At 41.7% G+C, this 524,724-nt stretch overlaps 4 protein-coding genes, 2 long non-coding RNA genes, 1 other non-coding gene and 2 pseudogenes across 11 annotated transcripts; 6 read left to right on the top strand and 3 right to left on the bottom strand.

The window, feature by feature from the left end:
- The first annotated feature begins 60,507 nt into the window (after positions 1-60,507).
- SIL1 (SIL1 nucleotide exchange factor) lies at positions 60,508-316,987 on the top strand. 4 transcript variants are annotated; one of them, XM_070792059.1, is made up of 10 exons: positions 60,508-60,591; positions 130,834-130,948; positions 138,327-138,456; positions 206,690-206,810; positions 215,398-215,497; positions 225,858-226,049; positions 231,476-231,597; positions 312,057-312,153; positions 312,585-312,749; positions 316,471-316,987. In XM_070792059.1, exons 2-10 carry the CDS (start codon positions 130,844-130,846, stop codon positions 316,825-316,827), a joined length of 1,389 nt encoding a protein of 462 aa, XP_070648160.1. In that variant the 5' UTR covers positions 60,508-60,591; positions 130,834-130,843; the 3' UTR covers positions 316,828-316,987. The 4 variants fall into 4 exon arrangements, with proteins under 4 accessions (XP_070648160.1, XP_070648161.1, XP_019819064.2 ...); XM_070792060.1 differs by having other exon boundaries at positions 60,525-60,583; XM_019963505.2 differs by lacking the exon at positions 60,508-60,591 and adding an exon at positions 60,593-60,730.
- Positions 260,390-310,855, bottom strand: LOC109560788 (phospholipid hydroperoxide glutathione peroxidase pseudogene; annotated as a pseudogene).
- Positions 316,988-325,083: 8,096 nt separating the features above from the next.
- On the bottom strand, positions 325,084-503,042 carry CTNNA1 (catenin alpha 1). 2 transcript variants are annotated; one of them, XM_070792049.1, is made up of 18 exons: positions 502,924-503,042; positions 478,829-478,935; positions 477,572-477,767; positions 445,878-446,044; positions 445,248-445,367; positions 436,386-436,655; positions 433,746-433,949; positions 373,886-373,966; positions 372,555-372,707; positions 359,694-359,786; positions 346,817-346,973; positions 335,813-336,013; positions 334,921-335,072; positions 330,561-330,671; positions 328,858-329,039; positions 328,629-328,734; positions 327,171-327,305; positions 325,084-326,269 (listed from the first exon to the last, which is right to left on the bottom strand). In XM_070792049.1, the coding sequence occupies exons 2-18, from the start codon at positions 478,931-478,933 to the stop codon at positions 325,982-325,984; spliced, it is 2,721 nt and encodes a 906-aa protein (XP_070648150.1). In that variant the 5' UTR covers positions 478,934-478,935; positions 502,924-503,042; the 3' UTR covers positions 325,084-325,981. The 2 variants fall into 2 exon arrangements, with proteins under 2 accessions (XP_070648150.1, XP_070648151.1); XM_070792050.1 differs by lacking the exon at positions 502,924-503,042 and adding an exon at positions 502,501-502,638.
- LOC139183844 (uncharacterized) lies at positions 326,156-343,643 on the top strand. Its single transcript, XR_011567398.1, has 2 exons — positions 326,156-326,289; positions 326,966-343,643. It is a non-coding gene; the product is annotated as an uncharacterized lncRNA (long non-coding RNA).
- On the top strand, positions 344,687-347,060 carry LOC139183845 (uncharacterized). Its single transcript, XR_011567399.1, has 2 exons — positions 344,687-345,402; positions 346,294-347,060. It is a non-coding gene; the product is annotated as an uncharacterized lncRNA (long non-coding RNA).
- TRNAY-GUA (transfer RNA tyrosine (anticodon GUA)) lies at positions 350,425-350,497 on the top strand. The gene has a single exon. It is a non-coding gene; the product is annotated as a tRNA-Tyr (tRNA).
- Positions 386,570-393,177, top strand: LRRTM2 (leucine rich repeat transmembrane neuronal 2). The gene is made up of 2 exons (XM_070792057.1): positions 386,570-387,342; positions 387,688-393,177. Exons 1-2 carry the CDS (start codon positions 387,339-387,341, stop codon positions 389,232-389,234), a joined length of 1,551 nt encoding a protein of 516 aa, XP_070648158.1. The 5' UTR covers positions 386,570-387,338; the 3' UTR covers positions 389,235-393,177.
- LOC139183841 (voltage-dependent anion-selective channel protein 3 pseudogene) lies at positions 424,626-433,739 on the bottom strand (annotated as a pseudogene).
- LOC139183999 (uncharacterized) lies at positions 500,227-524,011 on the top strand. Its single transcript, XM_070792300.1, has 4 exons — positions 500,227-500,286; positions 500,764-500,934; positions 502,632-503,363; positions 522,607-524,011. The coding sequence occupies exons 1-4, from the start codon at positions 500,227-500,229 to the stop codon at positions 522,829-522,831; spliced, it is 1,188 nt and encodes a 395-aa protein (XP_070648401.1). The 3' UTR covers positions 522,832-524,011.
- The last annotated feature ends 713 nt before the right edge of the window (positions 524,012-524,724 follow it).

Genomic DNA, 524,724 nt, shown 5'->3' with positions numbered 1-524,724 from the left:
TGCTTCCAAGCTCCTTTCCCTTTCTCCTTCATTTATCCTCTCTGTCTTGCTTCCTTACTGGATGTGTTTTGCCCTTGAGACTGCTCTTTTCCTCCCTTCTCTGGACAAGAATCACCAGTAGAGAGATATTTAATCACTTGTTCAATTAGTCAATCAGCCAATCAACATTTACTAAACATCTACTGAAGATCCTGAATAGGTACTGTGTATAAAGTCAGAGGAGAGGAGATTCCAGCCTACCTAAAGCTTACAATCTAGTGGGGAAGAAAGATAAGTAAAATAAGTATCCTTGGGCATATGTCAGGGGGCAGCTAACCTTGCCTGCGGAATCAAGGAGAGTACTTAAGATATCAGTATTCCCTCTGGCTGATCATAAAGGCTTAGAGTAGAAGAGGGATCCCTCCTGCATCCCTATACCCCTTGCTGCTGCTCTATAATAGCTACCCAAGTTAGAGTGGGGCCCTGTAGTAGTCCTTATTTCCCAAAAGCATATGGGGATTGGCAAGGATATAGAGAAATTGGAACCCTCATACACTGCTGATGGGAATGTGAAATGGTACAGGCGCTTTGGAAAACAGCCTGGCTGTTCCTCATAGTATTAAACATAGAGTTACTTTAAGGCTTAACCATTCCACACCTAGGTATATACCCAAGAAAGTAAAAATGCAAATCTACACAAAAATTTGCACACACATGTTCATAGTACCATTATTTGTTAGAGTTAAAAAGTTGAAACAAATGTCATTTAACTGACAAATGAATAAATAAAATGTGGTATATCTATACAGTGAAATATATTTTGGCCATAACAAGAAATGAAGTACTAATTCACATGATACAACCTAAATGAACCTACTTTGAAACCATTATGTTAAAGAAGCCAGGCTGAAATGGAGTAGGACCCTATGGTCATTGCTCCCCATGTCCTCCACCTGCCTTTAGTCTGTGGAAAAACTTTTGTTGTTGTTTACTCCCTAACTCGTGTCTGACTCTTTTGTGACCCTGTGGACTGTAGCCTGTCAGGCTCCTCTGTCCATGGAATTCTTCAGGCAAGAATACTGGAGTGGGTTGCCATTTCCTCCTCGAGGGGATCTTCCCAACCTAGGGATCAAATCTGCATCTCCTGCATTGGCAGGCAGTTCTTTATCACTGAGCCAACAGGGAAGCCCAGAAAAACTTAAGCCAAAGAACCAGTTTAATTAGAGAAATTCAAAAACAAAGGAAAGCAGTCTAACAAGATTAAATAATAGTTTAGTCCTTAGCACAGTTAAGGACTTTAGTTCCTTCTCAAGGGCATAGATAACATTCTGGGCCATATCCTGTGAGCTGTCTTGTAGATACTGAAACCCCCACCAGGTGGAAGACGTTAACTACATGATGACCAGATTATAGCCATGACATAAGCTGTCAGAACTCTGAAAACTGGCCTCAAGGAAATGTGACAACCTGACCATAGAACCAGAGAAGGCAATGGCACCCCACTCCAGCACTCTTCGCCTGGAAAATCCCATGCACAGAGGGGCCTGGTAGGCTGCAGTCCATGGGGTCGTGAAGAGTTGGACATGACTGAGCGACTTCCCTTTCACTTTTCACTTTCATGCATTGGAGAAGGAAATGGCAACCCACTCCAGTGTTCTTGCCTGGAGAGTCCCAGGGATGTCAGAGCCTCATGAGCTGCCGTCTCTGGGGTTGCACAGAGTTGGAAATGACTGAAGCGACTTAGCAGCACAGCAGCAGACCATAGAACTGAAGATTAACTGTACTTAAAACAAGATGTTGCTGGTCAGACCACCAATGACCAATTTCAAGATAACTGTCAGAGCTGACTATACTCTTTCTGCATGTGGCCCCCTCCCTCCAACTATAAAAAGCTCTTGTCTCCTGATTGTTGGAGGTAGAGGGGAATTGGCCTCTGGACAGGTGTCCCTCTGCTCCCCATCTCCCCGGTTACTAGCATCCCAAATAAAGCAAAGTTTCCACCAACCTGGCCTCTTTATTGGCTTTTGAGCAGCAAGCAGATCTCACTTTTGGTTACAAAACCACAAATTGCTGGGCTTCCCTGGTAGCTGAAATGGTAAAGAATCTGCCTGCAATGCAGGAGATCAGGGTTCAAACCCTGGGTTGGAAAGATCCCCTGGAAGAGGGAACGGCTACCCATTCCAGTATTCTTCCCTGGAGAATGCTATGGACAGAGAAGCCTGGTGGGCTACAGTCCATGGGGTCACAAAGAGTCGGACACGACTGAGCAGCTAACACTTTCACTCACTTTCATCACATATTGCTTAATACCATACATATGAAAGTCCAGGATAGGAAAATCTATAAAGACAGAAAGAAAATCAGAGGGTTGCTTAGATCAAGGTGGAGGGCTGTAGGATAGCTAAAAGTTATGAGGTTTCTTTTTGAGGTGATGAAAATGTCCTAAAATTGTGGTGATGGTTGCACATATCTGTGAATATAATAGAAACCATTGAATTGTATATTTTAAATGAGTAAGTTGTATGGTATGTGAATTCTATCTCAATCAAGGGGTTAAGACAACAGTAGAAAGCATACCAGGGGCCTAAAAGATCTGTAATTCTGATTAAAATAGTGGACCTCATGGTCATTGCCAATTTTAAGGTCTAGAAAGGACTTTTTATTCTGGGCCCTATGGCCTTTCAAGTTCCCTCCTCAGTATACAGAGAAAATGCATTAGAGTTGGCAGCACAAACAGATGCAGAAGGGTAGACTGTGCATTCTTATATTCCCCCTCCCTAGCTTGCTTCCCTGATAGCTCAGCTGGTAAAGAATCTGCCTGCAATGAAGGAGACTCCAGTTCAATTCCTGGGTTGGGAAGATCCCCTGGAGAAGGGAAAGACTCCCCATTCTACTATTCTGGCCTGGAGAATTCCATGAACTGTATCGTCCATGGGGTCGCAAAGAGTAGGACAAGACTGAACAACTTTCAGTCCCTAGTTTGACTCCCTCATACTGTTTTGGTTTAACATTTATAGTGTACCTACTGCATAGAAGGTATATGGACCTGAAAGAGCTAGAGTCTCTTTATTCTTTCCAGTGGCTGAAATTAAATCTTTAATAGAATATCCTGTATATAAACAGATAAAGCTCTTTAGAAAATAGGCAATGTGGTACAAAGAACAGTTGCAAGGCATTCTGGGATTCGAGGCTCCCTCTATGGCATGTAGGGAAATATCATGGTGACATCAGCTAGAGCAAGACTAATTCCAAGTCCTTCTTAATTTTGAGCAAGTTCCAAGACTTGGCTCCCTCCTCACATGCTTCCAATCACCCCCTTCATTTGGTTTCTAGACTCAATTAGTTAGTCTATTTCCATACCCCTCATTTTCTCACCAACCCCACCCCCACAGTGTCCAAATTGGCCCTCCAATACTGAAACCATGTGCCGGAAATTCATTAAGCTGAACACATGGGAAATTACAGAGGAGATTTCACTTGTCACTTAGACTCAAATATAGAAAGTAATTTTAAAAGGACAGTGGCAAGAGGCTATTTTTATCTTGCTTGTTTGTGCTGAGTTTTCTTATCTTGCTGTCTCTCATTCTCTTCCTGGCTATCTCTACTCTTCCTTGCTTCGTCTTTAAAATAAATGTTGGTTGGCCTTTTTAATCTTCATCTTAGTTTCTCTTATCTTGCATTATGGAGTCTTTTGTCTGTCTTTGTCATGCATTTATTCATTCATTCAACAAATATTGAATATCTACCATGTAGCAGGTCCTGTGCTAGGCACTAGGAGAATACAGTGCTGAATAAGACAGACATGGTCCTTACCATTGTGGAGATTACAGTCTAATGAGGCAGGTGACATCAGGTAGATTGAGTTCAGTCTGGGTCACAGAAAAACCTTCAGGGAGTTATTAGCACCTTTCTGATGCTAAGTTTAACCTGCAGTAAATGGGCCTGTGAAAACAGGCCAGATCCCAGCATGTTTGTGGGGTTAAAGAATACACCAAATTTATTATAAGGAATGCAAGACAATCAAAGACCCAGGTTTCTCTGTGTTATATACAAGCCCTTGGGGTAGAGAGAACATGAATTTGACAGTCAAATGTGGATCTGATTCTGATTCCACCACTTACATATTAGCGGTTTGATTTCTGGACTTCAGTTTCCTCACTTATAAAATGCAAATTGTAATCTCTGCATTTTAGATTGTTGTGATGATTAAATAAGAGAGCATATATAAGGGACTGGGCAGGTGCCCAACATATTTGCTTCCTTTCCCATTACCTCCTTATCCCATCTTTGAATCTCACAATTACAAAAAAAACCTCCAGTCTCTCATTTGGTGGGAAATGAGATTCTTTAGTTGGTATTAACCAGTTGTATAACCCACTCCAGTGTTCTTGCCTGGAGAATCCCAGGGACGGGGGAGCCTGGTGGGCTGCCGTCTATGGGGTCGCACAGAGTCAGACACGACTGAAGCAACTTGCAGCAGCAGCAGCAACCAGTTGTATACCCAGAGAAATCGGTTACTACAAAGTGCACTATACATACAATTTATAACAGATTACTTCCTTATTCTGGGGTAAAGAAAAGGCAGTAAAAATAATGAAATTATACAAAAAGACTGAAATAAGGTATAACAAAGAACTTCTTGACTGTGAGGGCTGGAAATATAAGTGTAGCTGGACAGCTACAGAATTTTTTTTCTACAAATATCTGTTTAGACTGGGCTGAGGAAGGCTGATCCAGAGGTAAACCTGCTAACCTCTTCATGTCCCATTTAGCCTAGGGAATCTTTTCAAGAGAAATTGCAGTTCTTCTTCCTTTTCCAAGCCAGACATGCTCTGGGGAGATGAATGCTGCCAGAAGGCTTATTGCTCACAAGGAAAGGAAAAATGGCAGCTGCCATTTCAGGCACTTAATAAGTACACCAAATTGAGAAGCTGTTGATTTGGTTTACCTGATTCCTCCTCCCTGATAAAGAAGAAATCTCTTCAATCAGAGGTTCTTTGAAACTGAAAAGGAAGCCGGAGCTCTAACTGCGGAAATTGGCAGAGGCAGCGCTCAAAGGAATAAGCCTGGCTCAGCAGGCAGCACCAGGATTCCTGGATTCGCTCCCCCGCCCCCACCCACAGGAAATTTCAGGTTGCCTTTGTTCTGCTGGGTTCTTTTCAAAGGAGATTATTTTAGTTGTCCTTTCCTCCCTTTACCACCATTTTTCTTCTTCCTTCTTTTCCTTATTCTTGCTGCTTTGCTTCCCCCCTCTCTCGTGCCTCCTCCATTTCGTTTTCTTCATTCCTCCTCCCCCAAGTCTCCATATCAGCTGTTGGATCTCATCGCCTGCCTCGCTCGGATTTCGATTCCAAAAACTTTAGAATTCCTTCTTGGTCTAAAGTAACACTGTTATGCTGCTAACAAAGGCGATACTCTCTATATTTAGACAGCAAGGTTCCCCCCAAGTGTAGTCAGGTGCACTCGGGGAAAACCTTTCAGGCAGAAGGGTTTTCAGAGCCTTTCATGTGCTAATAAATTGGGAGTGTCCATAGGGTTGGGGAGCTGGGGGGCCTTAGAATACTGGAATTCATTTCCCCAAATCTCTTGATCTTTTTTTTTCTCCACAGAGCATATCCTGGATCAGGTGGTCTTTGGAACACATTTCAGAGACACTTATGTGTTAGATTTTTAAAAAATGCTGTAACATTCATTATCATTTGATTTTTACAACTACCCTATGATAGGACAGGGAAATTATAATGGACTTATTTTATAGATGAGTAAAACTGAGGCTCAGAGAGATTACATGCCTGGCTCATAGTCACATAGCTAACCAGCAAGCAACAAAAAGCTAGGTCTTCTTATTTATGGGCATACTGTCTCTGCACAGCGTTGTGCATGCTTAGTTGCTCAGTTGTGTCTGACTCTTTTCCACCCTTTGAACTGTAGCTTACCAGGTTCCTCTGTCCATGGCATTTTTTCATGCAGGAATACTAGAGTGGGTTACTATTTCCTTCTCCAGGGGATCTTCCTGACCCAGGGATCAAACACACTTCTTCTGTGTCTCCTACATTGCAGGTAAATTCTTCACCCACTGAGCCATTGGGGATTTACAAATATACAAAGTATAAAGTTAAATAGGTTACTGAAAGGATAAGAAGAGAATATCAGGATGTCATGCTTGTTGCTGTTTAGCGTGTCCAACTCTTTTGTGACCCCGTAGTCCACCAAGTCTCCTCTGTCCATGGGATTTCCCAGGCAAGAATACTGGAGTAGTTTGCCATTTCCTGTATTGTGTTTAAGTATAATATATATGTGACATCAACATATGGTATGTAACATATGATATAAGATCTAAAAGACATACATACTATAATTGGTTAATTATGGCTTTCATTTTCCCCATTCAACTAAATATGTATTGTGCAACTATTACAATGTGTTTATCACTATTTCAGTTGCTGAGGACAGAGCAGTGACCAAAAGAGACAAAAACACAAATTCTTGCCTTCATGGAGCTTACATTCTAGTGGGGGAGATAGAAGTTATAAATATGTAAAATATATTTTATTATCTATGTTACATAATACATATATATGTGCCTTATAATCATAAAGAAAGAAAAAGTGAAAGTGAAGTCACTCAGTTATATCCGACTCTTTGTGACCCCATGGATTGTAGGCTACCAGGCTTCTCCATCCATGGGATTTTAATCATAAAGGCTAAGAATAAAAATAAAGTGGAATAAGGGATAGACAAATGTGGGAGTTGCCAATAAGGGGTGCAGGGAGTCAAGAAAGGCTATACTGAAGACCTCACATCTGAATAAAGACCTGAAAGAGATAAAGAGGTGACCATGCAGAGATTTAGCATGGTTTAGGAAGTGTCTCCAGCAGATATGAAAGCAAGTTGAAAGAGCCTCAGGCAGGAGTGAGCCTAGGGTGAGGGTGAGTGGAGAGAATGGTAGGAGATCATGTTAGAGAAACTGAAGGGTTGGGGTCCTGATGCCAGCTCTTACAAGGAAATGAAGTCATATAATGCAGATGATATGTCATATGACAGGTATACTATACCATATGACAGGTTTATTTTGTTGCTACATAACAAATTACCCCCAAACTTTAAGAATTTCAAACAGCAAAAGTTAATCTCACACAGTTTCTGAACTGGGAGCAGCTCAATTGAACTGGCTCAGAGTCACCCATGAGCCAATAGTTAGGCTGTCCTCTAGTGCTTCTGTCATCTTAAGGCTTGCCTGAGGCTGGAGGATCTGCTTCCAAGATCAGTAACGGGGCTGTTGACAAGAAGTCCCAAGTTCCCTCACATGAACCTCTCCATAGGGCTGTTCACTATGTAGCAATTGGCTTCCACCAGAGAGAAAGTAACCTAGTGGGAAGCCACAGTATCTTTTATGATCTAATCCTTAAAGTTATATACCATTACTTCTGTTATATTTGTTGGTCGCACAGATAAACCCTGGTACTATGTGGGAGAGGACTGCGAGTATGTGAATATCAAGAGATGGGGGTCTTTGGGGTTCACCTTGGAGGCTGGCTACTATAACTAGTTTGAGGAAGAAAACGTCCTTAAAATAACCATTACTTCAACAAATATGTGGCAGATATTAGCATGTGACCCCTAAAATACTGGTGCTCACAACCCTATCTGGGTTGAGGCCTGAACAGGGCCAATACAGAGTAGGAGCTTGAGAAACCCACTGTGACTCTAAAGATCTTACTTTATCCTCCTGTAGGAGGATGTTTCTTTTCATCAAAGCCCCACTTCCTCTAGGCCTGGCCTCATTATTTCATTCACCTAATTAACAGAACATGGACTAATCTTAGTTAAACCTGCAAAGAAAAAAAAAATGCTTTAAGGAAAGCAGTAGAACTTCAAAGGCAGGCTAGGACCTCTCTGGGCAATTTAACCTTGAGATGACACTGGACTTTTATGAAGACACACCTACCCTGCCACATCCTCCTGTACCTTCATGTGAAGTCTTCCTGCCTGGTCTAAAAAGACTGATGACAGGGAAGAGAGTATTTGCTCAGTCCCTGAGGCCCCGTATTGAGTCTGTTCAGAGACAAAGACAGGGCTCTCCGGAGACCCAGGCGGGTTCCCTGCTGACTCCTGCCAGGTTCAGCTTTGGCTGTGCAGTCAGAGTTCAGCCAGTTTCCTCAGTTGAGCAGCAGATGGCATTGCAGCCTCAGGAGCGAGCAGCCCAGACTGCTGGCAAGAGCAGCAGCACAATTAAGAACTCAGACTCCTGCTTGGCATCTGGGAGTTCCTGGGGTGGGGGCCTCTGCCTTCCCAGCTCTCAGCTCAGGAAGTTTCTGCTCTGTGCCTGCAGATTAGGATATGGTCAGGCTGGTATCTCAGTGAGCGGAGCCTGAGGCCCCCAGTTAGGAAACAGATGGTGAATGCAGGGTCTTTGCTATGATCTTTTCTGAAAAAGATGAAAATCAGAGGTTGCTGTGCTCAGAGTAACTGTGTTTTTCCATCACTGCATATCTTTTGCTTGTCAGGGTCTGCACAGAGTATATCTTGCTTTGGGGGCTAATGGGTCCTTGGCAGAAGGTTCCTGGGATGATCAGATGGGGCCAAAGACAATTGAGGGATCAGAGGTCTTGGGAAAGCATCTCAGGAATCCCAGGGGCTCAAAATTGAATCTTCTTCCCCCCAGTGACCTGAATGAGAAGCTAAGCTTTCTCCTAGCAACACAGGGAGGGCTCAGTCCTGCAGGCCTTCTGTTTATGCTTCAGTCTCCTTCCCTTTCCCTGTATTTCTGACTCCTCCTCCTCCACCTCTCTGTTCCACTTTTCCTGTCCTTCCTTTTTCCTCTGTCATCTCTGTCCATTGATGTCTTTCCCTCAGTGGATGGATCTCTTTCTTTCTCTGCTCCAGGATAGAGAGGAAAGCCAGTTACCAAACTGTTCTGGCAGAGTGCTTGTGAGCATGGGGCTGCAATGCCATTGCCTGTCCTTAGAGACTGGGACCCTCTCCACTCGGCCCAACCTCCCTCACTCCCTTCCTCCTGGCTTCTGCTGCTGATGCTTCATGGCTGATCCCAAGGAAACCTGGAAAAAGGGAGATCCAGAGGTCACCAAGAGAACATATTCCCCTCCCTCAGAGTCTATGCTCCGTGCTTTGTAACTGTGGAAAGGAAAGTCCTCAGGGGCTTCCCAGTAGGACTGGGATCCACTCAACCTCCTGTTCACTAGTTACCCATATATGCCACTAGAATATAAACTTGACAGCAGGGCCTGTCTATCTTGTTCACTGCTGTATCCGAAGTGTCTAGTGTGTATATATATATATATATATGTATATACACATATACATATATATACACACACACACATATATATATATATATATATATATATATATATTTGTTTTACTTTATTTGACTGCACCAGGTCTTAGATGTGGAATGCCCAGATCTAGTTTCCTGAACAGGGATTAAATCTGGGCCCCCTGCATTGGCACTGTGGAGTCTTAAGCACTGAATTACCAGGAAAGTCCTGATAATAAATATTAAAAAAAAAAAACAATAATGAGAAAATGGATGGAAGGATGAATGCTGTGCTCTGAATTAAGTGTTGGAGTACTAACATGAAAGGTGCCATGCCAGTCCATAAAGAGAGAAGAACACCTGGAGAAACAGTAATCCATAAGAGTAACTCTGTGGATGATGGTGGTAGAAGCTGCAGTGGGTGTCTGAGTTTGCACTGTGAAGACAGAGAAGGCTTTGTTCACCAACCACTGCAACAGTTATCCATGGAGAGCCCATTAGTACTAGACTGTGGGTTATAGCAGGTGATAAGGTAGGCTCCCAATTGAGTTTGGGGGGATATGAATAAATACATAGGTAATAACAAACAGGATAAATGCTGTCTTAGGGGAAATAATGGTACTAGGGGCAAAAAGCAGAAGCAGCTCACCTATTTCAGGGAGTTCTGGAAGGTTCAGTGTGAAGGGAGTTCAGGCTGAGACCTGCCTGAAAGGTTGGTGGAAGTCAGCTGGGGAAGGAGAAGGGAAAGATAATTCCAAGCCAAGGGAGCACCATGTAGGGTCAAGAGAGAATAGCGAGTTTCAAGGAACTGAGTAAAAGTGTCCAGAAATCTGGCTGGAGTACCAGTATGGTGGTTGACTCAGTCGGAAGACACACCTTCTAGAGAAATGGGTGGGAGTCGGGTAGAAGAGGCCCCAAACCAGGTTAAGGATTATGTCTTTACTTTGAGGACATGGAAACCTTTAAAAGTTTTAAGAAAGGAGGTGATAAGATTAAGTTTACATTCTAGAACGATTACTCTGGATACAGTGTGGGAAATAGATGGTGTGGGGCCAGAGTAGCAACCTATGGACCAGTGAAGGAATAATCTATGCAAGGAATGCTGGCCTGAACGGTGATGTTGGTAGGGATAAAGTTCAAGGTTTGAGTCAAGACTGAAGATACTTAGGAGTTTTCCAGGTGACAAACTTGGTGTGGAGGGGATGTTGGCATTCCAGAGAGAGAAAATACATGTGCAAAGATTTCAGTAACTTGGCATGTTCTGAGAAGCTCTTGTGGTTATGTGTGTTTAGCTTGTAAGAGGACACAGGTGTAGGAGATGAGATAGAGAGGAACTAGCCTTTGCTGAAGAGCCTTGGAAGCCCTGGATGAGGCCAGCCCCCTTTTGTTAGAGTTTGGGGAAGAGGGTGGAGGTATGGCTAACTTCTCCAGATACTTGAATTATCTGGAGGCTTCCAGAAGGTCCTGGTCCATCTAGGCATGTTCAGAACAAATGCATTACCCAGAATCTGAAGGACAAGGGCAAGCAGAATCCAAGGAGGTGAAGGAAGATATGAGAACTGGAGGAAGCAAGTGGGCCAAGACAGGGAGTGGGAAAATGGAAAAAGACTACCTGGTAAGCATAGCCAGGCAGTACCACTGGGTGAGATAGGTTCCATCAGAGCCTGGAAATCTCTCTTCCAGAATTATTTAGTCTTTGGATTCTTTCCTGTTCTGTCTCCAGACTTCACAACCTCCTAGCTGCTAAGTCACTTCAGTCGCGTCCAACTCTGTGCGACCCCATAGACGGCAGCCCACCAGGCTCCCCTGTTCCTGGGATTCTCCAGGCAAGAACACCAGACTGGGTTGCCATTTCCTTCTCCAATGCATGAAAGTGAAAAGTGAAAGTAAAATCGCTCAGTTGTGTCCGACTCTTAGCGACCCCATGGACTGCAGCTCACCAGCCTCCTCTGTCCATGGGATTTTCCAGGCAAGAGTACTGGAGTGGGGTGCCATTGCCTTCTCCGTCACAACCTCCTAGGGACAGCTCTAATTTTTCCCCCAAAGGAGAGATTTTGGAAACGGGCAGAGAGCATGGACCAATCAATGTATGCTTAAAAAATTGGGCTCTGCTTCTTCCTTGATTTGCAATTTTGGACAAATCATTGGAACCATTTTTCTCACCTGTTCAGTTCACTTCAGTTCAGTCACTCAGTTGTGTCCGACTCTTTGCGACCCCATGAATCACAGCACGCCAGGCCTCCCTGTCCATCACCAACTCCCAGAGTTCACTCAAACTCCATCGAATCAGTGATGCCATCCAGCCATCTCATCCTCTATTGTCCCCTTCTCCTCCTGCCCCCAATCCCTCCCAGCATCAGAGTCTTTTCCAATGAGTCAACTCTTCGCATGAGGTGACCAAAGTACTGGAGTTTCAGCTTTAGCATCATTCCCTCCAAAGAACACCCAGGGCTGATCTCCTTCAGAATGGACTGGTTGGATCTCCTTGCAGTCCAAGGGACTCTCAAGAGTCTTCTCCAACACCACAGTTCAAAAGCATCAATTCTTCAACGCTCAGCTTTCTTCACAGTCCAACTCTCACATCCATACATGACCACTGGAAAAACCATAGCCTTGACTAGATGGACCTTTGTTGGCAAAGTAATGTCTTTGCTTTTCAATATGCTATCTCGGTTGGTCATAACTTTTCTTCCAAGGAGTAAGAGTCTTTTAATTTCATGGCTGAAGTCACCATCTGCAGTGATTTTGGAGCCCCCCAAAATAAAGTCTGACACTGTTTCCACTGTTTCCCCATCTATTTCCCATGAAGTGATGGGACCACATGCCATGATCTTCGTTTTCTGAATGTTGAGCTTTAAGCCAACTTTTTCACTCTCCACTTCCACTTTCATCAAGAGGCTTTTTAGTTCCTCTTCACTTTATGCCATAAGAGTGGTGTCATCTGCATATCTGAGGTTATTGATATTTCTCCCGGCAGTCTTGATTCCAGCTTGTGCTTCTTCCAGCCCAGCGTTTCTCATGATGTACTCTGCATACAAGTTAAATAAGCAGGGTGACAATATACAGCCTTGACGAACTCCTTGTCCTATTTGGAACCAGTCTGTTGTTCCATGTCCAGTTCTAACTGTTGCTTCCTGACCTGCATATACGTTTCTCAAGAGGCAGGTCAGGTGGTCTGGTATTCCCATCTCTTTCAGAATTTTTCACAGTTTATTGTGATCCACACAGTCAAAGGCTTTGGCATAGTCAATAAAGCAGAAATAGATGTTTTTCTGGAACTCTCTTGCTTTTTCGATGATCCAGAGGATGTTGGCAATTTGATCTCTGGTTCCTCTGCCTTATCTAAAACCAGCTTGAACATCTGGAAGTTCACGGTTCACGTATTGCTGAAGCCTGTTACATGGGGACAATAATAACGTCTATCTCATGTATACTAAAAGGTTGAAATGAGGTAGTGTGAACAGAAGGCTTGCACAGTGAAAGTTCTCAATACATTTTTGGTGTTATTAAGATTGTCATATGAGCCAAATGGGATGCCAGAGGCAAGATGAGTACAGAAAAAGATAGGAAGAGATGTGAGTGAAGAGGGCTTAGAAGAAGAGAAGTGAGTTCCAACCTGTGCAGAATTCTTCAATGGCTTCCATGGCCTATGAGACAAAATTCTCCACCAGTGCTACTACTTGCCTACCTGTTCTGCTCCATCTCCACTATTTCCAACCTCACTTAACATGATTAAACATGACACACGCTACCTATGATTCCCAGGATATACCAGGTTTTTTTAAACTTTTACATGAGCTGTTCTTCTGGAGAGAAATGACTTCATACCAAATAGCAGGAAGTTTTTGGAGACCCGGAGAGGGAGGGAGGAGCAGGTAAAGATAACATGGCTCATGTAAGTGGCATTTGACCTTGTACATAGGTGAGACAGAGGCGGGCAGGCTGGTAGGCATGCTTCGCTTGGTAGTGAGCCTAAGGCTGGAGAAGAAGGAAAGGGTAAGGTTTAAGGGAGTCCCAGCACAGACCTAGTCTTCCTCCCTCTCCCTTTTCTCTTTCCTTTTCCCCTTTAGAGTTCATATTCCATGGAGGGAATTGCAAGAACTAGGAGTATTTCCTGGGACTTGCTTGTTTCTGTTACAAGCTAAGGCTCCAGGACACAAAGATTCCATTACTATACTATTTGAAAAGTATAGACTTATAAAGACTTATGTGAAGGAAAATAGGAGCCTGGAGACACAGGTAGCTAACCCAGGCCCCAGGAAGGATTTGCAGAGGAGGGGAGCAGGGCACCAGGGTCTGGGGCAAAGGAGTAGGTTATCAAATGCAAAAAGGTTTTCAAGTTGTAGTCACAGCTTCTACCTGGTCCCTGTGGAAGATAAACACATTCTTCATCCCCCCTTTCCTCCGGCTTCAGAATTGAACGTTTGCACTTCATTCTTCCAGCCCATTCTTAGAATCATTGGTTGTTAGAGCCAAAGAAAAAATCTTGGTGACTTGTAGGTCATCCCAGTCTTTAGAATTTTTTTGGCGAGGAAACAGACCCAGAGGGAGGAAGAGCTTGTCTAAGGGATCTCAGTGGATGAGGAAGTTGGACTTAGAAATTAGGGTTTCACACTCATTTCTGCTCACATTTCTTGGTGCCATATAGCCCTGATCCTCCACCCTGAACCTCAGGGGAAGGTTTTTTTTTTCCAGGTAAGGACAAAGGAAAGGAATTTTTACCTAACCCTTTATTATCCAATAGTAATATCTACAACAACTATCCTTCACTGAGCATTTGCTGTGTGTCAGGCACAATTCTAGGTACTAGGGATGTAGTTTTCAATTGCATGTAACTCATATTCTGGTCGGAGAAGGCAATGGCAACCCACTCCAGTACTCTTGCCTGGAAGATCCCATGGACGGAGGAGCCTGGTGGGCTGCAGTCCATGGGGTCGCTAGGAGTCGGACACGACTGAGCGACTTCCCTTTCACTTTTCACTTTTCACTTTCATGCATTGGAGAAGGAAATGGCAACCTACTCCCTTGTTCTTGCCTGGAGAATCCCAGGGACGGGGGAGTCTGGTGGGCTGCCGTCTATGGGGTCGCACAGAGTCAGACACAACCGAAGCGACTTAGCAGCAGCAGCAGCAGCATATTCTGGTGTGGAGACAAGTTAAACAAGCTGTTCTATAGTAAGTACTATGAAGAAAATTAAGGTCAGAAAAGGGTTGAGTGTGGCTATAAGGAGACCTTTAGATTAGGGCACGTATTAGTTATCTGTTGTTGCATAATGAATTGCTCTGGAACTTAGAGATTTAAAGCAACAGTGAACATTTATTATCTCTCATGGTTTCTGAGGTTCAAGAGCGGCTAAGCTGGGTAGTATGGGCTCAGGATCTCTTTTGAAGCTGCACTCAAGGGGTCAGTCAGGACTGCAGTGAATGAAGCCTTGACTAGAACTGGAGGATCTTCCAAGATGGCTTCTCACACGGCTTTGGCTGGAGGCCTCAGTTTCTCGCCACATGATCCTTACCATTTAAGTATCCCCATGGCATGGCAGTGTGTGAGTCAAGAAAGAGAGCAACGAGGAAACCACTTTTTATGCTGCAATCATTTTAGATTTAGAGACATGTTGCAAAGATAGTACAGAGAGTTCCCATATACACTTTATCCAAGCTCCTCTAACATTAATATCTTATATAACCATGGTACATTTGTCAAAACTTAGAAATTAACATTGGTACACTACTATTAGCTAAACTATAGACTTTATTCAGATATCACCAGTTTTTCCATCAATGTCCTTTTTTCTGTTCTAGGATTCAATCCAGGATGACACGTTGTATTTAGTCATCATGTTCCTTTGGTCCCCTTTGATCAGTGACAGTTTCTCAGTCTTTGTTTGTTTTTCATGACCTTGAGAATTTCAAAAGTACTAATGAAGTATTTTGTGAAATGTCCCTCAGTTTGGGTTTGTCTGTCTTTTCTGCTGATCAGACTAGGGCAATCATAATGCCTTTTATGACTTTGTTTTAGCAGTCACACACTGTTACGCCATATTCCGTTCTTTAGAAGCAGTCACTAAGTTGGACCAACATTCAGGGGGAGGAGAACTGAGTTCTACTTCTAGAAGGGAAGAGTACTGGATGATTTGTTGCTGCTGCTGCTAAGTCACTTCAGTCGTGTCCGACTCTGTGTGACCCCATAGACATCAGCTCACTAGGCTCCCCCATCCCTGGGATTCTCCAGGCAAGAATACTGGAATGGGTTGCCATTTCCTTCTCCAATGCATGAAAGTGAAAAGTGAAAGGGAAGTCGCTCAGTCGTGTCTGACTCTTAGCGACCCCATGGACTGCAGCCCACCAGGCTCCTCTGTCCATGGGATTTTCCAGGCAAGAGTACTGGAGTGGGGTGCCATTGCCTTCTCCAGGATGATTTGTAGGCATATTTAAAAATTACCACAGGGATGGGGTAGGGAGGACTTCTCTGGTGGTCCAGTGGTTAAGGCTTCACACTCCCAAGACAGGGGGCAGGGGTTCAATCCCTGGTTGGGGAACTAAGATCCCATATGCCACATGGCAAGCCCCCCACCCCCACAAAAAAAAAAAAAAAATCACGGGAGTCAGGGAAGGCCTCTGTGAAAAAGTGACTTGAGTAAAGTCTTGAAATAAGCAAGGGAGCAAACCATGGAGACATCAGGATAAAGCTTTGTAGGGCTTCCCTGGTAGCTCAGTGGTAAAGAATCCATCTGCCAATATGGGAGACACGGGTTTGACTCCTGATCCTGGAAAATCCCACATGCCAGGGGTCAACTAAGCCAGCCACAACTACTGAGCCTGTGTTCTAGAGCCTGGGAGCTACGACTACTGAAGCCCTTGTACGCTAGAGCCTGTACTCCGCAACAAGAGAGGCCACCATGATAAGAAGTTCGTGCACAGCAAGGAGTGGCTCCCACTTGCCACAAATGGAGAAAGGCCTTTGCAGCAACAAAGACCCAGCACAGCCAAAAATTAAAAACAAAAAGCACTTTGTAGGCACAGAGGATAGCCAGTGCAAAGGGCCTGAGGCAGGAGTGTGTGCAGCAATATTTGAGGAATGTCAGGAAGCCAGTGTGGTTTATCGGAGAGAACAAGGGGAATAATGGTAGGGCAGGAGGTCATAAACTTTGTGGCCTGGAGTTAGGGAAGTAATAGAAGGCCCTGTGGAATTACAGAACTATAGAATCCTATACTAGGGATTTTGGACTTTATGCTGAGTGAAATGGGGACATTCATAAAGGGTTTTGAGCAGAGGAGTGACATGATTTTAAAAGGCTCTCTGGCTGCTGTGTGAATAGACTACAGGTATCATATGAGGAAGAACTCAGTGTCCTAGAAGGAGGCTCTTTCCATAGTCCAGGTAAGAGATAATACTTATTGTCTCATTTAATCCTTAACTCAAGGGCCATTATAGGATTAAATGAGATAACATATTTAGGGTGCTTGGCACACAGTAGGTGCTAAGCATAACAAAGTCTCAAGGGACAGCAGTATCTAGAGAGAGTAAATGAGTATCTTTGGGTCTGGACAATGTGCTTCTTGTATGTCCAGCACGTAGACTGCCTCTAGGGATGCAAAGAAGAAAAAGCTGAGTTTTTGAGGCACTCAGAATCCTGTGTGTTGGACATTTCTGCAAGAGATAACCCCAGTTCGAACTGTCAAGCTGACTTAACACAAGGGGCTTTAAGAAATGCCTGATTTGAGCAAAGTACCCAAAGACTCATCTGACACAACTTCTGCCCCTGTCATCTATAGTCTACTCACTAAGAAGCCAGGCTTCAGACTCAGGGCTGTTGGAATCTTCAGGCCCACTTTCCCAACCACTCTAATATACTGAAATGGAATAGGACCCCTGTGGTCCTTCCTCTTAAGACTTTTTTTTTAATATAAATTTATTTATTTTAATTGGAGGCTAATTACTTTACAATATTGTACTGGTTTTGCCATACATCAACATGAATCCACCACGGGTGTACACGTGTTCCCCATCCTGAACCTCCCTCCCACCGTCCTCCCCATACCATCCGTCTGGGTCATCCCAGTGTACCAGCCCCTAGCATCCTGTCTCATGCATCGAACCTGGACTGGTGATTCGTTTCACATATGGTATTATACATGTTTCAATGCCATTCTCCCAAATCATCCCACCCTCGCCCTCTCCCACAGAGTCCAAAAGACTGTTCTATACATCAGTGTCTCCTTTGCTGTCTCACATACAGGGTTATCATTACCATCTTTCTAAATTCCATATATATGCATTAGTGTACTGTATTGGTGTTTTTCTTTCTGGCTTACTTCACTCTGTATAATAGGCTCCAGTTTCATCCACCTCATTAGACCTGATTCAAATGTATTTTTTTAATGGCTGAGTAATATTCCATTGTGTATATGTACCACAGCTTTCTTATCCATTCGTCTACTGATGGACATCTAGGTTGCTTCCATGTCCTGGCTATTATAAACAGTGCTGCAATGAACATTGGGGTACATGTGTCTCTTTCAATTCTGGTTTCCTCAGTGTGTATGCCCAGCAGTGGGAATGCTTGGTCATATGGCAGTTCTATTTCCAGTTTTTTAAGGAATCTCCACACTGTTCTCCATAGTGGCTGTACTAGTTTGCATTCCCATCACCAGTGTAAGAGGGTTCCCTTTTCTCCATACCCTCTCTAGCATTTATTGCTTGTAGACTTTGGATAGCAGCCATCCTGACTGGCGTGAGATGGTACCTCATTGTGGGTTTGATTTGCATTCCTCTGATAATGAGTGATGTTGAGCATCTTTTCATGTGTTTGTTGGCCATCTGTATGTCTTCTTTGGAGAAATGTCTGTTTAGTTCTTTGGCCCATTTTTTGATCGGATCATTTATTTTTCTGGACTTGAGCTGCAGGAGTTGCTTGTATATTTTTGAGATTAATTCTTTGTCAGTTGCTTCATTTGTTATTATTTTCTCCCATTTTGAAGGCTGTCTTTTCACCTTGCTTATAGTTTCCTTTGTTGTGCAGAAGCTTTTAGTTTTAATTAGGTCCCATTTGTTTATTTTTGCTTTTATTTCCAATATTCTGGGAGGTGGGTCATAGAGGATCCTGCTGTGATTTATGTCAGAGAGTGTTTTGCCTATGTTCTCCTCTAGGAGTTTTATAGTTTCTGGTCTTACGTTTAGATCTTTAATCCATTTTGAGTTTATTTTTGTGCCCCTTAAGACTTTTGCCGGCATATTGTCCTTGGAAAAACTTTAGCCAAGGAATAAGTTTAATCACAGAAATGAGAAAATGTGTAAGCAAAGAAAAACAGTCAAACAAGAGCAAATAATAGTTTAGTCATTAAACAAGACTAAACAAGATTAAACAAGACTAAACAAGATTAAACAAGAGCCCTTTAGTTCCTCTTCAAGGGCTATAGATAATATTCCAAGCCATATTCCTCTGAGCTGTCTTGTAGATATTGAAACCCCCACAAGGTGGAAGATGTTAACTCCATCATGACCAGACTTAACCATGGCATAAGTTCCCATGATTCCAAGAATTTCCCTCAAAAAAAATGGAACAAGTGGACTCTGGAATGGAAGATTAACTGTACTTAAAATAATCAAAATGATGCTAATCAGACCACTGCATGACCAATTTCAGGATGCCTAACCCTAACAGAGTTGACTGTACTGTTTCTGCATTGCAGCCCCCTCCCTCTGCCTAAAAAGCTCTTGCCCACTGATTGTCAGTGAAGTAAGTTTGACTTTGGACAACAGGAGTCTGGCCCCACCCTTGGTTGGAAGCCTCTGAAATAAAGCAAACTTTCTTTTCCACCAGCCTTGCCTCTTCATTAGCTTTAGAGCGGTGAGCAGGCGAATTCCACTTTTGGTAACAATACTGTCAGCCATGTAGTGACATGGTTCTTCTAAACTTAACCCATGGCCTTGCTGGTTACATCCCGGGCAGAACCTGCTATGCAATAGGCTGAGGAGTTTTCAAAACCCAAAGAGGGAGGGAAAGCCAGGCTTATTATCCTTTGATTGATATTTGCTGCAAATAACACTTAACACACAGAGTGGGAGAGAAAATAGATATGTGTTGGTTATGGGACTCCTATGGTTAAGGCTTTTTTTTTTTTTTTTTTTTTCTCTAATTTTATTTTATTTTTTAAACTTTACATAATTGTATTAGTTTTGCCAAATATCAAAATGAATCCGCCACAGGTATACATGTGCTCCCCATCCCGAACCCTCCTCCCTCCTCCCTCCCCATACCATCCCTCTGGGCCGTCCCAGTGCACCAGCCCCCAGCATCCAGCATCATGCATCGAACCTGGACTGGCAACTCGTTTCCTACATGATATTTTACATGTTTCATTGCCATTCTCCCAAATCTTCCCACCCTCTCCCTCTCCCACAGAGTCCATAAGACTGTTCTATACATCAGTGTCTCTTTTGCTGTCTCGTACACCGGGTTATTGTTACCATCTTTCTAAATTCCATATATATGCGTTAGTATACTGTATTTATGTTTTTCCTTCTGGCTTACTTCACTCTGTATAATAGGCTCCAGTTTCATCCACCTCATTAGAACTGATTCAAATGTATTCTTTTTAATGGCTGAGTAATACTCCATTGTGTATATGTACCACAGCTTTCTTATCCATTCATCTGCTGATGGACATCTAGGTTGCTTCCATGTCTTGGCTATTATAAACAGTGCTGCGATGAACATTGGGGTACACGTGTCTCTTTCCCTTCTGGTTTCCTCAGTGTGTATGCCCAGCAGTGGGGTTGCTGGATCATAAGGCAGTTCTATTTCCAGTTTTTTAAGGAATCTCCACACTGTTCTCCATAGTGGCTGTACTAGTTTGCATTCCCACCAACAGTGTAAAAGGGTTCCCTTTTCTCCACACCCTCTCCAGCATTTATTATTTGTAGACTTTTGGATCGCAGCCATTCTGACTGGTGTGAAATGGTACCTCATAGTGGTTTTGATTTGCATTTCTCTGATAATGAGTGATGTTGAGCATCTTTTCATGTGTTTGTTAGCCATCTGTATGTCTTCTTTGGAGAAATGTCTATTTAGTTCTTTGGCCCATTTTTTGATTGGGTCGTTTATTTTTCTGGAGTTGAGCTGTAGGAGTTGCTTGTATATTTTTGAGATTAGTTGTTTGTCCGTTGCTTCATTTGCTATTATTTTCTCCCATTCTGAAGGCTGTCTTTTCACCTTGCTAATAGTTTCCTTTGATGTGCAGAAGCTTTTAAGGTTAAGGTTAAGGCTTTGATGAGGCTTCTCTGGATGAGGATGTGGGAAGGTCAGTTCTGTGATCCTGAGACCCCTCTCCCACAGGTCCACCAGCACTCGTTAAAAAAACTGCCTCTCTCTCTCTCTTTTTTAAGTTTCTGCCCATTTTAAAGTTGGAGAAAAGTACCCTCTATTGGAAGAAGGGTTTGGCACAAGACTGAACTTCCACTTGGCCTTTGAAATCACCAATTTGCAATTCTTTGGATGAGCTTTCTTTCAAAGAGAAAAAAAGAAGCATGGAAGCAAAAAGAACAAGAATGAGAGTGAGACAGAAATTGAAGAGGGTACAATTAGAGGAAGTAGAATGAATCATGTTACAGGAAGGGGCAGATCATCTGAGGGAAGTTACAAAGAAGAAGACCGCTGAAGACTAGAGAGAAGAACACACTCTTCCTTCCTAAAGAAAGGTTAGCTAATAACAGCCCCCTTCATGTCTGCAGTGGTAGAGCATCTTGAGCACCCACCCTCAGATCCCCCTTGTCATCATCACCCTGCATGGAGGGCAGGGAGGCACTCACTCTCCAGGAGGTCCCTATCCTTTGTTCCTTCATCCCTTCAACATGTAGTTAATGAGAACCTACTGTGCATCATCAGAAACTGCTCAAAATGTTTGGGATACAGGTGTGAATAAGGCACTCAGCACACAAGTGAGTTAATATATTCATTGTAGATAGTGGTCAATGCTGTGAAGACAATGAAACAGGATTATAGGATGGGGTGTGTTGAAGATGGGGTGTGTTGACAACTAAGGTGTTGTCATCTGTCATCCCACCCAAGATGCAACGAGGATAATAATCGGAGTGTTTTCACTGAGTTTCTGTGAGGGAATTAATACACGAGGCACGTAGCACAGTACCTAGCACAGAATGAACTCTCATCTCTTATCCTGTTGTGGGCAGGGCCTGTTTCTCAGAAGTACTGTTACCTTCGTTGGATTGTCTTTCCCTGAAGGAAAGGACTATTATCTATCTTGTTTTCTGCTCCGTAGAAAATGTCTGGTGTACAATCAATGTTTGTTGGATAGAAAGATAATTTCCCATTTTACCAGTAGAGAAACTGAAGCTGAGATCTTAGGGGTTTAAAACCGTCCATCTCAGTTAGTGGCAGAGCAGGGGCTGAAATCCAAGCCTCTGGATCAGAAGGACTCCAGGGATTCTTTGAGCCCAGTCCTCATGCCCCTAGAAGCCCACCTGTTCTCTGATATAGGGGGATGGAGAGTGGTGAAATGTGACAAGAAGAGGCTCAGAGAGGTCTTCTATGACATCTTAAGTGGACTTTAAAGGAGTTCTGTGCCCTGAGACTCTCCTTCTTCCAGCCTCTCTTGACTAGCTACAAAGATGAGAGCCACCCAAAAGACCCCTGAGTCTTTTTCACCCCACTACTGTGGACTGCTCCCCAGCAGCCAGTGACATGGCACAGAATCACTCCATCCCTTTTGCCATGAAACCCTTGACTGCTGAGATGGCTTTCCTTCTTTCCTTTCTTGCTTCCTTTTTCCAGCTTGCCCAGAACTCTCCCTTTCTCTCCATCTCTAACCCTCTCACTCATTTCTATCTTTCCAGATCTCTAGTCTTCCTCCCTCCCTTTCCATTTTCCCCTCCTTTCCCCCCTCTCTTCATAATAGCCTTGCTCTTTCCTCCCAAAACTGAAGAGCAGGAGTGTAGTAAAACAAATCGCTGTCAACAAAGTACATTTGCACTGTATTCATCCCCAAGCAGAGAAGATTTATCAGGGTCTCTCACTCTGCACTGTTATGTAAATGTGGTAATCCAGTGGAAATATGATATCCAAGGAGCCTGAGGATAAAGTCACCATTAAAACTATCAATTACCCACTGGGGCTTGGGTTTAGTTAACTCACTCACTGCCTTGCCTGCCTCCTTGCCTTTCCTCCTCTTGGGGGAAAACTTGACATGTGGCAACAGCTTACAAAAAATGCTTCCTGCCTCCTCGGGTCTTTGGAAGTCATCTGGAGAATCAAATGTTTATAAAGTGCCTGAGACATTATAAAGTGATACATAATTCAAGGGTGTTATTATTTCTATTGTCATGTGCACCATCTCTGTGCCCCTTCAGTGTGACAGGTGTCTAATGTCTTCAAGCCTGGGATAACCCCATGCTTAAGTGTCTGTTGCCTCCTTCTGTTGGCTGCATCTATAAGCGATGCTCTTTCTTTGCTCTCTATGTAGCCCTTGGGCACTCCTGAAACATGTTGATGTTTGTTTGTCCTAGAAGTTTAATACGAAGATAAGCTCTTGAGGGAGATGAGAATCCTAGAAGTAGCTCTCCACATTCCCACTGCTCAGCAGTGGAGAGTAGGGCAAGTCCACAGAGGCAATGGGAATAGGAAGGGAGGCTAAAGTCAAAGCTCTTAGCCCCAGCCAGACCTCAGGGCAGCTGTACCGAGAACCTCAGGATTATGTATGTACCGAGAACTTCCCCTACATTACTGAGAGGCTGTGCTTAAGGAGGCCTACAGAGTCCTCTGTTCCCAAAACAGGCAGAAAAGCCTGGTGGTTAAGAGTCTGGATTTGAGTCCCAGTCTGCTACTTGCCGAGTTAGTTCCCCTCACTTCTCTCATTTGCAAAATGGCAATGATAATAGTATCTGCCTCATAGGGTTGTTTCGAGGAATAAATGAGGAAACTTATGAAGTCCTTTCTGCTGCTGCTGCTGCTAAGTCGCTTCAGTCGTGTCTGACTCTATGCGACCCCATAGATGGCAGCCCACCAGGCTCCCCCATCCCTGGGATTCTCCAGGCAAGAACATTGGAGTGGGTTGCCATTTCCTTCTCCAATGCGTGAAAGTGAAAAGTGAAAGTGAAGTCGCTCAGTCGTGTCCAACTCTTAGCGACCCCATGGACTGCAGCCCACCAGGTTCCTCTGTCCATGGGATTTTCCATGCAAGAGTACTGGAGTGGGGTGCCATTGCCTTCTCCGATGAAGTCCTTAGGAGGTAGTAAAATAATTTTGTTGTTTTAAGTGTTGCTCAGAATGCTTTCTACGTCATGGGCAAGCCCCCTCAAAGGCCTGGTCGTGGGGGTATAGCTCTTACTTGGCTACTTCCCTGATGAAAGGCCCCTAAGTCTGGGTTGTGCTTGCTTCCCTAGAGGCTGTTTCATTCCCCCCCAAACTCCAGCAACCCCTGGGGGCTGGAGTATAGGGACTAGAAGAGGAATGGAAAGGCAGCAAGAGTTTTGGGGGAGGTGGGTGTCTTACACAGAAACATCAAGAGTCAGAGCTGAAAGTAGAGGAGGTGGCGGGGGTGGGGGGAGGAGGGAAGAAGATAGGATGTCTCTAAGCTGCCAGAATCCGGATGGGACTGCAGCTCTAGGGCCCTGGCACTTCCTGCCACCCCCAGTCTTGGGGATGAGTCACTGAAGGGAGGAGTGATGGAGGCATCACGCTCTGCCCACAGTGCATTGGGATGTTCCGAAAAAGAGGGCTGGTGGGAGGGAAAAGGAGATCCAGAGGCTTAGGGGCTGAGAGGAGCTGGGAACAGGGGAGAGAGGAGGAGCTCCTGAGGGTCAGCTACCTCTTACAAGTCCAGGAAGGCAGGCGCTACCTTCTCTCTCATGTGCCAGTTTCATTGACCATCCTGGCCACAAATAGTCTCTGTCTGTGTTAGTTTGACTCTCTCCAGTTTCCTTCTCCACAGGGCTTGGGTGGGGTGGGGAGGGTGTGCTTCACATCCTCTTGGCACCCACAGTGGTGGGGGGACACGGATGCATGCATCACTTTCCCACCTGGTCAAATCTTTACATCTCCTCTGCTTTATTTATTTATATTTATTTAAAAAATTTTTATTTTATATTGGAGTACTGGAGCATGATTGATTAACAATACTGTATTAGTTACAGGTGTATAGCACAGAGATTATATGAGTTTGTATCAGTTATTTTCATACAAGTATCCATTCTTTTTCAAATTCTGTTCTCATTTAGGTTATAACTGAATATTGATCTTAGTTCCCTGTGCTATATAGGAGGTCCTTGTTGGTTATCCACTTTTAAAAATTCGGGTTTTTTTTCATATTTTAATTGAAGGATAATTGCTCTACAGTATTTTGTGGTTTTCTGTCATACATCAACAAGAATCAGCCATAGGTACACCCATGTCCCCTCCCTCCCAAACCTCCCTGCCAGCTCCCTCCCCATCCTACCCTTCTAGATTGTCACAGAGCCCCTGTTTGAGTTCCCTGATTCATTCATTCCCATTTGCTATCTATCTTACATATGGTATTGTAAATTTCCATGTTACTCTCTCCATACATCTCATCTTCTCTCTCCTCCCCTCCCCCCATGCCCCTAGTTATGGTCTCTATGTCTGTCTCTCCATTGCTTCCCTGAAAACAAATTCATCAGTACCATCTTTTTAGATTCCATATATATGCGTTAGTATACGATATTTATATTTCTCTTTCTGACTTACTTCACTCTGTATAATAGACTCTAGCCTCGTCTACCTCATTAGAACTGACTCAGATGTACTCCTTTTTTTGTCTGAGTAGATCCCATTGTAGGTTATCCGTTTTAAATATAGTCATGTGTACATGTCAATCCCAAACTTCCAATCTATTCCTCTCCCCTTTTCCCTTCATAACCTTAAGTCTGTTGTCTAAGTTTGTGTTTCTGTCCTGAAGATAAGTCCATTTGTACCATTTTTTAAGGTCCCACATATAAGAGATATCATATGATATTTGTGTTTCTTTGTCTGATTTATTTCACTTAGTATGATCATCTCCAGGTCCATCCATGTTGCCGCAAATGGCATTGTTTCATTCTTTGTAATGGCTGAGTAATATTCCATTGTATATACATACTACATCTTTATCCATTCATCTGTGATGGACATTTAGGTTGCTTCCATGTCTTGCCTATTGTAAACAGCACTGCAATGAGCATTCAGGTCATGTATCCTTTTGAACCATGGTTTTCTCTGAATCTATGCCCAGGAGTTGGATTGCTGGGTTGAATGGTAGTTTTGTGCTTCCCTGGTGGATCAGATGTAAAGAACTTGCCTGCAATGCAGAAGACCTGGGTTCGATCCCTGGGTTGGGAAGATCCCCTGGAGAAGGGAATGACTACCCTCTCCAGTATTCTTGCCTGGAGAATCCCATAGACAGAGGGGCCTGGCAGGTTACAGTCCATAGAGTCGTGAAGAGTCGAACACAACTGAGTGACTAATACTTTCACTTCATGGTAGTTTAGTTCTTAGTTTTTTAAGGAACCTCTATACTGTTCTCCATAGTGGCTGCACCAATTTACATTCCCGTCAACAAGGTAGGAGGATTCACTTTTCTCCATACTCTCTCCAGCATTTACTGTTTGTAGGAAGTCTCCTCCACTTTTAAAAAAAGTCTCCTCCACTTTAAAAGCCTTTTCCTCTTTCCCTGAGCACCTCGTCTATAACTCTAGTGCAGCACTTGTTTCATTTTGTTGGATTTTTTTTTTTTTTTTTTTTAGGAATGCCTGATCTCTTAGCTTTCCAGCTCCTCAGAGTCCAGAGACTTTTCTTTGTTCCTAGAGTCCTTCCACAGGATAGGCAAAAATGTATGAAAGTGGTCTTGGCCCATAAATACTATTTTTTTCTTCTTCTCTCCTTTTCTGGTTACTGCTATTCTTTGATTCTTTATAGTTTTCATTAACTGAGCATCTCCTATGTGCCAAGTATTTTTACATGTTAATTCATTTAATCCTCATAATTACCTCATGCTTATTTCACAGATGATATAACAGCTCAGGGAGGTTAAATAACCTGTCCAAGGTCAGCAGGTTCCAGAACTGAAATTGGTTGGCAAAGCCCTCAGAATTTGGTTTAAGAACTTTTTTATTATTTTTTTAAATGCAATGATCAGACCTCTTAGTGCAACTATTTTGTATAGAATTTTTAGTTAACTTTTGACTTGCTTGTTGCTTTTCTTCATACATATATGTGTATGTATGTGTTTATAAAATCAAGGCATAATTTATGTACTATGCCATTCATTTAAAGTCACAATTCAATAGTTTTAGTATATTTACGGAATTCTGCAACCATCACCACAGTCAACCCTAGAACATTTTCATCATTCCAAAAAGAAACCCTGTACCCAATTTGGAGTCATTTCCCACTTCCCCCCAACAACTGCCAGCCCTAAGCAACCACTAGTGTACTTTCTGTCTCTATAGATTTGCCTAACCTGGACATTTCCCATGAATGGAATCGTGTATTATGTGGTATTTTGTGACTGGCTTCTTTCACTTAGCATAATGTTCTTAAGGTTCATCCATGATGTAGTATTTATCGGTACTTTTTTTTTTCATTGCTGAATTCTGTTGATCAGTTGCTCAGTCATGTCTGACTCTTTGCCACTCCATGGACTGCAGCATGCCAGGCTTCCCTGTCCTTCACCATCTCCTGGAGCTTTCTCAAACTCAAGTCCATTGAGTCAGTGATGCCATCCAACCATCTCATCCTCTGTCATCCCCTTCTCCTGCCTTCAATCTTTCCCAGCATCAGTTTCTTTTCTAACGAGTCAGCTCTTCTCATCAGGTGGCCAAAGTATTGGAGCTTCAGTTTCAGCACCAGTCCCTCCAATGGCTGCTGCTGCTGCTAAGTCACTTCAGTCATGTCTGACTCTGCGACCCCATAGACGGCAGACCACTAGGCTCCCTCGTCCCTGGGATTCTCCAGCAAGAACACTGGACTGGGTTGTTGTTTCCTTGTCCAATGCATGAAAGTGAAAAGTGAAAGTGAAGTCGCTCAGTCGTGTCCGACCCTCAGTGACCCCATGGACTGCAGCCTTCCAGTTTCCTCCGTCCATTGTCTTTTCCAGGCAAGAGTACTGGAGTGGGGTGCCATTGCCTTCTCCGCCTCCAATGGCTACTCAGGGTTTATTTCCTTTAGGATTGACTGGTTTAATCTCCTTGCATTTTAAGAGACTCTCAAGAGCCTTCGCCAACACCACAGTTCAAAAGCAGCATCAATTCTTCAGTGCTCAGCTTTCTTTATGGTCCAAGCCTCACAATTATACATGACTACTAGAAAAACTAGCTTTGACTATACAAACCTTTGTCAGCAAAGTAATGTCTCTGTTTTTTAATATGCTGTCTGGGTTTATCATAGCTTTTCTTTGAAGGAGCAAGTGTCTTTTAATTTCATGGCTGCAGTGATCATCTGCAGTGATTTTGGAACCCAAGAAAATAAAGTCTCTCACTGTATCCATTGTTTCCCCATCTATTTGCCATTAAGTGATGGGACAGGATGCCATAATCTTCATTTTTTGAATGTTGAGTTTTAAGCCAGGTTTTTCACTCTCCTCTTTCACTTTCATCAAGAGGCTCTTTAGTTCCTCTTTGCATTCTGCCATAAGGGTGGTGTCATCTGCATATCTGAGGTTATTGATATCTCTTCTGGCAGTCTTGATTCTAGCTGTTCTTCATACAGTCCCTCATTTCACATGATGTACTCTGCATATAAGTTAAATAAGCAGGGTGACAATATCTAGCTTTGATGTTCTCCTTTCCTAACTTTGAACCAGTCCATTGTTCCATGTCTGGTTCTAACTCTTGCTTCTTGACCTGCATATAGGCTTCACAGGAGGCAGGTCAGGTGGTCTGGTATTCCCATATCTTTAAGAATTTTCCACAGTTTGTTGTGATCCACACAAAGTCTTTAGCGTCTTCATTGCTGAATAATATTCCATTAATATTAATGGTGGAATAATAATATTCCATTGTATGTATATTGAATGGTTATACCATACAATACCATATTGTATTTATACATTTATCAGTTGTTGAAAATTTGGACTACTTCCACTTTATGGCTATTATGAATAATGTTACTATGAACATTCATGTACAAATTTTTGTATGAACACCTGTATTCAACTCCCTTGGGTATACATATATCTAGGAGTGGAATTTGTGAGACATATGGTAACTCTATGTTCAGCCTTTTGAGAAACGCCAGACTGTTTTCCAAAGAAGCTGCATCACTTTATGATCTCAACAGCAGTGTGTGAGGGTTCCAATTTATCCACATCCTGTTCAATACTTGCTGTTATCTCTCTTTTTAAATTATAGCCATCCTGGTGGTTTTACTTTTCATTTCTTTGATGACTAATGATATTGATCATCTTTTTAAGGTGCTTATTGGCCATTTGCATATCTTCTTTAGTGAAAAAGATATATTCAGATCCTTTGCACATTTTTAAATTGGGTTATTTGTCTTTTTTATTATTGAGTTGTAAGTGTTCTTTATCGGAGAAGGCAATGGCACCCTACTCCAGTACTCTTGCTTGGAAAATCCAATCGGCAGAGGAGTGTGGTAGGCTGCAGTCCATGGGGTCGCTAAGAGTCGGACATGACTGAGCAACTTCACTTTCACTTTTCACTTTCATGCATTGGAGAAGGAAACGACAACCCACTCTAGTGTTCTTGCTGGAGAATCCCAGGGACGGGGGAGCCTAATGGGCTGCCGCCTATGGGGTCGCACAGAGTCAGACACGACTGAAGTGACTTAGCAGCAGTAGCAAATGTTCTTTATATATTTTAGATTCAAGTCCTTTATCAGATTTATGATTTGCAAATGTTCTCTTCCATTCTGTGAGCTGCCTTTTCAGTTTCTTGATGGATCCTTTGAAGCACAAAAAAGTTTTAATTTTGGTGAAATCCACTTAGTTTTTTGTTTTCCATTGCCTGTGCTTTTATTGTCATACCTAAGAAGGCTTTGCTTAACCCAAAGTCATGAAGATTTACTTTTACGTTTTCTTTGGGGAGTTTTATAGTTTTAGCTCTTACATTTAAGTCTATTACCTGTTTTGAGTCGACTTTTATATATAGTATGAGAAAGGGGTCAAAGTTCATTTTTTCTCATGTGGATATCCAGCTTCATTTGTTAAGAGACTATTCTTTCATTTGAATTGTCTTGACATCTTTTTTGAAAATCAACTGATTATAATTTCGAGGGCTTATACTGGGGTCTCAAGTCTATTCCATTGATCTATATGTCTATTCTTATCCCAGTGCCACACTGTCTTGATTATTATACTTCAACTTTGTTCCTTTTTTTTTTTTTTTTTTGAGACTGTTGTACTCTTCTGGGTCCCTTGAATTTCCATATGATTTTTAGGATCAGCTTGTCAGTTTCTGCAGAGAAATCAGCTGGGATTTTGGTAAGCGTTGTGTTGAATCCAAAGATCAATTTGTGGAGAAAACTCTCATTCTTAACCAGGACATCATGCCATCTATCAATCCCAATGCAAAAGGAGACAAAAAAAGCCTACAAGAGGAGGGAGAGAGGAAGAGAGAGAGAGGGAAAGAGGGAAAATGGTCATCCACATGGAGCAAGTAGAAATGAATCCAGATGCAGTGAGGTCCTAACAGGCAGAATTTGGGAATACTGAATTCTTCCTTACCAGATACATGTTCCATTTATCTGATTTCAGTGCATACATGGAAGATGTTATGGCTTCTTGCTTCCCAAGATCATTCATTCCTTTTCTCTAACCTCTCTTCCAAATACCTGGAGGTTATAAGAATGCCTTATATGTCTTGATTGGTGGGATTTAATAAAAACTTCCTGTTGAAAAGGCCCAAGTCTCAATAATGGAAATAAATTAATCTCATTCTAGGAAATAAATTAATCTCATCCTACCCCTCTTTTTGCAGAAGGAAGTGTTACAGCCCCTTCTTGGTGAGTTTTGGAAAAGTTTGCCTTCCCTGGGTCTCTCGAGTTCTAAGGAGACCAGCATATGGAGGGTGTGCCCGAATCTCCAATGGTGGTCTGGGGAGTGCAGGGGTGGGGAATGGGGCTGCAACTCTCTTACAGTTTCCTGATTTGGTGAACTTAAACATTTTGCTACAATCTGTACCTTCTATTCTCCAACCAGACCTTCTTTCTTTCTTGCTAATTGCTGGTGAGGGAATGAGAATGTGAGAGGTGGGGTTATAGGCTGGACGAGAAGTGAGTTTAATTCCCTCCTAGTGGATGGGAAAGGATGATTGAAATTGCTCATTTAGCAAGCGATTTAGCCTGCTGTAGAAAATCCTATTAAATGACAATTCTTTCTTAGTCGTGGCTCCTGGGAAGAGCAGCTTTGGGCTTTGTGAAGACCAGGGCACACAGTCTCTTCTGAATCCAGTCAAACAATCATCACCAATAAGACACTAAAAGCCAGAGGCAGGGAAACTTCACATTTCTGTGCCTCTTCCCGCCCCTTCACCCTAGTCCCTCATATTGTCACTCAATTATCTGGTTAGTTGAGCCTTTTCTCTGCCCATTGTAATATAAATAGCAAGCATTTTATAGGTCCCTATTAAGCAATGTGATCAGCATCAATTACCTAATGAGACTCTGGAAAGTCGTGATTTAAAATCCCATCCTTAGTTGTGATTCGGCTTTGTCTGGAGCCAACATGAAAATTGCAGTGACACCCAAATTAATGGCACTTCAGATGTGGGGCCTTTGCTCCCACCTTGGGTGTACCCCTGGGGGAAATTCACCGTCCGCCAAAGGGGCTGATCACTGTACTTAGTTTTGAAAAGGAGAGTTTTATGTCTTACTAGCACTCAGGGTGATGGCTAGATCTGCCTAGTTCTGCCCTATAGCCTCAGGTTCTCTAGGCTTGTAATTAAGAGGGTGCTTGCTTAGTTGCTCAGTTGTGTCTGACTCTTTGCGACCCCATGGACTGTAGCCTGCCAGGCTCCTCCGTCCATGGAGATTCTCCAGGCAAGAATAACTGGAGTGGGTAGCCATACCCTCCTCTAGGACATCTTCCTGACCCAGGGATCGAACTGGAGTCTCCTGCACTGCAGGCAGATTCTTTACCAGCTGAGCTAGCATGAAAGCCCAATAAAGAGGGTGAGACTATAGGAAAGTACAGGGAGGAGACTGTCAGCTCCTGAGGGCAAGGAGTTCGGTCTGTTTTGTTCCTTGCTGTTTCCATAGAGCCTATAGACTACCTGGCACATAATAGGGGCTCCATACTTTATGAATGAAAGACTAGAATCCTAGGGTGGTCCCTCAGCCAGCAAGCCCTTCTGTTTGCCAGTTTAGGTGTAGTTCCCTGGAAGACAAGGAGAGATTTTTGTGTTTAGTGATGATCCTTCTAGCCTGAAGATTTAGTAAATGCTCCATTTGGGGTGGTGGTCTGAAATGCAAGCACGTGATGTTGACAGTCTGGTGGGTTTAATCTTTCTAACTATCCCCCAGATATCTTGGTTAAGGACTTTTTTTTCCCAGAGTAACACCAGGTGCTCCCTTTTCTTGCTCACTTTTCTTAGTTTCTCTCTTGGATAAGAAGCAACTTAAAGCCACTTGCCAAATATACTTATCAATTTTCAGTTGTCATTTAGTCTGCGTCTCACTAACATTTGACTTAGTTCATGACACATTTCTTTTGGAACACTTTCTTCACTTGGCTTCCTGGGCACTAACATGCTCATGGTTTTCCTGGCAGATCCTTACCTCACCCTTTTTTTTTTCTGGCCCTGCTACATGGCATGTGGGATCTTAGTTCTCTGACCAGGGATCAAACCTGCGCCCCTTGCAGTGTAACACGGAGATCTAATCACGGGATCATCAGGGAATTCCCCTTAACTCATCTATTTTAAACTCAAGAGTCAGAGAAATCTTTTAAGAATATTGTCACATGTCCCTTCTGCTCAAAGGTGTCCAATGAAAAGATCAGCATTATTATTAACCAGGAAAAATGCAAATTTAAACCACACTGAGAAGCCATTACATTCACACCAGAATGCTAAAATTCTGCCACCAAGTGTAGGCAAGGATGTGGAGCAAGAGGAACTCTCATTCATCGATGGTGGGAATGTAAACTGGGAAATGCCCTTTGGTAAACTGTCACTGTCTACTATAGTTAAACATTTACCTTCCCTATTATCCAACAATTCCACTTGTAGGTATATACCCAAGTTAAAGGAGTGCGTGTGTAGACATGTACAAGAATGTTCTTAACAACCTTATTCATAATAACCCCAAATTGGAAACAACCAAAATGTGCATCAACAGGAGAATGGCTAAATAAATTGCGGTACATTCATTCATGAAATACTACACAACAATGAAGGAGAATGAACTATAGTATATGTAAACTAATGTTGAACTTTTGACAGGAAAAAGAAATTTTTGTGGTTTTAAATCACCAAGGTATAGAAATTTGTTACGGCAGTCATAAGAAACTAATTTATTTATTATATCTCCTTATGATGAGTATTGAGTTTCAGTTTTACAAGATGAAAAGAGTTCTGGAGACTGACTGCACAAAAACAATGTGAATGAATTGTGCATTTAAAGATGGTTAAGGTGTTAAATTTTGTTATGTGTGTTTTAACACGTTTTTAAAAAGTCATAAGGTAAGATGAAATACAAAAGAAATAAATAAGGCTCCACATAATCTTACCCTGCCTACCTCTCCAAGTAGCTTTGTCATTCACAATGTTCTTGGCTCACTGACCTTGAGCATATCAAATGTGCCCTAATGTCAAGATTTTTACATTTGTTGACCCCACCCCACTGCCTGATTTACTCTATTCTCTAATATCTCTGCAGGGCTCTCCCCTCACCTCATTTAGGCTCTGTTTGTTTATTTTATTTTATTTATTTATTTTTTTTCTTGGCTGTACTGCACAGCTTATAGGATCTTAATTCCCTGGGATGGAACCTGGGCCCTCGCCAATGGAAGCATGGAGTCCTACCTAACCACTGGACTGTCAGAAAATTGCCCAGATTCTGTTTTAATGTCACTTTAACAAGGACTTTCTGGACTAGCACATCTAAGATATGCACCATTCTGTTACTGACTATCCTGTATCTTGTTCTATTTTTCTAAAAAGAATTTTTAAAAAATACAGTTTTAATCTTAAAACCAGTCGGTTCAGTTCAGTTCAGTCACAGAGTTGTGTCCGTCTCTTTGTGACCCCATGGACTGCAGCACGCCAGGCCTCCCTGTCCATCACCAACTCTTGGAGTTTACTCAAACTCATGTCCATTGAGTCGGTGATGCCATCCAACCATATCCTCTGTCGTCCCCTTTTCCTCCCACCTTCAATCTTTCCCAGCATCAGGGTCTTTTCATATGAGTCAGTTCTTCACATCAGGTGGCCAAAGTATTGGAGTTTCAGCTTCAACATCAGTTCTTCCAATGAATATTCAGGACTGATTTACTTTAGGATGGACTGGTTGGATCTCCTCACAGTCCAAGGGACTCTCAAGAGTCTTCTCCAACACCACAGTTCAAAAGCATCAATTCAGCACTCAGATTTCTTTATAATCCAACTCTCACATCCATACATGACTTATGGAAAAACCATAGCTTTGACTAGATGAACCTTTGTTGGCAAAGTGATGTCTCTGCTTTTTACTATGTTGTCTAGGTTAGTCATAGCTTTTCTTCCAAGGAGCAAACATCTTTTAATTTCATGGCTGCAGTCACCATCTGCAGTGATTTTGGAGCTCCCAAAAATAAAGTCTCTCACTGTTTCCATTGTTCCCCCATCTATTTGCCATGAAGTGATGGGACCAGATGCCATGATCTTAGTTTTCTGAATGTTGACTTTTAAGCCAGCTTTTTCACTCTCTTTCACTTTGATCAAGAGGCTCTTTAGTTTTTCTTTGCTTACTGCCATAAGGATTGTGTCATCTGCGTATCTGAGGTTATTGATATTTCTCTCGACAATCTTGATTCCATCTTGTACTTCATCCAGCCTGGCATTTCGCATGATATATTCTGCATGTAAGTTAAGTAAGCAGGGTGACAATATACAGCCTTATGTACTCCTTTCCTGATTTGGAACTAGTCTGTTGTTCCATGTCCAGTTCTAACTGTTGCTTCTTGCCTGCATACAGATTTCTCAGGAGGCAGGTCAGGTGGTCTGGTATTCCCATCTCTTTAAGAATTTATTACTTAAAACAAATAAATTCTTACTTGAGTAATAAATACTTATTTAAAATTTAAGTATTTATTAAAATTTATCTTAAGTAATAAACTAAAAATTCATTACTTAAAATAAATAAGATGGCTTATTACTGTTGGTGTTATTGTTTATCACCTGCCTGAGTTTAGGTTTGCTAGGTTTCTCTACTGTTAAGTTATTTCTCCTCCCTTTCCTTACTGTACTCTTTGGAGTGAAGTCATTATGTTCAACCCACACTTGAGGAGTAGATAGTTGTGCTCCACCTCCTTGAAGGTGGAGTAGCTACATAAATTACTTGAAATTCTGCAAGAGAGAATTGTTTCCTCTCACTTGTGTGTTTATTCAATAAATTCTTTTAAATCAGTATTCATGAATACTTATTTTTTACGAGGCTATAATCCAGTAATACTTTATTTTGTTGCTCAGATTATTCCAATTTTGTTCACTGTGAGCCCTTTCACATTGGCCCTTATGTCCCTTTGATATATTGCCATCATTGTGTTTTTGAGTTCTTCCTTTGTTTCTGGCACTGCAAGATGTTCCAGGCTCACATTGTATATTTCCTGCCCCATCCCTAGAATCAGCCCTTTCTCCAAGGAACTCTTGGTTTCTTTTATTACAAAGAAGTTTGACTGCCTGAAATTGTATTATTTCTTAGTGTTCTATTTGTATCTCCCACTAGAATGTTAGGTCCTTAAGCAGGACCTTTTTTGCTTTTTCACTACTCTATCTCCACACTTGATCTTAGCCAAAAGGCACTGCTCCATCTCCATTACCTAGAATATTATCTGGCACATAGAAGGATATCAATAAACATTTAGAGAATGGATGAATAAATAAGGCCAAGTAGTGTATCTTTTTATACCCTTATTCTTCATGGTGCTTTGACACTTAAAAAATTTGACTGAAGGATAGATGTATAGATGGATGGATTTATAGATGTATGAGTAAAAAATGTATGAATAAATGACTAAAAAGATGAACAGATTATTGGATGTATCCATGAATCAAGAACAAGTCAGAAGTTGATATTACTACCCTGCACTCCAGTTATTCATGATAGACACTGGGTGGTGAGGGGCTTCATTCTTGATTCCTTTCACACCTATTTCTCCCACATTTAATCAACCACTAAGTCCTGCAAATTTTACATCTCAAATACTTCTTAAATCCATTTCCTGTTTCTTATTTCAACTGCTATTGCCCTAGAGCAGGCTCTCTATCTCTTGCCTGGATGCTGCTATGTCCTTCTAAGTCATCTCTCTCCCTTCAGCCTTGTTCCAGCCCCCACCACCGTCCTCATTCCAGCCAGAGGGCTCATTCTAAACGATGACTTTGCCTGTGTCACCCCTTTAGTTAACCCTTCAAGGTAAAGGCAAAACTCCTTAGCACCTACCCTACAATGACAAGAACCTTGGCCGCCTCTCTAGCCTCTCCTCTGCCATTCTCTGCCTTGCACTGATTTGTATGCCTCTGAAATACCAAACAGCAGTTAGTTCCCACCAGGGATCATGGTGCTTCCCTGTTCCATCCTTTGCTGATACTAGTCCACCCTGCCTGGAATGGAATCTTAGCTCCCTAGCCAGGGATCAAACCCAGATGCTCTGCCTGAAAGCACAGAGTCCTAACCACTAGACCACCAGGGAATTCTGAGAACTTTGTCTTTTATTCCTGTAATCCCTAGCACAATGGCAGGTGCTCAGTAAATGTGGGAGGGAAGAAGGGTGAATTAGAGGTCCACTGCCTGGGCCTTCAAATCCAGACTCTCTCTCTTACTAGTATGAGGAATTTGAATAATTTCCTCTCTGTTCCTCAGTTTCCTTATTTGTTGAAAGGAAATATAATATCTCCATTATAGGATTGTTTCTCCATGTTAAGGGAAATTATTCATCTCATTAAAAATTTAAAAGTTATTGACCTAAAAGTTCTTTACAGAATTCAGTTATGACTTAAAATTTTCTACTGTATCTGCTGGTATGTCCCCTTCAAAAATTTTTCATATTGTTTATTTATGCCTGTCTTTTTCTGGATTGAGTTTATCAAAAGGTTTTCTTGATCCTCTATAGTGCCTTTGTTTTCTAATTCATTAAGATTTGACTTTGTCTTGTGATTTCTTCTCCCTACTCTCTTTTGGATTAGTCTGTTCTTTTTTAATTTCTTGAGTTGGATGCTTTTTTCCAGGTTTTTATAAATCCACACATTTCCCTTTAAGTATTACTTTATCTACCTCCCGCAGCTAATTTTAATTTCTAAATATCTTTATTTTGATTTATTTTTTGTACCACGAGTCTAGTAGCATTTCCAAATGCATGGGATCCTTATTATCTTTTTGTTGTTAAGTTCTATTCTTATTAAAGAAAGTAGTTTATTGATTTTTTAAAATATCTGAAGAGATGTGCTCTTCTGTCTAGTATGTGATCAGTTTTTTAGGTGTTCCGTGGGTACTTGAAAGGATAATCATTGGTTGCATCATAGGTTTATTGTGAAGATAAATATTAGATAATACCTATAAAGCACTTAAAATAATGCTTAGTACTTAAATATCAAGAAGTGGGGGTTCTCATTGTTATTTTGCTGTTATTGTTGATGGGTGACAGTCAGTCATTATCGTGTGTGTGTCACTAGGTGCCCTGGGAATTATGGAAATTGAGCCCTCTCCTGCAAGTCAATGTTCTACAGTTAAGTGTCTAAGCTGGGTACAGGGTCAATTGACCTTTGACACACTCAGAAAACACCACTCAGCTCATTATAATTGAAACAGTTCAGAGTTTGAGTCAGACTGACCTGCACGGGGATCCCAGCATGACCCCTCACTAACTATATGATGCTTCCTCTCCCCCAAACTCAAACTCCTCTTTCCTTACTTAGGTATGATCTTGGACTTGCAGGGTTGTTAGGAAGATGAGGTTAAATGCCTTCAGCATAGGGCTGAATACAAAGTAAACCTTTGATCGTGTTGGTTTCTTTTCCCTTTCCTTCCACTGATCTTGCAAGAAGAAAGAGGAAGGGCAGTTAGAGCTCTAAGGTTACAGCCGTCTCCACGTCTCCACTCCTTCCCAGGACTCCTTAGAAAGCCTCATTTTCATCCATGCAAGGCTGCACTTATCTGATGCTCTTCCCCAGGGAGCAGCTTGAAACCAGCCTGACTGAGGGAGAGGAAAGATGGGAAGAGGATGTTGACATATGCAAATCAGCACCCAGCCTTCTGCCAAATTAGTGTGACACCTGCTTGGACAGAATTTTCCTTTTATCTCCTGTCTGGAGCAGGTCAATTAATTTTTCAGGCTACCAGTTATCTCATAAATGACAGCTCCTCAGACCCTCTGAGAGCAGGGTCAACCTCCTTGGCTGCCACACAAACTCCAGATTTGCCTCTGCCCTTTCTGGGGTACCCCAGTAGACTGAACATCTCAGGGGCATCTCTGCCTTGTCCTCAGCTTTTGCTTGACTTTCCTCAACACTGACATTGACCTTTCCTACTTTCTCTCCTCTAAGCCTCAATCCCAGTGTGCAAAATGGGTTGTCTGCTTTTCCTGCTTTGGATTCCAAGGAAGAAGAGGCAGGAAATGCACGGAGGGCAGAGCTACAGGGGACAGAATAAGGGAAGCCTGGACAGGGGTGTTTCATAAGCAGTTTCATACAGGGAATTCTCTGGTGGTCCAGTAGTTAGGACTCACACTTTGATTGTCAAGGGTGTGGGTTCAATCCCTGCTTGAGGAACTAAGTTCCTATAAGCAGCAAAGTGTGGCAAAAAAAACCACATTTTTTGAGCTCTAAGGTCAAAATGATGAGTCACTTTTCCTACATTCTCACCACTGCCTCTACTTCCTTTGCCTCCTGCCATTTTGCCCCTACCATTTTAATTTCCACATATAACTTAGACAACATTCATTTTTTTCTGCTCCTGCCTCCAGGCTACTAGAGAAAACCACAGAACCGTGCTCATTGGCTCCAGTGTCTGGTTTTCAGTTGTGGTCAGGCCTCCAATGTCCCTTGGTTATCTTTGTAATCATCCCCAGCCCTTGATCCCTTTCATTCTCTTGCTATGGGTATTTGGGCTTGTTTCCAGTTTCAGCTATTATGAATAAGGTCACTGTGGATATTCTCATACACATCTTTTTGTGGACATATATTTTTCTTTTTCCTAGGTAAATATGTAGGAGTGGAATTGTAGGTTATAGGATATGTATATATGTGTGTGTTTAACTTTATAAAAAAGTGCCAACAACTTTCCAAAATGGTATACCAGTTGGGGCTTTTATCAAAAAGCAAGAACCCTGAGCTCTGTGCTGAATTTACTGAATCAGAGCATTCCAGGAATAAAGGACAGAAAAACTGTATTTTTAGAAATCTCCTTCTGTAATTTTAATGCAGCCAGTTCATTAATTGGCATTTGGAAACCACTGGACAACACTAGGAATCTTTAGTTTCTTGTTTTCCATTCCTTCCTCAGTAAATGTAATTCTGGCTGCTGTATTCACAATATATCACGATTGTAAATAATGAAATAGTTGACTAACGGTGGTTTAAGCAGTAAGAACATTGATTATCTCACATAACAAGAAATCCAGAGATAAGTAGCTTTAGGTTTGGGTAACTTAGCCACTCAATAATGTCATGAAGGATCCAAGCCTTGGAAAGTTCTGTGGTGGCCCAGTGGTTAGGATTCGGTGTTTTCACTGCTGTGGCACCTGGTTCGTCAGCCCCCCACCTCCTGAAAAAAAAAAGAAAAAATATCCAGACTTTTTTCATGTGCCTTCCTCAGGGTGTTTGTCCCATTCTTGGGCTTGGCCTCTCATAGTCCTAAGATGGCAGCCCCAGCACTGAACAACATGAGCTCACATACAACTTTCAAAGTAGGAAAGGAAGGAATTGAAGATATCTATTGTATTGAAAAGGCTAATCTTTTCCATAAGCTTCAAGGCTCATTCTCAAGTCCAAGTGCCCAGAACTAGGTCACTTGCCTATCCTTAGGTTTAAAGGAGTGGAGGAAGATGTACTGAGAAGTTATCCAGTATTTTTTGAGCCCCTATAGTGGGAGATGGAAAAGGCAATGGCACCGCACTCCAGTACTCTTGCCTGGGAAATCCCATGGACAGAGGAGCCTGGTAGGCTACAGTCCATGCGGTCGCTAAGAGTCGGACACGACTGAGCGACTTCACTTTCACTTTTCACTTTCATGCGTTGGAGAAGGAAATGGCAACCCACTCCAGTGTTCTTGCCTGGAGAATCCCAGGGACAGAGGAGCCTGGTGGGCTGCCATCTATGGGGTTGCACAGAGTCGGACACGGCTGACGCAACTTAGCAGCAGCAGCATAGTGGGAGATAGTCCTTGTCAGTAAGGAAGAAGGATGGGAAAATAGCTTTGAGGTGAGTAATTGACAGTGTCTTCCACAAAAGTGCTCCTTTGGTCACCTTAATTGCTAGATCCAATGACTTTTCTCCGGTTTTCTTTATACTTGACCTCTCTGTTATGTTCTACATTGCTGGCTCCCTCTTTCTTTTGTTTTCTGCTATGCTTCTTCTTGGGCTCCTGTCCGTTACCTTTCTCCTGTTTTTGGTTAGCATTACACTAGATTGTTTCTTTTTTTTTTTGGCTGAGCTTTAGGGCATGTGGGATCTTAGTTCCCCGACCAAAGATCAAACCTGAGCCCCCTGCATTAGCAGCATGGAGTCTTAACCACTGGATTGCCAGGTAAGTCCCTACTCTGTGTAAAGTACAAAGATTCAACAGGTAGGCCACAAACAGCTCTCTTTAGGTCTTGGTCACATGGTTAGGGTGGATTGTTTGATTTAGAAGCTCAGATATATCTAAACAGGGTCTGATTAAAAACCCAGGGTGGTCTTCCCTTGTGGCTCAGCTGGTAAAGAAACCACCTGCAATGTGGGAGACCTAGGTTCGATCCCTGGGTTGAGAGGATCCCCTGGAGAAGGGAAAGGCTACCCACTCCAGTATTCTGGCCTGGAGAATTCCATGGACTGTATAGGCCTTGGGGGTCACAAAGAGTCAGATATGACTGAGCAACTTTCCCTTTCACTTTCCCGGGCTTCTTTTCCTCCCTATAGTCCTGATTGGCCTTCTGCTCTCTGTCTCTTCTATCTATTACAGAGCTATTGCTCTTGATAAGGTTCTTACTAGATTTTTCTTTAAAGAATTAATTTATTTATTTTAATTTGAGCCTAATTATTTTACAATATTGTAGTGATTTTTGCCAAACATCGACATGAATCAGGCATGGGCACACATGTGTTTCCCCTCCAGAACCCCCCTCCCACCTCCCTCCCATCTCATCCCCCAGGGTCATCCCAGTGCACCAGACCTGAGCACCCTGCCTCATACATCAAACCTGGACTGGCAATCTGTTTCACATATGATAATATACATGTTTCAATGGTACCCTCTGAAATCATCCCACCCTCGCCTTCTCCCACAGAGTCTAAAAGACTGTTCTTTACGTCTGTGTCTCTTTTGCTGTCTTGCATATAGGGTCATCGTTATCATCTTTCTCAGTTCAGTTCAGTTCAGTCGCTCAGTCGTGTCCGACTCTTTGCGACCCCATGAATTGCAGCATGCCAAGCCTCCCTGTCCATCACCAACTCCCAGAGTTCACTCAGACTCATGTCCATCGAGTCAGTGATGCCATCCAGCCATCTCATCCTCTGTCGTCCCCTTCTCCTCCTGCCCCCAATCCCTCCCAGCATCAGAGTCTTTTCCATTGAGTCAACTCTTCGCATGAGGTGGCCAAAGTACTGGAGTTTCACCTTTAGCATCATTCCTTCCAAGGAAATCCCAGGGCTGATCTCTTTCAGAACAGACTGGTTGGATCTCCTTGCAGTCCAAGGGACTCTCAAGGGTATTCTCCAACACCACAGTTCAAAGGCATCAATTCTTCAGCACTCAGCCTTCTTCACAGTTCAACTCTCACATCCATACATGACCACAGGAAAAACCATAGCCTTGACTAGCCGGACCTTTGTTGGCAAAGTAACGTCTCTGCTTTTGAATATGTTATCTAGGTTGGATAGCATAAGTTTCCTTCCAGAGAGTAAGCGTCTTTTAATTTCATGGCTGCAGTCACCATCTGCAGTGATTTTGGAGCCCCCCAAAATAAAGTCTGACACTGTTTCCACTGTTTCCCATCTATTTCCCATGAAGTGATGGGGCTGCATGCCATGATCTTCGTATTCTGGATGTTGAGCTTTAAGCCAACTTTTTCACTCTTCTCTTTCACTTTCATCAGGAGGCTTTTTAGTTCCTCTTCACTTTCTGCCATAAGGGTGGTGTCATCTGCATATCTGAGGTTATTGATATTTCTCCCGGCAATCTTGATTCCAGCTTATGTTTCTTCCAGTCCAGCGTTTCTCATGATGTACTCTGCATATAAGTTAAATAAGCAGGGTGACAATATACAGACTTGACGTACTCCTTTTCTTATATGGAACCAGTCTGTTGTTCCATGTCCAGTTCTAACTGTTGCTTCCTGACCTGCATACAGATTTCTCAAGAGGCAGGTCAGGTGGTCTGGTATTCCCATCTCTTTCAGAATTTTCCACAGTTTATTGTGATCCACACAGTCAAAGGCTTTGGCATAGTCAATAAAGCAGAAATAGATGTTTTTCTGGAACTCTCTTGCTTTTTCAATGATCCAGCGGATGTTGGCAATTTGATCTCTGGTTCCTCTGCCTTTTCTAAAACCAGCTTGAACATCAGGAAGTTCACGGTTCACGTATTGCTAAAGCCTGGCTTGGAGAATTTTGAGCATTACTTTACTAGCATGTGAGATGAGTGCAATTGTGCAGTAGTTTGAGCATTCTTTGGCATTGCCTTTCTTTGGATTGGAATGAAAACTGACCTTTTCCAGTCCTGTGGCCACTGCTGAGTTTTCCAAATTTGCTGGCGTATTGAGTGCAGCACTTTCACAGCATCATCTTTCAGGATTTGGAATAGCTCCACTGGAATTCAATCACCTCCACTAGCTTTGTTTGTAGTGATGCTTTCTAAGGCCCACTTGACTTCACATTCCAGGATGTCTGGCTCTAGGTGAGTGATCACACCATCGTGATTATCTGGGTCGTGAAGATCTTTTTTGTACAGTTCTTCTGTGTATTCTTGCCACCTTTTCTTAATATCTTCTGCTTCTGTTAGGTCCATATCATTTCTGTCCTTTATTGAGCTCATCTTTGCATGAAATGTTCCCTTGGTATCTCTAATTTTCTTGAAGAGATCTCTAGTCTTTCCCATTCTGTTGTTTTCCTCTATTTCTTTGCATTGATCGCTGAGGAAGCCTTTCTTATCATCTTTCTAAATTCCATACATATGCATTAATATACTGTATTGGTGTTTTTCTTTCTGACTTACTTCACACTGTATAGTAGGCTCCAATTTCATCCACTCATTAGAACTGATTCAAATGCATTCTTTTTAATGGCTGAGTAACATTCCATCATGTATATGTACCACAGCTTTCTTATCCATTCATCTGCTGATGGACATCTAGGTTGCTTCCATGTCCTGGCTATTATAAACAGTGCTGCATTGAACATTGGGGTACACATGTCTCTTTCAATTCTGGTTTCCTCGGTGTGTATGCCCAGCAGTGGGATTGCTGGGTTGTATGGCAGTTCTATTTCCATTTTTTAAAGCAATCTCCACACTGTTCTCCATAGTGGCTGTACTAGTTTGCATTCCCACCAACAGTGTAAGAGGGTTCCCTTTTCTCTGCACCCTCTCCAGCACTTATTGTTTGTAGACTTTTTGATAGCAGCCATTCTGACTGGCATGAGATGGTACCTCATTGTGGTTTTGATTTGCATTTCTCTGATAATGAGTGATGTTGAGCATCTTTTCATGTGTTTGTTAGTCATCTGTATGTCTTCTTTGGAGAAATGTCTGTTTAGTTCTTTGGCCCATTTTTTGATTGGGTCATGTATTTTTCTGGAATTGAGCTGCAGGAGCTGCTTGTATATTTTTGAGATTAATTCTTTGTCAGTTGCTTCATTTGCTATTATTTTCTCGCATTTTGAAGGCTGTCTTTTCACCTTGCTTATAGTTTCCTTCGTTGTTTATTTTTACTTTTTGTTTATTTTTACTTTTATTTCCATTACTCTGGGAGGTGGGTCATAGAGGATCCTACTGTGATTTATGTCGGAGAGTGTTTTGCCTATGTTCTCCTCTAGGAGTTTTATAGTTTCTGGTCTTATGTTTAGATCTTTAATCCATTTTGAGTTTATATTGTGTATGGTGTTAGAAAGTGTTCTAGTTTCATTCTTTTACAAGTGGTTGACCAGGTTTCCCAGCACCACTTATTAAAGAGATTTTTCTTTTCTCCATTGTATATTCTTGCCTCCTTTGTCAAAGATAAAGTGTCCATAGGTGCATGGATTTATCTCTGGGCTTTTTATTTTGTTCCACTGATATATATTTCTGTCTTTGTGCCAGTACCATACTGTCTTGATGACTGTGGCTTTGTAGTATAGCCTGAAGTCTGGCAGGTTGATTCCTCCAGTTCCATTCTTCTTTCTCAAGATTGCTTTGGCTATTCGAGGTTTTTTGTATTTCCATACAAATTGTGAAATTATTTGTTCTAGGTCTGTGAAAAATACCATTGGTAACTTGATAGGGATTGCACTGAATCTAGAGATTGCTTTGGGTAATATACTCATTTTCACTATATTGATTCTTCCGATCCATGAACATGGTATATTTCTCCATCTATTTGTGTCCTCTTGGATTTCTTTCATCAGTGTTTTATAGTTTTCTGTATATAGGTCTTTTGTTTCTTTAGGTAGGTTTATTCCTAAGTATTTTATTCTTTTTGTCGTAATGTGAATGGACTTGCTTCCTTAATTTCCCTTTCTGTTTTCTCATTGTTAGTGTATAGGAATGCAAGGGATTTTTGTGTGTTAATTTTATATCCTGAAACTTTACTATATTCATTGATTAGCTCTAGTAATTTTCTGGTGGGGTCTTTAGGGTTTTCTATGTAGAGGATCATGTCACCTGCAAACAGAGTTTTACTTCTTTTCCAATCTAGATTCCTTTTATTTCTTTTTCTTCTCTGATTTCTATGGCTAAAACTTCCAAAACTATGTTGAATAGTAGTGGTGAGAGTGGGCATCCTTGTCTTGTTCCTGACTTTAGGGGAAATGCTTTCAATTTTTCACCTTTGAGGATAATGTTTGGTGTGGGTTTATCATAAATGGCTTTTATTATGTTGAGGTATGTTCCTTCTTATTCCTGCTTTCTGGAGGGTTTTTATCATAAATGAATGTTGAATTTTGTCAAAGGCTTTCTCTGCATCTATTGAGATAATGATATGGTTTTTATCTTTCAATTTGTTAATGTGGTGTATCACATTGATTGATTTGTGGATATCAAAGAATCCTTGCATCCCTGGGATAAAACCCACTTGGTTATGATGTATGATCTTTTAAATATGTTGTTGGATTCTGTTTGCTAGAATTTTGTTAAGGATTTTTTCATCTATGTTCATCAGTTATATTGGCCTGTAGTTTTCTTTTTTTATGTCATCTTTCTCTGGTTTTGGTATTAGGGTGATGGTGGCCTCATAGAATAAGTTTGGAAGTTTACCTTCCTCTGCAATTTTCTGGAAGAGTTTGAGTAGGATAGGTGTTAGCTCTTCTTTAAATTTTTGGTAGAATTCAGCTGTGAAGCCGTCTGGTCCTGAGCGTTTGTTTGCTGGAAGATTTCTGATGAAAGTTTCAATTTCCGTGCTTGTGATATTACTAGATTTTTCTTAAGGGCAGATTTTCGTTTCTAATTTATTTATTAGTCAGATACGACTGAGCGACTTCACTTTAACTTTTCAGTTTCATGCATTGGAGAAGGAAATGGCAACCAACTCCAGTGTTCTTGCGTGGAGAATCCCAGGGATGGGGAGCCTGGTGGGCTGCCGTCTATGGGGTCACATAGAGTCGGACATGACTGAAGCAACTTAGCAGCAGCAGCAGCAGCAGCAGCATTATCTTCCATAGCATAGGTTCTAAAACTGAAGGGCCCTTTGTTTTCAAACACTCCATTTTGAGATAGAAGTTGCATTGGTCCACAAAATTAAAGCATGATGTATCTGGAGTCCCAGAGTCTAAAAGATGGAGACAGACACTAGAGTCAGTTGAGAGCTGGGTGATGGAAGAGTTGAGAAGAATCTTCCACTTATGGTATGGCTACCTATGAGAATTTGGATATACACGTCTAGGGCTGACTTTTCAAGTGAATGATGTATGTTATGACCCCTTTTTGAGACTCCATGAATTTTTATGTAAAACTTCTGAAGCCATGATGTAAGTGGTGTGACTTGATTTCAGACAGATGCCATTGAGGGATCCAGGGTTCATGAGGCTTACAGTATGGACAGTACCACATCTGAGTCACACTCAGGCTATTGAAGTGTCTCACTGATCTTTTAGCCTCTGACCTGAAACTGCTTCTAGCCCCCTCATCCACCATGTAGTTGCCAGAATGATCTAAGACACAAACCCAGGTCATTTCCTTGTTTAAATCTATTAATGATTCTCCAATCAATGTGTCTCAAATCTGGGATTCGTGGATCACTAGGGATGTATTCTCTGGGGTCTTCAGTACCCTTTAAGAAATTTATTATTTAATTTCAGAATTAATTAAAAAATGTAAGCATAGGCTGTAATACCCAGATGACCTTTTAACCAAGCACTTGGAGATTTTACTGTTTGTTTGCACTTATTGATTGGGTTCATGCCAAGTGATCTTCTGAAATGACAGTATTTAACTTTTAATGTTGTAATTATTTTTATCTCATTGTTCATAGATATATCGCCAACACCCACTGCAGTGTCTGGTACATCATAGGTGTTCAGTAACAATTTGTTGTGAATAAATGAATGAATGAAGCATGTCAAACTGGTTTCTGATATCCTTGGGGATTCACTAAGTTTGAGATCTCCTTAGCATGGCATGTGAGGCTTTTCACAATCAAGCTAGGAATACTCAACTTGTAATTTTACCAGACAGTCTGGGCAGGATGTGGAGGCGTAGTCCTTTTTAGAAAATAAAAAAGCAAAAGTATAAAGGATTTATGTGCATTTTGACAGGGCAGACGTGATATGCAAATTACTTGCAAATATAATGCAAATGACATGCAACTCCTCATGCAAATGAGCATCCTGTCTTTGGAAACAACTGCCCAGGCATTCACTAATTTGTCTGTGGTACTGGCAGTAAATCTTTCAAGGGCTTAGGATGCAAGTTGCTTTGGTGAGGCTGTGTGTGTACTTGGGAGGAGGAAGTGGTGGGAAGAGGTCTCTTAAGATGTCAGTGTGGTGCTGTAAGCCTGAAATTTAGAATGAAGCTTAATACAATTTGCAGCTTAATATGAAGTTTTTCTGCCTTGCTATTCCAAAGACTGGCCTTTTGGATTTGGCAGTGGTTGTGGGAGCAATGTGGAGAAGGCAATGGCACCCTACTCCAGTACTCTTGCCTGGAAAATCTCATGGATGGAGGAGCCTGGTGGGCTGCAGTCCATGGGGTCACTAAGAGTTGGACAAGACTGAGCGACTTCACTTTCACTTTTCACTTTCATGCGTTGGAGAAGGAAATGGCAACCTACTCCAGTGTTCTTGCCTGGAGAATCCCAGGGACGGGGGAGCCTGGTGGGCTGCAGTCCATGGGGTCACTAAGAGTTGGACAAGACTGAGCGACTTCACTTTCACTTTTCACTTTCATGCGTTGGAGAAGGAAATGGCAACCTACTCCAGTGTTCTTGCCTGGAGAATCCCAGGGACGGGGGAGCCTGGTGGGCTACCGTCTATGGGGTCTCACAGAGTCGGACACGACTGAAGTGACTTAGCAGCAGTAGCAGCAGCAGCAGTGGGAGCAATGAAATGCAGCTCCTTATATTCCTTTAACTCTTTAGCTAGCTCACATCTTCTGTCCCACCCATCTCACACTGTTCCAGCTCTGGTCTACTGGAGCAGAAAGTACGGAGTCAGAGATCCCTGGCCACAGGTCCTCACCATGAGGATGGCAGAACAGCCTGTGATAAGAACTCTTATAAATCATGTCTGAAAGAGATTAAGAGCATGATGTGGAGTTCTGCATTTCCTAATCTCACGACAAGAAAAATTTAGCTGAATTTCTGCTAGACCAATTTGAAAAAGATGGTTGGTTACAAGAAGCATGGGGCCTTTCTGAGAAATATAACTGCTTAATTTCAATGCCAATGATGCAGTATCTGACTAAATTAGAAGCTTACTTGGAAATCTAAAGGAAAAAATTGTCAACTGTGATTTTTTTTCATTATAAAACCTGTTCTTCCTTGTTCTTGATGTATAAGGAAATTTTTGGTTACACAGACTCTTCTACAATGATTATATAAACGGGCAAATGAAGTAAAAGAGCCTTGAGTAGATGCATTTTAAAATAACGAAAAACCTTTTTTTTTCCTCTGACACTTTGCTTTGCAATCAGACCTGGGTTCAAATTTCCACCTCCCAGATATCCAAACTTGGGCAACTTACTTGACTTTTCTGAGACTGTTTCCTCATCTGTGAAAGAAGAATAATAGTAGAGCCCTCATGAAGCTGCTATCAGGGATAAATGAGATAATGCATGTACTTAGCACAGTGCCTGGTTCATAGTAAGTTTTACAAAAAGTAGTTATGTACAGGGGTCATCTGTAGACTTGCTGCCTAGAGCCCATTCACCCTCCATCTGCTAGCTGTTCCACATTTCCTTCTGGTGAAACATCATTCTCTCTTCAGTCCATGCTGTTCTAGTGAAGCTGACTCCAACCTCAGCACCAGGATTAGAGCCCGTGACACAGGTTTAAACCAATCAGACCATTCCATTCTCTAGGCCACAGTCCAGGTCAGTTGCTCAGTCATGTCCAACTCTTTGCGACCCTGTGGACTGAAGCACACCAGGCTTCCCTGTCCATCACCAACTCCTGGAGCTTGCTCAAACTCATGTCCATTGCATCAGTGATGCTATCCAATCATCTCACCCTCTGTCGTCCCCTTCTCCTCCCACCTTCAATCTTTCCCAGTATCAGGGTCTTTTCCAATGAGTCAGTCGTTTGCATGAGGTGGCCAAAGTATTGGAGTTTCAACTTCAACATCAGTCCTTCCAATGAATATTCAGGACTGATTTCCTTTAGGATGGACTGGTTGGATCTCCTTGCAGTCCAAGGGACTCTTAAGAGTCTTCTCCAACACCACAGTTCAGAAGCATCGATTCTTTGGCGCTCAGCTTTCTTTATGGTCCAACTCTCACATCCATGCATAACTACTGAAAAAACCATAGCTTTGACTAGATGGCCCTTTGTTGGCAAAGTAATGTCTCTGCTTTTTAATATGCTATCCTGGTTGGTCATAACTTTTCTTCCAAGGAGTAAGCGTCTTTTAATTTCATGGCTGCAGTCACCATCTGCAGTGATTTTGGAGCCCACCAAAATAAAGTCTGCTACTGTTTCCCCTGTTTCCCCATCTATTTGCCATGAAGTGATGGGACCAGATGCCATGATCTTCATTTTCTGAATGTTGAGCTTTAAGCCAACTTTTTCACTCTCCACTTTCACTTTCATTAAGAGGCTCTTTAGTTCTTCTTTGCTTTCTGCCATAAGGATGGTGTCATCTGCATATCTGAGGTTATTGATATTTCTCCCACAATCTTCATTCCAGCTTGTGTTTCATCCAGTCCAGCGTTTCTCATGATGTACTCTGCATATAAGTTAAATAAGCAGGGTGACAATATATAGCCTTGACATACTCCTTTTCTTATATGGAACCAATCTGTTATTCCATGTCCAGTTCAAAATGTTGCTTCCTGACCTGCATACATATTTCTCAAGAGGCAGGTCAGGTGATTGGTATTCCCATCTCTTTCAGAATTTTCCAGTTTATTGTGATCCACACAGTCAAAGGCTTTGGCATAGTCAATAAAGCAGAAATAGATGTTTTTCTGGAACGCTCTTGCTTTTTCGATGATCCAAAAGATGTTGGCAATTTGATCTCTGGTTCCTCTGCCTTTTCTAAATCCAGCTTCAACATCTGGAAGTTCATGGTTCATGTACTGTTGAAGCCTGGCTTGGAGAATTTTAAGCATTACTTTACTAGCATGTGAAATGAGTGCAATTGTGCAGTAGTTTGGGCATTCTTTGGCATTGCCTTTCTTGAGATTGGAATGAAAACTGACCTTTTCCAGTCCTGTGGCCACTGCTGAGTTTTCCAAATGTGTTGGCATATTGAGTGCAGCACTTTCACAGCATCATCTTTTAGGATATGAAATAGCTCCACTGGAATTCCATCACCTCCACTAGCTTTGTTCATAGTGATGCTTCCTAAGGCCTACTTGACTTCACATTCCAGGATGTCTGGCTCTAGGTGAGTGATCACACCATCGTGATTATCTGGGTTGTGAAGATCTTTTTGTACAGTTCTTTTGTGTATTTTTGCCATCTCTTCTTAATATCTTCTGCTTCTATTAGGTCCATACCATTTCTGTCCTTCATTGAGCCCATCTTTGCATGAAATGTTCCCTTGGTATCTCAAATTTTCTTGAGGAGAGCTCTAGTCTTTCCCATTCTATTTTCCTCTATTTCTTTGCACTGATCGGTGAGGAAGGCTTTCTTATCTCTCTTTTCTATTCTTCGGAACTCTCCATTCAAATGGATATATATTTCCTTTTCTCCTTTGTTTTTCTCTTCTCTTCTTTTCACAGCTATTTGTAAGGCCTTCTCGGATAGGCCTATTGCTTTTTTGCATTTCTTTTTCTCGGGGAAGGTCTTGATCCCTGGCTCTTGAACAATGTCATGAACCTCCGTCTATAGTTCATCAGGCACTCTGTCTATCAGATCTAGTCCCTTAAATCTATTTCTCACTTCCACTGTATAATTGTAAGAGATTTGATTTAGGCCATACCTGAATGGTCTAGTGGTTTCCCTTACTGTCCTTACTTTCAAAGTCTGAATTTGGCAATAAGGAGTTCATGATCTGAGCCACAGTCAGCTCCCAGTATTGTTTTTGCTGACTGTATAGAGCTTCTCCATCTTTGGCTGCAAAGAATATAATCAGTCTGATTTCAGTGTTGACCAGGCCACAGTGATTGATTAAAAATGGGGACGTGGATAGTTACCACATGACCCAGCAATTATACTCCTAGGTATAGACCTAAGAGAATTGAAAACAGGTCTTCAAATAAAAACTTGTATGTGAATGTTCATAGCAGCATTATTCATAACAATAAAAAGATGGAAACAACCCAGATGTCCATCATCTGATGAGTGGATAAACAAAATGTTGGTATATTCCTATAAAGATAATATTATTCAGCCACAAAAAGGAGGAATGAAGCACTAGTTCATGCTACAATGTGGATGAGACTTGAAAACACTGTGCAAAGTGAAAGAAGACAGGCCATATATTATATGATTACATTTATATGAAATATCCAGAATAGGTAAATTTATAGAGATCAAAAGTACATTCATGATTGCCAGAGATTGGAGGGAGGGAGAATGGGGAATGATCGCTAATGTGTGTGGTGTTTCTCTTTGAGGTACTGAAGATGTTTTGGAATTAGATAATGGTGATAACTGTACAACATTCAGTTCAATTCAGTAACTCAGTTGTGTCTGACTCTTTGCGACCCCATGGACTGCAGCACACCAGGCTTCCCTGTCCATCACCAACTCCCGGAGCTTGCTCAAACTCATGTCCATTGTGTTGGTGATGCCATCCAACCATCTCATTCTCTGTTGTCCCCTTCTCCTCCTGCCTTCAAACCTTCCCAGCCTCAGGGTCTTTTCCAATGAGTCAGTTCTTCACATCAGGTGGCCAAAGTATTAGAGCTTCAGCTTTAGCATCAATCCTTCCAATGAATACTCAGGACTGATTTTCTTTAGGATTGACTGGTTTGATCTCCTTGCAGGTGGATTCTTAAACCACTAGACTATCAGAGAAGTCCTTAAGAGCTGGTTATACATTGGAGTCTGTGTGTGATTTTCCTGGTTTTAGGACTGAAAATCCTTTGTTCCACATTGGTCACCCTAGTTGGAGCTCTCAGTCTACCTCTGTTGAAACTCAGGAGTATACTTGTGGACTCTCCACTTACATGAGTCAATAAATTCCCTTTTTGTTTTCGCAAGTGTCATGGGTTGGGTTATCCAGAGAAAGGAACTGAGATAGAGTTCAGGGTTCCAGATGTTTATTAGGGAACAATATTTATGAAAGAAAGGAGGAAGAAGAAGATTGGATGGAGGAAGAAGTTGTTGGTCAATCCAAGAGAGGGCTCTGAAACTAGCACTGCCCTCAAGATAGTCCTACACTGATCCAAAATGGTGGGCCCAGTATATTCTCCTTTGTTTCTTTTCACCTGCAAACTTCTAGTCATCTTTCAAGTCTCAGTATAAATGTTGCTTTTGTGGGGAGCCATTGATGCTTTTGAACTGTGGTGCTGGAGAAGACTCTTGAGAGTCCCTTGGACTGGAAGGAGATCCAACCAATCTATCCTAAAGGAGATCAGTCCTGGGTGTTCATTGGAAGGACTGATGTTGAAGCTGAAACTCCCATACTTTGGCCGCCTGATGCGAAGGGCTGACTCATTGAAAAGACTCTGATGTTGGGAAAGATTGAGGGCAGAAGGAGAAGGGGATGACAGAGGATGAGATGGTTGGATGGCATCTGACTCAATGGACATGAGTTTGGGTGAACTCCGGGAGTTGGTGATGTACAGGGAGGCCTGGCGTGCTGCGGTTCATGGGGTTGCAAAGAGTCAGACACGACTGAGCGACTGAATTCAACTGAACTGATCAGTGATGTTAGTCCCACGGCACCTGGAGCATGTGTAGCAATTTGATTAATTAGTAACTGTTTTTTTTTTTTTTGTTTTATGTTGTTTTCCTTGAAGTCTTTTAGCTTCATGAAGAAATGGACTGTTCTAGTTAGCTATTTCTAAGTAACAAACTACTCTGAACCTTAGTGGCCTATAACAGAGGCTGCCTTAGTAGGACCCTGGTGCCAGATCTAGCCTACCACCTGTTTTTGTATAACTGAAAAACTAAGAATTTTTCTTCCACAATTTTAAGGGTTATAAAAGAAACCCCCCAAAAAGAATAATATGTGACAGAGATGGTACATGGCCCACAAAGCCTAAAGTACTTACTATCTGGCCCTTTACAGAAAAGGTTTGCCAAAACACGCATTGTGTTACATCTAATGATTTTATGCATCAGGACTTCAGGAGAGATTTGGTTGGATGATTCTTCCATGTGATATTAACTGGCACTGCTCAGTGGCACTCAGCTAGAAGCTAGTCTGGTCGAAGGGGTCCAAGAAGGCTTCATTCATACATCTGGTACCTTGATAAGATGGCTGGAAGCCTGGGTTCAGCTGGGCCCCTGTCCACACTATCTATCCCTCAGGGTGATTGGACTTTAATAAGAGTGGCTTAGATATCCAAAAAACCAAAATGGAAACTCTCAAAGAGGGCTTATAATTGGAGAGTGTCACCTTTTCTATGCCCCATTGGTCAAAGCAGTCAAAGGCCAAGCCAGATGCAAAGGGAGGGGAGATATAACCCAACTCTGAATGACAGGAATGCAAAAACGTTGAGACTTTCCTTAATTAACTTGAGGACTAAGTCAGCTAACCCTTAGCACACTACCTGGCATATGAACTCAATAAGTTTGTTAACTAATGGATATACTCTGGTAGATAAAATCTAAGTGATTTGTAATAAAAAAATATTAGATTTGCAGCTTGATCAAGGCTGAGGTCTAATTGAACTCTTAGAAGCACTCCTTTCCATATGTTCCATTTTGGGACTACCTTGGTTCTTCTCTACTGTGTCGTATTTCTCAGAGTGTTTGAACTTGAGTTTCCTTTTTGGTTAATGAGGGACAATGTATCCTATATCTCACAGGATTCCTGTGAGAATTAAATGGTATAGTGAATCTGAGAAAGTGTTATACACTGTAAAGTTCTGTTTAACTTTAGGTTGTCATTATTGTCATTGTTCCTTAGGATGAGGAGTGGACAAGGCCAGAACCCCTAGATCTCCAGGAGATGGGGAAGGACCCCTCAACCTTACCCCACTCCTCAGCTCAGTTCCTGAGGAACAGACATTAGAAGGGTGCACCATGGCCATGTAGTGAAATTCTAGCCAGGGAAGATTTATTTCTCCATAGTGGCTCTAATGGTGGGTCTCATAATTCCATAATGATCTTGGTGCCAATTCCTCCCACCCTGGGCGTCTCTGCAGAGGCCATTGGGAAATGAGAATCCACACTAGGTAAACATATAAGAATGATTAGTTGCATGTGACCAGCCCCTTGTCACCTGAGCTGGCCCGTTGTGTGCTCCAACATATGGAGTAATAAAAACACTGCTGAGAGAAACCACATTCAACTTGTCACTCTTACCCAACTCAGAAAATGCAGTATCCTTTTCCGTGGAAGAGCCCCCTTGAAACCCTCTGTCCCAGAGGCATTGTCATACCTTTCATTTTTTGTGTGTCTCATTTTTGACTGGAGGGAGGATTTGTCTGCCTGAGTAATACCTCTTCTTCCAACCTTTCCACAAAAGCTCTTATACGTTCTGAGCATGATGTATAATTCATGTGTAGTGTGTGTACATCTGGGAGTGGGATAATTACTTAGAATATGAGTAGGATATAAAGCAGGATCCCTGTGTGAGTCTGTAAGTACCCACGAGTATGTATTTGTGTCATTTAACTTTGCCCAGCCTCTAGCATAATGTCTGTGTAGCCAACAGGCACGGAAAAGAGTAGTACAAATAGCTAAGAACTACTCAGCAGTTACTGTGCTAAGCACCAGACTGAATGCTTTATATATATTATCCTATTTAATCTCCATAACAATTATTGAGGTGAGTACTAATATTATATCCTTTTTACAAATAAGGAAACACACCTTTAATGTTGGTTATGTTTAAAGCAACTTGCTGAGCTAGTGAGGAGCAGTCAAAACTTAAAATGTCTGTCTGATTTCAAAGTCTGCGGTCATGTATGGATGTGAGAGTTGGACTGTGAAGAAGGCTGAGCGCCGAAGAATTGATGCTTTTGAATTGTGGTGTTGGAGAAGACTCTTGAGAGTCCCTTGGACTGCAAGGAGATCCAACCAGTCCATTCTGAAGGAGATCAGCCCTGGGTGTTCTTTGGAAGGAATGATGCTAAAGCTGAAACTCCAGTACTTCGGCCACCTCATGCGAAGAGTTGACTCTTGGAAAAGACTGACGCTGGGAGGGATTGGGGGCAGGAGGAGAAGGGGACGACAGAGGATGAGATGGCTGGATGGCATCACTGACTCGATGGACGTGAGTCTCAGTGAACTCCAGGAGTTGGTGATGGACAGGGAGGCCTGGCGTGCTGCGATTCATGGGGTCGCAAAGAGTCGGACACGACTGAACGACTGATCTGATCTGATCTGATTCTTAAATTACTCCACAACCCCAAATCTAGGCTCTCTGCTAACAGTGATCTTGGATTTAATGATCCAGTGTTCAGTGACATGCCACGTGGCAGGCCTTATTCTCCACATGTGATCTCCCAAAGCTTTGGTGCTTGGAGACCTTTACTGGGGCCAATGTCAGAGGAGGGAAGTGTTCTTCCATCATTGGCTTGCTGACCCAGGTCTGTGTTGGTGTGGTCAGTCACTGTACTCACCATGCCCAGGATTCCCTTGTAGCAGACACCAGCCCTCCTGCAGCTCCCTGCGTGGCCCTTGTATAGAGGTAGGCACAGACTGGACCAGGAGCAGGTCCACATGGGCTCCCTGCCCTACAGTGGACCTGCAGTGGCCTGATTCTTAGGGCTTTTCCAGAGGTGGGCCGTGGAGATTGAAATGTACTATTACAGTCAACCGGGATTGCCCCAAATTTGGAATGTACAGTTAAACTGTCTTGGCCAGTTAGACATCTCAGTGTGATGCAGATGTCAAGAGTAAGAGAACAGGTGGTCAGTGAGAAGGAGAGATGGAAGAGTAGCCTGTTTTCGGACCATTTGGTTCCAGTTCCGGTCCTGCCTGTTTGTCTTTACATCAGTCCTTTACTATGGGCCTGGGCAAACCTGAACTGTATGGTTAAGGGGTGGGTGAGGAATTTGGAAGCTTGAGGGAAAATCTAGGAGATAGAGATGTGAACTAGATGACTGGGTACTGTGCAAGGGAAAGAAAATAGTAAAATACGATCCATGGACGTGACATAGGTGAGGCGTGTACGTGAAGGTGGGGGAGGAATGGCTCAGGTAGGCTGTCAGGTTGTCGCTGCAGGGTGTGTGGTATTAATGTCCTCCCCCATCACCCTACAATGCCTTCACTATATCCTGCGTTTCACCCTGATGCTTTTGCAGTATGGCTTCTTGGGGGGGAAATGGAGCAGAATGAGGGGACAGCTGACATCTAGGTTATACTCCATCTGTCACCAGTCTGGTTTCCCTAGGGTCTCCGATTGGCTTTCAAGGCTACTTTTTGTGTATATGTTTGCATGTTTCACTAGATATGTCTAATTGTGTAATTATAGAGAAATGTGTCTGTGGCAATGTGCATATCAATATGTAACAGAGTTCATATATGTAAATGAAGGATGTTTTAATTTATCTATACATGTAAACATATATGTGTGCAGTGTGTATTATGAATCTGGATGTGTAATCTGGGTGCGTGAGTGTGGGTGTTTGTGCCAGGGTATGGGGCCTGTGGCCAACTGTATTCTCCAGAGGTGGCTGCTATGATATATCCCATCCCACATATTCTCTTTACAAGATGATGGTGACCCTCCTCCCATTGAGAGGTGGGCTCCCCTTCCTTCTCCTCAAATGTAGACAGACCTCTGTGACTCCCTCAACCAATGGAGTGTGGCAGAAATGATGCTACATGACTTCTGAGGCTAGATCATAAAAATACCAGGCACCTTAATGCTTGGTTTTCTTGGGATGCTCATTCTTGGAAACCAGCCACCAAGTTGTGAGAAGGCCAAGCAGCTACAGGGAGAGGCCACTCATCAGTGTCTTGGCTGACACCCCCAGCTGAGGTCCTACCTGCCAGCCATGTGAGTGAGCACCGTGCCTTCGTGGAGCCACCCCCAGGGGACAGTGCACAGAACAGAGTCTGTTCTTCCCTACCAAGCCCTGCCCAAATTGTTAAATAAATGTGGATGCTTTGTTATGCAGCTATAGCTGTGTCTGCCCTAGCTGTGTGTGTGTTCCTGTGATTTGATGCCTTTGTGAGTGACTGTAGGAGGTTTATTTGTGTCAGATGTCTGTGTACTTCAGTAGGTGTGTGATTGAAGGTGTTCCTTGGGGTTCTTGGGGTTTAACTTTGACCTCAGTGGAAGTTGTTTGCTGAGAACACTTTGAAATCTTGTCTATCTTCTAAGTCTCTTCTTTTGCATGTTTTCCCTTTGAGCCAGAGAGGCCTGTTCAGTTGAAAGCAAATGCAGCTTAAATTTACTGACCTTTTTTCTGGTTAACCCCCCCTGGAGATGCCAAAGCCTTCTAGCAGGTGGGAGGTTGCTATCCAGAGGCCTCACAAGCCTTTCACAGGGGCTGAAAACACTGTTTTTAAAATTTTCCTTTCCAGAAATGCATCAGAGACAGAGCAAAGCACAGACACTGGGGTCCTTGATGTCTCCTGGGATAGAGAGATCTAAAACTTCTGACTGCCACCAAGGAAGCTGTTTATGGGCTCAAGTGTGCCAGGTCTCAGGGCAGAGGTCATCTGATCTTTGCTCTGCCTTGCCTGTGCCATCTACTGCAGTTGAGTGCAGCCCAGGAAGTAGAGAACCCTGGCTCTGATGGCTAGTTCCTCTTGGTCTCCTTGGAAGTACCCCATCAGCTTCTTGCTTCTTCCATGTTGGCTCTTGATTTACTTTTCCAGAAATGCAGAGAGCTCGCTCTGTTTCATACTCCTGCCCTTGCATTGCCTCTCAGGCTCTCGGGACTGCTAAAGCACCATTGTCCAATAGCGCTTTTAGCAATGATGAAATGTTTCATGATCTGCACTGTCCAATATGGTAGACATTAGCCACATGTGGTTTTTGAGCACTTGAAATGTGACCAGTGTGACTAAGAAATCGAGTTTTAAATTTTATTTAATTTTAATTTATTTAAATCTAAATAGTACACATGGCTATTGGCTACTGTGTTGGACAGCACAGCTCAGAAGAGTTCAGAGAGAAGAGTTTTTCTTTTATTTGTAAAATGGGGATAAAAATCAGCCCCATCTGCCGCATAGGGCTGTCTGAAAGAAACAAGATGACGAATGTGAAAGAGTTTTATTCACATAAGGGATCTGGAAAGATAGCAGTGTGAACAGAGTGGGCTTATTCTTATAGCTCTTTGTTAATATTTCTGTTTTATGGCCCTTGCTGGACTGGGTTGATTTGATCTGTTTACATTTCTGAATCTCTCATCTGACTTTGAGCTCTTTGAGGGTAAGAACAGGGGGATAGTATCATAGCTGTATGAAAGTGAAAGAAAGTGACGTCACTCAGCCATATCCGACTCTTTGTGACCCCATGGACTGTAGCCTATCAGGCTTCTCTGTCCATGGGATTCTCCAGGCAAGAATACTGGAGTGGGTTGCCATTTCCTGCTCCAGGAGATCTTCCCAAGCCAGGGATTGAATCCGGGTCTCCCACATTGTAGGCAGACGCTTTACCATCTAAGCCACCAGGGAAGTCATAGCTGTATCCTCACAGCCGATTGCTGGCATGTACTCATGTTCAAGTAAATAAAATGTCTAGAGTCCAGAAGTGATTGCTAGCAGCAGTATTTAAAGAGTATGGTGAGAGCTGGGGTTGGGGGGCACACAGAGAGGAGGGGAGCAGGAAAATAGGGGGTGAGACTGAGAGCTAGGGCTCCAACTCCTGACACTCAACATTCTAGGGCCACCCAGAGAGACCAGTGAGCCATTCCTGATGCCAGGAAGCTCTCACACAGCTAGGTATCAGGCTTGTGGGAGACTGAAAAAGGTTGGTCAGAGGAGAAATGGTCCACTCATGCATTTTGCTTGTTAAGGAAGGCGGTTGAACATATAAATCTCTGCCTAGTTAGGCCCCTGGGGTGGGTGCTGTGGTTTTCTTTCTTTTCCTGAGGGTTCTTCAGGCCTTTATCTTTCAGAGGTGTTGCTCTTCTGGGGAGCAGAAGAGGGAACTTGGAAACTCTCTAACAGAGCTTTAAGGGACAGAATGCATTTTTAGTTTTTGTTTACTTATTTAAAAGGAAATTTAAAATTTACTTCTGCTCAATTCCAAGAGTAATACAGGGAAACAAAGAGAAGAGCACAGTAGGATCCTACCACCCAATCTGATCCCTGGATTTCAAACTTTCTGCCTTTACAGTGGTCCTCCTTGTTTTGGGGCGATGAGAATAAAGACAGTCTGCTTAGGCCCAGCCCTGCACACTGATTTTAGCAGCTCGAGCTCAGAGCTAATTCCCCTGGGAAGGTGGCTCTCAAACAGGGCTTTTAAAGGTTTGGAGATTGGGGGACATGGAATTTCCCTTCAGTACATACTTGACCTGGTTAGATCTGTCCCAAGAAGGAAGCCAGGCTCCTGTGAGTGCTGGCTGCTCTCTGTCCAGCTGGACTCTTTTCTTGGCTCATGCATTTATGTATGAATTCTGAGATTTGAGCTTATTCTATTTTTAAGCTTCTTACTCTTGTAGTACTTTATTAATATCTTTTTTATAACTTGTGTCAGGCTCAATTGTAATTTATATGTTCACTCTGAAACGTATCCCAGATGCAATAAATATTTGTTGAACATTTATTACCTGTCTTCATGGTACTAGGCAGTGACACAAAGTAGAATTATTCCTGGGTCCAGCTACTCTCACTGGTCTCCTGAGTGTTCCATGGGAAAAGCGAGCTGTTCCCTGTCCTTTCCCACCCAGTCTCAGGGAAGTGCCTTACATAGTCTTTCTAATAAACTGGCAGTACTCACTGAAGCCTAGATCCCCTGGAGAATTTCATGGACAGAGGAGCTTAGGCGGCTACAGTCCATGGGGTCTCAAAAAGTCAGGACTAAGCGACTAACACTAAGCCTTCCAGGCAAGAAGGTACTATGGAAAGAGAACAGGACTTTTGCAGGCATCCAAATCAGACTTAAAATCCCAGTTCTAGCACTTTGTGACTGTATGACTTTGAATAAGTCCTTCAACCTCTTTGAGCCATAGCTTCCCCATTTGTGAAAAGGGGTGTGTATGTGACAATTCTGATCTTAAAAAGTTATGAGAAGTAAATATAATGTATATGCGACACTTGGCATATATAAATAAGACATTCGGTGGTAGAGCAGAATTAGAGCTGCAGGTAACTTTTATTTTTAAAATAATAGGTCGTTGTCAATTCACACAATATGTAAGTATATAAAGTAGGTGACTTGCAGGTGCCCTATTCTGTATGAATTTTCTAAAATGACTGTGTGTTGTTTGAGACTGAAAAGAGTAAAGTCGCTCAATCGTGTCCAACTCTTTGGGACCCTATGGACTGTAGCCTACCAGGCTCCTCTGTTCCTGGCGATTCTCCAGGCAAGAATACTGCAGTGGGTTGCCATTTCCTTCATCAGGGGATCTTCCCGACCCAGGGATCGAAGCCGGGTCTCCCACATTGCAGGCAGACTCTTTACCCTCTGAGCCACCAGGGAAGTCCATTTACTGCTTTATCCCAGCTGAGTCACACCAGTTTGATTTTTTTTCACTCTCTACCCCTCTGCTTTCTTTCTTTCTTTCGTCTAGGCCATGAGGCTTGCAGTCTCCTCGACCAGGCATTGAACCCATGCCCCTATAGTGGAAGCACTGAGTCTTAACCACTGGACTTCTGGTGCAGTGCCACCTCTAGTTTTTTTCTGATGATTTTTCCGCGAAGAAGAAGCTGTTGGGAAATCAGAGACGAAACTTCAAAGTTCTATTTCTCTCTGACTTAGAAGCAAACTGGACCCGCAAGTATCTCACACCGGCGGAAGGATACTGGGCTAAACAAGCGCCAGGAGGTTCGCTCAGGTAGACGCTAGGGGGCGGGACTTAACAGAAGCGAGGGGGCGGGGCTAACAACTTCGAGTGCGGGAAAGGCAGTGGGACGCCGGTCGGCTGTTCTGGAAGGCGACAATTGGGTGAGGAGGCAAGTGACATAATAGCCGCGCGCTCACGGGTTCTGACGGTGGCCGTCGCGTCTGCGTACGGGGAGCTGGTTGCCGCAGCGGCCGCCTGGAATTGTGGGGATTGTGTCTGCCCCTGGGCTGCCGGGCGGGAAGCCGAAGGTAGGGGCAGTAAGGCCACCCGGCCCTGGGCCTGGGCTGGAGGCTCAGGGCGCTGCTCCGGTCTCTACCCGCCAGCGGCCCTGGCGCCTTCCCAGCACTGTTCGGGGTCCCTACACATCCCACCAGTGTCTCTGAAGCGGGACGTGTAAGTGGGCTCTGGACTCCTCACTAGTTTCTGCAGACTTGGCCTCTCAGCCCAATGCTGCCTTCCCTATCCTTCCCACTCAAAACGTCTCCAGGATACCTGCTTGAATGCCAGGAGATGAGGCAGTGGGGGTCCGAGACAGGCTTTTGGCTTCTCATTTGTTTTAGTTTCCTTCCCTATTCTCTTCTCCCGGTCTCAGTTTCTTCATTTGTCCACATGCTCCAGCGTTGACATTCTGGTGTCTCTTCACCATATGGAATTGAACGCCACTCGCGTTGTATTTCCACTTCGATCTTGTGTTTTCCTTTGCCCTAGGTAGATAAAATACTTGCCTGTAAAGTCGGAGTTAGAAACTTTGTGTTTCAAATCACCAGAAGGTTGTGCCTATCCCTGGTGTGTTTCAAATCACTCAGAGGGTTTTGTTTATCTCTGGGCATTATTTTCAGGCATTTTGGATAAAGTGAGGCATGGGTACTTGCAGTTCTCCCCAGGTGGTTCTGATTCAGGTGGTCCCAAAATCCTCGCTTTGACATTCTCTGCTACAGAAAGCAATAGAAAATCATTTAAACTATGAGCCACATGTGGGAAAAACAAGGTAATCAGGAAATACCCAGCACCTGCGAGGTAGGTGTGTGTGTGTGTGTGTGTGGGGGGGTTCCTTTGCACTAGAGGAGCTAGAGGGTTGTAATATATGATTCATATGTAAGATTAGTTTTTTAAATAAATATTTTTAAATACTTGGCCTCGAATTCAAGTCCAGCTTGCTTTCCGACCTAAATAAAACAAACAACAAACTTTTTTGGGGGATTTAGGAAGTTAGATTAAACCTAGACTAGGTAAGCAGGAAAAGAATGAATCCTTCATATTTGCCAAGAGAATAAATTAATATTTAAAACAATGTTTGTTTAGACAGTGTGAAAGATGTGTTTTGTACCTGTGTGTCTTTTTAGCTCTCAACCCACCCGAGTTTCTTTTCCGATAAAATTATAGCCAGATTTGGAGATTGGATAGGATTTTGATGGGAGCTAGGACAGGATATCAGGATTGATATTTGTGTGGAATGGATCAGGATTGGTCTGTGGCTTCAGTTGAGAACTTGGTCCTTGGGCTTTTTTCTGAATGGAATTAAATTTTTTTTTACTTACTTTTGACTGTGTTTGGTTTTCATTGCCACATGGGCTTTTTCTCTAGTTACGGAGAGTGGGGGCTGCTTTCTAGTTGTGGCGCGCAGACTTCTCATTGCTGTGGCTTGTTGTGGAGCAGGGACTCTAGGCGCTTGGACTTAAGTAGTTGAGGCACGTGGGTCTAGAACACAGCCTTAGTAGTTATAGTGCACTTGGACTTAGTTGCCCTGCAGCAGGTAGGATCTTCCTGGACCGGGGATGGAACTCATATCTCCTGCATTAGCTGCTGGATTCTTTACCACTGAGCCACTAGGGAAGTCCGGCCCTTGGGTTTTTAAGGTGTTGCCATATCAGACTTATTTTTACTGTTCTTTTGGGTGTTTAGTGGACTTAATCTGCAGATTAATACATGTGCTGTTCAGATGAAATTGACAATAGACAAGACTTACTGCCCCCATTTTACAGATGGTGAGAATGGGTAGTATGTTAGTAGAGATGTGGTAGCCCAGGAATGAGCTTTGTCCTCTGATTCCTGCTCTCTTCCTCTTGCCTGATGTCTTTGAATGCCAGCTATTACTTTTCTGTAGAGGCCAATTTTGAGCCCTGGTGTGTTTCAGTGACAGGAGAAAAGAATAATTAAAAAACTGCAAAGTAACAAAATGGCTTTAAAATAAGCATGTGTGTGTGAAGTCGCTCAGTCGTGTCCAACTCTTTGGGACCCCATGGACTGTAGCCCGACAGGCTCCTCTGTCAATGGGATTCTCCAGGCAAGAATACTGGAGTGGGTTGCCATTTCCTTCTCCAGGGGATCTTTCCAGCCCAGGGATCGAACCCAGGTCTCCTGCATTGCAGGCAGACACTTTATCCTCTGAGCCACTAGGGAAGTCTTAAAATAAGCATGCCAGAACTTAATTCTCAGTGAGTATTGTTCTCTTTTAGAATGGCATGTGTAAGTGGTGGGGGTTGAGGGTGATACCCTGATAATGGCCTTTTGTTTTTTTCTTTTTTGCCTCCATACTCAGCTTGTGGGATCTTAGTTTACCAACTAGGAATCAAACCTGCATCGGAAGTGTAGAGTCTTAATCACTGGACCTCCAGGGAAGTCCCATTAAAAATTTTTGTTTTTTATATGGCCTTTGTACAAAATAGTTTTGAAAATCCATCTTGAAATTGTCAGAGATGTTTTTGAACCATATGAGAGATCAGTTTCACTAATACATGACACCATACAGTTGCTGCTGTTCTTTTTTTTGTTTTTAAACTACAAATGGCATGGTTAGGCAACCTGTCATGTGACCTCAGATGAATTAACAGTTCATTTGAAGTGGACCTAGTGGAAATGTGAGGTTTTTTCCTTTTTGGATGGGGGTGAGCATGTTGCATGGCTTGTGGGATCTTAGTTCCCCACGAGGGATTAAACCTGGGCCCTCGGCCGTGAAAGCATGGAGTCCTCCCCACTGGACTGTTAGGGAATTCCCTGAACATGAGTTTTGATTCTGAGTCTATCACTTATTAGCAGTATGACCTCTAACAAGTTATTTCACTTCTGAGGCTTGGTTTTCTAGTGGATAAAAATGGGAATAATACTTTGAAGAGTGGTTAAATGAGGTAGTGCATATGAAGCTTTCGGGACACAGGAATGCAGTAACTGTTTGCATCCTCAATAAAGATTTGCTATTAATGAAAATATTAAGAAAGACAAGAGTTTGTAAAAGCAAGTTGTACCTTTTTCCAAATAGGCGGATGCCTTCTAATTGTCATTTCATTATGTTTGTAGATTCATGCTCTGACCTTCTCATCCTGCCTTCTTTTTTTTTTCATTCATTTTCTATCCTTTCCTGAGTGACACTGTGCTGTGGAGGCTGTCTGCCAGTCTCTTGGAGTAAGCCTCTTTTCACGAGAGCTAATCTGAACATTCTTACAATGCCAGCCCCTTGGTTGTGGATTCCTGGGGATTTTTTTTTGTGGGGCCTCAGCTGGTGTTTGGATCACGCTCTGTAGCACAGTCATCTCTAACTCCTGGATTTGGAGTCAGTTTGGAGACCTGTTCTTGTGAGCTAATCTTTTCTCTTTCTGAGCGAGGATGAATGCTTTATCCTTCTCTGAGTAGGCTTTAAGCTGCAAGTCTTAGTCTTCTGCAATATACAGCTTCTTACTTTAATTATATGTGGTGTAAGGAAGGAATATCCTTCCCTTTTCTTCATTTACTTCCACCAAGGGTTTTACTGCCAAGTAGGGACGAAGGATAGCTGGTTGTCATTCAGGTGAGGTGGTGGGTGACCCCTGATGACCACCTTCAACAATAATTGAATTTGTCTTTGGAATAAAAACCTCATAAAAGAGGGAAGCTACTCAGGACATACGTGGAGAACCTGTCAGAATTTCCCTGATTTGTGAAGAGTTTACACCTGGCATCCTCACTTGTGCAATTTTCTACGTTGGAGACAGAATCCAGAAGCAACTGAACTATATTTAGCCCAGACTGATGGACAAGGGTGTGGTTGTGTTGGCTGGTCATATCTGCCCTCATTCTCCTAATAGGGTCCTAGGAACAATTTGAGGCCTTGAGAAGTAACTTAGTCCATTATGGGCTGCTATAATAGAACACCGTAGATTGGGTGGTTTAAATAACACACACTTATTTCCTGCAGTTCTGGAGGCTGGAAGTGAAAGATTAGGGTGCCAGTATGATCAGGTTCTTTTGGAAACTGGGTTGTCCCTTTGGACATCTAATCCGATGTCTCTCAACTTTTTGTTCATTAGCACCTTTTGAGACATTTTTTCCCCTAACTGCCCCTTTGCCTCCAATCAATGGAATTTTAATACAACAAATATACTGTGTATCTGTTTATGTTCTCTGGCCCTTTGGGCCACAAACTGTTGTAATATCTAAGATTTTTTTTCTTCTTCAGGAATCAATTTTCACCCCTTGGGGGGTGATTTTGCCTCATTGAGAATGCATGGTCTTATCCTATATTGTCTCACTAATATAGTCATCAAGGCTCATTTTTTTAACTTTTTATTTTTTATTGGGATATAGCCAATTAATGGCGGAGAAGGCAGTGGCAACCCACTCCAGTACTCTTGCCTGGAGGATCCCATGGACGGAGGGGCCTGTTGGGCTGCAGTCCATGGGGTCGCTGGGAGTCAGACACGACTGAGCAACTTCACTTTCACGCATTGGAGAAGGAAATGGCAACCCACTCCAGTGTTCTTGCCTGGAGAATCCCAGGGAAGAGGGAGCCTGGTGGGCTACCGTCTATGGGGTCGCACAGAGTCGGACACGACTGAAGCGACTTAGCAGCAGCAGTAGCAGCGTATTTATTTTTTGCTTATTGCTATTCTTAATAATTCAGAGCAGAAGTTGTTTGTCCCTTACTGAAGTTATTCTGTATTGTCTGCTTCAAAGCCTAATGATGTTAAGGGAGTTGGAGAAGAAATGGAATATGAGTGGAGGTAGGAGGGATATTTTTATCTGGACTTTCCAAATAGGCCTGAATGAGTATATTCTTTACTGTTTTTATTTTCTTCCAAATCTTAAGAGTTTTCAGGTACTGCACTTGCCATTTGTTTCTCTAGTGTCTCCTTGGCCTTTATTTATCACAGCTGAGCACAGATGTTCTTGGACTGAAAATTGAGTAGTGTCTGTTCAGCCATGTCACATGTCAAATTCACAGAGAAATGGGAAGGGGTACGTTTCTGAGGTCTGCTTGCTGGCTATGTCTTGACTGAAAGCATTCTTGATTATGCCTTTTAATTACCACTTACTGTCATCACAGGTAGAAAAACATACAGCAGTCAGTGAATTGATCCATGTCTTGCCACTTTCCTTCTGCAAGTTGTCTGCCCTTTCTGTCTTGTGAGAGAGAGGAGTTCTAGAAACTGGAAGATGAGAAATGCATCCCAAAGGTCTGGTGAGGAAGACTGATGCCAGTGGACTTTTAAATGGATATGTCTTTACATTTGTGAATACTTTCATGCTTATGCCTCTTATCTCTGTGAGGCTCCCAAGGAGGTAGCATCCATCTGACCAAACTGTGGAAAACTAGCAGGCTTCAGTTCAGAGGAAGAAACATAAAGTAGGACAATCAATACAAACATTGATTGATCATGCTCTGAACCCAGGGAGTAGTAGACATTGGAAGCATAAGAGGCCAACTCCTTAGCAAGGAGTTTAATATTGATTTTGTGCCCCTCTGCATGTCTTACTCATGGGATTTGATTTAGATTATATTCACTCATGGGATTTGATTTCGATTATAGTCAGTCTAAATTCACATCATTTCTGTGCTGGAAGAGATCATCTTAGGAGGTCTTTATATCAATTTCATTGCAAACACCAGGATTGAGTCTGGTTCAGATTAAGGGATGGCTCTTTGTGGTTTCTTGGGTGAGTAAAGATTCAGAAGGTACCCTTCTAGTTCTATCATCACCCATTGCTTCAGTTTTACTTTGATGGGTTCCTATTTTACTGATGAAATGAGCTTCAGGCATGTGAAATGGGCCATATACCTTTTTTAGGGCCACCAGCATATTAGTGGCAGAGCTGAGACTCAAGCCAGAGGGTTTGCAGAAGATGGCCATAGAAGTTGTTGGAATTATTTAGAACCTTGTAAAGATGCAAGATATAATTGCAGTTAAAAATCCCTATGGAAGGAGAAGGCCCTGCCTCCATTGACTTCCTTGTTCATTATCTTACAACTCTCACAGTTGAGGTTTTTGGGTGTCATGACGATTTTTCTCCTATTTGTAAGTGTTTGCTTTTGCTCTTACCTCAAGGAAATAGTGGAGAAGGCGATGGCACCCCACTCCAGTACTCTTGCCTGGAAAATCCCATGGACAGAGGAGCCTGGTAGGCTGCAGTCCTTGGGGTTGTGAAGAGTCGGATACAACTGAGCAACTTCCCTTTCACTTTTCACTTTGCTGCATTGGAGAAGGAAATGGCAACCCACTCCAGTGTTCTTGCCTGGAGTATCCCAGGGACTAGGGAGCCTGGTGGGCTGCCGTCTCTGGGGTCGCACAGAGTTGGACACGACTGAAGCAACTTAGCAGCAGCAGCAGCAGCAGCAAAGGAAATAGATTGAAGTTTCCACTTGTTTTAGAAACAATAAAGTAGTGCCCAGGCCAGACTGCTGTGTGTTCTATAAAGAATAGAGCCAGTGAAGCAGTGGACCTTATTTTGTGACCCAAGCAAACCTTCAAAACACTTCTAAAAGAAAAAGTGAAGGAATGGATGGTATGTCACAGTGGTTTAAACCACTCAGGGGTCCAGTGTTCATAGCAGCGTTATTTACAATAGCCAAGACGTGGAAGCAACAAGTGTCCCAATAATAGATGAATGGATAAAGTAGAAGTGGTATATATATTCAATGGAATACTACTCAGCCATAAAAAGGAATTAAATAATGGCATTTGCAGCAACATGGATGGATCTAGAGATTATCATACTAAATAAAGGAAATCAGATAAAGACAAATACCGTATAATATCACCTGTATGTGGAATCTAAAAGAAGTGATACAAATGAACTTATTTACAAAATGAAAACACAGAAATAGAAAATAAATTTATGTTTACCAAAGGGGAAAGGAGGGGAGGGATATATTAGTTTGGAATTAACAGGTATGCACTACTGTATATAAAATAGATGAACGATAAAACCTGCTGTATAGCACAGGGATCTATATTCAATATCTTGTAATAACCTATTAATATAATGGAGGGACTTCCCTGGCTGTCCATTGGTTAAGACTGTGCTTTCACTGCGAGGGGGCTTGGGTTCTATCCCTGGTTGGGGAACTAAGATGTTGCATGCCATGCATATATATACAATATATATTCTTTGTGCTTAGTCTCTCAGTCATGCCCGACTCTTAGTGATTCCATGGACTGTAGCCCACCAGGCTCCTCTGTCCATGGGGATTCTTCAGGCAAGAATACTGGAATGTGTTTCCATGCCCTCCTCCAGGGAATCTTCCCAATCCTGGGATCGAACCCAGCTCTCCCACATTGCAGGCAGAATCTTTATCTGAGCCACCAGGGAAGCCCATATTCTTTATATATATATATCTTTATAGTATATATTTATATATATTCTTTATATATACTCTAATATATAAAAATTATATATAATATATATAAACTATATATAAAGTACATATATATACTATATATTCTTACTTTATACTCTATACTATAAAGAATATAATGAATATACTTTATATGTTATATATTTATATGTATAATATAAATATGTATTCTTTATATATGTATATATTCTTTATCTGAATCACTGCTATATACCTGAAACTAACACAGCATTGTAAATTAACTATTGTTGTTGTTCGTTTAGTCTCTAAGTAGTGTCTGACTCTTTGCGACTCCATGGATTTCTTCATGCCAGGCTTCCCTGTCCTTCACTATCTCCCAGAATTTGCTCAATTTCATGTTCATTGAGTCAGTGATGCTATCTATCTCATCCTCTGATGCTCTCTTCTCCTTTTGCCTTCAGTCTTTCCCAGCATCAGGGTCTTTTCCAGTGAGTCAACTCTTTGCATCAGGTGGCCAAAGTCCTTCCAATGAATATTCAGGGTTGATTTCCTTTAGGATTGACTAGTTTAATCTTGCTGTCCAAGGGACTCTCAGGAGTCTACTCCAGCACCGCAATTCACAAGCATCAGTCCTTAAGCACTCAGCCTTCTTTATGTCCAAACTGTCACATTCGTACATGACAACTGGAAAAACCATAGCTTTGACTAGACAGACTTTTGTTGGCAAAGTGATGTCCCTGCTTTTTAATATGCTGTCTGGGTTTGTTATAGCTTTTCTTCCAAGGAGCAAGTGTCTTTTAATTTCTTGGCTGCAATCATCATAAGCAGTGATTTTGGAACCCAAGAAAATAATATGTCACTGCTTCCACTTTTCCCCCTTCTATTGCCCATGAATTAATGGGACTGGATGCCATGATCTTAGTTTTTTGAATACTGAGTTTTAAGCCAGCTTTTTCACTCTCTTCTCTGAGCCTCATCAAGAGGCTCTTTAGTTCCTCTTCACTTTCTGCCATTAGAGTGGTATCATTTGCATATCTGAAGTTGTTGATATTTCTCCTGGCAATCTTGATTCCAGCTTGTGATTCATCCAGCCCAGCATTTCACATGATGTACTCTGCATATAAGTTAAATAAACAGAGTGACAGTATGCAGCCTTGTCATATTCCTTTCTTAATTTTGAACCAGTCAGTAGTTCCATGTAAGGTTCTAACTTTTGCTTCTTGACCTGCATACAGGTTTCTCAGTCTGATATTCCCACCTCCTTAAGAATTTTCCACAGTTTTTTGGGATCCACACAGTCAAAGGCTTTAGCGTAGTCAATGAAGCAGAAGTAGATATTTTCCTGCAGTTCTCTTGCTTTTTCTATGATCCAGTGGATGCTTGGCATTTGATCTCTGGTTCCTCTGCCTTTTCTAAATCCAGCTTGTACATCTGGAGGTTCTTGGTTCACGTACTGTTGAAGCCTAGCTTGAAGGATTTTGACCTTGCTGCTGCTAAGTCATGTCAGTCGTGTCCAACTCTGTGTGACCCCACAGACGGTACCCAACAGGCTCCTCCCTCCCTGGGATTCTCCAGGCAAGAACACTAGAGTGGGTTGCCATTTCCTTCTCCAGTGCATGAAAGTGAAGTCACTCAGTCATGTCCGACTCCCAGCAACCCCATGGACTGCAGCCCACCATGCTCCTCCATCCATGAGATTCTCCAGGCAAGAGTACTGGAGTGGGTTGCCATTGCCTTCTCCTAGCATGTGAAATGAGCACAATTATACAGTAATTTGAACCTTCTTTGGCATTGCCTTTCTTTGGAATTGGAATGAAAACTGACCTTTTCCAGTCCTGTGGCCACTGCTGAGTTTCCCGAATTTGCTGACATACTGAGTGCAGCACTTTCCCAGCATCATCTTTCAGGATTTGAAGTATCTCAGCTGGAATTCCATCACCTCCACTATCTTTGTTTGTAGTGATGCTTTCTAAGGCCCACTTGACGTTACATTCCAGAATGTCTGGCTCTAGGTGAGTGACCATACTATTGTGGTTATCCAGGTCATTAAGACCTTTTTTATGTAGTTTTTCTGTGACTTTACATTCCAGAATGTCTGGCTGACATTATGGCTGAGTGACCATAGTATTGTGGTTATCCAGGTCATTAAGACCTTTTTTATGTAGTTTTTCTATATATTCTTGCCATGTCTTCTTAATCTCTTCTGCTTCTGTTAGGTCCTTACCATTTCTGTCTTTTATTATGCCCGTCCTTGCATGAAATGTTCCCTTGATATCTCCAATTTTCTTAAAGAGATCTCTAGTCTTTCCCATTCCGTTGTTTTCCTCTGCTTCTTTGCATTGTTCGTTTAAGAAGGTCTTCTTATCTCTCCTTGGCTATTCTCTGGAACTTTGCATTCAGTTGGGTTTATCTTTCCCTTTCTCCCTTTCTTTTCACTTCTCTTCTTTCGTCAGCTATTTGTAAAGCCTCCTCAGTCAACCCTTCATAGATCTCAGTGTTGTCATGGTGAAGGGACTTGCATAACTCGATGAAACTATATGACATGCTGTGCAGGGCCACCCAAGATGGACGGTCATAGTGGAGAGTTCTGACAAAACGTAATCTTCTGGAGGCAGGAATGGCAAGCCAGTCCAGTGTTCTTGCTGAGAGAACCCCATAAACAGTGTGAAAAAGCTAAGATATAAGACACCAGCAGATGACCTCCCCCCACCCAGGTCAGAAGGTGTCCAATATGCTACTGGGGAACTACAATTTAAAAAAAGCCCCACTCATGGATCAGCTCATTTGGTTTCTTAATCTTCTATTGTTAGATTTCAGATTGTTAACAAGATGCTTACTTTCCCTAAGCTTTGATTTCATGATCTGTAGAATGGGAATAGTAATACCTCCTTTTGTAGCTGTCTTGAGAATTGAGAATTGTAGAAAGTACATTCACGGGCACAGTGTAAGTGCTCTGTATATTATTATCAATAATGACAGCAACAGCAGTTTCCAGTTCCTGACCCGGTTAGAGGATAAATTATGCTGACTGTTCAAGTGTGATCTTAACCATCACATCATTGTCTTTGTTGGCTGGTTTATTATTCCTGTCAGTCACATTGATCATGCTCATGCTAAATAACTAAAAGTTGTGAACAGCAAAGGACTTTGCAGCTTCTTTGCCACCTCCATCCTTATTCGGCTTAGTTCTCGCCTTTTTGAGGTTCTCTCTACTGGCTACCCCAGTCAAGGGGCATCTGACATGGTGATTTTAATGAATCAGGGCTGGCTGGTCCAGAGCCTGACTACAGCCCACTGAGACAATGTGTTCTCCTTGTCTCTGGCCTTCTCCTTTTCGGCCAGACATGAAGCAATTAGCTCATTAAGGGAACTTTGACTTCTGTCACGGCTTTTTTCTGATTTGTATGCTCATTCCTGGCCTTGTGTGAGGTCAGAGAGGCATAGTCAATTACACTGACCTGGATTTTGTGCTCAAGTTGTCTCTCTTTTGCTTTGAGATTTGCAACTGGTTCAGCAGTGGGAGTGAAGTGAGGGAAAAGCCCCTGAAGCTACTAACCAGCTCCACCCCCATTGTATTGATTTCAAGCTGAGTTTTAAAAAATTCTGACATGATCATAACGATTGCCTGTGCCTTACTTCTGAATGAAACAAATAGGGTTAAACCTCATTATTTAGGGGCAAGACCAGTCTGCATAGGTAGAAAAACAGAAATCAAGGAGTGTTTTCATGAATTCAGTTCAGTTCAGTCACGTCCGACTCTTTGCAACCCCATGAATCGCAGCATGCCAGGCCTCCCTGTCCATCATCAACTCCCAGAGTTCACCCAGACTCACGTCCATCGAGTCAGTGATGCCATCCAGCCATCTCATCCTCTGCCATCCCCTTCTCCTCCTGCCCCCAATCCCTCCCAGCATCAGAGTCTTTTCCAATGAGTCAGCTCTTCACATGAGGTGGCCAAAGTACTGAAGTTTCAGCTTTAGCATCATTCCTTCCAAAGAACACCCAGGGCTGATCTCCTTCAGAATGGACTGGTTGGATCTCCTTGCAGTCCAAGGGACTCTCAAGAGTCTTCTCCAACACCACAGTTCAAAAGCATCAATTCTTCGGCGCTCAGCCTTCTTCACAGTCCAACTCTCACATCCATACATGACCACAGGAAAAACCATGGCCTTGACTAGATGGACCTTTTTTGGCAAAGTAATGTCTCTGCTTTTTAATATGCTATCCAGGTTGGTCATAACTTTCCTTCCAAGGAGTAAGTGTCTTTTAATTTCATGGCTGCAGTCATCATCTGCAGTGATTTTGGAGCCCCCCAAAATAAAGTCTGACACTGTTTCCACTGTTTCCCCATCTATTTCCCATGAAGTGATGGGACCGGATGCCATGATCTTCGTTTTCTGAATGTTAAGCTTTAAGCCAACTTTTTCACTCTCCACTTTCACTTTCAATTGCTGTATGGCAAAAACTATCACAGTATTATAAAGTAATTATCCTCCAATTAAAGCAAATAAATAATCCTGACTACCACACACACACACACACACAATGTTTTCAGAGATGCCATTGTCTTAAAATTTGGGGCAGGCTTCTGCTGTGTCTTTCTCATCCTGTCTTACTGCTTCCTCTGTTTCCTGGAACTGCACCTGAGTGTTTTTTTAATAAACTTTTTATTTTGTATTGAGGTATAGCTGATTAACAATGTTGTGATAATTTCAGGTGAAAGTGAAGTGAAAGTGGAGTCGCTTAGTCGTGTCCGACTCTTTGCGACCCATGGACTGTAGCCTATCAGGCTCCTCAGTTCATGGGATTTTCCAGGCAAGAGTACCGGAGTGGGTTGCCGTTTTCTTCTCCACGGGATCTTCCCGACCCAGGGATTGAACCCAGGTCTCCTGCATTGCGGGCAGACACTTTATCTTCTGAGCCACCAGGGAGGTATTCAGCGATACGTATACATGTATCCATTTCCCCCCATGCACCTGGCTTTTTATAGGAGTCTCCGCTTCTCCTTTGGCTCCCTCCAGGACATTGTGTACCACTGGCGTTAGGATCTTCCTAAATACATTTCTGATTGGAGAACACTCGTTTAGAAGATTTCAGCGGCACCTACTGGCTTCTAAATAAATTCCCTATGTATCAGTTGTCCTGGTGTTCATGCCTGTCACAGTGTATCCCTGTCCTATCACTTTAATTAGATCCTCTGTCATTACATAGGAGTACTGCTTGCTCCTGATACACTGATCCATGTGGTCCTCGAAGCATTCTGCATGTTTGTCTCAGCCAGTTGTTTTGTCTGGAGTACTCTCTCCTTAGTTTCCTACTTTATTCTGCAGATCCACCTTCTTGGGCCTTGCTAATACCTCCTCATCTGTATCTCCATAGCAACACTTTGATTATAGAATTCAGCATACTTTATCCTGGTTTGTTGTTCTGTCTCTCACTGTATGAGCTTCCCAAGGACATGGGCATACTTTATTTTGTCTCCAGTCTAATGCTGTGTAACATGGACACTATAAATACTTATTGTATGAGTGAATACATGAATGCCTGAGAAATGATTAGCAGTTCTGTTCAAATCCCAGTTCTTCCCAGAAACATTCCTTGATCCCTAATCACAGTGAGTCTGGCACACTCAACTCCCAGAGCCCTTTGTGTCTGAAACAGTCTGATTCTTTAGAGTCCGTCTTCCCACCTTGATTAGAAATTCTTGGAGGCCACAAATTGCATCCCTCATTTTTCTTTGTGTACCCAGCCCCCAGCACAATTCCTGGCATACAGAGGGTGTTTAATACACGCTTTTGAATCCAAGAGTCCAGCCATTTGGTCGGTCGCTGTGCCTACCAGTTGATCAGCCTTCTGTTACTCACTGGCCAGGGGTCTCCAACTTAGAGATGTTCCCAGGGCCAGGTTGGAAACTGTGAGGCAACAAGAAATGCTGGGCTGTCAAGTTGGAGTGCTTAGGTACTCTGTGGGGAACAGCTACTTCTCAGTCCATTTTTGCCACAGGTGAGTATGGCTTTAGTGGCCTCCTCAGCTCATATTACAAGAGAAGCTAGAAATTCAGATTCTAATATGATATCTGCAAGGACTACCAAAGTGCATGTGTGGTCCAGATTTGACCTCTTCCTATCCTTTTGTGGCCTTTGGGTTGAGGCTGAAATTTCCCAGCCACAAATTTTCTTTGTGGAAGAAGAAAGGGAGGGGAGATCATAAACTGAGGGAGCTTTTTAGGGAGTTTTGGTGAAAACTAGCTTTGATTGAGAGTATCCTGTAATTTTCTATGGGTAGTGACTTACTCTCTTGGGCTGAGTGCTATAGAGACCATGTATGGTTTGGGCTTCATCCTCTTGTATTCCCTAGAAAGATGGTGTCCTATGGACTTTTGTGATTTTTGCTTTTTTTGTCCAGCCTCAGTTGAGACAGGTTTGATGGTGGTTCTTGCCTCTGTCGATTTCTAAGGGCCTGGTGGTCAGGCTGGTACAGAGACCATTCCTGTTAAAGGCTTCCCTGAGGAGGGATTCTGGATGAGCAAGTACAACCAAAAGTGAAATATACTGAACAAAATCAATGCCTAAATGTCAGCCAAGGGGCAAAGCAGTATAATAGCCGGAAGGAAATCTGTACCTCTGTGGAACCTCCTGCAGGGCCATATCGTATCCCCTGGCTGTCCTGTTCTTTGCATAGTCTCTAAGGGCAGTGCTTACTGCTTGGTATTACTTCTGGGTCTGAAAGTGTTGCCACCAGTGGTCTCCCCATCTGTGGCAGAAAGTAGGTGATGGAATATCTGGAAGAATACATGGGAAACTGAAAAGAGTGGTTGTCTTTGGTGAGAGCCCCTGCGTGGCAGGAGAATGGGAGAAGGGAGGCTGACTTTTCACTGTGTACTTTTGTGTGCTTTCTCTGATCTGAACTGTGCACATATATTATTTTTTAGTGTACCTGAGCAAACCCAAATGTGAGCTCCTTTTCAGATTCTCTGTTGTCACTTTCTTCCTGAAGCATGTGTTTCTCTGTAAACACCTGGACCCGGTCCCTGTAGACTGTCTCTCAGAGGTGGCAGCCTCACCCCTCTGTTCTGCAGAAGTCTTTTAGGGTTTTTCACTTAGGGGTCTTTAGAATGACAGTCAGGCTTAAAGTATGTTCAACATTTTACTATTTTTATTTTTTTTTATTTTTTCTTTTTTTTTCTCTTTTCTCTTTTTTTTTAAATTTTTTTAATTTATTATTATTTTTTTTTAATTTTAATTAAAAAAAAATTATACATGTGTTCCCCATCCTGAACCCTCCACCCTCCTCCCTCCCCATACCATCCCTCTGGGTCGTCCCAGTGCACCAGCCCCAAGCATCCAGCATCGTGCATTGAACCTGGACTGGCATCTCGTTTCATACATGACATTTCACATGTTTCAATGCCATTCTCCCAAATCTTCCCACCCTCTCCCTCTCCCACAGAGTCCATAAGCCTGTTCTATACATCAGTGTCTCTTTTGCTGTCTCGTACACAGGGTTATCGTTACCATCTTTCTAAATTCCATATATATGCGTTAGTATACTGTATTGGTGTTTGTCCTTCTGGCTTACTTCACTCTGTATAATAGGCTCCAGTTTCATCCACCTCATTAGAACTGATTCAAATGTATTCTTTTTAATGGCTGAGTAATACTCCATTGTGTATATGTACCACAGCTTTCTTATCCATTCATCTGCTGATGGACATCTAGGTTTCCATGTCCTGGCTATTATAAACAGTGCTGCATTGAACATTGGGGTACACGTGTCTCTTTCCCTTCTGGTTTCCTCAGTGTGTATGCCCAGCAGTGGGATTGCTGGATCATAAGGCAGTTCTATTTCCAGTTTTTTAAGGAATCTCCACACTGTTCTCCATAGTGGCTGTACTCGTTTGCATTCCCACCAACAGTGTAAGAGGGTTCCCTTTTCTCCACACCCTCTCCAGCATTTATTATTTGTAGACTTTTGGATCGCAGCCATTCTGACTGGTGTGAAATGGTATCTCATAGTGGTTTTGATTTGCATTTCTCTGATAATGAGGGATGTTGAGCATCTTTTCATGTGTTTGTTAGCCATCTGTATGTCTTCCTTGGAGAAATGTCTATTTAGATCTTTGGCCCATTTTTTGATTGGGTCATTTATTTTTCTAGAGTTGAGCTGTAGGAGTTGCTTGTATATTTTTGAGATTAGTTGTTTGTCAGTTGCTTCATTTGCTATTATTTTCTCCCATTCTGAAGGCTGTCTTTTCACCTTGCTAATAGTTTCCTTTGATGTGCAGAAGCTTTTAAGTTTAATTAGGTCCCATTTGTTTATTTTTGCTTTTATTTCCAATATTCTGGGAGGTGGGTCATAGAGGATCCTGCTGTGATGTATGTCAGAGAGTGTTTTACCTATGTTCTCCTCTAGGAGTTTTATAGTTTCTGGTCTTACGTTGAGATCTTTAATCCATTTTGAGTTTATTTTTGTATATGGTGTTAGAAAGTGTTCTAGTTTCATTCTTTTACAAGTGGTTGACCAGATTTCCCAGCACCACTTGTTAAAGAGATTGTCTTTAATCCATTGTATATTCTTGCCTCCTTTGTCAAAGATAAGGTGTCCATATGTGCGTGGATTTATCTCTGGGCTTTCTATTTTGTTCCATTGATCTATATTTCTGTCTTTGTGCCAGTACCATACTGTCTTGATGACTGTGGCTTTGTAGTAGAGCCTGAAGTCAGGTAGGTTGATTCCTCCAGTTCCATTCTGCTTTCTCAAGATTGCTTTGGCTATTCGAGGTTTTTTGTATTTCCATACAAATTGTGAAATTATTTGTTCTAGGTCTGTGAAAAATACCGTTGGTAACTTGATAGGGATTGCACTGAATCTAGAGATTGCTTTGGGTAATATACTCATTTTCACTATATTGATTATTCCAATCCATGAACATGGTATATTTCTCCATCTATTAGTGTCCTCTTTGATTTCTTTCACCAGTGTTTTATAGTTTTCTATATATAGGTCTTTAGTTTCTTTAGGTAGATATATTCCTAAGTATTTTATTCTTTTCGTTGCAATGGTGAATGGAATTGTTTCCTTAATTTCTCTTTCTGTTTTCTCATTATTAGTGTATAGGAATGCAAGGGATTTCTGTGTGTTGATTTTATATCCTGCAACTTTACTATACTCATTGATTAGTTCTAGTAATTTTCTGGCGGAGTCTTTAGGGTTTTCTATGTAGAGAATCATGTCATCTGCAAATAGTGAGAGTTTTACTTCTTCTTTTCCAATTTGGATTCCTTTTATTTCTTTTTCTGCTCTGATTGCTGTGGCCAAAACTTCCAAAACTATGTTGAATAGTAATGGTGAAAGTGGGCACCCTTGTCTTGTTCCTGACTTTAGAGGAAATGCTTTCAATTTTTCACCATTGAGGATAATGTTTGCTGTGGGTTTGTCATATATAGCTTTTATTATGTTGAGGTATGTTCCTTCTATTCCTGCTTTCTGGAGAGTTTTTATCATAAATGGGTGTTGAATTTTGTCAAAGGCTTTCTCTGCATCTATTGAGATAATGATATGGTTTTTGTTTTTCAATTTGTTAATGTGGTGTATTACATTGATTGATTTGCGGATATTGAAGAATCCTTGCATCCCTGGGATAAAGCCCACTTGGTCATGGTGTATGATCTTTTTAATGTGTTGTTGGATTCTGATTGCTAGAATTTTGTTAAGGATTTTTGCATCTATGTTCATCAGTGATATTGGCCTGTAGTTTTCTTTTTTTGTGGGATCTTTGTCAGGTTTTGGTATTAGGGTGATGGTGGCCTCATAGAATGAGTTTGGAAGTTTACCTTCCTCTGCAATTTTCTGGAAGAGTTTGAGCAGGATAGGTGTTAGCTCTTCTTTAAATTTTTGGTAGAATTCAGCTGTGAAGCCGTCTGGACCTGGGCTTTTGTTTGCTGGAAGATTTTTGATTACAGTTTCAATTTCCGTGCTTGTGATGGGTCTGTTAAGGTTTTCTATTTCTTGCTGGTCGAGTTTTGGAAAGTTGTACTTTTCTAAGAATTTGTCCATTTCTTCCTCGTTGTCCATTTTATTGGCATATAATTGTTGATAATAGTCTCTTATGATCCTTTGTATTTCTGTGTTGTCTGTTGTGATCTCTGCATTTTTGTTTCTAATTTTATTGATTTGATTTTTCTCCCTTTGTTTCTTGACGAGTCTGGCTAATGGTTTATCAATTTTATTTATCCTTTCAAAGAACCAGCTTTTGGCTTTGTTGATTTTTGCTATGGTCTCTCTTGTTTCTTTTGCATTTATTTCTGCTCTAATTTTTAAGATTTCTTTCCTCCTACTAACCCTGGGGTTCTTCATTTCTTCCTTTTCTAGTTGCTTTAGGTGTAGAGTTAGGTTATTTATTTGACTTTTTTCTTGTTTCTTGAGGTGTGCCTGTATTGCTATGAACTTTCCCCTTAGGACTGCTTTTACTGTGTCCCACAGGTTTTGGGTTGTTGTGTTTTCATTTTCATTCGTTTCTATGCAAATTTTGATTTCTTTTTTGATTTCTTCTGTGATTTGTTGGTTATTCAGCAGGGTGTTGTTCATCCTCCATATGTTGGAATTTTTAATAGTTTTTCTCCTGTAATTAAGATCTAATCTTACTGCATTGTGGTCAGAAAAGATGCTTGGAATGATTTCTATTTTTTTGAATTTACCAAGGCTAGCTTTATGGCCCAGGATGTGATCTATCCTGGAGAAGGTTCCATGTGCGCTTGAGAAAAAGGTGAAGTTCATTGTTTTGGGATGAAATGTCCTATAGATATCAATTAGGTCTAACTGGTCTATTGTATCGTTTAAAGTTTGTGTTTCCTTGTTAAGTTTCTGTTTAGTTGATCTATCCATAGGTGTGAGTGGGGTATTAAAGTCTCCCACTATTATTGTGTTATTGTTAATTTCTCCTTTCATACTTGTTAGCATTTGTCTTACATACTGCGGTGCTCCCGTGTTGGGTGCATATATATTTATAATTGTTATATCTTCTTCTTGGATTGATCCTTTGATCATTATGTAGTGACCTTCTTTGTCTCTTTTCACAGCCTTTGTTTTAAAGTCTATTTTACCTGATATGAGTATTGCTACTCCTGCTTTCTTTTGGTCCCTATTTGCATGGAAAATCTTTTTCCAGCCCTTCACTTTCAGTCTGTATGTGTCCCCTGTTTTGAGGTGGGTCTCTTGTAGACAACATATGTAGGGGTCTTGTTTTTGTATCCATTCAGCCAGTCTTTGTCTTTTGGTTGGGGCATTCAACCCATTTACGTTTAAGGTAATTACTGATAAGTATGATCCCGTTGCCATTTACTTTATTGTTTGGGGTTCGAATTTATACACCATTTTTGTGTTTCCTGTCTAGAGAATATCCTTTAGTATTTGTTGGAGAGCTGGTTTGGTGGTGCAGAATTCTCTCAGCTTTTGCTTGTCTGAGAAGCTTTTGATTTCTCCTTCATACTTGACTGAAATCCTTGCTGGGTACAATAATCTGGGCTGTAGGTTATTTTCTTTCATCATTTTAAGTATGTCTTGCCATTCCCTCCTGGCTTGAAGAGTTTCTATTGAAAGATCAGCTGTTATCCTTATGGGAATCCCCTTGTGTGTTATTTGTTGTTTTTCCCTTGCTGCTTTTAATATTTGTTCTTTGTGTTTGATCTTTGTTAATTTGATTAATATGTGTCTTGGGGTGTTTCGCCTTGGGTTTATCCTGTTTGGGATTCTCTGGGTTTCTTGGACTTGGGTGATTATTTCCTTCCCCAGTTTAGGGAAGTTTTCAACTATTATCTCAAGTATTTTCTCATGGTCTTTCTTTTTGTCTTCTTCTGGAACCCCTATGATTCAAATGTTGTAGCGTTTAATATTGTCCTGGAGGTCTCTGAGATTGTCCTCATTTCTTTTAATTCGTTTTTCTTTTATTCTCTCTGATTCATGTATTTCTACCATTCTATCTTCTAATTCACTAATCCTATCTTCTGCCTCTGTTATTCTACTATTTGTTGCCTCCAGAGTGTTTTTAATTTCATTTATTGCATTATTCATTATATATTGACTCTATTTTATTTCTTCTAGGTCCTTGTTAAACCTTTCTTGCATCTTCTCAATCCTTGTCTCCAAGCTATTTATCTGTGATTCCATTTTAATTTCAAGATTTTGGATCAATTTCACTATCATTATTCGGAATTCTTTATCAGGTAGATTCCCTATCTCTTCCTCTTTTGTTTGGTTTGGTGGGCATTTATCCTGTTCTTTTATCTGCTGGCTATTCCTCTGTCTCTTCATCTTGTTTAAATTGCTGAGTTTGGGGTGTCCTTTCTGTATTCTGGCAGTTTGTGGAGTTCTCTTTATTGTGGCTTTTCCTCGCTGTGTGTGGGTTTGTACAGGTGGCTTGTCAAGGTTTCCTGGTTAGGGAAGCTTGTGTCGGTGTTCTGATGGGTGGAGCTGTATTTCTTCTCTTTGTTCAGTCGCGCTGTGGGGAGGGAGGGAGGGATGCTGCAAACAAATAACACTGGCGTGCGCTCACAGTGCCTCAGCCACACTGGGTCTGCCCCCGCTCACGGCGCGTGTAGCCTCTCTGCCCACACTGCTCGGGCTCTAGGTTGTTCCGCCGGGAACAATCTGAGGCTGGCCCTGGGTTGCATGTACCTCCCAGGTCCAAGCCGTTCAGGTTCAGGCACTCGGGTAGTCCTCAGAGGCGCAGACTCAGTTGGGCCTGAGTTTTGTGCTCCTCCCAGGTCCGAGCAGCTCAAGTGATGAGGTGTTTGGCGAGCACCAATGCTGCAACTTATCGCCTCCCCGCCACTCGGTTATCTGGGTGTAAAACCGGCGCACCTTCTCAGGCAGATGTTAACCGTCCAGACCCCCAAAAAGTTTTAGTTAGCAAAGAAGCCTGCTTACAGTTTTATAGATAATGTCTCTCTGGGGCTGCGATTGCCCCCTTCCGGCTCTGGCTGCCTGTCACCGGAGGGGAAAGGTCTGCAGCGGGCTATCTCTGTTCAATTCTTTGTTCCGTGCGCGGGCCTGGCGGTGTCTTAGGTTGGGGCTGGCTTTTAGCGTGGTAGATATCCCACAGTCTGGTTTGCTAGCCCAAATTATTTCACTCAGATAGTGCTCAGGGTATTCAGGCCAGATTCTTACTCTAAGCGATGCAGCCCGCGCTGCGCCTCCCTGCCCAGCCCCCGCTTGCTAATGGCGCGTGCAGGCGTCTGCGCTCCTTCTCCGCTGGGGGAGTTACCGTAGGACTCGCAATCTTCGAGTTTTAATTGTTTATTTATTTTTTCTTCCTGTTATGTTGCCCTCTGTGCTTCCAAAGCTCGGCACAGATTCGGCAGTGAGAAGGTTTCCTAGTGTTTGGAAACTTCTCTCTTTTTAAGACTCCCTTCCCGGGACGGAACTCCGTCCCTCCCTCTTTTTTCTCTTTTTTTGTCTTTTATATTTTTTCCTACCTCCTTTCGAAGAGTTGGATTGCTTTTCTGGGTGCCTGATGTCCTCTGCCGGCATTCAGAAGTTGTTTTGTGGAATTTACTCGACGTTTAAATGCTCTTTTGATGAATTTGTGGGGGAGAAAGTGTTCTCCCCGTCCTACTCCTCCGCCATCTTGGCTCCTCCCTCCATTTTACTATTTTTAAAGGGCTTTCAGATAACATTGTTTTATCTGATCCTTAAAACATTCTCGCTTTCTTGAGGTTTGGAGAATCTAAGTGACTTACTTGGGGCCATACAGCTGGTCAGGATAGAGCTGTGGCTGATCTGGGTAGCCATACTTCACATTCGTGCACCTCGCTCTAAGTTCTTATGGCAGTTAAGTTGTCTTCTCTTTTTGGAATTCCCTTAGTGGTTTCCAGAGATGTTTCAGTTAGGGCAGGGGTGGAGCTGTGGAGTTTTCTCTTCTTTCCTCTTTCTAGTCTTTCCCTCTTTAGGACTCTCAGTTACAAAGACCTGTATTTTCTGGGAAAAAAGGAGTCAAAAGTAGGTTTCTCCATTTTCTATGTAGGGTGAATTAAGGCTCCATACGGGCAGTACTTTTCAGGGAAGCTTGAATTGACAGTCTGGTTTCCTATTCTTTGCTGAATATTATTGCTGCTATTAGGCAGAGGGCTGTGTTTCCAGGTTACAAATCTTTTTAGCAAAGAAGTAAATGTGGAATAGAATTGGAAGGACCCATGTAGTCCTTGGATATAATTTAATGCTCCACATCCCAGAGAGAGTAAACATTGTAAAGTGTGCAAGATGGGTTTGGATTAATATCCTGACAACATATGGTTTGGCCTGTAGGGCACTCCTGGGAGACCCTCCTCACTGTACACAGCCCGCCTTTGCTGGGTGGCCCCTTTCCACAGGTCTTCCCAGCAGCTGTTATGCACCTGGGTAAATTGTCAGCTTCCCTAAGCACTGAAAAAAATTTTTTAGCTGATGAAAGCCCTCATACAGGAGGCAAAATAAACAGACAACCTGAGAGACAGTGTGTTCTAGTACTTCTGAGTTTCCCCTCAGTTTGTCCAGGGTGTTCACTTCCTTTAGAAACACTGGCTGATCATCATCACTGGGCTCTTCAGAATACAATATTGAAAATCATCGTACCTTTTCCACTCTGTTTCCCCTGGAGTCATGGTGTGGAAAGTCTCTGGAAGCTCCAGAGAGGCAGTGAGCACCATGGAAGGAAGTCTCAACTATTCCTAAGCATTAAGCAGAAATCTTTGACATTTTACTTTTTCTATTCTTACTTAAATCAGAATTAGGTTGCCATCAAAGAGGATTCTGTGCATTAATGACACCACTCAGAGTGGGGGAGGCTCCTGGTACCTCCTTTGCAGTATCTGAAGAGAACTTGTTGGGGGCATGCAGAGATCATGCTCAGGTTATCTTTTCCTCACCTAGCCCTAACCTGTGCTGTGCCAAAGAGAGTTGTCATAGAGATATATACCAGCTAATGGCTTAGTCAAGGCCTCATTGGTTGGCAGCTTTGTAGGTCTGGAAACTCAGCTAGTTCATCCAGGTTTAAGTCCCAGTGGGGACGTAAAGCATGTGAAATTCCTAAGCATGTGAAACTCATGGGACCATCGAGCTACAGTCCCAGCTAACTAATTAACTCTAAGAAGCATGATTACCAAGTTGACTTGTGAGGACAGGTAGGAGCATTGTCTCCACCACAGGAAAGGTGAGCTGGGAGCCAAGTCAGCTCTGGAGGAAGTCAAGGTGAAGTATGGTGGAAAGCTCTTGTCTATAGATCAGTATACCCAAATTCAAACCATATACTAGCTGTGAGACATCTGAGATGAGTTATTTAACTTCTGCTCCTATTTCTTCATTTGTAACCAACCCCTAGTGGCCACCTCCCCTCCTCGCCGACTTCCTCTGGATTTTCAGATATGTATGTAGTAAGCACTCAGTAAAGACTGTCTTATTTATTTCCCTGTCTCCTTCCCTCTGCTCTTCTTTCCTTCCAGCCTTGTTCTTCTAGGGCTATGTCTATATTCTGACCAAAATACACTCGTTGGTCTTTTAGGGCACCAGGGATGCGTTGGCGAGAGATTCAATACTTTGATTTTCTAGCTTCCCTTTTATGTATCCTTTGCAGATCAGTCTTTCTTTTACCAAAGGTTACAGTAGGAACAATTAGATTCTAACTCTTCTGTCTGTTTCAACCTAATAAGTCTTCTGGTTACCATTGAATCTATAGTTCTTGCCAAGAACCCACTATGGGTTAGGTACTGCTTGGCCATGAGAATATAGTGGTGAGTGAGACAGAAACACCTTTCCAAACCCCTTCCTTAGATGGGTTACTTCTGTGGATGACTGGTCTTGTGCATATTTTTGTTGCTTCATCCTAATTTCCTTTGGAGAGGGCAGTCTTCTCCCTCGACCTAGGGGACAGTGCCCCTTTGTGTTGCCTGGGCCTTGCCTGCTGGCTTGCTTGCTCCTAAGTGATGAGCGTAGCAAGCTGAGGCTGAAGGAGAAAGCCCTGTGGGCTATTACTGCCTCGACCACACATGTCCCAAAGGCTTGCGCTTGGCACTCCTGAATGTTCCTTTTCTCCCTACACACAGATTATAGTGTTCATGGATAATTTAAATTCAAATAACCTTCCGTCTCCTCTCCTCCTTAAAAAAAAAGAGCCCTGTGTATTACAGGTTAGAGAACAAAGACAGGCAGCCTGGGTCTCCTGGTAGGGTTTGTTATATCATGTTTTTTGTGCAGCCTGGCTATGGGTTGCCTTTTCTTTAATAAGGCTAATGTGTAATTCAGGCATACTGATATTCTGCAGTCATAGAATCTCACATCTTTCTCTACCTTGTTTGTCATGTATAGTGTGACATATAGTCATACACACACACACACACACACACACACACACACACGGTGTGTTAGGGGCTTTGACTGACAGCAAGTGGAACTTGGTTCTTCACTTTGAAGTAATATGGTGCATCCTGGCCCTTAGTGGTTCCTGCATAAAGAAATAAAGAATGCCCAGTAGCCAGGTTGATGGACTTCTTAGCTTCAAAATAGGGGCCTGAAGATAGCTCTCTGTTCCCTCTTCCTCTTTCTGTTGCCAGTATGCCAGCAGTTCCCAGGAAGTGTATACAGGGAGCAGGCAGAATGGCTCTCTGGGAACCATTTATTTGAGAGGCCCCAGTGGAGAAGTGCATTTTCCTCTCCTCCTCCTCTTGCTGTGGTATGTAGCATTGTGACTTGGTACTGCTTGTCCCTCTGCAGTACTGAGGCCTGTTTGTGACTCCTCTGGCCCTGTAGGGATTTTTAGCAATAAATTGCTTGCTGCTTGGTGTTTCCCCCAAACTCAATCACCTTTCCAGGGACTGGGGAGTGTGTCAACAATTAGGGACCTAGCAGAGCCTCTGTTTCTTACACTGTGACCACTGGAAATATAGTGGTTGAGCCCATGTGAGCCATGCTTCCCACTGCTTCTGGGGTTGGGCTTCTGCAGTTGGATTTAGTGTTGAGAGTCACGCTAGAGGCTTGCTTGGAAAGTGGGAGCACTGAATAATTATTGCTTATGTACCAGTTAAACCTATCAGCCAACAGATGTCAAGTGCAGGAAAAGGTGCAATAATGTTATTGTAATGGCATAATAGTTATCATAATAATCAGCTGGCATAGCATTTGATAAGAGGCAGATCCTGTAATGAGTGCAAGGGAAGGGTTAACCTTCAACTACAGCACAGTGAATTGGTGCTTAACCTTGTAAGAGATGCCTTGTTGATGCAAGTGATTCAGGTACTGATTTGCTCCCCCCTCTCTCAGTAGCTAGAGGAGCTATGGAAACTTCAGCTGGGGTTGTCTGCCCTGCAGGTACTGTCTTTTTCATAGTGTGATGGAGCATACACCATTCTTTTGTTTAAGTTTTATCATCCTAGCACCCAGCAGCAATGGGTTTATTCCTATAGGTTCATTTGGAATTTTCAGAAAATCCAGCCTTATTTTCTTAGCTACAGTTGATGAACTCTACTCCCTGCAGTGAACTGTGTTCCATACCTAGGGGTGGTGGTGTACCTCTTTTATGTGTACATACTAATTGTGGTGGGCTGTGCTTGCAGAAGATGGCCTCTCCTCATCCAGAGAGCTTTCTGGAACTGCATTCCCACGTGGTTAGAAAGGTGGTGGTGAAGGGGTGAGGAGCAGAACTGGGCTCATAGATGACCCACAAAGGCAGCACTGGGGTAGGAGAAAAGAGTGTTTGGATTCAGGCAGACCTGGCTTTGCTCCTGACCTTGCCACTCACTAGCTGTTGGAGAAGTTATTTAACTTTGCTGAGCCTCTGTCCCTGTCTTTGTGCTCATCTGTGTCTCATTCGTTCTTCACTAAGAGCCCTGTCTCTGAAGTAACTATCACTATGCCTGCCACTAAGTAGAGCTCAGTGAATGCTTCTGCTTCCCCCATCCCACCTGCCTATCCTAAAGAGTAGAAGTGCAGGGACAAGACCCTTCTGCTTTCAAAGGGAATTTTGGCCACAATTAGAGATTAACAGGTGAGTTTCTTCAGGCCCTGGTGTTGCTTCTCTGAACCACAACCTGTAGACCTCCTTTGGAGCTGACTCATCTGGAGGACTTTTGATATTTAATGTTTCGGCGCATCTCTGCTTTATCCAGGGAGTAAAACATGGGGTTTAAAAATCACTTTGGGGAGCGGTATCCCTACTCTTGCCTCAGTCCCCTGCCGCTGTGCTCCTTTCCCCTCTTTCGTTTGTGTGGGTCACTTGGGAGCACTGCCTGCCTTGGGAAGTGCTTGTTTCTTACAGAAGCTGCTCCTTCAGTCTCTTTACTGGGTAAAAGTTACTGTATGTCTCTTTTGGCTGCATCAGATGGCACAGGGGATCTTAGTTACCTGAGGGAGGATTGAACCTGTGCCCCCAGCAGAGGAAGTGTGGAATTTTAATCACTGGACCACACCAGAGAAGTCCCAGGGTTGCTGTATTTCTATATGCCTGGGCCTTTGCTGTGGACTTTTATTTTGGAAGCTTGGAGTACTCAGACAAGGTGATATCTTCTTAGACTATTTTTGGCTGTAGGCCAGCTTATCACTATGGCTACCACTCATTTGGAGAAAGGCAGGATACAGAAGGTAACTTTTGGAAGAAATTTGGGAAAGAGGAGGGGGAAGGGGAAGAATAGTTTGTTTTAAGGTCACAAGAGGAGAATAGCTTCTCTAAGCAGAACCATTTTGTTTTGGACAGAGCTTCATTTTCCTTCTCTCTGAATTTTTCTTTCAGTCAGTAGACACATTAATAGCCTCTGTTACATTCCAGACACTGTGGTTATCCCTTTTATATACTTATCACCAAGTCAGATACAGTTCCTGTTCAGACTGTTGATGAATATAGACATTAATCAAATTATAATCTCATACATAAATGTGAAATTATGATTATAATAGTGTGTGGAAAGAAAGGAATGTGGTACCATGAGAATATTTGACAGGAATTTGACTTGATCCTGGGTTTAAGAGGGTATCAGGGAAAGCTTTGTTAAGGGAGTGATTTTTGAGTTGTAAAGAACAAACGGATGTTTACTAAGCGAAGTGACATGAGGTTGAAGGGCATTCCCGGCTGAGGGCCTAACTTTTACAAAGCCTCCCGGGGGCACGGTGGGGAGGAAAGAAACGTGACTTCTGTGGGGAGCTGAAACAAAATGTGGCCAGAGCACAGAGAGTGAGAGGAGATAGGCACAGGGTCAGGTTGCAGAGGGTGGCAAGGACAGGCCTGTTCAGCATGGCATGGCATTTTGATTGTACTAGAAGAGCTGGGAGACCTTTGGAGGGTTGTTAGTTGTGGTGAGATGATTGAATTTGCAGTATGAACAGATCACTCTGTTAGCTGGTACATTAGATGCATTTTGATGAGAGTGAGAATGAAGATTAGAGAAGGAACATTACTATAATGCGTTGCTTTTTTTCCTTCAGTCAACTGAATGGTGATGTTGATACTGACCCCATGACACGTTGCCTTATTCCTCCTGAGTCAGGTCCTCTCTTCGTGCCTACCGTCAGTGTGTTGTTAGGGCCACCTGGTCATTCAGCAGACATGGTGGCTCAGAGTGTTGGCATTTGGCATTTTGTCATCTTCCCAGAAAGAGACCTGGAGGTTTCATGCCTGTCACTTGTTAACATGTGACAGCAACAACACACTTTGTAGCCTGTTGACTTGCCATCTCTATTGGCTGTCACTAACTGGGCAAGGCCTACGCCTTTCACCTTGGACCACCTAAGCCACTGACATGGGTACATTCCTGAAATGTGATGTGCCAAGTTAGCAAAGCCAGCACCTGCGGTTTGTGTATTGCTCACTTCTGGTTGATACTGATGTGTACATGTTCTCTCTTGGCAGCAGCCAGTGTCTGGAGGGCTGGAAATGGGTTTTCGTCCTTCTTCCCACTGTGTCGCCAGGAAGACTGAGATGCAGGAGGGACCCGTGGTATCAGTGTCACATGCTGTCAGACCAAGTGTTAGACGCGTGGTAGGTGGTTCCAGACCCTAGATCAGAGCCTGTCCTCAGCAGTACTGTGGCCTTGGCCGCTGCTCCTCACTCACTCACTGGAAGGCCATGCTGCATATAGTGGTTAGGAGCATGACCCTTGGAATTGAGCAGGCGTTAGCTGGAATCTCTGCTTAACTACTTATAAGCTGTGTGATCTCGGACAAGTTACTTCACTTCTGACCCATAGTTTTCTTACCTCTAACTGGGAGATAATGATAGATTTCTGCCTCACGGGGGAGTTGTTGTGAAGTATCAGTGAGAATGTATGAAAGGAATAAACAGTATGGTTTATTTGGCTGATTTTGTTAGTTTTGCATGTCTGGTATATGCTGGACTCCTTGCTGGGTGTGGCATAAAGATGTCCTGCCTTTGAGGTACTCAGTTTTGTGGTAACTTTTTCTGCTATTTGTCACCTTCTGTATGGTCATGCTTCAATAAAACATAGAGTCTCCTGGAGAGGATCCCGGTCAGATGCCCACTTGGTGATGCTTTGTCTTCCTGTGGGCCTCTTCCTCCTCCTGTGGTCCCTGGCCTCCAACATGCCTTGACTCCTGTTTGCTCCTGGCTTGGGGGTAGGAGCGATCCACTCTTGGTGGTGTAGCCCTGCTTCTTGTTGGGACTGCACCATCTGGAGCAGCCCCCTCTTTTTGTTGCCTTGTGAGTTTCCATTTCTGGTAGTGAACACATCCTTGGGCTCTTTTGTTTGTTTCTTAAAACAGTCTATTGTTGCTGCTACTCTTCCTTTGTGAAATGCTGTGTAAGGTGGTTGACATAAAAGAGACCATGAAAAGTAACCTGGGTTGTATTTTCTGTAAAGGTTTGTTCAGTACCAAATTGGGTAAAATAAAATACTCCCCAGTGGTCTTGGGGTTGGGGAGGGGAATGATCCTTGTAATGGGATTGTATTTGGTGGAGGTGTTGGGGAAAGTTAATTTGATTTATTTGATTTCCTGCAGGGGTGGAAGTGAGGGTAAGGGAAGGTCAGAGCCTTTCACATTCTCTGAATTGGAGCCTTTATTGGCTGAGGAGGCGAGGTATGTTGGTCTAGAGTGTCAGGGCTGGAGCGCAGGCCCTGACCTGTGCCCGAGCTTTCTTCCTCATTCATGGGAGTAGGGGCCACGATGAGTTCGTTTGCCCCTTCATTCACTCATCGTTTAGTCAGCTGCGTGCACTGTGTTCTCCAGGAAGAAAGAGAGTTCCACTTCTGCTAATTGATAGTTCTTTGTCCCTGTCCTAGTGCTTCTGTGACACTTTCCTCATTTGAATAAGGTATACTGATACCCACCTACTGGGACAGTTAGGATGAAATGAGATAATGTGTATCATTGCCTGATGTGTGGTGGGTGCCCAGTGAGTGATGAGGGTTATAGTCCCTTCCAAGAACTCAGACCCCATCAAGTAGAGAAGCCAGAGGTTCTGAGAAAGGCTGGCCAAGGGCGCAGACCAGTGAGAATGGATTTGGTTTGTTAGGGAAGGTTCATGGGGAAGATACTTGGAGTCAGGCCCCAATCTGTGTTCCTCTTTGGGGAATATGAGAAGCTGCTTCAGTTTGAAATGAAGCAGTAGTCAGAAGGTTTGTGTGGTTACCTGAAAGAACTGTTATTTTTCCCCTATCCCCCAAACAGAAAGGGGTTGGAATCATTAGAGCAAAGTGGCTGGGGGCCCTGGCTCTTTCTAGTCAGATTGACCTGGGTTCCAGCTGTGGATCTGTTTTGTACATGCTGTATGGTTTTGGGCAAGTCACTTCCCCTTTCTGAACTTTGGTGCCCTCATCTGTAAAGTGAAAATGACGATATCTACTCATAGTGTTGGTTGAGGATTGAATAAAAATAATGCATGTAAAGCAGTTAGCAAAGTGCCCTTGACGTAGTACATATTCAGTGACTTGTATATCTCTTGGGAAATGAAACTCTTCAAAATTTCTGGGGCCAGGTAAACTTTTTGTAAAGTCAGTCTATATCCTGGAATAAGTTACCGGCTTTCCGCAGTAAGTTCTTGAGAACGTAGCTCCCCTGCCTTCAGTTTCTGTTGGCTTACCATCGTACTGAGAATTACATCCAAACTCCCTACCCTACTTATTGGCCTTTACCGAGCAGATCTCCCTCTGCCTGAATTGGCAGCCACATTTCCTGCACTCTCCCCCTCATTCTCTGTGTTCTGGCCTCTCTAGCATTTCTGCTCCTCACGTAGAGGACCTTTGCTCCCTTTGTACCCTCTGGCTGGAATACTCTTCCCTCGTGTTCTCTCCATTGACTCCTTGTCATTCAGATCTCAGTTCTGCTATTACTTAAGAGAGAGGCCCTTCCATTTGTTTGGTATTAAGTAACTTCTTACATCATGGTAACAAAGGTATCTGATATTTTTCTCCTTTTCTTCTTGTTGACTGTCTGTTTCCCTCCACCAGAATGTAAGTTTGTTGTTGTTCAGTTGCTCAGTTGTGTCCGACTCTGAGACCCCGTGGACAGCAGCATGCCAGGCTTTCCTGTCCTTCACCATCTTCTGGGGCTTGCTCAAACTCATGTCCGTTGAGGGGTGGTATCCAACCATCTGGTCCTCTGTCATCCCTTTCTCCTCCTGCCTTCAATCTTTCTCGGAATCAGGGTCTTTTCTAATGAGCCGGCTCTGCGTCAGGTGGGCAAAGTATTGGAGCTTCAGTTTCAGCGTCAGTCCTTATAATGAATGTTCGGGATTGATTTCCTTTAAGATGGACTGGTTGGATCTCCTTGCAGTCCAAAGGACTCTCAAGAGTGTTCTCCAATACCACAGTTCAAAAGGATCAATTCTTTGGCGCTCAGCCTTCTTTATGGTCCAACTCGTATATCCATACATGACTACTGAAAAAACCATAGCTTTGACTCTATGGACCTTTGTGAGCAAAGTAATGTCTCTGCTTTTTAATACACTGTCTAGGTTGGTCATAGCTTTTCTTACAAGAAGCAAGCATCTTTTAATTTCATGGCTGCAGTCACCATCTGCAGTGATTTTGGAGCCCAAAAAAACAAAGTCTGACATTGTTTACACTGTTTCCCCATCTATTTCCCATGAAGTGATGGGACCAGATGCCATGATCTTTGTTTTTTGAATGTAGAGTTTTAAGCCAGCTTTTTCACTCTCTTCTTTCACCTTCATCAAGAGGCTCTTTAGTTCCTCTTCACTTTCTGCCATAAGGGTGGTATCATCTGCATATCTGAGGTTGTTCATATTTCTCCCAGCAATCTTGATTCCAGCTTGTGCTTCATCCCTCCCAGCATTTTGCATTATGTGCTCTGGATATAAGTTAAATAGGCAGGGTAACAATATACACCCTTGACGTTCTCCTTTCCCAGTTTTGAACCTGTCTCTTGTTCCATGTCTGGTTCTAACTGTTGTTTCTTGACCTGCGTACTGGTTTCTCAGGGGGGAGGTCAGGTGGTCTGGTATTCCCATCTCTTTCAGAATTTTCCATGGTTTGTTACGATCCACACTGTCAGAAGCTTTAGCGTAGTTAGTGAAGCAGATGTTTTTCTGGAGTTCTCTTGCTTTTTCGATGATCCAGCGGATGTTGGCAATTTGATCTCTGGTTCCTCTGCCTTTTCTAAATCTAGCTTGAACGTCTGGAAGTTCTCGGTTCACGTACTGTTGAAGCCTGGCTTGGAGAATTTTGAGCATTATTTTGCTAGTGTGTGAAATGGGTGCAATTGTGTGGTAGTCTGAGTATTCTTTGGCATTGCCCTTCTTTGGGATTGAAATGAAAACTGACCTTTTCCGGTTCTGTGGCCACTGCTGAGTTTTCCAAATTTGCTGGCGTATTGAGTGCAGCACTTTCACAGCATCATCTTTTAGGATTTGAATTAGGTTAGCTGGAATTCCATCACCTCCACTAGCTTTGTTTGTAGTGATGCTTCCTAAGGCCCACTTGACTTTACACTCCAGGATGTCTGGCTGTAGGTGCGTGATCACACCATTGTGGTTATCTGGGTCATTAAGATCTTTTTTGTATAGTTCTTCATGTATTCGCCACCTCCTCTTAATCTCTTCTGCTTCTGTTAGGTCCATACCATTTCTGTCGTTTATTGCGCGCATCTTTGCCTGAAATGTTCCCTTGGTATCTCTAATTTTCTTGAAGAGATCTCTAGTCTTTCCCATTCTGTTGTTTTCCTCTATTTTTTGCATTGATCACTGAGGAAGGCTTTCTTATCTTTCCTTGCTGTTCTTTGGACCTTTGCATTCAGATGAGAACAGCTGCTCTCAGTCATGTGCACAGTTGTATTTCCAGTGGTAAGAACGGTTCCTGGCATATAGTAATAGATGATCAAACAGCATTTATTGAATGAATGAGCTTGTGAATGAGAATGGATTTTGTTATTACGCTGACTGGGTACACAGGTGCTCGTGTTCATACCGCTTTGTTTCCAAAGTAAATGTAATCAAGGTGATTTTCTTTCTTGTTCATTACTTATTAAGTGTCTTCCCACTTCCCCTCAACCATTAATTGGAACTTTCTAGAGGGAGGCTATTTTTCTCTGGCTTCATTTTATGTGGCTTTGTTTCTTCCTGGCATTTTGTTATTGGAAAGAGGAGTTTGTAGTTACTGGGCTTTGGGCATTGATTTTTAGGTTTTCTGTTATAAGGAAGCAGGCTTTAGTGCATTTGCTTGGAATAAAAACAAACACAGAAGCTTGCCAGGATGGCGACTTTATCTCACTCTGATTTTCTACTGAGAATTTTTGCAGTACTACCTAAGTACTTAGCCAGGGGCATTAGACAAGAATTGACAAATTGATGATGGCCAGATAGATACAAATTCACAGAATGTGAGTAAGTAGCAGGTGGAACAGTCAGGGAATATTGCTTTTTTTCTTTCTGACAGTGGCCTGTTTTTTTTTTTTTTTTTTTTCCCGTGGCAATTATTAGTGATATGAGAGAGACCTGGACCAGTTAACTGTTTCCCTTGTAGATGGCCTGTAGCCTGCGGAGCTGCGGGGGCTGTGGGCTCATTGCTGGTGTGCCCACCTGGTAAGTCCTAGGCAGTCCTGCTTTGCTTTGCTAAGAATGCTCTCCAAGCTCCTATAGTAAGAAAGGAGCAGAAATGCAGTCATCTTTGTAAATGTTTGGGTCCTAAATGTTACTAGTGCTCAAAGATTTAGAGTGCTCCTGGACTTAGAGAATGAAATCATAGGCATGAACATGAGCAGGAAAGGGTGTCTTGAGCGGAGTAAGCCAGCAGACATGGGCTTAAATCCCAGAAAGGTTCTGTGTTTATTGAGAACGGTAGCCCTACAAGTCGGAGAAGGCAATGGCACCCCACTCCAGTACTCTTGCCTGGAGGATCCATGGACAAGAGGAGCCTGGTGGGCTGCAGTCCATGGGGTCTCTAAGAGTTGGGCACGACTGAACGACTTGACTTTCACTTTTCACTTTCATGCATTGGAGAAGGAAATGGCAACCCACTCCAGTGTTCTTGCCTGGAGAATCCCAGGGGTGGGGAAGTCTGGTGGGCTGCTATCTCTGGGGTCTCACAGAGTTGGACATGACTGAAGCAACTTAGCAGCAGCCGCCGCTGCCGCCACAGCACTAGCCGCCCTACAAGTACTGGTCTCTACTCATTTCCAAGACTCCCTTTCTCCCAGCTAAAGCTGCCTTTTCTTTCTCCTTGTCTCTAAGTACATGGTTATCTTACCTTGCTTTAGATATTGTTGACTCTTCACTATTTATAAAGCTCAGAAAAGGAAGACATTGGGTAGCTCTTTGTCAGTTCTCTCCTTTGCTTATTTTCCTTCTTTGAAGGACTTAGACTTGTGGTTAATTCGGGGTATTTGGTCACACTTGTTACTACTAAGTCAGTATCTTAACTTGCTATCATTACTGACCATCCTCTATCCATCTGGGGTAATCTTTATGTTTAAATTTATTTAGAAGTCCACTTTTAGTGAATTCCTCTTTACTTTTTTTTTTTTGGTGGTTGTTGTTTTAATGCAAGAATTTCAGCTATATGTCAGCAAGACAAGTATTTGAAGATTCTGGTACCAAAAGGTAGTTTTTCTCTGGGCTGAGAAATTATTATTACTCCTCACTTCTTTCACCTCTCCCTTCAGTCTTTTCTGAGCTAAATGATGATCTCTGTTCCTTTAATCTTCTCTCACTTGTGCTATATCCTGGTCCTCCTGTTGTTTCCACAATTCTTGTTCAAAGGAGTATTTTCTTTCAGAATTTTAACAGCTTTCTTCTGGCCAGGATTGTAGGTAACACATAGGCTCTGTCTCCTTTTCCCCCAGGCTATGTAAGGGTTGTATGTGTGCGTGTGATTGTAGAAATGTGGTTGGGATGGGCAAAATGCACTGTTACCCTCTCCCACCCCACGTTCACTGTCATCCATAGTCCTGGATCATTTAAAGGTGCATCAGCCAGTGAGTCCCCAGGCTAGGGGTGGTGATGATGGCCTGTTTCAGATAGCTTATCAGGGTACCTATTTCTTTTTTTTTTTTAGATTGAGGTTTTGTTGTTGTTGTTATTGTTTGGTTAAAAAGTAAACCAACTCATATCTCTTTTTATTTTGATTTGCATTGATTGTCTGTCCTTAAGTTCCAAGTGAGAACTTCTTTAAAACCAGTTGCCAGTCTTTGTGTTCACAAGGATTTGGAGGGTCAGGCCTCCCAATCCTTCTTCACCTGTGTATCTGATAGAATAATCAACTGCTGTGTACACAGTTCTCAAATGTCTCTGCTCTCTTACACATGCGTGCGTGCACACACGTGAACACGTTCTTTTTTTTCAGGAATGGACATTTCTCTAAGAGGAATCCATCTTGTTTCATGCAAATAACCTCCATTACAGCAAAATTCAGGAGACAGACTTTGAGAAAGGTAGAATTAGCAAGTTTTTCTTTTTTCCCCAGAAGACCTCAAAGCTCTTAAAATAAACCTTAAAAAACCTGTTACTCACAGCCTCAGCTCTGAGAAAAGACAAATTGCAAACCTGGTGCAGTGAGACTCTCCTTTTCTCCTCTGATCTTTTTCCTTTTTCTCTCTCAATTTATTTTAACATTGTCTTTCATGGTCTTACCTAGAAAGTTGATTCAGTCCTTCATTGCCAGCTCTTAGCTGGAGAAGCAGCAGGGTCTCTGGCCCTAATTTATGGTTTATATTTCTTCTCCATTCTCTTTCTTGGCCACCCCAGTTCCTCATCTCCCAACACCTTACTGATCCCTCCCCCATTAGAATGACAGTGACATGTAGCTTTGGAATTTGATGTTGTCAGTAGATTTGGGTAGAATTTGGCAGCCTGTTTTGTGCATGTGCTGCTAAATAAGGAAATGGGGCTTTTCTTTCTTGGTACCTTCATTCTTCCCCCTTGCCTCACTCATCCTGGTGAGCCTTGTAGCCAGGGGGAAGGGAGAACCCTTTACCTGATTAAATAGCATATTAGCTTCAGTTCAGTTCAGTTGCTAAGTCGTGTTCGACTCTTTGCGATCCCACGAATCGCAGCACACCAGGCCTCTCTGTCCATAAGCATCTCCCAGAGTTCACTCAAACTCACATCCATCAAGTCGGTGATGCCATCCAGCCATCTCATCCTCTTTCGTCCCCTTCTCCTCCTGCCCCCAATCCCTCCCAGCATCAGTCTTTTCCAATGAGTCAACTCTTCATATGAGATGGCCAAAGTACTGGAGTTTCACCTTTAGCATCATTCCTTCCAAAGAACACCGGGGCTGATCTCCTTCAGAATGGACTAGTTGGATCTCCTTGCAGTCCAAGGGACTCTCAAGAGTCATCTCCAACACCACATTTCAAAATCATCAATTCTTCAGCACTCAGCTTTCTTCACAGTCCAACTCTCACATCCGTACATAACCACTGGAAAAACCATAGCCTTGACTAGACGGACCTTTGTTGGCAAAGTAATGTTTCTTCTTTTCAATATGCTATCTAGGTTGGTCATAACTTTTCTTCCAAGGAGTAAGCGTCTTTTAATTTCATGGCTGCAGTCACCATCTGCAGTAATTTTGGAGCCCTTTTTAAAAAAACGAAGTCTGACATTGTTTACACTGTTTCCGCATCTATTTCCCATGAAGTGATGGGACCAGATGCCATGATCTTCATTTTCTGAATGTTGAGCTTTAAGCCAACTTTTTCACTCTCCTCTTTCACTTTCATCAAGAGGCTTTTGAGTTCCTCTTCATTTCTGCCATAAGGGTGGTGTCATCTGCATATCTGAGGTTATTGATATTTCTCCCGGCAATCTTGATTCCAGCTTGTGTTTCTTCCAGTCCAGCGTTTCTCATGATGTACTCTGCATACAAGTTAAATAAGCACTATACAGGCTTAACGTACTCTTTTTCCTATTTGGAACCAGTCTGTTGTTCTATGTCCAGTTCTAACTGTTGCTTCCTGACCTGCATACAGATTTCTCAAGAGGCAGGTCAGGTGGTCTGGTATTCCCATCTCTTTCAGAATTTTCCAGTTTATTGTGATCCACACAGTCAAAGGCTTTGGCATAGTCAATAAAGCAGAAATAGATGTTTTTCTGGAACTCTCTTGCTTTTTCGATGATCCAGAGGATGTTGGCAATTTGATCTCTCGTTCCTCTGCCTTTTATAAAACCAGCTTGAACACCTGGAAGTTTGTGGTTCACGTATTGCTGAAGCCTGGCTTGGAGAATTTTGAGCATTACTTTACTAGCATGTGAGATGAGTGCAATTGTGTGGTAGTTTGAGCATTCTTTGGCATTGCCTTTCTTTGGGATTGAAATGAAAACTGACCTTTTCCAGTTCTGTGGCCACTGCTGAGTTTTCCGAATGTGCTGGCATATTGAGTGCAGCACTTTCACAGCATCATCTTTCAGGATTTGGAATAGCTCCACTAGAATTCCATCACCTCCACTAGCTTTGTTCGTAGTGATGCTTTCTAAGGCCCACTTGACTTCACATTCCAGGATGTCTGGCTCTAGGTGAGTGATCACACCATAATGATTATCTGGGTCGTGAAGATCTTTTTTGTACAGTTCTTCTGTGTAGTCTTGCCACCTCTTCTTAATATCTTCTGCTTCTGTTAGGTCCATACCATTTCTGTCCTTTATTGAGCCCATCTTTGCATGAAATGTTCCCTTGGTATCTCTAATTTTCTTGGAGAGATCTCTAGTCTTTCCCATTCTGTTGTTTTCCTCTATTTCTTTGCATTGATCACTGAGGAAGGCTTTCTTATCTTTTCTTGCTACTCTTTGGAACTCTGCATTCAGATGCTTATATCTTTCCTTTTCTCCTTTGCTTTTCGCTTCTCTTCTTTTCACAGCTATTTGTAAGGCCTCCCCAGACAGCCATTTTGCTTTTCTGCATTTTTTTTCCATGGGGATGTTCTTGATCCCTGTCTCCTGTACAGTGTCACTAACCTCAGTCTATAGTTCATCAGGCACTCTATCTATCAGATCTAGTCCCTTAAATCTATTTCTCACTTCCACTGCATAATCATAAGAGATTTGATTTAGGTCATATGAAGCTACAAAATAGCATTTCAAAGCAAGAAGTCAGGGAGTGTCCCTAAAGTTCCCTTGGAAGGAGGTGACCTTTCAGTTACTTTTTTCAACATCTTTGGGGGCCCATTTGAAGAGAGCTGAAGCAATAATTGCTGCTGCTAAGTCACTTCAGTCGTGTCCGACTCTGTGTGACCCCATAGACGGCAGCCCACCAGGCTTCCCCGTCCCTGAGATTCTCCAGGCAAGAACACTGGAGTGGGTTGCCATTTCCTTCTCCAATGCGTGAAAGTGAAAAGTGAAAGGGAAGTCGCTCAGTTGTGTCCGACTCTAGCGACCCCATGGACTGCAGCCTACCAGGCTCCTCTGTCCATGGGATTCCCCAGGCAAAAGTACTGGAGTGGAGTGCCATTGCCTTCTCCGGAAGCAATAATTAGGACTAAGCAAAGAAAATGAATTTGGATCCAGAATAGTTTAAAAAGAAGCTTAAAAAACCAGAACCTGCTGAGACATAATAAATAGGTGTTTGAGTTTTGTTCTCTTCTTACTTATTCCATTCCTTTTTGCCTTTGTTTTTGGTTTCCTTCCCAAGACTTAGAGACTCTGTTATTCCCTTGATAGTGGAATAAGGATCCTACTGGTGACAGCTTGCTGATATTCAGGCAGGTAGAAGGAGCTGAGGTGGGCTCCCTTCAGATACTGCTAAATCCAGGAGTTTGGGGTTGTCTAGGGAAGGGTAAACTTTCCATTTTTATATTCCTTTGCATTCTCCCTAGGATTCTTTGGGACTGACTGTATTTTCCAGATAATTCTCTCTGAGAAATGGGGAAAGAGGAAATTTTCTGGACGGTTTTTGCCAGGCTTTCTGAGCAGTTGGAGCATCATGCCAAAGATACATGGTCTTATCTCCTTAAGATCATCTCTAGGCCTCCAGTTTGTTTGGGGAGGCTGGCAGTTTGGTATATGTAAGAGCTTGGACTTTGGAGTCAGATCTGCTTTCGAATTCTGACTTTGTCACTGATTAGTTCTGTGACCTTGGAGAACTGACCTTACCCCTATGAGTCTTAGCTTTCTGAAACATAATGGAGGGTAACAATGGTGCCTCTGACATAGGACTGTTGTGAGTCCAATGTCTGGTGAATAAATACTTTGTAAAACATTAGCTGTAATTTTAAGATACTGATAGATTATTAGATTGAAACTTCTTGGCAAGAGACAATAGGTAGGAAGTTGCTAAAAAAATCCCAAACCACTTTGGAGTCAGATCTGCTTTCGAATTCTGACTTTGTCACTGATTAGTTCTGTGACCTTGGAAAACTGACCTTACCCCATGAGTCTTAGCTTTCTGAAACGTAATGGAGGGTAACGATCATGCCTCTGACGTCAATAGGACTGTTGTGAGTCCAATGTCTGGTGAATAAATACTTTGTAAAACGTTAGCTGTAATTTTAAGATACTGATAGAATATTAGATTGAAACTTCTTGGCAAGAGACAATAGGTAGGAAGTTGCTAACAAAAACCCAAAACACTCTGATGGAAGATAGGTTGAAGGAGAGGAAAAAACATTTAACAAAAAGAAAAAGAGGAGAACGTTGGGTACTGTAATGAGTTACCTGTTGTTTTACTACATTAGTAAATCCCAAGTCTTCCCCTTTGTTAATCCAGCCAGTTGATTGTTCTCCCAGAAACACCCAGCCTTATTACTGGCTCCTCTGCAAAGATTTACTAGACACAGCAGTCACAGTGTCCTCCATTACCAGGACATTATTATTTTTAAAATGCACTGCTTTGTTTTGCCACCTGCACTTTGCAGTGTTATAAATAATTAAAGCTCACCGCACTTGTCAGAATAGGTTCAAAAAGTGCATTTGGGGATGCTGTACCTTTGCCTTGACAATGTGTTTATTAGCTTGCTTGTTAATTCCAGGATTGGTTAACTTGAGGCACCTCTGTGCCAGCCTGCTCACACCGACACTCACCTTGAAGACTTCAGCAGAGGGGCTCAGTGTGGTAGTCTTTCTTCTGTGTCCCTGAGAAGTCATCAAGTGGTGAACAAGAAAGCAGAGAACAGTTCTTGCAGCTGATATGCTCTTCCCCAAATGTGTTTGTGTGGGAAAGAACAAATCGTGGGCCAGATGGAGCAGAGCAACAGAGGCTAGGAGCTTCTTGATGTTCTGGAAAACAGTCAAGTGCAAACAAATCAATTAGAAGAAAACCTTTGTGAGACACTTTGGTTTGCATTTTCATCAAAACGTTGGACTGTGGGCTGTTTCTGTCCATTCCTGGTAATTGGAACGAATGTTCGTTTTTGCCTCTGATAAGCGTTTGCTGTGACGTGGGAGTAGGAGGAAGAGAGGCTTTTCTGGGGGCGTTGCTATAGAGGAGCTGTCAGGGCCATTGCTTCAAGTGTTGGCAGGGTCTCCTGTTAGCGCACAGGTCTGGCTTGGGGAGGCTGTGTGCAGAAGAGGAGCAAGGCATAGGGCTCAAGTGCAGGCGTGGAGTCACAAGGACCCAGGTTCACAGGCTGACTTTGTTGACTACTAGCTGGGTGTGTTAATTTCCCGTGGCTGCTGTAAAAGGTTAAAATAAGCCAGATGACTTGAAACAGCAGAGATTTAGTCTTTTCTAGTTTTGGAGGGCAGAAGTCTGAAGTCAGTATCACTAGGCTGAAATCAACATGTTGGCAGGGCCGCACTCCCTCCAAAGGCTCTGGGGCAGAATCTGTTGCTTGCTTCTTCCAGCTTCTGGTGGCTGCTGGCATTCATTGGCTTGTGGCTACATCACTCCATTCTTTACGTTCAGTATCTTCAAACCTCTGCTCTGTTTTCACATCACCTTCTCTTCCATGCCTGTGTCAAATCTCCCTTTGTCTCTTTCTTACAAGAACATTGTGATTGTAAGGAATCACACTGTGATTGTGTGTTTAGGGTCTACTCAGATAATCTGAGATAATTGTTTTAAGGTGCTTAATCACATCTGTGAAGACCTTTTTTTCTTATAAAGTGTATTTGCAGGTTCCAAAAATTAGGAGCTGATATCTTTGGAGGGCTTCTAGACTTTCACCAATATGTTTTCTTCCTTATCTTTAAAATGGTAATTGTATCTTCTGGAATAATTTCCATGGAGCTGAAATGAAATCTTGCTTGCCAGACACTCAGCAAAGTGACATAGTTGGTGCCTAGTACCTAGTAAATATTCTTTTATCGAGGGGGGGTATTTTAAAATTTTATTATTGAAATATAATTGTTTTAAGTGTTGTGCCAGTCTCTGCTGTACAGCAAAGTGACTCAGTTATCAATTCAGTTCAGTCGCTCAGTCGTGTCCGACTATTTGCGACCCCATGGACTGCAGCACACCAGGCTTCCTTGTCCATCACCAACTCCCAGAGCTTACTCAAACTCATGTCCATCGAGTTGGTGATGCCATCCAACCATCTCATCCTCTGTCATCCCCTTCTCCTGCCTTCAATCTTTCCCAGCCTCAGAGTCTTTTCCATTGAGTCAGTTCTTCGCATCAGGTGGCCAAAGTATTGGAGCTTCAGCTTCAGCATCAGTCCTTCAAATGAATATTCAGGACTGTTTTCCTTTAGGACTAACTGGTTGGATCTCCTTGCAGTCCAAGGGACTCTCAAGAGTCTACTCCAACACCATAGTTCAAAAGCATCAATTCTTTTGCACTCAGCTTTCTTTATAGTTCAACTTTCACATCCATACATGACTACTGGAAAAACCATAGCTTTGATTAGATGGACCTTTGTTGGCAAAATAATATCTCTGCTTTTTAATATGCTGTCTAGGTTGGTCATAGCTTTTCTTCCAAGGAGCAAGCATCTTTTTATTTCATGGCTGCAGTCACCATCTGTAGTGATTTTGGAGACCCCCAAAATAAAGTCTGACACTGTTTCCACTGTTTCCCCATCTATTTGCCATGAAGTGATGGGACCAGATGCCATGATCTTTGTTTTTCTGAATGTTGAGTTTAGAGCCAACTTTTTCATTCTCTTCTTTCACTTTCATCAAGAGGCTCTTTAGTTCTTCTTTACTTTCTGCCATAAGAATGGTATCATCTGTGTATCTAATGTCATCTGTATTTCTTCCTGCAGTCTTGATTCTGCTTTGTGCTTCATCCAGCCCAGCATTTCGCATGATGTACTCTGCATATAAGTTAAATAAGCAGGGTGACAAGATACACCCTTGACGTTCTCTTTTCCCAGTTTTGAACCAGTCTGTTCCATGTCTGGTTCTAACTGTTGCTTCTTGACCTGCATACTGGTTTCTCTGGAGACAGGTAAGGTGGTCTGATATTCTCATCTCTTTAAGAATTTTTCATAGTTTGTTATGATCCACACTGTCAGAAGCATTAGCATAGTCAGTGAAGCAGAAGTAGATGTTTTTCTGGAATTCTCTTGTTTTTTCTATCATGCAGTGTATGTTGGTAATTTGATCTCTGGTTTCTCTGCCTTTTCTAAAACCAGCTTGAACATCTGGAAGTTCTTGGTTCATGTACTGTTGAAGCCTGACTTGGAGAATTTTGAGCATTATTTTGCTAGCGTGTGAAATGAGTGGAATTGTGTGGTAGTTTGAACATTCTCTGGCATTGCCCTTCTTTGGTATTGGAATGAAAACTGACCTTTTCCAATCCTGTGGCCCCTGCTGAGTTTTCCAAATTTGCTGGCATATTGCATGTAGCACTTTAACAGCATCATCTTTTAGGATTTGAAGTAGCTCAACTGGAATTCCATCACCTCCACTAGCTTTGTTTGTAGTGATGCTTCCTAAGGCCCACTTGACTTGGCATTCAAGGATGTCTGGCTCTAGGTTAGTGAGCACCCCATCGTGGTTATCTGGGTCATGAAGATATTTTTTATATAGTTTCTGTGTATTCTTACCATCTCTTCTTAATATCTTCTGCTTCTGCTATGTCCATACCATTTCTGTCCTTTATTGGGCCCATCTTTGCAAGAAATGTTCCCTTGGTATCTCTAATTTTCTTGAAGAGATCTCTGGTCTTTCGTATTCTATTGTTTACATCTGTTTCTTTGCATTGATCACTGAGGAAGGCTTTCTTATCTCCCCTTCCTATTCTTTGGAACTCTGCATTCAAATGGGTATATCTTTCCTTTTCTCCTTTACCTTTCACTTCTCTTCTTTTCTCAGCTGTTTGTAAAGCCTCCTCAGACAACCATTTTGCCTTTTTGCATTGTTTTTTCTTGAGGATGGTCTTGATCACTGCCTCCTGTACAACCTCCGTCCATAGTTCTTCGGGCACTCTTGTCTATCAGATCTAATCCCTTGAGTCTATTTGTCACTTCCACTGTATAATCATAAGGGATTTGATTTAGATCATACCTGAATGGTCTAGTGGTGTTCCCTAATTTGTTCAATTTAAGTCTGAATTTGGCAATAAGGAGTTCATGATCTGAGCCACAATCAGCTCCCGGTCTTGTTTTTGCCAACTGTATAGTTCTTCTCCGTCTTTGGCTGCAAAGAATGTAATCATTCTGATTTTGGTATTGACCATCTGGTGATGTCCCTGTGTAGAGTGTTCTCTTGTGTTGTAGGAAAAGGGCTTTTTGACCAGTGCATTCCTCTGGCAAAACTCTGTTAGCCTTTGCCCTGCTTCATTTTGTACTCTAAGGTGAAATTTTCCTGTTACTCCAGGTATCTGTTGACTTCTACTTTTGCATTCCAGTCCCCTATAATCAAAAGGACATGTTTTTTGGGTGTTAGTTCTAGAAGGTCTTGTAGGTCTTCATAGACCCATTCAACTTCAGTTTCTTCAGTATTATTGTTTGGGGCATAGACTTGGATTCCTGTGATATCGAATGGTTTGCCTTGGAAATGAACGGAGATCATTCTGTCAATTTTGAGATTGCATCCAAGTACTGCATTTTGGACTCTTTTGTTGACTATGAGAGCTACTCCATTTCTTCTAAGGGATTCTTGCCCACAGTAGTAGATATAATGGTCTGCTATTGCTACTGCTGCTAAGTCGCTTCAGTCGTGTCCGGCTCTGTGCGACCCCATGGACTGCAGCCTACCAGGCTTCTCCGTCCATGGGATTCTCCAGGCAAGAACACTGGAGTGGGTTGCCATTTCCCTTCTCCAGTACATGAAAGTGGAAAGTGAAAGTGAAGTCGCTCAGTCGTGTCTGACTCTTAGCGATCCCATGGACTGCAGCCTACCAGGCTCCTCCATCCATGGGATTTTCCGGGCAACAGTACTGGAGTGGGGTGCCATTGCCTTCTCCCGATATAATGGTCATCTGAGTTAAATTCACCCATTCCAGACCATTTTAGTTCACTGATTCCTAAAATGTCATTGTTCACTCTTGCCATCTCTTGTTTGACCACTTACAGTTTACCTTGATTCATGGACCTAACATTCCTGGTTCCTATGCAATATTGTTCTTTACAGCATTGGACTTTACTTCCATCACTAGTCACATCCACAACTGCGTGTTGTTTTTGCTTTGGCTCTGTCTCTTCATTCTTTCTGGAGGTATTTCTCCACTGTTATCCAGTAGCTGTTGGGCACCTACCGACCTGGGGAGTTCATCTTTCAGTGTCCTCTCTTTTTGCCTTTTCATGGTTTTCATGGGGTTCTCGAGGCAAGAATACTAAAGTGGTTTGCTGTTCCCTTCTCCAATAGACCTTGTTTTGTCAGAACTCCCCACCATGACCCGTCCGTCTTGGGTGGCCACAGAGGGGACGACAGAGGATGAGATTGTTGGATGGCATCACCGACTCAGTGGATATGAATTTGGGTAAACTCTGGGAGTTGGTGATGGACAGGGAGGCTTGGTGTGCTGCAATTCATGGGGTTGCAAAGAGTTGGACATGAATGAGCAACTGAACTGAATTGAATGTGTTACAAGGTTTTCTGAAAGTCAGATCTTCCACCATCTTGGACCTGATTGGTTCTAACCAGTTTTTGTTACAACTTATAGCTTTGTCATTCTTCGAAAGGTTGTGTTCTGCCCCCTTCCCTCCTGTTTCACCAGGAGATTGGATTGGATATAGTTTGCTGTGCTATAGAGTAGGACCTTGTTTGTCCGTTTTAAATGTAATAATTGGCATTTACCAACCCCACATTCCCAGTGAATATTCTTATTTATGTACGTATATCTTTTTTTTTTTTTAGTTCTACCAGTTTATTGCTACCAACCTGGGACCCTCTACCCTCATGCACACATGCTCAGTCATGTAACCCCATGGACTGCAGCCAGCCAGGCTCCTCAGTCCATGGACTTTTCCAGGCAAGAATACTGGAGTGGGTTGCCATTTCCTTCTCCATATGTACGTATATCTTACGGCTCTTATTATTTAGTCATCTTGTATGAAAGAGAGACGAATAGTTCCTTTAAGACTTCGACTTTGGACATTCTCCCCACCCCCCACCCACAGTTATTGTCCCCATATCCCTAGGATCTTTGGCCATAATCACCACAGTGAGCAGCTGTGTCCTCAAGGCCAGTCTGTTACCAGTCCTCCATTATCCTTTCTCAGTGCATGTTCTGATCTTTAGGAATAAGCCTCACCCTTCTGTTGATGTCCCTTCAAAATTCATATGTTGAAGCACTAACCCCTGGTATGGCAGTATTTGGAATAAAGAAGTATTGGGTTGGCCAAAAAGTTCATTTGTGTTTTTCCATAAGTTGGTACGACCCGAATGAACTTTTTGACCAATCCAATAATTTGGAAGCAGTTATTAATGTTAAATGAGGTAGTAAGGGTGGGCCCTAATTTGATAGGATTTTGGTCTTTATAAGGGAGAAGGCAATGGCACCCCACTCCAGTACTGTTGCCCGGAAAATCCCATGGATGGAGGAGCCTGGTAGGCTGCAGTCCATGGGGTCGCTAAGAGTCGGACACGACTGAGCGACTTCACTTTCACTTTCCACTTTCATGCATTGGAGAAGGAAATGGCAACCCACTCCAGTGTTCTTGCCTGGAGAATCCCATGGACGGAGAAGCCTGGTAGGCTGCTGTCCATGGGGTCTCACAGAGTCGGACATGACTGAAGTGACTTAGCAGCAGCAGCAGCAGCATGGTCTTTATAAAAAGAAATGCCAGGAACTGTTTTTTCCCCTCATCATTCAAGCAAACTGAGATGCCATGTGAAGCCTGGGAGGAGGTCACTGTGTAGAAGCCTGGAAGAGAGCTCTCACTGGAAACAGTAGCAGCCAGAACCTTGATCTTGGACTTCTGGTCTCCAAAACTATGAGAAAATAAGTTTCTCATGTTCAAGCCACCCATTGTGTGGCATTTTGTTATGATAGTGTTAGCAGACTAATATGGGGGTGTAATCTGGTTCACCCCCGCTTCTGCTCAGATATCTGAGGGGAAGCTTGGGCTCTGAAATGATTCCCAGTTACCATTCAAGACAGTTTTGTGTGTTGCAGTTTTCCCATGGATAATTGTAACTCCATAATGAAGCATAGAAGAATATTATTTTTACAGTGATATTTAGTATCTGATAGCTATTAGCCAAAAGGTACGTGTCCCCAGCGAGGTACTGTAAATATATTTTATCTGTTCCATTACCTGCTGTTTCACAAACATATCCCTGAAGCATTTTAATCTTGTTTTTCATACTTGTCTTCAAGTGAGGAATTGTTCTGATTTGCAACTTTGGGGGATAATTACTACGTTCATTAATTTCTGTTCTTTTCTCCTCTCCATTTATTACTGCTTCTTGAGAAAATTTTTGTCTAAATCTAAACTAAGTGGAAACAAGTCACTCGATTAAAGGGTGTTTTACAACAGTGTTTTCTTCAGCTTCCTTGGCATACTAATGGGAGGGCTATGAAAGCATCTTCTTACCTGTGGTTGAAGATCTTCGTGGTCTGGGCTTAGATGAGTAAGAGGCTTTTGGGAAACCTCTGACCTTAGGCTTCATTGCAGAGTGTTCTTTTTTTTTTTTTTTTTGCACTGGGGGTATTCCTCGGCTGACCAACCTAGATAGCATATTGAAAAGCAGAGATATTACTTTGCCAACAAAGGTCCGTCTAGTCAAGGCCATGGTTTTTCCTGTGGTCATGTATGGATGTGAGAGTTGGACTGTGAAGAAAGCTGAGTGCTGAAGAATTGATGCTTTTGAAATGTGGTGTTGGAGAAGACCCTTGAGAGTCCCTTGGACTACAAGGAGATCCAACCAGTCCATCCTAAGGGAGATCAGTCCTGGATGTTCATTGGAAGGACTGATGCTGAAGCTGAAACTCCAGTACTTTGGCCACCTCATGTGAAGAGTTGACTCATTGGAAAAGACTCTGATGCTGGGAGGGATTGGGGGCAAGAGGAGAAGGGGACGACAGAGGATGAGATGGCTGGATGGCATCACCAACTCGATGGACATGAGTTTGAGTGAACTCTGGGAGTTGATGATGGACAGGGAGGCCTGGCATGCTGCGATTCATGGGGTCGCAAAGAGTCGGACACGACTGAGTGACTGAACTGAAGGGCAGGAGAGGCTGGTTTTCTTCCTTTTAGAGATTGTCATAGACATTAACGTAACATGTGTTATGCACTGGACACTGTATAGCGTTGTGGCAAACAAGGTTCTCCACTCATAGAGATGCTCAGTACATGTTGACTAAGTGAATGTGTGGCTAGATAGAGTGGTCTTTGCCTTCAGAAAGACTGAAGGGGCAGGCAGAGCTTCATTGGCTGGGGCCTAGTGGATTAAGGGTGCTGTAACCTCCCTGGAAGTTGGGAACAGAATTTGGAGCATCCTGTTGGAGCCATGATGCCCTAGCACTTGGATCTATAAGAGGAAGCAAAGGAGAAAGGCTGTGTTGAGGATGGTTTATTTTGCATTTAGTTTTTTCTGGTATTTTGGCTTCATGAGTCCCCTCTTTTCATTGTAGACAGGGACTGTTACGTATGTTCCTTGCAAGTGCAGATGCTTCATAAATGTCAAGTGATCACCCAAGACAGCTGAGGGAGGAGATAGAAAAGTAGTAGCTAAGACAAGTTGGCTGAGGCTAGGGCAGAGGCAGAGATGTTTGTGAATTAGATGCCCAGGAAAAGAAATGAAGAAGGGAAGAAAGCAGAAGCCAGGAAAGGATTTGAATTAGTCTGGAACTGAATGGGAGCCCAGTTTAGAGAAGTCTGATCTGGAATACTCAGGGAAAGAGCAATGGAGAGGGATTTCTATCTAAGAATGAGGAAGGACAGAGAGTTGTTAGCTTGTGATACTGAGGAAAAGGGGACACTGGGAGGAATGGCTTAATTCTTTTCTGTACCACCCACGTACCTACGTATCTCTCCTTTATGGTGCTTGTCATACTACCTGGGAATTATTTGTTCATGTGCTGTTTCTTCTCTGAGAAGATAGAAGGGGCTCAGACATCTCTCTATTTTAATTATCTAACACTGAGTCCATCACATAGCACGTGCTGCACAGGTAACTGATGAACATTCTTGAGGTTAAGGCCTGGGTGAGCCATCCATTAAGAACTGAAATGTAGTGGGTTGAGATGGGGCAGAAGGGACATGAGCATGTAACTGACTTTGTTGGGGGTGAGAGGGATAGAAGTGAAAAGTGAGATTGACACAGAATCTAAATCTTTCAGGCATTTACCAAATACTTCTTCTGTGTCAAGCTATCTGGGCAGGTGGGCATAGTCCCTATCCTTACGATGCTTAAGGCCTAGCAGTGGAGGAGGAAAACTGTATAAGACAAAGTGTAGTAGGTGCAATGCAAAGAAAAGTATGGGTGCTATATCAGTGCCTAATGGAGTCTAGTGAGGAGGGTCAGCGAAGGCCTCCTGGATGAAATGTCTTTGAGTGAGTAGCAAGCCTTTAAGGTGAGTAGGAATTTGCCAGATAAAGAGGAGGAGGAATAGAACTCCAAGGAGACATATGCGAAGGTCTGGAGGTAGGAGACAGGATGTCTTAGAGCACTGGGAAGTTCCATAAGGCCAGCTGTAGATAGGGTGAGAAAAGAGAGAAGCTGAAGACGGTGATTGGGGCTTGATATTGTGGAAGGCCTGGGTATGGAATTTGGCCTTTTCCCTGAGGGCTCTGGAAAAACATTGAATGGTTTTAAGCAGGGGGAGGGTAGGATCAAATTCATGCTCTGGCTGTAGTATAATCCATCTAACATTTAATCAAGGTGTATACTTGTAATTTGCTGATCTTTTATCCTCTGACACTGCAGCAAAGTCTGTCCATTTGCTCTTAATCATTGAGTGCAAGAGCCTGAAGAGAGTGTGGCCTGCCCCAGACCTGAGTTCCTGGTGTTTGAACCCGGAGCCCAGGCTGTGTGGCTGAGCATGTGGTGGTCAGGACTGTAGCTCCCACCTTTTCTGCAGCTCCTTCCACCCTCACCTCAGTGCCCCCTTCACAGCAGCTTAAAATTCCTCAGTCATTGTACCTTCCTCAGCTTTGTGCTTTCTACAAATTGAAAAATTTTATGACAGTGTCAAATCAATGGGAAAAGTTTTAAAAAGTAGGATTGAGAAATAAAGACCTCTTTCCCTTTTCTCCCTGCAAGGGAATTTGAAAAATATAGAAATTCTAAGTTACATGTTAAGTATCCTTGGGGTTTCGTTTCGTTTCCTTTTGAAAAATTTTTTACATTAACCAAAAATCCGACAGAGATGCTTGTGGGAAGATAATTCCTTTTGGCTGGAGCTTAAGCTCCACATTGTGAGCTTTTTAATTTTCTTTTTTCAGCGGTGAGTTGGGACCCAACTGTGCAGTCACTAGAGCTCATCACAGTCCTGTTGCTGGGCGAGGTATCTCTGTGAATCTGTATGTTTTCCCCTTGTACCTACCTAATGAAAGCCAAATTAAATCAATTTTTAATCAATGAGATGAATGACGGGTTTTCTTTAGAAAATAAACCATAAGGCCCCAAAGTACTGGAAATGGTAAAAAGTGAAGTTTTTATTTGTGTGTGCGCTGTTAGGCATGACTTTAATATCAGACAAATGGGAAGTGCTATTAAAGTAGTATTTGGAAATATGCTGTCTCAGGGACATGAGGGAGAGTGCTTTTCTCTCTGCCCTCTTTTCATAGTTTGTGCAGCCTGTATGTGCCTGGCAGCTTGCACAGGTGTCTAGTACATTGAGATCCCAGGGACACCTGAATGACTGGAGGGATGGTTTTGAGCAGGGCCATCTTTCTGTCTTGTTGCCGCCTCCCTCCACCCTCTTAGTCTCCTTATTTGTTCATTGCTTCATTCGTTTATTCAATATACATTTATTCCTTCTGGGCTTTTGTGTGGGCCACTGGTAAGGAATGGGATGAAGGGAAGTTCCCAATGAATTGAGGCTAAGAGCCATGGCTAGATGTCCCCTTCTTCTTCTTTGCATTTTATCCCTTTTTGGGGGATATTGTTTTCTAAGCTACTCTCAGCACCAGCATTGTCCTCCTGAAAGTTGCTTTCTTCTACCTGCTTTGGTGGAAGGAAATGGCTCTTTTAGGGCAGATGGAGTAGATATGAAGACTCTTTAGCTCAGTGGCTATCCCCATTTGTAAGTCTCCATGGGCTATGCGGGGTGGGGCTTTGAGGGGGCAAGTTTGCTTTGCTTGGGATTTGATTCCCATAATCATTGGTTTGGCTTTGGTCTCTGGGGTCCCAAGGCTTTGGTACCTCTAGGCACCAAACCTTCTCTGCAGCACATATTCCAGTTTGCTATTGTTATTGAGTGGGCTCCCTGAGTGATGCTCTTCATCTGAGGAAGACAGTGGCTTTTATTGAGTGCCTTTCAGAGGGGTTCAGAAGACTGGATTTGGGTTATTCCAGAAACCGTGGGCTGAGAAAAGTAACTGATTCATTAAAGCTGTTCACCTTCTGCTTCCTCATTGTGCTCATCAGCTTGGGTTGCCCTCACCTGAGAGGTGGTGGTTGCGGGTGGCGTTAGTAGTTGGGGCAGGTGAACTTGAAGGAAAATAGATAAAATAGTTGGTAGTTAATGATGGATGGGGGCAGACAGGAAGTGGGGTAAAGAGAGGGAGGTGTTGAGGCCTTCTGGGTTTCTGGTTCGTGCAGTTAAAGCTAGGCATTTCTAGAGGAGGATCAGTATAGTATCTCTGGGCATGTTGAGTGTGAAAAAATATAGAGGAGAATAGAGCAAGGCATATTCTTGGGGAGAGTGTGCCTAGATTCTCAGGCTGATTTCCTGTTCAAATTATCCACTTGGGTTTTGGGCCACTGTAGTGAAGGATAATACAGCCCAAATCCAAATTTTGTTTATAAACTAACTCCTTCTATTAATAGATGTTGAAAATTTTCGAGAACTAACAAACCCTGAACCACAAGGCAAAGGAGTGAGCTCATAAGCAGATTTCATAAACAGTGGTGACCCTCCTATCTTCTTTTTCCTCTCTCTAGTCCCCTTTTCACCATGGGGCAGTTCTGAAAAGGAGAGAGATTCCAAAGGGTTGCCTAGACAACCTAAGCTATGTGTTTGAAACCCATCTGACAAAGTGGATTCTTAACATATCACGAGGCCACTCCTCTGTAAATCCTTTCCTCCAGCATTGTTGAAATAAATACATGTTCTGAGTTTTAGGCCCCCAGGCCTTCAAAAAAGCTGTCTTGCCTCTGTTTGGGATGCTTTTCTCATTGTCTTTGGTTGGTTAATTTCTTTTCCTGTTTTAGGAAGTCCTCTCTGATATCGATTTCCTGAGGGAGATGCCTGTGCTTTCCTGCAGCCAGAGCCTTCTCGCTGGCTCCTTCAGGGCTCTTTCAACCCAGTGATGACTATAACTGCTGATTTACTTATCTATTTCCATCGCCCATCTCGAGGCTTCTGGACAGCAGGACCCCTTTTTACTTAGTCTTTGTATTATCAGCACCTGGCACATGTCTGGGATGTAGCAGGTCTCAATAAATACGGGCTGAAGGGTGAATAATCTGCTAGTTGGATGTGTTAGAGGTGGTGGCAACTGGATATATGTTCCCTAGTAAGTGGTAAGGGTTTATCCATCTTTCACAGTGAAAAAGTTTTTGATTTTTTGGTAGCTCTTCTGTATGGGAAGGTGAACAAGGTCTTTGCAGAAATATGTTTCTGGATTAGTGTGGCTCTTGAGTGCTTACCTGGGGTTGAAATGATTTTGGCGTGGGTGTGAAGCTACAGGTAGTAAGTGAACAGTTTGTCTGGGCTGTGTGGGTGTAGCGCTCTTGTGTTTTTCTTGTTGCTTTCCATGTTTTCATGAGCTACCATCCAAATATCCAACTTCTCTGAAGCCAGGGCTTGTACCTGGTTGTTGATGGGAGTGGTTGCCTTTCAGGTAAGAGATTGTAGTATCAGCCAGTCTTCGTCTACAGTGTTTCCTGTTGGCATTACCAGAGGCTGTGGTGGCTGTTTTAAGGAGAGCTGCCACAAGAGGAATCCCTGAGCAGTGGGAGACTGAACAGAGAGAGAGTAATTGGAAAGAATTGCCTCCTACTTTGTGTCAGACCAGGCCCTTTAGGCAAGATAGAAGGAGTAGGAAAGGTGCTGACTGACAGAAATAAAAATGTAATACCAACTGAGAGGTAAAAGGATAGTTTTGTAAGGAAACTAGGAAGAACTGGGGTCCCTGCTCTAAGGGTGAGGCAAGCAAGGGCCACTCGGCACACCCTTGGTACTCTGGAAATGATTCTGTCTTACTCATGACCCAGTTGGTTTGGATTCAGAGCATCTGCTGCCCAAAATGTGGGTTCCAAATGCTTACTGATCCTTAGCTGAATGTGCTCCACTTGGAGGCCAGTTGTGAGACTGATTGTTCCTAGGGTATGTTTACCTGGGCAGGTAGCTGGCATGTTATCCCCTTTCAGCAGATCTGGTGCTCTGAGAAGACTAGCTGGCAAGTCATCCTCATGGAGCCTACTGTGGCAGGAGAGACTTCCTGTGGTCCCACTGGCATCACAAGCCCACTCACTGGAACCTAGAGTCTCTTTGCAGGCTCCAGTCTGGGATACTGCTGTTGGTTGAGGTGTACTCCTGTCCGTTGCAGGCTGATGAGTCCTGACAGGCTGGGATGTGATTGGTAGCATCTTGCAGGGCCCTCTGACCCTACTTGCTGTCATGAATCCTGTTGTATCCCTCTTGTACACTTGCTTCAGCATCTCATGATATACCACTCTTAAGATAGCAGATGGGAAAATCATCCTTCTTGGGTTTATTCCCTGGTGGCTCAGACAGTAAAGAATCTGCCTGCAGTGAGAGAGACCCAGGTTCAATCCCTGGGTTGGGAAGATCCCCTGAAGAAGGGAATGGCAACCCACTCTAGTGTTCTTGCCTGGAGAACCCCATGGACAGAGGAGCCTGGTGCACTACAGCTGTGGGGTTGCAAAGAGTCAGACAGGCTGAGCGACTTGCACTTTTTTCACTTTAAATAATGATAATACATTAAAAAAATTGTAGCCTGGTTTGGGAATTTTCCTGGCTCAGGATGTGTTTGTTATGTTCTTATTGCCCTATGGAGACCAGCAGAGCTGTGAAGAGAAAGCACTTCATTAGGAGACTCTAGAATAAAACTGGGCTCTCCTGGCACTTCTTCAGGGATTTGGGCCCTTCCCCTTCCACAGTCTGTTGGGGCCAGGGCCTGGGAACTGCTCCCCAAGGTGTGCTCTGTGCTAGTGTCCAGGGATCTTAAGGAGTATAATTAAGCAACTAATAGACGTGGTGATGTTTAAAATTAAAGTGTGATTTTGTTGACATTAAGCATAGTTATTTAAATATCAGTTAATTAGTGCTTTTTAATATTGCTTCTTGAACTCAAGTTTGGTTATTGCAGTTGACATAGATACTTGACAAACCCAAGTCACTGTCGAGGCGTGGGCCACAGATGAACATGGACTTGGAGGAGAGGAAGAGAGAACACATAATTAACAGCTGTTGAAATAATTCAGCTGTTTCCCTTGCTGATTGCTCTCCTCCTCTGTACTGCTGATGCAGTGAATTTTTAATGGGGTGGGCTCTTGCTATGCCAATCAGGGTTAGGATGAGGCCTTTTTGATTGTTGGAAGTAAGCTATAAGGTTGGGAGGAACACTTTACATTTGAAACTAATGCTGTATTCCCCCTTAATCCCAGTACAGGATCTGAGCTTTGGGGTATGCTTTGGTATGAGGGTTGCAACTCGTGTGAAAGCAGGTGCTGAAACTGTGGACATTATTGACTGGGTAATGAGGTCGAGTCGGGAGATGAGAGTCTCTGGCTAAGGTTCAGCTTGTAGAGCTGCAGGTAAGCTGAGGTGCCTATAGACAGAGGTCTTAATGGAGTGGTCAATGAGCCTTCAGAGGGTCTCCTTGCCTGAAAAATCTGCTCTGCACACCTTCTGGAGTGTCACTGTTATGGATTATGGTGTTTATCTGCTCACCTGGTCATGTCTCCACCCACTCATTCTTTATTTATTTATCAGCCATACTTTTATTGAGAGTCTACTGTGTCCTAGACCCTGCACTAGCTAAGATGGAACAGTGGATAAGGAAGGAGTCTTCCCCCTCAGGGAGTTCATATTTACAATGCAGTTTGCCATTTTAACCGTGTTTTCAAGATTCATCTATTTTGCAGCATGTATCAGAACTTCAGTCATTTTTATGACTGAATAATATTTCATTCTATGTGTATACCACATTAAAAATCTATTTTAAAAAATGTATTCATCTATTGATACTTAGGTTATTTCCATGTTTTGGCTGTTGTGAACATTCACATGCTAGTGTCTGTTTGCGTTACTCTCTTCAGTTACTTGGATATATACCTAGGGGGCATGATGATTTTATGTTTAGCTTTTGAAGAATTGTCAGACTTTTCCATAGTGACTACATCATTTACATTTTCCACATCTTTGCCAATACTTATTGTTTTCACTAAAAAAAATAATTGTCCTAATAGGTATCAAGTGATATCTCACTGTAACTTTGATTTGCATTTCCACAATGACCTCTGATACTGAGCATCATTTCCTGTGCTTATTGGCCATTCGTATGTTGTCTTTGGAGAAATTTCTATTCAAGTTCTTTGCCCTTTTTTAAATTGGGTTGCATGTCTTGTTGAGTTGTAGGAGTTGTTTATGTATTCTAGATGTTAAACCCTTATTAGATACGTGATTTGCCAATATTTTCTCTCATTCTGTGGGTTATCTTTGCATTCTCTTGCTAATGAGAGGCACAAAAGTTTTTAAAATTTTTTAAAAATTATTTTTTTAATTGAGGTATAGTTGATAATGTGTTAATTTCTACTGTACAGCAAAGTGATACACTTGTACATATACTATTTTATATTCTTTCCTGTTATGGTATATTTTGGAATATTGAATATCATTTCCTGTACTCTACAGTAGAACTTTGTTTATAAAAGTTTAAAAATTTTGATGAAGTTCAATTTATTTATTTTTATCACCTGTGGTTTATGTCCTATTTAAGCAACTGTTGCTTGATCCAAGGTCAAGCACTTTGGCCCATACATTTTCTTCCAAGAATGTTATAATTTTAGCTGTTACATTTAAGACTTTGATCCATTTTTAGTCAATGGCACCCTTGTTAAAAATCAATTGAGGTAATGATGTAAGAGTGTATGTTTATCCTTATATCAATATAAGATTATATGTTTATATGATTTTCATGCAGTTTTGATTATTGTAACTTTGTGGTAGGTTTTAAAATCAGAATGTTTGAATCCTCCAGCTTTATTGTTCTTCCAGATTATTTTGAGTAGAATACCTTGATTTATTTTTATTTTTGGTTGGGCTGCATGGTATGTGAAATCTTAGTCCCCATCTAGGAATTAAACCCATGTCCCCCTGCATTTGAAGCATGATGTCTTAACCACTGGACTGACAGGGAAGTCCCTGGGTAGGGTATCTTGAAATTCCATGTGAATTATAGAATTATTTTTTTCGTTTCTGCAAAAAATGCTTGTGGGATTTTCATAGACTATGTTAAATCTGTATCTTGACAGAATATGTTGAATCTGTATAATCCTTTGAATAGTATTGTCATCTTAATAAAATTAAGTCTTTCAGCTCATGAACCCAGAACATCTTTATATTTATTTAGGTTTTCTTTAATTTCTTTTAGGTCTTTTTATTTCTGTTGTAGTTTTCAGTGTATAAGTCTTTTGCCTTGGTTAAATCTTTCTCCTTTGATTAAATTTATTCCTAAGTATTTTATTCTTTTTGATGTTATTTTAAATGGAATTTTCTTAATTTCCTTTTTGGATTGTTAGTGGCTAGTGTATAGAAATACAACTGATTTAAGTTTTGATTTTGTACCTGTGGAATTTATTAGCTCTAATAGTTTTTGCTTGTAGCTTCTTCAAGATTTTCTTTGTATAAGATAAAGTCACCTGTAAACAGATAGTCTTGCTTCTTTCTTTCTAATATGGATACCTTTTGTTTCTTTTTCTTGCCTAATTGCTTTGGCTAGAACTTCCAGTGTTATGTTGAACCTCAGTGACAAAAGCAGACATCCTTGTGTTATTCCTATCTTAGAGGAAAAACTTTAAGTCTTTCATCACTGAGTATGATGTTAGCTGTTGATTCTTCATATATGACCTTAGTTATGTTAAGGAAGTTCTCTCCTATCCCTGATTTATTGTTTTTATCATGAAAGGATGTTGGATTTTGTCAGATGCCTTCTTTTTATCAATTGAGATGATTATGTGATTTTTTTCCCTTCACTCTACCACTGTAATTTACTAAATGGATTAATTTTCATGTGATAAACCACCCTTTATTCCTAGGATAAATCCCACTGGATCATGTTGTATAATCATTTTGAAATGCAGGTGAATTTGCCTTGCTAGTATTTTGTTGAAGATTTTTCATGTATGTTCATAAGGATATTGGTTCTTATAGTGTCCTTGTTTTGCTTTGGTGTCAGTGTAATTCTGGTCTTACAGAACGGATTAAGAAGTGTTCCCTTTTCTTCTATTTTTGGAAATTTTAGAAGAATTGTCATCTGCCACCCTTCTGAATAGGCATGTTGGGTAATAGGCCATGGGCTTTGTGACATGGGGGTACCAATTTGGAGCTCTGGCATCCTTTTTTTTTTTTTTGGTGGGGGCCTCTGCACCTTCATCTTGGCCCCCTGTCTGGGGAGCCAATTATACTGGTGAGGAAGACTGGAAGTTGTCTCGTTTTTTTTTTTTTTTTTTTTTAAAAAAAGGTGAACTTGAGAGTTGGATTTTTAAGATTGCAGTTATTTCTTTGTGCTCTTTCTTTCCTTAATTGGTGGATAGTCTTGCTGAACAAGAACAAGACCTCTGTGATCCCAGTCAACAGAGCAAATTAGTAGATAAAGGAACAGTTTCTGTGTTGAAAATAGCATATTTTCTAAGTATGTCTAACATTTTAGGAAGAAAGATTTCATTGAAAATAGCTTCCCATAATTCTGACTTCATATCTGACCACCGAGATGGCTACAGGTACTTTTTTCAGAGTTCTGGTACTTCATACACATGTGCCATTATGTTCTGCTTCACTCAACAGTTGTTCAGTTGCTCAGTCATGTCTGACTGTTTGCGACCCCATGGACAGCAGCACGCCAGGCTTCCCTGTCCTTCACCATCTCCCAGAGGTGAGATGGTGAAGGACACATTCTCTCAAACTCATATTCATTGAGTTGGTGGTGCTATCCAACCATCTTATCCTCTGTTGTCCCCTTCTCCTTCTGCCTTCAGTCTTTCCCAGCATCAGGGTCTTTTCTGATGAGTCTGTTCTTCACATCATGTGGCCAAACTATTGAGGCTTCAGCATCAGTCCTTCCAATGAATATTCAGGGTTGATTTCCTTTAGGATTGACTGGTTTGATCTCCTTGCTAGTCCAAGGGACTCTCATGAGTTTTCTCCAGCTCCACAGTTCAAAAGCAACACTCAGCAGTATTTTATGCATTTTGTTTTCATGTTTCACTATAGTGCATATTTTCACTGACATTATTTTCCATTGTGTATGCCACATAACTCCTTTTTAGATTATTGATGCTGTTCAACTAACAGATATTTTTTGAGTGTCTGGCACAGTGCTAGTCAATCAGGATCCAGCAGTGGTTTAGGTGGACAATGGTCCCTACCCTTGTGCAGCTCCCAGTCAGATGGGTGGTAATTGTTATAGGCTCATGAAATGAAATTTCACTGACCATGTAACACAGCCTTGGAGAGGATGAGGAGGTTGTGTAGTCTCTAGCCCTGGCTCCTATTCCTGCCTTCTAAAAAGCAAGTGAGACCTTGTCAGGGCAGTGGCAGTTCTGCTTGTGACAAGGGATCTCGGTGAAGCCCAGGATGAGGAGCCCTGGGACCATGGCAGAGTCAGCTCTGAAATGGGACTGCCGCAGCAGGGAGAACTGCTGTTTCCTAGGCAATACTCTGCTTAATATTTTTAGTGCGTGGTCACGGCAGAACTAAATGTGGTTTCTGATCCCAAATTGGTAATAAATGTAGACATATATAGAGTCAGAAACAATGCGTTTTAAATCCTCTGCTCCTTAATTGTCTTGCCAAGTGCTGAGTTTAGGTTTCTTTGCTTCTTGGCTACCTACCCAGCCTCCCACCATCTCTCAGAGAAGGCACCCAGATTTTCTCTGGGTGTTTGGTGGGATTGTGAAAGCTGTGAGTTATGGCTCCCTGAGCTGTGTTGAGAAGCATCTGATTTTTGTGTTTCTCCCCACATATGTAAATGTATACATTTTAAAACTCATCCTCCTTTCAAGTTTTTAAGAATCTGGGATTATGAATAGTCTTGGATTCTCAGGCATGTTAAAAATAAAATATGATGTTTCAGTTGCTGACTTACCTGGAAGCTATAGTCAGGGCCAACATGGTAGTAGCAAGTTCAGTGCTTGGTGACCCGTCCTTAGTGCTGCCGCTAAGTATTTCTGTAAGTAAATACTGTTTTCTTGGGGTTCCTCAATTAGTTTAAGGATCACCCTAATTGTTGCCTTTCTCATCATTTCAGAGTTGTAATTTGTGTCTCCAGTTGCCCGTAACAGTATCTATTTTTTCATGGCATATTCCTTAAGAGGGCTTTCTTCTTAATTGTACTGTCTGAGACTCAGATGTGGAAAACCATACAAGTCATTGATTGTGAGCAAGACAGAAAGCACCTGAGGACAGTGATGGTGTCTTTTGTATATTCTGTTATACAGTAAGGTTCCCAGTGTGCTCAGGGGACCTGAAGTAAAAGGGACTTGTTTCTAGAGTGTGAATACTGAATGCTTATAATCTAAAGTGTCAGAGTGGCTGACACAGAATAAAGGTTACTGTTCTTACTGATTCGCAGATAGTCCATTTGTAACTATGGACTAGAAGTCATACCCTCCTTCCTGTCATAGTCCCACAGTGAGGCCCTAAACTTTGCTGGAATTTGGAGACAGCAGGCAAAGGAAAGATGAACTCTGATACCTCCCTAGCCCCAGCCTGTGGTGTGTAGATGAGAGTATGAAGTCTTTGGTATTCTTGAGGAGCAGGCTATAAAGAAAGCCCATCAGGCTTACTGTTAGCAGATACTAGTTTAAAAGGAGAGGGAAGGAGGTGGCCCTTACTCCCTGGCTAGCAGCTGACCCTGGCTAGCGTGGTCTAAGCAGTCTGTCTACTGAATTTGCCCATGTTGCTCCTGCCGTCCCTCTTTTCCCTTAGAGGTAGGAGAGCAGCAGCAGGAAGACAGGCCTAGTCACCAGGAAGCTGGGCTCTGAAGTGGCTGTTCTTAGTCAACTCTTCAGTGGGCACTGATGCAGAGCCAGCCAATATTGCTTGAAGCTTTCAATGGAAATGCCTCTGTAGCTGCTAGAGTGTAGTCCAGGTGTGTAGGAAGATTTGCAGCTCAGGGAAGTTGGTTCTAAGGAGAGACTTGTTGTCAGAATACATTTCTGTATGGGGGTGCAGTCTCACAGTTTTTGTTTATCCTGCCCTTTTCTCTAACAGTAGTGGTTAGTGAGAGCTACAGGCTTCTCAGGCTCTTCGTTTGTGTCAGGCATTGTGCTGTATGCTTCCTATCATCACATCATCTCATTTAATGCTAATAGCCATCATACAGAATAGTTACTCTTAAGTTCCTTTTTAGAAGCAGGAATTGAAACTTGGAGAGAGAGGTTAAGCAGCTAGTCCAAAGTCCACAACTAATTGGGGAGACCTGAGTGGAAATCCAGAGCCCACATTCTTTTCATTACATCAGAGTGAAGATGGAGTTGAGTAGAGCTTCTGGTAACCTTGGCTGCTGTCATCAGAAACAGGTTGATCATTCCTAGGATCTCACAGCGGGTCAGGGAGCAAGTATAAGGAGTAGATCTCCTTGCCCACAGCCTGCTAGATAGAAACTTGCAGGTTAGGGCCTAGTAGAAAGTACACTCACCCTGGCCGGGGTATCTCTACTTTGCCTTGTTGCTTGCTGGTGTGCTTAGGCAAGCCCCACTCACCTTTTTGGTCTCTCTTTTCTTCATCTGCTGTATAGAAGTAATTCTGTCCTATGTATGCCATGTGTGGAAGTAGGATCAAAGACTAGTGGTAAGTGAGTTTGAATATCATGTGGGCCAACTTTTACGCAGTAGAGGTCTCTCCTTACCTCTGCTGAGTTCTTTCCAGACAGTTGAGTGTGTATGAGGGGAGTGCTTAGTGCTGGACTACTGTAAGGGAGAGCAAGGGTGTTTTTGCTTCTTGGACAGCTGGGGAGCCCAAGTTATGGGAGGTCATGAGGTCAAGTCATACAGGGTGACAGTGAACTGGTTGCATTCTGAGTCAAAGACTTTCTTCTTCTTGAGTGTCTGTGCCTCTCCTGTGGGCTGTACTATGCCAAGGGCATTCATTAATTAAAATGTGTGTGTGTGTGTGTGTGTGTGTGTGTGTGTGTGTGTATGATGTGCAGAAATACAGACTTGGTAGAAGTGGTCTCTCCACAGTAGGCTCATTAAAAAAAAAATTTCTCTCCTGACACAAAATGTGTGCTTTTGTATTCACACTGTTGCAAAACAAATGAAAGGCTGATTTCATCTACCACTGGAAAAGCAGCATGGTCTGAAAAGAGCATGGGTTCTGGGGCCAAACTGGCTTTGAATCATGACTCTACTACTCTCTGGCTGTGTACACTTGGGCAAATTGCTTAACCTCTCTGAATTTTAGTCCCATCATGGGCAAAATCATATTAGAGCCCCATCATAGGGTTGTGGTGAAGAATAAATGAGCTTAGAACTTTGCTTGGAACATAGAAAGTACTTTATAAATACTGGCTATAATTAGAATTTATTTTCCTCTGGGCTGCCCAAATACTGCATTTGAATACTGGAGGATTGGGTGTCACTGGGGTATTTCTCTTTATCCTTCAATCCAAGTGCTGTAATTAGGATTATTACAGCTGTACAGAGTGTAAGGACTAAGGCTTCTGAGTGATCTGAGAGCTCAGAGAAGGTGGAGTTGTGTCTGATGGGAGTTTGTTCTTGAAGAATTTGTCTCCCTTCCTCCTTTCTCCACTGATGTGACTGTGCTCATCACTATCCTGAGGATGTGTGTGTTTTGGGGAAGCTCTACACCATCATGGGAACCTGTTGTATAGCATCAGAGAATCTCTCTATAGGACCACTGGGGCTAGTATTTTCTCTGTTATCATTGTGACTCTAGGAAAAATGTTGAAAAAACTGGATTTAGAGAAGTGGCCCCAAATCTCCAAACATCACTGGACCTACTCACTGTTTCCGAATGTACTACCCTTGTACGTCTAGTTCTTTTTTAGAAGGGCCCTCTGGCTGTCTCATTGCCAAATCCAGTGGCTTTTCTCATCCTTATTCTGACTGACCTCTTGACTTTGTTGCCCACAACTTGATTTTCTCAGGATTCTCTCCTCTTTTGATCTGAATAATTCTGCACTATTCTTAATGTTTTTCATCTTGTCCCCTGGATTGTTCTTCTTTCTTTTCCTAACCTCCAGTCATGACTGGAAAACTCTTCTTGGCCCATTATTCCTTTCTCTGTAAGTTTTCTCCCTAATAGAAGGACTCTTCTTATTGCTTTGATCGTCACTTCTGGATGATGCCACCAAAATTCTTTTCTTGCTCTAGTCCTGTCTACCTCTTTGTCTTCAACAGGCATGAAGTTGCCAGAGCCTTCCTGGATGCAACGACAAGCCCATGCCTAAAGGCATTGAACTCTGGTTATTCTGTGTGTAGATATCGATTGTTAGCAGGTCAAATGAAGACTGAGTCTTAAGCTTTCTTTTTTTTTTTATATGAAACTTTTAGTATTTTATTCATTTTCATAGTTTTACAGTATTAGTAAAAATAATGGCCATTATAAATAAGTATAAAATGGAAGTTGATGAAAAAATAATCCCAAGTCTTCCTTGACTCCCACCCTCCCACCAAAAAACTAGCTAGTATATGGCAAATATCCTTTTCACACATTATCTTTAGGCATATATTCACTTTGTAGTGGTGGATGGTTTAGTCGCTAAGTCGTGTCTGACTCTTGTGATCCCACGGACTGTAACCTGCCAGGCTCCTCTGTCCATGGTGTTTTCCAGGCAAGATTACTGGAGTGGGTTGCCATTTCCTTCTCCTTAAGCTTTCTTCTAGTATTAGATTCTTTGAAGGCTGGGGCTGAATAGGATAGGTCTGGAGAGGGCCGGGCTGGGCTCCATTTTATTCAGTCACTCTACTTGTCACTTGATTTCTTTTGATGGAGCCACTATCTTTTGTCTATGGGATTGCGGTGTTTTGCTAATATGCTTAGCTACCTTAGAAAATCTTTTTCAGTTGAAATACTGTTGATTTACAATGTTGCTTTAATTTCACATATACAGCAAAGTGATTCAGTTATACGTATCTATCTATCCATTTTCAGATTCCTTTTCATTACAGATTGTTTCAAGATATTGAGGCCTTCCCTAGTGGCTCAGATGGTAAAGAATCTGCCTGCAGGGGTGTAGGATACCCAGGTTTGATCCCTGTATTGGGAAGATCCCCTGGAGAAGGGCCTGGCAACCCACTCCAGTATTCTTGCCTGGAGAATCCCCATGAACAGAGGAGCCTGGCGGGCTATAGTCCATAGGATTGCACAGAGTCAGACATGACTGAAGTGACTTAGCACACACAAGATACTGAGTATGTTTCCCTGTACTGTATGGTAGGTACTTGTTGGTTATCTATTTTATATGTAGTACCCACTCCAGTGTTCTTGCCTGGAGAATCCCAGGGACGGAGAAGCCTGATAGGCTGCAGTCCATGGGGTCGCACAGAGTCGGACACGACTGAAGCGACTTGGCAGCAGGCAGCAGCAGCAGCAACTTAGCTACCTTCTTGAAGATCTGTTCTCTTCAGATAGGGTAGGGATGGGCTTGGTCATGTCCCCCTCATTTTGGAGTACAGAGTATTGAGAAGGGGTTAGGAATGCCCCTTCCTATTTCATCCCATCCCATGTTGTCTTCTTTCCAGAGCTGTAGTCCCAGCTGGGCCTGTGGAGCTGGGCCTGGGCCTTCTTGGCTCCATGTGCTCTCTGGCAGGGCCAACACCTATTTCTGTGTTGCTGCTGGAAAGGCTTCACTAGATCTCTCCATTGCAGGCTTTACAAGTGGATTTTGGCCTTGTAACTCTTCTCTGGTCAGGCAGAGGCTTAGGTCCATTGTGAACTTTTTACCCTCCAGTAGCTTCATCTAGTCGCTTTCCTTTTAGGGTGCCTTGGATTTTATTGAGAGCAGTCCCCATTTGCTTGGCCTTAGGCATGACTTCAGTATTTGGGGCACACACTGTTGCCATTACACAAATGGTCAGTGGCTTAAGGATGTTCCAAGTCCAGCTTGCTACCAGTTACGGTTTAGACTGGGGTTAGAAGCCACATTTCTTTTGCAGTTCAAAAGCTCTTTTCATTTAATTGCTGTCTACCTCCTGACTTTCTGCTTTATTTATGTCTTAGGGGAAAAGCCTGTTTGCCTGACCTCTTCAAACTTACTTCTCTTGTCCTTCAAATTATCCTTGGAAAATCCATTTCTTTTCCTAAGCCTTTGCACGTTGTTCTCCCTTGTCAGGGCTCTCCTTTCAGTGTTCTCTCTGCATTGTTTTTTCAGCTTCATATTTGTTTTCCTAAATTAGGTGGTGAGCTTCTGTTTGTGGAGAGGTGATTGTGTGTGTTTGTGCATGTATGAGTTTGTGTAGCACACAAATAGTAATGAATGTGTTTGTGGGAAGAGTTCCTCCTCTTTCAGTTTGTAAAGCAGAAGACTGTTTTATAGCTGTTCCTGCAAATGCAAGTTCTACATGATGGTGGCCTGGCTCTCTGGGCAGTAATATGCTGGGAAAAGCACTAAGTGGGCTAGGTCTGCCTCAGCGCTCAGCAGAAAATTGGCTTGAGTCTCACCATTTTTAGCTGTAGGGCTCCTCCTTTGAACATCTGTTTCCTTTACCTCCTGAGAGTAGATACCCAACAAAAGGCCTTGGTCCTAAATTTTGAGATGTAGGGTCAGTTAGAGGGTATGTCGATCCAGCAGGAGGCAGGAGCTCTGGAGAGTGTTTCTAGGGTGCCTGACCTGGCTCTGGCTGCCTGTGGGTCCAGGGGCAAGTTCTCATCCCCAGTCTAATGATGGTGTGATAACTAGGTGCCAGGTGCTGTACCATGTACTTTCCATGCATTGTTTAGTTTATTCCTCCCTAATATCGTTTGAAGTAGGAGCTTTTACTATGCCCATTTTATAGGCAAAGAAACTGAGGCCTAGTGAAGTGTGTCAAGGATCACATAGTTAGAAATTGGCAGAGCCAAGACTTGGCTTTACATGTGTCTGACTCTAAATTCATGTACTTTTACTTTCAACCTAATGTTTTAAATCCCTTTGCTTTAATTTTCTTCTAGTAAGATGGAAGTATAAATTCTTGCCCTTTCACTTTTTCCAGACGATTTGGGGAAACAAATACGTGGACAATACGCTATAGATTAAAAACCTGGGCATTTTATAATATGGAGTTCCTAGCGTTACCAGGCAGGCTGCTGAGGTAGTGCTCCCTGCCAAGAACACTTGTGATGTTTACCATTTCTCCCTGTGCTTTGGCCCTGCAACTGGAGAGCAGCCAGCGTCCATGGGGCCTACCAGCCACGTCAGAAGTTTTCAGAGGTCCAACAGTTTCACTCCTTCTTCTCTTGGCTTCCTGCCATCCACCATGGCATTCTTTTGTTTTCCTTCCTTGAGAGAAGGTAAAAGTTATGGGAAGATGTCATGTTTATGTAGGGCCCAGTCCTGTATGAATTGAGAAGAGAACGTGAAGCACCAGGGAGTCGTGGGCTATTGAGTCCAAGGGCCTCCTCCCACCTATGCCCTCAGCAGCTACTCTGGGCAGCAGTAAGTTGGCAATACAGATTGCTGAGAGCATCCAACCTCTATTTAAGTAGAAGTACAGACTACACATGGTCAGTTTTGATAGAAAAATGGGCATCTTAAGTACCCTATTATCTCTTTTGTCCCAAAGCCCAAGGATACTTAAGGAAAGAGTTACTGGTGGAACACTGAAATACTTCCCTCTTTCTTGGACTGAATTGATGGTATTGTAACTCAGAAGAAGGCCTTAAATATAAAGATGTAGTGCTGTCTTCTTTTGAGAGCCAGGGATGATGGGAAGGTTTGTTATGCAGGGTGTACAGGAGCAGGTGATGAGGTGAACCCAGGGTTAGTGGGTGGCAAGTGATTTGGGAAGGGTACTAACCTCAGGCCCGTTATGCCACACTGTGCCTCAATGGGATTCTGTGACTTTGGCTTTAGTTATATCATGGCCTGAGGTTTTCTTTTGCTGCTGCCACTGCCTAGGTTCCTGCTTGTGATGGTGGAACCAAACTGTGGGCTACTTCTCCTTTCCTTTCTCCCAGCCTCCGTGTAAAGCCCAGGGAAAACTTGCCTACTTGCTCTCTAGTTGCCACTTCTTAAATACGGACAAAGGCCAGGTGGACACAGTTGGAGGCCAGGCCTTAAAGAGGACAGAAGATACCATTACCCATGTCTGCATGCTGTGGAGTTTGCAGTTGTTTCTGGGTGCCCTTGCAAAGCCTGGGAAACTGTCTTACCCCTTTCTCCCAGCCTCACTGCTCCTAGGCCTTCCCAGGCATACCACCCCCCACCCCCGGCACCACCGTGTTCTCTCTCCCTCCGATTCATGGAAAAATATATGGAGGCAATGAATAGGTCAGTTGTGCAGTCCACATGGAATTATTGTGGGAGAGATGAGGGATCCATTTGGAAATCGATCTCTTATCCTTGGTATTGGCAGAAAATGCTTCTGAGATGTTAGTGTGTGTGGAGGTGGTAGTGAGCCCTGTGGAAGCTGCCATTTCTCTTGTACCCCCCCGCCCCCCAGTCCCACTCCAGGAGGTGGGGAAGCTGGTGTTTGTACATCAGCTGCCGCAACCTCTTCTTTCTCAGTCCCTTCTGGGCCTCTTCCTGCTCATTTGTCTTTTTTGCCCTTGGTTTCATTCTCATTTATCTCTTTCTCCTCATTTTTTCCCCGGCGTCAGTTCCAAGTGTGTAACCCTGGCTGTAAGAAGGGAGCTTGTAATTCTCTGTGTGTATATGCATATACACATGAATAGTCTTATGTAGGGGAAGGGAAGTCTTTTGGGATAAACCTTTTCTGTCTTAATGTATGTTGTCCTGCTAGTGCTGTGAGCCCACTGCTTCCATTTTTTATTCCTCTTTTCTCCACAGCCAAGGATGTAGAAATAAAAAAGGTATGGGACATTATAGGAAGCTTCAGGACCGTGTCCCCTTGAGACCCATCTTCCCTGGACCTTTCTAGACTTCTCATTCTTGATTGCCTCTGCCCATTGTTCATCCTCACTGAGCCTTGCACCCCACTCCCCTGCACACCTAGGCATGGCCAGGCACCTGTCCAGAACCAGTGCTGTGCTGTGAACTCACTCCGTGTCTTTCAGTGTGATTGGTGCCCTAGGGAGCCAGGTTGCTGGGGAAAGCTCATGTGGCATTCAGCCATTCCATTTTGTCTACAAAAAAAGAGGGGAGAAACTGGCAGAAAGCAAACGCTTTTGCTGCTGGGTGAGTTTAGCAGCTATTTTTAGCTCCTAAGCCTTTGCTTTCCCATTTGGCTGTGCTTTTTTAGCACAGTGTCAGTCCAGCAGGGCTGTTTTCCTTCATGGCTCCAGATGTCCTTAGGGAAAGTTTCTGTCTGCCCCTGAGAAGATGTGGGATGGGCACAGGGTAATAACTTCTGATAGTGGGTTTAGGCAGAGCCTTGGGCCCCACTGTAGACTTGTCACAGGGCCAGTTTATTGAGGTGGAACATGGAGTGTGGCAGGAATAGGAAAGAGAAAAGGTAAAATACCATACTCTCTCGAGGTGTTTCCCCTATAATTAATTCAGTTAGGACTTTATTGAGTAAACTGCCTAATGAGGTGTATTGGGGCTGAATGATCAACATGCAAACCTTTTATAAGGGTCTTGGACTGATATTGACAGGTTCTGAAGTTTTCTAATTCTTTTTTTCCCCCAAATTTATTTATTTGGCTGCCCCAGGTTCTAGTTGCAGCATGAGAGATCGTTTACTTGCAGCATACAGGCTCTTTAGTTGTGGCTTGTGAACTGTTAGCTGTGGCATGTGGGGATCGAGCTGCCTGACAAGGGATTGAACCTGGGCTCCCTGCATTGGGAGTGTGGAGTCTTAGCCACTGAATCACCAGGGAAGCCCTCTAAGGTTTTTTTTTTTTTTTTAAGTTTATTATTATTATTTTTTCTCTCTGCCTTTCTTTCTGGGGTAATTTGCCTGTTTGGGTTAAGTTCTTTTGACTTCCTCTCTAGTTTACTGACCAAAATTTTTTCACTACTCCAATTTGCCTATTCTTGATATTTCACTTAAGTAGAACCATACAATATCTATTCTTTTGTGTCTAGTTCATTTAATTTAGCCTAATATTTTTAAGGTTTATTCATGTTGAAGCATGTATCAGAATTTCATTTTTTATGACTGAATAATGTTCCATTGTATGTACCACATTTGAAAAAAAACTGTTGAATACCTAGGTTATTTCTACTTATTTCGCTATTGTCAGTAGTGATATTATCAACATTCATATGGAGGTACCTGTTTGAGTCAATGTTTTCGGAACTTTTAGGTGGAGTATGTACTTGGGGTGGAATTGCTGGATCACATATATAGTAGATCTATATTTATCTTTTTGAGGAATTGCCAAACTGTGCCACAGCAGCTGTACCATTTCACATTCCCACCGGCATTGTACTAGGGTTTTAGTTTCTCCACATCCTCATTAACATTTGTTGCTGTCTCTCTCTCTTTTTTAAATAAACTTTAGCCATAATGGTGGATATAAAATGGTACAGTGTTTCATTGTGGCTTTGATTTGCATTTCCTTAGTGATTAATGATGAGAACCCTTTCATGTCCCTATTGGCTTGTGTATATCTTCTTTGGAGAAATGTCTATTCAAGTTTTTTGCCCATTTAAATTTTTGTTGTTGAGTTATAGGTGTTATTTATATATTCTGGATACTACATCATTATAAGATAGAAGACTTACAAATATTTTTCTAATTTTTTGAGTTGTCTTTTCACTTTCCTTATAATGTCATTTGAGGCACAAAGTTAAAACTTTTAATTTTGAAAGAGTTCTGTTTGTTTTTCCGTTTATCATCTGTGCTTTGGTTATTATATTTAAGAAACTATTGCCAAATCTGAGGTTATGAAGATTTTCCCTACGTTTTCCTAAGAATTTTCTCTCTTAATACATTTTGAGTTAATTTTTGTATATAAGGGAAGAGTCCACTTCATTCTTTTGCATGTGGATATCCAATTGTTCCGGGACAGTTTGTTGGAGAGACTGTCCCTTCCCCATTGAATTGTCTAGATAATGTTGTTGAAAATCAACTTATTGCATATGTAATTATTTCTGGACTCTCAGTTCTGTTCCATTGGTCTGTATATCTGTCCTTACACCTATACAACAGTGTTTTTTTGTTTTTTCCCACAGTGTTTTAATTACTGTAGCTTTGTAGTAAGTTTTGAAATCAGGAAATGTGAGTCCTCCAACTTTGTTCTTGTTTTTCAGTATTGGGATTTTTTTTTTGGTGGAGGTTGGGGGGAGCATACATTATGCTAATAGGATCTTAAAATCCCCAACCAAGGATTGAACAGTGAAAGTGCCAAGTCCTAACCACTGGACTGTGAGCAAACTCCTCACCATCAGGATTTTGATAGGGATTGCATTGAATCTGAATATTGCTCTGGGTAGTACTGTCATCTTAGTGATATTAAGCCGCCGATCTGTGAACATGGGATATCCTTTTATCCTTGTATCATTTAAAGTTTAACAGCCATGAGGGCCTGCACTTTGGTTTGTTTGATTGTCTGAAAAGTGAAGTAAAAGGCTTTATGACTTGGGAATATTGAATTTTGCTGTTTTAGGGGATGCTAATGGTATCTGCCTTCAGGTATAACAGTAGATATGGTTAAGAAGTGAATGGTTAACCATTAGGGACTATAACCATTTAGGGACTATGTAACCTGTAACTATTTAGGGACTTCCCTGGTGGTCCAGTGCCTAAGACTCCGCACTTCCAATGGAGGGGTTAGGGTTCGATCCCTGGTCAGGGAACTGGATCCCACATGCCGTATTGAAGATCTAATATCCTGCATGCTGCAACTAAGACCAGGCAGTCAGATAAACACAAAATTTTTTAAAAAAGTGGTTATAAAGGTTCATGTGAACTTGGGCCCGTGTCTGTTCACACACAGATCATTTGGTTAGTTTCCTTCTTTCCTCACCATAGCCAATACCACCCTGTGCAACCTAATAACAACCTGGATAATGAAGAAGGAAGGGACAGGGCTATTATATTAGGTTGGAACAAACGTAATTGAGTTTTTGCATTGTTGAAATCTGCCATTTGATATTGGAATACTTTCTTAATATGGTTATTTTATACATCATTTTAATGCACATTTCTTTATACTTTTTACTAATGACTTATTCATGCTGTTTATATTTAATTTGGACTATGGAAATGATATTAGACAAAAAGTAAATTCGAGTGTTTTTCTTATTCGAGTTCAAAATGAATCGTAAAGCAGCAGAGACAACTCAACGTTAACGCGTTTGACCCAGGAACTGCTAATGAACGTACAGTGCAGTGGTGGTTCAAGAAGTTTTGCAAAGGAGACTAGAACCTTGAAGATGAAGAGCTTAGTGGATGACCATTGAAAGTTGACAGTGACCAACTGAGAGCAATCATCAGTGCTGATCCTCTTAAAACTGACATGAGAAGTTGCTGAAGAACTCAGCGTTGACCATTCTACGGTCATTTCACATTTGAAGCAAATTGGAGAGGTGAAAAAGCTTGATAAGTGGGTGCCTCATGAACTGACTGAAAATAAAAGAAATCATCGTTTTGAAGTGTCGTCTTCTGTTATTCTGTGCAACAATGCACCATTTCTCAATCGGATTGTGACTTGTGACAAAAAGTGGATTTTATACAACAGTCAGCTCGGTAGTTGAACTGAGAAGAAGCTCCAAAGCACTTCCCAAAGCCAAACCTGCACCACAAAAAGGACCTGGTTACTGTTTGGTGGTCTGCTGCCATCTGATCCACTACAGCTTTCTGAATCCTGGTGAAACCGTTACATCTGAGAAGTATGCTCAGCAGTTCTATGAGATGCACCGAAAACTGCAATGCTTACAGATGGCATTAGTCAACAGAAAGGGTCCAGTTCTTCTCTGTGACAGTGCCTGATTGCACGTCACACAACCAATGCTTCAAAAGTTGAATGAATTGGAGTATGAAGTTTTGCCTCATCCTCCATATTCACCTGACCTCTTGCCATCGAACTCCTGTTTTAAGCATATCGACAACTTTTTGCAGGGAAAACGCTTCCACAACCAGCAGAAGGCAGAAAATACAAGTTTGTCGAATCTCAAAGCATGGATTTTTACACTGCAGGAATAAACCAGCTTATTTCTCATTGGCAAAAATATGTTGATTGTAATGGTACCTATTTTGATTAATAAAGATATGTTTGAGCCTACTTATAATGATTTAAAATTCACGATCTGAAACTGCAGTTACTTTTGCATCAACCTGAATAGCTCGTGCAAAGGTCCTGGATGACTACAGTTTCAGCCAAGGCCTCTCTCCTCATATGGGGGAATGGAGGCTACTTTAGGTTGACAGTTTCAGCCAAGGCATATCTCCTCATATGGGGGAATGGAGGGTTACTTTAGGTTGTTCTACATCTGGGGTAGGAGACCTGTGATACCTGTATTCCGGAAATGTCTGTCATCATCTGAAATGTTTGACATCTGTGAAAAAAGTGAGATCATGGGAATCACTGTGTTGGGGCAGGCGGGGAGGGGTGTCAGGCACCAGCTTCATATTGACCTTCTATCTTCTGTGTTTACATTCCTCAGGCCTCTAACTATGCCTCACCAGGGCCTGCTCCTTTTTAGGATGGCTCCTCTGTGCGTACTGCTCAGCATGCTGATGGTCTCCTGCTTCAACTTCTGCCTGTGTCATAAGAACTCGGTAAGTATTTTCACACAAGTAGAGGGATCTTTGGGATCCAAGAAAGTCTCCATGCCACCAGGGCTGCTGTGGGAGTTTCTTTCTTTCTTTTATTTATTTATTTTTTTATTTTACAATATTGTATTGGTTTTGCCATACATTGACATGAATCTGCCATGAGAGTTTCTTATAGGAATGTGACCAGTGCTGGGTCACGGAATGTGCGCACTTCTTCCCCTATCCCTTAGTCCTCTGGCCTCTGTTTAAAGCTTACGGCACATTTTCTCTTTGGGGAAAAGATGGTGGTGATGATAATGATGTAATAACAATGATGATGATAATAATAAGCTTATCATGTACCAAGCATAGTCAGTCAGTCAGTCATGTCCAACTCTTTGCAACCCCATGGACTGCAGCACGCCAGGCTTCCCTGTCCATCACCAACTCCTGAAGCTTGCTCAAACTCATGTCCATTAGTTGGTGATGCCATCCAACCATCTCATCCTCTGTGTTCCCTTCTCCTCCTGCTTCAATCTTCCCCAGCCTCAGGGTCCTTTCCAATGAGTCAGTTCTTCGCATCAGGTGGCCAAAGTATTGGAGCTTCAGCATCAGTGCTTCCAGTGAATATTCAGGACTTGTTTCCTTTAGGATTGACTGGTTTGATCTCCTTGCAGTCCATGGGACTCTCAAGAGTCTTCTCCAACATGACAATTCAAAAGCATCATTTCTTCAGCACTCAGGCTTCTTTATGGTCCAGCTTGCACATCTGTACATGTCTACTGAAAAAAATCTTTGACTATACAAACTATACAAAGTAATGTCTCTCCTTTTTAATATGCTGTCTAGGTTTGTCATAGCTTTTCTTCCAAGGAGCAAGTGTCTTTTAATTTAATGGCTGCAGTGACCATCTGCAGTGATTTTGGAGCCCAAGAAAAAAAGCTCTGTTACTGTTTCCATTGTTTCTCCATCTATTTGCCATGAAGTGTTGGGGCTGGATATCATTATTTTTGTTTTTTGAATGTTGGAATTTTAAGCCAGCTTTTTCACTCTCTCACTTTCATCAAGAGTTCTGCCATAACGGTGGTGTCATCTGTGTATCTGAGGTTATTGATATTTTTCCCGGCAGTCTTGATTCCAGCTTCTGCTTCATGCCCGGCATTTCTCATGATGTACTCTGCATATAAGTTAAATAAGCAGGGTGACAATATACAGACTTGACGTACTCCTTTCCTGATTTGGAACCAGTTTGTTCCATGTCCGGTTCTGTTGCTTCTTGACCTGCATACAGATTTCTCAGGAGGCAGGTAAGGTGGTCTGGTATTCCCATCTCTTTCAGAATTTTCCACAAGCTTGTTGTGATCCACACAGTCAGAGGCTTTAGTGTAGTCAGTGAAGCAGAAGTAGATGTTTTTCTGGGATTCTCTTGCTTTTTCTATGATCCAACCAAGCATTGTATTGTGTGCTTTTATATGTATTCTTACTTAATCCCATCAAATGTTAAATAGACAACTGAAGTTATTATCCTCATTTTGAGAAGGAGGAGAACTAACAGATGCTAAGTAGCTTGGCCAACATTATAAAGCTAGTTTGTAGCAGAGCTGAGAGGGTCAGGATTTTCCCCAAGGACTGGGTTACTTGTGTGGTGAGCACCAAGACTACTACTTCTCTACTCTCCTCTTCCATTTCTGTGTCCTCTTTCCCTCTGTCTTTTGTTGCATGTTCTTTATAGTCTCCATTTCATTAACCCAGACCTCATTACTGAGGGTTTCTGTCATTGACAAAGGCAGGGGCAGAATGCCTGAGAAGGCCCTGAGCTTGGTCTGGCTGCAGGGTGTCCTGGCCCCATTTCCCTGGCCTGCCCCAGCAACAGCCTGCCCTTGACCAGCTCCCGATGCCCTCTCTTTCCTCTTCCTTGAGATGCCCTGACTGTCAACTCTCTGACAGTTTTACCCTCCCCTGGCCACCTTCCCCAACCCCAGGGGTCCTACTTAAATGTTGGTTAAAGTGCTGGAGGCTTTGGAACTGGAGGGCCTTGAAGTGCAAATGACAATTGTGATGAATTTAATAGCAATTCAGCTCAGCTAAGGTTCACCTCTGGCTCATGGCAAACTTCCACCTTCCCTCTGAAGTCATTTGTTTTCTCTCTGCCTTTCTCCCTACTTTGTGGAGCAGGAGAGAATGTACAGTTAGGAGTCACGAATCCTTTTGAGCTTTTAATGTTCTTTGACTGAGATCTTGTTGCTGTCATTTTTCTGGTCTCCTCTTCAAGGACAGTAAGACTGGAATCCCATTGGCCCCAGAGGGTGCGACTGGCCACAGAATGAGGTTGGGGCTGGCTCTGACATAGCTGGCCCAGAAAAGCACCCAAGTTTTCTGAGGGATTAGGGCTGTGTCCCCTTTAGCCTGCAGCTCTTGAGGATCTGGGTACTCCCCGTCGTGAGCTTTAGCAGATGCACAATTAACAAAAGCGTGCTGATGAATTTACTTAAGGACTGTGTGCTAGTAAGTCCCTTTTGGATAATAGTTCAACCAAATAGATGAGCTTTCGGAGCCATAATTATTCTGGCCCATTTATATTAGCTCTATTGAGCCTAGTCTCAGAAAAATGTTAATACTGACTTTCATCAGCAGAAGCTGCTTTTATCCTTATGTCTGTTCCTAAGCTGTATCCATTTGTCATAATCTTTCATCATGTGCTAAGTACAAGTAGGAATTGAAGCATCTTTTCTCTCATACCATAAAAATTGCTGCCCTGATGACATTTAAAAATCCAAATTATGCAGCCAGCCACCTTCACAACAGTGAAAATGGGGGGTGGGGGAGATGGGAGTGGTCATGATCCTTTGTTCAGAGCCTGGAGTCCAGACAAATGCTCCTGGTGACCTGGAATTGTTCTCCCCAAGGGCATTTGTTACAGGTTTATGGCCACCCAGCAAAGGTTGGCTGTGTGTATCAGGATATGATCTGGAGCCATCCTCCCCTCCTGTCGCCTGCTGTGGCGCCTCTCTGGGGTGTCACTTCTAAGGAGCAGTGTGAATGCTAAAGGGATGTATTGTGTGGTATACTCACCTTCAAGAGGTGGTAGATGAGTGGGATAGTGGAACCCAGTGTAAAGGAGCACAGAGCCTTAGTAAGCTCTCTTTTGCCTCCCACTTTGGCAGTGTAACCATTTCTGAGCTTTGTTTCTTCATGTGTAAAACAGGGTTGTAAAACAGGTACCTCCCTCTTAAATTTTAGTGTAGATTAAATGTGATTATATATATAAAGCACCTAGAATTGAGACTGGCACTGTATGGCTAATGGATGGTCAATAAATGTCAGCTGTTATTTTTTAGTATGGGGTGGCTGCTTCCATTGTTTAATTTATGGCTCTGTCAGTCAGGCTTCTATCCCAAAATGTTGCCCCCTCAGTCTGTCTCTGTCACAACAGCAATCCACCTACCCTGAGAGTTCATTTATTCTCTTGGATCTTGAAGGCTTTGGTCTTTAAGAATCTCTTATTCAGTTGCAAGTGTAAGGAAGTGTATCATGGTAAGCTGTTGTCAGTTAACACCTTAGCTGGGATTTCTTGCCATTTCAGAGGAAATTGGTATTTACAGTATTGATGGCAGAGAGAAGAGAGAATTCAGCATTGAAAGGAGCCCTGAAAAGCCAACTGAGAGGGCACCAGAGCATGAGATTTACTTCAGAGCTGACCACGGGCTGGCTGGCCTCCCACACCTCTCGGTCTCCTGTTTTGGACCCTGCTGGAGCAGAGGGAGGGTCATCCCTTTCTCTGCGACTGTGTTTCTCACCTTGTCCATTAAAGGGCAGGGGCTGTGCTGGTAAATGTGCTGGGGTGATCTCATTCCCCCACTGCTTGCTTCCCTTAGCATCCAAGGCACAACCGATAGAATACTTGACTAAGAACAGAAACAGAGAAGTGAGTCAGGATTCAGACAGTCCTGGACTTAAATCTCTGCTCTTCTCTCAGCATTGTGGTTTTGCACAGGTCCTGTGTGTGTAAAGTGGAATTAAAAGTGTGTGTTTCATAGGTGAAACTTGGATGAGTTGTGTGGCATGGAAGGCACTTAGACCAGTGCCGGGCCTGTGGGTAGGGGCTTCATAAATGGTAGCTGCTGTTTTCCTTACAACCCCATCTCCATGATGCTGCTTTTCCTGAAAACTTTTTCTGGAATTCCACCTTTGAAGTGACTGTCTAACTTGCAGTATGTTCGTGTGACCAAGCCTCCCTCAGTGCTTGCTGAAGTCACTGAGAGCCAGATTTGGTGAACAGAGTGAGTTGATCAGACAGACGAGCACCAAATTTATGTCACTTCTACTAAAAACAGGTGAACTGTAAAATAATGGCAGATTGTGAGAGAGAGAGAGTGTGTGTGTGTAGCTTAAAATATGGTTCAAAGATGATACCAAGAGGAAACTTAAAAAAATATTTTGAGCAGTGATAGGATTGTTGGAAAAAGGGGCTTTCCCGAGGCTTCAAGTATGTGTCTCAGTGGTTCATATCTTGTTGTAATCCTTCTTCTTGAACCTACTTTGTTAGTCTCATTAAAGATCTAGGGAAAAGGGCTTTCTTAGCCTCTACTCATTGAAATGAACACTAGCCTTGCCTGGATTTTGAAGGGTCATATTTTCATCATCACCATTACACTTGCCTCTTTCTTTCTGCTTCTCTTGATGTTGAGGATTTGGTTAGTTGATTACTGTTATACCTGCTAGGAGTTAACCTGGCTAATAGATACACTAAAGCAAGAGTTGTAATGTAAAGCTTAGAGATGTTTAGTTTGACTCTCCTTGTGTTCTAAAAGTAAGAAATATCAGATAAAAATATGGATTTCTGTTTCTTATTCTGCCATGAATGCCTTCATGGCAGTGGCAACTGAGTAACAGCTATGTTTCTTGATCAGGGCAGGAGGACTCCAGTTTTCACAGTTCCACTACTCCTAGTTGTTTTTACACTGAGCACACAGCACATTTACATCCGTTCCTGCCTGGCTTCTGGAGGCATTTAATCCACATACTTCAGAGGTAAATATTATTAATGGTCTTCTAGCCCTGCGGTCTAGTGTACGGCACTTTTGGCAGAGACTGACCAGCATGACTGGGCCCTGGAGTATATAGGCTCCAGGTACTTAGTGGACAAGGTGGTCTTTGTTCTGGAGTATGGGGCTAGTTCCTGGCTGTCAGCAAACTCTTTGGGCTTGTCTTCAAAAGATACACCTGCCTGTAGGAGGAAGCGCTTCTTTCATTCCTTTGTTGTGTGATTACAAACTAAGCCTTGGGCTGGGCAAGGGGTATATGCAGTGGTGAAAAAGACTGACACTGTGCCTGCCCTCAGGAAACTCAGCTGTTGGAAGTGTGACGTCCATGCCCTCAGAATGTAGGGAGCCTCCTGCCAGTCTGTCTGCTCATCAGTCTCACACACACCTACTCTTCTGTTGCTAGTTTTTCTTTTGAGCTCAGACTTGTACAGACTTCAAGTTGAAAGGGTAGGAGGAGTTTGAGGGACAAGGCTGCACAGGTGACCACAACCCAAGCCTGACGTGCCTGAGTGAAGCTATTTTGTGCAGTCCATGCTGGATGTCACAGCACAGACTCATCTGACTTGCCCCTACGGATGACTCCCTTTACGAGTAATAGGTGTAATGGCTACTGTGTAGCCAGGGCTAGTGGTTTACAGGGTAATACTTCTAACATATGAATGAGATGTTATTTCCTCTTTACAAATATAGAAACTGAAGTTTAAAAGTTAAGTAACTTTTCCTGGAGTCAAAAGCAACTTGGAATTGAACTTTGGGTTACCTGAAGCAGAGCTTCAGTTTTAAACCAGGATTCTATCAGTGCGTCTCATTACTTGTAACATGATTTAAGGACATCTTGTCCAAGCTGACTCATTTGAAAAGACCCTGACGCTGGAAAAGATTGAGGGCAGGAGGAGAAGGGGACAACAGAGGATGAGATCGGTTGGATGGCATCACCGACTCAATGGACATGGGTTTGGGTAAACTCCAAGAGTTGGTGATGGACAGGGAGGCCTGGCGTGCTGCGGTTCATGGGGTTGCTGACTGAACTGAACTGATTTTGTCCAAGATAATTTTCCTTACTGGTCCTTCAGAAGATCTGAAATTCTTCCATCTGAATCTCATGTTTTTATTTCTTGTTAAAATGTAAAAATCCTTGGAGGGGCTTTACATTGTCATCTTCAACACCTTAATCCCTTAATCTTTCCTCTGTCAGCTAGTTAAAGATCAGGACCTAAGGGACCCAGGGAGGTTCCTATCTGGACCTGGGGCACTGCTTGAAAAAAATGGCATTGTTACCTCCCATGTAGGATTAAAGTTGTTTGGGAGACCAAAATGAGATCTACATAAAGTACCTAGCACAAGTTTGGGTTCATAGGAGGAATCCATGAAAAATACTCTTAGGGGGAGAATTGGGAGGTGGGAGTGCTGAAATAATCTTCCAGTGTGCTAATGTGGGTGGTTCTTTGCCCTCCCAGATGTAATTTCTCAGAGCTCTGGAACCCTCTGGTTCCAGTTTCCTGAGGCCTTATTGCTTTTTTATACACAAACAGGTTTAAAAATGGGACAGGAAGGATGGGAGGCTGGGAAGGAATAAAATGAATAATACTTTGTATTTATATTACATCTTTCTCTCCTGAGCTCAAAGTGCTCAACAGACACCATCTCATTAATCCTCCATACTCTCCCTGGGGTGGAAGGAAACAGGTTTTAGGAAGAGGTTTCCAACCTGGGCATCTTCCTCCTTTAGCTCAGCTGGACTTGTGCCTTCCCACTTGCACCCCTTCCTCCATGGACTGGAATGTCCCAAGAGGTCATGTATGCCCTGTAGGTACCCTGGGGAATTAAGGTACCCAGGCCCTTTCTCTGCCCTGCTGGGTGGCTTAGGAATTAATTGGGCTTTAGCTACCAGCTTTTGTACATCTGAGTTGACCATTTGAGGCCTTACTGTTCTATTCAGTTGTATGCTTTTTCTTTTATAAATATCTTTAGTTTTTAATTATAAGAGTAATAGGAATTTTAAATATCAAACAGTATAGGAGCTTATCAAGTAGAAAGTTAGTCTCCTATTGTCTCATTTTGTCGACCCCTCTCCCCAGTATGTTCCTTTAAACCCCTCACGATAGTGTGGAACCTTCTGAAATTTTTAAACAGTGCATATACAAAAGTGTCACATACACACAACACATGCTGTGTGAATTGTATCATATCACCTCAGTTGTACTGGTTCTGAGACTAATCTTGTGAAAGGTCCAAACATGGCTAGGGAGGGCAGGAAATGCAAGGAGGAGAGTGTACTCCCCCAGGCCGTTTTCTTTCTGCTTGCTTGCTACCCAGCTGTTGTGGTTCATGCATGCCCTATTTTCCTTTTTCTGAAGGAATTTGCACTGACCAACCCAGAGAAGAGCAGCACCAAGGAAACCGAGAGAAAGGAAACAGAGGAGGAGCTGGAACCCAAGATTCTGGAGGTGTTTCACCCGACCCATGAGTGGCAGGCACTTCGTCCAGGTACCAAGCCCAGCCCTGTCTCCAGGAAACACACTTGAAAATCAAAATGTGTATGTCCTTTGTCTCCATAGGGCTGTTTTGGAGGAGCACCCCTCTCTGGCTTCCTTGGAGGGGAGTAGTGGTGGCTGCTGCTGCAGGACTCAGGGACCTTCACGTTCCTGCAGAACAGAGATTGCCGTGTCTGAGTGTCCTGGAAGGCAGGGAGGTGGTGGGTGGCCGAGCTTTCTGAGAAAGTGATTGAAAACTTTCTTTCCTTGCACTTCTGAAGCGCAGGAGAGGCAGTGACATGTGCCTTACTGTGCAAATGCTATTTTGGGTTCTGTTGCTCGGCTCAGTGCTGCTGAAATATTGTTCATGGGAGAGTCCTGAGCACCGGTGCAGAGTAGGAGTTTTCTATTGTTAAAGAAGCCTGTGCCAAGAAACAGGGGCTGATCCTGGCCTGGGTTTTGAACGGAGCATCCTCAGAAGGGACAACTTTTGAACCCTTTTATGGCCCTGGGCCCAGGGATTAAAATAATAATGAAATAAGCCAGCAGTTGTGGTGTTTACCATATTCAGATACTGTGCTAGGTGCTTCATGTGCGTAAGCTTGTTCAGTCTTCACAATAATAGGAGCTATTATTGTCTTTATTTTCAGATGAAAACATTGAGGCTCAGAGAGAGTAGGTGACTTGACCTATGTCATTCAGCTAACTTGTCCAACATCATTGACCCCAGCCTGGACTCACCTTCTTCCCACTTGTCCTTGGTTGGAGCCCGACTGGGCCTATTCTCAGGAATAGGCTATTTGTGTTCTGCACTGTTGCAGTGGGATGACAAGCCCTGGCAGCTTCCAGAGCATAGTTTCATCAACTCCTTGCCTATATTCATCACCATGTTCTCACTGCTGCATTGCTGCTGTGCTGGGCAGGGGCAGCATTTGTGCTGCCAGCCAACTTTCTGATAGCAATATCGCCCCTGCTGGGCTTGAGTGCAGGTAGTTACTGCCACAGAAAAGTGATGAACCACCAGGACAACCAAGTAGGTGCTAATGGTGTTGGGTAGAGGGAGATTTTAGGGGCAGAGGTACTGGGCTCAGCAAGTTCAACTTTTGTTCTGGCTGCTTTCCTCTACCTTCCCTGAGAACTGAGCCCCCTGGTCTCTGAGGACTAAAACTAGAGGGACTCTCGGGGTGTGGAAAGTGGAGGATGTGGGTTATGTTCATTGATTTTATGTGATTAAAAGTGCTTATACCACTTCTGACCAGGCAAGTGCCTGGAGCACATGGAAGTCAGTGTCCCTACCCCTACCCTCTTTTCCTGTGGCACTCTTTAAGGCCCCAGTCCACAATGCAGATCAAGCCTGAAAGTTCTGACCCAGGGCCCTTGCCCAGCCTCTGGGCAGTGGGGTTGCTGATAATGGTTGAGCAAAAGAACCTCTCTTTTTATCTTTGGGGAGGGAGGGCCAGTACCTGTGTGACAAGGGCAGGCTGAGTGCTCTAAGTGTCTCTTGGAGAGTTAGAGTGGAGTACTAATTTTTACATTTAACTTGTTGTCCCATTGACATCCTCTGCCTTCTAGTTTCTTAAGGCTCCTTATACATTGTTCTTCCCCAAGTTTCCTTGAAGCCACTCCAAAGGCTTGTGAATTGTGTTTGAGCACAGACACTCAGGCCCCACAGTGCTGAGGCAAAGCGAGTCTAGTTCCAGTTGTGCTTGCCCTGTATTCCCAAAATGTTTTCATTTCACCTACACTCACCCCCCAGAGCAGGACCAGTGAGGGGAGGAGGGAAGGTGAGAGATTTGTTTTGGCCTCAGGGTTTAACGTGTGATGATTGAGAGGTACTGTCGAGGCAGACAAGACTCTCTTCAAGATGTTCTGTGTGTACATTGAGAAGGTTTTTATATGTATGTTTGTTGGTAGGAGATTGACATCTCAGGGGTCTGTATGGATAGCTGGCATTTGCCTTTAATCAGTATATTTAATCCACCTGGGATTCTAAATTCTAAATGCTACCTGGGAACTTCCATCACAGCTACTGAATGGTTAAAAGGGATGTTACTAGTCCTGGAATGAGTAGATAAATGAGGAGGTAGTATAATTTATTAATAGTGGTAAAGAGCACAGACTTCAGACTGAGCCAGTCCTGGATTAAAATCCTAGGTTTACTACTTAGGGGATCTTGGGCAAGTCACTGAATCCCTCAGTTCCCCAATTGGTGATGTGGGAGAAACGTCCTGCCCGCCTCCTGCAGAGTCTATTCTGAGGATTTCTAACAAGAAAACATAACCCGGTACATAGCAGTTCTGATTTTAAATGGTAAATTCTCTGTGCCACCCCTTAAACTTGATTGTGAAATTGGATGCCAGTGGTTATGCATGAGTGTGTAACCTTCCTGTTCTCTCTGGCTTTAGATGGGGAAGGGAACTTAGGGTGACAGGGAAAGACTTCCATGGTCATGGAATGTTCTTCTTTCCTTCCAGGATGATTTTTGGTAAGGGAGCAGAATGGGCTAGCACAGCATTTCCTGCCTAAGAGCTAGGACATGGCATAGGAAGATGGTGGAATATCTTTGGGGGCACTTTTAAGAGAATGGCAAAATGGCTAGTTTATGTTGACAGTTATTGACTTCAGTTCAGTACCTTCTGTCTCCTTAGGTCTCTGAAGGTAGGACCTCATCTGTGTTGTCCTCAGGTCTCCAAGGAGGAGTTACTGGGCTACACGATCTGGGCTCATTTGAAGGCAGATATCCTGCCTGCTGTAGCCTGGAATATCAGGGGACCAACCTGTAACTTCATGAGCCTTCCTACCAGGCCAGGTGGGAATTGAGCCCCAGCCATCCTGCCCTGAGCAGCTGCAGGTCACTCCCCTCAAGTCTCCCTGCCTTGTTATTACTGTCAGCATCCTTGCTGGGAGTTACTTGTTCCTGGAAGTGATTTTCCTGTCTCTCTCTCTCTCTCTCGGTTTATTTTGGGATCTGTCATACCTTACGGAGGCACAGCAAGCATTTGAGTGTGGATTCAGCATCAGCTGTTCACAAGCAGGCAGAGGAAAGCTGTTTGCTGGCAGGTCCTGTGGGTTCTGGGCAAGGAACTCAGAAATTTGTCCTAAGGCTGAGCACCCATGAACCCCAGGCTTTGTGCCTGTGTACTTGTTATTAGAGAAAACTGGTCACAGCCAGATATGGTGGGCCTTCTGCTCCTTGGGCATTTTCTGTGATCCTACTTTGTGCCAAGCACTATACTGGTAGCCAGAGACAGATAATAGCTCACATTTACTGAGCATTCCCTGTGCCAGGCATCTTTTGAGGGTAGGTGCTATAACTGCCCTCATTTTTATAAACAAAATTGAATCTCAAGAGAGGTGACTTAGCCAAACGACCAAGTGATAGAATTCAGATCTAGCTTTGTTTGGCTCTAAGCCTAACCTCTACCACTGTACCATACTGTCTTTCTGGGTAACAAATGAGACATGACCCCTGCCTTCCAGCAGTTCATAGTCTCATAGAGGATACAGAGAGAAAAAGGCATTGCAATGTTTTGAGTGTCCTGGAAAAAGTGCGTGGTGCTCAATGAGGGCACAAAGGAGGGTGTGGGGAGGCCAGGCCAGGGCCTTCTCTCTATCCCTGAGATTTTGGTGGAGCTTTGAGTCAAATTTTATGATGCTAAACCTCCAAACCCACTTTCAGTTCTCTTTTTGAGCTCTGTGGCCTTGTCAGGTTGATGAGAATCTCTGAATCTTAGTTTCCTCATCTGAAAACAGGGATGAAAATACATACTTCACAGAGATGGTGTGAGACTGAAACAAGATTAACATATGTAGAATGTTTCACACGGGGCCTGGCACGTAGGAAATATTCAATAAATGGCTATAGTTGTCATTTTAAAAATATACCTTTGCTGCTGCTGCCTTTCTTTCCTTGGGACCTGAAGGAAAAGTGGAGGCGATGAGGCTGGCTGAGCAAAGTCCTCTCTTGTTCTGCCTGTTACCCAGTGCTGTATGTTGGTCCCATATGGACTCATGGGAGCTTAGACTTGGGGGTTCTTATTGACCTGAGGTGACTTCCAGGATCTGAAATTCTGTGTGAGAGCCTCTGAAATATTGTCATTAGTACAAAGAGCCACTTGATGGGAGCATGCAGGAAGCCTGTGCAGGAACACATTCATGTGAGGGGGTATTAAAAAAAAAATTTAAATCATCAACAACTGATGAGAGCAATCCAAGAATTACAGAGCACCAGCCATCTGGTCAGATCATTTCAGATCTGCATGAGCGATAGGAGGGAATTGAATTTTAAAAACCTCATTTATGGTAGACCAGCTACTCTCTTGCAAGCATTTAAGGGAGGAGTCTGATTTCCTGCAGGCTCTGGACATCTGTCTGAAGGAGCACCTGACTCTGGTCTGGGTGATGGTGGGATTGTCTCTCTGAGGTCTTCTGCCCCTTGCAGCTTAGAAGAGACCATGTGATCTTCCAGTCCTCAGATCCCAACTGCATATCCAGTAATTCAATTTAGACACTATCTAGCTGGAGTTAGTGTCAGATCCCAGTTAAAGGACTCAATCCGACTGCCTCTAATTGAGATGCTAGTCATGAGTCCCAGACTACTGGCCTTGTGACTGATCAGCTATAAATTGGAGATTCCCAGAATTCCCTCCTCAAGTTTACTAGAACAGCTCACAGAACTCAGGAAAGCATTTTACTCATGTTTACTGGTTTATTATAAAGGATACAACTCAGAGTAGCCAGGTGTATGAGATGCATAGAAGGTATGGTTGCTAAGGTTTAGAGCTTTCCTGTCCTCTATGGGCACACTGCCTTCTCAGTACTTCTCAGGTTCACCAGTCAGAAGCTGTCGAAAGCCCTCCAGGGGCTCTTATGGAGTTTTTGTTATTAGGTGTGATTGATTTAGGTGGCCAAAGTCATTGGCCATTGGAGATTGAACTCAATCTCCAGCCCTGCTTCCCTCCCTGGAGGTGGGGCTAAAAGTTCCTACTGTCTAATCAAAGCTTCATCTTTCTGGTGACCTGCCCCCATCTTGGAAATTACCTAATTCTACCCCTGCTCCCTCACCGGAGTCATTTCAGGAACCAGGGATAAAGACCAGATTTTTTTTTTTTTTTTAAATACCACAGGCTACGATTGAGGTAAGACTATGGGCAAGTCCACCTATCCCTATCCAGCTCTGTGATTGGGAATCGGGTAATCCTCCCTTTCTCCCCTAATCAGGAGAATCTTTATGGGTTATTTCATTCCCCAGGATGGTCCACGAGAGTATGACCTGTGTGTGCCCTGTCACTCGCACATAGGCACACACACACCTCGAGGTCCATGAGCAGTGGCTGAGAGTAGGAGTATTGGTTAAGGGCAGTTCATACCTCAGCTCCTCTGGCTCATGAGAGTGAGGCAGTTGGGACTTCTTGGCTGTCACCAGGAGCTAATGGCCTGAGGGAGGGCTATAGCAGGGCACCTCTGCTGCATGATCTTTCACCCTGGCTCAAGAGCAGTGTTGGAAATGTAGAGCAAGGGCTGGGTAGAGGAAACTGTGTGGTTTTTGTGTGGTGTCTTGGTAATGTATCTCCTCTCTTGAACACAAATCGCTGTCTCCAACAACATTTGAGGATGGTGTATTCAACAGAGCTTATCTTTGGTGGTACCTCCTTCTGCGCAGTGCCTTCCTCCCCTGCTTTGAAACTTTTCAAGTCTTCAGGAGATTTCCTTGAGAACGTCATTTCTCCCTTTCCTGCCTATACTTCTAATCCATCCTCCCCTATTACTGCCACCTCCCTAGCCTTTGTTAAGTGCTTCCACTGTGAGCATCTCTTTTCCTGCTCAGGGCATAGCAGGATGCCAGATCTCTTGAGGCCTGTAGGAGCAGTGTCCGAGGCTCCAAAATACCCTGTACTGGGAGAGAAAATGATGGTGGGCTAGAATACATGCAGTCCCCACCAGGCTCCATAAGGACAGTTTAGAGCTCTTCGTTTCAGAGAGACACCATTTCCTATATGTGAACTTCTTCCAGCATAGCTGACCAGTGCTTCAGTAGCAGCCAAATTCCACATCCTGGTGGCAAAGCAGGTAGAGGCCAGGGCAGGAAGGCCTGTGACCTCCATGGTAGCCACTGCCAAGGCTAGAGGCCACGTTGAGACTAACTGGCTGAGCACTGTGCTGTAGAGATGCCCAGAGAATCTCTACCTGGGCTTTGCCTTTAAGTACAGAAGTATGAATGGGGCAGGCCAGGGTCCATTTGCATTCTATGGACTTGGGGGGTGATAATGAGCAACTGTTGGATATCCACTTTCTAACAAGCGTTTGTATGCTTAATGCTCACACTAGGCCCTTATTCGCCTCTTTTTTTTCCTCTATCTACCTGATCTCTTTGAGGCTTAATAGAGAGTCCTTAGAGTTGCGCAGCCTCAGCTTTCAAAGATCAAGGACCTCCCCCCCTTCCCCGAAACTGGTTAAAATAAAAAACTTAGACTGGAGTAGGGATACTGGAAAACTAGTTGGCAAAACTAGTCCCAGCCCTTATACCCAGGGGTTGATTTTAATTCAGAGAATCTCTGTAGCCTCGACTTCCCTTCTTTCTCTCATATTGACCTCACTTGACTGGCTAAGACTGTCTAGGCCATCTCCAAGATTGGGATTAACCAGAGTTGGGAATAGCTCTTAAGGATCAACCTGGAGCTGAAATCAAAGACCCTCTTCCAGAACTTTTTCCATTCTTAGCTTTTTCACAGTACTGGAGGTAAGAATTGATTGATAACTTGAGATAATATTCAGTTAGGTCGAGAAGAGGACAGGTAGGGAGCAGGAGTGAAGAGGGGATGACGTGAACTCTCTCTCTAAATGTGAGCCTTTATTGATCTAGTTGTAGAGGCAGGGATGTGTAGAAGAATGATGGGATGATAGTGGTGGGCTGCATCCCTTCTGTCAGGTAGCGGGTGGTGGGAGGAAAGAGAGTTGAAATACAGTAGATCTGACTATGTGAAAATAAGCGTGTAGTTTAGTCCCTTCAGGGTTAGGCTGTGAATGGGAGTTGAGGAAATTAAGAAGAGTGATATAAACTCCTGGGTTTGGGGGTTGAAAATAAGTGGGAGAAGAGAATGAAAATAGTAACTTCAGAGACAGCCATACCAAAAAATTTATTTCTCGTTACATTTGTTGAACTCTTATAATGTGCCAGGTACAGTGCTTGATGTCGGAGATACCATGGTGGGCATTAAACAGAGGCTTGCCTGCTTGGGCTTATGGTGTAGGAAGATCCCAGACAGGAATATAATGCTATGAGAATACAGAGGTGTGGCCTTAAGGAACATCTTCCCAGAGGCAGCGTCACTGAAGCTGAATGGAGAGAACTTCTGTGTATGTTGGAAGGCAAAGGGGAAAGGAGGCACTGTTGACAGAGATTTGAAATCCCAGAGAGCAGATAATTGATGAGACAAAGTTGTTTAGGTGGCAGATGGAAAGTCTTGGCCTCATGAATGTGATGAACTTGGACAAAAACAAGAAAAAGTAGGAGAGATATAGAGGGAGATTGAGGAAGCTTCCAATAGATGTCTGATTATCTGAGTCCAGACGAGGGTGAGCCTTTTACCTTGGATACTGCATGAGAAAGGCTTGATTGGGTGCTTAAGGAATGGAGAGGTTAAGGAAGAACCATTGTGAAGAAGCTGTTTAGACAGTCAAGAGGTCAGAACTAAGCATTGCCCAGCATCAGGGCCCAGTTGACATCTGACAGCCAGACTTTGTGGTGGTCTGGGACCAGTGGGTTTGGCTGCGTTCTAGAGCAACGTGAGCCCTGGATAGTGAATAGCTGGAGTGTGGGGAATGATGGGGAGATCATTAAGGAGATTTGTTGGATTGTCTTTGGGATTGATGAGAGAGAGACCTTTGTCTGTCTGACCTATGGGGCAAGCTGGAGAGCATTAGTGGAAGCTTTTCTGAACCTACTCCAACCTTCCCTCTTCTGAAATAGGGATTTTCAAAACTCTTGGAAGTGATCAAGGTCAGAGTTGGGGTGGTATCCCACTGATTTTCTAGGCAGGCGTGAAAATAACCTGAACGAAGCAGAGCTTGTGTACAGGCTCTGTAAGCCTTGTGTTCCTTGTATTCTGATCAGGCTGGTTTTGTTTCTGTCCATGTTGTGTCTTGCTTTGTTACTTTTCATAGACTAGGAGGTTGTTGATCTTGCCTTATTTCCTATAATATGTTGATTTGAGACAAACAGAGATTGATTTGTATTTTAATTTGTTTAGTTCTCAGAATAGTATGTTTATGGTTTGTATAATGCTGTTGTTTGAGAGGACAGAATCATTCTTTTGAATTGAAAAGTTTTCAGATTTGATTACCTGTGGGCATAATTGGGCTTCCTTGGTGGCTCAGATGGTACATAATTAGTTTATCTGGGCAGAGGTGGTGAATTTTTATGAGTAGCAATAGGATCTTTTTGTTGAGTGTTTTTTTTTGCCTGGGGGGAACACACTACCCCCTCATCCCCTAACGAAAGCGGCCCTATAAATATTGCATAAGCATCGTCTTGTTAATCTTCATTCTGTCATCCTGGTTTTGCCAAGTCAGGCTTTTGGACAGAGAATAAGAAAGTTATTTAGTATCTCATGGCCAAGAATGACTAAGGCAGAATAGGACCCAGGAACTCTAGTCTAGCTGATGGGGAAGGGAGGAAAACCAGCACTTTGGGGGAACGCCCCTAGTCCTTGGTGCTTTGTGTATGTTACTTAAGGGAGACTTCCAGTAAAAAAACAAAACAAAACACTTCCTGTAAAGAAGTGTTTATCTCTTCTCTTGGTCTCTTGGAGCCTGTATTTGGCCAATGAAGGGGCCTCAGGTCCCATTGTCCTTCCCAGGATTTTTTTCTTTCTTCTGAAGATAGAAACTGTAGGATCACTGCTTGAAAGTAGTGCCATTTCGAGTCTCTGTGGGAACAAAATAATGTGAATTTTGGAGGCTGTTGACATTGAGAAGGGGAATTATTCAAGAGGATGAAGAATTATTCAAGCTGCTCCATCTTTGTTTCCTAGGTTAGATCTTAGGGGTCGATCCAGATGTTCCATAAGCACAGTGGAGTAAGTAGCCCTGTGTGCAGTGTGATTGGAGGGCTATTAGCTGGCTTTAGATTCCCACTGGGTTAGATTGCAGATGGAGAGGCTGGAGGGATTGTTCCCTAAAGACCATTAGCTTTTCAACCTTCAATATTTGATCAAAATAGCTAGCTGAGGATACCTTGGAATTAGACATAAAATGGTAGACTTCAGAGGAGAGGAGCTCTTTCTTGCACAAAGCTGGCAGTAATAAGAGTAGCCAAATGCAATGTCTGATTTACAGGAACCTAAGTGATGGGGTTAGGTGCCCTTTGAGGGGGTGAAGGAAAGTGGGGAGACGTAAGAGAAAGGCAAATCAAAGGGAGGCTGAGTCTTCTCACATGTTTACTGATGTCATTTAACCCTGCTTATGCATGTCAGTGGAAGTCTTGGCTCTATAGTGACTGAATTTGAACCAAAGTCTCTTTCTCTGTCTTTCCCTCCCTTTTCACACTCTCAGCTCTTCCTCACTCACTGCCTGCCCTCTTTGCATTCTTTTCTCCCTTGCTGTAATGGCCTCTACCTGCAGCTGAGAGTCAGGTGGCAGGGGTGGATAGATGTGCGGGTGTGTAGTTGGGGGGAGTGTTTTCTCAGTTCTCTCAGCATCAAAGAAATGATTTCCAAGCCAATCCTTTCAGCCATGTATTTCGCTGATCAGTCAGGACAAGAGGAAAAACACATTGGCATTGCCAGAGAGGGGGTTTGGGAAAAATCAATCAAGTGGAACTGAATGATCTAAAGTCATAATCATTAAGAGCAAATCCTGGAGTGTAGCGAGTTCTTCCCAGCCCGACTCGCACAGCTGTGTCCCTTGATGCTCTGGCCTGTGTTGCACCAATGAGTTGCGCTTTAACCTTCCCAAAGAACCTGATGCTAAAGAGAAGGCTTGTGTCAGCTTGTGTTTCCCATTGTTGGATATCTTTGGACATGACATGGAAAAGAAGCAACCCCCAAAGGTTTCTTTTTTATCCTTTGACTGCAGTGTCTCCATGTATTTGCAGAGGCCTTTGGAAGAGAGTTCTCTTGATTCTAGCATACCTACGTGTTTGTATGTTTCACTCTTTCCTGGTACTGGTCAAGGGTGAGGTCTCAGGAGAACACTGGCCTCTTCTTTGTCCTTAGGTCAGGAAGATGCTTCCTGTGAAGAGAAAGAAATTTCTGGTTGTATGGGAATAACTTAGAAATTAAAGTGGATAGTTTATCTCCCTTGGAAAAAAGACAGGAGCCTAGAATGCTCTCTTTTCAAAGAGATGGGTCCTGTGGGGAGGGAGTTGCCAGAGGGCAAAGTCCAGCCTGTATTTTGGCATCTGGTTGTTGTCACAGTGCCTTGAAATTAGCAGACAGCAGAGTTGCAGAGTCTCTCTACCCAGGTTCAACTGTGCCTTGAACAGCTGGGTAACCTTGGGCCAGTTATTTAATTCCACTAAGGGTTGATGAAATATCCTGTAGTGAAATATCATTTGTAAAATAGGGATAGTAAAAATTCCTACTTCAGAGGATTGTTGTAAGTGGGTAAATAAGGGAAGTACAGAAGTATTTACGATAGTGCCAGGTGTATGAAAAAGTGAAAGAGTTATCTGCTTAGTCATGTCTGACTCTTGGCAACCCCAAGGACTGTAACCTGCTAGGCTCCTCTGTCCATTGAATTCTCCAAGCAAGAATAGTACTAGAGTGGATAGCCATTCCCTTCTCCAGGGGATATTCCCAACCCAGGGATCAAATCTGGGTCTCCCACATTGCAGGCAGATTCTTTACCATCTGAGCCACTGGGTAAGCCCAGTGCTAAGAGTTTAGGAATAGCTTCATAAATGTTAGCTACTATTGTTTCTGCTGTAAAAATGAGTGGACACCAGACAAACTCTGATTGAGACATGACCTAAAGATTGACCAGTATTCAAGTATGTCCAGATTGAGAAAGACAAAGACGAAGAACCTGTCACAGATTGGAGGAGACTAAGGAGACATGACAGTTAAACGTGGTGTCATATCCTAGATTAGATTCTGTAACAGAAAAAAGAACAAAGGAAAAAATTGGTGAAATGCAAAAATAGTCTGTAGTTTAGTTAACTACTATTGCAGCAATGTTGATTTCTTAGTTTTGATAATTGTTATGTAAGGAGGCCTTACAAATAGCTGTGAAAAGAAGAGAAGCGAAAAGCAAAGGAGAAAAGGAAAGATATAAGCATCTGAATGCAGAGTTCCAAAGAATAGCAAGAAAAGATAAGAAAGCCTTCCTCGGCGATCAATGCAAAGAAATAGAGGAAAACAACAGAATGGGAAAGACTAGAGATCTCTTCAAGAAAATTAGAGATACCAAGGGAACATTTCATGCAAAGATGGGCTCGATAAAGGACAGAAATGGTATGGACCTAAACAGAAGCAGAAGACATTAACAAGAGGTGGCAAGAATACACAGAAGAACTGTACAAAAAAGATCTTCAGGACCAAGATAATCACGATGGTGTGATCACTGACCTAGAGCCAGACATCCTGGAATGTGAAGTTAAGTGGGCCTTAGAAAGCATCACTACAAACAAAGCTAGTGGAGGTGATGGAATTCCAGTTGAGCTATTCCAAATCCTGAAAGATGATGCTGTGAAAGTACTGCACTCAATATGCCAGCAAATTTGGAAAACTCAGCAGTGGCCACAGGACTGGAAAAGGTCAGTTTTCATTCCAATCCAAAGAAAGGCAATGCCAAAGGATGCTCAAACTACCACACAATTGCACTCATCTCACACACTAGTAAAGTAATGCTCAAAATTCTCCAAGCCAGGCTTCAGCAATACATGAACCGTGAACTTCCAGATGTTCAAGCTGGTTTTAGAAAAGGCAGAGGAACCAGACATCCAATTGCCAACATTCGCTGGATCATGGAAAAAGCAAGAGAGTTCCAGAAAAACATCTATTTCTGCTTTATTGACTATGCCAAAGCTTTTGACTGTGTGGATCACGATAAACTGTGGAAAATTCTGAAAGAGATGGGAATACCAGAGCACCTGACCTGCCTCTTGAGAAACCTATATGCAGGTCAGGAAGCAACAGTTAGAACTGGACATGGAACAACAGACTGGTTCCAAATAGGAAAAGGAGTACGTCAAGGCTGTATACTGTCACCCTGGTTATTTAACTTGTATGCAGAGTACATCATGAAAAACGCTGGGCTGGAAGAAGCACAAGCTGGAATCAAGACTGCCGGGAGAAATATCAGTAACCTCAGATATGCAGATGACACTACCCTTATGGCAGAAAGTGAAGAGGAACTAAAAAGCCTCTTGATGAAAGTGAAAGAGGAGAGTGAAGAAGCTGGCTGAAAGCTCAACATTCAGAAAACAAAGATCATGGCATCTGGTCCCATCACTTCATGGCAAATAGATGGGGAAACAGTGTCAGACTTTATTTTTTTGGGCTCCAAAATCACTGCAGATGGTGACTGCAGCCATGAAATTAAAAGATGCTTACTCCTTGGAATTAAAGTTATGACCAACCTGGATAGCATATTCAAAAGCAGAGACATTACTTTGCCAACAAAGGTCTGTCTAGTCAAGGCTATGGTTTTTCCAGTGGTCATGTATGGATGTGAGAGTTGGACTGTGAAGAAAGCTGAGCGCTGAAGAATTGATGCTTTTGAATTGTGGTGTTGGAGAAGACTCTTGAGAGTCCCTTGGACTGCAAGGAGATCCAACCAGTCCATTCTGAAGGAGATCAGCCCTGGCATTTCTTGGGAAGGAATGATGCTAAAGCTGAAACTCCAGTACTTTGGCCACCTCATGTGAAGAGTTGACTCATTGGAAAAGACTGTGATGCTGGGAGAGATTGGGGGCAGGAGGAGAGGGGGACGCCAGAGGATGAGATGGCTGGATGGCATCACTGACTCGATGTACGTGAGTTTGAGTGAACTCCGGGAGTTGGTGATGGACAGGGAGGCCTGGCGTGCTGCGATTCATGGGGTCGCAAAGAGTTGGACACGACTGAGCGAATGAACTGAACTGAACTGCAGATGCAAATATTAGGGTAAGCTGAGTGAAGGGTATATGTGAACTTTGTACTGTTTTTGCAACTTTTCTCTAGGTCAGAATAAAAAGATAAATGAAGTCCAGGTGACCTTTTAGGTAAAGGAGAAACTAACCAGGGTGGAACCATGCATAGCAGATCATACCTGACTCAGCCTTATCTCCTATGTCATGGATTGGGCTCTTGCCAAGGGGCTCTGACGCCTGGCCTTTAGTTCCTGAACACCTGCTGCATTCTGAGCAGAGGTCAGGTGGATAATTGGTCAGATGATGACCCAGACACATGCTCCAGTTCTGATTCTGCAACAGCGCCATAGCTACTAGGGTGGAGGCCACTCATTGGGCTTTAGGCTGAATGATCAGGGCATTTGCCTCTGTTCTTTGGAATATAAATGAAATACTGCCTATTTTATCTTGTTATCTAAGCACCAATCACTATGGCAATATGTTTGCAGGTCTCGATGCCTACCCCTACGCTCATGCTCACTGTTTGATCATCTAGAAGAAAGAAAAATCAGTTCAAACCAAGCTTTGCAGTAATTTATTTTCCTTCCTGTTTTAAGTGCCTTTCTTTTACACAAAGCAGGTACTTTGCTTGCTCTTTTTGGGTGCAGAAGGACATGTGCTTTTCTTATGACTGATGTGGCCATCTCTGTCATGGTATAGCAGGGTTTGTGGAAAAAAGCCCTTATCATTGGGAGAATGTGGATCTTGGAGTTTTTATTTTTGCATTGGAGTCAGCTGTGAGGGGAGGGGTTCTGAAGTGTATAAAGTCTTCCATTCTAGCACACAGCTCTCTCCAGTATTTACCTTCCGGAAGCCCATATTTTCTAAGTTAAAAAAAAAATCAATGCTAAAAAATGTTCTTTGTATTTTAACTCACTGGCCATGCTGTACTACTTTTTGCTATTGATTTACAAATTTTATTGTCACACCCTGGGGATGTGTGCGTATTAATAGTATGACAAATGGCTGGGCTCTGAATTATGTATTGTATTACGGGGGAGTTCATAAACCATATTTCTCTATAGGTTATTTTAGGCATAAGACTAGTGAACTGTCGTTTCCATGTGATTAAAAAAAAAACAACAAAAAACAGGAGATGTGGTGGCAGGGAGAAGTATCTGGCTCAAGATTGAACAATAAACTACCCATGAAGGCTTGTGAATATAGAGGCTTGAAGTGGACACACCTTGGGTGTGGAATGGGAAGATTGGGAACATCTGGGCTAGAGGAGAGAGACACGGTTGCAAATCAGACCTTTGCTCAGACTGGGTCCCCAGTGGAAAGATGACCAATTTCCTTTCTCCTGGGGCTTCTCTTCAGTCAGATAACAAGTGGTCTGAGGCCAGAGAGTCTTGCATCCTCAGTGGGCCTTCCATGCTTCTGCTTCCCCTCCCCCATGCAGCCACTTGCGCTGATGGATGTGCAAACTCTTTGCAAACAGTTTGGTACTGCTCAGCTTGCAAAGATCATCTGTCTCTTTTGAATGAGCAACTTTATGTTTGTGGCTTCTTTTCCCCGCACAGAGAGATAATGCCTTGTGTCAGCTTCTGTCTTCTGATGGAAATGTTTACCGTCCCTAGGGAAAGGCACCATTTTTTGGGGGTAATGTCTGCTGGTGCTCCCCACGCCTTGTGGGAGCGTAAGCCTGTACTCAAGGGTGGAGGAGCCATTGAAGCGTGCACAGTAGCTACCGAGGTAACCATCTGCCGGTGTCTTAGCTCGGAGCTTGCCTTTGAGGTGCCATTGGGAGGGAGTGTCTACACTCCCAGGCCTACATGCATTATGCACAGCCTATTCCCTAAATGAGCTTTCTAAGTGTATATAATTCCCTTCTACTCTGTTCTAGTATAGTCTGCCTCAGGGCACCATTCAGAATTTCCCCTAATTATGCTGGAACTCAGCTCCTAGTGTCTAGCATTTAGGATTTCTGATAATAGCTGATTTTTTTTGGGGGGGGGGATAGATTTCTAAACGGAGAAGGCAATGGCACCCCACTCCAGTACTCTTGCCTGGAAAATCCCATGGACGGAGGAGCCTGGTAGGCTGCAGTCCATGGGGTCGCTAGGAGTCGGACTCGACTCAGCAACTTCAACTTTCACTTTTCACTTTCATGCACTGGAGAAGGAAATGGCAACCCGCTCCAGTGTTCTTGCCTGGAGAATCCCAGGGACCGGGGAGCCTGGTGGGCTGCCGTCTATGGGGTCGCACAGAGTCGGACACGACTGAAGCGACTTAGCAGTAGCAGTAGCAGATTTCTAAAATTGCAGTGAGGGATTGATTTACAGTTAAAGGAAGATTTGCTTCTTAAAGGGAAATTATCAACACTGCAATGATAATAGTTTCATGGCAGTGGTATTTTGACTCTACCCAGAGCCACAGTCTAGCCCTCCTGGCATCTTCCAGAATGGACTCTGTAGTTTGAGGAGGCTTCTCAAGCAGTAGAATGAAGTCTGTGCTTCCAGTTGTAGACCACCACTTTCCCTTCCTGAGATGGAGGAGTTTTTGCACATGCTGCTTAGAAAAAAGGGATTCATCGCATGACTCATTCCTCGCCCACAGATCTAGGATTCCTGCCATCCAATAAATTTTGGCAGACACGTGGTGTAAATGGAGATTGATTCTTATCTCCCGATGCCTACACTGCTGCTCCCCGCATTGTGTATGCCTCATGGGTGGAGTCTGGGGTGTGCAGCTTTTCATCCTTCTTGCTTTTTCTCCCAAGCAGCCCCTGTGCCTCTGAGACTTCTGCTCCCCTCTTCAAGTAGCCACAGGAAAGCGCATGGTCCTGAGCTGTGTGGCTCTTGCAGCAAGGATACTGGCCACTTGGGAGAGATTTAGGGCAAGTCTGGACCAGACCAGATGTGCCTTGTTTTTAGCCTAGCCTGTGGGAAGCTCTTGTTTTAGGAACAACCTCCCTAACCCCTAAGTCTGTGTAGCCGTGTCTGGAGCTAAGCCTCTCCCTTCCAGTCTGACCTTTTGGGGCTTTCCTCCCTATTTCTGGCTTAAGCAAACTGACCTGCTGACAAGTTATGGAGCCATTGCAGCATATGGGGTTTAGCAATGACAGAGTCTGTTGCAGGGCTGCCTTTATTGGATGTCCTTTGAAATTAACTTTCCTATAGTCTGGTAAGTGCCCTCAGGGACCTCTTCAGGGATCTCAGCCTCTCTTGAACTTCATGCTCCTGCTGACTCCCACACTCATTCCTGTGTGTTTTCATTTTAAACATGGCTGGTGATGAATTGAAAGAAGGGTGTGGGGATTTGCTTTCCTCTGCACCAGAAGTGCAGTGCTGCTAATTTTATTCTGTGCACTCTGTCTCTGAGATGAGTAGGCTCCTCTGTGCCCATGTTTAGTACTGCTGTGTTGCTGGACTCTCCTGGCAAAAATTAGGCTAATGTCTCGAACGACTGCATTAGCCACTGAAATGAGGTTCTAAATTGAAGGTACTATACCAAGTCTCTCTCCAAGGTATCACCTTGTTCTCGATTTTATTATTCAAATTCATTCTCTCAATGATTCTCTGCAGACTGGCACGCTGGTTCAGTGCAGCACATAGTACTGGCTGAAAGGCAGGATCACCTTTTAAGAAGAGAGAGAAAGGAAAGGGGAAAAAAAAAAAAGCAAAAGATGAATGCTATGGTGCAAACAGTCAGCAGTTTGTTCTAAGAGCCACTTGGCCAGCTTGTTCAGTACTTCGAGATAGGGGAGGAAGAAATGAGACCTGGAATGGCGTGCAGTGGGTAGTGTGAAGGTAGGATAATGTCATTGCATTAGTGGCATCTGTGCCTTACAAGTTCACCACACTTTCTCCTTCCCTTTTGTGTTTACTGAGCACGTAAATATGTGCCTTACCAGGTGCTGAAAACTGGCACAGGATACCAAAAATCAATAAAACAGGATCTTACCTTCAAGAAGCCCTTAGTCTTACAGTTTCATGTGTGTGTGTGTGTTTTGCTGTTTTGGGTGTGTAGGTGGCAGCGGGGGGCCGTGTGGCAGGGCGGGGTTGTGGGGGGGCGATAAGGGAAGGGCTCAAGCTTTGATTCTTGCATTTTACATCAGAAGTAGGAACCTTCTAGCAATCGATGCTTAGATGGTTGAGAATTTAGCTCTTATGCGTTTGTTTTTAAAATGGCTTTATTTTTTTCCTTGCCTGCTGACAAAGTAATATGTTTCGAAGCAGAAAATTTGGAAAACACAAAAAAGCACAAAAGAAAACAACAGCAACAAAACCATACCTACTCTACTTCCCAGATGTAAAGATAACATGGTTTATGTTCTTCCAGTTGTTTACATAAAAGTGCTTTCATTCTCTACATAATATTTGGAGGCTTATATTTTCCATTTAGAAATTGGGAACTAAATATGATAGGTTTTTAAAAGCTAGAGCCTCCAGCACGTAATTAGGCACACAGTGAACATTTTCCAGATGCTGCTGTTTGTAAGAATATACCAGATTATGCTTAATTATTATTGTTACATATTTAGGTGGCTTCCAGTTTTTCGTAATTATAAATAATTCTACAATAAACATTCAAAAACATTCTGCATGTTTTTATGTGCTCTTTATGTTCTTATAAGAGATTCACCAAGGTAGAGGTTGCTTATCTTTTCTGATTGTTTTGCCCAGCATCTAAGCTGGGGCAACCTCTTGTCTGGACTGTTAAAATAACACCATGTTTTGAGTATCTCTTATTCCCATTGTGCATCACACATCAGATGCCCTGGGATTTCTTTTCTCTGTGATCCCTAGATACTTCTCCTTTGATTAGGAAATAGCTGGCTTCAGGGAAGACAGGGCAGCAAGCACAGAACCCACGTTCTCATTGTTGTGTACCAAGACTATAGGATCCCCAGGACAGAGACATTGTCATCAGTCTCTTTGATGGTAAACAGATGTTGAATGCCTGCCCACCTGTGTCCAGCTCAGTGCCAGATGAGGGAGGTATATAAAATAGGCCCCTACTTTCAAGGAGCTCACTGAACTGGACTGGATAACAGAAATGACATGAAATAATCCACACGTGTTTATCGAGCACTTGCTCTGTGGTAGGTATTTGCTCTAGAGTACTGTTGGGAGAGGGTAGCAAAGACTGAGATGCTTTTCTTCTTGAAGCTGCAGTACATATAAATAAGAACATTTATAAGTAAAGTTAACTAGCCATACAAATCAGTAAGTGATAAATATCTAGTTGTACAGGTAGCAGGTGTTACAGAGATTCAGAGATGGGCGGCTGTGAAGCAGAATGTCATTTATTATGAACCAGAATAGATACATAAAGCTCTGAGAGAAGGAAGGACAGCTAGGGCTTCATAAAGAATTGGAATTTGATGAGGTGGGGCAGGAAGAGTTTTCCAAATGGGAGGAACAGCTTGCAAAGGGATGGTGGCAGTAATGACTATATCATGATGGAGACCAGTTGCACAGCAGCAGAGGAGCAGATTGAAAGTAAAAGTGTTAGAGGAGCAGATTGAAAGCAAAAGTGTTAGTTGTTGAGCTTTGTCTGACTCTTTGTGACCCCATGAGCTGTAGCCTACCTGGCTTCTCTGTCCGTGTAATTCTCCAGACAAGAATACTGGAGTGGGTTGCCATTTCCTTCTCCAGGCAATCTTCCTGACACAGGGATTGAACCTGGGTCTCCCCATTGCAGGAAGATTCGTTACCTCCTGAGCCACCAGGGAAGCCCAAAGAGCAGATTGGGGGCAGGAAATTGCCTAAAGGTGGGAGCTCAGGTTGCATACTGAGATACCTGAGAATTATGGACTCCAGAGCAGTACTAGGTACACAATAGATGGATAAATTTTGCTAAATTTGTTTCTGATTATAGGGCAGGTAAGAAGGCCTTGATTAAAAAAAAAAAAAAAAAAAAGAAGGCCTTGATTTTGTTCAGTGCCAGAGTGCCCAGGCACAGTCTTTGGACCCCTACTCTTCTCTTAACTACTCAACACTTTGGTGATCTTGTGTGGCCTAATGACTTTACATTTTACTTGTAAGCTGATGACTCCCAGATTTTTAAAAATCTCCAGTCTATACTTTTCTGAATTCCAGACCCATCTGTCCATTTGCCTCTATGTGGGTGTTTAATCCTTAACACATCTAAAACTGAGCTCCTGTAACCTTCTCCATCTTGGTTAATGGTAAGTGTATCCTTTCAATTACTCAGAGGCCAAAATGCTCAGAGCCATTCTTGACTCCTTTCTTTCTCTCACACCCACATTCTATCTCTCAGCAAGTCCTAAACAGATCTATCTTCACATATATCCAGAATCTGACCACTTCTCATTTCCCCTGTCATTACCATTATCTCTCCCCTGGGTTATTGTAGTAGGCTTCTAACTGACCTCCCTCCTTCTGCCCTTAATGCTTCCAGCCAGTTCTCAACACAGCCAACCAGAATGATCCTGTGCTCAAAAATATCCTTTGGCTTTTCTTCTCTTGCTGCTGCTAAGTCGCTTCAGTCATGTCCGACTCTGTGCGACCCTGTAGACAGCAGCCCACCAGGCTTCTCCGTCCCTGGGATTCTCCAGGCAAGAACACTGGAGTGGGTTGCCATTTCCTTCTCCAATGCATGAAAGTGAAAAGTGAAAGTGAAGTCGCTCAGTCATGCTCAACTCTTAGTGACCCCATGGACTGTGGCCTACCAGGCTCCTCCCATGGGATTTTCCAGGCAAGAGTACTGGAGTGGGGTGCCATTGCCTTCTCTTAGGAAGAGTCAAAGTCCCTTCTGTGGCGTACGTAGCCTTGTGTTGTGTATTACCACCCTTACCTCTGTCATTTCATCTTGTACTACTCTCCCCCACATTCCCTCTCCTCTAGACACCTTGGCCTTCCTCATGTTTCTTGAATGCACCAGGCCCATCATGCCTTGGGACCTAGAATGCTCCTCTCATAGATAGTTTTGTGGGTTGCTCCCTTACTTCTCTGAGATCTTTACTCAGAAGCAACCTTCTCTTCCAGTGGCCAAAGCTGGAATGGTTTAAGCAGCAAAATAATGTAGTATTCGATTATAACCCAAAGTATAAAATAAATATACATGAGTGTGAACTTACATAAATGAATGAATGGATGAATAGCTAAATAAATGGGAGACAAGATATATCTATTACAGAAGAATTCCAATAGTATATATAGATTCTTCCCCCTTCCAGAAGGGAGAACTTAAAGTGTGATTTAGATTTAGTGACTCACTTCTAAAGAGTAGATTATGGAAAGAGAAAAATAATACCTTTACAGTGAAGGACCTGGTTAGCATTACTTGTGATTCAGGGTAACATCACCAGTGCTGTCATGTGGATATGATAGGTCTCTTGATATGATGTGAAAATAAGAGTTCTTCACCTCTGTGGTGTTTTTCCTTGAAACCAGTAACTCCATTCCAATCATGAGAAAAAAATCAGACAAATTCAAGTTGAGGAACTTTCTACAAAATACCTGACCAGTATTCCTCATACTGTCATGGCTATGATAAACAAGGAAAGACCAAAAAACTATCATAGACCAGAGAAGACAGGACATCTAAATGCAGCGAGGTATTCTGAATGGTACTCTGGAACAGAAAAAAGTGGACAAACTGATGAAAGTTTTGTTCCTAGTAATGTAACAATGTTGGTTGCTTTTTTCTTTTTTTAATTGAAATATAATTGACTTACAGCACCATTAGTTCCAGGTATACAACATAGTGACTTGATATTTCTGTACATTACAAAATGATCACCATGATAAGTCTAGTTACCATCTGTCACCATACAAAGTTGCTACAATTTTATTGACTATATTCCCCATGCTGAACATTTCACCTTTTTTACTAATTTATTTTGTAACTGGAAGTTTGTATTTCTTAATCTCCCTCACCTATTTCACTCATCCTCCTATTCTCCTCTCGCCACCTGTTTGTTCTTTAAATCTATGAACCTCTGAGTCTATATCTTTTTTTTTTTTTTAATTCCACAAAACAGTAAAATCATATGGTATTTGTCTTTTTCTTTCTGACTTATTTTACCTAGCATAATATACTCTAGATCCATTCATGTAAAAAATGGCAAGATTTCATTCTTTTCTGCTGCTAATATTTCATTGTATATATACAATAGAATGTATATATACAACGGAATATTATATACCATATAATATACACCACATCTTCTTTATCCATTCATCTGTTGACATTTAGGTTGCTTCCTTATCTTGGCTTTGTAAATGATGCTACAGTAGCATGGGGGTGGATATATCTTTTCAAATTAGTGTTTTTGTTTTTTTTTGGAAATAGAAGTGGAATTGCTGGATTGTGTAGTATGTGGTTCTCTTTTTAATTTTTTGAGGAACATCTGTAGTGTTTTTTACAGTGGCTGTATCAATTTACATTCCCTCCAGCATGCAAAAGGGTTCCCTTTTCTCCACATTTTTGCTAAAACTTTTTATTTTCTGTCTTTTTGATAACAGCCATTCTAATAGGTGTGGGGTAATATCTCATTGTGGTTTTAATTGCATTTCCCTGATGATTAATGATGTTGAGCATCTTTTCATGTGTCTAACCATTTGTATGTCTTTCTTGGCAAAGGTCCTCTGCCCATTTTAAAAAATCAGGTTGTTTGTTTTTGATGTTGAGTTTTATGAGCTCCTTATATTTTGCATATTAACTCCTTATCAGATACATGATTTGCACATATCTTCTCCAGTTAAGTAGGCTGCCTTTTCTTGTTTTTGATGGTTTCCTTTGCTGTGTAAAAGCTTTTTAGTTTGATATAGTTCCCTTTGTTTATTTTTGACTTTGTTTCCCTTGCCTGAGGAGAGAGAGCCAAAAATACTACTAAGGGACTTCTTTGGTGATCCAGTGGTTTAGATGCTGTGCTTCCACTGCAGGGAATGTGGGTTCAATCCTTGCTCCGGAAACTAAGATTCCATTTGCCACGCAGTGTAGCCAAAAAATAGAAAAAATAAAACTCCCCCCCAGAAAACCAGACCTCCAAATACCACTAGGACTAGTGTCAAAGAGTGTGCTGCTGCTGCTGCTGCTGCTAAGTCGCTTCAGTCGTGTCCGACCCTGTGCAACCCCATAGATGGCAGCCCACTAGGCTCCCCCGTCCCTGGGATTCTCCAGGCAAGAACACTGGAGTGGGTTGCCATTTCCTTCTCCAATGCATGAAAATGAAAAGTGAAAGTGAAGTCGCTCAGTCGTGTCCGACTCCTAGCGACCCCATGGACTGCAGCCCACCAGGCTCCTCCATCCATGGGATTTTCCAGGCAAGAGTACTGGAGTGGGATGCCATTGCCTTATGGTCTCAGATCTTACATTTAAGTCTCTAATCCATTTTGAGGTTTTTTTTTTTTTTTTTTTTTTTTAATACAATGTGAAAAGGTAGTCCACTTTGATTCTTTTGTGCGTGACCAGCTTTCTTAACACCGTATATTGAAGAGGCTGTGTTTTTCTCATTGTATATTCTTGCCTCCTTTGTCATAGATTAATTGACCATATAAGGATGGATTTGTTTCTGGGATTTCTGTTCTGATCCATTGACCTGTGTGTTCATTTTTGTGCCAGTACCATATTATTTTGATTTTTGTAGCTTTGTAGTATAGTTGGAAATCAGAGAATGTGATACCTCCAACTTTGTTCTTCTTGCTTAAGATTATCTTGGCTATTTGCAGTTTTTTGTGTTTCCATAGAAACCTTATTTTATTTTTTTCAGTGTTTGTTTATTCCTGTTTTACTTTACATGTTTCAGTATAATTAATTGGCTTACAATGCTGTGTCACTTTCAGGTGTACAGTAAACTGAATTGGTTATCCATATAAAATATATCTCCATTCTTTTTTAGATTCTTTTCCCATTTAAGTTATTACAGAGTATTGAGTAGAGTTCCCTGTGCTATACAGTGGGTCCTTATTAGTTACCTCATTTATACATAATACTGTGTATATGTTAATCCCAATCTCCTAATTTCCATAAATGATAGAATTATTTGTTCTAGTTCTGTGAAAAATGTCATTGGTGTTTTGATAGGGATTGCATTTAATATGTAATTGCCTTGGGGGTGTATGGTCATTTTAACAGTATTAATTCTACAAGTTAATGGACACCATATATCTTTCCATTTGTTTGTGTCATCTTCAGTGACTTCCTTCAGTATCTTACAGGCTTTTCAGTACAGTTTTTTTTTTCCCCCATCTCCTTAGATTTATTGCTAGGTATCTTAATCTTTTGATGCAATTATAAATAAGATTATTTTGCCCTTTTCTTACAATTTGTTGTTAGTGTATAGAAATGCAACAGATTTCTGTATGTTAATTTTTTATCCTGCACCTTTAATGTATCCTTTTATTAGTTCTAATAGTTTTTTGGTGATGTCTTTAGGATTTTCTATATATAGGATCCTGCCATCTGCAAACAGTGACAGTTTTACTACTCCTTTTCCAATTTGGATTTTTGTTTTTTTTGTCTTATCTGATTGCTGTGGTTGGATTCCTAATACTGTGTTGAACAAAAGTGATAGTGGACATCCTTTTTTGGTTGTTCTTGAATTTAATAGTGAAAATCTGAAATCATTTCCTCTGAGTGTTATATTAACTGTGGGCTTGTCATATATGGCCCTTATTATGTTGAGCTATGTTCCCTCTTTGTGTATGTTCTTGACTTTGTGGAGAGTTTTTAATTATAAGTGGATGTTGAATTTTGGAAAAAAGTCTTTTCTCCTTCTATTGAGATGATCATATGATTTTTATTCCTCAGTTTGTTAGTGTGTTATATTACATTAATTTGTGTACATTGAACCATCCTGGCATAACTTTGATAAATCCCACTTGATCATGGTGTGTGGTCCTTTTAATATGTTGATTAATTTGGTTTGCTAATATTTTGTTGAGTTTTTTTGCTCCTGTGTTCATCAGTGATATTGGTCTGTAATTTTCTCCTTTTTGTGTTATTTTAATCTGGTTTTGGTGTCAGGGTGATGCTAGTTTTGTAGAATGAGTTTGGAACCATTCCTTCCTCTTCAGTTTTTTTGCAGTAGTTTGAGAAGGATAGGTGTTAACTCTTCTTTACATGTTTGATTGAATTCACTGTGAAGCCATCTGTCCCTGGCCTTTTGTTTGTTGGGAATTTTTTTTGAAAATTACTGATTTAATTTCATCACTGGTAATTGGTCTGTTCATATTTTCTATTTCTTTTCGATTCAGTCTTGGAAGATTGTATGTTCCTAGGAGTTTATCCATTTCTCCTAGGCTGTCCATTTTATTTATGTTTAATTATTTATAGTAATCTCTTACTCTTCTTTGCATTTATCTGATATTGGTTGTAATTTCTCCTTTTTCATCTCTGATTTTATTGATTTGGGCCCTCTCTCTTCTTTTTATTTGGATGGTATTTATTTTTCTTTCTTTATTTGGCTGTACTGGGTCTTAGTTGCAGCATGTGGGATCTTCGATCTTTGTTGTGACATGTGGGATCTTTAGTTGTAGCATATGATCTCTTAGTTGTAGCATGTGGGATCTAGTTCCCTGACTGGAAATTGAACCCGGGTCCTCTGCATTGGGAGTGCAGAGTCTTAGCCACTGGACCCCAAGGGAAGTCCCCCTTCGAATACATTTTTTATTTCACTTATTGTGTTTTTCATCTTTGTTTGGCTCCTCTTTATATTTTATGACTCTTTGCTAAACTTCACACTGTGTTCATCCATTCTTCTCCTGGGTTTGTTGGGTGTCATTATGATTATTATCTTTTACTCTTTATCAGGTAGATTGCTTTTCTCCACTTTGCTGAATTCTTTTTCTGAGGTTTTATCGTGTTCCTTCATTTCAGATGTATTCTTCTCTTGCCTCATTTTGCATAATTCTCTGTTTCTGTGTAGTAGTAGATCATTTATGTTTATCGATCTTGGAGAAGTGGCCTTATATAAGAGACATCCTGTGGGGCCCAGTTACTGTGGATGTGTTGTTTGTAGGTGGGACTAGCCCCCAGCCTACCTGGCTGCCAGGCCTATCTTGTCTAGAATTCCCCAAAATGACTGGCACCAATTTCTCTGTTCCTAGGGGGCATCCTTTTGCCTCTGTGGGAGATTCTCCTAGATCAGCAAGTGGGTCTGACCTAGGCTGCTTTCAAATTCTGCCTCTGCACTGGTTCTCAGAGTATATGAGATTTTTTTGTGTGCTTTTTAAGAGTAGAGTCTCTGTTTCCCACAGCCCTCCATCTCTTCTGTGCACAAGTATACTGGCCTTTAAAGCAGGTGTTCTGGAGGCTTATCTTCACAGTGCAGGACCCCCAGGCTGCAGAGTCTGGTGTGGGGCTTGGACCCCTCACTCCTTGGGCAGAACCTCTGCAATTGCGATTATCCTCTGATTTGTGGGTTGCCTACCCAAGGTTGTATGTCTTGACTCTGTGTGTGTGTCACTGCTCCTCCTACCAGTCTTGTTGTGGTTCCTTCTTTATATCTTTAGTCATGGAAAATTTTTTGCTTGTCTTCAGATCATTTGCAGTTGCTCTGTAAATAGTTAAAAATTTTTGTGGGCTAATGGGAGAAGGTTGGTTCTGTCAAAATCTTCCTGCTTGCATTGTCTTGACTGTACACCTCCAGTGTCGATTTTTAAAAATTAACAAATATATTAGTGTAATGAAGATCATAATATTAGGGGAACTGAAATTGGGTGAGAGGTGTACAAGAATTTAAAAATATTTGTACTATGATCATAAATTTTCCATAAATCTAAAACTACCCCCCACCCCCCAAAAAAGTCACCTTCTCAAACAAGGCCTTCCCTGGCCACCATCTAAAACAAGGTTCTTCCCTCCTTTGTCCTTTCATATCCTTTCCCTACATTATTTTGATCCTTAGTACTTGCTTGTCTAATACTATATATTTTACTAATATTGTTCACTGTCTATTTCCAAACTATAAAACTCTGAGAGAATATGGATTTTGGCCTGTCTTGCTCATGTTTGGGTCTTCAAGGCTCAAAGTTGTACTTAGTTCATAACAGGTGGTTGAGAAATATTTGTTAATGAATGAAATAATGAATTCCTTTGTATCACCCTTTGGTCCTTAAACAACATGAGGATTTTGTGTTTGGGCTTTTGTTTCTCTTTTGAGATTTCTCCTATGGTGTCCCATTTTAGTGGATGAAATGACACCTGTTGTCTCTATTCTACTTCAATTCACATGGAAATTAGAAGCATGTCAGAAGTGGGTTGTGTGCATCCAATGTGTTTACCCATCAGCAGGAAGAACAGATAAATGATATCGTTTACTACTTTCCTGGCTGAAATTGTTCCTCTTGAAGGTGAGGATTGATTTATGAGAGACACTCTTTCCCTACACTCTTCTCCCCCATGGTTAAACCTGTGTTCCAGGACTGGCTGGTTCAGCATGACAAACATGAGATGTGTATGGATAGTGAAGACAATGAGGGAAGCGTAGGACACTTTGACCTAGAGAAGTAAAGCCAGTGCAAGAAAATTCATTTAATCATGAATACATGTTAAGCTTCTCTGTGACAATCACTGAACATTTGGAGGACAGAAATGGTGGAAATGTGGGCTGTTTCAGTAGTTCTTGGTCAGTAGAACTTGACAACACTGCTTGACCTTATGGCAGCAAATTTAGGATGAACTAAAGCAAACATGCCTCATACAATGAATAATAAATATGTGGTTAAAAGTATGTTTGAGAAAAATGTGTGGCTGATAGAAGTGTAATGGGCAAAGGACAGAGAGTTTTGAGGACCATCATTGAAGAGAGGGGAGAAGGACCAGTTTCTTCCACACTCAGTCCCATGGCAGGAGGTCCTATGCATTCCTCTGATGCGTTAATGGAGGTGGTGTTGGGTGGAGAATTGCCCTGTCAGCATCTTTTCAGGTGCAAGAAGTGGGGAAATGTTCGTTGTCCGGTGGACCTGACTGAGGTCTGGAGGATTTCAGGCAGTGCTTGTTCAATGTCAAGTTTTTCCTGCGTTGGAAATATCTCGTATGTTTTTACGCTTCCTTTGGGAAGGACATACTTCCCGAAGAATGGAGTCACACTTATTTCAGGTCTGAACAAAAGGCATCGGGAACAACAAAACTGTAGGGTAAAAGATATTTCCTTTGTGCCTGGCATTCTCCATTTCCTGTTGCTTTCATGTTTCCCTTGTCTTGAGCCTGAATATATAGTGATTGTGCTTTGTTTTTGGTGCTGTGCCCATCACACCTGTGGTGCTCTGAACAAAGGCCTGCTCTCTGCTGGATACACGAATTGGCCCTGGGCCTGGGTCTGGGGTAGATTTGTTTTGGATACAAATAAGCAAGGCATCTTGCATCCCCTTCCATTTTGCCTGTGTAAGGAAGAGGCCAAGGGGTCCCCTCCCTTTGCAAGTAGAGCAGAATGTACTTTCTTAAAAGTATTAAAATATCACAGTTGGGTTCAATTATCTGCAGAAATAGAGTTATATAAAGGGGAAACTTACAAAGGAGAAATTTGTACCAAATAACAGGCTACATTTTTGTTAAAAAAATTTCTTTCAAGGCTATCTGGTTTAAAGTCTGAGTGTCCAGGAGAGAGGGGAAGCAATAAGAAAGGAAGGAAGAAAAGAAAAAGAAACCAACTACTTAAAGATTCTTGAGTGTGAATCAAAATCTTGAGTGATCATATGCTCTTTACCAGTGATGCAGCCTGCCAGGGGCTTCCTGTCCTTGACCTTCTTCCTCACCTTCCACTCCCCTACTCTCAGAGGATGGTCAGGCAGAGAAAGTGGGCCTCAAGAGCCTTAGCTATTCCAAGTGCCTTGCTCTGCCTACCTACCATCTAGCTGAACTAGATGGCCTAAGGTCTCGCAAAGCTGACTTAGTCTCATCTCTGGGTCTTGGTTTAAACCCATCTGCAGGTTTGTATTACAGATTACAGAGGGACTGTTTACTTGTTTCTGCTTCTTTCTTCCAAAACAGTGGTATAGCCATACCAGAGTTGGGGGGTTCTACCATAAATAAGGACCCACAAGGTGTAGCAGCTTCATAGGTATGAACAGCTTTTGGTTGTGTTCTCCTGGAGCAGACACTGAGATTGATGATGGGGTGCACTGTGTGTATAAGGGGTCAACATCTGTGATAGGAGGTGAAAGGGAGTAGGATTGGACAGAGGATGAAGTCAACTTGTGATAAAACCTTGATGAAGCCATGGTCATCCCAGCAAGGCATTTTGGAGTAGGTATTGTTTTTCAGCCCTACATTATAACAAAATGGTTAGATTTTTATATCCATTCCTGGCTCAGTCACCAGTTATAGGCTGTCCCTGAATATCCTGACCTTGACCAAAGTAGCTCTCTGCGGTTGAGACAAGCTGTGAAGGAGCTGACACTGTAGGTAACCTGCTGACCTGTGCATGCATGTCTTTCTTTGAAAGGGGGATCTGAGCATGTCTGCCACAGGATAGCTGGGAACCTTGTTGAAACAGCTTGGAGTTGAAGCATATAGGAAGCTGACTTTCTCAGGATGAGTCTTCCCGTCGTTCCAGGAAGTGCTCTTAGAAACTAAGTTGATGGACAGGAGCTGGGTGGGCAGGTAGAGTTGGCACCAGAAATTGCACTCAACTTCTCAGGTAGAGCTGAGAAGTTGGCTGAGAGTGGCATTTGAAGACTTGGGTACAAGTTCCCATGGGGAATGAAATCTCACTTATTAGAAAGTCTTTGTTCTCAGCCAGTCAACTAACCAGGAATGGTTTGGATTTTGAAAATGTTTCATGATGCTTTTGAATTCACTATTTTTTGTCAGAAAAATAACAAAATGGAAAGGGCACCTAGTCAGCAGTCAGCAAATGTTTGCTAAATGAGTGAATGAAAGAACCATTGTGGTTCTTCATTCTTCCAGCAGCAGCAGGAAGCCGGGGGTCAGAATTCTGTGTCATCTCTTCAGAGGAATCTGTGCTCCAGAGGTAGCAGCTTGACAGGCTTAATAATAGCTCAACATGGAAAGAGAGGGTGAGGGATAGAGTGTGAAACAGAGGCACAATGGTGGGGTAGAGAGATTCCCAAGTGATGGCAGACAGGTGCCTATTGCCTCTGCTGGCTTGTAGGAAGAGAGAGTGTGTGCCTGGAAGTGGACAGGTGGCTGGATACTTGCTACATGTAGTCATTCAGGAAATGCAGGGAGTGGTCTGGTTGTCTTTTCTCTTAGGACGCTTTACCCCTCCCCATTGTTTGAGAATTGTGTAGCTTTCCTCTGCTTCTAGTAGTACCCTCCCATAGCCTCACAGCCCTACCCACTCTGTCACCTAGAATTTAAAACAATATGACTGACCCCCCTCTCTGGTCCATTGATTGCCCCACATCCCATTAAGCTGTTGTTTTACCCCAGGGAGCCAGGCCTGTGACCCATCTTGATTCTCTGAGCCTCTCAGTGTCCCTGTGTCCTCTTAAGTGATATGACATGGAATTTCATGGCACTTGTAATTTCCAAGACACTTTATTGTCAGCCTGCTTGATTCCCTCTCCTTGTTGTCATATAGGGGAAAGGTGGGGCCATTGTAGGATGTTGGATTAGGAATGAAGAATGGCTGTAGGGTGGAAGTTAGAGTCCTGGGGTCTGGGCTGGAATTGACTAATTGCTAGTCCTAGGAGTGGAGTTGGAGCTGGAAGAGGCAGGAAGGAAGATAGCCTGTAAGTATATTTTATTATTGCATTAACTCATTTATGTAGAAGTTAAATTTGGCAAATTGCTTCTATATCTGTTACTGTAATGTGGTCCATTCTTACCTGTTTTCTTACTCCTTTTCTCCTTCCTATTTTTTAGATATAGCCATTTATCAGGGCTGTCCAGGATGAAAAGTATTGTTTCTTCTCTCTTCACTTTCTGCCTCAGGGATTTCTGGCTTCAGTCCTCTTTGCCATGCCAGGTGACTCCCAAGCCTGTGTTTGCCAGCCTCAGCCTTGCCTCCTGAACCCCCATCCTATATTTTCAGCTGCCTGATATATATCTACTTGTCCAGTTGGTGCTTCACATTCTTTAAAACCGAGTTCATTATAATTTCCTCTAAAACCCATTCTTCTTCCTGTTTAATCATGGTGTCATTATTCTTCCATTTACCTTACTTTGAAACTTGGGCATCTCCCTTCTTCCTGTCCCCTCAGCCATTCTCATCAGTCACTTTGCTTTGCCTCATCACTTGTTTCTCTTCCCACTTCTCCCTCTTGTCTTCCCACCCCTATGACTTCTTCCTGAGCCGTGGCTCCTTACCAGTTCCCCTAATTCCGTGTGCATCTGCCTTCAGGTGTATCCTGTACATAATTGGCCACTGCATCAGTCTGTCTCAGCCATTAGAACATGAAGAAACTGAAATGCTTCCCCATTGCCTAGAGAGTTAAGGTCCAACTTCTCAGTGTGGGTTGCGAAGCCCCATAACCTCTTTATTCCTTACCTCCTGCTATAATCTTGTACATACCTCATTTTCTAGCCATGGGACTGCTTCTGTATCCTGCATTATGTCCTGGACTTTCCTTCTTCGCTGCCTTTGTTGATGTTTCTTTTTGTCCTGAAGCGTCTTTTCCACTTTCCAATTTCTCTACTCCCTTGCTCCCTAGCCTACATAATTTCTCCCTGTTAAAATCATGTTGATTTATATACATTACAGTGGACTACTTTGACACTGTTGAAAAATGAAGTAGATGTGTATGTGCCGACATGGCATGATGTTGAAGGTATACTGCTAGATGACTAAAAAACATGTATGACAACATACAGGATCCCATTCTTGAAAAAACTATTAACAATAAATGTATATGAATATATACAGAAAAAAATTGGAAAACTATGTCCTTTTAATGATAATTCTTAAAGAAGAGTAATGATTATAGGGATTGTAGGATGATTATATATTCATCTAATGTTTGATTTTTAAGATGACTATATATTTCTATAGTAGTTAGAAAACATAAAGCAAGGAAAAATAAGAAAAAAAGTTGTCCCCAACCTTCAAAGTTCATCCAGATTTTCTCCTCTCTAGTTTTCCCCTGTGGCAGGTGCTTACACTTTTCACTCCCCCAGCTTCCACCCTCACCCTGCAACCTCTCCCTTGAAACTCACATTGAGCCTCATATTACAGTAATTTTTGGATTTGCCTTATTTCCCACTTATTGTTCCTGAACCAGGAGATGGTAGCATCTGAATTCTTGAATACCTGTAAGGGTCTGGTTGGGTGCTCATGCTCAGTGGCTGCTCCATCTTTGTTGAGCTGGGCTGCCCTGCCCCAGACATATCTGAGCATACTGGGGCTTTAGTGCTCTTATGCGTTGGGAGGGACTAAAGGCCCTGCTTTTTCAACAGCAGGAGCTGTATGCCTGATGGGACTGATCGATTGGCCTTTAATTTATTACCAGCTTCCGGACTAGGATCCTGATGATTATGATTGATAAGGATGTGATTGGAAATCTCATCTGTGTTCTTACTGATCCCTAGAGGAATCCATTTCCACATTGCAACCTAGGCCCTAACCTAGCATTAGATAAATTCAATTCAGCAATCCATCAAGACACAAAGTAATTGAAGTGTGGATTAGTGCCTGCCAAGAATGGCAGGAGAAAATGATGGAAGAGTTTGGGGCCAAAGGGGCTGAGCTGTCCAGCCTCTAGGGAATCTATTATTGTTCCAGCTCACCAATCTTTCTCTTGAGCTTTAATGATGTCTGCTTTGTAGGTGCATCCAGGTCCTGGATCAGCATAGATTCTGGTCTCTGCATCAAAGGATTTATACCACATAGTGAGAGACTTTTCTGTTTGACCTCAGTTAGCTTTCTTGGGGGGAGAGGTAGGCAGCAGAAGTTGTTGACAGTTAGGACCTGGTTGTTCCTGAAATACTGTCTGGCTCAGTGTGGCCTCAGCCTGGCTTAGAGACAGAGTGAGGCAATCTTGGTTGTGCAAGAAGTGCTTTTGAGGTTCTTCTTCAGGTAGACCTGGGCTGGAGGCCTGGTTCTATTACCAGTCTGAAGGAACCACTGTACTTTGCAGAATCAAAATGCCTGGTGATTTGATATTTGGTAAATATTTGTTGAGTTGGGGTAGTTGTATAACCAGAGGATTCTCTTCTGTAAAATGGGACTACCTCCCTCATAGAGTTGTCGTGAAAGTGAAGTAAGATATGTATAGCAGCTATTCTAATGCCTAGCATCAAGAGGTAATTGGTAACTGCTAATTTCTTCTTTTCTGCCCCCTTCCCTCTTACACCTTAAAGGTTAGAAATCTTATGACTTACTATGTTCATACGTAATAGACTACAGTGAGAAGGGTTTGAAGATATCTCACTTTTAGCAAGTACAGCCTTTCTCTCCCTCTAGGTTGTCTTCTGTGGTCCTTGTAGCCACGCACATGGTCTGTGAAGGCTTCATTCACATCAGTGACTCATGGCACAGCATGAGTGCAGTGGAGAGAGCCAAGGACTAAGGCAAGATACCTGAGCTCTCATCATCTGTTTTTTTATCTACAAAAAAGTAATATTTGCTTTATCTAGAATTTATATTGCAGTTCAAATCTATTTTCTGAGAGAGCATTCCCCTACCCCCATTGTCCTGAAGGATATGCCTCCCTTTTGGCCTGACTGTACTCACTGTTCTTCTCTTGAATGTCTGTCTTAGGACAGGATTTTATCAAGTGAATGATCATTGACAACACATTGTGATAACAGTGGTTAACACTGTGCTCATAGTGTGGTAGTACAACTCTTTTATGAGTCTGCCTGCTAGTTAAAAGGACTTTAAGTAGCTTTTAGTAAAAGATGTATGACTGCTTAAATATAAATTTAAACTTTCTATGGGTGTGGGATTGGGGAAAACAAACATAATAACCACCTTGTTTACTTTGGTTACAGGATCTAAACATTAAATATAAATCTGAATGTCCTGGCAGGCAAGAGAAAAAGGGAAATACGATGAGTCACATAATTATCATCTAGTAAAATAGCCAAAAATTATAAAATAGGTTGTCTTCTGAGAAAGCTTTTTCCTGGTACTAGTAAAAACTGATCTAAAAGCATTTTTATAATAGACATTAAATCATGTACTGGACAATGTCTTTAACAAGATATTTTTTTTCCAGAAAATGCAGAATTTTTTTCCAGTCTGTTCCTTATATAGAATCTGAGGGCACACAAAAGAACAGATTTCAGTGAATATTTTATAGGGGACAAATCCAGTGAGCATTCTTCTGTTTTAACTAGGATACAATATAAAATCCCCTTAGCAGGATGGAGAGAGCCTGTGTTTTAGATTGCTTTTCTCAGACATCTGCTCTGTCAGGTTGTTTTTGGTAGGGACTTGAACAGTGGTCAGATTAATACTGAAGACTTTGGCCAGGCCTTGGACTTCCCTGGTTGTCCAGTGGCTGTGAATCCGTCTGCCAATGCAGGGACACAGGTTTGATCCTTGATCTAGGAAGATTACGCATGCTGTGGGGCAACTAAGCCTTTGCACAACTACTGAGTCCTTGTGCCTACAGCCCTTGCTCCACAACAAGAGAAGCTATACTACAATGAGAAGCCCTTGCACTGCAACTTGAGGGTAGCCCCTGCTTGCTGCAACTAGAGAAAAGCCCGAGCAGCACAGCAATGATGACCCAGTATAGCCAAAAATAAATAAATAAAAAGGAAACCTTGGCCAGGATTTGGCACAATTTAACTGGTCAGTGTTTTCATCTTTCAAGACAGCACTTAATCTGGAATGATCCATTTTTGTTCATTCTCTGCGTTATGGTGATATAAAAATTATTGGACACATGTTGACTTTTTAATAAAAATCATAGTGAATTGTTTATTTTTGTTAGGATATCCAACGGTGATAAAATGTGTCCAGCAAATTTTGTGTTTGTGTATAGTTTTATTTGGAGAAAAGTATATCACTCACAATCTATTGCCAAGTGCAGTAACAGGCATCCACCTTCTCACCCCCACTGAAGATGGTAGCCTTCAGTGCTTTTGTTTACGATCAGAAGTAAATACAGGCCTAGGAGATTTGCTGAAAGATGTTAGTTGTGGCTACATGAGAGAAAGTAGAAATCCCAGGTTTTCCTATGTTTCCTTTGGTTTTTCTCCTCTTGGGACTCTGAAGTTGGCATGGAGAGGAAAAAAAGTGGAAACTGTAAAATGTTAGTATAGCCAGCGAACATTTCCTAATGTATACAATTCCTTTAAACCTCAGAAATGGAGGAAAGCCACAGAGTGTATGTGAATAAAGTGATTATGGAGTTATTTTCTTACTTTGTTAAACCTTTTGGTTTCAATTAATCTTATAAGATGCTATTCAGTAGAGTTTAATTTGCCATTTAGTTCTTTTTTGCCACCACCTGAAATTAAAGAAATCCAGGGCAGTTCATTATCCTTTGCCCCTCCTTTGTAAGTTTGTAAGTTATTTCCTATTCAGTCTCCCTCCATCTCTGAAAGGGTTATTTGAATTGTTTGGGAGGGCCGGGTATTCTGTATCTATTTTCATCTGTTATTTATGTTTGCATTCAATTATACTCAGCCTTCCTTTCAATTATGGAGATGACCCTTGAGCATTTTTGTTTCAGGGAATAGGTGTCTGTTATAACAGTTAGCTTGGAGAGAGGGAATTAACCATAATTCTTGTCCTCAGAGGAGATGTGGTACTAATGGATCCCTGGCCTCCTGTCTGACTCTGGAGAGCCACTACTCTTATTTACTCCTTGGCTTAGGGTCTCCTGAAGTGGAACTGGCAAGAGTTACTCAGTTTTGTAAATCAGATTTGAATCCTCTAGAGGAGCCTGTGCTGTACGGCCCAGGTTTTCAGCTTGTATTTGTGCTGCCCATCATGCCTCTTCAAGCCCTTTTCCAGGCAGTGTTTGGGCTCTCACAGTGCTCCAGGGATGTGCCATTTGTGAAATGTGGATCTACTTCTGTGCTGTTTAATATGGTAGTCACTAGCCATTTGTGACTATTTTAAAATTCAGTTCCTTAGTTTCATTAGTCACATGTGAGCTACTCAATAGCCATGTATCACCAAGGGCTGCTATAATGGACAGCATGGATTTAGAACATTTCCATCTCAACAGAAAGTTCTATTGAACAATGCTAGTTTATTTTTTTTTATTTTATTTTTAAACTTTACAAATTGTAGTAGTTTTGCCAAATATCAAAATGAATCCGCCACAGGTATACATGTGTTCCCCATCCTGAACCCTCCTCCCTCCTGCCTCCCCATACCATCCCTCTGGGTCATCCCAGTGCACTAGCCCCAAGCATCCAGTATCGTGCATCGAACCTGGACTGGCAACTCGTTTCATACATGACATTATACGTGTTTCAATGCCATTCTCCCAAATCTTCCCACCCTCTCCCTCTGCAACAGAGTCCATAAGACTGTTCTATACATCAGTGTCTCTTTTGCTGTCTCATACACAGGGTTATTGTTAGCATCTTTCTAAATTCCATATATATGCGTTAGTATACTGTATTGGTGTTTCTCTTTCTGGCTTACTTCACTCTGTATAATAGGCTCCAGTTTCATCCACCTCTGGACAATGTGGAAGAAATGGACAAATTCTTAGAAAAGTACAACTTTCCAAAACTGGACCAGGAAGAAATAGAAAATCTTAACAGACCCATCACAAGCATGGAAATTGAAACTGTAATCAAAAATCTTCCAGCAAACAAAAGCCCAGGTCCAGACGGTTTCACAGCTGAATTCTACCAAAAATTTAGAGAAGAGCTAACACCTATCCTGCTCAAACTCTTCCAGAAAATTGCAGAGGAAGGTAAACTTCCAAACTCATTCTATGAGGCCACCATCACCCTAATACCAAAACCTGACAAAGATCCCACAAAAAAAGAAAACTACAGGCCAATATCACTGATGAACATAGATGCAAAAATCCTTAACAAAATTCTAGCAATCAGAATCCAACAACACATTAAAAAGATCATACACCATGACCAAGTGGGCTTTATCCCAGGGATGCAAGGATTCTTCAGTATCCGCAAATCAAACAATGCTAGTTTAGAAAGTAAGTGGCAGATGCTTAGTTGACTGCTGATGTGGAAACATAACCTCCTTATATATTTGTTATTGTTCAGTCACTCAGTCATGTCCAACTCTTTGTGACCCCATGAACAGCAGCATGCCAGGCTTCCCTGTCCTTCATTATCTCCCAGAGTTTGCTCAAACTCCATTGAGTCGGTGATGGCATCTAAACATCTCGTCCTCTGTCACACATCCCCTTCTCCTGCCCTCAGTCTTTCCCAGCATCTGGGTCTTTTCCAATGAGTCTGCTTTTCCCATCAGGTGGCCAAAGTATTGGAGCTTCAGCTCCAGCAGCAGTCAGTCCTTCCAATGAATATTCAGCGTTGATTTATTTTAGGATTGACTGGTTTGATCTCCTTGCTGTCTAAGGGACTCTGAAGAGTCTTCTCCAGCATCAGTTCTTTAGTGCTCAGCCTTCTTTATGGTCTAACTCTCACATCCGTACATGACTACTGGAAAAACCATAGCTTTGACTAGACGGACCTTTGTCGGCAAAATGATGTCTCTGCTTTTTAATACGCTGTCTAGGTTTGTCATAGCTTTTCTTCCAAGGAGCAAGGTGTCTTTTAATTTCATGGCCGCAGGGAATGTCTGCAGTGATTTTGGAGCCTAAGAAACTAAAGTCTGTCACTGTTTCCATTTTTCCCCATGTATTTTCTATGAAATGATGGGACCAGATGCCATGCTCTTCATTTTTTGAATGTTGAGTTTTAAGCTAGCTTTTTTACTGTCCTCTTTCACCTTCATCAAGAGAGCTCTTTAGTTCCTTTTCACTTTATGACGTTAGGGTAGAGTCATTGTCATCTCCATATCTGAAGTTATTGATATTTCTCCCTGCAATCTTGATTCCAACTTGTGATTCATCCAGCCAGACATTCCGCATGATGTACTCTGCATATATGTTAAATAAGCAGGGTGACAGTATACAGCCTTGACGTACTTCTTTCCTAATTTGTAATCAGTCCGTTGTTCCATGTTCAGTTCTAACTTTTGCTTCTTGACTTGCATACAGGTTTCATAGGAGGCAGGTAAGGTGATCTGGTATTCCCATCTCTTGAAGAATTTTCCACAGTTTGTTGTGATCCATGCAGTCAAAGGCTTTAGCATAGTCAATGAAGCAGTAGTAGATGTTTTTCTAGAATTCCCTTGCTTTTTGTATGATCCATTGGATGTTGCAGTTTGATCTCTGGTTCCTCCACCTTTTCTAAACCCAGCTTGTACATCTGGAAGTTCTCAGTTCACATACTGTTGAAGCCTAGCTTGAAGGATTTTGAGCATTACCTTGCTAGCATGTGAAATGAGTACAGTTGTGCGGTAGTTTGAACATTCTGTGGCATTGCCTTTCTTTGGGATTGGAATGAAAACTGACCTTTTCCAGTCCTGTGGCCACTGCTGAGTTTTCCAAATTTGCTGGCACATTGAGTGCAGCACTTTCACAGCATCATCTTTTACAATTGGAAATAGCTTAGCTGGAATTTCATCACCTTTACTAGCTTTGTTCATAGTAATGCTTCCTAAGGCCCACTTGACTTCACACTCCAGGATATCTGGCTCTAAGTGAGTGATACACCATTGTGATTATCCGGGTCATTAAGACATTTTTTTTTATAGTTCTTCTGTGTATTCTTGCCACCTCTTCTTAACATCATCTGCTTCTGTCTGGTCCATACCATTTGTGTCATTGATCGTGTCCATCTTTGCATGAAATATTCGCTAGGTATCTCTCATTTTCTTGAAGAGATCTCTAGTCTTTTCCATTCTACTATTTTCCTCTATTTCTTTGTATTGTTCACTTAAGAAGGTTTTCTTATCTCTCCTTACTATTCTGTGGAACTCTGCATTCAGATGGGTTTATCTTTCCTTTTCATCTTTGCCTTTCACTTCTCTTCTTTTCTTAGCTCTTTGTAAGGCCTTCTCAGACAACCATTTTGCCTTCTTGCATTTCTTTTTCTTGGGGATGGTTTTGATCACTGCCTCCTGTATGGTGTCATGAACCTCTGTCCATAGTTCTTCAGGCACTCTGTCTATCAGATCTAATCCCTTGAATCTATTTGTCACTTCCACTGTATAATCATAAGGGATTTGATTTAGGTCATACTTGAGTGGCCTAGTAGTTTTTCCCATTTCAATTTAAGTCTGAATTTTGCCACAAGGAGTTTATTATCTGGGCCATAGTCGGCTCCCAGGCTTGTTTTTGTTGACCATATAGAGCTTCTCCATCTTCAGCTGTAAAGAATATGATCAGTTTGATTTCACTATTGGCCATCTGGCAATGTCCATGTGTAGAGCCGCCTCTTTTGTTGTTGGAAGCGGGTGTTTGCTATGACCAGTACATTCTCTTGGCAAAACTCTGTTAGCCTTTGCCCTGCTTCCTTTTGTACTCTAGGGCCACACTTGCCTGTTTTTCTATATCCTTTGCTATACTGTATCTTAAGTAGCTGCTTCATGGTCATTGTTATTTTGCTTCTTTATTAATTTAAATTTCTCAAGTAGAAAGTGCTAGATATTGCTAGCTAAAGCCGTTGGCAGCAATCCTGAGTTCTCTGGCATCGTATATGCGTGCCATGTGGTAGTGGTTCTGCATCCAGTGGGAATGGTGCAGAGTTGACAGGCAGGTTGTGAGGCGAGGCTTCTCAGCAGAGAAGCTGTACCTGACATTGAGCGTGGCCTCTGCATATTAGGACCTGCATTCTCCTGCTGCTCTGACTCCCCATCACAGAGCCACAAAGAAGACAGGTCTAGTGAAATTGGGAGGCTCAAGTAGGAAGATGCGTGGCTTTCAGGATCTACAGAGTGAAAATCAAGTCCAGAGAGTTCCATAGGAGTTAAGATGATTCCAGAAGTAAAGATTTTAACAAATTTCCCAGACACCTAAATGAGAGATCAGGAAGCTTTTTTGTCAATTACAATTTTGTCCACAATTGTATAATTCTTTGCATTTTTTTTTTCAGGCAAGGTGAGGTTAGTAACCAAATATTGTTTGTTGTGTACTTAGAAAGATGAATGTGAGATTTTAACATGGAAAAATATAGCCACATTGCGTAAGTGACCCCAGAGGTACATTTTTGCTGCACTGAGGGTCCCTGGGTTCATACAAAATCTTTCTAGATCGCAGATCTGGATATATGCCTCCTTAATCAGTGCTTTAGTTTGTCTGGGCAGCGTTAGAGGGAATGAGGACAGTGGAAGGCACACTCATATATACCACTCCTGCCATGCCCTCCTCCTAATGTACATTAAATCATTTGATTTGTCCTAGCATAAGCTAAATATTTGATTTGAAAGGTAGCTCTATAACAGTGGAATTTGATTAGTGGGATTTTGGGTGGTGTTGGGATTATAGTGTCTTTCTGGTAGCCCTGAAATCCCAACTCATCAGTAACTCTTTTGGTGCCTCTACATAGAACTTTGCCCCCTGGTTTACCCTTTCAGGTTTATTAGAGAGGGGGCTTTGGGTAAACTCACCTGTGATGTGTGGCAAGGCCTCAGTTACTAGCTTCAGGGAATATGGTGGTTAGCTATTAGGAAAAGCTAAGGTAGATTAAATGATAAATTCCCAGAGAGAATGAGGAAGATTATTAGATTGAAATTATATACTAGATAAGAGTTTGGGGAGATGGAGTATTTTGTTATAGGAAGGGACTCTGGCCTCCTCTTTATGTATTTGGGCCTGTTAGAATTTCATTATGAAAGCTGATGAGAACTCAGAGAAACATCAGTCCACTTATGGTGTCTCAGGTGGTCGTTTGTCCTCTAAGCCTCAGCATCTCTCTGTAGATCATAGCATGCCTCTCTGTTCCATTGAGCCTGCAGTCAGTGCTGTCCTTTCTAGGGATATGCTGCCATGCTGGGAACTATAAAGGAATTCAAGTTAAAAAATTACTATCTCTGTACACTGTGAGCTTGTAATTGAAAGTCACGGAGAATATGATAAGCATAACTGATGCTTATGACAAGATATGTAAAGTATAAAAGAATTGAGATAATGAGAAAGTCAGGTATTGGATAATAGAAATTTGGCAAAAATTTTGTTGATAAAATATAACGCATTTAGCACCATGAAATCTCAGAAAAATTGGGGAGAATTTTGTTTTTAGTTTATAGAGGGGAAGGGTTTGGTTAAAGAGCCAGAATTAATCCTGAGAAGGGAATAGCTTTTTATGTCTTACTGGAGTCTCTTTTATTGCTTGATTTGGGTCACAGTGGTCTTTAAGAGTGACCATTAGCCATACCAGTTGAAGGGAAATTGGTTTCTTTGTTAGTGTGCTGGTGAAATAATGGAGTGGCTATAAATCTGAACTTTTTGACATCATGCCCTCACTTTTTCAAATGTCCACCCATCTGTCACAGGCCCTAGGGATACCTAGTTACTCTTCTAAATGGAGATACTCTGAGTTATCAGAGCCCAGAGATTGATTGCAGGATGGGGCAGTGTACGAGTGACTGTATCAGTATCAAGCTTTTGCTGTTTCCAAGGTCTATATATATTCAGCCATTTTAGTGGCTTTCCATGTAATGCATTTGACTTTTAGCTTCTGTTGCTAAAGTAATGGTAACATACTCTGTTTTCCATTTGTTTATTTATGGTCTTCTTTTTTACCCTTGCAAAACTTGATATAGGTACAAAGCTTCAGAAATGTACACATACCAGAGTAATAGATAACTCTGATTCAGTTACAAAGCAATACTTTAAGTTGACAGGTTTAGCTGATAACATAAAACACAAGAGAGAAACAGGATCAGTTTATAAATGTCAGCAGAACCCCTGAGAGTGAGTTGCTGCCTTGGAGCTGACTCTGGTACTGTTGTTTTGTCTAATATATTATAAAGCGAAATAAACTGATGTCTGTGAAAATCTGGCAGACCAAGATTAAAAGAATAGGGCTGTAAATTAGCTGCTTCCTTAATGTCACTTTTAAGCAACTTTCAGAAGGGGCTAAATAACAGAATATTAAGATCCTTGGAAAGACCTGGGGTCCAGCTTCTCTGGATTGCCAAGAGGCCAAGAGAGTGGACCTGCTTGTGGCAAGTCCTACTGTGAATCAAAACTTGCCTGTTCTACGAGCTCACTATGTATGTCCTGGAGAATGGAACTTTAGAATACAGGAGGTTGTGAAGTCCAGATTTCTGGAAGCTAGACCTTGTGGAAGGTCATTATATGTTCTGTCACTATGACTGCCATAACCATATGTGAAATATTTTAGTGATTTGTAAAACTGAAATCAATTCAGCATAATAGGCATTGACACACAAGATCACTATCTCCCTCATGGAAAATAAATATTCCTGCTTTACCTTGACATTTATTCCCCATAAATGCACCAGCGTTTATGTAGCATTATCTTATGATCGTGTTTTATTCCCTGTGACACGCACACTCTGTTATTGATGTCTGCAGAGTCAGGGGAGGTGGTGGGGATTGCTTAGGGCATCTCAGAGTACTTTGTTTTTAGGGGACTAGTTCCATTTTGTAGAATTAGTGGGACTGGACATAAACTTAAGCACACATATCATTTCATACCTCTCAGTGGCTGCCACAAACTTAGAAAAGTCCTTGGAGTATAACTTTTACTCCCTAGAGCAGTTTGGACTGATGTCCTTGTTTTGAGATATCTCGTGCTGCAGAGGGAAAATAAAGTTCCAGGTGATGGAAATTTTTAAGAAGTAATGGCTTCCATCCATCTGCCTCAAGGCAGAACCCTGTCTAGGTTGGTCTGCACACCCTTCCTTCAGCAGTTTCTGTGGATAATTATGCTTTCAAACTCTGGTTTCTGATTTGTGCATTTCAATCATTATGGGCATTTAGCATGAACTTTTTTAATTGAAGTTTAGTTAATTTACAGTGTTTCTGGTATACAGCAAAGTGATTCAGTTATGCATATATACATTCTTTTCCATTATAGTTTATTACAAGGTATTAAATATAGTTCCCTGTGCTATACAGTAGGACTGTTTTGTTTGCCTATAGTAATTTGTATCTCTTAATCCCAAACTCCTAATTTATCCTTCCATCGTCTTTCCCTGTTGGTAACCAAAGTGTCATAGTCTGTTTGGAATTTTATAACAAAATGTAATGAATTGGGTGGCTTATAAACAACAGAAATTTATATCTCAGTTCTGAAGGCTGGGAAGTCCAAGATCAAGGCACCAATAGATCCAGTGTCTGATAAGAGCTCACTTCCAGATCATAACTGTCACTCCGGCCTCACTTAGTGGAACAAGCAAGGGAGCTCTCTGAGGCCTCTTATATGAGGGCACAGACCCCATAGAAAGTAACCTAATCACCTCCCAAAGGCTCTGCTTCCAAATAACATCATGTTAGGAATTAGGTTTCAACATATGAATTTTGTGAGAGAGGTGGACACAAACATTCGCTCCATAGCAAGCATTAAACATAACTCAGAGATGCTTAGCTCTGGAGGCAAGAGGGGTTGAAGGGACTTGAGTTCTCATTAAAAAAAAACTCTTTAATCCTCTCTACTCCCACCTGTCTGACCACTGTCACATGTGTACAAATTCTCCTGAAGTGCCCCTTCTCTTCCATTGTTTGGTTTCCTTTGCCTTGATGGGCAGATTGGTTGATTGGGTGAGGGTTCTGATCGAGGTCATATGGGAATAAAGGCACTAAGGTTGAACCCAGCATCTTACTGATTTGTGTTTGAGCAAGGCCCATGTTCTCAGCCTTTGGGACCACCTTTTTATAACATCATAACCATAGCAAAATACCTTTCAGGTACTATATTGCAATTTACATTTGATTGGTTGGACTTGTGTCTAATTAGCAGTATGTGTTAGAATGTTTCTGAGTAATACATGCTGTTCAGTCATTGTTTCTCAGTTTAAAATGTGTTTGTTGTTCGTATGTAATTTGTAGATAGTTCCCAGTTATAACAGTGTATTTCAAGGGAGCCTAAATGAACCCATTCTGTAGTAAGAGATTTCAAATGGTTGGTTTGTTTTTTTTTCCAGCTCCCTTCCTTTTTTCTTTTTAAAATAAATGTTTAATTTTCTGGTACTAAAAGTAATACATGCTCACCATTAAAAAGTTATAAGATGTAACATAGAAGTAGAAGTCCTTTTTTTTTTTAATTTTTTTTTTTGAAGGATAATTGCTTTACAGAATTTGGTTGTTTTCTGTCAAACCTCAATATGAATCAGCCATGCTAAGTCGCTTCAGTCATGTTCGACTCTGTGCGACCCCACGGACTACAGCCTACCAGGCTTCTCCGTCCATGGGATTCTTCAGGCAAGAACATTGGAGTGGGTTGCCATTTCCTTCTCCAATGCATGAAAGTGGAAAGTGAAAGTGAAGTCGCTCAGTCGTGTCTGACTCTTAGCGACCCCATGGATTGCAGCCCACCAGGCTCCTCCATCCATGGGATTTTCCGGGCAACAGTACTGGAGTGGGGTGCCATTATGCATATATCCCCTCCCTTTTGAACCTTCCTCCCATCTCACTCCCCATCCCACCCTTCTAGGTTGATACAGAGCCCCTGTTTGAGTTTCCTGAGCCATACAGCAGATTCCCATTTGCTATCTATTTTATGTATGGTAATGTAAGTTTCCATGTTACTCTTTCCATACATCTTAGCCTCTCCTCCCCTCTTGATAACATATATTTAATATATTCTTTTAAAACCATTTTTATTATAAAATTAGATACAGAAAATTAAATAAAAATGTATAGCCTAATGAATTATTACAAGGCGAATACTCATGAAATCCTACCCAAGTCAAGAAATAGAACTTTACCAATCACCTCAGATAATCACGATAGTGTGATCACTCACCTAGAGTCAGACATCCTGTAATGTGAAGTTAAGTGGGCCTTAGAAAGCATCACTATGAACAAAGCTAGTGGAGGTGATGGAATTCCAGTTGAGCTATTTCACATCCTAAAAGATGATGCTATGAAAGTGCTGCACTCAATATGGCAGCAAATTTGGAAAATTCAGCAGTGGCCACAGGACTAGAAAAGGTCAGTTTTCATTCCAATCCAAAGAAAGGCAATGCCAAAGAATGCTCAAACTACTGCACAATTGCACTCATCTCACACGCTAGTAAAGTAATGCTCAAAATTCTCCAAGCCAGGCTTCAGCAATACATGAACCGTGAACTTCCAGATGTTCAAGCTGGTTTTATAAAAGGCAGAGGAACCGGAGATCAAATTGCCAACATCCTCTGGATCATCGCAAAAGCAAGAGCATTCCAGAAAAACATCTGTTTCTGTTTTATTGACTATGCCAAAGCCTTTGATTGTGTGGATCACAATGAACTGTGGAAAATTCTGAAAGAGATGGGAATACCAGAGCACCTGACCTGCCTCTTGAGAAACCTATTTGCAGGTCAGGAAGCAACAGTTAGAACTGGACATGGAACAACAGACTGGTTCCAAAGAGGAAAAGGAGTATGTCAAGGCTGTATAGTGTCAGCCTGCTTATTTAACTTATATACAGAGTACATCATGAGAAATGCTGGGCTGGAAGAAGCACAAGCTGGAATCAAGGTTGCCGGGAGAAATATCAATAACCTCGGATATGCTGATGACACCACCCTTATGGCAGAAAATGAAGAAGAACTAAAGAGTGTCTTGATGAAAGTGAAAGAGGAGAGTGAAAAAGTTGGCTTAAAGCTCAACATTCAGAAGATGAAGATCATGGCATCCAGTCCCATCACTTCATGGCAAATAGATGGGGAGACAGTAAAACAGTGTCAGACTTTATTTTTCTGGGCTCCAAAATCACTGCAGATGGTGATTGCAGCAATGAAATTTAAAGACGCTTACTCCTTGGAAGGAAAGTTATGACCAACCTAGACAGCATATTCAAAAGCAGAGACATTACTTTGTCAACAAAGGTCCGTCTAGTCAAGGCTATGGTTTTTTCAGTAGTCGTGTATGGATGTGAGAGTTGGACTGTAAAGAAAGCTGAGTGCCGAAGAATTGATGCTTTTGAACTGTGGTGTTGGAGAAGACTGTTGAGAGTCCCTTGGACTGCAAGGAGATCCAACCAGTCCATCCTAAAGGAAATCAGTCCTGAATATTCATTGAAAGGACTGATGTTGAAGCTGAAACTCCAATACTTTGGCCACCTGATGCAAAGAGCTGACTCATTTGAAAGGAGCCTAAGGCTGGGAAAGATTGAGGGCAGGAGGAGAAGGTGATGACAGAGGATGAGATGGCTGGATGGCATCACTGACTCAATGGACATGGGTTTGGGTGGACTCCAGGAGTTGGTGATGGACAGGGCCTGCCACGCTGCAGTTCATGGGGTTGCAAAGAGTCAGACATGACTGAGCGACTGAACTGAACTGAAGCACCTCAGAAGCTCCTCCTGTGTCCCAGCCCGGCTACACCATCTCCTTCCCATCAAATGCAGCTGTTCTCCTGGCTTTTATAGTAATTGCTTCATTTCATCTTACAATAGCGTATTACCCAAGTGTGCACCCTAGACTCTAAAATGTTTCCTATTAAAAAAATTGTTATATCCTTTAAATTTCCTTGAATCCATAGGCTATTCCCTTTTCTGTCCCTTATCTTTACAGTTTGTCTGTTGAAGAACTCAAGCCATTTCCCAGATTGAATTTTACTGCTTTCATACTCATGAAAGTAGTTCATCATGATCCTCACACCTCAGTATTTCTTATAAATTGTCAGCTGGATCCAGAGGCTCAGTCAGACTCAGGTTCTGTCCCTATCACAAGGTTATAAATAGATTTGGGTTTTTGTATTGGGGAGTACATAATTGTACTTTCTTTTTGTGGGGTTACGAGATGGTGATATTCAAACTTATTTCTTTTTTTGCTTTTAGTTGTTTAAATTTTTAGTTGTTTAATTTTAGTTATTTAAAATTTTAAATAACTTTAAAAAATTATTTATTTGGCTGCATCAGATCTTATTTGCGGCCCGAGAGATCTTCGTTGCATCATGTGGGTTCTTTCTTTGTGGTGCACGTACTCTCTGGTTTTGGCACATGGGCTCCAGAGTGTGCGGACTTGGTAGCTGTGGAGCATGGACTTAGGTGCTCCACAGTATGTGGGATCTTAGTTTCCCAATTGGGTATCCAGTCTGCATCCTCTGCATTGCAAGGTGGATTCTTGACCTCTAGACCACCAAGGCAGTCTCTGTATAATTTTTATAAAGAGACACTGCCTCTCATATACTATTCTTTTTCCTAATTTATCCTAAATTTTATCAGTTTTCAAGATAATGAATTGTTTCCCAGTCAAGTTTTAATGAGTGATTAGAATTTTTTCCTATAAGAATGTTTAGTAAGTTTCAACCCATTGCAATGACTGTTTTTACTGAAATTGAAATTATATTGTCTTTTGTCATTTGAATCAAAGCTCTTTTGGTATTGTCATAGTAGTTATTGATAGCGTTTTTGCTATTTCGTGTGACAAGATAGTCTAGGCTCATACTGTTTATTTCCCACCTAGTTCTGAAATCAACCATTGCTCCAGGAAGCCCTCGTTTCTTTTAATAGGAAACGGTGTCTTAAGACTATGTTCTGGCCATTAGGGTTGCTCACTGATACTGTACTGATCATTGTTTCCAGGTCTTTCAGTTGGCGAGAGCTAGGAAATATATCTGATATATTTTATATTATATAAATAGTATATTATCAGATATATTCATTTATTTTACATTTTATTATACATTTTTATATACATTTACAATTATTTAAAATTTTATTATACATTTAAACAGATACTCATTCTGGAGTACAGGATTATTTTTTAGCTTTTTGGCATTACATCTGTATCTTTTATTTTACACTAAGAATTCTGGTTCTGGAATAGAATAGTATACAATTAGAATAATAATTACTCATTTGTCCTGTGTCATATTATACATATTACAGTTTCAGAATGGCAGTGCAACCACCCTGCTAGGATTACTGAAAAAAGTTTAAAAACATTCTTTTGTGTGTGTTTGATCATCATTTGTAAATAGCTGTAAATAGCTGTCCTGTTTCTATATTGTCAGAGCACATAGCCACTTCTTCATTTTAACATTCATTTAGTCTTATTTCTACAAATAATTTTATATATATATATATATATATATATATATATATTTGATACTTCTCCTCCTCCTGTGGGAGGAGAAGGGGATGACAGAGGTTGACATGGTTAGATGGCATCACCAACTCGATAGACATGAGTTTGAGTAAGCTCCCGGAGTTGGTGATGGACAGGGAAGCCTGGCATACTGCAGTCCATGGGATTGCAAAGAGTCAGACATGGCCAAGCGACTGAACTGATTTGATACTTAACTGCAGTCTTAATGACAGTGTCTCTTCATAGTTATTTTGATTGTCTAAAATGGGCTTTCTAGTAGATTCTTCAAGCAGGACTCCTTGAAACAATATTCTTTGAGTTCCTGGATATTGATAAGTTTGTCTGTGGTCTTTATGTTTTAAATATAAAGTGGCTACCCAGAAGCTGCTTTGGTAGACATGAACTTTTTGGCTCACATTTTTTTCTTTGAGTATCTTAAATCTGTCAATTTATTTTCTTCTGGCAGTAGGCTTTGCTGGCCAAAACACTGATTAAGAATCTAAGTTTGGGCTTAGATATCCTAAGGATTTTTTTCCTTTAAAATCCAGTAATTTTACTAGGTTATGTTTGCTGTCAGACGTTCCTCATCAGTATTCTCTGAGGTACACTGTGTGCTCTCTTAATACATAGTTTTTTAAAACATTTTTTATTTTAGGGGAAATTTTTTTTGAATTACAGTTTTTGGTATTCTCTTTCCTTTTTGAGTTTTCTTCTTCAATGTTGGATCTTTTTTTGTCTATCTTTATTGTCAGTTTCTGATAAGTTTTACTTTTTTTCCTTCATTTTTGGTTTTTCATATTTTTCTTCATTCACCTTCTACTTATTTTATGACATTTTTTGCTTTGATTATTATTTCTAACTTTCATTGAGTTCTGGCACCTCATTTCTTATTTTTATTCTTGACTATATTGTATAATCAAAAACATGTGTTTAGCTCCTTTTAAAATAGGAAGTTGCAGTTTAGGTCTATTCATGGCCTGTTTTTCTGGCTTGTTTTTATTTTCCATGGAGATGTTATTCCTCTCCTAATTCTATTTTTCTTTCTTATAATAACTTTATAGGTTTTGAACTCAGTCTTTTTCAGGTCATTTTTTATGTGAAGTTAGATTTCTTGAATTATTAGAAAAGAAGCATGGCTTTAATTACCTTTTTAAAAAAATTCACAGTGCCCCGTTTTCTGTTTCATTATAGTATTTAAAAGCATGGCAGTTTGCTCTGTGAAGATTCCTGGCTCTATTTTCTTCCAGCATTTTTATTTGGACCTTCTCTTTTCTTTATTGCTATTATTTCAGTTCTGCTTAATTTTTGATGTCTCTTGCAGCAGTGTTTTCTCAGTGTCTCTGTTCTAACCTCTTAGTGTTCTAATAGGGAGCATTGGTTGATTAAATCTGAGAGTTTAGTAGGACTCTGTTGCTCCAGCCACTGAGTACTTACCACCAGGATTCTTGTACTTACCTATTATTAGACTGGGGAGAATCCCTCCTGGGTTCAGCTGCTGTTTTCCCCTTGGCCTGTTTTGTTGTGTGTGTATGTGTGTGAATACCTACTGATACCTGCCTACTTTGGGCTTCTCCTTTTTCAAATTTGTTGGATACCTGTTGTTTCCTGTGTCCTCCCGCACAGAGACTGATTCCATGTAGATTTGGTGATTTGTCTTCACCTGCTTCACTTCTGTCTGGGAATTTGTAGGTGTCTTTTTACTTTGTTTTGATACAAATATTGCCTGTAGGATTTGTTTTGCTGTCTAGTCATTGAGTCTGTTTTAATTGTGAAGATTTGAATAGATTAAAAGCTTATACTGCTGCCATGTTAAACATATATGTTCTTTAAAAATAAAGATGAAATTTGTAGCTTATTCTTTTTGCATAGTCTTGGTCATCTTTTTGAAAGTGAAAGTGAAGTTGCTCAGTGGTATCCGACTCTTGGAGACCCCATGGGCTGTAGCCTGCTAGGCACCTCTGTCCATGGAATTTTCCAGGCAAGAATACTGAAGTATGTTGCCATTTCCTTCTCCAGGGGATCTTCCCAATCCAGGGATCAAACCTAGATCTCCCATATTGTGGGAAGACTCTTTACCGTCTGAGCCAACAGGACATTGCAGGCAGATTCTTTTACCAGCTGAGCTACCAGGAAATCCCAGTCCTCTTTTTAGTGTCAGTATAATTCTCTCTCCTCCTTGTTGGAGATTATTGTATTCCATTGAAGGCGTAAACTGCATTGTATAATAAATCCCTTACTGATGGACATTTTGTTTTGTTTCTCATTGTCTGCAGTTATTAAAATGCTATAATGAACCTTCTGTCAATATATCATTGTGCAGTTCGGTTACTGTCTCTATTGGACACGTTCCTACAAGGGGAATCCAGTGGGTTAAAGGAAATGAACAGTTGCAGTTTTAATAGATGTTGCCAGATGCCCAAGAGCATTGCACAGATTTGTATCTTTACCTACAGTGTATTAGAATGCCTCTTACTGTGTAGCCTTCCTGGTATTGGCCTATAGCCACTCCAAGGTATGCATGTTTATATGTGTATTGGGAGAGAGATTTACAGACCTCTTTAGGAAACTGGTGAAAGCTATAAACCATCTCAGAAAAATGTAATTGTATACTAAATATTTCACATACAGTTTTATAGTCTTCACCAACTGGTCTTAGGTGACATAGTTCTTGTTGTTGCCTTCCTATCTGTCAGATCTCTCTTGCTTCTGTTTGGTGGACTTGGGAATACTTGAAAGTTTAGGGATAAAGAGAAGTTGTAGAGCTTTGGCCAATATTCATCCACTGAAGCCTGTAATCAGAGGTTATGATACTCTGAAGTCCACAGTGAACTCTGATGAGTGTAGTTTACTAACAGTTAAGAGCTCACCTGCACTTCTTTCTCATTCTGTTTTGTTGTTGTTGGTTATTCCTTTTTTCTTGAAATTTTTTTTATTGACTTATAATTGCTTTATAGTGTTATGTTAATTTCTGCTATACAGCAAAGTGATTCAGTTATACCTGTGTGTATATTCTTTTTCATATTCTTTTCCATTATTTATCTCAGGATATTGAATATAGTTCTATGTGCTATACAGTTGGACCTTGTTGTTTATTCATTCTATATATAATAGTTTGCATCTGTTAACTCTAGACTCCCACTCCACCCCCGCCCCCTCAAGCAGCTACAAGTTTGTTTGCCCTGTGGGTCCATTTCTGTTTCATAGATAAGTTCATTTGTGTCGTATTTTAGATTCCATGTATAAATGACTTGTGGTATTTGTCTTTTGCTTTCTGACTTCATTTAGTATGATAATCTCTAGTCTCATCCATGTTGCTGCAAATGACATTATTTCCTTCTTTTCTATGGCTGAGTAGTATTCCCTTGTATGTATGTATGTATGTGGCTGTGTATGTATGTGTATCCTTTTTATCCATTATCTGTTGATGGACATACAGGTTACTTCTATGTATCGGCTATTGTGAATAGTGCTTCTATGAACATAAGGGTAATAATTCTTTTCGAATTATAGTTTTGTCCAGGTATATGCCCAGGAGTGGGATTGCTGGATCGTCAGTTCAGGTCAGTCGCTCAGTCGTGGCCGACTCTTTGCGACCCCATGAATTGCAGCACACCAGGCCTCCCTGTCCATCAGCATCTCTCAGAGTTCACTCAAACTCACGTCCATTGAGTCGGTGATACCATCCAGCCATCTCATCCTCTGTCGTCCCCTTCTCCTCCCGTCCCCAATCCCTCCCAGTATCAGAGTCTTTTCCAATGAGTCAACTCTTCACATGAGGTGGCCAAAGTACTGGAGTTTCAGCTTTAGCATCATTCCTTCCCAAGAAATCCCAGGGCTGATCTCCTTCAGAATAGACTGGTTGGATTTCCTTGAAGTCCAAGGGACTCTCAAGAGTCTTCTCCAACACCACAGTTCAAAAGCATCAATTTTTCGGTGCTCAGCTTTCTTCACAGTCTAACTCTCACATCCATACATGACCGCTGGAAAAACCATAGCCTTGACTAGATGGACCTTTGGTGGCAAAGTAATGTCTCTGCTTTTCAATATGCTATCTAGGTTGGTCATAACTTTTCTTCCAAGGAGTAAGCGTCTTTTAATTTCATGGGTGCAGTCACCATCTGCAGTGATTTTGGAGCCCAGAAAAATAAAGTCTGACACTGTTTCCACTGTTTCCCCATCTATTTCCCATGCAGTGATGGGACCAGATGCCATGATCTTCGTTTTCTGAATGTTGAGCTTTAAGCCAACTTTTTCACTCTCCTCTTTCACTTTCATCAAGAGGCTTTTGAGTTCCTCTTCACTTTCTGCCATAAGGGTGGTGTCATCTGCATATCTGAGGTTATTGATATTTCTCCCGGCAGTCTTGATTCCAGCTTGTGCTTCTTCCAGCCCAGCGTTTCTCATGATGTACTCTGCATAGAAGTTAAATAAGCAGGGTGACAATATACAGCCTTGACGTACTCCTTTTCCTATTTGGAACCAGTCTGTTGTTCCATGTCCAGTTCTAACTGTTGCTTCCTGACCTGCATATAGGTTTCTCAAGAGGCAGGTCAGGTGGTCTGGTATTCCCATCTCTTTCAGGATTTTCCACAGTTTATTGTGATCCACACAGTCAAAGGCTTTGGCATAGTCAATAAAGCATAAATAGATGTTTTTCTGGAACTCTCTTGCTTTTTCCATGATCCAGTGGATGTTGGCAATTTGATGTCTGGTTCCTCTGCCTTTTATAAAACCAGCTTGAACATCTAGAAGTTCACAGTTCACATATAGCTGAAGCCTGGCTTGGAGAATTTTGAGCATTACTTTACTAGCGTGTGAGATGAGTGCAATTGTGCAGTAGTTTGGGCGTTCTTTGGCATTGCCTTTCTTTGGGATTGGAATGAAAACTGACCTTTTCCAGTCCTGTGGCCACTGCTGAGTTTTCCAAATTTGCTGGCAAATTGAGTGCAGCACTTTCACAGCATCATCTTTTAGGTTTTAAAATAGCTCCACTGGAATTCCATCACCTCCACTAGTTTTTTGAGGAGCCTCTACACTGTTCTCCACAGTGCATGTACAAACTTATATTCCCACCAACAGTGTCGGTCTCTCATTCTGTTTTGAGCTCTTGATTCCTGTTCCTTTTTGTGCAGTCCTTTTATTTTGACCATGCCATGCAGCATGGTTTCCTGACCAGGGGTCAAACATACAGTCTTAACCACTGGAATTCCAGGAATGTTCCTCTGTGCAATTCTCAGTCTTTGTACCTCTATCTCATTTAACTTGTGGGTTGAAGAGTGATACTGTGGAATTAAAACACATTTAAAAATATGTGTTGTATTTACTAGATTTTAGTTTCCAATGATCCCATGTTAAAGACTGTCTTTGCAGCAATATATCCCTTTTCCCCACATTTCAGAAAGAAGAAATTGTTTTTCATCTCATACAGTTATTTTTGTTTTGAAATATACACACAGTGGACATTTACTACCAGGCACTTTTGTTTAGTAATTTAGAAATATAAAGATGTTCTGACTTCAGGGGGAATTTAACCTACTGGGGAAAATTTATCAAATATCATGTTTTTATATATTTATTTCCCTCACTAGCCCAGTGATTTCCTTAAGTGTAGAAAGGCCATGTCTCATCCTTAATTTCCCTAAAACCCACCATATTGTAGGTGGTTAGTAAATATCTGTTGGATAAGTATCAAAGAATCCAAATGAGTAAGAAAAAATGAATAGAGGATGTGCCATTAGAGAGGAATAAGCAAGATACACAAGGTTGAAAGGGAGGGAAAACAGTGTATAAAATTGCATAGCATTGTTTGAGCTAGGACTTTAAAAAATGGATTTAAATTCAACAGAGTAAAAGCAAGTAAAGGGCAGTATCAAGGACCAAAGAAAGTGTGAATGAGTTTGGCCAGAGAATGGGGGATTTGTGGATGAGGGGAGATAATGCAGAGAATATCAGGCAGGGACTTTGCTGTATTAGGGGGACCTTGAACACCAGCTGGGGTATTGGTACTTGGGAGGGTAGCAAAGAACCACTGAAGGTTTTTAAGAAGGGGAGTGCCAACAGAGTTTCCTCAAGGATGCTCCTCCTGCCTGTATTGGCTGGAGGCATGGCCCAAGGAAGGATCTTGTATCTTTCCAGTGGAGATTAGGTCTCATGATCTCTAGCTCGTGGTGCTGGTGACACTGGAGTTGTGAAGGGTTTGCCTTCTCCATAAATTTAAAATGGTAGGGGGAAGAGGGTGTGTGGGAGATGGATTTTTGTGAGGTGACTTCTATCAAAAGGGATCCATACCAGAATCCCTCAATAGGGGGTGAATTCACTGTTGAATGGTAGTAAGCACCAAGGCCAAAACTTCCAGGCACTGCCTGGGTCCTTGTAGGGGACTTGAAGAGTGTGTAGCAGGTAGAGTGCATATAATCAAGTGACAGTTGCAGAGTTTAAGTGCTCAGGATTGGGAGCTTTGTGGGGAGGCGCAGCTGGGGGCAGCATCAGCTGTTGTGACGGGTTGGAGGTATGAAGCAGGCTGCTTGTCAGAAGTGTACACATCAGCAGGTTTGCTGAAGCACCAACCTTGTGCCCAGTGGCCTGGAACATCCCACCCATGCTTGGATGGGCACCTGCAAGCAAGATCCCCCAAGGAACATGAAGCCAGAGCAGGGCAGCTGCTTTTATAAGCCTGATGGTGCATTGTTACAGAACTGGCTTCAACCTGTGTTTGAATTAAGTTTATAGGGAAACCAGAAACCCTTCCCCTTGTTGCTGGCTGGGCACTTTTTCTCATTTAAATCCCTCCCACGTTTGCTTAAGTTATACTTATGGATATGGCTTCTGATTTCTGTTCTGACTTGGGGAATGGTATAGATAGAGACTGCTCCATCTTTTTAAAAAATGTATTTATTTATTCTTGGCTATGCTGGGTCTTTGTTGCTGTGCACAGGCTTTCCCTGGTTGTGGCGAGTGGGGACTACTTCTCCTTGCTGTGCCTGGACTTCTTATTGCCATGGCTTCTCTTGTTGCAGGGCATGGACTCTAGGTGCTCGGGCTTCAGCAGTTGCAGCACACAGGCTCAGTAGTCGCGGCTCACAGGCTCTAGAGCATTGGCTCGGTAGTTCTGGCGCACGGGCTTAGTTGCTCCTTGGCATGTGGATTCTTCCTGGCCCAAGGATTGAACTCCTTGGTGTCGCCTCCATTGGCAGGTGGATTCTTAACCACTAGACTACCAGGGAGGCCTGAAACTGCTCCATCTTAAATGGGTTTGGTTGGCCTACGGCTGGCCCCAGCCAAGGAATGCTGTAGTGTATGTTTTCAGTGTGATAGAGGCCTGGTTTAACCACCTGCCCTCTCAATTTGTATGCCCTGAAGCCTTCATTGTTACTGAACTGGCTTCAGTCCAACCTGAAAATTCTACAAAAATCATGTACTTGCTTATCCCCTACAGAATTCAGTCAGATACGTACTGAGAGCCTCTTAACACTCAGTCTAACCATCTGTAATGGTCCCTGTCCCGTAGCTGGGAAAACTGAACAAGTCACAGAGAGACAGGAGTCTGTAAACACCATTATTGAGAGTTCTCTGGAGTCTGCCCTAAGCATCCCACTTGCTTTATCTCTTACTCCTCACAGTGAACTCTGTGAACTCTCTGAAGTGAGTACTTGGAGCCCCATTCTATACATGGGCCACAAAGCTTATTGTCCCAAGATCTTAAAGCTATTAAGTGGTGGAACTGGACCTGGAATCTGGGTCTTCCTCAGCCTATGCCCTCTATCTCTGGACTGGGTAACTGCCCAAGTAACCCAGGTGCTAGAGGCTGTAGCTCCTTCTGGTGAAACTAGCAATGCAGATGAAGAAAGCAAAACACAGCACACTTAGTAGGTCTCTTAATACACATGATCCAAAACTTTAAGCTGAGAGGCAACAAATTGGGATTGTTATTACATTTTGCTAGATGAAAGAAGGCTCCGGTAACTAACCTCATTTTGTTGTTCAAGTTGCCTACATTTAAGGGGGGGCCCTCTCATAATGCAGAGGCAAAGACTTGGGACCAGTTGTTTCTTTGACTGGCTTCTCTGCACTGTATCGTTGCTTCACCTGCATCATTTCACCTTCTCGTTTGCATTCTGTCCCCCTCCCTCAAAAAGGAAGAGAGTTGAGTCCCTTCCTTTACAACTGATCTAGAGAGAAACTTAGCTCTAGGAATTTTGCTCCCCTCATACCTATGGATTTCCTCTTTTTCCACTGCAGGGAGAATCCAAACTGGGGGGCTTTTGCAGCAGACACTGAGGAAATTGTAGAGGTCAGGACTAGCTGGTACTGTTTTGAAATTATTCACACAACCATGTTTGACTGTGGAGGTAACAGGTGCTGTTGAAGAGAACAAACAGAGCCAGTTATGATGTCAGGATCCCTGGGGACTGATGGGGTAGGAGAAAAAGGATTAAAAATTAAAGCGCAGTATCTTGGCACTTTGCTTCTTAGCCCCCTTATTAAATTATGACTTCTGTTTGTGGAAAATAAATGAGAATAAAGGGTGTGTTTAGAATACAATCTTTGTGTTTTAAATTTGACTAATGAATGGTTTTAGCACTTTCATTTGGTCCTTAGTCAACTTGTGTTCAAAGTGTCAATTAACCAATAAATATTATGAAAAACAAGAGTCAAAAATGGTTGCCACTTTTGCTAATGAGCTGCTAATGAAATTGTGCCTGGGTGGGAAATGCAGGCATTCTGGAATCCCCAAGAGTCTTCTCCAAGAAATGAGCTATAGTGGAATTACGGTCCCTGACCTCTGGGAAAAGGGCACATTTAACTTCTTCACTCCCAATTGCTTTTTTTCCCCTCCTCATTATTAAATGAAGCTCATTGTCAGTATCTCACAGCGAACTTCAATTGCAGTGAGACTTTTAAAATATGGTTTCATTTGACTCAGCAATTTCTAAGTGGTGGGATTGGAGAGCTGGAAGGACTGTAGCTTTGCTGTTTATTTTATTTGCGGTTTATTTCCAACTGCCTGGCCTTTGGTCTCTTAACGGTTCCTTTCTTCTTCCAATTTTCTTGAGTCTTTACCCAGTCTCCTCATCCCCAACAGATACGCATACATATATGCACAATCAAGAATGTGAAATCTGCATATATTCAAGATTTTGTAGGTTTAAGAGAATAGGTGGGGAGTAAGTGTGTGTGCTCAGTCCTGTCTTGTCCACCTCTTTTGCTATCCTAATGGACTATAGCCTGCCAGGCTCCTCTGTTCATGGAATTTTTCCAGGCAAGAATACTGGAGTGGGTTGCCATTTCTTACTCCAGGGGATCTTACTGACCCAGGGATCGAACCACATCTCCTGCATTGGCAGGCGGATTCTTCACTACTGAGCTCCCTGGGATGCCTCAGTGGGGAGTATCTCTCTAAAAAAAGAAATGACAGTAACTAGACTCTGTCATTGATTGTAGACTCTAGCAATCAATAGGATTATTAAAAACCAGTTCCCATGGATGTAAAAGCTCAAGTGCTCTGATTAAAGGGCTGCGCTTTATCTGTTAGTCTCACTGGGTCTTCTGAGCTATAGAGGAACATGAAACATGTTGAGGGTAGAGATGAAAGGGGAACAGAGGAAACCAGTGGGCTAGGAACAGGTGTGGGATGCCCGTCTTGGATTTCTGGGTGAAAGTATCCCTCTGTTCTCCTTTACCCCTGGATTCATTAAACTGTGGGGCTCTGACAGATCTCCTGGGCTAGTGGAAGGAGGCACTGTACATGCTTAAAGCTCTTGAAGGAAGGAAGGAGGACTGACCACTGTCAGAAGAATTCCTTGTTTTTCTGATCAAAATACTGTCATCCCTTACTGCTGTCTCATTCTTCCCGTTCCCCACCCATTCCTCTTGTTCAGGCTTGATTGTATCTGATTAGGTCAAGTATAATATCTTTCTAAACAGTCTCCTTACTTCTTATTTTTCTGTTATATGCTGAGTTTCAGAAGGAGTTACTCATTGCCTCCTGAATATGCCCACTTCTTTGCTTGCCAGAAAAGTGGGACTCTGAATGTTGTTACTCCTCTTCCTTGTTTATTTCATATTCCTCAGTTCAGTTCAGTTGCTCAGTTGTGTCCAACTCTTTGCCATCCCATGAACCGCAGCACGCCAGGCCTCCCTCTCCATCACCAGCTCCCGGAGCCTACCCAAACTCATGTCCATCTAGTCGGTGATACCATCCAGCCATCTCATCATCAGTCGTCCCCTTCTCCTCCTGCCCTCAAGCTTTCCCAGCATTAGGGTCTTTTCAAATGAGTCAGCTCTTCGCATCAGGTGGCCAAAGTATTGGAGTTTCAGCTTCAACATCAGTCCTTCCAATGAACACCCAGGACCTGTCTCCTCCAGGATGGACTGGTTGGATCTCCTTGCATATTCCTCAATGGCAGCTGTTGGTCTTGTTGATGTGGTATCCTTCCTAGTGCCCAACACTGCAGGTGGCTTTCTTCAGTGGATGCACAGTAAGCTGTGGTAGAAGGAATGCCTAGTATAGAGCAGGCAGGCTCTTACCTAATCCTCAATATATGCTTGTTGACCAACCAATCGTGGACAGAGACTCACTGTGTCCTAAATACTTGGAGCCTTTGTCCTGATGGCTGTTTAGCTGAAACACAGGAAATCCTCTTAGTAGCATGGCTAGTCCTTATACTTGAAGAGCACTGCTGTTGTGAATTCTGTGGGCAGAGATTTGTGAACAGCTGTTGTCTCTTCTTGGAACTGGAAAGGAGACATTGGTTAGATCACAGCAGATAAAATTTTGGAGGGTAATTCTGGAATGTGGTGGGAGCTATCAGGATAGCTATTCCCAGAGGAAGACTGTGGAGTCTCCTGATCTGAAGGGCTGTAGTGCAGGTGATGGATTTCCACACTTGCTTGAAAGCCCTGCCAGAGAACTCTTCTAAGGCTCTGCCCAGATTGTAGATTATGTGGCAGAGTAAAAAAAAATAACTTTGGAGAATATTTTTATTTTTTCTTGTTTTGCCATTGTTAAGTCCTTTTAGGAAATGGATGAATGTAATGACAAGACAGACTGGTTCACTCTGTGTTTTGCTGCTTATAAAAAAGATCTCCATTTGTGTTTCGTTTCAAAAAACATTAAGCGTTGGTTCAGGGTTCAGCACCCTAGAGAGGTTTGTGCACATTTTTTTGTTGTTTGTTACTCGTTCAGTTCAAGTCCTGCCTTGGAGACAGGATAGATGCTCATTTGTGTGAAGCCAGGATCTTGCCAGGACTTGTTTGGGGTTTCTGAATAAAAAAGCAGGAGGAGAGGGCTGTGGTAGTTATGGCAACCGGGCTTATGAAGTCTCAGCTCTGACTCACCCTGGTTATGAGCTTGGAGGTGAGTGCCATTGCTTCCTGTCCTGTATTCCTTCTGTTAATTCTGGTCCTGGAAGTGGGGGCCAGGAGGCTGGCATTCAAGCTGACCTTTCTGGTGGCCTACTGTGTGCCTAGAGTTGAGCCTGAGCTGTGGGCACAAGTAATTGGTCCTTGCCCTTCAGAAACTCGGCATAATTGGGAATTTTCACTTTTGTTAACACATATATACCTACAGGACTTGATAAATAAAATGTCTTTGCTTCATCCTGGTTGACATTTACCTTTTTGGGTCTGTGTTTCCTGAAGTACTTTTAACTTCTTCTGAGCTCTGACACAGTGTTTTCTCATTTATTTTTCACAACAATCTAACACATTAGTGAAAGCAAGCACGATAGATTCTTGTCATTTGACACATAAGGTCATGACAATTCAGAAAGAAAAAAGAATTTGGCTGATTTTACTGGCTCTCAAAGAAATAGCCGAGTGGATAGCAGAGTTCCAGTGCTCGTGGTCGATGGCCAGTTCTCATCTGAGCGGGCCATGCTGGAGCAGCCCTAGATTTTTCTGCCGTTGTATCCACGTTTAACTTGAAAGAGCCCAGGGGTCCCTGGAGGGGGATGTTTCCAGATTGAAGCCCACAGAGGACATCCCCATACCTCTTATGCCTCCCAAAGACATATTACTCCTAGGCATCTGATGCCATCGCAGAAACCAGGACACTGTGGCATCCATCTCAGCTGGCCCTGGCTCCCCTGAAGCAGAGCAGTCAGACTATACAGAGGGCTCCTTGTGGGTGCTACCCAAGGAGGACGCTGGTACTCTGAGCCCAGGAAGGCTAAGTTTCTAATTATTGGGCAATTAGGTGAGTGGGAACAAATGTTGAGTCAGGCAAGATTTGTCAATAGGTGAAGCATCTTTTCCAGTAGTCACAAATTGGTTGTAGGCTGAATTCCAAATATAGGTATGTTTTGTTTGGCTTTTGTATTTAAAAGTTTGAATGCTTTTAGAGAGGGCATTTTTTCTTTAGCCCTCACTATTATTCCCTGTTGTCTTATAGATGGCCTTCCTCACTCATCTCTCTTACTTGCCGGTCTCCCGTGGGCATTTGAGTTGACTTCTACATCTCGGATCAATATTTCTTACTTGCCCTTCTGCCAGTATTCCTCTTGCCCAGGTGTTTGATGGCTTCAGGCTTTCTAGACTCATTTTCTTTTTCCTACCCTACCCGTAACTGTCCTTCTGGGTTTGTGTTTAGGCTTTGAACTTAGCTTTTTCTTGGCCTCTAGTAATACTTGCTGTCACCTTGGACTATATTTGATAGTCTAATTACTGTTCCGGGATTCAAAAGAAGTACTGCTTTATCCAAAGAAATGAAATTTTGAAACAACTTTATTGAGATAAAATTTATATATCATAAAATTCACTCATTTAAAGTGTACAGTGGGAATAATTCTCAAATGTCTTAGGGAACATTGGTAGAATAGATGAGTAGTTTCCAGACTATGGTATTTCATGAACCAGAAAACTTTAAAAGAAAATTCTGGGGACCAAAGGCCAGCTTTTTTACTTTTCTGAGTTAAGGACCTTAACATAGAAACAACCCACTGTCATCCTTCATCATCGTTATCTCATTTTATAAAAGGACGTTTTAACACTAAAAAGATAGAAATGATATAATTTCAGAAAAAAGGACCTCTCTTTATAGTGGACACTTTTAAATTCCTTGTTTCAGGACCGTTGGAATGAATTGTGACAATAAACAAACCACTTCAAAACTCAGCTTTAAAATGATAGTAATTTCTTTTTGTATTGCTCTCTTAGAACTGTAGTAATAGTTCACATTCACATACCCTTCAGATGCCCCAAAATAAAAAATTAAACCAGCCAGGATGTGGAGGAATGGGAACAACAAAATGGAATACAGGCACTAACAAATGAACCAAGTATTACAAATTGACAACATAATCATACTGACTTGGGTAGGGGAGAATGGAACTAAACTAAGTGGCCTTGTGAAATGATACCTTGACTAGATACTGCAAAACTAAAGACAAAGGAGCTGTATGTAAATGTTGTAATCTAGTTTGGTAAATGTGTTTCTGACAGTGGTATGGTTAGTAATTTTGAAATTACTTTGTATGTATACTAGGATTGAACAGTAAATAAAACATTGCAGATAAAAAGAGCCAGTTTTCTTACTGTTGGAGAAAGAAGTTGCAAACAAGGAAAGAGAGGGGAGACAAATGAACCCTGTAGTGTTGATTGAAATCTCAGGTATCAGTATAGTCTGTGGCCATATCACCCTGCATGCGTGCAGTCTTGTCAGAGATACCAGTATAAGCTTGTACTTTTTAATAGTTGTTGTTGTGCTGCCAAGTTGTGTCAGACTCTTCTGCAACCCCTTGAACTGTAGCCCACCAGGCTCTCTGTCCAGGGAATTTTCCAGGCAAGAATACTGGAGTAGGTTGCCATTTCCTTCTTCAGGGAATCTTCCCAACCCAGGAATTGAACCCAGGTCTCCTGCATTGCAGGTGGATTCTTTACCGCTGAGCCACCAGGGAAGCCCACTTTTTAATAGGTCCACAGACAAATAGATATAGAAATATAGATGTGTATCAGTTCAGTTCAGTTGTTGAGTCGTGTCCGACTCTTTGCGACCCCATGAATCGCAGCACGCCAGGCCTCCCTCCCTGTCCATCACCAACTCTCAGAGTTCACTCAGACTCACGTCCATCGAGTCAGTGATGCCATCCAGCCATCTCATCCTCTGTCGTCCCCTTCTCCTGCCCCCAATCCCTCCCAGCATCAGAGTCTTTTCCAGTGAGTCAACTTTTCGCGTGAGGTGGCCAAAGTACTGGAGTTTCAGCTTCAGCATCATTCCTTCCAAAGAAATCCGAGGGCTCATCTCCTTCAGAATGGACTGGTTGGATCTCCTTGCAGTCCAAGGGACTCTCAAGAGTCTTCTCCAACACCACAGTTCAAAAGCATCAATTCTTCAGTGCTCAGCCTTCTTCATCCATCCATACATAACCACAGGAAAAACCATAGCCTTGACTAGACGGACCTTTGTTGACAAAGTAATGTCTTTGCTTTTGAATATGCTATCTAGGTTGGTCATAACTTTCCTTCCAAGGAGTAAGCGTCTTTTAATTTCATGGCTGCAGTCACCATCTGTAGTGATTTTTGAGCCCCCCAAAATAAAGTCTGACACTGTTTCCACTGTTTCCCCATCTATTTCCCATGCAGTGATGGGACCAGATGCCATGATCTTCGTTTTCTGAATGTTGAGCTTTAAGCCAACTTTTTCACTCTCCACTTTCACTTTCATCAAGAGGCTTCTTAGTTCCTCTTCACTTTCTGCCATAAGGGTGGTGTCATCTGCATATCTGAGGTTATTGATATTTCTCCCGGCAATCTTGATTCCAGCTTGTGCTTCTTCCAGCCCAGCGTTTCTCATGATGTACTCTGCATAGAAGTTAAATAAGCAGGGTGACAATATACAGCCTTGACGTACTCCTTTTCCTATTTGCAACCAGTCTGTTGTTCCATGTCCAGTTCTAACTGTTGCTTCCTGACCTGCATACAAATTTCTCAAGAGGCAGGTCAGGTGGTCTGGTATTCCCATCTCTTTCAGAATTTTCCACAGTTTATTGTCACAGTCAAAGGCTTTGGCATAGTCAATAAAGCAGAAATAGATGTTTTTCTGGAACTCTCTTGCTTTTTCCATGATCCAGCGGATGTTTGCAATTTGATGTCTGGTTCCTCTGCCTTTTCTAAAACCAGCTTGAACATCAGGAAGTTCACGGTTCACATATAGCTGAAGCCTGGCTTGGAGAATTTTGAGCATTACTTTACTAGATGTGTATACACATACATAAATTTCTTATCTCTGATTCAAAGACAGAGCCTAGAAGCAATGATAACCTAGTAATAATTAGCACATCTGTTATGCAGATCAGTTCAGTTCAGTCGCTCAGTCGTGTCCGACTCTTTGCGACCCCATGGACTGCAGCACACCAGGCCTCTCTGTCCATCACCAACTCCCGTAGTTTACCCAAACTCATGTCCATTGAGTTGGTGATGCCATCCAGCCATCTCATCCTCTGTCATCACCATATCCTCCTGCCCTTGATCTTTCCCAGCATCAGGGTCTTTTCAAATGAGTCAGCTCTTCGCATCAGGTGGCCAAAGTATTGGAGCTTCAGCTTCAGCATCAGTCCTTCCAATGAATATTCAGGATTGATCTCCTTTAGGATGGACTGGTTGGATCTCTCTGCAGTCCAAGGGACTCTCAAGAGTCTTCTCCAACACCACAGTTCAAAAGTATCAATACTTCGGCGCTCAGCTTTCTTTACAGTCCAACTCTCACATCCATACATGATTACTGGAAAAACCATAGCCTTGACTAGAAGGACCTTTGTTGGCAAAGTATTATGCAGATAGTGGATTCTAAACACTGTTCTTCAATAAAAGACCTAGAACTCCTTGAAAAATGGTTGATTCAAAGGCTGGGGAAAGGAAAATTTAAGATTAACTTGGAGCTTCTTTTGGAGCCAGAAAGTAAGGAAATACTTGAAAAAAGAAAATGATGGACAAAAGGGACTTGTCAAAGGAACACAAGAGTTAACCTGAAGAAGCTCCTAGTTGCCAAAACTGAAATAATTTGAGCAACAAAATAATAATATTGGACTATAACTCATAGAATAAAATATCTTTGAGAACATATTGATAAGATAAATAAGTATATGGAGAAGTGGCAGTTTTTCCTTATAGTGAAATTTCAATTCATAAATGTGTAAGGAAGGGAGTAGAAAATTGCTATTAACTGGGACTCTGTAATAACCTAGAGGGGTGGGAAAGGGTGGGAGGTGGGAGGGAGATTCAAGAGGGAGGGGACATACATACAAATACGGTTAATTCATGGTTACATATGATAGGAATCATACCAATATTGTAAAGCAATCATCAATCAAAAGTAAATAAATATAATTATGAAAAAATTAAATTACAAAAAAAATTGCGCATAGACCATCACCACAGTGATAATTGTTGCAAGTGGATTCCCTTAATTGTGTGCAAAGGTTTGAGGAAAAAGGGGATTTGTATAATCTCAGTGTTTCTCCCATGATTTTCTTTAAACAATTCAGGGGTTTTTAGTATACACACAGTATCATGCAACCATCACCCCATTTTCATCCTCTCCAAAAGAAATAATTCTTATGAGTGGTCATTCCCCACTCCTCCCTTCCTCTAGCCCCTGGCAACCATTAATTTACTGTGTCTGATGATTTTTCTATTCAGTACCTTTCATATGAAAGGAGTCATATAATAATATGACTTTCTGTGTCTGTCTTCTTTCACTTAGTGTAAGGTATTCAAAGTTCATCCATGTTCTACTATATATTAGTATTTCATTCCTTTTTTATTTATTGTGTTTTTTATTGATTTACTTCTTTATTCCAGTTTTATTGAGATACAGCATAATGATCTAAAGTATTTAATTCCTTTTAGTGGATGAATAGTATTCTTCTGAATGGCTAGACTGCATTTTGTTTGTTCATTCCTTAGATTTGATGGACATTTGGGTTGTTTTGCCACATTTTGGCTATTGTAAGTAATGCTGCAATGAACATTCATGTAAAAGTTTTTGTGTGAACATATTTTTTTAGTTCTTTTGTGTATACACTAAGTGCAGAGTTGCTTGGTTCATATGGTAACTCTTTGTTTAACATTTTGAGGAAATGCCAGACTATTTTCTACAGTTTGCCATGATTTTTGTTTACCACAGTGGAAAAGCTCAGTAGAGATGGCTTTTGTTAGTTGATCAAGACCAGTATCACCAGTATAAGACATGTTGACATCATGAACCCTTTGATATGATGTTTTGGGAAGAGCATGACATAATTTCTCTGGTGCTTCTGTCAAGGTGGCATGATTTGAGTTTAATCATGACAAAACCCAAACAATCCTGAATAACTGATTAGTATTTCTTGAGGGTGTCAGGGTCATGAAAGACAAGGGAAGACTGAGGAACTGTTGCCAAGTGCAGGAAATTAGGGAGAAATAACAACCATGGGCCATATGGGATCATAGCACAAAATAGGACCTTAGTTTCCACTAAGTTTCCACTTAGTTTCCACACTGTTAAGGTTTGAAAAGGATCTTTAGTTTGATTACTAGTATTAGTTTCCCAGTAGTTGTCTATGGCTATGTAAAATATTAACACTGGGAAAAGTCGTGTGAGTGATGTATGGAAACTCTCTATATTAATATTCTTATAAGTTCTGTGTAAGTTTTTCCAGTGATCATGTATGGATGTGAGAGTTGGACTGTGAAGAAAGCTGAGCGCCGAAGAATTGATGCTTTTGAACTGTGGTGTTGGAGAAGACTCTTGAGAGTCCCTTGGACTGCAAGGAGATCCAACCAGTCCATTCTAAAGAAGATCATTCCTGAGTGTTCATTGGAAGGACTGATGCTGAAGCTGAAACTCCAATACTTTGGCCACCTCATACGAAGAGTTGACTCATTGGAAAATACCCTGATGCTGGGAGGGATTGGGGGCAGGAGGAGAAGGGGACGACAGAGGGTGAGATGGCTGGATGGCATCATCGACTCGATGGACATGAGTTTGGGTAAACTCCGGGAGTTGGTGATGGACAGGAAGGCCTGGCGTGCTGCGATTCATGAGGTCACAAAGAGTCGGACGCGACTGAGCTACTGAACTGAACTGAAGTTTAAAAGTAATTCAAAGTAAAAGGTTTTAAAAAGATATCCAGTCATTTATTCTTGCTCACATGTCTGCAGATGGGCTAGACTTGGCTGACCATGGTTGGGCTCAGCTCCAGTCTGCAATTTGGGTCCACATCTGCTCCATGGGTCTCTCATCCCTCTTGGACCAGAATGCTTGTAGAGCATGTTCTTCTCACAGTGATACACAATTCTGAGAGAAGCCAAACACACAAACACATTTCAAACCTCTGTGGCACATTTGCTAACATCCTGCTGACTAAAGCATGTCATAGGCCAAGTCCAAAGTCAAAGGGTGAGAAACTACTCCTAGTAGGAGGGACTGTGAGGTCACACAGCACAGGGGGTGGATGGAACAGAACTGGTAACAGTGATACAATCTACCACTCATATTTTTCCCCCTCAGGGAGCTAATGTTAGGGAAACAGACACTGCAGGCTTTGCAGGCCTTTTTGCCTTTCTGGGTTCCTGTCTTATTTTCTGATTATCCCCTTCTCCTCTACCTCCCAGTCCTTAAGTGTATCTTGTGACTTTTTGGCTCTGCTCCGTTCTTCTCCAGTATTCCGCTCCCTTCACAGAGGCTCTAGAAGGAAGCAGGTTAGATCACACTTTATCTCTAACTTGGCCTTTTTCCCAGTGGGGTGGAAACATTTGAAATACTGGGTTTTCTGTTGCTTCTGCCACTGCTGCTGCGGCTGGTTTCATGTATTTTAAATGAGCGTAACCCATATTTTAAGTTAATGTTATTGTGGTTGCTCTTGCCCCCTGTGGTGGCTTATGTGAAGGGAGTAATTTTGGAATTTTCCCTAAATAAAATAAATTGATTCACATGAGATCCTAATCTCTTCCTTGGCCAGTTTAGCACAGTCTAACTTGTTATTTTCTTGAACTTTTAAAGTCATGTACTTTTTCTCTTTTTTATTTCTACTTTTGATCAAAAGTCTGAAAATTCAAGGTATTATTATTGTTACTATTATTCTTACTGGTATTAGTATAAATTACTACTAAAAATAACTATCAACATGACTACTGATTATTATGAATCTACTTGCCCTAGTAAAAATCTTTGTTGTCATTTCCTTATACTACTAGATAACTCTAGGATTTTCTCACTTCCATTTTTAATTTTTCACTTAACAAATAGTTACTGAGGATATGCCATATGCTTGGATATGTGATAGACCCTGAGAATAAAATGGTGAGCATTTTTATTAGCCAGATAAATAAAAAACTTAAGATATAACTATTGATTGTGATAAATGTGATTGAGTAAAAGGGTCATGGTAAAGAGTTCCCTGGTGGTCCAATAGTTAGGATTCAGTGGTTTCACTGCTGTAGCCCTGGGTTTAATTCCTGGTGGGAGAACTAAGCTCCCTCAAGCTGCCTAAGAACTAAGATCTGTCAAGTGTGGTCAAAAAAAGAAAAAGAAAAATGGTCATGGTGTTGTGAAAGCCTTTGGGGGGCAGCCAGATCTGGTCTGGGGAAATACAGGATGCCTCTCAGCTTCTCAGATGGGATTGGAAGAATGAAGAGATGGAGGCTGGGGTTGGAAGGAGTGTTCTGGGTAAAGGGAACAGCAGGTGAAATGCCCTGTGGTAGGAGGAAGCATGGTTCCTTTTGTGGAATGGAAAAAGGCCATTGTGGCCTAGAGCATGGGGAATGAGTAGTGGACAGGTTTGAAGAGGCAGGCAATGGCTAGATACTAAACAGGGCCTTGTTGACCAGTGTGAGGATTTTCATCCATAAGAACTGTAGGAAGTCACTAAAAGGTTTGAGGTGGGGGAATGACATCATCAGATTTGTATTTTGGAAAAAAAAAAATCATTCATTGTAAAGAGTAGTTTGATTAGGAGGTAATTATAGTTAGTAGAGGGCAGTTGGAAAGCTTTGGGAGTATCTGGAAGAGAGATGGTGATGGTTCTAAGGGCAGTGGTGGGGAAGACAGAGAGAAGGATGTAAATTCAAGAGAGACATGGCAGGAAAAACATGAGATTTGGGAGATTGATTGGATATGGGAAATGTAAAGTAGAGAGAATATCAAAGATGATCTGCTTAGCTTCATACATTTGGAGATGGGATTTTTTTGTTTGTTTGTCGTGCATGGCTTTGGGATCTCAATTGAAGACCAGGGGTTGAACCTGGGGCCACAGCAGTGAAAGCACCAAATCCTAACTGCTAGACCACCAGGGAACTTCCTTAAAGATGGGGTTAATATTAAAGAAGTTACCTCTTAGCCCATGGTCATAGGAATAGAATAGAAGTTATTAGTTTTTTGTTGTTTTTGCCAGGATTTGGCCTCCTCTCTTCGAAGAACCAACTTCCTCAGCCATTACTTTTATTTTCCTACCCCAAACTGGGCTTTAAGTAGTGCTTCAAGCTATCAGCCTCCACAGTCCTTCCAGTTCTTCTGGCCTCTTCTGTTCCTTGCCTCTTGAATGCATCCTGTCAGTTTCTGAGTCTGAATCTTTGCATGAAGGACTCCATCTATTTGGGATTCACTTTTTCCCCAGTCTGAGTCTCACTTCTTATGTCATTTAACACCTGACTTAACCTTATTCAGGGAGCCTCTGCAGAGAAAGGTTTTCCCGTTCTACTTGAACATACCTTTTTAAAAAAATCTTGAAGCCTTATGGATGGATTTGAGGTTAGAAGTGGATCATCACACACATACACTTATGTACTCAACTTGGCTTTTAATTTTTAGTCTAAGGTAAAGAAACTCCCTGCTGAAGTGTGATGGCAGGAACAGAAAACAGTTGTCTTGGCCTGGTGATTCCTTGGCTCCTTGGTTCTCTGATGGAGGCACAGTGGTTGGTGTAGCTTGTAGTTCACTATCATCTTCCCAGAATTGAGAAAACTTGAATTCTTGTTACATCATTGCTCTTTTACGCTCAGGATTTACCTGAACATTCCGAGAGAACTTGTGCTGTATGCTTCCCTTGAAAGAATTTTTCATGTTGCAGTGTCGCTCCAAGTACCATATACCTCATAAGCCTTCTCTGTCTTCATCGCTTCTAGGTCAGGCTGTTCCTGCAGGATCCCACGTGCGGCTGAATCTCCAGACTGGGGCAAGGGAAGTGAAACTCCACGATGAGGACAAGTTTCAAACTAATTTGAAAGGGTTGAAAAAAGGCAAAAGGTACAGTGTCAAGCCTGGGACTAGGAGACTGACAGCATTGACCCTATAATGCTGAAAGTAATGACAATGTATTGTTCCTTTTTTAAAATTAATTTTTAAATTGGAGTATAATTGCTTTACAGTGTTGTTAGTTTTTGCTGTACATCTGCTTGAATCAGCTGTATGTGTATATGTATCCCCTCCTTCTTGAGCCTCCCACTCACCCTCCACTCCCATCCCACCGCTGTAGGTCGCCACAGAGCACCTGGCTGAGCTCCCTGTGCCGCACAGCAGCTTCCCACTAGTTATCTGTTTTATACATGGTGATGTATATATGTCAGTGCTACTCTCTCAATTCGTCCCACCCTCTCCTTCCCACCCTGTGACCATTCTTTACATCTGTATCTCTAGCCCTTCCATGCAGATAGGTTCATCAGTTCCACTTAATGTATTATTTCTTGCCCAAATACATGTGGATTTAAAATTTTTTGAAATTTAATAGCTTAGAGTTTATGATAAATATTTCAGGGTTTTATGGATGTTTATTTCTATGGTCTTTGGAAAGAAATAGTTTGCAAAGCAAACTGATACTTTAAAAAAAGGCTGTAGGGGAATGCTTAACCTGCTTTAAAAATGAAGTCTTTTTTCCCAGTACTTTAAGAGCACCCATTTGAATCCCAACAATTAATGCGCTGATTCCAGATGAGTCATCTATTCATTAAAACAGGCCTGTTAGGCCTTCTGCTTTACAGTAATACTTCCTTGGTGGATAATAAAATTGCATTTTAAAGTCTTTAATTCAGAGTAACTTTTCGTCTTAAAACAGGCTTTCTTATAGTATAAAAGTTCTCCAGTGGTAAGAATTGCCTACTTTGTAATAATCAGTTTAGTTGATTTACCTTTGGGCAATTCATAGTCTCTATTTTTATGTTTTTTTTTTTTTTTCTTTTTGACTTAAAAGTTTTCTTTGCTTGCTATTTCCTGTGTAAGGGAGGAGGAGGCTGAGGCATGGGGTTATAGGGGCTGTTGGAATTGTGCAGTTTGAAAGGTCAGTATAAATACCAACCATAAAGTTTCTAACACAAGGACCAGTAAATTATGGCCTGCTGCAAAATATTGGGGCTAATCCCTGTTTTTGTATGACCCACAAGTTATGTGGTTGTTAATGGTGTTTTATGGTCGAAAAAAAAATAATATTTCATGACTGAATAAAATTATGTGAAATTTGGATTTCAGCGTCCATACTTAAAGTTTTATTGGAATATAACCATGTTCCTTCATTTATGTATTGTCCATGGCTGATTTCCTGCTGCACTGGCAGAGTTGAGTAGTTGGGAAAATCGTCCCATAAGGCCCACAATATTATCTGGTTATTACAAATAGTTTCCTGTCCCTGTTCTAATATGGCCATGTCTCGTTTTATTGTGCCTCACTTTGTTGCACTTCTCAGATACTGCATTTTTCACAAATTGAAGATTTGTGGTAACCCTATGTTGAGCAAGTCTATTGCTACCATTTTCCAACAGCATTTGCTCACTTCATGTCTTTGTGTCACATTTTGGTAATTCTTCAATTATTCAAATATTTCAAACTTTTTCATTAATATTATATTTGTTATGGTGATCTATGATTAGTTCTTTGATTAGATCTTTGATGTAACTATTGTAATTGGTTTTTTGGCTTATATTGTTTTTGTCATGTATTTTTTAATTAAGGTATATACTTGTTTTTTTAGACATAATGCTGTTGCACACTTAATAGACTATAGTGTAAACATAGCTTCTATGCACCAAAAAACTGATGTGACTTACTTTATTGCAATATTTACTTTATTGTGATGGTCTGTAACCAGTCCCTTAATATTTCTGAGATATGCCTGTTCATGTAAGTATTGGGAATCAATCATGGATTGAGCAAGGTTAGTGTTACTCAGTCCTTGGATTTTTATTATTTTAGCAATATATTGAAGTTAGAGATGAGGCAGAAGGGGACCTGGCAAAAGGTCATCCATCCTGTCCATGTGGCACTCACAAGATCACAAAATAGCTTATTCAGATTTGGGCATTTTTCACTATCAGAAAATTCTATTTTGTATTATGATCTGTAAAATAAGGAGCTATTTGTCGTCCTTATAGTCACCTCAAACTGGGACGGATCTTTATTTTTCCCTGCCTCTCCAGATGGGCATGTACCTGGAGTAACACAGATTATATGATGATTACTTTCTCAGAACCATCAAAGAAAGAATCAAATCTCATTGTTGTAACCCCTGTCAATATCCCTCCATTTCTAGCATGCATATACATCTTTCAGTGTCTCAAAGTATTTAGGGAGAGTGTCTCAAAGTATTTAGAAAGTCTTTTCTCACATCTAAGCCAAGTATTATTTTTGAGTAAAAAACCTATTTTTTCCCTGGTTTAAGAATATTGAGTTAGGAACTTGGGAAGTTTGGTGCTTTTTTATTAATATTTGTTGGTTTTAATATTATGAAAAGTAATTTCTCCAATACCTGGCCATACATAGATCATCAGTGAAAGAAAGAAAGAAAGAAAGAAAGAAAGAAAGAAAGAAAGAAAGAAAGAAAGTGACGTCGCTCAGTCGTGTCCAACTCTTTGCGACCCCATGGACTGTAGCCCACCAGGCTCCTCTGTCCATGGGATTTTCCAGGCAAGAGTATTGAATTGGGTTGCCATTTCTTCCCCAAGGGATCTTCCCGACCCAGGGATCAAACCTAGGTCTCCTGCATTGCAGGTAGACGCTTTACCCTCTGAGCCACCAGATCATCAGTAGGAGCATTTACTGCTTCACCTGTTGCTCCTGTCTTTTTAGACTAGAAAGAGAACCATCCATGTGGTCTATAGTAGAGACACCATGAGAGAGGAATATTCATTCCTACTTCTGCCTCTTTACTTTTCTCCTTTGAAATGTTTCTGAGGGCTCTGCCTTGGAATGTCCTCCAGGGTAAGCTGGACATGTCTTCTTCCTTCTCAGTGTTTATAGGTAGCAACAAATCTGTTTGAACAGAAACCCAAAGACATTGACAAGGTGGTTGAGGGTGTTCAGTGCTGTGAGCTCAGTGAGTCTCTGGTGGTGACTTTCTCCTCTTGCAATGAACCTCCTTCTGTGCTCCTTTAATTCCACTTCACAGTGTCTTCCTGCTTCTTCAGTCCTGGAATGGGAACAGAGACCAAAGGGCAGGGCTAATTTTCAAATTGTTACAATATTTTGTTTACTGACTTAACTGTTTTGAGAAACAAGACCCACAGCTTTCCATCAGTCTGTCGAAGAAGTTGGTGATCCTGTGAAGTTAAGGACCACTGGCTAGAGAGATGGGATAGTCCATTCAGCCTAATCCACAGCAGCTTCTCCACTAGTCCTGCTGGGCATGTGACTGGCCACACTGCTACCTAGAGCTACAGTTTCTGTGACATCTAAAGCCCAGAAGAGGTCTCCTTACTCTGACTTGTCCCAGAGGGGTCTCTGGGCACTTGCTGAGTTCAGTGTACAGTTGGCTCTCAACTGGTGTTCCTCTTGCTATTTGTGTATTAGACATTGCCATCTTCATTGGTTTTAGTCTGTATCCCTGTCAACTTCTCCATAGTACTTTTTTTGCCTTGGAACAATCAGCTTTTTGAGTCATCCTCTTACATTTAGAGGACCAAACTGCATCCAAGTTGTTCCATATTGGGTTGTGTATTTGTTTGTGTGTGTTTAATTGCTAAGTCCTGTCTGACTCTTTGTGAGCCCATGGACTCAAGCCCTCCAGACTCCTCTGTCCATGGATTTTTCCAGGCAAGAATGCTGGAGTGGGTTGCCATTTCCTCCTCCAGGAGATTTTCTTGACCCAGGGATTGAACCTGCGTCTCCTGTGTCTCTGTATTGACAGGTGGATTCTTAACCATTGAGCCATGTAGGAAGCCCTGTTGAGAGCATTTACCACAGTATCATATGGTATAATAGTTAAGGGAGTGGGCCATGGATAGGACCATTTACTTATTCCACCATTCATTTCACAAAAGACCTATTGAGTGCCTGTGTGCCAGGCATTGGGGATACAGTAGTAAATAAAACAGACAAGACTCTAGCTTTATTGAGGCTGGCAAGCAGGAAAAGAGAAATAAGTATGCAAGTAAGGTAATTATAGATTATAATAAATACTAGGGAAGAAATGAGGTGATAAATCCCTGATGGAGGCTATTGGATTGGCCCAAAAGTTCATTCAGGTTTTTCTGTACCATCTTGTGAATAACCCAACAACCTTTTTGGGCAACCCAATAGAAAGGACGGTTTGAGAAGACCTTGTCAAAGCCTGAGACCTGAAGGATAAGGGGCACTTAGTCATGCAAGAGGTTAATTTTATAGGGTTAGAGTTAGAGCAATTCAGTCAGAAGAAACAAGAAGAGTTCCTGGCTTTGTTAAGGAAAGGGCTTTGTCAAGTTCAAGAAAAAGGAAAATGATCAGGGTGATTAATGGGTAGGAGAAGGAAGAAGACTAATATGAGATGAGATTGGAAAGGTATGAGGGGCCTAATCATGTGGAATTTTGAGGAGCATGTTGAATGTTCTTCATTTAAGTAGAATTGTAATGGTGAGCCATTGGAGGATTTTGGGTAGGAGAATTATTTAATGTAATTTAGCAAGATCATTATATTTGCTATGTATACCGAGGATAGATTGAAGGTGGACAAGAGATGAACAGAGACAATTGGAATGTCATTTAAGTGGGTGAGGTGGTTTAGTCTGTGGTGTGTAACAAAGAGTGGATGAATTGGAGATTTAATTTGGAGGCAGCAGCAATAGCTTTACAATTTAGGGGTTGGAAAAAGGGGAGTAGGGGTTCAGGTAAAGCCTCATTTGGGATTTGCATAACCAGGTACTGGAAGGTACTATTTATTGAAATAGAAAAGATTGAGAGGGGGACACATTTATGGAGAGAACTGTCAAGACCTATGGTTTAGGTGTAATAAGTCTCAGGTGGCTGTTAAAGATCCAAGATGTATCAGTAGTTGTACAGGAGTCTGGCTGGTACTCAGGGAAGGGTTTGGGTCAAAGATGTAATTTTAGGCATCACTGCCTGATAGATATTTTGAATTATCTAGGGGAGAGTGTTAGTCGCTCAGTTGTGTCTGACTCTTTGTGACCCATGGACTAGAGCTCACCAGGCTCTTCTGTCCAGGGAATTCTCCAGGCAAGAATACTAGAGGGGCTTCCCTGGTGGCTCAGACAGTAAAGAATCTGCCTGCAATGCAGGAGACCCAGGTTCGATCCCTGGGTTGGGAAGATCCCTTGGAGAAGGGAATGGCAACCCACTCCAGTATTCTTGCCTGGAGAATTCCTTGGATAGAGGAGTGTGGTGGGCTACAGTCCATGGGGTCACAAAGAGTTGGACATGACTGAGACACGCGCGCGCACACACACACACACACGGAGAATGTAGAGATAGAGAAAAGATTGTTCAAGATTGAACTCTGAGGTGTTGCAGCATATAGGATTCAGGTAAGAGATAAGGAACCAGCAAGAAGAGTTAGAGAAGGAGCAAGGAAGAGGAAAAATCCCAGAGAATGTGGCAACAAAAAGCCAGGAAAGGAGAGTGTTTCAAGGAGGGAGGGGTGAACTGTGTAAATGCTGCTGGGTGGTTGAGGAACAGGCACTAGTGAAGAATCCATTGGATTTGACCATTGATTATTGGTAATTTTGATGAGAAGTTTTAGTGGAGTTTTGGGAACAAAATCCAGGTTGATGCATATGGCAATCTAGCATTCAAGGAGGTATGGATAGTGAATGAAAACAATGTGTTCATAAAGTTTTACTTAATCTGAACAGAAGCAGAGAAATGGCATGATAATTAGAGATTGTGGAGTCAAAGGGGTGTTGGTATGCTGATGGGAATACTCCAACCAAAGGAAAAGCTGATGATGCAGGCAGGTGGGAGTGTGGTATAATTTTGGGAGTTAAAGGTTTTGAAAAGGCAAGTGGGATCTCTACCCTAAGTGCAACAGGGGCAGGAACACTGTCATCCTTTTTAATAGTAGGGAAAGCAGAAAATGTAGATTTAGGTGCAGGTTGGTATATAGACAGGGATGCCTGACGTGCTGCAGTTCATGGGATCGCAAAGAGTCGGACACGACTGAGCAACTGAACTGAACTGGTATATAGAATGGATGATGGGAAGATGAATGAGTTATTGATGATAACATCTGTTTTTCTTAGTGAAGAATAAAATGAGAATACCAGCTGAGGATAGTTGTACATGTGCCTGTGCGCATGCAGGCACACATGTACATTTGTGTGTGTGTAGCTGGGGCTACAAGTACTCTTGCCTGGAAAATCCCATGGACGGAGGTGCAGTCCATGGGGTCTCGAAGAGTCGGGCACGACTGAGCGACTTCACTTTCACTTTTCACTTTCATGCATTGGAGAAGGAAATGACAACCCACTCCAGTGTTCTTGCCTGGAGAATTGCAGGGACGGGGGAATCTTGTGGGCTTCCGTCTATCGGGTCGCACAGAGTCAGACACAACTGAAGTGACTTAGCAGCAGTAGCAGCAGCTAGGGCTAAGAGTGGGTGATTATGGATGGCTTGGGAGAGTGGGACTTTATACAGTAAATAGAGATGTAGTAGACACGATGGGGTTAATCCTAAGTCTTGGAGAAAGGAGGAGAGAATCTGCTCCTTACAGCCTTGTACATATACCATGAGGAAACTATAATCGAAAAAGACACATGTACCCCAATGTTTATTGCAGCACTATTCACAATAGCTCAGACACAGAAGCAACCTAGATGTCTGTAGACGAATAGATAAAGAAGTTGTGATACTTATATACTATAGAATATTACTCAGCCATAAAAGGAACACGTACAGTTCTAATGAGATGGAGGAACCTAGAACCTATTATACAGAGTGAAGTAAGTCGGAGAAAAACGTCATATGTTAATACATATAATGTGGAATCTAGAAAAATGGTACTGATGAACCTATTAGCAGGGCAGCAGTGGAGATGCAGACATTAGAGAACAGGCCTGTTGACACAGTGGGGGTTGCAGAGGTTGGGATGAATTGAGAGAGAGGCATTGAAATATATACATAACCACATGTAAAATAGATAGCCAGTGAGAATTTGCTGTATGATGCAGGGAGCTCAAACCTCGTGCTCTGTGACAACCTAGAGAGGTGGGATGGGGTGGGATGTGGGAGGGAGGTTCAGAGGGAGAGGACATAGTGTACCTATGGCTGGAAAAAACCAACACAATATTACAAAGCAATTATTCTCCAATTAAAAATAAATAAATTTAAAAAGTTATAGCCCTAAATACTTCACACCCTCTTCAGAGTAAGGATCAAGGCAGTGGCATTCTCTTGCGGCTAGCAGTGGGTGATTCTCTGACAGGAGAGGTGTTGTCTGTCCTATTTGGTAGGACTGTGGTAATGATTTGAATGAAATACTAGTTTTAAAGGATTGACACAGAGCCTGACACATGGTTAAGTGCTCTGTAAATGGGAATTATTAACTAATATTATTTAGTTTAGGAGGATTGGAGTTTAAAGAAGTCAAGTGTTTTTCTGAGGGCTCTATAAGGGGTCCCTGAGATGAATCAAAGACAGACCCTCTCATGAGAGCTGAGGCTGGCTAGGATCTTGGGCCATAAGACTGAGGTACTCATCTTACCTGGAACAGAGAGAGTGGTCCACTAGCCCCTTCTTCCCCGATCTCTGCTGTATCCCCAGGGATACCTGGACCACCCTCTCCCCACACTGCCAGCCGGACAGTCTTGCCATGCACAGTCCACATTCCACACTTCCCTTTGTCTGTATGTATCACTGTTCCTTACCTCTGTTCACTGAACTGAAATGAGTGCTGGTGGCAAAACCTGCCTTCCACCCCGCTGCCCCACAAATGCCTTCTCTCCAGTCAAGATGAATTGTGGCTTGGATTAGCTCCAGGACTGTTTCTGAAGATACCACTCTAGTCTCTGCCAGCTTCCTGACATTATGTCCACCTTGGTTCCTTTCGTCCCTCTCCTTGGAGGCTGGCCTTGGTTTTAGTTCTTCATATCTCAAACCCATTCCTTTGTCAGGTTGACTCGTACTCCCTGCACATAGTCTGTGCTCAGGGGTTTGTCTTAAAGGTATGAATTTATTCAGCCTGTTTTTGTAAAGATAGATTGGCTTGTCAAATCAGGTTAGGCACACACTTGGGCGGGAGAAGATTTTATATATACGGTACATGTTATGTCCTCTGTCTGTGCCCCATTGTCCCCCAGAAGGTCTTACTCTGGCACCTGCTGAGAGAGCAGCATTGCACAGACATTGCAGACTTGCTTCTGCCTGAGTAACTGGCAGAGAGCTCTCTGTCCACAGTGGGCTTCTGTCAGCCCCATGCCATTTTCTCCTCTTTTATGAAGTGACCCCATCTTTAGCTCTTTCCTCCTCTAGCTTCAAGGTGAGATCATCAAGGTTAGACTTCTGGCTGACCCATGGCAAAGGTGGGTAGTGTCCTGTGAGTTAGCCTGGCTTAGCTGGCCTTGGAGTGCCAGCCATCCAGAAGGGTGTTCTTTCTTGGGAAAGATGATACCCACCTCATGACTCTCAACTTCTCTTTGGACAGACTGGACATCAACACCAATACCTATACATCTCAGGACCTCAAGAACGCACTGGCAAAATTCAAGGAGGGGGCAGAGATGGAAAATTCAAAGGAAGACCAGGTTGGTAATATTGCTTATAGTGAGTTCATACCATCCTGAAAAATGACATGAAAGGGAGTCAGTGTTTCCTAAAGCTTTAGCAATAAACATGGGTAATAATAACAATAATATTGCAAAATAATTTAAGGAAGCCAAATAAGTAACCTTTTGTGGACTCTTAATAAATTTCTGGGAGCATTTCTGTCATCGTTTCATTAGGATTCAGATTATACAATGGAAGTGAGAAATAGATTTAAGGGCCTAGATCTGATAGATAAGAGTGCCTGATGAACTGTGGAATGAGGTTCGTGACATTGTACAGGAGACAGGGATCAAGACCATCCCCATGGAAAAGAAATGCAAAAAAGCAAAATGGCTGTTTGGGGAGGCCTTACAAATAGCTGTGAAGAGAAGAGAAGTGAAAAGCAAAGGAGAAAAGGAAAGATATAAACATCTGAATGCAAAGTTCCAAAGAATAGCAAGAAGAGATAAGAAAGCCTTCTTCAGTGATCAGTTCAAAAAAATAGAGGAAAACAACAGAATGGGAAAGACTAGAGATCTCTCCAAGAAAATTAGAGATACCAGAGGGACATTTCATGCAAAGATGGGCTTGATAAAGGACAGAACTGGTATGGACCTAACAGAAGCAGAAGATATTAACAAGAGGTGGCAAGAATACACAGAAGAACTGTACAAAAAAGATCTTCATGACCCAGATAATCACGATGGTGTGATCACTGACCTAGAGCCAGACATCCTGGAATGTGAAGTCAAGTGGGCCTTAGAAAGCATCACTACGAACAAAGTTAGTGGAGGTGATGGAATTCCAGTTGAGCTATTCCAAATCCTGAAAGTTGATGCTGTGAAAGTGCTGCACTCAATATGCCAGCAAATTTGGAAAACTCAGCAGTGGCCACAGGACTGGAAAAGGTCAGTTTTCATTCCAATCCCAAAGAAAGGCAATGCCAAAGAATACTCAAACTACCACACAATTGCACTCATCTCACACGCTAGTAAAGTAATGCTCAAAATTCTCCAAGCCAGGCTTCAGTAATACGTGAACCGTGAACTTCCAGATGTTCAAGCTGGTTTTAGAAAAGGCAGAGGAACCAGAGATCAAATTGCCAACATCCACTGGATCATGGAAAAAGCAAGAGAGTTCCAGAAAAACATCTACTTCTGCTTTATTGACTATGCCAAAGCCTTTGACTGTGTGGATCACAATAAACTGTGGAAAATTCTGAAAGAGATGGGAATACCAGACCACCTGATCTGCCTCTTGAGAAATCTGTATGCAGTTCAGGAAGCAACAGTTAGAACTGGACATGGAACAACAGACTGTTTGCAAATAGGAAAAGGAGTACGTCAAGGCTGTATATTGTCACCCTGCTCATTTAACTTATCTGCAGAGTACATCATGAGAAACGCTGGACTGGAAGAAACACAAGCTGGAATCAAGACAGCCGGGAGAAATATCAATAACCTCATATATGCAGATGACACCACCCTTATGGCAGAAAGTGAAGAGGAACTCAAAAGCCTCTTGATGAAAGTGAAAGTGGAGAGTGAAAAGGTTGGCTTAAAGCTCAACATTCAGAAAACGAAGATCATGGCATCCGGTCCCATCACTGCATGGGAAATAGATGGGGAGACAGTGGAAACAGTGTCAGACTTTATTTTTCTGGGCTCCAAAATCACTGCAGATGGTGACTGCAGCCATGAAATTAAAAGACGCTTACTCCTTGGAAGGAAAGTTATGACCAACCTAGATAGCATATTCAAAAGCAGAGACATTACTTTGCCAACAAAGGTTAGTCTCGTCAAGGCTATGGTTTTCCCTGTGGTCATGTATGGATGTGAGAGTTGGACTGTTAAGAAAGCTAAGCGCTGAAGAATTGATGCTTTTGAACTGTGGTGTTGGAGAAGACTCTTGAGAGTCCCTTGGACTGCAAGGAGATCCAACCAGTCCATTCTGAAGGAGATCAGCCCTGGGATTTCTTTGGAAGGAATGATGCTAAAGCTGAAACTCCAGTACTTTGGCCACCTCACACGAAGAGTTGACTCATTGGAAAAGACTCTGATGCTGGGAGGGATTGGGGGCAGGAGAAGGGGACGACAGAGGATGAGATGGCTGGATGGCATCACTGACTTGATGGACGTGAGTCTGAGTGAACTCCAGGAGTTGGTGATGGACAGGGAGGGCTGGAGTGCTGCGATTCTTGGGGTCGCAAAGAGTTGGACACGACTGAGCGACTGATTTGATCTGATTACATATTTGGGAAAACTGAAGCATGGAGCACAGATAGCCATACTCTGCATTACCACAAACATCAATTAGGGGAACAGAGATTAGAACTCACATCTCCTCACTTACACTTGAGTTAGACACAAGTTTAAAGGATGGGACCTAGACCAGGAAGGAAGAAGCCCAAGTCCTTGTCCTTTGAACACGTAGCAAACCTTTTCCAGACCTCAGATCCCTTAAATGTACAGTATGGGGCTGGGACAAGATGGCTGAGGTTTCTTCCAACTCTTAAATTTATGTACAAAGTATTAGGGAATGAGAAGGAGAAACAGGCAGAGTTGCAGCCCCTTGGCTATGTCCCTAATGTCTGGTTCGTGGATCCTGACCTATCAGAACAAAGACTTATTCTTATATGGATCATGAGGTCATGTGATAGCCAGAGAATGTTAAAAATCAGTCCTTAACATTTCTGCTTGAGTCCTGTCCTTGAAAGAACTTCCTCCAGTGGCTGCCTTGCAGACCTTTTTATGTTCTCCCTCCTCCCCCTCCTCTTCACAATTCCCTCTGCTTTTCTTATCTCTGCTCTCATCCCAGAATTCTTGCAGTATCTTAGAGAGGCAACACCAGATTTTTGACAGTCTGTGTGTTAGTGAAGGAAGCTTTAGATCCTTCAGAACTAAGTATTTCTGAGACAGACGGACGTGTGTGTGTGTGTGTGAGAGAGAGAGAGAGAGGACCTCAGGAGGAAGTGTTAATGTACAAGCCAAGCCTCCGTGTTTTTACTCATCTTACCAAAGTTGTATCTCAATATGAAGAGTGCGCATGGTAAGAGAAGGTGAGTAGCAGGATGGCAGCAGTAGTGGTGAAGGAAGGTGATGCGTAAAATTATATCCTACTGCAGGTGTGTATTAACTGCAGGGGTGGAGAGGTGTGAGGGAAAGCAAACCCCCTACCTGGTGAAGGTGAGGCCAGCAAAGGAGAGTAGTGCATTCCTAGGTGCCTGGAGCAGAGATCGGTATTCCTGTGTTAAGGGCTTGGGCTCATTCCCACTCATTCTCTCACCATGAGCTCCACATGGGGCAGATGGGAACATAAAAATCAGCCCTTGTTCCATGTTTTCTCTGTGGATGGAAGACCACCTGCACCCCGTCTCTTCTCTTTACTCTCTTTAGTGGTATTCTTATCTCATAATTCAATTAGTATAGAAAAGTATGAATATTATAAAAATATTTTTTAAGTGTAAAAGCAAGAGATTATCTAAGTTTTCAGTTGCTGTTTTTTGCAATTAAAAATAATTCTCTCTCTCTGCAAGAGACCCCAATAATGGCAGCAAAATGTGACACCCCTGTTCCATCTGATTGGTGTCAGCTGCCTCTTCTGACCTGTGCCTGCCACGCTCTTTCTTTACTTCTGTGGTGCTTAGGTTGTTAGTTTCTTCACCGAGGTACTGAGTCCTGGGGTCCTTTTTTCACTTTCATTTGTATCCTTCCTGGACTGACTCAGCCACCTGCCAATGTACTGGGACTGGCAAATAAATTGACTTGAAGTAGGTTGGGGAGTTTCTTACATGTCTCCAGCTCCTGGCTGCAGATACCATCATACTTTTTATCAATCTTTAAACAAAATCTTTACATGGTGATTTGCAAGTACAGGATGTGCTTTTACTATTTATAAGGACAATTCTGTGAGATATTGTCATATCTTACCAATTGAATGAATTTTTTTTGGGGGGGGGAAGGGCATCAATTCCATTATATCCATTGGTAACTTATTAGATTTAAGTGAATCAGTCCTTCCCAGAGTCTCTTGCTTTATGGAAAAGCTCTGTGTCACCCAACAGATTTGGGTCATTGTTTTTGAATCTGATCTCTCTATCCCCTTATTACCATACAGATTGCTTGATGCTTTATGTTTTATCATGTCCACTGTTGTTCAGCTGTATCCTATAAATTGTTCCATTTAAAAATATGGCCATCTTAAACTTTTGAGTCTGGGCAGGATTAAATAGACTCATTTCTTCCTATTCTTCTTGTTGTTGTTTGTTGTTCAGTTGGTAAGTCATGTCTGACCCTTTGGACTACATTGTGTCAGACTTCCCTGTCCTTCACTATCTCCTGGAGTTTGCTCAGACTCATGCCCATTGAGTTGGTGATGCCATCAAGCCATCTCATCCTTTGTTGCCCCCTTCTCCTCCTGGCCTCAATCTTTCCCAGTATTAGGGTCTTTTCCAATGAGTCAGTCCTTCACATCAGATGGCCAAACTATTGTAGCTTCATCTTCAGCATCAGTCCTTCCAATGAATATTCATTCAGGATTGATTTCCTTTAGGATTGACTGGTTTGGTCTCCTTGCTGTCCAAGGGACTCTAAAGAGTCTCCCTCCAGCACCACAGTTCAAAAGCATCAATTCTTCGGCACTCAGCCTTCTTAATGGTCCAACTCTCACATCCATACCTGACTATTGGAAAAACCATAGCTTTGACTAGATGGACCTTTGTCGGCGAAGTGATGTTTCTACTTTTAACAGGCTGTCTAGGTTGGTCATAGCCTTTCTTCCAAGGAGCAGATTCTTTTAATTTCATGACTGCAGTCACCATCTGCAGTGATTTTGGAGCCCAAGAAAATAAAAGTCTGTAACTGTTTCCATTGTTTCTCCAACTGTTTTCCATGAAGTGATGGAACCGGATGCCGTAAACCTCTTTTTTTGAATGCTGAGTTTTAAGCCAGCTTTTTCACTTTCCTCTTTTACCTTCATCAAGAGGCTCTTTAGTTCCTCTTTGCTTTCTGCCATTAAGGTGATGTCATCTGCATATCTGAGATTATTGATATTTCTCCCAGCAATCTTGATTCTAGCTTGAGCTTCATCCAGCCTGGCATTTTGCATGATATACTTTGCATGTAAGTTAAATAAGCAAGGGGACAATATACAGCCTTGATGTACTCCTTTCCCAGTTCAACGAGTTCATTGTTCATGACCAATTCTAACTGTTGCTTCTTCACTGGCATACAGGTTTCTCAAGAGGCAGGTAAGGTGGTCTGGTATTCCCATCTCTTGAAGAATTTTCCACAGTTTGTTGTGATCCACACAGCCAAAGGCTTTCATAATATTAAAAGCAAATATAAAAATATGATAAAAGTGAGAAGAAGAAGGTGGATTAGACAGGGACCTTGGAATTTGAGGATTTGAGGGATGACATGGGAGTGAGTTTCTTGCCTTTCTTCTTGCTCTCTAAATATCCCAAAGTGGATATTGGAGAAGCCTATATCATGGAAATGCCAACAGGTACAGATAGAAAAAAGGCCCTAAGAAAGTCTTGCTCTCTATAAGAAAGAACCAGGAATAGGGCAGCCTAATAAAAATATTTTTCACAATACCTATTCTCTTTTAGCCAAAGACCGTGGAAATCTCTCCACCTCCCTTAGTGCCAGTGGAAGTTAAATGTAGAATTTGGATTTCCACCTCCAGTTTGTGTGGTAGAGCAAAGCTATACTCTTACCTTCACCAGAGTGGTGTCAGCAGAAGCTGAGTGGGGAGCCTGAACTTGCTCCCCCTCTGGTGGCAGTAGATGGTGTGAGGCAGTGCTCTCCTATCTCAGCCAACATGATGTTGAGCAGAGAGCTTGAATTTCTACGTTCTCCTCAGTGAAAGATGAGTATTCTCTTCTTCTCCCACTGCTGTGGTACCAGCAGAGTCCATGTGTGGAGCCTGATTTTCATCCCTCACGGGGGTGTAGCAGTCTGCTTTTTTCTGTTGGGGTGGTGTCAGCAGAGGCCAAGAAGGGAACCTGAATGTCTGTCCCCTGCTGACAGCATCAAGGTAGTTTTCCACTTGCTTTAGCTGCAGCGATGCCAGAGGGTGCGGTCAGTGGAGAGTCTATACTTCTAACCTCCATCTGGAGGGAACAAGGCAGTGTAAATCAGCATTCTGCTTTCCACTCTAGGGTAGTGTTAATGGGGATAAATGAGGAACCTGAACTTCTACCCCTAGATCAGCAGTGATAAGACAGTGCTTTAGTTACCCCACCAGGGTGATATCAGTAGAGGTCAAGGAATGACTTCCGCTCCCAGTGTTGAGTATGCAGCAGGGACAAATGATGTTCTTCCTTCTCCTTACTAGAGAGTGGTAGTAGGATTTTGGAGGGAAGGAAGATGGAGAAAGGAATTTTGCAAATGAAGTTCTAGGAATGCTCCTTAGTGATCCACAAGAGAAACAGACCAGACGTAACAGCAGATTTAAGGATGGAAGTACAGTGTGGAATACTGCCCAGGATTTCAGATTAGCTTTGGGGGGCACACAGAGCAAGGAGACCAAAATAACACTGCAGATTCTCTGAAAACTAAATTGGCTTGGGTTCACAACCTCACAAGAAGACGAGAACCAAGATAGTAAACTTAAACAGTGTGACTGCCTACTGAAAAGGAAGATTCAGTAGAATTCAGAATCTTATAATACTCAAAATGCCCAGGTTACCTAAATTGTATCTCACGATACCAAGAACCAGGAAAATAAAAACTTGACTTAAGAAAGACAGTTAACTGATGCCAGCAGTGATATGACCCGTAAGTTGGTATTATCTAATAAGAATTTTAAGGCAGTTATCATAAAAATGCTTCAAGCAATTATGTGTACTCCTGAAATGATAACCTCAGCAAAGAAATAGAAGATATAAAGAACAAAATGGCATTTTAGAGCTGAAAATAGGGAAAAAATCACTGCATAGGCTTAATAGTAAAATAGAGATGAGAGAGAACAGAATCAGTGGATTTAAAGGCAGATAAAAGTTAATCTAAATAACAGAAAATAGATTGAAAAAAATAAATAGTGAGTTAAGGACCTGTAGGACTGACTGTAACAGAAAATCCAAGATTTGTGTAACAGAGTCTCAGAAGGAGAGGAGAAATAATATGGGTCTGAGAAAATAGTCAAAGAAATAGAGATGAAAAACTCTCCCAATTGGTGAAAGTCATAAACCTACAGGTTCATGAAGCTTAGTGAATTCTAAATTGGATAAATTCAAAGAAATCAACACCATGATGCATCACAGTCAACCTGAAAACAAAGGACAGAAAAATAATTTGAAAGCAGCAAGGTAGAAACCACATACTAGCAATAGGGAATAATGTTTGAATGATAACATCTTTTTCATCTGAGATCACAGAGGTCAAAAATACGTGGTGTATTTTTCAAATGGTGAAAAAGTGAACTGTTCACTCAGAATTCTATAGCCGGTGAAAATACCCTTCAGGAGTGGAAGGGAGGAAATCACGACACTCTCACACAGAAGAAAGGTAAAAGAATTTATCACCAGCAGACCTACCTAAAAGAATAACTGAAGAATGTTCTTCAAATAGAAGGGAAATAATCACAGAAGAAAACATGGACCATTGGGAAGAAAGAGCTGTGAAGTGCATAAAAGTAAAGGAAAATATAATAGATTACCCTTTTCTCAAATTTTTAAAATTATGTTTGATAGTTGCAGCAAAAATTATGACATCATCTTTAATTCCATATATGTTTAATATATAGTTGAACTGCCAAAGTTACTGCTTTCTTTTTCTTTGCTGTGCTTTCAACTTTGTTTTCAGTTTTATCTTTTCATTATCCATTTTTATGAAATGTTTCATGGTTTTATCCCGAGGAAGCCATACTACCACACACTTGACATCTGTATATGAATTGAATAATGGGGGCACAGTGGCCATTCACTGACACATTTTGAAATAAATTATGTGATCAGCAACTGTTCATGATTGGAATTTATATAATTTACATAGTGATTTATGAACTGAAGAGCTAGCAGCAAATTTGGTACTTAATGCAGTTAAATATATGATGGCAACTGAAATTTGAGTCATGTTGGGAGACTAGTATTATGTAAACTGTGGTATTCGAAAGTGGTACATATGAGATCTGTACAAAGCAAGGGCTGTCTGATAAAAGACTTGCATCTATCTAGAATATGTAAAGAACACTCAAGACTCAACAGTAAAAACCAACAACCAGTTTGAAAATGGGAAGAGGACCTGAACAAACATTTCACAAAGAGAATATGTGGATAGCAAATAATCATATGAAAAAAATCTAATGTCATCAGCTGTTACAGATATGCAAATTAAATCCACCACAAGGTATCACTATACATCTATTAGAATGCCTAAAATAAAAATGATAATACTAAATACTATTGAAGATGTGGAGAAACTGGGTCTTTCATTGGTGGGAATATAAAATGGTGCAGCTACTCTGGAAAATACCCAGTAGTTACACTCTTGGGCATTTATCCCAGAGAAAGAAGAACTTAGGTTTATTTTTAAGAAAATCTTTATACAAATGTTTATGCAGTTTTATTCATAATACTCCAAACCTGGAAACAGACATTCTTCAACAGGTAAATGGTTAAATTGTAACATCTGTACAATGGAATACTATTCAACATTAAAAATAAATAAACCATTGATATTTACAGTAAATTGGATAATGAGTTAATGCATCTCAAGTGCATTAAGTTCAGTAAAAAGGCAGTCTCAAAAAGTTACAGACTTTATTTGTATAACAGTCTCCAAATGCTAGAATTATAGAGATGGAGAGCAAATTAATGTTGCCCAGGCACAGGGATAAGAGAGAAGGGATGAGAGGATAAAGTGCAGATATAGAGGAGCACTGTAGAGTCATTTGATGGTGATGGAACAGCTCTGTAACTTGATTTTCTGGTGGCTACATGAATCTTTATAGATAACACTGTCTAGAATGACACACACACATGCATGCTAATGTGTACATGTAAAAGCTGGTGGAATCAGAATAAGACTTGTGGTCTAGTTAATAGTATTGCACCTATGTCACTTTTTTGCTTTTGACATTGTATTGTTATATAAAATGTTACCATTGGAGGAAGCTGAATGAAGGGCATATAGTACTCTCTACTATTTTTGTAATTTCCTTTGAGTAGTAATAATTGCAAAATTAAAAATTTTGTTAAAGGCCTTTCTGGGAGCCAGGCATGCAGGCATGAGGCAAAAATAACTAGTTTCTTATCCTGCTCACTTGTCTGTCAACCCTCAGCTTTCCTTGACCTCTTTACATGACCTTTGGTGGCCACCAGAGTCCTCTAGCAGGGTGGAAGGAGAGCATTTCACTGTTTTAGCCTAAAAGAGAAGAATATAGCATCCCATAGATGTGATTGCCCTGCTAGGAATGGTCTTTTTTAAGAGAGACTGATTCATTTCTTTGGTTGATGTTCAATGGAGTGCTTGTCACTGGGGAGAAAACCCATAGGTAATAGATGAGCAATTTGGAGCTGACAGCTGCTCATCATCCTGCTTTTTATAAATATTCGTGCCTTTTAATTATTCTCAGAAGATGGAGACATAAGCCACTGTGACCTTTCAGACTCTCTCTATAAGTACTATCCTCTGAAATTGGGAAGAAAACAAAGTGTCACATGTATAAAATATCTAATTAAAGTCTTTTATTCACCTCCAACATAACTTCATTTTAAAGATCTTTATATGTGTGTGGGGTGGAGAGGGACTGAGCAAAAATTGTTTGAGACTTGAGCATAGTACATACAGTAATTTAGCCACTTCAAACAGTTGAACAAATTGTACACCTGTAGTTAGATTGACAGTAATGACAGAGATTTAATTTTCATCAGCAAATTGCTCCCACTCTGACAGCTCTTTACCGACAGTTTCCTGTATCTGGGTTTCCCTAAAATGTTGCTGGATGGGTAGGGTAAAGCAAAAGATATTCTTTAATTATAGAAGAAAGAGAACCAAGGTATGGATTATTACACCTTAGATCTTGGCTTTTCCATGTGAGATTAGGGGTTGAAGGTGAGCTGAAATTGTTTACCCTGACCTCAGTGATTACAAGGAGACTTTTCATTCTTCCTGAGCATTGGAAGGCTGGCTGAGATAAGTGGACCTTGGAAAATCTTGAGTGAGTTCTTGTGGCAGAGGGCTATATGTGTAGATTCTGAGGGCTTTCTCTCTGGGCATCCTGGAAAGTACAGATTAAAGAAGGTTGTGCCCTGGAGCAGCAGTTCTTTGAGGATGGGCATCCATGGCAGACCACAGGCTGATTGGGCAGATGTCTATAGTTGATGATTAATCATCTTTTTGCTACCCTTCTTAGGAAAGGCAGGCCAAAGTTAAGCGGCTCTTCCGTCCCATTGAGGAGCTGAAGAAGGACTTTGAGGAGCTGAATGTTGTCATTGAGACAGACATGCAGATCATGGTACGATTGATCAACAAGTTCAATAGTTCCAGCTCCAGCCTGGAAGAGAAGATTGCTGCACTGTTTGATCTCGAATATTATGTCCATCAGGTATTGTATTTCATTGTCCACTGGTCTCACTTTTAACTAACACCTCCAAAAATAAACCCCTCTGCCCAAGGCCCTAAGAAAATATTGTCATCATCTTTACTTCTCTCTCAAGTCATAGAGGATTTTTAATCTAGGCCATTATCTGTTGTATAAGATACTTTCTTAGAGACTAGAGCCAAGTTCTATTTCATTCGGAGTGCTACTTCTTTTAATTTTTCAACACTGAGGACACAGCAGAGGTAAAATAGACGGGATACTTGTTCCATGTAGCTTATAGTCTGGAAGAGGGTGCAATTAAATAGTGAACAATTGAATAATGAACCAATTAACAGTTTAATAATGAGATAATTTAAGATTATGATAAGGATGAGTGTATAATGGGGGAACTTAGTCTAGTCAGGGATACTGGGGAAGGCTTCTCTGAGATTGTGACATTTAGGCTAAGCATTAAATGATGATTAGAGGTTGAGTAGACAAAGAGGGGAGATTAGAGCTTGGGGTGGCAAACTCTGGCCCACTTTTGTGAACAAAGTTTTACTGGAACACAGTCACATCTCTTTGTGTATGTATTGTTTTATTGTCTTGACTATTTTAATATTGCAGTGGCAGAGTTGAGTGGTTGTGACGTGAACCATTATGGATCATGAAACCAAAAATATTTACTATCAGGCCCTTTAGGAAAAGTGTGCCCCATTGTATTGGAGTGTTTCAGGCAGAGGAAACAGCTTGTAGAAAAATTCTGAGTCAGAGAAGAGGTTGGTGAGATCAAGGACCTGGTAGAGACTGGAGTGACTGGAGCACAGAGACCAGTGGGTGAGTGGCATAGATAAAGTGGAAAGGTTAGGGGATGAGACAGGTGGGCTTGAGAAAATCATGCTTTTTGTAATTTTATCCTTGATCCTAAGAACCATTGGAGAGTTTGGAGCAGGGAAATAACTGATCTGATTTGTGCCATAATTATAACAGTTAATGTTTATTGAGCATTATCATGTACTCGGCATATAGTCAAGTGCCTTGTACACATTAATTCATTGACTTCCATGTCTGCCTTTGGAGTAGGCACTGCTGTTAATCCCATTTTGTAACTGAGGCAAATAAAGCACAGGCCACATTTGTGATTGCCCAAAGTCACCCAGTTAGTGTAGAGCTGGGATTAGCAACAAGGTCTGTGTGACCCTAAACTCTGTGCTCTTAGTGTTTTGGATACTCTGACTCTCAACGGGGTACTGGTACTACCTGAATGAAGCCTAAGAGAGAATAGATGGATCTAAGCAGAAGGAACCAAGAGAAGTCATTCACTTATTGAATGAATTAATTTATTGCATGCCTGTTAAGTTCCAGGCACTGTTCCAGGCACTTAAAATACATTTGTGAATGGAATTGGAGCTTACCTTCTAGAAGAGGCAGGTAGACAAAAAACATACCTAACAAGTAAATTATAAATAATATGTTTGAAGGAGATAGATACTACTGAAAAATAAAAAAATAGAGCAGGATAAGGATTGGCAGTGTTGGGAAGGAAGGTCTCAGTTAGGAGCAACAGTAGGTACCATAGCCCTAAGGTGGGAGCATGTCTAGTGTGTTTGGGGAACAACTATGTGGCAGGAGCTGAGAGAAGTAGATGAAGCGCAGAGAGAGAATGGGAGGGAGATCATGGAGCACTTTGTGGGCCATAGAAAAGAATGGAATTGGACAGAATTAGAAGAATGTTGCAGAAGCATTTGATCTGACTTTCTTTTAAAGAAAGTCTGGCTGCTGTGTTGAGAGTTAGACTGTAGACTGAGGGCATGGGTAGAGGCAGAAAAACCAGATAGGAGGCTGTTGCAGTAATCCAGACTAGGGGCGATGGTGGCCTGGGAGGGCTGTGTAATCATCATCAAAGGCTTGCTTGAGATCTTCATCAAGATACAGATCTTCAGCGTCCTCCCACACATGACAGCGTCCTTGTTCTCTATAAACTAAGCTAAAAGACATTCTTTAGGATTTTGCCAGCCTTTGTGTTGAGAGAGGATGAGTGTGTACTGTATCTGCAGGAATTATGGGATGGCCTCTTCATCTCTCTCTGCTCATAATTCTTTCTCAGGCCTCAAATAGCAGGTCTGTGATCCTTTTAGAGAAGAAAATGGACCTGGGTTCTCTTTCCTCTTTCCAGTCTTTCTCTCCAGGGTAAAAAAACAAAAAGTCCAACAGCTTTTCTGTTACAGATATTTAAAGGAATAAGGATCCTAGGAGTTATTGGCCAACTCAGTCCTGCTCTGATGTTGACAGCTTTTATTTTTTCTCATCTTAACATACTTCGATGGGTCTTTAGGTGTCAGGTTTCTGTAGGCTCTTCTTTTAGCTGCAGCGTGAAAGGCCAAAATGACCTTTTATGAGAGCTTATCTTATCCAGAGGAGGTTGAGTACAGAGAAGGGTAGCAGGGCCCTAATAAATTTTATTTCCCTTGCAGGTTCTTTGGTCATCCAGCAGTATTATCACTAGGGTGACATCCCATTGTGCTTTCATGGGTCACTAAGAGGGATTAACAATTTCTTGGACATCACCAAACTTATCCTATTTATCAGTCCAGAAACTAGTCCCCTGGTGGTGACCAAACTTGATCTGTTGGCAGAAGAGTCTTAAGTATTCTAGATCATTGGTCTTTCAAGTGGAAATACAGATAAGGTGGTGGGCTGGTATGTCAGGCTTCCATGCAGTAGAGTTAAGTTGTTATTTCACAGGGGTATTGAAGAAGACATAGCTTGGCCTCAAGTTCCAGTTGTGGTGGGCAGTTAGGGTGATGTAGTGCTAGATTTGAGGGAGATAGGACTCTTCTTACAGGAAACTTACTTAGTCCACTTTTATTCTAGACTGCTGATTGGATGTTTTGAGGAGTCATGGGCTTCAAGGACCCAAACTGGCTCTGCCCAAGGATTTTCTCACAGCCATGTTTGAACTATTAAACAAGATTTGTGAAAAGCAAAATCATGTGTGTGGAAACAGCATGTGAATTATTTATAAGGAGCAGCCACTGCCTGCCCCATTCACCCTGTGGCAGTGTATTTGCCTTCCCTCACGTGACTCCTCAATTATTTACCATCATTTCTCCCTTTCTTTATTTTCTATGTTCTCTCATTGTCTTGTCAGTTTTCTGTTTCTCTTTTCCTCCTGAGTGTTGGCACAGTTCCCTACTGCCTCCTTCATTATGCACTCCTTCCTTCTACCTTGAACTCCTTTCTTTCTGTCCCACCCAGTCCTGAGAGCAGCCTGGGAAAAGTTCTGGCCCCAGACCCTGGCCCTGGTCATGCCTTCTGCTGTGTGATACTGGGCAGGGCCCAAATTTTGGAGCTTGTGTGTACAGTAAGCAGAGTGACTCTTTCCTACTTTATCTCCCATAAAATAACAAATGAGAAAACATCTTGAAAAGGCTGAAGAGCTTATGTAAATGTCAGCCTTTATAATACCCTGGTTTATCTTTATAGTAGTGAAGATAAACTGAATCTATAATAGAACCTCTGTGACTCTGGGCTGCATTGGTTTGCTCTGCTAGGAACTCATACCAACCTTGATAAGTAGCCATCTCAGGCATGGAATTACAGGGCTTTCTGAGCCAGGGTTTTGTATTTGGAAAACCTGGAAGAAGGAAGACCAAAGGAGAAGGTAGTGAATTCTTAGATTTTAAAATCAGAGTATGTAAGGAAGGAAAACTCAGTATTTATTTGTGCTTATGTCACAAAGCACTCAGCTCTGAGTCTCCCTAGTTCGCTAGGCTATGGTCCAATAATCATTCCCCTTCACAAGGACAGATTAGGGCAGACAAATGACAACCCTGGCCTGGGGCCCTTATGACAGAGCAGACTCCATGCTTTCTTCATGGCCCTGGATTGGCCATCTTTTTAGGTCTGTGGTACAAGAAACCCATTCATTTTATTGGCACGGATAGCCCAGACTGCCTTTTTTACTCACAGTGGAGTTTATTTCAGTGACCTTTTTTTGATCAAATTTATTCATTGATTGGACTTCCCTGTGGTGGCTCAGATGGTAAAGCCTACAATGTGGGAGACCTGGGTTCAATCCCTGGGTCTGGAAGATCCCCTGGAGGAGGAAATGGCAACCCACTCCAGTATGCTTGTCTGGAAAATCCCATGATGGAGGAGCCTGGTAGTCTACAGTCCATAGTGTTGCAAAGAGTCGGACACAACTGAACAACTTCACTTTCTTTTCATTCATTGACTTAATAACTGTGTATTGAATGCTTAGCTATATGCTTAGATTATTGTAATCCTTGGACCTGTACCAGTGGACAGAAAGACAGAAATCCCCTGCTCTTGTGTTTGAGAAGAATGATCTTCTAAGGGGTTAAAAACAGGCTAGGCCTACCCCAAAAGATAGGCATAGTCAAATACAGCCCTTCAAACTGGATTTCTCTGGTAGAGCCATCTTCCAGTTTGAAAGAATAGAGTCAGGTAAGAAAGGGCTTAGTGGAATATGGAGGAGAAAGGTGGGTAGTAGTCCCATTGGTGTTAGGCTTCCTGCCTCTTCCTGATGATTTGTAGAGTGGGATGAGCATGTAGACAAGAGGCAGCTTTTGTACCAACAAAGATATTTCCAAGGGAGACTGTAGCTGCTGCATAGGGAAAAAAGGATCCAGTGACCTTTCTGAAGAAGTTGAGTCTTCTTCCAGGATGCAAGTGAAGCTTGGGAAACGAGAGTCTGAATTTTGGGGCTTTGGACCTTAAGTATAGCCTAGACCAGTGTGGCCCAATAGAACTTTATGGGATTATGGAAATGTTCTACACTGTCCAGTAATAGCCACTAGTGAGTTAGCAAGGCCAAGGCTAAAGCTTTTTAGAGAGACTTTTATGCAGATTTATTACAAAGTGTCCTCAGATTCATTCAACCTTAGATTATAAAGTGGGTAAGTGGAAAGAGAAGCATACTATTGTTATTCTTCTTCTAGCATTTTTCCAGCCCTCCACCTGCAACAGAGTTCCTTTTATAGTCCCTGATTTCTAATTAAAAAGCAGCATTTTAAAGTGTCTGCTGCCTCCACTGCCCCCACTGAGGCTGGACATCACCAAGAAGCATAGTGTCATTTAATAGTGCTGATGACACCAGATCTTGGTGTTAACAGCTTGTACATTATGAGTAAGCTTGTGACTCATTATGGTAGTAGAATTTTCTAGGACATGTTTGGCATAAGCAATTGCTAGGTGACATTTTTGCCAGTTCTCACGCAGGTACTCATAAATCATGGTAGATGAATTGGGAATTCTCAAATGTAAGATTGTTTCAAAATTTAGTTGGTTCTTACAGACCCTTTCCTAATTAGTCAAAAAGGCCACCAATACATTTTACTTAATTTTTTTAGTTTGTTCTTGAATAGTTAACAAAAGAAATTCTTACCTTGATGTCTGTACTATACTAAGCAGTGCCTCTGTTCCAGATGGATAATGCACAGGACCTGCTTTCCTTTGGTGGCCTTCAGGTGGTGATCAACGGGCTCAACAGTACAGAACCCCTGGTGAAGGAGTATGCGGCATTTGTGCTGGGGGCTGCCTTTTCCAGGTGAGCAGCATGGATGGTCGTCACATTGGCCAGGATCCTTTGGACCCTTCAAGTGAAGTCTAGCTTTACTCTTGGCCTGATTGGCCTGGAGGAAGGATAGGTTTGAACTCACGCACATCTCTATCCACAGCTTAGTGTAATCTCATTGAAACTAGAGTAAGAATTTGATTCTGCCTTTATTCTAACTAGATAAGAATTTTTACCCTTGTTGTCACCATCGGTGACTCTCTCTTCCCCCTCATCTTATATGTATGGACATTTCATAACATATTTTAGGTCACATTCTCTGTTTTAGTCAAAGTTAATTAGAAGTTACACAACCATAAGTAGCTGAGAGGACGGGGAGTGAACTCCAAGAGTTGATCCTTTTAGCAGAGAAGCTTCATCTGGTGATGAATAAATAATGAACCTGACCAAGGAGGGCCTTCTTGGGGGAGATTTGCCTTCCTGTAGTTGCCTGAAACCAGTCAACGTGCCACCAGGTTATCACACTCTCTGGGTTGAGAGTTGTTTAAATTTCAGTTAGTCTGGCTTATGCTCGAAGACTGATCAGGTGAGAGGAATGAGCATCTCCAAAGGGTAGATGCAGAAAGAGATAGGAGCACCATATCATTATACTCGCCCTAAAAAAGTCAAAATGTCTTCAAGCTGCAGTTGTTCCATTTTTGAAAGTCTGTTCCTAGGACCATTTGTTCTTCTACAACAGGAACCATTATTCAAATTCTTGCTGTCGGGACATGTGTGGTGCCTATTAAGGGTTACCTTGCTTGCTTGCCAGGATTGTGATAATGTAGAAGGGCTCTTTTGAACATTATCATTGGACTCTTTGTTTTGAAAAGATTTCCTTTGCCTTTCATCTACGATTATCTTTGGTTAATCAGAATCTCAGTCTGATACTCTCTAATTCTAAAAGACTTAGCTATCTTTTCTTAGTAAATTGAGAGGCAAAGTTAGGAAAGCCAGAATTGTTGCAGGTGAGAGGCTGGGAGCACTGCAGGCCTTTGTTTCCCTTCTTGCTTACCTGCCCCATCTTTAAGCCCTGCTTGTCTTGTGGATTCCAGAGCATACCTCTCTTGCTGTTGTTGACCAGAGCCATGCAGGGAAATCACTGCCTGTGCATTTACTGGAAAGGTGAAGAATCTATAAATTTGTCATTGACAGCTGTGATTTCAGCCCTGCACAAGTTAAGATCTTTATCCTCATTAGACTTTAGAGGCTTGAGAACTTACTGAAGTTCACTTTTTGTTTCTCAAGCTATAAAATAATTGGTTCAAACATTATTAACCTCTTTTCCAGACCCTTTTTGGAAATCTTCTCTGTACTCTGAATGTGAACAGATGATTCTGTGTGTACTTTGCCATTGCTTCTGGAAACACATTTCGTGGGAGAAAAGAAACGTCTTGATGTCACACCTTGGTTTAGGGGAGCTAAGCGACTTGAGAAGCTTGCTTTGGGACTGCTTAGCAGGCTATAACTCATATGGAGGCTGTGCCAATGTGTGGTGTTATTAAGACTTTTCCATGAATCTATTAGTGTAAGACTGTGTTAACATTTATGTGGTATCACTAAAATTTAAATAGAGATAAATATAAAATATTGCAATTTAGTGTTTTGGTGGCAAGAAAACTGCCGTATTCAAAATGTTCTAGCTGGGATTTTGATGGCTCACTGGAGGGCAGTTACAGTGACAGCATGGTATGGCGCCAGAGCATTTGGAAGCCAACAGCAGGCTCCTGAACACCATGAAAATGTAAGTGTTTTATGCAAAGAGGAACTTGATGGAAGGTAAGAATATTTCCATGCAGAGGTAGGATTCAGTGGTCTAGTCTGATATTCATTATTTATTCCTGGTGTCCTAAGTATTGGTTCTGCAGCTTCCTACCTGCCCTCAGCCTGCAGGTGAGCACACACGTGGCACCCATGTATGCACACCTGCAGACACAAAGTGATTGGATCAGCTCTTTCTTTGTCAAGAGGGCTTTCAAGAGGTCGTGAGCATGTTGGAATCATGGAGTCTCATGGTTTGGGAATCTTATTTAGAGATCATTCCTTCCAGTTTTCTGCTGATGAGCAAAAACATAGCTCACTCAGTCCAGATGTTTGTTTGCAAGAACTAGGTAGACCACTGGTACATACAGTCAGAAAATCTAGGTTCAAGTCCAGTTTCTGTCATTTCCTGGCTGTTTACTTGTAGGCAAGTGATTTCACTTTTCTAAGCCTCACCTTTTTCATTTGTTATCTAGAAACAATCATAGGTTTCCTTTAAGACTGAATGAATATGGAAGAACATAATATCCAATAAATCCTGTGAAATGCTTATAAAACACCTATCAGTGACATGGGGTATAACATTGTGTTCATTGTGTGTCCTTTTTACTTTGCGTTTTCACTGTAACTCAGAGTTAAAGTGTTTCTTTTGTTTTGCATTGAAGACAAATGCAAACCTTTGTCTTCCTCATTTTCTCTTCTATTAAATGCCTACCTTCTACCACATGTATCTCTTGGTGTCAGTCTTGCTGCTTCATGAGGGTATTTATTTGCCTGCCTGGGTTAATTACTTCATAAGACCTCCACAGACATTTCCGTAGTGGGAAGCGGTTATTCCAAGATCAAGAAGAAAGAATTTACATAAACATAATTGATGTGGCCACTCGGTGTTACATGGCCACTGAAACAGTTTGTTCCCTTATTTAAATATTATTCACACTTATTATGGGTCACACACATTCATTTTCAGCTGCCAGTGTTTTTGTTGGCCCATGTGCAGGCAGGTCAGGCTCTTGCATAAAATGATATGTAGAAATAGGAAGGTAGGAGTCTGATGTCTTTGGCATCTTTATCTTTCCTTACCTCCCTTTCCTTCCTCCTTCCCTTCCTCCTTTCCTCAAGTCACATATTTTCAGTGGTCTTTCTATGACCTGCTTTCATCTTATGATGGCACCTCTCTCAGTCACTTTTGGTGTCCACTGTCCATGAGTTCTTTTATGCATATGTATGAATTATTCAATTATATCGGCTTGTAAAAGCTCACTATATGCAGTCCTTTTTCATGAACTTATGCATAGTGTAAAAAGGGAGGTATGTGTGCTGTCAGCCATAGTGCAATTATGTTCTCTTGTGATGGATCCCTGGAATAGGATTACACTCTACCCTGTCTTTGATGTCTTCATTGGACCCTCCTTAGGAAATACTGGGTTACATACATCTCTCTGTAAAATGAATGTTCACCCCACTGCTGACCTTCACCCTCTCACCCTATGCTTTGTTGGTTCTCTAATTTTCCTAGTTATACTTTTCCCATGGATATTTTACTAATTAATTTTAACCATTTGGCCAGTGTCAAATCTTTGTGTCCCATTTCCATTTGTTGGCCTCCAATTTTCAAATTTCTTTCCTGCTATCCTTGAATTTCAGTGCTTATCTGTATCGTCTCTGTCTTGCCTGACTTTTGTGGCTTTTGGGGGGATCATTTCCATTGACCTCTACTTTTACTGCTGTCATCCACTAGGTATCTTGAAATTCATTTCCCTCCCCTCTCCAGCATTTCGTGCTGTCTGCCCACTTCCATCATCTCTTCACATTTTCATCTCTCCTCTTAAATATGGTTCTTACCCTTGTCATGACCTCCATCCTCTTCACATCCTCCTTTTCTCCCCCTCACCATTCTTCTTCTTCACTGTCTTGCCACTCTCTAGGCTCCCTCCTTTTAGCCTGCAAATGTTCGATTACGTAGCCACTGTCCCCTGCCAGCCTTCCCTTCCAAACTTCTTGAAAGATTAGACAGTTAGGGATCCAATAAGTGCACATGAGATACAATCGCTGAAATGGTTCAAGAGTATTTTGTCTTTATTGACATCTCCATTAACATTCAACAATGTCAACCACTACTTTCCTTTGGAAACTTTACTTCTCAGCTGCCATGTGATTGTAGTAGTCCCTTAGTTCTTGGATGTCTGTAATTAATTACTCCATCTATTTTCTTCTTATGGCAACATTATCTTTTCAATATCTCCTGACTACAGCCATTTACCAAAATTTTCATGGCCTTGTCACTATTGTCTCTTCATTTTCTCTCCCAATGGTCCCACCTTTTCCTGTGGTTTCAAATTCTACCTCATTGTGGATAACTCCAGTGTCTAAGCCAGCTTTTCTTCTCAGGTCCTTTCCTCCATTTCTATCAGACTGTGTCATTGCACATCAAACTGAAAGAGAAGAAAATGGAATTCATTTTTGTCTATCTCAAAAGCTAGGCTTTTCTTCCCACTTCTCTATTTATCTGTTCTTGGCCTTATGATTGTCTTTGTTACCAAAGCTTAAAACTTTGGAGTGATATTTGAGTCTTGTTTCTTTCTAGTTATTTACCTAGTCACTGAGTCCTGTGGATTTTTATTTTCACAATTATTGTCTACTAAACAATGATTTCATTTTTATAAATCTGTTTTAACGAACCTTGATATTTTGAGGGCAGCAACATGTTTAGGGAGGGGACTCCCTCTCTCAGTGCTAGGAAATGAGCCCTGAATAGTTTAAATCAGGCATGGCAATCCCATTTTCTCTGGATGTAGATTGATTTAGAGGTAAGCATTTGACCCAGTTCTGGACAATGAGACATAAAGAGATGTTTGCTGGAAAAGCTTCTGGGAAGGATTTTGTTCTCTTATAAAGATGTTCAAACATGTTTTAGAAAAGGCATAGGAACCAGAGATCAAATTGCCAACATCTGCTGGATCATCGAAAAAGCAAGAGAGTTCCAGAAAAACATCTATTTCTGCTTTATTGACTATGCCAAAGGCTTTGACTGTGTGGATCACAATGAACTGGAAAATTCTGAAAGAGATGGGAATACCAGACCACCTGATCTGCCTCTTGAGAAATCTGTATGCAGGTCAGGAAGCAACAGTTAGAACTGGACATGGAACAACAGACTGGTTGCAAATAGGAAAAGGAGTATGTCAAGGCTGTATATTGTCACCCTGCTTATTTCACTTATATGCAGAGTACATCCTGATAAACCCTGGGCTAGAAGAAGCACAATCTGGAAACAACATTGTAGGGAGAAATATCAATAACCTCAGATATGCAGATGACACCACCCTTATGGCAGAAAGTGAAGAGGAACTAAAGAGCCTCTTGATGAAAGTAAAAGAGGAGAGTTAAAAAGTTGGCTTAAACCTCAGCATTCAGAAAACTAAGATCATGGCATCTGGTCCCATCACTTCATGGCAAATAGATGGGGAAACAGTGCAAACAGTGGCTGACTTTATTTTCTTGGGCTCCAAAATCACTGCAAATGGTGACTGCAGCCATGAAATTAAAAGACACTTGCTCCTTGGAAGGAAAGTTATGACCAACCTAGACAGCATATTAAATAGCAGAGACATTACTTTGCCAACAAAGGTCCGTCTAGTCAAGTCTATGGTTTTTCCAGTGGTCATGTATGGATGTGAGCGTTGGATTGTAAAGAAAACTGAGTGCTGAAGGATTGATGCTTTTGAACTGTGGTGTTGGAGAAGACTCTTGAGAGTCCCTTGGACTGCAAGGAGATCCAACCAGTCCATCCTAAAGGAGATCAGTCCTGGGTGTTCATTGGAAGGACTGATGCTAAAGCTGAAACTCCAATACTTTGGCCATCTGATGCAAAGAGCTGACTCATTTGAAAAGTGCCTGGTGCTGGGAAAGATTGAAGGCGGGATGAGAAGGGGATGACAGAGGATGAGATAGTTGGATGGCATCACTGATTCAATGGACGTGAGTTTGAATAAACTCTGGGAGTTGGTGATGAACAGGGAAGCCTGGCGTGCTGCAGTCCATGAGGTTGCAAAGAGTCAGACATGACTGAGTGACTGAACTGAACTGAAAGACAAAGATAGTAAGGAGACCTTGTCTACTTCTTTCTACCTTGATTACAATTGTCGGAGTAACAGTTGTTGGAGCTACAGCTGTTGTCGGAGCTGCAGCTGGCTTAGACCAGTGAGATGAGATGCACAGGAACAAAAAGGCAATATGCTGAAGAGGATAAATAAGGGGAAAGACAAGACTAGCTTCTTTATGATACAGTTTAGCTACTATACTGGCTTTAGAACCATCTATTTACATATTTCTGTCATGAGAGTTTTTTTTTGTTTTTAAAGATTCTGTTAGTCATTATTCTGTTAATTGCTTCTAACCATATTCGAATTAATAAATTTTAAATATCTCTTCATAGCACTTATCTCAATTTGCAGTTAAATATTTGTTTGATTACCTGTTAAATGATGATAAACCCTGTTAGTCCAGGGGACAATAGAATTCATTTTCTGTCTTAATCTTGCTGTTTCCCTAATGTATAGCCGGATCTAGCATTGAGTGCTAGGAAGTAATAATGAAGAAACTAAAGAATAAAGTGACACCTAGGAAATGAAGTGTTTTTCAGATAACGCATGAGGGCAGAGTGGGGATGCTGTCTCTATTAATGATGTAATAGTAGATGGTTCAGATATCTCGGTTCAGTCACTCAGTCATGTCGAACTCTTTGCAACCCCATGGACTACAGAATGCCAGGCTTCCCTGTCTATCAGCAAGTCCCAGAGCTTGCTCAAACACACGTCCATCAAGTTGGTGATGCCATCCAAGCATCTCGTCCTCTGTCATCCCCTTCTCCTCCAGCCTTCAGTCTTTTCCAGGATCAGGGTTTTTTCCAATGAATCAGTTCTTTGCATCAGGTGGCCAAAGTATTGGAGTTTCAGCTTCAGCATCAGTCCTTCCAGTGACTATTCAGGGCTGATTTCCTTTAGAATTGAATGGTTTGATCTCCTTGCAGTCCAAGGGACTCTCAAGAGTCTTCTCCAATACCACAGTTCAAAAGCATCAATTCTTTGGCACTCAACTTTCTTTATGGTCCAACTCTCACATCCATACATGACTACTGGAAAAGCCATAGCTTTGACTAGACAGACCTTTGTTGGCAAAGTAATGTCTCTGCTTTTTAATATGCTGTCTAGGTTTGTCATAACTTTTCTGTCAAGAAGCAAGCATCTTTTAAATTCATGGCTGCAGTCACCATCTGCAGTGATTTTGGAGCCCAAGAAAATAAAGTCTCTCACTGTTTCCACTGTTTCCCCATCTATTTGCCATGAAGTGATGGGATAAATGCCATGATCTTCGTTTTTTGAATGTTGCATTTTAAGCCAACTTTTTCACTCTCCTCTTTCATCACAAGGCTCTTCAGTTCCTCTTTGCTTTCTGCCATAATAGTGGTGTCATCTGTGTATCTGAGGTTATTGATATTTCTTCCAGCAATCTTGATTCCAGCTTGTGCTTCATCCAGCCCAACTTTTCACATGATGTTCTCTGGATATAAGTTAAATAAACAGGGTGACAGTATACAGTCTTGTCTAACTCAATGAAATTGTGAGCCATGCCGTGTAGGGCCACCCAAGATGGATGGATCACGATGGAGAGTTCTGACAAAACATGGTCCACTGGAGAAGTGAATGGCAAACCATTTCAATGTTTTTGCCTTGAGAACCTCACGAACAGTATGAAAAGGCAAAAAGATATGACTCTGAAAAATGAACTCCCCAAGTCGGTAGGTGCCCAATATGCTACTGGAGAAGAGTGGAGAAATAACTCCAGAAAGAATGAAGAGATGGAGCCAAAGCAAAAACAACATCCAGTTGTGGATATGACTGGTGATGGAAGTAAAGTCCAATGCTGTAAAGAACAATATTGCATAGGAACCTGGAATTTTAGGTCCATGAATCAAGGTAAATTGGAAGTGCTCAAACAGGAGATGGCAAGAGTGAACATCAACATTTTAGGAATCAGTGAACTAAAATGGACTGGAGTGGGTGAATTTAATTCAGTTGACCATTATATCTACTACTGTGGGCAAGAATTCCTTAGAAGAAACACAACAAAAGAGTCTGAAATGCAGTACTTGGGTGCAGTCTCAAAAATGACAGAATGATCTCTGTTTGTCTCTAAAGCAAACCATTCAGTATCACAGAAATCCAAACTATGCCCCAACCACAAATGCCAAAGAAGCTGAGGTTGAATGATTCCATGAACACCTACAAGACCTTCTAGAACTAACACCAAAAAAAGATGTCCTTTTCATCACATGGGACTGGAATGCGAAAGTAGAAAGTCAAGAGATACCTGGAGTAACAGGCAGGTTTGGCCTTGGAGTACAAAATGAAGCAGGACAAAGGCTAACAGTTTTGCCAAGAGAATATACTGGTCATAGTGAACACCCTCTTCCAACAACAGAAGAGATGACTCTACACATGGACATCACCAGATGGTCAATACCGAAATCAGATTGATTATATTCTTTGTGCCAAAAATGGAGAAGCTCTATAGAGTCAGCAAAAACAAGACCAGGAGCTGACTGTGGCTCAGATCATGAACTCCTCATGAGCTCAGATTATGAATCAGAATTCATAGGTCTGAATTATTGCAAAATTCAGACTTATATTGAAGAAAGTAGGGAAAACCACTAGACCATTCAGGTGTGACCTAAATCAAATCTCATGATTATACAGTGGAAGTGACAAATAGATTGAAGGGATTAGGTCTGATAGAGTGCTGAAGAACTATGGACAGAGGTTCATGACATTATATAGAAGGCAGTGATCAAAACCATACCTAAGAGAAACAAAGGCAAAATGGTTGTCTGAGGAGGCCTTACAAATAGCTGAGAAAAGAAGAAAAGTGAAAGGCAAAGGAGAAAAGGAAAGATATACCCATCTGAATGCAGAGGTTCAAAGAATAGCAAGGAGAGATAAGACAGTCTTCCTCAGTCATCAATGCAAAGAAATAGAGGAAAACAATAGAATGGGAAAGACTAGCGATCTCTTCAGGAAAATTAGAGATACCAAGGAACATTTCTTGCAAAGATGGGAACAATTAAAGGACAGAAACGGTATGGACCCAACAGAAGCAGAAGCTATTAAGAAGAGGTGCCAAGAATACACAGAAGAACTATAAAAAAAGATCTTCATGACCCAGATAACCATGATGGTGTGATTACTCACCTAGAGCTAGACATCCTGGAGTCTGAAGTCAAGTGGGCCTTAGGAAGCATCACTGCGAACAAAGCTAGTGGAGGTGATGGAATTCCATCTGAACTATCTCAAGTCCTAAAAAATGGTGCTGTTAAATTGCTACATTCAATATGCCAGCAAATTTGGAAAACTCAGCAGTGGCTACAGGACTGGAAAAGGTCAGTGTTCATTCTAATCCCAAAGAAAAGCAATGCCAAAGAATGTTCCAACTACTACACAGTTGCACTCATCTCACATGCTAGCAAGGTAATGCTCAAAATTCTCCAAGTGAGGCTTCAAAGTGAACCAAGAACTTCCAGATGATCAAGCTGGATTTGGAAAAGGCAGAGGAACCAGAGATCAAATGACCAGCATCCGTTGGATCGTAGGAAAAGCAAGAGAGTTCCAGAAAAACATCTGCTTTATTGACTATGCCAAAGCCTTTTACTGTGTGGATCACAACAAACTATGGGGAATTCTTAAAGAAATGGGAATACCAGACCACCTTACCTGCCTCTGGAGAAATCTATATGCTGGTCAAGAAGCAACAGTTAGAACTGGTTCCACATTGGGAAAGGAGTACATCAAGATTGTATATTATTGTCAGATATATCACCTTGACCCTTTAAAAATCTAGGTCTGTATAATACATATGTAGCAACACTCCCCACTCCCAACCCCCAACTCTTCCCCACAGCTGAAGGCCCAAAAAAGAGAAGGTTAGAGGTGGGATGCAGTCACGTGTTGGAGATGCCAGAATTTGAATAAAAGTCCAAGTGCGATTCCTAGTACTAGTTCTGACCTCTTGACTCCATAAGCTAATTTTTCACTCCTCCAGATGTAGAGAGATGCTCAAACCATTTTGTATCTCATAAATTAACTGTCATATTAACCAGGTTGGCCCAAGCAGTTGGATAGCCTTATAGCTTTTAAAGCTGCATTCAAAGTCTTATTTCTTTTTTCAAATGGCAATTAATGACAAATGGAAAATGAGAGCTAAGCCTGACCAGGGTATTGAAGAAACAAAGGGTTCATTGTGGGGAGGGAGGCACCACTTGGCTTAATGAACTTGTCCTTTCTGCATTTCTTTTAAATCTATCTCTGTAATGTTCTCCTGCCTCCTCCACATCCTCTATGGGGCTGCTTTCAGATTTTTTCAGTATTGACTACCTCCTCCTTAATTTCTTCACTGTATAACTCCAGCGCACGAAGTTCTTTCCTTTCAACTTTATTAACATTTGTTGTCTGGACTCCTAAACTGTCTCATACAACTAATTATCTGCAAATGCCAATTCTTTCCTCTGTTTTCCCAATAAAACCGAGCTTCTTGAGAGTGAAACTGGTATCCAAGCCCGTGGTAGCCACAGCACTTTATAGAGGGTAAGTTTCATGTAGCTGCTTAGAGCATTTCATGGTGCAAACTAAATGGTCCAGCACAAAAGCTGAAATCACCAAAAATAAGTGGTAGTAATGAAGCCACAAGGAACAAGGAAGCTTTTTGTTTTCTATTTTGTTTCATTTTTCCGCTAGTGAGTGTGTATTACATTTGTATTTAAAATTGATACAATAAGTAGCAAAACAAAGTTGGAAGACTTCTGTATCTAGCATATGGTGATTAACATTTCTCAAAAAGAATTCTTGGTTCAGAAAACTTGAAGATGCTGGATCTGTAACATATAAACATTTCCTTAAACATTGCTCAATTCAGCTGTCAAAAAAACTTTAGGGCTACTTCTTTGAATTCCTAAAGGGGAAATAACATATTCTTTATGTGGTAGTCCTGCAAGAAATTGAGAGAAGTTCCAGAGACACAAATTCTAAGAGATATGAAACGCTGGAAGTTACATCTGTTACGAGAACACTTGTTTCCTAATGGCCAAGATCACGTGGTTTCAACAGGTGTTAAGTTGGGAGACAGGAGATAAAAACTTGAGCCCTTGAAAAGGAGAATTAGAAAAATGAAAATCTTCTAGTTAGAAAAGGCATTTTGATTTTGAGTGGAAGGTAGAAATATTTCCAAGGAAATTCTTCACCCTTGAGTACTTTTGGACTGGAAATCATGTTCTCTTTGTGCCTTAAAAATCTCTAAGCTGGGAATTTATTCTAAAACAGTCTCAATATATAATAAAGTGGAAAAAATGTTTGCAAATTAGGTTAGAGATATAACATTAGTATTCCAATATATATATAAAGAATGCCTAAAAATAGAGAGTAGGTACATTAATAACCCTATAGAAAAATGGGATAGACACACACCGCAGAATAAGAGAGTGTAGGTGACTTAACCATAGGAAGAAATGCTCAGCCTCACTCATAAGAAGAGAAAGACCAACTAAAACTACACTGAGATACCGTTTTTCACCCATCAGGATAGCAGAAGTCCAAAAAAGTTGATAGTATATTCTGTTTGTGAAGCTGTGGGGAAATAGGCTCTTATACATTGGTGGTAGAATTTAAAAATAGCACAACCCTTACAGAATGAAATTTGACAGTAGCTAACAAAATTGCACACATATATTTACCCTTTGAAATATTCCTACTTTTAGAATTCTACCTCTAAAATAATACTGATAAAGATATGAAAAGACGTATGTATGTTCAAGGTTATTCACGGTAGCACTATTTGTAATAGCAAAAGAGGGAAATCAGTCCAAACGTCCATCAGCAGGGAATAGATGGAATAAATTATACTATATCATAAATTGTATCATTTATTCCATGGAGTGCTGCAGAGTTGTAAGAAAAGATTTAGGAATGTTTCTATATAATACAGAATATGTCTGTTGTGATATTTCCCAGGATATATTGTTAAATGAAAAAAGTAGAGAAAATTATGAATAAGTGCTATTAAGCATTCATATGTGCTTATGTTTTTTTAAAAAATGAAGGATAAATGGTTGATATAGGGAGAGGGACTGCAATCATGCAGATATTTTATGTAATTTTAAAACTCAAAGTAATTACAAAAAATTATTTCTCATAAAAATTGAGAACAAAATGAAACAATTGAATCTAGTTGTCTATAGAATTGGTGGGATAATCACACAAGGAGGAACTATTTCATGTGATTTTACAATCCAGTAGTTTAACTATGCATCCCAATTTGGTTGCATTTTAAAGACAAAGGTATCTGTAAAACTTTTTAGAAATCTTGTTGTTAATGGAAATGTTAGTGTTGTTATTCTGAGACTGTTATGTGTGTTGTGGGATAAAGCAGATGAATATTTATGCTGGTTTCTCTGAGAGCCAGGATTTTCAGCGTGACAGGGGAGATACTGATGTAAAATTGAATATTGAGTAAAATCCCTCTTAGTCCTGATTTTGGATTGAAAGTATTAGCATGATTTCATGATGAATTTTTTTCTTAAAAAATGTATTTGTTAGCTCTGTCCACTGAAAGAATCTAGAAAAAAAGATAAAGCTAGTAGCAATGGTCAACTGGGCTTCCTAGATTGTATTTTCTATTAATAAACAACATTTTCCTCTAAAATAGCATTTTTCTTTAAAAGGAACTCTGATTTCACATTGGCTCATTTCAAATCTGGAGTAAAATGTGTGCAAAATGATCTTGGATGTCTTTTTTTTTTTTTTTTTTTTGGTTGGATGTCTTGTCATAATCAAAAGCAAGAACATTCTCAAAGACTACTTGGGTCTTGTGTAAAGGACTCAGGATTCAACTTGAAAAAGTTCCCAGTGACCATAGATGGGACTCTAGGAATTTCAAGATGGATAAGAACTGCAGTGAATTGAAGCAAATAAAATATGTTTAAATCCCCAAATTCATCATGATACTTTTGAACAAATTTTAAACCTCTTTGGTAATTTTTAGAGAGTGCTGGGTAGGGAAACAATTCAAATCGAAAGTAACAAATAGAAACAATAAAGCATTATATGTTTATCTCTTCTTTCCCATATGAACTGAATCTCTGCATACTCAACTAGTTGAGGGGAAGTTTTTATTTTTATTGCTTTACTATATTGTGTTGTTTTCTGCCATGCAACTGGAATCAGCCATAACTATGTATATATCTGCTCCCTCTTGAGCCTCCCTCCCACCCCTCCCCCATTAGGGGAAGTTTTTAATAGAGAAATCCTAGGTAAAAAAGGAAGAGTGTCGTAGTTAGAATATTACTATCCTGTAACCTTTAACAAACTGATGGATCTTGGTAATGACCATGAATGGCTGCAAAAGAAAGGCAATCAAACATTATCTGCCGTGTTATGGATGATGTGGTACATATCCATTTATCAGTTTAAAAAAAATTTTTTTTTTATTTAGGCTTTGCTAGGTATTCTTTTGGAGAAGGCAATGGCACCCCACTCCAGTACTCTTGCCTGGAAAATCCCATGGGCAGAGGAGCCTGGTGGGCTGCAGTCCATGGGGTCGCACAGAGTCGGACACGACTGAAGCAACTTAGCAGCAGCAGATATTCTTTGCTGCTCGGGCTTTTCTCTAGTTATAGTGATGGGGGTCTGCTTTCTAGTTGCAGCACTTGGATGTCTCATTGCTATGGCTTCTCTTGTTGTGGAACATGGGTTGTAGGACTCGCAGGCTTCAGAAGTTGCAGCTCCTGGGCTCAGTATTGCTGTTCCAAGGTTCTGGAGCACAGACTCAATAGTTGTGATACACGTGCTTAATTGTTCGTGTGGGATCTTCCTGGATCAGGGATCAAACCCATGTCTCCTGCTTTGGCAGGCAGATTATTGTGGTTATCTGGGTCGTTGAGGTATGTTTTGGATAATTCTGCTGTGTATTCTTACCACCTCTTCTTAATATCTTCTGCTTCTGTTAGGTCCATACCTTTTCTGTCCTTTATTGTGCTGATCTTTGCATGAAATTATATCTATCCTTATACTAATCTCATATCATTTCCATTACTATAGCTTTATATGTTTGTTTCTCTATCAGGTGAAACAAATCCTTTGTTCTTATTCTTCTTTAAAATCACCTTTAATGTTTTTGGCCCTTTACTCTTCCATGTGGATTTTAGACACACTTTGTCAGGGTCAACAAAAACTATTTGTTTCCATTAAAGTAAATTTACAGATTGTGAGAATCAGCATAATTATAAAATTGTGTTCCCATCTATGAATGTGGCTTGTCTTTTCAGTTTAGTTCAGTCTAGTTGCTTAGTTGTGTCAGACTCTTTGCGACTGCGTGGACTGCAGCACACCAGGCTTCCCTGTCCATCACTATCTCCTCGAGCTTGCTCAAACTCATGTCCATTGAATCGGCGATGCCATCCAACCATCTTATCCTCTCTTATTCCCTTCTCCTCCTGCCTTCAATCTTTCCCAGCATCAGGGTCCTTTCCAATGAGTCAGTTCTTCACATCAGGTGGTCAAAGTATTGGAGTTTCAGCTTCAGCATCAGTCCTTCCAATGAATATTCAGGACTGGTCTCCTTTAGGATGGACTGGTTTGATCTCCTTACAGTCCAAGGGACTCTCAAGAGTCTTCTCCAACACCACAGTTCAAAAGCATCAATTCTTCAGTGCTCAGCTTTCTTTATGGTCCAACTTTATCTTTCCAGGTAGATGTTTTTAAATCTTTTAATTAAGATATGTAATTTTCCACTTAAGTATTAAATATCTTTTGTTATCCTTAAGTACTTTACAGGATTTGTTATTGTAAATAAGATTGTTTTCAAGTTTTCGTTTTCTAATTTGTTGTTGCTGTTGTTTGATTTTGTATCTAACAAATTTGCCAAAGTCTTATCTCTTCTAATAGTTTGTCTGTGTTTCTTAGTAGTTCTTCCTAGACAGTCATGTCATTTTAAAATAACAGTTTTCATTCTTTTCCATTATCCTCATTTGTTCTTATTGTAGTTTTTAGCATCTTTAATACAGTGTTTATTAAAATATTAATAAGAGGCATTCCTGTCTTATTCTTGTCTTTAGAGGGAATGACAATATTTTACCATTAAATACTACATTTATTATAGGCTTTTAATAAGCTAAAAAATTCTCTTCTTAGTTTTCTGGGTTTTTAATCATGAATTTGTATTAGATTTTATTGATAATTTCTTTTATCTGTAGAAGTGACTGTATGATTTTGTTTCTGTTCATTCACTGATGAGATGAATTGCATTAGGAGTTTTTCTACTATTCTACATGCCTATGATATATTTTTATCTTTAATATTTTGTTTGACTTAGCTTTTTACTCCTTAATTTAGAATTTTAAAATTTGTGATTATAATTCAGGTTAGTCATATGATTTTTTTTTTATTATACTAGTCTTTTTTTATGAGAGAGCATTTATTTTATTCTTATAGAAGCCTTAATGCTTAATAATGATCTAAATGTGACCTTAACAATATTAAGGACTTTGTTGTTCTTGTGGATTACAAAATATAAACTTGACTATTTTTATTATTTATTTATTTATTTTTGACTGTGATGTTGCAGCATGCAAGTTCCCCAACCAGGGGTTGGACCTGTGCCCCCTGTAGCTGAAGCACAGAGTCTTAACCACTGGCTGCCAGGGAAGTCCCTAATTATTTTTATTGAGATAGATATTAGGACTCCACAGACAAAGAGCTCTAAAAAATGCTTTTTTCCCCCGCAAGTATCTCATTTTTGTGAGAGAATACCATCAAAACCAATCAGATTTATATAAACTCAGATATGTTGTTCAAGTATAAATCCAGAGAAAACTATGACATTGAAAGAGTTATCAGAGCTTACTATAAAATTTTACTTGGCATAGGTAACAGGCAAGGTAAGCTCAAATTTAGTGTTTGTCATACTGTTCTTATATGTTTTGTATAAAGCTTATAGTGATGTCATAAAAGGATATGAAATGCTTTCCTTTCCTTTCTAATGTCTGGAACGTTTTGTACCAGATGGGGTTATCAGTTCCATAAAGTCTTGATGAAACTTACCTGTAGAACCACCTTGCTTGACATATTTTTTTTTTAGATTTTTTTTAAATTTCATATTCAATTTCATTAATATTTAAGTCTCTTTAGATTTTATATCTCTTAAAAAATTTTTTTTATTATAGTGTCAGGGGTACAGCAGAGTGAATCAGTTACCATTGTTCAGTTGCTAAGTCATGTCTGACTCTTTGCGACCCCAGGGACTGCCGCACGCGAGACACCTCTGTCCTCCACTATCTCCTGAAGTTTGCTCTAATTCATGTCCATTGAGTTGGTGATGCTACCTAACCATTTCATCCTTGGCCACCCCCTTCTCCTTTTTTCTTCAATCTTGCCCAGCATCAGGGTCTTTTTCCAGTGAGTCAGCTCTTCATATCAGGTGGCCAAAGTATTGGAGCTTCAGCAACGGTCATTCTAATGAATGTTCAGGGTTGATTTCCCTTAAGATTGACTAGTTTGATCTCCTTGCAGTCTGAGGGACTCTCAAGAGCCTTATATCCACTTTTTTTAAGATTCTTCCCTTGTTTAGGCCATTACAGAGTATTGAGTAGAGTTCCTTGTGCTATACAGTAGGTTCTTATTAGTTTTCTATTTTATATATAGCAGTGTGTATATGTCAGTCCCAATCTCCCAATTTATCTCTCCTGACCCTGTAACTGCTGGTAACATAACCATATGTCTGTTTTCTACATGTGTAACTCTACTTCTGTTTCATAAATAAGGTCATTTGTACCCCCTCCCCACCTTTTTAAAGATTCCACATATAAGTGATATCATGTGATATTTGTCTTTCTCAGTATGACTTACTTCACTCAGTATGACAATCTTTAGTTCCATCCATACTGCTGTAAATGGCATTATTTTGTTCTTTTTCATGACCAAGTAATATTCCATTGTATATATGTGTACACATCTTCTTTATCCATTCCTCTGTTAATGGACATTTAGGTTACGTCCATGTCATAGCTATTGTAAATAGTGCTGCAATGAACTTTGGGATACATGTGTCTTTTTAAACTGTTTTACTCTGAGTATATACCCAGGAGTAGGATTGCTGGATCATAATGATTGTTTTGTTTTTAGTGTTTCAAAGAACTTCCATACTGTTCTCTATAGTGGTTGCACCAACTTACATCCCCAGCAACAGTGTAGGAGACTTCCCTTTTCTTTGTACCCTCTCCAGCATTTATTGTTTGTAGATTTTTTGATGATGATCATTGTAACTGGTGTAAGGTGATACCTCCTTATAGTTTTGATTTGTTTTCTGCGCGGGCGCAGGAGGGCCTAGAGGAGCTATCCCACATTGAAGGTCAGGAAGGGCGGCTGTGAGGAGATACCCCTCGTCCAAGGTAAAGAGCAATGGCTGCACTTTGCTGGAGCAGCCGTGAAGAGATACCCCACGCCCAAGGTAAGAGAAACCCAAGTAAGACGGTAGGTGTTGCAAGAGGGCATCAGAGGGCAAACACACTGAAACCATACTCACAGAAAACTAGTCAATCTAATCACACTAGGACCACAGCCTTGTCTAACTCAATGAAACTAAGCCATGCCCGTGGGGCAACCCAAGACGGGCAGGTCATGGTGGAGAGATTTGACAGAATGTGGTCCACTGGAGATGGGAATGGCAAACCACTTCAGTATTCTTGCCTTGAGAACCCCATGAACAGTATGAAAAGGCAAAATGATAGGATACTGAAAGAGAAACTCCCCAGGTCAGTAGGTGCCCAATATGCTACTGGAGATCAGTGGAGAAATAACTCCAGAAAGAATGAAGGGAAGGAGCCAAAGCAAAAAGAATACCCAGCTGTGGATGTGACTGGTGATAGAAGCAAGGTCCGATGCTGTAAAGAGCAATATTGCATAGGAACCTGGAATGTCAGGTCCATGAATCAAGGCAAATTGGAAGTGGTCAAACAAGAGATGGCAAGAGTGAATGTCGATATTCTAGGAATCAGCGAACTGAAATGGACTGGAATGGATGAATTTAACTCAGATGACCATTATATCTACTACTGCAGGCAGGAATCCCTCAGAAGAAATGGAGTGGCTATCATGGTCAACAAAAGAGTCCGAAATGCAGTACTTAGATGCAATCTCAAAAACGACAGAATGATCTCTGTTTGTTTCCAAGGAAAACCATTCAATATCACAGTAATCCAAGTCTATGCCCCAACCAGTAACACTGAAGAAGCGGAATCGAACGGTTCTATGAAGACCTACAAGACCTTTTAGAACCAACACCCAAAAAAGATGTCCTTTTCATTATAGGGGACTAGAATGCAAAAGTAGGAAGTCAAGAAACACCCGGAGTAACAGGCAAATTTGGCCTTGGAATACAGAATGAAGCAGGGCAAAGACTAATAGAGTTTTGCCAAGAAAATGCACTGGTCATAACAAACACCCTCTTCCAACAACACAAGAGAAGACTCTATACATGGACATCACCAGATGGTCAACACCAAAATCAGATTGATTATATTCTTTGCAGCCAAAGATGGAGAAGCTTTATACAGTCAGCAAAAACAAGACCAGGAGCTGACTGTGGCTCAGATAATGAACTCCTTATTGCCAAATTCAGACTTAAATTGAAGAAAGTAGGGAAAATCACTAGACCATTCAGGTATGACCTAAATCAAATCCCTTATGATTATACAGTGGAAGTGAGAAATAGATTTAAGGGCCTAGATCTGATAAATAGAGTGCCTGATGAACTGTGGAATGAAGTTTGTGACATTGTACAGGAGACAGGGATCAAGACCATTCCCATGGAAAAGAAATGCAAAAAAGCAAAATGGCTGTCTGGGGAGGCCTTACAAATAGCTGTGAAAAGAAGAGAAGCAAAAAGCAAAGGAGAAAAGGAAAGATATAAACATCTGAATGCAGAGTTCCAAAGAATAGCAAGAAGAGATAAGAAAGCCTTCTTCAGCGATCAATGCAAAGAAATAGAGGAAAACAACAGAATGGGAAAGACTAGGATTCTCTTCAAGAAAATCAGAGATACCAAAGGGACATTTCATGCAAAGATGAGCTCGATAAAGGACAGAAATGGTATGGGCCTAACAGAAGCAGAAGATGTTAAAAAGAGATGGCAAGAATACACAGAAGAACTGTACAAAAAAGATCTTCACGACCCAGATAATCACAATGGTGTGATCACTGACCTAGAGCCAGACATCCTGGAATGTGAGGTCAAGTGGGCCTTACTAAGCATCACTACGAACAAAGCTAGTGGAGGTGATGGAATTCCAGTTGAGCTATTCCATATCCTGAAAGATGATGCTGTGAAAGTGCTGCACTCAATATGCCAGCAAATTTGGAAAACTTCAGCAGTGGCCACAGGACTGGAAAAGGTCAGTTTTCATTCCAATCCCGAAGAAAGGCAATGCCAAAGAATGCTCAAACTATCGCACAATTGCACTCATCTCACATGCTAGTAAAGTAATGCTCAAAATTCTCCAAGCTAGGCTTCAGCAATACGTGAACCGTGAACTTCCTGATGCTCAAGCTGTTTTTAGAAAAGGCAGAGGAACCAGAGATCAAATTGCCAACACCCGCTGGATCATAGAAAAAGCAAGAAAGTTGCAGAAAAACATCTATTTCTGCTTTATTGACTACACCAAAGCCTTTGACTGTGTGGATCACAATAAACTGTGGGAAATTCTGAAAGAGATGGGAATACCAGACCACCTGACCTGCCTCTTGAGAAATTTGTATGCAGGTCAGGAAGCAACAGTTAGAACTGGACATGGAACAGCAGACTGTTTCCAAATCGGAAAAGGAGTTTGTCAAGGCTGTATATTGTCACCCTGTTTATTTAACTTCTGTGCAGAGTACATCATGAGAAACGCTGGACTGGAAGAAACACAAGCTGGAATCAAGACTGCCAGGAGAAATATCAATAACCTCAGATGTGCAGATAACACCACCCTTATGGCAGAAAGTGAAGAGGAACTACAAAGCCTTTTGATGAAAGTGAAAGTGGAGAGTGAAGAAGCTGGCTGAAAGCTCAACATTCAGAAAACGAAGATCATGGCATCCGGTCCCACCACTTCATGGGAAATAGATGGGGAAACAGTGGAAACAGTGTCAGACTTTATTTTTCTGGGCTCCAAAATCACTGCAGATGGTGACTGCAGCCATGAAATTAAAAGACGCTTACTCCTTGGAAGGAAAGTTATGACCAACCTAGATAGCATTTTCAAAAGCAGAGACTTTACTTTGCCAACAAAATAGTCAAGGCTATGGTTTTTCCTGTGGTCATGTATGGATGTGAGAGTTGGACTGTGAAGAAGGCTGAGCGCCGAAGAATTGATGCTTTTGAACTGTGATGTTGGAGAGTCCCTTGGACTGCAAGGAGATCCAACCAGTCCATTCTGAAGGAGATCAGCCCTGGGATTTCTTTGGAAGGAATGATGCTAAAGCTGAAACTCCAGTACTTTGGCCACCTCATGTGAAGAGTTGACTCATTGGAAAAGACTCTGATGCTGGGACGGATTGGGGGCAGGAGGAGAAGCGGACGACAGAGGATGAGATGGCTGGCTGGCATCACTGACTCGATGGACGTGAGTCTGAGTGAACTCCAGGAGTTGGTGATAGACAGGGAGGCCTGGCATGTTGCGATTCATAGGGTCGCAAAGAATGGACACAACTGAGTGACTGATCTGATCTGATCTGATCTGAAGGTTGTTAAATGTATATAGATTCAGGATTCTTATAACCTCCAGATGCACTGTGCCTTATGTCAGTATGATTATTTTTATCCCTAAAAAGTCATTTTTACCATAAAGTCCATTTCATCTGATATTTATATATATATCAGCTTTCTTTGCTCTTAGCATTTTCTCGGTATATCTTTCTCCATCCCTTATTTTTCTCCCATAGTATTTTGGATATATTTTTTCTTTTTATAGCATATAGCTAGATTTTGTTTTGTTAATTCAGTTAAATACATTTGCTTTTTAGTGGGTGAATTTAATAGAGTCCTTTTATTGTGACTTGTTGACATAGTTGGATTAATTTCAGCTATTTGTTTCAGTGATGACCTTTAAGTTTTTAACATGCTTAATTGGGCTGCTGAAGTGTAAAGTTTTTTTACCTTCTCTCAAACAGTATAAGAACTGTTAAGAATGCTTTAATTCTGATTTCTCCATTCTCTGTGATTTTGTTGGCTAATATTTTATTTCCAACTTGTTTTTAACCAACTTTATTAAGTAGTCATTATTACCATAATCAGTGCTAATATTTTAGAGTTCATGCTTGTTCATATTTACCTATATGTTTATTGATTCCTTTGCCTACTTTTTCCTTCTGGAGATCAATTTCTCGAATTATTCTTTCATCAGATGTTGACCTGGTAAGCTTTTTTAGATTTTCCTGAAACTGTCATCCTTTTGCTTTCCTTGAATGATACTGTATCTAGTTATCCTTCTGGTATCTGTTGTTATTGATGGAAAATCTATTGCCACTGTAACAGTTTTTCCTTCTGTAGGCAATCAGTTTTCCCTTGATTGTTTTAAGGTTTTTCAGTTGTATTTAATTATTAGCCATTTTTACCATTATATATCCAGGGAATTTATTTTAATTTATCCTGTTTGGCTCTCAATATGCTACTTCAACCTTTAGATTTCACTTGTGGAAATTTCCTGATTTATTGTCGTTTCCTGGTTTGTTGGCTTTCCCCTGTACTTTTCTCCCTAATCTTTTATCAGGATTATATTGGACTATGTGTTTCTAACATCTCTTAACTGTTATTTCATATTTTTCATCTCTTCATCTCTCGTGCTTCTTTCTGAATGACTTCTTCCACTTTATTTTCAGATGAATTGATTCTCCAGTAGTGTCTGGTGTGTTTATTACATCCATAAAGTTGCAATTTAAATGGCTATATTTTTCATTTCTAGGGGTTTTCTTTTTGCTTCAGTGACATCCAAAAGTTTTGATATGTATTACTTTAGTGTTCATTCAAGATATTTAAAAATTTTAATTATGACTTGGTTCATTATTTATATTTAAGTGTATTTCCTTTGTGTGTGTGTGTGTGTAGCAGAGTTTTATTAAAGTAAGAAAAGGGACAGAGAAAGCTTCTGATATAGACATCAGAAGGGGGATGGAGAATGCCCCCCTCACTAGTGTTAGCAAGGGAGTTATATATTTTTTAATTAGTTATTACAATAAATCGAAAGAATGTCTGGAGGTTGTAAAGATCTAACTAGACCCACTCCCATAATTTACATTTTAAGATAACGGGATTAGCCAGAAGGTTTTCAGGAAGGAGAAACTGTCCTTAAGCAGGATACATTGTTGTTATATAATCCTTGGTGGTTTAATCACTAAGTAGAGTGTCCCACTTTTATAACCCCATGGACTGTAGCCCGCCAGGCTCCTCTGTCCATGGGATTTTCCAGACAAGAGTACTGGAGTGGATTGCCATTTCCTTCTCCAGTGCATCTTCCTGACCCAGGAATTGAACCCCGGTCTCCTGCATTTCAGGCAGATGCTTTACCTACTGAGCTGAGCAAAGCCCATATAATTCTGAGTACAGAGTTTAAACTGAGTTGTTTGTTGTGTAACCATCAGTTCCGGGCTTAAAGAAAAAAAATGTTTTATTTGACTGAGACTAAGGAATGTAGAGAAAAAAAGATGTTTGTCCTTTCCTCCTCCTTGAGAATTCCAGACGCCTATCTCCTCCTTGAGAGCCGCAGACCCCTTTCTCTTCCTCGGGGACCCTGGACTTCTTATCAACCTGCCTAGGAATTGACTCTCTCATTCCCCCCTTTTCTTATAGGAGAATTATGTTGCCAAGGGAAAGGGGTGTTGTTTTCATTCCATAACTACTTCCTGCTGAGATGGGACACTGTCCCTAAATTGTTGAGGCAACATATTCTCCTAACCCTCATATTGAGGGTCTCTGATCCAGAGGCCCCAAGTAATAGTTGGAAGAGGTTGTGGCACTCGTAGGAGCTTGGACAACCATTTTTAACCTAAAAGCTTTCAGATGGTTAGAAACAAACCCCATTTTACAGTTACAGATGTAAGGCAAAATAGTCATTAAACCGAGTTAAAATCTAATCAAAATTAAAAGTTACATTAGGTCCATAGTTACATCAATCCATCTTAGCATTGTTAGATGTCATCACAGAGTTGAAGAAAGTCCTTTTCCTTGAAGCGGAGAAACCCACGTGGGAAGTCTTCAGTTGAAGAGGAGGGGAGTGCTCTGCAGACCCAGAAATTAGACGGATTGTGGAATGCAGCATAGGAATGAGTCCAGGACAGGAAGGCGCTGTCTTAAGGGTCAAATGGCAGACTCAGGACTTTGAGAGTCAGCAGAAGCAAGCCCACCTAGATTCTCAGGCTCATCTTGGTTCCTGGCTCAAACAGCGGCTTGTTTAACTCAAAGGCTGGGTCAGGAGTTAACCTCCCGGTAATGTCTGTTGAAAAGCTAAAAGCTGAGTCACATAGTTAAATTTTAAGGCTTCAGGATCTATGACAGTCAGTTCAGTTCAGTTGCTTAGTTGTGTCCAACTCTTCGAGACCCCGTGGACCGCAGCACACCAGGCCTCTGTGTCCATCACCAACTCCCGGAGTTCACCCAAACCCATGACCATCGAGTTGGTGATGCCATCCAACCATCCCATCCTCTGTCGTCCCCTTCTCCTCCTGCCCTCAATCTTTCCCAGCATCAGAGTCTTTTGAAATGAGTCAGCTCTTCACATCACGTGGCCAAAGTGTTGGAGTTTCAGCTTCAACATCAGTCCTTCCATTGAACACCCAGGACTGATCTCCTTTAGGATGGACTGGTTGGATCTCCTTCCAGTCCAAGGGACTCTCAAGAGTCTTCTCCAACACCACATTTCAAAAGCATCAATTCTTCTGCACTCAGCTTTCTTTGTAGTCCAACACTCACATCCATCCATGACTACTGGAAAAATCATAGCCTTGACTAGATGGACCTTTGTTGGCAAGGTAATGTCTCTGCTTTTCAATATGCTATCTAGGTTGGTCATAACTTTCCTTCCAAGGAGCAAGCATCTTTTAATTTCATGGCTGCAATCACCATCTGCAGTGATTTTGGAGCCCCCAAAAATAAAGTCAGCCACTGTTTCCACTCTTTCCCCATCTATTTTCCATGAAGTAATGAGACCGGATGCCATGATCTTTGTTTTTTGAATGTTGAGCTTTAAGCCAACTTTTTAACTCTCCTCTTTCACTTTCATCAAGAGGCTCTTTAGTTCTTCTTCGCTTTCTGCCATAAGGGTGGTATCATCTGCATATCTGAGGTTATTGATATTTCTCCTGGCAATCTTGATTCCAGCTTGTGCTTCTTCCAGCCCAGCGTTTCTCATGATGTACTCTGCATATAAGTTAAATAAGTAGGGTGACAATATACACCCCTGATGTACTCCTTTTCCTATTTGAAACCAGTCTGTTGTTCCATGTCCGGTTCTAACTGTTGGTTCCTGACCTGCATACAGGTTTCTCAAAAGGCAGGTCAGGTGGTCTTGTATTCCGATCTCTTTCAGGATTTTCCACAGTTTATTGTGATCCATACAGTCAGTCTTTGGCATAGTCAATAAAGCAGAAATAGATGTTTTTCTGGAACTCTCTTTTTTGATGACAGTATCATGCTTTTTCTATGACAATATCTGTGCACAAAAACAGTCTGTCATAGAGAGTCCCTTCTTTTGGGGCGGGGCGGGGAGTTGCAATTTGAGCCCTGATTAAAGCTATGGGTAGAACTGTAAACTGACTGTCTTGTGTTTCCTGAGTTAGCTTACATGGGTGTCTTTTAATAATGTCATTAGCCTTTTAAACTTTTTTCTGAAGAAAAATGTCTCCAGGAATAGTGTAAGTGATATTCTATTCCTAGAGCTTTTGATACCACTTGAGTTACAGCAGCTTTAAAGGTGGAGCATTGTTGCTCTGAACTTTAGAATTTAAGATCCCACCTATATCATGAGAAGTCAGTACAGTAAGATTTTGCCCATTCATTAACCTTGGGCTTTAGTGGATACTGCTTTTGATGTGAAAATAGGTGAGTGTCTTGAGCTTGATAATGACAAGAACAGCATTTTGTGCTTGACCCACAGCTTTTCCATCAGCCCACACTTTAGGATTTACAGTTTGTTCCATTAAAAAGAAATGGTTCCATATTCATGAAAACAGAGGCCTGGACCTTGTTTAGTATATCCCTCCCTAGAAGGGGTGAGGGAGACTCTGGTATGATTAGAAACTCGTGAGAAAACAGCACAGAGTCCCAGTTGCCACTTAAAAGATGACTGACATAATAATGTTTGGCTCATCCAGACAGTCCCATTACAGTACTGGATCAGGAGGAAAGCGGACCAGGGGCTTCAGTGAGCACAGAGAAAGTTGCCCCAGTGTCCTAAAGAAGCCAACTGATTGGCCCTCCACAGTTATTAATACCTGGAGTTCCTCAGGTGTAATTAGGATGGGAGCTTGTGTGGGGACCCCTGGGCACCTTCAGTCCAGATTATCTTGTGATTCTGACCCTTGGGGCCTACACTTCAGAGGGCAGTCTCGTCTCCAGTGTGGTCCTTTGCAGACTGGACCTGGAGCTGGGGGCGGCTTAGATGCCTGAGGGAAATCCCTCTTGCGATGCCCCTCCTTTCCACAGTAATAACAAGTCTGTCCCTTTTCACCTGGGTCCCTCTGGGCATTTTTCTCAGGCTGTTTCTAACAGCAGGTGTAACAGCCATTGTTGGGGCTTCAGTCTTTTGCCTGCTTCTTTTTTGCCTCGATTTTTCCTCCTCATATTCTCTACCATAATATACCGTCTGAGCCAGCTGCAACAGTTTTTCTAAAGACTGATTTGGTGCAGATGCTTGTTTTTGTAACTTACGGCAGATATCTGGAGGTGACTGAGTGAGAAGTCTATCTTCCTCCTCCTGCACTTTCAAGATCAACATCAGTAAACCCGTGGAGAGCCTCCCTTAGTCTATCTAGGAATTTACCAGGAGTTTCCTTCTCTTCCTGTTCTATGTCAGCCAACTTAGCATAAAGTGTTAGCATGTGCTCACTTGAGTCCTACAAGAATACATTCAGCAAAGTTGCTCTGTTATTGGAACCACTTGGCTCCCAGTAGGAAGGAGGGCTATTTCATGTTCCCTCTTTCCCCTTGTCTCACCCTGAAGCCATTCATCTCCAGAATTGTAGCTTCCCCCAAAGCTAGAGCGCTCGTGTCAGGAGTCAGTGTCTGTCCCAAGACATAAATTAAATCTCTCCAAGTAAGCTCATAAAGTAAAGTTAGTCCCGTAAAGGCTTCTATGTACATTTTGGATCCTCTAAATAGTCTCGACTGCAATTGGGACTGTTTGAAATTCTATCAAGACTGAGGCAGCCCCTCCTAGAAGGGTGCCCTGATTCTCAACCTGTTCCATTGGAAGCCCCAGGTAAAGGGGCAAAGTAAGAGAACAGGAGGCAGCTGAAGGTTTCACACTCAAATCTGCACTCTTAGGACATAAGTCTGGCATGTCTTTCAGAGAGATAAAGAGCAACACATATGGCACTTCTATCCATTTCACTTATTTTCTACAGAACCGGTCTAGTTGTAACAGTAATAATTGAGATCCTTCAGCAGGTCAGCAGCATTTCCTGTCTTCCAAAGAATACTGTGGCCATTCAGTATCACAGAAGAAGATCAGGTGTGTCTTTTTAAATTTTGGGGATTGAACTTGTCCCAGTTTTTTTAAATACATTTTAAAGAAGTGGTTCTGAAACTGCTAGCTCCCATCTGTAAGAAAAAAGCAGCATCCACAGCCGTGGTTTTTTTCCACCAGAAGCATCCTTCCCTGCTCTAGATGGGGATGTAGACGGACTGTCCACTGAAACTTTCCTTCCCTGGTTGAACTTAGTCGGTCCCTTACCGACGCAGGCGTCTTACTCATTCCTTCAGTTTCTACCACTAAGGTCGGGTGGAGATGGCACCAGGGGTAGACCTGATGGCATCCCAGATTGACTTACTTCCATGCCACCAAGACATTTGTTTGATTTGCCCTTTGCTCTGATGCCACCCAGAGTGTAACAGAGTAGCTTTCCTGGAATGTTTCCCAAGCTAGTACTACTAGGGGAAGCATCCATCTTATGTGTGCATATGTTCATTCCTGAGTACAGTCCTGACTGCAGTAGAAGTGGCGAGTCATAAAGGGACGAACAGCAACCAAGATGTCCCTCCTGAGTGTCACCACACCAGTATATGTGATAGCAAAAGAGATGGTGGAGGGTTAGCCAGTGAAGAAAAAGTGATTTTTGTTCTTGAGCTATTAGGGCCAATCCTTCCAGTTCATTTCCACAGATTCCACATAAGGAATATCCAAGGAGTTGAGACAAAAGCCATCAGAGAGCCTCCTCTGGTCCATTAAGAGCTAGTGCTACCAAAGGAAGAAGCCCATTGCATTTCCAATCTGACCAGATCCTTCAGTTCCCATTCTGTGTACTAAAAAACCTCATGGTCAACAGCGGGGCTTCTATGCACATAGATAGGAGACACAGCCATGACAAAGACTCACTTTCAGGTCGCTGGCCCCTGAGGCAGGCAGCCAAGAGAGTAACCTCTAGCCTGAGAGACGTTCCTGGAGCTAGAGCTCTGCCTCGCTCTCAAACATGCTCCTGTAACTTTCTGCTCCTAGCAAGGCTAGGTGCTTCCGTACATGGGATCTAAGTAAAAGTACATAGTAACAGCATGGATCACAGTTCCCCTGAAAGTCTATGATCTGACAAATTAGGTTAGTAGTTGCAATTCCCCACGCAATTACAAAATAGTCAGCGACCAGGAAAAGATGACTGAGAAAGGAAAGTTCGGTCCACATGCTTTGCCCATTTCTGGTCACTCCCCTTGCAGGGACCTTGAATTTCTCTTGGCATTGGCAGGTCGGTATAAACTCCCGACAAAGCTCCCCTTTTGGGGGTTGCCTTCAGTCATTACAAAGTCATTACGAAGGCACCGCACAGGACGTGTCATTCATTCACACAAATACACCATAGAGTTAGTAAAGTAAATCAGAAAACTTGCATACTGAGAAAGCAGAGAGGCTAGAACTCTGAGTGTTCTTACCTTGTTCTGAACATCCCGGACAAGCCCCCAAGATGATAGCTTACGTTGAACGCTGTTGGATTCGTGATCTCTGAAGAAGAAGATTTAGCTTTGGGACCAGGGACCAGGCTTGATCATTCAAGAGCTTTTGTGTAGCAGAGTTTTATTAAAGTAAGAAGAGGGACAGAGAAAACTTCCTACATAGACATCAGAAGGGGGATGGAGAATGTCGCTTAAGTGTATTTCTCAATTTCCAAATGCAACAGAAAGTTCATAGTTATGTTTTTGTTAGTAACATCTATCTTGTGGTTAGATAAATACTTTTATAATTTCAGTCATTTGAAAATAATTGAGACTTTCTGTTAGTGTATGATCAGTTTTTAAAAGTGTTCACATGTGCCTGAAAAGAACATGTATTCTACGTTCTGATTATGAGCCTGTCTGCCTTTCCCTTTCTTCCTCCTTTCTGCCCCTCTCTTTCCTCTGGATATGAAATTTTATGATGACATTTGTTTTCTCTTAGTGAATTAAATGTATTATTCCATTCTGCCTTCTGTTGTTGCTGTTAAGAATCTGGCTATCAAGTGATCACTCTTTTGAAAATAATCTGTGTCCCTCAATCTCTGCCTATTTTTTTTATATTGTATGTCTTATCCCTACAAGGCAGCCAGGGTTGGGGGTTGCCAAGCTGCAGCTGGGTCAAAGGACCTTCCTCCCTCAAGGGTGGGTCTGCCCCCTTGGGGGCTGGTTTTCAGGCAGACCATCATGGGCACCGGTGGAAGGCTCCTGGGGCACAGGCAGCAGGCTTGGGTGAGGGCGTCACACTGGTAGAGCTCTAGAGGTAACACAGCATGTTGTTCTGTACCACCAGGGACTCTTCCATGGGACCATACCATTTCAGCACACAGCTGTTCTTGTCAATGAGGAACTTGGTGAAGTTCCATTTGATGGCATTTCCCAGCGTCCTCCTCCCCTTGGGCTGAATTTTCATGCACTTCCACAGAGGGTGGGCATCATCCCCATTCACACAGATCTCGCTGAACTTAACCAAATTTGATGCTGTAGCCATGGCGAACTTTTTGATCTCAGCATTGCTCCCTGGCTCCTGCCTCCTGAACTGGTTGCAAGGGAAGGGCAGAATCTGTAAACTACACTCTGCGCATTGGCCGTTCATGAGTGTAATTTACATCCATCTTGCCTCTTTGCAAGGTCACACTGGTGACTATGCATACTTAGCCTGGTGCTTATCCAGGTTAACCACGCTCTCGTCAATGTTCTTGACTGAGAATTCCTACATGGATTGTACCCAGTGCCAGATGTCACAGGACACATACATGGTGCTGACCAGGAGCAGGCAGGGCCTCACAGAGTAGTGCCAGCTTTAGCAGGTGGCACAGACAGCTCCCAACTGTCTACTTTTAAGATTTTCTGTTTTTATGATTTTTTTTTTTACTTTCCCATGATGATGTATTTAGGTGAAGATTAAAAAAAAAAATTCCTGCTTGGAGTTTGTTGAATTTATTCAATCTGGATTTGTGTCTTTCATCTGTTCTAGAACATTTATAGCTATTATAGCTTGAAATATTGTCTCTGCCTGTTTCTTTTTCCTATCTTTTTGAGATTCTAAAGAAACATATGTTAGACCTTCTTATCCAGTAGTCTTTCACATTTCTTTACCTGTTTTCCATATTTCCCCTATATATGCCACTTCTGTTGAAACCTCAGTAGTTTTGTGCAGCATGTCTTCTGGTTTACTTGTTTTCCCTTCTACTCTGTCTAATCTGCTATTGAATCTGTCCATTAAATACTCAGTTATGAATTTATAGTTCTAAGTTTTAGAAGTTTTATTTGTGTCTTGTCAAAGTTTGATTTATTCCTTTCTAAAATTTCCTATTTGCTGCAGAAATTTTAAAGGATGTCTTTTATTTAAAACTAGTATACGTATTTTAAAATACATATTTTTACAATTCCAGGTCTTTTTCTGCCAATTTGCATCAGTGGTACCTTGTTTCCTTATAAGCTTGGTGGTTGTTTTACTGTACTAGTCATTATTATTAAAAATTATTTGTAGCAGATTTGAGTTCTCTTCTGCCATGATATGGAACCATGGCAAATCAAGTTCACAACTTGAGATTTCTTAGTCTGCCCAAGAGATATGAGTCTAGATTGTAAACCATGTGGAAGCAGATTGTGACTTCAGTTTTTTGGGGTCAGCTTTTTCTTTTCCTTTTTCCTTTTCCTTCCCTTGCCCTGTGCTCCCCACATAGCTGTTGCACTGAGTATTGCCAGGGCAGTCTTTCTAATTCACCTTTAAGCTAGGAATTCAAAAGACTAAACTCTCAGGAAAATGTGGGGAGAGTTCCCACTTTGGGTGGCTCTAGACTTTGACTTTATTCTCCTTTCCCCACAGGGCTGCCAAAACCAAAACCCAAGTTGAATGAATCAATGAATGCTGCAGGGTTGAGTGGCTTTCATACTCTGGTTCTGTTTTGTCCCTTCCTTAGCTTTTGGTTTTGTAGTTCCTAAACATTTTGTTGCTTTTTTGATGCTTTTAGTGAATGTATTTTTATATTCAGGTTTTTTTGTTTTCAGAGTGGTTTGATCTGAATAATCTAACTCACTATTATTGGAAATGATTTGGCCATTGATTTTTTCAAAAAAATACTGCCTAGTACCTTACTAAACTATTTTATTGTTTATAAAAGATTTTCAGTTTATTCTTTAGTTTATACAGTCAAAATACATGCAAAGAAAGATACATATTTTCTTTTATAGTGGTATAGTAGGTAATTTGTTTTTGACAGGAATCCTTTTGATATTTCATGATTATACATGATGATGGCATTTGATGTGTATGTGTCTTTTATCTATTTTTATATGTGTTTATAGTACATATGTTTATGTCAAGTAAATATGTTAGAGTAGCATTAAGTGTGCATATATAAATTTCATTTTCACCAAGGGCATCTAAAAGAAATAAATGCAAATCAAAACCACTATGAGGTACCATTTCACACCAGTCAGAATGGCTGCGATCCAAAAGTCTACAAATAATAAATGCTGGAGAGGGTGTGGAGAAAAGGGAACCCTCTTACACTGTTGGTGGGAATGCAAACTAGTACAACCACATAGTACAACCACTATGGAGAACAGGGTGGAGATTCCTTAAAAAACTGGAAATAGAACTGCCTTATGATCCAGCAATCCCACTGCTGGGCATACACACTGAGGAAAACAAAAGGGAAAGAGACACGTGTACCCCAATGTTCATCGCAGCACTGTTTATAATAGCCAGGACATGGAAGCAACCTAGATGTCCATCAGCAGATGAATGGATAAGAAAGCTGTGGTACATATACACAATGGAGTATTACTCAGCCATTAAAAAGAAAACATTTGAATCAGTTCTAATGAGGTGGATGAAACTGGAGCCTATTATACAGAGTGAAGTAAGCCAGAAAGAAAAACACCAATACAGTATACTAACGCATATATATGGAATTTAGAAAGATGGTAACAATAACCCTGTGTACGAGACAGCAAAAGAGACACTGATGTATAGAACAGTCTTATGGACTCTATGGGAGAGGGAGAGGGTGAGAAGATTTGGGAGAATGGCATTGAAACATGTAAAATATCATGCATGAAACGAGAGGCCAGTCCAGGTTCGATGCACAATACTGGATGCTTGGGGCTAGTGCACTGGGACTACCCAGAAGTCTGGGAAGTTTACCCCAGAGGGATGGTATGGGGAGGGAGGACGGAGGAGGGTTCAGGATGGGGAACACATGTATACCTGTGGCTGATTCATTTTGATAATCGGTAAAACCAATACAATTATGTAAAGTTTAAAAATAAAATAAAATTAAAAAAAAATTTATGGTGAATTGTATGCCTTTTTGCCATCTACCTAGATGACTGTGTGATAATCCTACTGTGACCTCATTTGGCAAATTATATTTGTATATTACCCAATAGTGAATCATCTTTACATATCTGTAATGATTTTTTTAGCCAGTGTATTAGTTATCTGTTGCTGTCTGACAAGTTACCATTAACTTAGCTGCTTAAAGCAATGCACATTTTCTATTTCAGTATCTATGGTTCAGGATTCCACACATGACTCAGTGGGTCCTCTGTATCACTGCAGTGCTGCTGCTGCTGCTGCTAAGTTGCTTCAGTCATGTCCGACTCTGTGCAACCCCATAGACGGCAGCCCACCAGGCTTCTCCATCCCTGGGATTCTCCAGGCAAGAATACTGGAGTGGGTTGCCATTTCCTTCTCCAGTATCACTGCAATAGCTGACTTCTAACCTGAGGCTTGACTGGGGAAGGATATCTTTCTAATAAGCTCATGGGGGTCCAATGTTTTTTGCAGAATTCAGTCTTTTGCAGGTTGGCACATTAGGGGCTTCATTTTCTTGCTGGCTGGAGCCTGCTCTCAGTTTCTTGCCATGTGTTCATCTCCATAAATATCTCCCAACATGGCAGCTTGGTTTTTCAAAGCCAGTGAGAGAGAGAGCAAGTTCTCAGCAAAACAGACATTACGGTGTCAGGTAGTGCAGTGACATGTACGTGTTCACATACATCCTGTTACCTTTCCTGTGTTGGTTAGAAGTAAGTCATATCTTACTTAAGGGGATGTGTCTGATTTTGTTCTAGACATTATGAATTGTCTGCAGGTAACAGGAAATGATATATATAAGATAGATGTTTATTTCTCTTTCACCTAAACACGATCTTCAGATCAGCAGGGCTGGTATGGCAGCCCTGCTTCAGGTGGACACGGTGGGTCTTGAGTTCGTTCTAGTCACACTAAGATTCCTGCCCTAAGGAATAACCCTTTCTTCATCATTTTAAATGACCGGATCTGCATCCCAGGGAGCAGAGTGGAAGAAGGGACATAGAAGAGGAAGCCAGTGACGATTAAGTCTTTTAAGGAAGACCTGAAATCTGGCAAATGATGTTTCTGCTTATATCTTGTTGGCCAAAATGTAGTCTTTTTTACTTGTATTTCATTTGCCCAGCAAAAGTTTGGCTGCTGTGGAAGAATGGGAGAACAGATCATGAGGAATCACTAGCAATTTCTACCATAACTAGTTTTAAGCTAAACAAACAAACAATCAAAAAACTCTTTGCTCTGGGATGTTGTTGTTTGGTTGCTAAGTCATGTCTGACTCTTGGTGACCCCACAGACTATAGCCCTCGAGGCTCCTCTGTCCATGGGATTTCCCAGGCAAGAATACTGGAGTGGGTTGCCGTTTTCTTCTCTAGGGGATCTTCCCGATCTTTCCTTCTCCAGGGATTGAACTCACGTCTTCTGCATTAGCAGGCAGATTGTTTACCACTGAGCCACCAGGGAAGCCCTGCTCTGGGATTGTTGTTGATCAGTCATCCAGTTGTGTCTGACTCTTTGCGACCCCATGGACTGCAGCACACCAGGCCTCCCAGTCTCTCACCATCTCCCAAAGTTTGTCCAAGTTCATGTCCATTGGATTGGTGATGCCATCCAGCCATCTCATCCTCTGACACTCTCTTCTCCTTCTGCCCTCAATCTCTCCCAGCATCTGGGGCTTTTCCAATGAGTTGGCTGTTCTCATCAGATAACCAAAATACTGGAGCTTCAGCATCAGTCCTTCCACCAAGTATTCAGGTTGATTTCCCTTAAGATTGACTGGTTTGATCTCATTGCTGTCCAAGGGACTCTCAGGAGTCTTCTCCAGCACCACAATTTGAAGGTATCAATTCTTTGGCATTCTGCCTTCTTTACAGCTCTCACAACCACACGTGACCACTGAGAAGACCATAGCGTTGATTATACAGACCTTTGTCAGCAGAGTGATGTCTCTTGCTTTTCAACACACTGTCTAGGTTTGTCATAGCTTTCCTGCTAAGAAGCAATCATCTTCTGATTTCATGACTGCAGTCACCATCCACAGTGGTTTTAGAGCCCAAGAAGAGAAAATCTGTCACTAATTCCACCTTTTCTCCTTCTGGACCAGATGCCGTAATCTTAGTTTTTTTAATATTTAGTTTTAGACAGGCTCTTTCACTCTCTTTCACCCTCATCAAGAGACTTTAGTTCCTCTTCGCTTTCTGCCATTAGAGTGGCATCATCCCGCATATCTGAGGTTGTTGATGTTTCTCCCACCTATCTTGATTTCAGCTTGTTACTCATCCAGCCCAGCATTTCTCATATGTGCCTGGTGTAGTAGGTTAAACAAACATGGTGACCACAGACAACCCTGTCATACTGCTTTCTCAGTCTTGAACCATCAGTTGTTCCACACAGGGTTCTAACTGTTGCTTTTTGACCTGCATACAGGTTTCTCAGGAGACAGATAAAATGGTCTGGTATTCCCATCTCTTTAAGAACTTTCCACAGTTTGTTATGATCCACACAGTCAAAGGCTTTAGTGTAGTTGATGAAACAGAGGTAGATGTTTTTCTGGAATTCCCTTGTTTTCTCTGTGATCCAGCAAATGCTGGCAATTTGATCTCTGGTTCCTCTTCCTTTTTAAAACCCAGTTTGGACATCTGGAAGTTCTTAGTTCACATAATGCTGAAGCCTAGCATGCAAGGTTTTAAGCGTGACCTTACTCACATGGGAGATGAGTGCAATTGTCCAATGGTTGTCACATTCTTTAATATTACTCATCTTGGGATTGGTATGAGAATTGACCTTTTCCAATCCTGTGGCCACTGCTGGGTCTTCAAGATTTGCTGACATATTGAATGTAACACATTGATGGCATCATCCTTTAGGGTTTTGAATAGTTCTACTGGAATTCCATCACACCACTCGCTTTATTAAAAGCAGTGCTTCCTAAGGCCCAGTTGATTTTCGCATTCCAGAATGTCTGGCTCTGGGTGGCTGACCACATCATTATAGTAATCCAGTTCATTAAGATCTTTTTTGTACAGTTCTTCTGTGTATTCCTTCCATCTCTTCTTGATCTTTTCAGTGTTTACTAGATCTCCACCATTTCTGTCCTTTATTGTGCCCATCTTTGGGCAAAATGTTCCCTTGATAGCTCCAAGTTTCCTCAAGAGATCTCTAGTCTTTGGCCTTCTGTTGTTTTCTTCTAGTTTTACGCACTGTTCATTGAAGAAGACCTTCTTGTCTCTCCATTGCTGTTCTTTGGAACTCTGCATTTAGTTGGGTGTACCTTTCCCTTTGGGCTTCCCTGATAGCTCAGTTGGTAAAGAATCTGCCTGCAATGCAGGAGACTCTGGTTCGATAGTCATTGGCAATATGGATCAGGTTGGGAAGATTCTCTGGAGGAGGGATAGGCAACCCACTCCAGTATTCTTGGGCTTTCCTGTGGCTCAACTGGTAAAAGAATCCGCCTGCATGGTGGGAGACCTGGATTTGATCCCTGGGTTGGGAATATACCCTGGAGAAGGGAAACGCTACCTACTCCAGTATTCTGGCCTGGAGAATTCCATGGGATTCCATGGAGTTGCAAAGAGACACGACAGAGTGACTTTCATTCACCTTTCCCTTTCTCCCTTGTTCTTTACTTCTCTTCTTTCTTCAGCTATTTGTAAAGCCTCCTCAGATAGCCACTTTGCCTTCTTGCTTTTCTTTTTCTTTGGGATGTTGTTTTTCGCTGTCTCCTGTACTGTATTAAGGACCTTCGTTTCATAGTTCTTCAGGCACACTGTTAAGTAGATCTAATCCCTTGAGTCTATTTGTTACCTCCACCGCATATTCATAGGAAATTTGATTTAAGTAGTACCTGGCTGGCTTGCTGGTTTTCCCCCTTTCTTTGGTTTTCCCCTTTCTTTCTGAATTTTGCTATGAGAAGCTGATGATCAGCTCCAGGTCTTGTTTTTGCTGACTGTATACAGCTTCTCCATCTTCAGCTACAAAAAATATAATCAATTTGATTTTGGTATTGACCATTCAGTTATGTCCATGTGTAAAATCATCTCTTGTGTTGTTGAAAAAGAGTATTTGCTATGACCAGTGCATTCTCTTAACAGAATTTGGTTAGCTTTTGCTCTGCTTCATTTTGTTCTCCAAGGCCAGACTTGCCTGTTACTCAAGGTATCTCTTGACTTCCTACTTTTACATGCCAATCCCCAGTGAACATCTTTTTTGGTATTAGTTCTAGGACGTCTTCTAGGTCTTCATAGAACTGATCAAGTTCAGCTTCTTCAGCATCGGTAGTTGGGGCATAGACTTGAATTACTGTGATGTTGAATGGCTTGCCTTGGAAGCAAACTGAGATTGCACCCAAGTACTGATTTCAGACTTTTTGTTGATTATGAGGGCTACTCCGTTTCTTCTATGCAATTCTTGCCCACAGTAGTAGATATAATGGTCATCTGAGTTAAATTCTCCCATTGCCATCCATTTTAGTTCACTGATTCCTAAGATGTAGATGTTTATTCTTAGCATCTCTTGCTTGACCATGTCCAATTTACCTTGATTCATGGACCTAACATTTCGGGTTCCTGTGCAGTATGTTTCCACTTTGCTTCATTCTTTGAAGGCCCAGGTGCTTCATGCATTCTGGGGCTATTAGTAGTTGTCCTCCGCTCTTCCCCTGCAGCTTATTGTACACCTTCAGACTTGGGGGACTCATCTTTCGGTGTCATAGCTTTTTGTTCTTTTATACAGTTCATGAGCTTCTCATGCCAAGTGTACAGGAGTGGTTTGCCATTCCCTCTTTCAGTGGATCATGTCTTGTTAGAACTCTTCACAATGACCCACCCATGGATGTCTCAGGTGGCCCTACACAGCATGGCTCATAGCTTCGTTGAATTACGAAAGCACCTTCACAGTGACAACCCAGTGATCTATGAATGGGGCCCTGGGATAGTTAAGTATTAAATTATTTTTTCTCCTTTAGAGATTTGAGAAATTATTAAAAATTCAGTTTCTTTTCTGTAGAATGGGGAGGACTTGAAGAGCACAGTATGCCAGAGAGAACTGGACTAGCTTGGACCAAGTACAGTGTGGATATGAGGAAGGGTGGTTGTGGAAAAGGAGCCAGCAAGGAGCAGGTTCTTAAAGTATATTGTCTCTATTTTATCCTGCAACAACTCTTGCTGTCGGTTCAGTTCAGTCACTCAGTTGTGTCCGACTCTTTGCAACCACGTGAACTGCAGCACGCCAGGCTTCTCTGTTCATTACCAGCTCCCAGAGCTTGCTCAAACTCATTGAGTCGGTGATGCCATCCAACCATCTCATCCTCTGTTGTTGCCTTCTCCTGCCCTCAATCTGTCCCAACATCAAGGTCTGTTCCAATGAGTCAGTTCTTCGCATCAGGTGGCCAAAGTGTTGGAGTTTCAGCTTCAGTCCTTCCAGTGAATATTCAGTACTGATTTCCTTTACGATTGACTGTTTGGATCTCCAAGCAGTCCCAGGGACTCTCGAGTCTTCTTCAACACCACAGTTTAAAAGCATCAATTCTTCAGCACTCAGGTTTCTTTATGGTCCAACTCTCACATCCATACATGACTACTGGAAAAGCCATAGCTTTGACTAGACAGACTTGGTTGGCAAAGTAATGTCTCTGCTTTTTAATATGCCGTCTGGGTTTGTCATAGTTTTTCTTCCAAAGAGCAAGCGTCTTTTAATTTCATAGCTGCAGTCACCATCTGCAGTGATTTTTGGGCCTCCCAAAATATAGTCTGTCACTGTTTCCATTGTTTCCCCATCTATTTGCCATGCATGATGGGACCAGATGCCATGATCTTCATTTTTTGAATGTTGAGTTATAAGCCAGCTTTTTCACTCTCCTCTTTCACTTTCATCAAGAGGCTCTTTAGCTCCTGTTTGCTTTCTGCCATAAGCGTGGTGTCAACTGCACATCTGAGGTTATTGATATTTCTCCCGGCAATCTTGATTCCAGCTTGTACTTCACCCAGCCCAGCATTTTGCATGATGTACTCTGCATGTGCTATGGGTAATATTATTCTGGCTTTATAGAACAGGGTAATTGCTTAAGGACTCTGAAATGGTTTATGGGAGGACTCAAATTGAAGAAAGTAGGAAAAACCACTAGACCATTCAGGTATGACCTAAATCAAATCCCTTATGATTATTCAGTGGAAGTGACAAACATGTTTAAGGGATTAGATCTGATACACAGAGTGCCTGAAGAATTATGGACAGAGGTTCGTGACATTGTACAGGAGGCAGTGATCAAGACCATCCCCAAGAAAAAGAAATGCAGAAAGGCAAAATGGTTGTTTGAAGAGGCCTTACAAATAGCTGAGAAAAGAAGCTAAAGGCAAAGGAGAAAAGGAAAGATATACCCATTTGAATGCAGAGTTCCAAAGAATAGCAAGGAGAGATAAGAAAGTCTTCCTCGGTGATCAATGCAAAGAAATAGAATAAAACGGTAGAATGGGAAAGACTAGAGATCACTTCAAGAAGCTTAGAGATATCAAGGGAACATTTCTTGCAAAGGTGGGCCCAATAAAGGACAGAAATGGCATGGACCTAACAGAAGCAGAAAATATTAAGAAGAGGTGGCAAGAATACACAGAAGAACAGTGCAAAAAAAAAGATCTTCATGACCCAGATAACCATGATGGTGTGATCACTCACCTATAGCCAGACATCCTGGAATGCAAAGTCAAGTGGGCCTTAGGAAGCATCACTGTGAATAAAGCTGATGGAGGTGATGGAGTTTCAGTTGAGCTATTTCAAATCCTAAAAGATGATGCTGTGAAAGTGCTGCACTCAATATGCCAGCAAATTTGGAAAACTCAACAGTGGCCACAAGACTGGAAAAGGTGTTTTTATTCCAATCCCAAAGAAGGGCAATACCAAAGAATTTTCAAACTACTGCACAATTGCAGTCATCTCACACGCTAGCAAAGTAATGCTCAAAATTCTCCAAGTCAGGTTTCAACAGTACATGAACTGTGAACTTCCAGATGTTCAAGCTGTATTTAGAAAAGGCAGAAGAACCAGAGATCAATGGCCAACATCCATTGCATCATAGAAAAAACAATAGAGTTCCAGAAAAAACATCTACTTCTGCTTTATTGACTATGCCAAAGCCTTTGACTGTGTGGATCACAACAAACTGTGGAAAATTCTGAAAGAGATGGAAATACCAGACCACCTTACCTGCCTCCTGAGAAATCTGTATTCAGGTCAAGAAGCAACAGTTAGAACTGGATGTGGAACAACAGACTGGTTCCAAATCAGGAAAGGAATATGTCAAGGCTGTATCTTGTCACCCTGCTTATTTAACTTATATGCAGAGTACATCATGTGAAATGCTGGGTTGGATGAAGCACAAGCTGGAATCAAGATTGCCAGGAGAAATATCAGTAACCTCAGATATGCAGATAATACCACTCTTATGGCAGACAGTGAAGAAGAACTAAAGAGCCTTTTGATGAAAGTGAAAGAGGAGAGTGAAAAAGTTGGTTTAAAACTCAACATTCAGAAAACTAAGAACATGGCATCTGGTCTTGTCACTTCATGGCAAATAGGTGGGGAAACAATGGAAACAGTGAGAGATTTTATTTTTTGGGGCTCCAAAATCACTGCAGATGGTGATTGCAGCCATGAAATTAAAAGACACTTGCTCCTTGGAAGAAAAGCTATGACCAACCTAGACAGCATATTAAAAAGCAGAGATATTACTGCTGTAGTCCATGGGATGACAGAGTCGGACACGACTGAGTAACTGAACTGAACACTTTAACCCAGAACTTGATGTTAAAGCCCGTGTTCATTCTTTAGTTTGAAGAGTTAACAGATTCCCATAAAGAGAGCCATGTTTCTAAGGGTCTTGAGTGTGATACTAGTCTTTTTATTCATCAGTTATGCAAGCTCTCAATTTTGATATTTTGAAGTTGCAGGCAATGACATGAGGATGTAATCATTTAGTTGCTAAGTTGTGTGTCACTCTTTGAGACCCCATGGACTGCAGCATGCCAGGCTTTCCTGTCCACCATCTCATGGAGCTTGCTCAAATCATGTCCATTGAGTTGGCGTTGCCATCCATCTTTTTTTTTTTTGGAGTTTTCTTTTCTTTTTTTTTAAATATACATTTATTTATTTTAATTGGAGGCTAATTACTTTACAATATTGTATTGGTTTTGCCATACATCAACATGAATCTACCATGGGTGTACACATGTTCCCCATCCTGAACCCCCCTCCCACCTCCCTCCCCATACCATCCCTCTGGGTCATCCCAGTGCACCAGCCCTGAGTATCCTGTATCATGCATCGAACCTGGACTGACGATTCGTTTCGTATATGATATTATACATGTTTCAATGCCATTCTCCCAAATCATCCCACCCTCACCCTCTCCCACAGAGTCCATAAGACTGTTCTATACATCTGTGGCTCTTTTGCTGTCTTGCATACAGGGTTATCGTTACCATCTTTCTAAATTCCATATATAGGCGTTAGTATACTGTATTGGTGTTTTTCTTTCTGGCTTCACTCTGTATAATAGGCTCCAGTTTCATCCACCTCATTAGAACTGATTCAAATATATTCTTTTTAATGGCTGAGTAATACTCCATTGCGCATATGTACCACAGCTTTCTTATCCATTCATCTGTTGATGGACATCTAGATTGCATCCATGTCCTGTAGTAAACAGTGCTGCAATGAACACTGGGGTACACGTGTCTCTTTGAATTCTCGGTGTGTATGCCCAGCAGTGGAATTGCTGGGTCGTATGGCACTTCTATTTCCAGTTTTTTAAGGAGTCTCCACACTGTTCTCCATAGTGGCTGAACTAGTTTGCATTCCCACCAACAGTGTAAGAGGGTTCCTTTTTCTCCACACCCTCTCCAGCATTTATTGCTTGTAGACTTTTGGAATAGACTTCCAAAAGTAGACTTTGGAATAGCAGCCATTCTGACTGGCGTGAAATGGTACCTCATTGTGGTTTTCATTTGCATTTCTCTGATAATGAGTGATGTTGACCATCTTTTCATGTGTTTGTTAGCCATCTGTATGTCTTCTTTGGAGAAATGTCTGTTTAGTTCTTTGGCCCATTTTTTGATTGGGTCATTTATTTTTCTGGAATTGAGCTGCAGGAGTTGCTTGTATATTTTTGAGATTAGTTGTTTGTCAGTTGCTTCATTTGCTATTATTTTCTCCCATTCTGAAGGCTGTCTTTTCACCTTGCTTATAGTTTCCTTTGTTGTGCAGAAGCTTTTAATTTTGATTAGGTCCCATTTGTTTATTTTTGCTTTTATTTCCATTACTCTGGGAGGTGGGTCATAGAGGATCCTGCTGTGATTTATGTCAGAGAGTGTTTTGCCTATGTTCTCCTCTAGGAGTTTTATAGTTTCTGGTCTTATGTTTAGATCTTTAATCCATTTTGAGTTTATTTTTGTGTAGGTTGTTAGAAAGTGTTCTAGTTTCATTCTTTTACAAGTGGTTGACCAGTTTTCCCAGCACCACTTGTTAAAGATATTGTCTTTTCTCCATTGTATATTCTTGCCTCCTTTGTCAAAGGTAAGGTGTCCATAGGTGCATGGATTTATCTCTGGGCTTTCTATTTTGTTCCATTGATCTATATTTCTGTCTTTGTGCCAGTATCATACTATCTTGATGACTGTGGCTTTGTAGTAGAGCCTGAAGTCAGGCAGGTTGATTCCTCCAGTTCCATTCTTCTTTCTCAAGATTGCTTTGGCTATTTGAGGTTTTTTGTATTTCCATACAAATTGTGAAATTATTTATTCTAGCTCTGTGAAAAAATACCTTTGGTAGCTTTATAGGGATTGCATTGGTAGATTGCTTTGGGTAGTATACTCATTTTCACTGTATTGATTCTTCCGATCCATGAACACAGTATATTTCTCCATCTATTAGTGTCCTCTTTGATTTCTTTCACCAATGTTTTATAGTTTTCTACGTATAGGTCTTTTGTTTCTTTAGGTAGATACATTCTTAAGTATTTTATTCTTTTCATTGCAATGGTGAACGGAATTGTTTCTTTAATTTCTCTTTCTGTTTTCTCAGTATTAGTGTATAGGAATGCAAGGGATTTCTTTGTGTTGATTTTATATCCTGCAACTTTACTATATTCATTGATTAGCTCTAGTAGTTTTCTAGTGGAGTCTTTAGGGTTTTCTTTGTAGAGGATCATGCCATCTGCAAACAGTGAGAGTTTTACTTCTTTTCCAGTTTGGATTCCTTCCATCCAACCATCTTATCCTCTGTCTTCCCCTTCTCCTGACCTCAATCTTTCCCAGCATCAGGGTGTTTCCCAGTGGACCGGCTCTTCCCATCAGGTGGCCAAAGTTTTGGAGCTTCACCTTAAGTATCAGTCCTTGCAATGAATATTCAGGGTTGATTTCCTTTAGGATTGACTGTTGATCTCCTTGCTGCCCAAGTTAAGGGTCTTCTCTAGCACCACAGTTCAAAAGTACCAGTTCTTCAGTGCTCAGCATTCTTTATGGTCCAACTCTCACATCTGTACATGACTAGTGGAAAAAAACTTTAGCTTTGTCTATAGAACCCTTTGTCAGCAAAGTGACGTCTATGTTTTTTAATACTCTGTTGTCATAGCTTTTCTTCCAGGGAGCAAGTGTCTTTTAATTCCATGGCTGCTGTTACCATCCACAGTGATTTTGGAGTCCAAGAAAGTAAAGTCTCTCACTATCCATTGTTTCTGCATCTATTTTCCATGAAGTGATGGGACCGGATGTCATGATCTTAGATTTTTGAATATTGAGTTTTAAGCCAGCTTTTTCACTGTCCTCTTTCACCTTCATCAAGAGGCTCCTTAGTTCCTCTTCACTTTCTGCCATTAAAGTGGTATCATCTGCATATCTGAAGTTGTTGATATTTCTCCTGGCAATCTTGGCTGGATGAGTCACAAGCTGAAATCAGTATCACTGGGGAGGTAATACATGGGATGTATGGAAAGGTCTCTCTATTCAGGCTGGCTGTGATAGCCAGCAGTCTGAATGGTGGTCAGGATGTCTGTCTGTTCCTTCCTTGCTTTCCATGGTCTGCTTACGCTTTAGTATGGCAGTCCAGTGGACACTGGCAAGCATAAGCCTCCTTAGGAAATTCACAGCCACTCTCTTTTGCCCATTGGAGATGAACCCTGAAAACAGCTCTGACCCACCTTTCCAGGAATGGGGCTGCTCAGACTGGGAAAGCATGCTTGGAAGTTTGCTGCTCTGGTTCATTTTTCAAAACACTCGAGTCCCTTCTGTGGTTTCTCTGTGGGATTTAAGTTACAGTGTCAGAGGTGGGGAACTTTCTCTTGTTATACTTCCTCTCTTTTCTACCTCCCTTCAAGCACTTCTGAGTGTTTTATTTATTTAGTTCTGGTCAGTTAGACGTTTTCTCTCCCAGCCGTTCATCTGCAGGTAACATTAGTCCATTAGTTACAGAGGAGAACCCAGAAAGACAAGGGGGCAGGCAGTACTTGAAGAATGGCAGGAAATATCAACCCTGTCCCTGCTGATGACAGCCATGCTTCACAGCTTGCACTTCCTGAGTAAAAGACTTGGGAAAGGGGAGTCTCAGAGCTTTTTCAGGAAGTTGGCTGCATCCCATTATCTCCAAATGTGTGCAGAGTGTTTAATGAACAGCACTGGGTACGAAGCTGTCATGTGGCTGTGGAGCAGACGGATTTGCTCATATTGGACAATTCATAATCCCTTTGTTTCAGGGAAATCTCTAAGACTGACTTCTCATACTGCCTCCCAACCCCCATTGCATACACAGCCTTGAGGTTTAAAGCTAATTTCTTTCTATCTCATTTTCTTTCAGTTTTATACTGCGTTTAATCAGTTGCTTTAGTCTCATTGCCCCTTCAGCCAGGCTTGCCAGGAAAGGATTATAGCTGGGCCCTCATGCCCCAGCTTCATCTGGAGCATCTGGTCAGCGTGCCAGAACACAGAATATCTCAGAGGCTTCCTCTGCTCTTTGACTGGTAAACACAGGGTAGTTTAAGCTGTTATGGAGCCTTCTGTTTACAAAACATCCAGAATATGTGAAGGGTAAAGGGGAAGCTGAAAGCTCTTAAAAACTAGCTGGAAAGTGCATGAAAACTAAAATGGAGTCCACCTGCTCAGTTCCCAGGAGTCCTCCCCAAGCTCCTTTTTGTGGTTAGGTCATTTAGATTCTCACTGCAAGGACTTGAGGGAAAAGACCATTCCAGTAGGATTTCTGTTTGGGTGAGAGTTCCTGAGGGGCATCCTGGGGGATTTTCCTTCATGATGGTCACTATGGTACTTCACTCTGAGCAAGTATCTTTTCACAATCCTCATTGTCTTTGTGGAAAACTCTTTTGGGTTTGTGTCCACACTGGGGTGAATATGGGGTGAATATTAAGATTCGAAAAGAAGCAAAGGCTAAGCAGAAGGTGGGCCCAGGAGTAAACTTGCTGGGCAGTTTTCAAGCAGGAAGAGAGGACAGAAATCAGCAAACCCTGGTACATACCTTTGCCATCTAACATGAAATGCCTGTTGCATAGATGCTCTTGCCAAAGAACTGTGGAAAATAGCTGAGTGGAGGAGCTTCCAATCCCCCTTAGTGTCTCTGTTGAAACGATTTATTCAAGACCACAGAGCCAGCTGGCAGACAAAATGAAAAGATGAGTCAGAAACTCTATAATTTCTTTCAAGCTAAGATGTGGCCTTCAGGTAGCATTTCCTGCATGGAGGACTCTGGATACAGAGCAGCGTGTTCCTGCAAGATTCAGATAAAGCCCCTCTCTCCAGCCCTGTAACTCACAGTAAACTGTGCATTAGATGAGCTGCAGTTTCTGCTTTTGCAAAAATAAGAAATTGTTGGGGGCTTATCAAGCTAGATAGTGCCTTGTAGGGTGTCTTACACAGAGTGTCTGACCTGCCCTCCCTCTGCTTCCCTCCACTTCCCTTTCCCCTCTCTCCTTTGTTGCTGCAGCCTTGTCTTCAGATAGTCATAGTGACCTCTTGGGTCCCTGCATCTTTCTAACTACAGCTAATCCTGGTCCTGCATTCCTTTTTTGTTTTGTTTTTTAAGTAATTTTTATTTCTTTTTGACTGTTCTGGGTCTTCGTTGCTGGATGGGCTGTCTTTAATTTCAGTGAGTGGGGCTACTCTTCATTGTGGTGTATGGGCTTCTTACTGTCGTGGCTTCTCTTGTTGCAGAACACAGGCTTCAGTAGTTCTGGCACATGGGCTCAGTAGTTGCTATTCCCGGGCTCTAGAATGCAGGCTCAGTAGTTGTGGTACATGGCTTAATTGCTCCACGACATGTAGGATCTTTGAGGACCAGGGATTGAACCCATGTCTCCTGCATTGGCAGGGAGCCCTGGTCCTGCATTTTTTTTTTTTTTTGGTCCTGCATTCTTAGTCTGCACCCAAAGGCTCACTAAAACTGCCCAGCTAAGAGACATAAAAAGCAGAGACATTACTTTGCCAACAAAGGTCCATCTAGTCAAGGCTATGGTTTTTCCAGTGGTCATGTATGGATGTAAGAGTTGGACTGTGAAGAAAGCTGAGCACAGAAGCATTGATGCTTTTGAACTGTGGTGTTGGAGAAGACTCTTGAGAGTCCCTTGGACTGTAAGCAGATCCAACCAGTCCATTCTAAAGGAGATCACTCCTGGGTATTCATGGAAGGACTGATGTTGAAACAAACTCCAGCACTTTGGCCGCCTGATGCGAAGAGCTGACTCATTGGAAAAGACCCTGCTGCTGGGAAAGATTGAGCGCAGGAGAAGGGGACGACAGAGGATGAGATGGCTGGATGGCATCACCGACTCAATGGACATGGGTTTGGGAAAACTCTGGGAGTTGGTGATGGACAGGGAGGCCTGGTGTGCTGCGGTTCATGGGGTCGCAGAGTCAGACACAACTGAGCGACTGAACTGAAGAGACGTATGAAAGTCTTGTTTTCTCCATGAAATGTAGTTAGACCTCTCTATTAGTATTTTGGCAAATGTCCAGATTAGTATCATGAGGTGACTTAGTCAAATTTAAATTTTATGTCTTCAGCTCTGATTTGGTAATATATTCACGTGGTTCAAAATTCAAAGGGCACTAAAGGCCATTGTGAACTTCCTCATACCCCATCCCTGTTCCATCCAGGTTCCCTTCCTCAAAGCAACCAAGGGTTGCCAGTTTCTTCTAGAGATATTTATGTATAGTCTAAGCAAATGTACCCATATAGTGTTTTTTCATATATTTATACAAAAGGTACTTCACTGTGTATACAGCTTACTTGTTTCCATTTAACAATATATCATAGACATCATTCTTTATCAGTACATAAACAGCTTCTTAGGAGGTGACTTTCATTTTAATAAATGTAGAATGACTCACGTAGAAACCTTTGGGGAAATGTGTGCGTTGACCCATGTTTAAAAATGACAGTGCTCCAATTAGACTTATTACTTAGGCACAATTTATTGTTTAAATGAAGGATGTATTTGATTGTTGTGTCTAAGAAGTGATTACTGATGGCTTTTTAGAGCCAGTATGACTCACAAAGCATCTTTGATGATAAGTTTAGAATGACTGTGTCATTAGTTCTGATTGGGAGTTTGTGCAATTCAGAATTTTAGTTTAAAACCTGTTAAGGGAAGAAATCAGCCATAAACTTGGTCTCCTTGGCTGCAGTGCTTCCCCTGTGTTGTGCTGGGACCATTTTTTAATAATCAGGGGGCTGCACTACGTCTGCCATGGCCACTTGGCACTTTGGATCTAGAGATGCCCAGATCTTTCTTTGCACTATGAAAAGTAAAAATAAAAAAGCTTAGCTATTTGCTTTTTCCCTGCTGAAACCTGCTGACAGTTGGGAATGCTTCCAGACCCAGGTGGCTGACTAGCTGGGCTCTGGCCCTCTTATGGTTATGTTCTTGGTAAAGAGATGATCCAAGAAAGATCAGGGAATGAGTTGGGGTGAGTAGGATGGCTCCATCTTGAGTGTTTGCCAGGGCAGCCACTTTAATGCTTGTGGGAGAGCCAGGCTATTTACAGAAGACAAAAGCCACATTTTTTGCATTGGATGAGTGTATTGGTTTAGAATCCTCAGGGCCATTATAAGACATCCAGAGGTTCTGAACACTGAAAAGAATATGGTACCCATCTCCCCCCACCCTCAAATCGCCTTCTCCCCACAAATAGGTAACTCAAAATAGAAGTAATTCCAAATTTTAAATTAAGTCTGCTAGCCCCAGGAAAGATGGCTAGTTATATTTTTTTACAAAAATATATCAAATTGACTTTGGGCTTTTTCCTCACATTTTTTGGGTACCCATGCTTTGCTGATGCCCAAGGACAAATTAAGTGTCTCTGTTGCATGATCTAACATTGAGAGTTTCTAGTTCTGCTGAGGAGCTACCCTCTTTCTAGGATTTGGATGACAAGAATTATTTTACAGTATCAATAATTTTGAAGTTTTTAAAAAGAATGTTCTTTTGTTTATTTAATATTATCTTTACCTAGACTGAACATTAGAATAGCTCTGAAATTTTCTTCCAAGAAATGCATTTTCTTCTTGAGTGCTCCATGATGAAATCAGTCTTAATTTCAGTTCAACTAGTGTGTAAAAACACACAGTGAGTGATTATTAGTCCCTGAAGGAGGCAAGACAGATGGAGCCCAGAATGAAATTGGCTTTATGATTAATTGAATCCTTGAAGAGCTGAATAGAGTTAGAGCTGATCCAGCCCAATCAGCGCCTTGAGACGGCTGGTGCTGTCCCGAGCCTGAGAGAGGAAAGGGTCACAGCAACCCAGATTTATCCTCTATTAAAATGGATTGGATGTATGTACCAGACAGTTCCCATTTTTAAGCCATTGATGCAGGATAATTGGAATGGAAACAAACAAGATTAGAACTAGATTACAGGTATTTGTGCAAGTTGCCTCCTAAATCAATCAGAGTCCATGATTTGTTCTGAGGGTGCGTTATCATTAGAGTGAATCATTGAAACTCAGCGACACATCTGGAGCCGGCCAGCCAGAAGGGAAAGAGGGAGGGGGGAGCAGAAAGCTGCTTAGGGTAGGGAACTGGACACAACTGTGGAGTGCTTTTCTGTCTTTTGGGGCAGAAGCCTTCCAGAGAGAATTTTAATTTGATTTTGCTCTTTTTTCTTTGCAGCAGAGATGCATGAGAGTATAGGTTTGAAATGACTGCCTCCTTTCCATAGTGAATAGATGGGTGTGTTCTTTTTTTAATGTTTGGACCAAACAGTCACCTAGGGCAGCTGCTGCCTATGGAGACCCTGCCATCCAGGGAGAGAGAAGGACGAAGGCCTTCTAAGGTGCTGTGGAGGACTGTGGCCACGTGAATCACCAAGTCCATTAGGATTGGGTGCCCTGGTGCCTTGCCGGGGTCCTGTTAGTACAGAACATCATGTGTGGAGCTAGAGAGCTCATGTTTGCTTTCATGGATGGGCTCCACTTTCTGGGCCAGGGGCTGAGGGATGAAGGCTAGGTTCCCTCATAGCCCTCTGCCCCACTGACTCTAGCTGTGGGCATGGGCTGGGGTGTCAGGCAGGGGATCCTCGGCCCGAAGGTGACTCTCATCTAGTCTTGTACTCACATAGGTCACAGTCTCAGATCTGGAGCCGGCTAACATCTGAGTAATTGTTTTACATATAAAAACAAGAGGAATAGGTACGTGAGGAGCTTTCTCACCAGAGACGTGTTGCCACCATCCCTTTCCTTTCTGAGCTACCTTCCAGGCACTGGTGCTCATCTCAGGTTCCTGGCAACGTGTCGGGTTTAGGCCCATAGAAGCCTCGTCTGATAGGCTAGTCTTACCCTTACCTTTGAACTGAGCTTTTTTTCCTTTTTCCCATTTTGAGCTCTTGTGAGTCAGGCTGCAGGCAACTCATTTACATGGGAGACAGTCAGAAGGCAAGCATCTTGAAGTCTACTTTCATTTTGCCATGGGAGGTGTTTTCCTGTTGAATTGCTAACCTGACAGGTCAGAGGGAATCATAAAAGATCTCGCTCATCCCTGGATGGAACAGAGTAGAGCAGAGCACCTCCGAAGGGGGTGAAAAACCTTCCTTGATGACAGTTCTGGCATTCTCTAAACCTATAGAGTACTGTCCTCAAGGGAACGAGGTGAGGTTTCTTGGTCCCACAGCAGAGAAGGTGAAGCCACAGTCCATAGTGCACACTTAGGCTGCTGTAGAGCTAAGAACTGGGCTCGCCTCTCTCCTCCCCTTTTTCCCTCCCCCGTGTCCTGCTGTTACATTGGCCCTGCTAGCTGCTCTGGCTGTGGTTTCCACTGCTACCATTGTGTCAGGCACAAAGGAGTTTAATTTGCTTGTTTTGTTGGAGTTCCCTTTATGAAGAATGGTGTCTAATCCCTGAGCTGAGAAGCATCTAATCCCCCTGTGTCTGATACAGCCTTGTTCCTGTCTGAGTCGTCTGCTCCCTTTCCAGCTCAGCCTCAGCTGGACCTTCTGCCTCTTACTAGCCTGGACCCCAAGAGCCAGCAGTGCTCAGCAGACTCTCCTTCTCGCTTTTGTGTAGGTGTGTGGGGATAGGAGGGGGGATGGCGATGTGCAGGGGGCTTGGCCTGGTTTCCTGGACCTGAAAGGACTCAACTGTGTATGGGAAAAGGAGGAATTAGTGGTGCAGTGCCAGTCTTGCCTGGGACCAAGTGGTCCTTGGCATCCAGGCCTCAGTACTCATTCCTCTTTTTGTGCTTGAGCCTGGAGGTGACCTCTCATCTGCTTAGAGCAGTGCTGTTCCTGGAAGCTCAGCTGCTCTATTCAGTGACAAGAGGACAGGCTTGACATTTAACCTTGCTTGTTAAAACAGGTGGAAGAGGAACTTAGCAGTGCCATCTTTGGTTCTCCACACTTTGGTTGGAATCTGCCCTCTGGGGCAGGGGGCAGATATAGCCACCTTTGCTAACCCCCCAAGGAAGCCCCGTATGACAGGAAGCTCTTACTTTAGTCTGCAGGTTGTCACACACTGCTTGTCGTGTGTGACGTGTGTCACACGACCTGCTGTCGTGTCCCACCTGTCTTTCCAGTGTCCAGGACTGTGGATGGGGAGAGATGTGGTCAGAGAGATGGCTGAAAGAGGCCATTCCCTGCAGAGGAAACTCATAATCTGTGGTTAGGATCTGTCTCTGGGAGGAGGGATGCCTCCTGGACTTGTGTCTCACAGACTCTTTCTGTTTGGGCTTCAGTTTTGCTCATGTTCAGAGTTTCTGCCAGGTCTTCTTGTCGCTCTTCTCTGGGGCCAGTGTCTATATTATGACTGGGTAAGTGGACAAACTCTGTGGGAAAGCCTGGAACATGGGAAACCCGTAAGTGTGGGATAGGTGGTGGAAGGACAGACATCTGCTTGGACACATTTCTCTGTATATCTCATGCAGTATGAGGGCCCTGTCCTTGCCCTGCTCCCCTCTCCGTGTGGCACCCCAGCCTCTGGACTGCTATGCAAATGTGATTCTTGATGACAAGGTGGAAGGGGAGGACTAAGCCAGGTAGCAGTCAGGGCTAAGGGCTTTCCACCAAGGGGGACACTTACTGGAATAGTGCCAGCTGCCGCCTACCACCATGGGTGAGTTGTCAAGAGGTGACTTTGTCTGCTTAGTGTCCCTAAAGAAGCATGCTGGGGAAGTCCTACAGGAAGCACAGATACCATCTAGGGATGCTGAGGGACCCACAAGCCAGGAGGCCCCACTGACTTGGACAAGGACCTTAGCCAAAGCCCTTGGCCTCTCTGCACTCTTACCTGGAATTGGGGAATAGTCTCTTATACCTCCTGGGGCCATGGAAAGTGATGAGATTATTCCAATAAAATGGCTCTGATTGTCTTGGAAGAAGAATGCTGTATCTCTGCCAGTTGTGGTTGTTATAAATAGTGACACTTGAAAATCGATAGGGCACCACTCAGAGGAGCCGCAAGTATTGCCCATGCTTGTTTGCTCTCCAGTTTATTCTCACCTTTTCCTAACGGAGGGAGGGGCAGATGCTGCCCGCGCTGCACACCTCACGGAGGGTTGGGAGGATTAGGTGTGAGGTAATGAGCACAGCAGAACTGTGAACTAGGCAGAAGCATTTGGCGGCCTTGCTTATTGCCCATGGCAAACAGGCGGAGAGAGGCCAGCTCATCTGACAAATGTTTACTGAATTTCAGCTCCTGTTACTTTCCAAAGAGATGGAAAGATGAATTTGGCATTTTTACTGCCCTCAAAATGTTTAGAGTCTACATCAAGGCGTGAAGAATGTTGAGAAATAACCAGAGTAACTGCAGTATTCCAGACACTGAGCTAAGAGGATTACGTTCATTTTGTCATTGAATTTATCCAATAGGTTACTGTTATGAATAAATATAACCATCATTTACATTTTACACATGAGGAAATGAGACCTATGTGACCTGTTTCCCTAGGGTCACATAGCTAGACTGTGTTAGAGCTAAGATGTGAACCCGGGCAGTGTGACTCAAAAGCCAAGTTTTTCACCAATGTGCCATGCCAAAGTGATGACAAATGCTGAAAGAGAGAGACATGGAAAAAGACAGGTACATTGAAGGACAGAGAAAGACAAAGACGGGGGAAGGGGAAAAAGAGGAGAAAAGATGGATGGAAAAATGAGGGGGTGAGAGAGGTTGAGAGAGGACCAACTAGATATGTGGTGGTTTTCTATTGTTTTCTCTGCCTGTGAGTGATAATCAGCCTTATTTTTTGCCTTTATTTCCATGTGCTGTAGATCAGATCCAACCCTAGGAGGAAAATCAGGATGTATATCAGGAAAGGGCAGTAGATAAGAAACTTGATTTTGGTGGCTCACCAATCCCGGGAAATGACCCTCATCAAACACTCCTGTCACAAAGGACTCTGCTGCCTTTGGAGGGTAGTTTGGGGTTTCTTCCCTCCTTTTTGATAGATTGAGTAATGGTGCCTCTGTAGTTGAATTCTGTATTGGAGTCCTTCGCTCACTTGCCCCCTCCTCACCACAGGCTCCCTTTGGAGTCTGAGAGTGTGAGTGCCCATCTCAGCTTGTGATCCTGAGCCCAGAATGCTTCTCAGAAGAAATCATCTGCTTATTGCTGGAGATAAGCACCCAGGGTGAATCCCTAATGCAAATATGAGGCTTCTGTGGCAGTGTTGGACCCACACCTCTGGGAGGAGAGTTTGCCTGTTGTCACCAAGCACAGGAGGGAGATCCTGTCAGTGGGGAGAGGGTCAAGCACAGTATTTTAAGCAAGTAATCCTTTATTGTTATTCAGCTGCTTTAAAAATAGATACCACCCTTTCTTTCTAATTGGCACCATTTGTCATTCTCTGTCCTTGATTTTCACACACTGAACTGTTCATGAATATTTATTTACCCTTCCAGGGCAACTCCATATGTGTGTTTGTGTGTGTGTGCACACACATGCTTGCATGCACCTCACAAGCTCATTCTGCCCCTCCTTTCTTTCCTGTCATGAAAGATGACATAGTGGGAGGCAGGACTTCTCGAATCCCTTTCTTTGATGCTGAGGAGTTCCCACACATGTGTTTCACATTCCTGCTTGTGAAGCTACCTCTCTGCCTGCCCTGATTGTTCAAACCTTTCCCAGAACTCAGCCAACCTTGAACTCCCATACCATACCTCTACCCTCCTTGCCTAGCTGGTGAAATGCCCCCCCTCAGCAGTGAAGTCCAGGATCCCCAAGGTGCTTTGATGAGGTACCCTGGCTTGAACCCTAGGCTCTTTAGATTTGTTGTTGTTGTTCTTGGCAATGGCTAGACAAGGGGCTTCCAAGGTGGTGCTAGTGGTAAAGAACCTACCTGCAAATGCAAGAGACATAGGGGACGTGGGTTTGATCCCTGGGTTGTAAAGATCCCCATAAGGAGGACATGGCAACCCACTCCAGTAATCTTGCCTGGAGAATCCCATGAACAGAGGAGCCTGGCAGGCTACAGTTCATAGAATCACAAAGAGTCAGACATGACTGAAGCAACTTAGCATGCACACATGCAGACGAGGGGAGCAGGGACCAGTTTTCACCTCTTTTTTCCCTCAGTAAACCCTCTGCTTGTCAGCCACAGTGACAGACAAGCCCTAGCAGTTCTGAACAACAGAGGAGCCTGGAGCCTGCCTCTGGGATTTTGTGCTGGGCTGAGGACTCTGGAGAGAACCTCCCGCTGTGGGTGAGCCCGTCAGCCTGGGATGGCCCCATTCCTGAGCCATTGTTCTGTCTTTTGGCTCTCTAGAGTGGCTGAAAGAAAGATGACTGCCTGAGCAGTTAAATGAGGGAGCTTATTATTGGTGATGTGCACGTCTCGGGTATGTTGCATTTAGCATCCCTCAGTGAGCTTTCCCTTTGCTCTGATGGAAGTCTGCATTCTCTCCGTCTTAATGTTTTCTCTAAACCAGAAATGATTTCAGATGTCGTCTTTTCACCCGTCTCCTATCAAGGAAGCCATTTTTTATAGCCCATTTCACATTTAACTGCTTCTGGTCTTAAAATTCATTTATTCATTAAAAATATTTGTATTGACTATTTACCATGTGCTAGGCTACCATAGTGGGGGAATAGTGGTGAACAAGACAGTTAGGTCTCACTTCTTAAATAGTTTACCTTTAGTCAAAAATAAGTTTTTAAAAACTAGTTAATACAACATGGATTTGAACTGCTCAGGTCTACTTACATGCAGATTTTTTTCAGTCAGTATGCACTGCAGTACTACGATTTGAGCCTGGTTGACTCCAAGGCTGGGTAAGCCTCTGGATGTAGAACCATGAATAACTAGGGCTGACTGTAAAGTTACATGTGGGTTTTTGACTGCACAGGGGTCAGCGCCCTCACCCCCTAGTTGTTCAAGGGTCAACTGTACATCATCACAATTAACAGCTTCTTGATGTTGCCTCTAAGGACAACATCAAGCAAGTGAAAAGACAGCCCACAGAATAGAGGAAAATTTTGTAAATCGTATATCTGATAAGGGACTTATATTTAGAATACATAATAAACTCTTACAATTCAATAGTAAAAAGGATAAATAACCCAATTTAAAAATAGGCAAAGGATCTGAATAGACAGCTGTCCAAAGAAGATATACAATAGCCAATAAGCACATGAAAAGCTATTCAACATCATTAGCCACAAGGGAAACACGAATCAAAACCTTAATGAGGTCATACTTTATACTCTCTAGAATGGTTATCAGAAAAATGTATGATAATAAGTGTTGGTGAGAATATGGAGAAATTGGAACCCTTATGAACTGTTCGTGGTGATGTAAAATGATCTGGCCATTTTGGAAAATGGTTGTATCAAGTTTTTCAAATGATTAAACAGACTTATTGTATGACCTAGCAATTCCAATCCTAGATACAGACCCAAGACCCCTGAAAACATATGTCCACACAAAAGTTGGTACCTAAATGTTCACAACAGCATTATTCATAATAGCCAAAAAAAAAGGAAACAACTCAAATGTTTATTGGTTGATAGTGGATTAATACAATGTGGTTTATTCATACATCGGAATATTATTTGATATTAGAAGGAAATGGTGTGCTGATACATGTAACACATGGATGAAACTTAAAATATGCTAAGTCAGAGAAGCCAGTCACAGGACTGCGCATCATATGAGCCCATTTATATAAAATGGCCAGACTAGGCAAATTATAGAGCCAGAAAGTAGGTTAGAAGTTGCCTAATTCTGGGAGGGTGGGCTCTGGAGAAAAATGAGAAGTGACTGCTAATAGGTATGGGTTTAAGGGGGAGGGTGGCTGATGAAATGCTTTAAAATTGACTGTAGTGATGGTTGCACAGCTCTGTGAATATACTGAAGCTATTAGATTGTACAATTTCAATGGGTAAATTGTATGGTATATGAATTATATCTTAAGCTATTTTTAAAAGTCAGTGATAAGTGTTATGAAGAAAATAGGATTATGTAGAGATTTTAGATAGGTTAGTTAGGGAGACCTTTTTGAAGAGATGTCCTTCTGGCCCCAGCTGAAATGTTGAGGTGAAATCAGCCTGCACATGTTAGGCTGAGATTTTTTTTTCAGGCAGAGGAATATACAGTGCAAGGACCCTGAGGCAGGAGCAAGCTTAGTCTATTGGTGAAGCAGCTGGGAGGTCACTGTTCCCTGAGTTGAGTGGAAGACTAAGAAGTGAGGTTGGAAAGTTAGCAGTGCATCTAGAGACCAAAGTAAGGTGTATTTGGGTTTTATTCTAAGAGTAATAGGAAGCTACTTTAAACAGGAGAGTAACAAGATCTCATTTGCGTTTTTTGAATGATCCTTCTGGTTGCCTTGTGGGGAGGAACTCTTCATGTCTTCAGAATTGAGAGCCTCCTATCTTAAAACTTCCACCTCTCATGGTAGGAGATTCTTCCTGGTGTCTTGTTCAAGTCATTCCTTTTCATCAGGATTCTGGGTGGTAGATCTGGTGACCATGATAATCCTTCATAACCTGGAAGATTATTGCTCTTCAGATTAGAAAGTGGAGACAGAAATTCTCTATAGTTTCTCCATGGATGTGTCTACTTTCATCATGTGGTTGTCAGTTTCCAGATTTGGGACCATGGTGTTTCCTTGGTTTTCCATAGCTGGACTGGCTCTAGCCCTAGTTCCTTGGCTCCAAATTGAGTAGGGCAATCTTTCTGCCTCTGCCAGCTAGCAGCAGACCTGTTTTCTTCCCCTGAGGTTGAGGACAGTCAGGAGGGTAAGCAACAGAAGGTGCTGTGTTGAAGCCCCACAACCCAGTTGGGTGGGCAGGGCTGGAATGAACTTTTTTACAGCTCCAGGTAGCTCTTGAGAGGCTGGTGATGTGGTGAGTTGGAATATAAGACAGGAGCAAGATGACCTGGATTTGAATCTGGTCTCCACTACTCATGACAACCCACTCCAGTGTTCTTGCCTTGAGAATCCTACGAACAGATTAGTCCACGGGGTCACAGAGTTGGACACGACTGAGCAACTAACACACACATACACACTCCACTACTCATTAGGTGTCAAATGTTAGGCAAGTTATGTAATCCCCCAAGCAGTTTCTTTGTCTATAAAATGGGGATAACCAACCTACCTAAGGTTGGTTATTGCAGAGAATTAAATGTGGTATACTTGTAAAGCATGTAGAAGACTGCCTAGCAGGTAGTGATCAGAGTGGTAACTGCTATTATCATCATCTTTGTTCACCCAAATGTTAACTCAGAGAGTCAGCTCAGGACACTTGTGTGGGCAAGGCAGTAGATGGCACATAATCTTTAGAGCTTTGCTTGCTCTGCAAATAGTTTTTAAAAATTTCATATGTATTGTCTCCTCTGACCCAAAGAAATGCATGCTCAGTGTAAGCTTTCCAAACCTTAAAGTAATATGTAGTATAGAAAGTTGAAATGACATCAAAAGGACATAGATCAGTTGCAGAGAACTGCCGATTGGTAGTTTATTCACTCATGCAACAAATATATATTGAGTGCCTGTTATGTACATCCTCTGAGTAGCATTGTGAAGAGTAAGGGAGGTAATGTAAAAACAGTGCCTTGCACATGCTGGGCAGCCAGTAAGCACTCAGTAATGATAGCTTTATTATTGTTACTGTTACTCTGACTGGAGGCAGGGGTACAGGCATTGTTTTCAGCAGGCTTTTTTTTCCCCCAGCTGGAGAGCTGGGATATATGGGTCATAAAGTTGATTATCCTCTCTTGTATAGTGTTCTGGATCTTAGGGGCTTAGTCAGAGCTTTTGCTGGCCTGTGGCCCTGACACTGGACCCAGTTCTTCCATGATGTGTCACTTGCAGGAGACAGAACACTGTGAAATGTCTTTCTTGTTTCCTTGTTGATTTTTAGTTGTTTTTATTGCTGTATAACAAATTACTCCCAAACTTAGTGAGTTCAACCAACAGTATTCATTGATTATTTCTCACAATTTCTGTGAGTCATGAATTTTGAAATGTAGTCAAAATGTTGGCTGGGCTGCATGATCTGCTTCCAGCTCTCATGCCTGACAAGTTGGTACTGTCTGTTGGTTAGAGGTCTTAGTTCCTTTCCATGTGATCCTCTTCACAGGGCTGCTCATGTATCCCCCATGGCTCCTTTCAGAGTGAATAACAGAAAAAAATCAAGGCAGAAGTGTCATTTCCTTTCATGATGGAGCCTCAAAAATCAGCCCCATCACCTCTTCTGTCTTCTTTCTGTTACACAGATAAGCCATGTTCAATGGCGGAGGGAAATATACAAAGGAATCAATACCAGAAGGCAAGCCATTTTGGAGACTGGCTGCCATACCTACAACACCAAGAACGCTTTCCTAAAAAGACCCTGTGGAGGGATACCAGGCATCAGTCCCTTTGTGGATACTTGTCTGTGAGGTCAGTGGTACCCACAACCCTTCCCCACGCTCCACCTCCGCAGTGCTGAGCTGCCTCGGAGGAGGACAGTGGTTTCATTTTTCAGTCTTTGATCATGATAATAGCTAAAGTGAGTGACAGAAGACTACTTCTTGCAACTCTGTCAGTGACTTGTGCATTAGACTCTGGATTTCTTGAGGTGGACTGACCAGTTGGCCAGCCTCCTCTTACAAGCTTTCAGAGGAGGGGGACCATTTTTGGTACATTGAAATCCAGTCATTTTAAGATGAGGATAAATGGTACTGTACTAAAAAAGGGCTAATAACATTTTCATTCCTTATAGCTCATGTGTTCTGTTAGGAAGACTCTCCCTTATGAACTGGGAGAGGTAAGAGTTGGGTGGCAGAAGAGCTTCTGGGTTAAGAACCTGGGCTCTGGATAGACAGGCCTCTTGACACTCTATATCCTGGACAAGTTACTTAACCTTTTAAATTTCAGCTTCCTCAGCCGAGAAGTGGAGACAGTGCTGCTTCACTGACTCACTGGGAGGATTAAATGAAATAATGTACATGTAGTATAAACGAAGCTCCTAGCACAAAGCATGGCACATGGTAAGCAAATACAAGAGCTGTCTGTAATAATATTGTTGGCATCAGTCTCATCATCATTATTATTACCCTCTTTGACCCTAAGTTAGAGGAGAGGGGCACTGACTTACCCAGCAGCACAGAGGGACTCTGGGCCTATGGACTCCATCCCTCCTCCAGCATGTATACCTTCCGGCTTGAATGTCCTTCCATGTGATGCCGGAACCACAAATAGAAGTTTGGGCAACTCCCAATTATCTAGTGTGAATAATTCGCTCTGAGATAATCTGTGTGCCTGGCCAGCTTCTCAGATCAGCTGACTGGATTATTCTCCTCTTTCAATTATTCAACAGTACAAGTAATTGAGAGCTGGCATTAGAATGTGAAGGCTGTGAGGTCATCTCCTGTTTTCAGTCGCTCAGCCCTGCCAGTGGTGATGTTTCAGAGGAGCATGAAGGCTGTAGAGAGGAGCCCAAGAAGGGGAAGACAAAAGTGGGGTCAGGTTTGAGAACAAAGGATGAGAGCCCTGGAATGACATCCTGGGGAAAGCAAAGCTGCTGACCTCAGACGGGGAGAGTCAGTGAGGAATGGCTTACAAGGTGCCTTTTCTTTCACCTGGGCCAGACGAAGGGCCCCTGTTGGAGTCAAGGGTCATGCTTCCCTGAGGAACTCTTTGAATTTAAATTTGACTCTGAAATGTTTTTTTTGTTGTTGTTTTTGACTGAGCCATGCATCTTCCAGGATCTTAGTTCCCTGATCAGGAATAGAACTCAGGTCACCTGCAGTGGAAGTGCAGAGTCCTAACCACTGGACTGCCAGGGAATTCCTGACTCTGAAATGTTAGATATTCCTGCTGCTGCTGCTAAGTTGCTTCAGTCGTGTCTGACTCTGTGCGATCCCATAGACGGCAGCCCACCAGGCTCCGCCATCCCTGGGATTCTCCAGGCAAGAACACTGGAGTGGGTTGCCATTTCCTTCTCCAACGCATGAAAGTGAAAAGTGAAAGTGAAGTCGCTAAGTCGTGTCCGACTCTTGGCGACCCCATGGACTGCAGCCTACCAGGCTCCTCCGTCCATGGGATTTTCCAGGCAAGAGTGCTGGAGTGGGGTGCCATTGCCTTCTCCGATATTCCTGGAGTCCCTTAAAATATGGTTGACCACCCTCTTCCCTTCTGTTTGGCATCAGGGGACTGCCTTAGGAAACTCAAGGAGCCAAGCCTTTCTGTAAAGTAGGGGCTCTACATTGAAATGATCCCTTCATATAAAAAGTAAACAAAGATTTATTTACAAATTTACAGTGCATATAAATACATAATATAAAAATCAGCTTTTATCTCTGAGGGTATGAGGAATGAGGTTTTGAGATAGAGGAACTTTTCTATTTTGCATCTTCTATGCTGTTATGAATCCTTTTTTTTTTTACCATGAGCTTATATCATTTTCTAATTAAAAGGTAGAATGAAATCAAAACATATAAGAAGTTGCTATTGTGTTTTCTGGTATGAGTTCTTTGAATTGTGGTATGTAGCCTGTAGCTGGCTTGAGTTTTGGGGTTGGACACAACAATTCGTTCAGATCCCTTCAGCCAGGTGGCCAGTGAGGCATTATTTGTGAACTCCATGGCCCAGGCTCCCTTAGAGTGAGGTCAGTGGGGCTTAACCAGCACTCCTCTGCCCCTCGTCATAGCGCCTTAGTCCCGAGGTTGCCATCCTCTCTCCTGCTGTTATTATCACCACCCTGTCCTTCCCTAAGGACCCAGGAACCATTTCCCCTGCATCCGCCAGACCCAGGGTTACCCTGAAGTTATCCATCTAGACTCCTTTTTGCTTCTGAGATGGAGGATTAAACTCTTGATCCAGATACTATTTTGATATGTGGTTTGTCCAAGATCAGTACTTTTGAAGGGAGGAGAAAGGTTAGTTGGTATTTGAACTGTTTCTCTTGAGTTAAAAAAACAAAAACTTTCATTTAGTTTGTGGCTTAGGAAAAGTTGTTTGAGCTCAGTTTGGTGTTCATAGTACTGAGGTTCATGCCAGGTCTTGACTGGTGGTTGGTTCCAGCGTGTGTTTAGGAGGAGCAGGGGCAGAGTGGAGGCAGGAGCTTTTTTGTCTTTGGGGCTCTTAACAGCAGCAGTAAATTGTGATGTGTGTGGAGCAGGAGCAGAGCCAGCTCAAAGAGCCCTGGGCCAAAGGTCCCATCTGCGGGCAAGCTGCTTTTCAGCCTGGCTGGAGGTTCTTATATCTGAGCCCAGCAAGGCTACATTAGGCCAAACCTTCAAACGTGGCTCCAGAGTACGAGGCATAGTCAGAGCATTTAGCTGCTCCACGTGGAAGCTGAGCTCCATTTTCCTGCATTTCCATTTCCTGAGAAGACCTTAGTGGCAGAGAGAACTTGGTAGACACGTGTTGGCCAGCATCACTGCTTAGGGCAGGCTCCAGGTCAGTGGTGAAGTTGTTGGAATGGCTCAGGAATGTGCAGAACTTGGAAGCTGAATGAAACCTAGAGATGCCTCTGCTGGATCTGGCTCCTGAAGATCCCTGTGATATCCTGTTCCTAGCTGGCCTTCGAGCAAAGAGGCTTCCTGAATTTGTCTCACCTCTCCCCAGGGACCCTGACATAGCCCGTCTGGGCTTTTGGAGGAAGGGTATGACTTGTTTAGGCTGAAGGAGATAGGAGTTCCCAGAATCCCTTGAGAAGGAGATAATTAACTTTGATAATTAGCCTGAGAGATGATTTAGGCTGCTGGCTGGGGCCAGATGAGGGAGTTAGAGGAGTGTATGTTGGTCTCTGGAGATGAGGAATGCCAGGGACTCTATTCCTTCAAGCCAGATTAGGGGGAGAGCCCCAGTGCAAGCACTTTGTGCTAGATGCTGAGCAAGTGGTGGCTTTTGTGTCAATGGGGATGTGGTGGGTTTTCCCTTTTTGTACCTAAAATACCTGCTTTCCTCTCCAAGAAGTAGAAATATCCTGGAATGGAGAGCCAAACTATGGAGTCATTGGCATGAATGGCAGTGATTCTGGAGGGAGCCACATACCTATTCTTAGCTCTTTATCAAATATGCTGAGCTGAAGTTTCCAGGTTTTGGGGGTCATATTCTCCATTGTTGGTGGGTGCTATGGGAAGGTTTGAGTTAGTGGGTAAGGGAAACCTCCAAGGAGTTGGTTGTCTGAAAACTTTAATACCGTGTGAGTTTCCTAACTATGAGCCTGCTTGGTGTCCACATGATCTTGTGCTTGGGCCATGGGGACAGATCTGTAAAGATGGGCCACTGTTAAAGGACTTCCCTGGCAGTCCAGTGGTTAAGGCTCTACAGTTCTACTGCAGAGGGCATGGGTTTGATCCCTGGTTGGGGGACTAAGACCCTCCATGCCACGGGGTACAGCTTCCCCCTCCCTCCCCACTCTACCCCCCACAAAAAGGGGACAAACAGCAAGCCATTTGGAGCATGTAACCTATGTAACCAGACTGTTACATACCTGGCCTGACTCCCAATCTAGCTCCAAACAGCCAATTACTATCCAGTATTATGGCTTGAATCCCATGGACAGAGGAGCCTAGCAGGCTACAGTCCATGGGGTCGCAAAAGTCGGACATGACTTAGTGACTAAACCACCAACCATTATGGCTTGAGGTGGTATGAAACAGTATGGTGAGCTGTGAAGGCTCCTGATTTATATTGTTTTTGGTCTCAAGACATTCTTCTATCTTCCTTCTTTGGAAACCACCTTCTTTCCTTTGGGAATAAGGCTGTTAGTTTTTGTGACCCACCTCTTCTGTTCCCAGTTAGGGCTTGTCATATAACCTGGATTGGACACTTGTAGTGGCTCTTCTGTCTGTGCAGTGACTGGCCCAGGGGTTGGCATATGACACAAGCAGGACCAATCAAAGTCCTGCCCTGGAATTCTGTCCCACTTAAGAGGGAGAATTCTTTATGCTGGGATTGATGCATTTGGGGGCAGCCAGTGGCCATCAGACTCACCTTTCCGTGGAGAATGCAGCTTCATCTAGAGAGAGGCAGAGCCCAGAGATGTAGCTGAGGGGGGGCCTGGCATGCTCCTGGAGCCTCTGGACCCAGCTGTCCTTTTACTTTCACCATCATTCTTCATGATGGATCCCAACAAACTAAGGTTTTCTCTTAGATGAGTCTGAATTCAGTTTTGATCCCTCAAAGAGAGTCCTGACTAATAGCAAACAGCTTCCAACTGATCTAACTCTCTGCTTCCAAATAGCCAGTATCGTGTCCAGGGAAGCTGCTTCATGGCTGGGACCCCATACAGAAAACTTGCTTCATACATGTTGGGCACTCACTTCCTGTTTCTTCCCTGAGTAGCAGCACCCTCTCCATCTGCTGCCAACCTGTGGGAGAAGGGTGGAGACCTGAGCTTGGGTCTCCCAGCTTGCCTCTTGGTGTCAGTTAATCTTGTCATCCATGCATGTATTTTTCATCTCCTTCCTCTGCTTCTGCAGAGATAAATACAAACTGTCAGTCTTGCTTTGCAGGGGCCTTGCCAAACATGCCAGTGGTGGGGAGTTGATCAGTCTACCGCAGGCTCCTGTCTTCCATATGTAGAGAGGGAACCATATTCCCATGGCGCAGTGCTGTTTGAGACTGCAAATCTGATTATGTCCCTCTGAAACTGGGCTGTCCTCTGGTGCCCAGCTTGAGCTGATGCTGAATTTATTGTCCCTAAAACATCAGGGCAGTGTTAGAGGTTCCTTGCCCACTGCTTCTTTCCCAGGCTGCTTGTGCCAGCTGCGGGGACCTCGTGAGGCTGTTAGGTGTCTCTCTGTGGCAGATTCATTGTTCCATATTTTTATTTAATTACTTACTTTTACAGCTCTTAGAATAAATCTAATTATCCATCTGTTATGCTACATTATGCCACTGCAGTTCACGCAATTCTTTCTCATTGTATGATATTTGTTAACTTGACCTTGCCCTCTTCCAGTGTTCATGCTCCCCTGTGTGGCTCTGTGCCACCTTCTCAGTGGATCCCCAGCATGTCAGTCTGTTAGGGCCCCAGCAGAACCGACCTGTGGGTGGCTCTTAGGTGAAGCAGAGGTTGGTGGAGTTTGGAGTAGTTCAGAGGGAGGAGCATGGCCAAGAAGCCACCTACAAGGCCATGCTGACCTGACTTTGGTTTGGAAGGCTGGATTGGTATTAGGGTGCTAAGAAAGAAAGAAGAAGTTGTAGCCTAAGTCCCTGATCTTTAGCCAGAGTGCTGTTGTCAAGGTCAGCCAGGTGAGGTCGACCAGGAAGGAGGTGACAGTGCCCACCTGCGGACATGTCTGTGACTGCCCCGCCATGGCTGGCAAGTGGTGCCTGGCATTAAGAGCGAGTCAGGACTGATCTCAGACACAGCACAAGTGGAAGTTACCTACTGGAGACTAATTTCAGGAACCAAGTGAAGGATCCTGGCCCCCAGATTGTTTTTTTTTTTTTTAATTCTTTTCCTGCTGCCTAAAAATTTTTAATACTGTTGGGAATTAATGTCTTGATTTTTTAAATACATCCATTACCTCTCTTTGGGGACAAATATAGATACTCCCAGAAGGGGTATGCCAGGGGTCATTGAACACCTCTGCTCTGTCCTTTTTCTCAAGCAGTTGGGAAATCATGGTGGGGACACACAGGAAGTTGATTTAGGAGTCAAACTGGAGGAGGAAGGGCAGAGAAGGCAAAAACTGAGAATATTAACTAGGGTCTGCCTTGTGTGAGCCCTTGCAGTGGGTAAGCTGCTCATAATGGGAGGGAGGTCGTGTGTCCAACCCATCCACATACCTAGTTATAGGGCTGGACCACCCAGGCCTCAGTGTCCCAGCAGGGGAGTAACACCAAGCCGGCCTTATCCTTTTAGGCAGCTGCTGCTCATTGAGTACCAGCCATTGGGCTAGACCATCTAGAGTGAGGTTACAGGTGAATAGGCAGGAAGGCATAGTCCGTGTCCTTGAGGGTGGTGACGATTTAGTAGGGGAGACAGACTTTGACCAAGTCTGTTGAGTGAAGGGGTCCCAGGAATGCATAGCAGGGGCCCTGTGTGGGAGGTGGTCACTGAGGGCTTCTCTGAGGAAACGGTTGGAGAGAGACATGGAGGAATAAGGACTAGCCTGATGAAGCTGGGGGCAGGGATGGGGAGTGTTTGGGGGAGGACACTCCAGGCAGAGAGGCAGTGGTGATGGTTGCACATTTGAGTTGAGAAATTCATTGTGGGAGCAAGTCAGTTTTTGTTTTCACATGGGCTCGTTTTCAGCGGGTTCCCGAATGGAAACCCTGAGGGTGCTTCCCTAATTCCTTGGGGGCACATGTGTGTGGCCAGATAGGCTTTCTGTGTGGAGACACTTGGGTCAGAGGCTGTGTGTTCTACTGCCTCATCCTCCAAGGTACCCACAGCCCAGGGCTGGGCCTGCTACAGTGGTTGAGGCCTCCCAACCCCCCGCCTCTGGCCCAAGCCCATATAAAAGGCCTTCTGGATGCAGGCCCGGTTTGGAGCTCATTATAGCCTCATGGCCAGGCCCTCCATTTTCCCTTCCAGGTTAAGACTTGGCAGGCATCAAAGACTGCCAGGAACACCCCACAGGCCTTCTCCCTTAATGATCTTGCTACCGCCCCCAGTCTGCATGGCCTTCTTAGCCAAGCTTTTCTCACCAGAGCCTCTGCTTTTCTTCATTCCAGCAAGCAAGATTCAGTGACTAATTGCTGGTATTTTTTTTTTTTTTTTTTTTTCTTCAAGACTATTGATATAGACTGTCATGTTGGGGGTGGGGAAGAGCAAGCTGTAGTCTGGGGGGACTGGTGTCTCCTGCTGCTGCCGTCATTAGACTGAGGCCCATGTGGTATTGATGTCCGCATTTTGTCTTTGTTCTCATATTTTTTGTCGTTTCGACATTTGGTTCTTTGAACATCTAACATGCCTTTTATGCTTCTCATCTCCCACAGAAGATTGTTGTATTTTGTACCCCACCGAAGCTGTGTTTTCCTTTTGTCAGATTTCTCACTTTCTTCTTTATTGTATTTTGATCAGTGTGGCCATGTAGGTCTGGGTTTTATTGGGAGCTTTTCATCTTCTTGGCAGTGGCCCTTGGGGCCTGGGTCTTCTTGCAGAAGCTGGGCTCTGCCACAGGCCCCTGAAGCAAGCTTCTCCTGGCCAGGGCTGGATAGAGCCCAGCCTGTCATCTCTCCAGGGACATTCCAGTGTAGTTGTTCTGAGACGCAATCAGGCATCAGCACTAGTAAGACTTGTTAAAATACAGATTTCCAGGTCCCATCCCCAAAGTTTCTGACTCACGAAGTTTGGGTTGGGGCCTGAGAATTTTTACTTTACCCTTGTTCCCAGGTGTTGCTGGTACTGCTGGTCCAGAGACCACACTTTGAAAACCATGGTATTAGTATAATTCCTGCTTTACCTTGAGCCAGAGTGTCCAGGGTCATATGGAAGGGAGAATAGTGAGGGACCAGATTCCTTCTCCAAACTGGTCCAGCTCTCCAAAACTAAACGATAGCAGATGTTGGCAGTGGCAGCATAATGTTTTAAACACTTTTACAGTGCTTTCAATCACCCTGTATTGTTTGATCCTGAAAAACAGACCCCTTGGTTAAGTAACTCAGCTTCTTGACAAATAATAGAAGTAAAGTTCATATAAGTTCAGGACTTTTGATAGTGTGTGGTGTAACTCCAGTGGAATCCATGTCTCTTGGCTCCTGTTCTTGAGGTTTCAGGCCTCAGCCACTTATTAGCTATGTGACCTTGAGAAAAAAGCTACTTAACTTTCCCTGACTCAGTTTATTAATTTGTAAAAGGGGGTAATAATAATGTTTGCCCCATAGAGTTGTAGTGACAATTATGTGACTTAATATTTGAAAAGCATTTAATTGTTGTTAAGTGTTGGAACCCCAGAATCTATTCTCCTAATGACTGTGAGGGGCTGCCCTTATTTTTTGCATTTCTGCTGTCACAGAGGCCTAGGAGAATGTACCACTACTCAGTATTTGCCTCAGGCAGTCAGGACAGAGCTCAGTCAGTTTAGAAAGGTCCTCCTCTCTGTGGTCTGCTCTGAGGGAACGGTGGATGGCATGTGCCTCTTGGAGTTGGGTGGAGTGGTAGCTGCGTGTGGAGTCTGAGACCAGGAACGCAAAGTCATCAGCACTCCTCAGGAGCTGCTGCAGTTGCAGCTCAGCCCTGCAGTGGCCCTTCACAGGTTAGTTTGTTAGGAGGGAAAGCCCAGTCTACCCTTGCAGTGTTTCCTGTCTCCTGACTCCTCTCTCCACCTTCTGACGGGGGCATGTTTTAAGTAGAGGGCTGGTCCTGATGATGCTAATAGTATTCAACCTGTCGAATAGTATGTGCCAGGCACTGTTACATTGGATACCTCGTTTAATCCTCCCAATGAAACAATCCTTACTTTACAGATGAAGAAGTTTGGGCAAAGATAGTTTAATTACAATTAAGTAGAAAGGTCCAAGATTCCAGTTCAGGTCATGGGCTCCTGAGCCCATGGTCTTTATAAAGTTTTGTGAAGTTACCTCCTTGTATTCTAGCATGATGTTTCCCTCTGGGGTGTCATTTTCCCTCTCCTGTAGGTACCTAGCCTTGTTCTGTTCTCAGTATTCTTTGCTCCTCAGCTTAGTGTCCAGGACAATGGAAGGTTTTTGTTTTTTTTTTTTTAATTCACCTTTGTATATTCATAGAATTTAACACAAAACCTTATACAGAGGGTGACCATATGTTCTGTTTATGCCTCTTTTCCCAGTGCAGTAATTAATAGTGCTTCTTTTCACTCTTAAAAATGTCCCAGTTTGGACAATAAATTATGTGGTCACCCTACTTGCACATGATTGGGACAGTGGCATTTTAATAGAGGACCTTTAAGACTCAAAGAAACAAACCCCAGATGGTAAGATTTTAAGCACTTCTATTGCCCAGTGAGCAGGAGAATTTAGACAAAGGTTCTGCTCAGCACCCCACAAATGTACCAAAAAGAACTATCTCTTAAGACCAGAGTTGAGGCCAGTAGGGGTCACAAAGTCAATTAGATTTATCGAGACAGAAGTCCCACTGTGGCTGACATGCCAGGCCAGGAAGAGAGGAAGTGCAGAAAACTTAGGCTTTCCCATTTCTCCCAAGCAAAAATGATCCCCAGCCTAGCACTTGGCTGTCCGTAAGCCCCTTAGCCTTCCTGCAGGAAAGAGCTAACTGGGCTTGAGCTGTTCCACTGTGCTGAATGAACTGAAGCCCAATGGGAGTCTGGGCTCTCATCCCAGTGCATTTTTTCTGGGATTCTGCTCATCTCTGACTCTACCCCTGTACCTGGACGTGGGATCACACTCACCCACACCCTTGGTGTGTAAAAGTCACACTCCAGATTGTGTCCTTGCCCCATTTGCAGGCAGCTGAAAACTGCTGTGCATATGTCAGTTCACACTTGAACCGGTTTAATGTTTTTTTCCTTTAAGTTGCAATCTGAAATTCAGCCAGACAGGCTTTAATGAGCACTAAATTGTCAAGCCTTTTGTTTCCCTTGCTATTTCCCAAGCCATAGAGATTCTGTGTTTGATTCAGCAACAATTGCTGAATCTTAAACAAACCATTTACATTTTGACGTTAACTATTTTATGAGTGTAACTTTTTCGTTGTCGTTAGAATGCTTCTAACAGAAGGCCTTTTTAGTGACTTATTAGTAAAAGAGTTTAAAGGGTCTGTGGAAGATGATTCTTAACATTTTCTTTGAAGAAAACAAAAAAAGTAGATTTTTATCTGAATTCATTGGGTAATAAATACATGCAGACTTTTAGCCTTTCTCCTCTGAGCTGAGGCTTTTGCTCTTGCTGAGGTCATTCTAGGGTATCTTCCTGGTCAAGCCCTCCATTTTTCAGATTACAGTACACTTAATATTGAAGCCCCCGTCTTGCAAAGTTAATAGAGTCCCGCTCTGAATGTTTCTGTCAGCTGTTAATTTTGTCTAATTAGGGGCAGGAACTATTTTCATTCTTCGCTTTGGCCCCAAGATGCTTAGCTGAGGACCCTGTGCACTCTGGGCCCAGTCAAGATTTGTCGACCAGCTGACTGGACAAAGAGCCTCAGACAAATAGCATGCTCACAAACGAAACCATCCATCATTCTGTCTCTGGAAGCTCTGGGTAATTGGGGCTGTTCTCCAGTGTTTAAAGATCTCCACAGAATGGGAAGTCTTTACTTTCCTCTTAGGTTCCCATTTCAGTATCTGGTCAAACAGGCACAAAGGCTTTGGGCAAGACTAGTCCTCCCAGTTTGTTCCTGCATCAGGGAAGCTCTGTGTCTTTCTTAACCTGGAGGAGACCTGCTGAGCCCTGAGCCTGGCCAGGGAGTCTGCAGGCCCACTCCATCCAGTTTTTTCCTCTGTTACAGAGGAGAAAGTGGACAGAAGTGGCTGGGGTGCATGATCCCACAGTCACTCAAGCCATGAGATTGGCCATATGAAATAGAGCTGGCCAAGGAGGCCATGTTGATCCACCCCCATGGAAAACCAGGAGGAGCCTTGCCTCTCTTGAGGCTGTTCTTGCCTCTTGGAGCTGGAACTAATTGTTCACAAAGATCTTTCCAAATACCAATAATGCAAAATATTTGGGTGGTTCACTATATTGTTCACCATATTTAAACTGTCAGAAACCTTAAATATCTAAGCAGAACCTCAGCAAACAAAGGATATTTTGGGGACTTGTTATGTATGTTGCACAGCAGAGAGATTTGTAGTCTATACGACTTCCAAATCCTGGAAATGAAGCATTTCAGTGTTGTCATTTTCTGCTATAGACCATCCCACGATCGTTGCCTTTCGTTTTACTATTGAGAGATGGCTCATTCATAAACATTTCTGCAGTTGTGTGGCAAAAGCAAGATAGGCTTTGCTTAATTCCATTGGCTCTGATTGAGGAGATGAGGTGGTTGGGAGGAAAGGTGAGTGATTTCCCAGCACATGTCTCAGAACTCTTGAGAGCAGAATTGAAGTAAGAAAATGCCTCCTGAGCCACTAAAGGCCTGTTGAGAAGGTGTATTGCCTGCACCTTGGAACAAGGATGGCCAGTGGTCTTCCTGGGGTGCTCATACCATGCCAGACCAACTTGTCTGCTCTTGTCAGCCTTTAGCACTTAGGGGAGCTGGTATAGACCCATCTCACACCCACTCTGGGTTCTCTAATAGACTTGATAAATCTCACTGTGAAAACTTCCCATATGATTAAGCCTAAATTTCCTTCTGTTTAACTTTGTTGATCCCACTTCCCTCAGACTGAGACAATTATGGGAGACATTTGTTGAATATTTATAGGGCCACAGATAATTTCCCTTTAGCTCTCTCTCTTCCATGTTCCCCACTCTGTGGCCTCCCTTTCAGTTTAGTTCAGTTGCTCAGTTGTGTCCAACTCTTTGCGACCCCATGAACCATAGCACACCAGGCCTCCCTGTCCATCACCAACTCCCAGAGTTTACCCAAACCCATGTCCATCAAGTCGGTGATGCCATCCAACCATCGCATCCTCTGTCATCCTCTTCTCCTCCTGCCCTCAATCTTTCCCAGCATCAGGGTCTTTTCAAATGAGTCAGCTCTTTGCATCAGGTGGCCAAAGTACTGGAGTTTCAGCTTCAACATCAGTCCTTCCAAAGAGCAGCCAGGACTGATTTCCTTCAAGATGGACTGGTTGGATCTCTGTGCAGTCTAAGGGACTCTCAAGAGTCTTCTCCAATACCACACAGTTCAAAAGCATCAATTCTTCGGCACTCAGCTTTCTTTATAGTCCAACTCTCACATCCATACATGACTACTGGAAAAACCATAGACTTGACTAGATGGACCTTTGTTGGCAAAGTAATGTCTCTGCTTTTGAATATGCCATCTAGGTTGGTCATAACTTTCCTTCCAAGGAGTAAGAATCTTTTAATTTCATGGCTGCAATCACCATCTGCAGTGATTTTGGAGTCCAGAAAAATAAAGTCAGCCACTGTTTCCCCATCTATTTGCCATGAAGTGATGGGACTGGATACCATGATCTTCGTTTTCTGAATGTTGAGTTTTAAGCCAACTTTTTCACTCTCCTCTTTGATTTTCATCAAGAGGCTCTTTAGTTCTTCTTCACTTTCTGCCATAAGGGTGGTGTCATCTGCATATCTGAGGTCATTGATATTTCTCCTGGCAATCTTGATTCCAGCTTGTGCTTCTTCCAGTCCAGCGTTTCTCTGGATGTACTCTGCATATAAGTTAAATAAGCAGGGCCTCCCTTTAGCCGGTTCTAATTAGCTTCTTTGATCCTTCCTCCCTGTTTCTCCTCTAGTTTGTTAATTACACTTCTCCCCCATGAATTCTTCCTGTACTGGCCTTGTCTGTCTAGCCGGAGGAGCTGGGAATGAGAATCCAAGGCTCCTCAGTGGGAGGTATTACCTTCTTCTTTGTCCTGTACCACAGGTAGCCCCTCCCACTTCTGAGAAGCCTGAAAATCCAGGCACTCTGCCTTTCTTAGCAGAAAGGTAAGAACAGTAATTTTCATTAAAGTACAATATATCATGATTAAAACTGTTATTTGAATGCTTGGTATTTGCCAGGAAGTGTGCTAATCTCTTTATATATTATCATACTTCATACCCACAGCAATCTCATGAGATAAATATTACTAATTCCTATTTTATAGATGAAGAAACTGAGGTCTGAAGAGGTTTAGTAACATGTTGCAACCACACAGCTTGACAGTGCTGGAACTAGAACTTGAACTTGGGTCTCTCTGACTCCAGAGCAGCTTTTACTCAGTATTTGCTTTTTGAGTTTGAGCTTTTTGATAAGACGAAAGTCCAGATCACTGGCTCTTAGATCACCAAAAAACATGCTGGGATGTCAGCTATTTACCCTTAGAGTGGGAGAGGGTTTTTGCATTGAGATAATAAAACTTGGTGCAGAAGCAAGTTGGTGTGGTGCTATGGGTCTTTATATATCTGGACCCTTGGAAATACCTCCTCCTGCAAAAAACAAGAATCTCATCAATTTTTGAATTGCTTTAATTCTTAACTCACTTTTCTGATAGTTTTATCCCTCAGAAGGTTGAGAAAAACGGCTTCACTGAAATGGTATTCTGAGCATCATGAATGATTTGTTTGGTGAAGTGAAGGTGTTGGAAACTTTAGTACAAAGTGGCCATGTTCAGAGAAACCAAGGGAAATACAGAACTCTGAGTTTGAGGGAAAGCAGATTTTAGAAGGTCCAAGGAAATGTAGATATATTTGGGCAAGGGCTTTGAAGGGAAGGCTGACTCATAGTCTGAACAATGAAATGTGCTTAGTGCAGTCACAAGTGATTACTGCAAGGAACAGAGAGGAGACACCTATTCAGACCAATAAGGCCACTTGGGGAGTTGTTAGTGTTGCGCTTTGTCTGAGAGATGATAAAGGGGCCTGTAACCAGGAACAAACAGAACGAAAGGTGTAGATCTCCGGGAGCACTGTCAGGACTGGGTGCTGAGAGCACAGGACCTGCTGAGCCGTTGGTGTTCGGAGTGAGGAAGCAGGGAGGACGCTGGGCCGCCTGCCCAGCCAGGAGACTCGGTGTCGCAGGTGGCAGAGGGCTCGTTGCCGTCCTTCTGTTTTACCTCTTCACTTCTCTTTAAGGAGAATGGCCCTCCTGTCAGAAAGAGTAAAGCAAACATGGTTAGGAAGAACCTGAGGAAGGAGGGAGAAGAGCCACTGGCTTCTTAAAATTAATTAAGGTCTGAAAAATCAAATGAAAGCTCATGGATATCATCATGAGACTGTGCACATATGGATGTTTAAGCATCACTGAGAGAGGAGTAAGCAGACATGGTAACTGTTTTGCTTTTCAGAATAACAGGGCAAGTTTTGAGCCCTCATTTATGAGCATTTCTAAAGAGAGATGATCTCTTGGAGTTCGTGTGGGTTCCATGAAAATAGACTGATTTAAGGCTTCATATCCCTTCCTTCCTCCTTCTCTTCCTTCTAAAATAGTACATTCATCTTACGTGTACCACTTGATGACTTTTTAAAAGTGAATATACCCATGTAACTACCACCTGAGTCAAGAAATGGAACTCTGTCAGCACCCCAGAAGATTCCCATGCTGCCTCCTAACTCTGATGTCTTTTTTAGAAAAATTTACCAGCCTACAAGTTAAGACTCAATGTTGTAGACAAAGAGGGAACCTGCATTTCAGAAGTGTTTGTCCAAACACATAGCAAAGTGACATTTTAAATTTTGCTGTTACTAAATTTTTAATTTTATAAATAACCCACATTCATTGTTTTGTGTTTTTTTAATCTTACCATGCAGGAACAAGTATATGGTGTCAGTCCACCCCTACCATTTATAACTGGCTTTTTACCTGCTCTGCTTGTATTCAGGGCCATGTTGGGGAACCCTTGCCTCATCAGAGGGTGATAGGAACAGCCTTCAGGGATTCAACCTAGGTAGGCCCAATGTGAGTCAGTTTTGTGATACTACTACCAAAAACTTGGATATGGCCTTAGATTTTAGGAACAGATGGCCTTGGGGCAGAGGATTAATTATTTTAATTAAAAATTATTATTGAATTCCAGAACTAATGGATGAAAGTTTGATGAGGAACAGGTTGTCTTCATATCTCAAAGAATCTCCCCGCAAAATACATGTCAATTTTGAAGGGACAAGTAGTATCTTTATAGTGGAGAAATCTGGCAGGTAGCACCGTGATGAAGTAATCAAAGTGAACCCAGCCACTCTTGAGCCTGAATGACGTCACGTGCTGCCTCATATGAGGCACTGAGAAAGATAAGACGTTGCTTTTGTGTCATTCCTGCTAACATGCACTACCTCAGTCTAACCAGGAAAACATATCAGCTTCAGGCTGAGGGACATTTTACAACTGGCCTGTGTACTTCCAAACTGTCACCATCATGAAAGAAGACAAAGACAGACCAAGGAAGGCTATCTCACAGTTAAAGGAGATGTGGAGACATGCTTCTCAATTCATAATGTAAGGCCTGGGTTGGACCTTGAACTAAAATTATTTTCCTAATAAAGGATATTTTGGAGACAGTTGGGAAAATCTGAATATCTGTAGATCATGCATCATGTTAATTTCCTCATTTTGATTACTGTGGTTATGTTCTTAGGAAATACGTGTTACATTTGGGGTAAAGGGGCTTCAGATCGCAGGAAAAATGTGTAAATATATATATAGAAAATGTGGTAAAATGGTAGTAATTTGTGACTCTTGATGGAAGTCTTTTTTCATTTTGCCCCTTTTCTGTTATTTTTCTGTATAATTTTCGATGGTATTGTAAAATTTTTATTTATTTGGCTGCACTAGGTTTTAGCCGAGGCAGGTGGGCTCTTCAGATGCGGCCTGTGGAATCTAGCTTCCTGACCAGGGATTGAACCCAGGCCCTCTGCACTGGGATCATGGACTCTTAGCCACTGGACTACCAGAGAAATCCCTCTATAGTAGTTTTTTAGTGCCCAGTCTGAAATGATTTGGACTTCCCAGGTGGCACTAGTGGTAAAAAAAAAAAAAAAAGAAAAAACAAAAACCAGCAGCCAGTGCAGGAGACGAGAGGTGCAGGTTTGATACCTGGGTGGGGAAGATCCCCTGGAGGAGGGCATGGCAAGCCACTCCCATATTCTTGCCTGGGGAATCCCATGGACAGAGGAGCCTAGTGGGCTACAGTCCATGGGGTCTCAGAGTCAGACACTATTGAGCAACTTAGCTCCCACATCAGTTCAGTTCAGTCACTCAGTCGTGTCCGACTTTTTGCGACCCCATGAATCGCAGCACGCCAGGCCTCCCTGTCCATCACCAACTCCCGGAGTTCACTCAGACTCACGTCCATCGAGTCAGTGATGCCATCCAGCCATCTCATCCTCTGTCGTCCGCTTCTCCTCCTGCCCCCAATCCCTCCCAGCATCAGAGTCTTTTCCAATGAGTCAACTCTTCGCATGAGGTGGCCAAAATACTGGAGTTTCAGCTTTAGCATCATTCCTTCCAAAGAAATCCCAGGGCTGATCTCCTTCAGAATGGACTGGTTGGATCTCCTTGCAGTCCAAGGGACCCTCAAGAGTCTTCTCCAACACCACAGTTCAAAAGCATCAATTCTTCGGCGCTCAGCTTTCTTCACAGTCCAACTCTCACATCCACTGCAAAAACCATAGCCTTGACTAGATGGACTTTTGTTGGCAAAGTAATGTGTCTGCTTTTCAATATGCTGTCTAGGTTGGTCATAACTTTTCTTCCAAGGAGTAAGCGTCTTTTAATTTCATGGCTGTAGTCACCATCTGCAGTGATTTTGGAGCCCCCAAAAATAAAGTCTGACACTGTTTCCCCATCTATTTCCTATGAAGTGATGGGACCAGATTCCATGATCTTCGTTTTCTGAATGCTGAGTTTTAAGCCAACTTTTTCACTCTCCTCTTTCACCTTCATCAAGAGGCTTTTTAGTTCCTCTTCACTTTCTGCCATAAGGGTGGTGCTGCAATGATTTAAGGGTGGGGCAGGGAATGCCCCAGAGGACTGTGAGGCAGCGCTGTGAGCTCCCAGATGTCAAGAAGATTCTTCAGCGCCCCTTCCTCTGAGTCCCCTTTGTCTCTCCCAGGGTGGGCAGGTTGTCATTCTGTGTGTGTGTCTGGAAAGGTGTTCTGGAGATGCTCCTGTGAGCTGTATCATTGTGGAGAACTGTGGGCATCCTACACTGGCTTCTGTGACTGGCAGCTGTTTGGGGACTGTATTTGAATGGGTCCTGTGACACTCCCTTCTTTTCTTCAATGTCCAGATGGAACTTCTAAGAGGCCCAGTGTGGTTCCCACCACAGTTACATGGTTTGAAGCTCATTACAGGCTTCAGTGTCTTTATTTCTCCTGGCAGCTTCATTTTCATGTGGAAGAGTTGTATGTGTTGTTTTTTTTTTTTTTTCCCTAAGTTGGTAACTGTCCATGTCTTGATTGATTAATTGATTGCTTAACCACATTAATCCCTAGATGGTAGGCTAGTATAGATCTTTAATGAGCCTGTTTCGGGAGTACACATCCTGCAGGTTCTTGTGTTCACAGGTGACCCAGGGCCACTCACTGTCTGAGGCTGTCAGAGAAAGGACCTTTCTTTCTCTGAGCATACACAGCGTCATCAGGCAGGATCACAAACGATTGAGCCTGAGGTTTCCCCCTTTCCCCACTGCACAGCATCTTCTCAGAGAGCATTTCAGAACAGTGACACCTTTGTCTTCTGTTATTAAGACAGAAGGAGTAATGATTGTCCTACCTAGAAATATTGCAGGGACTCATGAGAAAGCACATACCCTCTGTGTCCCCAGCATGCTGTGAACAGGCCTGACATCTCGGTTTGGGCTGGGACTCTGGACCACACAGGCTCTACGCCAGGGGTCTCACCTTAGAATCTCCTCAGCCCCCACTGAAGCCATCAACCCAGTCCGTATTTCCTGTTCTCTCCCTTTCTGTTTTTCTCCTTTTCTACTGATTCAGACTCCCTTTTTAGCCCTTACTGTTCTGATTCACCCATGAGCATGCTGGGTGAGCAGATTCTGTGCATTTCCTGTTTCTGGGCACACGCCCCCGCTGCCAGCAGTGCCTGCTCCACGGCCCCCGTGCATCGCAGAGGACCCCACAAGGTAGAGGGCCTGTGCTTGACTTACTGCTCTGCTCTCCCCATCTTGAAAGCCCTCAGTTTTGGAACAAGGGTGCCATGTTCCCTTGAATATTATGTAGCTGGGTCCTGAGTGCCCCGGAGGGAAAAGGCGCTGCCTGCCTCTAAAGTGAGCAGCGTTGTCCTGAGCCCCCGTGGCCAGGCCTGGCTGCCCACCCTGAGATCAGCTCCACCACCCCTCAACACCCCCTGACACTTGCTCAGCCTGGTTAGCTAAAACATGACCTCTGACCCTTGGCAGGTTCCCACATCAGTCACCCCAACCCAAATTATTTGGTTTCTGCAAATGCAGTCTTTTTCCGTTTCTGCAGTGCCCCCTCCCCCCAACGCCAAGATTTACCGAGGAGCAGCTGCTACTGTCCCTCTGCACTCAGACAGCTGACTCGCCTGCTGATTGTGAACATCCCAGTAATCCAAGTGCTAATGGTGTTTATTCAGCCCAGCCGGCTTAGCCCTGAACAAGGTTTATTCTCATTTATCTCATGGGAGACGAGCTACGTCCTTAATATCCTTCTGTTGACTTTGAGCACACCAGCGCCACTGATGTCGCTGAGAGACATGCCAGGCCCCTGCCCTTTTACTCACTCAAAGCCTCAGTTGTCAGGACACCCATCGTCTGGCCGGCAAGACACCCTCACCCCCATGCCCGCCCCCAGGCTCTGTGGCTGTGGCTCTGATCCTGAGTCTGTGGACTGGGAGGAGCTGAGACCAGCATACGTGTGCCTGGGCCTCTGGGCCGAGGAGAAGCTGTGTTCTCGAGGATATGGTCTGGCCGCAAAACGTGTACAGCAGATGCACTGATTGTAATCTCCCAGTCACAGTGTATTGGCTAGCATTTTGGTGCTCACTGGCTTTTCTGTCTTTAACTCAAGGTAGTTTTAGCTCTGTCTCCCAGGTGAAGACTCTGAAGCAAAGGGACTCACCCAAGGCTATCAGGCATTGTTGACAGGATTCTCGCTGAGTAATCTCCGGGCCCTGCCCCTTGCACATGCTATAGACCTCACTCTGCTCTGTATGGGGCACTTCTTCCCCCAGAACATAGCAGAGAGCATTCAGAGCCCAAGGCTGAGGTCTCGGGGAGAGGTTCTCTGAGAGCAGGTTGGTGTCAGCCCTTCCAGGGCTGACTGCTCAAGAGAAGCCCTTTTCCACTGTCCCTGATGGATGGACTGCGTGACATCTAGAAATACGAGATTGGTCTTTTCCACCCTCCGGCTGTGTTTCCTCAGCCCCTTGACTGGACAGCACTAGAAGGCTGTTTTCAGAAGGGTTTTGTATGGAGTCTCTGGCATGTCCATGGAACCACTGAAGCCCTGAGCCCTGGGGTAGGGCCTAGAGTTATGTGGGTTCTCTCATTCAAGCTGGTCAAGGTGTAGGCCCAGGGCTGCCAAGGCCACACTCGGCCACAGGCCCACATTTGGCCAATGGTCCTACTCTACTCATGCAGGTCTTCAGGACTGTGCTGCAGGTGGGAAAGAGTAGACTGAATACCTCATGAAAGTGATTCTGTCAAGTGGCAGGAGGCCCGAGGCTTTCCCTTTTTCTCACTGGTGTACTTCTGTGTTTGAGCTCTATTCTTTCCTACTGTGGATGGGCTTTCCTCCATTTAAAGGGGTCGGGACGAACCTGGCTGCTCTTGGCTGTAGGTACCCCTGGCTTGCAGCACACTGTCTGCCTTGTGGAGAAGAAACTTCTGTGTCCTGACTCCAGAATCAAAGACTGAAGGGCTCTGATGGCCCATCCTCAGCAGCCCACTGAGGGCCTGGTGAAGGGGGAACATGATGAAGCAGTGCTGGGCCGCAGGCCCTTACCCATCAGGACCACAGGGAGTGGGAGAGTCAGTCACAGGAGGAAGGGAAGAAAGGATTTCAGAGCCTGGTGAGGAGAAAGGATGCTGGGCAGATACACACAGCGCACCACAGCGCCAGCCTGACCTGCGAGGGGTGGGCTGGCCTGCCTCAGAGTGTCCCTCCAGGTCCTCTCCCACCCCGGGTCACTGTCCTGACACGGGCCCTCCTCCTGGGCCCTCTCTCTCGTCTGCGTGCCCTGGAGGCACGTTTCCAACTCCCCAATTTGCCTTGCAAGTGTCGAGGAAAGAGAAGCAGGAGCAAGTTCCACTTACTGGGCAGGTTATGGGTCCTGTGTCTCCCCTGCTCGGTCAAAGCCTGACCTGCCTTTGTGTCAGGGGTCAGCTGCACCTCTCAGCCCCATTCTCGATGGTTCTTCAGGGCAGCCTCCACTGAATGGTCTCCTAGCCTCTCTGGACGTGCTCATGTTGTTCCCTGAGCACATGCTGGTCTTCTGGTCCACAGACCGTCTTCCCCACCTGACCTCCCAGTCTCCAGCAGTCTTGCTTCTTTCGGGCAGCCTTGCTGGCTCTTCCAGACCAGACTTTCCTATTCTTTCTCTGAAGCCCCACAGACCGTAGGTTCAGAGCCACCTGGCAGGGCCTAAAGTTACGTAGCCATTCACTTATTCGCTCTGCACCCTGTAAGTGGAATATGGTGGTGTGGCGTCTCTCCTGCGTGTGGAGCCTGGCTTGTCAGTGTGGAGCAGCAGCAAAGAGGCTGAGTGTCCGCGAGGATCTGTTCTGCACGTGGGGCATCTCTGAGCAACTAACTGCCTGGCCTGTGCCTTCCTCTAGATCTTCCCTGGCACAGTGCTGTGCGGCCCTTTCTACCCCACATCAGGCTTCTGTGGACAGAAATACTGGGAAGCCATGTCTCTTCTTAGCTTTGGGCATTCTTTGTTTACTCCCACTGGCTTATTCTTCCTCTGGAGGATCCTAGGGATTTGCCCACAGACTACGTGCCCACCCCTTGGCCGCTGGTAGTCTGTTTTTTACTGTTTGTGCTTTGGTTCCCTCTGGGGTTTGGGTCTTCTCTCCCCTTCTACCAGCTGAGACCTGGGTGGGCAGAGACCAGTCTTCTTCGTGTCTCTCCCCTCCCCCAGCACTGCCCAGGCTGGTGACAGGGAGGCGCTCCAGGGCCGCTCAGGCTGGGCTTCCCTGGGGGCCCCTCTGCTCCTGAGCTGTGTTGCCTCTCTGGGTCTTGTTCTCAGCAGATCTGTAGATGAGAACAAGGTTTCACATGCCGTCTTTGAAGGAGCTTGTCTGTGCCGCTCTGGGGCCCACTGGGGACGGGGCTCCTCTGTGCTGTTCCCTGAGGCCGATGCGATGTTGGGCCTCCTAGCCCCCTCTTCCTTGGGAGACTGCATCTGACGTTTGTATGAATTTTCTCAGCGTGGTTGACTTCTTTTCCTAGACCCTGCCTGTTCCGGGTGAGCGTTCCTCAGACACATGATGGCAGAGACAGCCCTAATTAGCTCACCCTTTGATGAAGCAGCTGCCTGTCTCAAGTTGGGGGAGCAGGGGGTAGGGGAGAGGCTCAGTGCCAGACTCCCGGCATCAGCGCCCACCTGCCTGTCTGGAGAGGAGCTGTCAGCCTTCCTCCCCGGGGACCCCAGCCCTCTTCTCCAGACGGCTGTTCAGACATGAGTGAAGTTGCAGTGGGAGAGGCCGGCACCCACCCTCGTGTCCTTTCTGCAGAGGAGATGCAGCGGGGTGCGGGCTTCTCCCATTTTACAGCAGGAAAATTGGCCCTGTGCGCTCGGTCTGCACCAAGCTTTGAGGCTGCTGCCTGGCAGGAGTAGAGGGTGGGCTGTCAGGCACTCACTGGGCCCCGTGACCGTACTGTCCGGCCAGGGCCTCTCCTCTGAGCCGCCTGCTCTCTCTTCTTGTCTGCCTCCCCTTTCTCTGGGTTTTGGACCAGGAATCGTCTCTGTGATTTGTCTGTATCTTGAGCATCCTGCCTTATTCTCCCCATGCTGTGAGGGCCCCCTGCCGAGGTGGGGGTTTGGAGAAACAGGTGCTTTTTGGGTTTCCAGTCTACTTTTTGGTGGCCAGAGCCCGGAAGAGAGTGGGGGCCGCCTGTGTGCTTGCGTCTCACCTCGGGGCCAGCCCCTACTCCATCCCCTTGCTGCTGGTCTCTGGCTTTCACTTGCCTGCCACCTTTCTCAAGACCTTATAAGCTGCTGGTGAAAGCATCTCAGTCTTCCTCGAGGGCCTGACTACACAGGCCCCTGCACTTGGCTCTCAACCGTAATTCATCACCAGTTTGGTCTTAGAAAGCAAATGATTCCCAGCATGTCCCTGTCTGGCACCCTGCCCCAGGGGAGGTCTCACCCTTCAGGCGCCCATCCTTTCATCCGGGAGGGCTTTGCCTGAAATGTTTGTTTGAAGCTCATCCTCACTCTTTTCTCCAGCCCAGAATGGGGCCTGGAGTCCCAGGGGCAGCCCTGGGTTTGGAGTGTTGCGTTGCTGCCTGTTTGCTGCTTGATGCAGTCACGGTTGTCCACGTGTCAGCTCCCTCCCCCCTGTTGCTGGGGCCTTCGCCTTGGCAGAGCCTGCACTGGGCTGCAGGGACAGGCACAGAGTGGAGAGAGCAGCAGGGGCAGCTGGGTTGGTCCTGTGTCGGGATCTCCCCAGGACCAGAGGCTCCCTGGATCCTGTTCTCTCTGCCTGCCTTCCTCCCCATGCTCTGTCTGTGTGCGCCACCCGGGAGGGGAGGGGGCGGAAGACACCTTGCAGCTCCACACTCCTTTAGTGTTTCCCCAGAGCGTGATGCTCCTGGGATCCTGGAGGCAGCGGGGGAGCAGGTATGGCTGCCTCAAGGAGCGTGGAGGAAGGCTTTCCATTGGAGGGACCCTGAAGGAGCACGTTGAGCACAGTGGGATCTTAAAATGGGACTTCCATCCCCAGATCATGCCAGCCTGTTGGCTGATGTGGAGTGGACACTGGCCTGGGGCCCTGGGCCCTGTCGCCTGGGCTGTGGCCACTGTACCCAGATGGACCCGCGTCATTTTGTTTTGTTTGCCCAGCTAAGTCCTAGCCTGTCCAGAGTGGGAACCCCCCTTTGTTCTTCACCAGGGATGGCCGCTGTGGCAGCAGCCCCCTTACCTGGGCTGGGCATGCCCCCAAGTTGGTGAGTAGGTGCAAAATCATGCTCTCTTGTTCTTCCCCCACAGCAACCCAAAGGTCCAGGTGGAGGCCATTGAGGGGGGAGCCCTGCAGAAACTGCTGGTCATTCTGGCCACAGAGCAGCCTCTCACTACAAAGAAGAAGGTGTGTTTCTGCCCTTTTTTCTTGTTCAGACCTCAGCACACCTGTGAAACCTAGAAGGCGAGGAGGGTCCCTCTCCAGACTGTACTTGTAACCCTTGGGGGCCTGAATGGTCATCCCTGGGTGGCATGGCGGGGAGGGCCTCTCTCTGAAGCAACCAGGCAGCCTGTGAGGCATCTGAGGCCTGGGTTCAGCTCCCAGGTTCAGAACCCCAGCTCCTGCCCTGGGCCTCTGTTTGTCCACTGGGTGATGTTGAAGGTGTCTGATGTCTCTCCTCTCTCAGCCTTGGGTCCTGGGGTGCAGCTAATCCCAAGGGTGGCGGGTGGAGCCAGAGAGAAAGGGGGCTGGGCTGGGATACTTGGGGCTCCTCCAGGTGCCTGCCCCAGGGCCTGGTTTCTGTAGCGCCTCACCCATCAGGGTCTGTTTCTCCCCAGGCCCTGTTCGCCCTGTGCTCCTTGTTACGACACTTCCCCTATGCCCAGCAGCAGTTCCTGAAGCTGGGGGGGCTGCAGGTGCTGAGGAGTCTGGTCCAGGAGAAGGGCATGGAGGTGCTGGCCGTGCGTGTGGTCACCCTGCTCTATGACCTGGTCACCGAGAAGGTGAGTACTCAGGGCCCGGCCACCCCTGCCCTCTGCTTTGTGTGTGCTTCTGGTCATTGGACCTCCTCCTCCCCCAGTATCTTCCGTCCGTCCCTCCACCCTCATAGCAGAGTGACCTGAGCAAATGTGCCAGCCTGGAGCTGGGCAGCGATGCTTTGGAGCCCAGGACTTCTGAGATGTCAGGGCAGAAGTCCTGTGGGAGGTGACTGCTGAGCTCACACCTGAGAGCTGCACGGAGTGGGAGGGAGGAGGGGACGCTGGCAGTGGTCAGGGCCAGGTGTGCAGGCATAGGGGTCAGTATGACCGAAGGCCCGAACAGCCAGGATCAGCCCTCCATGGAATGAAAGGTCATGTGTGGTGAAGCGTAGGGTGGGGGCAACCAGGAGCAGGTGGGATGGAGCAGCTTGTGTCTGGAGCCACCACAGCAGCCAGGAGACCGAGGAGCTGGGCTGGAATAACGCTGAACCTGAAGATTCTGGAAACCTGAAGCTGCCTCCTCTGGTTTGGGAGCTTTGGCTCTGGGCCGGGCTCAGACTAGCTGCCATCAAGGGCCCCAGGGGCTTGCTGCCTGCAAGGAGACTTGGTGCCCAGCCTACTTTGGTCTTTGTGAGCTTGGAAAGTGTCTTAATTAAGGAGAGGGTAAAACCAGCCAGGCCTGATTTCTTAGTTCAGCTGCTGCAGAGAGCTCTGGCAGGGTTTTCTCTGTTGCCTCTCAGGGGCCACACTCTCCCCACAGCTGACTCGGATTAGGGGAGCAGGGCTGGGCAGCCGCGGGGACCATGCTGGAGACAGAGGGCCTGCCCCTTCCTCACCTCGCCTCCCGGCTCTGTGCACCCCTCTCCCAGGCCTCAGGCTGGATCAGGGTTGTCCGTTGCTGCTTTTCTCTCCACCTCTTGGCTTTTGTTTGTGTGCACTCGCCTCTTTTCCTGTCTCATCTCTCAGGCTGTCCCTCTCCCTCTCTCTCCCCTCCCCCTCTCTCTTCCTTCACCCATCCAGGCTGCAGAAACCTGATTTCTCAGAACAGCAGGCAGCCATGTGGTGCTCACATCCAGTTAATAAGGCCTGGGCACAGTTGACGTCCTGGGAACAGGCCAGCAAGCCTGGGGAAGGATGTGTGCATTGGTTGGCATTTCCCGGGAGAACCCTGTCACTTTCCCCTGGTGTCCTGGGTGTCTTTGCTGCCCCCAGCCCTGGCACAGGGCACTGTGACTGCCTCATCCCAGGGGAGCCGCCTCTGGCAGTCTGACCAAGGCTCTCTGAGTCAGCTGGCCCAGGAGCCAGACTGGAGGCTTTGGGGTGCCATGAGGATCAGGGAGGGCCTGGCGTTTCTCTGCAAACAGCACGAAGACAGCCGTCTGTCTGCAGGAGGAAGATGGTGGAGGGGTTTCAGCTGGAGCAATAGAACAGATGGCAGGTGTGCTCTACGTGTAAGGCCATCAGGGCGTCTTGTTCTGTGGTTTCTCAGAGAGAATACACTGGGGATAGGTACAGGGCTCGCAAAGGAAGAGGTGTGACAGGGTGGAGGGGTGCCATGCTCCCTGAGGGCATCTTTGGTGTGCAGAGGTAGTGGCTGGACTTCAGAATTCCCAGGACAGTGTGGACCCACCTCTCAGATTATCAGGCTCCTTGGTCCTTGCCCCTTCCATCGTCTGCCAAACCCCAGGCATTTCTTCTTCTGTCCCTTGGCTCTGGGCAGGCCCTCTACTAAGAAACTGTGTCCTGACATCTGGGCTCCTGCAGAGCTGGGACGCCTACCTGTGGTTATGAACCCACATCTTCTTGTGCCTCCATGAAGCTGAAGGGCCCTTCCGCAAGTGTTGCCTGGGTGTCTGCCTGCCCCGTGCCGTGCCCGGCCCACAGTCCCTGCCCTCCTGGTGCTTCCAGGCAGACATTTACCAGAGACCCTCCTAGAGTGTGTGGGCCCTGGAGGCTTACCATCAGGGCCCTGACTCTTTGGGGCAGTCAGGAGAGTTGCTGAGTGAGATCTGAGGGTTGAGTCAGATTGACTGTGGAGTTGGTGCTGGGTGAGAGGGTGCCGGGAAGTGCGAGCTGCCCCTGCACAGGCCCTAGGGGAGGGTTAGTGTGACAGGTGCCGGAGTGAGGGCACCAGTGGGGAGGCATCTGAGCGCCCGGGGGGCAGGGCCTGCAGCGCCTCCACGTCCCAGGGTGGGAGTCTATCTTTATGGTCAGAAATGCCCAGTGTGAAGGGTTTGGGGTGAGGTCTGGAGGGGGCAGGCTGGGCCCGGGAGGCAGGGGACTGAGAAGCACAGCGAGGAGCAGGGCCCCAGGGCACAGAGCTGGCAGGACTGGGGTGTTTTGCGGGTGGAGCTGGCGGGATGGGAGTAGGTTAGGAAACGACAGCCACATCCCTCTCAGCCTTTTCTGTGTCAGAAAGCTGACCCTCTCTGCTTCCCTGCTTCCTCTGCCGGCTCTGAGGAGCCCCAGAGCCATCAGGTGGTCTGCTGTGGGCCCTGAGCTTTTTCTGGGCTTTCTTCTTGCCTGCCCTGTCATGCATGCCCCATTCTCCCCTGGAGTTAGGGCAGCGAGTCCTTCTTTCTTCCTGAGAGTGCGTTTAGTGTGCCCACTGCTGCTCCTTCGTCTCCGCATACCTTCCTCTGACGGGTGAAGTGAGTTGGTAGACTCCTGGTGGCGTGCTGTGATCGTGCAGTGGTTAGTACTCTATGTAATGAAATGAGGTGGTAATCTGTCAGGTCTAAGGTGTTCCCTTCCCTGCCTCTGAATGCCTGCTAGGATTGGTTCCCACCACATTCTGTTGGAGCTGGGTTTCTGCACATCACCGACACAGGCCATGTGTGGAACTTCCTGCCCAGACTTCTCTTGGCGTAGAGGCCAGGGATGCCCAGGGCTCTGTGTTCTGTGCCCAGCCTGGCTCTCGTGCCCATCCACCGTAACAGCCTGCTGGGCTGCAAACATGAGATGGGCCCAGGCCTCTTGTCACAGCCCTCCATGTGTGCGAACCCTCCACCCTCGTCCCCTCAGACAACTCCCACAAGCCTCGCAAGACTCAGGGAAGTGCCAGCTTCCTCTCCCCACCATACCCGACTCCTCTCAGGGAGTGGATCCGTGGTTGTGGTGGTGATGCCGCCGCTGGCACAGCTGACATTTGACGATGGTAAAGCTCACTTCGTTGGTGGGCTCCGTGTGCTGGGCACTGCGTGTTCGCTGTCCTCTTAAGTCCTCCCAACCATCCTGAAGGGGCTTAGTCGTCTCGTCCACTTGAGGGGTGGTGACAGTGAGTCCCAGGGAGGCTCAGTGCCGGCCCAAGGCCGTTTGGTCATTCAGCTGTCAGTGGTGGAGCAGGATTTGAGCCCAGACTGTCTGCCTCTGCCCCGCCCTGCTACACGAAATGCACCGTGACATGTAGGACCTGCTCCCCCAGATCCCGAGCTGCTTGAGGGCAGGGATCCTGTCTCCATCCTGGTTTCTCCAGCACCTGGCACACTGTAGTTTTTTTTTTTTTTTGGATGAGTGGATGGATGGACAGATGGGTGGACATGTGGACGGGCTGGAGAGCATGTGTGGAGCTGTGAATCCAGCTGACCTTCCCCCTGAAGGGCCTTTGAGGCCCAAGGATCTGGACAGAGAAGGGACAGACTCGGGTCAGCCAAGCGCCTTCAAGTCTGAAGGGCGGAGCTGATGGCTCTCTGTCTGTTCTCTGTCCCGTGTCCCCCCACCCCCGCCCTGGCCATGCGGATGGCAGATGTTTGCGGAGGAGGATGCCGAGCTGACGTGGGACATGTCCCCCAAGAGGCTGCAGCAGTATCGCCAGGTGCACCTCCTGCCCAGCCTGCAGGAGCAGGGCTGGTGCGAGATCACCGCCCACCTCCTGGCGCTGCCAGAGCACGACGCCCGCGAGAAGGTGCTACAGACGCTGGGCGCTCTCCTGGCCACCTGCCGGGACCGCTTCCATCAGGACACACAGCTCCACAGGACACTGGGCACCCTGCAGGCTGAGTACCAGGCACTGGCCGCCCTGGAGCTCCAGGAGGGTGAGGACGAGGGTTACTTCCGGGAGCTCCTGGACTCCATCGACAGCTTGCTGACGGAGCTGAGATGAGGCTGCCCCTGACACCGGGACGCTACTTGTGAGACTGAGGGGCACCAGCTTGGGTGGGCTCCTCAGGGGGTACCAGGCAGGAGGGCGGGGCTTCCCTCCTGGGGCCTGGGCATCATCTGGGCAGTGCTGGCTTGGCCATTAAATGGAGGCGTGACGGCCAGTGTCTTGTTTGTGTCTGTGTGGTCTGGGCATAGCGCTTTGGTGGTCACTGGGTGGCAGGCTGCTGAGGTGCCCTGGTGATGTGCTGGGTGGTCGCCTGGTAATGGGCCCTGTGGGAAGGATCCAGGCCCAGGAGTTAAGAGAATCCCAGCTGGACCCAGCTCTCTCCCACCAGTGGCTCTGTAACTTTGGGTGACACTTAGCTTCCTGGAGACTGTTTCCTCCTCTGTCAGAGGAGAAGGCCATTAAACGTGAGAAGACACACGGAGAGCACCACACCAGTGCCCAGCACTCGCGCTTGCCCCTCCTCACCCAGCTGTGCAGGGCAGTCTGCCCCTCCATCCCGTGCCTGCATGTTAGTTTCAAGGCTGGTGGCAGAAACTTGAGGGCATCTCCACACACAGGGGTGCTGTGTCAGCCCAGGCCAGGCAGCTGATGGGTGAGGCTGGGTCCTGGGTGGTGGGACTAGGGGCGCTCGGTGCACTCTGGAGGCCTTTGGGTGGAGGTATCACTCTGGGAGAGGAATAATCTCTCCACAGCTGGTAGTGGGAGCCCAGGCTGGGCCCACCTGACGGAGCAGAGGGGCCTCTCCGTGCCCTTGCCTCTCTTCTGCGTCCATGTGCTCTGCGCTGAGCAGGAGGTGGCAGCCTTGGAGGCAGGGGAGGCTGAGCCTGACAAGCCGCAGCCCCCACCCCGGAGAGGCTGAGCGCCAGGCTGGGAGCCTGCTGCAGGTTGCCACAGCAACCCTGCTCTGGGCTTTCCTGATTTGGATTCTGGTGCGTTTGTTTTTCAGCTTTTCCCAATGCACCAGAGGCTCACTCCTGCTGCTTAGGCCGCCCCTCCCAGCCTCTGTGTAGAACTCTCCCCATTCTGGCCTTGCATGTAGAAATCGTGGTTTCGCTGAGCTGAGGGCAAACTGAGGCCCAGAGAAACCCGGGGCAGGTCAATGGCTTCAGCCCTGCTCCTGCCCACGGAGAGCCTGGGAGGGCTGCTGCAGCAGAGCATTCTCCAGCGGGGCGGGAGGGAGGCCAGGGTCTGTGGAGTTGGGGTAGGATGCCTCGGGGCCCAGGCGTCACGGGGATCAGTCCACCAAGTTGGATGCCTGCTGGCTCGGGCATCATGGGGCTCAGACCAGAGTCCTCCGAGTTGGATGCCTGCTGGCTCGCAGCCTCTAAACCTGTCAGTAGCCTGTACATTTCACAGATGAGGAAGTCACGGCCAGGGAGGCTGAATGATCTGCCTGAGGTCACAGAGGCAGCGAGGGGCAGAGCTGGAGTTTGCTGGGCGGAACACGCTTTGAAAAGTTTGAATGTTTGGTTCAGAAGAAGATCATTTTAATTAATCTGACAGGCAGTGGTGGGAGGGCCAGGAGAGACGGCTGAGCAGGCCAGGTCCAGAAAGGTTCTGGAACTCGGGAGTGAGTGAGGGGAGGCAGACAGTGCCAGGCAACTGAGCCCACAGCCAGGTGATGGCACTGCATCTGCCGTCTCCTTCACATACATAACACAAGACGTTGGCAGGGGTGGAGCTTGGGCTGCAGTCTGCCTTCTCAGTGGCCTCATCCGGGTCATCCAGGGCCTCTGCCTTCTTGGTCCTTAGTCTCGGGTGGATTCTGGTTCCACCATCCAGTTCATCGGTGACTGTTGTCTGCAGGTCTAGGAAGAGCCTCCGGGACCTATAGCCAAGGAGCACAACCTGGGCTACGTAACATGATGTCTGACAGTGAATGCTGAAAACTAAAGAAAAATAAAGCCCAGAATGGGGGATGAGGAGTGTCAGGGAAGGCCTCTCTGAGGAGGTGCAGTGTGAAGAGAAGAAGTGAGGCAGTGAGCCCTGTGGGATCTGGGGAAGTGCTTTGTATATAAGGAAATAGCAGAGGCAGGAACATGGCTGGGTGTTGGAAGAAAAGCAAGAGTTGGTGGAAGGGAGGATAATAAGCACCGTGAGGAGGGCGGACTCTGGCAGCTCTGGTGAGGACTGGAGCCGCTGCTTTGTGATGGGGCCATTGGAGACTTGTGAGCGGAGGGCAGACCTGACGTGACTGACATTTTAACAGGACCACGCACGCTGCTGTGGTGAGAACAGATGACACGGGAGCAAGGACGGAAGCAGGTGGCCGGCGCAGGGTCTGATGTAAAATCCAGGTGAGAGCTGATGTGGTGTGAACCAGGGTGATGATGGAGACAGTGATGTGGTCAGACTCCACTGTGTTTTAAAGGTCACCGTGAGAGGACTTGCTGACTGATTGCATGTGGGGTGTGAGGGAAAAAAAAGAGTGAAGGATGAAGCCTTACCTCAGGACTTCAATAAAGTTGAAGTTGCAGCAGCAACTGGACAACCATGTTTTAGAAGATGAACCTTGACCTATAACTGTTGTCTTACCCAAAATTTAACTCAAAACCAACTACAGACCTAAATGAAAAACTGTAAAATGAAAAACTGTAAAACTTTTAGAAGAAGAGAGGAAAATAAATATTTGTGACTTTAGTTTTTAGCTATACCACCAGAAGCACAATTCATAAAGTTAAAAACTGATGGATTGAACTATATCAAAATTAGAAACTTGTTCTGTGAAATTAAAATAAAGACAAGCCAAAAACAGGGAGAAAATATATACTTGGCAAAAAGGATTTGTATCTAGAATCAATGTCAAAAAAAAATACTTGACAAAGGATTTTGCATCCAGAATATATGAAGAATTCCCAAAGCAAGAAAACAGTCAACCCAATTTTCAAAAATAAAGATTTGCAAAGACATCACCAAAGTGGATATACAGATGACACATAAGCAGGTGAAAAAAATGCCCGTGAGACAGCATTCCATTCTTATTCCTAGGTATTTACCCAAGATAAAAATCCTTGTTTATACAAAAACTTGTACTTGAACAATTATATCAACTTTATTTGTAAAAACAAAACTGGAATTAGGTAAAATGTCCCTTATCTGGGGGTGGATGGACCAACATGGAAATAATCCCCACGGTGCTCTGCTCCACACAGAACAGACAGCTATGCCCGCGGCACTCGCGTGCGTCTCAGATGCATGCTGCGGACTCAAAAGAAGCCAGGCTCAGAAGGCTGCATACTGTTGATTTATGGGACATTCTGGAAAAGGCAGAACTATAGGGAAAGGGCCTGTTCAGGACTTAGGGGACATTTCAACGACAGTGGGGCGGCACAGTGGAATCTTGGGGAGCATGTTGGAAATGTTCTGTGTCTCAGTTGTGGTTACACAACCACTACATGTGTCAAAATTCAGACACCCCAGAAAGTGAATTTTACTCTGTGTAAATTACAGCTAAAAAATTGTAATAAATACTTCCCTGGTGGCTCAGATGGTAAAGAATCTGCCTGCAATGCAGGAGGCCTGGGTTCGATCCCTGGGTTGGGAAGATCCCCTGGAGGAGGAAATGGTAACCCAGTCCAGTATTCTTGCCTGGGAAAATCCCTTCAACAGAGGAGCCTGGTGGGATCCATGGGATCACAAAGAGTTGGACACAACTGAGCGACTGACACTTTGAAATACTCAAACGTTTCCTTTCCTAGCATTTGACTGTTATCTGTGCTTCTGAGATTACTTAATGTCTATCGCATCTGATGGTGGAAACACTAACCGTGCACTCGAACTTCTTTTCCTAGCTCCACCAGCAGGATACCTCGTGGGTGGCTGGAAATCTGATGTGGTGGGAGTATTTACACCAGGGAAGTCGGGAAATGTTACAAATCAAGGCTTAATTTATTGTTTTGTTGATTGTCTAGACTTTAAAGAGGGTGATGAAGAAGACATTAATGCCAGTTAAGCTTTGTGTGTCATCTATATTTAGCACAAAAAAATGAAATTATCTTACAGTATTTGACAGATATTATCTGATTCAGCAAAGTCATCATTCACTGACAAGTGAAATTCCCACATTTATTTTTGTTCTTTCACTTCCTTACTCCTTAAGGTAAACAAAAATATCAACCAACATTCATGTCAGAACTAGACTCATTTGTCAGTTTCAACCATAGGTTGGCTATGGATGCAAGATTTGAGCAAAAATCAAAGAAGGAATTTAAGCTGTGTGGAATCGAGAGTAAAGAATATTGCCTATTTCGTTAATTCTGAGTTGTGTACTGTAATTCCTTTATAGGAGTAAAATGTGTAACAAAATATATGGATATATATATGCAGCCTCTCCCCATCCCTCCCTGAAAACCTGGTTGTTGTACATTATTGATCAAGCAGAAGAGAAGCAAGGTCAGTGGCCTGGACTAGCTGAGTGTTAGAGACCAAGAGGGGGAGCATGTTAAGGAGACTCGAGCAAGGTGAGTGAGGATGTGATGGTGGAAATCTGGAGAAAGCGTGACAAGGAGGGAGCGTGGCTGCCAGCAGCACGTCAGGCCGAGAGGAGGGCTGGACCGAGCGGGGAGAGTGGTGGTGGGCACTGGAGACGGTCCCAACGTTCCCCTGAGGAGCTCTGTCTCAGGGGAGGGAGACATGGACCTGGAAAGGCTTTTTGTCCCCTTGTTTTAAACTCTGGGGTCTATGACATATTTTTGTGTGCTGATGAGAACCACTGAGGGAAGGCAAACTTGGTCAGGCAGGAAATGGGGGCGTGAGAATTGAGGGCTAGAATGCTTTGGACTGGGATCCCGTGACCAGTGACAGGGTGACCTCACCCCCTGGAGAACCCCTGCACGCTGACACGCAGTCCTGAGGACCCGTGCAGGAATGGGCAGGTGCGGTGGGAGTCTGAGGGCGTCTCTGGGGAGAAGAGCCTGCCCTCTGGGGCTCCTGAGGGCTGGTCTGAACCTGGGGGCGTTAGAGGGACTGACTGAGTGGCTGAGAGGAGGGGCTGGGCAACTCGTGAGCTGTGTGACTTGGGTGAGAGAGTTGGTCGCCACTCCTGTAGAGTTTGAGGGGCAGTAATAGCGACACGTCACGAGCAGCAAACAAGCAACTGGGGGATGTGGGTGAAGGCCTACATGGGCCCTGGGTGTGCCCAGCATGAGGCAGCTGCTGCTCTTCTTCAGTGGGGGGCAATCCTTGCCTGGGTGGAGAGTGGACGCTGTGAGCATTAAGGGTGCAGAGGTGAGGGGGACCCTTGGAAGCGTCTGCCCGGGGGTTGTGGGAGGCACTGCCCTATGGTTAGCAGGGCAGGGGGGAGAGCAGCGGGGCTGTGCCCAGCCTGCGTGAGGTCATGGCCAGAGCAGGGGCACGGGGCAGCTGGCCCGTAATGCCAGGCTGAGGCACCCAGGGGAGGAGCTGGCCTGAGGTGTCACCCAGGGAGGTGACACTGAGGGTCGTGGCTACCCTGGCTGAGAAGCAAGAAGCCTCGGGATGTGAGGGGAGACACCCCTCTTAGCGGTGGCCAAGGGGCAGGAGCAAACCCCACACCGACACGGTGAGTCTGGTCTCCCCCGAGCTCAGCCCACGGTCTGTGAGGAGGGTGGAGGATTCAGGATCGCTGGTTAAGACCTCTGGTGCCGCCTCTGTGACCTGCTTTCTGCTTCCCAGTATCTTCTGATTGACTGGTTTAAATAAGCAGTGAATCATCTGAACAGTTCAACTATTTCTCAAGCACGTGCCAGGGCCTTTGAGAGGTTACGGGGTCACCAAGACCACTGCCTTTTCCCCAAAGAATGCCAGAACAGCCCTGTGTGAGCTGGCACTGCAACGCCACATGCTGGGGGCAACAGGGCCAAGGCCTGGTGAGAAGGGGGTGGTCGTGGGCCACGCTTGCCCGTCGTGGCACAAGGGGAGATTTTAGGCGCTATAGCAATGAACACTTTACTAAAGCGAATTTTAATGTGTATTAGAAAAACTGTAGCACATCAAACATTTCATAGCTATTGCTTAAGGAGGAAGTGAAGCTCAGTAGAACTTTCATCTTTTGGGAACGTGTGCTATTAATGTTGGGATGGTGAGGGTGATGCCTGGGACATGCAAGTGATGGGCTCATGGGGGGCAGCGTGTGGACATCCTAGGAATCGCGTCCAGTGGGCAGTGTGGGTGTAAAGGGCACGGTTAGTCCAGATACTCCCAGGGCAGGCATGGGGTCCCTGAGGGCTGTGTGCAGAGGACTGACTCTTGAGAAATGCTTTTGGAAGTTTCTTTTATCACTTGGTGGAGAGTGGGTAATGGATGCTGGGGGCTGAGGGAGGGGGCTGTCTAGACCAGGGTGGGCTCAGCCTCTGAGAGAAGTGGATGGGCTGAGCAGACAGGTGGACTGGATGGTCTACATGGCGCTTGGGTGCAGGGCTGTAGGTCACGGCAGCAAAAGCCATGAGTGTTCCAAGTGTCAGCGTGGATTCTGAGTCAGTAAGGAGGAGGGGCCGAGTGAAGGGAGGTCAGCGTCTGTGGGCCTGGCCCCACAAGGGACCCCCAGGTCCCCAGGGTACCTGTTCACTGTGTCCTGGGCCTTGGAGAGTGGATTCCTATCCCTGTGAAGCAGGGAGGCAAAATATCAGGGGAAGTCTTTCTGATAGACTTTTGACAAGACATCTGAAGGAGATCTTGAGAAGGAATTGGGAGGGGGGTGGGTCTCTGGGGAGAGCAGAACCAAAACTGGCAAAGGGCAGATATGCAAAGAACGGTGAGAAGAAAGGCCAGAGACAAAAGCGTCCACACTCACTATTAGGACTCTGGCTTTTAGGGCATGGAAGCCACTGGAAGGTTGAGCTAAGAGAATGACATGCTCTGGCTTGTCTCTGAGGGGTTACTGTGAGCCATGGAAACGGTGATTGGGGACGCCTGGTGGGGGTTGGGGGGGCGGTGCGGGGAAGGAGCCTACTGCAGCGTCCACATGCAGACGACCGTGGGAGCCACCTCCTGCCTGTGCCCCTGTGTTGTCCCCTCCCACTGTGGGCCAAGGGTAGTTTGTGTCACCAACATAACACTGAAGGCATCACGTATTGCTTTTGGGATCAGGTTTTTAAAACGCGCCGTAGGTTCCATCTGGTTGCCATCCTCTCGGCTCGCTCACTCTGGTGGGGGCGTGAGCCGCTCTGTGGGAAGGCAGGCCCACCTGGCACGGACCGCAGCCTCCCACCCCCGCCCTGTGAAGCAGCCTGGAAGTGGGTCCTCTGCTCACAAGCATCCAGACAGCCTTACAAGAGACCCAAGCGTCAGAACCTTCCACTCGGCTGCTCCTGGATCCCTTATCTTCAGAAGCTGTGAGTGATGCTTGTTGTCTTGGCTGCTGAGTTTGAGGGCAGTTTGTTACATGCTAAGAGAAGCTAATGCAGTGATGAGGTCTTGGACCAGGTGACGGCAAACAGAACTGGTGAGAAGTAGCTGGCCCCAGCATACATTTCAAAGGGAAGACTCTGTAAAATATGTATAAAGACATCCAAGTGGAGAGTTTAGGAGACCGCCAGTTATAGAAGTCTAGTTCTAGGAAAAGTTGGCATTTGGATGGTATTTAAAGCCAGAAATCTGGCTAAGATCAGGAGTAAGCAGAACCAAAGAGAAGAGGTTGAGGACTGAGCCCTGGGACAGATAGCGCAACTTCGACCAGCTAGGAGGAGGAGGAGGAGCACCCTGTGAGGAACAGGAAACCGGAGTGAGATGCTTCGGAGGCTGAGGAGGAGCTGTGAGCGGGGAGGGCCTGTGCACCTTGGCCACTGACGGTGCGGAGAGGAAGATGGGCATGCAGAGCTGACTGGAGCGGCAGGAAGTGAGGAAGGGGAGACAAGGACGACACTCTCTAAGGAATGGGGACGTAGGCTGGGAAAGGACAGCAGCTTCAGGAGGTTTGTAAGGCAGCCATCATCTTGGTACAGTTACAAACCAGTGGGGATGATTCAGAAGGGGAGGGTGACCTCCAGGGAGATGTCAAGGATGCCTCTGAGGTTCTGCCCTGCACCCTGAAGTACAGACATGTGAATTCCCATGGTGGGCGTGGCCCTCCCAGCCGGCCCAGCCTGGAAGCTCCAGGGAGGCACAGCCCTGAGCCCTTTGCACAGTCTGCTCCCTCCCTGGGCAGTACCATCCAGGAAAGAGGGCCAACGGGAGGCCGGAGCATGGCAGATGCTGGGGGCAAATCCAGGAGATGTCTGATGTAAAAACTCCACTCTATGGGAAGGCAAAGAAAAGAACTCTGGCCCCTTAGACTTGGTTTCATAGTGGACTTTATTGGGAAAAGTTAGTGTAAAAACATTCAAATTCATAAAATTTAAATAAAGTAAAATTATACCTTGTAGTTATAGTAATCGCTATAGTAATCACAAATAAGGTAAGTCTAAATCATTGCCTAAGCAAACACTATTTTGTCAGGCTTCTCCTAAGCCCAAAGCAGGAAGCGCTGCAATTATTAGAAGTGAACCCAATGATGAATTTACATTTGGAAACTGAAGGAAGTTAAAAGAGCATGTTCTGATTATGGCATCACAACATTCTAGCCTGAAAAAAAGCAACTTTATTAATGTCCCACAGCAGAGTACATTAGTAATTGTAACCATGCATTAAAATCCTCCTTTCATGTTATAAAGAGAGTAATCCATTTTCTTTGTGATACATTGTTTTCATTAGTTTTGTGTGGTCTGTCCCTCTAAAGACCTGTCTAGGAATGTTCCTTTCTCCAAGGCCTCCTAAGACGCCCGGGATGCTTCCTCCGGGTCGTCTTTGGTCATTTACTACCAGCCAAGTGGCCAGAACTGGGGGAAGCCCCTCCCTGAACCAAGATGCTGGTAGATCCCCTCTCCCAAACCTACTGCTACCACCACTGGGAGGACAGGCACCTCAACTTGGTCAACAGTGTTACTAACACATTCATGTGGGAGTCTCTTTGGTTATGGAATTTTTACTTTTAATTATTTAGGAGTATAAAAAATATAGCTAGATATATGCCCCTGAATTCTATGACTTAAACACAAGTACGTCCTTACAAAATTCACCAGGTTGGCCAGGTCTCAAGAATCTATTTCCCTATGGGATCTAACATCAGTGTTCTATTTAGCAAATATATGTGAGTGAAGAATGATGAGGGATCTTTAGGAGGGCCCGGGCAGCCTTAGATGCTGTCCATAGCTTTGAACTCACTGAGGGCCTGCACGGGGTTCACGTGCTTCTTCTGAGATGCTCTTTTAATCTTGGTCTGCGTCTCATCCTGTTTCTCTCTCTTCACCAAGGGCTTTTTCTCAGGCGCCTTCATCTTCCACGACACAGCAGGGAGGTTGAGGGACGCCATCCCCTGGGACTTCTGGTATTTGGTGGAGGCCACGTACGATGCCTTCACTGTCTGCACCACCGCATTCATCAAGTTCTTTGCGGCTTGGATCAGGGACATGGCGCTGTCCACCTGAGAGGCACAGACAGGAGGTGAGGAGCACGGGCCAGGGTCTGGGGTGGAAGGTCCAGCTGGCCTGTCGGTCCCCGACAGGGAGTCCCCACTCTCCTGGGGCCCGGAAGCAGCCCTCGTTCCTAATCAGCTCTCCCAACGGCTAGGTGCTCTCATCCAAACACCCTGAAAATGCCTGTATTTCAGACCTTCTGAAGGGAAGAGTAATAAAAACGTAAGGTACCATTACCTTACCTGCCCTAGCCCTCGACAGTTTTCAAACAAGGCGGGGGATGATCCGCAGAACAAGCACTGTCAACAGCCACAGGCATGGGGTGGGGGGCTTAGGTCAGCCTCCTGGACAGAGCGCCCCATGCTTTGAGTAATGACCCAGGGGACTCCCCTCACATTTAGAGAAGATGGGTAATTGTCCCCAGAGACAGGGGCATTTGATGTTGGAGCAGGTAAACAAATGGTCTAAGTATGTCCAACATTCAAAGTTCTTTGAAAGGAAATTGTGTGGGGTTTAGCAGAAGCCACGGGGCTTCCATGGAGTGAGGTGTCCTTGTTCCCCTAGGGTGACAGGTCCAGAACTGTGTGATGTGACCTGCGAAACAGACAAGGGGAGAGAGTGTACTGGGGCTCTTTGAGGGTGGAGGGGGTTTGAGAAAGGCTGTATGTCTCTGCAATTTCTGAACAGGCTCACTTTCTCTCTAGAAGAAGAAAAAAAAGGAGGATAAAAATACTCTTTCCCACAGAAGCAAAAGGGAAGAGGCCAGCACAGTAAGGGCTCCTAACTGTCACCAACCGTGTTCAGCAGAGCTGCAATATGCACAGAGGAGCCGACGTGCAGCCCTCAGCCTCCGAGAGGAAACTATGGGTCCTCTCCCAGCACTTCCTCCCACTGACAGAGGAAACTTACCCCAGAGACGACCAGCTCCCCACCAAGGTTCTGCACCTCGGCCTTGACTTTGCTGCAGATGTTGAGCTGGTGGCAGTAAAGGGCGATGCGCTGAAGGTAGGCCAGCAGGTCCTGCTTGCAGGCTGAGTCTGGGCACTGACGAGAGAGCGGACTTAGCACCAAGCACTCTTGAGCCCAAACACACCCATTCCTAGGGCTATTCTGACAGGCTCAGTCAGTGCTGCAGCAAGGATGAGAGAGGATTATCCAAGTACCCGGGCTGTCACTACCCTCAGCAACTCTGCTGGGGTCCCTGCCTCTGGAGAAAAGTGACAGTGTCATGAGCTAGAGTGAAGGGCTGTCTGCTCAGAGGGCCCAGATCTGCTCAGTGGTGCACACTCTAAACACCTGATGAAAGGAGAGTCATTTTAGGCAAAGATGGAGAACAAGTGCGTCAACCAAAGCAAGCAGAGCACCTCTTAAGTGTTGACGCCAACACCTCCCTTCTGTGAGGCTGGGGTTTTTTATTCTCAGCAGCTCCTGAAGCATGTTAGAGCCATGCCTCATTTGCATTTTAAGATGGTTGTGTAAGAAGACTGTGTTGGGAGCTGTGTGGAGGGCGGAGCAGGGAGTCAGTGAGGAAGGCCATAGTCTTGCAGGCACAGGCTGTGCACGATGGACTGAGTGGTGGCTGCTGAGAGGAAGAGACCAGATGGTGCTCACATTCATGTGGCCAGTAGATGTACTGGGGCTGAGTACCAGATATAAGCCCTTACAGAGGGGCGTTAAGGAGGGCTTCCCAGTCTTTGGCTTGAGCACTGTCACTGTCCTGCAGCCCTGGTGCAGGCTGAGCATGTGGACACTTGAGGGAAAGCAGTGGGAAGGCTTTGTAACTATAGCTGAAAATAGCTTGTAAACTTTCCTGGAGGTTTACACAGTTTTTTCAACACATCAGTAGAGAAAAGGGATGAAGGCTGGGTGGCTGGGAACACAGACGTCTGTCCCCACTTCGGCACATCATGCTTCCAAAGCACCAGACCAAAGAGCTCCTGACTCTTACGTGAAATACACCCACAAGAGGCTCTTAACGCACTTAGTTTCAGTATATTATTGGGGCTTGCAGAATTAGCTCCTACCCAGAGCTGACATTCTAAAGAGATCTGAAGAGCTAACAGTAAAGGCTGGTTTTAGCTGTCAATCAAAGCAAGATTTTAGGACATACACACCTATGTGTGTATGTGATGTAATGCAGAGATGTGCTGTAATGCAAACTGGGCCTGTCTTATAAAACTTGTCAAAGAAACAGGAATTCAGAAATCCTTAAAACTCTATGCTGATGTTAATCAAGCAGGTTGGTGAGTTAAGAACACTGTTTGAGATTAGCAAAGTGCTGTGGCTCATGAAAAACACTGTTACCACCCCTGGGCTGCCCGAGTCCAGCATGAACTTTAAGGCCTGTGGGGCAAGTCTGTTACTTACATGGTCTGCAATGGTGCGGCCAAGCTTATCCATCCTGGAGCCTGCCTCAGCAATTTTCTTGGCGGCACTGATCACATCTGATGTGTTTTTGAGTGGTCCTTTACCTCTGAAAACAGGGAACAAGGATGATTGTTAACTAAAGCCCTTGTAGGTGGAGATGAACAGCAAAGGATGTACGGAGCAGCACATCCTGCCTGCGTGAGGTGGCCTGCAGGGAGGAGCTGCTCACCGGGTGAAGTCCGTCATCTCCATCATGATCATGCACATCTGCTTGGCCAGCACGATGATGTCATTGCCACTGTCGTCCCACTTGGACACCTCAGCGTCCAGCTTGCTCTTTTCTTCCTGAAAACTGGCCACCTGTTCCGCAATCTTTGCTTTCTGCTCCTGGGGAAGCTGAGCCATGATCGCCTGAAATCAGAAGCACAGAAAGCTCTTACATAAAGAGAATATGAAGTTCTCACAGTGCATTAACCAAGAATATTTCCACCAAGCAATCTATGACATAGGTAGGATGATGCTTTAATAGGTTTCATTTTGCCTGAAGAACCATTTATTCTCATTTTGTGAAGTTTATAGCTTCCCGACCCACTTTCAAGAATAACGGTGTGAGGAGTTGTAGGCTAATGTACAAGCTTCCTGATCACACCTGCACAGGGACAAAACCTGCTTAATTCTTTAAAAGTTTCATCTTCTGAAGTCAGAAAGACAAATATCACATTATATTAGACATAGGTGGAATCGGATTTTTTAAAAAGATACAAATGAACTTATTCACAAAACAGAAACAGACTTACAGACTTTGAGAACAAACTTAGGGTTGATTACCAAAGGGGAAACGTGATAGGGTGTGGGTAAATCAGGAGCTTGGCATGAACATACAGTATTTTATACATATAACCAAGAACATACTGTATAGCACAACGAATTCTACTCAATATTCTGTGATAACCTATGAAAGCATCTAAAAAAGAATGAATATGTGTATAACTGAATCACTTTACTGTACACCTGAAGTTAACATAACATTGTAAATCAACTACAATAAAATTACTTTGAAGAAAAATAAACTTCCATTAACCTTAAAAAAAAAAATGTCAACCTCGCCTCCTGCCATGGGGATGAGGGAGGGGCTAATGCATGCAGGCCTTTCCCTGGTGTCAGTATATACATCTCCAACTTTGCAAGATGACCCAGAAGTAGTCTTAAAATGTAAGTTTTAAAGGAGGCAGAAGAGAACCTGCTGCAGAGCACACTTCTCAGGCACTCACACCTAAGCCTGCGGCACCTGGAGGCCCGCCGCCTACCTCAAGCCCCAGACTCAGGCCTAGGGCTCCTCTCGACTCAGCTCCCCAAGGGCTAGGACCCAGTGGGGCTTAAAGCAGAGATGAACCCGCTGTTCAAAATGACTTCTAAGGGGTGAAAAAAGACTCCTTAGTAATATTTCTTGGCATCCTCCCAAAAACATAAATGCAATTGATTGAAGATTTAACGACTCAAATGAATGCAATGGCTCTGATTTTCTTGAATGTACCACTGTTATTTTTTTCCCCATGAATAATTAAATAGTTCATGCCCGTGGTATCATTGAGATAGGCAAAGACAGCAATCTTTTTTGAGTTTCACTGTCCTATTAACAAACATTGCATTGACTGGAGCATAGCACTTTCCTGACTCGGGGCTCTTCATAAACCAAAGCCTCAGGGTACAGCTGAGGGGGCCATGTTCTTGCCCTGCTCTAGCTGAGGAGACATTCTGGATGAACCTACAATGGACTAGCAGGTGCCACAACTTTAGGATAAGGTTCCACTGCCAGAGAAAATGAGAGGAAAAATGGTGTTTTCAATAATGAGAGAGTTCTTCTGGAAAAGAAAAAGCTAAGAACAGGGAGAGACAGGAAGGTCTGCAGGACAAGTTAAACCTGATCCTTACCCGGGCACTCTGGCCAGCTATTAGCTGGTCATCTTCTGTCTGGACACTTGTCCTGCTTCTGACATCGAAGTCTTCCGTCTCAAAGTCAGAGTCATCCAGCTCCTCAGGGGTCTGCCACCAAGACAGAAATGACAAGTCAAACACAACCCTGGGCCGCCAGCAGCCCCAAGCCCCTGGGCCCACAGCCCCAGGGTCTGATGTAAAGACATCCAGAATTTTCTGCAGTACTCTAAACAGCCACGAGGAATAAAGTTAAAGTTGCTCAATATTTGAACCCTGCTTCACCGATGCATGTGCCAAGCAGTCCATTCAACAAACAGCGAGCAAAGGCACCACACCAGCATTCCCAAAGGACCTGGAGGGTTTCAGTTTCTACCAAAGAGTCAAGACTCTGCTTGACAAAAGGTTTTCACTTCATGTACTTCTCCAACACCTGCATCTTAAGACAAATGTGAGAGTTGTTCTGGGTGGAAAACGTACTGTAGTAAAAATAGCAGTTTCATACATTAAACAGATTCTTATAACTTTGCCATTTTTTAATGGAAAAAAGAAAATTAACTGAATTAATACTGGGATTCCTCTTAGGTTAGCAAAGGTTGATCTGAGGAGTAAAAACAGGCAGTGTGTTTTTATGTACTTTTATTAAAGGAAAAGAGAATATGGCAGATAAAGTCTGAGTAAATACCAAAAGAACTGATCACTTTTTTGCTTTAATTATGAAATAAAAATTCTTATTTTGTATACCCTCCAGCCTCTCGTGATTAGCTGCTGACTTAAAACATAATGTAATCTTCGGGAAATTATCAGCAACAGGGCAGCAGGCAGAACAGCTGAGGTTGGCTCTTGGCCCAGCCAGTCGGCCTATGACAAGAGGGCAGTGAGGCGAGTCCCTCATCTGCACCAGGACCTAATCCAACCCCAGCCTGAGGGCTTCCTGTGAGGAAGCATCCGGACTGCCCAGAGTATGTTGGGTTTGTACACAGGTGAAGGCTGGGCCGGTCCCTCTGTGTGGAGGTGAGGACAGTGGGGGTCACCTGAGGCACCAGTGAGTTACACGTCAGTGCAACACCTGGGGTCCAGCTGCTGTTGGCCATTGTGATTCTGGAGTGACAGACACTTGAGCCTTGTAGTGAGGGGTGCCTCTTAACAGGATCTCTACTTCCCCACCTTCCTCCACAGCCCATCACAGCCCAAAGAACTGTTCTTACCAGGGAAACCAAATTATCTTCTATCTGTTCATTCACTTGTTGAATCTCTGTGTGCCAAGCAAGCAGTTCTGGGCTCTTAAGGTACAGAATGACAGAGACAAACATCCCTGCTCTCACAGATACAAGACTGCAGGCACCCAAGGATGTGAAGAGCGAGACTGAGAAGCAGCTGCATGAATCCAGGTGAGAGGTGCTGGTGGCTTAGACCAGGGCAGTAACCATGTTCAGAATCCCTACTTATTGTGAAGGTAGACCCAACAGGATCTGCTGATAAATCAGATTCAGTGTATGAGGCAAAAAGTGGAATCAAAGGTGAATCTAAAATTTGGGCCTAAGCAAGTGGAAGACAGACGTGCCATCAACTGATGAGAGAGCAGGGTGGAGAGATGCGGAGCTCACTTTGGGGATGACAAGCAAGGGGCAGCAAGCAGGGTGGCTGGAGGAGTGGACCATGGGAGTCAGCCTCTCGCTGGTTTTCTCATCTTTATGCTCCAAGCAAATGAGTACAGTCAGAAAAGAGACAGGTGAGAAACTATGCTACAGGGTGTACCCGTGGTCACGGGCTGTGAAGATGAAGGATGAGGAGAAACCAGCAAGACTGAGGAGGAGGGGGCCAGTGGATTTTCTTACAGTGGGAGACATTAAGGCATGTTTGTCTGCTGGGGGAAAAGTGCTGGAGGAATAGGGAACAAGACCCAGTGCAAAGAACAGGCTCAGCCAGGAGCAGATGTTCAAACCACCTCAGGATCCTCGGAAACGATGGATCCCTGGTGGTTCAGAGAGTGAAGCGTCTGCCTGAAATGTGGGAGACCCAGGTTCGATCCCTGGGTTGGGCAGATCCACTGGAGAAGAAAAAGGCAATCCACTCCAGTATTCTTGCCTGGAAAATCCCATGGATGGAGGAGGAGCCTGGCGGGCTACAGCCCATAGGGTCGCAGAGTTGGACATGACTGAGTGACTTTACTTTCAGGGCCAGACAGGTAGGATGGGGCACAGGTGGGGAAAGGGGAGAAGGTATGAAGTGTTCCCAGACTCTACGGCTGTGTAGCACCAACAGTCCCCTGACATCCTGGGTCCAGTGACCCCAGTCAGATGACTGTACTTTTATGCACCACATTCAGCAGGAGACAGAATTTCACTAGGGTTGTATTTTGAAAGGCAAATAAGGGGAGTAAAAGGGTGCAAGAGAGATTGTACTGATGAAACAGAAGCTGGAATAGGAGTGAGGCAAGGACCCGAGAGGCTGAGTGAGGGTTGCAAGTGGGGAGGACCAACCGGCTGAAGATCTCGACGGACTCAAAGCACTGTTGGGAGTCACAGAACCAAAGGGAGCAGCTGACCAAAGGGATGATGGAGATGCTGGTTATGACAAAGACCAGGCAAGAGTAGGCAAAAGAGGCTGAGTATGGGGGAGGACAAGACATCAAGAAACCAAGAGGCCCTGGGGTTGGAAGGATGGTTCCTGAATTAAATCAAGACAAAAAGGAGCTAAACCAAGGCTGCTGCAGACCTACTTGTCCTTGCTCTCTGAGCCCTCCCAGGTGACCACACCCAGGTTCCATCTCACCACACCTGCCAGGGCCTCTCATACTTACGATCCAACACAGCAGTGAGCACACAGGAAACAGCTACTACATGCCAGGTCCTGACCTGAGCACGTTATCTCCAATTCATCCCATCAAAGCTATCAACACCATCATCTGCATCTTAAGAGAGATGAGGGAACTTGCTGAGAGTCTCAGATGTGAGGAGGAATCCTGCTTCCACAGAACAGGCCCTAGATGTGCAGGTATCCTGGGGTGTGTGCAGTGCCAGCTCATTTAAAACCCCAAAGGCATTCACCTCAGACACTCAACAACTCATGATTATTAATGTTTCTTCTATTCTCTGTCTGCACACAAAGAACTTTGGAAAAACAGGGCTGCATTTTGCCACACTGGTGCGCTTGACCCAGGGATCCCTTCGCACCTCTGGAGGCCAGGCCTCCCTGAGCATGGGCTGCTCTCCAGCACAGCAGCAGGGGTGAAGAAAGCAACAGGCTCCCCCAGATCCCCTCCCAACCCCCATTATGTGCAGGTGACCCGGGCCTGCAGGAACAGCCAGGAGCCAGCCATACAACCCTTGAGCCATTCTCGTTGCTCCTTACCCGAGAGGAGTGCAGTAATGCCCAAGTGTTTTTACGTTGCATACAGAATGCATCCAGCCTGATGCAACTACTTAGGAATGGCCTCTGGTAAAAAGGGGGACACAACCCTGTCCACCTTGGAAGGTCTGACCAGCAAACCATGAAGGTGTAATGGAAACTCCCTGACATGACTAGACTGTCAACAGAGCCCAGCAACCGTCTACTCAGCAGGCCTATGTTCCAAATGCTGGCTCTGTGGCTACAGCAGGGCTGGCCCGAGCCTGGGGGCATCCAGGTGACCCCAGGAAAGCTTGGCACAGGTCCTGCTCTCAGCTTCCAGAGCAACACATTCATGTTCAGAACAGCGTGTGAGGGATCAGCTGCTATGTGAGTCCCAGCCTAAGACACAGGATGATCACAGAGGAGGTGTTGGTTTCTCAAAACCCCATTGTTCATGTCCAGGGGACCCCAGACACTGTCTCAGATGGTGAGAACTGCCGCTGGCTCAGAGAAGACGGGTCAAATGGGGCCCAGAGTGGGTGGCATTTCCCTTCAGCCATGGTGAGAGGGCTCTTGGACACTTGGCCCTGAGATCAGGAGCATCACCGAGGGCTGCACAGCCCCTCATCTTCCCCCTCAACACCCTGGGGCTCTAGTGCCCTGCCTGCCTGCCACCCCTCTGAGGTGAGGAGTGCTACATGTAAAGAACAGCTTCAACCTGAATAAGGGAAATACTCCCTTCTCTGAAATTCACTGAGGAGCCTTTATTTTCTGTCACTGCCCTCTAACTCAAGAGGAAGCCTCAACTCATACTAGGTCCCCTTTTCTCAGCCCAAGTTTGGGCTCTAACTTGCAAGTAAAAGTCATTTTAGACAACGTAATTAAACATATCTCCTCCTAACAGCCCTTAGATTCATGGTTTTAATATACTGCCAACACATCTGTTGAGTTCCAGAATGATGCATTGCTCAAGTTTAGCAAATGATAAGAAGGAAGCTGTTAAAACATCTAAAATGCAGTTACTCACCCTTATCATCAACACCGCTTTCCTGATGTCCCGGATGCCATCATACACCAGGCGGGAGGCATCGATAAACTCGTTTTCATCCATGGGCTGGGCAGGGTCTGAGCTGAGGGCTTCCACAGCCGCTTCCACTTGCTCAGTAAAACGCGGCATGACTGCAGAGAAGAGAGATGATAACATCACCACCAGCCCTCCTAAATCCCTCAGTCAGATGCAGAGAGGCAGAGTGGATGATGATGAGCCTCTGCTTCTACCTATGTGAGAGGTATTTATGGTTCAAATAAATTAAATGCCATATTTTACAAAGACTTGAATCCGCTTCTTTGTCTCTGGCTAGATTCTGCAACACAGGATTTAGATGGCTGAGAATTTGAATTGGGATTTGGACTGAGGAGCCTGGTGGGCAGGAGTCCATGGAGTCACTAAGAGTTAGACACGACTGAGTGACTTCACTTTCACTTTTCACTTTCGTGCACTGGAGAAGGAAATGGCAACCCACTCCAGTGTTCTTGCCTGGAGAATCCCAGGGACGGGGGAGCCTGGTGGGCTGCTGTCTATGGGGTTGCACAGAGTCGGACACAACTGAAGCGACTTAGCAGCAGCAGAGGCCTTGCTAGAATGGGACCCTCCTTAATTTAGTGTGTTCATTAACTAGAGATATAACTCAGAAGTTCATCTTAAAATACTGAGTTTAGAGTGACTCCCATTACTACCTGTGGGACACAAATAAGGGAAACGTGTTTGTGTGGTCTTACTGTGGCTGACCAATGACTCATCAATCTGATGTACCTTCCAGAACTCTTGTTCGAAAATCAAACTGAGTCCCAATGTCCTACTTCCTAACCACGGGGCCATGTGTGTGTGAGGAGCACAGGTAAGGGAGGGAATCCTGCACCTGTGTTGGAGAGCAGCTTGGTTGCTTCCAGCACCTTCTCTGTGTAGACCCCTGGTTCATAGTTGTCCATCTCTGAGGTTACGACATGAATGACCCGGGCAGCCCGGCCTCGAATTGCACCAGCTGTGCGGTCCAGCCCATCCACATCTTTCTCTTGGAGAGCAATGACACATTTGTTCACGTCTTCCAAAATGTGATTCTCTGAGGAACAAACAAAAACAGCCGAATGAGGGAGGAGGCCTCCCACCAGAAGGGGACAATTTTAAGTTGGCACCTGTCACTCATCCAGTGCTCACTGTGTGCCTGCTACTGTGCCAGAAGCTTTACACACATCATTTCACTCGAGACCAGATTACCCATGGGATCAACTCTCCCCTGGAAACTGGACCTGTAATCACCTCCAAGAATAACCATCTTTATTCCAGGTTTAGAAGAGACAGGCAGAGATGCCCATCTTTCAGAATCCTTGATAATTTCTCTTTCCCGTAAACAATTTCACTGATTTTATATCCCGAAGTCTAATTAGAAGACAAGGTTCACTATTCCCAGTCCCTTGCCCCTTGCTCCAGGAGATGCCAATGGTATTCAGACAAACGACCAAGACATCAGGACAACTCTGGAACATGAGAAGGGCCTGGAAGGCAGGCAAAAGCCTCGATGGAGTTGGATTTGGAAGATCTACCAGAACTGTTTCTCCTCAAAGACAAAGCTTCACCCTGGGTATCGGGAACCCCAGAATGAGGAGTTCACGTTAACCGCATCTATAATAGCGAAGTGGGAGCAACCAAAATGTCCCAGAATAGAGTAATAAATTATGGGCACTGTGCAGCCATTGAAATGGATGAGGATCTGCAGGGGCTGATGCAGAATGGGAAAGGGAATGTTCTCACCACCAGGAACTGTGCAGTCCACCAGCAGACAGCCCTCATGACAGGGCTGCCCACACCGCATGGGGCTGGTGGGTGAGCGACACAGTCTCCAGGTCATTGTCTGGCTATTTTCTTCCTGCTCAGAAAGCAGCTTTCCTTAAGACACACAAGAAATCTGAGAAGCATTGTCTGTTAAAGACATGCTCCCTTTCTTAAACCAAGACAGTTCATGTCTCAACAGGTGAAAGACTAATGGCTCTGGTTTTTCTGGAAGAGTCAGGACTGTAATGTAATCTGTTTAAAAAACACATATGGGGACTCCCCTGGTGGCTCAGTGGTAAAGAATCTGCCTGCCAATGCAGAAGGCATGGGATCAATCCCTGATCTGGAGGACCCCACATGCCACGGAGCAACTAGGCCCAGGTGCCACAACTACTGAGCCCACACGCCTCAGCTACTGAAACCCGAGAGCCCACACACCGCAACAGGAGCCCCCGCTTTCTGCAACTAAAGAAAAGCAGGTGCAGCAAAGAGGACCCAGCAGAGCCATACATAAATAAAATTATAAATAATAAAACCCGAGAAACACAGCCGACCATTTCTTTGCCATTCTGGTTACCTTATGTTTTTGACCTGTCATTATCTAGGACTGGTTCCTGATTTAATTCCCTTCTAAAAGTCATTACCCTTCCCTCTCAGCCTCTGCTGACACAGTCATGTTACATAACACAATGTCTAGAAGAGTGATTACAATAGCTTTACCTCCTCAGATACCTCAAACAAGCAAGTGGACATGACGCTGTTTCCTCTTATCTCAAGGGGAGCCAGAGGCAAGTGCAAGTACTTAGCAGATCCAGCAAAGAACAGAGCCACCACAATGCCCTGCCTGTGGGCTTCCAGATACCTAGCAGGCTCCAGGAACAGGGCCCTCCATTTTGTAGTTCCCTGGAGATGGCAGGCATGGCTTGCAGCTACAAAACTAAACATACTCTTACCATGTGATACAGCAATTGCATTCCATACAAAGCCCCGCACACAGATGTCTACAGCATAACTACTCATAACTGCCAAAACTACGATGCAATCGAGGTGTTCTTCAGTAGGCAACCTGAAATACTGTGGTACATCCAGACCGTGAAATATTATTCTGCACTTAAAAAAAAAATGTGCTATCAAGGTATGAAAAGACATGAAGGGACCTCAGGAGTTGCCAGGTTCTGGAGCAGGGAAGAGTGAACAGGTAGAGGACAGAGGGTTTTGAGGGCAATGAAAACACTCTGTATGACGCTGTAATGATGGCTACATTGGTACACTACCAAGAGTGAGCCGTGTCACTGTAGGGTCATCAATTATAATGAATGTGCTACTGTGATGGGGGATGTAGATAACAAGGAGGCTGTGCATGTGTAGGGGCAGAAAATAGATAGAAAAACTTTGTACCTTCTTCTTAATTTGGCTTCCTCTCAAATTGCTCTAAAAGTCTTAAAAAAAATTTTTTTTTATATCATCAATTAAATATCTTTCCAAGGAGCCAAAATACAGCAGTAAAAAAAAGGCGGGGAGGGGAGAATGAATTACCACAAGACAGCTAACAAGACCATAATTCAGCATCTTGCTCCTTGGAAGGAAAGCTATGACAAACCTAGACAGCGTATTAAAATGCAGAGACATCACTTTGCCAACAAAGGTCTGTATAAGTCAAAACTATGGTTTTTCCAGTAGTCACATATGGATGTAAGAGTTGGACTAGAAGGCTTAGCACCAAATAATTGATGCTTTTGAACTGTGGTGCTGGAAAAGACTAATGAGAGTCCCTTTGACTGTAAAGAGATCAAATATGTCAATCCTAAAGGAAATCAACCCTGAACATTCATTGGAAAGAATAATGCTGAAGCTGAAGTTCCAATACTTTAACCACCTGGTGCGAAGACATGACTCACTGGAAAAGACCCTGATGCTGGGAAAGGCTGAAGGCAAAAGGAGAAGAAGGGGACAGCAGAGGATGAGATGGTTGGACAGTATCACTGACCAAATGGACATGAGTTTCAGCAAACTTCAGGAGACAGTGAAGGACGGGGAAGCCTAGGGTGCTGCAGTCCATGGGGTCAAAAAGATTCACACATGACTTAATGACTGAAAAACAACAACAAATTCAAACATTAGGAGACTTTGAGTTTATACCACTGCACTATTAAAACATAAAATGTATTGAACTTTTCACATAAACCAATTTTAGGGGTAATAAATGAACAGACTGGTCATAGCAAACATCCTCTTCCTGCAACACAACAGATGACTCTACACATGGACATCACCAGTCTGTCATTACTGAAATCAGATTGATTACATTCCTTGCAGCTGAAGATGGAGAAGCTCTATACAGTCAGCAAAAACAAGACAGGGAGCTGACTGTGGCTCAGATCATGAACTCCTTATTGCCAGTTCAGACTTAAATTGAAGAACACAAGGGAAAACCACGAGGCCATTCAGGTATGACCTAAAGCAAATTATACAATGGAAGTGACAAATAAATTAAAGGGATTAGATCTGATAGAGTGCCAGAAGAACTATGGACGGAAGTTCATAACATTGTACAGGAGATGGTGATCAAAACCATCTCCAAGAAAAACAAATGCAAAGAGGCAAAATTGCTGTCTGAGGAGGCCTTACAAATAGCTGAGAAAAGAAGAGAAGCAACAGGCAAAGGAGAAAAGGAGAGGTATACCCATTCGAATGCAGAGTTCCAAAGAATAGCAAGGAGAGATAAGAAAGCCTTCCTAAGGGAATAATGCAAAGAAATAGAGGAAAACAATAGAATGGCAAAGACTAGAGGAATCTTCAAGAAAATCAGAGACACCAAGGGAACATTTCATGCGAAGATGGACTCAATAAAGGACAGAAATGGTATGGATCTAACATAAGCAGACGAGATTAAAAAGAGGTGGCAAGAATACAGAAGAACTATACAAAAAAGATCTTAATGACCCAAATAAGCACAATGGTGTGATCACTCACCTAGAGCCAGACATCTTGGAATGTGAAGTCAAGTGGGCCTCAGGAAGCATCACTACAAACAAAGCTAGTGGAGGTGATAGCATTCCAGTTGAGCTCTTTCAAATCCTGAAAGATGATGCTGTGAAAGTGCTGCACTCAATATGCCAGCAAATTTGGAAAACTCAGCAGTGGCCACAGGACTGGAAAAGGTCAGTTTTCATTCCAATCCCAAAGAAAGGCAATGCTAAAGAATGCTCAAACTACTGCACAGTTACACTCATGTCACATGCTAGTAAAGTAATGCTCAAAATTCTCCAAGCCAGGTTTCAACAGTATGTGAACCAAGAACCTCCAGATGTATAAGCTGGATTTAGAAAAGGCAGACAAACCAGAGATCAAATGGCCAACATCTGCTGGATCATAAAAAAAGCAAGAGAATTCCAGAAAAAACATCTATTTCTGTTTTATTGACTATGCTAAAGCCTTTGACTGTGTGGATTACAACAAACCATGGAAAATTCTGAAAGAGATGGGAATACCTTACCTGCCTCCTGAGAAACCTGTATGCAGGTCAAGAAGCAAGTCAGAACTGGCTGGACATGACACAACAGACTAGTTCCATATTGGGAAGGGAGTACATCAAGGCTGTATATTGTCACCGTGCTTCAGTTCAGTTCAGTCGCTCAGCCCTGTCCGACTCTTTGCGACCCCATGAATTGCAGCACGCCAGGCCTCCCTGTCCATCGAGTCAGTGATGCCATCCAGCCATCTCATCCTCTGTTGTCCACTTCTCCTCCTGCCCCCAATCCCTCCCAGCATCAGAGTCTTTTCCAATGAGTCAACTCTTTGCATCAGGTGGCCAAAGTATTGGAGCTTCAGCTTTAGCATCAGTCCTTCCAAAGAAATCCCAGGGCTGATCTCCTTCAGAATGGACTGGTTGGATCTCCTTGCAGTCCAAGGGACTCTCCAACACCACAGTTCAAAAGCATCAATTCTTCGGCGCTTAGCTTTCTTCACAGTCCAACTCTCACATCCATACATGACCACTGGAAAAACCATAGCCTTGACTAGACGGACCCTTTGTTGGCAAAGTAATGTCTCTGCTTTTGAATATGCTATCTGGGTTGGTCATAACTTTCCTTCCAAGGAGTAAGCGTCTTTTAATTTCATGGCTGCAATCACCATCTGCAGTGGTTTTGTCCTCTTTCACTTGCATCAAGAGGCTTTTTAGTCCCTCTTCACTTTCTGCCATAAGGGTGGTGTCATCTGCATATCTGAGGTTATTGATACTTCTCCTGGCAATCTTGATTCCAGCTTGTGCTTCTTCCAGCCCAGCTTACTTATGTACAGAGTACATCATGAGAAATGTCTGGCTGGATGAAGCACAAACTGGAATGAAGATTGCTGGGAGGAATATCAATAACCTTGGATATGCAGATGACACCACCGTTATGGCAGAAAGGAAAAAGGAACTAAAGAGCCTCTTGATGAAGGTGAATGTACAGAGTGAAAAAGCTGGCTTACAACTCAACATTCAAAAAACTAAGATCATGACATCTGGTCCCATCACTTCATGGCAAACAGATAAGGAAACAATGCAGTGAAAGACTTTCTTTTCTTGGGCTCCAAAATCACTGCAGATGGTGACTGCAGCCACTAAAAAGACGCTTGCTCCTTGGAAGAAAAGTTATGACTAACCTAGACAAAATATTAAAAAGCAGAGACATTACTTCGCTGACAAAGGTCCGTATAGTCAATTCTATCATTTTTCTAGTAGTCATGGACAGTATGAGAGTTGGACCATAAAGAAGGCTGAGTACTGAAGAACTGATCTTTTGACTGTGGTTTGGAGAAGACTTGAGAGTCCCTTGGACTGCAAAGAGATCCAACCAGTCAATCGTAAAGGAAATCAGTCCTGAATATTCATAGGAAGAACTGATGGTGAAGCTCCATTAATTTGGCTGCCTGATGCCAAGAACTGACTCACTGAAAAAGACCCAGATACTGGGAAAGATTGAAGGCAGGTGGAGAAGGGGACGACAGAGGATGAAATGGCTGGATGGCATAATTGACTCAATGAACATGAGTTCAATGGAAATAAGTTTGAGCAAGGTCCAGGAGATCAGGAAGGACAGGAAAGCCTGGCATGCTGCAGTCCATGGGTCACAAAGAGTCAGACACGACTGAACAACAACAATGAACCAATCATAAGAATAAAGGGATTTAGAGCTCATGTTTAGATCAGAAAAATCTTTTATATACTTATTATATCAACATTTATATAAATAATATCTACATATTACTTAAACTAAGCAGACTGGTACTGAGCCTGCCTACAATACTAACCCTAAAAATTGCTACTTTTACTGAATCTAACACAACATCTGGAGAAGGGGAAGAGAAGGGAAAAAAAGAAACAATGTTGCTAATTAAACTATGAACCAAAGTTTTCACATATCACTGATTTTCAAGACTCATCCCAGTTTCAGGATTATTACTACTTGGGGTGGGAAAACACCTTTGGCAATCATTAAGCACAGCATTCTTTTTCATTCATTAAACAAAGTGGCCCAAACTTCACCAAGGATTTATTAACCTTCATCTTGGGCAAGTAGTTTTTAAAAAGCAATTTAGATTTTCTTGAATTCATACAGGTTTTCTTCCAGACGAACCCAAACCAGGGAAGGGCCTGCCATTCTTTAGCCACCAAGGAAGGCTTCTATATCAGGAAGCTGACTGAAGTAACATTTTCTACCCTCACTGAGACAGCCCCAGCCAGCTGAGGCCACTACGAACCCAGGACACAACCAACCTGCTCTCTATACTTGAGCCCTAAGGGAGAAGTGAGTTCCCACTGGACATACGTGCAAAGATAGGAGGGTTGGAGGTACCCACACTAACTTAAGCCATAAGTTACTTTAACAGAATTTCTAAGGAAACTCCATTCCGAGTAGACACACCAATCTGGATCCCATTAAAAACTCTGATGGTTCAATATAGTCTTTATCTGTAGATGCTTCAAACAGGAAAACACACACACAAACACAACACTCTTATCTCCAAGGGATCATATTATGGACATTAATATATCTGGTTTTCATTTGAAAATCTTTCTAGGACTGCCTCTGCATATCTACCTCAGCCACGTCAATGGCTGTGCTGTACCCTACTGAACAGACGAAGGGCCATCATTTGCTTATCTAGTCTTCTCTTAGGCGTTTTGGTTGAAGTGAACATATTTGCAAGGTATTTTGGCAAACATCTGTGTACCCATCCTCAGGAAAATTTCTAGCAATGGGATTACTAAGTCAAAAGGCAAATGTGTATAAAGTAGATGTATGATGCCTAATTGCCCTCTGGGAATCAAGCCAAATGGTATTCTCCAAAAAGCCTGCATGAACTTACACTCAGTCCACAATGTCTAACAGGGCCCATTCTGCCCTCCCCTTGCTCTGGATATCTTTATCAGTGCAGCCTTAAGCATACACAAGAGATGATAATATTGATACTCCATATAAAGAATGTACTCCACTATTATGAGAAGAGCCTGAGTGCCTGACATTTAACTCACTCTATAGTAACCATTTTTTAAAAAATCACTATTAATTACTGTGGAAACCAGGCACAGAACTATTGAGTGACTTATTCATTCAGGATGCATGGGAGTCAGAGATCAAATATCACCACTTTCCTACCTTATCTTCAGTCCTGGAGTTTTGTAATTAAACAACCAACCAACGAAAAAAAACTAGGTACAAAAGTCCTTTTATTTAGACCAATCAAACCAAATTATTTTGGCATAGTGACAATGAAGCAGAGTACAAATTACTACTCTTATTTGTTGCCCCAAAGTATCTAATGCATTATATTGTTTCCAAGAGCACTTGGTTAAGAAAAAACAATAAACCCAATTATAACCACTCTAACCAACCACTTGCAACCTAAAAAAAAAAAAAAGAAGGGAGGGGGTAGGGTGCGGGAATCAAAACTTCCACGTGAAAGCTGAGTAAACAAATGAGAAAGTAAACTGCATTTCCACGGAAAACATTTATCAAATACAATTCAAATGAAATTCAAACAGTCTTTATCGCTTTGATAAATTTCAAACCACTGTCCTTAAGGAATCAGTCCATATAAATATATTCATGGTTTACTGAATGTTGTGTAGCATCCTAAATCACCCCCAATATTTACAAGGCAACATTCTGAATAGAACAGCTTAGGGAAAACGAGTGCCCCTCCCTCTTCCCTCAAGTGGCTTGCACGTCCCTTTTATTTTCGAGTGCCACTGGCTCACACCTGACACACAGTGACTCAGGTTGCCCCTGCCCTGCAGCCTCATGAAACACTGCTATCAGGGTCTTGGTGGCTTTACCAAGTTATACACAATATGACCATTATTTTTTAAGCTGTAAAACTTGGGATATAACTTATAATAAGCACAAGGGAACTTCTGGAACCAATGGGACAGAATATGCAGAAATAATGGAGCTAAAACAGCAGAGGGTCCTTTCAGTCCTATCCCCTAAGTAACTTACCCTTGGAAGGGCTCTCATGAGTAGACAAGGCTACAGCAAACACACAGGCCCCATGGATTCCAAGAGGGACTGATGGAAAAGTCATTACTGGAAATATTCCTCCAAACCTATCCCACTGAAAAAGGGCCACAAAACCCCAGGACATGGGAAAACACCAATACTCCAAGGAGTCAAGTCGCATTCTTACTTTTCATTAGGTCAAATTTCATGAAGTGCACCAACCTTAAGCCAGAGCCTGTGCTGGGCAGTTGCCGAGCAGCCCCTTACTCAGAAACATGCCCACTTTGCTGAGGGACTACTGAGCACCACTGTGCCTCTGGGCGATGGGAAATGGCAGAGAGGGCAGACCTTGGCTTCTGCTGGAAAGACTGCTAAAAGCACACAGCTGCTACAGATGGCACCTGCTGTCCAACCTGCGGGGGGGGGGAGGGGCGGGGGCGGGGGCGCCTCTCAAGAGGCTGTGAGCTGGGGACCACTGGGTGCCTGCCCACTAGAAAATGGGATTCCTCTCAACGAAAGCCAGTCTGCTGGGTGAGACGGGGAGATATGTCTAATCTGCCACATAAATAGTGCTAAAGCTGCCATGGATGAGGTTAGTGTGTAAGGGTATAAAGGAATCTAAATGCCAAAACTTAACTGATCAATCCAGTAGCACTCTACACAGGCATCTGCCTGTCTCTTCCTTTCAAACCAAGCCCCTGAAAAGCACACCGTGACAACCAGAGGAATTTTGAGTAATAGCCTTGTCCTGTTAATTAATTAATTACCTGATAACTAAGCAAGCCTATGACAAAACCTTAGAGAAACACACTAATGAGGGTCTCTGAAATTCAGATGCTCTGAAAGCACTACCATCTCCTGACTGAGACTACTGTTCTGTGTTTATTTGCTAAATGGAAACTGTCTGAACTCTTTTCCATCAAGTCAACCCTTCTATTTTCCCACATTTGCATAAAAATTGAACATACTCACCAGACAAAAGTTATCTGTTAGAAAATCTGATTTCTCTTTACTGTTCTTCTGTTTTATGTCATATACCCTAAAGATATTGCCTGGATCCCACTAAATGCCACTGCAAAATCCCCTTTGTTCTCTGATCTGAAGAATGCTGCATGAGGGACATCTGATTCTATTATATTTTATTCTGCTGTAAGAGGACTAGAAATCCCTTGAGACCAAGCCTTACTTGGTAAGTAAGTTTAGGAATGTAATATCTATCTCCAGAGGGGGGCTTTGCATTTAGATTTCAGAATTGGTTGTTTGCTTAAAAGTGTGCTGTGAAGGTGGAATGTTTTTCTCTAAACCTATGAAAAAGAATAATTCAGTATTTCATTGGGAAAACAACAGAAGGCCAAGATTTCCCAAAAAAGCAATTGCTGCATTTTTGGCACCTGCAAAAATGTGCTTGCAAATAGGTTTTTTGTTTTAAAGTACCAGCACCTGCAATTTGGCAGTCCTGCAGCAGCATGGTTCACCCCCTTGTTTTGCAGTTTACAGACTCCCTGCTCCCCAATCTTTCAAGCAGAGCCAATGCTCCAGTCCCAAGGAGAGTGAGCAGAGACAGGGGAACATTGGTATGCAGAACACAGTGTCACCTTATATAGGTCACTGCTGGAGGACTGTGCTGTGCATGTACTTAAGTAACGCTTCTGTTTCAAGCCCCATTGCCGCTCACATCTCCCACGTTCCAGATTGTGGTTCCCTGGGGTGACAGGTAGTTTCAGCCCTACAAGGACCAGCCACTGACTGCCCAACAGGCCACTGGCCTCACGAAGCCTGGCACCTCCAGAGAGCAAGCAGCGTGGCCAAGGGCAGCAGAGGCCTGTTAAATGGAGAATGCATTTATACTTGCTCAACTCTAAGGAGATGGATTGAAATTTATCTGTGTGATAAACAGGGAATTGCAGTTGACAGACATTTTCTATATGAATGCAATTTACTATGTCATTACCAGTTTATGTTTATATAATGAAATCAACTGTTTTTGTGAGGTGAATTACCCAGATTTATTTTTTGCAAGTTCATAATTAAATGGTACTTAAAATATTTCCTCTCTGTTTTCTATCTGTGCATCATGCAGACAGAGTCTTTCGAAAGTAGGCAGTTAAACTACGATCATTTCTGAGGGAGAGAGAGATGCTTTCCAAGCGGAACAATTTTTACAAAAGAAACTGAAGCTGATGATGCTGGGAATCCTGTCTCCAAAGTCTCACAGGCTCATTAACAAACCACCAGTCCAGCAGGTCAGTGTTTTTTCTACACACAACAGCAGCAAGAAAGGTGGATGCTTATGGAGTTGTACAGGTCACAGCTTCAAAATGTTACTCCACACAGAGAACAACTTCCTCCAGGCAGTTTCCTGATTCATACCTCTGAGATTGAGACCAGCCCCACCACAAGCAGAACAACTCCAACCCCATGTCCAACTGCTTGGGAGTCACTGGTAGCTGTTTTCTTTAATTAAAATGAAAACCATCATAGTATTATTGCTAGAATAATTTACCTGGCCAGACTTGGGGGTGTTTTGATTGTCCATTATTGTAACATAGGTGAAAGTAATTATGCACATCCTCACATACTTCTCTGGGGAATCAGCTCATTACCTGAGACAGCCAAGAAGTCATCAATGGAAGTAATGTCATCGACAGCATCTGTGAGAACTCGGACTTGTTTTTCCCACTGTTCTTTAAAAAGATCCATGTTTTCTTGGGCCAGTTTACTCTGTGGTTTTGCTGCTAAAGCCAATGCAGCATTGATAACCTGCAAAGACATTAAAGTTCATTGTATGCTCTTTCAGAGTCAAGAAAATAAAATAAGCCAGACACTTTGGTCGGTGGAGTGGCTATGGTTTTGTCTCCTGTGCATTTCATGAGGACACACAATACCACATGCTCCACTTAAACAGTTATAACGATGGAAACAGAGAAGTATTAAACAAAAGGCTTTACATATGAATGGGAAGCAATTCATCAGAAATACAGTACTGGAAATACTGGAACTATGGGCAGTAACAAACACAAATTATCTCTAATCTCCCTACTCTGTGACAGCAACTCTTCACAATTTCTGACATTTATATTCCAGGCTTTTTCTCCTCACATACACATGTACATGTGCCAAGTCAAAAAATTCACAATTAGAATTATATGCTAATAAAACTGACTATCCTGCTTTGTTTAAATACTTCTCCATATCATTAAATGTATGTTAAAACATTAACTGTTTAGAGATGCACCTTATAGATGCACATCACTACTCCGACTGCAGGATGCCTATGTTTGTTCCAGTCACCCATCATTCTTAGTCTTGGGATGAACTTTGGCATTTTAGGCTCTTGGTACGTTCTCAAACTACATATGTGAAAAATGTTTTTCTGAGGCATACTGTACCTGACATACAACTTCAAAGAAAGTATAATATTTATTAAGTTTAAAAGTTATTTCTTCTAAAATAATAAGAAGTCATTTCTTTACAAAAAAATAAGAAGTCATTTCTTTACAAAAAAAACAACAGCTTTACTGAGATATAATTTATATGCCAAACAATTTACCCATTTAAACTGTAATATGCAAAGATTTTTAGTCAGTTTTGTAACCATTCAGTTCAGTTCAGTCAGTCACTCAGTTGTGTCCAACTCTTTGCGACCCCATGAATCGCAGCACGCCAGGCCTCCCTGTCCATCACCAACTCGCGGAGTTCACTCAGACTCACGTCCATCGAGTCAATGATGCCAGCCAGCCATCTCATCCTCTTTCGTCCCCTTCTCCTCCTGTCCCCAATCCCTCCCAGCATCAGAGTCTTTTCCAATGAGTCAACTCTTCCCATGAGGTGGCCAAAGTACTGGAGTTTCAGCTTTAGCATCATTCCTTCCAAAGAAATCCCAGGGCTGATCTCCCTCAGAATGGACTGGTCGGATCTCCTTGCAGTCCAAGGGACTCTCAAGAGTCTTCTCCAACACCACAGTTCAAAAGCATCAATTCTTCGGCGCTTAGCTTTCTTCACAGTCCAACTCTCACATCCATACATGACCACAGGAAAAACCAGAGCCTTGACTAGATGAACTTTTGTTGGCCAAGTAATGTCTCTGCTTTTGAATATGCTATCTAGGTTGGTCATAACTTTCCTTCCAAGGAGTAAGCGTCTTTTAATTTCATGGCTGCAGTCACCATCTGCAGTGATTTGGAGCCCAGAAAAATAAAAGTCTGACACTGTTTCCACTGTTTCCCCATCTGTTTCCCACGAAGTGATGGGACTGGATGCCATGATCTTCGTTTTCTGAATGTTGAGCTTTAAGCCAACTTTTTCACTCTCCACTTCCACTTTCATCAAGAGGCTTTTGAGTTCCTCTTCACTTTCTGCCATAAGGGTGGTGTCATCAGCGTATCTAAGGTTATTGATATTTCTCCCGGCAATCTTGATTCCAGCTTGTGTTTCTTCCAGTCCAGTGTTTCTCATGATGTACTCTGCATAGAAGTTAAATAAGCAGGGTGACAATATACAGCCTTGACGTACTCCTTTTCCTATTTGGAACCAGTCTGTTGTTCCATGTCCAGTTCTAACTGTTGCTTCCTGACCTGCATATAGGTTTCTCAAGAGGCAGGTCAGGTGGTCTGGTATTCCCATTTCTTTCAGAATTTCCCACAGTTTACTGTGATCCACACAGTCAAAGGCTTTGGCATAGTCAATAAAGCAGAAATAGATGTTTTTCTGAAACTCTCTTGCTTTTTCCATGATCCAGCGGATGTTGGCAATTTGATCTCTGGTTCCTCTGCCTTTTCTAAAACCAACTTGAACATAAGGAAGTTCACGGTTCACATATTGCTGAAGCCTGGCTTGGAGAATTTTGAGCATTACTTTACTAGCGTGTGAGATGAGTGCAATTGTGCCGTAGTTTGAGCATTCTTTGGCATTGCCTTTCTTTGGGACTGGAATGAAAACTGACCTTTTCCAGTCCTACAGTCATTTTTAGAACACTTCTATCACTCCAACAAGAAACTCCATATCCACTAGCAGTCCCTCCCTATTTCTCCTAATCCTTTCTTCCAGCAACCACTAACTTAACTTTGTGATTTTTTAAATTTATGTATTTTGGTAAATTTTTATGAATTACCTATTCTGGACTTTTCCTATAAATGGAATCGTATTAATATGTATATTTTTGGAACTAGCTTCTTTCACTTAACATGTTTCCAAGGCTCATACACACTATAAAATGTATCAGTACTTCACCCTTTTTACTGACAAATAATATGCCATTATATGAATTTACCACATTTTCTTTATTCAATTATCAGCTACAGACATATGAATTCTACTTTTTGGTCATTATGAATAACGCTATGAATATTTACATATGTGTTTCATTTATTTCCACTGTTTTTTTATATGTAACTAGGAATGGAATTGCTGGGTCATATGGTTAACTTTATGAGGAACTGCCTATCTTCCAAAGCAGTTGAACCATTTTACATTTCCACCAGCATATATGAGAGTTTCAATTTCCTCATATCCTTAACACTTGTTTTCCCTTTCTCCCTATTCCATTTTTTAAATAACAGCCATCCCAGTGGGTGTGGAGTGATATTTCACTGTGGTTTTGATCTCCATTTCCCTGATGGCTCATGATATTGTCTGTTAACGTACTTATTGACCCCTAGTGTCTTTGGAGAAATACCTTTCAGATCCTTTGATATATTCACTGAATGAATAAATAATGAAAGTAGTTTGAAAAAGAGCTGAGAGAATCATTAGGAAGATCTCTAGGTACAGGTGCTTATGGGTTATTGGAAATAAATGTGTTCATAGTAATGCAACTTTGAAGGTAAGCAAGGACAGGGGAAACTGGTAGTGATGGAGTTGAGATCTGCGAGGTAGGACAGCAGCTATCACAGAGTCATTTGGGCATCGTACCTGAGAGCAGGAGTTTGGGATCATGTTTTTTCGGTGCTACAGAAACCGCATGTCTTCAGGTCATGTCTGTAATTCCCAATATATTGGAGGGGTATCCAAGAGTGAGGCTATCAAATTACCCCTCAAAGACTGTAATCAAAAAACTAAAGAAGAATCAGACCCACTTGACTGGTATAACTAATTCCTCTTTCCTCCCAGCTAACTGGAAGGGATAAATTATCAAAACTATCAATTATAGATTGTAGGTTTTGAAGACTAGGCCAACCCAGTTACTATTAATAGCCCACTACTTTCAAAAGCTTCCCTGGTGGCTCAGAGGTTAAAGCGTCTGCCTGTAATGCAGGAGACCTGGGTTCGATCCCTGGGTCAGGAAGATCCCCTGGCGAAGGAAATGGCAACCCACTCCAGTATTCTTGCCTGGAGAATCCCATGGATGGAGGAGCCTGGTGGGCTACAGTCCACGGGGTCGCAAAGAGTTGGACATGACTGAACAACTTAACTTTCACTAACTTTCACTTTCAAAAGTGAATGGGTTTGGACAATAAATTACTTGTCAAAAGTATCCTAGCTTTCCCATGTGTTACACCATGGTCTCCCCTATTTTCATCATTTCCAGCCTTGTTCTTTGACCTCTTTTCCTTCTTCCCTTTGTTTCCCACTGGGTGATTCAAGATTGTGGACTACTCTTCATTAATTAACTCATTAATTCACTAATGTTATCAATGACTCAGAGTGGAGCTAGACCTTGTAAGAATACCTGGCTGAAGAAAATGTTTCTTAAGAGGGCCAAGTAAACACCAGCAGGGAATTAATTATATGTTTTAAATACTAAGATAATTTTCCCTTACAAAGAGAAAATTGCTCCCTTTGTTCTGTAATCTTTTCTCATACAGTATAATGGAGGAAAAGCACCTTGTCTAAGGTGAACTTTCTTGTTTTGATTACAAAACTGTGGGACATAATAAATTAAATACTATTTTCTGATGTATTGGGACTAGCTGCTAAGTCACTTCAGTCGTGTCCGACTCTGTGCGACCCCATAGATGGCAGCCCACCAGGCTCCCCCGTCCCTGGGATTCTCCAGGCAAGAACACTGGACTGGGTTGCCATTTCCTTCTCCAATGCATGAAAGTGAAAAGTGAAAGTGAAGTTGCTCAGTCGTGTCCAACTCTTAGCGACCCCATGGACTGCAGCCTACCAGGTTCCTCTCTCCATGGGATTTCTCCAGGCAAGAGTCCTGGAGTGGGGTGCCATTGCCTTCTCTGGTATTGGGACTAGAAAGATACTTAAAATAATACTTTGAATAATCATCCAACATGACACTTATTAGGGAAAACTCTAGAATCATTTACTTTAAAAAAGTCAAGATGTTATTGACCGAATACCTATTGTCATCATTACTTAATTAATGGTCTTTCTAGCTAATGAAATAAAGTGGGAAATGGAAATAAGAAAAGGCTGTTTAGAAAGTAGACAATAAAATTACTTTTCAATGTAGAACATCTTTGTTTATCTAGAAAACTGAAGTAAGTCAACTGAAAAACCTCTTAGAATTAATAAGAGTTCATTAAGGTAGCTAGAGACAATGTAAATATATAAAAATGAGTAACATTTCTATATACCAGAAAACAGGACATAAAATGAAGGGAGTATCAGCTCTTTATGAAAACAATAGGAAATATGTGAATCTGTAAAGAAACCTAAAGGACCGAGATATCAAAAGTAACTTTTTCCGAATACATTATAAAAAAAAAACTTGAATAAACAGAAACACAGTCCATGTTTAGGAGTAGGGGGACTGACCCATTTATTCACCAATTAATCTGGAATAGTTAATGGCTGAGAGCAGCAAATATATACATGGGATAGAGATCAGGAGGAATGAAGAGTTAAAATGTAATACAAAGCTAAAGTAATTGAAAAGAAAAATCTAAAAACACACCCTATCATAAAGCAGAAGTCAATATATGACAAAAGAGACATCACAAATCAGTGATGGGGGATGGTCCATTTTTACATTTGATGGGCTATTTGGAAAAAAAATAGTCAATGTCTGAACTTCATACTTATATTTATGTGCAAAATAAGATTGTTCCCAAATAGATAATGAGTTAGATTTAACATGATATGGCTAAAAGAATGTGTTTAATTATGCACTTACTGAACAAATAAATATTTCTTATGTTTTAGAATAGTTAAGGTTCCATGCTTCCACTGCAGAGGGCACAGATCTGATCCCTGGTCAGGGACTAAGATCCCACATGCTGTGTACCAACCCTGGCCCCACCAAAAAAAAGAGAAAATTCTCTGCTTACATTTGTATTTAAGTATACATGACAGATGAAGTATATAATGTCTGACAAATCAGTAAGGAGAACGTTAAAATACTGGTATAAAATGGAGGTAAGACATGAACAGCCCACCTAAAGTGACCTAGTTAAGAAACAACAAGAGGGAAATATTTACTCTCACTTCTAAATTAATGTGACTCACTATCCTTGCTCATTATATTTGCAAAGAGCCACAAACTAGGCACTACCACCACATATCAATGGCAACTTTTTAAATGCTACTGTAGGCTAAGACCTCCAGTACAACACTGAACAGGACATTCTTGTCTGGTTCTGATCCTAGGGGGAAGTACTCAAGCATTTCATGATTGAGTATGATGCTATCATGCTGAGGAAATTTTCTTCTACTCCTAGTTTACAAAGTGTCTTTAATCAGGTCTGGATGTTAGATTCTGTCAAACAGTTTTCCTGTTTCATTCCCACTATTCTGGTTACTTCTTCTGTGTCTCTTTTGCTGTCATCTTCTTCCACTAATGCCGGAGTTCCAAGGCTTGATCCTATGCTGTTCTATACTTCTCCCACCTGTGAGCAATTTCTAGTTTCATGATTTTACATACCACCCATCTGCCAACTACTCCCACATCTCCATCCCAGACCACTCATTCTAGCCCCCACCTCATTTCCTAACCATTTCCTACCCAGCACTCTACTCAGATGTCTCAAAATAAACATGTCCAAAATAAAACTCATGATTTCCTGCTCCCAACCATGTTGAATGCATCTCACTTTAAAATACCTATCACTCAACTTCAAGAGGACTCACAGTGTTGGGGACAGCAAGAGAACTAGATTTCCTTAGTCCAATCAGTATCTTCCTCTCCTCCAGTCTGGACTCTAAAAGAGTAATCATTCCATATCTTCTCCTCAAACCTGTCACACTTCTGAGAGCATCATCACTCTCAGCTTATAGCTCTGCTTCCTATTTAAATGAAAAGATGAATACAATCAAAAAAGAATGTCTGCGAATCTTATCACTGCATCTACCCATTTACCTGCATTTATGCCACATGCTCTGTCTTACATCTTTTTAACTGTGAATGTTCCTATCTATGCTCCCATCTCAGAACAGTCTTGCCACTTATCCACAGGATCTCACTTCCTTTCCTCTACTGTAGGACAATATCCTAGTAATTCTCTCCGCTTTAGTCTTTATTATCTATATTTCCCTTCTACTGGATTATTTCCATCAGCTGAACGTTAAAAAAAGCCCCCAACTAAAAATAAAAAGTCACTCTCAACTCCATATGTACTACATGCTACCACGCCATGTCTCCATTATCCTTACATTTAATTTGAAAGAGCTATCAACTTGCTGTATTCATCTCTTTTCTCTTGAATCCACTCTAGTGGAGCTCCTAAATTCTACCTAAACTTCTTTGTCCAAGATCATCTATGATCTTTATATGTTGCTCAATCCAAGGATCAATTATCAGGTCACATTCTATAACCATCTGACATGAATAATGACTCTTTCCTAGGAACATTTTCCCCGCTTGTCTTCCCAGATAGAGTGAGCTTCTGGTGCTCTTCTGGTCAATAATACTTCCTGAATCTCCTTTGCTGGATACTGCTCACCTCCCCAAACTCTAAATATCAGGGAACCCCAGTTTTATTTCCAGACCTTTTTATTCTGGGGTTACGCATTCCATTGGTGAACTTATCAAGCCTCATGTCTTTAAGCACCACGTGTGTGTTAAAGAATCCCACATTTATACATTTTGTCCAGACCTCTTCCCTAAACTTGACTTTATTGCGTGCATGTCTAACAGGCACCACAAAATTAAATGATAGCTCCGTCTTTCTGGTTACTAGGATCAAAACCTGTAATTTTTCCTGATTCTTCTCTCTCCTCACTTCACTAAACCTTCAGTAAATTCCACCTTCAAAATATATTTGGACTCTATAACCAGTGCTTACCACTTCCACTGTACTCTTGCCTCTGTTTCGGTCTCCTATGCTGCTGTAACACATCATCACAAAACTAGTTGTGCTTAAAACAACACAAATGTGTTATCTTACAGCTCTGAAGGGCAGAAGTCTAAAGTGGGTCCTACAGAGCTAAAATCAAAGTGTTAGCAGAACGTTCATTCCAGAGGCTCTAGGGGAAAATCCAGTCCTGGTCTTTCCTAGTCTTTAGAGGTTACCCACTCGCCTTGGCTTGTGGCCAGTTCACTCCAACTCCTGCTTCCATGATCACATCTCCTTCTCTGATGCCACCACCACTGCTTTCCTCATATAAGGACCCTTGAGATTATATTAGGGACCTTCTGGATAATCTAGGTTAATTTAACCATTTTAAGATCCTTAGTTTATTTACCTCTGCCAAGTCCCTTCTGCCATACAAGGCAATATATTCACAGGTTTTAGTAATTAGGATATTGGGGGTGGGGACAGCACATTATTCTGCTTACCACAGCTTCCTAGGGGGTCTCTCTAACTTTCCTCACAGAAGTCAGAGAGTTCTTGGTAAAATCAAAGTTAGATCATGTCAATTCTCTACTCAAAACCCGTCAATGGCTTCCCATGTGACTCAAAGCAAAAAAACCAAATGCTTTACCATGGCCATATAAAAGGCTCTATACCATTCACACTTCTGTTAGATATTTCACCCTTCTTCCTCAAATTCTATTTGCTGTTCCCTCTTCCTGGACTGCTCCCCTCTCAGACACTGTCCCTGGCTTGGTCTATCATCTCCTTTCTGGTCTTTGCTTCTACATCACTCTCTCAGTGAGGTCTTTATTGATCATCCCAATCACACAATTTAACATCCACACCAACATTGTGTATGTGTGTCTATGCTTAGTCCTGTCCAAGTCTCTGTGACTCCATGGACTGTAGCTCCTGCCAGGCTCCTCTGTCCATGGGCCTTCCCAAGCAAGAATATTGGAGTAGATTGTCATTTCCTACTCCAGGGGATCTTCTCCACCCTGGGATTGAACCCAATCCTTGTGTCTCCTGCACTGGCAGGCAGATTCTTTACCACTGAGCAATCTGAGAAGCTACACACCAACATTACAAGTTACATTAGAAGAGAAGGTCTCAAATCAATGATTTAAAAGCTTCTAACTTAAGAAACTAGAAAAAGGGGGAAATAAACCCAAAGCAAGCAGAAGGAAAAAAAATAGAGTAGCAATTGATAAAATACAAATTATCAAAAGTCAGTCAAGAATAAACAGCTAATGGTTAAACAAGTAATCTGAATATCATTATATCTATTAAAGAAATAATTTATTGTTTAAATAATAGTTTAAACAATTTAGTTTAAAATCTTCCCATATAGAAAATTCCAGGCAAGACGGCTTCATTGATAAATTCTCCCCAAACATTTAAAGAACTAATACCAATTATATAGACTTTTCAAGAAAATGGAAGAGGGAAACCTTTTACGGTATGGAAAACAGACTTTACAACAAAACAAAACAACAGACGAGTATCAATATACAAGGCTTACAAGGAGACTAGAGTGTTTCTGGGGCCCTGTTACCTACAGACCTCCATGGGAGGGGGTTAAGGGAGGAAAGAGACACAGAAAATGCTGTGAGAAAACTTTTAGTCAGAAGCATCTCCTTTGAGCTCTTCTGTGCAACTGCTGTGTAAAAATGTTAGAGAAAATCAGAAGCGGAATAACATATGAATGAGAGCTTGATGCCACAGGCTTCCCTGGCTGGTATGCTTTAGCTCATTAAAGAGCTATATATTTTCTCATTAACTATTCAAACCAGGCCTGTCTGAGTTTATGCTTATTTGATAGGGACTGAACAACAATAAATGCTTATCAAGCCTGTTAGCCACAAAAATGATCAGAATTTCCATAGCACAACGGGAGAAGCAATAATATGAAAGATAAATCTAAGTACGCAGAAGAAAAAAAAATAACATTTCTTCTTTCTCAATTCAGTTAGCGAGAAATCCACCCCTCCCCCCAAAAAAAGGACCAAAAAATGTAGATAAAGCAGCAGCTTCAAAGACTTGATTCACCCTTGCTTAAATTTCCAAGAAAGGCCATGCATTAAACCCAGCCATATGAAATATTAAACTGCCAGATTTGTATTAACTTAAATGTACAATGCTCATTCTTGCATAATGAACTATGAAAAATAAAATATTAAGTCAGATCATCTCCAAAATGCCATTCTCCGATTTTAAAGACTCAATTGCCAAAAACCTGCTGTTGGCAGGGTTTTTCCACTTTGTTTTGACCAGCATTGGATGAACTGAAAAATGAAAATCTTTTAAGCAGCTACCAAGGAATAAGACTTGAGCACACCATGAGGAGATGATGTGGGGAATCAGGTCCTTTTCCAGAACAGTTTGATTTTTTTTTCCCCTGATAAGAGCATGTGAGATTGGTGCTATCTGCTCAGATGGAGGTAGGTCCCTGTTCTGGAGAACAGAGTGAGATACTGCAGACACAAAGCAGAAGGCAATGCAGAGAGTGCTGACCTACTTTCTTCCCTACTCATGACAACAGTAAATCACCAAAAAATGGGGTGCTTTTCTCCCCCAAGCAACAAAATAAATCCACCTTCAGGTTACTTCGTCTGAACTCAACTTTAATACCACAAACATTTGGAGTTAAAATTGCTTTACTCCTAAAAAGTTAGTACTTTAGAACAGAATTTCCCATTTCCAAAAGTGAACAGAAAGATGGGGAAGAAAGGTTTCTACAGGTTCCATCTGTCATCTCTCCCCTCCAGAAAGGAACAATAAGGTCTAGGAGCCAACTCCACACTGTGGGTGGGGGTCACAGAAAAGCCCCCAACAGAGGGGCCAGGGCTGCCTGAATACAGCAGTGTGGGTACAGCTACTGACATAAAAAGAGACTGGAAAAACCCAACACACAGTCTATACTGTGAATGGATGCTGACAGTAGCCTCAAAGAAACATATACTTTAATATTGTCTACATGCTACAGCGTATTAAACACCATGTTAAACTACTGGTGAATTAACTAACTAGTTTATTCAAGTTGATTAGCTTGCCTAGGCTTTATCAAACAAGCCAGTGATGCCTGACATCACTGCCCATACCAGGCTGAAGAGAGGGACAGCCATTAGCCACCTTAAAGGAGAGGTCCTTCGAGTATGAAACACATGGGCCAGGGTAGGTGAGATGCAGCTCCTAGAAATTTGCTTTATCCTCCTCAAAGAATTTCAAAATGTTAGTTACCAATCCTTTAAAATTGGGACTTACCAAAAAATCTGAATTGTTGACTTCTCTTTACAAATAATGAAAGAATCTAGCAATAATAGGCTGGAATGAAGTCACAGTTACCTCATTTAGAAATGGCACCTACTATCCAGTTTGTCATTACCATGCCCGCAATGTCTGCTGTATTTGTTGTCATTGAATCTGCCTAGCCCTATTTGCAAGCCAGGGTAGGATGGAGCCTGGGAAGGAATCTGGGAGAACAATCACAACAAGTAACACCTTTTTATCAAGGACATATACCAAATGGCAACTAATGGCACTCCAGTACTCTTGCCTGACAAATTCCATGGATGAAGGAACCTGGTAGGGTACAGTCCATGGGGTCGCAAAGAGTCGGACACAACTGAGTGAATTCACTTTCTTTTCTTTCTATACCTAATCCTAGGAATCATCCAGGTATTGTCCTGGGGTCTGCTCTAGTAGGAGAAATGAACTACAGAAGAGAGGGAGAAAGGTTGCCTCAGAAAGCACCTAGAGCCTGGGCAACAAGCCCGAGCCAAACGTGACTTATGCACACCAGCACTCCCATTAGAATCTACTAGACTCTCTTTTTCAAGGCTTTAATATCATTTATATAAATACTCTTAGTAGGTGTGATCAGCGTATGTTACCATCTGTTTCAGCCGATATGTGAAAGCATTGTCGCTTTTCAAGCATTTCAAAATCAAATGGAGAAGCAAAGGTATTAAAAATAAAGCACTGATAGGGTAATAAGGCAAGCCTGAGAAAAGAATGCCAAATCTTTAAAACCTGCTCTAAATTTATTTCATACAACTTGTTCATCCATGAACTTTCTGGACGTGATTAAATTTACTGTGCTTATTATCTGTATAGCTACTGACTGGCCAGTAACAGACTTAATGACTGGGTTAAAGCTGAAGAAACACTGATCAGATCATGTGGATCCACAGCTGACCCAACACACTAACACCCAGAGGAAGCAACTTTCATTTGCAAACTAACCCACATGGTTGAGAATGAGAACAAAGGCTCTAATTAACCTGCGTACCAGTCAGGATCCCAGATTAATCACCAGTCTTTACTTATTTTGGTCAGGAATCATGCATATGAAAGAGCCAAAGTAATGTTTATGGTGTATCTTAAAGCTGGTGGCAGGCATAACACGGAAACTTCATTCCTGTGATCTCTTATACTCCAGTTCCCTTGATTTATTCCTCTTTATTTGTGGTCAATGTCATCTGGCAGGACATTTAGAAAGAGGTTTAGGGTATGTCCATGACCATTCTCTGCCTCAGAAACTGGAGAAGCAACCTCTTCACCAAAACAGCACTGACACTACTCAGAAACCCCTATGAGGGGCACGGAGTATCAAGCCACACAAACACGATCAGCACACTTCACGGCAGAGAGCAGCTCATCTAACATTTAACAAAACAAGCATTCTTCTGCGTGCTTCAGTGTCTTTCTAAAGCCCCAGATGCTTAACCTAGCCTAATCACCAGCCTTACAATATGCCATTGGAAATGGAGAAAAGTTCTCAAGTTTTACCAGTAGCAGGCTGAAATACGTTATTAATATCTGTATCATAAGGGTACTTCAGGACACAGCAGATTAAGGCTTCCAGTTCTTGAACCTCATGCCCTCTAACAAGATCCAAACACTGGGCATAAAGATGGAGTGTGGGTGGGCAGCAGTTATCCTTTCAGGCTCATGGGGTAACAATCCTGATGCCAGGACTACCACATGTTGCAGATGGCCCTCCCTTAGAAAGGCCCTTAGCAATGGCCACTGCCTGCCCTCCATTTGCCAGCAGTGAAAAAGGCTATACATTTCAAATGAAGGGCAAGGAGACAGTAACGCATGACGCTTAAGCAAATATCACTGGAAGTTAAACATACATTTCTCTACATGGACTGTGGATCAGTATTTTGTCCTCAAGGCTTCTATCTAAGATCCTAAAAATGAAACTAATAAAATAAAATTGATTTCCACTTTAATAACCCAAATCCAATTGGTGATAGCTTAAACACTGCTGGTTGTACTTTACCTGAGGACAGAGGGCTTCTAGCTGGCTTGCAGACATTCGAACAAGCTTTACACCTTCTTCATTGTTGGAGATGGAACAGGCCAAGTTGGCCACCTAGAAGAAAAGATAAAAAAGGTCTTTGAAGATTTTTCTCTTTTGACTGCAAAGGAAAACAAATGTACATCTACCCCATCCCTGACCTTTAGAGAACAAATGAAAAAAGCACCAAAGGTGTTTTATTTCTCACAGACTGATTACCTGCTTATGAGGACAAATTTTTTAGCTCTGTGCTAAGGAAATTAAACAGACTCCTAACACATGTCACATTGTTGGTGGCAGAACCCTGAAAGATCCTAGGGCTTATAACTCATCAGATGTACATGGGCTCTAACCTGCCTGAACAGTAACCTCAGAACAAGGGTCTGCTGGTGTGGGCAGTGATGTGAGGAAAGCTAAGGAACCGAGGCACTAAAGAATCACTGGTACCCTCAACTACAATAAAAATGTATTTTGCAGCTATTCCTGAAAGAAGGAAATCGAAATTCTAAGTTGCTATTCTCATTTGACAGGTGAATGGATACTTAAAAGTCAAGATGAGTTTTATTTGAACGCAAGGCTATTTTTCAAATAAAAAAGAATAGCATTAACACATTGAGATGGAGGTAAGGCCATCCTCATAAGAAATGGGAAAAGAAACAGAGATGATATCCCATAGATAAGAACAAAACTGTCCTTCAACTGGTTTCTTCAAAGCACTGACAGCTGGACTCTTTCCTGAATGATGCTACTTCATTTGAACTAAAATCTTTACCTTCCCATCCAACTGCCTCAATGACACTACTCGTGTAGCCAGAGACAATCTTTCCAAGTTGTGTCATATTTCTTCTGCTGAAGCTCTGGCTGTGCTGAGAATGTTGCTCTGTAGTGGCTGCTAGTGCCATGATCACTTATCCACATTTCTAAATAAACAGGTTTGCCAATTCTGTTAGCAATACCAAGGACCAACTGAATACATGGTGCTAAGAGATACCTTCTCCCCAGTTGCAAACTGAGTTATGAATGATAGACGCATAGGCAGTTGAGTATCAGAAGCACACTCTGAAAACTTAAAATGCCAGAGTAAACAAGGGCAATTGCAATAATCTTTGATTTTCACTGCTTTACCCAAGTTAAACACATAAAGACACAAGAAAAATTACATACCATTACTGTTGTTTGCAGTGTTACAGTTAGGGATTATAAGCTTTCTGTAAGACTGCTAACTATCGTAACTAGAATCCTGCAATGCTTAATCATAAGGAGAAACAAAAGAACATGCAATTTAAACACAAAAATGTATGGAAAAAGAAAATTAAGTCAGATTTTAATGTGTAGGGGCCTTCAAAATCACATACAGAAGTAACATTTACACTCCCTAAAGGTTCCAACTCCACTTTCCAGTGTCAAGTGAACCTGAGCAAAGAGGCACTTCTATTCATGATGACAAGCTACAGAGCTGATTGTTGATTTCTATTTCTTTGCTTTAAAGTGCTGCAAAACATGACATAAAACTTTTACAAACATTATTCCTCAAATATACATTTTATGGTGCTCTACTGAAGGAGAAAGCTTTAATTAGAAGTGTTTATGAAACCATAGCTTCTATTGCTTCACTGCCTTAAGAAGGCATTTTGAAACCAAATAAGAAAGCATTTTGAAACCAAATATAAAATTGGAGGCTGATGACTGAATTAGCAATTTGGGACTAACAAAGACGCCTGGTCCCGCCCCATGCCCAACATTTTAATTTTAGGGGGCCAGTCAAATGTTAGATTCAGGAAGGTCTGTCACTGTTTCTGCCTTCAACTCTCTGGCCACCACACAATTTCACATTCTCCCAATTTTATAAATCTGTAAAACTCAGAAAAAAATATTTAAGTTAAGAAACAAATTGAATTCTGTACACCATCATTCCTGTTTTCTGACACAAATCCTAACAAAACAAAAGTTATGGAAGACTTATTCTTTATTTTAAAACATTAAAGTGTTTCTGATGTACTGTTGAAGCAGTAATGTTCTACAAGAGTACACTGCCTGTTTCAGGAGGCTACCCCGCCTGCCCTGGAAGGAGGAAGCGGGCGCCTGTCACTGACAGTCTTCTCCAGATGAATGAGCTTCAATTCACCCTCCAGGGACAGGGCTACTCACTTCTTACCATGGCAAATGTGCAAATGCAACATCTCAACCACAGCTCTCTTAGAAGCTAAATTCATATACTAGCGCCAGGCTTGACTGCCATGAAAGCTGGGTATAAGGGAAGGGGCTTCCTAAATAATCTCTTTGTGGGGCTCTAGAAATTTGGATAGCAGCTAACTAGACTGAAGAAGTTTCTAAAATCTGAATTAAAAACACTCAAAGCAGCTGACTTCCATAGAGAACCTAACAGAGCTGAAACTTTGGAGAGTGATGAGTCTCTAATTTGCTTTGGGAATAAATTGTCTTATCTTTGCAACCACAGTAACTTCATGTATTAATAATTTAAATGTCTTTGATTCCCACTAATCTAAGAGGTAGGCTAAGATTGACACTATGACTCCCACCTTTGAAATTGTGACACTGCTTCTGCACCACCTCTGCCTATTCCATTTAAGTGTGGACCTTGTAGACAAGCACAACATTTCAGAAAACATTCAACTACCCAAAAAAACAGCCCTGGGCTTTTGCTGGGTTTAGTAATAATCTGTGCTGTGTGGAAAAAAACTGTCACAGCCAGGCTGTGTAAAATCAACAAATATGACATCTGTACATGACAGAAAAGACAACTTTTCAGACACTGAGGAAAGCTCCAGAACTTCTTTATTAAATACAAGTTATTAAGCAAAGTTATAAGGCAGAAAAACTATATAATTATGACAAATTTTCCTGTTATACATGTGTTGGTGACTTTAAATAAATTTAAAATTTAAGTCAAACACAAGTTGCTTCCCACTGCCCCTTAAACTGGAACCTTTACAGGAAGAAAAGAAGAGATTTCTTTTTGTTCTTAGTAATAAATTAATGACCTACTCTCATAGTAGTCTATACCTGTTGTGGAGGTGAAACAAGTAAGAAGAACTGTGAAACAGGAAGCTTTTACGTCTAAGTAATGACCCCACAACCTGAGTAGCAAGCCATAAAGTTGAAGCTCAAAACCTCTATCACTTGCTACATGGTTTTAGGTCAAGCTACCACCTGAGATTTCTTTAAAAATGGTTAAGCTATCTGTACTCTCAAAAAAAATCCAAAGTAATAATAAAATCAACTTTTCTAAACTTGTCAATATAGGAAGACAGAAGTTCCAATTGCACATCACATAAATATCAGAACCACACAAGAAATTTTTAACAATCATTTCCAAACCCACAGAAGAAATGATGATGGAACAGAGATTAAGCTTCTAACTTTCCATTTTCCAGGAAAGGGTCTTCTGACAGTCTTATTAGGAGGAATAAGATAGCTTACCCAAAAGTGAAGCACACAGGGGTGACAGAAAAGTTCCAAACTGGACTATGATGATGACTGCATAATTACAGTTACATAAATTTAGTAAAAACAACTGAATTGTACACTTAAAATGGGTGAATTTTATGGTCTGTAAATTATACCTCAATCATGTATTAGTATCTGTAAGCAACTGGCAGAAGTAAATATCAATGGAAATTTTTGGTGATGGAAGGTAATCTAAACCCAGGCATCAAAGAACTCCCACATGTGAATACCAGAATGTGAACCCACCAAACTCAGCTGGTAAAGAATCCGCCTGCAACGAGGGACACCTGGGTTCAATCCCTGGGTTGGGAAGATCCCCTGGAGAAGGGAAACGCTACCCACTGCCGTATTCTCGTCTGGAGAATTCCACAGACTGTATAGTCCACGGAGTGGGAAAGAGTCAGACACGACTAAACAACTTTTACTTTCACTTTCATACAAGGAACTGGGATCTTGGGCAAAAGTCAGCAAAAGAACTGTGTAATCAGATCTATGACTGCAAATAATCAAATGATCAAAAGTGGAGTATTAAAAAATGTTTTTTTACATTAATGGAAATAACAAAGTATACAAAATATAGAAAAGAAAAAACACACTCAAAAATAACTAGGCAGATTTGAGAAGGATCAAAATAGAATTTCAAGAGAAAAGTAATAATGACTACCATTTCTAGAAATTTAAAATAATACTGACAAGACACTGCTGAAAAGAGAATTATTAATCTGGAAGGTCAAACTGAAGAAATTATTCAGGAAAACTAAGACATTTTCATGACACGGAATCCATAAATTAAGAGACATGCAAGATAAATTGAGACTGTCTACTATTCAACTTTGAGGATTTCAGGAGGGAATACAGGGAGAATGGGGAAGAGGCCATACTCAAAGAGGTAGGTGAGGATGAAACAATTTTTAGATTTGGGAAGACAGATTTCTAAGCAGAGTAAATAAAAAAGAAATCTACACTCTGATACACTGAAGTAAAGCTTTAGAACAAAGCCAAGATGATTTTAAAAACAGCCAGAAAGTAAAAACAAATTATCTACAAAGAAAGCTCAGTGAGACTTCCTGTTGCTTTCTGAACAGCAACAATGGAAGCCAGAGAAAGGGTAATATCATCATCAAATCCCTGAAGAGGATAGTGAGGCGGAAATCCTCCTACGATTATATGTCCAATAAACTACTGTATTTTTTCAAGAATTAAGGCAAAATAAAAAATGAAGTCAAAACAAAACCAAAAACAATCTCAGAGCACTTATTCCAGACAGATCTTTCCTGCCTCAACTAAAGGCGTTTCATACAAAGATGCTTCAGGGAAAAGGAAACAATCCCATAAGGTTTAATGTCCAAGAAGAAATGAGAAGCAATGAAAATAGGGTATCGAGTAAAATTTATACAAAGTTGAAATAAGTTATTAAAGAAACACCAATGGTGTCTAACTCATGGGGCTAAAAATTAGAGAAATGAAATACTGTACAAGAATATTTAAGTTAGAGAATAACTAAAGTTAAAGCATTCTAAGATTCTCATATTGTTTCAGAAGGAGAAAAAGATACTCACTAACCTCAACCTCTGAGTTAAACATACATGCTTAAAAATATCTGGAGTTGCTACTAGTAAACAGAGTGTATGATTTCCAAACAAGAAGAGGGGGTGAAAAAATAGGAAGAAGTGGGAGGACTCAACCAATCCCAAAGAGAAAAACAGAGTCAGAAATAGAGGAGGGATTGAAAGCAGCGGGTTAAAAGGAAAGAGAGAATAAAAACGCAGTGGTAAGAATGAATCCACATGTCATGCCACACTTCAGTGAACAAAAGTAATCAACAACAACAACAACAAAAACCCCTGCTAACCTGAGTAACAGTAACTAAACTTATGCTATTTACAGGACACATTTAAAGCACAAAGAAACAGAAGGGTTGAACATTATTTTAAAAAAGAAAGCAAACTACACTGGTGTGATCGGGAGAAAGCACTGGACTCACAGCCCCTTAGTTCCCCTAATATTTTCATAGGGAGGCTGAAGGACAAGTGCTGGGTTAGCCCCTCAACAAATAACAGATGTCTGGACTCAACTTGGCGTCAACTGAATGTTATGACCTTGCCTTTTTAGAGAGAATGTACAAGCGGGGAAGAAAATGCATGGTACCTGCCACTACATTTATTACTAAAATACTGAGGGCCCTATCTATTAACTCATTCACTGTTCCTTATGTGAAAGTGCCACATTAGGAATTTTTTTTACTTTTTTACAATAGGCTTATTTCCCATGAAAAAGTGGGTATACTTCCTCCATTCTAAAGACAAAAACTAGACAACCAATTGTGTTTCTTCCTTTCCTCCATGCTACCAGGAAGTGCAATGCCACAATGAAACACAAGCATGGCAATTATAGTTCAGATGAGAAGTGTATGACTTCTCATCTGCATCACGATTTTCAACATCTGCCTTATCTTATGTTTTTGTTCAAAATGAGCCATACCAAATCAAATTTTAAGAGGCGGCAGGATATAAATATAAGGATCTCCGGTAACAGGATTAGAACTTGAATTTACTAAAACATCATAAACTATTTTAGACAGTTTTGTTATTTGATACTTTTAAAAAGCTTTTTTTTTTCATGTATAGATAACCACTCAGATGAAACTGTCATCATTTCCATTTACGTGTTACTATATGGACCACTTGAACAAGTTCCCTATTTCTGTCTAACCTCCTGAATAATCAGTAAGTAAAGCTAAGAATGGTGCCTGCCTAAACACTAGTCCATCAACTCTACTGGTGAGGCAACAGGATTATACTCTTTTCTGAAGCAGAGTGATTCCTTCTCATTCCTACCAAGGCCCTAAGAGAAAAGATTCTCAATGCTTCTTAAGAACAAAATGCATCCATCACCTTCACCTGACCATCCCAAAATTTGAGTAGGTGGTTAAATTCAGCCAAAAAAGCTGGTTAAGGTGTTAAAACAGTACATGCAAGACACTTTTGTCTTACACACCCCATTTATCTGAAATTGCACTCTTGAAAATTTGAGAAAATCAAGCTCAGTATGCTTAGGAAGTTGTTCCTAATTTCAAGGTCAGCATTCTCCCCCAAGAATACTTCACTGCTTTCATGCAAACATCCTACAGTACTAGAAAATTGAAGCTTCATTTGATTTGCTGTTTGTAAGAATTTCAGCCTACAGTATTGTACTGAGATACTGAGAAAATATCCAAGATGTCACAGGTAGATAGTATAAGGTCCTTGTTTAATTCAAATGCTCCTTACAGAGGCTTCTTCAAGGTCACTTTCCTGCGTATTATCAGCACACCACAGAATAAAAGTTATAATGCAGATCACTCAATTTGCAGTTAAAATACACGTTTCAAGCCAATAAAGCCATACCCTATGAAGTCCCGGAAAATGGGAAATACTTGGACCTGGGGTCGGGGGGACTGGGGGAGTGGCATAGCAAATAATGATAATCCAGCTCAAAATTGTACCAATTATATTTACTTTTTGGTTCTTAATTCACAAGACAATGAATGAAATACTATCTTATTGTAGCAAGTTCATTATAATAAGAGGCCTGTTTTAATACAATGTCTGGGACTGAGGGGAAAGGGATACTAAATGATAGTTTTTATAGGCAAGATTTCATGAATTATATTTTTCCTATTTCACTCTCAATTTGTGAAATCGAAAAAGGACCCAGAAGACAGCAAAATTAAAAAAGGAAAACTGATTCCTCTTTAGTTATTAAGCTGCTCACAGCAAAGGAGGTAGGCAAAGAATGAGGCAATTAAAAAGGACACGTGGATGTTGCACTAATGACAAAAAGGTTAATATTTCTGACAGAAAACAAATTTTTCACCTCAATACACTAAATTGACAAGCAACATAAAGAAATCATTAATTTGATATGGGAGAAAATCAGGTAGAAAAGGTGTTACTGTTATTATGAAGCATAGCCATGCCCTTTCATAAACAGATCAAAGACAAGCCCTCAGTGCTATGCTCCAGAACAGAAGAAAACGGTGGCGAGAAGGGTCACCAGCTCATTAATACTGACCCTTAGCTCCTGCTCCCCTACTCACTGGCCTTGAGACGCACAACCTCTATGTGCCCTTCACATAAGAAAAGGAACTCAATACCATGTGTGGAGCTAACAGATCCCACTGACAACTGTAGTGAGGCGTCAGAGGTCTTAGTCAGACCCTGAGAAAATAAGAGCAGTCACACAGCAAACACTGTTATTTGCTTTTTCCAGTAAAACCACAAAGTCATTTAATAAGGATCTGGTAGGCAGCAGGCACCACACAACCTTCCAAATACTATGCCCACACAGAGGGGCTGGAGAAATTCACTTCTGCTCCTAAAATCTTAAGAGTCAGTATATGATTTTTATTCTTCAAACTAATCTCATATTTTCAAAATGTGGTGTACAGAGAAGGCACCATAAAAGGTTCCCATTTCTCAGTGAATGCTATCCCTAATACTACTCAGAAACCATGAATACATTCAAAGCAACTTTACATGACATCCCAAATTAAGGCATTTTTTTACATTATTTTATTGGGGGGACAAAAATTAAGGAATTTGTAACTGATTGAGCAGTAAACTATATACAAAGAATTGTACAATCAACACAATGATTTCTAGTGGCAATGTGAAAGGTTCTATCCTATGCCTTGTCTCAGACAGTATTTTATAAACATCAGATTGGATAAAAGGAGAAAAGATATGCTTACTTTTTAAAAAAGAAAGAAATGACTAGTTTGGAAGGTATTGTCAATAATATTAACAGTAAAGCCAGCAACAGTCCTGACAGATAGAACACTAGACTGAATCTAAGAAGTTTATTCTGGATGAGTGTAAAAACAGAGAGAGTCCAAAAAAACCCAACTGCCCCGACAATGACCAGAACTGAGAAGATGGACCTGAGCAGCAGCACCTCTGAAGGCAAACCCTGGAGCTGGCTGACTGTGAGGTTACTGCCCAATGGCAGCTTTGGCAGTCCGATTCCGTCTATCCACCCACCCATGGAGCAAGTGTTTGACAAGGGCTGGCACTTTAGTAGAGAGCATTCAGAGAAGAGGCAGAATGAAGAGAGCCTCTCAAAGGCCTGAGGAAATCATCCAGACTAGTGCTGTCCAACAGAAATACAATGTGAGCCACATTAAGAGGTGAGATTAGAAAAAGTATTTAAACTCAAGATAATACATTTCAACATGTAATCAATTAAAAAGTTAATGATATCTTTTAAGTACATTCTTTTTCCATATTATATCTTTGAAATCAGGTATGTATTTTACACTTATAGCTCCTCTCAATTCACTTGTGCGCAGCAATAAAAAGATGGACAGGAGTAGTTCCAGAGAAGATGACTGTGGCCCCCCCATTCCTACAACCAGAGAATCCACCAGTGGAATGTGATGCCTCTGGAAAAAGGGAGTCTCCCACTGCTGAAGGAGTCTAAGAAAGGTTAAGTGTCAATGCATGGGTATTAAACAGAATGGGATTTACACATCAGAGGGACAATCAATACTTCTATGAGAAAGGACCTCTTACTTCACAGAGAAGAGATGGACTCAATCAGAAAATGAGGCTCCATAAGGGCAAACCTCCAGCGAAAAGTAGAACAATGCAAGGAACACCAGATAAGACAAGCGGTAAATCACTGGGTAATTGGCCACCAATAGGATCAACATAAAGCTGCAGCACACAAATCTGCCCTGTCTCACTTACCCTGTGTGGTGTTTATGGCTGGGTAGCAAGCTAACTGAAAACCATATACTCCATGTACCTTCAAGATGGGGAGGTGTTGTGTGTACACACACACACACACACACACACACACACACACACACACACACACACACACACACACAGAGTGTGGTCTTTGCACTGGATTACTTCTGAATTCTTAGGAGATTTGAGGACTGTCTTTGCTACTCATTACTTATGCTAACGAGGTAACTCGAGGTGAGCCACTACATGTTAGACTAATGAGACAACTCAGGAAGAGGAGGCCAATGTCAACCATGTGATTAGAGGACTGAGGCTTTCAGGAAAAACCTAGATCTAGGGGAGGAAGGGATCTTATCAATCACACCTACATAATGAAATTTCAATAAAATCTTTGGACAATGAAACTCAGTGGAGCTTCCCGGCTGAATCATCGATGTGCCAGGAGGGTGATCCATTGAGAGAAAACAGGAAACACTGTCTCTGAGACCTTCCCAAACTTCACCCTCTGTGTCTCTCCATTTGGATGGTCCTGATTTGCATCCTTTACACTAAAATGGGAGTCATAAGGAGAACACTCTCCTCGGTTTTACGAGCTGTTTTATCAAATTATTGAACCTGAAGTGGGCCAAAGGAATCCTCCAAATTTGTAGCTGGCTGATCCAAAGATTGGGTGGACTGGGGACCCCCAAACTTGCAGCTGGCATTTGTAATGAGGGCAGTCTTGTGAACAGAGAGTGAGTTGGTCATGGGAATCCTCAAATTTATACACAGTTGGGTCCGAAGTACAGATGGGATAGGGACCCCCTAATTTGCAGCTGGCATCTACAATGAGCTCAATCTTACTGGGCTTTATGCCCTCTACCTGTGGAGTCTATCCTAATTCCAAGTAGTTAGTGGCAGAACTGTATTATTTTAGAACAAAAGAATCTGGCAGAATTCTCAGTGGCTGCAGAATCTGAGCCCTTCCTTTCCTGCCAGAGGCCTATCAACACCAGCCCTTCCCAACTTTCACTTAGCACTCTCACTTCCTCCAAACCCTCAGGAAAAAAACAGCAAATGGCCCTAAAACCAAAGCTGGCTGCAGACATTTATTCCACTCAAGACGGGAAATTAATAGAAAGAAAGGAAGATGGCAGGAGATTAACAAAATAATCACAATGGAGTATTTTACCTTTGCTTAAAACAAGTCTCTCTCTAATTCAGTGTTTCATTATAATACAAAAGTACTAGTGTGGGGAGGAGAAGGCCTGTCATTGAAGTATCAAGTTACTCTTTGAATCAGGAATATGAGGCTTCTATAACAAACACTTTAAAAATTCATTTTGTTTTTATGCACACATGCAATTATTTATCTTAGTACCTCTATTACCATGAAGTAATTTAAATGTTTGCAGAATGGTACTATAAGGCCTTTGGTTTCTTCTTCTGCTTCTAAGTCGCTTCAGTCGTGTCCGACTCTGTGGGACCCCACAGACAGCAGCTCACGAGGCTCCCCCCTCCCTGGGATTCTCCAGGCAAGAACACTAGACTGGGTTGCCATTTCCTTCTCCAATGCATGAAAGTGAAAAGTGACAGTGAAGTCGCTCGGTCGTGTCCAACTCTTAGCGACCCCATGGACTGCAGCCTACCAGGCTCCTCTGTCCATGGGATTTTCCAGGCAAGAGTACTGGAGTGGGGTGCCATTGCCTTAGGCCATGTGTCGTTTAATATACATATATTATGTGTGGGGGATGGTAGGGGTGGAGGTCACTGAGAGGGGAGAGAGGTGAGAAACAAGTCAGAAGTGAGCTGTGACAGGGAATATCAAACTCTGAACACTACCGGGTGCCTGGTTAGTTCAGAATGAAATAAAAAGTATGAGCACTGACAGAGTTCCTAGAGTAAGGTCTGCAAAGCCACCAGGCCCATCTAGTGCTTCTTCTTGGGCACAAGGCTGTCTACTACACCAGTGAGCCCGAGTGGCACAGCCTTCAGTGTAAGAGGGATTTAAGTTACTTAACTTCCCTAAGTCTCAGTTTCCTTACCTGAGAAATGAGGAATGTACACTGTATTTGCATATATTGCGTCCATACATGGTACACAGTAGGTGCTCAGCAAGTGTCAGTTCTGCTGGATGGAGAGGATGAGGATTGTACACCAAGTCCTTAAAAAGTGACCTTCCTCCAGCTGAAGAACAGACCAGGACTGCCCTGAAGGTTCAGCCTGCCACACCCTTTCAGATGCCCTTTCCCATGCCACTACAGTAGCCTTTTACCCCAGGCTGTGGGCTGGCAGCATCCTTGCTTCCTATCTCACAGGCACACTTTCTGAGATGCAGGCTACTTACGGGAGGCTGGCTTCCTGAAGACAATCTTTGTATATTTGGAGGTTATACCTCATGCAGTCATACAACTATTGTGAAAAGATTATGCTTAATGGAGACACAAACTGCAAGCCTTTGGACCAAATGCCAGAATCATTAACTTGAATAGAAGACTGACCTACATATTTTGTACATAATTAATTCAGTTAAGGATAATGATCAATGTTCAAAGAAAACTAGATGTAAAATTAGTAACATGTTTAATGTAATAACTGATGCTTTCCTTAGACTATTTTACAGTGTTAACCTGGCCTAATATCACTATAAATCCAAGTGTGCAAGACACACATTTTACATAAAAGGCTCATTTTCTGTTGTTACATAATGACCAACTTACCAAATGGTCTATAGAATATTTCTTCCAAATATTAGGTGTTTTACATTTGGGCTACAAAATTAAATAACTTGCCATATACTTACTATGTGTCAAACTTTTGAAATATAGTAATAATGAATCAATTAAACAGTAATATAATTTCAGTAATCAAAAGGTAGGAGCAAGCCTAACTTATCTGGAAATTAAATAGCGACTTACTCTTTCTTCTTGTCACCTTAACAAACAGACAATAACATACAGATTTCTACTACTCAAACATATCTAATTAGTAGCATGTTAGGGCTGTTTCTTTAGGGCCAGGAGGTGGCGGCTGTGTTGCATGGCTTGTGGGGCCTTAGTTCCCAACTAGGGATTGAACCTGTGCCGTTGGCAGTGAAGTGTAAAGTGTTAACCACTGGAAGGCCAGGAAGTTCCCAATTTCTTTAGTTTTATAAAAGGGTGATGGAGGGGAGGCTGTTCTCAGGCAAAGGGTTAAGCACTTGACACACATCATCTCTTAAATCTCAAAATAATACTTAGATAGGCATCATTAGTATATTCTCATTTTATGGAAAAGAAATGGCATTCAAAGGGATTCAGTAACTTGCCAAGATGCAAGCCCAGGCAGTATGACTTCTAAACTCCAGCTTCTAGCCACTATTTTCTACAGTGTCTTCTGAGATTAAGCATGTCATGATCTATCTGTATCTGCATTAAAACTAAGTGGAAATGTTAAGATTCCAGGAATAGGGACTATTTTTATTTAATCAGGTACATAATTAACGTAAACTTAGCAAAATGGTAGTTTGGGATAGATGTTTAAGTAATTATGAAAAAGACTTTTGTCTTACACATATTGTAAATAACATGAGTCCCTAAATTCTTTAGCTGATTCAATAATACGGTTAAAAATCACCACACTCCACCAAGTTACCCATAGTTAATAAAACGGCTAACATACTTACCTCAATTAATTTGTTGGCATGTTCACGGAAAACTTGGGCATATTCTTTAACTTCTTTCTCATTTCCATTCTTCGCAGCCTCAATCAATACTAAAAGTGGAACGTTGGTTTCCAGAAATGAATCTGAAACATGGTCCATGACAGCTTTGCGGAGCTAATAATTAAATTGTAAAAATTTGATTTTGTTTCTACCAAAAAGCTAGACTGCTTTCTTCTCTTGCACTTCTAAATCTAATGGAAATTCATGACAGTTTGGCTGCACTTATATGAGAACCCCTCATGTAAGCCATGCAGTTATATAATCTGCAACACAGGAAACACAATTGCGGAGATAACAGCTTATACTACAGTTAAAGCATTTCAGCAACAGAATCTCAGTTTTCAAAATAAAACCCTTTTTTCTTGGGAATTACAAAACTAAAGCTTCTCTCTTAAAGGAGTGTTTAAAAAAAAAAAAAAAAAAAAACTAAACAGAAATGACCTCTAGGTTGAATTAGCACATAGCCTTGGAATATAATTGGCCTAATTGGCTAAATAAAAATGAGAAGGGAGAGGGTGTTAGCACTTTCTGAACAGGGTTAGCACACTATGAACCTTAAAACTGAAAAGTTATCTTTATAACCATGTGTGATATTACTTTACTAAAAGGATGATGGGTAGCTACATTCCATCTTTAATTCTGCTATATACCAGACATGAACAATAAAATATTTCTCCACTAAGTATGGAAATTGTTTGTATTACAACAATTACAACTTCTTTTTAAGTCTTAATGTTGCTTTACGAATTCAATCCTATCTTTTTTTAAAAGATTAATACTCAATTTGCTCCCAAAATGTTAATGAGATTCTTTAACATTAAATGAAGAGAAAGACGTCTATACTTACAAACTCAGAAAATTCAGAGCCCCAAATAACTATACTCTGCATATCTGTACTAGAAACACATCTTCACCAAGAATCAAAATCAGAAAAGGGGCAAGTCAAATACATAATTTCAACTTCTATCTCTACTGTTTGTAAGTTAACACCACAAGATCCTTCAGGGTATTTTCTGAGGTCCCCAAGTCATTTTAAGTTGATTTTCTTACCTGAGCATCATTTTTATAGCATAATTTATTCAGTCCATTCCAGTAGGACTGTATTACTCCAGGTCCCCAGGAGATTTTAGTAGCCATTTAACAGAAGCTTATTAGCAACAAAACAGTCAAATTTCCTGTGAAAAGTCATCCTTTAATTCAAGAAAGCATATGGGTCCAGTATCTGTTGGAATTTTAACCAAAATAACAAAACCAAGAACTTGGGAAAGCAATCAGCACTTCTCTCAGCTTACCTGCCTACGCAGGTCCCTGGTCTTCTTGGTCATTTTATCTATTGCAGAATTGAGTGCATCACTTCTTTCTTTACGTCCAGCCTGGAACACAAGGAAAGAGGTGCACATTGTAGTAATTTATTTATTTATTTTTTGGTAGTAATTTATAAGAAAATTTAATGGCAGTCAATAACTAAGTTCAAATCAACATTGAAAAATCAATTTTTTAAGCCCCAAGTTGGGATACACATTGGGGTGAGGAGAGAACCATGTGGCTTTGTTCATAAAACCCTAATTTTAACCCAACTCTTAGGCTCCATATTATATCATGATGGAAACTGAGGGCGTTTTGCCAAAACAAGAGAAGCCAAAAGGCAAGACTTTTGCTTAAAGTTCTGCTAGAAAAATTAAATGTCTATTTTAATACAAGGTTCAGCATACAATTTCATTAATGAACCAGTTCTCCTTGAACTGCAGGCAAGAAAAGGTAATATCTGATTTTGATGAACTCTTAAGATATGAGGAATGTCAAAATGTGAAAGATGGCACCTGGCACTAAAACAATGTGAAACAATGTTTTAAAACAAAGATGTTTCATAATGGACAGGAGTTAATAATGTATTTTATGCAGCTCAAATAAAAAAGTGCTTTATAAGACTACTTCAGTTAATACTGTATATCATATAGGCCAAATAAGAATGCTTTGTAAGATTACACAAAAAGCCTAGGCTAAGCTTAATGCAACTGTATTGCATAGAAAAGAACATATCAGCCACTCTGAGAGAGTATAATGCTATATAAATCAGCATTTCTTAAGAGGGCAGGGGGCTGAGTGGACATTTGCTTGGGGAACATTCTAAGCAGAATCAAAATTGATGGTAGTTGAAAGAAAAGGGACAAAGGTAGTCATCCCAGGTAGAGCTGGCTAGCCATGTGCTTAGAAATACCTTGTAAGACATCAGGTTAAACTATGAAACACATTAAAAGCTTTTCCTTACAAAATGCCCAGTCAACAAATGTGGCTCATTCTGTAAAGCATGTAGTAATTACAGAAGAGATATAAATGGACAAAGGAACTTAACCCAGTGTTCCTCTAGCCATGGGTGCCCTCAAGGTATTCTAATATAGATATACCATCTACCTAAGTCAGTATAGCAGATGAGAGCCAAGAAGATGTAGTTATATACTTTCTGAGTGCCTTTTAACATTTGTTATTTAATTTCTCCCTTATCCCCCATCTGTTGAATGTGGACAATGATACTTGTCCCTCTGCCTCTATCTCTGGACTCTTAGGAAAAAAGAGAAGGAATATTTAGGGATATAGGTTATGCAGCAAGAGAGAGGAGGAGACAAAACATTAAAAGTTGAAATACAACCAATACATTGATATGGTCCCTATCAAATCTAGTCAGGGCCACATTCCAAATCTTTCCTCTACCTGTACTGTCAATAAAATTAAGTAATTCACTAATATTAATGGGTTTAAGAAAAAAAATCTCAACAAAAACTGAGGAAGTATGAGAATTTCTTCTACCTTTAGGAATGAACTGTGATTTATTCATGGGCATCAGTCAGAAAAGAACTTGACAAGCATAATTAGTTACTGACAACCTTAAAGATCAAAATACAAGATCTAAGGCAAAGGTGGCTAAAGTTAAAAAAAAAAAAAAAAAAAACTGACCTCATAATTAATGCTTAAATCAGGAAAATCTCAGCACATTTCTTAGAAACTCAAGCACTCATTTAGAAGTAAACCTAGTACAATCTGTCATATCTAGCTGTGTGTGTGTGTGTGGGGGGGGGGTTCTAACAGATCATTTATTTCAGAAAACATGTTATCTGAAACTCAAAGGTTGAGTTCAACGACCTCATGAGCACCTAATTACTTGCAACCACTGAATGCCAGAAATGTCCTCAATTTGGGTAGAAGGATTTACTTAGAAAGTTACATAAAAGCAAATTCTTAAACTTGACTTTTGAGGGAATTACATTCACACAGCAAAGTTCACTTTAAGATGCAACACACAATATGAATCTGTTAATCCTTTGTCATACTATCTTAAAAATTAATTTGTCTTTCTTGTTACTTTAGGAAATAGAGGCTTATGCCTCATTAATTGGCGGGGGGGGGGGGGGGGGGCCGCCGCAGTTCAGAAGCAGTTATTTACTGACGTTTTTAGGTTATGCTAGATAGATCATCTTTTAAATCAAAGCATCCTGTTAAAAAGAAAAAAACAAAGAACCAGTCCAAACAGCAAGTTTATAGTTACAATCATTTATAATAGAGGTGAGTACACACACTTACAAACTTAAGCTTGAGAAAAGCAGAAAGCTTGCTGACCTGTAAAATAACATCTTCTCTTTGAGATTAAAGCTGTTATGATCTTTTGTTTCTAGCTTTGGCTAGACCAAAGTAAAGTTGCCCAATGAATTTAAGTAAATTCTTGGCTCCCACCTAACTGAGAGACTATCCCACCAAGTAGAGAGACCACCTAGGCTCACTCAGTTTTGATACGTATGCCCCTGCTAAGCAGTGACAAAGGCATTCTAAGAAAAACATAAGGCATGTTTGGGTTTCAACATAAATCTCCTCCTCAACAAGTAAATATCAGATGAGAGACAAAGGTTATTAGCTGCGACTGCCTCTAAGCAACTAGGTTTTGGTTGAGACAGTAAAAGGGCTTTCAAAACCCATTTTCAAGAGAAGCATGAGGAAGCCACTTCACCTTCCTCCTGCTTCTATTTATTTAGATATTCTTTAGTGAGTACTCTGCATCCATGGGAGCAGGCAGGACTAGCAGTAATTCTTTCTCAGAAGGTTTCTATCTGAGATAAAATAATTCAGAGCAACTCCTAATTCAGCAAGACCCTGTCTTGTGCTGGGCCTGACAGGACTTCTGAATGACATTAACAGTGGTCAGAGCAGTACATAAAAGTCATACAGGAAGTTACATTTAAGTTTGGCATTGATTTTTTTTTTTAAGTATTAAGAACTAGAATTTTCTGGAGGATTTTACCCATTTTGGTGGTGACTTCTGAGTGAACAAACTTTTTTCTCTTCCAAAAAAGTCTCCTGCCTCAGAAACAATAAGCATTCTCTTATAACAAATCTACAACTCTCAACCATTCAAGATGATATTGAAAGAGGAAACAGAACAGGATCTATCTTGAAAGCAGGACTCCATCTTGGGCCGGACTGTGGACTTTGAGCTATATGCCCAGCATCTATCGAAAGACAAACCAACTGGAAAACCAGGCCCCAGGAAGGAAGATCCCCAGGGCTCTCCATCGCCTAAAAGAATACCTTAATTATATGTGTAACCGAATAGAATCATACATTCTATTATGCTTACTGGGGTATGATCACAAGCCTATTGATAATTGTCCACTGTTAACCACCTAAGCTTAAGGCATGAATCATGGGTTAACTTTGATTGTATCTTTCTTTTTCCTTTGGTCAGACTAGTTTCAGGGAACCGTATACACTTGGGGTATACAGTAAGTAAGTGTTAGTAGCTCAGTCGTGCCCAACTCTTTGCGACCCCGTGGACTGCAGCCACCAGGTTCCTCTGTCCCTAAGATTTTTCAGGCAAGGATACTGGAGTGGGCTGCCATTTCCTTCTCCAGTGGATCTTCCCGACCCAGAGATCGAACCCAGGTCTCCCGAATTGCAGGCAGATTCCTTACCGACTACAAGGGAAGTGCCTGGGGTATATAAGGTTTTCACAAAGACTGGTCGGGGTCCTTGGCTAAGAGGAGACTCTGCCTTGGGCCCGCCGGTGTAATAAACTGAACTCCACTATCTGCATTGTCCTTCTGAGAGAGTTTGTTTCCCAGAATGCATGGCTACAATACCAGGTGTCAGCACTGTGTCTGGCACATAGGTCCACCAATTCCTTGCCCATACCCTACCATCTGTCCATTCCCTAACTTCATTCTAACTCTTCCCAGTTGGAACGGGATGGAATATGTCCCTCGCACTGTAGGTGGCATCTCAAGGCACATTATTCCCTAGACGCCATGTGATAAAGGTTCCCAGGTGAACGCCCAAAAAGTAACAGCACAAAATAAACACAGTGCTTCCAGGGAAAAACACAAAGTGAAGACTTCCACAATACTTCCAGGGTGAAAAATACACTAATTTGAAGATTCTGCATGATCCATTCAGGGCTCTTCTACGAGAGGGTTCCTTCTCCTAATTCTGCACACTCAACCTGCCAGAGCCGAGCCACTCCCATCACTTCACTGCCTCTGGTCACTCAAGATATGATCCATCCACACACATTTAAATTCTTCAGACATGCCAAGCTCTCTATCACCTACCTGGAATACTCTTCCCATCCGTCTTCTAACTCCTTCCTATCCTTTAGATGAGGTATCACATTTCCTTGTATAAGTTCCCTGTGGCCACCTCCAACCCTAAGTTTCATTTAGGTGTCCCTCTGGGGTGCTTCCACGGCACCTCATTGTTTCCCCTCATAGCCATTCTCAAATCATACCCTGGGACACCTGTTAACATGAACAAGATGAGAAACCAGTGACCACAGACGTGCTTAAAAGTCATAGGACTTAGTGTGTCATCTACATGGCATATTATCAGTTACTGCTTTCCTGTTATCAGTGAAAATATAAGGCTTTTCAAACAACCTCAAATATTGTCTACCAAATACTTTCTATATTTAATCTAGAGTAAGGCTGTAAGAGAATAGCAGCGGAGGATAAAATCCAATTTAAGGACTATTTAAAAGGGAACATTTAAGAACGATTTAAAAGGAAATAGGACGTTCCGATTAATTTAATAGGAAGGTCTAGTTCAATACAATGCCTCCATCAGCCATTAGAAAATTAAAATTTAAACACTAAGAACCATGACATTTCATAAGATTCAAGTCAGAATGGGCATCTGAAGCCTCTTTCCCCCAATGACAATGAGAGAGAGAGAAAAGAACAGAGCAGCATTGTTACTTGCAGGTACAAAAGGGGAAAATGAGGCCTGTCATCCACTATACTGCCATCAGGTAAAGCTGGGGATAAGGAACTTTAGAAAGAAGTGTTACCAAGATGCTGCTGGAAGACTTCAGAGATGAACAGGGGACCTGATATTAAAGAAATTCTCAAGAAAAATATTTTGAAAACCCAGGGAGACTTGAGTTCAGTCAGTATCCTCACACATGCTAAGTCGCTTCAGTCATTCCAACTCTTTGTAACCCTATGGACCATAGCCTGGCAGACTCCTTTGTCCATGGGATTCTCCAGGCAAGAATACTGGAGTGGGTTGCCATGCTCTCCTCCAGGGAATCTTCCTCACCCAGGGACTGGGTGAGAAGTCTCTTATGTCTCCTGCATTGGCAGGAAGGTTCTTTACCACTAGCGCCATCTGGGAAACCCTATACCTTCATAAGTAGGACTAAAAAGTTTGCTGTGGGATGGGCAACACATTATCATACAATATACATTTGGTAGATAACAGAAACAGCAATTTGACCCTTCTTGTTTTACCTCGCCTACACATGGCTGACAGGCTTTGTATTAACTGAATGTGACAAGAGTTGAGGCAAAGATTAAGTAACTTAATAGAATAAAATGGTCAAATAGACCAGCATTCCCAAATTTCTTTCAAAGATACCCTCTCACTCTGGTTGCAAAAGACAACTTTCTGGTTTACCTAATGTTACCTATTTCATCCTAAAAATGTTAAAACTGGGTAAGAAACTCGAATGTTACATACTATAACCTTGCTTTCTTTCTCTCTCCCCTCAAAGAAGGCATAAGCTTAGAAATGAGCCTTACTGGTTCATCTGAGTATTTTCTCAGATGATAGCCAGCCTTGCTTACTACCTTTAGATTTTTCTAGGCCCCATGCCATATTACACCTGAAAATGTGCCTATAAGGTCTAACAAGCTTAGGTGTTACAACCACCATTAACATTCCACTATGGCTTAACTATGCCATGTCCCTTTACATGGCCACTATAGCACAGAACTAAATGAACTGTAGTGAATATGTTGCAACCTTTCCACCAAATCCTGGGGAGACCAGAATGAATGTATGAACTACCACTTTCCCTTCCTGGGGAAAACAAAATCCATGATGGAGAAAAGAACAAACTGAAGCATGTAGCTGAGATATTTCAATCGCTTTTGAGACACCAGTTTTCTTCTTAAAAAACCATCTACTTGTTAAATAGGTGCTGTGCATAGTAACTTGGGAAGCTGTCAGATGCGCAAATAGGTATACAAATTAAATATATAAAGGTCATTTTAAAAGGCCTTAATTTTGAAGCTACTAATAATCCAGGAAAAAATAAAATGACTCAAATGTAAAGATATTTCAGAAGGATTTTTTTTCCTTTAAGAACTGTAGGATCTTTTTTAAAATTTATTTTTAATTGAAGGATAACTGTTTTACAATATTGTGCTGGTTTCTGCCATACCATCAACATGAATCAGCCAGAGGCATACATATGTCCCGTCCCTCTTGAAGCTCCTTCCCACCTCCCACTCCATCCCACCCCTCTAGGCTGTCTCAGAGCACCAGTTTGAGATCCTTGAGTCATACAGCAAATTTCCACTGGCTCTCTATTTTACATATGGTAGTGTATATGTTTTCATGCTACTCTCTCCATTCGTCCCACCCTCTCCTGCCCGTGTCCACGAGCCTGTTCTCTATGTCTGTGTCTCCATTGCAGCCCTGCACAGAAGGATTTTTAAAAGCTCAGTTAACTGGTAAAATCAGGTTAAGATTTGTGATAAACCAGGAAACATTTCTGGTTTCTGCATTGATTTAAAAATAACCTTCTGAAGGATCTGATCCTCTTCTCTGCTAAAGATAATGGGTTAATAGGGATTCTCTGTTTACTGAAGATACTACAAATTTCATGTTCACCAACTTGTACTGGATCGTTACCGTAATATGGCAAGTGTGTGTCTTAATATTAAGAAAGATTATCACCTGTTTCACCATTCATTAAAATTAAGCATATATAGCAAAGATCATAAAACCTTTAAAAGACAAATGACTGACTGGAGGAGATATTTGTAAAATATGTCACAAACAAAATTAGCTTCTTTAATAAGCAAATAATCCCTGCAAATCTTTAAAGAAATGACCAACTGTAGGAGTGGGGAATGGAATGACCAAATGAAGTACACAATCCACAGAAAAGAACAAAACTAACAGTATACCGACATCCAAAATGATGCTCAATCTCACTCATAACACATCAAAGAGAGCATTTTTCACCTATCAGATTCACAATTTTAAAGTCTGCTTTATGGTGTTAGGGTGAGGGGAGGGTTAGTATACATTTACAGACTACTGAGGGAAGTATAAATGGTTTAAAATTCTTTGGAAGGTAATGTGGCAATGTCTATCAATTTTAAATATATACCCCCTACAACCCAACAATTTTTTGTTAGGAACTTACCTTATATATAAACTTGCCTAAGTATGCAAAGATATTAAAAGAATATTCATTTTACACTGTCTCAAAGGCCTCAAAAAAAAACTACATGTCCATAGATTATAGTATAGCCATACAAGGGTAAAGCTATGAAGCTATTAGGTACACGTGTATGCTCACACACAGGGAAAAATTATGAAGCCATTAGATAGACCCCCACCATGTTCTCACTTTCAAAAGCGCAAAAAAAAAACAGAGGAAAAGAATCAGCTCCCATGGGAGCTCAAGCCTTAGCAACATGGGGTCAATATATCAACAGCAGCTATAATGTTGACATGCTGCTATAAGCCATTCCTAATAAGAAGTGATCTTGTTCTCTTTGGGCCGAGTTTTTGTTATTGGATTTCTCTGCATTGACAATATCACATGTTCAAATACTTTGCTTGCCTTAAGCACATGTTGCCATCTCTCTACCCCAGAGGACACTAAGAGGGAGGAACGGCATTTCCAAGCTTCAACAACCAAGACTGCATATAGCTGATATACTGCAAATTCACCCACTTAAACCTAGCCAAGTGGGTCAAAGAGCCCACTAAAATTGAAAGAGATTCTTCTAAATATGAATGGGTATCTCAACTCTTAATCCTATCCTGTGCAAATGGTTTCGTATAGCCTGTGGTCGTCTATGTAGGCAGGAGGAAACATATCTAAGTAGAAAGCTACTCTAAATGCAGAAAGGGAGAAGCAGCAGGAAAGATAAATCCAAACTTGGCTCTATTTCAGAATAAAAAATGAAGCCTACCACATACAGAGGATGGGGGAAACATGAACACAATGAAGCCACGGGCAGGCAAGAATAAGAAATGTGTGTGTGTTCAGTCGCTCAGTTGGGTCCGTCTCTCTGTGATCCCATCAACAGTAGCCCACCAGGCTGCCCTGTTCATGGGATTTCCCAGGCAAGAATACTGCAGTGGGTAGCCATTTCCCCCTCCAGGGGATCTTCGAGATCCAGGGATCAAACCTTCAAGTCTCCTGTATTGGCAGGCACATTCTTTACCACTGAGCCACTGGGAATCTTCAAGGGCTTGGTAATATAAATTTCAATCAGTCTATGTACTTATCAAGACTTCAGGACTGTTCTGTTTGGTTTGGGTTGGTCTGATGTCTACAATAGGTAAAATAAAAGATCTCTGTGGTTTAAAAGCACCTCAGCTCAAACTTCTATGGAAGATTTTCCCTTAGCTAAGATTTATCACCCTAAGATTTACTGCTGAATTTTCTAGCTGTGGGCACAGAACACAATGTTAGCACACGACACTAGTTCTGCCATCCTGCCAATAGCAACAATTGCCCAAAAACACATGTCTCCAAAACTAGGAGAAATCCCACATTTTGAAAGTCACAGCATCAAAAGGAACACAGCTCATCATCATCAGTGTAACCATCACTCCTTCTCTCTGCTCTCTCAGTCATGTTTAATGAAAGTAACAAAAGAACTTTTAAAATATCACAATCAATGAAAGGCAAGGACGGGATCAAACTGTGGATTCTGTAGGCCTAATGTAGACAGTCTGCTTCTTAAAAGGCTTTTGGAAGGAAAGATTCTCAGCAACAGAGATACTTACTAACACTCAAAGTGGTCCTCTGTGTTTTCACCAAAAATCTAAGGGCCTAGAATTTTGAATGTTCTCAGATTCTCTGGCTCTACCTAGGATAATCAATTAACTTGATGATTAATTAACTACTCTTTAGCCCATGTCTAACATGACAGATTGGAAAGGCCATCAATCCTTACATATTCTATCTGCCTCTGTCAGACAGATTCTGTTTCTTGGGAAGATAACAAGCTGATGTTTAGTGCCAAACCCCAGTAATTTCTTAAAGAGCAAATCACGGACTTTCCCTGTGGCCCAGTGGTTAAGAATCTCCCTTTCAATGTATGGAATGCAGGTTTGAACTAGAAACCAAGATCCCAAATGCCATGGGGCAACTAAGCCTACACAGCACCAACTACTAAGCCAGTGCACTCTAGAGGCTGTGCTCCACAACAAGAGAAGGCTATACACTGGAACAAAGACCTAGCACAGCGAAAAATAAAGAGTAAATCAAAAACTTAATAGTCAATCTTTGCCTCCAAACACATGTTTAAAAACAGTGAACTCTAGGATTTATTATAATTTTCTCTCATCCTCGTTCCCTCCCACTTCTCAAAAAAGGCTAGTATTGATAAAACTCACTGAAATAAAGATACTGATACCAGCATCTTTAGGCCCAACTGTGGCTGCCAACTAAGAATCCTAAAAGGTTCTTGGGAAGGGATATATTCAGACCCACAAATCTTATATCTTTTTGCAACTTTTTGATAATTGTGAAGAGACCTCCAAAGAACCATGACCAAGACTGGTAGCCAGAAGATTTTCTTTAACCGAGCACCTCTGGGATATGAAAATTTGGGGAGTCGGGCACGATTGGTTAAGAAACACCTGAGTTTTCAGCATAAAGCAAAATCCAGCTCCCTAACACAAAAGATTAGAAAATTTCACGTTATACATCTGCTTTTCCAAAGAGATATTTATTCCTGATTAGCAATATATGTTAAAAGCAAACTTTCATGAAAAGTAATGCAGATAAGTATTAACACCTAAACCTGGCCACATGACTCATTTAATTTGCTTAAACCCATTCACAGAGAGGACAGACAGGCTAGATTTTACTTGTCCTTTGCCTTGTCACGAACAACTATAACAGTGAAAATTGAAACAGATGATATCAAGAGTACTTTCCAGAGGTTGTATTGCCACTTTAATTAAGTCAAAGGCATATGTATGCAGAATAAAGCCGTTGTGAAATGAAACCAAGAAAAGGTTTAATTCAGAAAGAACATGGGTTTCTTTTTAGTCCTTCTAGCTAACGAGAGATAAAGATCAAAAAACGATACAAATCTCCCTCAATAGGAACAGTGTACTCCAACCCATTTTAAGACAAACATCACATCTTCTTTGATTCCACAGCCTAAACCTTTTGAACCCAAAGAGAAGTCAAGTGGGCAAGACAGCTAATGACCTAGACAGACCGTGCTCTCTGGGTACTGTGGTATAGCAGGCATTACTGCCCACTTCTCTAGGTGCATCAAAAAATACTCTTGATTGCACTGGTGCTTTTCTGAACAATTTTCCTTGCCCACAAATCTGTTATAATAGTATTAGGATAATGTAATTTAAGGGTTTTTTATCTGTTAGTATACTGTAAGTAGGCCAAGTAGACTACAAGAGCAGAAGGGAACCAAGAGTTCAAGGGGAAGGAAATGCTTTTCCCTCTAAATTTTCACATATAACTCATTCCTAATCATGGTTGCTCTAATCCAATTGATTTCAACACTTTTCTCCACATGGAACTAAAGTGGTTACTTTAGGGGAGAAATTAATCCAGCTCCTCCTGCCTTGCAAAGGTTTTTTTCATCAGAGGGTGACTAACTTCAGTAAGAGCATTTATAGTATCCCCAGGACTTCTTTTCCTTAAAAAAAAAAAAAAAAATGAGAGACCACCCTTACCAGACACCCCTCATTGGAAGCTTTGTGAACAATTCTGTTCCCACAGAATGGTCACTCTGAAACCTAGGGTCACAGACTCTAAGAATTTGATTAAACTTTATTGACAGAAAAATGTACAAGTAACACAACTCTACAGGCCAATTATGGACTCGGGTTAAGAACTTCCAGCCTACAGAGAGAGAGACTGTGGAAAGGATCCAGGTCAGTGGAGGAATGGCATCCTGAATTCTAAACGAGGACCTCTCCCTCTCTTCCTTAACCAGGGAACAGGAAAACTGGGAATACTAGTTCCTGAGAATAAGGGGTTCCACTCGTGGGCAATGTTGGCCTGGGGACTTCTCTCTGGCCTGGAGAAGCTGACTGAGAACTGTCCTGCTGGTAGGGTCTGTCTTTCCCCTCTCCTTTCACAGGTGTCAGACATGCCCCATGGGTTTTTAGACTCTACCAAACCTAAGGAGTATTTCTGTCATCTTCTCTCTCCCTTTACACATTCCTGGCATTTTCCTCAATAAAATTCTTATACCTCTAATCCTATCTTGGGGTCTGTTAGAAGGAGGAGCCAAACTACACACTTGCAATTGCTGCTGTCTCCACAGAGACCTGAGGGAAGCACCGTGGAGTCTTCAGTCCTCACTCTGGCACTGCATTCCAACACAGACACAACACCCCTTGAGAAAATAACTTCTTACACACACCCCGTGTGATAAAGCGCCTGGAAGCCAACAGATTGATGGTGTTCTGGTTTCACAGATACCATGGGGCAGTTTTCAGATTTCTGCCTTCAAGTCTGAAACAAGACCTACTGAGGATAAGTATGAGAGAAATGGTATGAGAGAAATGGCCAAGAAGGCCAAATCAGTAATGTCAGGTGTACAAGAGGCCTTATCTTCATCAGGCCTGAAACTATGACCCTAACTCACACTAGAAATAACTTTCATGTTTATACAGTAGTAAACATGGAGCTGTATATTCGTAACCAAATTCTGAAAAGTGATACTATTCAACAGGAGAAGATAGTGTTAGGTCAAGTAAAAACAGCTAAAGCAAAAATTCTATTCCAAAGTATAAGTGATCTTTTGTATTCCCTAGAGAGATTCTAACAACAGTTAGTATGAGACTCAGTTCTTAAGTGTGCCAATAGGCGCTGTTGAGCATGCAAATGCTCTATTGTTTGAGGGCCACAATACCCCAACCCAGATCGCTAGAGGCTTTTAGCTTTAGGAGTAAGTGAAATTCTGAGGTAAATACAAACGACCATGTCATAATCTAGCCATGCTGTACCACCTGTCCTAAATTATTTCTGTTCCACTGTTAACACTTAGAGCATGCAATATTAAATGACTATATCAACCTACCCTTTTCTCCTACCAAGACATCCAAAGATTTCTGGATTATTATTTTTCAGTTAGTATTGTGATAAAACACTATTATATAAAATAAGACAAAGAAGGAGAAATCATTTTAATTAGCTTTCTCTTAAAATTCTCAAAGAGTAGAATAACCAAATTCTTTGTTTTCCAACCTTTTCCCTCCTTTATTCTTGGTTTTTAACGCTAAATTGTTAATGGCAAAGAAGCAAAGCCTATTGAGCTAGTTTACCAACACATCTGAAGCAAATCATAGTCGTAACTTCTATTTTAACCAAGCATGACAACCAAGTGATTGAGTAGCTTTCCAAACTACCAGAGCAGCAGGCACTCACATAGAATGCTGTTAAATCAGCACTTCATAAATCGTACAGGCTCCTGCCCATTTAGATGCTCTCTCTATGCAGAATCGGCAGTCTAATGCTGGCTCTTCCAAGCATTAAAAAATCGTCACTCTGCTAACCCAACTCACTGTTCAGAAGGATCTTCTTGAATGCAGCCTTTATTACAACCTCACTGCTGCTTCCTACACTGAAGGAATACCATGTTTTCAGGTCAGGAGTTCTTTTTTCTCGCTTTATTATAATCGGGGGTCTTACAACGACCCCGACATTGTTACAAAGCACGCTGCTTTATAACAGTAAAGCTTCTGGAAAACCCAAACAAAAGACACGTCACCCGGTGACGTCAGCCTATATACAGTTCTGTGTGGTCGCAGCACATAAGCAAATCCATTCTTGTGCCGTTTCTCGGAAAAGCTTTTCAGTAAATGCACTCATGCTGCTCCAGGAGCTCTTCTCTGCAACAAGCCGCCCATCTGCCATCAACAAGTTAAGACCGAGAGAACTAACGGCTGCGGAAAGGAGAGGCTGAAGCTTTGATTAACCAGCTGAGCAGTTAGAGGAGGACGAAATTAATAACTTATATTCAAAACTGATTTAGAGTGGTCAAAGAAAATGAAACCAATGCTTTCAAGAGGAATATCCTAAGGAAAAAACAACTCGCCCTGGTGGATTTCAATTTTACTCGGAAAGCCTGGGACACAGAAAACAGGAAACTGGTCAAAGGCTCCTGCATGTTAGAGCCTTTTACAGACTCACTGCGTTGAGTCTGACAACCGAGACTGAATGCAGCCTCCAATGTGCTCAGAAGAATGGGTAAGTCCATGTATTTAATGTGTCTTGTACAGTAAGCAAGGAGTCACGCTTTTAAAATAAGCCATTGAATTCACATTTTATGAGAGAAATCACTTGTCACATTTTTGGATTTTGAGGTTTAGGTAAAATATATATTGCTGATGACAGATGTGTTGTATCTCCTTAATGGTTTAAGTTTTGTTCTAGTCATACTAACAAGGTTAGTTTTTTTACAGCAAATGAAAAAATAAGTTATATGTAGTGAAATCTTTTGCCATAACGTTGTTGTTGTTGTTGTTTTAAAAGCCCGTATGCTCTGCTGAAAAATATTCTATCTTCTTGTTTTCCTTAAATTATATTCTGCAGGCTTACATTTCAAGTGGCCATTAGGGGCCCCTATGCTAGCAGCAATATATGCAATGAGTATGGTTTTAAAAATGCTGCCTGCGCTGGGTATGGCGTGCCCACCCAAATGCCGCTGTGAGAAGCTGCTCTTCTACTGCGACTCTCAGGGCTTCCACTCAGTGCCAAACACCACAGACAAGGGCTCTCTGGGCCTGTCCCTGAGGCACAATCACATCACAGAGCTCGAAAGGGATCAATTTGCCAGCTTCAGTCAACTCACCTGGCTCCACTTAGACCACAATCAAATATCAACAGTAAAAGAAGATGCTTTTCAAGGACTATATAAACTTAAGGAATTAATCTTGAGTTCCAACAAAATATTTTATTTGCCAAACACAACTTTTACCCAACTGATTAACCTGCAAAATTTGGACCTGTCTTTTAATCAGCTGTCATCTCTGCACCCAGAGCTTTTCTATGGCCTCCGGAAGCTGCAGACCTTGCATTTACGGTCCAACTCCCTGCGGACTATCCCAGTACGCCTGTTCTGGGACTGTCGTAGTCTGGAGTTTCTGGATTTGAGCACAAACCGTTTGCGAAGTTTGGCTCGCAATGGATTTGCGGGATTAATCAAACTGAGAGAGCTTCATCTAGAGCACAACCAGCTGACGAAGATTAATTTTGCTCATTTCCTACGGCTAAGCAGTCTGCACACGCTCTTCTTACAATGGAACAAAATTAGCAACTTGACATGTGGGATGGAGTGGACCTGGGGCACTTTAGAAAAACTAGACTTGACTGGAAATGAAATAAAAGCCATCGATCTGACAGTATTTGAAACGATGCCTAATCTTAAAATACTCCTCATGGATAACAACAAGTTAAACAGCCTTGATTCCAAGATCTTAAACTCCCTTAGGTCCCTCACAACCGTTGGCCTCTCTGGCAATCTGTGGGAATGCAGCCCTCGAATATGTGCTTTGGCCTCCTGGCTAGGCAGTTTCCAAGGTCGGTGGGAACATTCCATCCTATGCCACAGCCCCGACCACACCCAGGGAGAGGATATACTAGATGCAGTCCATGGATTTCAGCTCTGCTGGAATTTATCAACCACCGTCACTGCCATGGCTACAACTTATAAAGATCCAACCACTGAATATACAAAAAGAATAAGCTCATCAAGTTACCATGTGGGAGACAAAGAAATCCCAACTACTGCAGGCATAGCAGTTACTACTGAGGAACACTTCCCGGAACCAGACAATGCCATCTTCACTCAGCGGGTAATTACAGGAACAATGGCTTTATTGTTTTCTTTCTTTTTTATTATTTTTATAGTGTTCATCTCCAGGAAGTGCTGCCCTCCCACTTTAAGAAGAATTAGGCAGTGCTCAATGATTCAGAACCACAGGCAGCTCCGATCCCAAACACGACTCCATATGTCAAACATGTCAGACCAAGGACCATATAATGAATATGAACCTACCCATGAAGGACCCTTCATCATCATTAATGGTTATGGACAGTGCAAGTGTCAGCAGCTGCCATACAAAGAATGTGAAGTATAATATCTACCCATCATCAAAAATTACATCAGATAAGTAACCTATTTTACATAGTAGGGGCTAAATACATATCTAATTTTTACCAATGGTGACATTAAGCCTAATTTTTCCAAACCAAGTGGAGACTTAGGTTTCTGACGTGTTGAAGTATTTTTAATTTTTTTAAATGAAACCATATTTTAAGTGTTAAATGAAGCAATGCTCACATTAATTTGCACTCTTGTGGGAAAGTCTAAAAATGCTTACTTCAAAATAAGACATTTCATGTATGTAATTATATACTATTGTGTGTAAACATTTACACTAAGGTCTCCATATGCTATTTTTTTCTACTGAAAACAGTTTGGAAAGACGCTACTGAGCAGAAAGAGATATGGATCAATACTTGTTTGATCATTGCTCTCCACCCCAAGTACCACAACTGGCTTGCTGCTTAAAAGGAGACTTAGCAAAGTTCTCTTGTATGATAATTTGGTATTTACTCAAACCTACAATTTAATGCCAGTGTGGGGAGTAGAATTTTATGTATGCTGAAGACTGGTCAATATTAAACACTCTTCTTCCAGAGTTTTTGCCTGGGTTAGTAGGTATTATCAAAGTCCATATTATGAAATCAGAACCCTTTATGTAATTCTAATAAGCTGAGTAAGTCTTTAATATATATAAACAATGAATCCAAGTGATTGTGAAAAGGTCTCATTACAATGAAATCTATACTAAATAATGACACTGACTTCGTATCATATCTCTAGTTTGACTTATAATGGACATGTTGATTTTTGTGGCATTTAGATAATTATTTTAAACTAGTGTTAAATTATCACTTTACTAATTAGTTTACTAAATCCTATACTTACATTTATATGTGAAAAAAGATATAGAAATTATTTTGGAGAGAAAAGAGATAAACTGAGTCAATTTAACAATCTTATGACCAGCTTCTCACTCTAGTTTGAAAGCACACACAAATACACCCTCACTCCCTGTCTCTCTCTCTCTCCCCACTCTCTCCTCCCTGTCCCCCTCTCCCTGCCCTGTCCCCCTCTCTCCCTCCCCCTCCCCTCAACTGTCATGATCAAAGATGCCTTGACAAAGGGGTTTAAACCTCTTTCCTCTGCCTTTCCTTGATCTTCAAGCCTCAAAAAGCCAAATTAAAAATAACTGGCTAGCAACAGGCATAATACTGATTCTTGTTAGAATATATTTTAAAAGAACCATTTTTAAAAAGTACTTTCTAAGTATTACATGCTAAATTTTGACCTTTTAATGGATATCAATTCTTACTGTTTAAGAGCAGGTCCTTCTAAGTAAAGGGAACAACACAGATTTGAAGCAAACCTTCTCATGGCAGAACACTCTACATGCCTATGCAGCCACACAGTGGTAACTCGAAGGAGGTGAGGAGATGAGAGAAAGGCAGCATTTTGAAATCTAACTCTCCCTGAAACAGGTTAGCAAAGTTAAAAGGAAGCAAAGCAAATGGGCAACTATACATGATCTGAATCAAACAGGGCAAAGGCCCTGGGACCTGCAGCTGGAAAGGGGTGAGGGGGGAGATTCTCTGTTATTAATATAAATGTTCAGCAATTTAAAAATGATAATGATATCACATTTCTCGTGTAGAAAAGAGCCACAAGTATTTTGTTTATTCAATTATGATTTCCCCAGAGAGACTATGACATATTTATGATTTAGATATAAGTTACCAATTCACACAGAATTTTTCCATAAATGAGGTTCCACTAGCAAAAATACTAGCAAAAACCATGAAATTAGACTACTGACTTGATTTTTAGAAGATGAAAACTGACATTTGATGATGAAGAAAAAAAGGCATAAATTCTTAGAGAAAATCATTACCATAAAAAAAAGTTATCCTTTACTTCATTCAAGGCCTATTTCTTCCCAGGATGGAACTGAAACATGTTAAGACTATAGTTTAACCCATGAGATTTAATACTGAAAGATGTCTACCTACATTTCAAAGAAAATGTGTCTCAGTAAAAAGCAGACAAGATCACAAATTATAGTAAAAATGTGCTCTCTACAATTTCTAAGGTGGGCAGATTTGTTTGGTAAAGTCTCAGTCCACCTCAGCAGATCTTGAGCAGTGAACATTTCATCTCTTAATAAAACTAGACCCTAGGTCTGCCTGGGCAAGGATAGAAGCTGATTTCCCAGCATAGGGCACAGCTCACACTTTCCTTTCAGAAGGGCTGGATCAGAAGCCCCTGTAACAAATGAGAGCTCCAGTAGCTAAAATTTACCAACCCATTTATCAGGATAAGCATGGCCATTTGTAAGGGAACAGCTTTGTCACAATACAATTGTGTCTTAGACATACAAGATTCCACTAGCTCTGAAGGATAGCAGAGTACTTTCCATCATTTCAACCACAACCCCAAATTAATTGAAACTGTGAGCAGAAGGGTGAGAAATATTGGCTGGGAATCCCCACATTAATCCTAAAGATTACAGTTAGTAAAATGGACCATCAGTCGGCAAAATCCTTAATGTACATAGGAAAGTAAATTGGAAAATCAAGCCATTTAGTAATTCAGGGGAACAGCATAGCCAAGGCCACCAAGGCATACTTTTCAGTTGAAAAATAACAGATTTTTTTGGCCCTTCATCTTTTGGGCAATGCTCTCTGAGAAAAGTGAATAACAGTGCCAAACAGCGCTTTCCTTTTCCATTTAAAGAGCAAACTTCCCTTTTCAAATGCCTATAGAAGGCAAGATTCCTTTTAATTTTGGTCTATTTGTATTTCTGTATCAGCACAGGCTTGAAGATGAGACTGTTAGTCATATGTGCTCTCTTTACCAACTGGTTCGGGTGGAAGACCATCACAACTACACTGCAGATGCTGGCAATATAATGTTAGGCCTTTTTTACTGTCTTATTCTCTTCAACTCCCCCATCCCCCCTTTTTCATTTTTAAGATTAGAAGAAAATGACCACTTGAAAACCAGAAAAATAAATCTCTCTGGAAAAAGGAAGCTAACGAAGGCTCTGATACTGTACCCACCTAGTAACCAATAGCTAGTTTGGAATTATTTATATTCATTTCTGTAGCTTGCCAGGATTTCAATCACCTTTCTGAAATTAGAGTGAGTTGATAAATTTACAAATGCATACAACTCAGAGAATACCCACTGCCAACAACAAACAGAAAAGATACTAATTTTTAAGCCAAAAATCTGCACTAACACACATAATTTCTTAATGTGGCTAAGTTAATTTTTGTACCAATTCACTGAATGGAATTGACTGAACTTCCCAACTCCACTAATTATTAAAATCCATTTGCTTATTCTAATGCTGGTCACCAAGATCTAGACTCTTTCCAATAAAAATGAGCCCTACCTATGTAGCACTAGGTCTTAACCCTAAATTCAAAACAGGCACACCGTTTTCTTTAGGCATACCTCCTCTACACAACGATGGGGGGTGGAGACTATAAATGCCCTGTTCTCTCTAAAGTATGGGTATCAATATGAAATTTTGAAATATTATTTTTACATGATCATTTTCCTAATAAAGCAATACGACAGATCTGACTCAAAAATCTGTTTGTGGACATGCTTTTCATACCTTACAGGTTAAACGGCTTCAACTAGAAAAAGATAAAAGAGATGAAGATAGATAATTAAATATTTCTGTTCCTAACCTAGGGCAAACACGTAGTACTTAATTTAAGGTTAAAACAAATAGTAAATGGCTATTTAAGCTTTCATATCGCTATTGCAAACATTTTGGAAATGTCTGCTACTCCTGCAATTAACCTGTTCCTCCTTGGTAATTTTTAAAAGCCTAATCTATGGAATGTTTGATGAACCTTCCGACCAACACTGGAAACTAAAAGTACAGTCCAAACATATTGTGTTCAATCACCCTAAGAGCCATTTTTTGTGGGAGTGGTAGGGGGGTGGGGTGGGGTGGGAGGTGGTCAAGTGGGTTGGGGGGGAAGGGAGAAGAAAATACTATTATACTGGGGCAGGGGGTAACCAAGTGCAGTGTACAGGGAAGTTTTGTTATTAAAATTGTGTATACTGTAAAAAGTGAATGTCTGTTTTTTCCTGAAGCTTTTCCTTGGGAACCTATCAATTCTGACATGTGAAACTTGAAGAATCATTTATGACAGATACAGAAACCTTAAATGAACAGTTGTTTTGTACCATGTTCTCTATAATGCCAAATGTGCCAGTTGGAAATAGGGCAGCTAATCATCACCTGTCTTCATTCAAAGACAGGCAAAAAACTAGGCCAAGAAGTAAAGCGGGGGAGAGGGGCAGGCAAAAAAACCACCCAGCTGATAAACAGCAGTCATACAATAAGAAGCTACTCTATCACAAGCCTTTGCTACTGGACAAACAGCTGTCTATGGGGCTCACCGGGCCCAAGGCTGGCCACCATCCCTCACCCCTCTAACATTTGTGTTCTGCCACAGCCTGGGGAACCTCAAAAATGTACTCAATTGCCTATACCCAGCAAATAGCAACGTGGCCTCTACCTCAGGGATCTGTTAGTACACATCCTAGCAGTACCCTGCACACCACTCCTGGAAGGGAAGTCCACAGGTGCTGACCATGCTGAGGTCTCTAGGATCCCTACATGATCCACCTTGTCCCAGACAGCAGCTCAGTAAGTATGGATAGGGGAAAGGAAGGGAATATTCTTAACCAATCTCTCCTTGCTTGGCATAAACATCCCAAGGACAGGGCACTTTGCCTGGGCAGCACTGTGGGCAGAAGCTAACCTGGCCTTGAGAACTGACTGCCACAGGTCGCCGTACTTGCCAGGATGACCTTAACAGTTCTCCAGACCAGCAGTGCAGCAAGACCAGATAGACAGGAACAAACATCCAGGGATGAGGAGATCAGAGGGGCTAAGAGAGTTCTTACACCAAGAACCTCAGCAGTAATTAGAGCAGAGGCAGGAAGCACAATACAAAATTTGACTCAAACTAACTCATACAGTATGCACTAGAGGGCACAGGTGATTGTGGTTTCAAGTTACACAAAAGAAATGAGATCCTATCCTTTATGGAGTTAAAAGCAGAGTTTATTAACATAATTCTCGTACATTTTAATCTTGAAAATCCCATGTAAAGCTACATCTGATTTCTTTATCGGTTATTTTAATTAGTTTTGCCTGTATGCCACAGCATTCTCAAGTTCCCACTCAGATTTATAATAGAATTATTCAAGGTCTGTTTAAAGAGATTTTTTTCTTTCTTTAAATATATCTAACCAGCTGGGTACTCTGGTCTCCCTTAGAGAGACAAAATGTACTACAAATTGTCTTTTACAAAGAAAGAAAAGGAAAAAAAGGTGAAAATCATAGCTATTCCCAGTATCTCCCCATAGCATGAGTTCCTCATCACTAGACAATGTTTTGGGAACAGTCTTAGGGACAGATGCTGAACCTCCCTAAAGCCCTATCTGAAGGAGACACTAAAGAGCAAGAAATCTCCAAAGGCAAGTACAATGAAACATGCTATCCTGTAGAGCCCACAAACTGAATATACCATCCTTTTATACATGGAGGACCTAGAGCAAAGCTAGCCCAGGCCTCCTGGCTAGAAACCCAACATGACGGAGCACCTATGAACAACCACCAACAACTCTGAAGGCCGGTGGCTACACCATCACCTAAAGAGAAAAGGCTCTTTCCTCATTTGGGACCAGATTTTAAAACTGTGGCCCCAGAGACAATTTCCAAAGACTTTTCACAGCTTCCATGAAGAGACTTCACCAAGAACCACAGTGAAGAGAAGCAAAAGTGTCATAACTTGACTGAATATTGATTCACAATTGTGCTCAGTGCACAAAAACTCCACCTTTATGCCCTGGTATTTCTACCAAACACACACACACACACACACACACACACTCTCTCTCTCTCTCTCTCTCTCTCTCCAAACACACACACACAATCTCCAGTTCGCATTTTCTGGAAAACCATAAGATAAAAACTCTATAGCCATTTATATGTGTCATTATCATGAGAACCAAAAATGTTCCCCTGGCCTTGCTGCCAAATATTATACATAGAAGGCAACTGCTCAGTACCTCAAAATCTCTGAAAGCAATGTGTTTATTTACATAGGGTCTACTTCTATAAAGTCAAGGAAATTGAGTTAAATACATTCACACATACAGAATGGTTGAAATACCGATGCAAAAAGATCAAAGGCAGGGAGTCGAGAATGTTTCATAGGATGCCAAGAATTTCTTGAAACTATATTGTGAATATTGTGTATGAATCTAGAAATTTTACCAGATCCTAAACCGTTTTGGTTAACTCACCCATAAAGCCCTAACAGAGTATTCTAGTATACACTAGTTTGGCTTTGATCTTCCTGGTAGTCAAGGGAAAGAACAAAATCAACAGCTTTCATCTGATAAAGGAAGCACGTCAATTTATTTGGGGGGAATGATACAAATCCAAAAGTCTGAATTGCCTTTTTTTTTTTCTGAATTGCCTTTAAAAAAGAGCCAGCTGTAGGAACAATAAGGAAAACATGTCAGTACCTCCAAAGAGCTTTTACAGAATAGGTAAAAAGTTGATGTTTTTCACATCAACTCTTGAAAAAACTATAGAAAAGGAGACTACGCACACATGATGCATGCTCTATAGTATGATCTGGCCTTTGTGGTGACCCAAGGCAAGAGCCTATAAAGTCAGCAAGAATGAATATGTATCCAACTTGGAAGTACAGTTTGCATTTCCTCCTTATAATATCCCTGGGACCCAAGCTAGAGTGTTCATCACATAGGGACATCCAGTAAATTCCTAACCTACCATTACATTATAAATCTTCTAGGCTAGGAGTACAATTTAAAAATCTTTCACTACATCATGAATGAAGAGAAGCACATTTCATGCATCTCTAGTTATGTTGATGATAATCATAAAGAATGATTTGGATAAGAATCTATAAGATGATTACCAATTTCCTAAGAAAGAACACACTTAAAAAGATAAAGCATTCACTAGTGTGAATAGCTGTCAGAAATTTAACTGTCTTTAAAATTTAAAACTCATTCTGTATGTCATTAGCAAAACCTTCTACATTTCAACAAGAGCAAATAGACACCTGTGATTAGAGACCTGCTCCACAGTTGGGCCTGTCACGCTGGACAAGTTCATCAACCTTACTGTGCCTTGGGTCTCTAACTCCTAAGATGGAATTAATAGCAGTTTAATTTAATACATGCAAAGTCCTGAGAAGAGGCCGGCACACAGTAAATACTTAACAAATATTTGCTATTTTTAATAACAATATGTGAGAACTAGATGTGACAGATCCATCTTTAATCCCATCAAAGACATATTAAGCTCCTGAGTTGCTCCCAGAAACTCTCTACTTTCCAGTATTACTTTCTACACTAAGTTAACATATGGTATCCAAAATGAAGATTGATAATTAGCAAGAGCTTTTTAATAAGCCAACAACCTGGATACACTTCTTATACCTAATACTAATATAAAACTGACCACATTATCTCACAGTCAAGTAATCTGCTTTATATAAATGTACTATAATATTAGACACAGCATTATTCTGATTTGGCTTTATGAATCAAGGCTAAATTTAAAGATTTAGAATTCCTAATTCCAAAATTCCTTCTGAGTAAGGCACTTAAAAATCAAGTAATTACATAGGCCAACACATATTATCCATTATCATAAACAGATATTATTTTTCAAAAGACATATAAAATAATCTCATTGATAGCCTCTGACAATTTTATTTTAGGACAAAATACATAACTGAAGATTAAGGATCACTATTATGTTGGGGTTTTTCTCCTTAGGAAAAAACATACTTCAAGTCTACATCTAATTTAGGAAGCAGCCCATCCAATTGTGGAGGATTTGGGTCCTAGGCAGATCTGCCAGAACTACTGAGGGGTCTGATCAAGTGAAGTATGAGAATTTTAAGACAAAGACAACCTATCAGTCAAACAGAATATGTTTCATGATTGCTGGACAGTGTAAAACTTGCACGGAATTAACCTCTCAGAATGAAGACCTACATTTGGTCATATCAAAATAGATCATGTGGCCCAGATTTTTCAATTCAAGAACTTCTTTCTTGATATTCTCTTTTCAAGATCATTATCTGGTTTATCCAACAAGGCAAACTTCTGTATCTGTTCCTTTACCCATAACTTTTCTGCACTTTCCCACATCTCTTGACCCTAATTGCTCTCTTTCCTTTTTTACAACCACAATCCACTTCTCTTCATGCTTTCCAAAACTCGAAAGGTAAGCTACTCTATTAAGAGGGAAAAGTTCAACTGTCATATATCCATTGCTAAGCAACCCCTTTTAAAGAAATAGCCATAATTTCAAAAATACTCCTTGATTCCACAAAACCAAATGCCCATCAGCTGCAAATGAATCTATACAGCTTGGGAAATACTATTAGAAACACAAGTACACATCTTGAGTTGTCTTCTTAGTCTACCCTTCCCTTTGTATAGATTCAAGTATCAAATAATATTATTCACCATTCTTATACTGTCAAAAGATAAGAAATATGAGCCATTTAAGGATAGTGACTTTTTTGCTCTTAATAAATAGCACTCACTTCAGGTCTATGACCAAATAAAACCCCTAACACTCTTCACATATATAACATTAGTAGTTATTTTGCTGGGTTAATGTGGGGGGTGGGGAATGCACCCTAGGGGATAAAGGACACAGGTATAGAGAACATGGCATGGTTCTAAAAATTTCAGAAGTGTAGAGTTCTCAAGATCATAGATGGTAGTCTTTACTTCCCTCATCTGTGCTCTAAATTTTCATATACGTTTTGTCAGAATTCCATTGAATTGACAACAAAAACACTGATCTTTCATGTGAAAGTATTTTCTGCCATAGCTTTTGCTCCAAATAGAAAGACAAGAGCATTAGGCGCTTCATGCTAGGACTGTCACCCATGGCACATGCTAAGAAACTGGGTCCAGAAATAACCCTGCCAATGATACCTTCTCTCTGATCAATCTCCCTAACTCTCCCTTGAAATTCAAAAGGGAAAATGGCAGTAAGCAAAAAGGAAAAAGAATATACCACCTTCAGCACACTTCTACAGGCATTCTAGGACAGTGCCAGGTCTTCCTTTTGTCTCCTGACAATCCCTTCAGGCCAGTAGGTGCAAAACTGCTCTCTGACATTTGCCATCAACTTCCAACAACTACAGCCCATTTTATTATTGTGGTAAAACTGCTAGTCTAAGATTTACCTACTCCTCTACATGAAAACCTAATAGCAGGTGGTCAGGAATTTTCTTCCTTTTGATGCAGCATTCCTAAAGTGTCAAAAGACATTATAGTGCATAAGCAATACCATCACCTAGACATCCAATTTGTGCTCACTTAGAATTACATGTGAGATGAATTACAGGTAGAAGTCAAAGAAAGAGTCAACTTATAAAAGGGTTTATCTAAAGTGGGCTTGACCTTCCCAGCAAAGACATCACCCTAAGTTATTACAAAAACAATTAAGCAAATATAACTGTTAAAAATACAAACTGAGCGCCTTCACTTTCACTTTTCACTTTCATGCATTGGAGGAGGAAACGGCAACCCACTCCAGTGTTCTTGCCTGGAGAATCCCAGGGATGGAGGAGCCTGGTGGGCTACCGTCTATGGGGTCCCACAGAGTTGGACACGACTGAAGCGACTTAGCAGCAGAAGCAGCAGCTTCCCAAAATAATAATCAGTATTTTTAAGATCATGCCTTATAAATATTTTATGTCAATTTTCAAACACACATACACACTCCTCAGTTTAAATTGAAGAGAGGATGGGGGAGGGGCCTAGGGATTAGATAAAACCTATGAAAGGCTACATTCTTTAGTCTGATTTATGAATTAGAATTTAAACTAATTGAATTCCAAGACCTAATATCAACTGGGAGTAAGAACACTACAGATGGCAGACATTGAGAAGGGGAGGAGTGGAAAAGATTAAGATTCTGCTTTCCACATGTTAAAAGCTGAAATTCAAGTAGTGGATGACAAATTTAGAATAAAGACCAAGCCCAGAAATATAAATTTTGAAATCATCCATGATTAGAGGAATTTTTAAGTCATAAGACTGAATGACTTCAAGGAACTGAGAGATGGAGAAGGGATTCATAAAACCACACTCTTCTCCTACTCAATTTGAGAAACCTTTAAACAGTTATCTATCAAATAAGTCAATGAAAAAAGGACGGGATGCAAGCGCAGCACCCTCCTCTCAACATCAAAGTCACATGAGCAAATCACATTCTATTGGAAAACTAACAGGAATAAGGTCAACTTAATTCATGAAACACTTCATATCAAAGGAATTGGTACTATTAAAGATCCACATTACTTTAGGAAGGGAGAATGGTTACTACTACAGTAAATCCACCATTAGTCACACCTCTAAGTATGTTCTGAAACAGATGATCCTGCCCTCAATGAGGTCTGTGTAATAAACCAAAGATCCAGTAAGAGAACATGGGACAATCAGAAAAGCAGGTTTCAATATGGGGGGAAATGTATGACTCATTTACTTGAAATACAAGGCAAGTATTCAATAAAATGATAATCATATAATGTTCTCTATCTTCATAGAGGGCTGGGATACAAAGTGTGTGCATTTAGCAAAACCTATCAAATATTTAAAATTTGTACATTTTACTGTATAAAATTCACCATAAAAAATTAAACAGATGCACGCTGTAACATTTACAGATGAAATATGCCAAATATCTGCAACTGACTTTGAAATGAATCAAAACAATAATAAGATGGACTTTCCTGGTGGTCCAGTTGTTAAGAATCCACCTGGCAATGCAAGGGACACAGGTTCAATGCTTGCTCTGGGAAGATTTCACATACCTATGGACAACTAAGCCCGTGCGCGGAAACTACTGAGCCCACGCACCACAACTACTGAAACCCTCGCACCCTAGAACCTGCGCTCTGCAACAAGGTAAGCCATTGCAATGAGAACCAAGTGCACAGCAACTAGAGACAGCCTGAGTGCAAAAATGAAGACCCAGCACAGTCCCCCCACCCAAAAAAACCTCAAAAATAAATAGAACACTAATATGATGGACACAGGAATGGATAAATATGTGATAAAGGAAATATCAAAAAACCAATCACAGAATCTACAAAATAGGTGTGTGTAAACATGCATGTTCAATTGAAAAATTCTTTCCAGTTCTATATACGTATGAAATTTTTCATAACAAAATATGGGGAGGAAAGGGAATATATAATCACAAGTCTAATTTATGGTATGGGCCATTTAATACACTATTCTTCTCAACTGGAACTATAGTGTTGCATGGTGGCTAAGAGCTTGAAATCTGGAACCAGGCTAAGTTCAAAGTGTAGTTGTGAACTTACTTACTACCTGTGAGATCTTAAATAAGTCATTTAATCTCTCTGTCTTAACAGTATGAAGCTCATGTTTAGAAGATTAAATGGGAATGTGTGTGAAATACTCAGAACAATTCCTGGCACACAGTGCTAAAGTGTGACCTGTATTACTACTACTACTTCGTAATATATTTAAATAATTCAACAAGTACTTCAACTTTCACTATATGAGATGTTCAGGTGATATAGGCACTTGCCCTCAAGAGTTTATAGTTTAGTCAGAGGTTAAATTTCAAAGAGTCAATAAGTAACTAATAAAAGAAGCCCCCAAAATGTGAATTGGATGATGCCACCTAGATCGCTGATGGATTTAGAAAGGGGGGATGGGGGTGGGGGGTGGTCACTGAAGAATGCAGTGGAGAAAACAGCCTTAACCTAGGTACAAAAGTACAAGCATGATTTCAATATGACTGGCTGTGTGGGGTGGCCAAAGCCCTCTGACAAACTGATACCAGTAAATGAGCAAAGCTAAGTCCAAATGCCAAGGGGCTTCAGGGACCAGGAAAGGTGCTCAGATTTAACATGGTCAACAAGAACAGCCAGTCCAGATTTGTGGAGATGACTAGAATTATGATGGTCAAAGTGGTGATTTAGAAAAATGTATTTTAGCAATTTTTCTTGTTTTGCTGAGAAAAACAAAACCTATAATTTTAACTATCAGAGAAGGACTGTAGAAGACGGATAAAAAATTTATATGAAGGACAGACAAAGGGTAAGAATCAATGGCCAGTTGAGAAAAAAACAAATGACTCTCTCAGAGCTTTGCTCAAGAGAAATGAGGGCAGCACGAGGGGCAAAAATGTAAGAAATCATTCCTTCACTAGCATGTACTAAATAGAGCGTCCAAATTCCCATGTCAATTTCAAGTTTTCATTATTAATCTCCAATCTGAAACTATTTTCTGAGAAGATACATGGTTTCTTCATGTTTTCATATTTACAACTTTCTTTTCAAGTGTCAATAAGGACTCCCTCTCCTGAATGAAACACAGAAAAGGTAGAACCAGTTTCTACTTTTTGAAGTATGGAGCAAATCCCTTGCTTGGGTTCCCTTCACTCTAATAAAATCTACTATGCACTCTTGAATTCTCTGTAAGCTAAAATTTTAAACTTTGAGAACAATAATTTCTGATTCCCTTGTATGGCACGAATATTAAACAGAAATGCAGGAGGACAGTGTAGTGACAACCTGCTAATTTAACTCTCTCACATACTACAAAAGAATCTTATTATAAGGTTTAATCTGTTACTTTCATATATAAGAGGTTCATTAATGGCTTCACTGTTAGATACCTCAGTGAAATTGCTACTTTTTAAAAAACTGTGGAATGGCTGCCAATATAATTTTAATAAAGCCCCAAACGTTATCTACATACTATCTTAATAACAGAAATTGAAGATGAAAAAATGACACCTTAAGGGTTACATTTCACAACAGCAACAAGTTTCAGAATTTCAGAATCCTTTCATCTCCTATCCGAATTTAATACCATCATGTTTTTGGTTCTGTCTATAATCAAATACTTTCTCTTTCTTTAGAAAGACTCAGAAACCACCATACTTTTAAGAGTTCTTCGGTGTGTCGAATAAGAAAATACATTTTTATTTTTCCAGATTTTCATTACAATCAAGACTACCTGAAAAAAAAAAAAAAAAGAAGGGAAAATTGAAAACATATAGGGCAATTTGAGCAATTTTTTAAATACACCTGTACAAAAGAAATGGAAAAACTGTGTAAGAAACTTGTGTATTTTTTAGAGTACATGAAAGGAGAAAAAAAGAATACATCAGTTTTTTCCTTTTTAAAAAAAGACTAGCTGATAAATTTCTCTATTTAGGCAAACCATGAAAATTATCAGATATACAGATTTTTTTGTACAAACTTAAGAATTCTACAGTCAGAACCAGACAGAGAACCACAGATGGGTTCAAAATTGCTAAAGTAGTACATCAAGGTTATATATTATCACCTTGCTTATTTACCTTATATGCAGAGTAAGTACATCATGGGAAATTCTCAGGCTGGATGAAGCACAAGTTGGAATCAAGACTGCCAGGAAAAATATCAATAACCTCTGATATGCAGATAACACCACTCTTATGGCAGAAAGTAAAGAGGAACTGAACAGTCTCTTGATGAAGGTGAAAGAGAAGAGTGAAAAAGCTGGCTTAAAACCCAACATTCAGAAAACTACAATCAAGGCATCCAGTCCCATCACTTCACAGCAAATAGATGGGGAAAACGTGGAAACACTGACAGACTTTATTTTCTTGGGCCCCAAAATCACTGCAGCCACAAAATTAAAAGACGCTTTCTCCTTGGAAGAAAAACTATGACAAACCCAGACTGTATAGTAAAAAGGAGAGACATCACTTTGCCAACAAAGGTCCATCTAGTCACAGTTTTTCTCAGTTGTCACGTACAGATGTGAGAGATGGACCACAAAGAAGGCTGAATGCCAAAGATTTGATACTTTCAAACTGTGGTGCTGGAGAAGACTCTTGAGAGCCCCTTGGACAGCAAGGAGATCAAACCAGTCAATCCTAAAGGAAATCAACCCTGAATATTCACTGTAAGGACTGATGCTAAAACTGAAGCTCCAATTCTTTGACCACCTGATGCAAAGAGCCAACTCACTGGAAAAGACCTTGATCCTGGGAAAGATTTACAGCAAGAGGAGAAGGGGATGACAGAGGACAAGATGGTTGGATGGCATCACTGATTCAATGGACATGAGTTTGAACAAAGTCCAGGAGACTGTGAAGGACAGGGAAGTCTGGTGTGCTTCAGTTCATGGGGTCGCAAAGAGTTGGACACGACTGAGCGACGGAATAACAAAGAATTCTACATAATTTTTGACTTAAGGTACTTCGTCAGCAGTCCAGTAGTTAAGACTCCATGCTAAAAAAAAAAAAAGCATAAAGATGAGTTTTCTATAATAAACTCATTATATTCGATTAAAAAAAAAAAAAGACTCCATGCACCCACTGCAGGCAATGCACAGGGGTCACAAGTTTGATCTCTTATGGGGGAACTAAGATCCCAAGTGCCATGCAGCCAAATTGTGTGTGTGTGTGCATATAGATTATAATATATATATATAATTATATAATTTATATTCAGTTAAGTTCAGTTGCTCAGTCATGCCCGACTCTTTGTGACCCCGTGAACCGCAGCATGCCAGGCCTCCCTGTCCATCACCAACTCCCAGAGTCGACCCAAACCCATGTCCATCGAGTTGGTGACGCCATCCAACCATCTCATCCTCTGTCGTCCCCTTCTCCTCCTGCCCTCAATCTTGCCCAGCATCAGGGTCTTTCCAAATGAGTCAGTTCTTCACATCAGGTGGCCAAAGTATTAGAGTTTCAGCCTCAACATCAGTCTTTTCAATGAACACCCAAGACTGATTTCCTTTAGGATGGACTGGTTGGATCTTCTTGCAGTCCAAGGGACTCTCAAGAATCTTCTCCAACACCACAGTTCAAAACCATCAATTCTTCAGCGCTCAACTTTCTTTATAGTCCAACTCTCACATCCATACATGACCACTGGAAAAACCATAGCCTTGACTAGATGGACCTTTGTTGGCAAAGTAATGTTTCTGGTTTTTAATATGCTGTCTAGGTTGGTCATGACTTTCCTTCCAAGGAGTAAGTCTTTTAATTTCATGGCTGCAGTCACCATCTGCAGTGATTTTGGAGCCCAGAAAAATAAAGTCTGACACTGTTTCCTCATCTATTTCCCATGAAGTGATGGGACCGGATGCCATGATCTTCGTTTTCTGAATGTTGAGCTTTAAGCCAACTTTTTCACTCTCCTTGCAGGTATTTTTAAATTTAACCAAAGTAGGGGAAACTGTAAATGGGGATATCCTACCACATACCAAGTTCTGTTGTTTTCTGCAGCTCTTTTTACAAGAAAAAAAAAAGGGACACGCTTTCCCCTTCTGCTAGAGACGGAAAAAACGGAGACTGTCTCACTGTCTCACCCACCAAACACTGAATGTGTGAGACACCAAAACATCTTCTGTAAGGGTCTGCAACTAGAACCATTGGTAAAATACAGTTCTCAACAAAGTACAAATTTTTAGGAGACAGGTGGGGGAAAATGTTTTACCCACTATGTATTAGATTTTCTCTTTTTTTCTGGAGGATAACTGCTTTAGAATGTTGAGTTGGTTTCTGCCATACAATTTAAATCAGTCTTAATTATATATATAAACTATATACATGCTCCCTCTTGAGCCTGTATTATATTTTCTGTATTGGTATTACAGGGTTTCTATTGGAGTATCTACAATTTCCCACATCCACAATAACTTTTATATATACAACTGGCTGGTTAGTAAGCTTGGTTAAAAGGCCAGTCATGGGGTTTGGTCATTGTAGAGATCAGATTTGCTCTTCACAGTCTGAACTCAAACCTTTTTGTCTGTGAAATTGAAAACATCTGTCAATGGTTACAACTGGTACTCAAAACTGTGAGGATATCAGTGAAAAGCATTTTCACTGAAAAGCTAAGGAGAAATCAACAGTATACATCCCATGAAGTAAGAAATATCTCTACATACAGTATAATATAGAAGCAAACCTTATCCCTTTTAAATGAATAGTACCCACATGAGATAAAGAATAAGATGACATCATAACAAATTAGTCCGGTGAAGGGGGGTGGGGGAGGAACTAGAAAAAATGTCTATAGAAAGGCTTAGGGGGATTTTTTTTTCCTAACACAGGGACACAGTAGGTCAAATGAATCCCACCGTAAAATTCTTTACTGTCACTGTATCACAAAATGTCTGTATTTTATACTACTGCAGCCAGAGGAGTTTGTCGAACTGTTCTTTCTTCCTCCTCTTCTCTCACTTAAGTTTCTCTCCGGTGACGCTTGGCAGCCTACTCATTCAGCCTTTCCTTACTTGAGAGCTTTCAAGCATTTACACTTTTAACCTAAGTCTATGGACGAGAGTATTTCAACACGAGAGTGTTCAGTTGGGGAAAAACAGAAGTAAAAAGACCTATGTCAAGACAAAATAAAACAGCTTTTATTTGTCTCAAAGAGAATGCCATTATTTAGCTCATTTCTTGTCGAATATTTTTTTTTTAAACTTTGGCACCTCTCTCTGATTTCAAGTCTTGTACCAACATTTTTACTTGATTAAAGAAAGATGCTCTTGCTTGAATATGTATAGTTACATTCAATATTTGCATTCAAGAACTTGTATGTCCATAAGTAAACTACAGATACCCAAATTCTGCAGACATAGGTAAAAATAAAAACAAATATTCTTAAAATTATTTACAAGTATAGAAATCCTGCAGATGTGATGTCAATGAGAATTGTGAAAGACAAGTTTACCATAGAATGTTATATAGAAGGAAATGTTCTGAAACCCTACACTAAACCAGCTCTATGATTGGGCTTCTTCCCTTTCCTTCCAAGACAAATGACTTCTATTCCTAAACAACTAAAATAGCCTGTGTGGGGGAAAAATCTTTTTGGAAAATTATATAGAAGCTCAAAGTTAGGCAATTAACTTTGTATTCAACCATGAAATTTTTACAAAGGAATTTGAACTTGGATTATGTCAATTTATATGATACTCTCATTTGAAAAGTCTTTTCCTAGAACCAGAATAAAACAATCTTTTCTCTTTTTTGGGTACTACTTCTGCATATACACACACAGCAATAGCTTATTTAATGAACAATTATAAACATACGTCCAACCAGAAGAAACATTGGAGCATTTATCTCACATCAAGCAAATGAAAGATTGTGATGGACTTGTGTTGGGTCAATTTAGCCAATTCAGAACTATACTTTCCAGAATTCCCTTCCCTGTACAGTTCGTTTCGCCTGTGTAGAAAGCTATGTACGTGTGTATGGGTGTATATAAATTTTAAAAGAATTATCTTTGACTTTATAATTTCTGTATTGTACAATTGTACCTGTTAAAAGTGAATCCTAATTTCTTATAATTGTATTTTAAAAGGTAATATAGAGTCTAAAAAGCAGCTATAATTAAACTATAGTAACCACCAGATTACTATACAGAGGGCAGACACACTGAAACCATACTCACAGAAAATTAGTCAATCTAATCACACTAGGACCACAGCCTTGTCTAACTCAATGAAACTAAGCCATGCCCGTGGGGCAACCCAAGATGGGAGGGTCATGGTGGAGAGGTCTGACAGAATGTGGTCCACTGGAGATGGGAATGGCAAACCACTTCAGTATTCTTGCCTTGAGAACCCCATGAACAGTATGATAAGACAAAAAAAGATAGGACACTGAAAGATGAACTCCTCAGGTCAGTAGGTGCCCAATATGCTACTGGAGAAGAGTGGAGAAATAACTCCAGAAAGAATGAAGAGACTTACCGAAAACAAGACAAAGCGAAAACAATATCCAGTTGTGGATGTGACTGGTGATAGAAGCAAGGTCCGGTGCTGTAAAGAGCAATATTGCATAGGAACCTGGAATGTCAGGTCCAAGAATCAAGGTAAATTGGAAGTGGTCAAACAAGAGATGGCAAGAGTGCATGTCGACATTCTAGGAATCAGCGAACTGAAATGGATTGGAATGGGTGAATTTAACTTAGATGACCATTATATCTACTAGTGCGGGCAGGAAATGGGGTAGCCATCATGGTCAACAAAAGAGTCCGAAATGCAGTACTTGGATGCAATCTCAAAAACGACAGAATAATCTCCGTTCGTTTCCAAGGCAAACCATTCAATATCACAGGAATCCAAGTCTATGCCCCAACCAGTAACACTGAAGAAGCTGAAGTTCAACAGTTCTATGAAGACCTACAAGACCTTTTAGAACTAACACCCAAGAAAGATGTCCTTTTCATTATAGGGGACTGGAATGCAAAAGTAGGAAGTCAAGAAACACGTGGAGTAACAGGCAAACCTGGCCTTGGAATACAGAATGAAGCAGGGCAAAGACTAATAGAGTTTTGCCAAGAAAATGCACTGGTCATAACAAACACCCTCTTCCAACAACACAAGAGAAGACTCTACACATGGACATCACCAGATGGTCAACCCCGAAATCAGATTGATATTCTTTGCAGCCAAAGATGGAGAAGCTCTATACAGTCAACAAAAACAAGACTAAGAGCTGACTGTGCCTTAGATCATGAACTCCTTATTACCAAATTCAGACTTAAATTGAAGAAAGTAGGGAAAACCACTAGACCATTCAGGTATGACCTAAATCAAATCCCTTATACAGTGGAAGTGAGAAATAGATTTAAGGGACTAGATCTGATAGAGTGCCTGATGAACTATGGATGGAGGTTCGTGACATTGTACAGGAGAGAGGGATCAAGACCATCCCCATGGAAAAGAAATGCAAGAAAGCAAAATGGCTGTCTGGGGAGGTCTTACAAATAGCTGTGAAAAGAAGAGAAGCAAACAGCAAAGGAGAAAAGGAAAGATATAAGCATCTGAATGCAGAGTTCCAAAGAACAGCAAGGAGAGATAAGAAAGCCTTCCTCAGCAATCAATGCAAAGAAATAGAGGAAAACAACAGAATGGGAAAGACTAGGGATCTCTTCAAGAAAATTAGACACCAAGGGAACATTTCATGCAAAGATGGGCTCGATAAAGGACAGAAATGGTATGGACCTAACAGAAGCAGAAGATATTAAGAAGAGGTGGCAAGAATACACAGAAGAACTGTACAAAAAAGATCTTCACGACCCAGATAATCACGTTGGTGTAATCACTCATCTAGAGCCAGACATCCTGGAATGTGAAGTCAAGCGGGCCTTAGAGGGCATCACTACGAACAAAGCTAGTGGAGGTGACGGAATTCCAGTTGAGCTCTTTCAAATCCTGAAAGATGATGCTGTGAAAGTGCTGCATTCAATATGCCAGCAAATTTGGAAAACTCAGCAGTGGCCACAGGACTGGAAAAGGTCAGTTTTCATTCCAATGCCATAGAAAGGCAATGCCAAAGAATGCTCAAACTACCACACAGTTGTGCTCATCTCACACGCTAGTAAAGTAATGCTCAAAATTCTCCAAGCCAGGCTTCAGCAGTACGTGAACCGTGAACTTCCAGGTGTTCAAGCTGGTTTTAGAAAAGGCAGAGGAATCAGAGATCAAATTGCCAACATCTGCTGGATCATGGAAAAAGCAAGAGAGTTCCAGAAAAACATCTATTTCCTGCTTTACTGACTATGCCAAAGCCTTTAACTGTGTGGATCACAATAAACTGTGGAAAATTCTGAAAGAGATGGGAATACGAGACCACCTGACCTGCCTCTTGAGAAATCTGTATGCAGGTCAGGAAGCAACAGTTAGAACTGGACATGGAACAACATACTGGTTCCAAATAAGAAAAGGAGTACGTCAAGGCTGTATAGTGTCAGCCTGCTTATTTAACTTCTATGCAGAGTACATCATGAAAAACGCTGGGCTGGAAGAAGCACAAGCTGGAATCAAGATTGCCGGGAGAAATATCAATAACCTCAGATATGCAGATAACACCACCCTTATGGCAGAAAGTGAAGAGGAACTCAAAAGCCTCTTGATGAAAGTGAAAGAGGAGCGTGAAAAAGCTGGCTTAGAAAGCTCAACATTCAGAAAACAAAGAGCATGGCATCCGGTTCCATCACTTCATGGGAAATAGATGGAGAAACAGTGGAAACAGTGTCAGACTTTATTTTTCTGGGCTCCAAAATCACTGCAGATGGTGATTGCAGCCATGAAATTAAAAGATGCTTACTCCTTGGAAGGAACATCATGACCAACCTAGATAGCATATTCAAAAGCAGAGACATTACTTTGCCAACAAAGGTCCGGCTAGTCAAGGCTATGGTTTTTCCTGTGGTCATGTATGGATATGAGAGTTGGACTGTGAAGAAGGCTGAGCGCCAAAGAATTGATGCTTTTGAACTGTGGTGTTGGAGAAGACTCTTGAGAGTCCCTTGGACTGCAAGGAGATCCAACCAGTCCATTCTGAAGGAGATCAGCCCTGGGATTTCTTTGGAAGGAATGATGCTAAAGCTGAAACTCCAGTACTTTGGCTACCTCACGCGAAGAGTTGACTCATTGGAAAAGACCCTGATGCTGGGAGGGATTGGGGGCAGGAGGAGAAGGGGACGCCAGAGGATGAGATGGCTGGATGGCATCACTGACTCGATGGACGTGAGTCTGAGTGAACTCTGGAAGCTGGTTATGGAAAGGGAGGCCTGGCGTGCTGCGATTCATGGGGTCACAAAGAGTCGGACACAACTGAGCAACTGATCTGAACTCAATCACCAGATTCACTGGATCCTGGGAAGGAAAGTACGACAGTGTAGAAAGGAGGGGGTGGGACAGAAAAAAGAATGAAGGCAGTGAAAAGAGGATATACAGTGGAAAAGAGGCTGGAATCGCTGTCCTGGAAAATTGCCAAGAAAGAGGTGAAAGTAGCTCCCTGAACTGGAAGCAGGAAATGTTGATGGAGGCAGGGGTCAGGGGTGGCTAATAGCCCACAGCCCCACAGGCAAGGCCCATACTCATGAGAATGCACTGAGGCACTGTTAAAAGTGCTGCAATATCTCACACACACACACCCACACCAATACTTAAAAGGTTAATGCCAAGCCTGATAGAGGCTTCCAGAATCCTGCCCCAGTACAACAGCATGCTGACTGGGCACCACCCACATTAACCAGTTGTACCTATAATAAGTATCTCTCCGACTTAAAGACAGAAACCATGCATTCCCATCATGGTTCACCTTTACCCACAAGCACTGCAGCATAACTTACCAAGATGACCAGTTGCCTTGATCAACTGGAAAATCAACTGAAGATGTGAAGTTTAGGGACCTAAAAGCCCAGGTGTCAGAGATCAAGCATAATAGTGTCCAGCAATATAAGAAGAGAGGCTCAGTGAGACAGGAGCCCAGTGAAGGCAACATGGGTTCCCCTCTCCTGATCACCTATGATATACTCAACACAGAATATTTTGTGAAAGTATCCCTAAAACTGCACTCGCCAGGCACCTATCACTGATTACCTTACTGCATGTTTTCCACTGGCACAAGGCAAAGAGTACTTTTTGTTTATTAATAGTCTTTCTTCCTATAGCACAGTGTGGGAGTATTTTTACCATGGCTATAGGCAATGCACAATATCCCCTAAACTGAATCTAAAAACTCCTTCTGTTATGGCTGAAGTTAAAGGTCCAATATTAGAAAGCAGAAACTACTATCTGTCACAAAAAGACTTATTAGACAGGGTTCCCCACCCCCCAGTAGTGGTTAATAGGCAAAAAAAGTCATAGAGGTATTATCTTTGGGGCTCTAAAACCAGAAACCATCATTCAATGTTTTTTCTGGACAAGAGCCAGAGTTAGGATTTAAAGACCACAGGAATTCTCAGATATGCAAAACTGAAAGAGACTATAGTGAAAGGATAAAACCTTGAAAATTATTATAGTGAATGAAGACTACTAGAAACCATCTGTGATGAGAAAAGGTAATAAATTATGAAGCGTAGAGATCTGACACTCTGAAATAAACATTTCAAAGAGAACAGTAAATGCCTATTGGCTATACAGATAATACACTAAGATGTGCTGTCATAATAGTAATTATTTGTTAAAGAGAAGTAACCTCAATATTATACAAAACAGTCAATAATCGAGCAGCTAGCCTAGGGCTACTCAATCTGACTTGGTTGAAAAACAATTCAGACATGAAACACGACACAATGACTACATTCCAAGCATGTGAGGTTTAGACTTCATTACAATAAGGGACCGAAACTGATGCCCCAGTAGAGAGAATAAAAGAGAGGTCACAGATTAAATACCTAAGAAAGTAGCAGGAAAGCAATGACAAACAGGAAACAGCTTTCCTAAGAGTGAGAAAAGATTGCAGAAACTTCTGACCAAAAAAGGGGGCTGTGGAATACAATTCAGTGGTCATATGAGCAAAGAATATACTTAAGAAAACACTTCTGGGGGGGGGTGGGGAACCCAAGCAGAAGTCAGGAGATTATCTTAAAGTCTCTTTTACAATTAAGTGATGGACAGGGAGGCCTGGCGTGCTGCGATTCATGGGGTCACATAGAGTCGGACACGACTGAGCAACTGAACTGAACTGAACTGAACTCTCAAAACAGACATCTTTAATGGGGGGTGTGTGTGTGTGTATACACTTTACTGTATCTACAGAAAACATTTCTGGAAGGAAACAAAATATAAGAAGAAAAAAATGGATGGCTAGAGAACAGGAATGAAAGGGGACTTCATATATACTCACTATACTCTTTTATACCCTTTTAATTTTGCACTATGTAAATATATTACCTATTTTAAAAATTAAAATCCCTTTTATTAGGTAGAAAGCAATACCGTAGTCATAAGGATCTCAGCTTAACAATAAAGACCTACATTTTTCAAAACAAACCTATCAGAGTCAGCAAATGAAACACTTCCCCAGTTTCCCATATCATTTCTGAAGCAACTAACCATTAATCCGATGAGTAAGTTCACAGATAACATCTGAAGGCAACTGTTCATATCTCCTAAGTGAAGACTGATGATGTCAGCCAGCCCACATGCCTCACTTCTAAGTCAGCCCAGCTTAACTACAAAGATTTTTCCCTTCAGCCATTTTAGAACTCTAAAAAGAAATAAAGATTATAAATATCAAAGGGTAAAGAAACCTTCTAGACTTCACATTACCTGTTCTAGTGTCTTTTTAATACTACATATGCAACACCTAAACATTGTTTCGGTTAATTATTTAACCAGCTCTACGGAGTGTAAATTCTCTTAAACAGTGAGCTAGTGAGTTTATTAAGACTAGAAAAAGTTTTATTCATAACATCATTTTCTGGTGCTAGAAAGAAGTTTCAATAAACTACAGAGAACAAATCAACGTGACTTGTAGAAAAACGAATGAAAGGGACCTCCTGGTGGTCCAGTGATTTAGACTCTGTGCTTCCAACTCAGACTGGACCCCTGGTCAGGGAGCTAAGTTCCCACATGCCACAAGGCACAGCCAAACAAAAAGCAATAAAGAAAAGAAAAAAAAAGAGAGAACAAGAAAAGAAACTATATGGATAGTCATAGTATTCAAATTTTTAGAAATCTACTTCAAATGCAGTCACCAAATAAATCTAAAATGAGCAGGAAAGAATAATGAGGAGATTTTATACAGAGATGCCTATACAAAACTCAATTCAGAGAATGAACACTGACAGTCAAGAGCCTCGCTTCTCCATGCCAGGAAACTTGGAATTATCTATAAAGTATGCCAGACCCAAGCAAAGTATATGTTTTAACAGTAAGGAGAATATATTATGAATCTGGGAATAAGGCCACCAACTTCAGGCAAGACAGTTAAAACAAATGGAAAGAAATAAAATAACCTCTGCAACACTCAGTAGGGGTGTATTTGCTAAAAATTAATACAATCTTCAGATATTATTACCAGAATGCACATAAGAAAGAAAAGATTCTCCAAATGAATTTGACCACTGCAAAGAGAGAGGAGAGGAGAAGGTAAAGGGAGGAAGGGTAGAATTAAGCTCTTTGACTCAGCAGGAGAAATGCAACTACTCTAAGAAATCACTGGAAAGCAGGACAGGTAAAAATAAAAAACAGAGGCCTTAAAGTATTAACCATTTAAAATTCTAAACTTTATTAGAATAGTAGTGGTAGTCGTAGCAGTAGTAAGAACAGCAGGGGCTGTTTCACAAGCTCCCAACCAAGCTGTGTGCGTAGGCACAACCATCATCCTGAACTCAGTGTTGAGACGACCGAGATTGGGGAGTGACTCTTCCTGTTCAGTGAAGCTGTCAAGAAACAGAACAACATCACTCCACTGACAATCCTTTCAATAAGAAATTTACCTTAATGCCAACCATTAAACATTAAACCATTAAAATACCAGTAAACACAGAGTTGAAAGATCTCTGGATGGAAAACAAAGCTTCCAATTAGGTAGATTTCACCACCCTAGAGCAGGCCTCTAAATCCCAACAAAGCAAAAAGAATTTTAAACACACAGAGGAGACACCTGATTTCTCTGCAGAAACATAAGCAACATTAGGTGGAGCCGTGGTAAAGAATGAGCCTGCCAATGCAGGAGACTCAAGAGATCTAAGTCCAATCCATGGGTGGAGAAGATCCCTTGGAGTTGGAAATGGCAACCCACTCCAGTGTTCTTGCCTGGAAAATTCCATGGCAGAGGACCCCTAGTAGATACATTCCATGGGGTTTCAAAGAGTCAGACACAAACTGACTGAGCATGTACACAATCATCCCTGACAACTTCACAACTAATGAGAAATCCACTAGCCTATACAATCTTTGTCATTTTCAGCTTCTATTCAACTCCTCAGCCCCAGATAAAGAAATATCAACATCATCAGAACCAAACTCCAAGCAGCAACAACAGAACTAAGAGCTAGAGCTACTCAAATAGTCCCTTTCTATAATCCATTGAAAATTTACTTGGGGCAGAGAACATTTGCTCTGTCTCCCAGGACATCAGCTTGAGAGAGAGATTCCCTACTCAAAATAGGCTTCACAAACACCTGTCCACACTGATCTGAGGGTGACTGTATCTACCAAAACACATCTTTTCTTACTTTCTGCCATTGTGCCTGAAATTCTATCATCAAGCTTCTCTCTGAGAGTCTTCTTTAAGGGGAAAAAAAAGGGAAGAGGTACAAATATCCCCAAACAAAGTGACAACAAAAACTGGGGAAAAGAGATTATATTTGTCTATTTCAACTGACATTTTAAGTAAGAAATTATGACAGCTAAAAATGAATGTTTACAGTTTTCCCCCTTGTTTCAGAAAAAGCTTAAGAACTTCTGAAAATTCCTTCTCTCATATGAATGTTTTTGGAGCCTCTAACAGTTTGGTCTGGTAGAAAACACTGGGAAATAAAATGTACTAACTACCTAGCAGGTTAACATAAATGGAAAAACGCTGAAAAGAAGTCATTATGGTTAATTTGAACCCTTGTTAGTAACTGTAATTTTATATATATTTTATACACGAGTTATTTTAAGCTTGTATAGTTGTTGTTGATTTCTATGATGGAACTGAACATACTTCTGAAGTCCAAGAATCACTGAAAGCTGGAAGAAGGCTGATAACTTCTGCCTAAATTTTACCATACATAAGCCCCTTGGGTTCACCTGACAGATCTGCAGTTTAACTCCACAAGCAAACCCTATAGCAGCAACCATGCTGTTTCGGTAGGTGTAGCACAAAGATCAGAAAAAGCCAGTTTGACACAAACTGAAGAGCCATACGGTTGATCTACAAATAATAACCCACAAAGGAAAAAAAAATCTATTATAGGCTAACAAAGTAATATTGCTTTACACAAGCCACTTCACTTACAACCTCTGCTACATCTTTTTTGGGCCAAGTGGGCCAAGAACATAGCTATGAGATATATATAATTTAATGAGAACCACTATTTCTATCAAAATCCCTCCTTCAAATCCTTTATATTCCTGTGATCAAAAAAAGTTTTTACTCTAAAAAGACTATGTAATTAATACAAAAGCTGATTCCTTTTCAAAGTTCTTAGAGTTCTAAGCTAATCAAATTCTAGTGATTATATGCAGAATCATCACATTAAAAAGTCCATAGTACTTAAAATGTGATAGCTTAAGGGCCATCAATATGCATATTGTACAGATTCACCACTTTTTCAGAGACGAAATAAAAATAAAAATAGTCACTCTGAAATGACACATGTTCAATCTGATTTCTCAGTTTTTAAAATTATTTTTGATTCAACAATTCTTTACTTGACATATTCATAATTTAGATGAAATAGCCACAGAAAATTACAGGCCATTAGTTTGTTCAACAGAAAGCCAGAAAATTAAAGAGGCCAACTTAAATACACAATGTAGGCTTTTAATGTGGCCAAAGTCATTCTGACGGCAATAACAGACACAGGCCCCACCTCAAAACGGGGAAAACAGTCTGCTTCACACAGGATAAACAAGTTGCATCAATCTATAGAAAATATAATCTAAAAAACTCATCACATCATTAGGATACATACATGTGAAAAAGCATGTGACTATTTTAAACAGCTTTATTAAGATATGTATTAAGATATATGTACTTATTATAATGTATATATTAAGACATAATTGATATATAACTCACCCAGGTAAAGTATACCACTTGATGTTTTATAAAGTATATTCACAGATATATACAACCATTACCATTAGAACATTTTTACCACCTAAAAAGGAGCCCTGTATACCCTTTAGCTATCACTCTTCCAATCATTAGATGTGAATATTTAAGTATCAACATTAAAGTTTCAATATCCAGGACACAGTGAGCATACTTGGTTTTAAGTATTAATGCCCTAAATTTGTTGTCCTTTTCTTAAAAGTAATTTTAGAATTCAGTCTAAATTTGTTCCTTAAACCTCCACAATCACAATTTTATCCATTCTTCAGGTAATTTCTGTTTGTGAAAAAGGGTATCAAGGCAATCAACTCTTAAGTACATTCCCTCGACAAACAAAAATACATAAAAACAAAGCCTACAAACACATTTTAAAATGTGTCTATCCAATACTATCTACATAATAAGTAATCATCCTTATTCTATGGCACGTGCCTTTCTTGGGTTTAGAAAAGTAGAAACGGGCTCCAAGTCCAACTGTGCCAAAATTAACAGGGCCTTAAAGAATGTAAGACACTCTTTTCTTCCACCCACATTAAATATACACCCCAAAAACTTGATTTACCAGATTTTCGGCTGCCAACGAAAGTAGACTAGCTCAGTGGCTGACATTTCCTTTTGGCAGTCATTAGTCCTTAATGTGTCGCTGTCTAAAGGCTAAATGCAATGGTTTCATTCCTTTCTGCTTTAGTAGATCATTTTTTGGGGCCTGAGGAAATATATCAAAGGCTAAAACCACCTTACAAGAATGCTGTCAATCAAAGATGTTATAATATAAAAGTAATATGATTACAACTCCTCTCTCCATAAGCCCTTTATCACTAGAATTGGAATAGTAACTTTCTACATTGGTGCAAATTAAAGGGGAAAAAGCAAACATTTCCCAACACCTCTAACTGTCAGCGAGCCACCCACTAACAGGAGAAAAGAGGACTGCTTCTAGCAAATCTTCCTTGTGAAATGGTACCTTAAGGGTTCTTCGTTCCTATCAAGCCAGGTTTGCCATCCCCTGTACAATAATTAATTGCTGATTCTATATCTATTACTGTTGTTTCTCCCTTCACCCACTCTTCAATGCCAACCTTGTCTTTCTGTCTTCGAATACCCTATTTGGTATAGTCTTAGACTTGCTCCAGTGTTTTATAATAAAATAATTTCATTTGTGCTTTTTTAAAAAACTTTATTGCACCAGCATTATCTCTTCTAAGCCAGATTGCCTCATTCTGGTTTTTGCCCACAAAAAGAGTGCTAAAAAAAAAAAAAAAAAAGAGGGGGGAACGCAACAGTACAAAGAATGTTTATATTCAAGCACCGTGTTCCCTAGCTAGAGGCCATGCATTTTCATAATCAACAGTGAAAGCAAGGAATCTGAAACCATTATGGCCAACAAAATACTGTTAAAGCCACCTAAAATTGTGCTGAGGCAACTTCTTAATCAGTAGGAAGTCTATAGGAGATAAGTCATGTGATGGGGGGTGGGGGGGCAGGCCTGGCTAATTACTGTCATTTATTATATTCTGTTCAAAGTTTAGTGAACAACAAAGGCAACATCACTACTAAATTATACAACAGTCAAGTATAGATAAACAAAAATTTCTTACTACACATGATAGAGCTTTAAAACTATGATTCAGGGGAGGGCAATGGCTGTGATAATGCTTGAGACAGTAGACTACAGAACGCCTAGATGATTAAGTAACAACCATTTCTGACCTTCTAAAAAAAGTGCTTGCTAACAATTTAGCCTAGAACACTGCATCATTCAATGACTACACTAGTTACACTCCTTTTAAAGAATCAAGGAACTCAAATCAAATACAGTGACAAAGGGTTTACTTCAAGGACAAATGCACAAGAAACCAAGCACAGCTGGGCAACGGGCCTCAGAAGCAATACAGGAAGCCTAGGATCCTCCTCCTAACTGGCTGCACCACTCTCCAGTCTCAAACGCCTGACCCAACGTTACCCTCCATGGGGCCTAACTAATTCACAGCTGCTGCCCACCCACAAATTCATTTTGCCATGACCCCTCAAGACCTTGACTCTACTTAATGGCATAAGTTCTTACTTCAGTTTTCATTTACTAACTGCATCGTTTTCTCATTAATTTTTCCATACAAATTCCCAAGAGAATTAATTAACCTAAGAACTGGGGACTGAGAAGGGGGCTGGATAGAATAAAGCAAGCTCTTTAAGACTCTGCAAGACCAACAAATGCCTTCAGAAAGGCTGTGCCGCTGTTGCTGCTAAGTCACTTCAATCGTGTCCGACTCTGTGAGACCCCATAGACGGCAGCCCACCAGGCTCCCCGTCCCTGGGATTCTCCAGGCAAGAACACTGCAGTGGGTTGCCATTTCCTTCTCCAATGCATACATGAAAGTGAAAAGTGAAAGTGAAGTTGCTCAGTCATGTCTGACTCCTAGTGACCCCATGGACTGCAGCCCACCAGGCCCCTCCATCCATGGGATTTTCCAGGCAAGAGTACTGGAATGTGGTGCCATTGCCTTCTCCATAGAAAGGCTGTAAGACATGGCAAAGACTGTGCCCTTAAATATCTAATATGCCGGCATCTACTCAAATAACCATAATAATAAGATATGCCTTTTAACTTTTATTATGGGATTTTTTCAAACATCCAAAAAGATTAAGACTAGTAAAAAGAACTTCCTTATGCAGTATTACCAGCCATCAACTTTCTGCTTTGTTAGTTTTGGGGTAGGGTATTTTAAAACAAATCTACAACATCATGTTATTTCATAAGGCATTCATCATAAACCTATGTTCATCTCTGGATGGTCAAATCTTGAGGGTTAAAAGAACTGTCATTTGTCCAAAACCTCAAATTGCAAATATACAGTTACTGGCCTTTATCATCAAAACCCTAAAACTAATAAAACTTTTTTATTTTTCTGGCTATACCTCATGGGTGGGCAGAGAAGGCAATGGCAACCCACTCCAGTACTCTTGCCTGGAAAATCCCATGAACGGAGGAGCCTGGTAGGCTACAATGGGGTCACGAAGAGTTGGACATGACTGAGCAACTTCACTTCACTTTCACTTTTCACTTTCATGCATTGGGGAAGGAAATGGCAACCCACTCCAGTGTTCTTGCCCGGAGAATCCCAGGGACAGGGGAGTCTGGTGGGCTGCTGTCTATGGGGTTGGCACAGAGTCGGACATGACTGAAGTAATTTAGCAGCAGCAGCAGCATGGGTGGGATCTTAGTTCCCTAACCAGGGATCGTGGTAGGGCAGAGTCCTAACCACTGGACCACCAGAGTATTCCCAAACTACTGTAATTCTTGATTCAGAGTGGTTTTAAGAAAATAATTAACTTTGCACTGGCAGGGAAAACCAAGTTAAAAAAAAAAAAGTTTGATTCGTGCTCTGGAGTTTGCCAAAATGAAAGCTCTACAGATAGCAAATAAGAGCTAGTCAATGGAATCCGTTTTAACAAACACTATGATTAGAATTCCACTTTTAAATGGAAGTTTTTGGTAAATGCTACAAAGTTCAATATTGCTTTGAAACATAAAAATTCAACAAATGTCTTACTAATGATTTGAAGTCCACTTCCTAAATTAAGACATTTTGGTAGCCTAAGATAAACCATGTTTGAAAAGGTTTAAGGAGACAAGGGATTCCTTTATCACCAAAAAAGTGACTCAGTAAGAGTACCTATAAATGACCAACTTTAAAAAAACTATTTTCCAGTATTTTCACCAATACAGAATCTTAAAGGCAACATAAACACATACATCTATTTCCCAGAAACAAGTGCATTTATTGTCAGGAGCTTTAAAAATTATAGTTGGGTACACTGATCAAACATCTAGAATTTTTCTTATAAAATATTTCAGGTTATGCAATGTTCATATAGAAACAAGGGCAAGTCAAAACACAGATCTTTTTATTCCTAGAGGATGAGTTTATGTGAGTTTACAAAACCAATAATTCTCCTTCAAAGCAGGGAGAAGTAATTCAGGATAAGTAAGTTCTGGAGTTAAATTTAAAGAACAATTAGCAAGGAAGCCTTGAAGTAAGATGCCACACTGCATCTATAGGTACAAACTGCAAATTATAAAACCCGGAGTTAGAATATCTGCAACTGGAGTAAAACCAGGAGGTCAATCACTTCACTTCACGTGAAAATAATACTTGTAAGACAATTTACTGACTAGTTATTATTTTAGCATAAAGCAACTCAAGTGAAATATCTTCTTTATGGTACATTTCCAAATTACACCATTATGAAAAGGTCTTATGCTGTTTTCAGAGAATGACCAAACAAAATCCGTTCTTAGCAGTCTCTGGTTCTAAATACTGAATATTCCACTTTAAAATAAGTAAATTATCAGCTGTCAAGTACTTATTTAGCAGTCATCTGATGTGAACACAGATTCAACATAAAAAATAAAAGGGACATCCAGAGAAGAAAAACATCACATTCCACTGATTTTTGTGATGAAGAAATACAAAAACCAAAGTAACTTTCAAGAGAGCAGGCATGAAATCACAGAAAGAAATTTCCTGGCAGCCAGGGCTACATCTCTCTCTGGCAAGGACAGTCTGGAAACTCAATGAGTTCTTTTTAACTAACTACCTTAGGTCCTCTAAAACACACAATTTAAATTAAAAAAAAAAAAATTTTAAGATCATTGGACAGAAAATATTAGGGTAGAAAGTTATGATTGATAAGCTTTTAATTTAACATTTTGTCCTATATGGGTATTCTAGACAAACAGGCTTATTTTATTAAAAAAAAAAAAAAAAGCCTAATTTGCTACATTTAAACAATGAAACTATTTTTAATGAATCGATTTATTCTCAACATGACAACTTTGCCAAAAGGAAAAAGAATAGATGAGGAAGGAGGAAATGTATTATTAATTTTCCAAAACAATACCAATTTACACACATACACAGCATTTTCTAGTTTTATGCTCACGTCAAACATGGCATCCCTTTTCCTTTCCACACTCAAATGAGGTGGGGTGGGAATAAGATCCTCTGTCAGCTAAGATTAGATGCTTGAACTACAAGATCATGCAGACTGAGGGTGGAGACTGCTGTTTTGGCTCTCTGCTATAGACAGAGCAAGAAACCAAGATATCACGCAGAGCCAAGAAGACAGGACAGCAGCTTCAGTCACTGACGACCCAGATCCCTGTTCACCTTGTTCCAGGCTACAGTTCATTTAATGCTCTTTTCTCTCAAGGCGTTTTGATATTTTGCATTGCCACCATCAGTTTTCCCATCTTCTTCATTTTGCTTGTTCTTGAGTGGTTCTCTGTGCCTTCTAACAAAGTCAGGCAGAAGGGCAGCTATTAATGGCTGTCTCACAGCTGAGAAAACAGCTATTGGGGAGGCTCCTGGATCAAGCTTTAATGATACCTATTCGATGTAAGCATTATTACCTACCATCCTCGGCATTACATACGAAAGGGACCACCAAAAATAGCTCTGGACTAAAAATCAGAAGTCTCAATTCTAATCTTAACTACTCTTACCTGGGTATGATCAGGGCCAAGTTACCTCCAGGTTTTAGGCTGTTTTGAAAATAGGTGATTGGTTTTAGTTCTGATTAAGATGGGGTAAACACATTCTACCCTGTCTATCCCAATGAATGCAACTAAAAACCCTGGAGAGAATACAGAGTAGCAATCTTGAGAACTGCAATGAAAAAGGGCCAAAGTCACAATTATAGTTGGCAGACAGGGCTCTATCTGTCTCAGTAACTATCAGAACAAGCAGACTCTAAATAAACAAATAAACAAACAATCAAGGTACAGAAGTACTAAACCAACTGAATCAGTCAATGTCATCAACCTGAATCTAATTAGCATATATATTAAAAGAACACTCCAACCAACAATAGCAAAAAAAAAAACCCCATAGTCAAGTACAGATAGAACATCACAAAGGTAGCACTACTGGGTCATAAAACAAATCTCAATAAGTAATTAAAAATACTAAAGTCACGCAAAATATGTTCTCTGACCATACTGAATTTGAATTAAGCTAGGAATTAGTAAAGGCTTCCTAAGCAGCACAGAGGTAAAGAATCCGCCTGTCAACGTGGGAGATAAGGATTCGATCCCTGGGTCGGGAAGATCCCCTAGAGTAGGAAATGGCAACCCACCCAACAGAGGAGAATAGTGGGCTACAGTCCACGGGGTCACAAAAAGTCAGACACGACTGCGCACACACATACACAAGAAATCAGTAACAGAAATAGAACAAGAAAATACTTGGAAACTAAACATAATGTACTTCCAAATAATCCACTGGTCAAAGAATAAAACTCAAGGAAAATTTTTAAACATTTTAAACTAAACAAAAATGAAATATGAAGACAAAGCGGGGCTTATATGGAAATCTGCCCTAAATCTTAACACTAAAAAAGAGAAAAGGTCTCAAGTCAATAACCTAATTTCCTACCTCAAGGAACTAGAAAAAGAACAAAATAAACCTAAAGGAAACAGAAGAAACAATGAAGAACAGAAATCAGTGAAATTAAAAATAACACACACAATGAAACCATAAAAAGCTGGTTCTTTCAAAAGATAAATAGAATTGATAAACCTACAGCAAGACTGGCAAAGAAAATGGAGAGTCTAGACACAAATCACCTACACTAGAAATGAATTACAGAATATGGCTATAGACTCCCCACAAACACTGAAGGGATAATAAGAGACTGCTACAAACAAGTTTCTCATATAAAACTTGATTAAATGGATAAAATTCCTTAAAAGCCACTAACTTTAAGAATTTATCTAAGAAGAAATATATACCCTAAATAATATAAGATTATATAATAATTGGATTATATAATAATTATATACTTACATAATAATTGGATTATATAATAATCCAATAAGAAAAACTGAGTTTGTATTTTAAAACCTTCAAAAAATTAGTTGGCTGGACTAGATTTAAAGCTTGGCAAACTTCTGTAAAGGGCCAGATAGCAAATATTGTGGGCTTTTAGGCCCATTCCATCTCTGTCACAACAACTTAACTATGTCACTGCAGTGGAAAAGCAGCCATGGACTATAAGTAAACAAATGAGCGTGGCTATGTTCCAATGAAGTTTACAAAAATAGATGGCAGGCAAGACTTTACCTGATAAGTTTGTCAACCCTACACTATGATAACTAATGTTACTTTCAAATTCTAAAATTTATAATTCTATACTGGGGAGGCCTTACAAATAGCTCTGAAAAGAAGAGAAGCGAAAAGCAAAGGAGAAAAGGAAAGATATAAACATCTGAATGCAGAGTTCCAAAGAATAGCAAGGAGAGATAAGAAAGCCTTCCTCAGCAATCAATGCAAAGAAATAGAGGAAAACAACAGAATGGGAAAGACTAGGGATCTCTTCAAGAAAATCAGAGATACCAAAGGAACATTTCATGCAAAGATGGGCTCGATAAAGGACAGAACTGGTATGGACCTAACAGAAGCAGAAGATATTAAGAAGAGGTGGCAAGAATACGCAGAAGAACTGTACAAAAAAGATCTTCACAACCCAGATAATCATGATGGTGTGATCACTGACCTAGAGTCAGACATCTGGGATTGTGAAGTCAAGTGGGCCTTAGAAAGCATCACTACGAACAAAGCTAGTGGAGGTGACGGAATTCCAGTTGAGCTATTCCAGATCCTGAAAGATGATGCTGTGAAAGTGCTGCACTCAATATGCCAGCAAATTTGGAAAACTCAGCAGTGGCCACAGGACTGGAAAAGGTCAATTTTCATTCCAATGCCATAGAAAGGCAATGCCAAAGAATGCTCAAACTACCGCACAGTTGCACTCATCTCACACGCTAGTAAAGTAATGCTCAAAATTCTCCAAGCCAGGCTTCAGCAATACGTGAACCACGAACCTCCAGGTGTTCAAGCTGGTTTTAGAAAAGGCAGAGGAATCAGAGATCAAATTGCCAACATCCGCTGGATCATGGAAAAAGCAAGAGAGTTCCAGAAAAACATCTATTTCTGTTTTATTGACTATGCCAAAGCCTTTGACTGTGTGGATCACAATAAACTGTGGAAAATTCTGAAAGAGATGGGAATACCAGACCACCTGACCTGCCTCTTGAGAAACCTATTTGCAGGTCAGGAAGCAACTGTCAGAACTGGACATGGAACAACAGACTGGTTCCAAATAGGAAAAGGAGTACGTCAAGGCTGTACATTGTCACCCTGCTTATTTAACTTACATGCAGAGTACATCATGAGAAATGCTGGACTGGAAGAAGCACAAGCTGGAATCAAGATTGCCGAGAGAAATAACAATAACCTCAGATATGCAGATGACACCACCCTTATGGCAGAAAGTGAAGAGGAACTCAAAAGCCTCTTGATGAAAGTGAAAGAGGAGAGTGAAAAAGTTGGCTTAAAGCTCAATATTCAGAAAACGAAGATCATGGCATCTGGTCCCATCACTGCATGGGAAATAGATGGGGAAACAGTGGAAACAGTGTCAGACTTTATTTTTCTGGGCTCCAAAATCACTGCAGATGGTGACTGCAGCCATGAAATTAAAAGATGCTTACTCCTTGGAAGGAAAGTTATGACCGACCTAGATAGCATATTCAAAAGCAGAGACATTACTTTGCCAACAAAGGTTCGTCTAGCGACTGATCTGATCTGATCTGATCCTTTAAAGGTCAAATATCACTGATAAATAATTGAAGAAAAAGGATAATGCAAACCCTATCACAGAGATAACTGACTCCCCCCCCCCCCCCCTGCCCAAAATGTGATGGGTTTATTTTACTCTGATGCAAAACCAAAGATTTCTACAGAGATCAATATATTACCAGATCATGAAAAAGTGGTGTGGGACATGCAGGACATGATGGACAACTAGAGGGTATGGTCAATTCCTTTGTAACATGACACTACACCATCACTGCAGAACACACTGAAAAGAACACTGAGGAACTGAACTGAAATGTGGACGAACATGACAACCTCCAGGCATGCCTTCAAGCACCTCCCTTAAGGTGGACTCGGTACCTAAGCTTCAGTGTGGGCAGGATTACAGGAGTATTACAATTGTTTGGAAGAATAAAAAGTTCACACTTTCTGAAATTTAAGGTCAAAACATAGTGGGTTCATTTCTCTTCACCTCCAGGAACAAAGCTGATGCTTTATTCAAAACCACATTAAGCTTCTAGTTCAAATCCCAGTCTGACCTTGTGCCCTCCTGCATTGAAGTTCTTTCCATTGATTAGAGCTGACAGGGTCAGTTTCACTCCTGGTCAAAGGGTCTGAGTGTAACCCAGTCCCATCAGGCTGGCATTGTTTACTTTAGCAGAGAGAGTTCTACAGTCCAGCTTGTACTTAGCAGCAATGCCAAGGCAGGTGGTCTTACTGCCGGTTGTCTACGCGAGGTTTATCAACATTTCAATCTTCTCATTCACCTTCTGGTAGATCGACCCTCCAAACTCAGTGCCATCATTCACACGAGTGTGCAGCTGGAAGTCTGCGGCCTTGTAACCCAGGGCACAATTATTCTGTGACAGTTTGGATATGGCTGAGTCAAAACTCATCTGATAGCCAGCAAGCCAACCTTCAAAGGCCAACATGGTCCAGCCACAGATGGTTGGTCCAGAAAAATCTATATCAACATTACTGCCAAAACTGAAACAATCCCATTAATACGAGGCCTTCAATTTCCCACTCTTCTTTCCTGTGTTCGGTACAAATATGGGATCAAAAGTCAGTTTCAACCCTTCAGCCAACTTATTCTCCCAAGTGATTTCTATTTCTGTCTGTTCCACTTCTGGGTGAAGGTCAGTCCAGTTACAGATCCTGTATTTGGTCTCTAGGTTGCCTGATGCTTTCCTTTTATTAGCGTAAGCATGACCAGAAGTAGAAAATTTCACTCCACTACATGACTTGGTTCTCAGATCTATTTTGACCATGCCAAATCCATATCCGTTGTTGAAGACATCTTTGGCAGCCTTTCCTAGATCACAGTAAGTTGGTGTGTTACATGTATCTCTGACCAGAGTGCCTGTTCCCTCCGAAAGGGCACCATTAAAGGTCTTCTTCAGACCAACACTGTTCCTAACTGATTGTTTTGATCAAGACTTGCTACAAGTATATACTGTAGTAAACAAAGTACCCTCCTCCCTCCAACAACTCACTCTCTCAGTCAAACTAGTCCTAAATGAATCATTACCTCAAAAAAAAAAGAATCACATTGTTAAGGTAAAGGCTAAAACTCAATGCATCTGCAGCCTGACACTGGACAGGCTTCTGGGCCTGCTCCATCATCCTAATTTCAAGAGACTGCTCCACTACTGCTCCATTAAGCCAGTGCCATTTTATCTAATATATAAACATGCATCTTTCTGTGTACAAAAGGTTACGATCTTGCCTGTTAAATACTGCAAATCATAATGCCAGAGTGGCATAGCTAGAAGTACCTCAAACCTCTTAGAAAGCAACATAAAATACAACTAGAGACATCTTCCTCAGACTTAAGGTCTTTTAAACCTCTCATCTCACACCACAAGAAAATCATACAATTTTTGACAAATATGCTTTCCAAATTACATAAATATCAAGAGGAAGAAGTCCTACACATGCTTGAATTTTGCATTCAATGCAACATCTATTTATACCTAAATTCTTCAAATATGCTAGGCAGATCACAGAAAAGCTTACACTGCTGCTGCTGCTGCTAAGTCGCTTCAGTCGTGTCCGATTCTGTGCACTCCAGGCAAGAACACTGGAGTGGGGTGCCATTTCCTTCTCCAATGCATGAAAGTGAAAAGTGAAAGTGAAGTCGCTCAGTCGTGTCTGACTCTTAGCGACCCCATGGACTGTAGTCCACCAGGCTCCTCCATCCATGGAATTTTCCAGGCAAGAGTATTGAAGTGGGGTGCCACTGCCTTCTCTGAAGCTTACACTAACAAATCAATAAAATCATACAGCTACAGAACTATGGACTAGCAATACAGGGAAGAGTCTACTGCAGGAAACCCAAGGGTTCACACAAAGATGGAAATCGTAGCATATTATATAACAAAACTCAGGCCCTATAGCTGCATATCATAGAACCAACTGAAACATCCATGACATCAAGCAACACCAGAGAGTCTAGCTTTGCAGGATACTCTAAAAGAGCTTTCTTTTCTTGTTCAGCTCACTTCAAGCAGCTATACAAGACCTGGGTTTACCTTATTTACTGTGAAGTATTTCGGTAATAAGTTTCATTTATAGAGCTATACAGTGAAAAACTCCATGATTATTAAAGATGATGGTATAAAGTCATATTTTCTGACTTACAAAGATGCATTATAATAAAAGTAGTAAGTGTTCAGATTTTCAGATCACAGGGATATGAGTTCAAACCGCAGCTATATGATTACACATTTCTGAGCAAGTAACAATTCAATAAGGGTTACTATGGTAGTCAAACAGGTAATAATATATGTCTCTCAGCACAATGACCAGTATATGGTAAGCACTATAATATTACAATAATCCTTAGTTCTGCTATCAAAAAAATAATAAGAACAGATAAATGTGTACATACACACACAGTCCAAATGAAGTCTGGCATGCTAGTACCAAAAATGGTGATATATAATGAACAGAGAACTTCATAATCAGAAATAAAATAACCTATTCTAATTCTGAAAATTAGAAAATGTAGCCACAAAATAACGCAGTAACAAGCTCTTCGAAGAGTCCTTCCAAAGCTTGGAAGCTCTGGCTCTGCTAAAGTGGTTCCAGGAAAGCATTTGCAAAACTGAGAAGAGATCAGCATTTGATTAAGTGCTTCCCTTCACTGCAATAACAATATATCTTTGAGAGCGAACATTAACTGCACCTTATTCATACATTCCATATCTATTATCTTAATCAGATAAAAATTTTATACCTGATATGTTAACATAATCAAACCCCTCAAATACAGGCCCAGTCCAATACAAAAAATGTCTAGCTACTTCATTACTCTTTAAAGGTCCTAAAGTCACTGTCTCCAATGTTTCAGGGCAAGAACAAAGACAAATTTAACCTTAAACAACATCATCCTCACCAGGTCTCAAGCTGTACCAATTTTATTCTGTCTAAAACTAGTTTAAGATATAAAAAAATACAAGCTATAATAGCTACTATGTAAGTTACTATCCAGACACTGAAGGAAGAAGTTGATGGCTTAACTCTTTAGCTACTCCTCTTAACTGGTTGGCTATCCAGTAGTTGTAACTATCCAAGAGAAATATAAGGCAAGCAAGAAATAAAAACTACATATGTAATCTAAAATTTTCAAGTAGCCATAGATAAAAAGAAACAGGTAAAAAAATAAGTTTAAGAACAAATTTTAACCCAATATATCCAAAACATTATCAATGAGATAGAGGTATTTACAGCTTTTTCAGTGAAGTATGTCTTGGAAATTTGGTGTATAGTTTACACTCACAGCACATCTCAATTTGGATCTGTCACATTTTAAGTGCTCAATAGACACATATGCCTACTGGTTACCACACTGGATGGAACCAAGCTAAAGCTACTCAAGCCCAAGACATGTACTTCTTCTCACCAATTACAAAGTCTAATTCTAGTAACTCAACACACGACTGAACTGCTAGACAAGACTGCTAAGCTCCCAACCAAGTGGGATTCTGGGAATTCCCTAGTGGTATAATGGTTAGGGCTCTGCCCTTTCATTGCAGAGGTACTAGGTTTGCTCCCTAGGGAGGGAACTAAAATCCCATAAACTGTGCGTGTGGCAAAAAAACAAACAAAAGACACCCACATGGAATTCATTTCAAAGACTGAGGTCTTTTATGTTTCAGACATTGTGTGAAGAATTTTCAGACTGGGGGGCAAGAGGGTTTTGGGTGCGGGGGAAGGGTTATTCACTTGTTTATTGAGGGGAATGTGAGTATGGTAATAGAAACATTTGGTCCTAATAAATTCTACTATTGGGAAAAACTCAAAGCGCATGGCCTAACAAAGGAAGAAAGAACCACATTAAAGATCAGCATATCCCTTAGCAGAAGGAAGAGTGTGAAATAAAGAATTCAGCTGTACCAAGTACAGAGCTCTTCAGAAGGAGGTGTTTCACTGGCACTGAAATATCTTCAGAGAATATTATAACACAGAATTGGGCTCCAAAGTCAACTACACATTTAAGAAACAAATTTGAACATGTTGAACTAGTAAACGGTTTTAACCTGTTAACCAGGTTAAACCCTGGTTTAACATTTAACACTGTTAAATTTAAAATTGTTAACATTTAACAATTAACATTCAGGTTAATTGTTTTTTCATTTTGTTCATTATTATTTTTATTATGTTAATTGCATAACATAACATTTACCATCTTAGTCAATTTTAAGCATATAGATCACAAGTCTGAAGAACATTTATATTACTGTGTAGCCATCACCACATCCATTTCCAGAACTTTTCATTTTCCCAAACGGAAACTCTGTTCCCATTAAACAGTAACTCAACATTCCCATCTCCCCCAGTGCCTGGCACTCCCACTCTCCTTTCTGTCTCTATGAATTTAACAACTCTTAGGAACCGCATGGAAGTGGGATCATAGAGGATTTGTCCTTTGTGTCTGGCTTATTTCACTCAGCATAATATCCTCCAGGTCCATCCATGCTGATGTCCCATTAACTTAACAGTTTGAACATTCTATGAATATCTTATGACTATGTAGAGAATATTAAGAGGGTTAAAACATTATTTTAAAATTTAGAAAACAATGCATACAAGAAAATGGACAAACTGGAAATACATATACCTAAATGTTAGTAGCCATGGTGGTTCAATCATTTAATGCACATGTGTGACTTTCAATTAGAAAAAATAAACAAAGTGGCAATAACTTTTTTCAAATTCAATTACATTTCAATTTCAATCCATTCACTTTTAAACCCATCCAGGCCGTTTTTCTTTCCCTAGAATCCTCACAGGCAGAATAACCTTAGGTTGATAAAGCAAGAACAAATTAAACTTAACCACAATAACCACATTTCATATCAAGGAAACCCGGGAAGTCATTTGTGAAACTACAGACATCCACTGAACAGTCAAAAACCCTCTACTGTCAGGCATCTGAAGTATTTCCATAATGTTAAGTAAGCAGGGGTCAAATGAATTATTTTTAACATCAATGTTTCTTAAAGCTTCAGAATAAGTCAGCAACAGATCTAACATCATCTCTTAACTCTCCAAACTTACAATGCAAGAAGCAGCATTAAGGCTGCTGACCTTCTGGCCCTCGGAGCCTTTAAAAGAGAGTTGGGCCCTCACCTTATAATCATTTACCCTCACAGCTTATTTCAGAGTATCTAATTTTTTTCAAAAATGTCATCTGTATACTGAAAAACTGAAAAATCTACCAGAAGCAGGGGTAAACCACCCATGGCCTCCTCCTCCATAACGCTCTAGAATGTGACCAATAAGAACAAGAATCTTTATTTTTTTCACTAATGTATCCCTAGCACCAAGAATATCCCAAACTGTTCACTTTATCCATTTTTCCCAAGTCAGCATGAGTTCTTATGAAGCAAGCACCTACTGAGTATCTCTTCTAGCATTACACTGGACCCTGAAAGAATATTTTAAAAATAGGCCCATCTTTCAAAAACTTTAAAACCCAGCTGCAGAAATTGCACAGATAAAGGAAATACAATTAAGCAACAATTCAAGGAACAATTGAGTGCTACTTGCTTCAAGTAGCAAGAAATAATATAGAATGGTGTAGTGTGAAATGGCCTTCAGCAAAGAGATGGGGGTGGCGGGGGATGGTTGGGAGGGTGGGGACAGAATGTCAGCCTTGAACGAAGAGCAGGTTAGATTTAATCAAGTAGGAAGGGAATTTCAAAAACATAATAAACAATGTCCTACTGAACGCATAAGCTCAGACTGACCTGAGCAGGTAGAACAAACTGGAAATGGAGAAAGTGAATAGAGCCTGGAATAAGACAATGGCAATGGAGACAAAAAAGGACAAATGTAATAAACCATCTTAGCAGTTTCTCCACCTTACCTGTACATTGGCATCTCTTGGGGAACTTTTAAAAATACTGATGCCTGGAACTGAATCTGGTAATTTTGACTTAATTTGGGTACAATCTAGACGTCAGGATTTCTAAAAATTGCCCAAGGATTCTAATTTCCATCCAAGGTTAAGAACCACTGCCCTATCTTATCAAGTGTACATTTTGAAAATAAAACTTTATTAAAAAGAATCATTGCCTCAGAGGAAACACCAGTGTAACTTGTTAAGTGGCAACACAGGATGAAGAAGGCAGGCTCAAGAAATTACAACAAAATTTTTGAAGTATGTATCTATAAAAATTATGACATGACTGGGAGAATTCAAGAGGAAAAAATAAAAATACATGAGCCTTTCTGGATTTTTACCACTCCATCAGCAAGTTTTATGTACTAAACCAGTTTTAATTAATCCAAACTGTCCCAATTCTCCATATACCATAATTACTCATCTAATATTTTTCAAAAGAAATAATCAAAACTGAAAGTGAGCCATTTTTTAAAAATCAAGATAAAGCTCAATGCAAAGACTATAAAATAAATACTTGATAAATTGCCTCAGGTTTCCCAGCTAGAAATAAACTCACCCTCCTTCCAATTCCCATGGTATTTTAGTAAAACCTATGATGGCACTCACAAAAAATGTACTGTAGAGGTGCTGTACATTTCTGAAGGGAAGGACCAGAGCCTCATTCCTCCTCTTACACAGTGCCAAGCACACTACTCTGCAGATGACACACAGTATAAACTGAGTGACAAGAAGATACTGCCAGGTAAGTTCTGACTGTCACTGGAGGTTTTCGAATGCTTCATGAATAAGTAAACCCTATCCCCAGTTGATTCTGCTTCTTGCAGATCCTTTTACCCTAAGGTTTCTTCAAATGTGCTTCACTGCCCTCCCACTTTATCCTCACTCCAATAGTTCTGGACAGGACACAGCCTGATCACTGTTATGTGAGTCAATTCAAGCGAACTATTAAAATATTTTTATCTTCAGGAGAAACATGCTCAGAAAATTTTTTTCTAAAATGTATTTCTGATTCTTGACATAATTCCCTTCAAAAACCCCATCATAATCCTTTAAATTCTGCCCAACATCAATCACTGTTCTAGCTTTCACTTACATAGTAAGATGTTATGTAAGATGACTGTTATGATCCCCACATCTTCAGCATAAATGAATATCTCCCACTTTTACTTATATCCATGGCACAAAATAGAAAGTACTATTTAAAAGAATCCAAGAGGTGATTCACAACCAGAGGTGACTAGCCCGAGACCTGACCAAACCTAGGACTGAAGGAATATTTTTTTAGACTGGTTAGGAAGCTCTGGTATGGAGCAACGAGAACAGATTTATCACATACTCTCCCCTACAAAGGCTGTTTTTAAAGTGGCTTCCCAATCATAACTATTAGACACTTTCACATCACTTCAGCACTGCACATGATAGCAGGGAACTGATTCACATACATGCCTTAAGGCCTTTGTTTCCCTCTTTAAGACTCCAGTATCGTGAGTTAGTCTTCAAATTATTCATTTTTTACATTTTCTGATTTCCAGGCTTACGTATGGGTTTTTAAATGTGTCCCACATTTTCACTGTTGACTTATCAACTGCTTTTTCCATCTGATTTAACTAAGCCTCTAATCTCATTTTTCTGAGGTAGACTGCGTACGATCAAAACATGGCAATGGCTTAAAAAAATTCAATATGCTTGACTAATTTCGCAATATGGTAGAAACAAGATAAACATTCATTTTCACCCCAGGAATTCCATCATGACCCACCATTATATGTTCACTTATGTAAGAATATAAATGAACAAACAAGATGTATGGCAAATGAACATACGAGAAAGTACCAAAGATCTTCTCCTGAAAACTATTAAGTAGACAAAAATCACTAGTTAGAAATAATTTGCATTGTCCTTCTTCCCTTTAAAATGATTCTCTATAATTTTTATTTAATTTATTCCTTCTTTGCCACAGTAAAATATTGGGTACAAGATCTAAACTATAGTAACCCTAAACCAGCATTAAATAATTGAAATGGAAAAGTATTAAGGAAGTAAAAAAGACATTACTGATAGAGAAAACAAGTACAGTATTTTCCACAGCAAAAAAAAAAAAAGTGTTAAATTTCACAGTATTAGTTTTTAAACACAAATCTTAAAGTTCAAAAACACTACTCACTTCACCTAACACAACAGTTCAGTTCAGTTGCTCAGTCATGTCCTACTTTGCTCTACTTGGCAAAAACCTAGTCTTATCACATTGTATACAGTTCATTCAAGAAACTTCATCTGTTATAAATATTTTCAATATTCCCTTTTGCTCAAAATTATATGGTCACCTAGATGTGGTAAAAGAATTTCAGGGGTGTTGAAGGTTACTATCCATGTAGACACATGCTGAAATATGTAGACAAAGGTGAAGAAATACAATTTCTGCAAGTTACTTTCAAATGTTGCATAGAAAAAAGGGGTGTATATACACACATACACACACACACAACATATATTTATACACACAAACATATTTATCTGTTAATTGGTGAATCTAGATAAGGGTTTACTGTATGATTTCTATAAGCTTATAATTTTTCACACTAAAAAGTTGTGGAGAAAGGGGACACACAGTAAGCTATCTATCCATTCCTTTAAAAATTTTACTCCACCCAAAAATCAATAAGCTAAAAACACATTTGACACTTACAGTTAAAATACCTCAGACCCAACACTTACTACAGAAAACTCTTGTTACTTCAAAGAAAGTTTTGAAAAACACCTCAGAACCAACACCTGTCAGAGAAAATTCCTCTTACTCACATTGCCCATGTACTCCGAGAGTAGGTCCTGCAAGGCCTGGCGGACAGCATTACACTCTGCCACGATTCTCTCACGCCGGTCATCACGTGTGCAGGACGAATCAGCCATCAGGGCAGCCCCACTAATGATGCTTTCCAAGCGCTCCTCCAGGGAAGGCCTAAAGCGCTCCTCGCTGAAGCTCAAGGGGTCCACAATGATTTGTTTCTGCAAAGGAAGCGTTAGTGACTATTAGTGTCATCTCTATTTCCTCCAGTATTCAAGAAGGTGAGGAAAATGCTGTTTAGAAACACCAACATATAACACAAAAAATTTCAATGCCTGAAACAAAGTTATACTTGTTAACTTTATACATTATACAGATGAGGGGCATTCCACACAAGTTGGCTAATGGTGGATTACTTCTTAAAAAAGGCACTGGAAGCAATACTTTCAAGCTGAAGGGGTCTGAATAAGGTATGATATCTCAAATGCAAACAGAAATATGTCAGCATAAAAATTATGTTCATGCAACTTAATATGAATATCTAAAGGTCTAGTAAGTTACCAAATGAGAATTACAAGAAAAATAAACATCAGCATTCTTTTTCTATGTACAGAGTGTAAAACTGTCACATGATAGTAACAGAACTGTTTCATCACACACAAAAAATAAAAACACTGACTTTTGTCTTCAAGGTTTCAGAAAAGTCATTTATAATCAGTTTCAACTGTCCTCACCTTATACATTTCAAAGTTTATAAATGATTCAGTCTCAAATTTATTCTGCTAATTCCAAATTAAGAGACTTTATTACCTCAAAGACCTTCAGGTAATTCTGTAAGAGATGACAGTAATCTGTCCCAAAAAAGCCACTCTCTAAGATACAATTACCCCCAAAAGAATAAATCCTTCCTCTGTCTCCCCTTTACTCCCCCGACTCCACTCAAATTGAGATTTACCACTGATGAATAAAGTCTGGTCACAAGTAAGCTATAGGTACAAGGTCTAACATCAACAGTCGCAAGACAGGATCTACTGGCCTTCCATAGACTTTCCACTTGATATAATTCATCCTCACACCAGTAAATGTCTGTACAAATATTTTGCCTTTATTTTTCTTTATAGGGACTATGTTCTTATTGATTTCAATTTAAATGCCAAGTTTTTTTCCCCTGTAAAAAAAGCCTGCCCTTTTCCAATAAGTATACATTTCTTCTTTCTTTTCCAAAAAATCATCTATTTTAAAACTGAACATATGATTCCTTCAGTTTATTATTAACCTACATTATAGCTGATCATTTTTCTTACCAGACTAAGTTACTGCAGTTATTTCTCTGGTCAAAACTGAATACACAATGCCTTCTTCACAATGACCAATAGGAAGGAGGAAGGAATGGTCACAGGATTTTAACAGTCACAGAACTTCAACAGACCTATAAACATTTAGTCCAACCCCCTCATTTTATGAATGAAGTTTCATTGTACCCTGAAGAGGTTAAGTGACCTCTAATAGATACTACTCAACTTAGGGCAAAATGTAACCCTTATTGCCTTGAATGAGGCCAGTAGCTAATACTGTCAAATTTGAAAGGGAAAAACAACAGTGCCAGTTAATTGTAAGATATATCTTAAGAATTTGCTGTAAGTTCATTTAATGTTTAAGGCTCCAGGGTAAAAATTCAGTTCTAATATCATAGACTTTTGGCGTAACACTGTCTTTACCCAAGCCAAAGTACCGAGGTGAGACAAAGGAAAAAAATATCAACAACTGTTAAAATGCACTCTACTATATTTATTCTATACTTCAAAGCATTCCTACTTATGAAAGGATGCTTGTCACCTGGAAGGTAATTTTCTCTTAATGCTAATTTTTTAAAAAAAATTAACAGCTGGGTTCAAAACAAACAAAAAAAAACCTTAAAGAAATCTTGAACTGCTGCCATCTACTGGAAGCCATGAGGCATTGTGGGTAGAAATTTAAAACCATAAAATACATCCCCCAAAATTACGATTAGAGTTGACACATAGGATAGTGTGTGCACAGAATATATACACAGAACATATCTGGGACATCATTTATAAAAAGTGATTATATGGCCTTATGCTAACAAAGTATTTTAATCCTAAATTTGCTCCTACTTGATTAAATCTTGTCTTTATTACAATTTAGTTATTGAGAAGTGTGTCTAGGCAAATAAGATTAAGATGACAGCACTTTTGCTGTAGTCGTTTATGATGTGTCTATAAGTCTCACTAGACTGTGAGTACCTGGAGCACACAGCCTAAGTGCACTTTGCCTCTGTATTTTCCATAGGTTCACATCTCCCAGAAGGTTAAAATCTTGGTTGAAATGAATTGAATTCATATCTCAAGAATAACCTCTTAGGAAACACAACATTAAAAAAATTCAGAAGTTTAACTAAAACTAAAAAAGAAAAGAGAAGGGACGGTGAAAAGCGACAGGAGGGGAGGGGGAAGAAAAGATAAATGCTTTAGGCCAAGATCAAGTTGAATGATGGTTCATAAAATTTCTTTCAACTTACACTGCGAATCTAAGTCGAAACTGAGCTATCATGAGAAACCTTAATCACATTTCCCCACAAATCTGTTAATTTTGAGGGATCATCAAAAGCCTGAAGTCTCCTTCCAAGTATAACTTACATCAAAGTTGTTGAGGGCATATGCCAGTTCTCCTCCTCCTGCACCCGGGTGCTGAGAGGCATCATCTGATGCAGTGGCCTGGGCTGCATTAGAAATTCCTGTGACTGCCTGTTGCAGCTGCTTGTATATCAGGTCTCTGTTGGCCTTGTAGGCTGCAACGTCAGGGTGCTGTAGGCATGCCTGGGATGCAGTATAGAGGATTGGAACGTTTTTCTGCAGGATTCCTCTGGCTGCAGCCATCTGATCACGATGGCCCACATCTTTCAGTTCCTACAAAAGTAAAACAAGAATATGGGTTCTACTCATAAAAATTTGTCAGTGAATTCTAAAAAGTTAGAATTTCTGCTAATTAGATGTTATTTTCATTAACAGTTTGGCTTGAAAGTTAATCACAAAGGACACAGTATGGCTTAGTAGCTGAGAGTTCAAACTTTCCCGAAACACAAAGACCTGAATTTGAATCCCCAGCTCTAGTTTTTACTATTATGATCCTATTTAAACTCTCCATACTCACTTTCTCCTTCTGTAAAATAGGAGCAATATTTTGCTCTCTTACAAATGCCTTGAGGATTAAATGGAACAACGCATGTAAGGCATCTAGAAGAGCACTAATAAAAAACAAAACCATGAAAACTAACATCTTGATTACAACCTTATTAAGATGGATATACCTATTTCAACTAAAATACAAAAGATAAAGAGACATTTAAACAGAGCAAAATTTATTATGAGGACTTCTTTTTTATTAAGTTATAGAAGTTCATTGAGAGAGTTTTGTCAAAATTGGGATGAGATACCACAGATATCTCAAAACCACAAACTACTCAAACCAGCCAGGTGAGGATGTGGAAGCCTGTTCTTCCAAGTACAGAACATCTCGTTTCCCCTTTCTCATCCCAAAGACCACCGTAGGACCCAGATTATTAGGGCATAAAGCTGAAGTCCATGGGCTCCATGACTTTAACCCAAAAGGTTTGTATTAATATTTCACTATAATACTCTATAGACATGCAATCTTAGGTGAACTGTCCTTTCTCAATTTCCTCTATCCCATAATTATAATCCACAGTTAAAATGATTTGAGGTTCCTAACATGGTTTCAACTACCAGCATTTGCTTGGTAAATCTGGGTGAATATGCTAAGTGACACCAACAATAAACAAGATGGGAAGGGAGTACTTCTGGTATTCCTATGTTACTGCAATTACTCAGAGAAAACTAAGTCTTCAGTAAATGTGGATTTGCTACCACAGAAGAAAAATGTAAGTGATAACCATAACTGACCACCAACTGTTTCAACTCTATTTTATGTGTGACCCTAGAATTTAAACATTAATGTCATCAACTGAGTCCTAGAGTATAATTTAAATGTTTTTAAAGTAACTACAACACGTGCAAACAGTAAGAGAAAACTGACTTAGAAAGGCCAAAGTCAATTACTCAATTTAAAGTCTGACTTAACTGTTTATGGGTCATCTTTCTAAATGAGTTCCTAATTAAGCATTAGAGACACCACACTGGCTTTTTTCTGAAACTTCATCTATGTTTTAGGTTTGCATCTTTATTGAAACTTTGTACAATATGACAGCTTACTTTTCCTGCTAGAATTCTTTTCTCATTTGGAATTTGAATTTGCCAAGTAATAGCTCATAGCACTTCAAATGCCCTGTAGCACAGTACATTAGGCTAAATATTTAGAAACAGGACCCCTTGGATTTTGATTATCAGTGATCATTTCAAGACTCAAGCTATGACAGGGGGTTGAGGCTCACCATTATGCTTAAACAGCTGGTGCACATGTTCTGTGTGGCATTTCCTTAATGTCTTCCCTCACTACAACCTCAGGGACTTTTACGCTTTCTAAGAAGGCATTTGCCTTTATAATATCCTCTATTTCATAAAAACACTTTGCAATCAACTTTGTGGATACTTCCTAAGTATCCACAGCCTAAATCAGCATAGTCTGTTGCAAAGGTTAAGCAAAGACACTTGTAGTCACCCAAAGCTACAATAGGTACCACAATTCCTGTTCAACACATAATTTTTCTAGAGCCACTTCCCGGCCTGGTATGATAAACTCCTACCTTCCCAAAGACTACATGAGGTTCAATACTCAAAAAGGACACCATGGACTTAGAGGATGATCATTTTAAGACTCAAACTACGACAAAGGGCTAGGGCTCACCATTATATGAAAGCCGCTGGTGCACACGTGCTGTGTGGCATTGTCTAAAGATCTTGCCCTCACGACAATGTATCTTTGACAGACTTCTTTTTACAAGTAAGGAGGATGCATTTGAATCTATGATGAAAATGACAGCTACCATCATTTGTCCTAACTGCTAAAGTGTTCTATCTTCTCTCTTTTTAGAAGTGCTTCTGCCATAGCATAAAGAACTAGATTTTAAGTAAAGATAGGAAAACAGACACTATCACAAGGCAGCACTATTTATTATAATAAGAAAAATGATCAATCATAAGAATTCTTTTCAAAATATACAGTGCTAGGACTTCCCTGGTGGCCCAGTGGCTGAGACTCCATGATCCCAATTCAGGTCTGATCCCTGGTCAGAGAACTAGATCCCACATGCTGCAATTAAAATCCAATGCAGCCAAAAATAAGATACACGGGTCTCGTAATTAATCCAGATTAATGGGGGGAAATAAAGTATTAAGCAATGTAATAGATTACATACAAAATTTAGAATTCCTTGGTCTACTTCAGGCTTCATAATTCCCCAGTGTGACCAAACAAACTCAGAAACAAACAAAACAAAGTGGAAATGACTCCTTCCAACATAATTTGAACTAACCATCACACAAGTAACCAAGAAACAGAAGCTAAATTCTAAGCAATCCAGAACACTTTCTAACCAAGATCTGGAAATTCAAATGACAATTTCCTCTCATGTACCTCTTAACAATATAAAATTGCAGCCATAGTTACTTTTGATCAGATGTCTTCTCTTGGATTCAAATTACTACACTTAAAAAATGGTCCATGGTCAAACTCATCCAGTCCACATGATTTACACATAAAACAGACAGTGGCAATATTATCCATTACCAATTTGTTCACGCTTTCAGAAAAATAATCACGAAAATCAGAGTTGACAGACTAGGTAAGAAGCACTATGTTTTTAACAAACCCATCTCAACAAGCTCCTGTACCTGGGTGGGTGGAATGTAAACATCAAAGCAGTCCATCTTTAGCATACCGGGGAGGCACAGCTTACAATGTAAGGCAGAAGTAGTCCTCCTCAGAAAAACCAGCGTCAGTGCTATGGCAGATCCTTACCCTTACCATCTATTTCACCTTGACAGTCAAAGAGTCTGCAGCCAGTCTAATGGAAATTCAAAATCTTCTACTCAGCAAGTAATATTCTAACCCAAGAAAGTAACAGATTACGGCCACACACAGAATCCCTTTGCAGATGGATCTGCAGTACAGCAAAATGGGGTTTTTCAATCATTTGTTAAACAAGTATTTATTGAACACTATGTATCTAGGCAGTGTTCTAGGCACTAGGGATTACAGCAGCAGATTAAACAATGTGCCTGTCTTCTGGAGCCATACAGCCTAGGTTCAAAACTGGCTCTACCACTTCTAGATGAATGTCCATGCCAAATTAATTAACCTCTCTACACTACAGTTCCTCCATCTATAAAATTAATATCTGATCAATTATATGATCTACTTTATACTACTTTTGTGAGGATTAAACAAATTTGTACTTACAAAATGCTTATAACAGTGTTTAGTGCATAGTGAACACCTTTTGAAAGTTATTCACTATTATTTTCAACAACATCCTCAGCCCTACACCATGTTCCAAAAAACCCTTAAAGACAAACTGGTAAATTCCAGAGCTCCTGTACACCTTATAAGGTTCAGCATTTCCTCACTGGGTGGCTGTTGCTTAAATGGTACAGGGGAGCTAAAGCAGCCAAGTATGCACATCATATCCAAATACTGCTTGTCAGGAAATCCCTTTTCTGGACTAGGGTTGCCAATAAAGATAAAAGGCTTGATGAGGAGGTGAACTATTACATACCACACCTGGGGAGAGAAGGAAAGGTCAAAGGTGAAAACAGTCTAGGACACTAAGCATACAGCAATAGAGGAATTCTATTCTATTCTACAGGAAACACAAAGTGTGAAAAACTGTGACCAGTAACTAAAGGAGGCCAGTGGAAACTACCTAAAAGGGAGAGTGAAGATTTCACCAGGCTGGCACATTAAGATAAACAGAATTGCTATTTAATTCCCAAGAAAAGTATTTAGTTCAGTTCAGTCACTCAGTCGTGTCCGACTCTTGGCGACCCCATGAATCGCAGCACGCCAGGCCTCCCTGTCCATCACCAACTCCTGGAGTTTACCCAAACTCATGTCCATCAAGTTGGTGATGCCATCCAGCCATCTCATCCTCTGTCATCCCCATCTCCTCCTGCCCCCAATCCCTCCCAGCATCAGAGTCTTTTCCAATGAGTCAACTCTTCACATGAGGTGGCCAACGTATTGGAGTTTCAGCTTCAGCATCAGTCCTTCCAATGAACACCCAGGACTGATCTCCTTCAGGATGGACTGGTTTAAATCTCCTTGCAGTCCAAGGGACTCTCAAGAGTCTTCTCCAACACCACAGTTCAAAACCATCAATTCTTCGGCACTCAGCCTTCTTCACAGTCCAACTCTCACATCCATACATGACCACAGGAAAAACCATTGCCTTGACTAGATGGACCTTTGTTGGCAAAGTAATGTCCCTGCTTTTCAATATGTTATCTAGGTTGGTCATAACTTTCCTTCCAAGGAGTAAGCGTCTTTTAATTTCACGGCTGCAATCACCATCTGCAGTGATTTTGGAGCCCAGAAAAATAAAGTCTGACACTGTTTCCACTGTTTTCCTATCTATTTCCCATGAAGTGATGGAACCGGATGCCATGATCTTCGTTTTCTGAATGTTGAGCTCTAAGCCAACTTTTTCTCTCTCCACTTTCACTTTCATCAAGAGGCTTTTGAGTTCCTCTTCACTTTCTGCCATAAGGATGGTGTCATCTGCGTATCTGAGGTTATTGATATTTCTCCCGGCAATCTTGATTCCAGCTTGTGCTTCTTCCAGCCCAGCGTTTCTCATGATGTACTCTGCATACAAGTTAAATAAGCAGGGTGACAATATACAGCCTTGACATACTCCTTTTCCTATTTGGAACCAGAACCATGTCCAGTTCTGACAGTTGCTTCCTGACCTGCATACAGATTTCTCAAGAGGCAGGTCAGGTGGTCTGGTATTCCCATCTCTTTCAGAATTTTCCACAGTTTATTGTGATCCACACAGTCAAAGGCTTTGGCATAGTCAATAAAGCAGAAATAGATGTTTTTCTGGAACTCTCTTGCTTTTTCCATGATCCAGCAGATGTTGGCAATTTGATCTCTGGTTCCTCTGCCTTTTCTAAAACCAGCTTGAACATCTGGAAGTTCATGGTTCACGTACTGCTGAAGCCTGGCTTGGAGAATTTTGAGCATTCCTTTACTAGCGTGTGAAGTGAGTGCAATTGTGCGGTAGTTTGAGCATTCTTTGGCATTGCCTTTCTTTGGGATTGGAATGCAAACTGACCTTTTCCATTAGTTTCAAGAAATACACACCAAGCCCCAGGTCCTATAAAAGGCTGTATTATGATCGTGGGCACACAGGCACCCATAGCCAGCCTATTCAACAAATACTACTGTAGGAGGATAAAGGTTAAAGAATCAGGCCCAAGGAAAACTGTAAGTGACCATGAAATACTACAAACCCAAGACAAACTTTAGAATCTATCACTCAAGATACCAGCAGAAAACAGATGATAAGATCAAACTAGGTAATTCAAAAATGTTTATAGAGACTATGCTTCAAAATTATAGGGGTAAAGTACAGAAAAACCACAGGCTATTAGGGCACTTGGGCCCAAAGAGACAAAATGAGACAGGAGTTACCAGAAACCAGGGAATGAGGCAGAGGGAGAACATAATCCAGAAGAGGCTATGACATTTAGCCACCAAGGACAACCAAGAGGTAGGGATAAACCCCAGTTTACTGCCCTCTGATCTCCTAATGGTGCTCCCACTAGCCAACCCAACCAGAAGCCAGAGGGGAAAGAAGCCCCTGGATGCAGTCCTGTAGATAGGTTAGGTTCCTCGGGCAGACAGTAGGGTGATCAAGGGCAGAAAACAGATATGGAGGAGCTTATAGAAGATCTTCTGGCACATTAATGAGTAACTTCAAGATTTTTATGACATCTTACTTGGGAAGTGTTTTGTTTTTTTTGTTTTTTAATACATCAGGGGATTATAATTAAGGAACTCTTCATGGACTCAAAGCACACAGAATTAAAACTCAGGTAACTTTACTCTCCAGTACGTTTCTCCAGTAGCATACAAAATTCTGGACTATTACTGTGTTTATCTCAAAAACATCATCAATTTACTTATTCCACCATTTTGAAAGATACGCAATCAGATCAGATCAGTCGCTCAGTCGTGTCTGACTCTTTGCGACCCCATGAATCGCAGCACGCCAGGCCTCCCTGTCCATCACCAACTCCCGGAGTTCACTCAGACTCACATTCATCGAGTCAGTGATGCCATCCAGCCATCTCATCCTCTGTCGTCCCCTTCTCCTCTTGCCCCCAATCCCTTCCAGCATCAGAGTCTTTTCCAATGAGTCAACTCTTCACGTGAGGTGGCCAAAGTACTGGAGTTTCAGCTTTAGCATCATTCCTTCCAAAGAAATCCCAGGGCCGATCTCCTTCAGAATGGACTGGTTGGATCTCCTTGCAGTCCAAGGGACTCTCAAGAGTCTTCTCCAACACCACAGTTCAAAACCATCAATTCTTCGGCGCTCAGCCTTCTTCACAGTCCAACTCTCACATCCATACATGACCACAGGAAAAACCACAGCCTTGACTACACAGACCTTTGTTGGCAAAGTAATGTCTCTGCTTTTGAATATGCTGCAATAGTGTCAATCTAAATGTTCTCACTTTCCTCAAATAATAGTAAGTCTTCATAAATCAAGATCAGACTAGGTTTTAAGAGAGCAGGACTATTCATCAAACTTTATTTTCTAAATATAACATTTATTTCACATATTCAAAAGAGAACTTATATCAAGAACATCCAGTAAAATCAATTGTGAACGTAATTTTGGCAGCTTGCCATATTTATAGAATAACCATACCATCATACAACAAGTTCTTCTTAGGATTAAACAGGTCCAGCAAAAAGAAAAAAATTATTGTGATTTATGTGATAGAGACATAAGCTAATTCAAGGACAAATGATAAAAGTGCACTGAGCCTACATTAACTAAATTACTCAGGCAATACAACAAATCTAGCTATATTATCATATATAATACTAAGTACTGGGAACATAAAATCAGGATCCCGTATGTGCAGATTCAGTCTGATCACATCTTATAGCTTGAAATATGAGCAGTAACTACTATTCACCAACTGCCCACTGCTGAGGGCCTACTAAGAATCTGGTGCTATATTAAATACTTTGCATACATTATTTAATTCAATCTTCTCAATTTTTATTCTAATGTTAATGTAACCAAAGTCTAAGTCTCCAAAGCTGAAGCTGTAATATACTGGACATTTACAGTACTGACCCCATGTTCCTCATGCCTGTTAGAGCGCTCTTGTTGAATGTTCCTGTACTCAGGAACGTTTACCCTGTCACAGCAGAAAGGAGATCTTCTTTACCCTGAGTCAGATATAGTTAACTGCTTTCCTCTTTCCAATGATCAGTAAGGAATGGGCACATTATACAATCCATTATTTAGGGCAAATCTGTTAAAGGCTTCTAGATCATTTGCTTATTAAGAGAGACATATGGAAGAAACAACCTTTTCTTTCCTCACTGGACATACTGACTGTGCAAATGCCATGCCTACAGCTTCTTCAGTGAGGCACACTGAAGATGGCAGTGCTGGAAAATGTAAAGATATGGAAACCTTGATGATACTCGCAAAACCTTTAAATTTAACAATCCTGAAGTCACTTAACCTATCCTGGGGCTTCTAATCAGTGAGAAAATAAACCCCCCAATGGTCATGCAATTTAGGAACTAGGTTTTCTGTAAACTGCAGTGCAAAATTATCCTAACCAATATAGGTATCAGCTAACAATAATAAGAATTCATCTTTTCAGGACTTTTAAAAAATAAGAATAGCACAAGCTTAATCAGGGCTATGCAAGTTATTAGAGCCAGATGGTGACACATGCATCCCCTCTAGAGAACACACATCTAACACACAGCATCCAATAGAAAGGGCACAGGAAAACTTCAAGCATCCCAAGAGCAAAACACCGAAGGGTGAGCAAAAGCTGGAAAAATAAGAACACTGATCCACATGTCACACAACATAAATTCCTAATACTATAAAATCTAGTAATAACAAATGACAAGAAATACTTAAAAGTTACAAAATATGGAGGGCAAGGTACTTTCTGATATAGAATTCCAATATGTTTTTGACTGGATTTTTTAGAAGTCTGAATTAAATTTCACCATCAACTCAAGTTCATCCTTGAACACAGAGAAGAACGGTGTTTCACTTCTCAGAATGCTATCACAAACTGCTAAGGTACCTAAAGTAAAATTTTCACAGGAATCAAAATAGGAGCATAATATGGATACAACCTAATTCTACCTTTAGTAACAATACTGAAGGACACATCATAAACTAAATGTCTTAATGGAACTATATTAGAAGAGGGAGATATTGGCACCTTTTGAAGACTTAGGTTAAATGGATTTTCCCCAATAGGTAATAATATAAACAACTTAAATATATCCCCAAATCATGACCGTACCTGTTGTCTTTTGGCTGCCATAATGTTCAGTTTATCCACTTCAGGTTTCAGGGCTTTATACTGTATTCCCAAGTCCTGTTCAGTGCCAGCATTCCTCAGTTTCAAGATACCATCTTCTACCTATAAAACACACCCCCACAAAAGTAAAATTCTCAACAATGCTAGTCTGTACATAAAGAAGATCTAGAACTTTTTATTCCTTTCAACAGCTACTCAGATAGTAATCCAAACTTCCTCTTAAATTTACATTTGGGCAGGTACCACATGGGAATTTTACGGGAGGTAAGAAAAGACCGTATTATTTTGACTTTCATGTAAAAGGATATAATTTACCATATCTTGATTTCTCAACTCTGGAACTCTGCTGGTACAAAGAAATGCTTAATCACTACCACAAAAAGGGAAGAAGTCAAAAACAATACCTTTTCTGCAAAGACACCATAGGCCCACAGCACAGCCAGTATGATGTCCACGTGGAATAGAGGAGCAAGTGGAAATTAAAAACATTCCTGGTCCACTTAGGTAAACCAAGTTCATAACCAAACTAAATCCTAAGGAATGTTGAACTAAGTATGGCCAGCAGCAGCCTTGCTGTGATAGAACAAAGTACAGACATCAGCCTGTACTTACAAGTTTCAGCTGAACAAGTAATTTGTAGACATCTGCCATGTCAGCCAAAATAAGCAGCCGGGTAACAGCAGAGAGCAAAGCCCGAGCTGCCCGAACCATGTTGCCACGCTTCACGGAAGAGCAGGGATCATCTGCAAACTCTCCTGCAGCACTCTTCATCAAATCACCTGTTTTACAGAATGGAAAATAAATTTAGCAGGAATGAACCAAATAACCGGTCTACATTTTAAAAAACGGTAATTCAAACTTTGTATATTCATACACAGAATTTAAGGATTTTTATTTCTGCTATTTTCCTCTTACATTTGTCTTCTAGCTGTCACTAAGACAAGCAACCACATATATTCCTGGTAAAAGCACAGTATCTGCAAAGTGATTTAGCACTACATATCAAAAGCCTTAAAAATACTTTTTCCCAATAAGAAAAAAAATACTTGTTTCCATTGATCTAGTAATAATACTCCTTTCCAAAAAGGACCATTATATGTATCCTAATCGAGAAAAAAATTCAAGATTTGAATGGGAGGAAAAAAATGGATCTAACACAATCTACCCGCACATCCAAAGAAAGATACAGAAACATAGCAACCATTATGAAGGACCACCACACTTCATTAAGCATTTCAACTATCTAATGCATAGAGCTCAAACAGAAACTCACTGGTATGTGAAAAGACAAGAGCTTGTCACGGATTCATTCATTTTCCTCATAGCAAAACACTTCCAACAGTTCAAATGCCCAAGCAAGCATCTAGTTAAGTAAATTAAGGTAAAGCCTACAATTGACTTTTATGCAAATATTAAAATATATATGAAAAATGTTAAAGTTTATGAAATCTTAAACAGAAAAAAGATGAAATGATAAATGTATGTAATCTGTGCTTTAAAAAAAAGGAAAAAGATTGGAGTAAAAACACAAATAACAATTATATAAGATACAATCTAATTCTACATCATTCTGTATTTACAAAAACATTTTCTATAACAGACATCATATTCATAACTTTAAAAATTAACCTAAAAATATATACATTTTACTACAGTTATGAGGAATATCCAATTCATACAATCCCACCTTCAACAATGCCAAGAAGTTCTAACATTTCCTAGAAACTTGTAAAGTAACTTATACTTTTTTGTTATGTGTTTCTAATAATAATCATTGAAGGTGCTTATCGTTTTCTCTTTTCTTATAGTTGGAAGTAGCAGGAGTGCCAGGGTCTGTTCCTCTCTATGGTGACTATCTTTGGATTCCTGAAAAAGCAATTACTCCCTCCCTCAACCTCAGATTAAAGCCTAAAGGCTATTCACTCTCTTATCTCTTCCACAAATGTAAAAAAAAAAAAAAAAGCACATTCTCATGAAGCCACGCTAATTCTGAAGAGACCTACAAAACTTCTCTTAACTATCAAAATTTTAGTTGTAGAATATGAGCCTTAGCGGGGGAGTTAAATTCACCCTCAGTTCAGTCGCTCAGTCATGTCTGACTCTGCGACCTCATTGACTGCAGTACGCCAGGCTTCCCTGTCCATCACTAACTCCCAGAGGTTGCACAAACTCATGTCCATCAAGTTGGTGATGCCATCCAACCATCTGATCCTCTTTCGTCCCCTTCTCCTCCTGCCTTCAATTGTTTCCAGCACCAGGGTCTTTTCCAATCAATCAGTTCTTCAAATCAGGTGGCCAAAGTATTGGAGCTTCAAGCTTCAGCAACAGTCCTTCCGATGTATGTTCAGGACTGATTCCCTTTAGGATGGACTGGTTTGATCTCCTTGCTGTCCTAGGGACTCACAAGGGTCTTCTCCAAGACCACAATTCAAAAGAATCAATTCTTAGGCACTCAGCTTTCTTTATGGTCCAACTCTCAAATCCATGCATGACTACTGGAAAAACTATAGCTTTGATTAGATGGACCTTTGTCTGCAAAGTATATGTCTCTGCTTTTTAATAAGCTGTCTAGGATGGTCATAGCTTTTCTTCCAAGGAGCAAGCGTCTTTTAATTTCATGGCTGCAGTCACCATCTGTGGTGACTTTGGAGCCCAAGAAAATAAGTCTCTGTTTCCATTGTTTCCCATCTATTTGCCATGAAGTGATGGGACCGGATGTCATGATCTTCATTTTTTGAATGCTGAGTTTTAAGCCAGCTTTTTCACTCTCCTCTTTCACTTTCATCAAGAGGCTCTTTAGTTCCTCTTCACTTTCTGCCATTAGGGTGGTGTCATCCGAGGTTATTGATTATTTCTCCCAGCAATCTGAATTCCAGCTTGTGCTTCATCCAGCCCGGCATTTCACATGATGTACTCTGCATATAAGTTAAATAAACAAGGTAACAAGATACAGCCTTGATGTACTCCTTTCCCAATTTGGAACCAGTCTGTTGTTCCATGTTTGGTTCTAACTGTTGCTTCTTGACCTGCATACAGATTTCTCAGGAGGCAGGTAAGGTGGTCCGGTATTCCGATCTCCCATCCAAGTACTAACCAGGCCCGACCCTGCCTAGCTTCCGAGATCAGACAAGATCGGGCATGTTCAGGGTGGTATGCCCATAGACTGGTATTCCCATCTCTTGAAGAATTTTCCACGATTCACACAGTCAAAGGTTTTGATGTAGTCAATAAAGCAGAGTAGATGTTTCTCTGGAACTCTATTGCTTTTTCAATGATCCAACGGATGTTGGCAATTTGATCTCTGGTTCCTCTGCATTTTCTAAATCCAGCTTGATCATCTGGAAGTTCTTGGTTCATGTACTGTTGAAGCCTGGCTTGGAGAATTTTGAGCACTGCTTTGCTAGCGTGGTGAGATGAGGGCTATTGTGTGGTAGTTTGATCATTCTTTGGCATTGCCTTTCTTTGGGACTGGAATGAAAACTGAACTTTTCCAGTCCTGTCGCCACTGCTGAGTTTTCCAAATTTGTTGGCGTATTAGTGTAGCACTTTCACAGCATCATCTTTCAGAATCTGAAATAGCTCAACTGGAATTCCATCACCTCTGCTAGCTTTGTTGGCAATGATGCTTCCTAAGGCCCACCTGACTTCCCATTCCAGGATGTCTGGCTCTAGGTGAGTGATCTCACCACTGTGGTTATCCAGCTCATTAAGATCTTTTTTTGTATATTTCTTCTGTGTATTCTTGCCACCTCTTCTTAATTTCTTCTGCTTCTGTTAGGTCCATACCATTACTGTCCTTTACTGGGCCCATTTTTGCATGAAGTGTATCTAATTTTCTTGAACAGATCTCTAGTCTTTCCCATTCTATTGTTTTCCTCTATTTCTCTGCACTGATCACTGAGGAAGGCTTTCTTATCTTTCCTTGCTATTCTTTGGAACTCTCCATTCAGATGGGTGTATCTTTCCTTTTCCTTTTTGCCTTTAGCTTCTCTTCTTTTCTCAGCTATTTGTGGGGCCTCCTCAGACAACCAATTTGCATTTTTGCATTTCTTCTTCTTGGAGATGGTCCTGATCCCTGCCTCCTATACAATGTCACAAATCTCCATCCATAGTTCTTCAGGCACTCTATCAAAGCTAATCCCTTGAATCTATTTCTCACTTCTGCTGTATAATCATAAGGGATTTGATTTAGGTCATACCTGAACGGTCTAGTGGTTTTACCTACTTTCTTCAGTTTAAGTCTGAATTTTGCAAATAAAGAGCTCATGATCTGAGCCTAGTCAGCCTCCGGTCTTGTTTTTGCTGACTCTATAGTGCTTCTCCATCTGTGGCTGCAAAGAATATAATTAATTTGATTTTGGTTTTGACCATCTGGTGATAACCATGTATAGATTCTTCTCTTGTGTTGTTGGAAGAGGGTGTTTGCTATGACCAGTACATTTTCTTGGCAAAATGTTGTTAACCTTTGCCCCGCTTCATTTTTCACTCCAAGACCAACCTGCCTGTTCCTCCAGGTATCTCTTGACTTCCTACTTTTGCATTCCAGTCCCCTATGATGAAAAGGACATCATTTTTTGGTGTTAGTTCTAGAAGGTCTTGTAGGTCTTCATAGAACCTTTCAACTTCAGCTTCTTCAACATTTGCAGTTGAGGCGTAGACTTGGATTACCGTGACACTGAATGGTTTGCCTTGGAAACAAACAGAGATCATGCTGTCGTTTTTGAGATTTTGAACCCAAGCACTGCATTTCAGACTCATGTTTTCTATGAGGGTACTCCATTTCTTCTAAGGGATTTTTGACCACAGTCATCTGAATTAAATATGCCCATTCCCGTCCATTTCAGTTCACTGATTCCTAAAATGTCTACGTTCACTCTTGCCATCTCCTGTTTGATCACTTCCAATTTACCTTGATTCACGAACCTAACATTCCAGGTTCCTATGCAATATTGTTCTTTATAGCATCAGACTTGACTTCCATCACCAGTCACATCCACAACTGGATATTGTTTTCGCTTTTTCCTGTTTTTGGTAAGTCTCGTCATTCTTTCTGGAGTTATTTCTCCACTCTTCTACACTAGCATATTGGGCGCCTACCGACCTGGGGAGTTCATCTTTCAGTGTCCTCTCTTTTTGTCTTGTCATACTGTTCATGGGGTTCTCAAGGCAAGAATACTGAAGCGGTTTGCCATTCCCTTCTCCAGTGGATCACGTTTTGTCAGAATTCTCCGCTCTGACCCATCTGTCTTGGGTATCTCTACATGGCACGGCTCATAGTTTCACTGAGTTGGACAAGGCTGTGGTCCATGTGATCAGTTTGGTTAGTTTGGTGTGACTGTGGTTTTCATTCTGTCTGCCCTCTGATGGATAGGTTTATGAAGCTTCCTGATGAGAGAGACTGACTAGGGGAAACTGACTCATGTTCTAATGGGTGGGGCCATGCTTGGTAAATCTTTAATCCAATTTTCTGTTGATGAGTGGGGCTGTGTTCCCTCCCAGTTATTTGGCCTGAGGCCAAACTAGGTAGGGCTAATGAAGGCAATGGAAACCTCCTTCAAAGCATGAACTGTTGTATTCACTGCCCCTGACCCTGCAGCAGGACACTGCAGACCCATGCCTCCACCGGAGACTCCTGTACACTCCCAGCAAGTCTGGCTCAGTCTTATAACAACATGGTAAGTAAGCAAGTCTTACTAACAAGATGGTGTAATAGAAGGACATGCACTCATCTTCTCCTGGGAGAACTCCCAAATTGCAACTCACTGCTGAAAAACCATCGACCGGAGAATGTTGGATCCCACCAAAAAAAATAACCCACGTGCAAGGGCAAAGGAGAACCCCCTTTCGCAAGAGGGGCGAAATCCTGTTTAGAATCAAACCCCATACCCGCCAGAGATGCTCAGAGAGCTCAAACAAAATTTTGTGCACACCAGAACCCAGAGACCCCTCAGAGACTGACTGAGCCAGACCTGCCTTTGAGGGTTCGGATCAGCAGTGGCCTGCTGCAGGGACAAGGGCTCTGGCTGCAGCAGACTTGGATCACAAAGCGTGTGGCATAAGCCCTCTTGGAGGAAGTTACCACTAGCCCCACCATTGAGCTGCTGAGCATATGACCCACAAACTGCAGAACAATTATACCAAAGAAATTCTCATACTGTTAAGAAAGTTCTAGAACCCACAACAGATTTCCCAACCTAGGGATCGGCAAAGGAGCTGAGAACTACCAGGGAATTTGACTTTGGAGGCCACTGGATTTGATTACAGAACTTCCACAGGACTGGGGAAACAGATTCTTGGAGGGCAGAAACAAATTCACCCTCAGATTCATATATTAATTAGGCTAAGAAGAACCATACAGTATTAAGAGTAAAGACAAGTTCTGTGTATGTCTATGTGTATTGTAAGAAATAACTCACAATGAAGAATTTGATAGTTAAGTTTTCCTGGATCTAAGATACAGACACATGACAATTACGTGGATGTTTAACAAAAATGTTATTTTACGGTACTTAAAATGAGTGCTCAATCATTTATTTATTTATTTATTCAACAAATATTTGAGCACCTCAAATACTATATTAGGTGCCAGTGATACAGTGCTCAAGAAACAGCCCATGTCCTCCTTGAGCTCTATGGAGGGAGAAGACAGACAAGCAAACAATTAAAGCTGATTAAGACAAGGCATCTGTACTCAAAGGGCCCACAAATCAGGGAATATTACAATGCAACCAGAATTAAAATAGCCCTGTGGACAAGATGCTATGGGAGTACATTAGGAAAAGCTATTTACTCATGTACGAAGTTGTCTCTAAAGTCTTGCAAAAAAGATATTTGCCTTAATACTAAGCAATAGAGTTCCATCTATTTATTGAGAGCTTATTACACACTAAAACAAATCCACTGCCAGGGATATATGAAGCTGAGCAAGACTTACTTTCAAATAGTTTATAAATCAAAAGTGATCATACAGAAATTATGTGTCATTTTTATTTTTTTTTAGTAATTTTTTTTAAATATTTTATTTTATTTATTTATTTTTTTTAAATTTTTTATTCCTTTGTTTCTCATGTGTTCCCCATCCTGAACCCTCCTCCCTCCTCCCTCCCCATACCATCCCTCTGGGTCGTCCCAGTGCACCAGCCCCAAGCATCCAGCATCGTGCATTGAACCTGGACTGGCATCTCGTTTCATACATGACATTTCACATGTTTCAATGCCATTCTCCCAAATCTTCCCACCCTCTCCCTCTCCCACAGAGTCCATAAGACTGTTCTATACATCAGTGTCTCTTTTGCTGTCTCGTATACAGGGTTATCGTTACCATCTTTCTAAATTCCATATATATGCGTTAGTATACTGTATTGGTGTTTTTCCTTCTGGCTTACTTCACTCTGTATAATAGGCTCCAGTTTCATCCACCTCATTAGAACTGATTCAAATGTATTCTTTTTAATGGCTGAGTAATACTCCATTGTGTATATGTACCACAGCTTTCTTATCCATTCATCTGCTGATGGACATCTAGGTTGCTTCCATGTCCTGGCTATTATAAACAGTGCTGCGATGAACACTGGGGTACACGTGTCTCTTTCCCTTCTGGTTTCCTCAGTGTGTATGCCCAGCAGTGGGATTGCTGGGTCATAAGGCAGTTCTATTTCCAGTTTTTTAAGGAATCTCCACACTGTCATTTTTAACATACAAGCTTTAAGAAAGGCATAAAATAGCATAGGGCCAAAAAAGGAAGCACTAATGACGAGGTTGGGATATAAGTGAAATGCCAGCAACAGTTTTATGGAAGACACAGTAATCTGAAATAGAATCTACCATCAAAGGACAGGAAGAATTTGGGGCAGTAGAATTAAGGGAGTTAGTACCTCAAGCAAAAGAAACAGCAACATACCAATATCTAACATTTATTAAATGCCCACTCCATGACACTACGCATATTTTATTTAATCCTATCCACCACCGAAAAGTAGGTGCTATTAGCCCTTCTACAGAAGAGACAACTCAAGTTTAGACAAGTTAATTAACTTAACCAAGTCACCTAATAGTAAATGACAGAGTCAGGCTTTGTAATGCTTAATGCTTATGGTCTTAGGACCATGTAACAGGCTGCATATACAATAAAAAGGTGTATTTGAGGGCTGAGTAGTCTAACTTGGAAATGAGGGATGTGTATAAAAGCAGGCATCAGATGATGGAGGGTGGAAGGCCATAGAGTACAAAGAAGAATCCCTAAGCCAAAGAAGGAAATCAAAGTCAACCTAACATATAATAAACCTGGCCAGAGATACGGATCACAAAGCCACAAGAAGAGCCCAGGAAAGGGGACTTCCCTGGTGGTCCAGATGGCTGAGACTCCAAGCTCCTAATGCAGGGGGCCTGGGTTTGATCCCTGGTCAGGGAACTAGATCCCACATACTACAACTAAAGATCCTGTGTGCTGTAATTGAGACCTGTAGCAGCCAAATAAAAATAAATAAATTTGGGGAGGCAGGGAAAGAGCCCAGGAAAGAGCAATAGTAAACTATAAAGGCTGGGGTAAAATGATATGAAAACCCTTGATTTAAGAGTGAGGGAGGGAATTCCCTGGCGATCCAGTGGTAACAACTCTACATTTTCACTGCCATTTGGGTTCAATTCCTGACAGGGAACTAAAATTCCACAAGCTCATTGGCATGGCACTCCCACCAAAAAAAAAAAAAAAAGGAGTGAAGGAAAAGAAGATCACTTGGAAGATCACTTAAAGAATTCAAGGTACACCAGTCCTGAGATGGAGAAGAGAGCCAGAACATACTAAACGTGTGCACATGAACCAGGGAAGATTTTTAAAAAAAAAACTGGAGTCCTTTAGACTGTGGATTTAGTAGTAAGGGAAGGAAGACTCTATGACAAGAGAAACAAGGAGATCCAAGATGATAAACTGTCAAAATCAAGAAGTATTTGCATACGAAAGTGGTCAACAAAGTCAAATATATACATGTAGATCATCAGGAGAGAATTCAGAATTCAGAAATATAATGAACTAATTTTCAACAAGGCTGCCAAGACCATTCAATAAAGGGGAAAAAATATTTTTAACAAATAGTGCTAGGACAACTGAATATCCACATACAACAAAATGAAGCCTGACCCCCAAACTCGTATCATATACTTTCAAAATAGATCAAAACCAAATTTAAGAGCTACATTTATAAAACACTTAGAAGAAAACACTGATATATCTTCAAGACCTCCAATCAGGCAATAGTTTCTTAGATATAACACATTAAGTACAAACAACGAAGAAAAAAGACACAAACTGAACATCATCAAAATGTAAAATGTTTGTGTTTTTAAGGACAGGCTCAAGAAAGTAAAAAGACCCACAGAATGGGAGAAAATCTGGGGTGCTGATAAGGATCAAAGTACCAATAAGACATAAAGAAGTCTTGGGTTTCCCTGGTGCTAAGTGGTAAAGACTCTGCCTGCCAATGCAGGAGACAGGTTCAATCCCTGATCCAGGAAGATCCCACAGGCCACAGAGCAACTAAGCCCATGTGCCACAACTATTGAGCTTGTGCTCTAGAGCCCAGGAGCCACAGCTACTAAAACCCACAGGCCTTAGAGCCCTATGCTCTTTAACGAAAGGCCAAAGCAATGAGAAGCCCTCGCACTGCAACTAGAGAGTAGCCCCAGTTCACCACAACTACAGAAAAGCCCACACAGCAACAAAGACCCAGCACAGCCAAAAACCATTTTAAAAAAAGGAAAATGCATATCAAAAAAGGTACTCTTTAAATCAACATTAAAATACAAAAAATCCTATTTAAAATAAGCAAAGGGGGACTTCCTTGGCAGTCCAGTAGTTAAGATTCAGAGTTTCCAATGCAAGAGGTATGGATTCAACCACTGGTGGAGGAACTAAGATCCCACATGCTGTGTGGTGTGGCCAAAAATAAATTAACTAATTAAAATAGGCAAGGGAATTATACCACATCTCTCCAAAGAAGATACGTAAATGGCTAATAAGCACATGAAAAGATACTCAATCTCAACTGCTCTAAGGGCAAAGCATGTCAAAATCACGGAATATCACTTCATATCTACTAGGATTGTTGTTGCTGTTTAGTTGCTAAGTTCTGTCCATCTTTAAAAAAGACAAACAGCAACAAATGTTCCTGAGGATACAGGGAAACTTGAACTCTCACAGCCCACTGGTGGGAATATAAAATAGTACAGCCACTTTGGAAAACAAACTAGCAGTTCCTCAAAAGGTTAAATACAGAGTTACCATAGTTCTTCAGTTTCTAAGTCATGTCCGATGCCTTGCAACCCCACGGACTGTAGCACGCCAGCCTTCCCTGTCCTTCACTATCTCTCAGAGTTTACTCAAATTCATGTCCGCTGAGTCAGTGATGCTATCTATATATTACCATGTGATCCATCAATTCTGCTTCTAGGTATATACCCAAGAGAACTGAAAACAAATGCCTACACAAAAACAAATATATGAATGTTTACAGAAGCACTATTCTTAACAGTTGACATATGGAAACAATCCAAACACTCATCAACTAATAGATAAAGAAAATGTGGTGCATCTACACAATCAAATATTTAGCCATAAAAAGGAATAAAATACTGAGACATGCTACAACACAGATGAACCCTCAAAGCATTATGCAAAGTGAAAGAAGCCTGTCACAAAAAGCCATATATTGTAGTACTCCTCTTATATGAAATGTTCACAATAGGTAAATCCATAGAGACAGAAACTATCACCGTTGCCAGGGGCTGGGGCAGAAAGAAAGACTGAGGATTACTAGCTGCTAATAGGTTTGAGGTTTCCTTCTAGGGTAATGAAAATGTTCTGGAATCACATAGTGGCGATGGCCTTTATAACCTTGTAAATACACTTAAAAACCAGTGAATTTGTATCCTTTACAAGAGAGAATTTTGTGCTATGTGAATTATGACTCAATAAACAAAGACAAAGAAGAGTATTAAATGCAGTGACCTAAAAGTGTACTCACTGTGGAGTTAGAGGTTAGCTTAAGGTCTGACTTTGACACTTACCAGCTATGTGACTAAACTCCATAGCCCGTTTCTTCCTTTGAAATATGTAGAGGGTACCTTGCTGTGAGGGTCAACTAATAACACATATAAAAGGCCTACTTTATTACCTTGCACTGGGAGATAATACAGGGTTGGTAGACATTATTACCATTAGGCAAAACACAATGAGAAGACAGAGAAAAGATCTTCATTGCATTTCCTGAGTATTTAAATCTGTCCAACAATGTTCCTCAAGGGCGTTCTTGCCTTTTTTCAGCAAGTGTTTACTGAGTTCGGGCTATGAGCCAGGCACTAAACACTTGGTATAGAAATTAACCAGACAAAAATTCCTGGTTCTAGGGAGCCTACAATTTAATTTGAAGGAATGATAACAAACATAATAAATAAATCAATTATGAAGGGGCAGTAAAAGAAAGGACAGAGAAAGGGGATATAAGATACAATTTAAAATGGGGATCTAGGAAGGTCTCAATGAAAAGGTACACTTGAGGAGTCTTGCAAAACGCAGCACAGGAGGGATGTGGCTGTCTCAAGGCAAGATTCCAAGCAGAGGAAACATCAAGTAAAGACCGTAGGATAGATGAACTCTAAAATGATCTTGGAAGGCCAAGAAAGCCAGTAGAGGTAATGAGGAAGAGGGACTGGGGGAGGTACAAAAGCCAGATCTAATGGGTAACAGAACCAGTTAGAAATAAAACTGTTCTTTCAAGAATCTGATTTGCTCCTAGGAAGAAAAATCAACAGCCTATTAACAAAAAAATTTATTTTGTGCAGGATTAGAATGTGGAGAAGGAAATGGCAACCCACTCCAGTGTTCTTGCCTGGAGAATCCCAGGGACGGGGGAGCCTGGTGGGCTGCCGTCTCTGGGGTCGCACAGAGTCGGACACAACTGAAGTGACTTAGCAGTAGCAGCAGCAGGAGTAGAATGGAAGAGAGTATGATCATGAATTTACAAGTCAGACAGAAACTGTAGCTTCACCACTACCAATTCAGTTTCCACAGTTGTGTAACAAATAATACAGGTGACCCTCACTTTGCACAGTAGTGCAGGTCTATAAAAATGATCACACAAACTGAAACAATGCAATATGATCTTAATTACCAATGGGAAAAATCACAACTGTCTTGTGATCTTCAAAATTTTCTCTTAAACAGTTAAAAGCTTACTATTCCTTACACACACACACACACACACACACACACAGAAATGAAACTAAAATAGTACAACTAGTATTTATTTAATATGTAGCTTAAAACATTATGAACACTGAGAACTAAAATGTTTCCTTGTATGAAAACTACTCAAAAGTAGTTTTTGAAAAATGATCACCTTTTTCAACATGATACAGAGTGCGCATTTTTTCTCACTTCACAAATTATCCTATTTCTTTCTAAGTCTGGATCAGTTTCAAACATTTTATCCTTTGCACTTTCACAGTCATGAACTATCTCCAAGAGTCCCTTTAATGTGAAAGTTTTGATGACATCACTTCCTCTTGGACATCATTATCCTTTTCATCACAACTACTTATCTCACTTAGAGTTAGCCTTCACAAAGTTACTCTGAGTATCTAAACTTTCTTAAACAGCAGCACTGTCAACATTTCCTCAGGCAGCAAATTCCTTCTGTAACTTGGATTTATTACTTTTCCTTTCCTTGCTGCACTTTCATCTTTGCAAATTCCCTCCTTCAAGGCTCTCTTATAAAATGGCTCACGTGGGTTTATCACCGAGATACAAGGAGGCAATGCAATTACACATTGCATGAACTGAACAGTTGCAGTGATCAATCACTAACAGACCATGAAAGAAGGAACATGATTCGTCAGTGATCTCGATGCACACCTTTTATTTATGTAATGATTTGTACACTTCACAGTTAGCAGCAAAGTCTGTACTTTATGCAATCACTCAGCTAATACACTAATATCTGAACCATGTTATTGGAGGACTGGTAATACTAAACTGTGGTAACAAATCTGAGCACACTGGATATATGCAAAGTGAGAACTGCCTCTATCAACTTCCCAGGCATATGAAACCCAGTGTTTAGGAGAGGGGTTAGAACAGTGCCTGCACTCACATACTATCCTTTTTATTGCTATTGGAATTAGTTACAGACAGATTGAGCAGGGAAAGGATGCAAAATGACACTAAAGACACATATTAAAGAATGAAGATTCTAGATCAGGGAACACACATCATCAGGACCACAGGAGGAAGTGAGAGCCATGGTTCTTGTACCCTTGGGTAAGAAGTGAAAGCAGAGGCTTCCTGGCAGTATGAAGTTCAGCACTGCTAGAGAATCTGTTTTCTCAGAGGCAGTAAATGAAGCTCTCCTAAAAAACTGAAGATGGAAATGGAAATGAGGGTTTGAGGAGAGTGGAAGAAACTCTGAAGCAGCTGCTATAGAAAATGAAAAAGGGAATTAACCTGAGGTAAATGAAAGAACTGTGGGAAGAACTAAAGGCCCAGAGTGAGCCAAACAGGACGAACTGAAAGTAGATTCTTAAAGCTACAGACCGTCTAAATGAATCAAAACTATTTAATGATTAGCTTACATTCAAATGGACAAGTATAAAGTCTTAAAATTTAAATTTAACTTTAATTACTTAATCTCACTGTAATAATCCACCAATTTATTCCCAGCTCTAATTTCTTTTTGCACTGTAACCCGCTCCTTCCAAATTCTCATTCTGACCCAAGTTCCTCTTAAACAATTTCATGCCTCTACAGCTAGCATGGTATCATTCCAAAATAGTATCAAGTCAGGTAACACGTAAATGGAACTGAAAGGAAGAATCAAAGTAAATACATTCACATCCACCCTCATCTCTCTTAGCTCACAACCATAATGGCAAATCTTTAACTTCATAGCTAAACATACGTTATCAGGAATGAAAATATACATGAGAAACATACTGTATGATGCATTAAAACATACATGTTTTTTTGCTCACAAAACTATAAACAAATATGAAAATATCTCTTTAGCTTTACAGCAGGGGGCTCAAATTCCTGCTAAATGGTTATCTCTATAAAAGGAACATGACACTTTGAGACTGAACTGATGGTTAATAAGTTAAAAACAATAAAATGTAACTCTCAATTAGTTTACAATGCAGACATGTAAAAGTTACCACATGCACTTTCTGTACACAAAAAAGGCAAACTAGGAAAACTGAGACAGACTGCTCACAGTCAGCAGTACAGGTTGAGAATATAGCTGGTCTTCTACCCATGACTCAATTGTCTATAGAGCCTACTACTTGGCATCTCTTATTAGCCAAGATATAATGGACATGGAACTTAAGAGAACACACTACTACTGTTCCATCAACAGTAAAAACAGATCTGTCAATAAGTCCGTTCCCTGGAATTTTCCCCTAACTAAGCTGGGGATAAAAGTTAAGCTCCTCTGGAGTTCAAAACAAGAACAAAGGGCAACTGTAAATAAAGTAAACTAAAAACCACAGTTCTACATTAGAACAGGACAAAATAAAGGCCTTCTGAAGCAAATACCTTGAGTAAATTCCCTCCAAAACAATCTTAACTTATAAAAAATTATGGGGAAACGACAGGCTAGAAAAGTGTGTGTGCGTGTACAAGAAACAGACACACACATACAGACAGGAAAAGAAAAAAACAGAGAGAGAAGGCTTACTTTTTCTAACTTAAGCCTAGGAAACATGAGATATTATCAGAGATTATATTGCTCCTTTAAAACAAAGGATGTAGCTATGTTAGTGAATATACACTTCTCTCCGAACACTGTCTGGCATAGAGCAAACAAGATATTTGAACTTGGTCTGAATCCCAACTTGGCTATTTGGGGTAACCTCAGGTTGCTTCCCTGATGGCTTAGAGGATAAAGCATCTACCCACAATACAGGAGACCCAGGTTCCATCCCTGGGTAGGGGAAGATCCCCTGGAGAAGGCAATGGCACCCCACTCCAGTACTCTTGCCTGGAAAATCCCATGGACGGAGGAGCCTGATAGGCTATAGTCCATGGGGTCACAAAGAGTCGGACATGACTGGGTGACTTCACTTCACTTCAGGTTGCTTCAGCTCTGTTTTCTCTTCTGTAAAATCAGAATACTATCTCCCACCCCCACTGGGCTGTTTTGAAAATTAAATGAGGTAATAAATACAAAGCTCAACAATTATTTCTGTGCCCCTTCCACTTTCCCACCTACCTTCTCCAATTCTTAAAACTATTCAGAACATTGTCATTGCTCTCACATCAATCATTTCTTAATTTTCAGAAATAAGGTCATGTTAGCAAGTTTCCTAAATGATGAAGGAAAAATTGACTTTTAATTTGTAGTGATGAAGCAGTAAAAGAGGTGCCTCCTTCACTCCAGTCTCCATAGTGCAGAAAGTGGTAAAAACTGATCCTTTTGTGATAACTACAAGCAAAGCTATCGTTACCCTTGCTGGGGGCTTCCCAGGTGGTGCTTGTAGTAAAGAACCTGCCTGCCAAAGCAGGAGATGTAAGAGATGCAGATTCAATCCTTGGGTTGGGAAGATACCCCTGGAGATGGGCATGGCAACCCACTCCAGTATTCTTTGCCTGGAGAACCCCATGGACAGAGGAGCCTGGTGGGCTACAGTCCATGGGGTTGCGCAGAGTCAAACATGACTGAACTGACTTAACATGCATGCACAGCTGGGTATTTTAGCTTTTCCATCTGATTTTTAGAATTAAGAGAGGGAGAGACCCCAGGGGAGGGGTAAGGCGGGAATTAAGCCAATCTGAAGTTCCTCTAAATTTGTAAAAATCTGTCATCTTCCTCCTATATCCTATTTACAACTTCTCATCCCCAAAAGCCCATGCCATACCATAAGAATGGCTTCCAATCACAATGCCATAGCAGAGGATACCAAGTCCTCAGAAATTTAGCTATGGAAACATCTCAAGGAGACTCAAAAGATAAAGTTATATTTCTCTTGGATAAACATCCAAGGGGCTCCCTGGTGGCTCAGAGGTTAAAGCGTCTACCTGGAACTCGGGAGACCTGGGTTCGATCCCTGGGTCAGGGAAGATCCCCTGGAGAAGGCAATGGCAACCCACTCCAGTACTCTTGCCTGGAGAATCCCATGGAGGGAGGAGCCTGGTAGGCTACAGTCCATGGGGTCGCAAAGAGTCGGACACGACTGAGCAACTTCACTTCACTAAACATCCAAGGAGACTCAAAAGATACAGTTATACTTCTCCCAAAAACAATACTAAGGTTTGGGTAAACTCTGGGAGTTGGTGATGGACAGGGAGGCCTGGCATGCTGCAGTCCATGGGGTCGCAAGGAGTTGGACACGACCAAGAGACTGGACTGCACTGAACTGAAGGATACTTCTAGTATGTTCCTTGGCCAGAACTTTTACTACCTTTAGGTCCAGAAAAAAAGAACTCTGCCAGCCCAGCAAAGGAACATGGTTTATCTTCTGTAAATTACATAATCCACCCAACTTCAGGTATCTTTATTAATGAAAAAAAAAAAGAATTTTTTTAAAATTTCCATCTTAAATCACAGATATACAAGAATCTGTATGCACAATAAGAACAGAAATCACAACGTGTTTACATCATTAGGGTGGGATGGGGGAGGTGTTTCAACATACATGAAAATACTAACACAGGTGGTTTATCATCAGGTTGTATAGCACGATGGGTGATTATTTTCTACTCTGTGTGGGTTTTCTTTTTGAACTTTCTAAAATCAATGTATTTTTAAAGAAAAAAGTCTTCAAATGATTTTAAAATGTAAAATATCCTTAATTCACGTTTGTGACACATGAAACTCAGGTTTTCCTAAAAAAGAGTAACTTAAAACACTCCAAAACAGCCTATATGCAAAATTTCTTTTTTTAGAAGTATAAAAAAAATCCCATGGCTACTAGTGTCAGTGCAAAAAAGGAAAATTAGCATACATTATGAAATAAAAGCTTTGTATAATCAGCTATCTTGAGAAGCTTATCCAAAATATGGAAAAGCAAGGAGTAAAATAAAGAGGGGGCCCATTTGCAGCCCCAGTCTCACTGTCATTATTTTTTGTTGAGTTGCTGCAGGACAAGTTCAATTATTATACAGACCTTAATAGACATTTCTTAAACAGAACATTTTATAAAAGCATATTTTATCAACTGCCAGATCCAAAAAAAAAAGGTATTTTAAAACATCCACCCAAATATGCTTTTGAAGCCCAACAAATACAGTTCAGTGTTAAAACAACAGAGGTGTCCAAGAGAAGAGTTTAAAGCCATTTATCATCTTAAAGATGTTCCAATTATTTATTCACTTCATGATCAATTTCATGACCATATGTGGAATTCTGATTCCCCCTCTCCCACTAATTTCCTGGATGACTTGCTCAAGCCACTTTGATCTCTTCATTTCAAAATGATTTTAACTGGCTAAAATTTTTCATCCTCTCAGATATCTCATACTATCCTTGTTAACATTGGCAGGTTCAGTCTTTAAAACTGCCCTATTTATCACACTCCTTTTAGATTTCTGAAAAGTGACTAAAACTCTGGTCATAACAATATTTAAAGAGGAGTCATTAGTTTTCAGGTTCAAAATAACCTCCTTAAATCATATTACTCCATAGAGGGTATTATTCAGCCATTAAAACTTATGTTATAGTAGAGTACTTAAAGATACTGAAAGTTGTTCAGGATCCATTAAGCGAAAAAAGTAAAATTAAGCAAAACATAATTCTACCCATATGTCAGTACATTCATCAAAGACATGGGTATAGCTATGGCTGATTCTTGTAGATGTTTGGCAGAAAACCACAAAATTCTATAAAGCAATTATCCTTCAATTAAAAAACTAAATAATTTAAGTGGCAAAAAAAATGCAGACATCCCTGGTGGTCTGGTGGCTAAGACTCCGCACTCCCAATGCATGGGGCCCGGGTTTGATCCCTGGTCAGGGAACTAGATCCCACATACCACAACTAAGGCCAAATAATGTTTTTGTTTTTTTTTTTAAACTGGAAGGGTCTAGATTAAAATATTAACCATTGACTTCATCTATGGGTAACAACAAAACTATAACTGATTTTTAGTCCTTTTTTTGCTCTATCAAAAACATGTTAACTGGAGAAAATTAACTTTTGCTAAAGGAATTTTTTAGTTCTACCCAGAGCATCCAGAGGAAGAAGAGGAAAAAAAAAAAAAAACCAAGCAACCAACATCACAATTAAGTCTGTTACAAACTGCCCTGTACTTAACAGATGAGCATTTTAACACAGTAGAAAGCAAAAAAAAAAAAAACCAACCCTAAATTTGAATACCTAGAACTTTCCTATCACAGGATTCCTAATTCTTGAAAGTTACTTTATCACTTTAGTTCCACTGATAAAACTTATTTTATACCAAATTTTCTAAATTTATCTGATTAAAGGATCTCACCAAAAACTGATAACTGTTTTTATTTATCATTCCACCAACTTTCTTTTTATAAAATAATAAACTGACAGGACCAAGTCTTCATAAAGTTATTTGCCAACTTCAAGATAATCAAGGATTAGCATGCATTTTCCAACCTGTCCCAATCCCTTCCCCCCAGTCCTCAGAATTTTTAAATTCATTTTCCATGATCTGGTAATAGAGTAAGACATCTTCCGTGCTCATCAATGAAGACAAACTGGCAGTACACTTGCAACAAAAAATAGATTTTATAACATAGTACTTATGGGAAGGAACCAAATGGTGGAATATATCTGGCATAATTCACACGCCCTATGACACTCAGATGAGCATGAATAAAACAGTTAATCCTCTTCGCCTTCACCTTTCCATTCATCAATGAGGGATATTTGGCAAAAACCACAGAGCCCTGAATGACAACTCCACAGTTATAGAAAAACTGACCATGATTAGAAGAATTTCTGACAGATGACCTTTTTAATGGCATCTCTTTTCATTTTCCTGGGATGCCATTTTTAATCCACAAAACTGTTTATCTTTAGAAAATCAACCCAGAATACTTAATATCATGTTATTTAAATACTGTAAGTCCATCTGAATCAGTTCAGGGAACACCTAGAAAAACTCTCAAACTACACCCTTCTCTATCCACTGTGGGTAAGAAAAGGAGTTTTGAATTTCTACTTTTTCTACTAGACAGAATGGATTTTTTAAAAAAATTAAAATAGAGTACCACACATATTCATGTTCTCATTTTCCTTACTAATTCAAGTGTGCCCTGCTGCTATTCAAAAACACTCCAAAGAGAGGCACTTACTTCCTGATTACACATTCAAATAAATGCATAACATGCATTTCAACTTGGAATCACTTTCTTAAGAAATTAACTAGTAGAAACCACTTTTCTATATCATGGTTGAAGTCAGGCCAAAGTCAAAAATTCAGTACCTAACTTCCTCAGCTACAGTGTACAAATATATTAAGGCAGGAATATTATCTATCGACTGTATCTTAAAAGTATTATTATCCTGGTTAGTACTATTATTTTTGTGAGTTTAACAAGACTTTGGAGAAGGCAATAGCAACCCACTCCAGTACTCTTGCCTGGAAAATCCCATGGACGGAGGAGCCTGGTAGGCTGCAGTCCATGGGGTCGCTGTGACTGAGCGACTTCACTTTTACTTTTCACTTTCATGCATTGGAGAAGGAAATGGCAACCCACTCCAGTGTTCTTGCCTGGAGAATCCCAGGGACGGGGGAGCCTGGTGGGCTGCCGTCTCTGGGGTCGCAGAGAGTCGGACACGACTGAAGCGACGTAGCAGCAGCAGCAGCAGCAGCAACAAGACTTTAAAAAAGGGGAGGAGCAATTTCAAAATGACAGGAAACATTAGAATTTAATAACTTCATTCTCCTTTCCTCACTCTCAAGATGGCTACACCGGAACCCAAGTCTCTGCGATAGCACATGCTCACACAAAACAGTGATCCAGGGGTGGTCAGCATCCCTAACACATCCCAAATGCAAGAAAATACAGCCTTCACCCTCAAAGGCTTACCATTTAAGTCAAACAGATAACTTTAAGACATAAAACACTTGGATGACAACCAGTTAATGATTTTTTGGAATTTATATTTTGCTTTTCCTGCTCAAGTTAAATGAACAGCAACAGAAAATGGATTAAATAGAGTAGAGGAACAGGGGTCAATAATGAACAAGTTTTAAATTAATCACAGTCCTCAGGAACATATGAAGGGTAGGAATTGGTAGCCCTTTAAACAACAGATACAGCCATCACAGGATCACACACAAAGAGACATCCAGAAAAATAAGCAGTGAAAACAGGATGAAAAATCTACTGAGATAGCAAGGGGAAAAGACAGGATAACAAATGAAAAGGCAGAACTTAAAGCAAGAGTATGAGAAAAATCAGCAGATTTCTTGTTAAGTTTAATGAAGAAAGTGATTACACTAATCTGGAAACCTAATTAACTTAAATTTAATCTTTTTCAAAATGTTAAATGTTTCTCTGCTATTGCTCTTCCATAGCATCATTAACACTTTTTGAAGCCCGTACTCAATATTCCAGGGTAGTAATACTTGTCATTTTTCTCCTGTGAAAAATTAAAGAGCCCATGTATAAGATCCAGCTCATGATCCAACCTGAATAAAACCACACTAACAGCACCAGACAAATTAAAATGCAGTCTCTCTCACACACCCACACAAAGCTCCTTGAAGCTATGTTTCAAGTCTTCGCATCATGAACTTAGCAAGCCCAGACTTCACTCTGTCTCCTGTCTACCTCTCAAATCCTACTCGAAACAGTCACTGACAGCTGCTTTGTCCTGATCACATCTGCCTTTTTTAACATCTATCTTGCAGGCTGCCTATATTAGATGTGGGTACATCAGTCTAAAGCTGTCAACATCTGCACTGGACAGGAGACCAATTTTCACCTCCTTCAATCTGACTAGTCAGTTGCCAGGGAAAAAATTATGCCTCAAGAGCCTGACAGCTTGTGCTCAATATTCTTTTGTCGGGGATAAAATACATCATTATTTTCCCTAAAACTGCCTTGCCAAGATTTACAATAAAATAAATACACACACACACACACGTACACTCACACACATATACCTGTGGGTGCACACGCATTTCTCCATATGTATATACCATTTTCTCCCTTTATACAAATCATTCACACACATAACAAGGAAGAAGACCTCTCTGTCCTCAATTTCACTACATAATTACTATGATAAATAAAAGAATATCTCTTAGTACCAATTTAAAACCCTCACTGCCTATCCCTTCTTTATGACAATGTCCTTAAAAGACAATTTTATCAAGTAATTCTGTACTTTCAAGATTTAAAAAAGCTAAGAAGACATTTGTGCAACAAGTCCAAGTCACCAATGAACTATAACTGCTAAATCACAAGAAAGTGGTAAACTCAACAGCTTTAACTATTGTTTTAGAAGACCAATAAACACTGCTTTCTTGCTCTAAGTGACAAAACACGTTCTACAGAAAAGACAGTTCCTATAACAAATGCAACTAAGTACTGAACAACACTGACTGTTCTCATAAGCTAAAGTCCTTCTTCTACTCAAGGATAATGGGCTTGCATTATAATCAAAGTTTACCTGAAAAGGAATTATGATCCCAAAACCAGAACTGGAAAAGTCTCCAAAAAAATCTTAACACAAATACTGCCTAACATAAACAGACACAAAAGGTGGAAAACTATAAGCCAAACATTAAAATGTCTGCTTTCTGTTTACTGAACAAAGACATTTAGTAAAAAAATGTACTTATTTTCACCTTCTATCCATTTAGAGAGAAGGGGTATGTAGGTGTTACTATTAAATGTTTTTCCAATATTAGAGAGATAATACTGGAGAGGATTATTACAGTGAATTATCTAGATATTTTCATGTTGTTCACCATGTGAATAATAACACATACATGAGAGGTGACCTTAGTAGCAAGCAGTCATGGAACAAAAATCAAAACAAATAGTCTGTGAGGCAGTAAGAGCCATGGATTTAGCTGCGGTCTTTGGTCTATTCAACAGAACTCAACCACCTTTTCAAGGACTACCATAAATCAGGTCCCACCATTAAAATCACTACAGACAGACACAATCACGTTTTGATTCTCAACTCCAAGTTAATGCTACCTCTGCATACCAATAGACTAGCGATGAGAAACCTAGAAGATTAGCATCTCCGGGCCAATAAGCCACATCTCAATTTTTGAAAACCTGGCAGAATTCAAATCAATAAGAAAAATAACAGGGATTCAACAAATCTGCAAAGGAGCACTATCATTTATAAATACTTATCACTGCCCTAGAGACTCTCACAAGCACCATCATGTTTCACATATATTCATAAACACAAAGAAATGGTCAACATCAATTACTGCAAATAATGCAAATTTTAAAAAAGAAAGTAGCATTTTACACCTCTAAAGACAGCAAAAAATATTAATGGACTATCCCATTACTTTTCAAGAAGGATAATTTGTTTTCATTAAACATCATATTATTATTATATTCTGTGTTCCTTTGGAGAACGGGGAGCTCCCACATTCCTTGTGTCCTGGGGTGAACATGCTAAATAATCTCCTTTGGCAGTAGGAAGTGTTTCAGTGCTGAACATGACCAAAGCAAAGCTAACCAGTCCTCTCCATGACTAAGATATAAACACTAAGAAAAGTTTTATCTGCTGGGATGAAAAAACTAGTATGACCACTTCCAACTAGAGGTGGGCATCTTATCCAATATGTATATATGGAAATAGAGGTAAACACAAGGAGACAAATTTGATGGAAGAAAGTCATGCATCCTTGCAGTCAGTCGTATCTGGCTATGCTTGAACTCTGGATCTACTGCTGGAATTGCCAAACTAAAACTCCTAAGAATTTCCCAGGTGGCTCAGTGGTAAAGAATCCACCTGCCAAGCAGGAGACACAGGTTCAATCCCTGGGTCAGAAGATCCCCTGGAGAAGGAAATGGCAACCCATCCCAGTATTCTTGCCTGGGAAACTGCATGGACAGAGGAGCCTGGAGGGCTACAGTTCATGGTGTTGCAGAGTCAGACACAATTTAGCAACTCAACAACAACAAAGACCCCAAAAGTCCCTTTTTGTTTAAACAAGTTTGAGTTGAGTTGCTGTATCTTGTAATGGGTGAGGTTATATGAATATTAAGCAATATAGACAGATATAACCCCATATATGCTGGGCTGTGCTAAGTCACTTCAGTTGAGTCTGACTCTTTGTGACCCTATGAACTGTAGCCCACCAGGCTCCTCTGTCTATGGGATTCAAGAATACTGGAGTGGGTTGCCATGGCCTCCTCCAGGGGATCTTCCCGACCCAGGGATCGAACCCATGTCTGTTACGTCTCCTGCATTGGTAGGTGCGTTCTTTACCACTAGTGCCACCTGGAAGCCCTACTAGAGAACAATTTAGAACATTTTGAAGTCCTAAAATCTAAGTCCCTGAGAAAACTTTCTGAATGGTTAGATGAGTACACATATATTGGAAACTCCTCCAAACTGTACACCAATCTGTATACTTTGCTATATATAACGTAAATATATACTCTTCAGTTCAGTTCAGTTGCTCAGTCGCGTCCGACTCTTTGCAGTCCGACTCCATGGACTGCAGCACGCCAGGCTTCCCTGTCCATCACCAACTCCCGGAACCTACTCAAACTCATGTCCATCATGTCAGTGATGCCATCCAACCATCTCATCCTCTGTCGTCCCCTTATCCTCCCCTCTTCAATCTTTCCCAGCGTCAAGGTCTCTTCAAATGAGTCAGCTCTTTGCATCAGGTGGCCAAAGTACTGGAGCTTCAGCATCAGTCCTTCCAATAAATATTCAGGACTGATTTCCTTTAGGATGGACTGGTTGGATCTCCTTGCAGTCCAAGGGACTCTCAAGAGTCTCCAACACCACAGTTCAAAAGCATCATTCTTCGGCACTCAGCTTTCTTTATAGTCTTTCTTTCTTTATATACTCTTAATGTTTTTTTAAAAGATCTGTGCCCCTATATTCCTACTCCAGGAAATATATCTTAAAGATACAAATTTTTTTTAAAGGGAAAACATTATACATATAGGGTTCACTTACAACAGCATTTTTATATCAAAAACATAAAAATAACTAAGTCCAATAATAGGGAAATGATACAATAGAAAGTATATAGTTTTAAAGATTATAAATACCAAGGTTATAGTAAATCATAAAAATAATGCCTGTAATTAGTTTAAAATTTTTAAAAGAAAACAGTAAAATGGTATAAGCTAGAAATAAAATGCATATATGTAGCCAAGGAATTAAAAAGAAACAGAAAACTAAATAAAGACTATAATAACCCCCCCAAAATGTAAATCTAACAAAATATAGAGGATATATGTATTGTATATACCTGCTGCTAAACACCAATGAAAGAAATTTTAAAAAGATCTAAATAGATGAAAATGTATTTTGTTCATAAAAGACTCAGAGTAAAAATGTTGACTCTCCCCAAAGTTTAATGTAATCCCTATCAAAATCCCAGATTTTCTATAGACAAGATTATCTAAGATTTATGTGGAAAAGCAAAAAAACAAAACAAAACACTAGAATAGCTAAAACAATTTAGAAAAAGAATAAAGAGGGAGAAATCACTCAACCCAATTTTGAGACTCATAACTACAGCAATAAAGATTGTGAGCATTGGCTGAGGGATAGACACATAGATAATAGAAAATAGAGAACCCAGAAATAATCCCACACAAGTACAGCCTGACTGATTTTTTTCCCCCAGCTGACTGATTTCTAACAGGGTGCAAAAGCAGCTCATTGAAATATTCTTTTCAACAAATGATACTGGAACAACTAGATGTTCACAAAGGAAAAAAGAACTCAACCTAAACCTCATATGCTATACAAAAATAATCCAAAATGAGCCCAAGAGTTAAAAGTAAAACATAGAATTTCTAAAAGAAAATAGGAGAAAATCTTCATGAGCTAAATAAAGCTTGTTAAAGAATTCTTAGACATGACACCAAAAGCATGATCCATACATTGGGAGAGGGGGATCAATAAATTGGACATCACCAAAATTAAAAACTTAGTATGCTATTTAAAACTTAGATCTGTTAAGAGGGTGAAAAGACAGGCTACATCCACATCACGGAGTACTCACAGTATACCTGCCTGTAATTAAAAAGCTACATTGGAGGGCTCTCAAGGGCAGCATGTTGAGTTGTGTGTGTGTGTGTGTGTGCGTGTGTGTTGGGGGGGGGGAGTGGGGAAAGCCAATCTCAAAAGATCATACATTGTATGATTCCATTTATACAATATTCTTGAAATGACAGAATTAGAGATGGAGACAGATTAGATGCCAAGGGTGAGGGATGATGGGGAATGTAAGCAACATGGGTATAACTATAACAGGTATCAAGAGGGAGAGCTTTGTGGTGATGGAATAGTTGTATATCTTGTTTGCAGAGGTGGTTGTACAAATCTTCACAAGTTAAAACCAGAGAATTGCTCTGCCAATGTCAATTTCCTGCTGCTGATATAGTACTATAGTTCCATAAAATGTAACCATTGAGGGAAACTGGGTAAATGGTATACTGGACTACTCTATACTATATTTGCAACTCCCTGTTAATCAAAATTAAAAGTTAAAAAAAAAATCGGTTACTTAACTTTTTATTAGTGTAAATAAACACTGAAGCAAACAATGTAACAGAATTTTTCATTTGACAGAAGACTGCACAGCAAAATCTGAGTGGCTCTAAGTTGATGAGAGTATGTTAATGTTAGGTAATTCACCTGGAGTTTTTAGTAGCACACACTGCCTCAATATATACCCTAAGTGATTAATGTCTGAGGAAGATATTTTAATTTTTCACATACCAGGTCCCTCAGCTTTATCTATAAAGAACAGCCATCTATACAGGCCAAGCTGGCAGTAAACCTGCATGCATGTGTGCGTGCGTTTAGTTGCTAAGTCGTGTCCAACTCTTGGCAACCGCATGACTGCATGACAACTGGCCAATTCTCCCTTTCCATGATCTGTCGCAGCAGTCCCTTCCTTAACAGCACATCTCACCTCCCCCGACCCCAATGGTTTCCTGACTGTTAGTCCAGCCTCCAGGCTCTCCCCCAACCCCTTTAAGGCTTCCTGTATACACCTGAGAAACTAATCTTCCCTAAACACCACTTCTTTTCATAGTCCATGTTATCCAGATGGTAGAACTTCTTAAAACAGGAACAAAGTTAAGGAGACATATTTCAGTTTAATTTAAGAAGAAAAAGGCGTTAAAAATAAACACAAAGCCATGTTGGAAAAAGCTGCTTCCAGAGGTGCAAGTCCTGTGTCACTAGATATATTTAAGTATATGGGAACCTGAACCTGGGAGACCTATTCCAGCCACAGAACTCTCTAACTTGGTATCATTTCCCTGATAGTTCTCCCTTCTTCACTTGGCATTCCAAGCCACCCTCTAAAACCTAGCTCCAAGCTCTTTTGTATCCAACCTCTCCTCCCAGCACTCCTCTCCAGTCAGAGCCTTCACGGTTCCCTGTGCACATCTTGCTTTGTCTGCTGCTTTTCTTACCTGAATGACTTTTTCTCCCTCCCTTCTTTTACCTTTCAAGATCCAGTACACCTTCAGGAAGCTTTTCTAATCCCATGCGTACATTCTTATTCCATTCCATTCTTTGCATGCTACTCATGCTATTAATTTTTTATGTCCATATGTCCTGATTATAAGCTCCAAGACAAAAAAACAGTAAAAACAGCCTCCTGTCTGCTAGAAGACAGTCTCTCTCTCCTTTTTTAATATTATTTTGGCCACTCTGCACTACATGCTCAATCCTAGTTTCTTGACCAGGAATCAAACCCAGGCCCCCTACAGTGGAAGCACAGAGTCCTAACCAATGACCCTCCAGGGAATTCCCCAAAATAGTCTCTCTTCACAAGAGACCGCACGTAGTCACCCAGCCCTTTCCCCACTCTGGCCTAACACAAGCTTCTCCCCAGGAAATCCACTGTTGTGAACCTGCAGCTCACCAATCATCTACCCCTTTGCTGAGAAGAGTATCTTTAGAAGCGGTGTGAGAATATGAGAATACACAAAGGTGCACCTGAGACTCTTGGGACCTTCTCCCTCATTCACCCAGAAATGCCCATGAGCTGTAAGGAAGAAGTTACTGATGCAGCGGCAAGTCTCTGTTCTTGGCCTTTGAGATCGACTGTAAATTGTAGCTAATGGATTAAACAACACTGTTCTAGTAGAAACCATTCCTCATCACTTAACTTCCTATTTATTATTATCATCACTGGTCTTCCTTTTTAAAAGTCTCCCCCCTTTTCAAACAAGTGTCAATTAGGCTTTCCCATCTCTGCCTCTTGGATGTCCCCTAACCAGTTAAGAGCCCTCTTTTTCTCATCAGAGCCCTATTCAAGTATCCATGAAATACTTTTAGATACTCTTTGCAACACACAGGTATTGTTAAAGCATGTATGTATAAGGAAAGGCTGCTAATGGGTATGAGATTTATTTTGGGAGTGGTGAAAATGTTCTGGAATTAAATAATGGTAAACCTGTACAACTTGGTGAATATACTAAAAACCACTGAATTATATACATTTTAAAATGGTGAATTTTGTGTTAAGTGAATTATCTTTTTTTTTTTTTTTAAAGGTAAGATTCTCCACCAGTATCCCAGTACTTACATTTGGCACTGGGGCGAAAATATCTTAATTTTTAAGAAAACACCTTTTCTCACATACTTCTTGGAGAACATAGTCAATTACCTTCCTCAAACATTTAAGTGCCTATCATAGACAGGCACCATGATAGCTGCCACAGAAAACAATTGCCAGACCATCACAGAACCTATGCTGCTAGAGCCTAAGAGGGGAAGGTAACTAGCTGTTTAACTATCACTGTGCCAAGAGCTAGGAAGAAAAAGTATAAAGGTAAGAATGACCTAATCAGAGTGGGAAATGTGAGGATGGGCAGGGTCCCCAAAAAACATTATCTCTAAGAGACACATGTAAGCTTCAGCCCATATCAGGTAGTTAACAACTAATTTGGGCTGACAAGCAGTACAACAAAACCCCTGTTTCACAGGGGTTTGCAGGCCATGCAATTAATAACTGGTTCCCATCCACCACAGGAGACTCACCTGGTCTTGAGGTAAAGCAACCCTGCATTTATATATGTGTATGTTTTACCCACTGACAGTGTTATGATAAGGTTTTAGTGTCCTCACAAATGTTTGTGTTTATTATTCATGTAATCAGGGGCAAATACAAAAAGAAAATTAAGTTATGCTGAAAAACTGCATACATTCAAGTCTCTGATTATTAACGATTGCACAGAAGAGCACAGACAGGGCTTATACAAGCTCAAAAGATATAGAAGGTTCATTTTTGGCTCAAAAGCATTATAAATAAGAACATAAATCAACTATTTATTTGAAGACAGTAAGCTCACATCTTTAACCCTAGATTAGAGGTCAGCTAACTATGGCCTGTGGGTCAAATCTAGCCAATCCACCATTTTCATAAATAAGTTTTACTGGAATATAGCCATGCCCGTTTGTTTTTACACTGAATAGCTGCTTTCCCAACACAACTGCTGAACTCAATAGTGTTAAGAAAAACCTTATCGCCAATACGGTCTAAAATCCTTACTACTTGGCCAACTTGTACTAGATGACAGTAGCCCACACTGATTCAGAACAAAAACATCTTTTTATACATCCTTCAGCAATTAAAGGATGTTCCAGTGGATAAGCAACAGACTTGAAATGCAAAGAACTCTACTTCATTAGTCAATCCACCATGGAGTTCTTGATAAATTGTAATTACATTTTATATACCAGTAAAATTCAGAGCAGTTAGGTCCGAGTTTTCCATAAGTGCTCAGGATTGCTGAAAGCAGGCCTGGGAAAGGTTTTTGTATTAATTATATATTCCTGCCCAATAAATTACCCCCAAGTAAGTATCTTAAACATTTATTATCTCCCCAAGTTTTCTGTGGGTCAGGAATTCAGGGTTGGTTGGGGCTGCCATCATCTGAAACTTAACTGTAGTTGGATGATCTTCTAAGGTGGCCTGGTTACATGCTTGGTAAACTGGTACAAGAGACATCAGCTCCTCTCCACAAGACCTCCTGAGTGTCCTCATAACCTAGCCAGCTTCCCCTGGAGTCAATAATCCATGAGAAAGAGATAGGAAAACACAACATTCTCCTTACGACTTTGCTTTGAAAGTAGATACTGTAACTTCCACACCACATTCTATTTCTTTACAGAACTAAGTAAGAGTCTCTAAGTACAACACATATTCAAGAAAGTCAAAGTTAGGCCTCATTTTTAAAGGAAAAGGTGTTAAAAGAATCTTCATATATTAACATCACTTCAGGGTTTCAAATGATGAGTAAACAGCTTCAACAACATAACCTACAAGGTTTGGTTGACTCAAGAATCTGTGCTTAACCATTATCATACCATGTATTTTGTTCTATTTGTCATAGGAGAGAGACAGTATCACTATTTGTTAACATTCACCAAAGAAAAAAGTAAGCCAACAGAAGAAAGGCAAAGCACTCCAGTTTTTCACATCTGACACAGTAACAGTGATGGGAGGCAGTTATACATTTGCTTTAGTTTTAGTTCTGTTTTGTTTTCCTGCAAGGAGAAGGAAAATTATGGAGACTAGATCATGAACAGATCAAAAATAATTGCAAAGTTGTACCGGAACAGATAGCATTTATGATTCAGTGCCACATAAAAAATTTTCTCAGATACAAACAATAATAACAGAAACTGAAATTTAGATGTGCATTCACAATTGGGAGGGGTGGGGCTGTGCTTGGGAGGTGGGAGGGTGTATTATATCACAATTGCTACAGATGTGTATCAGAGTAACTTCTGGAACAAGGAACATATTAGTAGAGGGAAAAAGTTATTTGTTACAATTCAATGTATTTTGAAAATAAATGTCTCTGTAGACCCATAAGCACTTGACCAAATTCACCTGTTAATACTGTGAGTTTCATTAGGGGAAGCAAGAAGACCAAGGAAGCAAAACTTTCTCACAGAGGGCAGAGAAATAACAGTCATCCTGATTTCCTCAACAAAAAGCTCAAAAATGGTCCTGAATCAGACAATTAAATCACTTTAAATTCAATCAAAATTCACTCTGCCAGGTTGAACAGTATCCCTCCAAAATTTAGATCCTCCCAGAATCTGTGAATGTGGCTTTATTTAGATACAGGGTCCTTGTAGATATAACCAAATTAAGATGAGGTCATCCTGGACTAGAGTGGACCCCAATTCAATGACTAACATCCTCTTAAGAGGGAACTTGGCAACACAGATACATGGAGAGTACCATGTGACAAAAAAAGCCAGATATTGGAGGGACCTGTCTACCTGTCAAGGAACACCAAGGACTGCCAGCAAAAAGCAGAAGCTAGGAAAGAACATGGAACAGTCTTCAACTAAGGCCCCAAGAATGAATCCTGCTGACACCTTGATTTCAGATATCTAGCCTCCAGAATGCCAAAAAAATAAATTTCTGTTGTTTTAAGTTACCAAATTAGTAGTCATTTACTATGGCAGCCAGAGAAAACTAACACATCCACTCAGCTAGGATTATGCAACTTAAGTAATCTCACCATTTTCAGTATTAGAAATATGTATTCACAAACTCAGAACAATAGGAGACAGCATCTCCATTTAATGCCTTGCCCTTTTTGGGTACTGTCACAGGGATGAATCTGACTTAAGAGTCCAATGGACTATGTATGCTGCTGTCAGCCAGAAGGCCACTGAGGCTCTCCCAAAGACCAGTAGAGCACATGCACAGAGCATGGGAGTCAGTTCACCTTAGCTGATAGCCAACAGCCCTAAAAAAAACAAAACCAAACCTATGTTTTTGTTGAAGTCCTCCTGCTAGACCAGAAGTTTAACAAAAAATTACAGGTCAAGAAGTTATTCTTTCAGATTTAAAGTCCTCTTATCTAGATAAGCAAAAAGGACCTACTATAAAGCACAAGGAGCTCCGTTCAATATTCTGTAATAACCTAAATGGAAAAAGAATTAAAAAAAGATACATGTATAACTGAATCACTTTGCTGTACACATGAAACTAACATTGTTAATCAACTACACTCCAATATAAAATAAATTTTTTAAGTAAATAAAGTCTTCTTATCATGATTATTGCATCATAGTGATGGCAGTCTTTCTAACAGTAACCACTGGTAAACTGTGGGTTACCATTTCACTTCTTATTACTTCTGAGTTTCCCAAAACATGTTTCCTAAAAAAAAAAAAAAAACATGTTTCCTTTAAACTCTCATTTAAATTATTTTAAACTCAAGCCAGTGCAAATATGCATGGCTGATTTAACCTATCAGTCTGACAGAAAGAGACACTGTCTAGATTATTTTCAGAATTGCTAAACACTTTTCTATTTTATCACCCCTGTATCTTTAGCACAAATTAACACATATTACGCAGGATAAAAGATAAACTTCTGCCCCATATCAGTTCAGTTCAGTTGCTCAGTCGTGTCTGACTCTTTGCGACCCCATGAATCGCAGCACGCCAGGCCTCCCTGTCCATCACCAACTCCCGGAGTTCACCCAGACTCACGTCCATCGAGTCAGTGATGCCATCCAGCCATCTCATCCTCTGGCATCCCCTTCTCATCCTGCCCCAATCCCTCCCAGCATCAGGGTCTTTTCCAATGAGTCAACTCTTCGCATGAGGTGGCCAAAGTACTGGAGTTTCAGCTTCAGCGTCATTCCTTCCAAAGAAATCCCAGGGCTGATCTCCTTCAGAATGGACTGGTTGGATCTCCTTGCAGTCCAAGGGACTCTCAGGAGTCTTCTCCAACACCACAGTTCAAAAGCATCAATTCTTTGGCGCTCAGCCTTCTTCACAGTCCAACTCTCACATCCATACATGACCACAGGAAAAACCATAGCCTGCCCCATATATTTCCCATCAAATTGTGTTACAACATTCCTACAACTATTACTTAGAACATTGGAGAGAACTGGATTCAGATTCTCCAAAAAAGATGTTCGTTAATCACTCCTGATTAAAGCTTAAGCCAGTACAACTTAATACATTTCCAATAAGTGAATATTTGTAGTTACCTGAGCAACTGGAAATATATAAGAATGAAAATATTGACCACAAAGTCACCTTCAAGGATTATTTTTCTAGAAAAGCCTGGCTCTCCCCATACAAAAAGTGGTATTGACCTACCTTGTTTTCGAACATCTTCTACAGCAGCCACAAGCTCCTCCTTGAGAAACTGACTCTCCTTTGCAATTTTATCCCCCTTCTCCAAGAAATTTTCAGTTGCTTGTTCAACAGATGCAGCCAAAACATGGGCCTTCTTAGAACGACCTCTCTTCTTATTAGAGGGCCCCTTGCTATTGGTGTTTACCAAGGTTGTAACCTAAAAGTTTCAATTTTGAAAATTAAACTGTAGCCAACTAAAATTAAAAGAAAAAAAAAAAAAACACACTAAGAGTAACATCTTTACAGATAGCAAGAATAAATTACTCATAGTAAAATGAAACATCACATTTATGAGTCTAGTAAGTATTAACAAATAAGATAAAATTCTCTCCATATTTTAAAATATTCAGCAATGATACGCCATATTTAGTTTCCAAAATAATTTAGCTATCTCAATATGTAAGTTAAGATTTATAATTAATATTTTAATTTCTCAAACATGATCATTAGGTTTTTAAGCTTCATTTTACAGATTAAAAACTAACAATAAACAAATTACATGTCTCTATTATGTCATCAAGAAGTTTAGAAAGGGGTTAACAATGAATTCTGGAGCCCAAGAAAATAATTTACTTACAATTTTAAAATATTTATTTTATATTTATATTTAAAATATTTATTTTCTTGAGCTCCAAAATCACTGCAGATGGTGACTGCAACCATGCCACTACCTCTCATTTTTGTGCTCGAGTACAATGTCTGTCTCCCTCACACTCACACACAGACACATACACGTGCCAAAATGCTACATGTGCACAGCAAGTTGCTAACACTTTAATGAAATGGCATCACACTGTGATATTTGTATTTGTAACAGAACATACCAAACCTACGCTCTCAAATTAAATGACCTTCTAACTGATCCTGGACAACAAAAGTTGTATTAAGCAGGGTGAACAGACTTAATAGTCAAGGTTCCATATCCTATCTTTCTTAGAAATACTTTTAAGTATTAAGTGGTGTGCACTGCATACCACTAGCCCCTATTACTGCCAATCAAGACTGAAGAAAATGGCATCAAATATATTTCTAAAAGGCTAAATGAATCCACACATAAATATTTAATTATTAGTGAAGCCAAACTGTCTCATTACTATCAGCCTAAACTCAACCACTCAAATTAAGGCTTTGAACTAAACAACTTTGCCCTGTGTTTATTACCCAGGCCTACTATTATGGAACCATATAACAACTATGTATTTGTTTGCAGATTCTTACCTGGGTAACAAGAGGCTCTAACAGTCTTTCAACTGCCAGAGTCCTGATCTCTAGACTTTTGGGGTCCCATTTGAAGTTTATGTTGCCTGTGTGGACAGCAGTCATTTCTGAAAGAGAAACAGCCAGTCAGGCAAATATCAAACACACATATGAAACATAAAAAATTTTCTCCTACTCAAGGACTTTTTTACACCAGGAAAGTTACAATCACCACAAGATGAAAGAAATTCTTACCAGCCTGCACATGAGGGCCCAGTAACTCTTACAACCTCTTACACATAAGATTTTGAGTTTACAAACATTATGGGTACTACAAGAAGGCATTCCCAAATCATGAGCTTTTCCCCTTGGGCTTCTCTGGCACCAAGGCACTTCTACCTCCAGTTTTTTCATACGAACCTAGAATCAGGATGAAAAGCTCGAGGAAAAGAAGGCTAATACAGAAGATGCTGATTTGTCTTATTCCGCAATGGTTATAATACACTATTATCTAAAAAGTAAACCTCACTTCATTTTCTGATGGACTCTTAGAGAATATCTTATCTTACTGTATTAAAACCTAACACTTCAATCTACTGTCTTCTGCACCTACAGCTATTATCACTCACAGCCTGAAGAAATTTCAGGTCACACCTAGTCAAGTATCACTGTATCACTGTCAAGGTAAACTTCCATTAGACAGAGGCTTTAAGACTAAGGGAAAAGACTTCAGCCACAATACCAAGCAGTTGGTGTTTGCTTCTAAAAGCAGTGCCTCAAAGATTAAACAGAAAAACAGGTGAGGTATGTAGATGAGGTAAACACTAAACAACCTGTTCATAGAAATACAAATCTTAAAAGGGTGCGTTCTTATGAATTTTTACCTCTTGATTTTCACTCTAAAGGAAAAATGAAGGTCCATGGACAAACCTGGGTACAATGATGTTCACAAAAGCACTATATATGGTCATTAAAATCTGGAAACTACCTATATTTCAAAAAATATACCACTAAATAAATAAACCACAGAACCAATCACAAAATGGGATACTGTGCTGCTCTTAAAAAACTACAGTAACAAAATTTAGGAAGAAATAATAGTATTCTCACTGCCCAGGTCTTTATTTCTATTAAGTACTAATTCCTTTAAAAAAATTTTTTTTAAAAAAGGTATATTCCAGGTCTGATATATCCTATCGTGCAGAAAGCAAGGAAAGACACAATGACTAACAAGAGCATATTAAAAAGATATAAGAACCAAGGGCTCCACTGGCTAAATTCAAAAGTTGAATATCAAAAAGATGACTATAACTGCCTATTAGCTATCCTATCACCATGCATGGTCAGTCGCTTCAATTATGTCCAACTCTTTGCAACCCTATGGACCATAGGCCACCAAGCTCCTCTGTCCATGGGATTCTCCAGGTAAGAATACTGGAGTGGGCCGCCATGCCTTCCCCCAGGGGATCTTCCTGACCCAACCCATGTTCTCTTGCACTGCAGGTGGATTTTTTACCTCTGAGCCACAGGGGAAGCTCTAAGGATCCTCAAAAGGAAAGAAAGGGGTGAGAAGAAAATTTCTGTACCATAAATGTACAACAGAATTAAAAAATGACCATTTTGTAAACCCCAATGTAATAACTGATTCAAACTAGGACTCTCAATGGATATTAACACCATTAGGTGATGGACTACTGGGGAACAGACTATTTGTAAGGTGCCAAAGTATCACCTGACAGGTTTCACTTCTATAATTACAAAGGGGGCAAGACATAGCTTTACAACACTGAGATCTAATGGCCATCTCCTTAAGTAACAAAATTTAGCATTGCTAACAATGCAACTCTGATATTACATGCCTCACATGCCATGCCTTGGCATGTGAAGTGCCCTATATGAAGTGCCCTATATTCCCTAAAAAGTATTCTTAATGAAAAAAAAAAAAAAGTTCCAGATGTTTTTCAAGAGCCCCAGTATTATATAAACTGAGCAAAGTTAATTGTCCAAGAGAAAAATGAAAATTAAATATTTAACCTGAGTCTAATGAAGCCTCTGCATAGGGATTCTAAGCCTTTTTCAATGCATGGATCCCTTAAGCAGTCTAGTGAGTCTTATAGACTAATGTTGTCTGGTAGAAATATAATACAAGCCACCTATGCAATTTAAATTTTTCTAGCAGCCACATTAAAAAGTAGAAAGAAACTAATGAATTAATTTCATAATATTTATTTAACACAGTATATCCAGAATATTATCATTTCATTATGTAACTGATTTTTTAAAATTACTGATTACATAAGATAGTTTAAAAGTACTATGTTGGAAATCTAGGATGTGTTTTACACTTAAGGCATATTTACATTCAGACAAGTCACCTTTCCAGAGCTCAGTAGCCACATGTGGATAGTGGCTTCAGTACTGCACGGTGCAGCTACAGACTCTTCCTCAGAATTTTTTTTTAAATGCATGAAATACAATTCAAAAGATTACAAAGGAAACATATATATTGAGATTAAGCTATCAAAAGCAATATATATGCTCTTTATTTACATACTAAATAAGATGTCAAGAATTCTGATAACTACTTCAAAGTAATAATGAACACACACTTTTTCAACATAGATTACAATTACTTCATGTATGAAAAGCCCTGAGATTCCTCCTGTTGGGACGAAGTTATAGCTTCAACTGAAGTTGGAGTTTGTTTTCTATTGTTAATAATAAATTCCTATTAATAATAACAAAGACAAAACTTTTCCAATCCATATTCAGTGCAGGTTAAAAAACCCTAACCTGAACTGAATTTCACAGAAGTATATAAGGGATACAGATGCACGTTAAATACCACCAGGGAACAGACAATTGGAATATAAGGCATTCTTACAAGACAATGTGGCCTTAACTCTTCAAAAAGTCAATATCGGGGTGTGGGACATAATTTAGACTAAAAGACTCAGGAGACAAAAGAATCTAATGCAACACACATATCTCATTTGGATCCTGGTTTGAAACAAAAAGCTATTAAGAAGACATTTGTAGGAAAACTGGTAAATTTTTATAATAAATATTATATTCACTGGAGGAGGAAATGGCAACCAGCTCCAGTATTCTTGCCTGGAGAACCCCAAGGACAGTATGAAATGCATGCCTGGGGTCGCAAAGAGTTGGACACGACTTGGCGACTGAACAACAACAAATTAAATTATATTATGGAATTAATGCTCAGTTTCATAGCTGGCTTCCCTGGTGGCTCAGGGGTTAAAGCGTCTGCCTGCAATGCAGGAGACCTGGGTTCGATCCCTGGGTTGGGAAGATCCCCTGGAGAAGGAAATGGCAACCCACTCCAGCATTCTTGCCTGGAGAATCCCGTGGACAGAGAAGCCTGGTGGGCTACAGTCCACAAGGTGGCAAAGAGTCGGACACACTGAGCAACTTTAACTTTCACTTTCTTTCTTTTTTTCTTAGGTATGATAATGAACTGCAACTATATAGAAAAAGGACTATTTTTAGGAGATGCGTACTGAAATCTTTAGAAATCAAATGTCAGGATGACTGCAACTTTCAAATTCAGCAAAAGTAAACATACACAGAGAGACCACAAATTACTTAAAAATATTCATAACTATTAAATCTAGATGGAGATCATGTGAAGTGGCTGGGTACACCTGAAATTTCTCATCTTAAAAATAAAGAAAATGTTGTAGAGGTTTATGAGAAAATGTTCAAAATACATACTACTGAAGACAGAAAGCAGATTTCAAAAACAATATGAAGTATAACTGCAGTGGGATATATAAGCCAAAATATTAACAACGATGTTACATCTTAAGATTGGGGGATTAGGAGTGGTGTTAACTTTCTTTTTTCACAATTGTATTCTCTGATTTTATAAAATTACAGCTATTTAGAAAGTTGCTTTTGTAATAAAAGAAGTAGAATCTTTATTTTACAAGGTGCAAGGAGGACAATATAATCAGAAGGCATGCTTGATCATCACTCAACCACTTTGAACTTGTTTCCTCATTTATAAAACAAGGCTATCATTTACTTTAAAAAAAAAGATTATCACTATCTTTAGAGAGCTTGTGTGAAAATTAAACAGACTATGATCCACTGAATTAAATGAATCCATGATAACACCAACAAAGAAGGAAAAATTTTTCCATAATAGGAAATCAGTTAACATATAGAGAAGGAGTAACACATATAGAAAAATCACCATTTAAGAAACCTCACAATACATTCAAGAATTAGCAAAGAATGCTAAAGCAAACAGGTGAAAAGTTTACTGAGTATTAACCCAGTGCTCTGTGCCAACCTAGAGGAGTGGGATTGGGGAGGAGGGGGGGTAGTTCAAGAGCAAAGGGATATATGTATATTTATGACTGATTCACATTGTTGTTGTACAGCAGAAACCAATACAACATCGTAAAGCAATTACCTTCCAATTAAAAATAAATTTAAATAAAAAGGAAACTGAGTATTTACATAGTCTCATAGTAACTCCCAAGAGATTACCAACAGATTACCAAGGGGGAAATAAAGTATTTAACTCTGCAGAGCAGAAACCTGGCAAACACCACCTTAGCCAAGTGACAAAAATATCCGTAATAATGGGAAAAATGGACATCATGTACTTCCTATACAATGCAATAAGAAGGATACACCATTGCCTTCTGTGGTATTTCGAAGTGACATAACCCCCAATCCTGTCAAAAGGAAACATCAGACAAACTCAAAGTAATGGATATTCTATAAAATAACTAGCTACAGTCTTCAAAAATGTCAAGGTAGGAAAAACAAAGAGGCTGAGAAATACTTCCAAATTAAAAGAGGCTAAAAAAAGACATGAAAACTAAATGCAGTCATTCTGGACTGAAAATTGCAGTAGGAATAAGAAACAATTGAGACAACTGATATAATTTGATCAGGGATTCTGAAATAGATAATAAATAGTAATATATCAATGTTAAATTTTGAAAATTCCCATCATCGTATTGTAGCTATGTCCTTATTACACATAATGGGAATGATATCTACAACTTACTCTCATATGGTTTAGAAAAAAAAATAATTTCTTAAATATATACATATACTCAAAGAAGAATGAAAAAATGCGAGGCAGAAGAGAGATAATGAACAGAGGGAAACTGAATGGAAGAATGTGGGATAGGGAGAAGGAAGGGATGGAGAGAGGGAGCGGTAGCAGGAGAGAGGGAGGGGAAGCAGGGGCGGGGGGCGGGGGGGGGGGGGGCTGGCAAGGAAGGAGAGAGACGTCCTGAAATGGCTAATGTAGTTGAGAACTGATTTTTTTTAAATTTTTATTTCATTTTAATGTTAAATAGCCACTAATGACTATCTCATCAGACAGCACAGTTCTAGACCCTCTACAGAATAACAACAGACATCTACATCTCATATTTGAATAATGACCAGGACAAAGTAGAACTGCACGTGTCTGTGACTAGTCCACTCCTAACAACTTTAATATAAAAACATCGGTCTGTATCCTCTTCCCTAAATGAATGCTTGAGGCACAAATAGATAAGACTGCTTTAGATATTGCTGAAAATATTACTGCAAGCATCATCTAACATTTCACAAAGACTTATGTAAGCATCAAAAATTCTAGAACCTAGGCTTCCCTGTTGGCTGGGTGATAAAGAATCCACTTGCCAATGCAGGAGACATGGGATCAATCCCTGGTTCAGGAAGATCCCACATGCCACAGAGCAACTAAGCCCCTTGGCACCATCACTACTGAGCCAGCACTCTAGAACCCATGAGCCACAACTACTGAGCCCACATGCCACAATTACTGAAGCCCAAAAACTCTATAGAGCCTGTGCTCTGCAGTAAGACAAGCTGCCACAATGAAAAGCCCATGCAAGACAACTGGAGAGTAGTGCTGCCCCCCACCCCCCAACACCGCTCAGCACAACTAGAGAAAAGCCCATGCAGCAATGAATACCCAGCACAGCCAAATAAATGAATAAAATTAAACAAATTCTAAAGTCACTGAAAATAGGATGCCAAAAGGAATGTAGATTTGCTTAATCTGGTAACAAAGAATGCCAGTTTCCACAGAATTTGTCTCACCTCAAGTGGGCAAATTTGCTCTCTCTACACTTATACTGTGTAAAGCCTATATTCTGGTTTTTAAAGGTTATTTGTCCACTAAACTGATCAATCCAAGTCAGTAAACCTTAGGAGATGGGACTAGTCTATATCGCTACAGAGCTGACAACTGTAGCTCAAGCAAATGTCATGAAATGTCAAAGATAAGACATTTCAGAAGGAATGATTTTCCCCATGTAACCCACATTTCTGTATCCTAGCATTCCAACCACTGTATCAACACAAAACAGAAAATATTTCAAAGGTTGTAGAGGGAATGAGCCCAAAGATAACTTAAGTGAAGCTACTTGCAAGTAGACGTGTAGTCACATTTTCACATTTGGATTTTAATTATTAAACAAGTACGACACACAACAATTCACTTTCCCAAAGAAATATGCTCATTTTTTCTTGAAATAAAAAGCCTTCATGAAAGGAGCCCAGAGAAAAACATTAGGTCAATCCCTGCCTGGGGAAAAGCACCGAGCCTGAGGACTTGATCACTTTTGAGAACCCGCAAATCAAAATCCAAACACCGTACACATGCATTCTTATTGCTTGAGAATTCACAGCTCAAGCCCAGTGAGCAAAACTGAAGACCAGGATGAGAATCCTTAGCTAAAAGACAGGGTTCAGGCCACAGAAAAGCTGCCAAGGAAAAGGAAAGCTATTCACAGATACCTCAAAGAGGGAACAAGCTGCCCAAAGTGAGCCTGGGCAAACTGGACCAGTCCAGTCATGGGGTAAAAAAGGCTTCAGACACTTGGAGAAAAACTAGAATTGCCTTAGAGAAAGAACAAGAGTCCCCTGATTATTGTACACATGTTGGAAAAAAGGATCAAAACATTCTCAAAAAATGTCTTTTCGTCTTTTGTTTCCCTAATTTTGATACTCTGGGGTATAAAATAATTTCACTTTCCTGTTAACTGGAAAAAAAGGCAGAGTGTAAACACAATAACAAAATTCAAACAACCCTGATCTCTCTGGGTCTGGGAACTGGTAAATGGGAAAAGCCTGTGCCCAGCTTCCCATGAGCCGCAGCAGTCTTTATTACACACATCTAAGGTTGGCAGATCATTCAATTTTTTAAGAGATCCGAACATGCAGATTTTTATGTTAAATCTTCCAAATTTAATGTTAGAAACTTGTTCCAAAAAATGTTACCACCATATGGGATAATCATGTCTGAGTACTATGTTTGCCCTTTCGGTCACCACTTTGCAGTCACTAAAGATTTCCCCATGAAGTCCTTTCTGATTATACATTCCAGAACTCCACATCCTCTTAAGTAATGTCTCTGAGGAGGTCTTCAGCCTCCCCCATAAGATACACTAGATTCAGGCTCCCACTAAAGATGTTAAGGCAAAGGACTCACTCACTCACTCACTTCCATTGAGAAACTTGAAATATACTGACACTTGAAAACTGAGAACCCATTCAGTGTGTTTTCAAGTCTTAACAACCATGAAGGAAGCAGACTGCTTTGTGACGCATCTTTAATCAAAGGTCCTGCCATGAGTGACACCAAAGGTTATTAAACCATATTACAAAATCAAGTTATGCTTTTGTGACTACAACCCTAAAAGGATTTCAAAAAGTAGAGGTAGAACATTTAAAATCTAATGAAAACACATTCTCTGGAAAGAACATGGCTCCTGGAACCAGCTTCATCATTTATTTTTTCTCTGACATCAGGCAAGTTACCTCAGCTTTCTGAATCCTCAGTTTTCTCATCTACAAAATGGAAGGGGTTGAATTCTAAGCTCCAAGTCTTTTCAGTTCTGAAATTCTAGTATTCCCTTCACTGAAATGATCTCTCAATAGCCTCTGAATTGTTTCATTAAATATAATTTAATTTTCCCAGGTTTAGACTGTGGTAATCCTAGCTGTACTGTAAGTTTAAAGATGACAACTATGCTTATGCTTCTTTACAAGCCTTAAGTTGCTGGCAAGGTGCTTTAAGCAAAGATGCTTTATGCAGAGCAGACACAGGATTAGCTGAATTATATTTATGCAATATGATTTTAAAATATTTACAAGCCTATCACGACAAAGCTCCTACCTCAATCCTAGTTATATCTTCTGCTTCTCTACAATTAATGACATCATTTAAAGTAGCTAAACAAATAACTTTTAAACTCTAGGCAATTTCTAGTTTTCCAATTAACTTACAGAGTACTCCTTCACAACATCTATTACAAAACCTACTAGAGCTAGCCAACCTTAATGAATTACAGCAACCTGAGGTTTTTCCAGGAGGGGATCATGCTTGGTGAAACTAAATAAAACGTTAAACTGTAGTTATTCAGTCTTCAATATCTTATAAATAGCAATCCTAGCTATAAAGCAAAAGTTCACTATAAATTCAGAAAGGGGAAGAGACAGTGGGCAGTTGACTAGCAATCTTCATGAGACAAAGAGAGATGGAGAAGCAGAAAGTAAAAGCACAGCTCCTCCAGAACCAAGGAGGCTGATTGTTGGCAAATGGCCTCATTCATGCAAAGAGCTACATACCTTCTTCAAAGACATTAAATGTTCATTTACAATGGAATGGCCACATCATTCTTAAAATGTGTCTGCTCCAAAGCTTTAGGCTATCCCTACTTAGCTACTCAATGCCAACTTTTTTTTTTCATATAAACAGCAAGGTTAAGTTAATGCAATGGTTGGATGGTTCATTTAAATGCAAATCAAGAAATTTAGAAATTAAAAGTACCCACAGCAATGCTAACTGTCACAGTGCACAAGATACAGGATCGTGGATTAATCAGTGCAGTCCTAGGGATGCTAGGCTACATCTGTATTAAACAGAATTAACAAAGCTGTTGGGATCTTAACCTTCAAATCTCCAGGGTACTGTAAAAACAAAAAAAAAGGAGAAGAAAAAAACAAAACAAAACCTTATGATTAAGACTGACTGACACCTGTTTATTTGACTAAATCCATCCCCAAGCCTGGGTTTCTTCCCCAGTGGTCCTATGATGATCTTGGATCAGAAAGATCCCCTGGAGTAGGAAATGGTAACCCACTCCAGTATTCTCGCCTGGAGAATCCCATGGACTGAGGAGCCTGGCAGGCTACAGCCCATGGAGTCGCAAAGAGTTGGACATGACTGAGCAAACATGGGTGCACCCACAGGTCCCCAAGCCCATCACTTTCTCCTAAAATGTAAACTAGTTGGGAATAGGGGGAAGAGGGACAAGGAGGGTAAGAAAATAAGATGTATAAAACCACAGGTTCATGTAAACAAAAAGAAAACTTGTTCCCTTCTCCCCACTCCAAAAAAAATGCAGTCTCTTTCTAATTACAAGTACAGGATCATCACCCGCCCATTCCAAAAAAAATACTTAGCCTTGGTCAAACCTGGGAGCCAAAACATAATGAGTAAAAAGTTTGCATCTACAGCAGAGTACTGGATTACATAAACCATCATCTTATGTGATCCACTCACATACAAATACATTTTATACCATTTATATGGCACACAATACAAATTGTCACTCAGATATACAGACCTAGAAGAAAAAGGACATGGCTAGGTCTTTGTTTTATTTCAATGTTGTAATATTATGATGATTTTATTACTGCTAAAGGTTATAATTATTTTTAATCATAATAAAACATACCATCACTCTCATTTTCTTATCTTCTCTAGAGTATTGAAGGTAATAGGGTAACACAGGAAACACAATGATTACCAAAAGCACTAAGCAAAGGACAAAAGGTAAACCTAAAAAAACAATGGTTGGTCCACTAGTCACTTAATCAAATATTTTACTGCCTTCTCTGCACAGACACTATTCAAGACAAAAAAAAAAAAAAAGTCTTCATGAAACTACACTGTAGTAACAGCATAAGTAAGTAAACAAAACAATATCTGTGCTAGAAAGAAAATTAAGCAGGGTAATGGTAATGAAATGAGGTAGGATCCTTCCAGGACCTTTCTATCTGGATAACACTTGAGCTGAAAGTCAATAAAGAGCCAATCAAGTGAATTATTTGGGGGAGGAGCATTGAACACAGAGGTAACAGAGATAAGACAGAATCTCCCAGGACTTAGAGAAAGAAGTGATCAGTGTGCCTGGAGCATAGAGAAGAAGTAAGAGATCAAATGAAGAGAACAACAGAAACAAGCTCCAGAGCTGCTGGAATAACTGCACTGTGGGCCGGATAGCTATGTCCATTTACTCAGCTTCCATTCCACATGGTTGAGACCATTAACAATGCAAGTGTTTAAGAGAAAACTGCACCAAGCCCTCACAACAGATAACTGATTATGGATGCACAGGAAGTCCCTTTTTCCATAAGAGACTGGATGGTCTGAAAAACAAAGATGAAGCCAGCATCTGGACTGGAAGCTCAAGAAAACAGAGACAAAAGGGAAAAGAGGGTTTTGTTTCACAACAATGGGACTAAAAGGCAGAGAAACTTCTCACCCAGCTGAGAAGCTACACAGGAATAAGAAGACTGTACTTTTCTTAGAGAGCCAGGAGACAAGATGCCCAAACTTGACTAGAGGAAGTACTGAGAAAGAACTGAGGAAAAAAAAAAGAAATGTCTCTAAAACTTGTAGCATATACCTTTGATGATTTGGTTACCATTCATTTGTCAATGACTGACCAATTATACATTCTGAGGATCCTGCTAGGTGTCAGGGACACAAAGACTAATCAGAAACCACTACCAGATCATCATAGCAATCACAGCAATCAATTAGTAAGTATAAAAGGAAAAATGTGCCTTTACAATGGAGCTATCTGGCAGATGCCACTTAATCACAAGTGTTTAAACTTATTAGCCTCACCACAGGTGGAACAACCTGACAATCATTTCAATGCTGAGAAAGGTACATCATCACATATGTACTGTTCTTGCCACAAGTGGAAACAATGAGACAAATCCAAACTGCAGACATTCTCTACAATTGGCCTAAACTCTCCCAAAGTGTCAGTCATAGAAAAAATAAAAAGACTGACAAAACCAAAGGAATACAACAACTAAATTCAGTACAGGATCTTTTATTGATTCTTGCATTAAAAAAAACACACTATGAAGGACATCACTGGGACAACTGGTGGGATTTAACATGAATATGGATTGTACAGGAGATCAGGACTTCTAGGAATCTTGTTAAAGGCAAATTCTGCATCCGTAGGTCTAGGGTGATATTTAAGAGTCCGCATTTCTCACAAGTTCCCAGGGCCGGCAGACATTGGCTCTGGACTACTCTTTAAAAGTGATCATGTTACTATATCAAAGTAAAATTTCTTATATATTATAGCTAGTTAAGTAAGGCAATGTCCTTACTCTTAGAGGAGTTACATGCTAAAAAACATAAGGGTGAAATACTTGGTATCTGCAGTTTATTTTCAAATGCCTCAGATAAAAAACTTATATACAGTAATGGAGGAAATCTGAAAAATGTTAGCAATTGATGAAACTAGATGAACTGAAGAATCAAGTACTCATTGTATTACTTTTGACTTTTCTGTACATTTGAAGAATTTCAAAAAAAGAAAGTTGAGGGAAATGCTCACAGTCTAGAAAGAAAAACAGTTTATAATACAACAGAAAGTATAAAGTCATAAAGCAATCCACTGGTGCAAGAGGAGCACCCGGGAGGGAATCCCCAATGGGGAGAATCATCACTGAGGATCCGCTGTCCTAGGAGGGAGGGCAGTTGTTTCAGGTTGTGCAAAGGGACCAAAGGCCTTTGGCATCTTCCAAGAACCACAGGTGTGAAGGAAAAATATTAGTGAAATGTCAGAAGATAAGGCTGAAAGATAAGCAAAGCAATTAAGAAGGCATCAGAGATTATCTTAACTTAAAAATACAATTTTATTCTTACTATTTATATTACTTGAGAAATCCTGAAAAGCACCCCCCACCAAAGAAACACAAAGATAAAAGGCAAACCACCCCCCGCTACAATAACCATATTAAAAACCAAAAGCCAGTACCATCCTGGCCAGCAGCACTTCCCCAGTCTAAAGGCCTTCACACCCACACTGGAGAGTTCAATTCCTCAAAACCCACAAGGCCAGAGCCAAGCATTTTCCTCCTCATCTACTCTCCCTCTGGTTCTCCTCATCTCCACTGACCAAAGCTCTACCTAACTAGGCCCGTTTCTTCCTCTTCCTTCCCCTCCTTGCACCTTACTTTACTTACCCTCCCTGTTTTCAGGAATGTTCTCATTTCCAATCATTCTCCAGATAGCCCCAGACAGTTATCATCACCATGGAATCAACTTCCTCTGAAAAAAACACAAGATTGCTTCCCCAGCCAAAGACAGTATAAAGCTGAAACTCCAACAAACCAACCTTACTCACATTGGTCTGTCAACCTCATCACCTGCCTGCACTCCAAACTCTTCTCCAGGGAGTGCATGTCTCCAGATCTTTGTGTAACCCAGATCCTCTGCTCAGGGCAGACCTTCAAATTCTTCCATCTTCCTTCAAGGCTCACACAGATGTCCTCCGCTTCTAAGAGCTGTTCCCTCTTTTCTGGTTCCCCTATCATTTTACAAGCATCTCTATTACAGCACTTGCTGCATAGCATGATAGCAGTGTGTCCGTCTCCCATAAAGCTGACAGCTCCTTTGAGCACAGGGACCATGCCTTTTGTGAGCACGGTAACTTTCATCTAACAATTCTATAAATGATTAACTGAATTGGCTTAACTGTTTTAAGATTTCACCTAGTAACACTGACACATGTAGAAAGAATTAAGAACTCTCTCTCTCCTGTAATACTTTAGCAAAACAGGTACAGATATTACCAAAGTAAATGTCATTAGTTTGTAAACTTCTTGAGTTTAGCAATGGTGACTTACACACTTTTTTTTTCTTTTGGGCACACCACACAGCCTGTAGGATCATTTCCCCTAAGAAGGATGAAACCTGTGTCCCCTGCAAGGAAGTACCACTTGCACATTCTTAACATCTTCCCTAGCACCTGCTTTTAAAGTCAGGCTTAATAAATCCACTGTATTTAACTGAACCCTTCCTTGAAGCTGAGATACAGCAAATATAGCCTTAGACTTTAACTCAATAAAGATACCTCAAAAATACCACCTTTTCCACTGGTCTTAGTGACTCCAAATAAGTTTAAATTTCTCTCAAGGGTTGCCATACTCCATTTCCTTGAATTTTTTCCTTTCCTCCCAAGGGATCAAGCTCACATTTCACTTTCCCACTTCTGTGCAAAATGACAGGTTTCTAAAGATACACTTCAAAGTCAGTCCAGAGCTTTTCTGAGAACATGATGACCCCAGGTCCAAGGAAGCAAGAAAATGGTAACAGATGATTTTAAGAAAACTTTGCCAATTTAGAGATCCCCAGGAACAGAAAATCCCCATGAACACTGACTCATCAATAATAGTAACTTACCCTCACAGCTCTGCCTTACTCAGTGCACTATCATTTTTCATAAACCATGATTAACAGTCTAGATTAATATTGAAATATTTAACATAATGAAATATTCAACATATCATGAGGGACTAGTTAACAATGCATCTTTGCTGGGAAACAAAGTATGTATCGGTGCTGCACAGGGCAAATGGACCATTAGCAAAGGCTCCTATCCTTCATGTAACTTGAAATGGGCCACTGTGAATGCGTTTTCTGAGTTAGGACCACACTTTCAGTTTCAAGAACAGCCTGCACTTTATCCTGGCTAAAAAACCAGTACAAGATTATGTAATCTGGTAATTAACCAGGCTTCCAACTTACTCCTCAATTTATAATGTCTAATACTAACAAAATAAACCATAGCAACAGAACATTTTCAAAATATAATTGATGTTCCACTTGTTTATGACAGTATTTAACAATGAAATCTCAGAGCAAGAGAAAGAAAGTAATCCACAGCTCAATATAATGAAGTAGAAGAGCCAAAATGAAGTAATCCAGAAAAGAACTACTCTTTAAATTAGCAATTAAGGAATAACATCAGTTATTTAACACTAAGATTAAATTGGATTAAATTATTTCATCACAAAAATTTAACACAAAAGAGAACCAAAAGAGAAAAAAATATAACAGAAATGTTACATTTTTTTCTTCAGTAAAGCTCTTGAAGTCTTTTTTCAAAAACTCTTACAGATGAAAATAACTTCCACAATATAATTCCCCCTCTTCTTTTACTACAATGGGAACACTGAATAGACAAGAAATTTTAAAATCTAATCACACTACTCATACAATACTTGTTCCAAACGATCAAATCTTTGCTACAAATATTCAGAAAAACACTCAAAGTTGCCTTTCTAACTGTATTTGCCTTAAATGCACTGCTCCAAACTTGTAGCCAGTGAAAAAGCACAAATTAAATCCCAATCAAAAGGGGGCTTGATAGATGACAGTCCATCAACAAGTAAACAGAAATGCATGCTCATTTCAAGCTCCATTAGAAATGGGGTAGGGGGTATGCTTACACATGGAGAAAGTTTGTTATTAGAAAGAAAAGAAAAAAAAAAAAAAAAAACTAAAGGGGAAAATGAACATTTGGAAGCTCCAACAGAGAAAGGGCAATGCTGAAGTTTTATTTTGAAGCAGTTATTTCTGCACACTCTGAACTTTCAATAATGGACAAATTTAGTACAGTGCTCTTGCAAGTGAGCAAAAACAGCATGAAACAGGGTAAATCAGGCCAGATTGTTCACCTCACCACCCTGTTCAGCCCATTCAGCCCAGGCCCACAACATGGGGGCTGAGTCAATCACCACAGTGCATAAGCAACAAACAACATTGTCACCGTCTCAAAGCAAGTATACTGGCACCTGGACAAATTTCAGTAACTGATGCTTTGTAAGACTCTCTACAATGCCTGGTGTATTTAACTTTTTTTCTTAAGAGAAAACAGAAGGTACTAATAAGACTTAAATCCTCCAACACATAAAGTATAACCAAAATTGCTTAAAGATTTCTAAGGGTATGGCTTCAAAGTCACTCAAGAGAAAAAAACTTAATTGGGCTGGGAAAGCATAAAGGATAATTGATTTCATGTTTTTCACTATGTGTTTATATGGAAGGTCAAACTTTCAAAATACAGATTTTTTTAATGAGTTTATTTTTACCTGTTTTTCTTTTTTATATGCAGTAAATTCACTTCAGTTTCCTATTCTACAGCTTTTGAAAAATTCACAGTTGTGTAATCACCTCCAAAATCAAGAGACAGAACAGTTAAAAGAATGTTATTTTCACAACAGCACACACATTGAACTAAACCACACAAGATAAATGTACAAAAATTTACTTCAAGATCAAATTTGGCATCAACTTACTGCAAAATTACAGTAAACAATGATGTGGTGTTGGCATATATCCTTGACGTATTCCTTTTCCTATTTGGAACCAGTCTGTTGTTCCATGTCCAGTTCTAATTGTTGCTTCCTGACCTGCATACAGATTTCTCAAGAGGCAGGTCAGGTGGTCTGGTATTCCCACCTCTTTCACAATTTTCCACAGTTTATTGTGATCCACACAGTCAAAGGCTTTGGCATAGTCAATAAAGCAGAAATAGATGTTTTTCTGGAACTCTCTTGCTTTTTCCATGATCCAGCAGATGTTGGCAATTTGATCTCTGGTTCCTCTGCCTTTTCTAAAACCAGCCTGAACATCAGGAAGTTCACGGTTCACGTATTGCTAAAGCCTGGCTCGGAGAATTTTGAGCATTACTTTACTAGCATGTGAGATGAGTGCAACTGTGCGGTAGTTTGAGCATTCTTTGGCATTGCCTTTCTTTGGGATTGGAATGAAAACTGACCTTTTCCAGTCCTGTGGCCACTGCTGAGTTTTCCAAATTTGCTGGCATATTGAGTGCAGCACTTTCACAGCATCATCTTTCAGGATTTGAAATAGCTCAAGTGGAATTCCATCACCTCCACTAGCTTTGTTCGTAGTGATGCTTTCAATGATGTGCAAAATACTAGACATTTCTCCAGAGATGATATACAAATGGCCAATAAACCCATGAAAATATACTCAGTATCACTAATCATTTGGGGAATACACATCAAAACTATGAGATAACCATCTCACATTCATTAGGATGGCTACTATCAAAACAAAAGAAAACAGGGGAAAAAAAGTGTTGGTAAAGATATGGAAAAAAATTAGAACTTCTGTGCCCGGCTGGTTAGAATGCGAAATGGTACAGCCACTGTGGAAAACAGTATGGCAGTACTTCAAAGAGTTAAAAATAAACTTACCATATAATCCAGCAATTCCACTTCTGGGTATATACTCAAAAGAACTGAAAGCAATGTCTCAGAGATATTTGAACCATGTTCACAGCAGTATACTATTCACAGTAGAACTATCCAAATGTTCATTAACAATTGAACAGATAAGCTAACTGGAATATATATAAAATAATGTTGCTGTTGTCCTCAATAAGGCAAATATATGATTCCATTTATATGAGGTACCTAGAATAGGCAAACTGATAAATAAAATAGAAAAGAAGTTACCAGGAACTGGGAAGAGAGCAGGATGGGGAGTTGCTGCTAAATAAGTAAAGATCCTGTTCAGAATGATGGAAAAGTTCTGAAAACGGATGGGGATGATGTAAACGCACTTAATGCTCAAAAATAGTGAAATGGTAAACTTTACGTTATATATATTTAATAACTTTAGTTAAAAAAAAAAAATTCTTTTAAGAGTAGCAAATCTTTCCCTGGGGAATTCCACTCCTAAGAAGTTCCCCGCCTCCACACCCGCCCCAAAAAAAGAAGTTTCCCTTAAGATGTCAGGACAGGCAGAAGATTCAGCTGCAAATTAAAGCAACTCTGGAAGCAAGCTAAATGTCCAACAGAGGACTGATTAAAGAAGCTATGTTGGAACAGTAGGGGATCATTAACATGCTATGTTAACACTGTGAGATTAACATATTTCATCAATTCTAAAGCATACATATTTCACATCTTTAAGTCTCTAAACTTTGGATGTGTTCTAAAAATGATGGTAGTTCCTAGTGTATTTAGTAGTGTTTACTTCTTGTGTGTGGGCTCAGTCATGTCCAAGTCCCTTCGACCCTATGGGCTGAAGCCTGTCAGGCTCCTCTGTCCATAGGATTTTTCAGGCAAGAATACTGGAGTGGGTTGCCATTTCCTACTCCAGGGGAATCTTCCCAACCCAGGGATAGAATCCACATTTCCTATGTCTCCTGCATTGGCAGGCGGATTCTTTACCACTGAGCCACCTGGGAAGCCCTTATTTTTTCTCAGTGGTACATAAAATAAAGGTTAATCTTAATGCTATTAACAGGGGAAATGTTCAAGTATGATAAATGGACAAGAGCAAATAAAGTAAAAATCTAGTTTTTATAAAAGTTATAATCAATACACTCTTAGAAAAAATATCAGAGGATGTACACCAAAATGTTAATAGTGTTTATCCCTAGGTGATAAAAATGAGTGGTGGTTTTATTAAAAAAAAAAAAAAAAACTGGATGTAGGGACTTCCTTGGCAGTCCAGTGGCTAAGACCCTATTCTTCCAATGCAGGGAGCTGGGTTTGATCCCTGGTCAGGGAATGTGCCATATGCCACAACTAAAGATCCCGTGTGCCGCAACTAACAGTCAAATAAATAAAAATAAAACGTTTAAAAAAAAAACAAAACTGGATGTAAAGCCAAGCTGCTTCCACCCCCATATCAATCTGGCAAATCCTATATATAGCATACCTACTCACATTAGACATGAGTCAGGTATCACAAAAGACTGAAAAATGCGAAAGAATGTAATGGCCTTGAAGGAACTCATCATGTAGCAAAAGAATTTATGGTCCACAAGAGCCTTTAGGAAGGTAAATCAGCAACTCAGTGCTATGTAAATAACAGCACTCCATAAGTAAAATAATAAATTAGCATTTTATCACATCAGACATTAAAAATAAATATCCTTTATGAAAGTGAAAGTCGCTCAGTTCTGTCCAACTCTTTGCGAACCCACAGACTGTAGCCTGCCAGGCTCCTTTGTCCACAGAATTCTCCAGGCTAGAATACTGGAGTGGGTAGCCGTTCCCTTCTCCAGAGGATCTTCCAACCCAGGGATCAAACCCAGGTCTCTCGCATTGCAGACAGATTCTTTACCATCTAACCCAATAAGGAAGCCCAAATTATCCCATAAGTTCATCACACTTATTACACAGATGACAAAGTTCAGATTCTCCAGCTGAGATCCATTAAGATTAAAAACCCCTAAAAGCAGTTGACTTCTCTGGTAGCTCAGACAGTAAAGCGTCTGCCTACAACGTGGGAGACTGGGGTTCGATCCCTGGGTTGGGAAGATCCCCGGAGAAGGAAATGGCAACCCACTCCAGTATTCTTGCTTGGAAAAATCCGTGGACAGAGGAACCCGGTAGGTTATAGTCCATGGCGTTGCAAAGAGTCGGACATGACTGAGTGACTTTAACTACAAGCAGGTTATCATCATAAATCAGGTAACAGACACATAATCAATACAAATTAGCAACAGCAGAAAATACCCTGTCATACAATTACTGTTTGTTATGATATTTTAAGAATTACATTAAAAAAAAAATTCTCTTCATAAGTTTTCCTTCCTCACTATGTGCTTACTGTAAAGAGGTCACAATAAAAAACTTTATCTCCTGTCCTCAAAGAAGTCACAGCTCAGCTGAGGAAGGGGTGCAGGGGGAGACACAGAGAAAAGCTCTATGACAACGGAGTTGGCAATGATTTCTTAGAAGACACCAACAACAACAACAAAATAGATAAACTGGACTTGATCAAAATTTAAAACTTTTGAACACTAAAGGACATACCAACAGGGTAAAACTGAGAGAAAATATTTCAAGTCCTGTATCTAATAAGGGATTAACAGCCAGAAGATACTAAGAAATCCTATACCTTAACAACAAAAAACCCAAACAATTAAAATGGGCAAAGGAGTTGAACAGAGATTTCTTCCAAGAAAATACACAAATAGCCAATAACCACATGAAAAACAGTCAACATCACTAAACATTAGAGAAATACAAATCAAAACCACAATGAAACATCAACTCACATCTATCAGGATAACTTATTAAAAAGTAAACAAATCTTTGTAAAAATTAAAAATAGAAATTAACAAGTGTTGATGAAAATGTGGAGAACATGGAACACTTACACATTACTGTTATGAATATAAAATAACACACCTACTGTAGAAAATGGTATGGCAGATCCTCAAAAATTTAAGCACAGAATTACCATACCAAATGAACTAGAAATTCCATTTCTAGGTATATATCCAAAAGAGATGAAAGCAGGAACACAAACACGTATTTGCATACCTGTGTTCACAGGAGCATAATCCACAGTGGCCAAAATGTGGAGGCAACCCAAGTGTTCATCAACAGATGAATGGATAATGGAGTACTCAACCCTTAAAAAGAAGGATATACTGACAACATGGGTAAAACTTGAAAGCATTATGCTAAGTTAAACAAGCCAGGTATTAATACAGTCAAATTCAGAGACAGAAAGTACAATGGAGGTTGCCAGTGGGCCAGAGGGGGAGAGGAAATGGAAAGTTATTGTTTCACGGTTATGGAGCTTCAGTTTAGGACAATGAAAATTTTTTCTGGATAGGGACAGTGACAGTGGTTACACAACAAAGTGAATGTACTTAATGCCACTGAAGTGTACACATAAAGATAATTTAAATTGTACATCTTGTTATGTATATTTTTAAAAGATAATGAGAATGTCATAATCAGGTGCAAATTTCAGAATTTCCAGTAAGTTAAAGATCACTTTCAACAACAATGATCAATGTCTCAACAGAAGAGGCATATCGATCAGATAGATAGCATTTGTGTCAAGAGAAGGACTGAGCATTCCAGAACAAATGCCTGGCAGATGCAGAGACATATAGCAACAATTCACAATAGAAGATAAGGCTGAAAAAGTAAGGACTCAGAAGGTGTTAAATGCCAATCTAAAATTCTGACTAGTGCAGCAACAAGACAGCAGTGTATCTCCCCAAAAGAATAAGTATCGCTTGTATGTAAAAGACTGAATGGTGGAGGGGAAAACAGTAAGAAATTCAGTTAACTTTAGCAGATGTTTATAGAGCAACAATAATGTTCCAAATTCTCAGATCATAAAAACTGAAGGGAGAGGAGGAATGGGTAGCGACTGCAAAGGGATTTCTAGAGTACTAGTAATTTTCTGTTTCTTGATCTGGGTGGTGGACATGGTGGTGTTCACTCAATTCATTAAGCTGCTGCTAAGTCGCGTCAGTCGTGTTCAACTCTGTCCGACCCCACAGACAGCAGCCCGCCAGGCTCCCCCGTCCCTGGGATTCTCCAGGCAAGAACACTGGAGTGGGTTGCCATTTCCTTCTCCAATGCGTGAAAGTGAAGCCGCTCAGTCCTGTCCAACTCTTAGCGACCCCATGGACTGCGGCATACCAGACTCCCCAAAAAAAGTCCCTCACTGTTTCCATTGTTTCCCCATCTATTTGCCATGAAGTGATGGGACCGAATGCCATGATCTTGGTCTTCTGAATGTTGGGCTTTAAGCCAACTTTTTCACTCTCCTCTTTCACTTTCATCAAGAGGTCCTTTAGAAAAATGTATATATAGAAATTATGCTATGCTATGCTAAGTCGCTTCAGTCGTGTCCGACTCTGTGCGACCCCATAGACGGCAGCCCACCAAGGCTCCGCCATCCCTGGGATTCTCCAGGCAAGAATACTGGAGTGGGTTGCCATTTCCTTCTCCAATGCATGAAAGAAAAAAGTCAAAGTGAAGTCGCTCAGTCGTGTCTGCCTTTTAGCGACCCCATGGACTGCAGCCTACCAGGCTCCTCCATCCATGGGATTTTCCAGGCAAGAGTACTCGAGTGGGGTGCCATTGCCTTCTCCAATAGACATTATAGAAATTTCTAAATATAAATTATATAAAATGTAATTTTGGTTTCTATAAATATATTAAAATATACATAAAGTATAAAACAATTTATCCAGAGAACTACAAGCAGTTTTGATAGTTCAAAAATTAATCTAAACTAGAGTGGAAGCAGAGAGAAGGGAAAACAAGAACTTATAAGAGGAAGACAAAATGGAAAGGATTTCATCTGATTACAGCTGGATGGAAAGGAGTAAGAATGAAATGAACATAGTTATCATTCACTCAAAGTATCAACTTGGTAGTCAAGGCCCTCCATTATCTGACTGTTGCTCATCTGTCATAGTTCCACCCACAAGCCAGACTCCATAAAGAAAAGACTCCTTCCTCCTTCATTCAATGGGCATCTAATGTTTTCTTTATTCTCCAGGCCAGATACCATGCCAAAGATCAAGGCTCACTTTCTAACAGAAAAGACAAACAACGATATCAATAACAAGGTATAGTGTAATGGAGTACACCACCTGGTGGAAGAGATCTGCTACCAAAAAGGAAAGTGCTAGCTTAAAGTCTTGTAATAGGATAAAAATGATGGAATACAAAGGGGGAGGGGGTTCATCACTGAGCAAACAACATGTCCAATTCATATTTCATATGTTAAACTTATCTCATTTCTCCAAAATACAGCTCCCTTTATCTCACCACTCTCAGTCCCACCATCTTCCTAGCTCAACTCCCTACTTCCATTTGTACACAATACAAGCCCTGTAAGCACTAGCAGAAGTGATCTTACAAAGGAAATCAGACCATGAAACTCACTACAACGGTTTCTTACAACTCTTAGAAGAAAATCCAAACATGTGATCTGGAGTTTCCTGGCAATTTCATGTGAGGCCTTCCCCCTACTCTAAAAGAACTTAAAGCTACATAAGTCTTCTCTTAGGTCTCTAAACACATGGAGTTCTTTCCTGTCTCAGGACCTTCAGGCAAGCAGAGATCCCTCTTCCCTCTGTGCAGATCTTCATCAGCAAACAAACCACAACAACCAGCTCTATCCTGTCTCACACTGTCCCTTTTTCAAAGAAATCTCAGGACTCTGCCAGTTACTGCCCATCTCCACATCTGGTTTAGGTATAAAAAAGAAAAAGGTATCTCATTTTGGTCCTCGAGTTTGAGAAGCCTCTTGGGACACCCAAGCAGTTCTCTGGTGCACAAGTGACCCTATGGATCAAGTGAGACTTTCTAATTCAAAAAAGAAGCTTCCACTTTAGCATCAGTGTTGGATTTTTAACCTAAGTTTGATGACAGGAAGACTATGTAGAAAAGTGATTCTCAACTTAGAGGAAGAGGGCACCCCTGATCTCTAAGTCACTGTATGGAATGAGATGTTACTAATGAAAGGAGGGTGACACCCCATCAATGATGTAAGGCTTTCGAGATACGTTGGATAGAATCCTTGATAAGAGTGCATAGAACAACAAGTAAAAAAAAAAAAAAAAGAACAAGTAAAACCAAAACAAATACAAAAACAAAAACCCAGACTGAGAAACAAGAACCAAGAGTAAAAGGAAAACCAGGAGAGACTTAGATCACAATTCCATAAACTCCGTTGCCCTTTTATGCTTCCTCCTAACCAAACCCTACTCCTGTTTCATCCAGTTCAAAACCTGTCCTCCCCTGGAAGCATTCTGGTCTTATCCAAACAAAACTCATTAGCCCCCTTTCCATGTCTCCACCAGTTTTTATCATTATTATTATGTAAGACTGACCATTCACAAGCTTCTTATCAATACTATTATGGTAGTAAACGCCATCATTCTTGTACTACACCTGGGGTGTATGTGTCTCTTTCTTATTACAGTGTGAGGTCTTGGGGTTAGATATCATTTCTTAAAATTAATGGATAAAAAAATATTTCACTTAGTAAAACTCAAAAACAGTAAATAACTGGGCAGAGGTTCTGGATAACTTCTCAACCCGTTCCTCTTGTAAAACAAAATAACATCCTAATTAACATGATTTCTAAATTCATACTTTCCTAAAGGAACATAACACCTGTAGCGTCTTTAAAAATCACTGCTAAAGAAAATACCCTCTTATCGAAATGCCTATCCTGTTGCAACAATACAATGATGTAATCATTTCCTTCACCATAAACAAGAAAAGTCCTTAACTTGGTTGGAGACTTAACACAACTTACTCTATTCTAAATTACTGTAAGTTTTGTCCAACACACACACACACAAAGTATTACGAAGACGCAGGGGTACATTAAGAGGGTGTGAGTCCTGGATCTGAGCCAACTGCCGCCCGCATTATTAGGAAGCCATTCCTGCCAAGCCAAGGTTAGGCATTCAGTCAATATTTTTTCCAACAAGTGTTTCACACAAGCACACTCCTTTAAAAGTTAACAAAAAGAGATTCCAACGCCACTCGTGAAAACTAGGACTAATCAGAATTAAGTATTCAATTAACCAGCACAATAAGTCAGAGTAATTTCAAAAACAAAGGTTAATTCGGTGCACGCCAAAAGTCCACACACGGGTGTGGCGCCCATTCCCAGCCAGGCTGTGTCAGGGAAAGGGCCACAAACTTTCCATTTGCTCCGGCCGGCAATGCGGGGCTGCGGGCTCAGCCCATGTCGCGTCCACCTGACCTGGAAGTTTCGGTGGTGGGGGAGGGGTGCGACCACAGATACCACAAACCACACTTACTTCAGAGGAAAACTCAACTCCCGGAACCACCCGCACCTCGAGCAACGCGCACTCTTCCCCGCAAGCAAGGCGGCCGCGGGGGCCCAGCGCGGGTCTGGCGCGCGCACCGAGCCCACTTGAACAAAGTTTAGACACCCGGAGAAACTTTCCAGAAAGGAAGCGCCGCGGTAGCGCGGGGTCCGCCAGTCGCTCCGCTCCAGCCGCCGCGGCCCCTCAACTTCCCGAAGGCCAGGAAGCGCCGGCCCCGCCCGCCGGGCCAGGGCCCAGGCCGGGGGCCCCGCCAGGGAAGCGGGCCGAAGGCCGCACAGGCGCCGGCCTCAAGCCCGATTCAGGGGAAGGTCGCTGAGGTGACCGCGCCCGGCCCGCCCACTCGAGGAGCCCCTCGGACGGCTGGGGAGCCCGCACCCGCACGAAGACGATTACCTGCGGCGAGCTGGGCGAGCGCTGGAAGATTCCAGAGGCCAGAAGCCGACGGGCCGTCGCTTTGTCTCCCCCAGTCCTGCTCGGAGGAGGAAATGGGCCGCCCGGCGCCCCCGCCCCCGGCCCGCCCCCCGCCCGCGGCCCCCGCCCCGCGGCCCGAGCCCCGCCCGCCCTTCTCAGCACCTCCCTCCGGCGCGCTCTTCCCAGCGCCTCCCGCTGCCGCCCAGCTTTCCCAGTTCTCCCTTAGGGGGCGAGTCCTCGACCAAAGAGGCTGGCAATGGCAGACCCGGACCCCTAAAAGGACCTCTTGCTCTCCGCCCTTCACCTCTGAGTTACTTCATCCCAGGCTACTAGAAACCAAAGATGGGAGTGACACCCCTCCCACCCCCGAGAGGAAGGAGGAACGCTCACTCCTGGAACAGCCCGCGAGCTGGGGAGAGCAGGTGAGTCACCGCTCTGCGCACAGGTGAGTACCCGGGCGCGGCCGGCTCAGGCCCCACCCCTTCGCTGGTGCCCCAGGGACCGGGCGAGGAAACGCAGAGTCCCGGGCACGCTCCTCTGAGGAGTGCCACAGGTGTTCCTCAATGACCGGCTTCTGAAAAAAAGTGCTCTAGCCCCCGCTCCTAGTTTCACAGCAAGAGAAACTGAGGCCCCGTAGCTTGAGGCGAAGTGGAGCTAGAATCCGACTCTAGGGACCTCATAAGGTGCAATGGAAGCCCTCCGAGAAATAAGCTAATCCATCTGTCACTTGACAGATGGGGTAACCGAGAGCTATCCTGATCGAGGACAAGAATCTTGTCACAGAGGTGTCCCCTCCAGAGATTGCCCCCAATCGCGTGCGCGCGCGCGCGCGCACACACACACACACACACACACACACAAATTTGAAGGACCTGGCATCTGTCCCTATCCCCCTGGCCATTTAGGGAATTTTATTCCCTGTCTTCCTTTCTTAACTTCCTGGTAAATGTTCCCCCAAAAAAACTACAAGATAAACAAAATACATATTCACTATCAGCCTGGTACAGAAAACACTAATGACATTTTTCTCCATCATGGGATGATGAACACGGTTGATTTCAGTCAGTTCAGTCGCTCAGTCGTGTCCAACTCTTTGCGACCCCATGAACCGCACCACGCCAGGCCTCCCTATCCATCACCAACTCCCGGAGTCCACCCAAACCCATGTCCATCGAGTCGGTGACGCCATCCAACCATCTCATCCTCTGTTGTCCCCTTCTCCTCCTGCCCTCAATCTTTCCCAGCATCAGGGTCTTTTCAAATGAGTCAGCTCTTCACATCAGGTGGCCAAAGTATTGGAGTTTCAGCTTCAACGTCAGTCCTTCCAATGAACACCCAGGACTGATCTCCTTTAGGATGGACTGGTTGGATCTTCTTGCAGTCCAAGGGACTCTCAAGAGTCTTCTCCAACACCACAGTTCAAAACCATCAATTCTTCAGCGCTCAACTTTCTTTATAGTCCAACTCTCACATCCATACATGACCACTGGAAAAACCGTAGCCTTGACTAGACGGACCTTTGCTGGCAAAGTAATCTCTCTGCTTTTTAATATGCTGTCTAGGATGGTCATAACTTTCCTTCCAAGGAGCAAGCATCTTTTAATTTCATGGCTGCAATCACCATCTGCAGTGATTTTGGAGCCCAGAAAAATAAAGTCTGACACTGTTTCCACTGTTTCCCCATCTATTTCCCATGAAGTGATGGGACCGGATGCCATGATCTTCGTTTTCTGAATGTTGAGCTTTAAGCCAACTTTTTCAGTCTCCTCTTTCACTTCAGTATTGGTCTATAAATCCAAAATAATGCAAGACAACAATACCCACAGAGCACTGAACAAGGTGCTAGGGAGACCTGCCGTCAACATGTTTACCCTTTACTACTTATATCTCCCTTTCCCAGGAAATGCAAACTCCTAGAAGACAGCAGCTGTGTTCCCTACAGCACCCAGCACAATGCTCATCCCCTAGGCAATTAATGTCTGTGGGTGAATGTGCCCGCTGTAATTCAAAGCACTGTGGATCTGTGCTAGTTGGGAGTTGCTGACAAAAGGCAGTAGGACCATGAAGGGAGAGAACAACCTTAAAGAGAAAGACCTTAACAAGGCAACTTTTGTCCACCCACATCTCATTCTATGTCTAGCTTCAGAACCTTTGCTCCTATGGCCTCCTCTGCCTGGAGTGGCTATGGCTTCCCTCCCCCTCCCCCACTGTACTTAGCTACCTTAGAACATAGTATTCAATCAATAAATATTTGAACCAACAAGAGATAAAGGAGTATGTTCCATAACTTTGTATATTCATCACTTCACTGAAGTACCAGTTACTTAGTTTGCAAGGTCCCATGTTCAAAAATTGCTAACAATTACAAGATCCCAACATTGGAGCATTAAACCAAGCATGGGGCTTCCCAGGTGGCACAGTGGTAAAGAATTTGCCTGCCAATTCAGGAGACACAGAAATGTGGGTTTGATCCCTGAGTTGGGAAGATCTACTGGATCAGGAAATGGCAACCCACTCCAGGATTCTTGCCTGGAAAATTCCATGGACAGAGGAGCCTGGTGGGTTACAGTCCATGGGGTCAAAAAGAATTGGACACAACTGAGCGCACGCGCATACACACAAACACACACACATACAAGAAGCCTTCCTAAGCATAGGGCCCTGGTACAGACTGAATGTTTGTTTCTCCTCTCCCCCAAATTTATGTTGAAAACCTAATGCCCTTGGTGATGGTATTAGGAGATGGGGCCTCTAGTACATGATTAGGTCATGAGGGATTTGTACCCTTATAAAAGAGGCCCCAGAGATCTCCCTTGCCCCTTCTGCCATGAGAGAACAGAGCTTTGACTATGAATCAGGAAGAGAGCTCTCCCTACATGATGATGCAAATGTCTTGATCTTGGACTTTCCAGTCTCTGGAACTGAGAAATAAATTTCTGTTATTTATAAGCTACTCATTCTGTGGCATTTTGTTATAGCAGCCCCAAAAGACTAAGACAGGCTCTAAAGATGAAAGTGTGGATTTGTTTGAGGAAAAGAAGGATCAGTTCAGTTCAGTTCAGTTCAGTCGCTCAGTCGTGTCCGAATCTTCGACCCCATGAATCGCAGCATGCCAGGCCTCCCTGTCCATCACCAACTCCCGGAGTTCACCCAGACTCATGTCCATTAAGTCAGTGATGCCATCCAGCCATCTCATCCTCTGGCATCCCCTTCTCCTCTTGCCCCCAATCCCTCCGAGCATCAGAGTCTTTTCCAATGAGTCAACTCTTCACATGAGGTGGCCAAAGTACTGGAGTTTCAGCTTTAGCATCATTCCTTCCAAAGAAATCCCAGGGCTGATCTCCTTCAGAATGGACTGGTTGGATCTCCTTGCAGTCCAAGGGACTCTCAAGAGTCTTCTTCAACACCACAGTTCAAAAGCATCAATTCTTTGGCGCTCAGCTTTCTTCACAGTCCAACTCTCACATCCACTGGAAAAACCATAGCCTTGACTAGACGGACCTTTGTTGGATCAGGTGACAGAAAAAGAATATGATAAGAGACTTGCAGTGTTCCCTGTAAGCTATGGTGAGTCACCTCCTGACCCCTGAGAAACCATGACAAGCTTACTAGGGGTAACTTGAGCATTCATTAAGTCCAAGGTACCTGCTATGTGATGGAGCAGCAACAATGAATAAAACTGACTTTAAAACTGAGATAAAATTGAGATCCGTGTTCTCACAAATTTGAAATGTAATAGAAGAGACAGGTATTAAAACAAGTAAACTACAAAAAAAAAAGGTCAAGTGTGAAAATAGGGTAGAGCAACAAGTCGATTTAGGGGAAAATTAACCTAATCTGGGGCTTCCAGTTGGTGCTAGCAGTAAAGAACCTGCCTGCCAATGCAAGAAATGTAAGAGATATGGGTTCAATCCAACCTGCATCCCTTGGAAATGAGTCCAAGATGGCAGAGTAGAAGGACATGCACTCATCTTCTGCAAGAACTCCAAAATTACAACTTGCTGCTGAACAGCCATCAACAGGAGAATGGTGGGTCCCACCAAAAAAATACACCCCCCGTCCAAGGGCAAAGGAGGAGCCCCAGCAAGACTGTAAGGGGAGTGAAATCCCATTTAGAATCAAAACCCATACCCGCCAGAGATGCTCGGAGGGCGAAACAAAACCTTGTGCACACCAGGAGACCCCACAGAGACTGAGCCAGACCTGCCTTTGAGTGTTTGAGTGTCTCCTGAGGAGGTATGGGTCTGCAGTGCCCTGCCACAGGGGCAGGGACTTTGGATGCAACAGACCTGGGTGTGGCATAAGCCCTCTTGGAGGAGGTCGCCATTAACCCCACCATAGAGCCACCAGAATTTACACAGGACTGCGGAAACAGAATCTTGGAGGGCACAAACAAAACCTTGTGCACACCAGGACCCAGGAGAAAGGAGCAGTTAACCCACAAGAGACGGACCCAGACTTGCCTGTGAGTGTCCAGGAGTCTCCAGCGGAGGTGTGGGTCAGCAGTGCCCTGCCGCAGGGTCTGGGGCACTGAGTGCACCTATGGGTGCACAGACGTTTTAAAGCAGGTCACCATTTTCTTCATTACAGGTCAAACAACAGAGAGGGACCACAGCCCTGCCCATCAACAGAAAATTGGATTAAAGATTTACTGAGCATGGCCCCACCCCTCAGAATAAGTTTCCCCCATCCCCAGTCTATCCCGTCAGGAAGCTTCCATAAGCCTCTTATCCTTATCCATCAGAGGGCAGACAGATGAAAACCACAATCACACAAAACTAACCAAACTGATCACATGGACCACATGAACCAAATGGATCACGTATGGATCCATGTGGATCCACATGGATCAAATGGACCACAGCCTTATCTAACTCAATGAAACTATGAGCCATGCCTTGTTGGGCCACCCAAGACAGATGGGCCATGGTGGAGAGTTCTGGCAAAATGTGGTCCACTGGAGAAAGGAATAGTAAACCACTTCAGTATTCTTGCCTTGAGAACCCCATGAACAGTATGAAAAGGCAAAAAGAAAGGACACTGAAAGATGAAATCCCCAGGTCGGTAGGTGCCCAATATGCTACTGTAGAAGAGTGGAGAAATAATTCTAGAAAGAATGAAGAAATAGCCAAAGAGAAAACAATGCCAAGTTGTGGATGTGACTGGTGATGGAAGTAAAGTCCAATGCTGTAAAGAACAATATTGCATAAGAACTTGGAATGTTAGGTCCTTAAATCAAGGTAAATTGGAAGTGGTCAAACAGAAGATGGCACAACAGAAGATGGCAAGAGTGAACATCCACATTTTAGGAATCAGTGAACTAAAATGGACTGGAATGGGCATATTTAATTCAGATGACCATTATATCTACTACTGTGGGCAAGAATCCCTTAGAAGAAATGGAGTAGCCCTCATAGTCAACAAAGAGTCCGAAATGCAGTACTTGGATTTACTCTCAAAGACGACAGAATGATCCTTCTGTTCCTTTCCAAGGCAAACCATTCAGTATCACAGTAATCCAAGTCTATGCCCCAACCACAAATGCCAAAGAAGCTGAGGTTGAACAGTTCTATGAAGACCTATAAGACCTTCTAGAACTAACACCCAAAAAAAGATGTCCTTTTCATCATAGGTGACTGGAATGCAAAAATAGGAAGTCAAGAGATTCCTGGAGTAACAGGCAAGTTTGGTCTTGGAGTAAAAACTGAAGCAGGGCAAAGGCTCAGGTTTACCAAGAGAAAGCACTGGTCATAGCAAACACCCTCTCCCAACAACACAAGAGAAGACTCTACATACACATGGTCATCACCAGATGGTCAAAACTGAAATCAGGTTGATTATATGCTTTGCAGCCAAAGATGGAGAAGCTCTATACAGTCAGCAAAAACAAGACCGAGAGCTGACAAGGCTCAGATCATGAGCTCTTTATTGAAAAATTCAGACTTAAATTGAAGAAAGTAGGGAAAACCATTAGACCGTTCAGGTATGATCTAAATCAAATCCCTTATGAATATACAGTGGAGGTGATGAATATAGATCCAAGGGATTAAATCTGATAGAGTCCCTGAAGATCTGTGGATGGAGATTCATGACATTATATAGGAGGCAGGGTTAGACCATCTCAAAGAAAAAGAAATGCAAAAAGGCAAAATGGTTGTTTGAGGAGGCCTTACAAATAGCTGAGAAAAGAAGTGAAGCTAAAGGCAAAGGAGAAAAGGAAAGATACACCCATTTGAATGCAGAGTTCCAAAGAATAGCAAGGACAGAAAAGAAAGCCATCCTCAGTGGTCAATGCAAAGAAATAGAGGAAAACAATGGAATGAGAAAGACTAGGGATCTCTTCAAGAAAATTAGATACTAAGGGAACATTTCATGCAAAGATGGGCACAGTAAAGGCCAGAAATGGTATGAGCCTAACAGAAGCAAAAGAGATTAAGAAGAGGTGGCAAGAATACACATAACTATATTAAAAAGATCTTCATGACTCAGATAACCACAATGCTGTGATCAACCACCTAGAGCCAGACATCCTGGAATGGGAAGTCAAGTGGGACTTAGGAAGCATCACTACAAACAAAGCTAGTGGAGGTGATGGAATTCCACTTGAGCTATTTCAAATCCTAAAAGATGATGCTGTTAAAGTGCTGTACTCAATATGCCAGCAAATTTGGGAAACTCAGCAGTGGCCACAGGACTGGAAAAGGTCAGTTTTCATTCCAATCACGAAAGGCAATGCCAAAGAATGTTCAAATTACTGTACAATTGCACTCATCTCACATGCTAGCAAAGTAATGCTCAAAATTCTCCAAGCCAGACTTCAACAATACGTGAACCATGAAATTCCAGATGTTCAAGCTGGATTTAGAAAAGGCAGAGGAACCAGAAATCAAATTGCCAACATCCTGTTGGATCATCGAAAAAGCAAGAGAGTTTCAGAAAAACATCTATTTCTGCTTTGACTACACCAAAGCCTTTGACTGTGTGGATCACAACAAACTGTGGAAAATCCTTAAAGAGATGGGAATGCCAAACCACCTCACCTGCCTCCTGAGAAACCTGTATGCAGGTCAAGAAGCAACAGTTAGGACTGGACATGGAACAACAGACTGGTTCCAAATTGGGAAAGGAGTACATCAAGGCTGCATATTGTCACCCTGCTTATTTAACTTATATGCAGAGTACATCATGTGAAATGCTGGACTGGATGAATCACAAGCTGGAATCAAGACTGTTGGGAGAAACATCAGTGACCTCAGATACACAGATGATACCACCCTTATGGCAGAAAGCAAAGAAGAACTAAAGAACCTCTTGATGAAAGTGAAAGTGGAGAGTGAAAAAGTTGGCTTAAAACAACATTCAGAAAACAAAGATCGTGGCATCTGGTCCCATCACTTCATGGGAAATAGATGGGGAAACAATGGAAACAGTTTTAGATTTTCTTTTCTTGGGCTCCAAAATCACTGCAGATGGTGACTGCAGCCATGAAATTAAAAGATGCTTGCTCCTTGGAAGAAAAGCTATGACCAACCTAGACAGCATATTAAAAAGCAGAGACATTACTTTGCCAGCAAAGGTCCATCTAGTCAAACTACGGTTTTTCCAGTAGTCATGTATGGATGTGAGAGTTGGACTATAAAGAAACCTGAGGGGAGGGAAGTGGAAGGGGGGGGGGTTCAGGATGGGGAACATGTGTACACCCGTGGCGGATTTATGTTGATGTATGGCAAAACCAATACAATATTGTAAAGTAAAAAAATAAAATGCAGATTGCTGCTGCTAAGTCGCTTCAGTCATGTCCAACTCTGTGCAACCCCATAGATGGCAGCCCATTAGGCTCCTCTGTCCCTGGGATTCTCCAGGCAAGAATACTGGAGTGGGTTGCCATTTCCTTCTCCAATGCAGATTATCAAACCTAAAAAATAAATAAATAAATAAAAATATCAAAGCACACACACAAAAAAGAAAGCTGAGTGCCAAAGAATTGATGCTTTTGAACTGTGATGTTGGATAAGACAGTTGAGACTCCCTTGAACTGCAAGGAGATCAAACCAGTCAATCCTAAAGGAAATCAGACCTGAATATTCATTGGAAGGACTAATGCTGAAGCTGAAACTCCAATACTTTGGCCACCTGATCCGAACTGAAACTCCAATACTTTGTCCACCTGATGCAAAGAACTAACTCATTAGAAAAGACCCTGATGCTGGAAAAGATTGAAGGCAGGAGAAGGGATGACAGAGAATAAGATGGTTGGATGGCATCATCAACTCAATGGACATGACTTTGAGCAAGCTCTGGGAGTTGGTGATGGACAGGGAAGCCTGGTGTGCTGCAGTCCATGATGTCGCAAAGAGTCTGACACAACTGAGTGACTGAACTGAACTGAACCTAATCTGGGGTTCAGTGACCCAAGGAAGTCTCCTTTATGCTGTGACCCACTCTTGCCAGACTTTTTCACTCACCTCTCCACCCAAACTCCACCCTTTATCAAGGTCAGTAATGACCTCCATGATGCCAAATCCAGTGATCAGTCTCTGCCCACGGTTGACTTGTACCATCAGCAGTGTTTAGTCACTCTCCCCCTTAAAATACCATCTCCATTGGATCTCCAAGCACTAGGCTCTTCTGATTTTCCTTCAGTCTCCCTGAATACAACTTCGGAGTCTTCTGTATTAATTTCCTCTACATCTTCGCAAACTCTAAATAGTTTCCAGAGTTCTCAAAGTGCAGTCTAAGAACTCCTGAAACCTTTCCAAGGGATTGTAAGATAAAATCTATTTTAATAGTAATACTAAAATAGCATTTGCTTTTTCCATTCACAATCTCTTATGGAGTAGAGTGTTCTACAGGTTGCGTGCATGCTCAGTCGCTAATTAGTGTCTGACTCTTTGTGACCCCATGAACTATAGCCCACCAGGCTCCTCTGTCCATGGGATTTCCCAGGCAAGAACACTGCAGTGGGTTGTTATTTTCTACTTCAGGGAATCTTCCTGACCTAGGGATCGAACCTGGGTCTCCTGCATTGGCAGGCAAATTCTTTACCACTGAGCCAGCTGGGAAGCATTCTATAGGTTATATGATGTATAATATGGTATCACTCAGAATGCAGAAGCAGATACAAGAATCCAGCTACCTTTCATTAAGCCAGACGTTTAAAAAATTTGCAAAAATGCAAAACAATTACATTTCTCCCCTTGAATTTTCTTTTGTTTTAGAAAACACTGTTATTTTTCTTTTTAAAAATACTGTTTACTTTAATGCCTATAAAAGCAGATCTGCCAAAATAAACTTTAAGACTTTCTATATTAAAAAAAAAAAGTTATTTATGATAACATGCAATACTGCAGTCAATACTGACAGATAAAACTCCCATAAAGAAAAGCTCTTCAAGATGCTCAAAAAATTTTAAGAGTGTAAAAGGATCTTGAGACTTAAAAGTTTAAGAACTGCTGTTAAGAGTGTCCCAGGACTCCATCCTTCAACTTCTTTTTCTGTCTACCATCAACCCACTGGTGATCTCATCCAATCTTTTTGCTTTAAATATGCTGGCAACTGTAGGTTTGTATTTCAACCTGAACCTTTCCCTCTGAATTCTAAACTTGCAGACCGAGCTCCCTACTTGATACCATCATAAGAATATCCAGAAGGCACTTAGGCATCTCACACTGTATATCTATGTGTCCAAAGCTGATTTCCTGAAACCTCTGTCAAAACCTACCAATCTAATAATTTTCTTCATTTCATAAATTGCAATCCCATTCTTTAGTTGTTTAAGCCAAAACTTTGGAGTCATCTTTGACTGTTTTATTTCATGCACACATTTCATATTTGATTCCTCAGCAAATCCTGTGCCTCTTTCTTCAACATATATTTGGAATCTACCAACTTTTTACCATCTCCACTGTTAACATCCTGAGTCAAGCTATCATCATCACTTAGCTTGAATTTCATGTGCGTGCAACCTCAGTCATATCCGACTCTTTGCAATCCCATGAACTGTAGCCCTCCAGGCTCCTCCATGGGATTATCCCAGCAAGAATACTGGAGTGGGTTGTCATTTCCTCCTCCAGGGGATCTTCCTGACCCAGGGATTGAACCTGCGGCTCCTGCATTGGCAGGCAGATTCTTTACCACCTGAGAATTTAACAGGAGACTCCTAACTACTCTTCCTACTTCAGCCTTTGCTTCCCTCAGTCTTTTCTCAATTCAGTAGCTGGAGTGATTCTATTAAAAAATTTAATAAATCCAAACATGTCACTATTACTCTACCCCAAACCCTCTAGTGGCTCCTGTCTCAGACTAAAAGGCAAGTTCCATATAAGGGCCTCCAGAGCTCACCTGCCCCCACACACCCCTCTGACACACTGGCCTCTTTACTAATCCTGGAACACTTGGAGGCAGGCTCTCGCCTTAGGGCCTTTGCTTTCTGCCTGGAATGTTCTCCAAATAGCTGCCTGACTCACTCCTTCACCTCCCCCAGGTCTTTTGCTCAGCTTTCACTTTCTTGGTGAGGCTTCTTCTTGGCCACAGTATCTAAAATCGCATTCCCTCCCCCCAGCATCCCATCCTTCATTGCTTTATTTTCTTCCTTAGGATGTATCACCATCTTACATATAAAGTCATATAGTATATATTTATACATATATTTTCATAATTATTGTTTTCTCCTAACTCTCACTAGAATTTAAGCCCCATGAGGGTTAGACTTTTTGTCTGTTTTCTTCAGTGCTATATCCCTGGTACCTGGAATATACTTCTAGCAGAGGACCTGAAGGACATGGTGGTGGTGGTAGTTTAGTTGCTAAGTCATATTCAACTCTTGCAACCCCATGAACTGTCCAGGCTCCTCTGTCCATGGGATTCTCCAGGCAAGAATACTGGAGTGGGTTACCATTTCCTTCTCCAACATAGCAGGTCCCTCAATATACATTTGTTAAATAAATGAAAGAAAGAATGCATGAGATATATAGAAAAGTCATTGACTGTATGGATAGAGAAGGAAGGAAAGAGTAATTCTAGACAAGGGACAAGCAAGTTTGACAGCCCCAAATCCCACTACTGGAAAAGAAGTTCTGTGATTTGGGAGCAGTAAAGCAGGCAGAGGCCAAACTGGAGAAGGCTTTGTGAGGCTTCAGACTTGATTGTGAGGGAATGGGGACCATAGAGGATTTCAAACAAAGAGGTAAGTTGATCACATTTTTTTTTTTTTTAATTCATTTTGCAAAAATGCAGATTGTAAAGCAATGCACATAATATCCCATTTATGTTTGAACACTGTATACACATTTGTTTTAATGCTCTTTTCTCACATCATCTGAGCCATTTAAATCCCACCATCTGTTCAAAACCTCCAGGTCTTCCCATCTCACTCTAAAGAGTAGTCTTGCTCAGCAACCTCAAACCCGTCTCTGGCTTTTCCCTTCTATCTTTCCACTCCAACCTACACTGGAGTCCTAGACATTCCCGTAACACAATGAAGCACTTTCCTTCCTCAGGGCCTTTTCATTTCCCATTTCTTCTGCTTGGAATGGTCTCCCAGATAGCTCCTTAGCTCACTCCATGGCTTCACCAAGATCTGTGTTCAAATATCATCTTATTTAAGAGGCTTTCCCTAGTAAAATAACATTAGCACCCTTTCTTCCCCTCTCCATTTTATTTCTTAGCATCTGTCACCACCTAACATATTAGGGGTTTCAACATCTCCTGGTCACAGAGAACTTCCCTGACCACATCCTCTACACCCCAGTCCCTCTCCACCCATGTTACTACATTCTCTTACTTACAGCACTTATCCCTTCTCTAGAATTGTCTTGTCTAATGACTTCTTTTCATTATTAATAATTTTATGTATTTATTTATTTTTGCTGTGCTTATTCATCCTTGCTGCACAGGCTTTCTCTAATTGCAGTGAGCAGGGGCCACTCTTTGTTGTAGCACATGGACTTCTCATTGCAGTGGCTTCTCTTGTTGTGGAGCACAGGCTCTAGTGCACACAGGCTTCAGTAGTTGTGGCACATAGGCTCTAGAGAACAGGCTCAATGGTTGTGGTACAAGGGCTTAGTTGCTCTGGGGCATGTGGGATCTTCTCAGACCAGGGATTAAACCTATGTCTCCCGCACTCCGGCAGGCAGATTCTTTACTACTGAGCCACCAAGGAAACCCCTGATTTATTTTCTCTTTCCTCTATTATATTATAAACTGCATGAGGACAGGAATCTTGTCTGACATTTTTTACTTCTCTGCTCAAATAATTTAGCACAGTGCCTGGAAAATAAAATACACTTTAAAAATACTCAGAGAAAGAATGAGTGGCCATAGATATAGAAGGAAAGCCAAGTGTCATTAAAGTCAAGGACTTGTTCACTAATGTCAGTTGATGGTATCTGGGTTGAAACTTCACCTTTCAACTTCAGGTTGATTAACATGCATCAAGGATGTTAAGAGGACTTCTGTGGTGGTTGAGTGGATAAGAATCAACCTGCCAATGCAGGAGAAATGGATTCCTGGTCCAGGAAGATTCCATGTGCTTGGTCCAGGAAGATTCCACATGCCTTGGAGCAACTAAGCTTGTGCTCTACAGCTACTGAGCCTGCGTACCTAGAGCCTGTGCTCTACAACAAGAGAAGCCATCGCAATGAGAATCGTGCATGCTGCAATGAAGAGTAACACCACTTGCCACAACTAGAGAAAAGCCCACACAAAACATGAAGACCTGGCACAGCCAAAAATAAAAGATAATAAATTAATTAATAAAAAATAATAGTTCTAAGAAAGAAAGAAAGTGAAGTTGCTCAGTCGTGTCCGACTCTTTGCAACCCCATGGACTGTAGCCTAACAGGCTCCTCCATCCATGGGATTTTCTAGGCAAGAATACTGGAGTGGGTTGCCATTTCCTTCTCCAGGAGATCTTCCCGACCCAGGGATTGAACCCGGGTCTGCTGCATTGTAGGCAGATACTTTACCATCTAAGCCACCAGGGAAGTCTAATAGTTCTAAACAAAACCCCTGCAAAAAGGATGTTAAGGAAAAAATGGTCCAAAAAAGTCAATCAGAAAGACTTCATGGAGTATTATGAAAAGTAACATAAAATAATGTCAAAATGTCAATAAAGATGAACCATGAGAGATCATTTTAAAGATTTTCTACATTACATTGTGGTGGTGTTTAGTTACTAAGTTGTGTCCAACTCTTTGTGGCCCCATAGACTGCAATACGCCAACCTTCCCTGTCCATCACTATCTTCCAGAGTTTGCTCAAATTCACACCCATTGGCCAATGATACTATCCAACCATCTCATCCTCTGTCACCCCCTTCTCCTTATGCCCTCAATCTTTCCCAGCATCACAGTCTTTTCCAGTGAGTCGGCTCTTCGCATCAGGTAGCCAAAGTATTGGAGCTTCAACTTCAGCATCAGACCTTCTAATGAATATTCAGGATTGATTTCCTTTAGGATTGACTGGTTTGCTCTCCTTGCTGTCCAAGGGACTCTCAAGAGTCTTCTCCAGCACCATAATTCGAAAGCATCGATTCTTTGGCCCTCAGCCTTCTTATGGTACAACTCTCATATCTGTACATGACTATTGGAAAAACCATAGCTTTGAGTACACAGACTTTGGTCGGCAAAGTGATGTCTCTGCTTTTTAATATGCTGTCTAGGTTTGTCATAGCTTTCCTTCCAAGGAGCAAGCATCTTTTAATTTCATGACTGCAGTCACCATCACCATCTGCAGTAATTTTGGAGCCCCCCAAAATTATAATCTGTCACTGCTTTCACTTTTTCCCCCATCTATTTGCCATGAAGTGATGGGACCAGATGCCATGATCTTAGGTATTTTTTTTTTTAATCTTAGTTTTTTGAATGTTGAGTTTTAAGTCAGCTTTTTCACTCTCCTCTTTCAGCCTCATCAAGAGCTTCTTTAGTTCCTCTTTGCTTTCTGCTGTTAGAGAGGTATCATCTGCATACCTGAGGTTGTTGATATTTCTCTTGGAAATCTTGATTCCAGCTTGTGATTCATCCAGCCCAGCATTTCACATGATGTACTCTGCATATATAAGTTAAATAAGCAGAGTGACAGTATACAGCCTTGTCATACTCCTTTCCCAATTTTGAACCACTCCATTGTTCCATGACCAGTTCTAACTGTTGCTTCTTGACTTGCATACAGGTTTCTCAGAAGACAGGTAGGTGGTCTGGTATTCCCATCTCTTGAAGATTTTCCACAGTTTGTGGTGATCCACACAGTCAAAGGTTTTAGCATATTCAATAAAGCAGAAGTAGATGTTTTTCTGGAATTCCCTTGCTTTTTCTATGACCTAAAAGGTGTTAACAATTTAATCTCTGGTTCCTCCGTCTTTTCTGAATTCAGATTGTACATCTGGAACTTCTCAGTTCATGTATTGTTGAAGCCTAGCTTGAAGGATTCTGAGCATTACTTTGGTACCATGTGAAATGAGCACAATTGTATGGTAGTTTGAGCATTCTTTGGTATTGCTTTTCTTTGGGATTGGAATGAAAACTGACCTTTTCCAGTCCTGTGGCCACTGCTGAATTTTCCAAATTTGCTGGCATATTGAGTGTAGCACTTTAACAGCATCATCTTTGAGGATTTCAAATAGCTCAGGTGGAATTCCATCACCTCCACTAGGTATGTTTGTAGTAATGCCTCACACTATAGGATGTCTGGGTCTAGGTGAGTGACCACACCATCCTGATTATCAAGGTCATTAAGTCCTTTTTTATATCATTCTTCTGTGTATTCTTGCCACCTCTTCTTAATCTCTTCTGACTTCTGCCATTTATCATGCTCATCCTTGCTTAAAATGACCCCTTGATACCTCCAATTTTCTTCTTCAAGAAAAAGATCTCTAGTCTTTCCTATTGTGTTGTTTTCTGCTGTTTGTATTGTTCATTAAGAAGGCTTTCTTGTCTCTCCTTGCTATTCTCTGGATCTCTGCATTCAGTTGGATATATCTTTTCCTTTCTCCTTGCCTTTGGCTTCTTTTCTTTACTCAGCTATTTGTAAAGCCTACTCAGACAACCACTTTGCTTTCTTGCATTTCTTTTTCTTTGGGATGGTTTTGGTCACTGCTTCCTGTACAGTGTTATAAACCTATGTCCATAGTTCTTCAGGCACTCTATCAGATCTAATCCCTTGAATCTATATTCATCACCTCTATTGTATATTCATAAGGGATTTGACTTAGATCATACCTGAATGGCCTAGTGCTTTTCCCTACTTTCTTCAATTTAAGTCTGAATTTTTCAATAAAGAGCTCATGATCTGAGCCTTGTCAGCTCCCTGTATTATTTTTGCTGACTGTATAGAGCTTCTCCATCTTTGGCTGCAAAGAATATAATCAATCTGTTCTCAGTATTGACCATCTCATGATGTCCATGTATAGAGTTGTCCCTTGTGTTTTTGGAAGAGGGTGTTTGCTATGACCATTGTGTTCTCTTGACAAAACTCTGTTAGCCTTTGCCCTGCTTCATTTTGTACTCCAAGGCCAAACTTACCTGTTATTCCAGGTATTTCTTGACTTCCTACTTTTGCATTCCAGTCCCCTATGATGAAAAGGACATCTTTTTTAGTGTTCTAGAAAGTCTTGTAGGTCTTCATAGAAACTTTCCACTTCAGCTTCTTTGGCATTATTGGTTGGGGCATATACTTGGATTACTGTGATGCTGAAAAGTTTGCCTTGAAAACAAACAGATCATTCTGTCATTTTTGAGACTGCACCCAAGCACTGCATTTTGGACTCTTTTGTTGACTATGAGGACGACTCCATTTCTTCTAAAGGATTCTTGTCCACAATAGTAGATATAATGGTCATCTGAATTAAATTCTCCCACTCCCATCCATTTTAGTTTACTGATTCCTAAGATGTCGATGTTCACTCTTGCCATCTCCTGCTTGACCACATCCAATTTACCTTGATTCATGGACCTAATATTCCAGGTTCCTATGCAATATTTTTCTTTACAGCATCAGACTTTACTTTTACCACCAGACAACTGAGTGTCATTTCCCAGCCTCTTCATTCTTTCTGGACCTACTTCTCTGCTCTTCCCCAGTAACACATTGGATACTTTCTGACCTGGGGGGCTCATCTTCCAGTGTCATCTTTTTGCCTTTTCATACTGTTCATGGGGTTCTCAAGGCAAGAATACTGGAGTGCTTTGCCATTCCCTATTCCAGTCGACCACATTTTGTCAGAACTCTCCACTATGACCATCGGTCTTGGGTGGCCCTGCATGGCATGGCTCATAGCTTCACTGAGTCAAGCCCCTTCACCACAACAAGGCTGTGATCCATGTAGGGCTATATCATGAGGATTTCATTATTATTTATCTACATGTGCTGGTAAATAGCTTACCAGTTTACAAAGCACATTCCTGAATGTTATCTCATTTGAGGAGGGAAGAACCAGAATGAGTAAAGATCTAAAAACAATGAAGATGAGAACTGACCTGGCAGCTTTGCAGTCAGAGTTTGGGAAGACTTTACCACTTGTTTGTTGCCATGAAATGATGGGTACCCCCTCCCCCAATAAGGCCCATGTACATGGTACTAAGTTGCTTCAGTTGTGTACGACTCTTTGCAACTCTGTGGACTGTAGCCCGCCAGGCTCCTCTCTCTGTGGGATTCTCCAGGCAAGAATACTGGAGTGGGTTGCCATGACCTCCTCCAGGGGATCTTCCTGACCCAGGGATCAAACCTGCGTCTTCTGCGACTCCTGCATCGTGGAAGGATTCTTTTACCACAGAGCCACTGGGGAAGCCCAATAAGGCCCATAGAAAAGATCAAAAGGACTCTTGGATTAGCCTGAAGAAAGCCAACAAACAAAGTCAGATTTGGACAGGAGAGAAAAACACTAAAGGTAAAACCTAAAGCTGGGACCATATCAGGGTCAAAGGCAGTTGGATGCCTGTTGGTCCTGCTTGCCTTTCCATTCCCTTTCAGATGAGTAGGGGAAAGCCATAAAGCCCTGCCATCCTGGCAGAGTTATCTATTAGCTTAGCTAACACCAGAGATTTTCCTCATTTCTGTGTAGCTCAGTTCACAATGCTATCTGTACCTTCTTAGGTAGGGACTAAGCATTTTAAAAATCTCCCTGGGTGGACTTCCTTGGAGATCCGTTGGTTAAGAATCTGCATGCCAGTGCAGGAGACACAGGTTAGATTCCTGCTCTGGGAAGATTCCACTTGTCAAGGGGCAACTAGGCCCATGTGCCACAACTACTGAAGCCCACATGCATAGAGCCCACACTTCACAAGAGAAACCACTGCAGTGAGAAGCCCATGCACCAAAACTAGAGAAAGCCCACAAGCAGCAACAAAGACCCAGCACAGCTAAAAATAAATATATATATATATACACATATATATAAAAAACAACAATAAAAGATATCCCTGGGTGATTCTCCTGTGCAGCCAGAATTGAGAATCACTGATAATTTATCTAAGGCTGGACAGAAAATAAAGTCAAATCACACATACCTAAAACTCACTCATTAATTCATTTCTGCACACAATCATAATTATTTTAATACTCAATAACTGAAAATAAAAACAATTTATAGAGAGTTCCAGAAAAACATCTATGTCTGCTTTATTGACTATGCCAAAGCCTTTGACTGTGTGGATCACAATAAACTGTGGGAAATTCTGAAAGAGATGGGAATACCAGACCACCTGACCTGCCCCTTGAGAAATTTGTATGCAGGTCAGGAAACAACAGTTAGAACTGGACATGGAACAGACTGGTTCCAAATACGAAAAGGAGTACGTCAGGCTGTATATTGTCACCCTGTTTATTTAACTTATATGCAGAGTACATCATGAGAAACGCTGGGCTGGAAGAAACACAAGCTGGAATCAAGACTGCCAGGAGAAATATCAATCACCTCAGATATGCAAATGACACCACCCTTAGGGCAGAAAGTGAAGAGGAACTCAAAAGCCTCCTGATGAAAGTGAAAGTGGAGAGTGAAAAAGTTGGCTTAAAGCTCAACATTCAGAAAACGAAGATCATGGCATCCGGTCCCATCACTTCATGGGAAATAGATGGGGAAACAGTGGAAACAGTGTCAGACTTTATTTTTGGGGACTCCAAAATCACTGCAGATGGTGACTGCAGCCATGAAATTAAAAGACACTTACTCCTTGGAAGGGAAGTTATGACCAACCTAGATAGCATATTCAAAAGCAGAGACATTACTTTGCCAACAAAGGTTCGTCTAGTCAAGGCTATGGTTTTTCCTGTGGTCACGTATGGATGTGAGAGTTGGACTGTGAAGAAAGCTAAGCGCCGAAGAATTGATGGTTTTGAACTGTGGTGTTGGAGAAGACTCTTGAGAGTCCCTTGGACTGCAGGGAGATCCACCCAGTCCATTCTGAAGGAGATCAGCCCTGGGATTTCTTTGGAAGGAATGATGCTAAAGCTGAAACTCCAGTACTTTGGCCACCTCATGCGAAGAGTTGACTCATTGGAAAAGACTCTGATGCTGGGAGGGATTGGGGGCAAGAGGAGAAGGGGACGACAGAGGATGAGATGGCTGGATGGCATCACTGACTCGATGGACATGAGTCTGGGTGAACTCCGGAAGTTGGTGATGGACAGGGAGGCCTGGCGTGCTGTGATTCATGGGGTCACAAAGAGTCGGACACGACTGAGCGACTGATCTGATCTGATCTGATATTTACTAAGTCTTAGATACATGTTAAGAACTTTTATTCCATGTTAAGAGCTTCACATGTCATCAAAACTTCTTAACAATCCTAAAGAAGTTACTATTGTATTCCTCATTCTGTAAATGAGAAACAGAACTTTGGATCACACTGGGAACATGGCAGTGCTCGGACCCAGATCAACCAGAATCCAGAACAAGACTCTTAACCTTGTCCCACTTAGCCTCTGAAATGTCAATGGCTTTTAAAAACTCTTTGTTGACCTGCTACATTCAGAATAGTTTTCATTTTAAGACTATATTATGATGGAGGTAATTTCAATCCCTAGTTGTTATACTATTACAACAATGTGATAAGTGGGGCTGGTTGGGGGTTTTTTAGGAGGTGGGGTGCCAGGACAGGTGCTCACTTGTATCCTTTACAGGCCTCTTCTAATAAGAGCATGCTACTGGCTTTAATCAGTGAGTTAAGTTTTAAATAAAAACAACCAAACTTAGGTCCTTGACACTTATGAAACATGCATAATGTTCTCTTTTTTTGTGTTACTCATCTTCCCTGTAGAAACTAAAATCAAGATTTAGTTTTTAAAATCAGTAATCAGTGGGTGTTCATGATTCTTTCTCCTCTGATATGATCAAAGACGTTTACACAAAAACAAACACTCCCCTTGCCCTTTCATGCTGGTATTTTTATTGATAACAATGGAGAAAGAGAACCTGAAAAGAGAAAAGTTAAAGACAACCAAACACAGTCATATCTAAAAGAAGTCTTTTAAAAAGGGAAGGAGATGGAGATGGGTGTGGTGCTTTATTCTTCTTTTTAAAGTATCAGTAGGCTTTATTATAGAAAGCTTGTTGTTTGTATTCACCATTCTAAAAATTCTTTGACATTTTTAGATTTTTATAAGGGTATGAAATGCTCTATCAAGATAAGAATTGTGGCACAGTAATATAAACTAATTAATACACTTTAGATTTCAGATGTATTAGTGAATGAGTCCAAGTGGAAGAGGCCAAGCACAGCAGGAGCCCAACAGGGGAAGGCCCATCGTACTGGAAACCGGGACAGTGAAAAACGAACTCAGCAGAAAGCTCACGCAGCCCAGTCTCAGATTCCAGAAGACCTCCAGTTAAGAAACCTTGGACCACTGGACAAAACCCCAAGAGGGATTGTCAGAAGATCCTCTGACCAATCCTGAGGAAGTCTGGTACACTGATGGAAGCAGCTTTGTCTTAGATGGAAAAAGAAGAGCCAGGTCAACCAGCTACAACATGCAGTGCCAGTTCAACAAAGATATAAAACTACAGCTGACCACAGAAAATATCACACACCCTTGGACACTGCTATAAGGACTCTGAAGATTGAGACTAGCAAGAGGGGGAGGCCCAATACCCGTCACCATCCCAGTTCAGCAGGAAGTAGCCAGAAAGACCTCGACACCCCTATTCCCAAAGAATTGGGAATTCTTGAGGGGGCAATGTTAGGTAGGTAGAATAGGAAAAAGGAGTCCAAAATGGAGGTGGCTAAATCCCATGGACGGAGAAGCCTGGTAGGCTGCAGTCCATTGGGTCGCTAAGAGTCAGACATGACTGAGTGACTTCACTTTCACTTTTCACTTTCACACATTGGAGAAAAAAATGGCAACCCACTCCAGTGTTCTTGCCTTGAGAATCCCAGGGACGGGGGAGCCTGGTGGGCTTCCGTCTATGGGGTCACAGAGTCGGACATGACTGAAGCAACTTAGCAGCAGCAGCAGTGAATGAGTCATTTGTCTCCATTCATTGCTTTCATTGCTTAACAACAATTTTTCTAAATTCCAAGAAATTCTGAGAAAAAGAAAACCTGTTTGAACAGAGCAGAGATATACATCTGCCAAGAATCTTTAATGCCCACGTGTGTCCCAGATGGACACTGAATACAGGAAAACTTAAAGTAGAAGCCGGGCAGCCTTTGTCTTTGGTTTGCCCAGAATGAATTTGATTCTGGGTTGACTGGAGTTAGGAGGTCAAGTAGGCCCTAGGATTCCTAGACTCTATGAGCTCACAGTAGAGTCTGGCCAACATACATTCCTTCTTGTCTGTCTCCCACCATCAGTTCTTACCAGTCCAGCTTCTTTATTTCTTTAGTCACAGTAACTCACTCTTCTATCTGCCCTTGAGTTTGGCAGGACCTGCCCCTCTATCACAGAAGACAACTACCATATTCATTCATTCATCCATTTGTTTGCTCAGTCAACAAATATTTTAGAGCACCTACTATGAGATGTGCATTGTACTAGATCCTAGAAATACAGTAGTGGGCAGTCCTCATGAAATTTACATTCCAGAGACAGAGAAAGACAATAAGTAACAATTAAATAAACAATGTGATTTCAGATAGAGTGACTAGGAGGAAGCATGCTTATTTGGATAGAAAGGTCAGGAAAGGCCTCACTGAAAAGGTGATCTTTGAGCTGAGACCTGAATGACCATAAAGAATCCTGTGATGGGGCAGAATATCTCATGGGGGGAAACAGCAAGTGTAAAGGCCTGAGGGTGGGGAAAAGCCTGGCATATTCAAGGAACATGAAAAAGCAAGTGTGTAAGGAGTAAAAAATGAGGAAAAGATAGTACTACATAAGGTCAGAGGCATAGGCAAGGGCCAAATCATGTAGGACCTTGTAGGTGATGGTAAAAAGTTTGGGTTGTTCTTTAAGAGCAATGCAAACCCCCTCAGACTATTAAGAAATGAAGTGACCATGATCTGATTTGCATTTTTAAAAGGTCACTGGACTGCTATATTAAGAATGAAGCGCGGTTGCACAGCAAAGGAAACTGTAAAAAAAAAGACAACCCTCAGAGTGGGAGAAAATATTTGCAAAGGAAGCAACCAACAAAGGAGTAATCTCCAAAATATACAAGCCATTCATGCAGCTCAATATCAAAAAACAAACAACCCAAACAAAAAATGGGCAGAAGACCTAAACAGACATTTCTCCAAAGAAGACATACAGATGGCCAACAAACACATGAGAAGATGCTCAACATCACTAATTATTAGAGAAATCCAAAGCAAAACTACAATGAGGTATCACTTTACACTAGTCAGAATG

This window comes from Bos indicus, chromosome 7 (assembly GCF_029378745.1).
Source record: "Bos indicus isolate NIAB-ARS_2022 breed Sahiwal x Tharparkar chromosome 7, NIAB-ARS_B.indTharparkar_mat_pri_1.0, whole genome shotgun sequence".
Taxonomy (NCBI): Eukaryota; Metazoa; Chordata; class Mammalia; order Artiodactyla; family Bovidae; genus Bos; species Bos indicus.
Note: the sequence above shows the minus strand (reverse complement) of the source record. Positions and strands in the feature narration are given on the sequence as shown.

What these genes read in the sequence shown, in the direction of transcription:
- SIL1 (XM_070792059.1), top strand. Translation starts at nt 130,844, where the DNA reads ATGCCTCACCAGGGCCTGCTCCTTTTTAGGATGGCTCCTCTGTGCGTA. An exon ending in TCGAATATTATGTCCATCAG is followed by an intron (nt 226,050 to 231,475) that starts GTATTGTATTTC and finishes CCTCTGTTCCAG; the next exon opens with ATGGATAATGCACAGGACCT. An exon ending in CTGGGGGCTGCCTTTTCCAG is followed by an intron (nt 231,598 to 312,056) that starts GTGAGCAGCATG and finishes CTTCCCCCACAG; the next exon opens with CAACCCAAAGGTCCAGGTGG.
- CTNNA1 (XM_070792049.1), bottom strand. Translation starts at nt 478,933, where the DNA reads ATGACTGCTGTCCACACAGGCAACATAAACTTCAAATGGGACCCCAAA. An exon ending in TACTTGTTCAGCTGAAACTT is followed by an intron (nt 445,368 to 445,877) that starts GTAAGTACAGGC and finishes TGTGTTTTATAG; the next exon opens with GTAGAAGATGGTATCTTGAA. An exon ending in CAAGCTGCTCTCCAACACAG is followed by an intron (nt 335,073 to 335,812) that starts GTGCAGGATTCC and finishes TCTTCTCTGCAG; the next exon opens with TCATGCCGCGTTTTACTGAG.
- LOC139183999 (XM_070792300.1), top strand. Translation starts at nt 500,227, where the DNA reads ATGCCAAAGATCAAGGCTCACTTTCTAACAGAAAAGACAAACAACGAT. An exon ending in TAGGTATAAAAAAGAAAAAG is followed by an intron (nt 500,935 to 502,631) that starts GTATCTCATTTT and finishes AACAAAGTTTAG; the next exon opens with ACACCCGGAGAAACTTTCCA. An exon ending in CCGCGAGCTGGGGAGAGCAG is followed by an intron (nt 503,364 to 522,606) that starts GTGAGTCACCGC and finishes AATACACTTTAG; the next exon opens with ATTTCAGATGTATTAGTGAA.